The 407,995-nt window shown below is 46.9% G+C and overlaps 21 protein-coding genes and 1 long non-coding RNA gene across 47 annotated transcripts; 15 read left to right on the top strand and 7 right to left on the bottom strand.

Moving 5' to 3' along the window:
- Positions 1 to 746: 746 nt before the first annotated feature.
- On the top strand, positions 747 to 7,826 carry rab32a (RAB32a, member RAS oncogene family). The gene is made up of 3 exons (XM_003971748.3): positions 747 to 1,087; positions 4,808 to 5,085; positions 6,569 to 7,826. Exons 1-3 carry the CDS (start codon positions 874 to 876, stop codon positions 6,716 to 6,718), a joined length of 642 nt encoding a protein of 213 aa, XP_003971797.1. The 5' UTR covers positions 747 to 873; the 3' UTR covers positions 6,719 to 7,826.
- Positions 7,827 to 8,131: 305 nt separating this feature from the next.
- adgb (androglobin) lies at positions 8,132 to 35,966 on the top strand. 5 transcript variants are annotated; one of them, XM_029849859.1, is made up of 36 exons: positions 8,132 to 8,749; positions 9,410 to 9,527; positions 9,649 to 9,741; positions 10,221 to 10,292; positions 10,520 to 10,696; positions 11,522 to 11,661; positions 12,850 to 12,936; positions 13,535 to 13,701; positions 14,485 to 14,561; positions 15,164 to 15,338; positions 15,659 to 15,749; positions 15,861 to 15,920; positions 16,330 to 16,483; positions 18,442 to 18,487; positions 19,529 to 19,640; positions 19,764 to 19,827; positions 19,918 to 20,022; positions 20,561 to 20,669; positions 20,871 to 21,012; positions 21,878 to 21,992; positions 22,251 to 22,412; positions 22,975 to 23,113; positions 23,340 to 23,471; positions 25,761 to 25,854; positions 26,941 to 27,072; positions 27,171 to 27,324; positions 27,436 to 27,623; positions 27,752 to 27,918; positions 29,313 to 29,470; positions 30,390 to 30,501; positions 32,119 to 32,249; positions 32,643 to 32,801; positions 32,895 to 32,985; positions 33,086 to 33,188; positions 34,440 to 34,655; positions 34,788 to 34,926. In XM_029849859.1, the coding sequence occupies exons 1-35, from the start codon at positions 8,691 to 8,693 to the stop codon at positions 34,618 to 34,620; spliced, it is 4,266 nt and encodes a 1,421-aa protein (XP_029705719.1). In that variant the 5' UTR covers positions 8,132 to 8,690; the 3' UTR covers positions 34,621 to 34,655; positions 34,788 to 34,926. The 5 variants fall into 5 exon arrangements, with proteins under 5 accessions (XP_029705719.1, XP_029705718.1, XP_029705717.1 ...); XM_029849858.1 differs by having other exon boundaries at positions 8,134 to 8,749; positions 30,390 to 30,474; positions 34,472 to 34,655; positions 34,788 to 35,966; XM_029849857.1 differs by having other exon boundaries at positions 8,134 to 8,749; positions 32,646 to 32,801; positions 34,472 to 34,655; positions 34,788 to 35,966.
- Positions 35,967 to 41,586: 5,620 nt separating this feature from the next.
- Positions 41,587 to 85,716, top strand: stxbp5a (syntaxin binding protein 5a (tomosyn)). Of its 5 annotated transcripts, XM_029849876.1 has the most exons (27): positions 41,590 to 42,080; positions 43,609 to 43,706; positions 59,047 to 59,128; positions 60,226 to 60,326; positions 64,090 to 64,224; positions 68,226 to 68,289; positions 68,816 to 68,899; positions 71,783 to 71,906; positions 72,723 to 72,801; positions 73,062 to 73,216; positions 74,306 to 74,378; positions 74,516 to 74,663; positions 75,610 to 75,677; positions 75,839 to 75,879; positions 75,978 to 76,198; positions 77,000 to 77,178; positions 77,443 to 77,568; positions 77,805 to 77,956; positions 78,382 to 78,444; positions 79,336 to 79,389; positions 80,900 to 80,950; positions 81,711 to 81,992; positions 82,074 to 82,443; positions 82,803 to 82,968; positions 83,413 to 83,524; positions 83,609 to 83,829; positions 84,044 to 85,716. In XM_029849876.1, the coding sequence occupies exons 1-27, from the start codon at positions 41,937 to 41,939 to the stop codon at positions 84,083 to 84,085; spliced, it is 3,435 nt and encodes a 1,144-aa protein (XP_029705736.1). In that variant the 5' UTR covers positions 41,590 to 41,936; the 3' UTR covers positions 84,086 to 85,716. The 5 variants fall into 5 exon arrangements, 3 of the variants coding, with proteins under 3 accessions (XP_029705737.1, XP_029705736.1, XP_029705738.1); XR_003891366.1 differs by lacking the exon at positions 84,044 to 85,716 and having other exon boundaries at positions 41,587 to 42,080; positions 83,057 to 83,524; positions 83,609 to 83,645; XR_003891367.1 differs by lacking the exon at positions 84,044 to 85,716 and having other exon boundaries at positions 41,588 to 42,080; positions 83,074 to 83,524; positions 83,609 to 83,645.
- A 27,531-nt stretch (positions 85,717 to 113,247) lies between these two features.
- On the top strand, positions 113,248 to 203,153 carry sash1a (SAM and SH3 domain containing 1a). Of its 7 annotated transcripts, XM_029849973.1 has the most exons (21): positions 113,248 to 114,668; positions 176,240 to 176,368; positions 181,776 to 181,826; positions 181,968 to 182,017; positions 185,351 to 185,391; positions 185,480 to 185,569; positions 185,708 to 185,820; positions 186,795 to 186,893; positions 189,972 to 190,107; positions 190,217 to 190,909; positions 190,940 to 191,193; positions 192,672 to 192,746; positions 192,857 to 193,000; positions 193,853 to 193,985; positions 194,444 to 194,613; positions 194,698 to 194,907; positions 195,698 to 195,848; positions 195,932 to 196,054; positions 198,042 to 199,057; positions 200,700 to 200,831; positions 200,928 to 203,153. In XM_029849973.1, exons 1-21 carry the CDS (start codon positions 114,165 to 114,167, stop codon positions 201,189 to 201,191), a joined length of 4,578 nt encoding a protein of 1,525 aa, XP_029705833.1. In that variant the 5' UTR covers positions 113,248 to 114,164; the 3' UTR covers positions 201,192 to 203,153. The 7 variants fall into 7 exon arrangements, with proteins under 7 accessions (XP_029705833.1, XP_029705832.1, XP_029705834.1 ...); XM_029849972.1 differs by having other exon boundaries at positions 190,217 to 191,193; XM_029849976.1 differs by lacking the exon at positions 190,940 to 191,193 and having other exon boundaries at positions 113,251 to 114,668; positions 190,217 to 190,638.
- On the bottom strand, positions 203,019 to 205,029 carry LOC115253061 (uncharacterized). Its single transcript, XR_003891388.1, has 2 exons — positions 203,851 to 205,029; positions 203,019 to 203,719 (listed from the first exon to the last, which is right to left on the bottom strand). It is a non-coding gene; the product is annotated as an uncharacterized lncRNA (long non-coding RNA).
- Positions 205,030 to 205,050: 21 nt separating this feature from the next.
- usta (uronyl 2-sulfotransferase a) lies at positions 205,051 to 233,512 on the top strand. Of its 2 annotated transcripts, XM_003971749.3 has the most exons (8): positions 205,051 to 205,684; positions 221,653 to 221,696; positions 224,339 to 224,494; positions 227,882 to 227,961; positions 228,048 to 228,201; positions 231,245 to 231,342; positions 231,503 to 231,660; positions 231,745 to 233,512. In XM_003971749.3, the coding sequence occupies exons 1-8, from the start codon at positions 205,453 to 205,455 to the stop codon at positions 232,035 to 232,037; spliced, it is 1,215 nt and encodes a 404-aa protein (XP_003971798.3). In that variant the 5' UTR covers positions 205,051 to 205,452; the 3' UTR covers positions 232,038 to 233,512. The 2 variants fall into 2 exon arrangements, with proteins under 2 accessions (XP_003971798.3, XP_029705840.1); XM_029849980.1 differs by lacking the exon at positions 224,339 to 224,494.
- A 1,645-nt stretch (positions 233,513 to 235,157) lies between these two features.
- On the bottom strand, positions 235,158 to 245,796 carry slc22a16 (solute carrier family 22 member 16). Of its 2 annotated transcripts, none has more exons than XM_029849129.1 (9): positions 245,726 to 245,796; positions 240,703 to 240,912; positions 239,983 to 240,459; positions 239,477 to 239,594; positions 238,199 to 238,757; positions 237,119 to 237,246; positions 236,827 to 236,936; positions 236,620 to 236,719; positions 235,158 to 236,532 (listed from the first exon to the last, which is right to left on the bottom strand). In XM_029849129.1, exons 2-9 carry the CDS (start codon positions 240,744 to 240,746, stop codon positions 236,320 to 236,322), a joined length of 1,749 nt encoding a protein of 582 aa, XP_029704989.1. In that variant the 5' UTR covers positions 240,747 to 240,912; positions 245,726 to 245,796; the 3' UTR covers positions 235,158 to 236,319. The 2 variants fall into 2 exon arrangements, with proteins under 2 accessions (XP_029704989.1, XP_003971827.2); XM_003971778.3 differs by lacking the exon at positions 245,726 to 245,796 and adding an exon at positions 241,609 to 242,089.
- On the top strand, positions 242,343 to 256,019 carry mettl24 (methyltransferase like 24). Of its 3 annotated transcripts, XM_029849133.1 has the most exons (6): positions 243,476 to 243,612; positions 247,943 to 248,022; positions 248,208 to 248,306; positions 250,712 to 250,845; positions 252,005 to 252,230; positions 253,027 to 253,844. In XM_029849133.1, the coding sequence occupies exons 2-6, from the start codon at positions 248,017 to 248,019 to the stop codon at positions 253,342 to 253,344; spliced, it is 783 nt and encodes a 260-aa protein (XP_029704993.1). In that variant the 5' UTR covers positions 243,476 to 243,612; positions 247,943 to 248,016; the 3' UTR covers positions 253,345 to 253,844. The 3 variants fall into 3 exon arrangements, with proteins under 3 accessions (XP_003971828.2, XP_029704992.1, XP_029704993.1); XM_003971779.3 differs by lacking the exon at positions 247,943 to 248,022 and having other exon boundaries at positions 242,343 to 243,612; positions 253,027 to 256,019; XM_029849132.1 differs by lacking the exon at positions 247,943 to 248,022 and having other exon boundaries at positions 243,471 to 243,938.
- Positions 256,020 to 257,324: 1,305 nt separating this feature from the next.
- On the bottom strand, positions 257,325 to 263,880 carry cdc40 (cell division cycle 40 homolog (S. cerevisiae)). Its single transcript, XM_003971750.3, has 15 exons — positions 263,642 to 263,880; positions 263,278 to 263,364; positions 262,964 to 263,093; positions 262,795 to 262,881; positions 262,549 to 262,688; positions 262,326 to 262,422; positions 261,932 to 262,071; positions 260,550 to 260,624; positions 260,310 to 260,355; positions 259,471 to 259,572; positions 259,269 to 259,384; positions 258,484 to 258,617; positions 258,262 to 258,338; positions 257,897 to 258,041; positions 257,325 to 257,787 (listed from the first exon to the last, which is right to left on the bottom strand). The coding sequence occupies exons 1-15, from the start codon at positions 263,831 to 263,833 to the stop codon at positions 257,610 to 257,612; spliced, it is 1,746 nt and encodes a 581-aa protein (XP_003971799.1). The 5' UTR covers positions 263,834 to 263,880; the 3' UTR covers positions 257,325 to 257,609.
- A 173-nt stretch (positions 263,881 to 264,053) lies between these two features.
- Positions 264,054 to 293,427, top strand: wasf1 (WASP family member 1). The gene is given in 13 exon segments (XM_029849131.1): positions 264,054 to 264,204; positions 264,390 to 264,574; positions 276,479 to 276,633; positions 277,476 to 277,610; positions 282,448 to 282,601; positions 283,888 to 284,005; positions 287,143 to 287,217; positions 289,308 to 289,364; positions 290,241 to 290,404; positions 290,772 to 290,951; positions 291,342 to 291,831; positions 291,833 to 291,905; positions 292,010 to 293,427. Coding segments are annotated over 11 exon segments (1,737 nt in total). The 5' UTR covers positions 264,054 to 264,204; positions 264,390 to 264,574; positions 276,479 to 276,500; the 3' UTR covers positions 292,168 to 293,427.
- Positions 293,428 to 293,803: 376 nt separating this feature from the next.
- Positions 293,804 to 298,032, bottom strand: kif25 (kinesin family member 25). The gene is made up of 15 exons (XM_011612170.2): positions 297,675 to 298,032; positions 297,548 to 297,613; positions 297,298 to 297,420; positions 297,092 to 297,230; positions 296,446 to 296,549; positions 296,282 to 296,367; positions 296,178 to 296,217; positions 296,035 to 296,102; positions 295,883 to 295,957; positions 295,606 to 295,752; positions 295,342 to 295,506; positions 295,029 to 295,183; positions 294,714 to 294,959; positions 294,477 to 294,632; positions 293,804 to 294,305 (listed from the first exon to the last, which is right to left on the bottom strand). Exons 1-15 carry the CDS (start codon positions 297,741 to 297,743, stop codon positions 294,154 to 294,156), a joined length of 1,791 nt encoding a protein of 596 aa, XP_011610472.2. The 5' UTR covers positions 297,744 to 298,032; the 3' UTR covers positions 293,804 to 294,153.
- A 63-nt stretch (positions 298,033 to 298,095) lies between these two features.
- ccdc167 (coiled-coil domain containing 167) lies at positions 298,096 to 299,378 on the top strand. Its single transcript, XM_003971781.3, has 4 exons — positions 298,096 to 298,242; positions 298,394 to 298,488; positions 298,608 to 298,660; positions 298,803 to 299,378. Exons 1-4 carry the CDS (start codon positions 298,192 to 298,194, stop codon positions 298,919 to 298,921), a joined length of 318 nt encoding a protein of 105 aa, XP_003971830.1. The 5' UTR covers positions 298,096 to 298,191; the 3' UTR covers positions 298,922 to 299,378.
- A 4,526-nt stretch (positions 299,379 to 303,904) lies between these two features.
- On the bottom strand, positions 303,905 to 306,355 carry gpr6 (G protein-coupled receptor 6). Its single transcript, XM_029849667.1, has 2 exons — positions 306,151 to 306,355; positions 303,905 to 305,330 (listed from the first exon to the last, which is right to left on the bottom strand). The coding sequence occupies exon 2, from the start codon at positions 305,302 to 305,304 to the stop codon at positions 304,297 to 304,299; it is 1,008 nt and encodes a 335-aa protein (XP_029705527.1). The 5' UTR covers positions 305,305 to 305,330; positions 306,151 to 306,355; the 3' UTR covers positions 303,905 to 304,296.
- Positions 306,356 to 307,646: 1,291 nt separating this feature from the next.
- Positions 307,647 to 332,241, bottom strand: fig4a (FIG4 phosphoinositide 5-phosphatase a). 2 transcript variants are annotated; one of them, XM_011612106.2, is made up of 24 exons: positions 332,031 to 332,241; positions 331,829 to 331,934; positions 329,922 to 330,020; positions 329,100 to 329,223; positions 327,452 to 327,608; positions 327,146 to 327,196; positions 326,801 to 326,964; positions 326,325 to 326,453; positions 325,428 to 325,528; positions 324,418 to 324,580; positions 322,641 to 322,738; positions 319,075 to 319,208; positions 318,750 to 318,866; positions 317,798 to 317,843; positions 317,047 to 317,195; positions 316,366 to 316,532; positions 315,277 to 315,415; positions 314,391 to 314,449; positions 313,852 to 313,999; positions 313,613 to 313,696; positions 313,336 to 313,534; positions 311,003 to 311,088; positions 310,141 to 310,215; positions 307,647 to 308,393 (listed from the first exon to the last, which is right to left on the bottom strand). In XM_011612106.2, exons 2-24 carry the CDS (start codon positions 331,889 to 331,891, stop codon positions 308,216 to 308,218), a joined length of 2,730 nt encoding a protein of 909 aa, XP_011610408.2. In that variant the 5' UTR covers positions 331,892 to 331,934; positions 332,031 to 332,241; the 3' UTR covers positions 307,647 to 308,215. The 2 variants fall into 2 exon arrangements, with proteins under 2 accessions (XP_011610408.2, XP_029705662.1); XM_029849802.1 differs by having other exon boundaries at positions 313,336 to 313,531.
- A 283-nt stretch (positions 332,242 to 332,524) lies between these two features.
- Positions 332,525 to 341,349, top strand: ak9 (adenylate kinase 9). The gene is made up of 36 exons (XM_003971737.3): positions 332,525 to 332,623; positions 332,730 to 332,827; positions 332,915 to 332,978; positions 333,058 to 333,110; positions 333,199 to 333,295; positions 333,407 to 333,519; positions 333,644 to 333,793; positions 333,960 to 334,082; positions 334,168 to 334,242; positions 334,381 to 334,482; positions 334,574 to 334,713; positions 334,808 to 335,112; positions 335,238 to 335,258; positions 335,372 to 335,490; positions 335,603 to 335,750; positions 335,847 to 335,943; positions 336,046 to 336,119; positions 336,205 to 336,399; positions 336,573 to 336,691; positions 336,762 to 336,962; positions 337,042 to 337,305; positions 337,373 to 337,494; positions 337,623 to 337,842; positions 337,911 to 337,964; positions 338,063 to 338,263; positions 338,401 to 338,619; positions 338,704 to 338,920; positions 338,991 to 339,192; positions 339,291 to 339,437; positions 339,540 to 339,757; positions 339,840 to 340,036; positions 340,125 to 340,294; positions 340,374 to 340,472; positions 340,558 to 340,660; positions 340,785 to 340,899; positions 340,976 to 341,349. The coding sequence occupies exons 1-36, from the start codon at positions 332,608 to 332,610 to the stop codon at positions 341,182 to 341,184; spliced, it is 5,067 nt and encodes a 1,688-aa protein (XP_003971786.2). The 5' UTR covers positions 332,525 to 332,607; the 3' UTR covers positions 341,185 to 341,349.
- An 827-nt stretch (positions 341,350 to 342,176) lies between these two features.
- Positions 342,177 to 349,171, top strand: smc6 (structural maintenance of chromosomes 6; the record flags this gene model as incomplete). Its single annotated transcript, NM_001032696.1, is given in 26 exon segments — positions 342,177 to 342,302; positions 342,411 to 342,543; positions 342,951 to 343,056; positions 343,129 to 343,265; positions 343,393 to 343,454; positions 344,079 to 344,159; positions 344,242 to 344,343; positions 344,434 to 344,553; positions 344,681 to 344,779; positions 344,955 to 345,101; positions 345,230 to 345,318; positions 345,408 to 345,572; positions 345,670 to 345,848; positions 345,944 to 346,134; positions 346,255 to 346,380; positions 346,536 to 346,696; positions 346,772 to 346,910; positions 347,083 to 347,149; positions 347,358 to 347,479; positions 347,534 to 347,565; positions 347,592 to 347,754; positions 347,874 to 348,019; positions 348,105 to 348,230; positions 348,318 to 348,423; positions 348,559 to 348,711; positions 349,079 to 349,171. Coding segments are annotated over 26 exon segments (3,171 nt in total), but the record flags the coding sequence as incomplete, so codon positions are not given.
- Positions 349,172 to 349,819: 648 nt separating this feature from the next.
- LOC115252941 (adenylate kinase 9-like) lies at positions 349,820 to 356,183 on the top strand. 5 transcript variants are annotated; one of them, XM_029849426.1, is made up of 25 exons: positions 349,820 to 349,949; positions 350,075 to 350,095; positions 350,208 to 350,326; positions 350,440 to 350,587; positions 350,684 to 350,780; positions 350,883 to 350,956; positions 351,042 to 351,236; positions 351,410 to 351,528; positions 351,599 to 351,799; positions 351,879 to 352,142; positions 352,210 to 352,331; positions 352,460 to 352,679; positions 352,748 to 352,801; positions 352,900 to 353,100; positions 353,234 to 353,452; positions 353,537 to 353,753; positions 353,824 to 354,025; positions 354,124 to 354,270; positions 354,374 to 354,591; positions 354,674 to 354,870; positions 354,959 to 355,079; positions 355,192 to 355,306; positions 355,392 to 355,494; positions 355,619 to 355,733; positions 355,810 to 356,183. In XM_029849426.1, exons 1-25 carry the CDS (start codon positions 349,907 to 349,909, stop codon positions 356,016 to 356,018), a joined length of 3,741 nt encoding a protein of 1,246 aa, XP_029705286.1. In that variant the 5' UTR covers positions 349,820 to 349,906; the 3' UTR covers positions 356,019 to 356,183. The 5 variants fall into 5 exon arrangements, 4 of the variants coding, with proteins under 4 accessions (XP_029705286.1, XP_029705285.1, XP_029705288.1 ...); XM_029849425.1 differs by having other exon boundaries at positions 354,959 to 355,128; positions 355,208 to 355,306; XM_029849427.1 differs by having other exon boundaries at positions 349,844 to 349,949; positions 350,191 to 350,326; positions 354,959 to 355,128; positions 355,208 to 355,306.
- Positions 356,184 to 356,572: 389 nt separating this feature from the next.
- LOC115252942 (structural maintenance of chromosomes protein 6) lies at positions 356,573 to 364,416 on the top strand. The gene is made up of 27 exons (XM_029849429.1): positions 356,573 to 356,716; positions 356,955 to 357,119; positions 357,228 to 357,360; positions 357,767 to 357,872; positions 357,945 to 358,081; positions 358,209 to 358,270; positions 358,891 to 358,971; positions 359,054 to 359,155; positions 359,247 to 359,366; positions 359,497 to 359,595; positions 359,771 to 359,917; positions 360,046 to 360,134; positions 360,224 to 360,388; positions 360,486 to 360,664; positions 360,760 to 360,961; positions 361,080 to 361,194; positions 361,347 to 361,507; positions 361,590 to 361,725; positions 361,900 to 361,980; positions 362,105 to 362,275; positions 362,436 to 362,573; positions 362,697 to 362,842; positions 362,928 to 363,053; positions 363,141 to 363,246; positions 363,387 to 363,539; positions 363,630 to 363,727; positions 363,901 to 364,416. Exons 2-27 carry the CDS (start codon positions 356,994 to 356,996, stop codon positions 363,992 to 363,994), a joined length of 3,273 nt encoding a protein of 1,090 aa, XP_029705289.1. The 5' UTR covers positions 356,573 to 356,716; positions 356,955 to 356,993; the 3' UTR covers positions 363,995 to 364,416.
- Positions 364,417 to 369,342: 4,926 nt separating this feature from the next.
- tmem18 (transmembrane protein 18) lies at positions 369,343 to 371,954 on the top strand. Its single transcript, XM_003971681.3, has 5 exons — positions 369,343 to 369,526; positions 369,685 to 369,802; positions 370,189 to 370,243; positions 370,338 to 370,431; positions 370,532 to 371,954. The coding sequence occupies exons 1-5, from the start codon at positions 369,434 to 369,436 to the stop codon at positions 370,625 to 370,627; spliced, it is 456 nt and encodes a 151-aa protein (XP_003971730.1). The 5' UTR covers positions 369,343 to 369,433; the 3' UTR covers positions 370,628 to 371,954.
- Positions 371,955 to 391,600: 19,646 nt separating this feature from the next.
- alkal2a (ALK and LTK ligand 2a) lies at positions 391,601 to 394,729 on the top strand. The gene is made up of 6 exons (XM_029849812.1): positions 391,601 to 392,255; positions 392,576 to 392,956; positions 393,150 to 393,203; positions 393,361 to 393,441; positions 393,531 to 393,605; positions 394,136 to 394,729. The coding sequence occupies exons 2-5, from the start codon at positions 392,665 to 392,667 to the stop codon at positions 393,593 to 393,595; spliced, it is 492 nt and encodes a 163-aa protein (XP_029705672.1). The 5' UTR covers positions 391,601 to 392,255; positions 392,576 to 392,664; the 3' UTR covers positions 393,596 to 393,605; positions 394,136 to 394,729.
- Positions 394,730 to 395,748: 1,019 nt separating this feature from the next.
- On the bottom strand, positions 395,749 to 401,277 carry acp1 (acid phosphatase 1). 2 transcript variants are annotated; one of them, XM_003971680.3, is made up of 6 exons: positions 401,176 to 401,277; positions 400,778 to 400,851; positions 400,412 to 400,525; positions 398,054 to 398,115; positions 397,307 to 397,412; positions 395,749 to 396,002 (listed from the first exon to the last, which is right to left on the bottom strand). In XM_003971680.3, the coding sequence occupies exons 1-6, from the start codon at positions 401,216 to 401,218 to the stop codon at positions 395,925 to 395,927; spliced, it is 477 nt and encodes a 158-aa protein (XP_003971729.2). In that variant the 5' UTR covers positions 401,219 to 401,277; the 3' UTR covers positions 395,749 to 395,924. The 2 variants fall into 2 exon arrangements, with proteins under 2 accessions (XP_003971729.2, XP_003971728.2); XM_003971679.3 differs by lacking the exon at positions 400,412 to 400,525 and adding an exon at positions 400,248 to 400,361.
- Positions 401,278 to 404,228: 2,951 nt separating this feature from the next.
- fam110c (family with sequence similarity 110 member C) lies at positions 404,229 to 407,351 on the top strand. Of its 2 annotated transcripts, none has more exons than XM_029850048.1 (2): positions 404,229 to 404,366; positions 405,575 to 407,351. In XM_029850048.1, the coding sequence occupies exon 2, from the start codon at positions 405,586 to 405,588 to the stop codon at positions 406,621 to 406,623; it is 1,038 nt and encodes a 345-aa protein (XP_029705908.1). In that variant the 5' UTR covers positions 404,229 to 404,366; positions 405,575 to 405,585; the 3' UTR covers positions 406,624 to 407,351. The 2 variants fall into 2 exon arrangements, with proteins under 2 accessions (XP_029705908.1, XP_029705907.1); XM_029850047.1 differs by lacking the exon at positions 404,229 to 404,366 and adding an exon at positions 405,394 to 405,467.
- Positions 407,352 to 407,995: the final 644 nt, after the last annotated feature.

Below are 407,995 nucleotides of genomic sequence, written 5' to 3'. Positions count from 1 at the left end.
TAGGCCTTTATGTTTTTGATCAAGCTGTAAAATAAAAGTATTTATATGAAGAGGACTGATTACTGCCTGAAAACCATTATTTTAGCTGAATTTGTGGGAGGGGCTCAGTGACTTGTTGAAATCCACCACCAGGGGCGCCAGATAATTAAAGATTCCATCTTACTGAATAATATTTTACCACTTCTTACCTGCTGTTGTACAAAAACAAAGTTGTTGATCAGGATTTCGAAAAGCCGCAACACAGGAACCAGCTCTGCGTCACCGAGTTCATGTAGCCACCAGTTTACCTGTTAACCCTAAAATTTCCCTGCATCTCAACGCACAGTAAACACGGCTTAGCTGCAGATGCCAGAATGATAAAAGGAATAACAATAACAGAATTGTCATTATAGAGGTGCTCCAGGCGCCATCTACAGCCCAAATCTTTCGACAGAACCTGCCACCAGGGGGCGTCTAAAAGGCGCTGACCTCAGTATGCAGTCACATGTTATGTTAAAAAACTATTCATTAATTACTTTTTTATCATGAAAAAAAGCACACCAAATTACGTGAGCCAAAGAATTTAAACTCTACACCTCTGATGGTTCCCTGACAATAATGAAACTCGCTGTGAAAAAGCTCTGGGGGAAAAAAAAAATCGGTTTTGACTGGCCTGTCAGTTAAAAAAGAAATTTCCGGGACTGGTCCTATGACTTGTCAGGTGGTTGTTGAGCAGGAGGAGGAGGAGGAGGAGGAGGAGAATTAGTGAAGGGGGAGATAAATGTTAACGGGATGTGGCCCTCAGCCCTCTGACCAGCCCAGCTCCTCACAGGAAGCCTTCATGAGCGCAGAAGCAGAAGGGGACACACAAAAAAGGCAGTGACAGGTCTCAGCATGGCGGGGGGTTCGGTGTCCGAGTGTAAGGAGTACTTGTTCAAAGTTCTGGTCATCGGGGAGTTGGGTGTCGGGAAGACCAGCATCATCAAACGCTACGTGCACCAGCTTTTCTCGCAGCACTACAGGGCGACGATCGGAGTCGACTTCGCCCTCAAAGTCATCAACTGGGACAGCAAAACTCTGGTCAGGCTACAGCTGTGGGACATTGCAGGTAAGAGGGGGGGCGCTTCTGCTGTCCTTGCTGTGCGAGTTTATTTTTACGGCTATATTGCGAGAGGTTTTTATTGTTTTTTGAAAGAGGAACGGTGCGAAGGTGAAAATTCCGCGGTGTCAGTGAACTCAACAGCAGATATTTCGTGATGGCTGAGTCCCATAATTGCCAGCGGAATGTAGGTCACGTTGTTACAGAATGAGCCCCGCCCCCCTGGCAAAACTCAGATAACAACAATGGGATCATTTCTCTTTACTTGTGATTGCTGCAGCTCTGCGCACTCTATTCGTGCTGCATAGACCTCATCGGAGGAGTTCAGCCACTTTGCAAAAGCTCACCGCTCTGTGCATTCCAGCAGCCTGTGCAAGCAAGTAAGAGGGAGTCAGAGAAGTGCAAATAAGGGGGTTTCTCACAGGCTGGCAGCCCAGACAGCCAAATATCCGAGGGTAAACAGAGGAGGCTGACAGAGCTCTGCAGAGGAGGACAAGGGAGGGAAGGGAAGAGCCATCGATTCTCCCGAAACTGCAAAATTCATTCATCTGGCTGTTGGAACCTGCCATGTGCTACTGATTTACTGCGAGGAGAACAGGAAGCACTGCAACACATGTTCAAACAGTTACATAACTCTTCATCCAGACTCCTGCTGAAAGTGATTAATTGTTCCCTCTCCTAAAACCATCTCATTTCACAACAAAACCCAGTATAAACTGGTGGTAGCGCCAGAACGCGCCGCTCCAGTATGACCAGGAAAGGAGGAGGACGTGTCTTCTAGGTAACCCTGACAGCAGCTTCAGAGCCACGTCCTCTTCCCCCATCCGTCATCACAGCCTGCGAGGGGTGATAGTGTCCGGAACCTGGCAGAACAGGCGATCGGGGGTCGTACGTGCTTGTAAAGTGTTTAGCATCTTTGGGATTGTTTCAGGCTGCTCTAAGATGGTCGGAGGGGCGTCATGTGGAACAGCTTCACAAATATTATTGTTTCCAGCTGAATTCCTGCGATCTTGTGCCGCAGCTTTACAGCGATCAGCTGGCTAAGTTTTCCCCTCACTATATAGAAGGTTGGAGCCCCCAGTCACGGCGAGTCGCCTCTCACATGCCGGCGTGTGGAATTTGAACGTGCCGGTCATGTGTTGCTCACAGTCGCTGGTTTAAAACCCGTGCTGAGGACCACCTGAATTACTGGTTCCCTTCTTATTCTCCTCACTGGGAGGTTGGGGGAGTTCTCCTAACAACAGACAGAATGCTGCTGTTGCCGTGTCTGGCTTGGACAGTTCCTATGGTAACCCGCCCACAGGATGGCAGCGTGTATGACCGTTGAGGAAGCTGGGGTTGCCAGGGCTGTGGATAATGATGAAGCCTCTTTCTCTATCACCCACGCAGCAGCCAGATGAGATGATTTTGACTAGTTGAATATTGATGGTTTCACCCCCAGAACATTTGGTCCCCGTCCCTTTGTGTCCTCAGAACCCCACAGTAGTTTAGGCAGACTTTGTCCCCAGGTTCTTGTCGTCTTCAGTCTCGTCCTGTGCGTCCTGTCTGCTGCCGCGGTCTCATGCTCCTCCGTGGCTTTTTCTGTGTAAATACTCCATTGTTCACGCCGCTCAATGCAATCTCGTGCTACATTGTGATTATTCACTGTGTGAGGAAGACATTTAGGACACCACCACCCCCCCTACAATATTTAAACATGTCCAGTAAGAATGAACTCCATAAAATCACCATAAAATGAGAAAAACTGACATCTCCTTTCAACGTAATGTACTTGTTACTGTACCATAAAGGAAAAGGAGACGGCGTGTCCACAGTCACGTGTGTGTACTGATCATGATATCGATCTGAGTAAATCCCTCGCTATGAAACCTAGACCGCGTTCCCCGATTGTGTGTGTTCAGCCATCGACCCAGAGCGAGGTGACGTGCCCAAAACTGGAGATAACGCATGCTGTCATGACCACGACCAATGACCAATTATCATTCATTACCATAGACTAACATGATAGAATCTGCCACCAATACACAAGATCCTTGGATTCTAACAAGAAGCTTGTTTGCTTGATAAATCTTAATGACATGAGCATTAAAGGATCATTTTGATGTACAAAGTATTAAAGAAGGAAAAATAGGAAGTGGAAAATAAGGAAAATCAGGAAAAATAATTGTTGGTGTTCAAAGGAAAAACTGTTTAAAAACTCTTCGGGTTCAGAAGTAGCAGTTAAGTAGCCTAGCCGCTAACTAGGTTACTGTTGGTACTTTTGGAATTTCAGGCAGGATTTTTGTCTCTCGACATCAACAGCCGCTGTTGCCAGGAGCAACAGGGTGGTGTTGGTGAACTGCGATGGATGCCAGGCTCGCCTTTTGTTCGCTGACCTGATTAAACTTTTCTATATTCAGTATTACTGAATTCTTGCTGCTTTGGGGGGACTTTTTTTTTCTTTTTTAAGCTTTCTTTGTCGCTTTTTAGATATATTTAAATGGTAACTAGTGTGTAGTTCTGCTGGTGCCTGCCTCTTGGTGCGAGCGCTGGAACAGGAAGCCTTGTTTCAGTCCAGCGGCTCTTTTTCCTCTGCGTGGTGTCTCTGGCGAGTTCACCTGGGGTTCCAACGGCTAAAATTAGACTCTCAATTAGAAGCTATTACCATCAGGCCTGTGGGCCCCAAAGTGGATTCACTCTCTGGCTCACACCTGCGACGCACCACGCCGCCCCGCTTCCCGGCGTGGTCGGGCAAGTACCGAGTGTAAAGTGAGAGTCCAAGCTGTGTTCACGGTTCCTCAAATTCTCTTCTTGTTTCCTTCTTTTGGTTGGAATTTAATTGGTGTAACAACTGTAAGTTGTAAAAACAAAAAAACTCCACGTCAGAGCGCGCCTCGTGTTTATTCACCTAAAATAACCCCTCCGCTGGCAGCACCAGGACACCGAAACTGCCTCTGCAACCGTGAGTGGGCAGAATGAAGAGACTGTTTGCTTTTGAGACCAAAGCAGCACTTTTATGATGCGACCAGAAGATTTCTAAGAGTTTTCCTTTATTTAACTGTAACAATTAATTCCCAAACTGTGACTGGTGGATTTGTGGATGGTTTGACCGTAAGCAGCCAGTGTTGTTGACTGTAATCGCCCGGCTGTTAAACTGATCCTTGCTGCTTTGATCTTCTGGATTCGGGCTTGTGATGCTTTGATCTACTGGATTACCACACTGGCTTTGTCTGTTTTTGGGATTATTGACAGATCTCATGGTGGAAGGTGGCTGAAGGGCCTCCCATGATTCCATTTGTAAATCGTGTGATCAGGTCGTCTCTCCCTGGAGTTTGACATCAGCCGAGCGTCACCGGAGCTGCAGCGCTCTTCGCTCTTCCACTCCCACAGCTGCGCTTCACGCCTGAGCGCTCGCTAATGTGCAGGCGTGTGCTGAGACGTGAAGGTATTTAAGAGAAGCTTTCCCAGAATTAATTCTCAGCGTGCCGACAAGCGGGTTATAAAATTCTTACCAGGTCGGTTTTAGGGAGATTTCAGACTTCCTGACGATAGAAAAGAAGCTTGTTAACGTGAAAAATTGTTCCGGATGTTCTCAGCAGAGGGGGGTGGGTCAAAGGTTGCTTTCTTTACCATCTCCCTTTGTGGGGATGTTCCGAGAAAGGGCTGATCATGTGTGAAACAACTGTAACATCTTTGATTTCTTGTTATTATTAAGTGAAAAGCTCACCGCTCCTCTCGACCTCCCCACAGGTCAGGAGAGGTTCGGAAACATGACGCGGGTCTACTACAAAGAGGCAGTGGGGGCCTTCGTGGTGTTCGACGTGACGAGGGGCTCCACCTTCGAGGCGGTGTCTAAGTGGAAGCACGACCTGGACAGCAAGGTGAAGCTGGCCAACGGGAGCCCCATCCCGTCGGTGCTGCTCGCCAACAAGTGCGACCAGAAGAAGGAGAGCTTCAACAGCAAAGTGCTCATGGACAGTTTCTGCAAAGAGACTGGCTTCCTGGGCTGGTTCGAAACCTCGGCCAAGGTGAGAGATCGAGTAGACGTCGAGTGGCCATCAGACGGTCGGTCGGTACTCTTGGGGATGCCTGAAGCCTTAAGAGCTTTGATGTCTTTAAAGTGGGGCGAGTCGAGAAGAAAGAGGCAGTTTTCCTGAGTGACTCTGTCACTTTTCAGAAAGGAAGTGCTGCGGGGGAAGGCCCTGATGAAGAGTGTCATCATGGCCGTTACACACAGGGGGTTGTGAAACGCCAGCGTGCACGTGGCGAAACCGTTCACTCTGGTTTTTTTAAGCCTCTTTGATCGCGGCATCTGAGGACGTTTCCCGTTCTCCTGGACGGCCAGATGAGGTGAACCGTAATTTGGATCAAAGAAATCTCCTCGGAATTTGAGAAATGTCATGTTAAATTTGAAAACGGGCTGTAACGGCTGGGATCAGGTTTCCGCCGCACACTCAAGGGATGTTTCCAGTACATCTGTCCCGAGAGACCCTTCGCACCACATGATGGTGGTCACATGACGCAGTGATGGACTCTGAGCTCAGCGTTGACTGGAAACAGACATATAAACACCATATATAAACAGGATTAAGACTATTTTCCATTTTAAAACAGCAATTACATCCATATTAACAACATTGAAATATAGTAGAACACCTACATATTCAACTTTTATTAAAAAAAACATTTAAGAAAAATAAAGCCATTCTTAGTGTATTTTATTTGAAATGCTGCTTTGTTAGCATCTGTCTCTGATTAGCTGGGTTAGTTTATAGGTGACGTCATGTGATGACTACTTTTGCTGACTGAGTTGTCTGAAGGTTTAGTAAAATGAGCATTTTGCTGTAATGAAGCTGGAAGCTGCTGCTGTGGCTGTTTTATGTTGTTTGTTCTTTATTATGTTTTGCCATCTCGCGTTCATAAGCTAACAGGCAGTTTTCAACCATGTTCATGCAATTAAGCTTTTTAAAATAATTGATAATTGAATATTACATTTTATATAAATACACTTTTATTAGTTTGAGAAGCTAACATGAAAGAATTTGCACTTTTTGTATCGTAAAGTGTAGGTTTAACCTATTTGTTCAGCCCTTGAGACGGTCTTTACATTAAAAAAAGTTAGAATGTGACTTTTTAAAGTGAAACATTGTGACTGAATGAGCGTTTGTGAAAAGCAGCCTCGTTCCTGTCACAAGTGCGTGCTCTCTAGCCTGCTCCACTTCCTGCGGTCAAAGCTAACAAAACGTCAACACACATTTGTCGGTTTGCTTTTCACACGGAGGAATTCTTTGAATTTCAGCGGCCGACCTTCCAAAGTCACGGGGCGTGTGTGACGCTGGGAGACCTTTCTGGCCGGTGTTTAACTGTGACTGGTGTGTTTGTATCAGGAGGTCAGGCTGGCTTATGGCTGCTCGCTGTGCTCTCATGTTTATACAGCATTACTCCATGTGATTGCCATCACATACATTTATAATCAACTCTTTACTAAAGGCTTCTGTCTGTCTCCTGCAGGACAACATCAACGTGGACGAGGCGGCGCACTTCCTGGTGGACAACATCCTGGCTAACGACAAAGGTCTGCCGTACGAGGAGAGCAACGGCGACCGTATCAAACTGGATCAGGAGACTGTGGCTGCGGAGAGCAAGCCAGGCTGCTGCTAACCCTCGGCCCGTTCACGTTCCCTATCCGTCTGTCCTTGGCGGACTTTCATCTGGTTGCACCGCCCGGGGCTCCCCAGCACTTCACTGCAGATCTCAGAGGAATAGCAATGTTTTTTTAGCAGAGCGGGGTCATCAAAGTGCCAGGATCTTCTCCCTTTACTAATGGTCACATGACCTGTTGCCTTTGAGCCCCACGTCATGTAAACCAGAGTAGAAGCCTGATTTTATCAACGTTAGCTCAGACGCTCTCATCGACTTTGTCTCACACCTCTAACATGTATATTTATTGTCTACATCACGTTATCGGTGCCAGCGCCTCCACTCAGGCCTCATATACTGGAACTGTTCCTTCTCCATCTTCTCAAACGCCTCTGGAGTCTTTGAATAGGAATCATGAAAACACATAGCACAACAGCCGCCTTCTAATTTAGGTCACATTGGACCTTCTCCTTCATTTTTTTATCGTACAAATGAGATGTTTAAATTGTCATGTTTTTCTTCAGCTAATGGACTGTAGCTGATCTGCCCCCATCAAGTGTTTACAGCTCATTTTTGGATCTATTACTTTTGTGAGAGAACTAGAGATTTTAGAATTTTTGTTTCACATTTTGGTTCAAATCACAGCAAAAAAAAACCCCAGCCATGCTACATTTCATATAGTAAATGTATCAGATAAACAATGTTACAAAATATATATTGTTCATCCCTGGTGTAAACACATATTTGCAGGATGCTGTTTAGTTGCTGACACAGTTTGTTACCTTTATGGTTTTTATCTAAAACTCATTGTCCTAAACAGTTTTTGTTACATCTATATTTTCAAAACTGCATTTTTGTTCATTTGGAAATGCTTTTTTAATCCACACAAATGGTCTATGTGTTTTTTCAAAGTTAGGAAAATGTAGCTCTGATTTAAAGGTGTATTTTTTTATATAATGTGCTAGTTTGTGCATTATACAAATGTCATTAAAAACTGAATTTTAAAGTTCATTCTTCTTGTACATACGAGTGGTAATCTATGGAAAAGTTCTAATGTTCTTGTCAAAGTTTACATGTAAAAAAACACTTACATGTACTATACATGAATTAAATAGAATACAAATATTAACGGACTTGTGTTAACTTTTGTTTAGTTGTGTTTTAATATCATATCTAAAACAATATCTTTGTATCAACAATCTTGTATAATTTGACACTCTCAATAATATCAGACGTTTCTTGCTCAAATTTAATACCTAAATACTCATTGTTAAAGGCCAGTCAGCATTGTTACAATTATATCTGTAGTTGCTTCACATTTTAAATGAATTAGAATCATCTTTGCAATAGTTGATTCAGCAGATCACTCCAAAGGATCTCTTGGGGCAGAAAAGTCTGCGGAAGTCGGTCCATGAACGCATCGGGGGCGTGTTGCGGTGTGCGCGTGCGGGCACGAGGGCGTGCGGGGTCACGTGACCCCCGTGATCGTCATCAGACGCGGAGCATAAACGTTGTTTGTTTTTCGACGTCGCAGCGCACAGTCGTTTAATTTCACCGTGTCAATCTAAATTATTCACTAAAGAAAACCTAAGCATGCAGGCATGGACACTGTCGCGCTCTAATATTGCCGTGAATAATCGATACATTTTGCTAATGATCCTTGTGCGCATCACATGGCGACAGTCAAGTACCTTCACGGCTTTCGGATAAACATTAATCAAAGATATAATTTGATCTTACACTCAACCACGCGAGCTTTTTTTTTTTTAGAACAGTTTTTATGGCGCAAAATGTGATATATGTTCTGCTGTAATGACATTAAACGCATAGTTTCAAGGGAGTCATTCCGTTCTCCGCTCCCCGCCCAGCTGAACGCGTCGTTGCTTAGCAACAGCAAACTGAAAAGGGCAGCGAGACGGGAAAATCAAACCTCCGTTAGCTACTTTGAGCACTTTTGGGACACTTATTGTGTAAATTTAGCCAACTTAGCGCGATGTCTAAGTCACAATCAAAGAAAAAGGAGTCGTTGTCCAGTAGAGTGTCTTTATCAGAGTAAGTTCGATAAATGTTGGTTTAATTAAAGTCAGCTGCAGCTAGCCAGTGTTAGCATGAGAAAGCTGCAGAAGAACTGACGGTTGTAACACCCTTTCACCTGCACAGCATACTTTTAAATAGCAGTGTAATTGTAGACATTATCATTTGCAGTTCTTTTAGAAGTTTATGCACAATTTACGTCTTAATTCATGTAAAACTCAGAGAACGCTTAAAAATACATGGTTTCCTGTCAATACGTGTTACTCTCCCCACACACATTGGCCTTATTTCCTTTAATATTGGCATTATTTCCTTTAATTTGCCGGGAGACTTGAGACATTGTTTTTGACACTTTTGGTGCTAGAATTCTCATTGACTCAGAGAACTTTGTTGTCCCAGTCTTGATTTCCTGACCTCCATGGTACTGTCTGTAATGTTTTATAGTGATCCATACCAACCAGTCACACATTTACACAGGAGTGGATGTACTCTTGTGAATCACATAGTTTCACTTCCCATTACTTGTCTAATGATGACGTCTAAAAAAATCATTTACTCACAGTGACTGTCTGAAATTCTGTAGTTGGGGAGTAGGCGACCTCTGACACCGAGTGACCTTAATTACTGCTAAATGTTGACAGATAATGTTTGATGAATAGTTACGTATCCTCATTTCAGAGCAGCCGCCTCCTGCGAGAGCCTGGGATCAGGATCCAGATTCCCTATCTGGCCTGAGTGGAGTGATGCCGAGATCAGCAAGGAGAAATGGGACTCAAGCAACAAGAGCCACAATGCTGTAAATCTGCTTTATGAATTGATCTGAGCTCAAATACAATATGAACATTTGGCCTGTATCACTCTTCAAATCCATTTTTTTTGTCAGGGTAACCTAAATCACATTTTAATTTTGTCTGTAGCCATATTTTGAAGATCCTGAAGGAAAACTTTCCCTGCCCGCATTGCTGAATGTACATTCTTGGAAGCGTCCTACAGACTTCATTATCAACAAGGTAGACCTGCAGCTTCCAATGGTTTTTAGAGATGGTAGCTCTCTTCCTCCATCAATTGGGCATTTTCTTGATAGTATATTGACCAAAAATGGCTGCATTCATATAATAGTTATACATTTGTTTGCCTGAAGTGCAGATTTGAATTACATTATTCTTCTTTAGTAATTCTTTCTGTTGCAGCAGTCACTCTTCAAGCTTCCTGTTTTTTTTTTGTTAGTCATAATTGTCTTACTCAAGTTTCCAGAAGCATTTGGTTGAATACACGCTACAATTTGTGCACACGGAGTCAAAACTTTAGTGCCTCTTGCATCACATCTAATGATAAAGTCTGTTTTAAACATGATCTCAGTTTACCCACATTCTCCCCATCATCTGACCCCTTTTATAGTCAACGACATAGATTCTTATGAGTGTTATGTTAAGGTTAAGAGAGAAAGAAAAAACAAATCTGAGTGTCAAATCTGTTTACTTTATTTTAGGCTCCCTTGGTTGTTGAAGATCACTCAACCTTTGACCTAATCGCCTCCAGTGAGCATCTCCTCTGCAGTGAGGTTGTTTTCCTTTTTTAATTGATTTTATTTTTTAATTCTATTGATCACGCTGTAATCCAGATGTCAGGCAGAGGTGACATTTGAGTGACAGAAATGAATTAGTCGCGGCTAACGCACTGCGTTATTGATTCAGCTAATGATGTATAGGGTAACTAGCAGTTTGGCCTATGGATTAAAAGACCTGTGGTCGGCTGCCAGACTGACGAGTAGTTCTGTCTCCTCGCCAGTTGATGAGGTGGATCATCGCAGAGATCTATATTGTCTGGAATGTGTGTAACTGCACACCTTCAGGAGAAGATGGCTGGCGACCCTGGGAGCACATCTACTCACTGTGTAAGCCCATGAATGGACACGTGCCCCTTTACAACAGCTATGGGAAATATGTAATCAGACTCTACTGGATGGTGAGTTTGGTGCACACACATACACATTTGGTGAAATGTGAGGCAAAAGTGACGTGAATGATAACCCGGCTGTCTGTTGTTCAGCTTGGTGGCTTGGTTAGGGACTAGAGTGAGTGCTGCAGGGGGAGGCGAGACTTTATCCACTCAAATACAAATCAATCAGTCTCACTGCTAAAGCAGTCCTTCATACTCTGCACCACCTGATGAGCAGATACAGCTTAACTGGTGTCAGCTGCCCCTCAGAGAGCCAGGCTCAAGTTGGATCGACGCTAGGAAGATCACGAGAGCGGTCACACCCTGAGGAAGCCTTATTTCCTCAGCTCTGCTCCCTACTGCACTGCTCTGCATTATTAATGTGCAAGTGTCAGGATTTTGCACATTTCTGATATTAAATAAAGGCAGCATTGCTGTTGAATGAAGCTTCAAGGACCAGCGCGGTTGCGTCATTTCAAAAAAGGAACTTCTAACAGCAAAACAATTTGGGTCGGGGAGAGAGCGGAAAAGGCCGAGTTACGAGCGAGGACGATCTGTGACACTGTGACAAACAGGCGTGACACACTCGTAGGCAGCTGTCTCTGTGCCAGGCATGGCACGCTAACAGATGGTTGTTGAAATGGCAGTACCACCCAACCCCCTCTTCCTGTTTCCTCACCTGTTTTTCTCTCTCGCTTCTGAGATAATTATTGAAGTCTCCCCTCCCTTCCTCTCGCTTTGCCCTTTGCATTGTGTTCTTACCCGAATGTGAACACGGAAAGCACCACCTTGATGCTCTGTGTGACGAGTACTTCCACTTTCCCAGTGTTCTGTCTCCTGACCTAACTTCAGGGCTGTTGGAGGAAGATAACTGTCGATGATTCCATGCCGTTCAGTGAAGCAAACCAGCTTCTCCTCCCTGCCTCCGCCTGCCAGTCAGAGCTGTGGCCGATGCTGCTGGCCAAGGCTCTCCTTAAAGTGGCCAACACAAAGTGAGTTACCGTACATTCCGACGCATACGTGTCAGCACAGCCTCAGTATTGGAAAACTGTGGGGGGTTAAGAACACACAGCAGCTTATCTAAAGCAGATGCACAGGGCCCGATTCTAATAAAGGCTGTTTACTGCCACACACAGTGTGCCACAATTAAAGCTGATACAGTAGATTTCCCTTTAAAATTTACATACAGTCGAGGAAAAACAGCATTTCCTAAAGGACAGCTACATCATGCTGGCATCATCATTTGTATCATTTCAACCACAGAAATTTGCTTTACACAAATTCAAACCTGTTCCTTATTTAGTTCTCATGATTTTGAAGGTGGGTTGACCTGATTATTCAGTGAGAGCCAGACTTGTCACATGAGTAGGAACGAAACCAAAGCACCGGTCTGGCCTGATCGAGCAGATCAGTGAAATTGTCATGCTTTAAACTGAAATGTGCAGTGTGTCACCATAGTTCATCGTGCTTTGTGTTCATGTGAGGATGGTTGGCATGTACATTTTTGTAAGTGAGCCTCCTAAAACCTTCAGTGTACTTTTTGCTGACTCATCCAAACCTTCACTTCACATAATCTCTGCCTCAGCCTGTGTGGAATTTGGTGAGAGTGTGTGTGTGTGTGTGTGTGTGTGTGTGTGTGCGTGTGTGTGTGTGTGTGTGTGTGTGTGTGTGTGTGTGTGTATGCGTGTGCGTACGATGGCGTGCATAAAGGTGGCTGTTCCAGTGTCCGTGCAAGGTTTAGATATGAATGTTTAATTTAAGACAGGAAACAAAGGAGCTACTCTACCAGTGAATCATTCATAACCCAGAGGGAAAGTTCTTCATCCATCCTGAACTGGGACCAAACTTTCCTAAAGTGACCGCTGGGCCTTCGGGGGAAAACCTCCATAAATGTCTGAATTTGAGGGCTGAATTGAAAATTTCAGCCGGTCTTTGGTCATAACATATAATGAGCTTCAATTTAAAAATATATTTTTTTAGATGTTGAAACAACCTGAGTGTGTGAAGGACACCTGACAGCACGCTTCAAGCACACTTCTGATTCATAAACAAATTCAATTTATATGCGAAACAACACCAAACCTGTATTCTAATTCAGGCACAGTGGTACTTAACAGCTCTATTGAAGTAAAATATTTATATATTTTGTCAGAACTGTGTGTATGTGTACACCTTTTCAGTATTGGACCAGAGTCATGTGGGAAGATGGGTGAGCTCAACTTTATCCACATGCTCACTGGCTGGATTCCAGAAGTCAGGACTATAACGTAAGATTTCTTTAAGTCACTCTGGGCCGTTCCTAAACCATTTGGGATTCAGAGCCACAGCCAGACCTCCCGTTCTTCTCTCCAGCTAGTACAGAAAGGAGCTGCTCGCTTTTTAACTAACACATCCACATGTTTGTTTGGTTTTAAAGCATTAACATCCCGGTTCCTTTCTATTTAAGATAGATTTTAATTAGCCGCCACCAAAGCAGGGAGCACCATTCACCTGGTAACCTTCTGCTAGAATTCCCACTGTCTCCATATAAACGGTCGGGGGGCTGTTCATTTGCTAATGTGTTAGCCCTGATATTGGCACAGATGTTAGCCTTTGTAAAACAAAACTGAAGACAAGTCTATTTAAATTGGATTTTAATTGACTATCATTCTTTCTTTTATTTATTCTGAACATTTTCTGGTTATCTGTATATCTTTTAAAAATTCCTTTTAATCCTTTCACTTATTTTATTGGTCCTCGATTGACCCCACAGCATTTTGCCTACTTTCACTTTTGGCTTTTGTAAACTTTGATTGGTTAATTGATTATGTGCCAACACTTATAAGTATTTAAAACAATACTTATCCTTCTTGAAAATCCACTCAGGTCTTTACACATGAAAGAAACCTGGGATTTCTTACGGGGCAGCGTTCCTGAATTTCAACACCCAGATGAGAGGTTGTCGGAGATGAAGCCTCCGGCTGCCGCTCCAGCTGCAGAGAGAGAACCCGGGTTTAACAAGAGTCCACTCCCAGGGCCGGAGAGGAGTAAAGGTCCGAGTTATGCCCCAGAGTTATGCCCCTCTCTCTCTCTCTCTCTCTCTCTCTCTCTCTCTCTCTCTCTCTCTCTCTCTCACACATACACACACATAACTCTCAATTACACACTGCACATTTAATCAAGTTACTCAGTTGTTGAAGACAGTGGTCCATTAAGCCGTTCATCAATTAGATTCTGCTTAATCGTATCCACACGATAGTTAACATTTTTCAAGAGCAGCCTGTTTGAAGAGTAAAATCCATACCGAACAGCCATGATCAGTGCAGGACACATGCAGCTCTGCATACTTGTAATATATGCAGACTATACATTCGTCAGAGCTTCTCTTCTCTTGTACTTTACCTCAATGATCCCTGTGATAGTTTATCCAATGATTCCAGACCTACTGACACCATCATACCATGCAGTAGGTCAGTGGTTGCTCTGTTGCTAGTCTCCTGCTATTTTAAACGCCACTTCCTGTTTTCTCAGGCTCATGCATCATGGTGAACAGGAAGGTTAATGCATGTATGATGGATTATAAATAAACCAGCAGAGGGAGCAGCAGTGGAGTGACTTATTTGATGTCCCCTTGGGGCAAAAGAGCCTCCCAGCTCAGGTTTAGTTGTGTGACAAATGCCCAACTGGAACTTAATTATTACCATATTAAACACAGCAAACACAGCCCTGGCTATAATTGGTTATTAGGGATTAAATGTCACATCTGTTGGTCAAAATGTCAAAACCTCACCCTTATGACCTGTGTAATACCAAACCTGTCCTCCTGCTTCTCTCAGGAAGTGCAGAGATTGTGGTGTGTGCCAGCTACTATCCTTTACATCCGTACGGCAGCTCCCGTGGGATTGGCCGAATGGTAAATCTCTATTGCTATTAAAGCGTTGGACAGCACACACATAGTCTGTATTTGTCTGAAATGTACACATTATGTGCATTAAATCTGCTAATAAAGATTTACCTTTCAAAGACATGAAGGGAAAGGAACAAGTCTGTTTATCAGAGCCTCTTATATGCATCCAGTCGAATGTAGAGTGATGAGAAGTGATGTTTGTTCATTATCTGGTCCAACGCACAAAAGAAAGAGGTTGGAAGGCATCTCTTATTAGAAAGTCAGAGGATGTTGGGTTTTTTTGTAATGTTAATCTTAGAAAACCCTCCCTCCTTTGGCATGAGAGCTCTCTAAAAGCAAGGCTGATGTCCTGGTTGTCAGTGGCTGGGCTAAAACAGATCTGTGCTGGTGACCCGAGGCTATGCTCTGCTCTGTTTGGAAGCGTCATCTGAACAGGCTTCGCATGTTTTATTATTTATAGGACTCTAATTAATCTGCGGCTGTGCTTTCAAAGATTTTTCCCATTTGGAGATGTTATATCACCCCCACTCTCTAATGCTAATCCTCAGTCTGATAATTGGAAAAACTGTGTTTATTTCTGTGTAATTACTATTTGTGCTCACAAACAGAATGTATCCTCAGAGGTTCTACGTCAGTACGGCCTCTCCCTGCTGCACAGCCACATCGTCCTGCTAACGAGAACCCGGGCATGTCCGCTGGAACAACCGGTTCAACCTCCACCCGTGCCCCGATGGAAACTCATTCGCATGCCAAAAAAGACTGTCATCACAGATGAACCACAAGGTTGCCGTGAGAGGAAAAATGAATATGATAGGAAAAATAGTCAGGAACAAAAGGTAGTGGAGGGGGAAGAGGGAGGTGGATGCAGGGGAGGATATCAAACAAATGGAAAAGCAGAAATGCTTGGTAGAGTGTAGGTGAACTTCATAAATAAATATGAAACTTTAAATATGGGCACAGGCACCGGAGCTGCAAGATTTGTGTAATGAAAATAGCTCTTGAATGGACCATATCTGACATTGGTTGATCTCTGAGTGGAACGGAACTGCAGCAAAGAAGCAGTGTTGGCAGGAATTAAGAGTTCTTCCGTGGTCTTTTTGCAGAGCCTCCTTTATCAAAGGCAGAGCAGTTCATAGAAGTCGCCAGTCCTTTTCTCTCCTGTGTCAAGATCAACGCTGGCCAGGACATGGAGCTGTATGTACCCCTGATATTACGTCAGACTGAGATAACCTGCTTTTTGAACAGCAGCAGACTGGTTTGATATGGGTTTGTTTGTTTTTCTTAACTCTGGTCTCTCTGCGGAAGGTTGAAGACTAAAACCTGGTGTCCAAAAAAGTGCATCAGCACCCATGACTTCCCAGATCTGTGAGTGACAGGGTGTTGCCCCATAGGAAACCCATGATAAAAATAATAGAACAATGAAACTACAATCAGAATTCCTGCATAGGCTAAAAAATGAAAACCCTGATAATAACAGAGAATCAACAGTAATATTACATGTGACAAGTAAACACTTTATTGATATTTAAATTTAGACTTTTGCTATGTATCAATAATAAATAACAGGATCCTTAGAATTATAAGCACAAAGTCACAAACATTGGTTCCTATCTCTTAAAAATATCTTCCCTTAATACAAACTTGCAGGAAATGATCATGTAGTGCGATAAATCATAATCTATGGTTCTGACTCAGATATTTTTGTGTCTCACCTATGACACAATGCTCGTGTGATTTGTTTGTACCACACAACACGAGTGTCTTTATGTGTCAGGGAGGGCCAGCAGAGCGCTCAGCAGAGACCGTCCTATGGATCCCCTCTGGTGTCCATCTCTGAGAGAGAGGAGACTGACTGTGAAGAGGCTGCAGAGCCTGATGGAGCTGGATGGACCACTAACACACCAAACAGTGCAGCAAACAACATGGAGGTAGACACAAGTATAATCAGTGAGACATAAGGTCGATGGGCCTGTTTGCAGACAACATTGTGAAATGAATTCTGATTACCTTCTCTTTAAACTCTTCCTTGTAAGAGAATCACATTTGTACCCTTGTTCACATGCCTAGACAGCACTTCAGTCTATCCTCTTCAGTCCGAGGTCATCCAGCTGGCTAAAATGCCCCTTTATCAGCTTAGGAACCAATCAGAATTTACGCTCTCATTTTAAAAAAAACCAGAAATCAAAGTGAACCTGATCATTGTGGTGCCCATACCTAGATGAACAGGGCCATCCACGGCTGAATTTGATCTGATTGAATAACTGTAATGATACAACTTGTGAAGTAAAGCTGAACTTGGACTCTGAGAACGGAGGTAAGGCTCCACCTGCAGGTGGGACCAGATCAGGGTCCACACAGACTTAACTAGGTAAAAATGTGCGGTTGCTTCTGAGACAGTTAAGGTTACACAGGTACTAATTTAACATTTATTGTGTTTGTGCATGTCATGTACTGGAGATAATTAATATCCAGAAAGTTTTGCAGCCTCTAATTTTCTGGCTCTATTTTTCCTTCCTCTGTCTGCCCTTCGCAGTTGAAGGCTCATCAGAGTAGCTCTGTGTCAGTGACAACAAGGCTGCCATCCCCCCAGTCTCAAAGTCACTTCTGTTGTCTCCCAGCCAGGCCACTGCTGACCAGGGGCACATCTGCACTAAAGACAGAACCAGCCATGGAAACAAATTGGGAGGAGGGGGGGTGAGAACAGGAGCAGAGAGATGCACACCCAAAATAAAAATAAAGAGGGAGCAATAAAGAGCTGTGGCATGGGGGGAGGGCGGGGGGCTAGCAAGAGACAGTTGGACAGGGAGAGATGAAAGCGTTAGAGATATAGGAGAAATGAATTTCTGTTGTGTGATGGCGCTGAACCGGCTGTGTGGATTTGATGCAGGGAGAGGTCGCGTACCACACTGATGAAAAAAGCACAGCAATTAGATGGTGAGCCATCAGCGTCTGCGTCTCTTGGGGGGTTCATTATTACACTTTACTCCTAGCACATAGAGAAAAAATCGAGTTCATATTAATTGCCCTGTTGTGTAACCATGACCAGTTATAACGCGGCTAAGGCAGAGAGGCATGGACACGCTAATCTGATATGTTGTTTGATGTGCGCGCGTGGTCACAGATTTGGCTTGCGTTTTGGCATGTGAGCGGCACATTTTTAGTTACCGAGCATTTACGCTCTTCGCAGGCACGTGGTGGGTAACGTGCTGGGGCTGTGCAGCAAGTGAGAAGAGGGCTCTGTCGTTTTGACCCTTCCCTCTGTTTCTGTCATCCCTCGCCAGCAGTATAAACCCCTATTCCGAGCTGCCAGAGCAGAGGAAGGTGGAGGAGTCACATGATGTCCTCAAAACCCTGACTGCCCACGCACTCATCAGCAGGTGTTAAGGTGTTCCTGGAACTCCTTGTGTGAATGTTGCATAAAAATCCAAAAGACCGCCTGTGCTGTGTAATCGATTGCTTTTCATGAGCCTAACTAAAAAGGCTTTTTTTTTTATAGTGTCAGATTACTTTTTTCTTTACTAATTACTGCATAGAATGAAGAGTACACATTTCTTTTTTTATGGTAACAGGCGAATGAGCATGAAATAGAGGTGGTGACTCTCTTTTGTAAGAGAAAAACATGGTAAAGAACATAACAGCTCTTCATCAGGGGTTGACAGTCGGCGGAAGTCAGAGCCGGTGTCCCCTGGTGGTGGTTTGAACAGGGGAGAAGGGCTCACTGTCACATTAAACTGCGTCTTATGTGCTGTGGTGTTCACGGAGAGCGGCTTGACACCACAGCTGCCGTGGCATTACTAGAGGGTAGAGGAGTATTTCTGGCAGCGTTACTCCATCAGCAACTGACTGCTGCTTCTCTCTCTCTCTCTGTGCCTGTCTCTCCCTTTAGGTTACCGCAGAGGTCGACCAGAAGGACGTTGATAGCATCTCCAGCGGTAACAACTCTTCTTTTGCCGAGTGGACTCATTACACCGTTCAGTGTTCATATCAGCAAATTAACTTAATCTAAATCTGTATCTACACATGAAACTTTAATTAACATGACTAGAAGCGTTTGCCTTTATTGCCTTGGCTCCTCGCGTGTATATCTTGCACGGATTGGTCAGCCAAGGGTTTGAAGAAGATTGGACTAATATTATGAGTTATGACCAGCCAATTCCCTGCCTTCCATTTAGTTGCTTAGTAACACCTGCAGTTTGAGTTAGCAGACCGGCGCTGCTCTGAAGCAGAGACGTTGGCCCTTGCTGCCTCAGCCTTCTGATCTGACTTCTTGCTTTGAGAAGAGCTTGGGGGCAGAGCATCTCTCCCTGATTGTGTGCGTGTGCAAGTAAGGTTTGTCTGCGCGCATCTGTACAGTCTCTGACTTGGGCTGTGTATTGCGATGGTGGGAGTCAGCGAGTGGGTGTATGGATGTGGATGTGTGCACTATGCTATTATGTGGGAGGCTGGCCAATTTGGCTCACCGTTTCAGATAATGATTTGAGTCTCGGATAAGTTGCTATGAGTCACAAGAGAAAAGTCATTTTTTGCTTGCAGCATCGCAAAATGAGAGATTTCAATGATAATTCTGGGTCTATCAGTCATCTGTCCTTTTTGTCTCTTTACCTGGGGGCTAAACACATGTTAATTAGTCAGCCAAAACTGAAAATTCACTCATTATCTTCTTACCACTGTCAGTGGAGGGGTGAATGTAGCGCAGAGCAGAACAGTTTTAAATAGATGTAATAGAAAAAAATAATCTTCAACCTGGGCAGTATGTGAGTATTTTCTGTTGTTACATGAAAGCAACTTTGGTTTTCCTGGTTGCACTTTTGGGTAAATTGTATGTCCAGTATGTTGGTGTACATGCTCTCTCAGAAAACTGTGCAGTGCAAAATATCCCAACCTCACACCAGGTGAATCATTAATCCATGTAAATGAGGACTCTGAGAACCTTGTTTCCAGCCTCGTGTGTAAAATGTGACACAATCTTCCAGATCAGCCTCAAAATCCAAACACGAACTTTGAGAGAGAAGAGTCTTCAGCTCCCGTCAAATGTGCTGTGCAGGAGGTCTGGGTGGATTTGGATGACTTTGCTAAATGCTTTCAGTGAGAACAGCACACACACACAGTGTTAAACAACGCAACACTGTTGTGTCACAAAGAAGTCATGGCATTGCTATGATCATTGTTATTGTTTGATTTTCATTGAATGTAATGTTCTACTTCCAGTTCACTGTTGGTTTTCCACAAAGCCCAGACCTACCCACACCAGACCCAAGCATCTCAGTTTAAGGTGCTGTGTTTTGTCCTGCTTCCACATATTGATGCCTGTTTTGTTGAGTATGCTTTGCTATGACTTTATCTGTGCACTGTGTGTCTCCAGAGCTCAGTCTTGTCCAAAGCAGCAATAGACACCATCTCCCCTGGCTCATCAACACACTCCCTCACCACTGGATCCTCCTTCAAATCTGCAGTAGCCAGCCCTGACGTAAACCCACTCCTACATATACAGCATACATGAGAACTGCACATGAGCACACACAGAAACGCGATGCACGGTGTGTATTTAATGACATCCGGGAGACCTGACCATTAAGCAGACCACCAGATATGCAAATGAGTGGGCTCATCAAGTCACTGGTCAGAGAAACAGACCCGGTCACAAAGAGCAGTGGAGTACGGTAGTTTGCAATGATGGACAGATCGCTGATCACTAGTCTACTGGGGTCTGTTTTTATATGCACCACATCCTGCACACGTTGTCTGTCCTTTGGCTTAGTGCATGCGTATAGATGGTGAGTCTGCTTGTCATTCTAGACATGTATGCATCCCTTCACTCTCTCTGCCTCTCTCTGCCTGTTTCTGCTGGTGTCTTATGCTCTTCTGTTCCATTTAACACTTTCCTCTCTTCCTGTGTGTTTACTTTAGAGCGATGCCTGTTTATACACCATTGAATCTCTACTGTTCACTTCTTTCTCCTGTTCTGTGTGCGTGTGTTTGTGTGTGTGTGTGTCTGTGTCCTCCAGTGTCCAGAAGTGAGAGGCACTCACTACCTGTGTGTGGACAGTGTAGAATCTTCACAGCTCCTCATCAGCTTCTCTGCTCTACTCCTCTGGGGAGATACACCTGGAGACAGTAAGATATAAAGCCATACATGGCTGTGACTGCACTCACTCATAAACATGCACTACACAAGCACATACAGTAAAATACCCAGATCGAGAGGTTTTTTTTCACTCCAGGTTTTTAACACCCTTTACAAGTGTTGTTTGTACGTATGAATCCATGATGTTTGTGATATTTGACCACCTTTTCTCACCTCTCAACACATCTTAGAGACAGAGATTTCACATGCTGCGCGTGGATCTGCAGTGCTCATCGCCTTGCCGTACACGTGGAAGAGCCTGCAGCTGCAGCTTCCACTTCTCACCATCAAGACCACCTGCTCAAAGGCAGCCATGCTTGACTTACCCCCAGGGTGAGGCAGCAGTGACTCTGGTGACTGATTACAGCATTGATCCACATGAAAAGCACACATAGTTCACCAGCCCAAACTGACTGGGAGGATAGCGTTTTATATAGCATTCGTATTGCAGTCGTGCTATGATGGCAAATAATCCCACAAAAGGTGCTATTACAATAGGTGTGCCTTTACCTTTTACTTTTGTAGCATGTGATAGTATGATTTGATTTTTGTTACATGAAATAGTTTTGCTGACTGGGAGAAACTGACAAGCTCATTTGGTGCCAGTCTGTAGTAAGAACTAAACCAAGACACCACCCTACTTTTCTTCACATGGTTACACCATCACCCAAAGTCACTCACGTTCATTGTCAGCACAGCAGGAATACTGTAAGACAGAACCCAATGGGGACCTATTTTTACCGTCGGAAGGAAGGAAGCAGTAAGAAGCATACGTCCTAGGCGCTATTAATGGCTTCTGCTTGGCCTAGAAGAGAGAGCCTAGTTTCTGGGGTCAGGTGCATGTGTGCAGCAGTGCAATTACCACTGAGCCACAATCACACACCAAGCACTCATCATAGCACGTCATCAAGGGTGCCAGTTCTGAACACTTTTCTTATTATATTTCTATTGCTGGCAATATTTTTACAGGTTCATTTAATTATCTGTGCTGGGCCGTGCCCATCCTTCACTTAAGTCATTTCAGTTGGCGCTTCTGGAAATCCTCCCTCAACCGATTTCTTTTTTTTTGTGCTATCAGTAAAAAAAACATGTAAAACAAACTGTTGTAATTAGGTGCTACAGTGCTGTGTGGTTGTGGGGAGTGTGCATACTGTACCTTGACTACAGTTCAGATACTGAGTTTTCAGTCTCTTTCCAGGCGACATGTGTTGTACTTCTGTGCAAAGGCAGCAGTGGGTTACCATCTTCACCTGTGCAGTATGACACCTTTCATCTTCGGTGATGAAGAAACCATCATGTCCAACCTTACCAAGGTCCTCGCAGGTCTTTCATATCAAATATTGAGTTCACTTGTTGTCCACATATTATTATTGTTGCTATTGAGACCTTTTTATACTTGAACCACAAGAGCCTTTGTTGGAGTGTCCTTGATGTATCAATACATCTTCTCAATCAGACCAAACATTTCTCAGAACATCTCTTGTGCTAGAAACAATGATGCAAATGAAATATGGGGGGGGGGGTTGTATCAGCATGCACCACTTTACGGAGTATTGTCCTGTTTTACCCAGGAAAGTGCTCTTTTCACGGATCAGGCCTTGTCCATCTTGAGGACATTGTCCAGAGTAGTGTCTTCTTTCAGCGATGAGCAGCAACAGCTAGCAGCTAGAAGAATGCTCCAGAAGACTCACCGTCCCCAACACATCAGCACCTCGCTCCAAAAACACGACTCGGTAACACACAACGGTCCAGTAACGTCCAATAAGCAGTTTAACATTTTACCTTTAGTCTCCTTAGAAGCACAGCTGTTGTTCCTTTTACTGCCAATCATTCTGAAGAAATATCACCCTTCATTTGTATGTTTGTGGCTATTTTTGGCTCCTCCTTTAGCATATAAATGACACTGAACAATTGTTATTCAGTCTTTGAATGTACATTTTTCTATTAGCTGGAACACAGACAGCAATCACTTATGCCCTGAGGTCTGCATTGTTTTTAGAAGCTGTGATGCAGACGGAATCAAAATAAGAGCTGTGTGGCTGACTGTTTCACCTTTGCAGCTTTTATAGACACTTCTTTTCATTTTTATAGATTTTGCATGAACACAAATACATATTTAGTTTAGTTTCCATGATAAAAGCAGCACTGCCCACAATTTTAAACTCAGGGGAAATTTATTCATGTCAGTTTTATTTAATGAAGTCCTCCAAGAAAGCAAAATGTGTGTCTCAGAAAAAAACATAATTAATTGGTTTACTCTATCCACACAATGACAATGTGTGTATGTATGTGCAGGTGTTTAGCCGTGCAGTTTACCACATGATTCATGGGGCGTTGGGCAGGAAGCTCACAGCTGAGGAGCGATTTGCTGTATGTTCCCTCACAGCCGACCCTTCGCTCCTGTACACTGACCCAAAAGAACACTCTCCCACCTGTAAGTCCACCCAGACTCCCTCTTTTTGAGGTCAAAGTCACACCTTCAGGACCAGAATCTCTGTTTTGGGGGGTCTAAGGTCACCAATATTAGTCTTAAAAAACCAAATCACTGTGCGGTAATTCTTATTCTATCGCAGAATAATGTCAAGTGTTTAAGAATATACAGTAGGTTCACACGCATGATTTTGTAATGGGATTAATTTGCACTGATCTGCTGTTTGAAGTGAACGAAACGGCACCTCCAGAAAGCTGGAGAGACAGGCAGCCAACTGACACGGAGGTGAAGGCAGTCACCACACTGCAGGCTGCAGTCAAAGGTTGCTTGGTGCGAGGAATCGTTTGTGCCTGCAAACCAGGTAACCTATCAAAACCACCCGTACAGTCAACATAAACACAAATAACATTCAAACGTCCTCACAGTTCATCAATTTCAAAGAAGTGCATTAAAGAAGACACACTGGTACATACTGTATGTCCACATATGTCTATATATATGTCCGTATATACAGGGAGTGCAGAATTATTAGGCAAGTTGTAATTTTGAGGATTAATTTTATTATTGAACAACAGCCATGTTCTTAATGAACCCAAAAGACTCATTAATATCAAAGCTGAATATTTTTGGGAGTTGGAGTGGGGCTTTTTTAGTTTTAGCTATTTTAGGAGGATATCTGTGTGCAAGTGACTATTACTTTGTGCATAATTATTAGACAACTTAACAAAAAACGAATATATACCCATTTCAATTATTTATTTTCACCAGGAAAACCAATATAACAGCTCAACATTCACAAATATACATTTCTGACATTCAAAAACAAATCAATGACCAATATAGCCACCTTTCTTTGCAAACACACTCAAAAGCCTGCCATCCATGGATTCTGTCAGTGTTTTGATCTGTTCCCGATCAACATTGCGTGCAGCAGCAACCACAGCCTCCCAGACACTGTTCAGAGAGGTGGACTGTTTTCCCTCCTTGTAAATCTCACATTTGATGAGGGACCACAGGTTCTCTGTGGGGTTCAGATCAGGTGAACAAGGAGGCCATGTCATTAGTTTTTCTTCTTTTAGGCCCTTTCTTGCCAGCCAGGCTGTGGAGCACTTGGATGCGTGTGATGGAGCATTGTCCTGCATGAAAATCATGTTTTTCTTGAAGGATGCAGACTTCTTCCTGTACCACTGCTTGAAGAAGGTGTCTTCCAGAAACTGGCAGTAGGACTGGGAGTTGAGCTTGACTCCATCCTCAACCCGAAAAGGCCCCACAAGCTCATCTTTGATGATACCAGCCCATACCAGTACCCCACCTCCACCTTGCTGGCGTCTGAGTCGGACTGGAGCTCTCTGCCCTTTACCAATCCAGCCACGGGCCCATCCGTCTGGCCCATCAAGACTCACTCTCATTTCATCAGTCCATAAAACCCTAGAAAAATCAGTCTTGAGATATTTCTTGGCCCAGTCTTGACTTTTCAGCTTGTGTCTTGTTCAGTGGTGGTGGTTTTTCAGCCTCTCTTACCTTGGCCATGTCTCTGAGTATTGCACACCTTGTGCTTTTGGGCACTCCAGTGATGTTGCAGCTCTGAAATATGGCAAAACTGGTGGCAAGTGGCATCTTGGCAGCTGCACGCTTGACTCATTCTAGGTTCAGTGCTATTTTGCGCCTTGGTTTTTCCACACGCTTCTTGCAACCCTGTTGACTATTTTGAAGGAAACGCTTGATTGTTCGCTGATAATGCTTCAGAAGCTTGGCAATTTTAGGAGTGCTGCATCTCTCTGCAACATATCTCACTATTTTTGACTTTTCGGAGCCTGTAAAGTCCCTCTTCTGACCCATTTTGCCAAAGGAAAGGAAGTTGCCTAATAATTATGCATACCTGATATGGGGTGTTGATGTCATGAGACCACACCACTTCTCATTACAGAGATGCACATCACCTGATATGCTTAATTGGTAGTGGGCTTTTGAGCCTATACAGCTTGGAGTAAGACAACGTGCATATAGAGGATGATGTGGTCAAAATACTCTTTTGCCTAATAATTCTGCACTCCCTGTATATATACATTTTAAATTGACCTATAGTTTATCAGTTTTCTTCTCTCATTTCTGTTGGCTAAAATGTAATCTGTAGCCAGTGACTGCCTGCTATAATGGATACAGCAATTTGAGAAGCTGATCATTTGAGGAGGACAAACTACAGCCCCATCAGGAGTTCTGTTGATCAGATGACTGATATTTCGTCTCCCTAAACCCTGAAATCCTGCAGTCAGCATTTCTGACACAAATCTGCAAATTGCAGCCTGAAGCCGTGACTATCTCTAAACGAATGTGTGAGCGTGAACATCTCCTGACGAGCAGCTGACGCCACCGATGTTGTCTCGTTTACTGTTTCACTGCAGTACGTTGTTCACCATTTTTGTGTCTGAAGTGGTTAACCATGTGGTGGGAAAACTCAGGGTAAAGAGTAATCACTTCTTATAAGATGGGGGGACAGATTAAATTTCTATCTCAGCCTTCAAACTGGGTCAGCTATGATCATTTTTCCATGTGTTTGACAACAATGTGAATTGTTTTATCTTTAATAGTTAGTAGTTCTCTGTCTCTGTCTCTCTGTCTCTCTGTCTCTCTGTGATCTCATGCCATTCAGGGACGGAAAAGAACCTCAGTGCATCGAAGATCCTTTCAGACATGTGGCCGAAGGTTGAATCAGATGTAGTAAAACATGCTGCTCGGTTGCTATGGTAACGTTTTTCAAAAAATACACAGCGATTTCAGTTCTGCCTGCCTATTACATATACTGTATGCTATAAAGTATTCTGTCTATGTCTTCACATCAATTTACATTTCTTGAAGCTCAGACCTTAAAAGCTTAAAAGCCCAACAGAAGGAATTGATTTCCTGCAAGGTGAAATCTATTTGAATTTTGTTGGGGGGTATCGTTAAAACCTGTGTGTAATTATTGGGCAGCTTCATTACCTTAGGATAAGTGAATAAAGAGGAGGGGGAAAGAAAGAGACCACATGAGTGAGTCTGTGGTTTAGACACTAATGGACACAAGAGTTGCTGAATGGGAGCGTTGCTGGTGCAGCCTGCTTTTATCAGGGTGGTTCAGACTGAAAATGGTCCTAGTGGTACTGAACAGAACTCTGGCGTGCCTCAAAGCCTCTCTCCGACGTGAGAAGCATGAGGGAAGACAGCCTCTGAACAGTATGTGGGATGATTTTACCAGCTGCTGCATTTGAAGCTGCCTGTGGACAGATGTATCGAGTGAAAATTGGGGCAACTACATTATAACCGCCTGCGTTACAGATGTGTCGACACACTATCATGTGAGAATACACAAGGGCTACTGCCACACTTTAATGGTCGGGGTGTGTACATCAGAGGGCATACATTTAGCCTCACTGCTGCACCACATGCCCAGAATCTGCTCCTTGTGGGGGGTCTGTGGTGGCCAGGCAGGGAACATATTTCCACATTGTGTTCCATCTTTTCCCAGTGGTACCATCTGCTGTTTATCCTCTCTCTGTTCCAATCAGCTAACAGCGTATGCCGAATGACCCGCCGCCTGGGGATGTGTGTGTGTTCGTGTGTGCATGGAGGCTGGAGATGGGATGTGGTGAACCTCTGAGCATGTTTTTTTGTTAACTTGGCGACATCAGGCCCAGTTGGTGTTTCAAATGTCAGATGTAGTCATCGGAGTCAAAGAAAAATCAGTATGATGTTTCCACCTGATTGCTGAAACTTGTAGAAAAGATTATAGTAAAGGGAAATGCACGTCTTTTATTATTGTTCCTCTGTTGTAATTAATTTGCTGAACGTACCAGGTCTATAATCGACCACTCTGAGAAGAAGGCAGAGTGGTACCGCTGTCTACAGGACGAGTGGTCCAGAATAACCTTTGCAGATTACTCTGTGCCAGTTCCAACCACGGCTACCTCCTGGATCCTGCTCTTCAGGTTAGAGAAGATTCCTCATTGCACCAGTCGTCTGCATATTTCTGACACTGCGACATCTGCGGCGGTGTTATTTATTTTTATTTTTGCCGTGCGGGTAGAGAGGTGTTCCTGGTGGAAGAGGAGATGCTGCTAGCACCAAAGATTTTTTCTCCAATTCCTCATTATCTGCTACATGTCATAAATAATGACACAGGAGAGGAGCTGGACATGCTGTTTAACGAAGCAGTGCCACACATCTATCAGCCAAATGAGGTAGAGGCTACTCCTCAACTTTAGTGTTGAAAGTATGCATTCCTGCTTCATGTACAGTATCTCAACAAGTCAGACATATAAAATCCTTTAATCGGTTCCATCTCTTTCCAGAGGGGTTACACCTTTGTTGCAGAGGCAGTCATACCTGATTCACTACCTGTTAGCGCCAAGTGGCGAATGCACTTGATCGGTGAAAAGGAACTCCTTCCAAAACTATCCCACGAGCCTCCTCTCAGCACCTTCTCAGTGAGGGAATTTCAGGATTATTACATTCCCGACAAGAAGAGCATCATATGTCGGTAAGAGAACTGTGGGTGTAAGTGTTGTTTCCTTCTTTGCTTACTAACAGCACAGCTTAGAAAACTGAAAGGTTTGGTTATTAGGAGCAGAGGATCAAATCCACTTATTAACAGAAACTTTGCTGCAGTTACTCTGTTCAGGTGAGAGCAGATGTTCTGGCAACCGTTCAGTTCCAGACCTCCAAGCCAGATGTAACGATCCGTTTGACAGTTCTGGACCAGGAGAGGGAGGAAACCAGCAAAATGGGGAAGGGTCGTGTGACCATTCCTGCATTCTTCTTCTTGGCCAACAATAGTGAGCATCTATACAATAATGATCATCTATACAATAATGAGCATCTATACAATAGTGAGCATCTATACATACAATAGTGAGCATCTATACAATAGTGAGCATCTATACATACAATAGTGAGCATCTATACAATAGTGAGCATCTATACATGCAATAGTGAACAACTATACAATAGTGAGTATCTATAAATACAATAGTGAGCATCTATACAATAGTGAGCATCTATACATACAATAGTGAGCATCTATACATACAATAGTGAGCATCTATACATACAATAGTGAACATCTATACAATAGTGAGCATCTATACAATAGTGAGCGTCTATACAATAGTGAGCATCTATACAATAGTGAGCATCTATACATACAATAGTGAGCATCTATACAATAGTGAGCATCTATACATACAATAGTGAGCATCTATACAATAGTGAGCATCTATACATGCAATAGTGAACAACTATACAATAGTGAGTATCTATAAATACAATAGTGAGCATCTATACAATAGTGAGCATCTATACATACAATAGTGAGCATCTATACATACTATAGTGAGCATCTATACATACAATAGTGAACATCTATACAATAGTGAGCATCTATACAATAGTGAGCGTCTATACAATAGTGAGCATCTATACAATAGTGAGCATCTATACATACAATAGTGAGCATCTATACAATAGTGAGCATCTATACATACAATAGTGAGCATCTATACAATAGTGAGCATCTATACATGCAATAGTGAACAACTATACAATAGTGAGTATCTATAAATACAATAGTGAGCATCTATACAATAGTGAGCATCTATACATACAATAGTGAGCATCTATACATACAATAGTGAGCATCTATACATACAATAGTGAACATCTATACAATAGTGAGCATCTATACAATAGTGAGCGTCTATACAATAGTGAGCATCTATACAATAGTGAGCATCTATACATACAATAGTGAGCATCTATACAATAGTGAGCATCTATACATACAATAGTGAGCATCTATACAATAGTGAGCATCTATACATGCAATAGTGAACAACTATACAATAGTGAGTATCTATAAATACAATAGTGAGCATCTATACAATAGTGAGCATCTATACATACAATAGTGAGCATCTATACATACAATAGTGAGCATCTATACATACAATAGTGAACATCTATACAATAGTGAGCGTCTATACAATAGTGAGCATCTATAAAATAGCTCATCCCGTTGTCTGCTCCAGATAAAGCTGATGAATTTAAATGTTGGTGAGCTTGAACACTTGCCTACAAGATGTCCTCTTCCAGAGTTACTTAAAAAAAACAACAGCCTTTCAACCATAATGTTTAAAAATGACAACCTGTGTGTTTTTCTTTTTACTGACAGACCAGAATTTCTCTGCTGAAAAAAGGCAGGAAGCATCTTCCACCCAGGAGGAGGGGGTCAAAGTGTCAGATGCTTCCAAACAAAGACCCTGGGACGATGGCACCGCTGGAGCGTCGGAGTCCTCGTCTGAGCGGCCGCAGCCTCCCACCGAGCCTCTGGTATCTCTGCCGACTGTCTGCGTGGTATCTGCTGCCGCTCCAACGCTGATCTCACACACCTCACATTCCCTCACTGCCTCTCTCACCCACTTACTTGCTGCTTGTGCCGATATCAATTTCTCACTTCCAAATACACACGGCGTGCACACGCAACAGACACCGGCGCACAGACGCTCTCGGCACACCCACACACATTCTCAAGCAGACAATATATGCAGGGAGAGAGGAACAGAAACTAGAGGGGTGTTTTTTTCTCATTCTCTGACTTATCAGTGCTTGTCACGAGCTGTGATTTGAGCATGATGTATGAGTCCCCCCGGTTGTCTGAAGGTCCCCTAATCTAACAGGCCCCTTGCTTTACGTGCACATCATTGCACGCTCACAGAAAAACAATGATCGGGCAGTTTGTGCAGATCAGAACTTAAGATTCGTTTGTTTTGGACACTGTCTGAATTTTTCTCAGCTAGTGTCCTCACCTCCTAATTAAGCAGCCACAATTCATTTCACGTTTTTGACCGACAGTCGTTTGTTTTAAGAAGGGACGCTAATTTAAGGCAGGTATCGGGATTTTGCTTAAATTGCAGTGTAATGGATGTGGGAGTTTCCACCCCTGATATGAAACACAACACACCCTCTGCCTCCTCACTTCCTCTTCTGCCAGAGAGGGCAGAGAGAAGCATAAGCAAGACAAAAAAGATCTTTCTTCATTCTTCTGAAGCTGTTAGAATTTACACCTTTGTTTCCATTTTTTTTTTAAAAAAAAAGAGCCCCCCCACGTCATGACACTTTCATGTTTTCTATCTTCAGAGTCCATGTTTATGATTTATGTCTTCCTGAGTTCAGCTCCTGCCTTGACTCAACTGTGGGAGAACAAGAAAATGAGAAACGTGTGCTGAAACTGGTTGTCCGTCCTTCCCAGGATCATAAATATGTGGTCAGTGCTGAAGTGCTGCATAAGAGCTGGCTGATGGACGGATCCGAGCTGACCTTCATCCAAAACCTCAGTGAGTCGCGGAGGAATGAGACGAGAGGTAGAGTTATAAAATACCACACAGTCAGTTACAGCCAGTCCTAGGTTCCATGACGTTCTCTTCTAAAGCATGTAGAATCTGCAATTAAGTGAAATTGATCTTGATTTGAATGGTTTCAAATTTAAACCATTCAAATCAAGGATTTCATGGATGGTGGGATCATGGATGGAAGTGTAGCATTTATTTAAACTTATTAAATGCTACATTTCCATCCATGAGGGGTCATGAATATTGGCAATGCCTTTGAAGCTCTTCTGCCTTCATGTTTGTGTTTCCACAGCTCATTTTCTGTATTGAGTGTGACACACTCAGCAGGCAGTGTCAGGGGCCAAGCAGACACTGTTTGTTCTCTGCTTCCGCTAGACGGGGGCCTGTTAATCACAAGCCTAATGAAAGCCAAATGAATACAGCTGCTTTTGCAGATCACAGGGTGATTTTCTTGTCCCCACTGGTCATTGGCTGACACAGTAATCCGTCCCTCCGCCACCAACACTCCGCTTTGCCGCCTTTTATCACGCCGGACAAATTGAATCGTTTTATTAAATCAGGGCTTTGAAATTTACAGCAGCTTCAAATAAATTCTGTGGGGGATGAATTAATTGCAGCACCGGTTGATATTGTTAAAGAGGCGCTGTCTGGGTGGATACGAGCATGATGACCTGAAGAGGGAGGCCGTCATGCTGCGGGATTTTCCTCTCTCCTCTCTGCTGCCGCCGACAATAAGCCCCACATTTACCCATTCAGTTTACATGGAACCAAATCTGGTGTGTGTGCATGTGTGTGCATGTGTGTGTGTGTGTGTGTGTGTGGGTGGGTGGCATTCTTAAATACTACTTTCAGATATCGGATGTATTTACTTGAAATATTAATAATGATCCTGTATCTCCTGAATGGGTCTGAACATTGCTGAGATACTGTACCCATGCTGTGTGTGTGTGTGTGTGTGTGTGTGTGTGTGTGTGTGTGTCCGATGTCCACAGAAACCTTCTGAGGTTTTTCTATAAGCTTGTGAAAGTGGGTCAATGGGAAGTCAAATAAAGTTGGCTCTTGCCCCCCTGGTGCCCTGGGAAATATTTCTGCAGGAAAGTGAATTAATTTCACCCAGTTAAACTCGGTCTCAGTGGTGAGGCTGTGCCCTTGATCATGCTACATGGATACACACACACTACCCGCCATCCAGGCTTTGAGATCTCTTTCATTTTCTTTTTCCCCCTCTTTTTAATGGCTGCGGTGTTTGAAGATTCTGCTTCAAATACCAGTTTGTGCTGTTGTAGCAGTGCCAGTAAAGACGGTGGTTTCCATCCTTGCTGATGATAAGATCTGGACGTCAGGGAAGCTCAGGGAGTGTGGAACAAAGCTGTTCAGCCAGAGTGGCAGGGTGTCAGCAGAATTATTATTCCTCACTGTGTCATCAATGTGCAACTCATCTTTAAAGCCTAGGCTTCATCTTACCTGGTGTTTAGCGCAACAGCGCCATCTAGTTCACTTGTAGCAACACAACACGTTCAGTCTTAGCCTGGATTATACGCACGTCCTTGATTTTGTGACAGCAGAGGTTCACAGGCACAAACAAAAGCTGACTTTCTAGTTTCTTATTTGTTTTTTCCCCCCTTTCAGTAAATGAAAACCCGTTCTCCTCACCTGCTGACACAGTGAAGCATGATGGGAAGGCACCTGCTTCATCAAAAGCCAAAACTAGGAAGGGGAAGTCAGGTGTCCTCTCCAAGACAAATTCAAAAGCTGCAATGGTGAGATGACAACAACATGGCTCATTTATTTGACTGATTTATTGATTAACCAGGAAGTCCATTTCAGATCAGAGGGTGCAAGTGAGACAGTACAGAGAAATCTTATTACCGTATATATGAAAGTTCTTTTATATGTAGAGTAACTAACCCTCACACATTTCTAGCTCATGCCAACTCCCTCCTGTCATTTGTTTCCACCATTCTTGTTGATTACACTGCGGACAACCACGTTTAAAAGTCACTTACTGTACTGTCATTCAACGCTCCATAACTTTCAATTTCACCATCTTGCTTTGTTATGTGCTTAATGAACCCTGAAATGATGAAATTAAACTTTATGGAGTAGATACAGTAAGAATTTACCGAGGTTTGGTGGCCTTATTTGGTTTGTAGCAGGAGCTGGACGTGACTAAACCACACTGGACGCTCCGTGTGGTCGTCGATCAGAGCAGAACAGAGAGCATAGATGTGACGAAGGACCTGGAGAGACTCGATCAGATTACAGCTGTGAAAAAAGCCTGGGAAATGGCCGAACCAGGCCGCTACGCTAAGGTAACCCAGAGGTTCACAACATTAGGTTTTCTTGTAATTACTCTGGTGGCAATATGACCTTAGCCAGTCGTCATGTGAATGTCTTTTTTTTAGGCTTTACAGTCTCGTCTCAAGTTTCTGAACCAGGTCCAACGTCCAACTACTGATGAAAGTCCTTCAGATGTGGACCAGAAGACAGACCCCGGTACTATGATCTCCGTTAACAGTTCCTGCTGCATATATATTTGCAAACTGTTCAGGTTGTCATGGGTGTTTTTAATTTATTTCTATCAATTCTTCACCAGCTTCTTCCAGGTCCCAGTCTTCTCCCTCTCACAGTCTGTCTAATCAGAATTTGATTAATTTGTCATCCTCCTGTCCTCGCCTGGACTACACTCCCTTCATCAGGTGCTCCATCACTCTCACAGCCACTCTGCTCTGCCATTCATCTCTCAGTAGTGATTCACATCTGTGCTTAGAGGACAAACGACAGAGTTTTTTGGCTCCCTGTGGGTTTATCTGCAGTCCCCCTGCCGAATGTCTTTGTCAGAATCACTCCGCCGACTTTGTAAATGTGACTCAAATCTGATATTCAGGTCCTACTGCAGGAATCGTTTGTTTCATTGTTTCCTGAAGTATGTAGACATATAAAAGCAGTATTTAATCTGATTTTAATCTTAAACCCAGAAGATAACCTTTTGTGCAGGGGGTCATGATTGGTGGTAGTTGCCATGGTGATTTGCTCAGGCCAACAAAGGGCCTCGACACCAGGCTGTGGGCTCTGCATACAATTTAAATCTTTTAACCTCACAAATAACAACCGCACCTTCTGCTGAGTGCTTGTAGGGCACATGCAGACATGGTCAAATAGAAAACTGCCATCAAAATGACAAAAAGAGACCAAAACAATCTGGATGTGAGAAGGTTCTTTCACTCAGCAATGAAGACTGCGGTCCCTCCAGTCATCTTTGTGCTTCTCCCCAGCGTTCCTCTAGCGCACGCTGTACTCTCCTGTGCTAATCCCTCCACCTCTCTCCCTCTCTGTCCATCCCCTCAATGATAAATGAGATGATATTTGGGTCTTTTAATTAGAGAGCTATTTCCAGACCCCTCGTTGTCACATCAAGTCGAGCTCCCACCTCTCTCACCTCTACATCCTCTTTCCTGCTCCGCGTGCATGCTTGTGTGCCCGTGTGTGTGTGTCTGTCCATGTCCAGCTGCTAATGGCTGCCGAGACTGCAGCCTGCAATTTCAGCCAAGAAAGGTCCTGGGGAGAAGTCTATTAGAAGAGTCTGATTAGTGTGCACCTCTTTTTTCTGCCCAGGTGCACCATGGGGCACGCCGTAAATTCTCACGCTTGTGATCTTTATAGCAGCCGCATACATTTCTTTTCCTGCAGGGGAATGTTCATTAATGCGGTGAACTCCGTCGTCACCTCTGCTGGTCTCCCCTCTTCATTAACGCCTGCTTATAGGAGGTCTCAACCATATTTAGCACTGAATTCCCCTTTGCTTTTGCTTCACATGGTGTTTAATTATGCTAAACCAAGGAGAATCGTGTTGACTCAACTTGTAATTGTTCTTTTCTCGTGCATTCATCATACAAAACCCACAATAACGTTTCAGACTTCAGATTTTAATTGTAGTAAATACTGACAAGGTGTCAGTGCGTTTATGTCTGTGAATCTGCAGACGCCAGAAGGATTCTCCTGTCCTCGATGAGTCAAATATGGAGGAGCTCCGGCAGAAGGAATGCTTGCAGAAGATCCAATCTTACCGGCTGGTTCGGGAAAACATGCTGGAGCAGCAGAAGCAACAGCGGCTCAACAGGAAGGAGCTGATGACGCACCAGCTGGACAATTACGAGAAGATGCAGGTCAGTGTGGACAAAGAACTGTTGATGTGAGCGTGACACAGACTGAGGAGCATCTGCCGTCTGCTGCTTCCCCTCCGGTCAAACATCAGATTCTAAATTTGTCCTCTGCTCATCTCCCCATCTTGTCTGCAGGCAGCTATGTGGCAGGAAGGTTTGAGACTTTGTGAAGCTTTGAAAGACTTCAGCTGCGGTCAAACGGTGGCCACAGAAGAGGAGACGGCACCAGAGGCTCCGGGGGAAGTGCAGAATGGAGGGGAGGAGGAACCCCCTACACCTGCCCCCCCCCGGCAGCCGAAGAAAAATAGCAAGAAGAGATGAAGACGATTGTCTCTAATTCTGATTTATTCGCCCTATTTCAGCTTGTGGATGCAGTTTAGACTTGATAACCTTTTTGTCCTTCTGCCTGAGAGCTCATAACCACTGTTCAGAATTAGTCTCTGATAACTGCTGTGATCTCAGCGCCCTCTAGTGGATACCCCCCTCACAAGCACTCCTGTCGCGCCATCATGTGCTCCAGCTTTATTGCATGTTGTTCTCCTGTTTATCAAATATACAGTTTTGTAGCCATCTCTCTACACATGCTAAATTCCTTCTCACTGCCTCACTAATAACAGACATATTGCCTGTGGCAGATAGTTTTGAGTTTTCATTGGCCTGCATGTCTGATTATACTCTCCAGTCTGTTTTCTTGAAGGTCACTATATTGACTGCATACCTTCAAGGAATGCTGGATGCAGCCTAACTCCTGCTAGAATGCCACTGATTGATCCCCGAACTGGAACATTCTTGCTGATATGCGGGAGACAAGAAGGTTTGCGTTGCACAAAGCGACACAGGTAGATGCAGCTGTCACCAGTCACCTCAGGGAGAAACTGTCAGAACAAATCATTGGGGTCTCAATGTAGAAATGAATGAATCTGAAATTTAAATTTGTGTTTGTTTGTGAATCACATGTGATGTGACAAACTGCGGCAGTATTCATCTCTGCTTTGCATTAGGATGCATATCTAGCATGCGACCCTGCCCCCGGGAGTCAGCTGATCAGCTGACAGATGAGAAAGTAAATTGGAAATGAAAGGGATGAGGGTGACACCTAGTGGCCTTGGAGGTTGATAAATTTTCATTACCGTGGCCTGCCGGCCCGTGCAGATTGATAATAATTGTTCAATTTCGTGTTGCTGGATGATCCTGCGCGCGTGCTCTGAGATCTGTGTGCAGGTGCAAAGTCATCCAGCAGCAGCCCCCCCTGCTGTGTCGCTGCAGCCGCTGATCGCTCATGACTCTAATCATGCAAATATTGTTTCTGTCCTTTTACATGAAAAAAACCCACCATTTCTCCTTTCTTTATAAATGTGTTTATAGTGATGATGCCTTCTTCTTTCACCTCTGGACAGGAATGTGTGTGCGTTTGTGTGTGTGTGTGATTGTGTGTGTGTGTGTGGTGCAGCATTCTGCCACAGAGTGAGACATCGCCACACTGTAATTGCCGATGGCGTGTGTATTAACAGAGAAACCGGTTCCTAATTGGCAGCTGTTGCATGGTGGGTTGCTGCAGCTGTTTTGGGAGCCACAGTAGAGCACTGCTGTGACCTTGGAGAGGAGGGGACGGGCATGATCATGTGCACGCGTTGTGCCTCTGTTGTGATCAAGAGAAAGTCCAAAGAGAATGTTTGACTGTTAAATGGAGGTGGACAGGAAGTGGCTCCACGTTCCAGCGAGGAACTGGATCTGCCCTCCAGAACGTCTCTGGTTTATTCCGTCTCCGTATTCTCTGCGGTACCGTTCACATCGTGTATCCGACATCTACTTTGAACTGGGGTGGCTCAGCATGGCTTCCACATTAACACCATTTCAGTGTAATTGGATTTAATTGCTCTTTTAATTGCGCCTCCTCGAGTGCTGCAGTTTAAACCAAATGTTTGGTGCAGATGAAAACCCTCTTTGAGGCGATCTGATGTTTCAACAGTTGAAACCAGGATATCTCGCTGTTGGCCCAATAAATAAATAAATATTTCTAAATTCTAGTTAGCCAGTACACTATTGCTGTAGTGTGCTCTCACACATCCCTGCACACACACACACACACACACACACACATGCATTTAAGCTCACCCCAGCACAAATACACACTTCCAGCTGGTTGAGGTGGATACCGTGTCCTTTAGCTTGTTGGCTCAAGATGCTTTAGCATTGTCTCATTACTGTTGCCCAGTCCCCCCTGGGACTGAGCGTCCCTGGGGTGTTGTCCTCTGATTCTGCTGCTTTGCTGATTAAAGACAGAGGAACAAGAGGAAGAAAGAAGCCGGAGCTGCTGCTGCTGCTGAGACTCGGAGCAGATAACAGGGAGCAAAGGGCCGCACACTCGCCGCTTGTTGACAGAGCTCGAGCGCTGGAGGGGAAAAGATGAGGGTTCACAGATGACACCCAGGCTGTACTACAATAATCCAAAGCCCATTTAACTCTTTTTTTGTGTACACACACACACACACACACACACACACACACACACACACACACACACACACCCCTCCAGGATTGCAGAGACAGAAATGCTGACCTTGTTCTTTCTTCATTCTTCCAGTTCACCCTATCCAGTTAAGTGCTGGATGCCTTGTTGTGCCTGGGTTATGTCCCGGTTATATAATTTATTTTCACCATTATTGTGTCATTCCAGATTCTCAGACCAGGCTACAACTTAAAAACCCACAATACAGACAAATGACAGCTGTGGCGATGAAAGGAAACAGTCTTAATAGTGGGTGTTCATATCTGTATCAAGAGCAGATCAGAGCAGACGCAGAGGGAGGGGACGTGCACCATATATGGGATTCGGATCCCCCAGAAATGGGAAGCTGGGCTCCGTCGCACAGGTGAGCAGCCAATCTGCCAACACAGCACCGAGCACACCGGCCTGCTGTGGCCCCACCCAGTGGTTTCTACCCCACGTTTGCTCTGATTTAAAGGTGCAGAGCCAAATAAAGAACACAAGGTCATCTTCCTCACACACGAACTGTCAAGTGACCAGAGAAATCCCGTGTAATTTGGTTTTCAGGTGTAATTTACACAGGTCCTCTCTCCTCATTTCCCCGTGACCTTCATTTTTCAGCAGTAGATAATAGTTGGTTCCTATTTGAAGGTCAAAGGCCTTTTAGAGAAGGGCACCAGATCGGCTGTGTGTGCGTGTGTGTGTGCGTGTGTGTGTGTGTGTGTGTGTGTGTAACTGATGGTTCACCTGTCGCTGTTGTCGTCACGCCCCAGCCCGCCTCAAACCTAAACACGCGTCGGAGAACACGAGTGCACAGATGAAGAGCTTGATTATGGGCTGGTGTGGAGGAACACTGGCTTCTGTAATCATGCATCCTTTATTCCTCCCCCTTTACAGCGCCGCCTCTGCCCCCGTGGATGATGGGTAATGTAACAGATAGACGGCTGGATGGGAGGACACACATGATTTCCCTAAATGGCACCGCGGCGACGGCTTAAATCAGGGCCTAATTGGCTTTTGAGGGAGATGATTGCATTAATTCGGAGACCTGGGCTGGGTTTAAGCAGCAGAGCCCAGCGGTGTCAGGTTGCCAATACAACAGCGGTTTACGTTTCATCCGACTTTATTGGATTGCTCAGTAGCTGTCGCCAATCACGGGGGATAACTGCACAGCTTAATTAGCCATCAGCACGTCCCCCGAGACGGCTCGCAATCACAGCATCCTCATCCCACCGAGAAGATTTTCAAAACCTCAAGCTCAGGGGTCAGGGGTGAACCTCTAACGCCAGGCCTCCACTTAAAAGGTAATGGGCGCGGTCGCCATGGCGAAGTGCCGATTTCAGAGGGTGTGAATTGATTCAAAGTGAAACCGCGCTGGAGGGCCAGCGATAACCCTCCCCGTGCTCCACATTGATCATCTCGGCTAATGGAACAGAAGACTTCCCTGTCTTTTCTACTCCCTCTTCTTTATTTTTCTTCTTTTTTCTTCTGATGATCTGCGTTGGGTGTACGAGAGGCCTCATATCAGAATCTCTGATATGAATCGTATCTGATGCCAGTTAAACGGTGTAGAATCATGGTGCAGCCTCCGCTAACCCCCCCAACCCCCCCTTCAAAGGCCTGATGGGATTAAGGGTCTCAGCTCGGTTAGACTTTGACATTGAAGTGAGGACACGGTTCTGTTCAGCAGGCCCTCCTCTTCTGTCAGTCTGTAGCTTATAGCTGTACGTGGACCTGCAACCTCTTTCCCAGAAACCTGTCCTCCCCCAGGTCTGATACTGCAGCTATATGAGCACTGGCAGCACTAATTGTAGCATCCTGCAGCCCACCTCTTCACATGTGTGTGTCTCTATTTGCTACATAATGCACAGCAAAATACTCATTCTACTAGCAAAGTGGGGACATTTCTGTAAAGTGGGGATATTTTGCCCCCCCTCCTCCAAAAAAAAAGGGGGGGTGTCAAGGGATGTTTAAAGGTTGCGATATGGTTTGAAGGTTGAGGTTAGAATTAGGTTTAAGTGAGAGATATGTGTAATGTACTATATGAAGGTCCCCACAATGATAGAAATACAAGGGTCTCTGTGTGCCAGGGATCAGCTTATCGTCTTGCCTGATTATAGGAATGGACACCAGCTGTGCTGCTCCAGGTCCAGACAAGATTAGCCTATCACACCCCTCCTCTGAGCTCTGCAACATGCCTACACACACACACACACCACAGCGCTGTGATATCAGCCATTTCTGTTTGTAACACACATTTGACCTGAAATCTGGTTAAACAGCTTATTTTCTTGTTTGCTCTCTATCCCGCACTTGTTGGGAAGCAGCAGCGGCACCTGGCTCATAAACTCTGGCTAATAGCATTATACTGTATTACTGCCTCCGCTGTGCGCGACACACCTGCACGTATGTTCAGCACTACTGTCTGCCATTGAAAACCACCTCTTATCAACCCCCCCCCAAGGTTACTGGCTCGTCGGCTCACTGTCACTCTGGGAGAAGCATACGTGTTTGATACCTGTGCACCACACATGCGTGATCAACCCTCTTTTGGGAGTTGTCGCCGCCAGAAGTTTGCACTATTTCCTCTGTGCCGACCCGCCCGTGCGTGTGGGTCGCCGCCAGGCCAGGTGGGGCCGCGGGGGGTTGATGCTGAGGCAGAAGAGCAGGAGTCTGGAACTCAGGTGCGTCGTGATCCACTCGGTTAACCGCAGCTCGTCGAGGTCAGGAGCGTCTTGTCGCGCCGATCATTCCGCTCGACAAGACGCCCTGATTCTCAGCCCGAGCGGCTTCTGTCCCCTCTTTGTTTTTCACTTCCTTCAGGCTTGGCTGCTTCACGCCGCGGCGGCAGAGGCGTCTGCGCGCACCCGCTCTGCCCGCGCCTTAATGAGACGTGCACGCAGCGATCGGCGCGCAGCACGTTTCCACCTTTGCTCACGCTCGGTACGCAAACGTACCAGCAGGTCTGCAGGTGAGAGCTGTCGCTTCACCGTCCAGCTTCACTGGCGGGTCCTCCTGCCGGGACTGTAAACACCACACACACACACACACACACGCACACACACACCACTGTAAACAGCGGTTTCTGCATCACGTGTTACCGAGACTGAACGTGTTTGTCCCTCAAAGGTAAAGGACACAGTAATAAAGTGTCTGAGTGAGAAGCCTTATCAAAGAACACACACACACACACACACACACACACAATCCTGCCATATGAATGGCCCCCACCCCAACACAATAGTGCTAAATGAAATCACACACGTGCACGCACCGCTCCTCCCGCACGCAAGAGTCGACTAATAAGGACCTCTTTGTTTGTCTGCCTAATGTATTCCACATCAGCCGCATGCAGCATTACTTTTCGCTTGAAGGTGTGTGTGTGTGTGTGGTCAATTTCAGTTTATTATGCAAAGCAGCACTGCAGCAAGTGTTCCCAAACCACCCGTGATTGCTGAATTAATAATTCGCTCCTCGGTAGACCTCAAATATTATTTGTTTGTTTGGTTTTTTTTTGGGGGGGGGTGTCAACCATTACCAGGATGCATCGTTTGCACCAGCTACCTCTGAGCAAATGGGTTGACATGGAAACACAAAGCGTAAAAGCCTTTTTTTTTTGGTCAACATGAGCAGATCGGCCCATTTTTGGGGCGAGCCCTAGATGCCCCTCACATGCCCCCGCAGCTATTGCTTCCACGCCATCACCCCTGCCTCTGGGGCCGGCGGAGACCTGTTCGGGGGGAGCGTGTCAACAAACAGTCCGAGCAGGTGCCGATGTCAGTGTCCTCTCAGGCGTGAGAAGCCCCCGCCGGGCTTGTCAGGGCTGCTGCGGTTATGTGTGAGCTGACGGACGCACCGGTGCACCGAGCTCCAGAACCGGACCAGCTCACCTCGGGAGCCCATCTGGGCTTCGGGTCACAACCTCCCACGGACAAGATCCAACATTAGCTTTTTAGAGCTGTTGTTTTGGGCAGCACTCAACTCCAACAGTCGTCACCATGGATACTGAAAGATTCCTTGCTCAGCCTTTTTATTTTTTATTCTTTGCATTTCCCCCTCTAGATCCAATCATAAATGATCAGGTGTTGGTTCCTGAAGGACTCCACCAAGCCCTGGGCTGGCTTCTTATGCCCCCACTTCCACTCCCACTCACCCAGTGGGAACACTGAGGGCGAACTGGGAAGAATGGGACGGATCCTGCCCCTGCTGGGCTCTTTCACCCCGCTGCAGCATCCCGGCAACCATCTCCAGGTGCAGTGGCGCAAAACCCACCGTGCGTGCGTGCGTGCGTGAGAGGGACACGCGCGCGGGAGGGAAGCGGGGAGGGTCGTCGCTAAGAGCAGATGAAAGGAGGAGGAGACAGAGAGGGGAAGAGAGAGAGGGAGCTCGGAAAGGTGGCGGGATTTGCGCTGGAGCCTCGGCTGTGTCAGACATGCGCAACAGCGGCAGCAGCAACACCGCGCTGCGTTTCCGCCTCGGCTGAGCGGCGCGCACATCAGCCCGGAGAGGGAGGGGAGGGGAGGGAAGCAGAGGCGAGCAGCGGAGCCACCGAGGCGCACATCAGCGAATCAAACCGTCTTCCCAGGATCAAGCCGTCCCAGCCGCCCCCCATCCAGCCCTGCGCGTCAACGAGACGCGCGTCACAGCCTTCCAGCGATGGAGCCTGCGCTGAGGAAGAAGCGCTAACATGTGAGCCGAGCACCGGAGGACGGAGAGCGCGCCGCTGTGCGTGTTTGTACCACGGAGTGAGAGAAAAGTGGCCATCCCCTTTAATTCTGTGCGCTGCGCTCTGAAAAATGAAGAAGTTCAACATCAGGAAGGTGCTGGACGGCTTGAAGGAGGCGTCCTCCTCCACCTCCGCCCCGTCTGTCCAAGTGGGGCCACAGGAGAACCATCTGATCCAGGAGACCATCCAGTCCGAGCACTTCCAGCTCTGCAAGGTGCGCGACCCTCTTCCTTATATATGCATATATGTTTGCACATCCTTTTGTTGTGCGTGATCCTGCGTGTTTTTCTGCTGTGCTTATTGGCATATCTCAGTGTTCCATCTCAGAATCCATCAAGTGCGAGTTTCCCCGCTAAAGATGAACGGACAATGATCCAGTCAGGCTGAATCCCTCCTGGATGGCCTTGTTTAAACGTTTGGGGAGCAACTCACTGAGGAGGAAGGCTCTCTCTCTCTCTCTCTCCCTCTCTCTCTCTGTCTTTTATTTCCAATCCAGGTTCTTTAAGACCCCCAGCAACAATACACACATGTACAGAAAGGCCATTTTCCAACCAGAACCTTATATGGATTAGAGGGTGAATGCAGCGGGTTGTCGTATGTGGTAGATTTACTGTATATACGCTGTATCGGGGGTTGGACGAGCTGATGCTCTATTGCATCGTCAGATGGGTTGGGATTAGTGAAACAGTGGTTTCTGGTTAGCGTGTTGGATTCTCTCACTCTTTTGGTTCTCTCTCTTTCATTCTTCCCCTCTCTCTCTCTCTCTCTCTCTCTCTCTCTCACACACACACACACACACGGACAGATTTTTGATGCATTGTTGGACTGCTGTCCCCAGAAATGAGTGCTTAAAGCCACGTGTCCCGCTACGCCGTGGCAGCTACCCGTGTAGCCTTTAATGCTTTGCTGGGACACAGGCAGATGTAGTGCAACATAACGGCGACATAATCAGCTTTGTTGGGGAATCCGGTCGCTCCTGGAGCTGCACGCAGCTGTATCCGGTGTCTCATGCCACAATGTCCACCACCTCGTGGCCTCTGTGGACATGATAATGATTGAGCTGAACTCTAATTGAGACCCTAACACAAAGAGAATCTAAACTGGAGCAGATTAACTTTTAAATAGGGTCATCTGATCCGTCAACGCTCGGATGCTAATGATGAAAACGCTCTGAACTTGTAGGATTGATCACTAAATCCCAACTATCAACCAGCTGCCTACTGGATTCAGCATCCCTTTACCATGTGTGTGTGTGTGTGTGCGTGTGTGTGTGGGGACAGGATCTCTCTGTAATGTTTCTGTTCGAGGACGGCAGGTGTCTGTGCTGCACTGAGAGCTGCTTACGTAACGCTCTTTAGCCTTCTGCCACTGAGCAAACAAATCCAACTGCACACCATCAGCTGACTGATGCCATAAAGCGGCGCTTCCACACACAGGAAGGCGGTGACAGCAGGAAGCCTCCACCGAGGCGACCCCGCGAGGGGTCAGCATCAAACGTTAGTTATGGGAGCGTTTATCACGGGCCTGGCTCCTGACTTCAGCGCCACCTGACGTGGGAGGCCGTGAAAAAAGAGATGAGAGAGTTACATGAGAGAGGAAGTGCTCGAAATAGGGCGATTGTTCTAAAAAGATGCTAAAGAGCGTCTGGGACTATGAAAAGAGTAGGGTTAGGCATTACACAAGTGGGATGCTCGATTTTTCTAACTGCTAGCTTCCCACTGTTTTCTCACCTTCTTTCTCAGACTGTCCGTCATGGCTTTCCCTACCAGCCATCATCCATGGCTTTCGACCCGGTGCAGAAGATCCTGGCCATCGGCACCCAGAGTGGGGCTCTCCGATTGTATCCTTTCCTTGGGCGTTGAACCTGTCACTCTTTTTACTGCAGCCCGTGGAGGCTTCAGGTAAGTGAGCCAAAGCTAGCATGTTGTTGCCACAGATGTCTGTTCCCAGTAAGAACGTGAGTGTTTTAATCTGCATGGTTTCTCCACCTGAAAATCCACTCACCACTTGTAATGAAACCGTGTCGTACTTGTAGCTCCGCGCCGCTCCTGCGAGATCGTTGCCTCGAAAAGTAAGAACAGCTTGTGTCGAAACAGCACCGCGGGGAGTCGTATAGCTTCAGAGAACGCCCGCAGGCGCGCCGGTATCAGGCTGCTTTTACAGGTCCCCCTTGTGTTCTCCTGTCTGTCCAACAGCCTTCGCCAGCTCATCATGGCGTGATGAAGAGCCGCCCCCCTGCTGGCAGCTCGGGTTGTGGCTTTAGCTCGGTCACCTGCTCAGGAGAGGGGAAGCTAAGAAAAGCCTCCGCATGGCAGACGGAGCCGTGTTTACCAGGCTTATCAAAAGACGCTGCTGCTCATTTTGTATGAGAATGAAGAAAACAGATTTTACGAAGGTTTTCGAGACACAACGAAACCCTAAATTGACTTGACCGAAGCAAATAAACAGATGAACACCGCTCCTCCAGCACGAGCGCCATGTCAGGATCGATGTGGACGCTAGTGAATAAACTTAATGGAGCTTGTGTTTGGCCGGCTGCTACATTACTCTTCTAGCTAAACTAAAAAGAGCTGCTGCGATGGTGTGAAGGCAGCCTGTAACCAGCACAGAGATCCCTGACGGCTGCCACTGGAGGCTTTGAAATGGGAGAACTGGTTCCGGTGTTTGAGGGAGGCGATAGGATCTAATCTGAGCGATGGAAGGTGAATGGGAGGATACGTCCCTTCTCTGGCTCCGCCGCTCTTCATTTTGTCGTTTAGTCGGCCCCGCCTCGTTATCTGACGATGACGACGATAGTGGCGCAGATGAAGGCGCCGTTAAGGAGATTCATGTTTTCATAGTCAAAGGTCCACCAGGTGGAATGTTTTGTGACAACCTGGAACTTTGCGCAGGAGGAAATCGATGCCCCGGAGCTCATTATTTTTGCCGCAGCGGTATCAGCGTCTGCACGTCTGCGCGCGCGCGTGTGTGTGTGTGTGTGTGTGTGTGTTTGCTCCGCCCGGCCGGCCTGCCAGTACTTTTGGATTAGTGGAAGTGGCAGATCAAGGGTCTGCGCCTGGCAGCGTGGCAGAAGGCTGAGAATTACAGTGAGAACAGGAGGAGCGCACGTGTGCGTGTGTCTACGCCTGCTGGCGTGCACGTTCTCCTCCGAGGCAGCTCACCCCCTCGGCCCAATGCTGACCGCCGGGGTGATCTCCCCAAAACTGCCCCTGCGTTTGATTCCTGCTGCTGCACCCGCCGTCCAGCTGGGAAGATGACTGTTGGGGGGGGGGGGACTGACCGCTGAGGGGGGGGGGGGGGGGGGGGTGCAACACACAGAGAGGAATGAAGGAGTCGAGCTTCAGGCTCCAACAGCCAAGAATAGAATCCTCATCGATCTGTGTGTGGTAACGCAGCGAGAGAGGTACGCCTGAGCGTGCACACGCGCCCGTGCTGCCGTCAGCAGGGCGTCCCAGCAGCGACAGCAACCGCGGCCATCAGGAAAAGGACTGAAGTGTTGAGTTGGAAGACGTCCCCAGTTAGGAAAGGTGGGGCTGCACCCCAGTCGGTCCCAGGAGCGACGTGTGGAGAGATTCAGCGCGTAGATTAGAGTGTCTGGAAGGCGAAAACCTCCGGACGGGACTTTCTAACAACCGAAACGGAAGCTGGACGGATGCTGGACGGATGCAGGACAGAGGCTGTGGACAGATGCAGGACAGAGGCTGTGGACAGGGTGTGGACAGGGTGTTCAACACCACTCGTGATCAGCAGAAGTCTGCAGAACTATCAACTGTTCCGCATTAGGCCACAATTCAATCAGGACGTGGGCAGAAATGAGCTGTTTTTTGGCGCTGCCGCTCCCTGACCAAACATGAACTTGGCACCAACCCACCAACCCACCAGGGCAGCTGGAAGTGTCAGGTTGGGGGCTCATCTCTTCCTGTAGACGGCTCCCCCCCGGTGGTGGCTGGGGGGGGCGACGGCGGACCCATAAATCAGACTCTATAGACCAGCAGTACATCAAATTGTCACTCGCTTGGGTGCCAGATGAGCTCATTGGCAAGTGCGGGACGTCACTAGATCCATACAAATGGGGGTCAAACACATATGAGCGTGCGCACACACACACACACACACACACACACACACACACACACACACACACACACACACACACACACACACACATGTCCTCATAATAGAGTTGACTTTGAGCACTTTAAGGTTGCTGCAGACGTGTAAATTATTGCTTTGGAGGCTTAATGTTGTAACCTTGGCTTTAATCCCCCAGTAACTGTGTGGCCGTCGTGCTCCCACCCATCGGTCATAACATCCTAACCCCCCCACGGGCAAGGCGGCGTAAATCACTGTGATTGCATTACAATGGAGCCTGTTATTGGCTCTGATGTCGTAGGCAGCAGGTAAAGTAGTTGTGCGTTTGTCCTTGAGGTGCTGGAGCGAGGAAAACGAGCGCCTTGGATCCGTGTGGGATTTCTGACGGCAGCACGACGGCTGCGGGTCCCGCTGGGTTTTGCTGTCTCGTGGTCAATGAAGCCACCTGTGACGGCACTTGGACGCCCCCTGAGGTTCGCTCTCAGGGCGGTTGGCTTCCATCAGCTTAGAAGTCTGCAGCGGTGCTAAAATGTTGCTTTTGTGCATAGACTAGTAAAACACAAAAAAATCCTCGTCGCCCAGCTTTCCTCCTTCCTGCTGTCCAAAAGCGCTCTGCTCCATCTGTTCCACCCGTTCCTAGAAGTGAAAAACAAATTTTGCTGCATCAGTACCCCAACAGTGTATTTAGCTCTCCTCCCTTTCCAATATCCCGACAGGGCGGCCTGCTAAAGTCCTCCAGCCCTGACAAGCCCCAAATGGGATCCGGATTTTGGGTGATTAAAGCTGTGCTGGCACGCTGCTTTCTCCTCAGTAATTTAGCGTGAATTTAAGTCCAGCTCTGACTCCTCCTGTTAAACCCAGACCTCCTGTACCCCCTCCACAGCTGCGGTGGCGTCCTCCTCTTGATTAATGGCGGGAATACTTCCTCTTCGCCGTTCATGTGTGTTCATCTGCGCGCACCGTGCACATTTCTGTATCGATTTGCATCCGTATTAGCGCCGCTCAATACTCTCCTGCACTGCTGCTACCAGAGGATCTGTCCCCTACCTCCGCGCTGCCCCCCCAGAACTAACCGCCATCGAGCCCGTGCGCGTTATTGGATCGGTCGGCTGCGTCGCGGCCGCCTGAGTCAGGACTTGCTGTACACGGACATTAGCATGTAGCAACACTGCAGCTGCCATTGATTTCGAATTGCGGTTCGTTTGTGATCCCGAAGCTTTTGTTATTGTGGCCCTTTGATGAACCTCCCACCAAGGCAATAAAATAAATTGGAATTCCTTTAAGGCGGATGCTATTTATTTAGTCCCCTAATGAAACGGGCAGGTTTGCAACTTGGTCTGATCACATTATGGCGCGTATAGCGAGGGCGTCTGCGTGTCCGCTGGCATAAACCTCGCCGGCTGGTACGTGCTGTAAACGTGGTGGCGGAGTGAAATGTCACCCAACTGCATTAAATCAAGCCCGACACTGACGGAGAACTTGTCGCGCCGGATCAATGCAAAGGCATCTTTGTGGTTCAATGAGGGCATGATCACTTACCTTCAGGGTCAAATCATGGCCAGAGCTGCGTGTGCGTCCCACCGTCTCCAGAAATCCACGGATTCTCACGCGGGCAGCGTCTGAAGCATTAACGCCGTCTCCTTTCAAGGTGACCTCGGTCCAGGAGCGGGAGATAAAAGCTGCGTTTGACGAGCCAAAAATAAGCCGAGCATAAAGACGAGCCTGTCGTCTCGGGTGCTGCCGCGATAGCGTGGAACACAACGCAACGTTTTATCCATTTCATTGAGAGGAAGGAGAAATGTTGTCTCGGCACGTTTCCCCCTGATCTTTATGTGACCTCCACGTCTCAGAGGTGTCAGGGGTACATAACCGCGCACCGCCCCTCCCCCACCTGGGTCCGCTCTCTGCTGGTGATGTTTTTATGAGCTGCTCTGAATAAAATAGTGCTCTTGACCTTGTTTCACGTGTCCACGGGGCATCTTTAAGCCTTGGTTTTGTAAGTCAAAGGTGACAGTGTGAAGAGAAACGGGCGGCCAGCTATTTTAATTTGAAATATTTTTTCTTTTGTTGATCTCCAGGGGTTAAATCACACACACACACACACACACACATGCAGTAAGAAAGCCACCATCCCATGGTAGTGTAGCTTGAGGAATTGCCCGTCACCCTGTTTGAGCAGCGATGTGAGTGTACACGTGCACCAAGGCTGCTGCAGACAGAGACGGAGCTCTGTGTGGTTTGGCTCACAAACACACACACACACACACACACACACACACACACACACTGTAGGTGAGTCGTTGCCCGTATGTCAATATTTACGCTTTGTCCCCGAAATATATTATTCTGCAGCCAGACGTGCAATCAAATGTTTCTGATCTGGGCAGCATTCGCTGCAGATGTGATGTAGAGGCGGGTCTTCTAATAAGTGCGTGGTTAGCATCGTTGCTAAAGGCTGTGGGCTTCTACACACTTAAGCAAACAGGTTTGATAGCATCTAGCCAGATAGTTAATGAGATTCTTTGTCCTCAGCTCATTTGATGATGCGTTCAGGTGGCGTTTCTGCTCTTCCTCCATTTGATTCCAGCAGCATCACAATCAAGTGTAAGAAATGTTCTCTCGGCTTGAAAGAGAGGGTTTAGTCACTTAAGCCGCCGATGCTGACAGCTCAGAAAGATGACATTTTGTAGTCGCTCGGATCCAGCCAGTGTCCTGGGCTAACTCTGGCAGACGGAGACTCAGATCAGCACAGGACTCGAGGACTCTGCTGCGTATTTGCTCGTGGAGCTCTTGATGTTTGTCTTCCTCTGCCCTGCTGGTAGCGGCAATGGTATTTATCCTCCTGTTGCTTCTCCCCAGGCTGCCCTTTAGCATGCCGTCATGCCGGGCGCCAACATGGAACACACATGTGTCACATGACATGATGACTCCAGATTTAATGCCATGCCACACGGCTGTCATCGGCACACGCCGACCTCCCCTCCCCCGCTCCTCAGCCGGTCTGTGTGGGCGTACGGTCGACCTATAGCGGAGATGCTAATCTCATTGCGTATGGCTGCGTGTGCAGAGCGCCACAGGTCGAGGGGGTGGTTTGTGCTCTTTCCATTTGATTGACGCAGGAATGTGGATAGTTGTGAAATGTGCTATCTGCGGGGGTGGGGCGACATCGTTGAGGCTGACATTACGGCGCTTTGGGGGACGTGCGCGGAGGAGAGCGAGTTTGTCCCGCGCAAAACGCTCCAAAACGTGTCCGTCCGCTTTAGCGTCATCCAGAAGGACTCGCCAGGCTCAGCAGGAGGGATGCGCAGCGTGCCCGTGCGGCGCTCACCAACATCTGTAAACGCACAAGCACTCGCGTGCCGCAGTGGCGCCCTTGGCGTGTCATTCACGGCGCCGCGGCCCGGATCCCTGCGGTTACAGGAGACGTCGGCGGACGTCAGAGGAGTGCGGAGATGAAATCTAACGAAGTTCCATCTAAGTTTAGACAAGTGAAGAGGAGGGAGAGAAATTAGAAGGTGATGAAGTGTAGTGTAGGAGTGTCTGCATATGGAGCGCGGCCAACGTGGACGCAGCCGCGCCGTGACTCACTCGCTGTGTGGGTTCGGACTGGGACTGGGAGGGCAGCGCTCGGCTCCGGAGCCACCTGTAACCGCGGCGTTATCCGAGCAGGTGCATGACAGGAGGACGTGCTGGTGTCTCCACCAAGCCTCCATTATCAACCCGCTTTGCTTCTTCGACCTGCGACAGGGAGGAGGCTACGCAGCTCAGCCGCCTTTCCTTCCGGTGATGAAACGGATAATTTCCTTGATAAGCTGGCGGCCTTCGCCATTCTTCCAGTCACCAGGGGGAGTGAGTGATGGACACGGGCACGCCGACTCTGTCGGCGCCGCCACGAGGCCCACATTAAGCCCTGATTGGGGTCCGTCAGTGTGATTTCTCCTCCGCGGTGCTGGGCCAGCGCTTTTGCTTCCACATTAGGCCGTCGATGCCTACTGATTGCGCGATGAGAGAGGACACGGGCGCATCACGCCGCTGTAGCCCCGGCGATGTTAGCATGACTCAGACACTCTGTAATGTGACCCATGTCATCTGAAGTCCAGTTGATTAGTCCATTAGGTTAGCGATGCAGACTTCCTCTGTATGCTTGCATTAATGGCATGTATGTATATACGCGGCAGCTACTTTAGGCGTCCATTTGTTGTTGTTGTGCAACATTTTGTCGTTTGTCAGTGATTTGGAAGCTAATGTGATGCGGCAGCTTTGGGCCTGAGCCACACTGCCTAAATTATTAGAAAAATGACCTGCGGGGACCAGATTCCCAGAGGTCTCCCCATTAATGCTTCCAAAGGCTCCTGAGCATCTCTGCAACATTCATTTGATGCTCTGCCAAGGATGAAAATAGCCGGGGATTAAAAATAGAATTGAAACAAAACAAAGCGCAGGACATCAAACCCTTGAAAGGAAATGTTGAAAGGAATCAAGTGTAATTCACAGTGACCAGGCTGCTCTGGTTCGGAGTTTCTCTCCCCCTGTCCTGTATTTATATCGATAAAGGCATCCCATAATGAGAGACTGGGACACTGGCATCCTCTCCTCCTCAAGTTCTGATCGTCTCGACTGAGTGAGCCTTTAGTTCAGGGTTTTCCAGGTCTCCTGATGTGGGTGGGCTCACCATTTTATGTCTTATTTCCCAGAAACGACCTGTAGTTTTTATTGTCTTTTGCCATTTAACTGGTCTTTATTTCTTTTTATGGCTCTTAACTTTGATTTGCAGGAAATGGCGGCAAATATCAAACGATTAAATCAAAGCTGGTCTTTGATCTGGCCACTTTCCCATCACATCCATAAATGTCTGTGTGTGTGTGTGTGTGTGTGTGTGTGTGTGTTCTTGTATACGTTACGTATGCAGGACTAGAGACGTTTTGGTGCTACGTAGCTTGGGACCCCCTCCCAGGTACACTCAACAGTCCGAATGAGGTGTCAGCACACAGGAGACGCTTTATTACAATCTGCACTGTTATAACACTCCGTGTCCTGAATGGAGCGAGCGCAGAGCGGCCGGCTCCTGAGCGTCCCTCCTTGAAGAGCGATGGGAGACGACGGAGAAGGAAATGAGCGACAGAGATTAGCAACAGAGCGGCAACGATGTGCTCCCGCCCAGTATCCACACCAGATGACACACATGACGGCTCCTTGTGTTGGCAGCACACACTGATCCACAATCAGGAACAATCCTCCCACTTATATAACTGTGTTTGTTGCACGACGCGCCCACTGTCAACCCCCCCCCCCCCCCCCCCCCAAAAGGCCTGTAAATATGTGTGGAATATCTGTCTATTCCACATGCCCTCTTTTCTCTTTAATCCCGTGTTCTAATCCCTAACACTACAGAAACAAGGTGACACACAAATGCAATCTGTGGCCTGGCTCTGTGCGTGTGTGTGTGTGTGTGCGTGTGTGTGTGCGTGTATGTGTGTGTGTGTGCGCGCGTGTGTGTGTGTGTGTGTGTCCTGCAGGCAGACATTTTTAATCCGCACAGATGGACATGTGAGTCATCAAAATGCTCTGGTTTAACGAAGCGTGTGAAGCATTTGCGTCAATATTTCTCTTTTTTATTAATCCCTTTATTCAGAGTTCTTCCTGACGTTGTCGATCACCTAATTTGTAATAATCCCCCCGAATCCCCTCGTCCCCTCCTCTCCTCTCATATGGACGTATGTATGGATGTCGTTTACCTTTTTTCTTCTTTCTGTATGACTGTTTGGACGCGTGTCTGACATACTCGATGTATTTAAATGTTAAATATCTGCCAGCAACGTTGCCAACATTCTTAGCTGCTGGATCACAGAAAGGCAATTTAGCCCTGGTGGGGTGGGGGGACGGGGACGGGGGGGGGGGGCACTTGAGTGCAGTTTAAGGTTGCAGGAGGAATATTTCAATCATTGTGGGTGGAAACAGCCTGAACATAAACCGGCTGGTTCTGCTGCAGTTCTGAGAGACTCAGACGTTTAAGAAAACGTTATTAAGTCGTTATTATTGTTGGTGAAATGAGGAACGAGGCTAACGAGATAGATGCACCAGCCAACAATTAGCTTCCAAACCCCCAGGAAACAACATAACCAGCACCAGAGAACCAAAACCAGTGAAATAAATGAAGGAATAACCATTGAGGACATGATAGCTTTGTCCTGTCGACCCAAAAAGACGCCTGTGAAAACAGCAAGTTTGGATTTAAGATCTGGCTTTTGAGTTCCCGTCTAGGTGGCTAAAGGAGTGCCCCCCACCAGGAGCTCCTGCTGTGCTGGCAGTGTTTGGACAGCTGTCCTTGAAAGGGGGGCCTGGTTCTGCAGCGGCTGGCACTTTGTTCCGTATCTGGGGCCAACCGGGCCTGAGTTCCCGTGGTGCTCCCTTTGTTGAAAGATCATGTGATCTGGCTGCACCGAGGAGCTGTTCGTGATTGATTTGGATGTGTTGAGTGGAGTAAACATGCACACGCACGTGCATTCTCCATCGTTAAAGTCTTTAAAGTGAGCAGCTCATGAAGTGATTCTCTCCATTATTCTCTCACTCAGGTTTCCTCCTCCACACTGGCGATAACAGTCGTGTAAATGTGATATCTCAGGGCCATCTGGGGGAATTTATATCAATTTAAATCAAATGATGAGCTGATAAGACCGTTAGCGATGCTAATCATTACAAATTCGGATGGTAATGTTCATCAGATTAAACGAATTCTATCTGATAACATTTTGACATCACGAGGAATAAATGAAATTCCTGATTATAATATTTTCTCACGGCCATTTCCTTGCTTACATTGAGATGTGATCGAGTGTTTAATTTGATCGAAAGGCGCTTCGACCCGCTCCGGCTCAGACGTATTAAATGGCCCATTGTTTGGTCCATCACATACTGTACATCTAACAGCCTGTTTATGGATCTGTTTTCATGCTGGGAATGTTCAATATGTGCACCAATGGCAACAGCAGGCTGAATGTTTAAGTGTGTGTGTGTGTGTGTGTGTGTGTAAGAAAATCTCCTCCCTTCAGTGGCTTAGAGCTTCATGTTTCATTTATATTATGGATTTTTGTTATTTCAAAAGCAGCTGATTACACACAGTTAGAAAATCTTTACTGGGGAAGAGAAACATAGCGATCTCTTATCAGGTCATTTCTACGGCCCCCGGATGGAGGGCAGCATGTTGCTAGTGTGGTCTGTCTGTAGCGTTAACGATGCTAGACTGGGATGCTAGTGAGATGTAGGGGAGCCTTAAAATGCTGGCTGCTACCTTCTAAATTACAGGTTAAGTTTCTGGAAGTAATACGTCAGAACTCTTGCTTTGGTCATTTCAAAGCTGCTTTGATGTGTTCCATTTCCCTCCTTTTATCTGTGACCACTGTGAATCTGGAAGATCCCGACTTGGTAATCCCTCCCAAAACCACTGTTTGTGTTTGCCGGATGCTTGACGGCTCCAAACAGCGATGAGCTGAAGCTTCCCACACGACTGAGGTTGAAAATGACTCTTCTGGGGAAAGACTGGATGGAGAGAAGGATGAGTTTCTTCTTCTGTCACAACTCTGGCTGTAATTGGCCAAGTGGGGCTCGGAGTGTAAGCGTGTTAGCTAAACACAGAGCTGGTGTCACTGCACATTCCCGCAGGCCAAACGCTTGTTTACTGTATGTGAGGCAAGCTGGAGGGAACGTTGCCGAAGTCACATTAAGGCCTTTTAACCTGAGTCTTGTGCACATTTTGACTCCTAAATGAGGAAAAGCTCCATTGAGATGAAGCTGAATGATCTTTGAATGACCGCTGACGTCGTCAGTAACCCAGAATCTGCAGTCAGAAACGTGGACCAGCCTTCACATTGGGTTCCGTTCCCTTATTCCTTAACTGGCTTTGCGCTACTATCACAACAGCCGAATTTACGACTCCTTTAAGCTGCTCATGTGAATTAGATTATTAAAAGCGTTCAAAGTTGCAGCAGCGAAGCTAAAAACCCACACATCCGCTGTTGCAGCAGCCATCGGGGCGGAGAACTGCAGCTCTGGTTCCACATCTGCCTTCATTCATTCATACATGCTCTTTTATTCCACCTCTTCTCTCTCCTCATGTTTAACCTGTTTTATTAACCCCCCCCTCCATATTCTCTCTGCTCCTCTGTGTTTGGCCGTAAGCGGCTCTGCTGACTCGACACTTTTCCTCTATAGTTTACCCTTTTCTTCCCCTGCTTCCCTTCGATCTCATCTTCGCTCCCCCCTCCCTCTTTCCCACCTTCGATCCATGCAGCCAGTGAATTTCCAGACCTCCTTCCTTGCACTCAGGTCCTCTCTTTTCAGTGTCTTTTTATTATCCAGCTTAACAATAAGTTAAAAAAGGGGGTAATTTTGTATTATTACGTCCACAATATCCGCACAGACCTCTGGAATTCAAAAAGGCGTGCATGAAATTCCATTTTTCTCTCATTGTTTTGAATGAAACGGTAAATCATGTGAGCATTTAGCCAGATGTTGCACTAGAAATTCCCGGTTCCCGGTAGAATTCCCGGTGAGATGGTGCTTGGTGAAACTAAAAACCTTCCTATTGATGGTAGCAGCCTCTAGTCGTACATTTAGGATCATTTGATGTAGGTTATCGCTCCCGTCACCACCCAAAGCCCATCCTCCATATTAGCATGTCATTAGCACACTAATTAACCTCAAATACACCCCCGTTAACGCTCCCGTATCGGAGTATCTGAACAGCAGATTCACACCAGGGTTTCCCCACATACCTGTAAATTTGCTAAAATTAGCCTGGGATGATAGCGCTTGATGCTACATACCTCCTGATTGCACATGTGTGTGCGTGCGCATGCGTCTCCTGTCAAAACGGATTCTTGCGGCAAAGATTCGGCCAGCAGTTGTTTTCCTGGTGATTCCGGGGTGGAATGTTGAACCGTGCACCTGAACAAATGGCTGCTGTCAGGCCCGTCGCCTGCAGACGAATGTGGGCGCCGTCCTCCATGTTTGCGTGTCCGCGTGCGTCTGAGGCGAGCGCACGAGAGCCCAGGCGGCGGCGAATTCTCGGCGGCCCCGTCGCTGTTTAATTGTTTGGCTGCGTAATAAATCAAAGGTGTCAGGGGGAGATTATTTATACAAGGAACAAATGAATCATCTGAGGATATTTTGGGTTTTATGTTTCTGTGCATCAGTGTCGGCGCCGCTCGCCTTGCTGAGGAATTTGCTCGCGTTGCACCGAGCCTTCGTCACGTGCGCTTCCTGTCATTGATGGATCTGGTGCCACTTGGGCGCTCCGGCAAACGGAGAAGGAAAACAGCTGAATTCGGATCAGAACCTTTCCGAGGCTCCGCGTGTCTGAGGGGGAAGACCTGCTTGTCGAGGTCGCCGCACGCACCGCCACCTTTCCTAGGTGGTAATCGCTGTTCCCGCTGTTGCTATGCAACTGCTAAAAACCTGCTGGAAGGTTGTTTTTTTTTTGCTGCTGCGGAGGTGGCGTTCGGATCCCACTGACCACTGCTCTGCTCCGCGGAACCGCCACAATCCTATCGGACCTGAGAGCAACAAACCCACCCGGGTCAGCCTGCGCCCCTGATTCTGGAGGTAAACAGGATGAGGCCCGGCAGCTTCAGAGGAGTTACAGGGCGGCACCGCCCCACCGGAGGGTGGCGGAGGTGACGGAGGTCGGGTCACGTGACCTTTCTCCAGCAGCTCAAATCCTGATTCTATGTGTTTGTTTATTCCTACCTGAACTCTGGGATGGCAGATCCACGCATGCGTTTAGCCTCTGGAAGTCCTATGTGTACTAAGTCACGCGTCTTCTTCTTTTCCTCCTCCTGTCTGAGGCTCAGTGCAGCCCGTGTCTTGCCCCCCCCCCCGTGACGTCACCTCAGGCCCAGCGTCACAGCGGCTCTCTGCTCCCAGGCTTCTTTCCTTTCATCCTCTCTTCTCCCTGAATCGCCTCTTTCTTCCGCCTCTATTTCCTCCTGTTCTGACTTCATTCTCTTATTATTTCCCTCTCTTCCTTCTGCAGCTCTCTTTCTGACATAAATTGGCGTCCTCTCGTCGGCTGTTTTCGTCCCTCATAACCATAAATTTAGAGGGTTTGATGGCGGCCCAGACTCAGCCGGTCCTCCTGCCAAAGACAGCTTCGTCCCCGTTCTATCAGGATCATCTCGAGCTTTTAACTATTTTTTTTAACGTGGTTTCATAAAGCTCCGTTTCCTCGGCGCCCGTCACCAACCTCCTGCAGCAGCCAGCGTCGCTCCGCTGAAGAACGAGACGTCAACACACAGCTGGCCGCTAGTGACCTCTGTGACCTCTGACCCCGTTTGTAGCTGTCTCCTCTCCTGGTCTCTGGGTGTGACTTAATGGTGGGTTTCAGAACGTCCCACCACATCTGCCTCACCTCCTCACCTCCTCTGCTGCTCCCTGACTGGCGGCTCTGTCAGAGTCTCATTACTGGATTCATTTATTTCAGTCCTCGCTTCCCCCCGAGGGGCTTTAACGCTGTCACTTCAGGTACCAATTTTCTGGGAAGCCATGTCGCATATGGCTCTAAGATGCTTTTACAAACTCCAGTTGATTAATTCAAATTAAGGGTAAAACTCATTTGGAAACAGGTCTATTTTATTCCCGGGAAAAGATTTTTTGGAGCGCCCAACGTTTGAAAATGTCTGTCGGGGTAAAACCACAGTAAAAGTCCAAATCCACATCAGACCTGACAGGACTGACCCACTTGCTGTTCCAGCCCTGTTTTCTTTAGTTTTGACTGCCCACGCTCGGCGCCGTGTGGAGAGAGCAATCAGAGTTTAACAAATCTCCTCCTGTGCTCCCGCCACGTGGAAATAACCTAAAAAAATCCAACTATTCCAGCCGACACATTCAGGGGCCGACTGCTAAACAGGCGGAACATCAAACCACATATTCCCTCCATAGAAATGACACGCATTGTCTTTCACGCTCGCCTCACTTTAGTCGGCCCAGTTATTTAATAAAAACGTTGTTCTTTCAGCGCGTCTGAAGCCATCGGTGTGAAAACAAGCCCCAGAAATTGAAGTCGTGTTATTTCCCAGGCTGCTGGGAAATGGAAACGGGGCTGCGACGCCCGGGGAAACGGTGCGACACCACGGCAAATAGGTGCCCTCAGCCGGAGGGGTACAACCACAAATACCAAAGCTTCCACGCTGCCTTGATTGAATTACAGTCCGAGACGTTTGTTGGACGATGAATTTCAAAGTTCTGAACTAGTGGAAGCCTGAATTAGAATCCCTAAATATTCCATTAAACTACATGAGTGCATCGTTTCCAGGAGGAGGCCATGAATGCACCATATCTTTAAAATGGTGGGAACAATAGAGGCGTTTATATTTACAGTCGGTGCCTTTAAACCAGATTCTGGTCCAGGTTCTGCTGCAGGTCTGAAGGTTCTTCAGTTCCTGCTTCCTGACCAGCGTCTGCTGCTCCCTTCGGTCTCTTTAAAGGCGCCGATCCGAACAGGCCGTCTTACGACCTGATTTGTTTTAATGTGCAACCGCCACAGTACAATTTGGTTGTTTTATACTTTATACATCTGTTTGCAGGGTTATTTTTTACGGGCCTTATAGATCCTTGGTTGTCAGCCCTCAGCTGTCAGTGGGATCCCAGTTGAAGCTGTTATCATATCGATTGATTGTGAGTATTTCATTTAGGGTCAGTGCTTCGTCTGGCTCACTTGTGTGCACGTCTGCGGCTACTCGAACGAGCTCGGCCGAAAACGCTCCGGACGCTGCAGCGGTCCCATTGCGCCATCATCTCGTTCCGTTTCAGGTGTCCGTTGACTCGGTAACACCTGAAAACAAAAGTTTGACCTTTTCACCCCAAAGTAGGTGAAAGTAGAGTAGGCGATGTACTCTGATGAAAGCCTGTTTCTGCCTCGTGCGCCCCCTACTGGCGATAAAAGGGAAACGTCATTTTAATGACATTGTTAAAGCAAAATTCACTTCTAAGCTAGTTGGTTGAAAACCTGCAGCCCCCAAAAGTCACTGAGCAGCTCTCTGGAGCTGAAGCTCAGCCCTGCGGTGTTGTTCAGTGACACCAGGAATTATGGTCTGTATTACACTGTAATAAATGAGGCCGCATGCTGTCGGGGAGCTGAACGCACTCTGCACCGCGGTGAGAAGGACTTGATTACCGTGTCTGAATTAGATTTCCAGGTGGGAGCTGGACCTTGCTGAGCTCTTTAAGCCACCGGTATCTCCAGTTTGCCTCGCTTCTCTTCTTGGGCTAATCTTAAGGAACAAACCTCCCTTTATTCTGTTTCCTCCGCAGGATGATAATAAAAACATCATCTTGCCGTATTGGACTGATTTGTATTCCTCAGTCCCTGCATGTGTCAGACTTCTTCCACAGGATATCTCTGCAGGTAATTTACAGGCCCTGCACATCCATGCCCCCCCCCCCCCCCACACACACACACACTTCTCTGCGCCACACACACGCTCTGAACTGAAGTGGTGTCCCCAGGGTTTTAGACCTCTCAGTGTCCCCTGTATGAAAAACTGCCACTCCCAACCTCAGAGGAGGGGGAAGAATTAATAGATATAATCAGTGAGCTCTCAGCTCCCCCATTAAGGCTCCCCAGGAAGGGAATCTTGTTATTCTGTCGGCCCTTCCTCTGTTCCCCCGCTCTGCCGCCATCCTTCCGTCCCTCGCTGCTCGGTTTCCCCTCCCCTCTGCATCAGGCCTCAGAGTTGTCCATCTCTGTTTTACTTTGCCCCCCCCTCCCACCCCCGGCTCTGCTATTATTTCCCCATCCGCTCACGTGATATCCACCTCTTCCCTGCTGATTCATCTTCCACATATTTAAATGTCCCTTTTCTCCCTCCTCGCTCCCCAGCCTCAGTGGAAGCTTCTGTCCCTCCTGCTGCGGTGGAGCTGCAGTCACATGACCCAGACATGATAAACACACGTTGTTCTTTAGTTTGCTCCCTCTGGGAAACAGCTCAAGAACTCCCCTATTTTATCTCCGATCAGCTGTGCAGATGTCATTGAGATGACTCTGAACACGGCCTGTAGGTGGCGCTGCATTTTCCTTGACAGAGAGTCTTCAGATTTGGTCGTCCAGGCGTGGAGAGCTACTGTCAGCACGAGAGTGGAGCCGCCGTCATCCAGCTCCAGTTCCTCATCAATGAGGTAAGACTTTATGTGAAGGGTACAAAGTTCTTCTATGGTGTCAACATCCAGATTTTTCCAGCTACTAAGCCGGGCCTTTTGAACCCGACTATTCATTTTCCGATTAAAAAATAAATAAAATCATCATTTCCTCTTGACCTTTGAGGTCACACACTGCAATAACAGTCAATAGCAACCTAGCATGTTAGCAACTGAGGTGACAGGCCGTTGGACGGCGTTGCAGATTTGTCATAACGTGCCTTCTGTCCCCTTTAACTCCACACTTTAACTTTCACTTCCAAATATTTTACCACCAAGTCCTTCTCAGCACCAGTGACAGCAAAAATGTTCCATTTTAGTCTGTAGAAAGTCCGCCGAGCCTTTGGTTCTGATTCACAATATCCATCCCTGCTAATTAAATTTCACACTTTAAAAAGCCCAAACCTGGACAAGAGGAGCAAAGAGGACTCAAATCAGAACATCCAAACCTTCTGGTTAACAACCCCAACATCTGCTGAGAGATGATCTTTTGTGGAGGAATTGCCCTTTTTCTGCCTTGAAAATAGAAAAAAAATAAAGAGATCCTGCAAAAACAAAAGGTTTGACTTACATCTAATATGTGTGAATGGACATTTTTGGGAAATGAGGGCATTTTGGCTGATCCTCCTAACTTCATGAGGGTTCTGATGGTTCGGGTTAGGATAAGGAGCTGAGTGATGCATTATGAAAGTCCTCACAAAGGTAGAAATACAAGGATGTGTATGTATGTGTATACATGTGTATACGTGTGTGTGTGTGTGCGTGCGTGCGTGCGTGCGTGCATGTGACTGTGCCTCAGCAACTCATACAAGCCCTCAGGGAGATGGAGACAATTTTTAGTGCCTCCTACGTGCACCCATGCGCTCATGTTTATACATATTATGAATCATGACGCTCACCTGGGAGGAAAATGCTCACGATGTCTCCAGAGGACACTCACACATGTAGAGAGAATGTTCAGTCAGTGAGCAATGTGCTCGTGGTCATTTTATCACCCCCCCCCCCACACACACACACACACAGACACACACACACACGACGCCTGATTACAATGATTCGTTTTCATTCTGTTCCAACAGGGGGCGCTGGTGAGCGCCCTGTCTGACGACAGCGTCCATCTATGGAACCTGAGGCAGAAGAGGCCGGCCATCCTCCACTCCCTGAAGTTCAACAGAGAGAGGTATGAGGACACGGGTCTGCTCTCTCTCTTCATCCCTCTCTCTCTTCATCACTCTCTCTCTTCATCCCTCTCTCTCTTCATCACTCTCTCTCTTCATCCCTCTCTCTCTTCATCCCTCTCTCTCTCTTCATCCCTCTCTCTTTTCATCACTCTCTCTCTTCATCCCACTCTCTCTCTTCATCCCTCTCTCTCTCTTCATCCCTCTCTCTCTTCATCCCTCTCTCTCTTCATCCCTCTCTCTCTCCTCATCCCTCTCTCTCTTCATCCCTCTCTCTCTTCATCCCTCTCTCTCTCCTCATCCCTCTCTCTCTTCATCCCTCTCTCTCTCCTCATCCCTCTCTCTCTTCATCCCTCTCTCTCTTCATCCCTCTCTCTCTCTTCATCCCTCTCTCTCTCTTCATCCCCCTCTCTCTTCATCCCTCTCTCTCTTCATCCCTCTCTCTCTCTCTCCTGTGGTTGCTCTTTAAACACTCATCAGGTCACTAACTCTTCCTCTGAGGCTCACAGGTGTCAAGCGACAAAACACCTGAAGCTGTACAACAGCAGGTTGTTACACGCATACACACACAGACACACACACACACACACACACACACATACAGAAGCACATGAATTTTAGCAACAACATGGTCTTTATCAGCAATGGAGCCACGATGGAGCCCTGGGCTGAGGGTGTAGACGTGAAGAAGACGTGTCAGAGTTTAGCGGCAACATTATCGCTACGAAATTCTTTTGGCGTTGGTTTTAGCTTCATGTTTGGAAAGCTACATCACAGCTACTGAGGGTAGAAGCCCACTTGCTAAATGCTCATTTGTGTCCCAAGGCTGCTGCCAGGTGCATGCTGGGAGACAACAGTTTAGCTGAGGCCCATAAAATCAGATTTAGCTGAAAGAACTACCCAGAATGCCCCTTGGTGCTACAGCAGAATAGAAACAGGCCTGCTAAACACACTTAGATCTTTAATCTTTATTAATCTTTTATCACGTCAGATTAAATTTATATTTAATGATATCTAAAATGTTAAGTATGACTCAAACCTCACCTCATCTGAGGGAGGTTTTCTTGTCTGTCCCTCCCCATCACGCCACAGCGATCACCTCTCAAATGCCATCATATCATTTTTGCAGCGATCTGTCACAGCAGGAAGTGGAGAACGGGTTAAATGTCAGAGCCGGTGATCTAAGATGGCGCTGATGTGAGGGACAGGTGGCCGCCAGCAGCTTTGAAGGCGCGTTGTGTTCCCGCACAGGCGCTTGACCGCCCCTGACATTTAGCGAGCACCGCCGCTCCGCCGCTGCATCACCTGGGGGACACGACGGAAAACGTGGAGACGGGGAGAGGAGGCCATGAAGGATGGAGGAGTTTTAAGGCAGAGAGAGGCGTTTTTAACCATCGGAACGGGCCTAACACTATTGGGAAGGGTCGAGTCACATGGGCAGAGATCAGCTGACCTTCAGAAACTGGATGAAGGCATCGACCTGACCTCATCTGACCTGCTGCTGGCGTTAGCTGATGTGCTAGCATGTGTGAATGCATCTAGACCTCATTCAGGCTGCAATCTGTTGACCTGGTTGACCTTTCTGTGGGTCCCGGATGGCACGCCTGCCTAATCCGTCCCCATTAAAGAGCGAACCCTGCCAGGACCTGCAGACGATCCAGATGTTTGTTTGTTTTTCTCTATTCTGTCTGTTGTTTCTTCCCCTCTGACCACTTTGGCTTGTCAGCGTGTAGAAGTCAAAGTGTTTTTATTTCCTTCTTCGCTGAAAGGACAGACAGGCGAGCAGAAGGGACGCCACACCGGCTGTGACGCCCCGAAAAGGTTTATCATTAATATTCGTGGAACTGTCTTTTGGATTAGCTCAGCGTTGAACCGGGAAAGAGAAGAGGGCTTTTCGGATCTTTGGGCGTGTGTTGCCTCCAGCTGTAGCGCTCTGTTCCACCAGATCACGGCAGCAGCGTTGAGCAGAGAGGGAGAGCTGAGACAGCCTGGGCTCCAGCCAGCGAGCAGTGAGTCAGTCTGTGGGCAGCGCGGGGACGGAGGGAGCGCTGGAAGAAATCCTGCCGAGTCACTGTGGCGTAGGATGCTCCCGTCACCCCCCCCTCTCCCCATCCTCCCCCCGTCCTCGCAGCAAATGCGCATGCTTTCATCATTGCGGGGTGATATGATGGGAGATAATTAAGGATTAGCGCTGGGGTCTCTCCAGAAACAAGGAAAACACAAATAGAAGCCAAGCGCTGATTCACTCTCTAACTCGCCTCCCATCCCGGCTCTGGAAGATCTGAAATTGTTTTTACAATGTGCTTCCTCATCCAGTCATCGCTCTCTTTCTACACCGGAGGAGACAAACGCGGAACATTTGCAATGTCTGAAGAAGGGAAAAGGAAGCCATCATCCACTGATGGTGAGAATGGGAGCGTAGACACCAGTAAAGCTGAATGGAGCTACTGGAGGGGATCCAGCCAAGGTGCTTCAGCATCAGGTCGGGCTGGTGTCCCAGAAAGGTCCAAACCCTGGATCAGCTCATGTGGGGAGCTGAAAATGACCACAACCTTCTGTCCTGAAGCGCTTCAAAAAGGGGAGAGCCGATAAAACACACTGAAAATGCATCAGATTTTCTTTTGCTCGAGGAAAACACTTCCAAGGGCGACGCCGCTGCAGGGCTGCATGCACTGTAAAAAAAGAGCACTTGACATTTCCAGTCCAACAAGCTCTTCGCTGTGAAAGTTTCCGGTAAAATCTTGAGAGACCCACACCCCAGGAATCAGTGAAACCAGAGAACTGAGCCCTGACTCTCCTGCATTCTGCTTAATTAATGAACAAAATCTTTTCAGACTGAAGCTGCCCTCCATTTGCATTTGGGGAGCAGAAATGTGCTTCTGCTGCTGTGCAGATGCATTCAGGCTATGTTGTGCTTATTACAGTAAATATAGAGATACATGGAAGGGGAAACCTAATTTCAGGAGACAAGGCTGCAGCCACTGAAGCATTGAGAAATGGATTAGCATTGTCTTTGCTGAAGCAACCGCCTGCTGTAGGGCACCGTCTTCACTCTCCATCCCTCCAGTTTATGCTACGGCTGCTTATTCCTAATCAAAGTGCATCGTCTTAATCTGTCTGACAGCAGATTACGTTCAACTATTAGAACGCTCGTGGGATTGCTCCTGGACGGGACACCAGCGCGTCCTTCCTGTTGGGAGTAATGGATGCGGGAGGGCTGTCCTGGCTGGGTTCTCCTCGTCCTGGAGTGGCGTGCTCCAGCTGGTGAACCAACCAGAGGAGATGTTTGAAGTACAGGTCACACGAGCCCACAGGTGGATCCCAGCAAAATCAAAAGAATCACCAGAGGAGATGGACGACCTTGATACATTAGCAAGTGCTGCTCTCCAAGGTCGGACATTATTATTCCTCAGACGGATGGGAGGTTGGGACCGGAGAGGGATGAAGGAACAAAGTGATGAAAAAGGGATGAGGAGATGAATGGATAGCTGCAGATAAGAAGGGAAGGGTTCCTGACCTCTCATTAAGGCAAAATCTGATGGATGGTTGGAAAGAGACCACTGATGTGTCTCTTTGGCCCCCTCTGTCCCCCCCTTACAAGGGTCCTGGTCAAATGATGCAGAAACCCCTGGACTCATTAATGGAGCGATAAATAATCCATCCCATGCTCCTGCAGGTTCCGTCCCTGGTGTCAACAGGAGGTGGATTTTCCAGAGGCGTCTGCCGGTTTTCCTGAAGGGTCTCTCCTCTTTTCTCCCTCCACAGAATAACCTTCTGCCACCTGCCCTTCCAGAGTAAGTGGCTGTACATCGGCACAGAACGGGGGAACATTCACATCGTCAACGTGGAGTCCTTCACGCTCTCAGGCTACGTCATCATGTGGAACAAAGCCATCGAACTGTAAGTCTCATATGAACTGACCCTGGAATCTGCAGAGCTTTACCATCGTTAGCGAAGCCTATTTTGACATCTGCAATAATTCTGCATGCGTTTCCCACAGTAGCTTCCAGCTAATCGTACTGAACCAACAACGCTAAGCGGCACCAGAACCGGGACTCCCTGCTGGCAACATGACAGTGGAAGTTCTTATTCTGGGTATCCAGAAAAGACAGAAAATCACAAGAAACTCGGCAAAAACTCTTATTTCATCCAAGGGAATGTGAGGACTGCCTTAATTGTAGCTGCGCTACTCCGATCTGTGTCGACTCGGGAGTGAGTTTACGATGTGGCGCATTTTCCTGCTGAGAAGGTTTGAAATTAATGAGGGAGGACAGATTCGTTAGTCACTCTAGCGTTCCCAGGTAGAGTATTAGGCTGCAGCCACTAAGCGACCTGTCTCTTTGCTGTTTGGACGGATCCGTCTGCTTGACAGGCCCCATTTTGGTTCCCTGCTGTAGAGATTTAAATTATTCACTGGAGCATTTTGCTTGACGCTTTCGCCTCTTCCCTTCGTGTGTGTGGATAGGAGACAGGGATGAGAGCAGAAGGGAGGATGGGAACAGGTGTCTGCCGCGATCAGTGCACGCCGCACACAGACGACTTGTCTCGACGACGGGGCCGAGGGCGAGGAAAGGCGGGTGGTGGGAAAGAGAGAGAGGACAGAGCGAGAGCGGATGACAGATAGGAGGGACGAGTGGAGCGGATGAGACGGGGCTTTGCCCCGGGAGAAGGACACCAGAGAGGAGGGGAGGCGCGGGAGCGGCGCCAGAGGGCAGAGCGGCGCCGAGTCACGCAGATAAGAGAGGATGAGAGGAAGATGGAAAAGGTTTCTAATCAGGGCCCAAAAGGGGAGAAGAGGAAGGGGTGATGATGACGATGAGATTGAAGAAGATAAGATAGAGGGATGCTGCATCCTTAAAGGACGAGAAAAACTTTGGTCTGTTTATCTGCCACTCTCCCAGAATCCTTCACTCCTCTTATTTACGTGGTCTCGATGATGGTTTGAGACCTTCTGAATTCTGTGGTTCTGTCTCCACACCTCAGAACCAGGAGGTTTGCTGTTAGTGACCTTCAGCACTTTATTCCCCTTCAACCCACCTCCACATGGGTCATACCCGTCTGCCTACTGGTGTCCTCCTTCTGGTCTTCAGCTGTCTCACTTGTCCTCCAGCTGATGTTTGCTGGCGTTTCTGAGGCTGCGTCTGCTTCATGGACACATCCTAATAATCGAATAATTCTTTTGGTGTGTCAGTGCGTGCACTCTGAGGATTATTGTAGCTTGCGTTGCGTGTTCCGGCGGGAGCTTAAATACAGGAAAGTGCAGACAAATTGAAGTGGCTTGAAACATTTATTAGACTTGGGTGTCGGGGCTCCAGACTCGGAGCTCTTGAGGTGTGATGAGAAAAAGAATTTAAGCCTGAAGGTGGATGCTGACGGAGTGGAGGGGCTTGAGGTTCAAAAGCAATACTCAGGCGGGGCAGCAGTGTGTGTGTGTGTGTGTGTGTGTGTGGAGGAGAAGGAAGAAATGCAGCTCTACTGCCACCAAAAGCATCATTATAGATTTGAAGCTCTGTCTGCTGCAGCTCGTTCCTGCTGTAATTGCTGTTTTGAGGACAGATATGGATGGTTCGGACTGAAGTAATCATCCCCTGGGCGCTGCTATTTGGAGAGGCGCAGTAGCCGTGTCCCTGCCCCCGGGCCCGGCCTGGCCCCTCGCTCTGTGTGTTTGGATGACTCACGACGCCGCTCCAAACCTACTGTACTGGAAAGAATATTAGATAAACACACATCCTATAGCAGAGGACCAACCGCCTGGCGCCATAGTTCAGTCTGGGCTGGAGGCGCTCAGGACGTGGCAGTGAGGCCATATTTGAATGTGTTTGCATGCATGTATGCGCCTGCCTGATGTTTTATGCATGTGTACCTGGCAGCGGGTGTGTGTGATTTGATTCAGTGACAGGGTAACTGGGAGAGCTGGACGCAACTGGAAGCAGAAATGCTAAAATGCTAATATTTTTCTGCCGCATATATATATTACACAAGCAGGTTGTCCTCAGGCATCGTTGCTGCTGTATCATTGTCTCCTAGGTGGCACTTTTAACCCCTTAAAGGCATTTATGGCCCAATTTACATCTTTACATTACTAGTCAGGCTCTCATTCACACGCTGGTGGCAGAGGCTAACTCTCGGGGGGGCAGAAGATTCAATATCACGCTCAAAGACACTTGACATGTCCAGGATGGAGCCAGCTGTGTTGAGCAGCACCTGCAGGATCCACGCAGAGATGATGATAAATAAGCAGCAAGTCCAATCATAGTTGAGAAGATCGGAAGACTTGGACTGTAGTTAGCATCGGAGAGTTAGCAACATGTTGGAAGATGCTCCATCCGGTCTGAAACAGATGACGTGTGCTGGAGTTTGGTGACCTCTCCTCAATGTTGGGTTGCAGCTATAGATGAAAAAGTGAAGCTGCAGTTTTTGCTGACAGGATGCTGAACTCCAACCGAGCTGGGACTATTTTAAGCCCTGCTGCTTCTCCCTGCTCGTGTCGTTCCACCTCAGTAAGAAGAAGAACTGGGCTTTCCGTGAAGGTCCGTGGAAAAGTCTCCCAGCACAGGACCATGATGAAGAAACCCCTGGTCTCATACCTACAGGGACTGGGGATTGGTTGACCTTGGTAATGAGCTGTAGGTCACCACGCCGGAGGCACGTTTGCTTCATTCACTTAATGATGAAGGGACGCCACGGGGTCAAAGGTCACCTGTGCTGTTGCGTCATGATCTTCTTCTGTTACACTGGCCCAATAATGAGATGAGATTGTGCTGACTGGTTCCTCTTCATGTATGAGAAGAATGGAGGAACGCTTTAACATTCTCACTTCAACACACACCTACGGGCAACAATGGCCTTTTTCATGCAGAGTTCCTGCAGGTGTTTGACCTCCGAGTGCCACTCAGGGACCCACTGAGCACGTGCATGCGCTCTTCCACAGTGTTATTGAGCTTTTCTCCATATGGAGGGTGTAGAACAGCATCCAGGAAAGACGCGTCCACGCATGCTGGTGGTCATTGATCAAGATCCATCAGTGGTTTTTATTAAGTTTTATAGTTCGAGTCATTTTGTCTGCTACGAATGGGAGCTCTGTGTGTGAGTGTGGACGATTTTGGGTCCGTGCACGCCCTGGCTGTCCTACCTCTGTTGCCATAGTGATTCCCTTATCTTCAAACCCAAACATGTGTTTGCTCATGTCAGACCAGCTGCTGCACAACAGCAGTTTTGGGATTTTTGCCTCGTCGTCTCACAGGAGAACGTGCCGAAGAGCGCATGTTCCAATCCCGGAATCAGAGGAAGAAGGAAATGTTGCACTTGGTAATTTAGTGAGGGTGTCATTGTTTGTTGTGGATGCGGGTTTTACAAATCCGACGGATGCTGAGACGCGTCGAACGTGCAAACGTGTGCACGAGCAGACGGCTGCTCGCTGAGAGGCAGGCAGTGAATGGGGATTAGATAAATCAACAGCTGCAGCAGGCTTAGGTAATCAGGCTCCAGCACAAACAGGCTAAATATAGAGACAGATGACAGACATTAACTGCTACCTTCTGACACGCGCGTGCACGCGTGCGCTCCGGAGATGCTTTGCTGGATCTCACGCGCGCATGAATAAGTAAAGACTCCTTTTCCGACGCTCAGATTTGGCGGCAGCTCCCCCCCCCGACTCTCACCGGGTCCCGTCTCGGTCCGTGCCTCTCGCTCTCCTGCGCCCGTGGCCCTCAGCCCGCTTCGTCTCTTTCAGAGAGGGGCAGCATTGGGAGACTCTGCAGCCAGGCGGCACGCTGGCCAAGACAAGCCTGGACATCAGGCTGTCTGGAGGGTGAATCACGGATGGATGCAGCAGAGAAGGGGGGGCTCCCGACCAGTCCGCCCCCAACGACTTCATCTCTGTGTCTGTTTGTCTCCCTCAGGTCCTCCAAGGCGCACCCTGGACCAGTTGTCCACATAAGTGACAACCCCATGGATGAGGGAAAGGTAAGTCAGTCAAAGAGGGGGCTCACTGTCCTCAGTTATTAATAATTCATCCCTGATTTTCTGGTTTACTAGCAACAGATGACCATTTTCTCTGCTTGCACACATTAAAGCCCTTGAAATGGGATTTCGCCTGTTGTTTAAGCCTTTTTCCAGAGGTGCCCCTCTGAATCTGCCCCCTTTTTAACGACAGGCGATACTGTGAACAAGAGCCTTCGCTGATAATGGCAAACATTAGCTTTTATTAGCCCGACATGCTACGCGCGGCGCTCGGTCGCACCAGCACATGTGGCGTGGGGGCAATGGAGAGAATCTGGCGCGGTTAGAATAAGACTCATTTCTAGCTGAGAGAGTTGATTTTGTTTCTCTAAATATGCGCTCGGTGTTTATAGCTGTAGCGTGTCGAGGTGACGGCGAGTTTTTAAGGGTGCAAGTGAATGTCACATGTATTACCTTTTTATTCCCCATAAACCATCTGGTCTGCTCTATCTCCTTCCTGTCATTTCTTCTACCTATCTTCTACCTCCAGCTTATAATTGGATTCGAGTCGGGAATCGTCGCGCTGTGGGATCTAAAATCAAAGAAGGCCGACTATCGCTACACTCACGATGAGGTACGCCACTCTCCCCAGCTCCTGTTCTCCTTCAGCAGCTTTCAGTCATTCCTGCCACTTTTGCTTAATCTGCGGGGCTTTTTTTTAAACATTTGCACTTGAAATTCAATTACAGACGCGCGGCCGCGACTCGCATCCCTCTCCGGAATGATAACGCACGCGCAAACGGCTCGGAAACGGCGCCGATGATGTGTGTCGCCTCTGAGAGAAAAGAAAGAGGGCCGGGCCGGTTTTCCCAGGAAATAGTCTAATGTGCTATTTGGTGAAGATGACTCAGAGATCTGCTTCGCCAGAGGCGACTTTTCCCGCCAACTCTTGCTGGAATCCCTGGAGTTGTCCCCTTCTGCGGCGAAAAACGCTCGTTAAAGCGATTCTTTCCCTCACAGCTAAGCAGACGAAGGGGGTCGTGAGAAATGCGTGTTTTGACGTCGCGTTTTCGTTTGTCTAACTGCTGGAAAACAACCCCCCCCCCCCCCCCCCCCCAAACCCCCCCAAAAGCTCAACTTTGAAGCTTAATCCCCTGGAGGCAGGAATATGTGTCCATAAATAAAAAGACTTGTCAGAGGCGTGTCAATCCCTTCTGCTCCTGACGCGCGCGGAGCCCAGAGATGCGGCGTTATTCCCGTTACACGGCTGCTGCATCAGAATTGCAGGAGATGATCTTTTATGGCTGTGATAAAAGTGTGGGGGCTCACTTTTTCTGTCACAGTCTGACCTTTCTGTCGGTTCCGTGTCACTGTGACGGCACAAAAACGGCCTCGCTGACCCCGGTGCCTCTGTTGGGTCTGAGGTAAAGTAAGAATAATGAAAATCTGACAGCGCTAATGGCGGAACGGTTACCATGGAAACCCTTTCTGCGGATGCCTGTGTTCTGTGTCATTAAGCACGTGTCACATTCACGATGCGTCAGTCGTCGCCTCGAGTGGCACGTCGGTACGTTCCCGCGGAAGAATGCACGCAAATTCCGTCTTTTCTAATGTTTCCTGTGCGCCGCATTGGGGGATAAAATAAGGTTTCACAGCTTCTGAAAGCGACGTCGTCCCGCTGCGCGCTTCTTTTCAAACACCATTTGCCTGGAAGCCCGCTGCCAACTATCAATTAATAACGCCTTTGACGACAATTCGCGAGCAAGATGCTCCGCCACGTTTTTTTTCCTGCTGCGCCGATACACCCCGCTGCGAGGGTTTGGGGAAGAAGGGAAAATCACCGACGAGGGAAACAAGGCAAAGGCGGTGTTCATAGCAACCAGGCCCTCAGTCAGAAATGTGCGAGTTAGACGATGATTTATCTCTTTTTGCTGCCAGAAAGAAGCTTTGTAGCTCATTTCTCTGTGAGTCTGGCAGGGCTGAGAGCTCTGTCCTCCAGACGGAGCCACGGACCGTCCCAATCTGGAGGGTCACTTCGTGAGGCTCTCTCAGAAGAGAGATCTTCCATAATGGCGAGACTCTGATGGGTCTCTACTGATGATGCTGTCACTTCTGATCATTAACCAATGATCACCACCGCGTTAACGGGCCCTGAACATGCGCTATGACTGTAGCCCGAACAAGCAGAGGGAACCACAAGCATCCACGTGGGCCTTCTGGTGCCGCCCAAGCTGAAGATGTCACACTATATTCACATCACACACAAGCACTAAACGGTTTCTATGTCCTGGTTCAGCCCCTGTTGACACACTCGCCCCAAATGCTGGGAGCTGCGGTGTGTGTGGGCACACACGTGTGTGTCATTGTTGATGTGTGTGTGGGGGCACTCGAGGGTAAAGCTTTGTACCCCCGTGTGTCACAACACTATTCTAATTAGAGCTGTGATGTGTATGTTTATGAGTGTGGCTGTTCCTTCAGAAGAATCAGCTGCTCGTGTAAGAACATCCTCTCTGAAAACTGACCTGATATAATCAATCTTCAAATTAGCCCCTAATTGGTATCGCTTGATTTGATAAGCACCGAGTGTTTAAATTAACCTCATTTTCCAAGTAGCCGCTGTGCATTTCCCCCCCCGCTGGGACTGTCAACACACACTTCCTCCCGTCTGACGGTGGGAGTTTAGAGTTTAATACATGACAACAACGTGTGTGTTCCACAGAGCTCGTGTCTCGGCTCAGTCTAGTTCACAGTCCTGTGCAACTTTATTGCTTGTCAAACTTCAAATGTTGTTTGACCTTGTCTCGTCATGCCTTGTCAACCTTAAACTTTATGTAATCCATTAAAAAAAAACTGTCTTTTTAATGCAACAGGGACCGAGCACTTGCTGGATTTAACTTTGCAGTGCTTTCCTATGAATAACCTTCCCGGGATGAATGCCCATTAAAAACTTCCATTCCGGGCTCTTTGCCGCACTCAATGTAGCTACTTTGCATAGTGGCGACTCCATACCAGCTGATAATCACCGAGGAAGCTCTCGGGAAGCTGCTAGCTTAGATTTCCCTGTCGTCACTCATTTAGCCTCAGTCGATTTTCAAGGAAACAATGATCATGATCAGGAACAGAGATCACCTACATACATTCCCGCATCACCTTCTACCAAAATACAGGACTTATTAAAGGGCCCAGACAGGTTAGAACTGGTTTAAGGTTATGGTTGGTGTAAGGAGCTGTCCTCATAAATGGAGAAATACAAGGATGTGTGTGTAGGTGTGTGTGGGGTCATGATGTCATGTTAGCATGTCTCTGTAAAAGCCTGGAGAAAAGTCCATAACAACCATTTCAGGCCTCGGACAATTTCTCCGTGTAACTTCCCAGCATTCCTGATTGAATCTGCCGGACCGAATATCCTCACATGTAAATGTGTATGGCTCCGGCCACCGAGACGTGTGACCTTTTACCCCACCGACCCCCCCCCCCCCCCCTCACCCGCTCTCTCCCGTTTGTGGCTTTTTTCCAGGCGATCCACTCTGTCGCCTGGCACCACGAAGGCAAGCAGTTCATTTGCAGTCATTCAGACGGAACCCTGACCATATGGAACGTCCGAGGCCAGGGCAAGCCCGTACAGACAATCACGCCACACGGTAAGGCGCGCGCACGCCAGACACGCACGGCGCCAAAGCCGCAGACGGGGAACTGTTTTGTTTGGTTTCGGGATTATTGTCACTTCAATTAGGCTCTGCCGCTATTCGCACGTCTTTTACCACCGGCGCTGCAGGGAGGCAGAGTCTGCTCTTTTGATGATGCCCGTTTTTATCCGAGCTCCTCTTCCTCCCGAGGAAGTTCCTCACCTGGAGGAGGCCTCGACGGGATGAGGGGCAGGCTGCCAAACAGGGAGCGCAGAGGAATAAAGGCAGGAACCAAAGCAAAGGACGGACTTCTGACCTGTGTTTCAAGCTGCTGTGGCATGTGGAGGATTGTAGTTTTAATTAGTGGTTTCTCCCGCTGCAGCACACGTAATTAGTTTTCTGTTTAATGAGCAATTATGTAAATTCCTTCCGACAGGTTTAAGGACGGCTTATAAGTCTGTCTTTAATTGTCTTTTCGAGATGTATTATGTGGTGAAAGTGCCTCATTATTCTGCGCGCCAGCCTCGTCCAACCTGCCCTGTGATCCACCTGAGATCGATTCGGAACCTTTGTTGCGTCCGCTGCCACGAGTGATGGATGCGCCGCGTTTCCGCCCCGTAAATCTGCCACTTTGCGTGGCTCTGCCCCGCGCTGGCCTCCCTCCCGGCTGATGAATAGTGTTTTCTTACAGCCGGGCCGCCGTTCAAAGCTGCATTTTAAATGCAAATCAGGAGGGGGAGTGTCTGTGTGTGTGTGTGTGTGTGTGTGTGTGTGTGTGTGGAGGGGGTTTGAACTGGCAAAGTAAAGTATCATCTGTTTGTTCTATTTTAGGAAAACAGCCCAAGGATGGGAAGAAGCCAGAGCCTTGTAAACCCATTCTCAAAGTGGAATACAAAACCAGTAGAAATGGGTAGGGTCGCCACGCGCACACACACTCAGACACACACACACACACACACACACACACACGCACACACAGGTTCAGTCCACACGCTCGTGCACAGAAACATGCTTGGTGGGGCCAATTATTAACACCTTAAATACGCTGAGAAAATCTAAGGTTGACGTACTTCTGTGTTCATTTGTGTTCATCAGAACATTACATTAACACATTTCTGTGTGTGTCTGTGTGTGTGTGTATGTGTGTGTGTGTGCGCGTGTGTGTTCCAGGGAGCCCTTCATTATCTTTTCTGGTGGTCTGTCGTACGACACGGTGGGCCGGCGGCCTTGTTTGACGGTGATGCACGGGAAGAGTACGGCCGTGCTGGAGATGGACTATCCCATCGTGGACTTCCTCACCCTCTGCGAGACGCCGTATCCTAACGGTCAGATGTTCTTTCCTGGGATTATCTCCCCTCTCTCCCACACACACACACACACACACACGCACACACACACACACCCACCCACACCTCTGTTGTTTAATTATGCTGGGGCTCATCCCTACGTTAGTGTTTCTGTAATAAATACAAAATTTCCCAGGGGAAAGGAGCCTATTCCTGTTTGATTATCCGGCACAGACAGTATTCCACTTTCATCTCATTTCTCTGTACACAATCCATCTAAATGAAATCATTACCTGATTTTCTTCCTTTTGATGCATCAGCAGCCAAAATAAGTGAGACAGATGCGTTTAATCCAGCGTACAAACCCGTGGCGTTCGTTCTCAGCACATCTCCCGTATTTTCCGGACTATAAGTCGTACTTTTTTTCATAGTTTGTCTGGGGGTGCGACTTGTACTCCGGAGCGACTTAAATAAATACATTATTACGGGGGGGGGGGGATCGCTGAGGATTTGGTGATCATGCTTTAAAACAGAAATCAATAAAGCTCAAATTCCTGATGGCATGATTGCGATTTCCCATAATGGGGGGGTCGACCAGTCACATCCTTCTGCTTTTATTATGATGAATAGCTTATGAAACCAAACTTTGCAGCACACAAATTGACTCATTTGTACTTTAAATACGCAAACATCCCAGAAGATCGTCTGGGTCTTTGTAATAAAGGTGTTTTCTCCGAGAATTGGCTGATGTCATCAATCCCGAGTCTGAATTTACTCATTAGAATTTATGAGTTTTATTACCCAGAAGTGCGATATCTGGAAGTGGCTTATTCAGGAGGAGAGGGATGTGTACAGATGCTCCCAACCATCGATAAATCTATTACAGCTACACTCGACCACGGGGGCCAATATGAAACTCCGTAGGCAGACGCAGATATCGGAGGATTATAGGATCCAGTCATCACCGCTTCAGTGGTGACTTTTTCATTTGTGTCTTTGAGCTGCCGAAGTGGGAGAATAATGAGAAGAAAATTAGCAGGAGGAGGTTTCTGTAGATTTGGGGCTCCTCGCTCCGGCGCTGGAAGCGTGGCGTGATGAATGACCCCGCCTGTTGTTTGGCTCCTGCAGATTATCAGGAACCTTACGCTGTGGTCGTGCTCCTGGAAAAGGATTTAGTGGTGATCGACCTTGCACAAAATGGGTAAGATCAATGATCAATGGCTCCTCGTCCTCTCCTCCCTCGCCGTCCAGGTCGTCCACTGTTTAACGTCCCCCCTGTCCTGTCCTGTCCTGTCCTGTCCTGTCCTGTCCTGTCCTGTCCTGTCCTGTCCTCCACAGGTACCCCATATTCGAGAACCCCTATCCTCTGACCATCCACGAGTCTCCTGTCACCTGCTGCGAGTACTTCGCCGACTGCCCCGCGGACCTCATACCTGCACTTTATTCAGTGGGCTCTCGACAGAAGCGACAGGGATACAGCAAAAAGGTTCGCTTCCCGCTGGGAAAAACGTGATCTTTGTGCTGCGATGTGTCTGTTGCCATGGGAATAACGATAGGGAAGCTATACGTAACCATTAGCATGCTTGTGTAAGTTATCAGAAGATGCAGAGCTGTAAGACCGACAGATTAATCAACTGTTACTCTCATTTTGCAATAATAGCATAATAAGCGCAGCTTTGCATGAATGACCAATGTCTCCTTTTCATTTAATGGCTGTTTCCGAACCCGGATCAGACCTACATCCGCCACTAGTCTAATCATAAAGATCACAAATTAAGGATGGCCGTATCCCGAGGACAGCACATCCCTCCTTGTGCTCAATAGCACGATTACAAAAGAGCAAAATGTCTGAATTACAAATGCAAATGTTCCAGTGCGCCCTGGAACCGCGCTGCCTCACCGATAAGCACACGCTAGCATGAAAAAGGGCACATTCATATGTGCTGCTGCTGCATCTGCAGGCAGTAAAGGTTGATTTGTCTGCTGCACTGTGAAGCATTTCCAATATTTCAGCCAGGCTAAACTGACTATCTAATAGTGTCATATTACATAATGATCCTCCAGTCTGTGTGTGTACACCTCCTCCTCGCCGTCTCCAGACAGACCCCCCCCCCCCCCGCTCCAGGGGCCATTACATATGCCCGTGTTCTCGTCCCCGTCGCCTCGTTCTAACTTTCAGTCGGAAATGTCAGCGTGTTCTGACCCAAAGTGGCTGCAGAGCTGCTCTTTTTATCTAAACACAAGCCCTGAGCTGCAGGAGCTGCCTTCTCACATAAAGATCAGTGTGAGTCATCCTGGTGACCTTTGTGTGTGTCAGCATATTCACACACACGCACACACACACACACACACACGCACACACACACGCACACATTTGAATGATGTTTTTAACATCTGATGCTTCGTCTTCCTCCACCTGTCTGTCACTGCAGGAGTGGCCCATTAGTGGTGGAAACTGGGGTCAAAGCACACAGAGCTACCCAGAGATCATCATCACCGGGTAAGGCTCCGCCCCATTGCCGTGCCCCCCCCCCCCCCCCCAATATTACTATTCCACCTGTGCTCCTCGTTGCGATCGCCGCCCTTCAGAGTCTGAACTGTCTTCAGCTCAGAAACGCCCCTGAGCCCACTGATCACTTCCTGCCTCTCTCGTGTGTGCAGGCATGCTGACGGAACCGTGAAGTTCTGGGATGCCTCTGCAAGTGAGTCTTCCCTCCTGGCGACGCCGTCCTCCCGCTCCTCATTTTGAACACTTTCTGAACGCCCGTTGCTGCTGTCTCCGCCTGCTTTTCCCCGACAGTAATGCTCCAGGTGCTCTATAAGCTCAAAACAGCCAAGGTGTTTGACAGAAACCGGTCCAGGGACGACAAGGGTGGCGGCGAGGTGTCGGACGAGGACCCCTTCGCCATTCAGCTCATGGCCTGGTGCCCTGAGAGCCGGGTGTTGAGCGTCGCCGGGGTGTCGGCTGACGTCATCATCTACCGCTTCAGCAAACTGGAGGTGACCACCGAAGTGGTGCAGGTAGGCAGCGTTAACACGCTCATCACACTACGCGCACACTCGCACAGTCACAGCCTGCAGGGTTTCCATGCCAACAGACAGATCTGCAAACAAGCTAGCCGCTAGTCCACCGTCGCAACCTGCTGGGAAGCGTCGTAAGTGGGGGCTGAAATGGGAGCCGGTGTTTACTGGCAGCAGAGTGAGACGGCGTTTAATCCCGTGTCACAGCTGCCGTTTCACCGAGCGAGACACCATCCTGCGCGCTTTGTTCCTACCGTTGCTCCACACAGACGTGGAATTCGAGACTGAACGGCGGCCAGATTTATGATTTATTGGGCTTTCTGGCACCGGTCGCCTCATTCTGCAGCGTTTCTGCGGATGTGCTCGAGACCTGGAGAGCACCTGTCAATCACAGCACGTGGGAGGTGTTTCGTGGATTTTAGCGAAGATTCACGCGGAATAAATCACAGCGACCTGTTACGTGTGGTCCACCTCCCCACCCGCGACGGGGGAGGAGACGGCTCCTCACTCCCACATGTCAGTGGGGCTGAAGATGCAGGACTGGGGGGGCTTCTGCAGAGCGAAGGCAGGGGGTCCTGAACCTGAGGCAGCCTGGAGGAACACTGAAGGAGAGGAATATTTTCTTGTAGAAGGATCTCTGACTCTCCTCCCACACACAGAACATCAGCAGCTGGAAGAACCAAGATGTTTCTCACATGTGTGTGTGTGTGTGTGTGTACGGATGTCAATCACGGACGTCACATTCACAGCCTCTGTCTGTAACTTCTCAGTGTGTGTGTGTGTGTGTGTGGTCTCCAACAGTTACTAGAAGTGCGCATGCAGTACGAGCTGAACGACATGGAGTCCCCAGATGGCGGCGGCGGGGGAGAGCAGATGTCAGCGCATCCCACGCCCGGTGCGTCCCCTCAGACGAGCGGCCCGCCGTCACACCCCTCCACCACCAGCAACAACTCTGACGGCGGCAACGTGCCCTGCCTAAAGTAAGAAAGGCACACACACACGTGCACACACACATGTGCAGGAGAGCTAGCATAGCGGCACCCAAAGTGCTTTCTCACATCCTCATGCACTCGAGGGTCTCCCCTTCTGCCTCGAACGCTCTCGAACCGTCTTCGCCGCCGCCTGAAGCACCCTCAGCCGCAGCGTCCACATCCTCCCCTCACAGCCAGTCCTGCCAGACCCTCTTTATTAAATCATCTCTCGTGTGTGTGTGTGTGTGTGTCTCCTCTTTCGCTCCTCTGCAGAGTGCGCAGTACTCCTCTGAAGCAGTCTCCTGGTTACCAGGTTGACCTGGTGGTCCAGCTGGTGTGGGTGAGCGGGGAGCCTCCTCAGCAGATCACCAGCCTGGCGCTCAACTCCTCCTACGGCCTGTGAGTATACGCTTTAACCCCAGAGGAGAAGTGTTACAGGTGTGTGTGCGAAGTGAATAGTGCATGAGTCCACGTGAGCTGAGACTCTGGACTGGTTTGGTAAAGTTCCCCAACCAGCTGCTGGTTGTTTAGCGCGCTACATCCACACGTTTTAGCTCCCCCGTCATATTTTTCCCACGTCATCGTTGCTACATTTCTGCCTCCTCACTGTCTCCCCCCCTCCTCCCCCCCCCCAGCGTTGTTTTTGGCAACAGTAGCGGTCTGGTGGTGGTGGACTACGTCCAGAAGACGGTTGTGCTCAACCTGGGAACAGCTGAGCTGTACGGCCCCACTGACCCCCACCAGAGGCAGCCGCGCTCGCCAAGAAAATCACGGCAGCCCTCCGGAGGTAAAAAGTCAAACCCTCAGGAAATAAACCCAAAGCAGTTTGTGTCTCTGTTGCTGCAGCGTCAGGGCGCCGCTGTTACCGTTCTTATGACTGTGCTGCCCCCCTGCAGTGGCTGCTGGTACAGCAGCTGCACACCTGTTGGTCCCACATTGACTTTACAAACGCGAATGCCGACGCTCCTTTACAGTCCGCCGCACGTGCAAACTGTCCCAAACAAATGTTCCGGTGGGCACGGAGCATCTGGTGTCGCCGACTGGTGAGCGCTGGGCTGGCACCAGTTGGAGCTGGGTGACCGGGAGCAGTAATCAGACTTCCAGCTGCGTCTCCCTGCCAACAGTCTGCTCAGCATTCTGCCTCAGAGAACAATGACACACACACACACACACTTATTCCTGTTTTGTCGGTTTGTGCGGTCCCCGCTGCAGGTCTGTGCGACATCAATGAGGGCTCAGCCACATCGGAGGACCGCTGCAAGTCGCCCACTTCAGGTAACATGTTCCTCTTGTTGTGAAGCAGCAGAACACAGATTGTGTTAAACTCCAAAAGGAGCAGTTCTGGAGCCAGACTATCGTGGCCTCTTAGTGGTGTTAGTGAAATTGTTGCCCATAGAAGTGGAACTTTTCTGTTGGACCATGAAATTGTCCATCAGTAGGATTCTGTAGAGCTGTTTGACCTCACTAATGTCTGTTTATGGTTGCAGGAACTCGTTCAAAGCCTTGTAGGCTACATTCCTGCACCCCGGCCTTGAAAACTAGTTAACAGTTACTCTAAATCGGGCTTCCGCCATGCAAAAATTAGCATTTTCTTCAGAATCTTGTTAATTTAGGATAATAAAAATCATGGTAAAAAGTAAAAGCCTTGGGTATCCTCGCATATTTAACAGCCACACAGTGGCGCGATTAGGAAAAATAACACCCGGCAGCGGTTTGAAGTTCAACACGCGAATATCAAGCGGACAACTTGGGAATATTCTAAAATGATCCCGTGTTAATAAATCATTCACACCAGTGATCGTTAGAAATACACCACTAAAGCGCTCCAGTGTTGTTCTACTCACTTCATTAGCATTTCAGCTCAGGAGAATAAAGCAAAAACCGGCTACGTCTACATATGTTCAGCGAGCATTAGCATATTAAATAGAGGAAAATCTTGCAGCCATTGCTGTTTTCCCCTCTAATATTTATTAATTGCTCCTCTATTTCCTTATTTTATTCACCACCCATAAAACCCAGCCACGTTTTTGTCAATTTTATATGTTTTTTACCGCCAAAACAGGTGTGAAGCAGCTTCGTTAAAACGTGATTTAGAAGGTTAGCTTGTGTCTAGCAACGAGCTAATGGGTGTTTCTAACTTCTACTCTCCCTTCATATCCACGAAAGTGTTGACGTCAAACAGCAGTCTGCATCAGTTCTACAATGGCGGGGGTAGAGGAGGTAAGAGTTGAGGTCTGTCGTGAGAGGCCATGTAGGTAGGACGAACGGACCCGTCCCCTCTCTGTCCCTGTTTTTGTCCTGTCATGGTCACCACAGTGTGGAGCATTAGAGGAGAGACTCGATTCTGGGTTAGCTTCCGATCCGCTATCTTTTGGTTCTCTCTGCTAAATCAGAAAGGCTAAAATGAAGACAGTCTCCTTTTTAAGCAGAAATTGAACTTAAACAAATCAGCACTTCAGTTCTGAAAGCTTGTGGGACAGAGGCTAACCCGAGAGGGTAACAGTAGCTCAGACTACGTTTAGTAATTACAAAACGTCTGCATGCTACATTTATGTAGCACGACAGTGGTAGTGTAAGTGTGCCTGCGTGTCACATCTGTTCTGAGATTTTCCCCTGTCCACATCCGTCGTGTGATTGACATTCTACGTCCATAATCCAGTACGATGACATTTGAGTGGCGTCTGTCCAAATGTGTGTGTTTACCTTCAGTATGTGCTGATTAAATTCAGTGTCTTTGTGTAGCAGCTCAGCTTCAGAGTTGCTTTCTGAGAACATCTGGAAAACCTGAAAAATGTTTCATAAAAAGGATGCTTTAAACATTAGAATTAGCAATGTTGTCAACTGAGACCTTTACAGCTGTATTATTTTGGTTCCCCGAACTTGGTGTCCTCACCAAATTGCTAGCGGTGCTGCTGAAAATTCCAATTAGCCGGAGCGAGCGCGAGGAAAGTTACCAGAAGTTCAAAGAACGCCGCGTGTTCGCCGAAGATAGTTGTGCGTTAATTACGGACGAGGCCAGGTTTTAAAAAGTGAATAATAATTGAAGAATTACACATTCAATTCTTATAAGTGCATCGACGTTAATAGCTGCAAGCAGCAAATGCTGATTAAAAAATGCAAACTAAAAAACAGGTCAGATAAAATAAAACCCTGTGTATTAAGTAAGCAGGCATCTTCCAAGGTTTTTTCTTTCAAAGTGGTTTTCTGCCTGTTAAAACTAAACGACGCTTCTTTCCAGCCCACATTTGTACCGAAGCTAAAAAGCCGACGCTCCATTCTGCAGTATTAGAACTAAAACATGTGAATTCAAACGTTTCTTTGTTTTAGTTTTTGGTAAGCGTGCTTCTAACAAAAAGAAGAAAAAACAGGATTTTCTGTCTTCTTGGATCTCTTGTTGAGTACTTTCTGTTTCCTGTGCATGCTCCTGTGGCATGGGGGTCTTGGGTGGCTGTGCAGTTTCCACGTGTCTTGCCGTAGCGGTGATCTCTTCCAGGCTGTTGTGCAGATATCACCTCCTCCAGCATGTCTCTGATAGACTGAGTCCTTTCTTCTCCTGTGTGAAGCATTTTGGCTCCTTACCCACTTTAATATCTTTTCTGGGGTACTTTTCCTCCTCAGTCTAACTCGTACTTTTGGCACCCTTAGCCCAATGCTAGCTACCTAGCTTTGCATGGCATTGTGTGTTAGCTTAGATGTGTCTTTGTAAAGAGGGATGTTCTCTTTTTTCCAGCAAAGATGTCACGGAAATTAAGCTTGCCTACTGAGCTAAAGCCAGACTTGGGTAAGCCTTGATCTCGTGTTAAACAATTTGTATATATTTATATTTCTCCACCTCAACTGGACTTCCATCACATTCCATTAGTCCAGTTTTATCCGGTTGTAAGGCTCAAAATTGGCAAGCTGCGTTTTCTTCTGTTTGCATGAGTCCAAACTAGCACTCATCTGACCGGGGAGTGAAATCCGCTGAGCTAAAATCCTTTCAGTGCCAAATTGTGCTCCTTCTCCCACCTTTGGGGGTGCGAGAGGTCAGTGGTGCTAAGCGAATCTACGCACACCCCCATCTCACCGTAGAGCTTCATGTAACCTGCAACTTTCTTTTATTTTCTCTTCTACGTTTTCTTGTGTCTTTCCATTCTGTGACTCAAATCAAACTATATTTGTTAGGGGTAAAAAAGCAACCGTGTAATATTAGCAGAACCAGCAGTGGGTCAAATCCAAGTGTTATTTTCATATCTCAGTGTTGTCCACATGCAGCCAAAGTCCCACTTGTGATAAAATCGTCCCAACAAGCCACTAAATGGTGACAGAATAGGCCTAAATTGTTGATTGTCCTCTGAATGATGACCTTTTCACCACATGACCCCACCTGCCCAGCAGATCGACTCCCAGCTGAGTGTCCTCTACAGCCTTAGCTAGCTTCGGTATATTAACGCTTAATTTGTCAGACGAGTCGTTCTTCGTGTCCACAGCAGCATCCTTCATTTGTCTCGAGGTAGCACTGCTTTGCGGGTGCTTTACCTCCCTCTGTCTTCTCCCCACTGTCCTCCTATCTGTATGCCCGCCACGGGGTGCCAACCCACTAGACCACCGGGACAATTCCTTCAGCCGCTCACGCTCCTCCAGCGTCACCAGCATCGACAAAGAAGCGCGAGAGGCCATCACCTCGTTCCACTTTGCCGAGACCTTCGCCAGGAAAGGCGACAGCGTTTTGACCCCCTGCCTGTATGTGGGCACTTCGCTGGGCACCATACTGGGCCTGGTGCTCACCGTGCCGCCCGCAGGAGAGCAGCGGCAACTGCAGTCGGTCATCGTTTCGCCTATAGGTGAGCGGACGGCTCTACTTTAGAGCCTCAGAGATGTCCTCATAAATCCAGTTAACGGGGGCGTCTTCTACCGTCCATCAGGCATGCTGGTCCGGCTGAAGGGCACCCTCTTGAGGATGGCGTTCCTGGATTCCTCAGGTTCTCTGCTGCCCCACACCTACGAGCCCTGGTACGAGACCAACACGACAGCGGACGGCGAGGAGAGAGAAAAGGTCCGCAAGCGCAGGCCCGTCTCGGTGTCCCCTTCCATGTCCCAGGATCTCCACGAGAGCCAGTACGCTGTGATTTGCTCAGAGAAACAAGCCAAAGTGATGTCCCTGCCGTCCCAAGCGTGCATCTACAAACACAACATCACGGAGACCTCCTTCATCCTGAGGGCTGACGTGGTCCAGATGAGCCAGGGCGCGTGCGTGGCCTGTTTCTGCGCCAACGGCCACATCATGACCCTCAGGTGAGAAGCAGGACACGTTCAAATTGTCTCAGTGTCGGTCAAACTTCCCTCTCACTATCAGTGTGCTCATTAATCCTTTTTTAATTGCCTTTGCCTGGACGACGAAGACAAATCCAGAACCTTTATACAAATGAGTGTGTCTGGCTTCTCGTTTATGTCATTGAGTGAGAACCGTGTGTGTATCACGAACAAAGTGAGGACGTGTAGAATAGCGAGGACATTTTGGCTGCTAGCTTTAAAAGTCTGTCTAAAAGTTAGCACTTTGTTTTAAGGTTAAGGTTAGAATCTTGCTTGTTGTGAGGGAACGTCGTATGCTAACGCTGAAGCTAATTAGAAATTTTCTGTGTCCCGTGTTCCAGTGTTCCAGGACTGAGACCGCTCATGGACGTCAACTACCTGCCCTTGACAGACATGCGGATAGCCAGGACGTTCTGCTTCACCAACCTGGGCCAGGCCATGTACCTGTGCTCCCCCACTGAGATCCAGAGGATCACGTACAGCCAGGACATCTGCGAAAACCTACAGGCAGGTTAAAGTCCCACACGTGGCTTTAAAGGGACAGTTAAGACAAAAATAAAAACCTCTCAGCAGTCCGCAAGTAACTGGTCAACAGGCGCGTTTCCACTGCAGGAATTTCGGGGTTATTGACGGGGCCGTGACCGATGGGGCGTGTCTCCACTGCAGGAACCTCCTCCAAATGGCCCTTATCAGGAACCTTTTCCCATTTTATAAGTATCCCAACACCATTTCCTTGACGCCCATAACACACTGATGTGGACACAAACTGTTGCGCAACGATTCCGCGGCGATCTAAACTGGTGACGTTGCCGAGGGGTCCTACCCCGCAGTGGAGACACGCCCATCGAGGGGGCCGAGCGAGGCAATTGGTTCCTGTAAAGTTCCTGCCGCCGGTATTTACCAGGAACTCCCGCAGTACAAACGCGCCTGATGTGTTTGTTGGTGTTTCAGGAGATGTTAGGGGAACTTTTCACGCCGGTGGAGACACCAGAGGCCCCCAACAGAGGGTTCTTCAAAGGTCTCTTTGGAGGCGGGGCTCAGTCACTGGACAGAGAAGAACTGTGTATGACAAACCCACACGAGCGCACGCCTGGTTCCACCTGTCACACCTCTTTTGATCTGTCTCCTTCTCTCCTCCGCGATCCAGTTGGTGAGGTCGCTGCCGGAAAGCCTTCGCGGAGTTTGGCCCAGCACATCCCAGGCCCGGGCGGCATCGAGGGCGTGAAGGGGGCGGCTTCTGGCGTGGTGGGTGAGCTGGCACGTGCTCGGATAGCGCTGGATGAAAGAGGTCAGAAGTTGGGCGAGCTGGACGAGAGGACGGCTGCCATGATGGCCAGCGCAGATTCCTTCTCCAAACATGCACATGAGGTACTTTTACCAGATTTTTACCTGAATTGCTGAATATTTGTTTGTATTTAGCGTCTCTTGTCATGCGCCGTTTCAGCCACTAGGGGGCAGCGTTTGACAACAGATCCACATTATGACGTCTCACTTTTTTTCTACATCATTTATGTTTTGTTCCATTTATAAGAACTTTGCTGACTGCAGAAGGAGGAAATATATATATATATTTATTTTTCAGATGATGCTGAAGTGCAAAGACAAAAAGTGGTACCAGTTCTGAACGGAGACGGATGCAACCATCCATCTGCTCATTTGGACCCGCCGCACATCCATCATCTGTCTCTGCATTGGTCCCTCCAAGCCTTCTTCGCTGGGACAACAGGGATCTTCTCCCCAGGCACAAAGTTGAACTCTGACCTGGCCTCAGATTGAGGGTGGAGCTGAGGAGCAGACGGGGGAGAAGCACCACCTCAGAGGGAGCGGAGGAAAGGCGTCCATTTTTACGTTCTCATCTCTTTGTTCATCTCAGCCGTGACTGGCTCCTGCACCTGGACGATCTTCACTCCCGTTTGCCAAAATGTCTCTGCACGGAGTTCATGGGGGGACGGGAGAACAAAAAAAAGACAAAAACACAAGTAAAAAAAACAACACAACAGACAAAAATGTAAAGTCCGACCACATCATGATGCTCGTAACTGATAAACAGTCAGACGTGAGACCCAGAGGAGAAGGTTCTGCTTTCTAGTCCCCACCAACCTGGACATCAACATCTGACAGGATTTCATAGTATTACTGTGTGTGTGTGTGTGTGTGTGTGTGTGTGTGTGTGCTCATACCTCCGCGTTGGTTCGTTTCTTCATCTGTATTGTTTAAATCTCTCGTTTTTCTCTGGTTGAAACATGTTTTGTGGCTTTTGTGTTAAAACTCAGATGAATTTGTGCTTTTAAAAAGGGCTGATGGGAGGAGCTACGAGGAACACGCCGACCCTGAAATACAAAACAAATACACAAATCTCGTTACGGTCAGGAAACGTCACCTTCACCTTCTGCTTTACGTGCGTCAGTCAAACGGATCGACAATCTAAAGACCAACGGGAACGCAACGTGTCGGGGGTTGCCGCGGCAACGCGAAGCGGAGAGAGGCCATGTTTCTTCTGGCGCCAAAGAGTTGCGTTAACTTTTAACCCGGTTGACCTCCCACTCATCTGGCCACGTGTCTGGAAGGTCAAAGGTCAAAGGCTAGCAGGGCTTTAAGATGAGGACGAGCATGTTGGAATATTCACCAGAGGGAAAGGTCACGTTTGGAATCATATGTAAGTGAGTGAGTGTGTGTGTGGGTGTGTGTGTGTTAGATGAATTAAAGCCATCCACGATGATAACCTATACAGAACGGCTCGACGCCGACCTCAGAGCTCTGGTTCCATTCAGCTTTTGTCTCTTTCGTCTCCCTCCTGTGATTCAGAAATGGCCTTTTTTCTGTGTTTAGTGTCACCTTGACCCCCCCGAAGCCCAAAAGAGACTGAAGAGAATATTCCAGCCAGGGGTCGCCCCCTTTAACCTCCAACAGGACTGTTGTCTGGGTGTTTTTTCAACCATCTCTTTCTCAGCGTCGACCCTCTGCGGGTGATTTCTGTCACGTCCGTTCTCGCCAGTATGCAGTTCTCTTGAAACCGTCCCCGCAGACACAACAGTCCGGGGTCCCGTCCTCGGACCACCCCCCTCGTCCTCTGTCCTGGATTCAGCAGTTATCTGTGGGTTGCAAGTATCTTTTATTTTCTCATTGTAGCCGATTTTATTGTACAGTTTTATGCAAATTTCACATGGATGTTTATGACTTTATCTGCTGCCACAAACGTTAAGAACTTCTGTAGATAGAGATTACTGTGCAATGGAAAATAAAAGTGGGAAAATATGTTATTGTCCAGGTCTTTTTTCAGCCATCCACGATCAAAATCGAATCTGGGACTGTGATGCTTCACGTGGTCACTAGGGGGCAGCAGAGGGACGCGGGTCTCTACCGGTGGACCGGAATCATCAGGTTTTTCAGCGTCACGATACTGTCGCAATACTTCCTTTTCACTTTGATTCTTAAAAACAACAGCTCGTCCTTCTGGTTTACATCATCTTGTGGGTGTTTCTTAATCCAAAGGGCCGTATTGACCCTCGGTCACGCTGGATTTCACACGACAGGTGGGAAAATGGGCAGCCGAGGTGATGAGCAGCTCAGGGAGGCGCTTACATTTTTAAATATATAAACAAATATTAAACAGTAACTTCTGTAGAAACTCATCTAGGGCAAACGCTGACCGATCTGCAGCACATGTTGCTCTTTTTCCAAACAGTTTTTATATTATTGGGTATAGAATTCTAAAACAAAGGCCCAATCCGTCTAAAAGCTCGTGAATTTTTATAGGGCAGCTTCTCTCTCTTTGTTTGTGCACGTTCTTGCAATCAACTCCATCGACCAGACGCTTTGTCATCTCACGATGCCGTAAATCTTCCTCTGTTCACTCCAAGCTGTCAGACGCTGCGCTTCATCAAACGCGAGCCTCTGTCGCGGCGACGGGACGGAGGTTCAGGGTGGGAAGACAAACGCGGGAAGATGAAGGTGACGGTAGGAAGAACATCTGTTCGTTCAAATTTTTCAATTAGACTGAATCCTGCGCTGAAGGTCGCCAGGGAGACGTCGTTGTTGATGCGTCTGCTGACCTGATGACCTTGGTAGTATACACAAACACACACACACACACACACACACACACACACACAGCGTCGCAGCCAAATCGGCCGTCCTCAGGACAGAACGTAACATCATTTTATAGTTTATGTTATTTTAAAAACATGACACATGTAGGAAAACTTGAGCGCTCCGTCCCGGCAGCCATGTTGTTCTAACCTGCAGGTTAGCACAGTTAGCGCAGCTGTTATTAGTTGACATTAGCGGCACCTCGGACCTCAGTGGATTAGAACTTTGGTGCGAGCGGACGGAGGAGTCAGTTCTAAGCACATTTAGCATGAACAAAAGGTTTTAAGGCAGCTGAGGGGGAGGGAAGGTTTACATTTTATCTCAGCGTGGCCTTATTTGAACTTTTAACAGCAGCTAGCATTTAGCCCAAGAGGCATTTGTAGCTTCCAACTGTGTGTTACTCTGAAGTTGCTGCAGACTTCTTCTCAACCTGAAGTTAAGATTTTCTGCTCACCTTTAGCATCATTTGGTGTTTTGTGTTGATTTGAATGTTTTTTGGCTTGTAAATGTGATGTTTCGGCGGTCCGGCTACCCGTCATTGCCTTGTTTTGAACAAACTGTGACACGGCCAAGACGCGCCTGTCTAATTTATGAAGCTCGTGTTGATCAGATCTGTGTCCGTTGCCCGAGCAACCCGCAGCTTTATCTGCTCTATTTGTGGTTTCACCAGTTTATTAGATTAACAGATAATAAAATTTAGCTTTGGAGAGAAACACGAGTTTGGAAACATGAGTAACTTGATTTACTGACTGTTCTTCTGCTGATGCGGGCCAGAAACATGACTTCATGCTGTGCCTGTGTGTAGCCGCTTTAATTGTTGCCTCTGGATTTATCTATATTTAATGTTCTCTTCTGCAGCTGCCGCTTTTAGCTGAAGCTGCTCTTCAGTTGTTGCTTTTAGGTGTTTAGTCAAGGCTCATTTGAGTGCACGTGTTTCTAACTGGAGCACCGGTTAGCATCCAGATTGTTCTTTGGGGACGTGGATCGTTTGTTTCAATTTCTGTCAGACAACATCTGTGAAAACAGGAAGATCATCTGTGTCTTCCTGACTCTTCAGTCACTGTCAGATTCTACCAATGTGACATTTCCCCCATTTTCAAAGGCAAAAACAAGCATTCGCAATGGAACAAAACAAAATGGCTTCGATCCAACCCCTATAGTCTAACTAGCCAGTTTAAATCCACTGTAATGTGCGGTTTTCTGATACCACATCGCTAATAAACACAAATTGAGGTCTTGTGTGTGTAATTACAGCAGCCACTGAAGTGGAATTCAATCAGTCAGGTTTGTGGGCCGTGACCCAGGAGCGGGAGACACATTTGTGTGGAAGCCGCGCTGGAAAATGACTCACACGTTGTTGTTTTTAAACGCTGTCCCTCACGCTAACGCTAACGCTTTAACATAGAGGGAAAAAAAACAATCAGATTAACCAGATCAGTTGAAAAGTTCCTCAAAAAAGAAGCAACGGCTGATATTTAGCTTTAAAGGTGCTAAAAACTTGAGAAAAGTGTTGATAAGATGGGGGCCTGACGCTGCTCCCTGCGGGACGCCTTTTTCAACTTTAATCTGAGAGCATTTTAAATGAGTTTAATTAATTGATGGAGCAGTAAAAGCTTTCAAATTAAAAGCGTCTTTTTCCTGCAGTGTTTGTTTGCTTGATTTTTTCCTCCATTGACTCCAGCAACACTCCAGTATTTATTGGCTCGTTAAACGAGCGCCATTAAACGAACATAAAAACGCTGATGGTGCAAATGGGCAGCGTTTTAGTAAAACTGAGGACCACTTTGATCTGACCTGGTTGCTATGGCGACTCATCCGGGCCCCACCTGTCGTGTTCGTCTCTGGATAAAAGAGCAAAAAACCCCAGAATTCACTGGTTCAAGGAGCAGAGAGTCCTCTGTCTCTATAAATACAGCAGTGCATGATGGGAGCTCGCACCCCCGCTGATCCTCAGACGTCCACGTTCGCCAGTCAGAAACGTTCTGGCGTCGTGGTAAAATGTTCAAAAAGGCCCGTTTCACCAAACCGCCATATCGAATCACCAGCTGGGAGAGAACCCATCGATTGTCCCAGTTTGTCACTGGGAGGACGACGTGTTCCAAATGTGGACTCGAACCTCCGCCTGGACCAGACGAGCTGGAGAAGCTGCAATTTGTGCAGCCTCGGCTTCGCTTCGGTCGCGCTGTGGAAGCAATAATTTGGGGCCCTGCGACTTGTTCTCCAGTTATTTTGTGGTAGATCTTCCTAGAAATGTGGAAGCACTGGGACCAGAACCATCAGGGTTATTTGGGACCAGCTTCTGGGGCGAATTCTGGAACGTCTTTGTGTCTCACCTGCGGTTCATCATTGTTGCTTTGATGGTTCCTAAATGCACCTGCAGCAGCTACAATTATGGTGACGGTTCTTCTTCTTCTCTGCTTGACACCAATTAAGAGGTTCGAATACCAAACCGACCCCTCTTCCCACAGTCGCAGGACTAGAACCTGCTTGGGTCCACGTGCCTGAGGGTCCAGGAGACCCTGGAGGAGGTGGTCCCCAAACCTAGTGGACCGAGCTACTGTTTATAATTAACATCCCTGGTCTTTGAGGATATTCCCTCGATGGAAATTCCGGCATCTCATTCTGGAAATGTTCAAAAAAAGGCCCGGCAGCGGCTCACGTTTCCAAGGCAACTATGGGATGGGGAGAATGGAGTTGAACAGCAGCCGTGGGTGAGGCCTGAGCTCCGCCACGGGAACGTTCTCACCCCGAGAGAGTTGGCGGGAACATCATGAGCTGAATTTGGACCCAACTCTTGGACCCAACTGTGTTCTTGTATTCTAGGGGCCCGGCCAGCTCTGAGGGCCACTCTGATGTCCACTCGGACTTTGTCGGCTGACCCTGGACCGATGTCCCAGGACACTGGTCCAAACCTTTGATTTCTGGGGTCCAGCAGGTTCTGGACTGAAGTGCTGGCGGGGAAACCTGCAGGGTGGATCCAAACAAGGACTTCCTGTCAGCTATTTGAGGGGGTCTCTTCTGAGATCTTTTAAAAGATGTTCTTGGAGAACTTTTGGACCTCAGGCAAAACGGGCCTCAGGCCTCACTTCATCCTGCACTTGATGGATTTGAAAAACGTTTGGTTTCAGCTCTTTAGAGTCTTTAAAGACGCCACCATTAAGCTCTAAAAATAACAAAACCGACCTCGTCCTGAACCCAATCCTGCGTCCGCAGACAGAAAAACCACCCAGCTGAGCTCCGGTCTGGGTTTTTTCTGTTGAGGACCTTTGGATCGTTGACAGCTCGTGTCAAAGGAGAACATGACGCATCGGACCAAAACTACGCTCTCCAGGTCCGAGCCGCCAGCCGTCGCGCTCAGAGACCCTCGGAAAATAACGAGATGTGTGAATCGCTGATGCATGAATGGACGGATCACATAACAAATAACATGTTCTTCACGTCTTTGTTTGGTCATTAGCTGCCTAGCGTTAGCATCCCCCCAGCGTGTCATGACTTGTTAGAAACAGCAACGGCGGCTTTTGTCATTGTTGTCAGCATAAATGTGCTGATGTCTCAGCCTCTGGATTCTGCCCTCTCTGACACCGCCGAGGCTGCCTGTCACTGTGAGCACACACACACACACACACACACACACACACACACACACACACACACACACACACACACACAGCAGGCGGCGGCAGGCGGCGGGCGAAGGTGCGGAGCGTCGGTTGTCTTCAGCCGAGCACAAAAGCTGGTTTTGTGTGGCGCCGATGGGGAGACTGGAGCGTGTTGCTGATTGATAACGCCGCGCACGCTAATGGAATCGTTCACGGCAGATTTGAGGCACAAACGTGGCACCAGCTGCAACTATTGTCACGTTGTCATGTATCGTAGTCGTCCCCGAGATCAGCCCCCCCCCGGTTTTCAGTGCAGTAGACAAGCAGCCGTGGTTTTCCCAGGACAGAATGTTCTGCACTTCCTTAGCCTTCTATGCTAGCTGGGGTGCTTTAGCTAACAACCCTTCAGCCTGAATCTTTGGCGTTCCAGGTTCATCTGCATTATTTTGAAATGATTAGCGGTATCGGATTTAGTGGTTTTTTAGATGATCCGACATAAAAATGCTGCGTCTAAGGGACAGCGAGCGGCACGGTAACCGGCCGACACGGCCGTTGTGACTGGCCCCGTCGCTCCTCGCCGTAATAAGATGCCGTTTTGGTTTATTTGGCAACACGTTCGTTTCCCACTAATGAACTGAATGGGTGGAAGTCACATGGCGTCCAGTCGGTGCAGATTTTCTTATTAGCGCCGCCGCTCCTGTAGCAGAGCTCACGGTAATCGGAGCAATTAGATAACACGTCTTAATGAACGGGGCCGGGGCCAACAGCGGAGCCTGATGCGAGCTGTGGCGCCACCACGGTGATTGTCAATTAGAGACGCGATATCGAGGACACGTGACGCCTCGGGCGGATAAGGCACCATCCCATGATCCCTCCTGCTAAATCCCAGCCTGATTTGCATGAACAATTGAGGAATCGTTTACGAAAATGAGGAAACGGCGGTGATGAGGAGGCAGATATTCCTCCTTCCAGCTTGTTTATACCTGCTCTAATTTGTGCAGGAGGCTTCACGGCGCGAAGCAGCAAGAATCTCCGGTAGGTAATTGGGTCAAATAAAGCAAAATGTCATTTAGACGTGTTGTTTTGCAACAGCCGGCACGTTTTTATTGGCTGTATTATGATCAGTTTGGGGGCCGATTGAGTCGTTTGCTCGTCCTGTAGCATTTTAGCTAATCATAGGTGATACAGTTTGGATCACATTCTGGTGACGTGGACAACAGGAGGTTTATGGCTAGAGCAGCTGTTAGCTAAGAGCACAGTGCAGCTGGTGGTTCTGGAGGAGCTGGAACCATCCTTCGCCGATTCCTGCGAACCCCGGGGCAGCAGCAGATCTCGCCACGGTAACGGCAGCAGTCGGATCGCAGACTCCGGGGCTGCGACCACAAAACCCCAGCAGTTGCGTACTCAGCAGATCTTGTGCCACACGGCCAAAACCCCGTGTTTGTGTTTGTTTTCGACGCCGCGCTCGCCTCCGATGCCTCAAACGCCGCCGCTGAAATCGGGATGAGGGTTGTCGAGGACGTGAACGGTCCCAGTTTGGCTTCAGATTTGGGACGCAGAGCTCAAATTGATGCTGATCAGGCTCTAAAATGGGCAAAATCTGCTTTCTGCTCAGTTCTGACCACAGGGGAAGGCTGCGGTGTTTAGTTTGGACTTTGGTTCCTGCAGACAACGACACGAAAATGAGCTTCGTGGTCGGAGGCAACGTAGCTGCTCGGCGGCGAGCGCCCGGCGTTGGAAAGGACTCAAACACGCCATTAAAGAGCTTTTAGCGGAAGGTAAATGTTAGCATCACTTATCGGGTCCCAGAGTCGTTGCTGCTCTATGGAAGGAGGAACCAAGAGTTGGGCCATTTCCCACAATGCACTTCACTTCAGACAGCAGCAACACGAACACGTACTGCTGAGGCCACACACAGAACCAAAACGGGACCATAAACTCAGAACAGCAAAGGCGAGCCAGGCGAGAAAGAGCCCATAACATTCTGGATCCAGGCTCCAGCAACACCCCCTTCGCTTACGCAACACGTGTTATTGCAGGTTTATCGTGCGTATTTTTAACCGTACGTGTTAGAAATTCTGCAGAGCTGACGCAGGCTTTTCCCCACATTTGAGCACTTCCTGTTGAGGATGCTGATGGTTCCTCCACTGACAAACAGAGACGCTCCGTTGCTGTAAGATCCACATCCTAAACACGCCTTTTTCCTGCTAAAATAGCCCGTTGGCTACATCATTTCATGTCCTTGAGATCCTGATACATATTTGACATATTTGCAATTTCAGGGACACGAGAGAGAAGAATGAAGCCAGGTAGGATGAGCGGGATTAAGAGCTTAAGGTCGAAATTATGACGGAATGGGTCTGTGGGTGGGAGGTGATGGGAGTGAGACACGGCCGAACGTTGAGACACGAGTGTGATAGCAGAGAGACAGACAGAGAGAGAGAGACAGACAGAGAGAGAGAGAGACAGACAGAGAGAGAGACAGACAGAGAGAGAGACAGAGACAGAGAGAAAATGTTTGAGGAAGTGAGACCAAATGTTGTCGGTGTGTTAAGATAAAGGATTTCACTGCCATTTTTTTTGCTTTGTGTGCTGCGTTCAGGGGGCGTAGGTCTGGGGAGCTTTCAGGCAGCCACCTGACAAGATGAGCTGTGAACCAGCAGCCGTCACCTGTCACCTTGAGATGAAGGTCGCCGACCTTCCTGCAAAATGGTTGAATACACCTGTAAATCCATTTGGGGGAAAAAAGAAAACGCCACGGCCCCTTAGACGTCAACAAAGAGATTACCACAGATTTGGGAGCGTTGGGTCCTTCCCAGAGCGCCCAACAGGATCCAGCGAGGCCCAAACTCCACCCGAACACCCGAAGAGGACGGTAAAATCCAGCGAGGACACGACCGCATCGGAAAATAACCACGTTAGGAACACAGAAACTCACTGACTGACCCAAACTAAAAGCCTGACGGATGCATAAAGACGCCCGAGCTGTGAGCCCCCGCCCAGGAGGCCCCGCCCACATCGGGGTCAGGCTGGGTCCTCACAAACCCACTTCTTACCAGCAAATGTTCTGTTCTTTAAAAACATGAAGCCCAATCCACTGTGATTTTCTGTTTTAGCTAGCATTAGCATGCTAGTGCTATATCTGTGGCCTTTTCTCACTATTTAAATGTTAAATGCTCGGACACGAACCAGCAGAACCATTCGGGTTTTACTGTGCGTAAGTGGATCATGTGGACGCGCAGAGCCATCAACACTTCCTGTGCAGAGACGATGTCATAAATAAATAACTTAACTTAATAACTTACAGCCGCCGCTGCCGAGAACGCTGCCTAATATGGCGGCGCCGTGGCGTCCTGACCCAGATTTAGGAATTCGTAAGCGGTCAGTCGCAGCTGATCACAGAGCGAATCCTGCGTGGAGGGTTGGTCCCCGTGGTTCCTAATAAACCCCTGGCTGGCTGTGATTGGTCGGGTTCTGTTTGGACCCTCTGTTCTTGTCTGACAGGCGTAAACAGCAGCTGATGACCTTGTGTTCTGTGACTCCCGGCTCTCTCTGTACCGATATCCGGGCTGGTCGTTGCCCTGGGCGGGAGCTGTGACGTCATCCGGCACCACTTCACACGCCGGTCCGGACCGACTCAGTTCTGAACGTCAGAAGCTTGTTGCTTCTGTGGAAACTGCCGGTATTTACGTGTTGGAAGGAGTCCAACGATGTTCTGGTCCGTGGTGATGATACAGGAAATGAGAATGATGAGTGTGGGTGTGTGTGTGTGGGGGTGGGGGGGAGTGGGTGTGTGTGTGTGTGGGGGGGGGGTGTGGGGGGGAGTGCATGTGTGTGTGTGTGGGGGGGAGTGGGTGTGTGGGGTGTGTGGAGGGTGTGTGTGTGGGTGTGTGGGGGGGTTGTGTGTGGGTGTGTGGGGGGGTTGTGTGTGTGTGTGTGTTGGGGGGGAGTGGGGGTGTGTGGGGGTGTGTAGGTGTGTGTGTGGGGGGGGTTGTGTGTGTGTGTGTGTTGGGGGGGAGTGTCCTTCATGCTCATTGACAGGTGAGGACATATCAGATTAACTCAGGTTGCCGTGGCAGCAGTTACATATTTCTACACTCGCACGAATGGTTGCGTTTCCTGCCTGTCATCAATCACGCTGCTGATCCTCGTGCACCTCTTCGATCCTCGTGCACCTCTTCGATCCTCGTGCACCTCTTCGATCCTCGTGCACCTCTTCGATGCTCGTGCACCTCTCTCTCTTGTTTATCCCCCCCTCCATCTTGTTTACATCCCTTATATTAGGACAGGAGCACCCATCAAGTCCACATCAGCAGCTATTAGGCCTCTGATTTTAATCGCCGTCACTTGGCTGGTGTATTTATAGCCAGTGTCACACACACACACACACACACACACACGCACACACACACACACACACACACACACACACACACACACACACAAACACACACACACACTTCCAGGAACCCGCAGCAGCCTGTGGCGGGCTCCGGTCCACACGGGTCCAGGGGGGAACTTTGATGCTGCCTGTGTTCCCTCTGGCCTCCAGCGTCGTCCTCTGCTGTGACTTACTAGCAAAGTCGCGCCCAAATCCTTCTATTCGCCGAGAGCGGAGACAAAACCTCCGAGTTGATATTTAATCGTAAAGAAATACATTTAAACGTTAAAGTCGTGAGGATCAGCCAGTGTCACTGTGCAGCTGAACACACTATTTTGGTCCTCACTATGTAGCATTTACAAGAGCCCCCCACTACCCCACCCAACCCCCCAAACACGCTCTGTCTCTCGTGCGTACACACACACACACACACGCACGCACACACACTCCCATGTTCAGTCTCCCAGTACCAGCAGCTGTAATGGCGTGATAAGGTGGCTGAGCTTTATGTTTTAGCCACGGTCTGAATCCAGCCCAGTGGAACATGGCTCCTGATAACCCGTGGTCATGGTTACAGGGGCTGTTCCACGGCCCCAAATAGGGCGGCAGCACACACAGGAGCAGCTGTCATCTGACAGGGCATCTGCGTAAGACAGAGAGGCAAAATATCTTCTGACAAATTGCCCCATTGTGGGGCCATTTTCACTGATCCATGTCTCATAATGGGTTCAGCTTTTTCCTCCCTGACCTTTGACCTCAGAGTGGAGAGAGAACTCCAGTGAAAGGAGAGCAGAGGAAAACACCGACAGGTGGTCTCCAGAACACCTTCATAGCGCACGTATGACGTGCACGTCTCCTACGGATGGTGTGAAAAGTTTGTGTTGGTCTGCAACAGTAAAGACGCTCGATATTTGCCCCCCTCGCCGTCTCCGTCCTCCCCGTTCCTTTAATTACCCCAATTACTGCTGAAATGCCAAAAGTCGTCGGGCTGCTTATTGGACACAACGTTTTTTTCCGTGCCGCCGTATCGATTTCCAAAAGCCAGCGCTGCTGATCCATGAAGCAACACGGTGGCAGATATTAGAGCCAATTAAAGTGATGTATGCTGGGGCGGCGGGCGGGGGCGCGCTCCGCAACACAGAGTAATTAGAAAAACCGTCACGTGCCGCTCCAGTCAGGGGCGGGGCCTGTAACCCCCGGCAACCTGCGATACAACCAGCACAGCGGCACCAAACGCTGATGTTGATTTATGGTGGAGAGTCTGGTGTCATCTGTCTTCATCGGGACGGGAGAGACGTCTTATTTCCAAGTGAAACTGATGATTTACTCCCAGCATCCACCCTCACATCTGCACGGGCTTCAACTGGGCCCACTGGGCCAACTGGGCCAACTGGGCCAACTGGGCCGCTCGGAGGGCTGCTGGAGTAGAAAGAAGGAGCTAAAGTCTGGCAGCCAAGCTTGGTGGGCTTATTTCAGAGAGAGCAGAGGATGTGTGTGTGTGTGTGTGTGCGTGTGTGTGTGTGTGTGTGTGGGTGTGTGTGGGTGGGTGGGTGCAGGTGAGCATTTGTGCACAAGCTGGTTCGGACCGTTTGGGTTGTGTTTTTTCCCGTTTATTTTCCAGTTGACGGAGCAGCAGAAGGAGAAAATGTCTCCTTTTTTTAAGCTGCGCTCCAGAAACTGTGTTTTCAGTGAAAAACGAACAGTTCCGTTCATCCGCCAGCGGTAAAACGCCGGCCGTCTCTGCGTGCACGGAGGCACGTGCGCGGCCGTCGGATCAGGGCTGTTGAGACCACACAGTTTGGTAGGTAGCTGATGTCTGCTCGGGGCGTCGCAGTTTCAGTTTTCTTATATTTAGAGGACCTGAGCCGTGACCTCCACGCCGGCCTGGGTCCCCTGAAAGGAAAACTACTGGATTTAAATCACTGGTAATTGAAGCCCCTGCTAAATGAGCCTTAATCTGACAGCTGAGTGTGTACCATTACCAGCGGGGGCTGAGGAATTTGGATGGCACATTTAGCACCACGCAGATTGGAGCAGGATTTATGGACCCGTCTGCAGCTTTGGCGCTCGGTTCTGCGCCTGAGTGGAATGTTTCCCCCACGGGGACGTTCCCACACGTTGAACCTGTTCTAAATAGTCCGGTGGGGTTATTTTGATGCGAATCCGCCCCCAGGACACGAGACGTTCCCTAAGTTCGCCGCTGCTCCTCTCCGCGTTTCCATCACGTCTGATTAAACACGATTTAAGGTTCCTCTTTGATCCGGATTCTAAATTCTGCCCGAGCCTCCGTTTAAAAGGAGCCTTTTTACCTCAGTCGGGTTTATCAGCGTCTCTCTTTGTATGCAGAGGTGCAACCGCGCTGGCTTACGTTCCCATTTGACTGATAAGCCTCCGAATTTCTTCCTCTCCTCAGAGTCTGTGTCCTCCGGCAGCTGTCGGACACGCAGAGGAAATAAAAAAGGAGGAATTTAAAGACGCGAAGCCACAAACATAATTCACATCACAGTTAGCTTATGTAAACCGACAGACTGTAGAATGTGTGTGTGTTACTGTACAGTGTGTTTCACAGTGGAAGGTAGTCCACGCTACTAAAAGGCTCGCAGCCAAATAAAGGGTCATTGGTTTTTCCAACTTTGCTCCCACTTTAGAAGCTAAAAACGACGCTTGGAACCGTGCAGCTAAACACACACGCACACACACGTGCGCTTAACTGCCTTTCTGTGACACATGGATCGAAACGGGCGAACTGAAGACAGCTGAGATATTAAATACTTCCTCTGACGCAGATCGACTGGTGAACTCATCAGATAAAGGTGGATTTCCTGAACCTGGAGGTGACATTGTCAGGGTTTCCATGGAGATACGCCCCGCCGCCTGTATGAAAGACGGGAAAACAATCTTCAGGCAACCACATCACCCAAATGATGCGATGAGTAGATAAACAGCTCGGCGCTCGAGCAGGTTGCTTTTGTGTCATCTGTTATCAGCTGAGCAACATTTCCTCAGCGCTGAACAGGCCCCATAACTTTCTGCCCCTCATATACAGAGCACGTTGCATTTAACTCCCCCCTCACCCCCCCTCACCCCCCCACCCCCCTCAGCCGCTTCAAGTTCCCACAGAATAATAATAAAATATTAAAAAGATGGAAATTTTTAATGCCGATGGACTCAGAATGCCGCCTTTGAATGTCCAAGGAATTTCAATCTGGTAATTATAGACTTGAACCAGATAATTTCACAGACAGGACCAGAATTCCCCCCCTCCTCCCAACCCCCCCCTAAAAATTTCCTGAGACCTCTGTGGTGACTGGGATTGAAAGAGCGTGACCACAGGTGGATTAGCCTCTCCTCAGTCGGTTTGGCTGCAGATTAGGCTTGACTCGGCATTCAAACCCATCTTCTCAGGGCTAATTGTTTAACCCTGTAATCCGGCCGGCGGTCAGCAACGACACACCCGAGGCGGCTTGGCAGCAGCTCGGGCCGCCGCTGCCAGGCCGCCGCTGCCAGGCCGCCGCTGCCAGGACGAGCGTCAGTTCATTAACAACAAGTGGTGTGAACACAGACGGTTAGCCGTCTCATAAACAGTGCGCTAGTGCCGTCGTGCTCCTCCAGTGCTGAGTGACGGCTGCACATGTTTATGCTATAAGTTGAGACGCTCGGCTTTGCAGGACGTGCTGCTGACGCGCCGTCGGCTCCTGTAGCCGCCTCGTCTTCCAGGTCTGCAGAGGCCATCATGGAATCCTCTGTTTTCACGGATAGACTAGAACTGGAGGGACACGATGGAGTTAATCCTCTGCTCAGATAGCAGAAGCCAATAACCAAGAATACTGAAGCCGACGGCGTCCGATTACGCGGCCCTGCGTGCTTTTCAAACAGGCTAAATGGGTGCGTTTGAAGGATTGTGGCATGAATTACAAAGTACTAAAATAACTTTCCGTAACCTATGAACAATATTTTCCCCGGGGTGAGCCTGTGTGTTTGGCATCTCAGGAGTGATTTCCAGTGCTACAGCAACCCCAGAGTACATACATCTAAAATGGTATGGTGTTTATTTAGGGGTTGGACTCTGCCCACACCATCCTGTAAAAGAGATCTTCACCCGCCGAGGGCAACGACCTTCAGCAGTGGGACAGTGGGGCAATAATGCAGGCCCACGTTGGCAGTTGGATATCTGCTTTAGCAGTTTCCTGAAATCAACCATCTTTATGTGGTTTTTAGCATCCTCGTGTAGCTTTAAAGCGCCCGTTTTCTGGTCAGCGGCTCGTTAAGGTCAGTCACTTGTGTTTTATTTTCTGGGGCTGATGCATTAAATGCATAAGTCGCGTCTCGGCGAGATCTCACACTCGACCCCACGAGGAGCGACGATTACCGTGAGCGAAGACAAACCCGAGTCTCCGGGACCTTAATGGCTTCACGTGTAATCTCATTGGCGTGCACCGTCTGCCAGTCCCTTCAGTTTAAGCTAACTGCTTTACGCTCACGACGCCATATGCTCAGGTCGGAGCTGCCAGCTCGAATCCCGGTGATTTCTTTAGTGTCCTCTTTTCTCTCCATTTGCGTCGAGTGTGTTGCTCCCGGTGGCAAACTGGAACAAATGGACGGGCTAATTAAACCAGCTAATGAAACAGCCGCTGCTGAGGTCGCAGGAATTACAGATGTGCTCACAAGACTCGGCACCAGGAAGACGGCTGAATGATGAACGGCTGTTTAAGGACTGATTAACTGCTCTGATGGATTGTGCTGGATGGCGGCGTGTGTGTTTTTTGGGCTCATTTGGATGTCAGCCACCGGTTTGAATGCAGAAACCACTGTTGATGGCACAGATTAGTCCGAGGGGAGGGTACAGTAAGTGGGGGCCTTAATGGGCAGCTGCGTCCTCTGTCAGCTCTGGAGAGAGCCCCTTAACTGGTGTCCCAGGGAGTGTAAACAAACACACACACACACACACACACACATGTTGGCGAGCAGCATGCAAAGATTACTGAGTAGTCTTTAATAACTAGAGCCAACTGCTGCAGGTTCATCACTCACTCATCCCTTTTTCATCTGGTTCCCTCTGTTTAGCTGCTTGGAACCTCGTGAACCTGTCGACGCTTGAAACTGTAAGAGTGTGAGGGCGAGCCTTCTTAACGCTGCTCCGGAGGTGCCTGTGTGTTCTCATTAGACGTCCTCGGTGCCAGGAGACATTTATCTCTGAGCGCTGAACACAGAGGGGTGACGCACGGACTTTGCTGGGGAGGAGGTGGGTGCCTGCGTTTTGCCTGCCTGAGTGAGCACTCACTCACACACACACTCACACACACACACACACACACACTCACAGTGGTTTGTCGCAATGAATAATGTGTTCTGATTGAATCCAAAGATCAACTCCAATGCAGCTTAATGAGGTAAACGTAAGCCCCGCCCCCTGAAAACAGGCTGTTTGTTGTGGAATTCATCTCAGTTTCAACCCAATAATGATCCATGTTTATTTAGGAATTAAGGTGATGGCAGAGGCGTGTTAGGGGTCACAGTCACCACTATGTTCTGTCCTTCTCTGCCCGTTTCCATTGCATGCTGGGATACTTTCCCTGTAAGAGGCCTCATGGGGTGACGGAACCTCGTCTAAAATTATATTAATGTGGGATTCATGCCTCACATATCATCCTGTAGATGTTCTCCACAGCACCATCAGGTATGTGTGACTCCCCATGTCGGGGGTTCACGTCCTTATGTACCTCGAGGAGACGTGTGAATCCCCGACTTTGACCCAGCTTTTTCGAACTACCGAAGTCTAATTACAGATTTGGTCTTGTCAGGTTTGGTTCCCTCTGAAGCTGTTTGTTTAGGTGCAGGATGAACTCTTGGAGGTCCTGCTGAAGCAGCAGTGACATTTATGGACCTCACCAAGGATTCTTGTCCTTTTCCAGTTTTGTACAGTTATGACTCCTCTCGACATCGTCACCACGAGTGAGGGAGCTATTTTCAAACTTAGCATGTCAGGCCAGACAGCTGAAGCACTCGGCCTGCTGCTCCTTAACATAGTTTACATACTCGCACACACTCACACACTCCTAATAATAATAATGATAGGGTGAGACACCTGAGGAATGCGTCCAGACAAGCAAAAACCTTCTGCTGGTTTGGCACAAACTGACTTCTCCTCCTGTCCTGTTTGCTCTTGCGCCCTTTTCTTGTTCCTTTGCCATTGCTGCGTATAAAACCCCACATTTCCATGCAAATCCTGAGTTTTCTGATCTCAGCTCATATTTGAGGGTCATTCTAAACAGTAAACATACGCTAACTTTATTAGCATGAGGCTAGTTCACATTTTGCCTAAATGGATGCTGCAACAGCTTCCTTTTAAGCTGATGTGTCCTGAAATAAAATAATTAGCTCTATAATCTAGCAGTAACCTCTGACCTTTCCCTTTGGCCTCAACAGACATCTGTTAACCACCCCGAGGTCTTAATGTTTCACCCCTGGGACTCACCTACCTGCCCCCCCACACCCCTCATCTTAATCACATGCGTGGTAGAAGGAGGGTTCCGCTAATGCTCGCTGCTTCCCAACATCGGTAATTTATCATTTAGACACTAGCGAACGCTCTGGCTCTTTCCTGCCTGGAGAAATTAAGGGGGCTTTTGTTACCCCCCGGTCTCCTCTCGCAGCAGGTGCGGGCACAAAATGAGTAATTCATTAAGATCAATAATCCATTATCAGCCTTAATATAGTAATTATGAGCCTCAGGGTGAAGGCAGATCTAATGGGGCGGTGCAGTGTGACTCTCAGGATGTGTGAGGTGGAGGAACCAGGAACCTTCTAGAACAGCTCTGCTAAAATCTCACAGATTCTCACCAGTTAAATCTGATTAATCCAACTTTCTCTCTGAAATCTGCTCCCGTTCACCTCAAACTACCTGAAGCACAACAAGAATCCAGAGGCTAACTGTACTGGTTATAGTGGTGCGGAGGACTGGTAATTGCCGGGTTCAATCCCACATCATCCCAATAATTCCTCACAGGCCGTACTTTTAAAACTGCTCTGGACTCATAAACTCTGATTTAGAGTTTGTGTGTGTGTGTGCGTTCCTGTCCACAGAAGTACAAACGTGTGTGTGCGTGCCAAACTATTCCCACCTCAAACTGGGAGCGATCATTCCTGCGCGATGAGCTACTGGACCGGTCCGGGCCCAAAGCTCAGGCCGCATGATGGTAAACCTCAGCGAGGAGGTCTCAGCGTCTGTGGTCGCCCTCGAGTTCTGCTGTCGTCATGCACAGGCTGAAGAAAAGCCCGTCTGTGTGGAGGGATGGGAAAGTCCCAGAACCTGTGGCGCACCTTTGAAACAGACAAACAGGTGAATCAACAGATCGCTGTAACATCATTCGGCTCCTAAATGAAGCCGCGGAACCCTCGATGCCATCGGCTGTTTCGGATCGCGCTCCGTCCGCCGGCACTCCAGCGGGATAAACGGTGTTCCTGGTGGGATCACTGGAATGTGCAGGATCTGTGAGAGGAATCCTCAGAGGCCGGTTGTACCGACCCGCTCTCCTGACGTCGCGCTCGCTCAAGCCTCATCTTTACTTAATTTGTCTTTCCTATTCCGCTGGAGCATCTCGCTCGATTTATTCCAGCGCTTCCACCTTTTCCTTCCTGTTCATCTTGCTCTCCTGCCATTACAGCCCCCCCCCCCCCCCCCCCCCCCCCCAGTATTCTTCATTGTCCTCTCACCGGCGCCCCTTCGTCACCTGTGAGATTGGAGCGCAGGATAACAGAGACTCTATCAGGGCTCTCGCGAGCAGGTTACGAGGGAGCCGGCGGCGCCGCAGGACCTCATAAATGCACGCTTGATTGCCTTCTGCTTCTGCGGGAGCACGAGGCCTCGCCGTCAGCACGGAGACGCTGACACGTCCATTAGAGAGCGCGTTCATAGATGCAGAACGTATTCAAATCACATCTTCTGTTTTCAAGCGTCCTCACTTAGCCGTGTTCTCCCAGCTCCTCTGCAGCTCATCTCAGGTCATGTTTCTGCCTGAATCTGAAAGCCGAGTCACCTGTTTGAGTGAGTTACGACTCCAGTCTTCATCACGGGTGTCAGAGCCCTCCAACACCTCCGGGGCTGCAGGAGCAGCCGAAGTGATGATCCCCTGGAGCAAATCCGGCGGATTCTCCATCCGATCTGGGCTCATATGTGTGTCAGCATGTGCTGGCAGCACTGGACCTGCTTGACGTTGCCTGATCAAGAGCCCCCAGAGACTTCCAGGAGGAAGGACCAGCAGGATTTCCACCAGCAGACAGAAGAAACTCGGACGTCTCATTCAATTGGTCTCCAAACACCTTAAACGTAGGACATGTGACCTAATACTGTCCACAGCCCCGCTGAGTCCCGCTGCTGTGTCTGTGTCCCAGCCTGTTTTAGACTGGTCATTTTGGGATGCGCAGCCTCGGCGGCCGCTATGACTCAGCACGACACATTTCACATCTGTCACTAGTAAAGCCGAGACACCTTTTGCTCGTCACCAGCCTGTTGGGAGGACGTTGTGACTCGATTTCTTTAAAATGAAGAGCTGTCCACGTGTGTCACCAGGCTGAAGACAATAGCTGTGATCTGATGGATGGAAGTGGACAGTGTGAGAAGCAGAGGGGGGCGATCTGCCTGCTGCTCCCCACAGGAACAGCTGTCCGTCAGACTGTAACAGACGTGCAGTCGGAGGGAGAGAGACGCCTCCTCTTTACCTCCGCTGCGTCCCGTTAACCTCCTCAGGGAGAATTTTTTTTCCAAAAGTGTTAAAGAACGAATGTTCACGTAAGATGGGGATGGAGGTGACAACAAATTCAACTGGAGAATACTTCACCCTGGCAGATACAGGACAGCCATTAGTGTTTCTCCTCATCCTCGTCTCTCCTGACGATAATGAGAGTCAGCAGCTGATAATTGCTTGTGCAGATGTTTACAGTGTCATCTCCCCCCTCCTCCTCTCAATTATAATTACATGCATTGAGCTGTTTCGTGTTCATTTGGATGCACTGAGAGAGAAAATGGTGAAATGAAATGCTAATTATTTCATGACCCTGACTGTAAACTGAAATGTGTGACTTTTGTGGTAAAGGCCAGTTTGACTGGAGATGAATGAACCTCTTTTTGGTTGTGTGTGCCCACGTGTGTGTGTGCGTGTTCTTGTCCTCATTACAAAGTGAGGACACAATCGATATCTCTTGCAAAGTGAGGACATTCTCAGAAGTGAAGACATTTAGGCTGCATCTCATAACTGAATGGGCTGTTTGGTGGTCAAGATCCGGTTTTAGGTTGACAGTTAAGTTTCGGTCGCCATGGTTGAGGTTACTAGGTGGAAGAACAGCTTGAGTACCCACTAAGATTCAGTATAAAGTACAGCTGTGTGTGGCAGAATGATCTAGATGAGAAGGTGCTTGTGTGAGTGCATGTGTGTTTTCCTCCATTATCCTGTTCATTAATTTCACCACACAGGGAAATTAGCCCCGCTCTCAGCTCGAGGCTACATCCAAATTAGAGCAAATGCGATAATCCAGAGATTTCAGGGGCTTGTGAGGAGAATTCCATCCCGAGTGTCTTTCCCGTGCAGTAATCTGCCACTGTGTTTAATTATCACTTACTCCTCGCTGTACCACTGCTGGCTGCATCATCACATGATCCCAGCAGTGCTTTGGAGCTCCTATTTCCACTTCACCGTGCAGGTTTGTGGTCTATTGGGTGGCATGTGGCAATGACAGAGGGATCCTCCAGCAGACTCTGCACACAAGACATTTGGCTTCAGTGTCACAGGGAGCGCGCTCAGTTATTTGACTGCTGAACTGAACAGCCAGAGGCCTGTCAGAGCAGCAGTCCACCAAGAAGCACTGGAGCATGGGAAAGGAAGGAGGAAGCGGAGGAAGAGTGCCCTGTGGGAGCTCAGCGATTCCTGTCTGCTTGTGCTTAAGCCCGACTGCACGCACACACACAGAATTATTTCATCTAAATGAGTTCTCACTTGTACAGTTTAATCCAGACCATCTCATCACATCTCCAGCGAGTCGTGGACGACCTGCCTGAGACGGGCTGAACCGTGTTGGCAGCTTAGCTGTTTCATGACATTTATCACAGAGTCAGGGAGGACAATCACGTCCTCTGCTTTCTGTTCCCACTCTGACATTTAATGTGGATGTAAAAGCAGTTTTTTCCATTTAATTTCATCCCTTTTAATAAGGAAATTCATAACTTTCATGCAATTACTCTGAAATTCAGTTTAACCAGAGAAATCATCAATTTCCAGGAGTAAATAGGACATCCCCCCCAAAAATCAGGCAATAAATCTGATTACATTTATAATGAGTGGCTGTTGAATATTCCAGTTTGGAAGCACTGAAACAGATGATATGAACCAGTCGGTCTGCTGGAGCAGATAACATGAACGCGCCTCTCCCACGCGCTTCGCCCTGAAATAAGTCGCAACAGATTCGACTTTGGTTCAAAATGAATTCCATTCTCCTGACACAGCCGTCACACCCAGCCAGCAGATCCAAAACGCGGTATCAAGGCGTCATCAATCAATTATAGATACCAGTGACAAACCGGTTTGTTAGACACTGAAATGAAACATAGCCCCAAACTCAGCTCACCATGGCGCCGCTTCGCCGCTTCTGACTTCAGATTAAAGACAAACGTTGGTAAAATGAACCTTCTCCTGGTTCCCAATGTTGTGATGTCGATGAATTTAATACGTCTGTCATTAACAAGTCCTCACAGAACCCAACAAAATAGCAAACAAGACTCCAAATGGATGATTTATTCGTGCAGCTAACGAGAAATTCTGCCTCTGCCAAAACACCAAAGGAGGACAGGGGGAGATCAGAGACGTAAGGAGACGTTCTGGGCCCAATCTAAGGTTTGTTGTGTTGATAAAGAGGAGTGTGTAACGTGTGTGTTGATATTTCTTATAAATGTGGAGCATCAGAAATGCTCAGAGGGCTCCAGACTGATTCTGCATCCCGGCGAGTGTTTGCTTTTGTTGCACTTCCGCTTCAGAATCCCACAGCTGCTAATTAGGACTGGCCTTTCTTCCCCGCCGGCGTTCCCGGGCTTCTCGGGGTTTGTCGCCCCGTCGGTGGTGTCAGCTGGGAGACGCGAGGGCCGGTCACAGAAACAATTAGACATCTGCAGAACCGGATGTTCTGTTGCTTTGGCAGCACCAGTTGACTGAGCCAGTTAGCCAGGGCCAAGCTAGGTGAGGGAGGGATGAAATTAAACCATGTCAGAAGCAACAAATCAAAGATTAGGCACTATATAAATGAGGCTGGGTCACGTTGGCTTTCCTGTCCTGCTGTGAATGTGCAGCCTGCGTGAGCTGCATGAACCACATGTTTGTTTGTTGTGTCCCTTTTATCCAAGAGATTGCTGCGATGAAAGGGGCGATGCTCCCTCGCTGCTTCCCAAAAATCACATCGGAACCTTTCATCTCGCTGGAATTCATAATGCGCCCATTCAGCACAAGTGGGTAATTTCTTGCTTTTCTTTTTTCTTTTTTGGAGATGTTTTCGGGGGGCAGCCTAGATCCAAATGAACGTGGCTGTTCTAGCCCAGATCTTTACAGTCTGAGCAGCTGCACGTCAAAGTGTTCCCTCAGACTCGCTCGGATAAAAGGCCACTTTTTGTTTCACGTGTGAATAGATTCCTGAACAGATGTCAAAAATAAAGAACTTCACCATGGTTATTTTTTAAAATGGCTGTGGATCGAAACTCCTCTGCCGCAGCCTGAAGGTTCTTTTTCTATTATTTCCGCAGCAGCAGCACAAACGGCAATTACAGCAAATGGCAGCAGCGTCGTTAGCATGTAAATGACCTTCTTTATTTATCCAACATCAGTTTAAAACTCAACCCCAAACCCAAATTTAGTCTGAAGTCCTGATAAAGCAACGCCCATGTCTGTCTGCCTGCCTGCCTGCCTGCCTGCCTGCCTGCCTGCCTGCCTGCCTGCCTGCCTGCCTGCCTGCCTGCCTGCCTGCCTGCCTGCCTGCCTGCCTGCCTGCCTGCCTGCCTGCCTGCCTGCCTGCCTGCCTGCCTGCCTGCCTGCCTGCCTGCCTGCCTGCCTGCCTGCCTGCCTGCCTGCCTGCCTGCCTGCCTGCCTGCCTGCCTGCCCTGCCTGCCCTGCCTGCCTGCCTGCCTGCCTGCCTGCCTGCCTGCCTGCCTGCCTGCCTGCCTGCCTGCCTGCCTGCCTGCCTGCCTGCCTGCCTGCCTGCCTGCCTGCCTGCCTGCCTGCCTGCCTGTCTATATATATATTTACCTCAACAGTAGCTCAACAGTAAGTGTTGCCCACTTGCATCATGTGACAGCTGCACCATGGCAACCAGCCTAGTAATATAGAGCCAAATCCTCAAAATACCCCCATTATCTTTCACTGCAAGAGTATTTGATCAGACATTCGGCTCTTTCAGGTGTGTAACATCCTGCTTAAGTCGAAGTTGTTATTACCGAATATGAAATCTCCATTTTGCTCCGAAGCTAATTTATGTGCTATAATATTGTATCTGAATATTTGGCCTAAACCTGTGCCAGGCCCTGTGGGTCCTGCAGCACATGTGTGAAGTAAACATTACCGACAGCTGCTTGTTTAAGAGTGACATGATGATCTTACATGTTTGGTCATTCTATCACTTCCCTGATTATGCCGATCCCTCCGCCTGTATTTGCTCACAGGATTTAGTTCATTCCCCCTAAATCTGTCAACCACGTCCATTTCCTTTGTGTGATTTGCCGCCAGTGAGGCGAGGATCTCCTCCTGCGTGACTCTGCATATCTTATCCATCTCCACATACACGAAGCCACTCACATGCTGCAGTGGCCCCTCCAGGGCCAGCGGGAATGACCACTTTACCTTCAAGAGTGTGACGCATTTAAAGACATTTGATGATCTACGTCGGCCTGAGGGAGGAAAAAAACCACATTTTATGTGTTCGCAAACACTTTTAACAACAGACTGCTGCAGGAAAACATGGCTCCACCATGAAGCTGAAGACCTCTTCACCTTTTTTAGCTGTAGAAACTCTGAAAGTGCTCTGTTGACATTCCATGACACGTTTTAGTTTGTTCTCCTGCGTTGCCTACATCCACATTAGCCCTGCCATTAAAGAGCGGCGTGCACTTAGCCGTAATGGCGCCTCTCATCGTTGTGTAACGAGCCGCCGACGCTCGCCCCGAGGACGCTGAAATTTTAACAGCCGCTCACAACATCCAGCCTGTCGCCACCGGCCGGCCGGCGTCCCAGCAGGTAGCCAGTTTACACAGAAACAGTGTGGGCAGGCAGAGCTCAGGGCTACGTGACATGTGGAACCAGACAGCTTTTTAAACGCAGCAGAGGCAGAGGGGGGTGAAATTGCCGGTGTGATAATATCTCCTGATATTTCTGACAGAAAAATGACTTTTGCTTTGTGGAGTGTATTGCCCAGAGCGGGCCAGCGTGCTCGGGGTGATAAGGCGTTAATGTGAGGGCCAAGGTTCATCTGGATTATTAACCAAGGATCTCCAGACAACAGGCGATCACATGTGTCCCTACTAATGGAAGCAGTGGGGTCTTTACACCACCACTAGAGGACAATGGAGACACTTTGACCTCATGTTTTTTACAAGTCTTTTGTCCCACAATGACATTTTTACCCAAAATGCCTTAGTAAAGAAAAAAAAAGCCTTTTTAGGGAGAACCACACAAGAAAAGATCCACTTTAGGGTCTGTATAGAAACTAACAATTGCTGTATCTTTCTGAACCCGAGAGCTTTGAGACCTAAAGGGAACAGACGAGCAGGCGAAGTGCACGTTGTGACTCCCGCTGGACTAATTTGACATGAACAAATGGGTCCAGCAGGGGTGTACAACGTGGGGAACAGGTCCAGTGAGGAAACTGGGAGGACGGGATGAGTCCCGTTTGCACCGCGGTGACCTCGTCATATCTTTGATCTTCGCCCAAACCGGTTTATGTGGGAGGAACAAACAGTGACTTCAGAAACTGATTTCAGATGTTCTGTTCTGTTCTGTTTGTCCTGTTTGAATTTGATATCTCACGTCTCTCGTGTGTCATCTGTCGGGGCCTGTTCGCCTCCTCTGATGCCTCGGGGGGCATTTGGTTGGTCCCTCTTGGTTGGTCAACATCTGCTCTGTCCAGAACCTGTCCAGCTGGGTTCAGTCTGGCCTGGCGTGCACAAGCACTCTAACGTGCACGGTGTGACGACAACTGCTCGGAGCGAAGTTGCTCAGCATCATCATCTCGCGAACCCGATGAACGTCCGCCGCACTTGTTGGCAAATCCATTTGAGTTATGATGGAACCTTCATCCACAGGCCCTAATCAGCACCCATAATGACCGCTAATGAAAAATGGACCCGGTCCTTCCAGGCCCGGCAGATTAATGCTCCGCCTGACCCTGCGCTCGATAACCCATTTACTTGAAAACCTACTCCAACATCTGCAGCTGTCAACCCTCAGACAGAGACGGAACCCGTCCCCGTGTCCCGCCAGTTCCGGTTCCATTCGACTCGTCTGTGCAACGTTTGTATCCCGCCGCCGTGTTTTAATTAAGGGGGGAAATTAGGTCTGCTAGAAGAAAGAACTAATCTCTATTAATTGGGCTTTCTGTGCTGCTGCGGGACTCGTTACAGAAGATTCCCTCAAATCAAATGACAGTTCATTTATCCTCCGCTGGAAACCTTCCCTTCAGCGTTCACGCACGCGCTCGCACAGTCGGCTGTCACATTTTAGCTCGTGCCCCCCCACCCCACCCCATCCCCCACAACGAACGTTCTGTTTTACACTGCTCATTTGCTGGTGTTGTGCGTATTTGTGTGTTCATGCTTTATTTTTGGTACGTGCACACACGCCCCCGAGGCATCCGCGCGTTTTCAGCCGCTATCTCCTGCTGGAGATGCTGAACTCGCTTCATAATCCTCAGAATTCCAGCAAGGAGCTAAAACTCAACTGCAAATTAAATTAAAGCTCCTGTGTCTCGCACCATTGTCCCACAGGCTCATGCTGAATATACATGTTCTCCCCCCATTTCTCCCAATACAATAATCTCCAGTTTTTGCTCCTCGCAGTGGCCTTGTCAAAAAAATTGCATGTATCCATAATCCACTCACGCAGCCGTGCTGGGTCGTGGCCGTCCATATTAATCACACGTGCTCCCGTTGAGCCTGGTGCCCGTTCGGGGGAATTAAACGGTCGTTCCGGTGGGTGTGTCGCTGCCCTTTTAGCCACCAAACCTCTGCCAAAGCCGGCTCTGCTGCGGCGGACTCGGGTCACAGGTTAGCGGGGTCTTATTAAAGCGCCGCTGGAGGCAATAACAGGAGTCGTACTGGCAGATTACTCCCTCTCCGGTGAAGCCCTGGGTTTCCATGATAACCGCTTAAGATGAAAAAGCAGCAGCTTAGCTTCTCTGCTTCCTCGGGTTTGTGGAAATCGTGGGCCAGGTTCTGCTTTACTGTGCCTCCTCCTCGTAGACCCAGGCTTGTACATTCATGGACGCCCGGACCTTCATAGCCTCACACATGGAGGAGGATTGTTTTTAGCTGCTGGTTTGTTCCACCAGTAATTTTCAGTCCTGGCTCTGCACTTGATCTGCACAAACTTAATCTTTCATGTAGCTCCTCTTGTGAAATGCCCCCCCCCACCCGCTACTGATATCTGCTGCCAGTTCATAATCAGGTTTTGAGGGAAGAAAACAGGAAGCCAAAAGACTTTTTGTTCTGTGCAGCTTCAGGAACAAAAGACAAAGACGTGCACCCGCGCTCTGCACGTTCTCTTCCTTTAGCCTGATTTAGCGGGACTGCCAGGCTACGTTTGCTCCTGTGGTCCAAGCGACAGGAGTTAAATCGAAGAGTTCCACTAAAGGACCGCCACAAGGTCCGTCCATCACCTCTTATTGGAGAAGTTGAAGGGAATTCCAGCAGCAACTCTGGCTAATAGCATGACGGTGTCCTGTTTATTGGTCACGGGGGAGCATTTAAACAGACAACGACCTGTTGCCATCAATCTTTCTGATGATTGGCAGGTGTCGGGGCCTGATTTGCTTAAACATGCAACCCTTGTATTAACCCCAAGCCCCCTCCCTGTGGGGCTGGGAATATTTAGTTTGATATTGAGCTTCTAGCGAGCGGCAGCTGGTCCTGACATGATCGCCTCACCTCTGGTCCCCGGAGGTTACCGGCCAGACGGACTCGTGTAATTAAAAGGGCCTTAAGACAGATCCAGCTCTTTCCTCCCTTCTCCATTGAAGATGAGAGACGGTTCCAAACACACCCCACAGGCCTGAAACCCAAGAGGACCAGCTTAATTTTAAGCCACTGTGGCCTTCACGCTCATCTCTGAACAATAGACCTATCTTTATTATTGATTACTCCGCTGGTTCTGGTGTTTTCAGGACATTTCTGAGAACTTCTTTTCAGCGTTTGGTTTCCCATAATGAGGAACTTGTCATCCAGGAATGTTGGACGACGACGACTATTCTTGATGAAGCAGAATCCGATATACCGTAATCACGGGCAATCATCAGCTCACTACCGGACTGCTTCCTCCAGTTCTTCCCGCAGAGTCATCCCAAGCCAAACCCCTCGGTTCTGACGAGGAAGAGGAGAGGGAGGAAAAGACAAAACACAACACTTTTTTGTTTAAATAAGTTTCGCCTGTTGAACGAGAATTTGCAACAGCCGTTAGCATTAGCCAGAACTTGGCAATACATCTTTACTTCTGTACTTCTGTGTTTAGACGTTCTTTCTCAAACAAAGAGCCGCATTTAATTCCAAGCATGTACGCTATGATTTGTGTATTCTACATTCGCCTGCGCTGCGTAAGCGGGAGAACAGTCTACATATCTCCCAGGGGCTGACAGATCGCCCACCCACAGAAAGCCTCGACCTAGAAACCGACATCCATGACCTTCATGGTGTCTCTGTATCTAGGTGAAGGGAGGCCATTCTCTGCTCCAAAGGGCTTCAAAATTGAGGTCTTGAAAGGTTTAACGTGGATGTCTTAAGCAACGTGTCTTAAAATTTCCTCCTCCGCGTCCCTGCTCTCCAAAGCTTTTTCTTACAGAGACAGGCAGCAATGCTATTAGCATAGAGAGAGCCTGACTGTCAGCAGAGCTGCTATTGTCTGGCTGGCTGGGTTGATCTCCCAGGAACCTCGGAGCTGTGTCTGCTGGAGCCTGTCTTCCCTCAACCTTCTGCAGTCACACTCTTTCAATCATCAGCCAAGGCCGCCCCAACATATTTACCAGGCCCGCTTCTAATTCTCTCTCTCTCAGTGCCACATATTCATATTTACCAGCACTAGCGCCCGGGGCCTCTTATTTCAGGTTTTATTAAGGGTCAGTTATTGAGGCGTTATTGATGTGGCAGCGGCCCTTTGGCTGCAGGGCAGAGCTGCTACACTTTGCGGTAAGAGCAATGGGTTCCTCGCTTGGAATGGACACGGACGGCTCTTTTTATGTCAATATAAATTCCTCTCTTGTGTTCTCGACACAGCGGGAAGCGCTTGGTTATCCCAGGCCGTGCGCATCGCTAGTGCTGCAGCAATGCATCCTAATAACTAAGACTCCCAGTATTTCCACCTGATCAGCAGGATGTTTGTGTTGAGAGGGTCACCCCTACCACCCTCTCTGGTCACACTCCCTGGCTCGTGGCAGCAGACTGGAAACAGTTAGCCTGGCAGCACCACTGTTCCCACCGCGGTGAGCTGGGGTTCCATCTGTCACTCTCGTCCGCCACTCCTCTGCTCCTCCACCAGTCTCACAGCATCTTTGCCAGGAACAATCTTGACGGGCATGGCTGTGCGAGTTTTACACAAAGAAGTGGGATAAAAGCCCAGGTTGGTTCTTGGTACGTCCACACATGGGCAAATTTATGGGTTTTGAGATTTGACTCACGCTAAATCGTCTGCATTGGTTAAAGTCTTTTTTTGAGCTATCTTTTCGCATTAGTCTGTTCGCCCGTCAGCCAAACCCCTTGACGGAACAACAGATGAGGGAGACGAGAGAATCTGTCATGACTCTGAGAGCGGCGGACAGATGAGGTGTGCTCAGTGTCAGCTAACTCCTGTCTGATTGGACTGGAAACATGGTGAAAGATCTTTGCCGACTCCTGGAGCGTCACTTTAACATACGTGTATGGCATGATTCTGACACCACGGCTCTGGAGGAGGCTGTTTGATATGTCTCCCCACTCCTCCCCGGCCGGTTGTTCTCCTGCCCCGCCGCATGTCATCGCGGGCCGAGGCAAATCGCTTCCAGCCCAGAGCCCAAATGGTGATCGTATCAAGCCGACCCCTAACGAGCTGTCAGCTCGCATTTGACAAAGCACGCATCATCGCCAGCCGACTTGGCATCAGTTGAGTCAGAGTGGGGAGCTTTCATCCTCACAAGTGTTGCTGTCTTGGTTTTTCCGTGCCTCTCCATCTCTGTTCAACAGACAGCTCAACGGCTGATTTGTACTGACGTGACGTCCAGATGTGCAGTTTTACATGGACGCTCGGACCCGCTCATAAGTTTCACCAAGTCTAAACGAGTAGCAGACCAGAGATGGGTGAGCTGCATCTCACTGCCTCCCCACATCAGCTCGACTGCGAGCGCGTCACTTCCTCTGGTGCCAGATAGAGGGCGCTCATGGGCGTGGAAACCAAACCGTGGAACTGCTGACTGAGTGATAAGGGGGAGAGAGAGAGAGAGACAGACAGACAGAGAGAGAGAGAGAGCGTGTGCGAGAGAAGAGTGGACAAGAGGACGTGTTTGGGAGAATGTAAATGTGGCACAACCCCAAGAGATGAGAAATCACGCCGCGCGACAGGTTGACGCGCGCTTTCGGTTCGACTCAAGTCTGGAGAGGTGGCTGCAATCCTGCCCGGGGGCGGGTGACAACTTGGGAGACGGGAGAGAGAAGGAGCCGGCTTGCATCACTATTTTCAAATGAGTACAGTGAGATTTGGGGGGGGGCGTGGACGGCAGAGGAGCAGCGGCGGCCGCCAACATGTTGTGTCTTGGCTGTAGTTCCAGCGTAGCGATGTGCCGGCTGGAGGAGCCGGACCGCGCGTAGGGGCAGCTTTTTGGATACGCTGGCGTGCTTTTAGCGTCCCTTTGACGCGAGAACATTGCCCTTTTTGGGGGCTATTTAAAGGACTTCCAGGAAGAAGGAGACGCCGTGAAATCGCTCGAGGACGCGGCAGCTGCCGTGCGTAACGGACAAAATCCAGTCCGAAAGCGACGTGACTGACAGCAGTTTCAGGCTACTGCTGCTCCGGCTGTTTATTGACGCGAATTGGTGTAACCGAGTGCATCGTGGGCTCTGGGAATTGATTTAAAATCGCATTTTGGATTTGGGAAGCTGCGTCAGGTGAGAGCGGAATGATCTACGAGCGCAAACATTGACAGGTGTAACAGTCGTGCGCTAATCAGACAGTCGCGACTCCTTAATCGGATTCCTCAGGTCGAGCATGGTAGCCAAACCTTTAGACAGCACCAAAATGCTTTCATCCAACACATCCTACTTTTCCTGCCATTAAGTCTAAGTTCTGTTGTTTAGCGGTCTTAGAATGTGCCGCTCACGCCCGATGGGAAAGTGAACGTTTGTTATTGTAGTTGGAGCCGATCTGGCGACAGCCAACATGACAAGCAACGGACCTGTCATCGTTTACGAGTGGCTCAAAACCCTCCAGCTCGCCCAGTATGTCGAGTCTTTCGTGGATAACGGCTACGACGACCTGGAGGTCTGCAAGCAGATCGGAGACCCCGACCTGGATGCCATCGGTGTCTTCATCCCTCACCACAGGCAGAGGATCCTCGAGGCGGTGAGGAGGCTGAAAGACGAAGCGCAGGAGACGGCCAGCGGGCTCTACTTCACCCTGGAGCCAATGCCACCCGCGGCGGAGCTCTACACCAGTCACATGGTGGACCAGTACGAGTCCAGGCTGCGGGGCTCCAAATCATGGACGGAGCCCAACAGCGAGCGGGTCGGTCACAACGGAGGCTACATGGGCGCGCAGAGAAACCTGACCCTGGGCAACAGGAGGGAGCTGGTGATCTACCCCAAACTGAAGCTAAAGATCATGATCAGGGACAAGCTCATCAGGGACGGCATCAACCTGGCCAAGCCCCCCTTCTCAAACAAGGTAAGAAAAGCTCTGATACAGCAAAGACACGAGTTCAGCTTTGCTGTCAGCCTCCATAAAATCCACTCTGATTTCATTTGGTTTGAATTTAAAGGCGTATCGGGCGCTCAGATTCGACTGGCTCGCTAACGTTGCTCTTGTAATGTGCCTGAAATGGTAAATGGAAGAAAATGGAGCTGTGGGCAGCCGCACGTCATCCATCATTTATCTGAAGGCTTCTGTCAGTCAGCGCACGTTTCACCCGTGCCTTCACAATCACCACGAGATGAGCCGCTGCTGCTCGGTGCCAGCGTGGTGTCAGCGTGGTGCCTAAACGTCTTCATCTCCCTCTTGCTTTGGTCGGGATGAAGAAACCGGCGGACTGATGGCGAGAGGATGAGGAAGAGGGGGGGGGGGTCTCCTGCAGAGAGGAGAAGACTGCCCCTCTGGTCATTAATCCCCCCTGACCTCACCTGCTCAGCCACTCCCCTCAGATTTCAGCATGGGTGGATAAACCGCGTGTGAGCCCCCCCCCAAACCCTGTGATGAATGGGTGATGGGCTGTCCGAGAGGCGCGAATGAAGCGCTCCCAGCGGGGCTCTCAGCCTCCTGTCCTGTGAGGAGCCAGACTGAGAGGGCCTCTTGTTTTCACAGGTTGGGTAATGACCTTTCTTCAGAAGTGCCTGAATCACACGCTCCCGCTGATCGACGGCTGTTTACACACAAGGAGCGACACGAGTGTCGGCCCTCGGGCCGTTGAGAGGGAGGACGCCGCGGGCTTGGTTTTGGCTTCAGGCGCGCCTCATATCTGAGAGCAGATAGACGCAGCCTGACCCTCGGCTCCGCAGCTCTAGAATACATTTTTAATCAATCCAATTTTAGCCTTTCAGGCTGACTCCGGCTTCGCTTTCCACGCTCCGCGGGCTTCGTGTACGTTTCTGCCACTTTGGCAAACTGCGAGTCCCGCAGAGATTTTGGATTTGTGGAGGATTATCTGTAGAACCCGGGCTGAAACAAAGTGTTGGCTCTGGAGGGTGAAACTATCTCTCCCTTTGAAGGCTGTTTATTTCCAGCCAGAGCGTTTCCATACAGATGGGGGGAGTGAGCAGGTCAAGGTCTTGTGTGCGCGTGCGTGTGCGCATGCTTGTGTGTGTGTGTTTGACCCCGTAGTTTCCAACTGGCTTCTCTCCTGAAGAGTGACAGAGGTCTAAAATGAAGCCGTGACTGTTTGATGGATGTTCCACACAGCAGAGGTTCAGAAAGCCAGTGGGTCAGTTTTGAGATTGAAACGCCAGCGCCGCCGCACACGTTGGCTCCGTCGCTGCTGAAAGGCTCGTGTCGCAGACGCTCAGGTGCAGCGCCAGCTCCAGCGACTGGGACATTCCTGTAATAGCACCAGGACCTGCGGGGGCTTTCACTCTTGGTCTCTTTGTCTCCTTTGTTTGTCGTTCCACAACACTAGTTCTAATATGAGCGTTTACGGCGGCTGCTCCTGCATCCCCCAGATTATCCTTGTTACCAAACAATTCAGCAGAAGGACCCTAATGTGTGTCATAAATATCCAGGATCCTTATCCAGACCACAGAGACCTCTCATCCTTAAATAAACACTGCGGGCTGCACATGTGCAGATTTGCCACTGGGGAACGATAGAACCTGAGAAACCGGCGCTGCTATTCTGTCTTTAAACGCATCGCGGCATCCACAATAATCCCGGCTGTAAGCGATCGTTTGATTGTGAGGGTCTTCAGCGGTTTTAATCCCAGCTGCAGACTTGACAAATGCAGCTTTAACTGCTCCTGCGTCGGGAATCCTCACTAAATCTCTGCCTGACGGCACCAAACCGTCTGAAGATGCGTCCGGCTGGGGCCTGTCCAGAGACCGACCCTGGAAACGGCAGATACAGTCAGTCATAATAGCGCCTCATTGTTAGCGCGGCGCTCCAGGAGGAAGCTGCAGGCTAAACACCGAGAGATCCTCCATTGTTTGCGTGGAAGCCGATGGAGCCGGCTGTCCTTTCGCCGCCGTTCTGTTTTTTTGTTTCTAATTTCCGCCCATTGAGCCGGGCGGCAGAGGCATGTGTCCGGCATTGTGCCGATGGGTCGGCGATGACAACGCCAGTGTCAGAGAGAGAGGAACAGAAAAGGTTGTTTTAGAGGGTGAGGCTTGCGTGGAGGAGTTAATATCAACACCAGTGAGACCTCCTGACCCCAGAGAACAGCTGATCAACTCTGGTGTGCCATAATCCTGATGGTTTAACCATCCTGAAGTATGTGAGCAATGCAGATGGCCCCCGGAGGTGTGGGAGAACTCATTAGGGCCACTCACCTCACCTCCTGTTTCAGCCCTTTTATCTTCACTAATGTCCTCTCGCTCCACGCAGGAAATTAGATTTTAAGATGACTCCGGTTGAGATGTCCGCCACTTGCTCTGGAAAGGAATTTGATGATCCACAACTTGTTTAAACACAGTTTTAATCAGAAAATCAAGCGAAGCAGACCTTCAAATTATTGGTGAAAATCAAATGGCTGTAGTTCCACTGAAAGCTGGTTTGAGTTAAACGGCTCTTCTTCCTATAGGGCTGCTGGCACTGGGCCACGTGGTGGGGAGAAGGCTTTTCACAGCCGCCACCGACTTTTCCATGTGTTCAACTGAAGGCTATGTTTGCTCAGGCTTTATTAAGGGCTCCTTGAAGGCATTGTCAACCGAGGACTCATAAAGGGGAAGCCATAAAGAAAAGTCAAGGACCAGCCTCTATTGTCCTGAGAGGACAGAGAAAGTCAATTAGCGAGCCGAGCAGATGTTTGTGGGATTAAAATAAAGCTGTTTCAGGGCCCTGAATGGCCGGATCGCTTTATTATCAGAGACACGCAAGTGGCGTGTTTGGGCCTTTTTTGTCAGACATAAACAGTGAGAGCCAGGATTTATCAGGGCAACTGATGGCTATCGCCGTGACCTTTGACCTCAGTGTTGCTGTTGTTATGAACTGAATGTGTCACTTCTCTTTTGTCGAGTGTTAACTGGGTGTTTTCACAGATTGGTTTCGGCTTTAGGCGTCTTTTGTTTCACTGGGGAAAGTCTCATGTACAAAAACGCTGTAATTCCACTCCTGTCCTTTAGGTGGCGATGGTGTGTATTACAGGGAAGCGCGCCTGCTTTCTTCTTTTCATTGTTTGTTTGCTCCACTCCCGTGCTCGTATGCAGGGACCATGGCGTAACTACATTTAACTGGAATGAAGCCTTAACCATGGTTCCCCTCAAGTGGGTGTTTATCGCCGTCACAGCGAATCAGCGTCCAGGCCGCACCTTTGTTATGGCGAGCGCATGTGATGGCATTTCCATCTGCAGGAAATCACATGTGCTGTTATGTGATGGTGCACATCTGCGCTCGTGATGCAGCGCAGAGAAAGTCCAGAGCCGAGCGTGGTTCTCGTCTCTTGGCGGCCAGCGTTTGTGTCTCCGTCCGGGAGCTTCACCCCGGCCGTCTTCTGGGAGCCGCCGCCGAATGTGGGAAAGCGCAGTTTGTGCCGTGTTTGCAGCTGGAACTCTCATTTCGAACGACTTCTTCTGCTCTTTCTCACGTCCTTTTTTTCACCATCCTAGATAAATCTCACGGAGCTCAAGTTTAGATGCTGCTCGCTGCGGCTCGGCGAGGCGGCCGCGACACGCGTGAGCTGCAGGATGTGTTTAAGGTTACGGCGTCATGGAAACGGCTTTAAATAAAGCAGTGGAGACAGTCGGGGCAGCCATTTCAGTTCCCCCACGTGGCGTGGGGGGGGGGACGACCAGGTCCAGATGACACACGTCCATGACAGATACATTATCAGAGCTATTTTGGTCTAAGGTTCCGGCAGCTTCCAGACAGAGCGGCTGCAGGCTGCAGCAGCGACAACGACCTTAAACTTGTTCCCAAAGCTCAGACGCAGACTTCAGATGTTTTTATTCCTGAGCAGAAGTTGAGCTGACTGAGATTAGAAGAGTGTGACATGGTTTTGGATGACGTTGGTGTGAAGTAGGCTTCAGTGTGCACACACAGGAAACAGTTGCAGCTCTAAATTTGTTATCGGGTGCTTTCTATAAACACACACACACTTACCATTCTTACCATCACCTTCCCTTCTCTCTAACTTAAAACCAATTTCAACCTCAACCTTAAAACCAGGTCTTTGAAGTTGTGTGTCCCCATTTTCACAAATGTCCTCGCTTTGCTAGTTGAATGAGTATTTAATGTCCTCATTCTGTGTGTGTAGCAGGAGAATCATGAAGCTATCATGTGCTGCTGGATGGAGACTGACAAGAGAGCAGCCCTAAGCATCTGTTGGTGTCAGAACCCAGACCACACACACACACACACACACACACACACACACACACACACACTAGGAGAGATGACTCTGGGCTGAGATCACTGGGAAGAATGATCATAACAATCATGAATTCTGTTGACCTTTAGCCTAATAAGGCTTATTTCTCCAGACCTCCCTGTACCTGCAAGTCTGCGTGAGATGAAATTGTTGCCGTAGCAACAGGTTTAAACAGTAGAGCGTGTGTTAGTCCAGTCGTGTCTGCGGCGGCGTGTGTGTGTGTGTGTGTGTGTGTGTGTGTGTGTGGCTGCAGAGTTTCGACTCTGTTCTGTGGTGTCATCTCTGCAACAGTCTGAGTCATTGCACTGAGCGGGCGACCAGCTCTGTGGAGGCGTAGACGGGGAAGATGGAGCCACTGTTTGGGCCCTGAGAGCCGCCGTTTGAGGGATTTAACCTTGGGCGCCTCCATCTCAGGCCCCGCCCGCCACACCCCGATATACCTGAATATCAACTCAAGCGATTTGCTCGTTGCTCCATTCCTGACGCTCGCCTACACAAAGAAACATCCCACGTGAGGTTTTCTTTTCTTCGCAGAGGGAGCGCCGGCACGTCGCTGGTGTCTGGCGTGGGTCGCTGCCAGCACTTTTACAAACAGTTTAATGGTTCCAACACATTCCAGCATGTTCATTAGTGTGGGAGGCTGTCAGACACGAGGGCGGATCAAAACTAGCATAAAAGGAAGTTTATTAAGCTGAATTAAGGTGAGAACGGGATCTTATTTAGACTTTGTCAAAGGAGAAACACAGAAAAGGGTTGCATGTTTTCCTCTAGTCAGGAAGCTGATCCTGACCTGCTAGTCAGACGTGACCTTACTGGGACGTTTAAGGCATTCCCAGCGTGGAGGCTGGAGTTCTCTGCACTAATTGCTGCTTTTTGGCCTCCGCGCCTGTGAGAGGTAATTGTTCTATTCATTAAACATTGATCTTTCGCCTCGCCGCTTCCTGCGCCCACGACTTCTGGCACCACATCCAAACCCTGCGTCATTAGCGCTTCAGTGGATGCAGGAGACCCGGGACCTCCGCAGGGAAGTCGACTTTAGTTTCTTTTAACCTCCCAACACCTCATAGCTCAGCGCACCGCCTTCTGGGACTCCAGGTGTTCTTCCTTATTTATGGCCGTGTGCTTTTGTTTTTTTTAAACCGCATTTTTGGAAGTTTGGATAAATCTAAAGTGAGCTTGACACACGTGGAACCTTCTGCTGCCTCGTCTGCCACAACGCTACTGTCAACAGGTGGTCCACAAATGTCCTTCTTAGGTCTGAGTGTGTTTCTGACGTCATCCAAAGATCTTCCCACATGTTCAGAGGATCAGCAGCATTGTGCAACTTTTAGGAAAAGCTTTGATGATGAAATAGCCAGGGGACACGTCTAGCGGCCGGCTTTGCTGATAAATCCATATTTGTTTCAACATGGCGAGCTCAGAACTATCATGCACCAGAAGCTTATTATGCTATTAATATTCTAGGGATAATTATAAGCTTACAAGCTCATGTATTTCACCCGATTTGCCCCTTTAAATCCTCCTCTTGCCCCCTGAACCAGCGTCCCCTGCGCAGTAACAGACAGTCGGCTCCTGCAGCGACAGTGACCTTCGCCCAGAGGAAGTGTTACTGGGTAAATCATCTCCGCGGCGAGCCGATGTCACGCACAGCCGCAAGACAATGAGCTGGCCGAGCGACAGAGAGGAAGGGCTGTGTTGTTAACAAAAGGAGGAGGGGGGGGGGGGGTCCTGCTATCCCCTCACCTGGATTCACCCAGCTCTCACTGACAGAGGCGCTGAGACTGTTGGTGGGACAGAGTGATGCAGGCAGCAGAGACGGGGGTCGAAGCCCCCAATAACCCTTCGCTATCCCCCTGACATTCTAAAGGAAGTGCCGCTCCACCACCTCCACAACTGTACTCATCATATATTTATGAGAGGCTGCGAGCAGAAGCCTGTGTTTGCTATGAATATGAGGCAATTACTCTGATTACATATGCTCCAAAACAGCCAGGGATGAATCATTTATGCATTAGATCGGCAGATCATGCACCATGAAAGGCTGATAGCTAGCCTTTTAATGTGAGCATCATCCATGCATGGCCGTTTTAAGGTGGCTTTTTATCCAGATTTGAGATTTTCATGAATAATAAAGACTTTTAGCAGGTTCTGCTAATCGTCCTGCTCATTTCCTGAATCTCTCCCCGGTCACTCGCCCGTATCTGTGGCCTTCAGGTCAAATTTTCTTCAGAATACAATGCAATCCCGGAGCAATGGTCCGCGGCTTCTTTTCCTAGCAACCAGGTCCCGTCCTCGTCCCACAGTCCACCTAAGCTGCAGTTGGCATACATTATAAAATGCAGGTAGCATTGCCGCCGCGGTGGGAGCTGCAGCCCATAACGACGCAGCGCGCCCTGGAACAAGTGTATTTGAATGAGAGAAGGCGATTACGTCGCTAATACTCGTGTGAAGATCACTCCAGCGGCGGCCGCGCACAAGTGTCTTCGGGAAAATAGGCTACAGCGTAGCGGTGGAAGCAGAGGGCAGCGATTATATGCAGCGGTCTTCATTGTTATGCAGGAATCCCGCAGCCCAGCTTATATCAATTCTTATGTAAAGTGGCCATTCAGATTTGACAATCTGCCTGGAACGGAGGTTATGGATCGTCTTTGTGTGGCAGTAACGCCGTCTTGCCTGTAAATCTATTGTTAAGTCAAAGGCCTCGGGGGCAGCATGGCGGTGGATGACTGTAACACATCACACACACACACGTCAGATAGCAGAGCGGCGATTTCCAGTGGTTCAGCACCCGTCTTCTCCTCAAATCCCAGCCAGGATATGAAGCCTGCTGCCACTGAGCGATGAGATGCCGCTCCGTCCTCGGAGAGCGACTCCGCTGTGGCTGTTTATCCCCGCCTGGTAAGAGATGCTGTTTATACCATCAGTGGGAACAGATTGAGAGAATTACAGTTTTCCATCCAGTCCCAGTCGCTGCAGCGGGGTTCCGGCGGGACTATTTGTGTGTTTGGAGCCGCGAGGCCTCTCTGTTTAGATAAGGACGCTACCGCTGCCCAGGCCGACCGCTCTGCTCTTCAGATAGCGCAGCTTTCAGCGCCGTTATTCAGACTGAGCTGATGTATTAAAGCAAAGCATGAAAAGTGTGTTTGGATTCTCTTTTTGCACAGTCAAAGAGGTTATTTTCCCTTCGGAGAATTGTTTTTTTGTCCCCCATCATGTGATCATTGATGGCGTGTCAGGCCTGCTGTGGTGCTGTGTGACGGGGGGTAAACATGCGTCTCAGCACCAGTTAGCGTCCCCGTTGGCCTCCAGCAGCTTCCAACTCATCCAGAAAACACTCTGATGTGGGCGATGACTCTCTGAAAGTAGATCACACGCATGTTTACGTGTTTGTATCCTGCTGAAATCTAGCAGATTTGCTATATTCAATATTGTCCCAGAACAGCAACGTGTACATTCAACTCATGGAATAAACAAGTTCCAGTCGTTTAACAATGTAAAGCTTCTTTATTTGGAGTTCCGCCAGGCTCTCTCGCCTTCCTGGGGCCCCCGTATTTGTGCCAGTGTGAAGCCCCCCCACTGAACCCCATTCACAAGCTGCTCATTATAAGATGTCAAATCTGGCCCTCCTTTTAAGCAGTGTAAGGGTTTTTTTGGTGACTGTAATAGGTTACCACGGCAACCCGCTGAAGGATCTGTTGGTGTGCTCTCCTCTGATCCTGCAGGACAATGAGGCCCTCGCCGGGCGTCCCTGACATGTCAGCTGCAGTAATCATAATGACGGGATCCGGCCCCGCTCCTCGGCTGAGGCCTCCGAGGTGGCGTTTATTGACAGGCAGGAGGTGCCGGGGGTCTGCTTGTGCACGTCACACCTCGGGATTGGACAGCTCGGTAAAAGCGAGCGCGTGGCGGCGCGATCTGCGCGTCAGGAGCGTTTTTTTTTCTTCTTCCTGCTAAATAACAAACCCTCAGAGGAACGTCGACCTGCGGTCACCCAATCCTGGGAGGCGGGACTCTGGAATGTCCTGCAGGAATATCCTGACTCAGCCAGTTCTGGCTCTCGGCTGCTAATGCGCCTCCTGACCGCAGATCCCGTCTCTCCGCCCGCTGAAGGTCAGAGGTCGGCTGGGATCGCTCATCCGGTCTCCAGGCCTGGAAGAGACCAAATAAAAGGGGAAGTGCCAGCGTGTTGTGGGGGGAGCATAAACACTGGAGTCACATTAATATGCTGTCAGACTGTTTTGGCAGCTGGTAGTTTCCTGTAAATGTGCAGTTTATTACTGGGATACATTTGCACGCGTCCCACGGTAACGACGTTATAACGGAGACAAAGTTAGAGGGAGCAACCACACGAGGGTCTGGTTTCTGATCTAATCTACATCACTTTCATCTGCGTTCCATTTAGCAATGATAATGTGTTCAGTGTTACAGGAAAGTGACGTTTAAGGCTCATTTTACAACGCGTTTATTTAACGCTCGTCTTCCGTGGCACAAATTTAGGAGCGGAATCCCTCCCCTGTCCACCTCTGATGTTTAAATAAGAGCAACAACAGCAGATGTGATATGGTTTTGGCGAGTAGCTGCCCCGGGAATGTAGGTCAGGGTGGCAGGAACGCGGGCTCCCAACGCACCGCGGTCGATTTCAACGCGCCGAATTAGCTTTAATCAAATCTCCAACTCGTCCATCATTTGTTTCAAATCACCTGACAGCTTTCAACCACCTTCATTTATTTAAGTAAATACGGCTGGATCTGCCTGCACGTCCTGGCAGCGCCGCCTCATCGGGTGCGTGTTCTCCCCTCGCAGCGGCGGGAAACTTGCTGACAGAGTCTCTTTGTTAATGTGGTGGGGGGGTGACTGGGTCATACAGGCGGATTAGCTGCTCATTGAAATCCTATAGAAAGGTCATTTACAAAGTGCTGCTCAAATCCACTCAGGCAGCCGCAGTGGCGCTCGTTTCCGCCGCCGTCGGGTGAACATGCTGCCGTAGAGCCGGAGCGGTGGGAGTTCCACTGCCACCGCCGACGTTGGCACATTTTCCCCGGCGTGGACGCTTGCCTGGGATGTGTCGGAAGCCTGTTGTCTTATTCAAAAATCACATCAACAAAATATGTTGGCGGATTATGCCGACTCTGCACCACCTGCTCTGGTGTTGGCGGAACAGAGCCGACAGAACCAGATCCGACGGTTGCAAAAGACTAAAGCTCCTTATATCAGCAAATCATTTCCAATCTGCCGAAGAGCCGCATTCTTCTTCCTTCTCCGGCCTCGGCGGCGGCGTCCTGGAAATGAAAACTCCTAAATGCAGCGGCAGGAAATGAACTAACGGCAGCGGGAGCTTCCGCATCATCATCCTGCGCTTCTCCAACACTGGACCACGGCGTTCCCACCTCTTCTGTGGGGCCGGATCGGGTTCTGCAGGCCTGCCCCCCTCCCTGGGACGTGATGGTGGGTTAGTCTTATCTGTGTGTCGGGGGTTCTAATCACATAGAAGCATCTTCCCGGCGCTGCCCGGCCCGGTGCCATCACGCCGTCACACACACGCTCCCTGTTTCCCATCACGTGGTCGGGTCCTGCTGCAGGTTTCTCATGCTCTGACTGGACCTTATCTCCTGTTGGGTGTGTAACACTGATAAAACCATCGATCCGACCCGTCTGAGCGAACCTTGAACCCGTCACTTAGATCAACAGCTTTGTGCTCTTTGGGTGATCCAGCACCTTTAAGGAGTAACGGCGCTGCTGAACCAGATCCAGCAGATGTCGGCGTTGTTGCCGCCCATTTTAATATCCTGTCTAATCGTGTCCTGCGTCTCTTCCTGTGCGGGGACAGAGCTGATCCCAATCGAGCGAGAGCGTCTTCTGGTTCCAGACCCGTCGGGGCAGCTATTTAACTGGCTGCCGGCTGCCTCGCAGACGTCTTTATCTTCAGCCAACAATCAGCCGCTGTTGCGCAATAAATCATTTCCTGATCATCAGCTCAGCAGAGCTCCGGTCTTTGGGTCATGTGACCTCCTCTGCCGGGGTCGCGTCCCGCCCGCTCTGCCGATGAGGACGCAACAACAGCGGCTGGGCGTTCCCTGCCCGGTCCAGATCAGTGCAGGACCATCTGGCAGGCTGACACGTCTTATTACCGGCGAGCACGAGAGAGTTGGGCTAATAGAGCCCCGCCCCCATAATGGAATCAGGCCGGAACGTCCTCGGGTTTATTTATTGACTGTGTTCTGCACGGATGTGATCATCACTGCCGCCGCTGATGAGCCGTGGTGCTGAGGAGGAAATATTCCCAACTTTCCCCTTTACTCCAGCTCCTGTGCCGAGGAAAAGGTCGCCCTCTCATCTTCGGTCACGCCGTGGAGATCAAACACACTCGCAAATTTCATGCAGGAAATTTCCAATCTGTCTTTAACCCGCCAGGGCCCCTCCTGGGTGTCCAATCAAGGACAACAGACGAACGTCCTCGGATCGTCCTCGCTCCGCAGAGGCTTTTCTTCCACGCTGATTCACAAGCAATGATTTATTTTATTAATTTCCCTTTTTTGTGCGAGGCGTTGCTCTTAGAGTCCAACCCTTATCTGCACTTTGGTGGAGGACGCTCCATATTAATACCTTAATCCAACGTAGAAGCTCGTCTCCTCTCAACAAACCCTCATTTTAGGACCGCTACGGCACCATTTAGCTTCAGCCCTGCTTTGCTGTGATGGCTGGTGTCTTCAGGAGGAAGAGGAGGCTCCTCACCTGTCCGTATGTCCACTATGGACGTCTCGGATTTAAACATGGAAGCAGTTAGTGTGAGAAACGTCCCTGGACGTGGCGACCGAGCGGCTGTGCTCCGTTGCAGGGCCACCATTCATCTGTCACAGCAGGGTGCCAGGAGTTATGTGCTCCAGCGCTATTAGAGCACTTAAACCCAGCGTGTCTCCTCGTCCCGTCGCCCTGCTGAGCGTTTGTCGGTTGGGTTTATAGACTTTTTCTCTCTTTTGCTGCAGATGCGCCACAGTGGCGACTGATGGATGTTTTTGAGCCATTCTTCAGGCAGCACGCTTTCCTGCCTGCGGCGACATACCTGGAATTAGATCCACTCCAGAGGATGCTTTGCTCTGGATCACCTCAGTTCATTTAGCTTTATCTTCTCATCTCTGGCAGTGCTGTTAGCGCGCTAACCTTTGAGCTAATGCGATTAGCTCCGCGCTGGTCGGGCCACCTCGCGTGGTGCACCTGGAAACGTGCGGCTCTCTGACAGGCGATGTCTGCACCGTCCAATCAGAGGTGAATCGAGGACTGGTTTGCACAGACGGGAGAGGGAGAGGTGGCGGGGTGCAGGGGGACACACAAGGAATCACTAAGCAGTCTGGGTAATTATTTCTAAATCAATATTGTGACAAGCAGAGCTCCGCGGTGCCAAATCCCGAGCCGCGGAATCTCCGAAACTTTGACGCTGCCGCCCTGATTGATTCCCATGTGGTCCCGTCAGCGGGCGGCCATCTGGAACGCTGGCGCAGCATCCGAGGAGCTGGTGGCTGAACTGAACGCAGCTTTATTAAATATCTGCTTGTGGTAAAGTGTTAATGTTGTAAAAGGATACATGGGCGGGCTGGAGGTGCGCACGGCTCGTGCACAAACACACGCAGGCGCAGAGGGCTGTTGACAGAGGGGCCACGGGTATCCGATACTGGGCCACTCGGCTTCTTCTACGACCCACTGCTCCTCCTCCTCTAAGTCTGACTCCTCTGAAACGCAGCGTTTATTATCCGTGTTTGTGTGGGCTCCTTTTTAGTCGAGCTAAATCATCTGCAGGCTTTGTCAAATTTAATGTTCTTTCACCCCAGGGGGTCATTTCACAAGCAGGTTCACACCAGGAGGATAAATCTTTCACCACTGGGCTCCTGCTTGCACCGAGCCACCAGCCTGAAGTGGCAGTTGGCGCCCTGACATTTCACCCCCCCCCCCGACCTCCACCAGCCTCTTCATCATCCTCCTCGCTGCTGCCTCGTCTGTGAGACAACATTTTCACACCCATCAGTTTCTGACTCGCACCTCCTGACAAGCTGCATTATATCCGTCCGGCCCTGTCCGGCGCCCTGCCCTCCCCCGACAACCTCCCTGTCCGCACAGACAGCTGGATGGGGGGGGGTAGGGGGCTTCAAAACAAACCCACCTTTGGTTGTCTGCTGTCTGCAGGTTGCCGGAGCAACTCTAAAGTGTGAGAGAGCATAAAAGATAGAAGCTGCAGTCAAATTCTGAAACAATAATGGTGCTGGCGTCTCTTCTTGCCTTCATCCTCCTCTTTTCTCTCCTGTGCTGCAGGGATAATGGATGTAGCCGCCGCTGCTGCTAGCATGCAATCAATATTCCGCTTGTGCCCGTCTGCTCGGTTAGCATGCAGAGCACATTGGCAGGTGGATCTGGGGCGTGGGTGCTAATTTCTCTCACCGGGAGTCTGGATTATGCAGACGACCAACAAACGTCCTCAACAAACGTTAGTTTGGACTAAAAACGTACAGGAATCTGCCATGAATTCCATCGGGGATTAGATCCTGGATTAGGAATGGTACTCTTAATATCTGAAACCCGGTCCTCTCATCCCAACAGTGGTCACGTGTAGCATCCCAACTACAGCAGAAGCGTGTGTGAGTCAGAACTGAGTTATCTGTTGGTAGATAAATTTAATCCATGTGCAGCAATAATCCCAAACCCAGCACACTATCAGGGATCCTACACATATTGTTGGCCGATAGCGTATCTTGAACAGGGTTATCTGCCCCCCCACGGGCGCTCTGTTCCCATAAGACCCTCTTCCCTGCTAAATTCCCTCTCCTGATTGGGGCCTTGGCATACTTTTCCTGCCTTCCCTTTAGCGTTTGTTAGTTCCTCTGGGCTGGGTTGGAGGTGATGTGGAGTTCATTTTGGGATTAGAGCTCAGTTTGGGGAGCTCTGGAGCTAACAAAGAGAATTATGAACCTTTAGAATTCCTGACAGGAGAGCGGTGGGCGAGGAAACGGCTATTATCCTGCAAAAAATCGCTCTGTGTGTGTGTGTGTGTGTGTGTGTGTGTGTGTGTGTGTGTGTGTGTGTGTGTGTGTGTGTGTGTGTGTGTGTGTGTGTGTCCTGAAATACTTCTGAAGGTCTTGCTCCGGGCAGACGGAGAAATGAAAAGCTTTTCACAATCACACCCTTTACATGACACGTCCAGCTGTGAATTTAGCATCAATACACTCACACATCGCTCGCTGGGTCGGTTGTTTTTTTCTTTTTTGACCTCTGTGCCCACATCGCGATCAATACACAGTCCGATTCACGTTGTCACATCTTCCTCGGCAAGTTTTTTTTACAGCCTGCCGTGCAGCCTGTTCCCATGTAGCCATGTCGGGGCGCTCCTCAGACGTAGACGGTGTCCCGAGGTACCGCGGGGCACTCATGCCCTGTGTGTGTGTGTGTGGGTGTGTGTGTGTGTGTGTGTTACATGTATTACACCCCCCCTGCTCCTCGGGTCATCTGTTAAGTGATGACACACCACCCAATCACGATGCATTTGTGATTGAACCTGCTAATGGAGTTACGCAACTCCTATTGTCAGTCTGTTGCCGAGGAGGCGCCCAAGATGATGCCTGACGCCCCCCCCCCGCCCCCCAACTCTGTTTTGTCTGGTGACCACCTGGTTCCAGGAGGGGATGCAGCGTGAAGGAAGGTGGACGCGGGCTGCTTCGCGCACGCCTGGTGTGGATTATTGACATTTGGAGTGTTTGTCCTTATGCTAGCTAACAGCAGTCAAACGAGCCCCAGGGCCGAACCACTGAGGTACAACTCGGCCTTTAAGGTATCAGGCAGAATTATGCTTGAATAGAAATAAATCAGAAGCGATGGCGCGTGAACGTCTCCCAAGTATCCGGCACCTCGGTGGCTCCTCCGAGCAGGCGTCGGGCGCTCAACCTCTCGTTATCCCTGTAATTGTTTAAAAATGAGGGTCAATGATGCCGTCTAAAAACAGCCGCAGCAGCACAAGGGGGCGTGTGTGTGTTGGGGGGGGGGGGGGGTCATATGGGGAGATGGAGGAGGGAGCCTGTCTGCCTGCTGGCTGTCCTCACTGGAACATCTGCCTCTGAGGCTGGAACAGATGCGGAGGCGAGGGGGGAAGCGGGAAGGCTACGCCGGGAGTCCAGGTTTCCTGCCAGGTTGTCGCGGGGAGATTTCCCAGAAGCCAACTCGACCGCTGCGGGTTTCAAATATTAGTCAAGTCCTTTGCTTTGCTGTCGATCGCTCAGACTTTCTCTGTTAACAAAGACGCCCTGCCTTACAAATCAAGGCATTTACGAAATGCTAAGCACAGAGCCGCGGGTAAGAATGCAGAAAATCACACTGTGTAATGAGAGAACATTAGGTTTATACCTCTGGCTCCTTTCATGCATCATCAACAGCCTTTCTAAATAGTCCGTAATAGCCTAAGAATTGTTTGTCGAGGGTGTGACCTCAGACTGGCTCCGTTTGTTCGACCTAGCGTTAGCAACAGAAGCTAAGACACCGTTGACGTGTCTCTGCGGTCCCCTGCTGTGTGTGAGAACACCCGATCTGTAAAACGGGATTAGCCTGAGTGGCGCGTTGAGCTTCAGGAAGCATCATCAGAGATGCGTCACTCTCAACACTGCGGTGTCCTCTCCAACACTCATCCTCTGACACCAACGGTCGCTTGTGCGCGAGCGTTTTCCCGCTCCTTCGCACCTTTGGTGCTTGGATAAATGAGCTGTTTTTTAATGGACCTTCCTCCACTTCCTGTCGTCTGTGCGGACAACCGTCCCACACAAAGCTGCAACGTGGAGGTGAGGTCTTATCAGCGGCTGGACACGGATCTGCCTGCAGAACAGTGTTTATCGGAGCGTCCTCTTGGCACCAGCCTTTATCCGTTATCTCTGTGGTGCAGCGGGGGAAAACAGGAACAAGAGCAGGAGCCCAGCAGCTGCTGGATGCTCAGTGAATTTCATTGATCGGCTTCAAGCGCCTGAACCACGTCGACCGAACGGGAATTCGGTCGCCACTTTCGGCGTCGGCGCCGCTAACGGGAGCACTTAAAGTGGCGTTTTTGTCCCCAGCTGTGGAGGAAGACAGTTGTGTTGCTTGGATCCACCAGAAGGAGGCTCCTGTTGATGCCACACAATAGGACCAAGCACGTGACGGCGTGATGGAGATTGTGACGCCGCCGGCTGCGCCCCTCAGGCATGTGTCACCAAACCGGGTCACCGTTTGACCCCGCCCTGCCTCCTCCAGGCCCGCGCTGCAGCCTTGGCAGCGTCGAGCTGCCGCCGGGACGTCGTCTCCTTTATTGACGAGCAGCTGCCAGCGCGGCGCCCAGGGCCCAACAAGTCCTGTCGTTTGACCTTTCTGGTATCGGTGTGAACTCTGCTCCGTCCTTCCAGCGACTCATTACGGACGCCGCCTCCCATCCTGACCTTTCACAAGATAAATGGGAGGTGCCAAATGTCAGCAGCAACCTCCGGCAGTGTTGGGAATTTTTATGAGAAAAGGGCAAAGGTCACACATGGCCGCTTTAACCAGGCCAGAGCTGATTGGTTACTGTATCCCACCTTGGGAGATTCCAACAGAAGCCTTTTTCTTCCTCCCGGGTGTCACTCAGGTTGACTCGGAAGTCACAGACCCGGAGAGCTGCCGCAGGGTTTGAGAAATCGGAGAGCGTCTGTCGGCGTCGGGGGTTGACTGAGCCCGTCTAACGTGCTTCAGCCGCTCTGGGACCCGCAGGCGTATTCCCACATGAGTATTCAGGCCGCTCGCCTTTTCCACCCAGAACAGATCCCCCCCCCCGCCTGAACAGTCAGCAAACTGGGGAAGGCGCTCTGGAATTGACCCGGCTGGCGGGATAGAAACGTGCTGACAGCACAGACGGGCGGTGCGTTTCAAACCTGGAGAAACAGTCAGTCACTACTTATCAGGGGATTCGCTGCCAAGAAAAGGCTGCTGCTTTAGCCGCTCTCTGTATTTTTATTGGAAGCTGCGCAGGCTAGCAGATGTCCCGCCTTAACCCGAGGACTGAGAAACGTTCTCCTCCAGAGCTGAATCAGATACCTGGTTAAAATAAACAAACGCTCCTTTTTAGAATCTTTAACTAGCGTAGAAGGAAAGGTTTGTGGAATTCTGCCCAAACATCCATCACTGCCCCGTTTGCAAGCATTCAAATTAGCACAGGCTGCCTGGTACAGGCCTCGCTATCAGCCGTCCTCCCTGGAAACCCAAAACAATCGTGCTGATCCTCCGAGCCCACACAATGCAGCGCTGAGCTGCAGAGGAAGAGCGTCGCATGGAACCGCAGCACTTTTTCTCTGTGAGCGAGATTAGCGCATGCACAATTAAAAGGCTAGTCCAGCAGGCCCTGGCGCTGAGGTATTTTTATTGTGGACAGGATCCCGCGGGATTAACGGCCGTTATATCCCCCATAAAACATTCTTCTCTTCGGAATGAAAAGGCCAGACTGGAATTCGACGCTGCCGACGGTGCAGCGTTTTAATGGTCTGTTAACTCAGCTAATCATGGAAAAAGCGGAGCGGGTCGGGATCCGCAGTTAGCGGCGCAGTTAGCAACACTGTTAGCATCCATGGGCAGTCCAGTGACCTCCCATCACAAAGTCAACGGTCGATGACCGGCAGCCTTCAGGACTTGATGCTCGCTGGCTGAACTCAGCTTCTGCCTTCACACAGGGATGACAGGTCACGATGTGCCGGTCAAAGAAGCTGTCGTTCACTGTCAGCATGTGTCTCGCACTGTAGGCCGAGACGCCACGTTTAGTTCCTACGGGACACCGAACGTCGATAAGCTGCTAACACAGTGGCTGCGAATTAACATCAGATATTTGTTGGGCTCGTTTCTTTTCAACAGTCATCTAATGAGTCGCTTACTGGAAATAGAACCTCCGAGTTTAGCATTCTCCTTCCTGTTGCCATCTAATCGAATCAAGAAGTTCCAACCCAGCAAATTTAGTGTTCCAGCGTTTGGAATCACAAGGCTGATTACGAGCTCGGCGTTGTACAAGAAGTGTGTCAAGAGTCCAACCCGTGTGGGAACAATAGAGGATCTTAATTATCGCCCCAAATAGAACGCTGCTGTTGAGCGTAGCGCGCTGCGTCTGCGGAGCGCCGGGACCTGGCGAGGAATGCGTGAAGGCGTGCCGGTGTGCGGAGCTGTTGACAGACAGATTGATGCGCTGATTTCTCCTCTGAGGGGTGATGAATGACCCTCTGTGCTGTTCACCGTGCTGCCAGCTGCACTCGGAGGGAGCTGAACCGGGCCGGGAGCGGGCTGGGACTGGGAGGATAGCTTCCAGTATAACCGTGGTATTAAAGTCTTAGCATAGCGGAGGGGTGTGAACTACTGGGAGTACTGTTGTCCTTGATGACTTTTACCACCGTTTCCTTTATTTACTCTTTATTTAATCTCTGAAAACACGTTGTTTTGTTTGCCTCAAGCTAACGCGACAGGTTAAACTGGTTCTTTCTCAAGAAACCGCCACCTATGTCAGTGGGTCAGCCCTGACAGGCGTGTTCTAGACAGCCCTCCGCTTCTCGAAACGTTGAGACAACCTCACCCCCACAGCTGGGGGGGGGTCATGGTTCAACGCGATGGGCGGTTATGACTGAGCGGCGCTCGCCGCAGACAGAGAGCGCGGAACCCTGCGATGATAGGCTAATTACCAGCGAGCACTGACGCACTCCTGCTGTTGACTATGTAGGTCAGACGAATCAAATCTCCACTTTCCCCCCACATGGCTTCGACAGCGTGTAGCATGACGACGGTGGAGCGCCTCGACACACGTGTTGTAAATATGGAGGCACGCATGTATGTCGCGCAATGACTTTGCATAGTTTGAAAGGATGTTTTGGGATGATTGGTAGCAGTTCCGCTTCTGCTAGTAGCCGCTGGCGCTAATGTCACAGCTTCTGTCGCCTCCTCTTTAGCCCATGTTGCCGGAGGTGAAGAGCCAGCCCATCAGGGCCGCTGTCGCCATGGAGATGGATGAACGCCGGCTCTTCAGTTAGCCATTCTATAGTTCTTTCCTTTTTCTAATGGGGAAGAGGCGGCGGCAGGAAGGACGGATGGAATGGATGGATGACAGGGGAGCTTCTGGATTAATGAGGGGCATCTGGTGACTGATGGGATGACACCGGCGGACGGCCGCTTCAATTACAGCCCCCCCGCTTTACATCCTGTCAGGGGAAGAATGGAAATGAGCTGTGCTCGGAGCGCTCGGTGGGGCCGGAGTCTTTTCCCAGTCTGACCGGTGGGTTACCTAAATCTCCTCTACGTCAAAAAACCATTTTGCGTTGGGGCTGAAGCGCGAGCAGACGAGTGCCCCCCCCACTCGGGCTAAGCAGTCCCGTGACACCAGATCATAAATCGTGCTGTCCCTCTCGTCGGCCCCTCTGGCCTCCATCCCATCCAGCGGGATCATTATAATCAGCGCCACGGTGCGCTGTCTGTGTCTCAGCTCCTCCGCTGGCGTGGGGGGGGGTGGGGTGGGGGGCGCTTTGAGGGGCAGAAGTGAGGGGGAAGATAGAGGTGAAAGATGAGAGGAGATGCGGGGAGGAGGGGGGGCGGAGCCCATTAACTATTAATGTGCCTACTCCCCTGGCTAATGGGAATTACAACTGTTTTAATTATTGATGGCCTAACCGGCTGTCTTTAGAACGCCTCCTCTGGGGACCCAACTGGCTGACAGATGTATTCTATTGTTGTTGTTGTTGTTTATATGTGATACAGAAGCCAAGAGCACCGGAGCGAGGAGCTCCGCTGATGGCATCCAGTCCGTGCCGATTCACGGCCACGGCTTCATCGACCGCTGGGTTTTATGCTAATAAATGTTCAAGAGACGCCAAAATGAAATGCAGAAATAAGATCCGGCTCTTCGGCTGCGGCGCCCGAGGCCTTTGTGGAATCTGCACTGTTGGCAGATGTTCGGAACTGCAAATAGCGCAACGTCTGAGAGGATAAATCTTTGCAATATGACCCGCTGCACCTGCAGAGAGCAGGAAGTCAGATTTATCTTAAGAAATCTTCTTAAGGTTTTACATCAGCTGAAACTTGGCCGAGTTGCTGCGTGTTTTTTTCCCTCTCTGGAGTCCCAACGAGCTCAGATTTGCTGCCAACTGGCCGTCAGTGGAGGAGGAGGAGGTCTGGGTGCAGCAGATGGCCCTGAAGGAGCCTGAGGTGTCTCCGCAAACCTGACGTCCTGGCTGTGCTGGAATCAAAGCCTATTTTGATTCTGGTCCTGGTGGGTGTTTGTGGTTTCCGCGCGGGCCCTGAACACACCGCCGTATGCGGATTCTCACTCCTGACTCCACGTTGGCATGTTTCTGTGCTAATGTGACCTCTTGCAGATGCAGACGCATCAGTCTGGGCCGGTTATCAGCACCTACCTTCTGCTCACGGTCATAAATGTCACCACAGAGAGACATTCATCATCCTCTAGTGCCGGACTTAATGACTGAATTAAGCAGCGTGATCAGACAGAAAGGCCATCATTTTTTACATGAAGCTTTATTGTCCTGGACAAGCTGCCTGGCAATGTTCAGACGCACCGATCAGCGAGGTAGCGCTCGCTTATTGCCAAGAAAGACATCGTAGAGGATCGAGCTCTCCTTGCCGGAGTGCAGGCGGCTCTCTTTGCTGATTAATGGGCTCTATTAAACCGCGTCTGCTTGCAGGTGGAGGCGCAGGCAGAGCGGACAGGCGGTGTCCCGTCCTCCGCGTGATGGATGGGCCCAGAAATGGTCCTTACCGCCTGTATCATACAGCATCTGCAGATGTATTGACGTGCTATCACTGGGGGCGGGACTCTTTCAACAGTCGGGCAGAGCCAGGCGGCGGAGGACGTCCAATTTTGGAAATTCTCCTGAGGCGAAAGGCGACGACAGTGGCTGTTGCTAAACTGGAGCCGCGAACAAGCGTGTATATCAAACAAGTGACGGCTATTAACGGGGTGATGAGCGTCTCCGAATGAAGAGAAGTGGTGGAGGTAGCTAGCCGAGGTGTTATCGTACCAGCACTTTATCATCGTCCTCATTAGAGCGTGTCTCACGGTTAATTATTGATCAGCTATGCACAGATAAGTCACTCAGCAACAGCTCCGTGCTGAGCTTTGAATCTTCTCCTGCTGAGAGCACACACACACACACACACACGCACGCGCATGTGCTGATAAAAGCTGTTAATCATTATTAACTCTCACACCCGCGTCTGCTAGCCTCTGTGTTAATGTTTACATGCTCAGCGAGCGTCGGCGACTACCGTGCAGTTAACTAAAACACCAACCCCCCCGAGGCCGTGCGCTTTATTGCTCCACTAATGGTGTTAAATGTCAACGCCGTGCCAGGAGTTCTGGATATTTCATTAAATGTCCCGCGCCGCTTCTTTTGTCTGCTGATGGGCGCTGCTGAACATGAAACACGTGGCGGGCGCCGTCCCCCCCAACGCCTCCCCCTGGTGGCGACCTTGGCTGCTCATTAACCAAAGATCAGCAGACTGTTGTTTTCACAGGGCTGCAAATTTGGTTATTTTAGGGGGTGATTATGGTTTTTTCTCCATGTCGTTACAAGGACAAAGCGGCGTGGTATGCTTTTCTATACGTCCTCGCTAGAGCACGCCATGCACGCCATCCTCCACACACGATACGGTGGATTTTGTCTAGTAGCATCATAGTTTGGTGTTGTAAAAGTTCTATTTGGGTTCTACGTAACTCGTAGGATTTATCTGCTCTGGTCAGACTGAGGTTGCCAACAAGATGAAGATTTATTGCAGCATTTTGATGGGAAAAAAAATACTTAACTTACTATGGGATCTTGCATGACATCATTTCCTTTGCCCGTCCCCGTGGAGATATTTGTGGTGTTTATGACCCCCGTGTTTTCCTGGGGGTCCAGGCTTTTTCACAGGGTGTTCATGGCGAAGGAAGCTGGCCGATCACGTTGCTATTTTAATTTCAGCCCCTTTAATGCTGCATCAGCTGCTGTTCCATTGTTGTTTATCTCCAGTATCAGGACTTCCTGTATTAGGAGGTGCACACACCATCCCAGCAGGTCAGGAGCCCCCAGACCATTTCCACCCCCCCACCCCTCACATCCCGAAGTGGGACGTAAAGACGTTGGCATCAGGATTTAGAGAATGTTGCTTAACTTGATCCAAGGTTAAACGCGCTGTCATAGCAACAGCCGTCCGCTGCAGGGTAACAGTGCAGCGCGGGGGGGGACGGATCCTGTCTGGCTCCTTCTATTTTAAAGGATGTTGCTTTGTTTGTGCGGTGAAACGACCCGCGACCTGCACGGGGTGGCTTTAAAACGCTGTCGCCTCCTCCAGAGGAAACACGGCCAGCGCTCGCTCACCATGCCGGGATATAATTGAGTGTGCGCTCATTGATTTTCTTGTCTCTCCTCTCTTGCAGGTAAGTGGATGTGTTTTGCCAAGAGGGGTCCGGGGATTGTGTGTGTGTGGGTGTGTGTGTGGGGGGGAGTGCAGACTCATTCAGAGGCATTTTTCAGCTCCTCTCATACCCAGAGATGAGGGAGGGAACAGCATAAATGTGTATTTCCTGATCTAAACACATTGTTGTCTGTTGATTCAAGGTTTAACACCCGATACTGATTGTTTTTTATATCCTGGTGACTTTGAGTAATATAAAACTCGCTAACAATCATACTTTGTATTTAAAAATTGCCATTTTGTCGTGACCAAAGCGGCCTCTCTGCTCCCCTTCACATCTAAGACTGCAGTTGCATCTCCAGGAGCTCGAACACGCTCTCGCTCCTTCCGCTCTCATGGGATTAACCTCTGGCCACTGCAAATGCTCTCAAACGCACCGAACTAGAGAGCCGAACAAAGCTAATGACGGCGCCGCCGACACCTCTCCTCCTGTGAGTGGCGCTGAGATAAAGTGGAGCGCCGAGCGGACGTGAAATAATTGTATAACACGCAGCCTGACAAAGCCAGGAGCGAGCCAAATAAGCCTTTTCCCTTTTTATTATGCAAAGCAGCTCTGGCTCCATCCAGCTCAGGGTGCATTGTGGGTAGCGGTTTGATCGCTCTCTGAGACGTGAGCTTTTGTCAGACGGGGTTCTTTCTTTGCCCCCGCAGCGGTGGGCATCTGAGCACCTGGAAAGGTAACGGCTCACTCTCACTGGGGGCTGATGTTGTGCACCCACCACAGAGAGTAATCAGATTACAGTTTCACACTCAACTCAGGCTGACGTGAGGGCTCCTGAATGAGGCCGTGCAGGCATCAGTGAAGTCTGAGGCTTTGGTTGAAGGCCTGAACAAACACCCCGGAACAAAGGTGACGCGGGGACGAGACGGTTGCCCCCCCCCCCTCCCACGGGGTGCTGTCCCGGGTGTCCATTTTTATTCCTCATGGTCCGGTCCGGTTCCTTCTGTAGATAAATGGGCTCTGCGGTGTGCTCATTATAGCCGTGACCTTCTTCAGATTGATTTCCTCTCCTGCTGTCACAGGTGTCATAAATACCGACGCGTTCGGGGAAACAATTAACCTTCATCCTCGTTGATTTGCATATTTTAATCAGCTCCATTGATTACAGACGATCTCATTAGCATCCGCTGAAAATGCCGGCCTGCCTCTGACAACAGAGGAGGATGCAGCACGTTTGTTTGTTGCTCCGGCGCACGGTCGCGGTTTGGTTCCGCTGCCTCATCAGTGATCCAGCAGAACCGGTTTCTGGTTATGGGGGGGGGGGGGGGGGGGTCACTAGGAAGTCAAACCTGTGAAAACGAATAATCAGTCTCTGGTTTCCCTCCCATGGAGGCGGATTTGAATCACTCGTCAGTGAAGTGATCCTCTGTAATCCTGTTTACTGTAAACACACACACACACACACACACACACGCACACACACACACTCACACGGGTCACATGTCCCATGTTGCGACGCACCACTATTCGCTAATCTCACAGATTGTTTTCTTCATCTTGGCTCGTTCGTTGTGTCACGTCTCCAGCACGTCGTTCATAAGCTGTCAGGGGGGACGGGGCGGGGGGGGGGGGGTGTTTGACAGTGTCACAGAAGAGTGTGTGTCGAGAGTGTGTGTGATTATTGTCAGGCCTGAAACTTCAATGGCAGTTTTCAGGCTTCACATCTGTCACGAATGTTTTTTGACTGTCAACAACCCCCCAGTTTTACCAACATGTCAGAGTTGCTTATTTTTGTCCACTTTGAAGACAGAAATCCACCCTGGACATGGACAGATCCTGTGGAGGGATCCTAAAACATGCTGTCCCTCTGGGAATGACTGGGCCGTTCTCTGACCCATTGTTGTGTCAGCCTTCGACTCTCAGATCGACCTGGAATTTAAACGGTTCGGCCCCTGACGAGACCCCAACCGTCCTCTCTGGGGGGGTTCTGGGGTGATCGCAAACCCCACGGTAGCTCCCAAACGGGTCATGAAAGGATCCGGTGGTTTAGCGGGTTTAGCGGTGGCGGGGAAGGGGGGTGCTGGATCTGCGTGCCGCGTTCCTCGTAGACTTGTGGTTCGTTCGCTCGTAAACTTTCTCCTCAGACGAGCTGTCAAAGAGGCTCGTCTTCTTTTCATCTGTTCGTAAAAGAGGTTTAGTTATTTGTCGCGCGGCGCTAAAAATAAGCGATAATCACCTGCGGTCGTGAAAACTCGAGACGATCGTGTGATGGGACTTCACTGAACTAGCATAAAGTCAGCATTTGCATATCTCCCACCTGTCCAAACTGACAAAACTGTCAGGATCAAACGAGGCCCTCAGAACGCAAATATTACAGGGAAGGCCTGGAGGCCTTTTTTAGATGAAGAGGGCGACAGAATACGAGGTATTTGTCCCGCGACGGAAATCTTGGCGATAAACATCCTTTGTTATGGTGATGAGGCGGCACCGAGGGTGACAGCCATTGGCTGTGGCAGCTCCTCAGGAGCCAATGGCTTTTGTTATCGCCGTCTGGCAGCTGGAACGCTCATAAAGAAGTGGAAGCGTTCGAGAGGAAACCGATTTTTCTGCTGGACTCGTTGTGCCAGCCGGAGCCGAGGAGGAGAGATGTGGCTGTCTGTGAAATGGCCTCAGGAGCGCCGCTGAATTTCCTACGGAGAAAGGCTAACCGACACCTCATTCAGAACGGTTTCCAACAGTTATTTTTAGCTTAACGACTCAAACCTTGTGGCAAAAAAGTATCGTTTTGCTTCATTTACTTTATTTCCATTGACGCTGGTGGTGTTGGTAAACGCAGCTGCACCCGTTCATTCATCATTTTTATGCTAATCATATTAATTACAACAATAATTAAGCCGCTACAAACATTGCAGGAAGCTTTTGAGTCACTAATTGTTATTTTCCTGTTAACTAGTTGTCCAAATAAACAGACGTGAGCCCTCCGCTGCTTTGTGTGGCCACTGCGCACGTCGAAATGTGGATGTTCCGTTTCCATTTGTTGTCTGACTCTCTGAGTTGGGAACGTGCTTCCAGCTGAGCAATGTTGAAGGCTAGCATTGCTAATACTTCCTGGTAATCCAGGAGACACGGTTGAGACGTGAGTGGCAGGTTGCGGTCCACTCGAGCCCTGATGGCCGATCCGTTTCCCCATCCCCACATGTGTTGTCCGTGTTCTGACCTTCAAGCTGAAGCTCCTTTCTTCCTCCTCAGGGTTTACAAGGTTGTTGGATAATCGATGACTTTGATCTACGAAGGATTTTCCATGAATTCCAGTTTTCCTCTTACCACTTTTGAATCCATAGGAAGAAAATGTCCGATAGACCTCCTCCGCTCTCTGAAGTATAGCGGAGGAAGAGGAAGGAGCCACTGGCAACCAGATGGAGCGCCAACTGGAAGTGCTTCCTCGTGAGGAAGAACAGAAGTGATCGCACATCAGCCTTGACACATGACAATAGAAGTTCGTTGGAAATGTGGCTCCACCTCTGTTACCCAAAGGTCCCGATTAATGGGGGAAGGGGGAATCTTTTATCTTTTCCTCACTGGATGCAAGAACAAAGCACAAAACAAAAGCCCACCGGGGCAAATGGGGACAGTGATTTTGGTTCCTATGGACAAAACTGACCCGGCTCCTCTTCCGCTGCTCTCCGCTCTTCCCACGGGTCCTTCGGGCGGACATGCGTAATCCTCCCTTTTACTCCCTCGCTGGACAAACGGCTCTACAATTCACACAAAGATGCTTTTAACACCTAAATGAATGCGAGACATCTCTTTACAAAGGGGATTTAGCCCAAATTTGGTAGAAAGACTGAGACTGGAGCTGAGAGCCTAATCCCTCTGCAGCCCAGAGCTAAGCCTTATTGATGGATCCTCCTCTCCAGAGAGGTGGAGCCAATCAATAGGCAAACTGCATCATTGATCCCGACTGCTTTGAAGTCTCTCCAACACCCCCCAGACCCCCACTGTCACAGAAGCTCCACTGTCCCTCCCGATGCTTCACCTGGTTAATGGGCATCGGTGGTCCTGTTAGCTTGTATGTTGCGTCCGCCACTCCATTTTTTGACGGTTTTCCTGCCCACAGCCGGGAAAGACGCACGGTTCTATGAAAAGATCGGGTCTCTGAAACCGCAGCCATTTTCATCACGTAGCTGTTGAAGTGCCGTAAACACGATTACCCAAAGAATCCGTGGAAAAAGCGGGATGTCGGCGCGGCGTTTCCACCACAGTAACTGGTGCCAGATGTGCGGCTCTTGGAAGGCGTTCATCAATGACATCATCCTATTAGTACTGACAGACTCGGGAATCCCTCAGCCTCCCAAGACCACGGGTTATTACGTTTTCCTCCCGACTCTTCACTTTTTTTCCAGAATCCCGGAAGTGCGAGAGTCAAATTCCTGCTTCCGGTTTTGACAGCTTAACAAATGCAAATCAATCCCTCCTTGTTTAGTTTCCCTAAAAGGACGATTTTTCTTCCTCCTCGCTCTGCCTCAAAGTGCTGACAGGAGCAGTTATCGCCACTCCTAATAACGCCGGCGTTTCCACCGGTGGGCACAGAGAAAAGGCTCCCGGAAGTCCTGTCAAATTCATTTATTTTACAACAGGGGAGGCACAATGGGGTTTTTTTTTTATTCCAGCTGAGTTTCAGAATTCATTATTTAGTCGGTTTTGGAAAAGCTTTTCCAAAACTGCCTGGAGCGGGCAGTTAAGGATACGCGGTCATCTGGGATGATGATTTGAGGATTGTAGCGCAGCCTTCAAGCCGGTTAAACAACCCGGAAATGCCCGTTTTGTTGAGTGGTTCCATTTAAAATTGAGGCTTTCTATTTGATTTGATTAGATGGACGAATGGGCTGCACTCGTATCATGAAAATCAGAGCGGGCTTCGGCCTAAACCAGGAAACGAGCGCTCAGTTTCATAAATCTGCGGGATCCTTTCTCCTCTGGACGCTCTGTTCAAGGAGGAATCGGACAGAAAAGCACCTTTGTGCTGCCGTGACTAATATCTTCCCCGCCCTGATCCCCTTCATTAGAATACAATCGCTCCGTTTCATCGGGCTCTTTTAGCCACGATAAGTCTCCTGGTCTCCTCTGGGCAACGACACGAGCGCGAGGAAGTTTGGAAGGTTGAGCTTTTGTGTTTACATCGGGCAAAGAAACAAAGGATGTGAATCAGTTTCTTTATTTTGAGCCAGCAGAAGGACGCTGCCGGAGCCTTCTAATGGAAGCTGCTCTGGCCTTACCGGCGGTGACCTTTGACCCCAAACGTCTCTGGGCTTGTCCTGGATCGAGGCGGTGCCTTCCAGGTTCCTCCCAAGGTAACGAGCTGCGCTGCACCTGCTGGAACGAGCGCGGAGCTGGACATTAATATTCATGCGGGAGGCTGGATGACAGCAGGAATAAATGACCAGCAGGAGCAGGAGACCCCCCCCCCCCCCCACACACACACACACACACACACCTCCCTGGCACCTATTAAAGCGCACTGTTATTCCCTGACCTTAGTGACATTTCAGATGTAGATGTATTCTGCTTCCGTCCGCGGCGCGCGGCCCGCTCCTCGTATATTGATCGACCCAAAGTTCACGGGAATTCAATAAGCAAATGTCACAGGAAGAGGGAGAAATGATTACTTTTGAAAAGGAATCCGGCAACATTTGCATGTCCGTGCGGGCTGATGTGAGGAGAGCGCCGACCAGCAGAGCGGGGCCGTCCGGGGGTTTGTGGAGCGTTGTTTCCCTTCAGACCAGCAACTCTTCTGCTAGCAAGCGCTCTCTCTGAAACCCTAAAACAGGACCCAGCTAGCTTCATCTACAATATTCCCTTAATTAGGGAGGAGAGCATCAGTTTGTGACCCTGTTATAGTGTTCAGTAATGATCTGTGTGAATGTAATGTTATGTAATGTTGTTGGGAGAGACCTGAATAATGAATTGCCCTGAAATCCAAAGGGTCACTTATTCCATAAAGGAAAGCAGGCTTGAATAATGCGGAGGCCTCTCAAAGCGCTCCTTTTTAACCGTTCCTCACCCTCGGGAATTCAACTACCGTCCGCACGCAAACAAATGTGATGAGATGCGTCTCTCAGTCATCTGATAGCTCCACCGTTTCGCCTGGTTTCCGTCTCTTTTCTGCCCCAGATGAAGTTGTGCCTGTCGGCAGCCTTTCACCCCCCCCAAAGCAACAGTCCCTGGCTGGAGGCAGTTGTTTATTTTGAAGGAGGCGGTCGATGTCGCACATCGGCCGGCGAGGCTGTAATTACACTGGAATCAAAAATGGCAGCACTTGGAAACGGATCAACCGGTCAATAAGTCTGCGCGCGGCCGTCCGGCGTGAGGCCCCGCGTCCGCTCGCCGGTGATTTCCGCCTCCTCCTGTGCAATTAATGCTCGCCGAGAAGAAGGCAGCAATTGATTGTTGTGGTGTTAACTGAGACACAGTTGTCTTTAAAATCAATGTGGTGGTTGTCATGGCGATCGCTCGCGTTTCCTCGGCTGATAATTGTGGAATGTGGAGGCTTGGTTCGTCGTGGCTAATGTCGGAGAGGTGCCAGGCGGATGATGCTAACGTTGCGGCCTGTGAACACTTATCGTAGGGTCTTTGTCTCGCAGATTAGCCTTTTTCTTTCATTCAAATGCAGCACAAATCTCGTGAATAGTTGCAAAAACAACTCAAAACAGAGCGTGTAAATGTGCTGCCAAGGATCAGCTTCTTTAATCACCGACATTTGAAGAGGTCAGGTTGAATGAGCAGCTGGTTAGCGCCCGGACTAGCGCTAACACAAAGACAGACATAGATTTACAGTAGCTAACTTCGTTGCTCTCCCAGGATCCAGCACCAATTAGTGCAGCTCTGCCAGGTCCTGTGTCTGTCCACAATGGAGGTAGTGATGTCACGGCGGAGTAATGGCCTTCTGCCTGTCTGTCTTCCTCCTCCTCCTCCTCGTTGCTGAAGACCATTTCCAAGCATTTGGAGACGCTGACGTGACTCCCGCGCTGCAGTTTGCTGCCTCTTCCCAGCGTCCCCTTTCTGTCTGCCTTTCTTTTCAAGGGCCGACGTCTCTCCTCAAACACTCGCCGGTAATTGACGATGAAATCTGGAGACGATGCCGCTGCAGAAATCTAGTCTCACGGAACGTCGACTTTCAGACCCAAACGGATTTTCCAAAATAAACAATGTTAAATGAAAACTTTTTTCCCCCGCAGTATTTCATGCATAAAAACGGCTTTTTAAAAAAATAAAACAACCCAATGAATATGCAGACTGAGCTGATCTGTGAGGAAACGTGAGGAAAACGGTCCTCTCGTAGCTTCTGTAGCTTCTCGTAGCTTCTCGTAGCTTCTGTAACTTCTCGTAGCTTCTATAGCTTCTTGTAGCTTCTTGTAGTTTCTGTAGCTTCTATAGCTTCTCGTAGCTTCTGTAGCTATCACGTTCCTTTCTTCCAGGCTGGACAAAGTGCTCTTCACCCGGTCGACCTTGTCTGTGTTCCTCTGCTGCTTAACCGCCACCAGCGTGTTGTTACAGGAGCACAGATGTCTGCTGTGAACGGCCGGAGGGCAGAGGGAGAGAGCCTTCTAAATGAAGAGACTTATTTATTTATTTGCTTCTATTCTCTGTCACTGCCCTGCTGCCTAAGAGTCGGACATGGCGGAGGCGGCGGCGGCCCCCCCAGAGGGGGAAGTTGCTTTCAGGACGCGTGGCGGGTAAAAACAGCAGAGCGGAACATAAATATTCTTTCACACGTCTTGGGTCTGTCAGCGGCCCGGGCCCCCGAATACGCAGGAAACAAAGATTTTGGCGATGCAGACGCTGCAGCAGATGGTTCTGTCACCTGGACGCCGCGTACCAAGATAGATGACCACCTGCGCCGGCTCACCACGGAGCGCCGGTTTTGCTGTGGATGCGGCGAGATTGGCTAAGGTTGCTAAAGCGATCGCCGAGCCAAAGCTAGCGAGGCTGTTGATTAAGCCGCTGCGCACGGACGCAGATTCTTAATTGTAAAAAGCGGCACCAAACCGGTGCGGAAGCTTCCAGAAGCCTCAGTGATCTCCAGCCTTTTAAACGCGGCTCAAAAGTTCCGTTTTTTGCGCTTTTTCCTCCCTCCCAGATGTCGACGACAGTGGTGAGAAAAGCGGTCGATAGTTTTTAACTGGAGCTCTGAAATAACAACCTCCCCGCAGCTAAAGGCGCGCCCAGACGTCATTAGTGGCACCAAAACGGGCGCACGGCTGCAACATCTTATTACGTGCACTTGTTTGAGCTTGATCACTGAGTCACCAGAGGCTGGAACTGAAGGAGCGCTTCCCTCATGAAATAACCACGAGGTCGCCCTCGCCGCTGTCAATGCTTCGGAACATTTGGGCAGCTCTGGGAGCAGAGAGGAGCCCCGGGAAGTGCTTTTCCTGACTGGGATGTTCATCGGCGTTCATTCGCTCCTGGTTGGTTGATCGGGACGGCGATCTGTGCACGGAGATCCGGTTACCTGCGAGGCAGCAGAAACCCACTTAAAGTGCTCCGACCAGGGAAACTGTAGCTGCTTTATCCTGTTCTCCGTCTAACCTCCCTATATTCTGTCTTTAGTGGGGTGGGGGTCCTCAGAGGGCCGCCATCCATCGCCCTCCATTATCTTTCTCTGGCTGTGGTCGGCTGAGCACCACCAGCCTGTGGAGCATGCTGGGACTCGGGGTTAGCAGGGTTCTCTTGCCCACAGCTCCCTGGCAGGGATGTGGTGCACCCCCCCCAGCCCCACCCAAACCCCCAGCCCCAGCCCCAGCCCCACCCCCAGCCACCGATGCTGTAAAATCCCTCTTTTCCAGATTAATTATAACCAAGGTATCGGGTTCCCTTCAGTCCACCTGACTTGTTTTGCTAAAGCCACGCGTGCTCCTCAGGTCCAAACACCTCCCTCGCCTTCGCCGGTTCTGAGCCGTGAATCTAGGCCGCATGGATGCCAAACACCGAGCCGTCGCCGCCGTTTGATTGGGCCTCGTTGTAATTACAGCACAGCCAAAATAATTTAGAGAAGCCCCGGAGGGAGCGAGGGCACTCCTGGGAATGGAAGGCTGCACGCTGGAAGGAATGCGTGATTAATCCTGTTAAAAAAGCCGCCGGAATGCTCCTCCTTGGTCCTGATCCAGGTCTGGATCAAAGAACCCGTCAGCAGGGAGAAAAAAGAAGTGTGCTTGTCCCTTTGATGTGAATAATCAGTTAATGGAGGCGATGCACGTCAAAAGTGATCCCCATAAATCAGGATCTAGGATTCCAGAAGACGCTGAACAACAGCTCGGTCTGTGCGGATCCTTTATTAGCGAGTTCTCAGATCCATTTCAGGAGCCTGGGAAGTTTTGGAATCGTGATTTATTCCACATTTGTGATGCCGGGCTATTGTTCGTGAACAAAGTCACATCTGCGGGGTCAAAAGGGCGAGCATGGAAACTCTGGTGAAACACGGCCAACGTTGCTTCCTTCTTCCTGTTTTCACCTGCGGCTCAGGTGAATCACATGACCATGAGCCGGCCCAGAAGCCCCAAAGGTGCGTTCAGACGTGAGTTCATCCATCAGCTGGGTCTCCGCTGCCCTGGACTGTTGATTGATTGATTTTTGCTGGTCCGGTTGCTGCGTATTCATCCGCCGAGCGCGTGCTGGCACACAAACATCAGGGGTGTCACATAAATCAAGCGTCTGTGTGTAATTGGCCTCCTAATGGAATGAGATCGGATCGATTTATGGAACTAAGTGGACGTCTCATTTCAGACTCGGATAATAGAGTTTTAATGACTCCCTTCATCGTGGGTTTTTTTTTCCTCTTTTTTTGTATCGTTCCAGCCGTGTAACTACAGAACTCGGAGCCCACTGGTGCAAAAACGCGCTGCGTGTTGGGATTAGTTCCGATACTTCCTGTTGTTTGGCCACATTTAGGCCTGTTAAGTTAAAGAAAACTGCTGTCGCGCCATAAAGGATGCTTTTACCCAACATATACGGTAAATTTCCTACTGGGAAAGTAAAAAAAATCCAAATTTTAAGCCACACTACGGTCCGCGTGCCTCACTCGACTGTCTAAATCTTTCCAAATGAAAGATTCCTCGGCACTAAGTGAGTTTTCCTGAGCTTGTGGTTGATGTGGACACGTGTTGACGGCTGTTAAACACGACCCCGCCTCGTTCCGTCGCCCCCCCGGTTTGATGCTCCGCGTCCTCAGCGCTGACAGTCAAATAGATCCAACGCGGTGCGACTGTCTGTGGGGGTGATGGATGGCAACTTTCCCAGCTTGCTCCAGCAAGAGTTGAAAGAAAACTCCGGCTTCCAACAGCAGCGGGGTTGAACCGCGGCGACGGCTTTGACGTTAGCAACGCCGATACCGCCGCCGTGTCCGATGCTAGCCGCTCCGTTCCACTGATCTAGCGAAATGACACCGCTAGTCGCCCTCGGCCACGTTGCTCTGAGGCCATTTACGAGACAAAGATCTTTTCCATGTGCTTTTATTTTGGAATACTCGTTCCGCTTTGAAGTCTTGGTCGACGGCGGCCTTGAATCCGAATGCAGCGGCGGCGTTTCCCACCTCCGTCACGCCGACGCACAGCTGTTGTAATAAATCCCCCGTGTTGGTACATGTCGTAGAGGTGCGTGGATCACCAAAGCGGCAGGTTTTACTTTGATGTGTCGGCGAACATGACGAGCCTTGTCTGCTTTCGCCTCGGCTGCCAGCTGATCTCCATTCCAGAGCCTCTTTCTGGGAAGAAAATTTGTAATCATCCGTAAATTGCCATTAAAGCAAGTGGCGAGCGATGAGAGGAGGGATTACAGATTGTTTTGCAGAAACCAGGTATGAAAGCGCTTAACGAAGACGTAACCTTGGGATACATGTAGTCTTTGCTTTGGATGTGAAGGACAAAAAAAGCTTTTAGAGCTTTAATAGGATTTCATAGAGAGGGGCTAACACACGCTACCTCGTGTTTAATTTGCAAACGCTTGCTAACATCGGCGCCCCCACGCGCCGCGTCTCAGCGCGCCCACAACATTCTGCGTCTGTCAGGACGGGGCGAGCGTGAGCCGATGATGGATGTTTAGATATTTCCACGGAGAGCTGCGTGCGTGTGCACGTGCGCGTCTTGCTGCAGAGGTTTTGCCTCAGGTGTCGTCTCTGTCCTCGGGGGTAATTGTCAGAGGCAGCTAGCATGAAGTAGCCGTGTTCCAATGACAAGTGTACGCTTGCGGTTGCGTTGGAGAGCGCCGGCGCTCGAGAGGGAACGCTTTCATCGCCAGGTGACGACGGAAGAGTCGTACTGAACAGGCTTGACTGAGCCTGTTGGCTCATATCTTCATCAGAACATGGAGCCCATAACAAAGAAATCCTGCTACCGCCATTAAAATCCCATAAACGTCCCAGCTAGCATCATCCTGGCGGAGCTACATGGGCATTTTCAAGCTCTGTTTGGGTTCCTACTTTCCCTTCTGCGGTGTGAAGGTCATCCCAATGACAGCGTCCCCCTCCATTGGCATTCCTCTTAGGCCAGTGCAGCCCCCCCCTCAGCTATCGCCCTCCTGTTGCCAGCCGGCAGCTAGCGCGACCCCGGGCGAGGCCGTGGTTGCATCCCGTTTAAGCGCTGCCCCCTCCCCACCTTACACAGACAACGCCTCTGCCGGCGCCGCCATATGTTTTGCCACCGACTGTCATACACGGGGGGCAAGGGTGAGCTATACCCAGCGGTATTCTCCGGGTGCAGGCAACGCGCCCCACCCCGTCAGGCAGTAGCACGTGCTGTGACACATTTCCTGCTGTTGCCTTTTATTTTGACAGTGAAGGTAGTTAACAGTGGAAATCCAGAATCATCCGTTTCACGCTAGCATCTTTTTCTGCGTAATCCATCGGAATGTGTGCGGAACAGATTATTTTAAAAACCTGCGTTTTCTCGTAGATCACCGTAATCACGCTCTAATCCAGCGATTTTACAAGCTGACACAGTTGGAAGTGACAGAGGGAGGCAGAAGATATGCAGCTAATGTGTCCGCCGAGTTAACCCCTCGCGGTTCCGTGGCTTCCTGCTTCCTGTCGTCGGGAGAAAATAGGACACTGCAGCGGGGGCCTGTGGAGAGAAAACACAGGGGCTGAGGGACGACCTGGGGGAAGGTCTCCGGCGCCATTGTTGACTCGGCGTTAACAAACACCCTTTTTTTGGGTCCATGACTTCAAGCATTGTGAGGGTTGAGGGATGTCCCTCAGCTTTGCACAACCTCCGTGTGGCTGTTTACTTTTGTTTCGTAGCCTTTTTATGACATCGGCCTCTTCTTCATCCCATAATGGACAAAAGCGGCAACATTTCAACAGCACTTCAGGTGACTCTTTGCGCACCATTCGCCTCTGAAATGGAGACAGCTGTGCCCTCCAGGGCATCTGGAGAGGACATAACAGCCCACACATCTGTCCCCCTCACTCCACACAAGGCCTTCAGGAAACTAGCCGCCATGCATTTAAATAGGTATATTATTATAATGGCCTGTGGAGTGGGGGCGGGGCCTGTGTTGCCTGTGGAGTGGGGGCGGGGCCTCGGCCTCTGAGTCCCGACGACCCCGGACAGTTGACCCCGTGACTCTATCTCGACGTTCACGGCAATCATTTTATTACCCGTCAGTCTGTGCCCCGAGGGCATCCGTGCCGGTGGAAAGTGTAGCGTTGGGACGTGAGCGATGTCATGGCGGCGGCGGGCTGAGTGGTCGCCGTTCGGTTGTGAGGGGAAGGAAAAAAAGGGCGTCAGATTAGTCGTGATGGAGCAGGTCAGACTGCTTCTGTGATGAGGAATTTCCAGAGAGTTAAAGTTGATGTATTGTTGGTGAGTCTCATTAACTGTGAGTAGGGCGTGATGGAGCTAAGCCAAACACGCCATCTGTTAGCCGCACAGATGCAGAACATTACCGCTCCCGCGGAGGAAGGTGGAAATTGAGCCCTTAAATATTGTTTCTGTAGAATATTACTCATCCGCTCTTTTGTTTGTCGTCCTCTAAGCCCATAATTCGGTGTACCGACAGTGACATTTCCCTTACTTAATAATTTTAGCCGCCGCTTTAGTCTTACGTGATCGTATCTGGGGGCCATTTTTATGGAAAAGAAAAGACATCTTGTCTGGCTTTTGACTCACTGGCAAAACTTTGCTTTCAATATTTCAGAAACTGTTATTAATCGGCTCAGAGTAAACCTCATTGTTCCAGTCGGCCGCGTGTGTGTATGTGTGTGTGTGTGCGTGTGAATGGACGGGGAGCAGTAATTTAGCACGTTATTAAAATGAAGGTCGTATTTCCTGAGCTGATCAGCCTCGCAGGACAGCTGCCGTAAAGTAAGGCGTTCGAACGAGAGGGTTTTCTTGAAACGAAGCGACCCGCGCTAACGGCAGGTTAGCTGCAACTCAGCAGACGCGGCTAGCTGCAGTGGTGATCGATAAGAGTTGTGACTGATCAAAGTTCCTTCTTCTTCTGTGATTCTGCTGCGGCTGAACTCAAAGTGCAGCTTTTAGCCACGACCGGCTGCACGTCTGACTGCAGAGCAATTAGCACAGTTCACTTAAATCAATTATCAATCCCAGGCTTCGTTAGCTGCTTATACATCACAGCAAACACCATTACTAATTCAGCACAGCGCTAATTCTCGATGCTTTGGTAACGATCGGCTAATTAGTCTTAATGATATAAAGGCGAGTGTTGGGGTGTTGTAAAGGTGCTAATTGTGATTTTCTCTCTCTTCCATGTGGCTCCTCTGCCTGTGATAACTCCTCTCCTGCCTTCAGGTAAGACAAAAAATGCTCCTCGTGTCTTTCCCAGCTTGTTGTGAGGCTCCATTGTTTTCTCTCACTTCTTTGTGGGTCTCCGACGACGCTTCCCACTCAGTTTTATCTCAGTTTTTTGGCCTGTAGGAGCTCTGAAAAACACAGTGCAGCAAATCCAGTGGAATACAGTCAGAGAAAGACACGGCAGCAAACAGAAAAAAGCCAAGCTAGCATCAAGGTCACCTCATCAGAGAATGGGGATGGGAGGAGTGTGTGCCAGACAAGATAACACACAAGAGCGGCGGCACGTAATTGAGATATCAATCAAGGAGGTTATTTCAGGGGTAATTGCTGAGGTCCTTTGGTTTGTGTTTGTGTGTGTGAGGGAGAGCGAATGTGGAAAAATGGCAAATCTACTGTGGAATTTGTCATTTCTAACAGGAGAACAGCGCCGCCGCCGCCTCCCCGTGACGCTCAAGGGCTGATAAAAACTAGCGCTTCTGTCGGGGTTTTGGAAAACTGGGATGCATTAAATTAGCCGAGACTTCAATCCAAGTGCACTCAGGACATTTGTTTCATCACGGATAGTTTGGGGGCTTTTTCTTATGAAATGCGTAGTTAATTTAGAGGCTCATATTTTGTTTGGCTGCTTGTGCTTCGTGCCCGCGGCTGCTGTTTTTAGCCCAGTTGGTACCTCCGTCATTTAGAAATGGAACTCTTGAGTAATACTCCCACATTTAACTGTATGTTTATGCATGTGGAGTGTCTCACTTTATTAAATGCCAGTCTGATATTATCCATGAATGGACGGCAGTCTGAGACTTGGGAGAGGAGTCGGGCTTTGTTTTAAGGGCAACATGGCGCTCATGAATATTCCATTTCCTCATGAGATTACTTCCTGTAATAACACAGCTCTGCTCCCCAAGGACATACTAATACACACGGCATACACTCAGCCCCAGGACACACACATACACTGATACACACACATTCCTGCATACACATGAAGGCAAATCCAGGTAGATTATTTATATATTTACACCACAATGTTCATTTTTAATTTGCATTTTTTTCCCTGCCGTACCGCTCTGGGTACACACTCCCCGCATGGTTAAGCCAAAGAATAATCTATTAACGGAGGTGGGGAATGAGAATAATGGCTCCGAGTAATGCGGGGAAGAAGGTTTTTTCTTTCTTTCTTTACAGAAGTTGAGAATATTAACAACTTCTAAATTGTACCATTCATATATTTTTCATTCATCTCTACAGATTATCAGGATTGATGTCAAATGAAATCGTGATTGTCAAAAAGTGTCAGATGACGTTGTCTCGTAGCTCCAGCCTCCAAATTCTCACCACCAGCTATAAGATCTGCTCTTAAATGCTCTTGTCATTCATATGCCAGGACAGTAGGGGGCACTGTAGCCTCTCTACCGCAGTAAATATGGCCCAAACCCTGACCTGTGTGCAGGTGAACGGTGAAACTGGTGACTGATTCCTGTTGTTTAAAGCCAAAGAACAACAAAAATGTGGTAAAATGCTTGTTTTCATGTCAACCCAGCACAACGTTACCCCTGACCAGCGCCTGCGGTCTTACCCGATGAGTTCAAAATGAAGAAAAGTGATATTTGGAAGGAGCGGAGCTGGTTTCCCCCCTCTTTGTTTATCGATCCACCCCCCCCCCCCCACCACCCTGCCATCTTCCTGCAGTAATTCTCTGCTTCACTGCCCTGACAACCATTCCTCTTCCGCTGATTAAGAAAACAGACATGCCACACTCATAACACGAGCCCCCCCACGTCCTCGCCGACTGGCACGCCGAGCGCCCAATTACAGGCCTCCGCCACTCCGTTATTCAGATTATGCACCAATCACAGCGCACAGAGAGCCATTAATGAGAGCTCCAGCCAAGCTTGAAGTGCACGTTAGCACGGCGGTCGCGGGCGGCGATGTGGCGAAAGCGGAGGATGTTTGAGCGTGTTGTCGACAGGCCCGAGATGAGGCTGACAAATGAGCAGCGCTGGTTTCTCACCAGGCTGATGCGTGCGCTCGCCACCGAAGTGTGTCTGATTGAATCAGGATTAAAGGAACCTTTGAATGTGTGTTTTTATTCATTTAAAGCTCCTTCAGCTCCGGGGGGGCTTATCGACCAGCAGAAGATGGATTCATCTATAAATAGATCAGTGACCTTAAATTAGTTTGCCTTTTTTAGTATTTATTTCCCCTTCATGGGCCGGTTCTGTTTGGAGTTATTCCCTCGTTTCTAACTGGGCATCAGAGTTTTGTGGTCTTTTACTTATTTGTTGTTCTTAGTTTGGACATGAAGGTTCCTCTCAGAGGAACTTGTGTATTTCAGGCTGAGCCTGAACAAAACGCTCTGATGGTGACATGAAAAGCCGTCTGGTGCTTTGAACGCCAGCCGTCTGAGGAGCGTTTCACCGGAGCAGCGGCACAGAACAACAGGAAAGAACCCAAAACCACAAAACAACCGCCACCTTCATATTTATCCCCAACGGTCGGTGTCAGAAGGTCCGGAGCCGAATAGCAGCGCGGGGGCGACCCAGAGTCTGATCAGCCTGTTCTTTCACTTTCGGTGTTGCTGAGAGATGAAAGGGACGGCAGAGATGGAGGGATGAAGACACGGAGGGTAAGAAGGAGAGATCAGATAGTCGTCATTATGTAGCTCCAGTCCTCCCAGTGCCAGAGCAGATCAATACAGTGTACCCAGCATGTCTCCACAGTGGAGCTGGCTACACACAGCCTCTCATTACAGACCTCGTTACCACATACACACATACACACATACGGGTTTTCCCTTTAAACCCGAGCGTCATCTGCACTTTGTTTGTGTCGGCCAACATTTTCAGTAATTTTGTTCAGGCTCATTAGTTCTGCTTTCACCACGGCCGGCTGAGTCACAATCACTGACCTTTGCTGCTGCCAGACCCGCGTCCATGGTTACGGCCGGCTGCACTGACTGCTGGGATGTGCGCGTTCTTCATTAGACTATGCTCCTACATGTCAGACCTGCATCCGCACGCACGCGCGCGCACTTTTCTGATCGTTCCAAATCCCAATCTCAACCAAAACGAGGTCGTAATATTTACTCTGCTAACGAGTTTCTATTTTTGAATAATTACCATAGAGTTGGTGGTATTTGAGGTGGGAATTAGGTCTGGATATAATCCCTCATGCCTCTGGGGAGTTGGAACCTATTGTGAGTCTTTACCGTGCACGTGTCTGATTGGCTCCTCTGTGTTTGGGAATATTAGCAGACGACGCTGTAACGCTAAACGCCATTTTTATTCTCCGAGCCTTCAAAATCCGGGACAATTGTACATTCCCAGAAACTCCAGCTGCGCATATTTGCGTATTTTGTCACTTCCTCACATTTGGGGGGAAAAAACCCAGCACAGATGTTCCGCCACATTTTATAGCTAGCTGCCCCAGGAGAGAGGGGAGCCACCTGCTGGAGGGACGCCGCTGCTGGTGCCCCGGCGACCTTGGATGTTTATAGAAGCATCCATCTGCTTCCAGTCCGCTCTCATCCTGCTGTGGTACATTAAAATCTACACAACAGGAGTTAGACCGCGCAGGGATCTGCTGATTAGCACCATTATCTTTCACCAGTAGAGAGTAATAAAGTATTTGTTAATCTCGTAATCACCCTTATAGAGTCTGCGTGCGTGTGTGTGTGTGTGTGTGTGCGTGTGTGTGTATGTGAGTTCGCTACATAAAGAATGCTAAAGTCTATGAACCCCTACTGTGTTAGCCTTCTTTAAACAGGAAGTACGTCCGACTGGGAAACCACGCTTACCACACCTTGGCCCCCTGCAGACCTACACACGCACACACACACACACACACACACACACACACACACACACACACACAGGTATACCATTCGAAGGCTAATTGTGCGCCGCAGCAGAAGGACCAGTAGTTGCTAGTTTCTTTTAAGTTTTGCTTGTGTTTTTCATGGTGACACTGATCCGAGCTGCTACCAGTGACATTAAAAATGCATGTATCCCAGCCTTTCATCCGGGCGCCGAGCTGTTTTGTGTAAGAAGACCTGGGGATATTTTATACCCGGAGCCCACCAATTTTTTTTTATCTTCATTCCTTAATTAAGAAGGACAATGAAGTCTACGAGAACGGGAGCTAATCTTTATTAAATGGAATTTCTGGGCCAGCGGGTTGCTTCAGGGCTGGTTACAAAACATCCTGGCAGCCCAACACCACAAACCCCCAGCTCTCTCGTCCATTTATTCTCTGCAATTAACCTTGAGAAAATGCAGGAAAAGACCACACTGAAATAACGCAGGCCATTACGCCAACAAGCGGGGTTACGGCGCCTAATAATCATTTCAGGGGCCTCACCTGCTGCGCCTCATTCTTATGTCGTGGCTCCTGGCTCATGGCTGATGGCGCTGCATTGTTCACCAGGTCCTTTCTCTGCACCTCCAGTCTGACCATTATCATCTATCTTCTCTGCTCTGAATCCACCCTGACTCAATAAGAAAAGGCTGATTTCTCTGCTCAGGACTGGTGAGGACCACAGGTTGGGCCCGTGTCTCCTGCTCCATTATCCCTCTCTCAGTAATTAAGGGCGCCCAAGTGGAACTGAGGTGAGAAAGAGAAAGATAGGTGCCCATATTTCACAGCCGGCCTCGTGCTTCAGACCTTGCTCCTGTGTTCTGGGAGCACTGGAGCCTGACTGTGGCCGTAAACGCGGATGATCCTCCATCTTTCCATCTTCTCACAGCACGGTCTGTAATTTCACTGTGTGTTTACACATCTATTCCCATTTTCCTCTGCGGGTCAGAGATGTTTATACTTGTGAAACACTGGAATTAAACACTTGTCTCCGTCTGCGGTACTCCGGCGACCATGATTACAACCACGGTAACGGGGGTCCGTGACCCGGTGACTGAGGTTCAGTGTGTGTTTGTGACATGATATATGAGGACTCGGAGCGCTTCAAGGGCAGCTGTCACCGAGCAGCCTTGGTTATCAGCGAGGTGTCGAGTATTGATCGGGCTTCAATGGGGATCGCATTACATTCATAAATATTCATTGATTACACATCCCCGGGTTGATATCCCTCAATTTGGCTCTGATTTTGAAAAATGTGAGTCCATCAGCAGCTCATTAAAAAGATATTTATTTATTTTTATTTATTTATTTATTTATCCAGCAACCACGATGCCCCGGAGCGCCCTGCAAAGAAATGTTGCAGAATCGGCTAATATCAACTGAGCCAAGCGTCACAGGCTCTCGTTGAGCTTCTGCAAACCTTTAAAACGGGGGATCTTTCACTCATCGGTTGGGTTTGCAGGAACCGTCAGAATGGCAGGGAGCCCAGATCGGACCCCAAAACCATCGTCTGTGAGTTCCAGCACAGAGTAAACCGCCGTCCTCTAGGCACGCTGCTCTTTGCTAATGTGCAGTCTGCCCGCTGCAGATACAACACATCATTAACTGCGGGCTGCACTCCGTTATTTAAGACCCCCCCCCCCCTCTGTGAACTCAATGAAAAGGCCTTGAGGATATAGGTTGTCAGGGCTACAACCGCCACTAATACTATGAGAGTTTTACAAGCAAAGTCAGGGCTGCTTCTAAGCTGAACTGCACCTGAACCCTCCACCTCTGTGCCGCATCCCTGTCTCGGCTCTTTGAGGTTTTCGCGCCTGCTCCGGCAGCTGTCGGGAGCCGAATCCCTTTCAAATCCCGTTCCCCCCGGTGGGTGTACATAATATGATTTGCGACGGCGAAGGCAGCAGTCGGCCGACGTGAGAATTGAATTTTTGAACTTTTGTTTTTGCCGCGGCACGAACACTTCATCAGATAAACCAGCGTGTGTCCTCCGTTCTGCCGAAGAGGAACTGAATTACTCATTTGAAACAGAGGCGAGCGAAGATTAGGACTGATTCAGTAACTGGCGGAGGGGCTGGCGCGGCACGCCAAGACACGTTTATCTAATCCACGCCAGATTTGGTGCTCGTCCTCTATGCTGAGCCAAAAGCGCCTGCTATTAATTCAATAGCGTCTATAAATTAGCAAAGCCAAGTCTGCAGCAGTATCACATCGAGGTTTAAAGACGGGCAGGCCCTTGTTGAAAAAACCAACTTATCTTTTGGTGGTTTTTGTCGAGAGGACACGTTACACGGGGGACTGGAGCTTGGAGGGCTGCAGTATTGACAGGCTGAAGAGACACAACCTGGTTGGAAGAAGAAAACTGACAGCACTGACCTGAACTGGTTCAATTTCCGGTTACTCCCTGAATTTAATGGATTTGTTTCTCTACAAATGTGTCTTTAGGTGGGTTTTCTTCATCATGTCATTGCTGTAGACAAGGCTCTTCAATACCCACCAAGCCCAGAGGCATTCAAATGTTGAAGAAATGAGTTTCCCGGAGCTTGACGGGACAGGACGGTGTGGAATCAGCCTTGAGGGATCCTTGAATGAAAGCAGCGGCAGAGGGCTTGATCTGTCTTTATGCCCCTGTAATTACGCGGGGCTGGCTGGGCTCCAATCCCCTGAGAACTTATAGGGAACGCGCGCATCAGGACAAGTCAGGCTGACGGTTGCTCAACGGTGCCCCGACGAAACACCATCAGGGGAGGGAAGGAGGGAGAAGGGCCACGGGCAGGAGGATCGGACATTTCAGGGCTCTATCGTGGATGTCAACAAGCTGCAGGGTGATGATCAAGTCTGCGAGTTTCTGGGGTACAAAAAGGTCCAGTTCTTCTGGAACAATGGAGAAGACGTCCCTGTGAGGTGCTGCACAGCAGGAGCTCAGCTGGGTCTGCTACAGCTGTTGGAACAGTCGGCGTCATCACTCAGTGTGTTCTGCCTGTATTCACACCGTTAATATGAAATTTTCCTGTATATGGGTCATGCTCATTCATGCATTCACCTCCACATCAATCCTCCTCCTCCTGACTCTTGAAGTTCCTCGCTCATCTTTCATTGGCATGCATTCCAGGGGAAAGTCAATAGCCGAGGGAATGGGAATACCTCACACGGAGACTTTTATGTAGCAGAAAACTGTGATTCACACGACTCTGCCCTCCCAGAATGAGTCGTGTAACCTCCAGGCGATGTCAAGGTGAAGGAAACGTGTCAGTGGCTCCCTGGTGAGCTATTCCTCTCTCCACTTAATGACTCCGGAGCGCTGAACTCAGCCAGGCCTCAGCTCAGGGGAGACGGTCGGAGAGAGAGGAGGCTGTAATCACAGGCAATCATCAGTTCCATCTGCAGATTTCGGCTCCTCGGGACTGGACTCCGTGCCCCGAGACCTGTGATTTAAGCTGGGGGGTGAAGCGAGACAGACCGAGGAGAACACTGTAGACTTGTAATGTACCATACACACAACCGAGAGAACTAATCCTAGTTCTTCAGTGGGTCTGGGATCAGAACAGTCTCCATAGTTGGCTTTGAGTGTGTCTAAAACAATATGCACCAAAAATAAATTGTGCTGTTTTCCCTTGGGGGGGGTTCATATGTTCAATCCTTAAAACCTCATCCGAGGAAGGTGCAGCCTCCCTGCTGCCAAATAAAAGAGTTCCGTCACAGCTGGATGTTGGAGGCATCGGGTCTTCTTGACCCTCCAGGCGATGCACGATGGAGTCGTGCCTCCATGGGTCCCAGCACCCTCCCCCATGCATAAACAGCCCCCAGTCAGCCAGCAGCACAAATATGGAAAACAGATCAATTCATTCGTTTCACAGCCAAGCGAGCTGGTACCATTTCTAAAGGAGCATGATCGCTTCTGCACAGTCTAGTCTGCCGGCCCCGATACGCGAGCTTTAATGTATGTATCTATATGTGCATGTCGCTGGGTTTTGGAGCTGAAATCCCAGAAGTAGCAGCGCTGTGAGAGAGGAAAACCTCTTTGTCTCCAAACCTCAGTCCTACGTATTCTGCGGTCGAGTCTCCTCGTCTGCTTTCTTCTGTGGTCTTTCATCACGTTCACTCCCTTTTCTGGCATGTCTTTCAGTGTGTGTGTGTGTGTGTGTGCGCGTGCGTGTGTGTGTGTGTGTGTGGGGGGGGGGGGGTACGAATTTGTATACAGAAAAGTGTAAGGGAAAACCAGAGGTTGACTGCCATCTAGTGGCGGACTTCTTCAACTCTTTTCCAGAGGTCAATGAGCTCAGGAGTCACCATGTTTGAGGGGAGAAGCCACAAAGTGTTTTGTAAGCAAGTGTGTGTGTGTGTGTGTGTGTGTGTGTGTGTTCGCAGAGGTTTGGAAGTCATTACTGGCTGTTATTAGTGTAGCGGGTCAGTTAAAGTCAATGAGCGTACGTTAATTCCTTTAACAGTCCTCCTGTGCACAGTCACTTGTTACGCATTTGCATATAAATTGCTTTAAATGCGATGTTGCCGCTAAATTCCTTATTTAAAATTCATGAGGGCTTTTGAATTTGTGTCAGGCGCGACTGAGCCGTCAAAAACGCTTTGACGCGCTGAAAACCCCGCGTCAGGTGTGCGTGTCGAACACGGCGGCACTGGGGGGGAAGGGGGGGGGGTTATCAGATATGTGCCGCGTTGTTTAGGTTAGCCGCTGTTTTTCCACAGATTTGCGGCGTGAACACGAACCTCTGGACGCCTTTTGTTCCTGCAGCCCGAAAGAGTGATCAGAGTGAGATAAGTGCTCTTGTTCCTCGTTCCTTTGCTTCTTTGCCCATGGGGGGGGGGGGGGGGGGGGTGCTAGCGGTAAAGGTAATTGAATGGCCTATTTGTTTTCTGCTAATTGAATCTGAGGATGTTGATGATATTTTTTCTTCTTGCCCCTCTGGGCATGTGTGTGAAGCTGTGATGGAACCAGGTTGAGTTGAACCAGCGTCCCCGCCGTGGTGTCATCGCCAACTCGTGCCCGTGGTTCTGACCTTCACGCTGACCTTCACGCCGGCGCTGCGGCCTCGAGGCCCCTCCGGCAGCGGCGGCGCGACGCATTTGTGCAGAAACCTTCGCTCTTCGCTGCAGACCTGCTGCTTTCATTCACACACAGGAAATGTTGTTTCCAGCCACTTGGAGAAAGTATGCAGGCCACATTTTCTCAGCGTGGCCTCGGCTCTGCGAGTCTGCACGTCCCCCCAGGGCCTGTTTATAGATGTGGGGCCGACCGCACATTCTCCAGGGTCCCTTTTCGCATTATTTTAATAATTCCTCTGCGATGTTTATGTGAACCTCGGCGCTGCGGTCCCCCCCGTCTCTAAATGTTGTGACGGCCGCTCCAAACAGGACGCAGGTCGGCGGCGATAGTTTACAGGAAGCGTCGGCAGGTCAGTTCCAAAGATCCCTAAAATGATCTCGAGGTTGTTTGGAGAAACTCTGACAGCATTTCAACATCTTCATTGAACTTCGGTATTATTTATGAATCTGTTTTTTCGCATTTCTTGGCCAGTTTTCTTCTGTCTTTTGTCTCTTTCTATGAGATGTTTGAGCAAACTGAGGTCAGCTTATCAAACAACTGCTGCGATTTTGCCCAGAATCGCATTGTTACACTTAAATTAACCGGATATTTCTCCCACTTGCTGTAACCGCCCTCAGATTGGACAGCAGCACCAAAGCCCAGCTGGACCATTCAAGCTCTTGGCCTCTCCTCTTCGTGGTGTCATCGTGCGCAGCATTTTCCCCTCGCTGTGGTTTCATATCTGTTTGTGCACATTGTTTCTCCTCCATGTCATTCCTCTCCTATTTGTTTTTCTCCATTTCTCCTTCCTCCTCATGTGGCGTCTTATTTTAGCAGCTCTCCTCTTCTGTATCATTGCAGTAGGAAAAAAAAGAAAAGGCCAAACCTCACTGACTGACTCATTCGAATAATTGTTGCTTTTAGCTGTATCGGGTTACCTTCTTTTGGACTGCTTTTCTCCTGCGCCTCCAGTGCAGCGTGGTAATCTGGGCCACTCTTGAATTAGAGCCTTTGAGAAGAAAAGGCAGAGAAGAAAACCTCTGACATCAGAGAGGGAGAGAAAGGTTGTGAAATCTGTAATTTTCTGCTCTCCCTCTGGTACTGTGATATTTACCATTATAGACAAATCCTCTCAAGTCAACATGTTATTTGTTCTCGTCTCCGCCACATCGGTTGTCGTGCTGACAACATGGGTTGGATTCAGATGTCATGTAAACATATTGTTGTTGGAGTAAAAACCAGCAGCAAAAATCAAGTTTGCCGCCTTGCCATGAGCTCTTCCTGTTGGAGATTCATGTAAAATCCATTAATCCAATCAAACTCCCCGTTGGACGGTGTTATCAACAGAGGAGGTAAAGTTCCAGCTCGGGCATGAGACCAAAACAGATCCCCACCTCCTCAGGAAGCCAAAAGGCCATTCCAAGGTTAGCCAGGTTATCGTTGATGATTGGGGTGGAGCGCACCAGCCTTTTCACGTGTGTGGGACCTATTTTGTGTCTCCCAACACCTCCACCCACCAAACACTATTAGCTGTTAGCATTCAAATAAAGCAAAATATGGGAGAACAAATGAAAGGGGTCGTGTGAAACGTGAGACATCTGTAAGTAAAGCTGGGAAAAGAAGGGAGGAAGACACGTCGAGTTTGGGATGAGATCCCTCCCCCTGCAAAAGTCCCTGTTACTGTAGCCTATCCTATAGCCCTCCCCCTCCCTCCCTCCCTCCCTGTCCCACGCGAGCAGCAGCCCGATGACTGGACCTCTCGGCGTCTCCGCTGCTCACCCTCTGCTGCTCTCCGGCAGACATGCATTGTTCCAGACTGTCCGCGACCTGTTGCTGCCGTTCCCAAACCGTTCGCCTGCGTTAGCGCTCCGTTAAAAAGCCACGGGACGATTGGAGCCGCTGCCCTGTGGTGAGTACTGACAGCCCGGGAGGCAACATGTCATTCATTGGTGTTCCTCTGCCGGACTTTTCCATGTCCTCGCGCTTGAGTTTGGTGAATATGGATTTTTATGTGAAACATCAAACTTGTCAGTGTTGGCGAGAGAAAGGCTGCGGTAGTTTCCAGCTCTCGCCCTGTTTCTGACTCTCCCTTCTTGCTGACTCACTCTATTAACTTAATACACATGGCTCCGGGCTGTGTGTGTGCGTGGGGGGGGTTCAACACACACCATTCGGACCTTTTCTGCAATGACCTGCCATAACGTCTTGGGATATCGTGCACATTTTCATCCAGGTCTCATATGGAGCGATGGAGGGAGAGAAAAGAGGGCAAACCTGCGCTGCCATTGGTGGTCCGTCTCCCCTCTGCTGGCTGCATGAGAACAATAGTCTGACATCTGGCCAAGTCCCTTTGTAAAATAAAAAGCCAGCTTAATAGCGACTACAAATCATCAGCAAGTTCTCTGGTTTCCTTTGTTGCCAGAGTCAAAGACTCACATGCGCACGCGAGCACTCTCTCTCCCACACACACACACACACACACACATATATAAACTTTGACATCTTAAAGGGACTCGATTGTTTGGTGTTTTCAGTTGGTGTTTCTGTCCGAGAGCTTGTCCAAAGAAGTCTTGGACAATGAGGTTTGACACCGGGGAGGTGTTTTCTCTCGCTCTCTTTTACCTCCCTTTTCCTGTCCAAGCTCCCCTTCACATCTGGATTGCCCCACCAGCTGACAAGGAACAAGGGAGCGGATGGAGGGAGGAAGGGGAGGACAGGAGCAAGCTCGGGCCAGCGCTCCCTTCCTTTCCCTCGCCGCGGACCTGAACTCACACGGTGTCATTGTGTCTCCTGTAAGACAGGAAACACAAATGTTGCGTGTAGCCAGGAAACACCTTCCCGCAGTTGTGTGACGTCCACATACACAAACACACATGCCGCCAAATGCGTGCAGATGTGAGCGAGCGTGGAGCCAACTCTGCGCGGCTGCTGGTCCCAGCTGCGAGGACGTCGGCCCCGGCGTGCCAAGATTTCAGTGGGAATCTTTAGACATGGCCGCGGCTGCCAAAAACAAGATGTCTCCTCTCCTCCACATCTTGTTTCATGCTTCATCAAAGCTCCGCTTTCAAGAGAATTCATTGGCTTGGATGTGTTCTCGCTTTCCTCAGGATGAAAGTGGACATGCTTGTAGCCACCACAGCACCATGCCAACGTCGGGCAGCCGCTCCCGCGCCCGCTGCCATGGCAACAGGCATTTATTTGCATCACGGGCGCTCGGCAGAGGCACCGTCGCGGGCCCGGAGAGGCGAAAGCCTCTCCCACATCTGCTCCTCTGGAGCCACGGAGAGGGTTTGACGGGGACGCTGATGGAACGCCCGCCTTCATTTCCTCCTCTGCCTCCCAGGAATTGTTTGAGTGTGCAGTTTCTGCCACATGTGAGCGTTTCTCACCCGTCCCCGTCCATCTGCAGCTGGACCGCGTTTCTCCCTGCTGCTATTTTACTGCAGCGTTTACATCTGGCTGCTGCAAACTTCTGCCAGCATCTCTGTGTGATTTATACCGGAGCGGCGATGACATCACCAACATCAAATGAATCTCAGCATATTCAGTTCTCGTTAGCGAGCTGCTCTCTTGTTTATCTGCTGTGAGATGAGCTAACACGCTAGCCAAGCTGTGTACAATATGAGCCTGTCACCAAGCGAGGTCCAATCAGCAAGATAGCGTCATTTGGCACGAAAAATAGAAGATTGTACAGTCAGCACAATAGCCAGCGAATCGGGGCAGAGGAGCATGAACCCAGCCTGCGTGGCTAACAAAGCTCCGGTTTGTTTTGCTTAGGGACATTCAGTCAGTGGTGATGTCAATGCGGCCGGTGCAGCAATGTAAAACAGACAATTAGGAGCAAATGGAACAGCACCAGGACCAGCGAGGAAGAACCACAGAGAGACCAAATGAATGTCTCAGTGAATAGCAACGAGTGTGGTAGGAAAAGCAAAGCATTGTAGGGGAAACAGAGACGCCATTCAGAGCGCGACAATGCGCTTTATTGATCGAGCACGTCAGAGATTTTATTCAAGTGAACAAACTTTGTGTCGCAGCATACTTGCAAATGCAAAGCAAATAAGCGTCAGGAATCAGAGAGGGAGGGGAAATCATGCGGTGCAAATCGATTCATTTCACTGAAGTTCTGCCAGTTTGCTGGGACAAATGACACCGAGGTCCTGCGGGGTTGATGTGAGCAGGAATCTGCTGTGTGACCTGGAGAAACGATGCAAATGCTCCAAATGGGTTCTTGAGGAGGTTTCACTCTTTTAAAAAACGTTTTCCCGTCACTCTTCTATTCAGCCAGCCTCTTTATTTCAAAACACATTCATCTTCAGAGCAGCACTTTAAGATGATCCACTTTTTAGTGCACATCTTTCTTACAAACACTCTCTCAACACACACAAACACACACACACCCCTACTAGTACTACTATTTTTGTAAGGATGTTGACAGACTGACTACACTGCCCACCTCTTCCTTTGACCCTCACATCAAGTGCATGTCTAACCCTTAACCTAAACCCAAGTCCAACTTTAAACCTCCAAACCAAGTCTTCCTTGTAACCATCAAACAAATTTAACTATTTCAAGTTTGTGAAGACAAGCTAAAATGTCCTCATTTCGCAGGCAAAATTTGTATTGTGGTCCTCACTATGTAGCATGGATGAGAACACACACACACACATCTGTCTGGTGATTTTAATCAGATTTGTCTGTCAGTTCACACACTCTGTGAGACCGATTGCAGCAGAACAGAGGGAGTTCGGGTCAGTAGAGATGACAAATACTGCACACTTACACATAAAGATGCAGAAGTGGCTACTTTATCTTCCCTGTAGGAGTAAAACCTCCCATAATATATCTTTTTAGACATGTAACAAGGTGTTTCAGTCTCATTTTGTACAGTCTAGATTCCCTGGATAAATGTTTGTATGTGTTACAAAACATGAGGAAAATGTAGATGCAGATTCAAATAGAAAATAATTACAGCCATTTAATAAAAGCTGTTTTTAATGCAACTAGAGATTTTGAGCTTTTAAAGTAAAAACTGTTGGAACAAAGCTGAAGAAAAATCAGACGTTTGCCTCCCCAGAGAGCAGAAACTGTCCTTTTCCCTCTCCTGTGTGGAGGCTGCGTGGGCGCGTTAATGGCATCCAAAATATCACCGCACACAATCTCAGTGGATGGTTATTTCACAGCAACGCCGGATGTGCATGGTAGATTTATTTAAATGTAATGAATTCATTAATATCTTCCTATATTGTGTCCATGTGTGTGTGTGTGTGTGTGTGTGTGTGAGAGAGAGAGATATCCGATGTTATTGGGGAGAAATGAACATGATTATCGCCCCTCTGTGTGGATACAAATAGCTCTGATTGCTGTTGGCACTAGCGCCTCATTTCCCAGAATGCCTTGCACCGAATGTCCAACAGCAGGAAGGCGCAAACGCCCAGACAGGAACACATCCGACGTCGTCTTTAACAGGGAACGATGTCTGCGTTGCATCACTCTGTGTTTTATGAGTCTCGAGACGTCCACGTGGACAGGAACTCCCCCAGCGGCGTTGCCCACGGCGATGGTTTGGCGGGGATCGGTGATGTCAGGCGGTGATGTACGAGTGTTGGAGCGCGAGCGGGGTGACCTCAGAGGGGGAGGAGGAGTCCCAGAGGGCCCACGCTGTCGCGCCTCTCGCTCCTGTGACCTCCGCCGTCCGATTCTTCACAGCCGTCACAAATCACCCGGCGTGGCCAAAACCGCCGTCACGTGCACGGATATATCCGTGGAAGCGTCACGGACCAAAACAACGGGATGAATTCAACAGCAAGCCTTTGGCTGTGTTGAGGGAGCTCAGTTCTGGCGTTTGATTCTGGTTCCAGTGTCTGGACCACTGGGGGGGAGGGGGTCGGGGTCGGGGGTCTAAATGGGTTGATAGAATCTGTCTGATGTTTCGTGTTGGCAGGATAAAACAGGTGAAGAGAAACTTGCTTTGACTGGGAACGTTCATGTGGTGGCAAAAACATTCCATCTTCTTCACACGTCCCGGGCTGGCGATGTTGCTGCTCTGCCCCAGGGGGCGCTGTTGGTCCAGCACTGACTGTTGCTCCAGCTGCCCCGTTCTGGCCCATGGGTCTGTGAAACAGGAAGTGACCCCATGAAAAAGTCCATTGTGGCACTTCTGCGTGCGCTCCCTCTCCGGTCCTCATTCTCTCCGGATGCTTTGCTTCATATTCACATTTTTTACTATTTCTTTTACGTTTTTTGGAACAAACACAGACTCCAACTTTTGGACTCTCAGCTGTGACGAGTCCCAATGAACAAACAAGTGTAAATAATGGGAACTAAATGTTAATTTAAATATCTTGGATGTATTGAATGTTTTAGTTGGCTAATATGGTCCTCAAACTCCCCCCACCCATCCTTCTCTGGGACCAGTGCCAGGTTAATGTCCCCCCCCCCCACACACACACACACACACGGGCACACACAGAGGGAAATACCCCCTTTATAACCCCTAAACCCTCCTCCACATTCAATACTGGGGGCTTTTAAATGTTTGACTTGAGCGCCGAGTGCTTAACAGCCCAGATGTGTTCAGTCTGAGGTCATCAGGATCCGATGGACTCGCAGCTGTTCAGGGAAATATTCCATGAAAAGGAAACCTGGGTGTAGTCAATCAAGGAAAGGAGGAGAGGAAGAGTGTGTTTGAACGCGCACGCACCGCTTCATTCCTCTGAGATCTGATTAAACAAACGAGGTCTCAGCTTTTCCCCAGAGAACGATCCAGAACCAGTGACGTCATCACAACGGACGACTTCTTGGGCAGCTTTATTAAAAACAAAAATAGAAAAACATTTGAATTTCTCCACAATGCATTGGGCCTCTCCACCACGTATGAAGCCATCGCTGCAGAATAGAAAGAACAAGCCGAAATATTGGCACACGCACAGTTAGTGATGCTAAATTTGAGCTCTAGGATGGTGAATTTGGGCTCTTTAACTCATCCGTTACACCCCTGCTCAGGCTAACAGGCTAGCAGGTTTGTGCTGCTGCTCACTTTATCTTTGTCCGCTGTGATTTAGCACAACCTTGTGCACGCAGGTGCATCATGGGATTGAGAGAGAAAAGTGATTTGGCTGTCGCTAACTTGTGCATTTAGCTATAACAAATGAGTGACCCAAACCGGGGAACCGGGCCTCGTCTGACGCGTCCGGTCACGTTGTGAGCGCTCACGACTCACTTTTATAACCAACTCTTCAACGCCGCCGCGTAAAGAAGTTTGAGGAATTAGGAAAAACGTGCAAGCCGGTGTTTTCGTGGCTCAACGCTTCCACCGGGCTCGTAATTTTCCACTCCAAGCACAATCCGCAGGACTGAAACGAGGAGAAAATTCCTGGGAAAATGGAAGGTTACAGCGGTTGAGCTGAGCTTGCATTATCCTGGTGCGGTTTCGTTTCCTGTAGACAGAGAGTGACGGATCGAGATTGCATCCACCGAGGGGTTTTTGAGGGAACTGGACACCGGCTGGTTGTCCGTCTCTGTGGTTAATCGAGCTGTTTTTGACTTTCATTAAAAATAAAATTGAAAGTGAAGCGAGTGTTCTCTGTGCTGCTCAGAGCCAATTTGAGGTGCGTCGCCTATCTTTTGGGCCGGGTCCCTCAGCACCAGTATGGCACTGGTGCAATCCCCAACGAGCTCATTGGTTTAGTAATAAGTTGGTGTTGAAAATCCCCGAGTTCTGAGGTTTTGACATCCGTCCACAGCTGCCACTGATGTTTTCTGCAGACCAATTTTGACGGGACCGTTCATTTGCTGGCGTGCGGATGAGGCGAGGTGACGGATCATGTGTTGCGGATTGTGCGAGAGATATATGTGGGCTTCGTGAATGTTGACAGTAATTACACGAGGCCGCGCCACAGACGGGAACAAGTTATTCTAACATCTAATACATAACCAAACGTCAGCCATAAAGACATATTTGTAGACAGAAAAATGTGGCCACGTCGATTAGACTCGTGTGTGTGTGTGTGTGTGTGTGTGTGTGTGTGTGTGTGTCTCCCAGCTTTTCCAGGCTTCTAACTCAAATGTTAAAAAATCAAAAGTAGTCCCAGATTCTCGGCGTCAGGTTTCCGCTGCACCTTCACCAGCCCGAGACGGCGCATGAGAGCGTTCAGCCAAAACAGACGACCCCATAAAAGCTTCAGAGCCCGCTGGCTACTGTCTTGTTAGCATCGCAGTGCAGGGAAAAACGCTGCGTGTAAACATGCGCGTCGGTGCTCCTTAGTGTGTGTTTGGGTGATTCTGCAGCGCCGAGCTCGAACTGCAGGGGATAATTATGTGTTCCGTGCACACGTTTATTAGCAACCTCGTACTCACGCCTGCATTTTTACTGTTTGTAGCTCAGAGGCTAACATATGGCGCGGCAGCTGGCTTAACAGGATCCGCACGAGGGAAGCCTCGTGTGCCGAGGGATTTTTAGGTATCACCAGTAGGGGGCGGTGTTCTGGAGTGCTCTGAGCTTGAATGGAGAATAAACAAAAGACAAATTGCAGTTTTTGCAGGAGAAGCTATACTTTAGCACATAAATCTGTCCCGCTCCCACTTTCCTGCCCTTGCCTGTCGTGTTCCGCTGATCCTGAAGGCAGCTCGACTTGTTATTCCCTGTCGGAGCTGCTCTAAATCACCAGATCCCCTGTCAATAAACCTGGAGCAGCTCCGCGTTCCCGGCGCGGCTCCCAGCTGTGTGATGGTTGCGGAGCCCCGCTGAGCTTAGCTTAGCTGCCCACAGCGACGGATATTAGCAGCGCTAATCGCACAAATACTGACTCATCAGGCCTCAAGCCTTGGATTTCACACACACGTAGATTTGTAGTTTTTTGCTTCCTGACGCCTGTGACGCGCCCTGGCGTTGCCAGCCCACCGACGCAGCTGCCCCCCCCGTCCGTCTGTCCGTCCGTCCGTCCGTCCGTCTGTCCACCAACGCCAACACATCTCCTCTGTCTGCACCTGCCGGCTCGCACAAACACGCATTTGTATTCCGTCCCCGCGGCCTTCGCGCGAACCTGCCAGCGGCATTTCACCACAGGTGCCACTTTCCAGCGGCCATTTTTCGCCCTCGCCTTTAAAAGCGAGCGCTCGGGCATTCCACACGGCTCCGCTCATCCCGACGGCTCCAAAACAACATCTGTCCTCTCAGTCGCGGCGGATTGAGACACCCTGGAATGTCAGATCACACACTCCTTCGCTTTTCCACGCACGCTTCCACAGCTGTGACACCACGTACGGAGAATGTGGGCCGGGAATACGTGTTGTTTTCCCATTTCTTTTTGGAGCGTTTGAAACGAACCGCCCCAGACGTCGTCCGGCGTCCAACTTGCATCCACGCAGGATATCATAACCACCATTTTCCGTCTCGGAGAGCTTCGATCCGCCGACGGGAACGCCGCGTTCCGCGTCACATTTTGACACCTGCAGAAGATATTTGGTTTATTCCACGTTTATTCCCGCTCGGGAGATTTGCTCCATTTTCCTCCGCATTCCTCCGACGTCCCGATTATTTGGGTTCGGCGTTTTTGTGCCCGTCGTGCGTGGTTCGGACCTTTTATCTGATGCCTGAATGTTGCTTATTTTCACGCTCGGTTGGCGTCTTTGCTTTGAAGCCGCAGCTAAACCCTGTGCTGACGCAGGAAGTCGGTATTTCTCCATCTTGGAAGCACCGCCCACCCTATGAAAGCTAACACCTAGCGCACACAAACAGCGAGCCCTCACGATCGCTCCCTAAAAGCATTGTTTTCAGTGCAAAGACCAGCGTGTTGATTTAATTTAATGAATTGCGTCGCTGGGGGAAGGGACCAAGGAAACGGTAATTAGCTGTCATGCTAATTGAGACCGTGAGGCGACTCCCACGTTGGGCGTGCAAAGCGCGGTGAGAGAGAGAGCGCTCTGGCTGCCCATGTATCTCTGTAACAGGCACACACACACCGTCACGAGTACACATAAACACACACACGCACACGGGTGCAGACGGATGCGCCGAGAGTAACGAGAGCGCAGATCCAGATGCAGGATGCGTGGAGCGACTGTCAGGCCCCCCCGACCCGCAGAGGAAGCGGAATTAGTGGTGGAAAAATTTCAATTCTCAATGAGGATGAAAGAGCAGCAATCAAAGGCCTTTTATGATCATTTTCCCTTTGTTTTGGGGAACCTACAAAAGAATCCAGACGCTGTCTTTATCTCGCTGTTCACCAAGAGAAGACGGGAGCAGAAATATGAGCCGTGCGTGACGTGCAACATTCCCGATGCTGATTGGCTGGCCCCGAGGTGTCAGTCGACCATATTGCTAATCACCCATGTGAGCAGACTTCCTGACCCTCCTGTGGCTATTTTTACGGCCTGGGGGTCACCAACCTCCAGGAAAGGTCACTCTCACTATCAGGGGAGGTCCGGCTCTCTTGGCTTTGGCGCCACCCAGGTTCTTCTGCTGTCGTGGTCCCTCTTCAGCACCTTGGCCACGTTCTCCTTCCAAACCCTTCCCAACTACGTGCATTATGATCTATATGAAACTTGTATCATTTTTAGCCCGTGTTCCAATAAAAGTACCTGTTAAGACTTTGGTTTTTAGCTAAAAATAACTTTTGAGAGCACTTTTAAAGGTGTGAATTGGTTGGTAATGCACTTTCTGCGTCCTGCTCTACATTTTAGACCAACATTTCAGCATTTTGTGATTTAGCTGTTAGCATACAGTGAGATTAGCTTCCCCGTGTCTGGCAACATGACGCCGTGATTAAAGGTTAGTGTCAGCGGGGACGGGGAGAGCTGCCGTCTACACACACCGGCAGTGTTTGATGAGCAAACAGTGGGTCAACAGACCCCCCCCCCTCCCCATTAACAGTTTGACCTCTGTTTGTGCTGGTCCAGGTGGGGTCGCGTGTGACTGAGTGTGTGTGGAGACAGAGGTGTGTGTGGGGGGTCGCATGTAACATATTTTATTCTGAAAAAAAAAGGGGGGGGGGCAGAGGGGTGACACAAATAACACAGCACGTCCAGCGTTCGTTAACCTACGGTGGGCTGGCGCAGCGATTTCACCGCGGTGACCACGGGCACACCAGCGGCGCCGTCGCCGGCTCCCGCCGTCGCCCTGATGTTACAGATGTGAGGTCAGCAGTGCAGACCCTCCGGGGGGGCCACAACAAAGCCGCTGTTGTGCAAGCGAGAATTCCGTGTGTTTAGGCTGTAATGGAGCAGCTGCCACTCATCCAGGGCCTGGAGACCTTGTGAGCAGCGTTAGCGGATTAATCTGGGCTAACGTAAAGGAATGACTTTGATCGCGGATGCAGGAGCGGCAAACTTCTCTCTCTCCTTTCTCTTTAATTCCTGTAAAATCCTGCAGCATCAGCCTGGGCTGTATTTTGTGCTAATGCTACATTTCTACCTACAAATGGGGAGTTTTGATGCTATACTGCACAGAAATCTAAGTAGCGTTCATTTCCCAGCCCTGATTCAAAGCTGTGTGGGATCAGTGGCCGCGTTTATTCTTTGATTGTGTTAAGTTTAAATGCGATGTGTAGGCGTGTGTGGCGTCCTGGGCTTATCTGGGGCCCAGCAGGCGACGCGTCCCCTCACACTGACACGACACCAGGGAAGGCGAGCGGAACGGTGTTCCGTCTGGCTCCGTCTCTGCTTCTCCCTGGCAGCTGTCTCCGAGGACACGAAACCAGGGAAGGCTCTGGATTTCTGTACTGGCGGTGCTGACAGACGGCTCATCCACAGTGCACCGCGGCCCAATTTCATGCTAAAGCCCAACATGCTAACACTGGAGCACAGGGACTGTTGCCATTACGCTTGTGGCTATTTAAAGCCGGCATTTTGTTGTTGCATCATTGTCCAGCGCAACCCTCCGGATTTAGGATAAGCAAAGGGCAGAGTGTGTGTCACCCCCCCTTTAAACACACTTTTCCCATACGCCTGCATTGTTTCTCAGGCTTTGTGTGGAGAATGTGCTTTGTTCACAGTCGCTATTCAAGTGCGAGTGCACCGAGGTGTCGGTGGAACGCCGCGTCAGCACCACACAAAGAGAACACAATCCTGTCAGCTGTACAACTGTTGTGGCGTTTTGAACACATGTGGCTGCACGGTAGCAGCAGAAAACACCCCGGGGGGGGGGGGGGTTGGGTCACGTGGGTTCAGCCGAATCCCCGCTGTCCGAGTTTTAAAACGCAATTTAAAGTTTCTATAAATCGGAAAAAAACGCGTTGCTGAACGTGAATTTCTGGCCGTTGTGAGTCTGACGCGTGATTCCTCCTTTCTGTTGGGAGGAGTGTGCGCGTGTGCGCGTGTGCGTCTGGAGGGGGGAGGCAGCGGGTGACGCGGGGGGAGGCGCACTGTGGAGGAGTTCGCCGTGTGCTCCGGGCGTCCTCTCACTCCGAGGTTCCAATGGAAATAAGCTCACGGGATCCGGCTCCGCCGCTTTAGCTCGCTCCCCTCGACTCATCCCGGGATTCCAGCAACTTTTGTGGAAACTTTTTCGACTTTCTCCGTCCGGCGCGGCAGCAGCACCGCGGTGCTCGGACCTGTTGTCCCCCGCAACACGAGGCCGATCCCGGCCCCAGAGCAGGAGCTCCGGGCGGTGTGCGGGACGTTTGCGGGACGTTTGCGGCTCCATCGGTCAGCGTGGGGTGAGCGATGTTGGAGCGCTTCCTCGCTGCGTCAAGGGCAACTTTGTGTAGGAACGCGCTCGGCCCACGTCCCGCTCGCTGCTGCCCGTCAGGTCCCTGATCGGGTCCGGAGGGGCTCAGGTTTCTCCCGCAGAAAACAGCCTGTGACCGGATGGAAGGGGACCAGGGCGCCAGCGCGCCTCCCGACGAGCCGCGGGCCGACAGCTTCTCCCAACTGTGGAGCGACGTCATGGGGATGCTGGTGAGCTACCTGGGGGAGGGAGGTGGTGGGGGGGGGGGGGTAATAACAGGCAGGTTGACGCTCATCGCTCATGCGGACGCCGGCCTGTGCAGCCAGGTCGTCTGCGCTCCAAAACAAGCCTGAGACGCGTTTGAGCAGCCCCAACACACACACACACACACACACACACACACACACACACACACACACACACACACACACACACACACACAGTCACGTGATGTAACTGCAGAGACAAACGGAAACAGAGGTGATCCGGTATCTCGCCTGGATTCCTCCCACTGATGCTCAGACCAGAATCCAGATTGTTGCTGAGGTCTGCAAATAACCGAATTATTGATCTTTGGAAAATTCTTGGGTTGACCCTTGACCTCTGCCACGAGATATTTGACTGTAAGGTGTGTTTTTTTTTTATGAGGATATTTTTAAAGCTGTTTACTGATTTCATATTGTTGCTTCTTTTGTTGTTTCTGTGTGCGTGTGTGTGTCTGTGTGTGTGTGAGTGTGAGAGAGAGGTGGTCCTGATTGTTCTGCTGACCAAATGGTCCAGTCTTGGACAGAGGTGCTAATTGGGTTTAGTCTGGCAGTGTTGATGTGAATGGGCTGTAAATACAGGGGTGTGTGTGTGTGTGTGTGTGTGTGTGTGTGTGTGTGTAGGAAGCCTCTGACCCCTGGTGGTCAACCTGGCTCCTAGCCAGGATATTAATCCAGTCTTATTGCTCCAGTGGCAAATGTCTTCAAAGCCATTTTTATTTTTGTGTCTCTCTTCCCCCCTCTTGGAGCTGAGACACACACACACACGAGCCGGGGGATTTTATGAACTTCAGAAAACGTCCTGAACTGATCTTGACTGATATAAACAGGATTCCTCTCAGTTAACACGCTGTAACTCTGTCAAAGATCAGTATTTATTTCAGATCTGCTGACCTCAGCGTTTCTTGGCGCTCTGGTCCAACTGTTGCGTCATGTCACATGTTGGCGTGTTTGGCGTGTTGGCGTGTTTGGCGTGTTGGGTCGATGCTGTTTCAGGTCGGAACAACAAACTCCACTTTAATGATGAAACGCTGCCGGTGGCTCCACACCTCCTCCACCCCTCAGAACTCTTGCTTGAACCCAATATTCTGCATATTTTGTCGCGGTGGGGGGGGGGCTTTGGGCCGTTGCCCTGTTCAGAAGACATCCATGCCCCCCCCCAGTGATGATAACCTGCCCTTGCTATAGGTTTGTGCTCATGTGGCAACGTTAGCTGACAGTAGCAGTTAGAGCCGAGCGGCTTCACGGCCTGTTTGGGCTCTAAATCCATGCAAACACGGGCCTGCGCTGTTTCTTTCGGGGGGGGGGGGGGGTCTTTGAGGCTAACCGTGCGGAGCAGTCGTCTGCTGTGGAATGTGTTTAATAAGAAAACTCAAGTAAAGCCAGTCATTTATTTGTGGTTGAAGCCACTCGGCTAATTAAGAGTCAGAGGTGGTTTAGGAGCTCCAGTCTGTTCAGTTGGAATTTACAGATGCCTGAATGGGGCTTTGCCACCTGGGGGGCACCCCCCCCCCCCCCCCCCCACCTCTGGAGTCTTTCCGTTAAACAGGAGTCTGCTCCAGCCTCCTGGGTCGTGCTCAGACTCTGTGATGCCTGAAATAACGTTTGTTGGGTCTTTAATCAAACAGCGTCTGTCGGAGTTCTGATCAGAACTCCAGCCCATGTTCCGTCTGTCCCCCCCCCCCGGTGAAAGGGACACCTGTGAGCTGGGAAGGTCATCGTGAGCCTGAGCCGTGGGGGCGTGCGTGACGTGGCTGCGGGGAGGGTTCAGGTGTGTCGGTTGTGTCCTGAGGAAGCCCTGAAAATGGGGCGGCTGCCCCCCCACCCCCGACCCCACCCTCACCTTCCTCAGCAGCCTCCCCTGAACTCTATCCACGCTGCCTGGCTCATGGGCCAAATTTTCGGGGAACCTTCGGACAGCTGATCCCCTGCTTGGACCCCCCCCCCCCCCCTCAACCTGGCTGAATGATCCCGTGACTACGCGGCGGGTGAAAGTGACCCGGCAGCCAAAGTCCCGGCGTCACATCGGGAGCTGCTCCGGTATAAACCCACACCAACGAGGGGTCAAAGGTCAATGGTCGGGGGCCATGACGCCACTTCACGCGTTGTGCTTTATCACCAAGCTGCTACACAGCCGAGCAGAGTCGGAACAGAACCAGAATCAAGATTTAGGAATATTTTCACGCACGCTGGCGTCCGGCGGGCTGCTTGTATCCGGACCGCTGCTCCTCTGCCGCGTTTAGGGAAAGAACACGTAGCATTTGGAGGTTTGGCCGATATCCAGCGGCATGAGCGGCCACTGACGTGCACGCTCCGAGCACGCTCACATTCCTGCATGGGTGGAGCTTTTATTGCGGCCATTGTTGCTGCTGCTCGAGTCAATACAGGGAGGCGCCCCCCCCGCCCCCCCTGCTCACATCCAGGGTGGAGAAGCGGTTGCATCAGCGGGTTTAGCACGACGTTCCCGTCGTTAGCATGAAGGCAGCCGTGCGCTCTGCGGGCCACATGTGCCGCCAGATTCCTGCCCTGGACGACTCCAGATGTTTCGCCCTCTTTTCACGCCGCAGCTGCTGGATCCCACAAATCACCCGCCCCCCCCACCTCCATTTGCTAAAACTGGATCTGTGCCCCCCCCCCAATCAGATTTTCTCCCTCACCTTGGCACCGTGTAACCTCCGGTCTGGGTGATCATGGCGGGCAGAGCGTAATCCGCTCGTGCACGTGGTGCAGGCCGACAAAAACGTGACGGCAGCCGCACGTCCGTGTTCACCTCAGCTTGTGTTACATTACGGGGGGGGGGGGGGGGGGGGGTCAGGGTCAGTTGTGTCGGACCTTGGTGAGCTCATGCAGCCGGAGAACTTGAGGAATCTGAGTCATGCACAGTCACACGGGAATGTTTGTGCACGTACGGACACATGCGCGGGATCCACGCTTTACTTAGAATGACAACGCACGTGCGGCCGTGACCCGGCTGGACCCGGCGGTTGTAGCGCCCCCCCCCCCCCCCCATCGAGAAGAGTTCACGCTCGTTCTCCGGAATGTGCTCGGCAATTCCAACATCTTCTGCTCTGTGGAGGAGAGCCTGCTCCTCCTCGGGGTGGAGGGCGAGCAGGGGTGCGCGTCTGGTCCCGCTGGGAGGAAGAGGAGGAATCCCAGCCAGCCGGACTGGACTTTTTGAGATGGAACACGTGTCGGTTCTGTTCTTGCACAACCAGAGTTCAGTGTGCGGTGCTGAAGGCCTCGCTGGGACGGGTTAGTTTTGGTGTTTTGGAAGGTTCCTGTCGCATGTATGAGCATGCTAATGTCTTTTCAGTGGTCTGTGTGTGTGTGTGGGGTGTGTGTGTGTGTGGGGTGTGTGTGTGGGGGGGTGGGCACTGGTCACAGAGATCCATTCATTTGTGGCCTGGCACTTAGATAGTGAGTCCGGTTGAGAAAGAGAGGCTGTCAGGCCTGTGCGGGGACTCAATGCTAGCTGTTTGCCTGGCACCGATTAGCTCCAGGCTGATGAATATTCAGCGTTTGCCATCGCTGCCAGAGTTGGCCACAGTTCTACCGAAGCAAGAGACTCGACTCGACTCGCTCCGAGGACAAAAAGGGTCTTGTGTCCCGAGCGAAACCCGTCGTCTGGCTGTGGAGCTGAACGTGGACCATGAAGCTGTATTATAGCGCGACTGTGACGTGACGGCAGCTCGGAGCCGCCGCGTTTGTTTGGTACCGTTGCAGAAGACGTAATCGCCGTCTTGAGTGAAGGGTATTCCGGTCCCGACCGTTTGCCGAGCCCCCCTTCCCCCCTCCTCCTAAACACCCGTCCGCTTCACAAAGACAGGAAGCGCTGATCCAAACGACAGCCAACAGGAAGACCTGATGTTTGGTTTGGAGCTCGGAGAAGGTCTGAGGAGCTAAAGGAGTCAAAGTGAGAGCAAACTGGGGCTGAAGCATCACCGAGCAGGGACAGTGACCCGCTCGGACCCGATGAGATCGGATAGACGGCCAAAACATCCAGATGTTGAGCGGAATTTTAGCTTTTCTGTCTGTTTGGTCAGGTTTGATTCTGCTGATATTAAGATTAGAAACGAAGCACATCGAGCTTTCATTTCTGTTTTTAGGTGATTATTATTATGCTATTGATATTTTTGCCCCCCCCCCCCCCACACACCCAGGATAAACATTCCCCTCTCCCCGTGTTTGCAGGACGGTTCCCTCGGCAACATAGATGACCTTGCCCAGGAGTACTCTGAGTACTACAACACCTGCTTCAGCGACGTCAGCGACCGCATGGAGGAGCTGCGCAGACGCCGCGTCTCCCAGGAGCTCGACATGGTGAGTGCACTCCAAAAAACAGCACAAGTATTTAGCAAAATGGGCCATTTTAACCAACAAGAGAGGAAGCCACTGGTCACCACGGTAGCGTTCCAGTACATTATCATTATATAGGCAGGGGGGCGGGGCTTAGTTACCAAGTTGCCAATAAACCCCTGAAGGAATGCTGTTGCTAGCATGTCTTGTGAGGCCCCAGCACCACGAACGTGCGCCCAACATGAAGGTGAGACGAGCTGAATTCGTGGTCATGTGACTCACCGATGGCGAGGCCGTGCCCTTCGGCCGTCTCACGCGTTTCTCCGCAAGTTCCAAACTTCCCTTTTTATCGCTGAATCTGGTGTAAAAATAGCTGCCAAAACAAGTGGTTCACTTCTTCTTCCCGGTTCCAGTTTCATCTCTGCGGCCCATCTCCGTTTTGACCTCTTCTCCCAGTTTTGGTCTGGGTCGGAACGCAACCATGTGGTTCCGTTTGTGCAGACGGGTTCGGCTTTGTCGCAGATTTATTGAGCGCTTCCCTTCAAAGGAGGGCAGACAAACATCCTCTTCCCATTACCGTCGCTGCTTTAAGCTGTATTGGAATCCGGAGCAGAATTCCGGATCACCGCTGGGCATTTTAGATTTTAGAAGGCCCAATCTTGAGGAGGTAAAATGGAGGAAGAGGAACCCATCGGGGCAGATGGTATAAGTCTGGGTGGGGAAGGAGGAAAAGTGCTGAGTGGGCTCCCAGCCCGAAGCGAGGGACAGGAGAGGGATGAGGATGTGAACCGAGAGATGAAGGGAAAAGGATGAGGTGAGACGGAGACGAGAGCCTGCAGCTGTCCTCATCGCTCCGCACAAAGTTTGGCACCGAACTGCGGGAGAGGATGAGAGGGAACACCGAGGGAAGCGCTCGAGGTCGCGGCTCTGCTTGTTGCTTTGGGAGAGCGTAGCATCAACCCACGCTGTATGGATCCGCGCGCCGTCGTATGGATGGGTAGAAGGAACCTGCTAGCGTGTTAGCGGGCGCGGATCAGAACAGGAGGAATCCGCATGCACGGCTACAGTGGCGGCAGCTACCCTTTTCACACAGTTAGAAAAGGTCACAAAATGTGTCCAAACTGCACCAGCCAGGGGTCTTTGATGAAGTGGTGCTCCTGGAGGACCTGGTCCCCGGGGACTCGTCACCTGTAAAGGCTACAGGATGGCGGCTGGGGCAATCGTGCGTCTGCAGCCGCCCCTCCCTCCCTCCCTCCCTCCCTCCCTCCGCTGCCATTGTCTGTCTTCTTTGTTGGTTTACTGAAAAGGTCACTTCTGATTCTTCAGTACAAAGTCTTTGTTTGCTCCACAGATGCTAATGATATCCGTAGCAGGAAGCGTGCTATCGAGGTAAAATTGTTCTTTTCTTCGGAAAATAATATCTCCAAAACTCTCTGGCAACTTTTCCTGAAATTCATCCGAAAGGCGAAACAGAGAAGCATGGAACCACAGGCTGAACCTCCTGGTCTGGGTGCAGAGAGACCTCTGACGCTAGCAGCGCATCTCGCTCCCATGCTAACCGTTAGCTGTTGAAATAGGCTAATCCAAGCTAATAAACGAAATCATTTGACCAGGATGAAGCCAGGAGCTCACCTGTGCGGGAGCAAAGTTCACGCTACGTTCGACCTTTATTAGTTTCCACACTTAAACCACTTGAACATTTGAAAGTTTTGGTGTTATAAAGTTGATATCTGTTAAATTTAGCAGCAAATTTCACACGTTTCTGTAAGATCCCCCGTAGAAAGCACCGCACCGCTGCGGTTAGCATGCTACCAATGGAGAGAACACTTTTCCAGTTTCTACCTCAAATTGTTCTGTTTGACAGATTTCTAGAGAGATTTCCCTGCACTTATTTATCCAAAGTGTTGTTTCTCCTCAAAATGGTGTTTATTTTTCCTCACACGACATGTTTGTTGGCTCTCGAGGGGCCTCTGAGTTCAAGTGGTGGCTCTCAGAGCTGATGAGAGAAGCTCTCGGCGATGCTATCACGCTCTCCTTCCTGTTGGGCCTTTGCTGGCTTTTTTCTGCTACTCTGTGTTGGTTTTAATCACTAGCATGGACAATAGGGTTAAGAAAACATCCTATGGGAATGTAGCCTTTAGATTAGGGCTACGGTTCCCTGCATTCCTATAGACAACATGCATTTGGAGGAGTTTCAGAAGGCTAAATGTGTGCAAGTGAAAATTATAGCTTTGTTTTCCTTTCATCGCCTTGAAAATCTCATTAAATCAGAACAAAATTCACATTCATCATTTAGGGGTCATGGTTTCACCAACTTTTTAAAAAAAAAAGTACTCTAAACTCACACCACAGCTAATTCTATTTAATCTGACATTATACAGAGAGATCTAAACTCCCTCAACGCTAAATTCTTCTTTCTTCATCCTCAAATCCACAGTAAGACATCGCAACAGTGTGGTTGGTGCATCTGTGAGACTAAAAGGAAAATTCTGGGTAAACAAGGAAGACTTAGACTGTAAATATTTGTTGCTTTGGCTCAAATGTAGCCGTTGGTCTCACGATTGGGGCAAAAATGCCCCAGCTGCCACCAGGCTGCCCCAGCAGCCACAGGAATGCCCCAGATGGCTGTTCTGGCCTCTGATGGCTGTTCTGGCCTCTGATGGCTGTTCTGGCCTCCGATGGCTGTTCTGGCCTCCGATGGCTGTTCTGGCCCGACAGCCTGACAGTCGGGGTGAAGCTCCAGTACAGTCGTGTTTGGTGTTGCTGCGAGGTGGCTAACAATGTGGCTAATGTGCCCACGCCTCCTCAGAACAGGGTCGGCTGAGGTAAACTACAGAAGCAGCAGAATTAAACTCTTAAACAACCTCTGCTTTATTCCTCGCGCTCTAAAATGGCAGCAACGTTCCTCCAGGGTGGGAAAACCTCTTTCCGAAGTCCAACAGTCCGTCACAAATGCATTTTTATAGCAGTTAAACTGCGCTCGGCAACAGCGGTGACTTCAAACAGACGTGCACGTTCTTGCACTGAGCCGTGCTGGTTCTTGCACTCGTACCAGATTTTCCAGTCGGTTCCTGTTCCCCCCCCCCCCCCCCCCCCCCCCCCCCCCCCCATTGGGGTGTGCAACCATGCTAGCTGATGCTGGCTAAACTGAACCACTGTAGGTAGACGCTTTGCTCACTTCACTGGAGCTTTTCATGCTTCCGTGTGTGTGTGTGTGTGTGTGTGTGTTTGCGCAGTAGTAGGCCGGAGTCGCCTTAGATCTGGTCTCCCCGTCTGCCGACATCGTGATCCTCATTAGCCGGATGCTTCTCTGATGCCTCCCCCGCGCTAATTCCCTTCGATTCTGTCACGCTTAAGTAATCAGAGTCTTGTGTGTACTCGCAGTGAGTCTTGCACAACAAACCCTGTGGGTATGCGCGCATAGATACCGATTCGGGGTAATTGGGGCAGTATCTCAAGCTGGTAGGTTCAAGTAGAGGGTAGCATGTCCCCCGGGGAGCGTCGTGTAAGGGTCTCACACGCTCCGTGTGTAGACGCCCCCTCAAACGCGTCGATTTTGGATTCTCTTTCATGATCTGACAACTTCCGCGCTGAGCGCAGATTTGCTTCGGAGTCAGTTTCCGTCTCCTCTGCGACAGATTCGTTGAGCAGAGCTAGCAGGAGGTGCCCCCCCCCCACCCCAACCACCACCACCTCCAGGGTAGAGACGGAGGACTCGGCCCGAGCTTCCAGGGATGCTTTCAGGGCAGCGGGAGGGGGGACAGAGAGCTGCTTTGTCTCTGTCTCCGGCTCCGTCTGTGGATGTGGACGGGACCCGCTGCCCCTCCGTTTGGGGGGGGGGGGGGGGCTGTGTTCAGACGTGGTGGTCCGTGTCTGGCGTCCGTCCGTGCCTTCTGCTCGTGTCCAGCAGGTCTCCATTGTCCCCCGCAGCTCACAGACAGTGAAGTATTCATGGCGTGAGCACGCGAGGACACACCTTGTTCCCTCTTTTTGTGGCTTTCTCCGAACGCTCCCTCGTTATTCTGCCGGGCACAGCTGTGCTTGCATAAGGTTCTTTTTGTGTCTCATCAGGTTTTTCTTGAAATGAAAAGGGCATCACGTCAGTGCCTGGTAACAGGGCCAAACCCCAGCCAGGGTTCTCTAAGGTCGGGCGGCTGCATTCCCTGGATGGACCGGCGGCCTCTCACCTATTCTGACGTGACCTTGATTCATTTTCCAGTGAAACATGGAATCCCCCGTCTCTGTGGGCTTGATTATTGAAACAGGTTCATGATTTAAGAGGACAAACGATAACGTTGGACTGTAAAAGGACACTGGCGGAGCGTCATGGCCAGTTACTGAGCCATAAGTGTGGGATTCAGGCTCATTTTGAGGCTTTTAGTCACTAAAGTTCTGCCCCTCGGTGACGCCTGAGCTCTTTATGTCCGTTCTTCTGACCACGCGACGCAGCCTGACTCAGGGTGGAAGGACGAGGGCTGTGGCCGGGTGACGATCCTTCCTGTAAAAGGCCGACAAAGAAGACAAAAGGTCAAAGGACGCGTCACCTTGGATTTGGGATCAGGAAGCGCGATGGCCAATGGGAAGGAAGTGTTGAAGCTCCAGCTTCCTGTGACTGCACGGTCAGCCGTCTAGATGAGGAGGGAATGATGCACTTTGACTAAAGAGCTCATTTCCTGATTCTGGGAAGATCCAGAGTTGCTCGTTCGTTCTGGTGGCAGCAGGAACTAAAGCTGCCGGATGGTGGGAAAGTCTCTGACCTGCAGATGGATTCAAACCCAAACGCACGAGAATAAAGCCCCAGTTCCTGAGATGTGCGTCAGCGGGGCGGAGCCATCAAACCGTGATCCTGTTCAGCAGGTAGCGCCGCGGCGTGCTAATCTGGCTGGCACACGTACCTCACCTTCATGTCATCATTCCTATTAATCTGTTTCATCTGGAAATTCTGCAACGACAAAGAGAGAATGAAAACAGGAAGTTCTCTAGTTTTCTGTTTCAATGAGGCCTCAGCTGTGCAATCAGCACTTCCTCTGCGGCCCGTTGGCACCCTCGACATTCAGATCCAGTTTCAGTCATTACTGAAGGCTAAACTGAGGTAGTGAAACACTTTAACATCTCACGTTGCTGCTTGTTGCAGCTCCACAGCTTCTGCTTCCCCAAACTTTAGCGTGCTAGCGGTTTTCTGATAAATGTTGCCTTTATGGGACTCCCAGGACAATAAAGGCCGTCAGCTGCTGAACGGGTGTGCATAGTTCAGGCAATGGAAACTAGTCCTGATGTGTGGAGTCGTCTGAGGGCGTTTGTTTCCAGTCGGGACTCGTCTGTTGTCACCTGAGCTTTTGGTTTAGTGTACACAGAGCTCGTCACGCTGCAGCGCCCGGGGGCCCTTTTTATGTCCCGTCCTTACCCTGTTTCCTCTGCATTCTTTCCTCAGGACAAACAGGACCTGAGCAACACGTCGCTGCAGCTCCGTACCGAGATCCAGGTAGGGTGTGTGTGTGTGTGTGTGTGTGTGTGTGTGTGAGTGAGTGAGTGAGTGAGAGAGAGAGAGAGAGAGAGAGAGAGAGAGAAATAGGGCTTCACACCAGCAACAACATTCACCTGATGCCTGTTTTTCTGTCCCCAGGAGTCGTTGGGCTTCAGCAGCGAGGTCTCCACGCCAGAAATGGACAGAAAGTAGGCCCCAGCACACACACACACGCACACACGCACACACACACACACACGCGCACTTTTGGCCTCTCTTGGTGTGCGACTCTAAAACACTCCGCTCTGTTGCACTTCAAAGCGCCGTGTTGCTCCTCCCCCACCTGGTCTGAATCACTCTGAACACGCCTGCAAACCAAACCACAAATCAAATCTGCGCACGTGAAGACGCACACACCAACAATCCAGGTCAGCTCCACAGGTGGCGCGCATGTGTGCGTGCGCTGTTGACCCAGAAGCAGATCCAGCTGATCTCAGCTCAGCTTCTCCGAGGGGTCTGATTGGACCTCAGATCCGTTCGGTCCTTGGCTTCCCTCTCTGTCCTCGCCGCCGCTGAAGGAAACCACTGATTGGCTGCTCGGTCCTGCAGCCGTCCTCGGCTTCCTTCCTGCTTTTGTGTCCAGCGGCGGCGAGCGCGAAGGCCGATGACGGCAGAGCGGACGGAGCAGGATGGGGCGGCGCAGGGGTGTGGTTCCCTTCCCCCGGTTCCCCTCATTGTGTGCGTGAAATTCACCATGAGGTCACCAAATTCGAGCGAAGCCAACCGCCAACAGGCCTCGAACGCCTCGCCAAGAAAAATGACTGTAGGTCCAGTCGCTGCGCGCACGTGTTCGGCTTCTGGGATTGATGCGCAACCGGAGGTCAAAGGTCAAAACGATATTCCGGAGATGGGTGGGGTCAAAGCTCTGCTGCCACGGTTGCAGGAAGGTTCCCGGACTCTGATGGGGACCTTCATCGTGATCCTTTTATATTTTTTCCTCGCTCGATTTCTAATCTTCGCCGACTTCGTGACCTCCGCTGGAGCTGCTGCGTTCAAGCGACGGCCGAGGAAACGCATTCCACAGCCGGGAACTACATGACTGTATATGTTGAACAGACAAATACTGGGGGGTGATTGGAACCAGATGCCAGATTTCACATGACGTCTCCATGAGCCCCCCCGGCCTTCTTTATCTTTCCTGTTTACATTCTGTTCCTGGTAAAGATAGAAGACTTTCCCTCTCTTCACAAACATCTGGGGTGTGAACAAGGTTCCTGAGACGGTTAAACCCAAAACACAGGTCCTCCTGCGTGCATCATTATCTCCGTGTTTTGTCTTCGTCTCCTGATAGCTCTGCTCTTCCTCGGGCTCGGCGGCCACACCGGCACTCGCTGCCCAATTAAGACGGCTTCAGCCGGACCCCTTTGCACCGCTTGACAGCTCCCATCCTTTTAGCTGCTTCTTTGGCTCGTTAGCGCAGCCGCGCTGCCTGTGCTGCCACCTCCCGATGGAGCTAGCATAGCTCCAGCGCACCGAGGTTAGCTTCAGGAGGCGGAGACTCCTCACAGTCAACCTCCTCTTACCCTCCTGTCATTTTTTCCCCCAAAGTTCTCAAATCCATTACTCGTGTCAAAGGTAGATAAGGATCTAATTAATTTCTGTCTGAAGTTTTGATCCCCGGGGGCAGAAATTCCTCCGCCTAAAGCCTCAGAAACCTTCCTGGCTGTAATCCGCCCTTCAGTGCCGGCCCCTCGCCGCTCTGCTCTCTATTCCTGTGCCTATTGTCCGTTATCCCGCCGCTGTGAACGGGCTTTCAGGTGTAGCGATTCATCATGGGCCGAGGCGGCGTGATGGACGAGCCCCCGCCGTTGATCACCGCGCCTTCCTCACTCGGCGGGAGGAATTTGCGCTCGCTCGCGTGCACACACACGGATAGCCCCGTCATCACCTCCACGCGGGACAATGGCGCCCAGAGGAGATTAGCAAGACTCTCCCACCCGTCTGTGCGTGGAGGGCACAGCTAGCTTAATGGAGTGCTTGCCAGAGGTGATGACGGAGAACCGGAGGTCTCCAACCAGGAAGTTCCTGTTTTGAAAGGTGATTGATGGGCGCCGTTTCGGAGAGGGCGGAGCTTAATGGATTGGGGACAGCACACGTTCTCAGAAGTGGCTCTGATTGGGAGTTAAGGGTTTGCTACTGAAGCAACAGCCAATGAAGCCCACCTGATCTCTTCCGGCTCACCTGTGGCCGCGGACCTGATGTGGGTCTCGGACATCAACACACGAGTTAAAGACGGAGTTAAATGTCTTCACCCGCCGGAGAGAAAATTGAAAAAGAAGGGCATGGGTGGAGATTTACGGTTAAACCAATTAAGTTGTCTCGCCGCACAATGCCCGGACTGACGCCCTTTCAGAGATACTCAAGCTCCGTGAAAGCGTTTGGATGTGCAAGTGTACGTACGCGGTGCACGGGAGTTTAATTTATAGAGCGTGGACGGGGAGGAGGGGGCACGGCGGCAGAAAAGCATCTATTGAGTTAGTTCTATTAGCATTAGCCCTAACCTATCTGGAGGGGGGGGGGGTGAACACCGGGGCAGGCCATACAGGCCTCCATTCAATTACCATCTCATTATGTTGCCATGGCAGCCAGGCTTTAAGTGGCGTAAAGATTTCCCACTGCAGCCAGAGAGGGCTTATGTGCCAACACACACATAAACACACATGCTGGGAGAGGGACGCGACCCTGTTCGTCTTGTTTTGATGCTGTCACGCTCTCTCACATCCCTTCTGCACGGTTCAGCGGGCCCATCCTCACGTGCACCTCACGTGCACCGGTGCCAGCGTGTGAAACCGTGCAGGAAAGTGGCAGTAAACGCCCCCCCCCCCAAGGCTCTCATCTTGAAAATTGACTGTTCTCTTGTTCGACCTATCTCCTTTAACCCACATCTGAGGACTCTTCTCCACCCCCAGAGGCTTTAGCTCCTTTGACCCGGGAACTTTCCCACCGCTGTGGTTTTCCACCTGCTGTACAATGAGCGAGGGTCACAGGCAGGAAAACCGATGGCTTGGAAGTTTGAAGTCCTGTTTATGGCTGATCCCAGACATGTCAGAACTTGCTTATTTTCCATCTCGGCCTCTCGTAGCCCCTCTATCCTCCTCCTCCTCTCACTTTTCCTTCAGTCTTCCTCGTGACTGTCCTGTGGAGGGAAGTGGAAACACAAACAGGCTGAGTCTGCCCTGTGGTTTCTCCTCCCACACCCCCCCCCACTCCCATTCCCCTCTTCTTTGGCTCCCTCCCCATGTTCTCATAGCAACTGTCTTTTTCTTCATCTCTATTTCTTCCATGATCGCTTCCCCAACTTTTTCCCCCACAAGGATGTTTTTCACACAACAAACTCCTCGTTCGCTGTTGCCTAAGTGTCAACACTGACCTCATGTGGCCAATAAGCAGAATTGCATTATTTTATATCATAAAACTGTCAGAACTTGTTTTTTGTTTTTTTTGTTTTTTTACCTCATATTGATCTGCTCCTTCTTCACCAGAATGCCTCTGCACAAATCCAGTTCTGAGGATGGATCTAATGGTGAGAGTTTCTTCATTGTTCACATTCGTTGCTTTCTAGTGTTCAGACTGGAGAGAGTAAGAGAACATTTCATGGATTTGCCCTGCAGGTAAATGGGACAACAAGAAGAAGAACAAATCTTTCTGGCAGAATTTCCGAAAGTCCCAGCACAAACCAGTTGGACGTCAGACTTCCAAAGGTGCGTGTGTGTGCGTGCGTGTGTGTGTGTGTGTGTGTGTGTGTGCGTGCGTGCGTGTGTGTGGGTGGGTGGCCCAACCTTTCATGACGGTGTGTTTTCCAACATCGGCCTGCTTACTGCCCCCCCTGCACACTCTAGGAGATGATATCGGCTACGTCGCCAGCGAGATCACCATGAGTGATGAAGAGCGAATCCAGCTGATGATGATGGTCAAAGAGAAGATGATCACCATCGAGGAAGCTCTAGCTCGGGTAGGACGCCCCCGCGGACTCGCCTGTCGCTCTCCTCGCCCCTCCCCCGCCCTCAGCCGCTCCCTTCGGCCCCGGGATCCTCTGACCTCCCCTGGTTTAGCCTCCCCCCAGCTGCCAGCCATAAATCTTAAGTTTACTAAAACGACTCACTCTGACTAACACGTACAAGGCCTGCCATTTTAACCCATCATCGTCCTACACACACACACACACACACACACACACACACACAAACAGAAAACACACACACTCCAGGTTCAGGATAAGGGGTGCAGGGTTTTAGGATGTGAACTAATGGGGTGTGTGTGGGTGTGCTGCTGGTGTTCTGGTTGTCATATCTCAGCGGTCCCATCTGTTGGGGTGGGGGGGGGCACTGTGGTGCATTGTGGGTCTTCTGTCTCAGACATGGCGGATGATGACGTTGATCTCCAGTCTGCTTGTTTTGTTCTTTCTCATCTTCCTCTTCCATTTCCAGTTCTCTGCTTTTCTCTCCACGAGGCAGATGTTGACACACACACACACACACACACACACACACACACACACACACACACAGTCTTGTTTAGCCAATAGCTGGCTCTCGATCACCATCTCACTCCAGTCAACGATCGGCCTCTGCTGTCTTGCTTGTGTGCCTGCGCCGACTCCAGCCGTGTCAGCGTAGACGCGTCCCCGTGGCTCCAGAGATGTAGTGGGATTATTTCTAATCTGCCTTTCTGTTATTTAGGGGCTAAATCTGGTATTCCTGCTCAGAAAGGCAGATGTGAACCGAAAGTCGCACTGACGCCTAAAAGCGAGCGTTAAATCCATTAAAAGGATTCAACTTCTTCACCACTACATCGCTGGTCTTGGCGTCTGCACACGTGCACTGTGAATGCGCACCATGCACTGCAGCAGTTGCGGCACTCCGGGTGAGAGTGGGTGGCCCCCCCGTCCTGTTCCTCTGCCTTTCTAAACTCTTCTTCTCCACGTAGCTGAAGGAGTATGAGCTCAGCAGACAGTCCTGCAGTACTGACACTGCAGAGTGGACTGAGGGATCTCCGCCCAATCTAAACCAGTCCTCAAACTGCAACGTAAGTACACCCCCCACCCCAAAACCCCTCACCCCTTCCTTCCTTCCTTCCTTCCTTCCCTCTGCCTATCTCCTAACACCTCGACCACTCTCACCTTAATGTTTGATCTCTCCAGAGTTGCATATGAAGACGAGCGTTTTTCCTTCGTGTTTCCGTTTTTCTTTTTCGTTTCCAAGACGGTTGAAAGCAACAAATCCGCTCTTTATTTCCACCTTTCGTGCACCACGAGCCACATGGGGTCAATTGTAAGTCCTCCATCACCCTCCATAAGGTTCAAACTGCGTTGCCAGAGAGAAGAACCCAGCAGATGAAAGCGCTGAGAGCGTCCACAGTGTCAGCTGGAGCCGTCTCTCCACAGATGACAGACTCCAAGTGCGTTGAGGAGCTCAAACAGCCGCGTTCTGTTTTAGATTAATTCTGACTCTGACGACAGTCGCTCGGTTCTCTGCCGCCTCGCGCGCACGCCGGCGTCTTCCCTTCAAAAGTTTGGAAATGTAGGTCATGGGGACGCGCGGCGGTCGCAGCAGCTTTTCATTAGGTCTCTACTGTATGGCTTCATATGGGAGTAGCACTCAATCTCTGCCTGACCCACTTTTTAAAGGATTTTCTTTACAGGAATTGAGTTTGTCTAAACACAAAGATTCCCAGTGCCCTGGAAATAATTCCCTGCACATTGACATCGCTGCTATTTTGAAACAGTTTCCAGACTAAACAATAATATTTCTTCTGTTATTTATCAGTCACGTCCATTTGATGGCCACCTTATCACAGTAAATAGAGCTTTAACTTTCATACTTTTAGGTGGAATCTCAATTTCTGGTTGGCCTTGTAGGCTCGTAGAGCCGTCGGTCCTCAACATCAGTAATATTCAGTGATTATTGTCTATCAAATAGCCTAATTAATAGAGTGTGTGTGTGTTCTCGCACATGATACATTGTGAGGACCAGGAGCAGATGTTGGCAAAGTGAGGACATTTTTGACTCGGGTCCTCCCAACTGTTTGAAAGTTAGGTTATGGTTTTAAGGTCGGAAATAGGTTAAGGATGGGTTTAGATCATTAGTAGTGATGGTTATTGTCAGGGCTGGACAATCTGCTATGACAATGAGAGTCCTCACAAAGATAGAAGTCCAAGCGTGTGCATGATTTGCTCACCTCATTAGTCTGTCAGCTCTGGCAGACGATCGCTCGCTTTGTGAGGAGGATCGATTGATCGGGGAGGATTGCAGGCGACGCCTGAAGGCGCTCTTTTCAAACGAACCGCACCACTTTGCTCGGGAGGCTGCGAACAAACGTCGAAGCTGGAGGCAGGCAGCAGACAAGAGGGGAACATAGAGAAGATCCAGTCTTGGCACTAACCCCGAGGACATTATGGAGAGGAAGGGGGGGGTTCTGTATCTCAGCTCGTCCCGAGTTCCAAAAATGTCTTTTGCTGAGGCCTCGGCTGGTGTCACACACTGGGCCCCCCTCACATCCAGGGGACGCAGTTAGATCATTCCAAAGTCCAGATTGTTAAAACTTGCATGCAGCTGTATTCTATATACAGACGTGTAAATATACAGTACACGCTTGTCACGGAACAGCTCGCAGTGTCCCGTCTACTCTAACAGCATCCTCCCCAGGCCATCAGAGGCCACATTCCAGCACCAGCCATTAATGATGTGGGGGCCAAGACTGGGCCAGAGGGGCTCAAATACTGGGATTGTTCTCCGTGCACAACACGCCTTTTCTCTGTGGCGCGACGCTTTCGAGCGGCCCCTCATTTTTTAGAGCTGATTTCACGAACGGGCTGCCAGTATGCAAACGGGGGCCCAGATATTATTTTGGATCGCGCCTCCGTGAGAAAGTGTGCGACACGGTGTGGACTTTTGAAGCCGATTATTCCAGATTCATGCAGAAACCACGCGACCCCGCCGGTTCCAATAAGGTGGTAAGTTTTCATTGCCTGTTCTTGCGATGCTGGCTAGACTTGCAGATGTTTTCATTTGTCAGGACAATGGCAGCTTGGGCTGAACACCCCTTGTTTTTGGCTCCTCTTCTTTGTGCGTATCCTCCACGTATCTGCGCCGCGTTGCTCAGGGTCAGGACATGCATCACTGTCGGCCCTCCTTCCCACTTTTTCTTCACGCTTTATCAGTAATCGTTAAGTCAGATGTGGCCGGTTCCAGTCAGCTTTTGTGGTCTCATCTTGTTTAAGTGCTTCTGCTACCTCAGCCCTCTCTGACACGGATTCCTTATTACACTACTATTCAATTTGATACACTCGGAACATTTGCCAGAGCAAATGGAAAGTGGAGGTCACCCCCGTCGCCAGGATCGTGTGGTTTCAGTCGGGGGATTGTCAAGGGGATTGGGCCGGGGGACACTCGAGTTATTCGTTTTCTCCAGTTGTTCGGTGCCATCACGGATCTGCGGACAGCGTAGAACATGTAAAAATCCAACCAAGCCACAGCTGTTAACATGGACCCTGATGCATGGCGGCGACCCCTGAGCCAGGAGTGCGGTCGCAACATAATGACGGCAAAAAGCCGAGTTTTCCTCGTTAGCTCAGAAGTGGAGGAAAAGGCAGTGGTTTTGCCAGAGGCTGAGAGCCGGGCCGAGCAGGACCGTTGGGTTTCATTCTCTGTGTGTGAGCATTTTTGTGCATGCATGTGTGTCATCTTCCACTGGGGGAAGTGGCCACCGAAGCCCTGTTGCCTTGGAGACCAGCAGCAAATAGAAACAAGCGGAACCAGTGGACCTCAGCTAGACGCTCCCTGCCAGACCAGAACTGGGTTTGTTGGGGTTGTTGAGCCCTGACAGGAGATTCTTCCACGTGTTTGGACGCTAACGTGACCTCTGCCGGATCAGACTGACTCAGATGCAGTTTATTTTACAAATAACAAGCATTCATTTGGATCATTCATTTCATTTCATTTGTGTTCCTCCAACCCCTAATTTCTCACTACACTAACTTTTACTCCATCATAAACAATATTTCAGTTTTAAAAGTATGTTTTTAAATGTATTTCCTTGTTTTGTGTATTGTGTAGTGAAATGCCCACGTCTCTCACGTTCTCCCGTCTCCTTTCCTTCTTCCAGTCACGTGAACAGTCAGATGACGAACAGTCTGAAGACTCCGTGAAGTTCAAGCGGCTCCACAAGCTGGTCAATTCTACACGCCGGGTCAAGAAGAAGCTCATCAAGGTGGAAGAAGGCAAAAAGCACGGGTCCGAAGGTTTGTACCCCGCTGCCTTGGTTAAAACACGGTTGCAACAACTGTCAGTCACGGAGGGATTTCCAAACCAAGAGGGGTCCTCTTATTATCTACTTGTGTTCCTTTTTAGACTTCCTGAATGTGGAGACCCTGCCCACCTGCGAGGACAGCACAGCCCTATATACAGGGGTTATAAAGAAGCCCCCTCTGGCCCAGGATGCCTCTTTGCCCTCCCTCACCCAGGATCAACTCTCTCTGGATGGAGACACTGACAGCCTGACCAACTCCCCTTCCTCCAGCAGCCTGGACACCTGGTCTGGGCACAAACTGGTCAAAACCTTCAGCAAGTCTTCCAGCACCCACGGACTGATTCGCCCCCCAAGGAGAACCCCAGTGGGATCCGGGGTCCTTGGAAGCTCCATTTCTGGCGTGGGAGGCAGTGGCTCCTCGTTCTCGGAGCTGGACGGCTGTGGAGCGGACGAGGAAGGGAAGCTGTCGCGCTCCACAACTGATGGCGAGATGCGGAGGGCCCTGAGCTCCATCTCACACGGGGTAAGTAACAAGGAAGCTCTGTATGCCTATTACGGCCTCACCAAACCCCGTCCCAAGCCCCACGCCCAGTCCCGTCTCCTCATATCCCTGGATGACGGCCCCCAAGGCAGCCCCAAACACCAACTTGCCAGCCGGCATCACGGCAGCTGGACACACAGGAAGCCCGACCCCAACTACGCTTACTCCACTAAGCACCTACTGTATCAACGCTCGCGCAACGCCAAGACCCCGCTCTCCCCTCTGTCCGTCACCCCGTCCTCCCCCGCACGCTGCGATGTTGCCAAAACCAAAGGTTTTGGCAGCGTGGGGGGCGGCTGGGTGTTCCCCTCTCGCAGGCTGCGCGGTCGAACAGCAGTCAGCGAGCTGAACATCACCTATGTGGTAGAGCGGAGCCTGTACGGTCACCTCAAGTGGGCGCAGCTGGTCCGCCCGGTCACCCTCAGCCGCGCTGAGCGCCGCTGTCTGTTGGAGGAAGATCGCGAGGCGGACAGGAAGTGGGCGGCCAGCGTGGACCGTTGCACCAAGCGAGTGCTGTTGCGCATCCAGCAGAAGTCTGTGAGTTTAGACCTCGGGGTTCCTGGTCAGCCGCCTCGTGTGGACGGGACTCGGTGCTTCAAAGTTACAGAATAGCTCAGAGGTCAAAGGTCGACAGGCGGCAGCTCCACACGCACCGGAGACACACACACACACACACACACACGCGTGTTCCTGTTACTCCGCAGAAAGGCTCCTCCTCCTTAATCCAGCTGTTCACTCGTGCTGGAAAAGCCCGACAGCTTCTCTTTTGTGATGATACAGAAGGTCGCCCTCTGTGACCTTTAAATGGACGCCTCTGGCTTCAAACCTTTCTTTTAAATCAGATGAGGACGGAAGGATTTTAGATCATTGAGTGGACCTCTGTGCTAGCGCAGCTTTCACAAATGCCTTTTGCAAATGTCACGACCCCAAAAGATGCACAAACCCGCCGACCCGCGCTCCAGACTGCTCAGCACTTCCTTTTCAGATGTGTTCAGGGGCCTCACGTAGCTGAATCCAGCAGGCATACAGAAAAGTTAGCCTCCGTAGAATCAAATACCGTCGCTGCATCAGGTATAATAGCATTCAAGCGTGAGTGAAGAGAGCAACAGAGCATCTGTGGGTGGTGGTGGAGCTATTCTGCAGCTTTGAGGGCACCTGAGTCCTATCGTGTTCTAGTGAAGTCACCGGAGGTCGTCCTCATCCAAAAACTGATTCCACTTTTTCTGTTGTAGCTTCTTTTATTTGTCTTCATTTTTTTTGGCCTGTGCCTTGATACTTGCAGTTGTTTATGTATATCTTTAATTTGCTGTATTTATCTTTGAGAAATCAATTTTTGTTCCCTGGTGCATGTCCATTCCACCAGACATCGCCGTGACCTTCAGAATTCATCTTTGGACATCTTTTTCTTTCTACAAACCTTAGCTGGGAAGTTGTTATGTGGACTGCAGCTGTGGACATCTAAATAAAAAAACCCGCCTTGTGGTTAAGAGGAACGTCCCAATGGATTTGTGGGGTTCTGACCCAGAAAAGTTAAAAAGCAAAAGCTCAAAATGAAGAATAAATGCGTTTAAAGCTCCAGTTGAGCATTTTGGGTGCACGTCTGTCTCCATGTTTGTGTGTGACCCAGAACCGGCCCAATAAATACCCCCCCCCCTCCATGTCAGAGTGTGTCCACCCTCTCCTTGTTTTCCACCAAAGTGGGGACCAGATCATGTCATCACCCCGTCCCCTCAGCACAAATGTCGAGGGCCCTCGTGTGTGTTGAACACACAGCTGGATGTAAAGCTCAGCTCGTGTGAGCCTTACATCACATCTGTTGGCTGTCCACAGTCCCATGAGACATCATGTCCCCGCTCACACACAAGTCCATCTCCATGAGTCAAAGTGGTTCTAGTGCCGTGCCAAGCATGAATCATTGTGAGTCGTCCCTCGCTGGGTGTGGGTGAGACCTTTTTTTCACTTCAACAACACTGATTTGTGAATGCCCTTTGCCCCCCCACCCCACCCACACACAGAGAACCTGCAGCTTCGGAGGCTTCGATCTGACCAACCGCTCCCTCCATGTGGTCAACAGCTGTCCCGAAGCCAACGTGAGTGTTGACAGGTCGCGCAATTTGAAGAGGTTCCAGAGGTCCCGGCCGGGACTCTCCTGTCCCACGACTCACATCTGTTTCTCTTCTCTCTGGCCTTCTCATGACAGGCTAGAGAACAAGAGCCCATTTACAGAGAGGTGGTCAAATCCCCGACTACGTCCCGGATCTCCCTGGGCAAGAAGGTCAAGTCGGTCAAAGAGACCATGAGGAAGCGCATGTCGAAGAAGTACAGCAGCTCCTTCTCCGAACAGGTTTGACAGAAATCTCGATGCATAACAAACAAATAAATAAATAAATCAAAGTCTGGATGCTAATTCGTCCGTAGCTGGAGTCCATCTGCGTTCAGGCTTCGCTCCAACGGATCCTTGTGCTAATACTTTCAAGTGTTGCAGCAAAGGAAGAAAAGCCTCCATGTTCTGCAAACATTTAGAGGATGTTTTTCACAATAAGCTGCAGATTCTGTCCACAGGCTGCAAGTGGGCGGCAATATTTGTGTTAGAAACAGAATAAACACAGAGAGCTGAAACACACACACACACACACAGATTTGGATCTCTCTGCTCACCCTGGGTCCAGTGTGAAGTGTGTGATGCAAGTCTCCCCGAGGCTAACTCTTAGGAAACGGAGACTTGGATTCTCAGAGCACATAATGGGTGTCTCATCTGCGGTGGCCTAATTTTTCTGGGCTTCCTCGGCCTTTCCCACTGCCCACTGCAGCAGCACGACACTGCCCTGCAGAATGTCTCATTATTGTCAACATCTGTCTGCCAGGGTACTCTCAACACTATGACCCACTTCTCCTGGCTCGAGTCTCCTCGGCTTAGGAACAGCAAAGTTATAGGAGGGAAGAAAAACGAGGGCTCGAGCTGTGGTCATTTTATAGCCCACACTGCCATCTAGTGGAGGACAGAAACGTGAGAACTGTAAAGTTAGATTCTCTTTGAAGAGCCTTTTGGGAGCTTGTTGAGATCTAAACATGCTTTTGTGAGCCACTCCACTAGATTGCAGCGTAAATACACAGACTAGATTTACATCTGAATGATTCAATAATTTTTCCATGATTTATGACTTAAACTATTTCTCCACTTCTCTCTTTGATTTAGTCCAGTCCTGATGGAGCCCCTGGTTCCCCTCAGTCCCCCCAACCTGACATGGACTCTCTGGAGAAGCCAAAGCTGAAGGCCGGAGGCTCCGTGGAAAGTCTGCGTAGTTCCCTTAGTGGACAGAGTTCAATGAGTAAGAACATTTTTTTTCCCCCAAAAAGTGGCGCATCGTCTTTCTGGCGCTGATGTTTTGAAGATGGAACAACTTCTTTTCGAGTGTTCGCATGCAGTTTGCATCATTGCTCACTCTCTGTTTTGGCATTAGCGTTAGCATTTTATGATAAGTGCTCGTCGTTGCTTCAATGGCTGTGTTGTGGAGCTTTGGTGTTGTGGAGCTTTGGTGTTGTGGAGCGTGCACAGGCAGCCAAACAGGCGGTAATGATTAGGTGTCAAGTCTTTCCACTGCGGTTCCTGTGAGACATGAGTGGTTTCAGCAGCTTTCAGCAGATCTAGACGGCTCTGCAGCATTTCTCTCAGAGAGTGAAGTGTTTAGGACCCTTTTATATCCACCAGACACTTTAAATGTTGTAAATTGTTGGATAACTGATGGCTGCTGTTTGATGCTTCTATGTATCCTGTTTCTGTGTCCAGGCGGTCAGACGGTGAGCACCACCGACTCATCAGCCAGTAACAGAGAGAGTGTGAAGTCCGAGGACGGTGACGATGAAGAGCCGCCTTACAGAGGACCCTTCTGTGGCCGCGCGCGGGTCCACACAGACTTCACCCCCAGTCCCTACGACACGGACTCCCTCAAGCTGAAGGTCAGTTCCCGGGAATGAAAATGTCGTACAAGACGGTTTTAAAACCCTCCTTTTTGACCGCGGTGCCATTTTTCCTTCCCCCAGCGCGGCGACGTGATCGACATCATCAGTAAACCGCCGATGGGAACGTGGATGGGCCTGCTGAACAACAAAGTGGGCACTTTTAAGTTCATCTATGTGGATGTGCTAAGCGAGGAGGAGGAGAAGCCAAAGAGGCCCGTGAGGAGGAGGAGGAAGGGCCGACCGCCCAAACCCACGTCGGTGGAGGAGCTGCTGGAGCGAATCAACCTCAAGGTGGCTTCTAATCGGGAATTACCGGACAAATCCGCCCATCTCACACCCAGAACCAAAGCAGACGAAACATAAATAAAGGGGGGGTTAGCATAGCTCAATCCTCAGCGCGCAGACGAGCGGAGATAAATATAATCCAGGCAATTACAGGCTGGTTCAAGGCTGTGTGATCTGGCACCTAAACATTAACACCCACACTCTCGCAACCACGCCTCGCCAAGTAAAGCATGCCTTTCTTCAGAGCCCACACGGAGCCGCGAGCCTCCAATCATCTCCTCCCACTCAGGAGGCCTCGCGGCCCAATATAGAGAACAGGGAAGAGGCTCCGTCGCCTGTGTCCACCCTCTGTCAGGCTCCTTAAGCATGCGACACATTACAGATCCTCACAGAAGCTGTTGCTGTGGATGTTACAGGCATTAGACCGTGTCACATTGGGCAGTGAGCAAGTTAGACTAAACACAAAGATGGTGTTTTAGTTTCCAGGTTAAAGCCAGCATTAGCTTCTCTATAGCATATTAGTGTTTGGATTTGTACATTTCTGCTCCTTTGTTTAGTCCAGCATCATCCAGCCGAAAGAACACTGACCCGAGGTTCTGCTCTCTGAGCTCCAGGAACACATGAGCTCACTGGAGACACATGAGCGGCTAGCCAGCGCAGCTAAATTAGCCTCAAGTGGTTCAGCTGTGCTTTAAAATCTAAGTCGTATGACACCAATGTACCCTGCAGCCGTCTTTATTTGTATTTGGTGTTTTTGTTGGGTTCTTGGCTCAAACGTACCGTTTCTTTCGCCCAGGAGCACATGCCTACGTTCTTGTTCAATGGCTACGAGGACCTGGACACGTTCAAGCTGCTGGAGGAGGAGGACCTGGATGAGCTGAACATCAGGGACCCCCAGCACAGAGCCGTGCTGCTCACCGCCGTGGAGCTGCTGCAGGAGTACGACAGTAAGTGGAAGCGCTCGCGCTCCAGTATGGAGGAATGCAGGGGGCCTCGAAGCTAACGGAAGCGTAACTGACGTGTCCTTCAGGCAGCAGTGACCCGGAGCGCCTGTCGGGCTCCCAGGAGAAGCTGCTGTCCGAGGGGCGGGGCCTAGTGGGAGACTCCCCGCGAGACTCCGGATGCTACGAGAGCAACGAGAACCTGGAGAACGGTAATGACAGCTCCGCACCGTTACCCACAACCCCTCGGGAATTTGCCTCGTGAAGTTCCGGCGTTGCTGTAGTCTACCCTCCGTCCCGCAGCAACCACCCCCACACCTCCACCTCCACCCCAACCTTTTCCCAACTTCCTCTTCTTCCTCTCATCGCTTGCATCTCCTCCCTCGCCTCGCTCCTCCGGACCAGCCAATCAAACGGTTCCCTCTGTGCCTCACGTCTTTACCCCTCCAGCATGGGCGGAACCTCTTCTCACCAGTACGCTCTGTTGCTCTCCTGTCCCTCCTCTCTCTTCACCATTCTTTCCATCTCGTAGGCAGTCTGTACCGTCCCGTTGTAGCCGAGAGGGAGCCAGAACCAAGACCGCTAAGCCTAGCCCCGCCCACAATGCAGTGCGCACAGAGCGGGGGAACCTCCCCAGTGCAGAGAACTGTTCCGATGAGGGCGAACTCGCTCCCCAGTCACGGACACAGATTCCCAGTCCTTCCAGCAGGGGAGGCGAGGAGGATAGGAGGATGTCTCCAGGACGAGCGCGGGCCCCGACTTTAGACCGCGTTTTATTTGCAGTGGTGATTCCAAAAGTGTTTGTCCGTGTTTGTCGGGTCACCGCTCAGGCTGCTGCCCTCGTAGATTTGAACTTGTCACTTTTCAGCGTTCATCCTGAACATTTTGCACACTCGGAACTTAAACTTATGTGCCTAAAGAGATGCGGATAAAAGCGTTTTTCTTTGTAGTGCTAGATTGTAAGAGTGTTCCCAGGTCCTACTGGAGCTTTCTTTTCTAAACTGCTGCATTAGACTGTTCCCTCTTTCTTTCCTTCCCTCCTTCTTTCTCTGTAACAGCTCATTAACGTTGTCTTTGCTCTGTCGGGTCCAGGCTAATTGCTGGATTTCCTGTTTTAACGTGTGTGTGTGTGTGTGACTGTGTCATTCAGGTCCAGCAGTTCAAATGTGCAATCTGCCACAGTGGAGATTTAAGTCGTGGAATAAAAACCACTTCTTCCAAACATAAAAGGGGGGGGGGGCGACTGCTGTCTGCTTTATTTTTGTTTTCATTTCTTTTCATTTCTCTTTCTCTCCATTTAACACTTCTGTAACTAGATCAAAGACTCATTTCTTGCAGCAGTTTCGGGGTTTCCACATTTATTGAAGGTTCCTTCCCTCTCAGAGCATCTTTGATTGTTACAACGTTGACACAAACCGTCTCCAACGTGCGCTGATCGTCTCGGAGAACCCTGAATCTGCTGCAAACCTCTTCCAGAGCATAAATGTCTGCCCTTGTTCTTCAATTAGCATCCATTTCCAGCGTTAATGGGATCTTTTTGACGGTTGATATCAGTTGTCTACATTCTAAAGTTGAAAAAAAAACTCAAAAAAGTGCAATTTGCCATCGCTGAAAATCTGAGCGCCCCTTCTCGGGTCAGCAGAGGCCTCGTTCGAATAATTCTGATTAATATCACCAAAACTGCCCAGCAATAATGGGCCAGAGCGAGCCGCTCCACTTCCAACCATTTCTGGGAAACTGCTCTCACACACTCCCATCTATTGAGCTTCTTCCCGTCATCCAAGCATTTGAACTGTTTGGCGAGCCACGCTCCGTGGCGCCCGTCCATTTCATCCATCCATTCTGTCATGTAAGCCAGAGGACCCGCGGTAAGTCGCTTCAGCCTTGTTTCTCTTCTCCCCCTGATGTTTCTGCTCTTTAGATTTCTTTATTTGTCATGGTTGCTACGACTAATCCAGCCAACTTTGGTGAGAGAGAGAGAGAAAGCGAGCTTATCTTGCCCCGCCGACACACGACCCCGCCCCTCATCATTAACTCCGGCCCCATTTTGGTTCATAGATAGGCTGTTGATTGGGAAATTGATTTTTAGATCCTTGTAAAGATGCTAAAATCTGCATTAATTGAACTATTTAAAGGCAGCTGAACTGTGCTTGAATGTCTACAAACAGCTAAGGGAGGAACAATGTTTTTATTTTGCAGGAAAAAGCAGGAAAACATCCCATTCCAGTCGCTCCCCCGCCGGCCACCAGTCTCCAGACTACCCCACCCTGCCCATGACCCGGTCAACTGAGGCTCTGCAGAGCAGCAAGAGCCAACGCACAAAGTTCTCCAAAAACTTCTTCATCAAACCCTCCCTGAAGGGCTTCAGCCTGCTGGGGCTGAGGAAAGCCCAAAGACGGCCCCCCATCCCGGCCAGCCGCAGCTGTGAGGACCTGGATGGGCCCCCACAGGCCACCGGACACTGGAAACGCTCCCACTCTCTGGGAGATCTGCACTGGGAGCACAGCGTGGAGCAGAGGGCCCTGGGCCTGGAGTTTAAACCTAGCAAAGGAACCAATTCAGGCCCAAGCAGCCCCACAAAGATCTGTAAGAATCAGGTTTCTTCAGCTCCCAATGGAATCCTAAGTCCGAAGGGGAGGGGGGGCAGACCACCCGTGCCCTCCCAGCTGCCTCTCCTCCCCACTTGTCGCACCCAATCCTCCAAACCTCCAGAGCTTCTCTCCAGTCCCACTCCGAGTCCTCCAGAGTCTACTGGAAGTGGGGAGAGGGTCATCCGGACTCACCCGAAAAAGCCCCCGGTCCCCCCTCCAGTTCCAGCAAAGAAGTCCAAAGAACGACTCGCCAACGGCTTGAGGCACCCTCCTCTGTCTCTGCCTTCCTCGCCATCTCCCACCCCCTCTCCCACCCACTCCTTCAACCGTTCCCACCCCAGCAGCCCCGTCGTTCGCACCCCCAGCCCGAGTGCCCCCGCCCTGCCCGCCAAGAACCCAAGCAGCCCAGCGAGCCCCAGCGCCACCTCGTCCGCCTCTTCAATGGGCGAGGACTCGGGCTCACCTCCAGCCGCTCCCCCGCCCTGGCTCTCAGACCTGGGGGGCAAAGTGGCCATTTCAAGGAAGGTTTCCCACAGCAAGATGAGCCCAGACCTGCTCACCGTGGTGGAGCAGCGGCTGGAGGCCGAGGGCATCGACCTCACTGAGGAGCCGTACTCTGACAAGGTCAGTCATCCTTCATGGAAAAACACACGCGCTCACACACACACACACACACACACACCCAGGACTATTTACAGGGGGAAGAAAACACATGATGCTGTGTTGATGCTGACCAGGCTTCCATGTGCAGGGGCGTGACAGAACTACAAAATAGTTGCCTGATCTAAATCTAAATTAGTTTTCAAAAGTCTACCAAAATGTGACAAAGTAGTAGTTTTTCACAGCACAAAAAAGCAGCACAAGTTAAATATATATAAAAAAGTTGTTTGTTATGAACGTAAAATGCTAAACTCTGCACAGTTTGAATAGGGAATGAGCGTAAGCGTGCGTATGAAGTCATATTTAATGTGGAACTGTGGCTCCGCGACACCTCGGGCCTCCGCTCGTCTGGCGTCTGACTCCTTCACTTTATAACAAAAAGGCTCAAATGAACTCTCATAATCCAACGGCAGCTTGGATCCAAATTACTCCGAGTAACCATCAGCAGAACTCATTTAAGTCTAAATATAGCATCCAATAAGAGTTTAAGGTTTGTGTTTTTTTCGGGATGGGGGTGCTAGCACGTTTGTGTCGGCGTACGTGTGTGTGTGTGTAATAAAAGCGGCTCTTCCAGGAGCTGCGGGGAGAGACGGCTCGCCTCGCCTCGCTCTGATGTGGTTCCGATTATTAGGTCTGAATATCACCGAAGGCAGACGGGCTCGTAAAACCCTCTGCCACTCATCAGAGCCCAGACGGGGCCCCTTTACCCCCCAAACCCCCCCCAGTCTGGTTCGAAAAAAGGAAAAACACAGGGATCATGAGATGAGGTGTGTTAGACCAGCTGCCGTTCCATCGGAATCCTTATTAAAGCGCTTTTATAAGATATTTGCTGTGAAGTGAGGAGGCTTTAGAAGTGTGATGGAACAGTTCAGCGCTGCTGAGACGGAGCCCAAAGGGAGTCAAATATTGACAAAAATGGAAACTAATATTGATTATTATGCTTTCATTAATAAGTAATCACCTGGTGTTAAGAGTCTTGTTTTTTTACTCTGAAATGAGTCTTTTAATATCCTGAGCCGGGTTACTTTGATTATATATCAGGTTACGCACCGTTTGAGTGCTCAACAGTAATATATATATACGTATATATATACGTGTATATATATACTATTGAGCACCAGAGATGATGAGATTATCTTGACTGATGAAGCTAAACGGCTTTGGCTAAACCCCCAAACAATGTTTTAACCTAAAGATCGAATGAATTTGGGTTGATGTATTCACAGTATGTGAAGTCGTTTGAAGCATTAACGTTCTGCTAATGCTAAGCAGTGAAACCTGACACAACCCCCCCCAGATTTGATTTGTTTAAACGATTGCACCGTCTGAAGCTGAGCAGCTACCTGAAGACTGTCTGGCTAAATGTAACCTAGCGAAGGCCTCCGAGAGCCTCTTAGCTCAGCTCCAGTTTCCAGCCTCACATTCTCCAAAGTTGAATCCAGCCAAGCTAAACCAGGCCTGGAGCTGGACGGGGGCCCTCGTTCCAAGTGTCTCCACAAAGACAGAAAAGTCTTTGGACGGCCCTGGTAGCCACGTGTATCTTCCTGCGGGGCGTTTTCCTCCTGAGTGACGCCGTGGCTGAACCCTCCTCTGGTGTCTTCTGCAGCACGGCCGCTGTGGGATCCCTCAGCCGCTGGTGCAGCGTTACTCCGAGGACCTGGACCAGCCGGTGAAGGACCTGGCCTCCAGCATGGACCAGCTCCGAGTCCGAGAGCTCCGCAAACAACACAGAATGGCTGTAAGGCGACGCGGCTGCTGTCGACAGTGCTGAAGGAACCACTTTGGTTCAACATGTTCTCCGATTTCAGCCGCTTTTGTCTTTTTTGTGTCTCAGATCCCGTCTGGAGGTTTGACAGAGATGTGCAGGAGGCCTCAGCCCTCAGGTACCATCAGCAGCGTCTCTGATTGGCTCACCTCCATCGGCCTGCCCATGTACGCCTCGCCTCTGGCGGCGGCTGGCGTCGACACGCTGAGTCGCGTCTCCTCGCTCACGGAGAGCGCCGCGCGGGAGGCCGGGGTGCGGGACCAAAGACACCTGCGGCGGCTGGTCGGCGAGGCCCGGACGGTCGGCGCGGAGCAAGCGGGGCACCCCTCCTAACGCGTGGACGGGGGGGGGGGGGCGCCACAGATGAAAGCCGCTGAAGACGGAGTGGACGGCAGCACTTCAACAGTCCCGATCACGGACGCTTACGCCGCGGGCGAAGAGCCCAGACGAGATCTTAACTGCCTTTTTCAGAAGACGGAGACGAATTCTACCCCCAAAGTCTTAAAACAAAGACGCGGCTCTGCCGTGGAGGAAGCTTGCACACTCTTTCACAGGACGGATGTTGGGTTGTCTTTCCTCAGAGACGCTTTATTTCACACATGCTACAGTTGAAACTGCTGGAAAGGCAAAAGGCCTAAAGAAGCAGCCGTGAGCGCGTCGGTTCTCATCGAAGGCTTCGTTTCTTCTGTCGGCAGCAGATTTCCTTTAATATCTGGACTTTTAATCAGTAAATACAGATGTTTGGCTGTTACTATATTGCGTTTCTGTATCATAGCATATCATATCTGAGTTTTTAAAGGATTTATACTTTAAGATTTGTCTTTGCCTTTTGACTGTCGCAGCCGTTTCTGGAGGCTGCTGCTCTGTTATCGCTAGGATGAAAACAAGCTGACGGCGATTCTATATATTCCATATTTCTGTGTTGTTTTTCTTTTCACTGCTCCAACCTGAAAGCTCCAATTAATCACAACCGGCTCTCAAAGCAACAACACATCCCTCGTGTGAACAAGCACAGGTTCAGTTGCCTTAATCTACCGAAAAAAAGGCTGTTTTTGGTGTCAAAAAGGCTGTTTTTGGTATCAAAAAGGCTGTTTTTGGTGTCAAAAGGCTGTTTTTGGTATGAAAAAGGCTGTTTTTGGTGTCAACCTTTGAGCAAAAAAACAGATTTGGATACAAAATATGTCTGCGATGGTTCATCAACCACAACAGCTCCGTCACAACACACAGATCTGCCCAAAAACATCCCTGAATCACTCCAACAGCCAAGTTTTTTAAGATGTCAGTCTTGCCTCTTTCACAAATGCACTGTAGTTTATCAGGATTCTATTTTTAATACCAGTGTTTGCATTTTGGATTTGAATCCCACTGGTTCCTGATTCCTGGATGAGCCTCATGTGTGAATACAGCAGGAACACCAGGTGACAACATATATGAGCGGAGGAATACAAGTAGCCGAGGGTGAAAATTGCCCAGCTGGTCTCCTGTAAACAGGCCTGACGCCCATCATTTCCTGCTGCGTCACACGTGTGAACAGGCAGATGTGGAAGCCATCCAGCGCGTGTGAACGCAGCTTTTCCAAGCAAATCAAGTCTCCTGTCGATTTACACGCAGAACCGCAGACTTTATTTCAAGGATTTCAGTCGAAACTTTAGGAATGATTTTCCCAAGTGGACATTTAAGGGAGAAAGTTAAAGCCTTTTTTTCCCCTCTTAAATCAAAGTGGTGCTCTGAGGAACCTGAGGGTGGAATTTAAGTAAATACTGACACTGTAAATGCACTTTAGAGGGCGACCTTTGCTGTTTTATAGGTGAAATTGGCTACATTTAATTGACAGGTCCATAAAGGACACATTTGTTGTCTAATTCCATGTGTTGTTTTGTGTTAGTATCGAGCTCCCAGTGCCAAGTTTATTGACCATTCACGGGTTAACATCCTTCAAAAAAAAATGTCCTTCCTTGCGGAATTCACTTGTTGATTACATATATGAAATGCTTCGCAGGAGTTGCACATTCTATATATGTAATTGATATTTAAATAACTTATTTTTGCCTTGTTTTTTTTTCATATCGACTGTAACTAGCTGTATTATACGAAGAGCAATACGTTCCTACGTAAAGAATATCGCTCCAGCCAGTGAGGGACTACAGGATGGATGTAAAATACGTGTACAAATAATTTTATTTGCTTTTCATCTACATAATGATTGTCCATACAGATTTGCCTGTGTATTGAAACAACAAAGTCATGTCCATAGCTATTTACATCCTGAATATAATAAAAAAAAAGGTTTTCTTGCCTCGTTTTACGACTTTTCCTGTGTTCAGAATCAAAGTGCCGGGTCACACGGCCACGGCGGCCGTCTGGCACCGTGTTGTGGCTAATTTGGACTGAATTAATATTTCAATGCAGATGTGCGGCAAAAAATACGAATACCACAAGATTTAATTAAACTCAGCCCTGTCTCCCCTTTTTATTATGAACGTTTCAGGGTTTAGTTCAGACTCGGGTCTTAACTTATTGATTTATGTCTGTTTTTAAAAAGGCAAGGGACAGCGTTTGGCCTGTGCACATTTTCCTGCCTGTCTTGTCCAAATTCCTCCAGCAACCACGGTGCCAATCAAACAGTGACTGGAGGCCGAGGTGAACCAGAACAATAATCGGAATAAAAGCCCTCAGCTGTGTGTGAGCGGGTGAGGGAGAGAACAGCTGCAGGATATTTTCCCCTGGGCTATCGTTCACGCCCACGGTTCTGTCCACGGCTGCAAGTTCTGGTCCAACTGTGAATATTTCAAAGGGGACGAAGCGTCCTCGGACGTTGTCATCACAGCAAATGATGTTTTTCTTGTTTAGATTTAAAGAATCTGCACAGAGGAGGGAAAGAAGAGCGTGCTGTCGGTTAAGATCTCCAGTTGTAGCTTCAAAATGAAGGAAGCAGCAACATAAAATGACCTCGGAAGTCGGGATTCCGACGTTTAAAGGTGGCAACGCTGACCTGAGGAGTCGCCACGGTCATTTTGACCAGAGTTCAACCCAAATTTCCCAGTATTTGATCTTGTCTTTGTGTTCTTGCTCAAGTTTTGGATCCTGACCTGACCTGCTTTTTTTTCTGGGGCTGAAGAATCAACTCTTTCCTCCTGTTTTCATTTTTTTAAACATGTGAAATCCCCAAACGTCTTAATTTTGAGCGACCACAATCCTCTCTAATCAGGCTTCGGACAGCCAGGATCGTCGTTTCCAGTCAATGTAAAATGCTGACATTAGCTTCCCGATTCTGAGCAACATTTTAATGAGCGCTGACATCAGAGCGACTTCAGCTGACCTCTGATGAGCGTGATGGGAAGCAGGAGGCTCCAATTACGCAGCTTAAATCAGATTAATCAGGTCACATGATGCCAAATATTTCTGTTTTCTCCTCTCTTCCGAACTCCAGACAGTTGCAAAAGTTTGGTTTAAAACCTGTGTTTGGTAGCTCGCTTCGGAATAAACTTTAAACACAGCATTTAATTGACTTTACTGGCTTATTTCCATTTCACCCCGTTGGTTAATTATGCTCCTCAGCTTTTTCCAGCATTAATTTGAACAATGATTTTAACATTACAGTTTAAGAGGTCGTTTAGGAAGTTTTCATAAGTGATATAGCAAATAAAGAGCAGCAGTAAAACATCACATCTGCTCCCGAAAGCATGAACGAGCATTAAAAAAAACAAAAACAACAACACACGCTGCCTCTGCCACATGTGTGTAAAGCTGAAGGGCCGCTGTCATCCAGACTGCACTTCTGTGTACTAGATCCCTGCATCAGGCTAACAGAAATGCAACATGGCTCTTCATGAATCAGCTACCAGTGGAAAAGACCAAAGTAAGAAAGAATCGGAGCCGTTTTATGACGTTTCAGCTGGTTTCTGCGTCAGCCGGCTCCACTGTAGGTGTCCCCAGTGAAAGTGTGTTTCCTTCAGGTGTTGGTGCTGCCTCCTAAGTATAGGTGGGGTGTAATATTGGGCTCCCTCACTGTGGCCTGAGGGGAACCAAATCACACATGCAGGACTGAACAGATACTCTGCGACTCCCTCCTGGTCTGTTCCAGCGCCTGCCCCACCGACAGTGTTTTAAATTTCGGTAATTGGTGTGCATGCCATCTTTTTCCGGGTACTTCTCATTCCTTCTTGCACCGTCACGTTGGTTTCCTGTATTTTACCTGTATTTCACCCAAAGATCCCGTCTAATCCCGTGCCGAACGCAAGGTGCCGCTGTTTTACGCACCGGAGACCGACCGCCAACTCTCGAGTGAGCTGGAACTTTTTTCCTTCTTCCACGTTCAGTAATCTGACACCCAAAAACAGGACTCGGCAGCAGAAGGATGGACCCTTAACTCGGCTGTTAGAACGGAAGGAAAGAGCAGTCGCCCGACGTGCGCAGGCGAGCAGGATCGAGTGGCAGCGAACGCGGCTGTGCGCTAAAAACAACTCCGTGGCCGAGGTGTCGGAGCGGAGCTGGCTGCCTGCGCGTCTCCGTCCGCCTCCAATGATCCCAGAAAGACAAGTTTCACTTTTCTCAGGCGGATGGGTGACTTTCCACGGCGCTTTGTGAGGAGTAGATGATGAAGAATTTCAGCGGCAGTCCCCTTCACTGCAACAACCAGATCCCGAATCACATCCGAGAGCGAAACAACAGAAAGAGCAGCGTCCTCTCTGCGCTGCCGCTGCGACTTTCCCTGCGAGGTTATGGTTTCTGCATGGCTACGCTCTTCCTCTTCTGTTTCGGCTCTCTCTTTTACCAGCTGAACGGAGGACCCCCAAGGATCTTGCTGGACATCCGACAGTACCTCGGTAAGAACTTCATCTATCCCGACGCGCGTCAGTCAGAGAGACCCTTTAATGAAACACTTGGGTCCCAGCTGTGATGAGAGGCCAAAAGTCACACGGGATTTAATGAGGCTCCTCATTCACGGCTGAATGGGGCCACAGCGGCCCCTCCCGACCCCGCTCACCTCACCCCTTATCTCGTTGTCATCTGTCGGTTGCGGTGACTGAAACACGTGTTCTGAACCATGACTCAGACCAAAGCGCGGGGAAGGCGCTGCGTTTTGGCCCACGTGCACGTCAGTTCGGACTTTATTAAACGGGGCCTTTTGTGTCAACATTGGCTGATGAGCTGTTAAAAGTGTCACTGTCCCGGCAGCTGGTGCGCTCCGGACACGCTGCTCTTTACGCACATTTGGCACCGGCGGAACAAGGCGCAGCAGTGTTCGCGCGGCTGAATGTCTGCTGGTGTCTCGACCTCAGCGTGATGGTTCTGCAGCAGATAAGGTCAAAATCATGCGGGTTTGGAACTGAAACGCAGATCGGTGCTGGTTGCTGTCGTGCTGTGACGGGCAAGATGAGCGGAGATCCTCTGGAAGGGAAAGTCTGAGGTCGTGCATCTGCTGATGCTCCGAACAGAGCTGATCTCTTATCAATGTGGTGCTGTGCAGCGTGGGTGTGTGGTTGGAGGGGGGGCGGGGGGGGGGGGGGGGGGGGGGGGGGGGGGGGGGTGTTGAAAGGAACTTGTGTTCTACCTTTTTTCTCTCTGATGACTCGAAGCTTTTATGATGCGATAAACATCTGGAACAGAATGAGAGGCGCTCACCAAGTTAGCCGCTGATCCTTTGGGTCACATTGGTTTCGTGTGGACACACACACACACACACACACACACACACACACACATACCTTCAAGAAGCAGCCACACAGAGTGCAAGTCAAGAGTCAGTCAAGGCGTTTAACAGTCCAACGTCAATGGAAGTGTCATCAGTTCAGAGGTTCGTTCTTCAAAGATAAATCAGCGTCTAAGGCGGCCTCCACCACCCCCCCCCCCTCCACCACCCCCACCCCCACCACCACCACCATCAGCCCCCCCCCAGGCCCTAGTCTGTCAAACTCTGCTCTGACACTTTTGATCTGAATTGGGGGGGGGGGGACTGGGTAACTAATGGGGTATTATTAGATAGACTGACACAAACACATCAGAAGCTGGACTGTGATATAAAAGGTCCCAGTTCAAAAAGTGGGGGTGGCACCGACAGCAGCTGGACCAACACTCATTTTGTTTTATTCAAAGCGTCAAAATGAGCATTTGATTATATTTATATAACAATTTAAAGATGACGTGGAGGAAGAAGAGCATCGTAACATCCAAATACGAGAGGACTTACATTTGTACTGTTGTTTCTGTCACATCACAGCTGCATCAGATTTACTAAAACAGGAAGAGAAATGGGCCGTAAAGGAGCAAATGTGCTCGTTTCCATCCATTTTCCAGCTCTAAACACGGCTCCTGATGTGCAGAGTCTGTTTCTAACACACCTTTCATCCTCACGCCGACCTCTCAGCTCCCCAGAGCTTATTTGGCCTTTTTGCTATTTCATTTCAAGTTCACATTGATCAGATCAAGACCGAATGTGTAAAAGTGCAGTGTTGCCTGGTCTTTTCGGTATTTGATGATTGAACGGTCACGTTCGGTCCCAGCGGGATCCTGTGACCAGCCGATTTATTCACATTCAGCTGTGGCTTTTTTCCTCCTGGCTGGGACGAAATGGACGATTCCTGCTGGGGTCCTTGAAGGCAGCAGAAGTGGGCTGATTGTCACACGGTAGTCGTACTGTAGAGGGAACAGACCGCGGATTGTTGGGGTCAGCGGGGGGGGGGGGGGGGGGGGGGGGCGTTGTTGGAGGGTTTCACCCGGCAGATCGCCGACCTTCATGGACCCTCTGTGTCGCCGACCTTGTCGCGCCGGAGGCTTCCTTGACTTCGGTGTCGTCGGGAATGTCATCGATTGTGAGCATATGAGGAAGGCTGTCAGGGTGCCGTGTGGCCATGAGGTTCGTCTGCTTCACTCAACTTCTTTCTGATTTGCGCAGCTGGGATGTTGTGCAACAGAGGTGACTAATGCAGGAATAAGCATCCGGTCTCTACAGTAGAAATGGGAACCAGGTCAAAGGTCAAAGCAGTGTAATTCCCCGACCTGTGGAGGAGGTGTGGAGCACAGGTGTGGGAAATAGAGCCCAAGAACAACTGAAAACCCACCGAAGACCTTAGACTCGAGGAAAGTGGCGCTCCGCTGACACCGGGTGTGCCGGGAGGAACGCCACATTTCCAGCAAAATGTCCGGAACGCTCGGAACGTTTATCCGAAGTCAACCGGTTCGCAGGCAATGCTCCCAAATGCTAAAAGAGGAAACTTCTGCCTCGTGTTCCGGCCGCTATCATTTTCGAATCGCATCTTTTGGCAACTTTCACTTTCTTGCTCTCACTTCTCAAACGCCCTCGGTGACATCGGACCTCTGGCAGCTTCAGAGGAGTTCCAGGCTGAGGGATCAGGCAGGTATGTGTGGACCCAGAAGCCTCGGAGGCTGATTCTCTCCCCACTCCGCCTTCTGCCTGATTTACAGCATCTCTAGGATGTTGGTATTTAAAAAAAAAAAAAAAGTGATTCTGGGTGGGAAAGTAAAGTTGCTGTCGCTGTTCTTAACCTCTGACATTTGTTCTCCTCGGTGGATTTAGGCTGACAGATATGAGCAGTAAACCTGCTGAGCCTGCCGAGGTGAATCCCGGGAAGGCCGACAGACGGAGTGGAGCTGGATTTTATTTTTTTTCTCAACAGGTTAAACCGCGACTTTAAGCTACATTTCTGTAAATCAAGCTGCCCGACGGGCAGGGAGGGGAGGCCTTTGGATTGGCCTGCTGTTAGCGGCCGTCTGACGGCTGACGTTAGCAACGGGGTGTGATCACGTTTGATTACAACATCAGCAGAAATCTCGCCTATTGGCTGAGCTCTTCACGTGTCGACACGACCGCAGCATTTTATTATCTCCACCAGTCTGTTAGAACCCTCAGACGCGACCAGTGCACGTGTCGCTCGGAGTACGAGGTCAGTTGCTGTGGAACTGTCATTCCCTTGGATTTTGCCTGCTGTCCTCATTCGCTGAATTCGTCAGCAGCAGGTTCTGGGGCCGTTCAGGTAGACTTTGCATGTCCCGTTTGTTTTCTCCTGTTTTACTGGTCTGATTGGAGACTCTTACTGGTGAGTGATGGTGTGTGTCCTGCGATGGAGTGGTGGCCAGTCCAGGGTGTGTTCCACTGCTGTTAGGTTTAAACTGTTCATATAGCAATGCTGTAACTACTTATTATCACTCCTGACCAGAAACCTGTGACCTGCTTTAACCGATGTTCTGTCACCTCGGGATAGCAGGAGACAACCCGACCATCCATCCCCCATTTTCTCATATGCTCCTTTTGTATATATCATGCTTGTTTCATCATGTGACGCTTACGCTTATTGTAATCTTACATGTTCGTGTGCTAATATAAAATAAACCTTGTCAAGGCTCACACTTTGTAGCTCACACTGCAGACGTGTTTGTTGCCCTTGCAGCAAGTAAAGCTTCCGTCTCATTCCTCTGAAGGCAACAGCAACAAGCACCTCGCCACTCTGACGTTAATAAAGGAAGGGTGGCTGACGGCTGTCGTCGAAACCTTTACGGATCTGATGAAGCTAACCATATTTAAACTAAGTACTGCTGAGCAAGTGGGAGTTCTGGACCAAAGTTCCATTAAGTTAAAGAAAAAGAGTAAATAGCAGACATCAGACCATTGCCTGCTTAGCTGCCAGAGTTATGAAATAAATTCCCGCACGCCGACCACAGTTTGCTTTATGCCCGCGCGCTAACTTCTCACCAAAGCAGGCACATTAATATCTATCAGCATGAACCCGGGCTAATCTCCCATCTAACGGAAGAGGACGGTCATATTTCGCTTCAACACCTCCAGCTGACAGAAGGGTAGGATGACATGACCCATTTCCTGTGTTCTGCTACCCCCCCCCCCCCCATCATGCCCACAGTTTGTCAGTCGTCATGAACGTGTGAAGGGAAACTTAGCATCACCTCCAGAAGACCCCGAAATGACTGCCCAAGTGGCGTCGCATCCTGTCTGAACGCCAGAACGCTCGCGTGGCTGGTGATGCCCTCTGGCTGCCCTCCCTACTGAGCCGAAGCTGCGGGGCTTTTATCTGCTTAGCTGGTTTTCATGGGTCGATAAAGTGACGCAAAAATATCGCCTTTATTTGGGAGTGAGCAAAGGTCACAATGGTTTCATTTTAAGAGACTTTTTCTTTTATAAAGGATCAGTATCTTGTTAAAAACAGAAACGGCGATACAATGTTAGCAATTACCGCTCTCTCTCGCTGTGTTGTTGCCCTCTCCAGAGAGACGGGCAAACACTAAAACAACACAGGGCAATTATCCTTCATTAGCTCATTTGTTGTTACCACATGAAACCAGAGGAGGTGAAGAAAAACATACCTGCCGCTACGCTGTAAATGCTTTCCGAAGCACCCAGGGCAACGACGCTAATAACCCGAGAGGTGTCCCAGACACATTTGCAGGCAGTGGTTTGTGACTTTGCTAATGTGTTGTGCAACTGTTTATAATGCTCTTTCAGCGATAACGACAACAGACAGCTCAGGTGACCGGAGAGATGTTTCCGGATATTTTCAATCTTCGGCCTGAAAGTTTTCTGCTAGTCAAAATTGTAAAACTAGCGCTACAAACTTAGTCATGTGGTTTGTTTGTACATGCTAAGAGGAACGAATTGAGGCGCTTCCATACATTTTCATTCTCATTTCCTGTTTGAATACAACTAGGCCACCTGTTTCCCCTCAATTTTTTAAGCTCAGATAAACATTTGATATCTGAGGTTTTATATTTACACGCTACTAAGGATCAAGCCAAATGAAGTAGCTTAGTGGGCTAGTAGGTGGCGCTAGTCTGCAGTGTTATCAGACTGAGTTTGGTGTATTTGGTGTGTAACCCTGCTAATTTCTCATTTTTTCCCCCCAATGGTGTGATGACCTAATGACCGTGTTCTCTCTAGCTCACAGGTGACAATTAGCTAAAAAAAATGGCATTTCAAGCCTGTAAAGTCAACTTGTTGCAGGTTTCCTTCGTAAAGTAAACCGTTGTGTTAAATATGGCTAAAGCCTTTTTACTCCGGCTCTCTTGTCCGGCGGATTATCAGGAAAACGCACGAGATCAGATGTTGGTTTGTTTTTAGAAAACCCGCCAGTGCCAAGACGCTGATGATGACTGGCTGTGGTGGCTTTTATGTCGGCTCATGTGGCGGCGCGTAAGTGGGCGTGTGGCTCCGAGCCCGCGGCCACTGGGTGGTACCCTGATGCTGGTGCTCAAACGACAATGTACATCCCATAATTTAAGAGACGAGCGTGGAGATAAGTAGAGGTCCTCTTTAGTTAAAAAAAAAAAAAGTGAACATCAGATCTTCCTCATTTCTACCGGTCGTTTTGCACGTTTTTGCACTGTTTCTTTGGAACTTTGTACATTCTGTGTTTACAGCCACAGAATTCCAAACATGTCCGGCTCTTGCTTCCGCTCCTTCCATTAGAATATGCTTGTTATCAGGCAGTAGCTCCGACTCGTTGCCAGAGTAGAGATGCAACTTTTGATCCGCTCAGAAACACGTCGCCCCCGAACGCACCGTCTTCGAGGACCTTCATGCTACTTTAGGACGGTGGACTCTGCCTGTTAGCCTCATTCTGCGGCAGTGAAATGTTCACAGAAGTTTAAATGGCATCCTTAAATATACAGCAGGCCAGTTAGAGCCGCGTCGCCCCGCCCATGTTGTTAAAACCGCAGCGTGCTGGTTTGAGGAAATGTTCTTGATCTTTAAAACTTTTATATTGCAGAAGTTCGGCGGAGCTGACATTTTTTTTTCTCTTTTTGGTGGCTTTTTGTAGAAAAGGAGGCCGTCTGTTGTAGTTTTAAAGTGGCCGTGCTGATCCCACTGGGTCAATGGGCTGGTTCTGGCTGCCGTCAGCGGGGGTAGCGCTGATTTTAAGCTTGCTACCAGCACTAAATGAGCAAAGTTATCGGAATCGGAAGTCAGGGAAGCGAGCGAAGCTTCAGCAGACGTTGCTACTAAAATAAGCCAATGGTGGGAGAGTTTATTAGGTGCAGCCGTGGGACCTTCTTGGATGTGTTCTGAGAGTTTGTTGCAACTTGTTTCATGGGTGGATATCTGACAGCAGGGCTGAGTCAACACTGATTTATTACACCAACCCGAGATCCCCGATGCGGTCAATTCGTTCCCCCACAAAGCTCACACATATGGACACGAGCGGCAGATGTTTGGCCTCCAAGATCTGGGGATTTAGAAAGCAAAAATGCTGCCTCCATGTTGTCTCACAGGTTTTTGCAACGTTTTGGTATATAAAACCCAAACGTTCCGCCCAATCCCGCTAGCTCTGATACCACCCTTTCGAGGAAATGCCACTTCATCGTTGTTGTTGGAGCGTAGCCAAATTAGGATCTGTTTTTACACAGACTTGTTTGCTGAAACGGACCAAAAGTAGTGACAAAGCAGTCTAATTTGTTTTCTGATGCAGGTATTTTACGAGAAACGAACCAGACATGAAGAATGCGGCTCCAAGGCCAAGCTAAATAAAGAGGGGAGCTACTGCGATGTGGCCTCGTCCCTCCCAGCTTCTGTCTAAACAGCCTCGTGCAGCAGGTCTTTACTGCTGTCGCTCAGTGGCTCTTAGCACAGTAACCACAGGTGTAGCCTAGCTTGATTCTCTGATCCATGTTTGGACAAATGACGCCGAATTCAGTTGGTCCACGGGCAAACTGCCAGACAGATTTAAACGCATCGTTTTGGGGGCAGGTCTGAGCAGTTTGGTCTTCCGTGCTCTGCGTTAGTAACGCTAGTGAATGTTTCATCGTCGGTAATGGAGACAATCTGGTGTTCCCTCACGACTGTCCAAAGGCTTCAACGGCTCGTGTGGCGACTGCGATCCGCAGTAGTGGACGGTCCACAAAGCGTTTTTGAAACGTTCCGATGGAATGTGGTCGTCTCCTGTGGAAAGCAAACCTCATCTGGGCCAAATATCACACATCTGTCACAGAATGTGCTCCCTTTCCTTCCCTCCTTTCCTCCTGTCCTCTCTGCGCTCGCTCGCTATTGCGTCATCGCTGGTGTCAGTTCAGAAAGGTCCCAGAGGGCTGATGCTAAAATCCGCACGCTGCCATCACCTGTCAGACACGCTCCTGGTTCTAAGGATTGTTTTTTTGCCTGGGGTTTGTTCCCAGGTTGCGGCTGAAGCCGAACGAGTGCTGCTGTAATGTTGTTGTAACCCTGCGCAAATATTCAGGACGGAATATGTGGAAATAACACGGTCCAGAGGCAACAAGTGATTTAATCCAATATGCAAACAACTGTCCAACCTGCTTTAAAAAGGGTTTAAAGTCAAGTGGTGTAAATCAGACGTTACATAAGATCCTGTCTGACTCGCAGTTACATGCTAAGGAAGCTAACAAACAACATAAAGCAACGATGCTAACAGCATTACAGGCTGTGTCTCTGCGTCCCGACATCGAGGAGAAGAAAGTTCAGGGGAAGATGAAGGGCTGGGATATTTGTGTCTCCTTACTTTGTGACCCAACAGAGAAGTTCAGGCCATACTGAGAGGTCAGAGGTCATAGTAGAACCCTGGTTACACCCGCTGGTGTCAGTTAATCTTCTCCTCCTCTCAACGGCTCCTCTCAACCTCTTTTTCTGGCATTAGTTCATCTGAATCCCAGTTGTACCAGCCCAGTCTGGACCCAAATGTCACCAGTCGGACTTTCCTGTCAGAATTCATGAGAGATTCTCAGCCTAATAGTTGGAAACGCTCCCCGACTGTGCCCCCCCGCCACAATTGACTCCTCTCTTTTCCACTCCTGATTGTTTGCCAGCCTCTCTCCACCTCTTTCCTACCCAAATCCCTTTTTTCTCTTTTAACCTCAGTTTATTATGTTATTTCTCCTGTTCTCACTCCTGTAAATTTGCAAAAAAAAAAACAACAAAAAAAAAAAAAGCTTCCACACACTTAAATCTTTCCTGGACAGGAACCTCTGGGTGAACAGATGCCTCGCTGTGCGCTGCCGTGGATGTGTGTTACACCCTGGCGCAGGGCCGCACCGCTGCCGTGTTGGCGCTGTGGTCCTGGCAACTGGAGCCTCCGTGTCTCTAATCCCGGCACACGCTTCCATTACATACTCAAAGGCGTCCCGCACCACATTCTTGTGCTGATCGTGCACGTTTGGTTTGACAGTGTTATTAAAAACGAGGAGCAGCCATGCGACGGCCACCTCTTGTTCCTCCTGTTGGAGCAGTTGGATGTGGTGCAACAGTTGAGGGAAACATCTTGTCCCCGGGTAATTTTCAGTGGAAACTTGCCAAGGTTTTTTTTTTTTTTCAAAATCTATTTTTATTCATAGCTCTGCCGACAACGTGAAAGGAAATTTTGCTAACATCTTCGTAAACACCAAAATTCAGAGAATCGTTTTTGCAAATCGTTTCCAGTATTAGAAACCAACTCGCAGTCGTGTTTTTTCAGCTTGGCTTTTGAGGTCACAGTTTTGAAACCTGAACAGGATTTCGGTCAGTGTTCGTTGATGTCACGGCACAAATCGCGCACTCTGGTATTGGATGGAACGTTAAAACAGACCCAGAATCACGACTTCTATTTTTACAGAGTAAAAGGACGGTCGCGTTGGTCTAAATACAGGGGCCGAGGGGCCTAAACTTGCTTTCCCTCCCTAAGAAATTGTAGCTTTTCCAGCAGCGTAGAGATGAAAATCCACCACAGGAGTTCAGCAGCAGTCTGGATTATCTCCTCCATCACCTGATGTTCTGATGTTTTTATCCTCTTTATTGGCTTTCGTCTCCTTCACCTGCCCTTCCTGCGCTTGGTTTGAGCTCTAACTAAAAAGCTACACCTAGCTTAGATCCTATATGAAGATAAATGGACCAGCAGGAGTGGAAAGTATGAGTGGAAGGTTGGTACAGGTGGAACACTGTGCAGGCCGACCACAAACCATCAATCAGCATCTCCGGGGGGGAAAAAATTAATGTTCAGTGAAATTCTTCGTTTGAAAGAAAATTGCAAAGTCGTTCAGTAATTACATTAAATATGTTTTCAGTATTGACCACAATTATTGTGAATCCTGCCAGAATCAAGCAGCCCTAATAGCAGCCCTGAACAGAAGCCCGGCCAGGCCCGGCCCACTGGACACAGCATATGAATGAAAGAGGGATATTTTTGCCACCGTTCCATGCGCGAGTGAGGGCAGCGTTGGGCTTGAAGACGTGCCCGCCTTACCAGGAGAGGCCGGTCAGGGGTGAGAGAGTTCCCCTCACCTCAACAGCGCTGCGCTCTGCCTGCCCCAAAATTAGCATGAATCAACAGCCATGGCGCTTGGATGCCGAGGGTATTTGCCTCTGCGTTGCGTGCAAGTGGACCCCAGCTCCACATGTGTGTGTGTGTGTCTGTGTGTGGAAGAAAGAGAGAGTGTGTGGGAGGGAGAGCACAGGGTTGCAGTGTGCGCCTGGATCGGCGGCCCGGCTGCAGTCGCCCCACCGCAGGGGAAACCAAATTCATAAAGACAATTAGGCTGTTAATGAGCCATAACGAGTGCAGCTTCTTCGTCGTTGCTCGTGGTTTGGGTGTGAAAACCAGAGAAGAGCTGGACAATAAAGTCTAAGAGGGAGAAATGTTGCACAGCTCGCTGCAAACCTGTCAAAACCAGCGACTCAGAGTCTTTTTCCCCAAAAAATGTGCTCTTGCTTTCAGTTTTTATCAGCTTCTGGAAAATAGAATTACCCCGTCATACCACAATACCCCTGTTCTGTTGGGTTATGTTGTTAACATGTGTTTAGACGTGATTACGGCTGTTTGGTCACAGTGTTAAATGGGATTTTTAATCACGGACTGTTGTTTAAGTGAGCGTCACTGTTGTCATGCAGACTGATTTTCCTCCATCTATAAATATTCTGTCACTCGTGTTGGAAGTGCGAGTTGCCATCTGTTGTTTGTCGCCATGTGGTTGATCTTCCCGCACGCGCTGGCTGACAAATGTTTGCTGCAGCGACGTTGTCGCAAAAAATGTGGCTTTTTTTTGTGTATCTTAGCTGATCCCAGCTGATCCTGCTCCCTCCTCTTTGTTTTCTTCCTCGTCCCGATGGGTCGCAGTGACCAACATGTGCCAGACACATGGCAGAAAAACACTTTATTCGGCACCTCGATGAAGGTTGGGGAAAGAAACTATAAGGGTGTGTGTGTGTGTGTGTATGTGTGTGTGTGCGTGTGTGCGTGTGTGTGTGTGTGTGATGTGAAAAAAGCTGGTCCACTGGAGACACACGTTGGTTCGGTCGCATTCAAACATAAAGATTAGGATCCTGGAGAGAAAAGACTATTAAGACCATTAAGAGCCTGAAAGTGTGCGGCCTAACGGCTGAGTCTACAGGCGCGCCACACACTCATGCATGTGTGAATTCAGAAATTCCAGCTGCAGCGTCCGTAACTGCGAAGTGTGAGTCAAAGTTGGGAAGATTTTTAATTCTTCCAGAGCAGCTAATTAGGTAAGAAAAACAAAATCCTGATGTAGTTATAATGATGATGAATGAGGTGAATTAAGGTAGATTCATTAAAGCGGAACTCTGGTATTTAGGTGTGATGGGTCTTAGCTTGGTGCGTGCTTCCTGGCTGCTTTGCCTCACCGCACGAGCCTGTTTATGGTCTCTGGGAATAATAAAGTTTGTTGTGAGAGCTGCTTTCCCACTTTCCTCTGATCTGCTGCTTGTGCATGGCTCCATATTGATTTTGCTTTCAAGGCTGAGTTACAGTTTAATCAGCCGTCTACAGTTACACACACAAAGTAAATGTAGCCAGAACCTGTAAGCTAGGCACGTTAGCGAACACCACAGGACCCTGGATACCCCTGATCATAATACAGTCCAAAACCCGATGCCCTGTCACTGGAAATGGAATAAACCCGGCCAGTGTCTGTGTGGATGCGTGCCAGTGGTGGCACACGCCCCTGAGATTGGCAAACACCATTAAAAAAATGGATAGATTTTTTTAATCTTTTATGACACAGAGCTTGTGGAACGGATCCAAATCTCACTGATGGACCTTTTGACGGTCCCATAAAGGTCCATTGTTGGGCTCGGTGACAGAAATAACACACTTCAGAGGTTTGTGGTCACCCATCCTCCTCTTTCCTTCTCCCTGTGGAAATTGACAAGGCTATCCAGGAAGCTATTAAAGCTTCCGCTACCTAGCACCTCCTTTTGAACTTTGTTTGCCGTCCCTGGCGCACTCGCTTCTGATGAAGCGTGGCTGCTGCATTAAATTTGAAGCAAACACGGCAGAACTTTTGGGCCAGTGGGGCGTTCGTGGACCAGCCAACGCAGTTGGAAGCAGCGGTGATCGTCACTCATGGTTGCTCACACGTGGCTGGCACATGCACATGCATGAAGCCTGCACACTGTAAAATATCTGCCATAGCTCATGATCACACGTCAACACGGGGGCCGTAACACCTTTTTGAGGCCTGTGCGAATATTTCAGAGCGAATCATGACGTCATTGCTGGAGAGGTGTTTAAGTCATGAAGTGAGCTTTAGCCAGCATCATTCATCTTCTCTGCTCAACACCACTGATTTAATTAAAAAAAAGAGTTCCTCTTTCCTTCCTGCTCTTCCCCTGGCTGTCAAGTTCTCCCCTCCAACCTTTTTTATTATCATTTCCTTACTTTGCCGTAGACGACGGCAGCTGTTTTCCCTGAAACTGGGTCCTCAGTCACATGATGAAACCCAAAGGAATTCCACTCCTGTTATTCACTCTTGATTTCTGATCCCTCCTTCGTATCATGGTTCTGTTTTAACTCTGTTGTTGCCGTTCCGTTCAGTTCTTCTCCAGCGGCCGCAGCCGTCGTCACGAACCTGCCGCAGGCATTCGTGCAATTAGTTATGCCATTCGGATTTGTTGGGAGATTGTTTTGACGTTTGAAGCTAATAGCAGATTAGCTTTGTGAGAAATGTGAGTAAGCTAGCACTTGTTTCCAGTGTGAATGCCAAGTTCTTCCTACTTTTGCAGTGAGAAGACTCAAGAACTGTGATTGAACCCACACAAAGGCTAACGAGTGTGTTCCTCGCAGTGTGGCGCGCTGTCTGAATCCTCGAATCAGGCCTTCTCCCAAATATAATTCACGTGTGTGTTTCCTGCGGTATGCAAGTCTTGCCGATGTACTCAGAGTTCACTGCGCTGCAACTGTGTTAGAACAAACTCCAGCATTCCCAGATTCCAGACGTTGGTAAGCGCAACACTTCCAGACGTTGCTACGAGAACCGAGACACACTGCGTGGAATCATTTGTTGTTGAGAAGAATGCCAGGTAGGAGCGCATGTCCAGGTTTGTGTGTGACCACCTCACCCCCCGCAGCCGAGCCGCCGCCACCAAAAACAAGGGCGTGGACGTTGTTTGTCGTTTTCGCGGCCTTCCCGCCGCCGTGATTAAAGGCTCGACGTAAAACAACACAGCCTTTTTTTGGGTTGGTATTTTCACTGTTGTTTTCTGGCGAAGGCTTGAGCACGTGCCGGGATGCGTGTTAGCTTCAGCTGCTGATGTGCACCGCAGGACCTTGGCAAACGAAAACACCAAGATGCTACTGTAATTAGCTCCTTTCTGATAAACACGTTGCTTCCTGAAAACAACCTCTGCAGTTTGTTACCTCACACTGTTTCTAATTGATCAAAGTCTGGAGACAACTAAAGAGCTACTCAATAGACTGCGGCAACACGTCTTGTTTTTGTTTCGCTTGCGTCCATGAGCCCAGATGTCATCAGCTGTGGTTGCATGAGCAATTGTTTTCACGGCTTGGATGTAATGACTTGGCTGCCCAAGATAAGCTTCTACTGTTGTTGATATGGAAGATTAGGGCACACCTAAACCAGGATCAAAAATACTTCTGTTTTGATGTGAGGCGTGTTTACCGGGGTTCTGGAGCGTGTGACGAGACGAAGCATCGAATACTGTTTATGTTCATGCTCAGTGCCTCACTTTAAAGGGATGACGTTGGCGTATCGGGAAAACTACAAGTCAGTCAGGTTTCTTAATCCAGCGTCGTGCCCTCTTGTTCACAAGCGCAGAAGAGATAGAGTGCACAGGCGCCCTCTGAAGAGGAAGAATGGGTCTCATCCTGTCCATGGTGACACAGGATTTCTCCTCATTGTTGCAGCAACTTGCAATAGCAACATTAGCCGGCGCTGCACCGTGATGAAAGTGTTTGGAAAGTGTTTTAATTTACGCATTTCTAGAGGAAAAAACAAACTGACCGACTGTCACAGCCAGCCAGTTAGGAAAAGTGTCAATATTCAGCCTTCTGGACAATGAGCTGGACCTGAAGGTGGTTCGTTAGGGTTGGGGTTGGATTTCAGGCTTGTGTCCTGCAACTCCTGAGGTTCTAAACTTATTTAGTCGCAGTGATGTTGAGCTGGCTACCATATGAACTCTGTCACCTGCTACTTTTCCATGATAATGAGCACAAATCCCTGACATGACCACTGTGCTGAGGTCACCGAGGGACTCGAGTGTAAAGTCCCCCCATCTAAGTGGTTGGACTATTTTTTGTAATTCCTTTCCATTCCTACACCATTTTGGTTGCACCGCCACAATGTGGTGTTTCCAACATACATCCCTGCCCATCCCTGAGTGCATTTGCCTATGTTTTTACAGGCATCTTTTACATTTAACCAAAATTTGAAGGGTGCAGTAAGCCTCCCCACGGTGTTTTATCATCCGTGCACCTGCAACAACATGGCGGCGGCACAGTTTCCTCTATTTATATCCCCAATCAGCCTGAGCTTGTTGATTCTAGAGCTATTGGAGGGTGATGTGGAACAGGGCTTAGTGGGTGGAGACCCTGACCCTTCCTTTAACTCCCTTCTGTAATTAGGGAGGACGGTTCCAGCGATGGGTCTTAATGGAGGGGCCACTCCCACACTCCAAATGAAAGATTCGGTTGACCACACACAAACGCGCTTAGAAAACCATATAGGAAGCCAGCAGGCATGGTTTTCTCTCTAATATGGAGCAAATGTTTAGTGAAGACTTTAACCATATGTGCTTCAGTTTCACTGTGTTTGAAGCAGCTGCTTCAGAAATTATGTAAGTCTGACATTTCTTGACAGATTAAATTAAAGCTCTAACTTCGGAAGGAGCGCATCTCGACTCCAGCCGAGCCCTCTTGGCTGGGTTCTCCGCTGCCTTTCCTGTTTGGCTTTTCAGCTCCCACCTCGTATCCTATTCTGGGACGCGTTCTCTCCCAAGTTCTACTAAGGCTGGTCGCCAGTTTTGCGAAGCAAATGAGCCGATCCCAGCTCAAAATACACATTTATGAAATTCCCACATTTACTGTAGCATTCCGGGAGCGGGCCAATGCCAACGAAAAATTCCAGCGACTGAAACAATTGTGGTTTTCAGGGACTGACGACTTATAAAGGTTCAATGGAATGAGTTTTGGCAGACATTACATCACAAAACAGTGCAAATTCAACCTCTAAATGAGATAAACGTAACTATTGTTCCACCTTCTATTCGTCTGTCCTGCAGTATTGATCAGACACACTCGTGATTGTGAGGCTCCACTCAGACACAGGAATGTCCACGGATCTTGTGTTTTGTTAATCCAATTAGCCATTTAGCTACGAGTCTACGCATCTCGGACACGTGGAGACTTTGTTGTGTCTGCTGTCACTGAGATTGCTGTTGCTGCCGCTACATGGAGCAGAACTTCCCAACCTCCCCGTAATCCTCTGAATGATCTTCTGGAAGTTTCACATCTCCTCCTGATGCCCTCAATTACTCGAGCTGTAATAGATTAGCAACAAATGATGTCAACAAAGAACAAAGGAAGAACGTGTTTTTCTGCATTTGCTGATGTTTTGATGATTATTAGATCTCCCTTTAAATCCTCTGCAGGCTCAGAAGAGACCGATCAGAAGAGACCGGGGTTGATGAGTACAGTCCATTATGGAGCGGCTCTCAATTCAGGGGGGCTGTTGGGGGTGTGATCAAATTGATGGCAAATGAGAGGAGATGCTGACCTTCCTGAATCCTTTTCCTGCTACGACCTCGGAGAGATCAGAGTAACAACAAACATGTGCCTCCTGCACCATTCCCGGGGATTGATGTGGTGATCTGTGTGCCAAACTCTGTAATCTGTGCATCTGAGCCATGTTTCGTCTGATGAAAGTGGCGTAGATTTGTACGGTTCGGGGGCATTTCTTTAAATCTGCTCTTCAAGGGACCTCTGGAAATTCTTGTGGTGCTTTGTCTTTATTTGGTTCCAGGAAATTACGAATACATCACGACTTTGCAGGAAGCTGGTGATGGTGAGAGGAAATCTGTTTGACTCCTCTGAGGCTTCCACGTTTGCTTTTTGAGGTTTCTATCACGAGCATCAACCTCTTCCTCTGCAAATATTCATCTGCTCTGTGCAACGTTGAAGACTCCGCCTTGTTGTGGCACAGCCGGTCGTCCCCGTGTCGTGTCAGCGAGGTGTTGGCTTCTCTGTTCTTGCTTGTCATGGTCTTTGCCCTGAGATGAAGGTGACAGGAAACATTTCCTGAAATTAATCTGGTTTTAAGAGTTAACTGTAGATTCAGTCCCCCGTGTGTGTGTGTGTGTGTGTGTGTGTGTGGTGTGAAATGCACAGATGCTCTTGAATGAGCGCGGCTGTTGGTGCGGTGAATAAAATCACAGCTCTGTGCAACATTCGCAGGCCTGATGCAAAAGTTCTTCTGTACACCGTTTTGAAGGTGGTGGAGAAATAACACTTCTACGCAGACGATGCAGCGCTATTTTAAACTGTCCTGAATGTCTTCTTAGCTGAGAGGTCACGTGACTGCTCTGTCTTTGCAGGTGAATCCACGTATCGGGACGACCACGGACCCCCTGTACCAAGAGTGAGTCTGCCTCTGTGCAACAGTAAACACTCTGAACTCTCTGAACACACTCTCTCTCTCTCTGTCACACACACACACACACACACACGCACACACACACACACACACACACACACACATGTACAGTGCAGACACAGAGGCCTTGTGTTCGTCCAGCTGCAGGACTGTCTCTCCTCTCTGCTCCCTCTTTTTTCCTGCCAACTTCTTTCTTCCTCCGCCTGCTCCTTGTTCATTATGTCCTCCTTTTATCAGGCGCCACCTCATTGTCGCTCCATTCCTCGGCTTTTTTTCTACATTTCTGTAAATGTGGCGCTAGAATTTAGCAGAGCTGAGACGTGGTTGAGTCGGTCCAGATCCAAGGAAAGTTGGAATTTACGTTGGCCACATTTGCAAATAGTTTCCATATTTTCTTTTTGGAGGCAGAGTATATCCATTCAGTCCGTCCTCAGGCATCTTGGGATTATTTCGGGTATTTACATTCTGGAACGTGAACGCTGGAATTCATGTGGAAATTCCAATGAAATCATATTAGTTCTTATGTTATTTATAATGCCTCCATATTCAGATTTTAGATTTTAATCCTTATTACTGAATTTCAATGAAGGTCACAAAGATTGAAATCAGAAGTGAAAAGCTAAGAACTTGCACATTTTAGATTTTGTAAAGTGACATTTTAGGTGGCAAATATGACAAACTGCAATAATAAAAACAATAACATCCATCATTTTTGGTTATTATTTAGGTATTGCATCCTCATTTTTACTCTATGTAGGTAAATTTCAACAGAATTTAGAGGCAAAAGCAGCGTTTTGGCAGTTACCAATAGTGATTAATGGGTTCTACTGAGCACATGCCGGCTGGCTTTCCCATTCTTTTCTGTAAATGAGCATCAATTTATCCTAACTCACATCCACAGAGTCTGGTGGATGTTTTGCTGTTTACTCAGAGCCAGACCCGCCCCCCCTTCCCTCCCCCTAAGGGTGAGCATGGAGATGAATGTGTAGATCATCAATCGTGGGAAATGCTGAGAATCCAAATTGTTGTCTATCAAGTGCAGGAATAGCAGGTTAGCAGCCCTTTGACAGGCAGATGGATGGTCGTCCAACCAGAACGTGCCTTCACGGCCCTGTCATGTGGTCGACGGCGGAGTGGCCATGTTCTTTTCTCAGCAGAGGTGGGTGGCCTGGCCGGCAGAGCCATAATTTCAACTGAACCAGTATCTAAAAACGGCAAGGTGTCCTGAGAGTTGGGTGCAGGCGCGCGTGGGTGAGCCATAAAAAAGAAGAGGTTGGGAAGAGAGGGAAAAGGTGCGGGATAAGGGTCCCCTCAAAGAGTTGTTGATGCAGGCCCGGCCAGAAACTCTCTTATGTAACTGTTCTCTACACCGCAGACTCAACAGGCGTCCCAGCTGGCAGAGGCTGAACGCTTCTCTCATTCGAACGAAACCGTACTTGAGGTGATAAGAAGACCAGAAGCGTCTGAGAGCTCAGAGCCAGAGCAGCGATTCTAATACTCGGCACCAGATTGTTGAGGCCGCGCACCGACGTCAGCCGGCAGACAGGCAGTCGGTGTCCTGCAAAGCAACCGTCTGAGCTGAGAAGCGTCTGGAAAATCAGGAGGACCGCTGAAAGTTGTCCAAAATCATCTCCAGTTCCCACCCCCTCCTCCAAAAAACACCACTTTTGTTTGTTATTCATAGCGGCGTATACAGAATTCTGAATTCTAGTGTAACTATGCAGATTTATTGAGTGACATTTCGGGTTTTTTCAATCATTTAACACATGGAGTAGAACTTGAATGGGTGTCTGGGAGCCACCCTCCTTCATCCTGGGGCGCACGTGCCGACTCCTGACCGCACACCAGTTCAATCACTGGTGACGTCCGTTTGGCTTCCAGGAAAAGGAACAATGTGAAGGACTGATGGAGGCGTGACACCTGTGTGGGCTCCAACGAAATTCCCTTCAGACAAGATTAAAGATCATTTTGTGTCATTTGTTTTTCCTCACTTTTTATTCAAGTTTTCTTTTCAAGTGAACGGGGGTTGTGGCTTTAATGGTGACGCTCTCGTTGTGCCTTTCTCTCCTCACTGGCCCTCTTTCTCCTCTCCTCTGGCCGTCATTCTTAAGGGCCTTCTTCTGAACCTTTCAGACCCTCGGGGATAATTGTCAGATTAGCGCATTCTTTCAGGCCTCCTGCTGTGTGAGTTTGATGCTCGGCGTGCAGGGCGGCCTCCACTTCCTCCACTGTAACTGGCTTTGTTCTTCAAAGAGAAAGTATGCATACCCTCCTGTCATTGGTGAGCTACCGGATTAATTGGCGAGACATGTAGTGTGTGTGTGTGTGTGTGTGTGTGTGTGTGTGTGTGTGTGTGTGTGTGTGTGTGTGTGTGTGTGTGTGTGTGTGTCCTTAGGGGTGAGAAGGTTTGAGGTTAAAGTTCAGAGAAGAGGTAAGAGGGTCAGAGCTTAATTAAATTTCCAATAACTGCTCTTCTTTTTGTCTCCAGGCTTCTCATTTTTCTCTCCCTCCATAAATCAGATATTTTCCACCCTTTAGCTTTTAAACTTCCCTCGCACACGCTCCATGAATCCATCCGTGGTTAGATAAACACGAGCATTAAAGCTGTTTCTGTCCTGTGTCTGCAGGTGCTGCCGTTCCCCAGCCAGGTGGTTTATAACCGCGTGGGGAAGTGCGGCAGCCGGACGGTGGTCATCCTGCTGCGGCTGCTGGCAGAGAAGCATCAGTTCAACCTGGTCTCCTCAGACATCCACAATAAAACGCGCCTCACCAAACATGAACAGGTGAGAGCCGCATGGCAGTTCAGTCACGTGGTTGCCTGGTAACCGAATGGGGTCAAAGGTGGTTCTGCAGAGGGTTCGGCGAGCCATGAGGGAGGCAGAAGTCTGGTCATGGGATCGATCCACAGACCTCGGGCTCTCCGTCCTGCTGCAGCAGCTGCCCCACGGGGCCCGAGCCCGTCAGCAGGCCCGTCACGTACGCGCGTTCACACTCGGCACATCAGTCAGAGTGAACTGAGGCAGAACCGCAGCGCCCCGGCCAGCGTCTGTGCCCTCAAGAACCACCCAGGAGATAAACCTGGGACCCTCTGCACATGAATATCTGTTAGTTAATATCTCCAGCAGGTTGCGATGGAGGGACGGAGATAAAAGATCAAATGAATATCAGCGCTGGTGGTGCGTTCGTGTTTCACCTGCTGCACGGAAAAATGACGCGCAGATAGTTTGCTTTATTGCTCGCTGAAACTTCCTGTTACGAAAAACTGCTTTTGCTTTTAAAACCACAGTTGGCAGATATTCAGAGTGTGTGTATGTGTGTGTGTGTGGGGTGGGGGGGGGGGTTCCAATTGAAAATGTGTATGAGTCATATCTGGGGCAGTTTCTTACCAGAAAATATGCGCAATAACTCCATCGAAATAGACTTGACGCAAACCGGGGCGAGGCGACACCCAACATTCCTGCAAGTCCCAGATTGGTGTAAAATATCTTATTAAATAACACGAGAGGACGGCGCGTGTGACAGCGATGATTCGTTCATGTCGCAGTCGGCTTCTGTTGTAAACACGTGAGGAATGGTTCATTACTGCCGTTATTGCTGAACTCAGGGCCCCCGTGTGTGTGTGTGTGTGTGTGTGTGTGTGTGTGTGTGTGTGTGTGTGTGTTCTTGTATTTGGTACATATTGGGCACCAAAATACTCATTCTCATTCTGCTAGCAAAGTGAGGACATTTTGGCTGGTCCCCACAATTTTAAAGGACTGTTGAGATGTGTTTTTAAGGTTGAGGTTAGAATTGAGTTAGTTAGGGTTGGCTGTTAGTGCAGATGGTTATGGTTAGTGTAGGGAGCTGGCTGAGGTATCATACCTATGTCAGATAGAAATGTGAACGTGTGTGCATGTGTGTGTGTGTGTGTGTGTGTGTGTGCACCCTGTAGTTAGATGCTCCGCTCATCAGTTGTGGTCGGGGCTTCATGGCTGCAGTTTTGGAACTGCGTTCCAGCTGGATGTTTGGCAATGATTCACGTGCGTGGGCCACCAGAAGTGAAGGTGTATTATTCACCGGGAGCTGTGCAGCAGATTTAAGACACACACTGACCCCTCTGTCCTCGGAGGGAGGGAGAAAACATCTCGCAATGATCTGGAGTTCCTTTAATAATCCACATCGCTGTGTGCTTTTATCAGAAGCATCAACCGGAGCAGAAACGTGTGTGTCAGGCAGCTGAGGCGCACGGGCGGAGGACAAATTGTTATTCCAGAGTCACATTTCTTCCTCTTTCCTCTTCCATCTTCATTCTGGAGCCTTTACTGAAGCGTTCTGTGCGCTGTGGGTTGATTCCTCCTTGTTCGTCCTTTTCATTTCTAAAATGGGACGGAGCTCCATTAGTCTGGCCTCTCTGTGGTTTCTGGCCCTCGCTGCTTTTCCCCCGATGAGCCCTGCATGCACGCCAGAGGGGCACAGGAAGGAGGGGGTGGCGGGGGGGGGGCAAGAGTCTGCAGGTATGTGAGGAATCTCAGCGCGACCTTCGCTTTTCTTGCATCTCACTGTAACGCCGGGGGAGGGGGATTTTGGAGAACGGGGGGGGGGGGGGGGGGGGTTGTTACTGGTCAGACAGAGGAGTGGCGTGTCGGGTCATGGAACACACACACACACACACACACACACACATACAGAGAAACATACCAAATACTGACTAACCAACAAATTCTTGAATAACCAGGATATGTTGGAGCTGAGTGTGTGTGTGTGTGTGTGTGTATGTGTGTGCGTGAGAGCATGGAAGCACTGAAATTGATGAATCCAGGCAGAACTCATTGGTGAAATCAATAGAAGTGAGCTAACTAAACTTCAGCGGGGGGGGGGGGTGAGTGGAAATGTACAGAGTTCCTCAGATGAGGTCCGTTCTGCGCCCATAAACGAGCACACTGTACAAAACACGGTTGCTATGCAAACAGCAGCGCGGCGACGCTCACCACACTAAAAACAGTCGGTTCGGTTCCATCCGCGCTCAAAGTGTGACTGCGGCGTCCCGCCAGATCCGGTCCCTGTCCCGGCTGGTGGCGGGAACGTGCCCTGAGCTTCAGGTGGCCACGTGCACCCATTCAGCGGGTTATTGCACGTCGCGGCAGCATTTTGGATCATCGCACAGATTCGTTCACCTCGTGCGTCACACGCTAGTTAATATGCACGCTGCCCCCCGTGGTCGTTGGGAATTTTGCTCCTGGGAATACGCCAGCAGGGTTTTGTCCGGTTTGATTCCAGATTAAGTCAGTAATTTGTTTTTTTTCTTCTTTTTCGAATCTCCTGTAACTGATTGGAAATCAAACCGTTTAAGAGGAAACGCTGTCGAGATCTGTGAGGATTTAAAGCTCCATTCTGTCTGAGTAAGAGATCCCGATCACCATGTCGCTCCGCCGTGTTTCTACAGCAGCCCAGAAAGGACAAACAGGCTCCTAAATATTTGTAATAAATGTACTTTGCAGTAAAACCGAGATTTCAAACTCAACCACAAGCATCTGGACTTGTTTATTCTTCTTTCCTACACATGTGGCTCCTCACCGGAAGGAAGGATCCTTGATTGCGTTCTGATCCGATCTGACATTAAAATATGCCGCTCCTGATCAGTGACTGCTCTTGATGCTGCGTCCCGTTTAAGGAGATGACATCACGCGCTCCCTTCCGCTCCGGAGCCGCCAGCTCGCCATTTTACTCCCGTTTTCTGACAGGAAGCCAGTGAGGGATCACGTCTGCTTGACATCTGCGTGTTTACCCGACTTGCAAAGAATGCTGGGGAATAGGATTAGGGGGGTCGAAGCCTCGCACAAGTGTCTGGCGACAGCATGTGTCGCAGATACGAGAGGTCACATGACCGGCGTCGGCCTGCGGGAGCTGCAGCTCTTGGCCCGCCGTTTAAGAGTCTCAATCTGGGTCCTTGGGGGGGAAACTGGGATTTTTTTAGTCTTTTGAAATACGTTTTTGTTCTTCGTTGCTCATTAATCGAGGGTTTCATGAGAGAAATGGCTGGAAACTGTTTTAAACCTCAAGTTTGCTCGTTGTTCGGTATTTAAGTGGAATATTTTAGTAACCGAGGAAACCTTTTTTAAGATTTCGTGAAAGAGCCGATGGCACTAATTGACCCAACGGCTGCTGAAGCTGATTTCTTTTGGCTTCTCCAGGTGGATCTCATGAGGAACATCAGCGGGATCCCCCAGCCGTTCCTCTACACGCGGCACGTCCACTTCCTGAACTTCACCAGGTGAGCAGCGCCGCCGCCGCCGCCGCCGCGCAGTTGTGGGACGGCGGCTGCAGCTCTGACCTTTGTTTTCCCAATGACTCGGGCAGGTTCAGGATAGAGCAGCCCGTCTACATCAACATCATCCGGGACCCCATCAGCCGCTTCCTCTCCAACTACTTCTTCCGGCGCTTCGGGGACTGGAGGGGGGAGCAGAACCACCTGATTCGGACGCCGGGGATGAAGGATGAGGAGAGATACCTGGTGAGGCTGAAACTTTCCATAATCAAGTTTGGCTTGAGTCTCTTCTGCTCCTCCATCTTCTTCTCTCTGTTCCTGCTTTAGCCTCTCCGTGCTAGCCGCACGGCTAATCCCAGATTCTTCTCTTTATGGTAGAAATGTTTGACAGTAATTGTTCTGGTTGTTTTGACCCGAAGCTCATCTGAAACCGTTTTATTTTCAAACCTTCACCGCCACAGAATTATACTTAAACCGCGCTTTGAAGACATCCAGGAAGTGATGTAGCTTCAGGCTCCTACAGCAGATTCCTACAAACCCAACATTTAACTGATTGAATCCCAATTGAAGACCCGATGCAGCGTAACCACACCGGGCCTCGGACAGGTGTTCCCCCCCTTCATGTCTGTGTTCTGATCTGCCAGATCTACCTGTAATTAAGACAAACTGGGGAATTCAGTGGGTGTGCAGGAACAGAGGAGGCCTACAGTCACTCACCCTTGTACAGATTAGCTGACGGGAGGAGCCAGTGACATCCCGGCCCCAGTCTGGATGGATGTAATTAAGTATTCGTCGCTTTCCCCGGAGTTTTGCACCATGTGAGTTGAGTTATTAAAGTATGCAGACCACAGGGGCGCCGTGCTGCAGTGGGGGAGGGGCGGCTGGTGGCTTACCTGTGTGTGTGTGTGTGTGTGTGTGTGTGTGTGTTTGTAGTCCTCATCTTTTCAGGACCGAGTCATGAAGGGGATTTAAATCTGACTTAAACTTTCCAAAGTTGGGCTCATTTATGATAAGTGCAGATTCTAGGAAGTTTCAACTGAAGAAGGCCTCTGGCCAAATGTGATTAAGACTGCTCAACACTTTGGTTCTCTGAATTATTGATATCCAAAATAACTACAGTGCTCTTCTATAAAAAAGAAAAGCAGAAGAACTTATGAGGGCTCTTTAGAAAGTTTAAGTAGTTTCAGTTCCGCCTTCTGTTGCTCATGTTACAACGATTTAATCTTATTTTTCTATCCCTGAAATTGAGCAAATTTCAATGTTTGAGGGAACGATTTGAAAATTAGCTTTAGTTGTTAAAGCCAAGTTGCTGACTCGTGGTTAGCATATGTTAGCTTGTGTTTGGAAGCAGCTGGAGGAAGCTAGTGCCCCCGCCCAGCTTGCCAAAACAAGACGAAACCGCAGCTCCGACTCTCCCCTACGATGCCTGACGCACTTACGAATCCTGATAGCATGCCAGTCGCGTGGCGTCGCCTTACTGTGTGAACGCGGAGGTTCAGGCGGCGTTCCCTCCGCCGGGTGTCTGCGCCGCCGTCAATGAAAGAACGCTGTCAGTTCCCTGCGCCGAGAGAACCTGATGCACGTGTTACTGAGACATTCCTGTGGTCAGCTTGGATTTTCCATCAGTCCCCACACCCCTTTACACACACACACACACACACACACTACGCTATACTATGCTGGACACTGGAATGCAGAAAGGTCCTGGCAACGAGCACATGCACTGACTTATTCTACTGTAGAATGAACCGTGATTTCGAAAATAAGCTCTGAGTCATTCAACCAATAGTTTTTATTTTCCCCAGAGAGTCTTCCAACGGAGCACGAACGCTAAAATTAGTGACATGTGTACGCCAAGGCGAGCTCCTAAACAACCTCGACAGTATAGCGTTAGCATTCCGCACAATGGGATAAGCTGTATAATAATAAGATACAGGACATAGGCGCGCAGGTTTGGGGTGGTTTCTACAAAACTGAGCCTGTGCATGTGCGCGATCACGTGAGGGTTTGAAGCCTTTTGGGAGGAATCATCGAGCGCCTGTAAATCCACGTGCACAATCAAAAAAAACGCAGATTCCCAGAACAAGTGAATGTCACCTGCCGTCAGTTGAACTTTTCCGTTGCGGCATAACATTAGTCAAGCCATGGCACGCCGTGACAGCAGAAAAGGTCACGTGGCGGGCGTGTACTTTGTCCCAGCTTTGATTGCCCAACGTGGAACAGGCGCCTCTGATGCTCCTTTAAGTCCTTGGCTGAAGAAGCTGTCGATGGGAAGTTGGAATCCAATGAATTCTGTTTTCCTTCCTTTCCTCAACGGCAAGAGCCTTGGATCCTTGAGCCTTTGCAGTTCTAATTCTCACCTCTAGGTGTTGCCAAATGCCACACAGCGGAGAGGTTTCCATCCTTAAACTGCTCCCGAGTGAGCACATGCACACCCTCCATTCATGCGCTGCAGAGATTAGGCCCTGTGCTGCCACAGTTGCTCACTTGCTCTAATCGCCACAGGGAGGATAAGAACAATGAGCCCTGGGTGTGTGTGCAGGAGCCCCCTCCAAAATACTAATGGCCGCCCTGAATGGAGTGTGTGTTGTCTATGGGGTGCGTGTGTGCCTGTTTGATGGCGCGCACTTGTATATGAATGAGTCATGGCTGGATTCCCAGGGGTCCACTTAAGGGTCCTGTATCGAATGTTGGAGGAAAAGCGGAGGTGGGACAGCCTGGCACCGACCCAGTTGTGTTGGAAGGTGGTGTCATGTGTCGTTCCTATCCAGTTTTCCCCGTTTTTCCTTTTTTAGTAATAACAACAGCATCCAAAATGATTATTCTCTGAAGCGGTGACCTCCAGAAGTTGTTCTTCTCTTTTTTGGTGCGCAACACACTGCTCTGTTTAAATCAGAACACGTTTCCCTGTTTGTGTGTCTGTTGTGCTGCTCAGGACTTGTTGCTGTGCACAAAGCTTACGTCACCTGACATGGATTTCACTGCAAGCTCCACAGCACTTGTCATTGCTGAGTACGTCCTGTTTGTGATCACCCTACCCACCCAGGCTCCATCTGAACACTTTATTTTAGCTTTTACAACACAACTGCCTGACACCGGAGAGCAGCTGAGCTGAAAGGGCAAAACTTTTTGCCCAACTGGGTTTTGTTGACCTCTCCGAGACTTTCGAATAAATGGCTCCCTCTAGCGGGGGAAGAGCGAATTACACCACTTTGACTTTTCCTGCGGGAGCAACGAAAACATAATGAATGAATCATTAAATTGAAATGATTTCTCTGTGTGGTTGCAGGATATCAACGTGTGTATTTTAGAGAATTACCCCGAGTGTTCCAACCCCAGAGTTTTCTACATCATCCCTTACTTCTGTGGACAGCACCCTCAGTGCAGGTACGTCACCCCCACGTTCCTCTAACCGAACGTTTGGTGTGACCTAAGTAGAGTTGCTCACATGCAAAAATAAAACTCTTGACACCAGTTGAGATCTGCTGCATTTTTTTTATGTACAGCTTAATAAATTTTGATTCAGATTTCTTTCGATCTCCCTCAGGGAACCAGGAGTTTGGGCTCTGGAGAGGGCCAAACAGAACGTCCTGGAGAACTACCTCCTTGTTGGGATCCTGGAGGAGCTGGAGGACGTTCTGCTCCTGCTGGAGAGGCTCTTACCTCACTATTTTTCAGGAGTGCTCAACATCTATAAAACCCCCGGTGGGTGTCCTCGATATGCTGATTGAATTAGTTGAGGTTGAAGTTCTTTGAGTTACATCCGATTTTTATGGGTTTTATTCGTAGACTACAAAAAGATGGGGAACTTGACGGGCACCGTACGCAAACACACGCCCAGCCTGGAGGCCCTGCAGGTGCTGTACCACCGCATGCGCTACGAGTACGAGTTTTACAACTTCATCCGCGATCAGTTCCACCTCACGAAGAAGAAGATCGGCCTCAGGTCCGCGTCCAAGCCCACCGCCTACTCGCCTGCGTTCCTGCGAGAGCTGGCTCTTCGAACGCCGGAGCCCCTGGACGAGGACGAGGAGCTCGACGGAGACCTGGAGGACGCCAACAGCTGGCTGGTCCAACCCTGAGGGGCACAACTGGTGTCGCTGGAATAAAACGACTGGTCGGACTCGGAGAGTCAAGTCCTCACCTTTGAAATTCTTCAAGAGGGAAGTGAAGTGTGGATCCTGCCGCTCATGTTTGACTGGGCCTCGTGTTCCATCTGCAGATAAACTCCTGAGGCAGCAGAACTGAGAGCAATAAGGGGGTCGAGTAATTGGAGGGACGCAATTTGTTATTTAAAAATTCACAAGGACAACAGAAAATATTATTAAACTCAATTTGCAAGAGTTTTGCTCATTTTTCTGGGTTGTACATGTCCAAAAACACAAACGCTTTAATCTCCAGGAGAGATTGACGCGGTGTTTGATTAACGCGTTTCTTTTTTTTATTTTTATGTTGGTCACTGGGATGTTTACAGTAGAAAACAGCGGCCAACAAAATAAAGTTCATATGTTATAAAACGATTGATTTCCTGAAAAGCTGGAATGGGAAATAAAGAAGTACCAAAACCTTTCCCCCCGTAAATTAGTTTAGAAATGCCGAGTGCTCATCCTGGCTGTCATATCTTGGTTTTATGGGACTTTAGCATTTTAGCCAATTTGTAGGCTGATATAAAAGATCAAAGGGTTAAAAATCAGCACTCAAATATGAATTCAGGGAATTCCGAGAACACGACCACCTATGTGTGCATAAATGATCACATTTGGCCAAACCAGCAGTGAACATTAGCATAGATCTATTATTTGAAACATGCTGTGCAAGAATATAGGATGAATTTAGAGTCCAGCACTAAAACCACGTATAATCAAGACCCAAAGTGAATAATACTGAGGTTGCCAAATATCACCGTTTCTACTGCAAAGCATGATTAAACGGAAAACTCCTGCACTTTTTCTGAGTTGAAATTCTGCATTGAAATGGAGGGTTTAGTCACAGAACTGGATATGATTGGCTTTTTCTCGCCAAGTGGGATCACGTTACCATTTTTTAAGGGTTTGTCTGTGCACTTCACGGCATTAGCACAAGTGTAAGCGTTCATTTTCATCTGCAGCTACATTTATTTTTCTATTGTTCATTTGCAACAACTTCCAAGGAACAGGATAAGCTAATATATGAGTGTCGCCCTTATGCTCTACCAACCCATTCCCCATTTTCTTTATATTTTATTGTGTCGTTTCCTTTATTTGTCCGTTTAATTTATTGTTTTGTATTCACTTGCATTCCAGATTAAGATTCTCAGGAAGGATGAAACAAAGTTTTATAACGGAATCATTTGTAGCCTTGGTTTCTGGCAACTATAAAAGTGATGTTGGCATTTTAACGTCTCTATAATAGGTCAGATCAACAGCTGAAAACTGATTAACATCTAATGCAGTTCATCATTTTACAGCCTTAAAAAGAAATGTCATGTAATTGTTGCAAGTTGTCTCTGATCTATGCACTCTGCTTCGGGCTAATGCGCAATGTGCAAATAAAATAAAGTGAATCACACCCTTGCAAGCATACAACTCTCAAATGTGTTATTAACAAAAGCAACATTATATTAAAATCACGAATATATCATAAGTAAATCGCTTTGCTGAAGGTAGGAATGGCAACATAAGGGGCGTGGCTAAACATTGGGCGAGTAGTAACCGACAAAAAAAACGGCTTTAAAATTGAATAATCCGCAGGTTGTTAGTTCAGGTTAGCAATGGGGTCGTTAAAGACGTTGGGTGTACAAAACGAGGGGATTTTGTTTGTCGACGAAGCGGGTCGGACTGATCTGATCCAGGCTGACGCGGACTTGCAATGTTGCGCAATTCCTCCACTGACTTCCTGTTCTCTGCACCCCACGTGACCCAACCAACCAATCAGTGGCTAGGAAGCGGCAGCCGGGTGAAATTAAATATTTGAACATCTAAACAAGCCACAACTGATGGAGATGGTTAATAAAATGGGTTTCCAGATTGTAATGAATGTCACTGTCTTTAATTAATCAATCAATCTTTATTTATATAGCCTCTGTTATAATCATAATTGTTTCCAGGCACTTTCCAGAATCCCAGGGCCTGACCCCCAACAAGCAACAGTGGCAAGGAAAAACTCCCCTTTAACAGGAAGAAACCTTGAGCAGGACCAGGCTCATATAGGGGGACCCTCCTGCTGATGGCCGGCTGGGTAGAGAGGGAGGAGAAGGCAGGGATAATAGAAATGCATTTATTAGATTAATTCTGATTAATTTATTAATTAATTACGTCTTCTTCACCACACGTGAGTGTATCATTTTCTGCACCCGCTGTCATCACATCACATGCACCACCGTTTAATCACCAAATTGGTATCACAACCAGAAGCTAAACGTTTTTAGATGTAATCTTTTCTTTAAGATCGTAACAAAAAGGAAATTATGTAGTTAGTGGAATGTCCGGGTTTTGTCATCCCAATTTTGACCAGCAGGCGTCGCCCTTCTGCGTGTTTTGAGTGCTCATGTCTGATCTTGGATAAATAGCGGTTTACTGTAATTATTGGATGCAAAACTGTTCTGTGGCTGATATATATCACAACGAGGGCTCATTTCTGTATTTGATTATAAAGTGTTCGTGAAGTTTAAAGGAGTGATTTTTCATAACTTCCAAGTATAATAAAACTGTGAGAGATCTTTATACAGTACTGTAGATTATTTTAGTCCAACACACACTCTTTCGCTCTCTCTTAAACACCCACACACACACACACACTGCAGATTCTTGATGCTCTTTTGACACATTAGTGTCCATTAATATCCACACATGGTCAGAGTATTCTAATTTGGAATTTGGACCCCAGCTAAGAGTTCAAGTGAAGTACATTCATACCAGACCCACACCCACAAACACACACATTCACACACTCTCAAACACACCCACAAGAACACACACACGTGCGCGCGCGCATGCACGCCCACACAATTTTCTGCTCCAAAGTTGGACAGAGAGGAGCTTGTTCATGTGCTGAGTGGTGCAGAGGCAGCATTGGGACCTCCTCCTCCTCAACAAATAGGAGGCTTTTAGCATGGTGGGCTGTTCCATGGTTCCTCTCCATGCAAAAATAGATTTCCCGTTCCTCGCCAAAATAAAGATATAAGAAGTAGGGAGCACGCTGACATGAAAGCAGACTGAGAGAGGTCTTATTGATTCGTGTTTATTCCGTCCATTTCCAAATGTAATTTAAAAAATCATAAAATAAATGTTTGGTGGTATAAATGTTCTCAATCATGTTTATCTGTGGCGCCACACTGTGTTTTGATGTGAAGTGGAAACATAATAGAATTGGACTGCGCAATAATCTAAAACAAGTAAACATGTCACACTGTCAAGACTCATTACTCCAGTTGGTCCAAACAACTTTCCAGACACCAAAAGGTGAGAGATGAATGCAACACGTGCACAACTGGACTCCAATTACAGCAAATACTGAAGCACACCAGCTTACATTCAACAAGATTTGACAGAAGACTCCAAACAGGTCGTCATTCATGTTTAAATGGAAGCCAAGAGAGCAGATAGAATAAAACCTACAGATACATCAGGACAGTCTGTTCAGGTAGTAAAAATCATTTTCATTGTTCTTAAATTCTAAGACTCTGTCAGTAAAGGAACACTGACGTTAGCAACTATAAAGGAGGTATACTACTTACATTCAACTTTTTTATAGAACAGCTGTTCCAGTAAAGATTGTCTATGTGCTTTATACGAGCCCAGGGCCTGACCCCCGTGCACGCTGCAGCGGCAAGGAGAGACTCCCCTTTAACAGGAGGAAACCTTGAGCAGGACCAGGCTCATAGGGGAGGCAGAGCCTGAAGAGGAGAACAGATGCATCCATACAAGCACGTTCAGGGTGTGGTTGTTGTGGTTACTGGCTAGCGTTTGGACGCTGACGCCAGCGTCACAAAACAGAGTCGCCAAGTTCCCAAATGCAAACAAACTATCTAATATCTCTGCAATGAATGTGCTCGAGTTGCTAAACTGTACACAAGTGTATCACTACAAGCAGGAAAATATTAACCTTGAAGCATGTTAGTGAGCCCAACACGCACAGGAAAGATGAAGTGACGCCGTTTGTTATCTCCTCGGCTCATTGTCAGGTTTCATCAAGCACAGATTGGCATGTGCTGGGCTCGTATTATTACAGTATTTTTATGGTCGTATCACATTATAAAGGTCTTATTACAGTGTTTTTATGTCACATTAATGTAAAATTAAGGTCTTTTATGCTCTTATTGAGGTCTTGTTATAGTGTTACTGAGGTATTATTAAAGTTTCTAGTATTTTTTTTCTCCCAGTGTCGTTAATCTTCAGGTTTCCCAGCTGACGCTTTGGCTTCTTGCTGGTACATTTCCATCGCAGCCTCTTCATCTTTACCGCACAGCCCTGAGCACTTGTTGCTGCTGCCCCCCAGCGCTTCGGCCTCTTCCAAGGTGTTGGTTAGGGGTTGGCCCAGGGTCTCAGGCAGCAAGAGGGTGAGCAGACCGATGGCGAATGCCAGAACTCCAACGATGAGCTACATCAGATAAAGAGAGGAGATGAGGGGACGTTTATAACAGCGGCCACAGTGACTGATCTGAGGAACATAGGAGAGGAGTCGTACTTGAGGTAGGTAGACCCAGACATCAGCCAGGTACACGCAGAAAGGCGCCACCACGCTGCCGACGCGGCACATCATACTGCCGCTGCCCACCGCCAGAGTCCTGCAGGAAGCAGACGAGGCAGATTTCAGTCGGGATGCAAAGGAGAGGCTGAAACGAGCCGGCGCGTCGCCAGTTCCTCCCGCTTTCTGCTTCTTGTCGGTCCTCACCTGATGATGGTTGGGTAGAGTTCACAGGTGTAAAGGTAGATGAGACCGAAGGCGATGGCGACGGAAAACTTCCCAGTCATGGAGAGAGCGATGGCCAGGGCGTCGATGTCCTGCAGGAAAGTCAAAGGCAGGAAGTTCATCTAAAGTTTCGAGTCGTTTCCTCTAGAACTGCTAAACACACCTAGCGGCTACAGCTTCATATCTGTTTGAAAACGTATTCATCCTACTTCTGTCGATACGTTCGAAGCTGAACAAGCGTGGTCTCACGTGCACGCATGCAGAGAGTACGTACAGCTGGTAAAACTATGATGAGCATGCAAGCGACGCCAGCTAAAAGTAAAGCTGGGGCACACGTCTTCTTCCTGCCAATCCGGTCCATCAGATAACAGCCGACCATGTAGGATGGAAGCTCCACGGCGCCTGGAACGAGACGCCACAGCAGCTCAGTAAGAGGTGACAATGAGGGAATGTGTTGACACAGAGAGGTGGTGGAATGATCCTGAATAACCGGCACAGTCAACCGGTCCAGTCGACACTCTTTTCACTCTACAGGGGGGAAAAAATGTTGACCAGTATTGACATGAAATGATAAAACTGAGATTTCATCTCAATGACTAAAAAAAATCTGCAGAGATTTTAAAGAACTATGATGATCTCAGTGAGGGATGAAGAGAAAAGAGAACATGTCGCATGTGTCACATACTCAGGCTTGTCTCGGGTTTCCCCGAGGTGGTCGGAGGGGGTTATGGGTAGGCTAGCTGTGTCGTCTGCAACTGCTGACGCTACGAAACAAATCGCTTTGTTGACATGAGGAGGACCAGCTATGGACGTTTGAAAAGAAGTTCAGAGAGAAACTCGTAACGTTTATAAGAATTGCTGATTAGGCTGCAGTTCCACAGTCAGGCCACTAGTGATTGTGTGGTGTGGGTTTTTTTTTTTTTCACAAATGCAACAATGTGCGAAGGCGCACGGACACTCCCTGCTTAAATGAGGATGCTACAGTGTGAACAGGTTCGAAATCGTCCCACTCAGACTTGTCTTCCAAGTGGCTGTAAAGGGACAACCGATACCTGACAAAAATTGACCATTTTCAGGGTGAAATGTTGTCGTACCAAGAACGTTCCCGAGTCGCCAGATGGAACAGACTGACAGCCATATAACTGTGGCTTCTGGAGGACCCTGATGGTTGAAATTAAATTACCAGATAAACGCGCAGGAATGTCCGAATGAGCGGTATCGTGGAATTCAGAGAAAGTGCACATTCCGAAGGGCTTAAAAACCTGAGGAAATAGGATCGTACGTAACCAGTATTGATCTCCTCATATATGTGATTCATATCGGTGATCAATGGGCTACTGTATTAATCACTTACCAACAAGAAAGAGATTGATGTACTGGTTTCCTCCCAGGTTGACTGAACCCAAAGAGAAGACATAGTAGCCCAGGCTACCAATGAACCAGATGGCCCACACTGTACACGTGCGTCCAGCCATTCTCCACGTGCCAAACAGATCTAGGATAGAGTGCTTCTTTTCCACCCGTGAGGGCTGTGCCTCCATCTCCTGCAGCAGAGATTTGTCGTTCTCCGTTGCCTCTGGAACCAGGAGCTCCTCCACCTTCGGCCCGTGGTCGAGGCCGTTGAAGCGGGCCACGGAGTCCAGAAGAGCCTGCGCCTCCTTGTAGCGCCGCTTGGAGATCAGGTAGAACGGCGTCTCAGGAAACATCCAGCAGACCAGCAGGAAGGGGGAGGTGCAGAGGGAGAGGATGATCTGGTAGATCCACCAAACCCTCACCAGGTAACCGGTCAGAGCCACCACCATGATGCCGACAGCAAAGAAGGCATGGATGTGCATGGAGGTCCACGTGCGCACCTTGCTGCCAGTGAACTCTGTCACATAGACGAACACCACCACGAGGTAGCCGCTGGATACCTGCAGGAGAACGACAGGAAGGGAAAGAGGAGCGGTAGAACACCAGGAAAAACCAGGCGACTGATTAAATAAGAACAAGTGGAATTCTTCCAGACATGCAGGCGCTTGGGTGAAGGCTGTGTGCAACGTGCAAACGGCACAGGAAGTTAAAGAAAACAATAAATAATAATGAAAAATCACCGCTAAACAACCTCTAATTTTGCAGTTTAGCTTACACGCTAACCAGGTGCCACACAATCCTGCAGCCCCCGTTTAGCTTCCTGTTTGCAGAGCGATACGGCCTGAGAATCTGAATCTGTGTGAAAAACAACAGCTGGGCCGGAGGAGTGAAGGAGCTAACGCCGGCGCGCAGACTTGCAACAGTACACTTGCAAACATGTTACTCTGTCCACTCTTGTCCAGGTTATTTCCACACAAACGTGCACGTAAGCTACTGAACCAGAGTGCAGCCCCTGGCTCTCAATTCCATTTTAGTTGTAGCATCATTGTATCCACAGGTTTCACACAAATTCCTGAAGCCTTTATTGTCCTTCAGTCAGAACATTTCAAACCAGGAATGATGAAGTTTGTCACAGTGTTAAATGTGTCACCGAGGAGGGTGATGCAGAGAAGGGTGTTATTGAGTACACACTTGTGGAGCAAACACCTACAAAAATCCAGGAAAAAGTCTCAAAAAAGACAAGCAGCTCCCTCCTGTAATAGTTTAACACTCCACTCACCATGGCGAGGAGAAAACGGAGAACCATGAACACATAGTAGCTTCCGGAGAAGGCTATAGACACCCCGAGCACGAACTGACACAGGCTGGAGAACCTCATGATCTTCACTCGACCGATTCTGCAGCCGCGACAGACGTGGAGAGAAAGCAGAAATACGGTTCAATTTATCATCTTAACATTTTAATAGGCAAAATCAAAGGTAGCTGCTTTATGCTTCATCTGATGTTCGATATACTAATAGATTGGACTATTATGGGGTGCTGTCAGCCTTAAACTGTCAGGTTTAGCTGCCAGGATCCCTCCTGAATCTGGGCCAGCATCATGGCTATCACTCATGGTCACATTAGGGCCCTGTTGACACCCTTGATGAGGCTCAGGAGTAAAGTCTACCCTCCCTCTGTTCCAGTATCGGTGACTCTGCTTATCAGGAACCAGGCGAACTGTTGACCTGTTGTGTAAAGGATTGTAGAATAAGATGCTGTATTTTTTCCCTCGCTGCTTCTTACCGATCTGCGAGGTCCCCGAACACCACCGCTCCGATCAGCACCCCCGCCATGAAGGTGGGCTGGCACAGCTTGGCCAGCCACTCTCTGTCGCACACCAAGCCCCAGTCCATCACTATGTTCAGCTCAATTTCGCTGTGGTCGTAGACGTAGTTCCCATCGCAAGCTCTCAACGTCGTGTTGCCTTGGAACTGGTAGGTGAAGTCCGCCGGGGCCACGCGCAGAGAGCGGCTGCACTGGCCGAGCTCCCACTGGGACCCTTCAGCTGTCCTCACCACCAGAGGCCCCGTCCCAGGTCTAAAGCCTGGGAGCAGCTCTTCTAGGCTGGAGCCCGTCAGGTTACCATAAAGGACATGAGTGATGTTGTCAGGCACGCCGCACACAAAGTTGGGCTTCTCCACTAAGAAGATGGAGGCCAGGTAGTGGATCCCACAGGCGATGGCCTGGAAGGCTGCTGCTAAATACAGACATGCCTGATATCTGATGAGAAAACAAAAAGTTTAAAAAGAAATAAAGTCTTGACAGTCTTGACATGTAAACTTAAATTTCCTGTATAAAGTTTTGGGCTACACCAATGCACGTCAATCAAGGTAGAGTTAAACTGGACTCATGCCAGACTAAACCTTTCTAAATTCCATATAACAGGGGAAATTAAATCCCTTCAAGGACAAAAATAGAAGAAATAAATGCCAGTGTGGACAAACTAATACAATTTTTTCCTACCTCTTAAAATGCCCGAGCACGTCGAATATTCTCTCTGCGGTCATTTTAAAGCTGCTGGCGGCGGGTTTGTGCCTCGACGCCCCCCGAGCGTCCCGGGACAGCGAACCCTGACATCAGACCCTGGTGCGTTCACGGACTGCGCAGACGGTAGGATGAAAACGCGCGCTCCCACACGCACCAGCTCAGCTCCGAACTCTTTTAAACTCGGCTCTGGCGCAGCGATGGAAGACAAACACTACAACATTATTTACAATTCTTTGCTTTGAGATATTAACTGGTTTAAAGGGTTTTGTCATTTTAATTGGTAAACTAATCTCAACAGCGTCATTTCGAACACCAATCCTGCATTGTATTTATAGATAATTAGATTTCCATTTCCCTTTAAAGGACAATTACAATTATTTTCCTTAAAAAAAATTCCATTCCTTTTTTATCAAAGCCCTGTGTTCAATTTGGGTTAGTGGGAACTGAACACAAAACAAAAAACGCACATTTTCTTTAAATTGTATTTATTCATTTGATCCAAAATAGTGCTTAGGAACTTAAAGAGTTGGTCAAACAAATTGAAGTCGAGATGAAGGCATGTAAACCATGCTGTGTCAGCCTGTGTGATTAAGGATCAATAACCAGGATTTGTCCTCTTTGTCATGTGTCTCAAAACTAATAAAGAGAGTCGCTTCTAAAAGCAGAAGTCTTAACTAAACTTCTAAACCAATGCTTCCAAAATGATACCATGGGAAGTGATCAAATGGAGAGAAATGTCTCATATACAGTAGGATGCACGAGTTTTTTTTATTTCTTTAATCTGCCTTCTGCCTCATCAAGAGTTCTAATATGAGCAATATAATCAATGAATATATTAAATATGAATATGCCTTTGACTTGACTGGGTTGCGCAGGACTGACCGTGTTGACAGGACTGCCATCTGTTCCTGTCGCTGCTGGAAAGGTTATTAACATGTGCAATGGAACACCAAGGCTGCCTGTGCCATCTTGTTTCAGGTTTAAAATGACAGGGTGCGTTCACTGTTTGTATTATCCATTTACTGATGGCATTCGGCATAAAGTCACAGTATTGCGAGCGTGTTGGTGCGTTTATTGAAAATCGGAAACCAAACGATCACCGCTGCTCATCTGGAACAACTGGCTGCTTCCCATCGAACTTGAGAGGTGGGGGCGGGGTTTCCACACTACTTTGCAGATTGAACCAGTACCTGAGTCCAGTTTAATCTGGATTTGCTGTTGTGAAATCTGCAAACAGCAGCGGTACACTTGCACATAAACGTGAGATCTTCCTGGAATCGCGTTAAATAAGCAGCGTGAGATTCAGAGATTTGAACGAAATGTGTGTGTGTGTGTGTGTGTGTGTGTGTGTGTGTGTGTGTGTGTGCGTGTGTGTGTGTGTGTTGGTGGGGGGGGGGGGGGGGGGGGGTAGTAAAAGACGGCTTGGCATACATGGTCCCCTGAGCCAGAAGGATGAACTCACGGTCAATGTTAAAGGTCTTTACTCACACTAGCGGCAGTGCAGATTATGTGTAAAACAGACATCTCACTCTGAGGGCCTTTCCGAGAGATTAGCTCTCTCTTCTTCTGTCTCTCTTTTCCTGCCCCCCCCCCCCCCCCCCCCCCCTCTCTCTCTCTCTCTCTCACACACACATAATGAATGAATGAAGTGGTTTAATCCAGTAACAGAACACTGAAGTTTGGAGTTGGCTCCCAGCAGACTGATCGATATCACATTCATTACATCACGTCGGGATGTTTCCTTGAGCTGCACAGCCTCTAAATTCCATCTAAATAAAACCTCTGAGCAGAGCTGCTCTCCTTTCAAACGCTGCTCTCGGCGTATTTACTGAAAAGGCCTTCAGTGATCGTGACAGGTTTGGTGAGTGATCGATGCAGAGTTAATGAAATAACAGGCGAGGGCAGTGAAGCACTGAAGAAAACAAAGAGATTGTCAAAAAAAAAAAAACTAGCAAAAGTTGTAGAGATTTTCCTGATTTCATGGAGGCAGAAGCATTTCCATCACAAACCCTGCAGCACAACCAGGTCCATTGATTGAATGGTTAATTCCGTGGTACAGTGTAAACACAATAAGATGTGTGCCCTTTAAATCGTTTAAATTTGAAAATCCAGCCTGCTGGCTTGTTCCCCAGTGCTGGGAGAGCCCTGGTCAGGCCCACAGTGCAGACCCTGCCCCTATCTAGAGTTACAAAGTAACTCGAGAGTCCAGGGGGCGGGAGAGCCGACCTGACGGAGGGAGGAGAGCAGCAGAGCGGCGGGTGTGTCTAATGTGAGCCCGATAGAAAGAATAGAAAGAACAAGAAAGGATATTCAAATGAGTGTGTGTTTGAAAAAATATACAAGGAGGGATTTTCCAAAACTTTACAAGGAGGACGCAACAGTCTGGAGACCCATAGCAACCGGTCGTACCTGTGTGTTGTGGTGTAGTAACAGGCAATCGTGGTCTTAATGGTGGACTTTGGACCAGAAGAGAAGAGAAGGGAAGAGAAGAGGAGATGGGCTAGACATAGCACTGAGATGATGGACTGATTTACACTTCCAGGGGACAAAAACTGGATGGACATGGGCCGAGAGCGCCTAACAAAGGGTCTGCTGCTCCGTTTTGGCCTTCTGTCTGCCGCCGTACTTCTCTGCATCCACGTTTACCTGAAGACTCCCTGGCGAGGGACACCTGCGGTCCAGATGTTGGCAGGCCCCATCCGGTCCAGCCAGGACAGGCGCCAACACAGCGGAGACCAGCGGGACTCAGCAGGACCCAACAGGGGCGTCAAAAGCAGAGTCTCGTACATTCGCACGCTGAAGAGGAACGGCCCGGCTACAAGGAGGGATGGAGACGGAGAGGAGCTCCCAACGCCGTGCTGCCTCCCTCGCCGCCCACGCCGAAAGGTAACGTTCCATCAGCTTCTCCTCAGCAGCTGCAGGTTGAGCTTGTTGTCAGGTCATCTGATCCGGAATCAGTGTAGCAGGAGCAGGAATACGGCTCAGTGATGCCAGGAGGGCAGTGGAGGGAGAAGATGGAGGAGGATCAGAAGGCGTCTGCTACTGACAACGCTCCGTCACCAAGTACAGACAATCCTTCATCACACACAGTCGCTTTGAGCTTGACCTCTGACCCCCAGCTGATGCGCTACAGCAGCAGATTAACAGATGAACGCTGCGCTGCTCTCTCTCTACAAGCCTTCGTGTTCATCACAGCTACTTTCTGCATGACGGCGAGTGATCTTTAGCTCTTAACTTTGTTTGATTTCCTCTCTGCTGATCGATTCAGCTTCTGTTTTGAGAAGCAGAGCAGCAGCGATTCCTGAGATGTAAATGCTGCAGAAATCACCGCAGGGCCGCCATGAGTGGAGCCCTCGCGGGGCATCAATATTCCATATCACCATATGCTCGGTCCTCTTGGCTCCTTACTCGGAAATTGTCACATACGACGCCCTGGAGGGGCGCCGCTGAAATTCCTCTGTCACATGTTGGAGCTTTTGCGCTCTTTTTTCCCCCCAGTCTTTCCGCTTTGTTCCTCCGGGCTCTCACAACAACACCACAGTTGTTCCCCCGGTTGCTGTTCTTCTCTCCTTCCTCGGGCTTTTTCATCTTTAACTCGATGACCGCCCTGGTGCCGCGACAACGGGCTGAAAGACAGCCGTTCTCCGACGGTGACGGACGGTTGATGGTAGATGGCAGATTCAGATGTCAGGCATGTTCGATGAAATAACATCAGAAGGGAGGAAGAAGAGGAGAGGAGCGACCGACACGTCCACAGATGACTCAGCTTCCGACACAAAACACAGTGGATGCATAACGATGTGATAGAGTTTAACATCCATACATGCAGCTCTGACCCCCTGCAGCACTTCCGCCCCCTCTGAACCTGCATAAACAGACTGAAGTTATTATCTCAAGCACGAAGCCCAAGGGCCTGCTAAAAGTGCTCATTATAACTGTTGATTTTAGAGAGGGTGACGTCCTCTCAGACGAACATGGCTGATAAATTTGTCCCAGAACTGCTGGGACGTTTAATTGGAACCAACTTCTTGCTGTTTGGCCCAAATAAGAAGCCGGTTTCCAAAAAAACCCTCCACTTTAGAGCTGCAGTGTAGATGCGCCACTCTGCCTGCACTTGTGTTGGCTCACTTTTCACTTTGTCGTCTTCCAACCAAACTGCTGCTCAACACAGCACACAGACTACCGCCCCCCCCCCCCCCCCCCCCCCCCCCATCCCTTCCTGTCTTTCAAACGTCGGAGAGCTGCAGAGCGTTTGACAGCATGGCTTGCGATTTCTCCCAGATAGGCTGGCTGCCAATCACATGTCGTGCACGCTCAGACTCGGGAGGACGGCTGCTGGAGATGGGAGATGGGAAACAGAGCTCTGCAGTCTTTCAGACCAGCCGCGAGCCCTCACGCTGAACTGCGCTGTAATTTGGTTCACTTATTTAGATATTTAGGACCCCTCTGTAATTCCCGTTTCTCCTGAAAGCTGATTGGCTCTGAAACATGTTGCAGAATGCAGAAGCCGGAGTGTAGAGATGGTTTGGGGGGGGGGGGCTGGTGCTAAAGAATGAGGGGGTCGACGTCTTTAATCCCAAAGGTGTGACTGGAGTCAGTTCTCGGGCATTTTTAAGCTCCAGCTGAGGCTTCGGGAACAACTAGAGTCACAGGAAAGCAGCCACCCGGAAGCCGACCCATCACCTGGGTCCGACTCCAGTCCCTGTCAGCATCTCAGGGGCAGGAAAAGGTTCTTAGCAGAGGAGAATGAGCCGGCAAATAACACACAGAGGTAAATCGCCTCACCGGCGCGTATTATACATGTGATACAAGATTAGACATGACACGATCCAACGACAAGTAGGCTCATTTTATGTGCTAGCCAGGATCAGACAAAGGCCCCCACAGAACAGGGAAAAGCCAGTGTCAAGCTTTCAAGTCCAGGGTCTCCATCGCACAATGCCTCCCCTCAGATGGGCGCCTCGTCTGGAACATTCCACAAATGAACGAGCGCACTGACCTCTCAAACGGGACGCTCCTGTTTTTGGGACCTACGCCGCTCCACGAATGCTGGTGTATGATGGATACCTGCTGTTGCCAGGGCGACACAAACAGACACAAATATAGCTCGGCCCAGCGAAACATTTCAGCTCCTGCCAACAACAAACGAGACCAGAATCTCAGTTATGTTACCTCACTTGGAATGAGAGCCAACGGTGTTCTGGATCGACCTGCAGACTGCACAGGTGGATTTCCTTCTTCTCCTTTTTATTAGCAGTGTTATAAACAGCAGAAGTTAATCTTTAATGCAAACACAAAGAAACCTTTGTGTGTCTTTTTTGGCAACATGATTGGAAGACCAGCCTCCGTGGGCAGGAATGTCCATGTGTGGGACGTTTTTAATGAATCTCCTGAGACCTGAACATTTTATGTGCATATATAAGTTCTCGTATGAGAACACAGAAACTCAGGATGTTAAAGCTAAACCACTTAAGGTCAGAAAAAAACAGGCTGCACAAGAGAAAAGGAGAGAGAGAGAGAGAGAGAGAGAGAGAGAGAGTATTCTACAGTAAATGCAAACCAGGTGTGGCTTTACTGGACTTCTCACGAGAAGGGAAAACACTAAAAAAACATTTTCTCCATCTTCCTATCCTTCTTTCACGGATTCTGACTCTTTCTGTCAGACATTGACCCCCACCCCCCACCCCCACTCACATATCTGTCCGCCCATCTCTTTGAAATTGACGGTTTCTTTTGTAAAGATCTGCAAAACGCCCTCTTTTCATTTCTCTCCTTCCCTCTCTGTCTCCCTCTCTGTCTTTGGTGGGCCCTACCGTGCCCAAAACATTCAGGCACTGGCAACACGTGCTCAACCCTTCTCTCCTCACTTCCCAGAAGAATACTGCCAACTCCTCCTTCTGCACTTAAATGTTTGGAATTCTTTGATTTTAAAGCTAATTATACACGCATCATGGGAGTTCTGTCTGGTATTAATGCCCAGCGAGCAGGTGGGATGCTACCAGGATTAACGTGGTCTCAGGATTCAGCGGTTCAGCTGTACGGGGTGAAGAGGACGATGTCCTACAGTCACACGGTTTTTGTTGACACAGAAGAGCACTTTATACTCGTCCACGGTTTATCAAACCTCAGTGGATCACAGAATACCGGTTACGTTTTCTTCCACTCCTCCTCTTCCCTTCACCTTCACCCCTTCATGGTTGGTCTGACCCCCCCCAACCTCTTCACCGACACTCGTCCTGGCTGCTTGCACCTCACTGAGCGGATCCATGCAGAGGCCCTGCACAAGAGAGTGAACGAGGCATCTGCACATATGTCATACGTGACAAAGGTTAAACACACCTGCTGGACTGTTTCTAAGTGCACACCATCCCTCACTGGGGAAGCGTCTGCAAAAATCTCACCTTTGTCTGGTTCTGATCACTGTAAGCTGATACTGAGGCCATTGTCCCTGATATCTGACCTCAGATCAGAGTCCTGTTCTAACAGGTTGTAGAATAAAGCAAAAGATGACAAGAGCATCTTGGTTCCCAGAGTTCCTGAGAAATAGGAAGGACAATTTGAAGATAATAGTTACTTTATCAGCAGCAAATGGACCCTAAATTCCCACCGATGTCAGCATCGGACCTCAAAATGTCTCCAAAATGAAGAATGTGGAGGCGAGGGAACGTTAGGGTAAAGAGAGGATGAGACGATGAAGACAGAAGGCTACAGAGTTGAGGCATGACAAGCATTCAGAGGCTTTAACACACAGCAAATCAATTAGAGGCTGGATCCAAAGCAGGGAGTTGTGTTGCTTGGAGGTGAACCAGGCAGCTGAGGTCTGCTGCTTCGTCCAGGATCAGTGTCGTGAGCGAGAAGAGAAAGAAAAAAACATGACAGTCGCTGGTCTGTATGCACGGCTGGGAATACACACATGTGCATGTAAAAGGGCAAAGTATGCAAGAGGAAAACTATCCAGGAGCGGATACAGGACAGAACCAAAGACAGCATGGAAACAGTCGAGAAAAGTTTCCTAAACAGCCCTGGTGTCAGAAGGGCCTCCCAGCAGCCTATGAGGCTCTCCTGACACCACGTGTGCCGGTAAAATGGACCTGCGTTCCAGTGGAAAATGCCGTTCAAACAGCGACAAACATCCTGTTTAATCTACATCTAAACCAAACGTTAATGACTTTGCCATGAGGAATCACGTCATCAGAGTCCTTCTTTGTCCCCTCAGCCTCTCCTCTAATCAAAGACAGACCAGAGGACTGAAACAAGCCGTGACAAACAGCTCTGCCGAACACAGCAACGATGACAGTGGAGTCTTTTACCTTGAAACATAACTGCATTTAAAAAATAACAAAAACATCACTAACAGCATTTTTCAATTCGCCAGTGGTTTAAATGTCATAACAAAGCTTTGTGTGTGTGTGTGTGTGTGTGTGTGTGTGTGTGTGTGTGTGTGTGTGTGCGTGTGTGTGTGTGTGTCTGTCCTGCATCAGATCCCCCGGTGGCACATAAACCTGGAGCCCTGGGCCAGCGAGAGTCGCTCCCTGGAGGATGAAGCCAAGAGATTCCTCGACTACATCACAACCCCACAAGTGGGTCTGCAGATATTTCTGACTAATAAGAACACCCAGTAATCAGGATTACCAAACATTTAGCGCATGTGTGCATCAGCAGCATCCCCCATAATACAACACATCTGTCTGTGTTTGACGGTTGCCTTGGAGATTTGCCACGCAGGCTCTCCAGCCTCGGCTTGGCAGACAAACAGACAGACAGACAGGCAGATGAATGTGTGGATTGGGGTTATTTGGATGATAAATCACATTACAAATGCAGTTATTCCTGATATGACAACTGTTTAACGGGATTACACACCCCACCAGTAAAATACGCTTCTTTTCATTTGTTTTTTATTAAAAACTAGCCGGTAATGTTCCAACTTTAATCATTTTTATCGCTGCTGGTGGTGATTTAATGCATCAAACCAATTAATTCCACTGTTTTTCTTTCTGTTTTGAAACATTATACACATTATATATCATCATATGTGATTTTAAAAGGGGAAAGTCATGAAGGAGGGAAGTTAGAGATTGACAGCAGGAAGTTTTCCAGATGCTGTTTGGCCTCACAGGAAGTTCTGCTGGCTGATTTTATTTTTGGAATTGGGAAAGCTAATTAAATCCTGCGCCTTCTAAATAAAGGAAAGCAGAACAAAATAGTGTTTATAATTCAGACAAAAGTGGGAAATTAATTCGATAACTACTCAATTGGTCTGACAAGGCCCCTTTTTTTTTAAATTGGATCTCTCACTTGTGGCCTCAAACTTCTGACTGACAAGTTGCTGAACTTGTGAACCAAAAACAGAAAATTATGGCCCCCGGTCCCATCAGGGGACGTATAATTGGAGCACCGGCTGTCCTTGAAGGCCAGGAAGTGCATTATTGTGACAGAACTTTGTTATGTAGAAGTGCACAGAGCCCTTTCCAGCAGCCCCCTGACTGAGCTATGCTGACACCTCTGTGACACGCAGCTCAGATCCTCTGCTCATAAATAATCAGGGAAACAGTCTGGTGTGTTCGTTGCTTCACGTCCGGATCGAGTGCCCCCCCCCCCTCGGGCAACATGATCAGCACTTTGAGATGGACGAAGGCTAAAAGGCAGCAAATGATCTCGCCTCCCTCGTGGAACACGGCAGGAGCATGTTGCACCCTCATCCGAATGACTAAACACTTATTCAGTATCTTCCACAAAGCAGACTCATAATGAATTAGTCTCCAGACGTGCACGTGTGTGTGTACAGCCGCTGATGTGTCATGTTTGTGTGAGTGTCCTTGAATGTGCTACATATTGATTACAAAATATTCATCCAAGTGGGGACGTTTTGACTTGTCCACACTACTTCAAAGGATACTTTATGGGTTAAGATATGGGTTGGGGTGGGAATCAGGGTGTGTGTACGTGTGTGTGCAAGCGCCCATGTGTGTGTGTGTGTGTGTGTGTGTGTTTGCCCTTCAAACGCAGTGACTGGAGAGGGTGGAAGGAGCTGCAGGGCGCATCCTCGGCTCTAATGCTGACTGACGCGGCGTCTGGTGGAGCCGCTCCACCCAGAGACGGCCTGTGACACCATCAGTGTATCCGACACATAGTTATAGACAGATACGCAGGTGTGACACGACCTGCTCCAGTTCTCTGATTAGTATAATGAGCCTGCTTATTATAATGGATGCTTGGCTGACGCCTGCAAGAGTGATTATTGATAATTCTGCAGACGAGAGGCGGCAAAAATCACGTGTGATTTTGCATTTCGTTACACGATGTGCACGCACATGGCTGCTCTTATAGGCACTCACTTCAGAGTGCAGAAACTTAAGTATCCTCTGCAGAATGTTGCATATGTCCTTGTTCTCCCATAATGGAGAAAGCTGGAGGTGCTTTGGAGGCAGAGATTTAAATCTGACTCACGCCTTGGCACTTTAATGGATTACTGCGCTAGCCGCACACTAGTACAGCCCATCTGGATTGGGGGGAAAAGCCTCAAAAGCAAAGGAGATGTGGAAAAGAAAACCAACCACAATAATTAGGTTTGTTCATTTGGCTTTAGATTGTTAAATCAGTATTTTGACTGTTTTGTGCTTGCTGGTTTCTCACCTCCAATGGTGACCTGCACAAAATACCAGTAAAAATGCAAAATGTTATCAATGATTAATTCAAATGGGGTTTTAACGGCCCATTCTTTGGATGCCAGGGCTGTTGAAGATGTATAGATGTACAGTAAACAGCTCCTCTGAAAGGACCTGTGGACTGCAGGATGTTTGCAAAGCTTTGTTTGGTGTGTGTCAGCAGGCTCTGTTGATGGATTGAAGCAGTGTCCAACGTAGCGCCACGCGGAAAGAAAATTCCTCTCATATCGTCTGTGTTCCAGTAACATGTTTGCTGTGCTCAGACTGCAGAACACAATCAGTCAGGAGACAAACGCCATCTTGTTCTGTTTGTGCAGGTATCGTGCGCGTCGCTAGCTGTGGAGGGAGCCGCTCCGCACAGACGCAGAGACGCCTGGGCTGCATGTCTGGACCCAGAGTACGGCCTGAGCCGGCGAATGCAGAGCAAACACTGCAGGGTTTACTCTTTTGGGTGCGTACATCAGCGACACAAGCCTATCGGAGACATGTCACAGCAAAACTTTTCTGCTCTTCATACGGTCACAAAAACCCCTGGCTCCAGTAAACTGGTGTATTAAATCATGCTGGCCTGGCCTCTGAGCTGTTTGACCCTCTGAGTCGCGCCTAGCCGGCTTTGTGTCCTAGATTAGCTTGGTTAGCTCCCTGACCTGCAAAGCCGCAGGGCTGAGGGGATCTTTCTGTAAGAGAGCAGCAGCTTTATTAGGTGCACTGTTGAAAGACAGCACAGGTGCACAGATGTGGTGGAAGCATGGAGAACCAGTCCACGGTTACTCCTGCTTCCAGCTGCCTCTTCCCTGAGGAAGCTCCGGCGGTCAGATGGAGAGAACATTTCTGCTAACTGCATTAATGAAGTTTTCATCATCCAATAATGTAATATCTACATTAACACACCACGGAGTTGGCCTGGACGGGATGAGTGCAGACTTCATGGTGATTTTATCCCAATTAGTCACCTTTCTACCTCCCCCGCCTCCACAAACCCCTCCATCCTCCACCAGTGTAGTTTATTTACCCGCGCCAGGACGCGGATGATTCCGAGGGAGTCGATCAGCGTGCAGATGATGGGTTCATCGATCAGACGATCAGTCAGACAGGATTGATCGTTGTGAGGACGCCGACATCCAGATGGGTTTGTGAATCCATCCGGTTGCCATGAGAGTTTTAAATGTTGTCCCGTGAAGGAACGATCGAAATCATCTTCTGGTCATCCGTGGGAGTTCAGGGGTCCGAGGTGGGTCCTCAGCACGTCAGAGGTTGTACCATGAGTCATTAAATATTAAAGGGTTGTAGAAACCAGAGATTATTTGTAAAAGTAGGTGCCAATAATACCAGGAGAACCCCACTGGTTCAAAAACCAGGTTTAGGAAAGTGTATTTCTACAAGATTCCATATTTAAGATTCTATGCAGGAACCACAACATTAACAGCAGCAATGTGGCAGATGGAAGATGGATTCAGGTTATTAAAACATTATTCATCCAGCCATCATTTTGATTTAAAAAAAAAAGTTACTGCTGTTGCTGCCATCCTAACACCACATTTAATTATGTTTAAAAAAAAAAAAGACTGTTGAGGCCAGTTAAATTTTACTAGCTCAACCTTGTGTTGCAGGTTGGGAATGGACGATCGGGTTCTGGAGCGTTCCCTGGCCAGCGCCGGATGTGAGGTCCACTGTTTTGACCCCGGTCTGAAGCAGCTTCACACACAGCAGGCTGAGATGTGGCTCCACCGGCTCTCCGTAGACTGGAGGGATCCCAACCCCGGGCTTGGGTCCCAGCATCAGCACAGCAACACCAAAAAGCTGGCCACCATCCTGAATGACTTTGGACACAGACAGGTAAAAAACACAGGTGTCTTCATCTTTACAGGCAGAAATCAATGAGGATTATTCAAAAATGAACATGAAAGTGAGAATTCTAGATGGTTTCCACCACCACCATTATCATCATCATCTTCTTCTTCTTCCTCCTCCTCATGCTCTGGCACACACTTGTAGATTTCAAACTAACTAAAAAAATGTTTAAAAATGTATCCATTCATTCATTATTTACATTTATTCAGCCAGTAAGCTGCACCAAGAGGCGGCGTAAACAACCCTAAAAACAGGTTTATCTCACCAGTTTCTGTCTAAAGCTGCAGCAGAAAGCTGGCTTGTTCCAGACCTGATCACCATTCTGCCTGCATCCCCACCAAACTCTCCTCATAAACCCTCCGATCATGATTCAGCCTGCCTCTGGTGAACACACCCCAGTGTTCAGCTTTGTTTTCCTCCTTTGAAGGTAGATGGGCTAAATTACCTCGAACAGAACCCCCCACACACACACACACACACATTCACACACATTCACACACACCCAGGGATCGCTTTCCACCTCATCGGGGAAGATCTACGCACAAGCGAGGTCCAGTGACATCACGCATACTGATTAAGACAGATCAATAATCACGCCTGGTGGAAATTAGACTGGATGATAATTCAAGGTTAAAGAAGTCCCCCTTAATGCTGATTGGATGAATTGATGTTTCGCTTCAGGCCTGCATCGAATCAACTAGTGTTCTGCTAACATCCATCTTCCTGTTCATCCAAGTTGTTCTCCTGTGTTCTTTGTCCCCCCCCCCCCAATTTAATCCAGGTGGATGTACTGAAGGCAGACATGGAGAGTGCAGAATGGAAGATCTTGGAGAATCTGCTCCTGGAAGGCGTTCTGGACTCGGTCGGTCAGTTGCTGCTGGAGCTCCACCTGCACTGGGCCGGGTTCGAGGTGGCCGGCGATGACGCGTCTGTGGTGCGGTACTGGTTCAGCCTCCTCAAGGAGCTCGAACGGGCCGACTTTCGGCTCTTCCACACCCGCAGTGACCCCATCAGACCTCACATTTTCCTGCATAGGAGCACCTTCAACGCCAGCAGCGCTTACACCCTGAGCTGGGTCAACACGGGCTGGAAGGTCTAATGGAGTTTACAGTTCCTGGCCAGACTTTCGCCAAAGCTGAAACCTCAGCTCTTGTTCAATATCCCGCTCTTCCTCTCCTGGCCTCTGATGACCTCTGTGCCGCCCTGCAGCCTCCAGAGTTACTTTGTTCTACCTCATAGCGCTGCTTTGTTAGCTGCAGGTCAGCCTCTGAGCCGGTCTAATCTGAGTTTAGCTCACAACGGACTACAGCACACAACAGCCGAGTGTGAGAGACAATGAAGTGTTTTTGCCTTATGGAGAACACTGAGAGAAGTTGCAGGATAAGGACGGATTTGCTGCATTTCAGCACTTCCCTGGCTGCACTGAGCACACAAACCGTCACGATAGTGCGAAGGAAGCCCAAAATGTCTTCAGATGACGGATATTTGAAAGGACACAAGTGGGTGAGGAAATGAACTACAGTTATTTTTCCATTTCGGTTTCCCTGGTTACAACACACACAATAAATGAGAGCCTCCTTTGTCGCTCTCTCCCCTTCAGTGGCTTCTCAGGCCTTCCTTTGTTTTAAACGATCTCCGCTGCACCAGAACAAGTGCCAATCACAGCGCCGACTTCACGAGGAGATCCGTGGGTGCATTCAAATCAAGATTTTGAGAACAAAGTGTCACGGCTGTAGTCCCTTTTTTTTTTTTTGAATGGTTAACTTCTCTCTACACTACTGCAGCAAGAGGTTGGCATCAATAAGGTTGCCATGGATAGAAAAGAGGTCAATGGTACCTGAAAACATGTGGGTGAGGAAGCAGCTTCTGATGAGAGCTGGAAACATTTAGAATAGAGATGAAGTAAAAGCAGATCTCTCATTCTGTGTGTGTGTGTGTGTGAGAGAGAGAGAGAGAGAGTGAGAGAGAGAGAGAGTGAGAGAGTGAGAGAGAGAGAGAGAGAGAGAGAGAGAGAGAGAGAGAGAGAGAGAGAGAGAGAGAGAGAGAGAGAGAGAGAGAGAGAGAGAGTCTTTTTGCTGATTTAAGCCCTCAACGCTGGGAGAAAGGGTCCCAGCTGGCATGGAGTGCATGCTGGGCTCTGCAGTGCATTTGCAGTCCACGGGGATGTCCCTGAAAACTACACACAGTTACTGTGAGCACACCTGAAGGCAGGTTTAACATCAGACAGCAGAACACTGACAGTCCACCGAGCGAGAAGAACCAGCTCAAAAACGCTCCCTGATTGAAAACGATAGTGTCTGAAAAATGTATGCTTCCACAGAAAAGGAGCCAGAATGTGCGTTAAAGCAACAAAAAACGCTCTCAGTATTTATTAATCATAGTTAAATGTTTGAAAAAAAAATGTTTCTTCGTGTGCTTGAATAACCGGAGAAATTGTCTCCGCCCTGCTGGAAATAGAAAGCAGAGCCGAGGAATCCCGCCATGAAACGAGGGTTTGTTTGCGTGAACTTTGGGGGAGAGGGAAAATCCCATCATTATATCCCGTCGTGTCTGCGGAAAAGCCAATTAGAGTGAAAAAGAGCCATCAGCTCCTTTCAGCAGGGAGCCATAAATAAGCCAGACGAACGCTGCTAAATCACGCGATAACTAAGGCGTCACATTTGTGGTCATGCATGACAGACCGATAATTCATATTTACAATGAGACAGGAGCCAGCATGTCTGTGTCTTCAGATCTGAGGACGCGTCTGTTGGAAGGGTGATTTTGCCAAAGATAGTCAGAAAACTTGAACCAAGAGGGGGAAGAGACGGGTTTGGTGCAGGCAGAGTGGGATTTATAGGTTTCTCTTCCCCGTGAATCCTGATTTTTCCCTACTTAGCGTAGGACCCAGGGGTTTTAAAGAAACAAACAAAAGAGATTTCACAGGAAACTGGTCTTGAAATATTTATCACCTAAATAAATACCACAGTTTGTTTGTTCCAAACTCCTCCACAGTCGGGGGACATTGCACTGAGCACTAAGTCTGCTGCTTTGTCATCTATAAGAACAAGAGAGAGGATTATGGTTCTGATCTGTCATTGATGTCACCACGCTGGTCTTCATACTGGATCTGCTGGACGTGCTGGTGTGTGCGTGGCGCCAGCTTTGTCCACGGTGGTGCCAGCCATCTGCAGGCGGAAGATCTGCACCAACGAGCCATTTTTCTGCTCAAAATAATGATTTCTTTTTCATTCCTCCGCTCTCCATCATTTTTAGCTCATCTAATCCTAAAACGTCTCGGTTGTTAATCGGAACCAAACGTTTGCTGTTTCATGAGACTGGTGTGCGACTGGACAAGACGCAGAATTTGCCTGAACCATCTTCTTATCTGACTTTCATGAGGAGAAGCTTGTTTGTTCTCTCTGGGGCTGAACTTGACACGAACTGTTCCCTAAAGGACTAAAGCAGCCGGTAACTTTGGTCCAGCTGTTTAACGCGCCTGACTCTGACTGCAGAAATGCAGCTGCAGCCGAAAGACCAGATGTTTACACCTGTAGGACCAACGAGAGATTTATGGTCAGAACTATAAAGTCTTACTGGAGTTCTGTTTCATGGCCGGTAGTGGGACGAATCTGGAGCAAAACACTGAAAGGATTTTAAATTCACCAGTAAAATGAGACCAAGCGTCTTCAACAAATTAAAATATTATTTTTAACAAGTGAGGGGCTTAACTCTTTACTGCCCTCTACTGGAATGGCAGTAAGTATGAAATAAATAAAACATTTAAAAAAGTCATTGTGATTCAGTTTCTGTGGAAATTCCCTGATTTGCCAACAACATTTGCTTTAATTCTTTCAGATGATGTGACTTAAAGAAGAAGAATGCAGCCAGATGTTGAGGAGAGATGGGTGGAGGGAAGAGAGTCCCATCTCCATCTCCTTTTAATTACACTCCACTTACTTCTGCTGTAATCCCATCACAGGCAACAGTTTCTCTCACTGTGTGAGTGTGAGTGTGAGTGTGTGTGATCCAGGGTCCCAGAGGCTGAACCTCCAGCATTAAAACCGTTTAACTGTTTCCACGACGATGTCAGAGTTGACTAAAGTCTTCCGTACGCTGTAACCTGACTCACTGTGGCAGCAACCCTGCAACAAACTGCTGTGTGATGGAATCTGCGCAGCATTTAGTAAACGGAAGACACATTAAAATAAACAGACCCGAGAAAACGCAATAATGTCGTGCAGCGCCGAGGATTAAATGAAAACGCTCATTAGATTACAGACGAGGGCAGAAGCATCGGAGCGCAAACCTAATATACAACACGAGGGACACAAAGGCTCCTGCAGCTGAACAAGCCACCGTCGGGTTATTCATCCTTCCACTGTTCTGTTCTCCAGCTGCTCCCTGACCTCCTCCGTCGCAGATGCGGCCTGGATTAGTAATAAATTTAACGGGAGAGAATATTTGTGAACTGGGCACCTGTCATTGGCATAAAGCGTCCCCTAAAAAAATCCCGATTTAACTTCAGTCACAGCGTGAGCCTTTCCTCCAGCCGTTATCTCAACACGCTTGTTATCTTTTCCAACCTTTTTGTGTGTCAGATTATCTTCTGGAGGCTGTCATTTTTTGCACAAAGGATGGAAACCAATTTAAAACTTGAGCGATTTCTCTGTCAGGCAGGTCTAAAGCGTGATGGCCCCAAAGAGCTTGTGAGAAAGAACACAATATTACAAGTGTAAAAGTGAAGCAACTCTCTTTGATGTCAGGCAGCCATAGCAGCGAGGTTATATATAGTTCCTGTTTATATGCCGTGTGCTTCCACTCCACTTAGCTTGGAGGTGCAGAGCTGTTGCAGCCACCTCATAACGCTGCTTTGTTAGCTGCAGGTCAGCCTCTGAGTCACCCTCATATCACAGTCTGATCCCAGTTGAGCTCACAGCTGCGTGAGGCAGCCAGGCTACAGCCGGACTGCCCACAACAAAACCTTTGAAAGATGAATATTGCAACAAAAATGCACGGCCCAGGAAACAAACACTAGCGTTTGTTTCCTGGGCCGTGCATTTTTACATTAGCGACGATGGAAAATCTAATGAAAGAAGGTAAAATGTACAGAATGTTTATTTCCACATGGGCATGGGCATACAATTGACAATCCCCCTGTTACACTGGTACGCGAGCTAATTCAGACATCAAAACATTTATTTCAAATAAAAAAGAACTTCCTCCTACGTGAACTCTGTCAGAATAGAAAACAACCCTCCAACAGTGGGACTGGATACCAGCCCTGTTGCTCTTCAGGTTTTTCACCCAAGGGACAACCAGCTCTTCATCTTCAGTGGACCACTTCAGTCCATACTCCACAGCCCCCCCCACCTTCTGACAGGTCTAGTCCCAGAGTTTTATCTGTCCATCCCACCCGCAGGTGATGACCTTGGAGGTCTCGTGCGGATGCCACAGGGCGCTGATGCACACCTTGTCGTGAGCCTTGATCCGGTGGTAAAGCTTGGTGGTCTTCCAGTCCCATATGTTCAGCTTTCCATCTGCGTCTCCAGACACCACATAACTGGCAGAAAGAGGAGATATTGACAGATAAATAAACGTTAATTGCGTCTGGAGCTTGTTTGGCTGAGCTGCAGACTGATAGCAGTTATCTTACATGCTGTAAAGATTACCTCATGTCTGGGGAGAAGTCCACCTGGCAGGCATACCCTGCTACCATGTGACCTTTGAAGATCTTCTTCTTGTTCAGTCTGAAGCGGTTCTGTGCCCCAAAAATCAGGATCTGGTTGTCCATGGACTGACAGGCGAGCCACTTACCTGGTGTTTAAAACAAACCGACGAGACAAAACAGATCTTAAATAAGTTACACTTCATGGTGGATGATAACACCGCTCAGACAGTAAACGTTGCATGTCTGCACATAAAAATTTTAGAAGAACAGGTCCACCCCCCACTACCCATGCAACTGCAACAACTTAAAATCTGCTACAACAGCTTTCTTCTCTCCAGCTGTGCTGTGAAGGTTCGGTGCACTCACTATTGGGAGAAAGCGTCACAGCCGGCATGGAGTGCATGCTGGGCTCTGCGATGTATTTGAAGTCCACAGGGATGTCCCTGAAAAACACAGTTACGTTGAACTCACTGTGAACACCAGACAGAAGAATGCCAAAAACAGCCCGACCTACAGAGGGCGCTGTTCTTAGCTTTTCTCTTTAAAAAAACCAACCCATTTTTATATGTATTACTAAATGTCACTTACCACTCCCACACACGAAGACTCTTGTCATCTGATGTACTGACAAATCGACGATTTTCATCCACGAAGGTGATGGTGTTGACGGCTCCCAGGTGACGGTCATACTCCTGCACCACCTCGCCTGTCCTAACGTCCCACTGGAATAGAAGAAGAGGTGAATTAAAAAGTCCGCAGTCAAGAACAGCTAATGAAATAAATAATATTATAGCAGGGAAAGGGACTCGTGCTTGGTGATGTACAGGAAACATTAAAACACAGGAGACAACCACACTGATCAGCCTGCTGGCAACAAACAAACACACGCTTCTATTCAAACAGTTTTACATCTAGTTTTTTTAGGGTTTTTTTTATTTTTAAATCTTAGCTTTTGGCATCTCACAGGAGCAGCCATCTGTTCTGCAACGCAAAAAGGTGCTGCATAATTAAAGACAAACACAGATACTGCTGCCAGAAAGCTCCAGGACTTCTGTTCATCTGGTCAATTAAAAGAAAGTTTGTGTCATTTTCATTACTGAATATTCATTTAGAAAAGCCGCAGTCTGACTCAAAACAGCTGCTTCTTCATGTTCCAAGAGTAGCCAGCAGAGCTATAAATGCAGGGTTAATGGATGATGGGTGTCTGTTATCATGCTGGAAGACGTGATCGAATGCTGGTAGCCTACAGTGATTATTGACTCCTTCCAGCACTTCCTCTAAAAACACCCATGCTGGAAATGACTCTGAGATTTGTTTCATGCAGCTCTGGACAAAGGATTTACACAAACATGGTTAAAACCCACATACTTTACCTGAACAATCTTCTTATCTGACATCCCGGCCACAAAGAGGTTCTGTTTGTCCTCGTCGGGGTTGAATTTGACACAGTACGGGACCTTCCTGTTGGTGAAGTGTGAGATGCATTTGCCTGCGGAGACAAAAACACCCAGTGGCACATCTGGACTTCACAGGAAATACTGGTTTGCCAGATCGAGTTTAAATGGTGGCTCTCACCTGTCTCAGAGTCCCAGAGTTTGAGATAGCGGTCGTAGGCTGCACTGAGGAACTGGGAACCAGTGTTGTTGAAGCAGATATCTCGCACTGCTTTGCTGTGGCCTAAACACCACAAAAGACAGAATAAATAAGTACGATTGTTTTACAGCAACTCCATCGACATCTTTCCATTGAACAAACACCTGAGGCTGTTAGGTCTGGAAATGGGAAATACAGGATGTTAAGGAAGAGAGTCAGTGCTGGTTGTGAGGATGGGGATAATAAGCTTAGAACGCCAAAATCTGTCTTTTCAGCTATGCTTCACCTTTTTAGTCTCATTTTAATCTCATTGTACAGCGGCTCTTCATCATCCGCTGTAGGAAAAAGGTCCCAGAGGGCTCGGAGAATGCAAATGCAGCCTTCATTAAAACGGGCTTTTATGAAGGCAACACTGTTTTCACAAAGCTAATAAAATCCATGGCTGCTGAACTCCCGCCTTCTCGCTTACAGCAGCCCTTCCTCCTTAGCATAAAAAGTGCATAGAGTTAAATAAATACATTTACTACCTAAAGCACAGATACGCTACCAAATATACTCCCAATAACCTGATATCCGGGGCTGCTGAATTATGCATATTTTTTGAGGCGCCGACCAGCAGAACCGCAGTTGCAAACAATCTCTATTCAGAAAAACAGAGCTGACCCACCGACCAACAGCTGACATCCTCCTGATCACACACCCCAAATTAAATAGAAAATAATAAATATAGAAATCAATTAAATAAATAGCGATTTAAATGTATAGATTATATCAGATTTCATAGACTGATTTTCAACATTGTGAATACAGCAAGTCTTTACCGATAAATGTCCGTATGCATCTTCTTTCTTTGTAAACCTCCCACAGCTATGGAGACAAACACACAAGATTACTGTAGCTAATTAAATGAATATTACCAACAGGTAATACCAACAGAAATGGGCAGACATTTGACACAAACAGGTTCACATGTTACCTCGAAGAACTCTTTTGACTGTTCCTGATGCGTAACTTTAAAAAACAAAGGATTTTACTTGGGTTTTTGCCATCTCAATATTTACCTTGATTTTACAGTCCATGGAGCAGGAGAGCAGCAGGTGACCAGACTTGGGAAATAGCCGGATTCCACTGACCCCCTGCAAAACATACAGAGAAAATGGTGACTTTAATGTCAAATACCACTTTTTGAGTCATCTTACGCCTATTGATGTGTTAAAGTGACCCACGTCTTTCATGACATTTTGCTATATTTAAGCCACATGAACCACATTAGTATTATCTAGAGTTACATTAATACAGCGCTTCTCAAATAGTGGGGGGGCGCGGTGCGATGCCAGGGGGGGCGCGTGTGACCCCGGAGAACATGTTTTTTTTTTTTTTGCCGTACTAGAATAAAGTGTAATTGCACATCCTGCGCGCACACACCACAGAGCAAGAGATAGGAAGTGCAGTGAACAAACCACCAAGAGACAGCATGAAAAAATACTTAACAGTGATGAAAAGAAAGGCGGAGAGAGACGGAGATAATGAGACAAACGAAAGTCTCCCGAAAGCTCAGACGAGGAAATATGACGAAGCATTTATAGCACTTGGCTTCACTGCGACTACAGTAGGAGACGAGGAAAGACCGGTGTGTTTACTGTGTCTAAAAATGTTGGCAGGACAGCATGAAGCCAAATAAATGAAGGCGTCACTTAAAGACATTACACCCCAGTCACGCTGATCAGCTGCTTGAGTTTTTTCGGCAAAAACGTGCCGAATATTGGCAACAATCATCCCGCTTTGGTCTATATTTCTTTCTTTTTTTGTTTTCTTTAATATTAATAAGGATACAATGTTATGCAGAGGTGTACTTATAACAATTTCATAGACAAATGATACAAATTATAGTCTTCAAAAAGATTATGACTGATGATGTAAAAAAACGAAACTATAAGTACACCTTGTGTCTGGCATTGTCTCCCTCTCCGAGGTTTATAAAGCACCCTCCATCTGTTATCTTGACATTCATTTTAGTCATAGTTCCGAGCACAGAGTAGATAGAAGCCAATTTAAAACTTGAGTGACTTCTCTCCTGACATTTCTAAGGACTGAATGAGATAGTTCTTATAATAACCCTGGGTTGGTCTTTGTATTTCAATCATAAAGACTGTTTTCAATGAAACAGCTCCCATTCAGGATTTTTTCTAACACATTAATAGGGAGTCTGTCTGTCTAACCCTAGAAGTTCTTATAAAGGGTGCATAATAAAAGCAGAATGATACAACGAAAAAGGTGTTTCTATTGTGTAATTCTGAATTATTGCCAGACACTTCCTCTGGCTTTGAAAAGACCGGATCTACATTGTGCTGAGAATCAAGTTGTAACTATTCACAAATTACATCTTTGTGTATTATCAACGAATACCAACACAAAAAAATAATCTTTGCCCTGTCCCACGTACCTTAGTGTGTCCAGACCAAACATGAAGCTGTTTCTTGGGCAGGTAACACTTATCTGGAGCATCTGAAGACCGAAGACTGACACCCACATCCTGTGGGATATGGAGGTAAGATCTGCCCTGGTAGTCATACATGTCTTTGACTGGTGGGAAAATGAAACGACAAATATTGGCAAATGGAATATATCACGAATCCACATTTTTAAAAGTTTAAAAGCATCATTAAATAGATCAGACAGTATGAAATTCCAGAATATCTTAAATTTTTATCATATATCTCTATAAGACCAAATACTCAACAATGTGCTGCAAACTCAAAGTATGTATAAGATGATAAAGCAGTGAATTATTTCACATTATGTCATGCAAATGGTTTAACCGAATGTGCATATATTACTATGAAGGATGGTTTTCTCCTCTCCTGGAGCCTCATCCTGAATCTTTCCCCTCTTCTGCCTCTTGGCTGTGATCTCATCCAGTTCTTTTTTCTCCTCCTGTAAAATAGAAATATCCAGGGAGTAACGGATAACATTAGACCTATAGGACCAAGTACATGGAGACTTATTAAATATTGACTATCTTTGTCAGGAAGACACAATCATCTCTCATTTTTCCTTTACCTCTGTTGGCTTGGCCACAGATTTCTCATCTACGTATTTCGCCCACGGACCAAGGAAGTTGTCAATCTCTTCTGCATCGCCTCCTTTGATTTTTTTCCTTTTGTCTGGCTTCTTATGTCCACTATCAAACACAGTTAGCCCTGGCAAAGGACAGCAAGAACATATGCTTTGCACTCTCCTAAACAACTGTATGTATAAGTTGTTCTTACAGTTACATCAGTTAAAAATCATGTAAAAAATGATTACCTTTATTTTTCTCAGCTTCATCTACTGCCCCAATGAAGCTACTAGAGGATATCTGGTTGGAGTCAACAGATGGATCTAAAGCGTAACCTATTAGCAGAGGGCAGAGGGTCATGCAGTCAATATGATGAGATTTTTAAAAAACAAGTTAAGTGGTCACAAATGAGATTACCAAAGGTGGAGAAGGTTCTCCTTTGCTGTTCAAACATGAAGTCATTCAGGTGGGCAGGTTCTGCATAACCAGATAACATGTTCCTGGCTGCAGCCATCTGCTGGTTATTAAATGGGTTTGTTGGGCCAAACTACAAGAGAACAACATAAAATCCTTAAAACAACCAGAAACCACAAGATTTGCATTCAGTACAATTCAGTATGTATGAATTTTACAGTTGACATTTACCACCTTGCATAATACTAGAATAAAATGAACAGTACTGATTTATGTGGCATTAAACAGCATTTAAACGTTTACCAATTAAAACATACCTCTGGTGAAAACATGGTTTCAAACGTCGGATTGAAGGCGACTTCTTTTAATGATGGGTCCAGGTATGAGCCAGTCATAACAGCCTCCTGAAAGATACAAGGAGTCAATTATTCACCAGATAACTGAAAAACTAACATCAAATATTATTATGATGCAGCATCAGCTTCCGGATTTCAAATAGTGAGGGAAACAAAAACACACCGCTATATTGCTGTTAACACTGCAATTCGGTCGCCAATGCCAACAGTTAATATGACGAGGAAAATGTAGTTAACTATGAAGGCTTTCAAGTTTCAAATTGCAAAGACACTCTTTTCTATACGCTAAACTCGAAGCTACCGCTAGCAAGGGATGTTAGCATACTTTAACAGGAACCTCCGGAGCGGCATTGAGGAGCGCCAACGACATCGTATGTCCGGATTCCAAGGGTTGGAGATGGGCTGTGGCGTCTGGGTGCGTTTGGTCCTCTTTTTCGGTGCTTTTGTTAGATTCTGAATCATTTTCAGGATCAGAATCGCTCCCGTAGGAAACGAGGGAAGATATGGCGGCAGACATCTTGAATGTTGTGAACTGGTCGGAAACAGAGGGGCGGGACTTCCGTTGTAGAACGGGGGGAACGAATGATCATTTATGCTACTGGTATTTTTCTATACCCATTCATTTAAAAATAACAAGAACTTTTTTTATTTTTAAAACAAAACAACATGCATCACACTTTATAAGACATTTATGCTTGCGAATTTTCATTGCGTTAACGTTATGATGCAATAAATATATAGCAATACTAGTAAACGAGAGTCCATTAAGCTACTAAACGTACACACTGCTGACGTACTTCGCGCAAGCCACGCGCAAGCCACGCGCAAGTCTCCCACGAGCACGGCTACATTTGCAGAACGCTGTCGCGCGCGCCCAACAATAGCGTGGTAAGTACCATTCCGGCCAATTGTAACGGGGTTATTTTTGGGAAATCAACGCAACTTGTCGGCCAGTAATTTCGCAACAATATTATTTTATTACATATATTAGATAAAAACTCTATATGGTTATTTTGGAACCTATCGATCGCTTCAGTTGACCGGGATTAACGCCTCTTCCACTTTTCTTAAAGCCAGCATTCCCTTTGGAAAAAGGTGCCTGGATGCATCTCGCCGCCGCCTCTTTCAGCAGGAGTACAAACAGCGACGGTGCAATCATGGACTCAACCCGGGGATTTAAATTCTTGGAAACGGTGTCATCTTCGCTTACTCAATAAGGATGGACAGACAATAGGGGGCATTTCTACAAACATATCAGGTAATTTCGACACCACGTGGGCTCGAGTTTAACTTAAGAATTTCTGTTTGGTAGCGTTATTTTAATTCTATTGCATATAACCGCTGCAGGGACAAACCGTCCTGAAATCATGTCTCCGCGATGCAAAATTAGCCTTTAAATGCCTGATTTACGGGTCTTGGTAATTCTACCCTGCGCGACCATCTCTGATTGCCACAGTGACCCAGCAGCCACTCAGGTGACAAATGTTGACAGCGTCTGCACCGCAGAGTCGTCAAAATCCGAAGGAAGTGCCAGCATTCTGCCCTCTAACAAGTCCTTAAACATATAACTGTTGGAGAGGAATAATCAGCAGCTCAAATCTAAATAATCTTGCAGCATCTTGACACATTATCCCCTGGAACATCATGTTTATGAGAAGCCGGTATGCCACTGTTTGCAGTGTCCTGGAAATTATCCTCCGTTATAAATACAATGCCACACGTCCTACCTTTTCACAGTTTTTAATATATATATGTATATGTTGCATTTCTAAGCAGCTTTCGGAGCTCTGTCAAGCACTATTAGACATCTGCTGACATCGTGATTTTGATTTTCCCTCGAAATGGCTTGACACACAGGAATATAAGGGCTGGGGTTTGTTCCAGCAGGCTAGGTTTGCAGTCATGGGGGATGGTAGCCTTTACCCCAGTGAAAATCATTCTAGGTGAAATTTGAAACCTTCTTTGTACACATGTGCAGCAAGAAATCTAGAAGGATGAAGAACTATTTTCACAGCTAGGCTGAGCATTTGTGATGACAAATGAATGCATGTGTATTGATATCTGTTATTTGTACAGGGTTTGCAATAAGCCGACCACATTGCCTGTCAGTTTCTGTCATTTGATGGAATGGAGTGGTGGCATTTTGCAGGTAACACTTTTGCCCTCTGTAAATCTGGCCAAATAGTCAATTTGAGTTTGCCTTGTAAAAAGCAGAAGTAAAAAGAAGCTTGTAGTTGGAGGAGGTTGCAGGTGATCAATAACACCTCAGCTCCAGAGCCATTGACAAAAGTGTGCTGCTGTGTCTGCAGCTTTTGACAGTGGACTCTCGACACCAGGATCTATCTTTCCTCAGGTTGGGTTAGATCACAACCTTTTCATATCACAGAAAAAGAGCTTTATCTTTTTGTTATATCACAAAGCGGAACTCGATCTTGACACCGCAGGCTCTGTTCCCATGTAAAGTTCCCTCGGTGTTATTTAGTGGAGCACAAGCGGCTTTTGTGCACACATGCACAATGTTATTTTTTTCATAACTGTGCTGTACTGTACTTTGCTCTGTGAGAGGACCCAAAATATCAGTATAGATGTGTTAAAGCGTTGTAGATCATCTCCCCTTTATCTGGAAATGCACTGAGGTGATGTGGAAAAGCTGATGGATTTCAAAAAACATTAAACATTTACTTTAGTTTAATGGTGGCTTGCAGCAGTGGGGCACAGGAACAGCCAAATTACCTGCTTGGTTGTTTGACTGTGTCATTTTAGATGTCTAATCTTCACTCGAGTCTACATTTAAAACGTGGTGATCCTGTGTGCATGTCAGAAGATGTAAATATTTGATTAAATCAGTCTGTCATTAAGTCCCTCTGAGAGCCCGTACTGATCCTTAATGCGTCACAAAGACACCCAAAAAAAGCAAGTCTCCTTGTTTTTACTTTTTGAATAAGATAGAAAGGCAGTGGGAAATGCATATAGAAAATGTATAGCTCTGGAAGCAGCTCCAGCTCCTCAGGTATGCTAAAGAGCCTTGCAGCTGTTACAGTGGCGTCTCCAGCAGACGCATCTATACTGTCATGTGACTCGGTTGAGGGGAAAGCTGCTTGGGAGGTGTGTGGTAAAGGGACTGGAAACCTTCTGCATGTTGTTGGACTGCTGGATCATTTCTTTTCGGAGGGGTTTAAAACCCTTCGCCGACCCTCCTTTAGAATTGATGATTCCCTCCATGTGACCAGCTGGGACGGTGGTCCTTGTTCAGTGAAACGGTGTAATCTTAACTCTTAAATCAAACAGAGCACATTACTGTAGATTTTATTTTGGGTTTTTTTTTCTTCTGGTTTGTTTCTGCACAGTTTGCAGCTCCCGCAGTTTTCCTAGTCATTTGGAGTCCCCTGTAATGGAATGGCTTTGGCCTACCTCCTGCTGGGGTTCTTCAGGACAGCCCTCTGATCCTCTGCCAGACTACTATTCTCACAACAACAGAAAAAAAACAACCTCTGGGTCATTTTCTCCAGAGGTGGACAGGACACGCTGGGTCACAGAGGTCATAATGGCATGTAAAGAAAGAGATAAGGATAAAAGAAAATATGATAGTGCTTCTTGGCATAAGAAGGCATCTGATATGAGGGAGAGAAGAAATTCGGAGTACAGTGAGCCTTAGTTGGACTACTACCTCCCAGCTGTTGGGATGCTCCAGAGGCTTCAGCACACAGCAGCTATTGTGCTACTTCTTGGACGTGCCCGCAGCTCGATAATACGGCTTCTGTCCCCAGTGTGAACCAGTCAAACTGGGACACCAGGGGCTCAGTTAGCCAGCCTGACTGGTGCTCCTTGTGTCTTACAGTCTCATGCCGTGCTTTGTCCACATCTTTACGCTCTCCATTGTGACTTTTGTGTTTTTGCCATAACTCTCCCTCTCTGTATGTCTTTGCTTTCTTAAACGTTTTCCATTTCTCTCTGTCCTGTATGGCCCTTTACTTCTTAATACGCATAAAATACAAAAAAAAGCAGTTAACACGATGTTCGTTTCACACAGAAAAGGTCAGAAATAACCTTTTAACTCTTACTCCAAGTGCTTGTAGCAGAACATCTCTCCAGCAGTCACCCTTTGCTCATGGTTGCTATTTGTGTTCTTTCAGCACCTCCAATTTGTTCTCCGTCACCACAGGGAAGAGACGGTGTTGACTGGGTTTCTCACAGGGTTGACATGATATCTCTGCCGCTGTCACAACGTGACGGAGCTAAAGCGCGCAGCTTTAACACCAGCTCCTCTCTTTATCCCCTTCCATTGTTTGTTTGAGTGTGCCACCAGTTCTTTTTCACTTATCCTCGTCTCTGAACTTCGTCTTTTCTGATTAAAGTCCTCTTCTGTCATCCCTGGCCACCATGGCTGAATGCGTGCAAGGTGTCAGTCACCGCATTACATCAGCTCTCGTGGCTCGTAGAGCAGAATTGTCTTTGGTCCCATGATGTTTGGCCTTTTGGCACTTCACGTCTGTCAGCTGCAGCTGGTAAACAGTCGTCTCATGTTATATTTTTATTTTCTTGAGACTGAGAATTTGCAGAGGTGGAATCACTAGAGAAATAAAAGGAAATGGGCAGGAGCTTGCAATATTGGTATAATATAGGACAAATGCTTCTGTCATCTTGGAAAGAGAAGCCACTTGCATCCATACGTATTTGGGGGAAAAGGAGCCTTTTGTTCTCAGCTGCGAGCCTAAATGAGAATCATTTGGGACGTGATGAGAAAGATGGATGTTTCACAGTAGGGTGGCGTCTGTGTTAGCACAGGCAGCTGACCTGAAAACATGCATTTGACTAGATTTACTTGGCCGTAGTTTAGCAAACATCCACCAAGATGAACCACCTTTGCTCTTTCCTCCGCTTCTCGTACGCCTGCGCAGCCTTTTCTCCTCTCCTGAAACAGCCAAGCCTCTGGTTGTCCTGGCGATGATGTATGATGATGGATGGAGATGGCAGAAACTGCTGACGGGGCACTTTTCTCCCCGTCTGCATTTTCTGGATATGCACATTCAATTAGAGAGCTGGTCTTCTACACACAGTACCTTCCTTTACTAAATATGGGAAAGCAAGAAAAATCGAAATGTTCAAAGAGAGGGCAGAAGTTGCACGTGGTCGAACTTTTTCATATGGAAATGAATAAAAAATAAGCTTGGGGAGATGGGGAAGGGAACAGAAGAGATGAGACAAAAGGAGAAGTAGCCTCTTAATGTTCCCGTGCTGGTCTATGGTTCCGCAAAGGAAAGCTGTCTTTTAATTAGAAGCCAATATTTGTCTGTTTATTTACAGCCCACAGCAGGGGTCCAGCACCGCTTCACATTTGAATGAGCCCCAAGCACAAAGCCGGTCTGATCTGTGCTGGAGGAAGGCCAATCGGAGGGCGCCGCTTTACGCTCCTTTCCCGTCTCAGACGGTGAGGTCGGAAGTGGAGAAAAAGCGTAGGTTCTTTACATCTTTAATGCTGAGAAGGAAATTCATGTATACCCTTGGCAAGGAACCTCATATGTAAAGAGTCAAACCCAACGGTCATATCAGTGCTTATTATAGGCTGATGCTAACTGGGAAAAGGTCAGGTCAAGGTCATGGATTGCAGATGGGAGATACTGGGAGGCCATGGTTCAACCAGTCAAGTCTTCCTCCTCCACACTAAATATAAAAATCTGGTATTTTTCATATCCTCTTACAGGCCTACCTATAAATTGTACCTAAATATTTGAATGGATGATGCAGAGAAAGCCCAGGAGGCAGAAGAGGCTTGCATAACTGCCTCGTGCGTCTATAAATGAAACCATTTATAGGTTCATGTTCACAGCGTAACATTCCAAGACTCTTATATGATATAAAAATGAGAGACCACTGTGGATTTTATTTTTTTTACAGCAGACTCTGATATCCTGGAAAAAGAAAATAAAACCTCTTTTGCTCTTCAGAGCAATTGAGCCTTTAGCGACTGTTTATTTGTGCTTCAGTGAAGTAGCTTTGATGCCATCCTTCATATTTAGCCAACCTAACACACTGTTCCAAATGATTTTGTGCTATTAACTTTATTGCCAGCGTTGGTTCGAAGGATTTACGTTAAAGACTTCCAGTGATGTTGTGAGGCGTTTGGAGAACCACCCGCGTGGGTTCATCTCGGGGAGCTGGGAAAGCGGTGCCGCGTGACTCCAGCGAAACGGAGCAGATGGATGGCAGAAATAACGAGGCTGTCGTTTGGCAGGTAGCGCGATGCCGAGCGCCTTTACCCACGCCGGTGGCGGAGGACGGGCCGCGATCTTGCAGGCGGACTGCACAGTGTGAAACATAATGCAAGTTGTCACCAAGGGTGCGAGCGGCGTGTTTTATTCAGCCCTGGCTGACAAATGCCAGATTGGGGTTTGCGGTTAAATGAGTTCGGGCGGGGGGTGGGGGGGGGTGGGGTGGACCTTCCTGCTGCGGTTAAACTGAAAAGAATGAAACCCACGGGTTCATGCTAGGGTGTAGGAAAAGGTCACAGGTCACTTCACTGTTGTGTGGTTATATAAGTGTTTGCACTGACTCGGGGCGGGAGTCTGGCTCATGTAGCGCTGCCTTGCTGAGGCTGGGGGGGGGCAGGTAGGTGTTGACAGACAGGCTGGCTGGGAACGTCACTGCAAAACTTCCACTCTTCCATCTGCGCTGCTGTCCGTTATCCTCCCCGTACAGTTAATCTCTCAGCCTCTTTTTCCTTCTGTTTGCTCCCCTCCCTCCCTGCAGTGGGTATCTTCTGCGCACTCTATTCCTCCCCTTCCGACGTCCTACTTTACATAAGCAGGAGCCGTGCGGTCTCCGCCAACCACCGCCGCTGAGGCTAATGATGACGACCAGTTTTGCAATCAACGTTGTGTCTTTGCATCACAGCAGATGTTTTTGTTCCATGCAGATTTACAGAGTTCAGACAGGGGCGACGTTTCTTTCTAACACAGGAGGCAGAAGGACCGGTGCTGGGTTACCACAGGGATAGACGCTGCTTTGATCCTTAGATTAAATGCTCCAAGCTGAACAGATGAGAAAATATTTGTAGGTTAATTTACACATTGAAGGACATCCTGGAGGTTAGTTTGCATATTGCTATTGAAATGGCATCAGTGCTGCTTTGGGGCGTAATTGACAGCATTGTTTTCACCTTTTGAGCTTGTTTTCAGTGCTGTTGTGCTGATCTGGTTGTCTGATTGACAGAAATAGAGCAAACTGCCAAACCTCACGCTCAAGTCAATCATTGGCTAATTAGTGAGTATAGAATCTGGGCTGCACATGTTTTTCCCCAAACACTTAATTAGGATTTAAATACTTCAGAGTCTCTCGGCGTTCAAGATGTTTGCGCAAGCGAGCTATGTTTATCTGAGCAGCTTCTCCGGCTCCTCCAAACCTTCTGAGGTGAAGGTTTCCCTGCAGGGAACGGAAAGAGATGGACTGCGAGCAGGCTGAGAAGGTGTTTCTTATCTCATTTCAACAAGACGGAGAGTGCTCGAAAGTGACTGTCTGACAGGAGCGCGATGACTCACGCGTGCGCACGCAGACGTGCACGTGCAGTGATGAAAGGGACAACAGGCGAGCCAAAGTCTGACTGACCAAGACAGATAATAATAAGGAATCATGTGGAAGCAGCGATAAGAAACTGCTACGTTTTCATTAAAGAGGAGCCCAGAGGCTTCAGATATGGCCACCGAAAATGTCGGCAAACCAGGGTGAAGAATTTGTGGGGAGGTTTTATACTTATAGGAAGAACTGGGTTTGCCTTCTTTTCAGGAAACCTCCACAATACCTGACACAGGACACTCGAGGGGGAAATAAGAGCGATAGGCGCTTCTGTCTGGGCCACATTATCGCACAGATCACTGTCACCGTGACAACACTGCATCCGATCTGATGGTCAAATCTGCGCACACTCGATGCGTGCGTAATGGAGACTTTTTCTTCTATAACCTGATTGAAACCTGGCACACATTGGAAATACTGCTTTGAATCTCGTCTACACTGTCTTAAATGGCCGTAGCTTGAATGTGTTCCCATCCTGTTTTTTTCCCTTGGTATGCAGAAAACGTTCCGCACAGCAGGTGCATTTTGAGCGTGTGCGTAGGTACATGGTGTGGGGGAGCTGTGATGTCATAAGATGCAGGTCACATCACGCCCGCGGCTGCCTCTGTGACCCACTGATGCTTCTATAGATGGAAACTGGCCCGAGGAGACTGGTTGGCTGCATGCTTACTTGCCTTCCACTGGTCTTCTTATTTGTAGTCAGGGCTGTCTTAAAGATTTTTATCGACACCTTAGCAGAACCTGTATAATCCATAGGATTAATGTCATCTACACTCTCAGTTGTATTTTTTTTCCTAAATCTGCATAATTATCTGTAGCTTTATTCATACTAATCACATTTAGCCTGTAAACACTGTAACCCGTAAAGATATAATGAAAAATCTATGGCTATCATCTATCCCACTAGCATGGTAGCTGGTTGAATCACTCGGACAGACTGACTGCGTGGTGATTTATGAGCGTTAGCGTGGCCACTTGTACTCGCACTTGTCCTGCTTTTGTTATCATAAAAGCTGCATGAGAGAAAAGAGACATGTCCTCCTTCGTCGGCAGGGACTGCTGCGTAAGTATTAGTGCAGCCTTGTGTTCTCTCTGCAGCTTATAACATCCTCAACTTATTGGTCGTTCTTGCTGTTCTGCACCCTGAGGCTCTTTCTCTGGCCTCCTCACAGCAAGGGCACCTTCAACAAGCATCACCGGGCCGGCCTGCCAACACTTTGTTCCCAGAATCATTTCCCATGAACCAACAGTGTGTGACATTGTGCCCAAGCTCAAGAGAAATCCTATGAGAGGTTTGCACAGCTGCCATCGGTGCTGCTGGATTGGTCCATTTTATCCTCCATGCTTCCCCTCTTTTCTTCATCACTTATCCAGCTTTCATTTGCTGCCAAGTTCTTCTGAGTTGACTGAATGCCCATGAATGGGCTGTTTGTGGCCGTCTCTGCATTGTCAGCATTTTTTATGGACCAGGGTTGCTACAGCTAGTATCCTGCGTGGCAGGGTGAACCCTCCCGGGATGGATTCGAAATAATGCATTTAATTTTCATCACATTATTCAGAGGCGCATTTGTAATGTTTATAAATAAGAGATTATAGAAAATGGTTGTAAACTCTGAGCTTTAGATCCGCTGCCTGATTTTTAGGGAGTCTTTGATCGGTGTCGATTTCATTGTGTTGCATCGGTTAAGAGCTGCAACCTTGAGAGACGGGATCATGAGCTCAGTAGACACTCAACAAAAGCCTGGAAGTGGATGCGAGGCACAGACGGACCACCACCACCTGGACCACGTAGCTGAGTAAGAGGGACAGAAGAGAATGGGACATTTAATGAAACATTTATTGGCGTTCCAACACAGAGAAACAGCAGAACTGGCTCAAAGTGCTTCCAATAAAGGGTATTGCACTGAAATATGCTTTTTAGACCAAAAGGTCGAATAGGAAAATGCAAGCCCTTAAAACTCATCTGAGGCGTCACCATCAGCCGATTATGTCTGTTTATCAGACTGTAATTTCTTTGACATACCCAAACAGCTATTGACGTGTTATATCACCGACAAAACAAGTCTTCAATAATGAAATATGTATTCCCGCGCTCCCACTTAAAGACAGCTTTTCTTATTTACTACCTGCTTTACTCGCAGGCTCCCTGGTGCCTATTCAGGCATCGATCTAAATATGAGGGATGATGTTTTCAGTTTAGTCCGACCTCTTCCAGCTGGCACCCTGCACTCTAACACTGTCTGGCATCAATGGAGGGCATTTGTGGTTCGGACCTGTCATGCAAATGACGTTTTAGAGGCAAAGCAGGTGCAGAGGGCTTAAAACTGGTGTCTTCATGTCGGTATGCACGTGGCAAAAGTGCGTTGAACGATGATGTCACAGTCCACCCTTACTTTGTGTAATAACCATGTGTCTGAGTTTTTGTCTGCCTTTTTATCAGGTGAAACACCAAACAAGTTTATTTTGCTTGTTAGGTGTCACCCCTGATGCCTCTTACCTCTGAATGAGTGACATGGGAGATGGTATAATAAAATCTGCTCACAGGCTGAACAAGCCCAGCTGCACGGCGCGCGCATGCAGACATTTATTATTGAGCAGCAGGCTTTCATTATTCATACCAGTGGGTTTCCACGCTCTCCGAAGATAAACTACGAGCCCCCTCTTCACACACTCCGCTCGCTGATGTTGAGACACAGACGTAGATGAATATTCAGCCGCGCGGCGTCTTTGGTGACAGGAGCCGTGTTTGCTAATTTATTCTGTGAAAAAGAAACGCTTAACAGTCGTGACAAATTGCATTGTGCGTTGTGTCCCGTCCACCCGATAGGTGGATCTGGGTTGTTGCGATCTCGGCCGAAAGGTTTGACGCCTGCCGGGGACGATTTTGGCGACGTTGATTGACTGCTGCAGAGTGTTTAGGAGAATCGCAGCATGCTCAGTCTGTTTGTGCATATTTTAGACTGAAAATTTTCCACGTCGTTGCTCCAGCAGCGAGACTAAAGTGAGCTCTGAACTGGTTCCAACTACATGTTTAAAGTTCTTCTGCCACCTTCATAGGAGCAGAGTTGATGATGATTAATCACTTGGCTTAGAAGGCTGCAGAATGTAACAAGCTGTTCCTGAGACTTTAGTTCTCATAGCGAGTATGCAAATGAGCAGAATCCTGTGCTTTGAAACGCAGTCTCAGAACTTTACAGGCTACACAAATCAGTATTCTTCTTGAGAATTGTGTTCTTTTTCCTGTAGGGAAATGAGCGGCAGTATCTGTCCCACACTCAATCCATTCCTTCACTCCCTTCATTACCCTTTGTGTCCCCAACCTCTGCCTCTCTTGGGAGGCGTTCGAGTGACCGATGACATCCTGCTGCAGCTGTTGCCATGGTGATAAGTGACAAGCAGAAGCACCACCCAAGAAGTATAGACTGCAGAATTAGGAGGATGCAGGACATGGAAATACACAGTTGGAAGTGGAGATGACGGGTCCGTACATGGAAGTTCCGTCCAAGTCATCACAAATCCCAGGAGTGGTCGCTAAGCAAGACACACTAGCTGAAGGATGCAATATTATCTATCACAGCTATGTACCAGTCTGTGATCACTGGCCCCAAATGTGTTATTGTGACAGGAGATTTGCTATAAGGAAGCTGTGTTTGTGTGTCTGCACGTCCTTCATGTTTAACAATTCAGCCGACTTCACAAGTATATCTCTGAGGGCCCAAGGACGTGCTGCGCTGAAATCTTTGCAGTGTTATCTCAAAAATGAAAAGCATTTTCATGTTTAATCAAAATGGAGCCAGGAGGAAGAAGGAAAAAAAGAAAAAAAAGTATTTAAGCCCAATTAAATAACGGCAAATTTAAAAGCACAGTCACAACAGATATTCAGCATGCAGTTAATGTCACTGCTAATTTCAGAATAAGAGCATGGAAGAATGAGTCAGAGTTGGGTGTGATGAGCAGCAGAAATGAGGAAGAGAATCTCTTTACCAGCACGCTCTGCTCATATTGTTGTGAGGAATGGCGCACGTGTGAAAATGAAGTATCCTCGGCCTCTCTGGGGGGCCCATCGGAAACGAACGCATCAACATGTCGTAGCATCATATGGAAATCAGTGGACGGAGCGTGCACGTTCAGGAGGGTGCACTTGTGTTCCTGCATGGAGAAAATCACCCGTTTCCTCCATGTTGTGTTCAGACACCAAGAATATGCTGAAGGTGCCGTACTTTGATATACAAAATGGAACACATTCAGTCTTTGATACGTCACGTAAAAATGTTAACACGTCCACAAAATAAAACAAAAATATGAGCACAAAACAGTTGTTTAGTAGGTGATAAATGTCATTCTGCAACAAGAGACAGCAGCTTCACCAGCTGTTGGGGTGGGGGAAACATCCAGCAAATACATTTATCATCATCTGTTTTTGTATTAAAATGAGTATGAAAGGAATCTTTTGAATTAGTCTGCTTTTATCTGCACAGCCACACCACAGAGAGGGAGGAAATTTGGAAAATATTGCAATATTGATTACGCTCATGAAGTGAACCAATGAGCTACAGGGAGATGAACACATTCATCATTTATTTTTGGTATTAAAGTGATATTAAGTCTGGTGAAGGAAACGGCAACGCTCTCGGAGAACTGCGTGACATCTCGATTTATATGTAAAATTACCACTAAAGTGATACATTTAAAATTAGTCCTCTTTGGGGTGCTGACATATTGATCTTATCCTCTAAATATTATCAATAAAGCCAGTGTGTTTCTGTTAAAGCGCTGATTTCAATGGGCAAGTCTTTGTTGTGTTGTTGTTTTAATTATTATTATTTAGAATTATTACATTTAGCATTACACTTCATATAATAAAACGAGTGGTGCGATGTTTAATATCAACAGGGAAACAAATTAATTTACCAGCTTTTCAACTTCTGGCAGTCTAGCGAAAGCACGGCGTCAGGAGATGTTCCAAGCCAGGGAGTGTTTGTTAGTGGAGTGATGGAGAGCCTGGGAGGAAATAAAAAGCCTTTTTAAAGGGCTCAAAACTGTCTGGTTGGTGGAGAAGTGGGCAGAGATTTTGGAGCTGTGTTTTGGTTTTGCATTGCCGTTGCATCGCCCACGCGGCTCCTCCAAGACACTTGGATTAGATGGATTAGAGAGATGCTCGTTCTCGTTCGTTCCTTTTATGGACATTTTCATCCCTCTTAAACACAACGCTGTGATGAATCACCTCGGCAACATTTTCTGCCAGGCTCCATCTCTCCCACCTCCAACCATCTAGAGCTGGGTCACTTCCTGGAATGCCTTCCTCTCTGCAGGTTTTGATGGATAATCACATTTATTCATGCACTTTTAAGAGTACGGCGGGTGTTACTATGACAGATGTGGATTAAAGCCTAATCAGTATTTTAATTAGAGCTTATTGCTTCGGAGTCCAGCCAATTCGACAACAGAAGCACCTGAGATCCACATGACTGCACAGCCTCATTCTTACAAAGGCAAAGCTAATATCTCTTGAGGTGGTTGTTGTTGGCATGATTAAAACGATGATATGATCTCGCTATCTTGATTTTCGGATTTTCCTCTCTGCTCGTTGCAGGTAGAGGCATCGCAGCAAAAGGATGCCGCTGGTGAAGCGCACCATTGAGCCCAGGCACCTGTGCCACACGGTGCTGCCGAGGAACATCAAGAACGAGCTGGAGTGTGTGACCAACATCTCCTTGGCCAACGTCATCCGTCAGCTCAGTAGCCTCAGTAAGTAGCGCAGATGCACACGACTCGCTTGTTTCTTCCTTGTTTTGAATTGGCAAACGGAGCAGATCAGCAATATCTGCCCGTGTTACTCTTATATTACCTGTCAGAGTTGCACACAGCCAAAGAAAGATGGCAAATCTATAAAGTGTAAATGTGCTGCGGCGTGTCTCTTTCCTGCCGGGTGCTGTCAGGAGGAGCATCGGTCATGCCCGCTGACAGCGAAGGAGGCTATAAAAAGTTGATTGGGTTCAAAAGTAGTTTAGCCACTTCCACAGACTCTGCTCAGAATGTTGGCAGCAGTCTGCTGGTCTGTTTTCATTAGCCTTCTCTTTGCCTGTAACCTTGTACCATTAGGCCATTTTAGGTGTTCCAACAGCTGAACTCCAGCACGCTGATGCTGCTGCACAGCTGTGTGCGCGCAGCAGCTGGAAGCAAGAGGGAAGTGAGTCAAACAACGAAGTATGACAAACTATCTTTGCTTGAGCGTCCCCCAGCCAATCAAAGAGGCCATTCTCTCATTATCAGATAATCACATTTCGCTCTGATGTCCTGTGAAGAGATCCAGATTTTAGTTTTCAGGACCTAAATGAAATAGAATTAACATGGATTTTGCTGCTCGGCCTACTGTTGGAGCTTGAGATTAAAAGACACAGAGTGAATAACTGACTTCACAGCACTAAAGTCACCTTTCTAATAGTTTCTCTTCTCCTACTGGGACTGTGGTGTGAGCAAACCTGTGCCAGGTTTAATTTCATAATGTGCAGCTCTGGTTTCAATACGGTATAATGACAAAAAGCTGAAATAAGAGGAGGAATTGAAATGGGTGTCTACATATGCTGCAGGTAAATATGCAGAAGACCTGTTTGGAGAGCTCTTCAATGAGGCCCACACCTTCTCCTTCCGGGTCAACGCCCTACAGGAGCGTGTGGACCGACTCTCCATCAGCGTCACCCAGCTGGACCCCAAAGAAGAGGAGCGTGAGTACACACAAACTCAACCCAGTGATGTGCAGTGGCCACCAAAAGTGAACATTTTTACACCCGATACAAACAACTAAGCAGCCTAATGATTCCCCCTGTCAGCTCGGTGGTAAAGTCACCTCTTACACGCTGCTCTTTGTTAATGACTGTTAATAAAATATCAGCCGTCTATGAGCTCACGTTATTTTCATGAGCTAACAGTTAAAGTCCTGCCGCAGCTGTCCAACATTCCTGCCTGTGCTGCCAATAAACATCTCCGCTTTGTGGGGGGAAATTGGATCTGTAGCCAGATTGTGCCTGAGGTGGGCAATAATAACAAAGAATGGGGAGAATCGGCCGACTGCGAGCCAGGTTATCCTCAGAGAGAGGAGGCAGGATAAGAACAAACGTAGCAGGAAAAGAGGCGGAAATTCGCAGGAGTGTAATAGCACCGTCCAATGTTCTATATCGATTTCCTATCTGCCAGTTGTGTGTATTTATGGCCTTGCACAGCGTTGCTCTAAACTGCTGCTTTGTCTCTGACACGGAGGCTGGTCACGGGGCTGCACCAGCTGATGGCTCGAAACCAAATTCCTTTTTTATCGCCATTTGTTTTTTACTCGGTAGCCATTTGCACCAGGTATCAGATACTCGTATCATTGTTTTGCTTTCATATTTGTGATAATGGTGACTGAACCAACTTCTTGTTATGATCCCTGTATGGGTATTGGCCTGGCGAGATCACCTAAAGCTGCCTCTAGCTCAGGTGATCGAAAGTTTTGTTTTGAAAACCCTCCAGATGTACATTTGGATAAGCTGAAAGTTTTCCATTCAACATTTCTAAAGTGCTGTCAGAGGACTGTCTTAAGACTGTCGTCTTTGTTCGCCTCTGGCCTGAAGCCTGGGGTTTGTGACGGGAAGGATAAAGATCGGCCCACTTTTACTGCGCAGTGACGATGGAATTGTGGTGAAGGAAGCGAGGAAGAAAGACGGCGGGATGGTGCGCAGTAAAGAGGACACTGCAGTAAAGGCAGTGAAAGGATTGTGAGGCAGAAGTTCCCGTGACCGGTTGAAATGGCCTCCTTTTTACTGGTCCTCCGTCTGCACCCGTAAACTTACCCTCTCCCCCATTATTCAGTTGCCATTTGCGTGTGTTGCCCACCAGTACATTAAGGAGGGAAGCCAGAAGGTTAAGGGAAGACGAGCAACAGTGGGACGGCTCTGTTTCCTGTAAAGTTCACCCTTCTCCTGCACCCCCCAGGGCTGTCAAATTCCGTTTTAAGTGTAGACTTTTAGCGCAATCATACTTGCTGTGTAATCGTCCGTGTGGGTCTGTGGTCAAACGGCACAATAAGGAGCGAAAGCAACGAATGAATGGAGAAAGAGTGCAGCGATAGATGTCTCCATAAATCAGGGCTTTATTGTCGGTAACCTCTCACCTGAACATACATCCGCGTATGAAATTTAAATCCTCTAGTTGAGGCAGCCTGTAAAATGAGGGGCAAACGCGGAGCAGACGGAGGTGAATTATGTCCGATTTTATCAGCGTGGAGGGTGGGGGGGTGCACGGCAGTGAGAGATGTTCGCTTGAAGGTCGTGGAGATGCGAGAAGGCCAGAGTGATGTCTGCAGTGTCCCCGCCGGTGCAGCGTCTGAGGGTAAAGTGTTCCATCATGTGGATTTATGGCTGCTCTATAACAGGTATCACCCCCCTTGTCCTCCTTCTCCTCTCCTGACCACAGCCTGCTCCCGTCACACCTTGTCTGTCTCCATCCATTTCGCAGAGATGCTATTTGTGCGCTGTCAAACAACCCACCCCCCCCCCACCTCTTCCTCCATCCTCCCCCTCCCATATCACTTTAGCCAGCTGAACTAATGGTCTGTGTCCTCTTTTAATGACACTGTTATATCACTGCAGTGGCTGGAAGCCATTATGGAAGGCCACAAAGCTTCCCGAGTCCCTCTGGCTTCGGACTATTTATGTACTCCATACTCTTTTCCTTCTTTTTGCGATTCCAAGATATTTTAAGAGACATTTTTCTTCTTTTGCCAAATGTCTCTGCTTAGCCGTTGCATAACGCTGCAGTCGTCAGTATTCAGGCTCTTCAGCTCATTTTTGTCGACTGTTTTGACCAAAATAATCAGCAAATGGAGGCCTTTTGCTCATCTCTTACATCCAACAATTAAAGTCCAAAATATAAGCCCAGACAGGCAACCATAGTAGTTTCCCTGAAACCAATCCCAACCACTCTCTGGCAGAATGTGGTCGCCACGCTCTCACATCCACTTATTGTGTATAATTTGCTGTTTCTCTCCTGAGCTTGTGGATCTGACTTCCTGTCTCACCCACAGACTCACAAGTGCTGTCAATAAATGGGAAAAGAAGGCTGTTACGCGAGAGGAGGAGGACAAAATGAAACAAAGGACAAACGTAAAGACATATAGGGAAAAAGTGTGAGGGGGAATATAGGGCGATATTTGCATAGAAGTGCAGCAGCGCTGAGGACTGCATACTAAAAACACAGCCTGGCCTCTTCCTCATCGTCACCGGGCGAGTGTAGGGCAGCATCTTTATGAGGGAGGAGAGTGGAGGGAAAACACCGGGGCGCGCTCTCTCTCACTCACACACACACACACACACACACACACACACACACACACACACACACACACACACACACACACACACGCGCATGCAGAGGGAGAGAGGGAGAGAGCCACTTCACCCTTCTTTAGCTGAACGTGTTTTAGGTCGATGCTATGTGCTAAAGAGGACGATGGGAGGAAGAGATAACAACTACTGTTAAGAGGCTGCGCAGGTTGAGGTCAGAGCCATACAGCTGGATGTGGGGCCTCCTCGCCAACACACACACACACACACACACACGCACACACATACACACACACACACACACACTGCCTGCTCATTCGCTTTGAAACATTTTTACATTCACCTTTCTCTTGATGAAATCTGCTCCCTAAATTCGCACAATCATTTCTTCAGATGAATGGGTGACATTTTCATAATGAGGATGCAGACCACGATGTTAAGATGTTATTTCCATGTGTGTCCGTGTAAGCATGTGTCTTCTTTGTTTATATCCTCATTTATTAGTGCCAGGAGCCACAACACCTCTCCTGCCGCTCGGTTGCCATGACTCCAGTTCCATCCCTTCTGTCATCTCACCTAGGGTTTGAAATGTAGCGATAATAAGCACAATTAGTGGCAACGTTTAGCCATAATTACTGTCATCGGAGGCAAGTTTAAACCACAAAGCAATTCTTATTTTTTTTTCAGACAAGCCAGAAGGTTAGTGACTTATCTAGATATTATAAAAACAGTCTGGCACAACAGCATCGTGCTTCCATATCAAACTCCTGAAGAGCAAAGATGGTGCTCAACAATGCAGCCACCATCAGAGGTGTGTGTCCTCCCCCCTGTTCAGGGAAAAATGATCTACATAAACAGCTCACTGTTTAAATGGCTGCTGGAGTTTCAGCCCTGTTGTACCTTCTTATGCAGCCTCTGCTGTCTCAGGTTTCTCTCGTGGGACGCTTCGCTCATGCCTGAGTGTTTTTCCTCATTTGTCAGATAATTTTTTGGTGGGCTTTGCCTGTCTCTCTTATTCACTCTCGGCACAGTTCCATGGGTAGTTTCCTCAGTTTGTCGGTGGCTGGCTAATGTCAGTGTCTTCTGTTTTACATTTAACACCTCTTTTTTCCAGTCTCAGTCCATTTCCTGTCACTATACTAACCCTGTTTCAGTTCTGTTGCTTCCCTTGTGTATTAGCTGCCCTCTTTTCTCTTTCTTGTAGTTTAAGCTTCTAAAAAGCGGCTTAATGGTATCAAAAGAAGCATTTTTGTGCATCGGGTATCTCATCTCATTGGAAGTCGATACAATATACAATCCTGATACTGGGTTTGGTCACGGTTGCTATGTTTTGTCTGTACGTATAAAGGTTAGCTGCTCGATGTTTTAGTATGTCCCAAATTTTTGTCAACTGGTTGCAACATTTTTGCCTCTTTCCATCCAGTCACCAAATACTGAGGAGGAGCATCACTGTGGTAGTGTTCTGTTTCCTCCTCAGCTGTTCCCTCAAACTACATGTGATCATTTTTTTTCTGATTTGCCTTAAAAAGATGTCAGCTGTTGCTCTAATGATAGAAAAGCAATTATTCCCTCAGCCCGGATCTGATGGGATTTGTGGCTCTGCTTAGTTCTGCTGTGTGTGTGTGTGTGTGTGTGTGTGTGTGTGTGTGTGTGTGTGTGTGTGTGTGTGTGTGTGTGTGTGTGTGTGTGTGTGTGTGTGTGTGTGTGCTTGTGTGTGTGCTTGTGCTGGTGGTCTATCAAGGGATTGAAATTGGCCAATTAGGACAACAGTGTAGCATTAGCTCCAGGGAGGATGATTAGCAGTTTGTTACAGGATCAGTCGTCCATAATGTGGATTGATGGCGATTGAAGTGATGGAGCCAGTTTCGAATATGATGATGACGATAATGAGATCAACCTAGTTAGTAATTATTTTCTTCATCAGAGACATGAAGGGGAGTTTAGGGACCCTTCCCCTCAGCCCCCAGTCCTGCACCGTCATGTAAGGTTCCACCTTGCCCCCGGCCCAGTGTAGTTTCCCTCCTTGCTGCCAGTGGGAACAGGAGGTGTTTGTGGTGGTGATTTGGCACATTTGGCCTCTTAAGAAGGAAATTACAACAAAGTGAACAACAAAAAGACCCTGTAGAGGCCATGACGCATCTATTATAAGGGGTCTTCTAAATCATATTACTTTATTACAAGAATGACAAAGTTGCTTTGATGTGAAGGTTTTGTCTCATGAATTCCCCCCTCATCCCCTCCTCAGTGTCTCTTCAGGACATCACCATGAGGAAGGCGTTCAGGAGCTCCACCATTCAGGACCAGCAGCTGTTTGACCGCACCTCGTTGCCCATTCCAATGCAGGAGACCTTCCAGACCTGCGAGGAGCCTCCGCCCCTCAACATCCTCACACCGTACAGGTGCCAGTTCAGCGTCCTGCGCACCTCAGCCCGTTTATGTGATGTTCAACCAGGCAGATAAGGAAATGCTCAAATTCTGGATTCATCCATTTTCTTTAGAAATGTAAAAGTGCAAACACTCATACATTATTTATATTCATTGGACAAACTCACCACTGATGAGCTAAAGTGCTCTACATTTAGATTTGCATTTATTCATACTTTTTGTACCAGATAAAGACTTCTGTGTTCCTCGGTCCACAGATAAAAGCCACAGCCCTGATTTCTTTTGAATGCTTTCATTCTGCTGCCTTCTTGTTTTAGCGTGTTTTTGTTTACCCCCTTTCTCTCTTTTAATTTCCTTTTTCTTTAATCCCAATATCTTCTGACCCATCTCTTGACAGGGCTGTCACACTAGCTGGAGAGGATTACAGCTCAGACACAAACTGTTGGATTTTGAACTGACATTTTATCCTGTGCATGATGCAGCAGGAAAGGTCCCAAATCCCAAATTGGTGGTGTCTTTTTAAACACTTCAAATGTGAAGTTAGAGCTATTTATTCACTTGCAGCATTTAAGCTAATTAGCAGGCTGAAGATGGCTGATCTTTCCTTGCATTTCTCTCCGTTTTCATGTCGAGGTAAAGGAGGCCGGTTTTTAAAGAAATGATATTTCATGCTTTCCTCCTCTCCTGTTTTCACTTAGTTTGTTTTCCTTTTCCTTTCCTCCCCACATTCAGCACTCCTCCCCACACAGCACACCAGGGGGCTCTCTGGGAGACCTCTGCAGGCTGTTATTCCTCAGAGCCACCCTCAGCAAAGTGATCTCTCATCTCCCTCACACACACCCTCACACACACCCACACACAATCCGCCCATGCGTTGCACAAACAGTGAATTTCTACCAGCTTTGTGCGCACATGCACTCTACGGCTGCCTTAGCTCCCTCAATAATTTGTTTTCTTCCCTTTTGTTGAGTCGCATATCATTAAATTTCCACCCCTGTCTTTTGAAGCTTTCCCTTTTATGTCTTGTATTCTGCTCTCATGGTGTCATCAGAAAGTAATTGCCTCCAAAAACATGACCAGGACTAGGTGAAAGGCAACTACACACAAGTTCAACTAAGAACTACTTAATAAACTAGCTCCCCAGTGTTATAAAGGTTTCAGGAATTTTTTTTAAGTTAAAAGTTTGCCTGGAACATGTTGGATGAGACTTAAAAAGTAATTAGGGATGTTAAATTCTGGTGGAGTTACTGAACTGTCATAAACCAGAATGTATGATTTTTATTTTATTTTTTTTGTAAAGGGATGATGGGAAAGAGGGTCTGAAGTTCTACACCAATCCGTCCTACTTTTTTGACCTGTGGAGGGAGAAGATGCTGCAGGACACAGAGGACAAGAGGAAGGAGAGGCGGAAACAGAAAGTAAGTGTGAGCAGACACAAGCGCGCTGTCCTCAGAGGCAGTGCCGGGTCTTTGGCCATAACCCATGAGACTTTTATGATGAGCTGTGAGCACTGGAGGTGGACACGGAGGTGTGTGGACACAAGATTACCTGGAGATTCATGTGTCAGGCTGGATAGAGAGATTCGGGGATGAGGAATGTTCTGGAGCACTAAGTAGCCACCGCTCAGATAGCCATCATTCGCTACGTTCACCATCGTTACTTGTAATTGCTTATTCTGACACAGAAGGAACGCTAGTGTAAATACTGGGGTCTCCCTGCGTGGGAAGAAGGGTGTGCTTCGCCCCACCCCCACTGAGGGTGCATGTGGTGGTATAATTTGTGGGTTATGAGGATTTTGGTGACCGTGGGAATGCTGTGGAAGGGACAGAGGATGAGATTAGACAGGAATTAGCTGAGAGAAGGCCAGAGAAGGAGAAGGGCTGAAATGAGGGATGTTTATCTGCTGGTTGTTAACATTACTCTCATAAAACAGCAACAAACATGAAACTTGTGGCGGCGTGTGTTTAAAATGAAACACAGAGTTAATTTGCAGCAGTGGAAACCACTTATTTCCTTTTAGTCCTTGTTATTTTTTGCTCATTTCAGTGATTTCTAAATAAAGCCCAGAGTGGGCTCAGTTTATAAACCCCCTTCATTTCCCTCTTCAGCACAGCGGCAGCGGAAAGACTCAGGCACATTCACAGGAGAGATCAGGATGGCTTACACTCGCATATTTGTTCATTTGTTTAACCACTGCATAGACAAATGACCTGATTAAAGTTCCGGCCAACCTCGGCATGTTTGAGCCACAGCGAAATGAAGAAAACCTCATGTAGAGTGTGAGACTCTTTAAATTCTCATATTTCTTCATAATGAGAGGTTAATACAGACAAACGGGCACAGCTGCAGCATGTTCCTCTGTGGACATGATGGAAGATTAGCTGCCAACACATTTGGATCTGTGAGAAAACATGTTCCAGCTCATCCCCATCACACTCTCTCCTCCAATGTCTGATCTCTGCTTTTTTCCTCTGTTTTTTTTATCTCAAGAGACTCTGATCAGGATTTCATCTGTCTGTTCACACTTGCAAAGACTTTAGATCTGATCGAAAAGTTCAAATATACCGATTAAAAGACACAAATCTTGCCGCCGTCGTCCCGAGTCTCGTCCTCTTAGCCCCACTTATTTGTTTTGCGCTTCATTGCCAGGGCAACTCGCTGCTCTGGAGGCTCCCGCTGTTACGCTGAGTTACGCTGCAGGATAACGTCTCAACACAGTGGCAACTCTGCGGAGTAAAAGCCTGTTTAAATCTGGAACAGTATGAGCACACGAGGCTTTGCTCAGGTGATGTTTCAGGAATATTTAGATTGAAGAGGAAGACGAGGAGAAACTATCACCAGTGTGGATATCACCACTGCAGAGGTCAGCTTTCCTCCTCGTGTAGCTCAGGCTTAACGCTACTCTATTAACCTAACTGAATTCATCAGCTACTGAATTTAATGAACCTAAATGCCTTCCAGTCAGGGGAAAAACAGCTATTGAATTGCACTCAGAAGCCAGCAGAGTTCATGGTTTCAGGTCTGAGGAGGGACAGCAAATCAAATAGTGTAGTCCAGAGTGTGGAGAGAAGTGTGTCGTGCTCTGCAGGCTGGATTTGGGACCACAATGAGGATTACACTTTGAAATAATTGAGACTGACATTTGCGTCAGAAATGTCACTTTATCCCGTCCGTCCTCCGTATACAGACCACATTCGTCCAAACGCTCACATTACATTATAATCAAACGCAGATTAGCAGCCAGTGCTAAATGAAAGGCAGCGCAGCGTTAGAGGATGGGAAGGGGAGCCTACAGTGTCCTAATCTCATTAACAGTGTGTTAGCCTCACCCTCAGTGGATTAGAAGAAGATTGAGCTTAGTCAGACACGCAGAGAGAGAGAGAGGAAAGGCTCAGGGAGGAAGGGAGAGAAGGAGACAGTTGGCAGGAGAGGAGAGCAGTCTTAAGCATCTGGCACCCCTGAGATGAAGCCCTTACATCTATCTTTTTCTACCCTCCAGAAAAAGCTGCTTCGGTTGCTCATTAAACCAGTTCTCTCTATGATGGCCCAGCGTCTGATCATCAGCCGAGTGTAAAGCTGATGTTTCTGATAAACTGAAGAGGAGTTTTCAGAGCAGATCTGCACCTACGATGCAGATCTGATGCTCTAAACTGCATTTTAGGGCTGGAATGCACATAAGAAGGTAAACTTATTGTGAAAGAACAACATTTACCCTCCAAATTGTCTTCAAATAGCAGTACTGATCAGAACATCAGATTTATGGAGCCGCTTTCGTCGGTGCATCCACCCATGATCCAAAGCGAAGCTCACTTTGATTTGCATCAAATCTCAGTTTTCATAAAAAAAAATCAAGTCCCCCCTGCTTCAGAGAATCCACCCCCTTCCCCAGGGAGTTGCCACGGCAACCATCCAGGTCAGTTCGCAGCACTGACCCAGCTGCCTCTGAGCACCGACCAGCCGAGACGGACTGAAAGTGACATTTGGAACGGGGCGGCGGTAGATTTCCTGGCGTCTACAGTTGGTTCAGTTGTGCAGCCGAGAGCGGCTGTAGAGACCGCGTCACTCACACGGCAACAGTCTCCTTCAGCAGGACGACGGAAAGATATATTTTCACCCTAATATGCATGGACTCGATATGTTGTAACATTCTTTACTTATAAATTTGAAGTGTTCCTGCTTTTTTTTAAACGTTAAAACCACACAGACAGCTTGAAGAAGTGGCAAAAGTGGATCAGTATCAGATAAGACTGCCAGATGGCTTCTTATGAGGTGGAAATAGGGACAGCTGCACGTGCGTGTGGACGTGCACGAGTGCGTGCCCTCTTTGAGGGTCAGTTATTAGATTTTACCATATTTCTTTTAACGAAAGGTGATGCTGCTTTCCCACGAGGCCATGTTGCAAACACGCAGGTCGAGGGTTTGTTTGCTCTCCTTGGGCCCGGTGCTCCATTTGTGGGTGACACATTGTGTCGGGGTAAAAAGGTCCAGGAACTGCTCCCAGCCTGTGCTTGATGATTCTCCTTTTTTGTCTGACTCTTGGTCCAATTCTGCGCAGCTGGAAATACCTTATGTGTGTCCCAATGGCCTTGTAAGAATCCTCTCCCCTCCTCCCTTCCTCACCCCCAAAGAGGTAAGACCTTCCTTCCTCTCCCACTCCCTTCACAAGAGCATCTGTGCCACACGGGGAAGCCTGCAGCCCTCACTTCCTCCACTTACCCTCGGGTTTGAGAAGAATGAGCTCCACAGCTTCACCCCGTTACTAACGACCCTTTAACCTTCCCCCCATCCTCACCAGCTCTCTAATCTATTGATCTGCTCTGGGTGTGTGTCCAGGTTTTATTGCTTGTCTGAGTGCCAGAAAAAGTTGATCTATCAAAAAAAGTCAGCATGATTTCAATATTAAATGAAACAAATATGCATCTTCTATTCTCTTAACCACTGGGGGTTTCTGTTCTGCATGACCAGTAGGAAAACCACATTCTATTTAATAAATGTTTAGTTTTATATATTTCTGTAGTTTAAATATTTGTACTTCCTGTTAAAGTAGGTATTTGAGCTAATTAAAGACAATACTGCCTAGCTCCTGTGGCGGAGCCACAACTAGAAAGGGCAGTGTCCACTAAATGATTTTAAAAAAACCAATGTTTCCTACCTGCTTTTCTTACATCTGCATGCTCAGTAGTGTCCTTTGACCGTCCAGACTAGAGACACTTTCAGATGAAAGATGATGTGCAGTTATGTAAAATGCAACAGATCCATGTGTTTGCGGTCTTTGTTATTTCAGCGTAAATACTTGTAAGTGTAACAACATTTGCAGTCAAACACTGCCCAGCATTGATTTCACTACAAAAAACACTGATTCTTTTTTTAAGATTTGTCAAAAAGAAATCAGGTAAATTATAGTACAAGCCCAACAACCATCATATCCCGGGAGGCCGCTGCTCTGGAGTACATTTATTTACCCACACGTCTGCGGGGACTTTCAAAATGAACAGTCCCTCATGTTGCACTGCTGTATACAAGAGTAGCCTCAGTACATAACATAAACACACACACACACACACACACACACACACACAGCTCAGGCTTTGCACTGTAACTCTGAAACACTTTTCTCTAACACTGCGGCTCCATTCAGATGAGAGATGCCCAGGTAGCAGCAGCGCCTTGATTAGCTGCATTTGTACTGGCACACACACGCACACGCACACACACACACACACGCACGAACATCCATCCAAAACTTAAATCTGAAGATGGTGACATCGGAGCGTCAGTGACCTTCTAGTTCCGCAAAAGCTGTCATGTTAGGAACAAATGATGATTCTGTCTGTCAGTCTGTGCTGACTGTATGTTAGCGTGCAGCTGGAGAGGAGGTGGCTGTTAAGTGCACGTTACTGCGAGTGTGTGTTTCAGCTTTCCAAGGTAATGAGCTGTGAGACATGAAATCCGAATCATTAAGATTTCTTTTCCCTCGTCAGCGATAGACGGGCAGAAACGCCATCGTCCACTGTTCATTTCCTGCCTAGCTCTCCTCCACCTGTCACTTAATCGTGGAGCGTTCTGCCACTAGAATTAGCCTCAGAACGCCACCAGAGGAATGTTGCGTGTGTGTAGGGATGCGTCGTATCACACACATCCTCTTTGTTTCATGGTGCAAACAGCTTCTAGGATTTAAGAGGGCAAATAAACCTGCCTATTTGAAGTTAAAGTGTTCCGGTAATTAAAGTGTTGCCCAGCTAACTGAGGACAGTGCAGTTTAGTGTTTGTGTTCTGCTCCGTGTGTGCACGAGTGTTTGCTTGCATGTCACTCTTCACTATGATCTGCCCTCCAACCATTGTCCTCCCCCGTTCCAGTGGGCTCTCTCTCTTTCTACATCGGCCCTTTTTATCCGTTTGCTCTGAACCTCAGTTATTTTCCTGCGTCTGTGTGTGTGTGTGTGTGTGTGTGTGTGTGTGTGTGTGTGTGTGTGCGTGCGCGTGCGCGCATTGACCCGTGTGTGCATTGTTATTTCCCCAGAGCTGTGTGTTGTGTTTTTATGTTTAACAGCATTTTTCCTTGCTTCTCTTTCTCTCTTTCTTTTTTGTCCCCCCTTTTCTCTCTCTCTTTTTTTTTTGCTCCTGTTGACTGTGAGCATCATGTGCCATGTGGATTTATTTGAAGCCCTGATCCCCTCACCCTCGGTGCTTCTCTTGTGGTTTTTGTTTTTGTTCTTATAGTTGCAGGACCCCCGCATGCATGAACAGGTCTATAGGTACTTAGACCTTCCAGGGCAGGTATGTGAAAATACAGCCAATATTTCAAAACACTGTGTGACTACTGCTACTGCAGCTACATTTCTTCACATCTGTGTTTGTGTGTGTGCGCGTGTGTGTGTGCGCGCTCGTGTGTTAATGGATGTTTTGAAGTCTGGGAGGCAGGGAGTGCTGTTCTCATTGATGAAATATGTATAAACCTTTTTTTTAAATGTCACTTCAGTGCTATTTTGCGCCTGTATTTCGCCCATTCGATCGTCTGAATTATTCAGCGTCAGTCAGCGAGCGCTCCCTGGTCCCCTAACTTCTGCAGCCTTTCCTAAACTTGGGAAAAAAAACCCTTCTTTGTTCATCTTTAAAATCTGAAAAGTCTAAAAGTGTTACAAATATATATGTGACAGTAGCTGCTATGTAAAAGACAAATTGAAGAGTTTAAAGGGAGGTGACGTGTGTGTGTGGGTGTGTGTGTTTTTGTACGTGCTACACAGTAAGGACTAAACCTTGCTAGGACATTTTTCAAAGGTTAAGGTTAAGATAACAATTGCGGTTAGTTAATGTAAGTGGTTGGATCAGTGTTAACGTATGGAGCTGGGGCGTTATGCCCGTAAAAGCCCCAGGACTATTAAGAGCCACAATATGCAGTTTACTCACACAGCAAGGACCCTTTTGGGGAAGGAGGACATAAAGTCGGGTATTTAGTTGTGATGGTTGGGGTTAGTAATATGTTGGTGAAAGTCCTACAAAAATAGCAGTACAAGTTTGTGTGTTTGTGTGTGTGTTTTCGTGTGAACGTGTGTTTTGTTCTGTTACATAATACATCTGGTTTGTTTATCTGTAACTCACCTGTCTGCCTTTCTCTCCTCCTCTCTCCATCCCCCCAATAAATACACAACGAAGCTAAAGGCAATAGACCGCCCTCAGGAGCCCGAGAAGGTCCCGCGAGCACCTCATGATCGTAAGAAGGAGTGGCAGAAGTTGGCGCTGGGGGCAGAGCTCGCCCAGGACATGCAGGATGACCAACACAGAGAGGCCAACGGATCTGCAGCGTACCACGACAATAGGTGTGTGAGGAGCGGTGAGACCCCCACACAAACACACACATCCTGGCAGGAACGGAGAGAGGCTCGAGTCTGCCCAGCAGCGACTGTTCAGGGTGATGTTCACACAGGCCGCTGCCATTCGCTGGGATTAATCAGAAACCTAGATTAATGTTTGCTCATCAAATGGATCAAATTTCTTGACACATATTCCATCTTAACGACACACTATCAACATTAGAATGAACTCCCAGGATTCCTCCCAGAGCAGAAATGAAGGCTGGGTTTCAGTGGGCCTGGGTGATGGTGTGCGGGCCGGGCGCACGGGTCCGGATAAATGTGGCGCTGTAGCCTAACGGGGAGGTGAGAACAAACCTGTCTCTCCGCTCAGGGCTCAGCTGTACATGGAGCATTTGGACGGGCCCTTCTCGCTGGCGGCGCTGCCCTACAGCCAGATGAACGAGCTGCTGAGCCGCTCGGGGGACAGAATGTACTCCAGGCCCAACGACCCCCCGCCTCCGCCCCCCCTCATGCACCCGCTGGGAGAGATCAAACCCCCGTCCGTGATCAGGTGGGAAACACTCGTCTGTTTGCCTTTGGGTCTGCAGGAGGAGGCAGAGGAGGCGCAGGAAATAGCAGGAAAGGTGGCTGTTTCGTGCACTATCACTGACTCAAAAAGAGGAAGTTGGGGTGGGGGGGGGGGGGGGGGGGTGGGGGGGGGTAGCGAGGAGGGTATTATGGGCTGGGTCTGAGCCGCTCTGCTTCTCCTGTGTTTGTAACTGAGGGGTTGTAACTTCGCCTGCGGCTCCGCACAGATCTGGTTGCTCATCGATTTTTGCAGCCTTCTTCTTTACTCATAAACTCTGTGTTCTTCAGTTTGTGGACTCTTTTTTTTGGGGGGGGGGGGGGGGCATTTAACATTGTTCTCTAATCCTTCTCCTCATCCTGTTTCTTCCTCCAGCTCCGGTTCGGGTTTTTCCGACAGCAGACCCCAGTCCCCAGCCCGGACGGCGGGCCTCAACTCCAACACCCCGCCGCCGCCGCCTCCCCCTCTCCCCCCTCCGCCGCCGCCGTTACCTTCCAGCAGCCTGCGGGGAACCCCCCCACCTATTCCTCCACTCCCCACCCAGCAGCAGCAGCACCCAGCCATCCCGCCGGCCCCAGCTCCCCTCCAGATTGCCCCAGGGGTGCTCCACCCTGCCCCCCCTCCGGTGGCTCCGCCCCTTCCCTCGTCCTCCCCGGCTCGTCTCCAACAGGTCCTGGAAAGAGGGCAGCCCATGGGCCAGTCAGATGGCACTGTCCTGCCTCCTCCCCCACCTCCCCCTCCCCTGCCTCTCGCCGGTGCACGGACCTCCTCTCCCTGTCCCTCGGGCCCGCCGCCTGTGCCAGCCTTCCCCTCAGCAGGAGCCATGGCCTCGCCGCCCCCCCCACACGCATCACGACATGGGGACAAAGAGGCACCACCCAGCCAATCTGCCGCCCATCAGCGACGCACGCAGCGTCCTGTTGGAAGCCATCAGAAAAGGTGGGAAAATGCCAAATCCAGTCAAAAGAATACATCATTTCAGTTCCAAAGTGTCCCAAATTGTCCCGTTAACGGACACTCTTGTCTCCTTCTGCCCCCTTCAGGCATTCAGCTGCGGAAAGTGGAGGAGCAGCGGGAGCAGGAGGCCAAACACGAGCGCGTGGGCAACGACGTGGCCACCATCCTGTCGCGCCGCATCGCCGTGGAGTACTCCGACTCCGAGGATGAGTCCGAGTTCGATGAGGGAGACTGGATGGAGTGATGAGGTGAAAGGAGAGAGAGAGAGAAGCAGCGCTAGCAAAAGAGGACAAATATCTTCAGGTGCCCCCATCCAAAATTCCACCCCCTGCTCATCTAAGACTCCTCCCAGTTTTCCTGTCAGGCTTTTTTACCCCATCAGAAGTCTGTCTGTTTGTGGTTTGTGTTCGGAGGAGTATCTCCATGTCGTCCGTGCGCGTGTTTCTAGTGTCTCCAGTAGAAGTTCTTGCATTCAATCGTTCCTGCACTGCTACGTGAGCTTGTTGACCCCCCCCTGTTATTCGTTATTATTATACATGAAGGTCATTTTTTGTTTTATTTTGAAGAGCCACTCATTTTACTCATGTGCATCGACGTGCAGAAAGGAGAAAAAAGAATTTTAAAAAGGAATGCATGTTGCGTTTATCTTTGATTTACTTTCTGCTTTTGCCACCTAGTGGCCGAACGTGGTATTGAACACATGCGTTTCATTTTACTATCTTTTTATTTAACTTTATTCTGACTGTTGAGGTTTGAACGGGCCGTGTTGTCCACCACCATGTGAACTGTGTGAGACCTCCTGCTGTTTTCAGGACTGAACAAGATTGTTGTATGTCCTGTGTCGTTGGGTGCGTGAAGAAAAGGAAGCAGACGGATGTATTGGCAACTTAATACGTGTCTGACCAGAGATTGAGCCTATTTTTGTGTTCTGGGTTTGTTTTGCTCACACCAGAGACGCTGAGGTCTAAGCTGCCATTTTCAGTTTCCCCAGGTCGCCCCGACTGTTCCCACCTCCCTCACTCGGAGCCCAAACCACCGACACCACTGAAGGCAGCTTCTCCCTTTACTGCCCTCTAACGAGAAGCCTTACCTCGTTTTGGTTCTATGGCAGCAACCGTTGTTCAGAGAAACTAAACCGCGCAACGTTGCCTTTCCAGGCCTGGAACCGAAGGACACGTTCCGCCTTTGTTTGGCTCATTTCACAGAAAATGTCCGCCATTCTTGTGCGTCTGTTCGTCTGTTCGTTCTTCTACTTGCCTTACTGTTCGTACAAAGACGTATCGTTGAGTTGATGAATGTACCGTGCTGTTACTACTTACTTGCCTGCGCTTGTATGGATTTGCTGTTTCTATGTTTTGTTTCTTTGTTTTGGGGGGAGGAACAGAAACCCTGGTTTAAAAAAAAAAAAAAAAAAGTGAAGAATATTGTAAAACATGTAACTTATGTAACTGTTGACTGTAACAGTTTGCTTGAATTAATTAAAATCTATCGTTTCAACCCTAAATGATGATGTATGCTGTAGAGCCGAGTCTCTTCTGTAGCCACGGCAACGAGCTGATCGATCAGAGCGGTTGAGAAGGATCTCGACCGTCATTATTCCAGAGATCAAGTCATGTGGGATTATTTTAGGATGGCAGCGTCACCAAGAGGACTTTGTTGCTGCTCATTAACCGCCATGTTTCTAATTTAAATCTTAGAGCCACAATGAATCCAGTCAGCTTTGGATCCATAATAAAACTCTAGTTTCGTGTCAGATTTAAAGGACTTCTGAGCACCCCCCCACCCCCCGCCGCCCCCTTAATTCGTCCCTGTTTAGGAACTGATTGTATTTTGTCCATGAACACATCATGCACGTGTTGGGCCTAGTCTGTATTTTTACAGCCCTTTTCCTGCTTGTGTGTGTTTTAAAAGCTTAATTCTGCAGACGGCGGGTGCGTTTGGCTCCATTGGGCGTTACAACAGCACGAACACTCCTGTCAGTGTTACATTCGGCATCCTGTTCTGTTTGGGCAACTTTAATTTCAAAATGAAGCAGCTTTATAATCAGATTTACATTCAAGTATCTTAAAGTCCTTGTAACAACTGCAAGTATTTAAATCTATGTTTCTAACAAAGTATATGTGCAATATACAGTAGGTAAGAGTAAAAGCTACATTTGAACTTGGTTATTGTATGAGCAGGTGATGGTTGACAGCTCTTGTTAGGAGAACAGTTTAAGGCTGAGAACAGGTCACTTCACCCTGAGAGTGTTGCTCTTCTGCCGGGGGAGCTCTTTCTGGACCTGACGGGCCCGGGTCCCTAAACCCAGGGACTGGAGAGACTCAGCGACGAAACGCTGCGTGGGAGACACGCACAACATCAGCAGCAGTTTAGCGTCGCCCCCTAGTGGAGAAAAATGTCAAAAGGCGTTAATAGACATTTAATGGAAACGTTATAACCCTTTGACCTCCTGACCTTTCCTTGTACTGAAGTCATTTCTCATCACATCTGCATGCAAACATAAATGTGTGAAGTGCGTGTGCACGTGTGTGCGTGTGCGTGCCAGGGCATCACCTATGGCGTCCTGCAGCAGATGAGTGAGTTTGCTGTTCCTGTAGGGAACGTGTGGCCTCTGCTCGGCCAGAGCTCCCAGGACGTCAGAGAGCGCCGAGAGGCTGCGGTTTATGCAGGACACCTCCCACAGCGCTGCGCCCGACACTCCAGACATACCTGAAACAAACACGTGCACCTTTACGTGCACTTTTTCTGCATTCGAGCTCTGAGAGCGACAACTGAGTGGCGCTGTCTCACCGACACACTCGCTCCCCGCCAGGTCCACCAGCTGCAGCTTGGTCCTGAACACAGCCTGCGCGGCCCTGGGGCTGGGCGACGGACACGGAGAATGGCAAGGCGACGGCGAAGGCGAGGAGGCGGAGCTTGCACCCGGCTCATCAAATGAGTGGCAGGCGTGAGGGTTGGCGCGGCGACAGCGCGGACTCCACCACTGCTTTTTGGTGGAGCGCTGCATGTCCTTTTTGGCAATCTGCAGCCTGCGGGCTGGACGGAGACAGATTTGGGTTGTCAGGCGTGTGTGTGTGTGTGTGTGTGTGTGTGTGTGTGTCTCACCCAGAGCCGCTGCGTTGGGGCTCTTGGAGGAAATGGTGAGCGTGACGATGAGGTGAGATCGTGAGGAGTCGGCGTGGATCATTGTGGGACAGCGAGCTCTGAGCGTCAACACCCTGTCGATAATCCGCATGACCTCAGCGGCGCCGCACACGGGCCTGCACAAACAGACGCCATCTACAGGAGAGGTTCTGATTCTGACCACGCGGCCCTGTGCTGGGGTTGATTTAGCTCCAGTTGGAGAACTGAGCTGGGGTTCCGGAGAACCCAATCTGCTTTAGGCTCCATAGCCGTGAAGATTCGTTCGTGCACTCACTCGTGCACGAGAGCCGTGACCTGGCTGGCACCGGAGGAGGTAGTGATGACGTCCCGGCGCTGGCCGCCACCGTCTGCGGCTAAAAGGTCGAACACCTCGTTGTTGTGCACCTCCATCACTGACACCTCCACACTGTGGCTGTCTGCTGGCTTCTCATCGATGAGCCTGCGACACACACACACACACACACACACACACACACACACACACACACTTTACACTTCTCCACTGTAAATGCCAAAAGTGAAATGATTCTTAACCGACCGAAAGAGCTCAGCAGCGGCCTTGGGGATGATTCCCTGCTGTGTCTCCTGTTGTATCCCTGTGAGCTCCTCCAGCAGCTGGGATCCTATCATGGTGTGAGTCTTCCCACTTCCTGTCTGCCCGTACGCCATGATACACACATTATAACTGCACGACAGAAGAAAAATCTTTGTATCTTTTAGATTTTATACACTCACAACTGTGTTTTCCTTATTAGCGGTGGATGCAGGGGGGGTATATAAGTGGGTTTTCTGTTACTGTGGCCTTTTATACTCACCCATCCAGTAGAGACGTGAGGAGGGGCTTCACTTCCTCGAACACTGTGTTCTGGGAATCATCCGGCCCATGAACTCTGGAAGAAAGGAGGGAGCAGCATTAGAACGTCGCCAATAAATTGAGGAAACGCGCCCCGGCTCATTTCATCTCTACCTCTCAAACTCAAACATCTTGTGCTGCACTGGCACTCCTGATTTGACACAGTTTACCAACACCGTGTCCTGGAATCAACAACAGTAATGACACCGGAAAGTGAAGCATTATCAGAGTATAATCAGAGGTCGCGTCAGTCTTACGTCGCTGATGGCTGTGATCACTTCCTCTGAGGATGCTGGCCTGGAGGAGGAAAAGCATGTTTTTCTAGATATCAAACAAATCTTGTTTCTAGTGATGTCCTCACCCGGATCCCAAGAAAGAAGACTGGATATGATCAAACGGTAGAACCGGACGCACCCTGCAGTGAACCCTGATGTTCCCTCTCAACTCCTGCAGAAGGTGTAAAAGAGAAGAGAGTAACTTCTGTCTAATATAAGGACATGTTCGTGGGCTGGAGTCTGTCCTCACCACCAGCGCGTTGTGGAGCTCTTTCCTCCTCTGCCTCTCTGCGCTGCACCTCTCCTTTTCGTCCGCCAGAGAGCGCTCCAGAGCTGCAACATTAGCTTGCAATTCTGCGCAGGAAAAATGAGAGATTTCAGGTCAGGTTTTAGATCATGACAGGCTTTCACAGCAGAAACGTGTTTTCTGATATTAGTTGTAAACATCTGTAATCCAAAAACACAAATTATTCTCAAAAACTCCATATGAGAGCAGCGGAAACTCCTCAACTTTGCTTTTCATCACATTAAATCACTCTCCAGACCTCCCTAGACTCCTCCAGACCTTTCCAATTAAATGCTGCTGTATGTCAAACAATCCCTGTGTACATTAAACTCCAAGAACGGTCAGCTGATCACTGTAGCTGTGATGATCAGCTGACCTGTGGGACTGCACAGAGAGGATTAGGAGCGGACGCAGGTCACCGTAGAAACACATGATAAAGCACTTAACGTCCATGTTATAGTGGACGGCAGCTTTCACCTTCCCTTTGAGGCTGAGTTACTTTTCTTGAAACCTAGACTGCTTTCAAACTCACCCTGCACCATCCTGCTCCATTCAGCCACCTGTCCTGGCCCCAGAAGGGTTTCTTTAACGGTGTTTCACTCGTACTTACGCTGAGCCTCGTCTCCGTGGCGACCGTGTAAAGAACTGGCCTCCTCCAACTTTTCCAGCAGCTTCTTGCTCTGATCCTCCAGCTCAGTGGCAAAACTCAAGTAGGCTGCAAAGACTTCACTCAGGTCCTGCTTCACAGCCTGTGCAGACGCGCCAAGAGAGGATGCACATCTGAAATGGTGGTCAAATGTCCCACTTCACTCATACCTGCACCTGATGGAGGAGTTTGGCAAAGGCTGCCTGCGTTATCTTCTGCACGTTCCTCTGGTGAGGACGGTAGTTTATGGCCTTGGTCTTCTCTTCATGGTCCCGATGGAGTTTTCCTCGACACTTGAGTGGGAACAAATACCAATATTCAACTGTACAACGCTCAGATTAGAGAAATAGGTGTATGAACTAAATGATACAGTGAAGAATAAAAACTATAGAATACAATAGGGAGTAATGATGTTCTCACCTCTGCAAGTCTTAAATGAAGAATAGCATTTTCCGTCTCTAGCTCCAGTATTCGCTCCTCTTTACCCTGAAAGCAAAACCTCTTTTAGAACGCAAACCTATCTCAAAAATAATGACTAAATCCTCACCCTCAGTTTGTGCTCCAGAAGGTGCACCTGATGCGCGAATATTTGGTCGCGGTTAATAAAAAGAGGCATTCTTTCTGCGTAAAGGCCGGAGAAGGACAGACTCGTCCCTTTCGTTCCAAAGCTAATGACGTCGTGTTCTCTCGGGTGGTTTAATGCGATTAACAGCAGCTTTCTCGGTCCTCTTCACCTGTGTGCTGAGCACGGGGGGGTCAGCAGGAGATATAATGGGGCTCTCAACCGATCTGAGGTTCTTTTTGCACATATAATGCTAACTTTAGAGATTTTAAATGAGTATTAAATGTTCTTTTCACTCGTGTTTTTTCCTTAAGAGTCGTTTCAGACCTCTTGAACTAAGTATAATTGCAAGTTTCTTATCGAAGACGAGCGTATTTAAGAATTCTTAAATCACCCGCTAGGGGTCGACAAACCTTCAGCTAAATCCAGATATACACGAAGAAGAGAGAAGACTTCCGCATTTCGCCTGTTCCATGCCTCTGCTGCTAATTCCTGTCACAAAATGGCAAAATTAAAAGATAAAAGACGAGAAAATATAAGTGTCGCCACTGAGGTACGATGTCGAAGTGTCTTCTTTTATTATGTAGCCAATAATCTCCCTACTTACTGTGTGTTGCGGCTACAAATGACTTATCAATTACTAAATTGTCTGTCCAGTTAAAAGTTCTAAGAAGCACAAAAATCTGTCATGATCTTTATTATAGATTGACCGATTGGAAGAACGACGGGAGCGATGTCAGGATAATCTGGAGAGAGCTGAGTTCAGGGGCAGGAAGGGCAAACTTTCTGACAGGCAAAGGTAGGATGAACGGAAAATTCAACAGTATTTACTTGAAATATTAAAAGGGGGATGTTTATGAACTCATATTTATTTATGGAGTCAATGTTACGCTTAAGTTGCTGCTTGTCCTCCCGCAGACAGCAGCTGGAAGATGAAATGGCCATCATAAATGAGAGGGTGCAAAATTTAGGTAAGAATCGATTATGCCCTTTACACACATCAGGTCATTATTTTGGCAGCAAGGGCTCTGATACACACGCACAACTTTGAGACCCCTAAATGAGCCGCAAATGTTGCTCTGCTTGATGATAACGGTGAATTCTGTTTCCCAGATAAGGAACTGGCGCTGTTGAGAGGAGAGAACAGGAGAAACATGCTGCTGTCGGTGGCCCTGCTGGCTGTCGGTGCTCTCTTTTACTATGCTTTCTTTTACAACGACGAGGACTCGTGATGGATCTACTTTTAATGATCTACTGGAGAACAATTTCGAGACCGTGGTGACCTGATCGTCCTATGGACCAAGTGAGAATTAGAAATGAAGTACCTCGATTCTGCCTGTAGGTGGCTCTGTCGCTGTTTCGGTTTCTACTTCTTCGGCTACAGAAAAGGCCTTTTTAGGCCTTTTGGACCTAAAGTGGTTGCCTTTGCTCTCTCAGTGTAATTAAGAGGATATTTCTCTCTAAATGTCTGTCAAATGTTGTTTTGTTTTTTTTGCTCACTTTCTGGAGCTGCTTACATTTTTGCTGCAAACTTACAGAATGTGTCTTTTTGTCATTTGCACGAGCTGGAGCGATCCGACAGAAGTTTGTCTTACCTTTTTAAAAGTTTTATTGATGCCAAACTGTCAAGTGCAAAAGGGAGATTTACCTCAAAATCCCACACAGTGGATTAAAGAAAAGGATCTACACAATGTCGTTGGTTTTTGTTCTGACACACACAGTATTCATCCAAAACTGTAAGTTCACACAGGAGCATGGGAAAATATTTGATAGTTTTGTGTTTCAAATTTCCGAGAAAAAAAGAAAAAGTAACTCAACTGAGCTGTACTGGACACGTTTCAGACTCTTTGCTCTGGGTGGCGGGTGGGATTTGTCATGGCGATAATTCAGCCGAGTGCACAATGAGACCGCCGAGCAAATAATTGTTTGTTTACCCCCCTTCCCGTCCTACACACTTTATTATCTCCACAACAGAGACGTGCACACCTACACACTCTCAATCTCTCGGTCCCAGATGAACAAAGGCAAACGTGCTCATTATGCAACACTTCTGTGAGGTTCAGATTCTTCTTTAGTATTTTAGGCCCTTTAGTCTTCATAAAAACGTTAAATTGTGATGTAAATAGTGGGCTTATTACTCACCCCTGGATTATTTCATGACGGGATCACTGAAGGAAACCATTCCTGCCTGGGCAGATTGAAAACATTGGGATGTGGCTTATTTAATGTCTGTCGCTCGGCAAAACCGCGGTGAAATTTGGAGTCGTGCTTGCCTGAAAGGATCCATCTCTTTACATTTTTCTGACTCCAACGACTGTTTAACCAGCATTTGATATTTAGCCAATAGGCCCAACTAAAAAAAAAGACTAAATAATAAATAATGACTGGACAGAATGGATCACAGCTTGTGTTATATCTTAAATGGAGCCACAAAAGTACAAAAGGGACTTAGAGCCACCCTGTGGTGCCTGAGTAAAGAGGAGAAAAGCAAGTGTTATCCCTTGAGGATTGAACTGAGCACAGTCTGACCCGGTGTTGAGACTTTTGCAAGCGTGTGACTCCAGAAAAAAGTCTTTAAAACCTCTGTGTCCGGCCCTGAAATGCCAGCTGTCACGTTGAATATTTTGGCCTCGGAGGCTGAAGGGGGCTTCAGGTTTATCTGCTGCAGGTGGAGGTTCAGCAGTTGTGCACAGGTCAGGTGTGTGATTACGTAAGCGGCGTGGTCGTCTCCACGGGGGCCAGGGCCTCCTGGCTGCCCCTTTCCGTCTGAGTCACACTGCATGAGGAAGCTTAGATATTAAAAGTTTGGTCACAATGAAAGAAACAGACCTGCATTTTAGACAATTAAAAGGTAGAAAATGGTCTGCTAAAATGAAATATACTCAGGAAATGAGGCAGAAAGTGGTGTACACGTGTTAATGCAAAGGTGTCATGGTCACATAACCTCAGCGGGTGCTATTCGCTTGGTTTTAAACGCCTGACGCGTCCCCTTCCCCTCCCTGCTGAGATGAGAGTGGCCTTACAATGGGACACAACAATGTGGCTGCGGTTCAGTCGTCACGGTGACATTTAAAGTGCATCCTGGCACATTTGCAGGATTGCTGCTGACGCTCCGGCTCGGCCGTCTCCCGACCGACACGTGAAAGCATCTTCGGCTCAATTTCCCTCAAATTGCCTGAATTAAAAGCAGCATTTTGGAGTCAACGCGGCCAGATAATAACAGCTGAGAGCTTCAGACCAACCAGGAGGGCGTCCCCCCCCCTTCCCTGAATAAGATTTATATGTCAGGCCTGGCTGATGGAGTCAGGGAGATGCTGAACATCTAAATCATCTTCAGAGAGAAGGCCAAGGACCGATTGGGGGCATATGGGGCATTATTAGGACTAAAGAGGGGCTGTCTGGTTATGTAGGTGAGGCTCTTTCACCAGAGTGTGACAAAGCTGCGAGGAGCAGAGTTCCAGAGAGTTCCAGGAAACCGCCGCTCCACAGGTTTTTATCTGCTGCGTTAACTCTCTGATTGTCGCTTGAGTCAAAGTGACCCGTTTTGCCACCTCGGTCGGCGTAATGAACTTTGTTTTCGAGCGGCACCAGGAATAGAGGGCAATTTGTCACAACTGGCAGAGGGTTTTGGTCGATCTGACCTGGATGTGGGAAACAAAGCTAAAAGGAAGATGCACGTTTCAAATCCAGGCTGAATATTAGGAGCTTCGTGTGCTTCTTGTGTGACCGCACAAGCACAGCTGAGTACAACGTGAGCACAAAACACCTACCGCTAATTGTGTTGTCGATTTTTAACATTGCAAAGGTCACATCTGCCAGGCTACAACATTTCCTCATTTTCTTCTGCACCGGTTGTTTTAAAATTGCTGTCAAGGCTTTATTGTCTATAAATATATCTCCATCATTCTGTTCTTCTTCTGTGGTTTGACTCCAAGAATAAGCAACATTAAAATAAGAGCAGAGCTGAAGCTTCCAACCAGGAGCGACGCTGCATATTTCAGGCGCTGAGAGAACTTAAAGGCCTCTCTCTCTCTCTCTCTCTCTCTTTCTCTCTCTCTCTCTCTCACACACACACACACACACACACACACACACTCCTCATAATACAAGCAGCACATGCACTAAACACCCACCTCCAATCTGGTAAATTACCCATGACAAGTCTGGGTGGTTACAGGCGACTAACAAGCGATCCTATTCCCACACACAAACACACACACACACACATACACACACACACACACACACACAATACTGTTTGAACAGGCCACCGGCTGGTGGGATGACAGCAACTAGCAAGAGATTTTGTGGCAAAGCAGATTTTATGTAGCCAGCGTGGGTTCATCTCCACTTTTCCAAGAGATAAGCGAGCGTCTGGTCTTGTGCGTGTGTTTGTGTGTGTACCCCAACCAGGGTAACCTTTACAACAGCACATTTCTGCAACACGGGCGATTCTTGCAATTGCACAATTAATCAAATCAAAACACCAAAGAATGTCCCACCAAACTAATGGCTGAAAATGTCTAAGCTTTCTATGGAAAAGCAGTTTGCTATACTACTATAATTTGAGTTATTAATGACAAATCGTTCAAGCCTGCACTTTGGTAATTGGCTGGGAAGCATCTTGGGTCTCAGGTCCAGACCGAGCATTACATAATTCAGACGCTGTTGGTCGCCTCTATTTAGAGTAATGGATGTAAAATGAAAGGGAAAGGGGCTACAGGCCTGTTTCAGCCCTGATATCAACCTCTGGAGCCTTAAACTGGCAGTTTGCTCGTGAGAAAAGGTGACGCAGACTCAGTCCTCTGCACATATCTGATGCCTTTTTAGCTGCAGATGTAACTCTGTGAGCTGGACATACTGCTAATGCCCTGCGGTGACCTCCAGGAGGACTGTGCAAAGGCAGATGATCACCTGTTCTGTCAGGGACCACAAGCAACATCTGTTGAGGCGGCGGTTAAAAACAAGGCGAACAAACATCTCCCACCGCTCCCTGGACTCACTCCATTAGTGACCTGCAGCATCCCTCACCTTTCCCCTACTTTGTGAGCGGCCGTGACCGAAGGCTGCCCAGCATTTAAATGGGCAGTTATTATGACCGCCGCTTCACACGTGCCAACGCTGCCGGCCAAGAAAGAGAGATGGGGCTAAAAGGAATTGTCTTTATTCCACTTCATCCATTTTCAAAGAAAATGGTCTGCTGGTGTTCAGGTGTTCCTGAAGGAGCCAGAATCACCATTTATTTAGACTTTGACAGATAACCTAAGCAGAGCAGGTCATACTACAGTCCGAGTTGATCCAAAATTGAAGAAAATAACAATGTTGTAAAGACGTATGTACCTGTTCTCGACAATTATTCGGTCCCGATGCCACCAATTATGGTTTATAGCAACGATATTAACAGCAGGATGAAAGTTTTATCTGTGGAAATCTGTCATACTGTTAAAACAGATGTGATGAGGACAGTTTTAGCCAGGCTGTGAGCCCAAAGCAGCTGACCAGGATCCCTCCATCCTCTCATCACTCATGGATCTATCGTTCGTTTCAACCAAAAACTTGTTCTTCAGTGTAAAATGGTTCCTTTATTGCATCTTACTCAGTAAACCTGATGGAATCCCGCACTAAAAAAGTCTATCCAACAATCCCAGAACACAAACCTGGTGCTCTAAAATCCAAGTGGACCCAATCAAGATTCAAGCCAATCACTCATTCTCACACTCACATGCAAACACACGCACACACACACGCACGTGCCGTGGTGTGATTTACCCCGTATATGTTTATGAACCAGGAGAGATAAGGTTACTATAATCCCTCACGCACGTTCATCCCGTTTTACTGGTCGACTGGGTTGGAAATTCATCCTGAAAAGATTCTGTGGCATTAACAGCCATGTGCGGTTAATATTACTGCAGTAATTAGGTGTGTGCGCGTGGGCGCGTGCGCGCGTGCAAATACACTCGTCTGACCACGCAGCACATGTTTTTACACGTTTGTGGGATCGGTCTCGTTGGCTTTTGTTCCCTCCCGCGGACACATGGCACAGTGGGAACAAACAGCGTTCAAATACGTCTGGGTGTAGATTAAAGCCATTTTCCCGGAGAGATCGCGCCGCTTCCTCCGTGCACCATTAGTCTCTTCAAACAGATGCACCTGTGCCCGGACAGAACTGGGGGGAGGGGGTAAAGACACGTGTCAGAGCCTCAGATGGACGTTAGACTTTTATTCCTCGTGTAGAAAAATGCACATCAGAGACAAATACAATAGAAAATAGAAAAATGGCACGTGGTCATCACAAGATCAAACATTTAAACACAAGAAGAGCTTTACAATACTGCTTTGGCTTAAAAAAAAAAAGACACTAAAGTGCAATATTTTCCATTCTGTTTCTCATGTACATTCACAGGGTTGTTTTTGTCTTTTTCACAGGAGTTTAGTGTTCACAGCATGTTTCAGATCTCGCCCCCGCGTGTGCCGAGACGTAGTAAAGTGCAGACACAGTATGCATGGCAGATACATTTCAAATACTGCACCCCCGGTGTGTGTTTGTCCAGCTTCGACTACCGTTTGTAAGTGAGTCGCCGGTGGCCACAGGACGCTCCGTGGTTCAGACCTCGCTTGGCGACCTGGAGCGGTACGCCTTGTTGGCCTGAAAGCACCCGCAGAGGAGCATGTAGATGGAGCGCTGGATCTCTGTGTTCCTATAGGCGTAGATGATGGGGTTGATCATGGAGTTGTAGGTGGCTGGCAGCAGGGTGGCGTAGGTGTATACCGGGGGATACTCCCGCTCGCCAACCAGGCAGTAGATGGCAAAGGGAAGCCAGCTGGCCCCAAATGTCCCCAAGATGATGGCCAGAGTGGAGACGCCCTTTTTCGTGGCCACGTAATGCGACGTGGCGAAGAAATGCTGCTGGAGGGCGATCTGGTGGGCGTGGCGGCACACGATCTTGCAGATCTTGAAGTAGAGCGTCAGCATGAGGACAAAGATGACGAAGAAGGAGGTGGCCAGGAGCGTGACGTTGCTCCGGGTCAAAGGGCGGACGATGCTGCAGGAGGCCGGCTCGTCCAGGCAGTTCCAGCCCAGCACCGGCAGCAGGCCCAGAAACACAGACACCCCCCACGTCCCCAGGAGCATCAGGTGGACGTACTGCACCGTCTTCTCTGAGAAGTAAGTCAGAGCATTGTAGAGGGATAAGTAGCGGTCCACCGTGATGGCCAGAAGGCTGCTGATGGATGCGGTGAAGGACGCCACCAGGAAGCCGACGGTGATGAGGCTGATGGTCTCAGAGGAGATCACATACTGGAACACAAAGTTCAGGATTAATCCCATCCCGGCCAGCAGGTCCGCCGTGGCCAGACTGCCTATCAGCACAAACATGGGAGCCCTTAGCGTCGGGGTGTAGAAGATGATCGCCACTACTATGGCGTTCTCGCAGGCGATGACGGTGCCCGACAAGCAGAGCATAATGTCCCAGGGGTTGATGGAGAAATCTAACGGGGCGGTGGAGAACTCCAAGCTACCGTTGCGCTCTGGAGCTTCAAAGTCCATCCATGAGAGAGCTTCTCCAGCCACGGGGCTCACAGAGGAGTCGTTCACCATCAGGGACTCATTCATGGCGCCGCACTGACGTCCTTCAAGCCCTGAACAATACAGAGAAAAAAACAGATGGTTCATTAGGGCAAAGTTTCCCCTTAAAGAGCGAAAACATCACAAATGCTACCTGTGAAAACGGAGTTATTGTGCTTCGAGGCTCATTACTGGATGTTTTGGGGGCTGACATTCAAATTCAAATATTTAATTCTCAACTCTAATGTCCATAAATATTAAAATTTCGCACGAAGAGCGTAGATGCGTCTGCACAGCAGTGTTAAAGTCATGATAAAGTCACAAGATTGTGAAATATCCTGCCATTCCGGGTTGATCCACCGTTTTCTTCTCATTGTGAGGACAGAAGTTTAACCTGTTGCGGCCGCTGTAGCGGGAGCTGTCCGCGGTGCTGGAACGACGGAAACGGAGCCAAAACCCGGCGAAACCCACAAGAAACCCGACACTGTCACACTGGAGCTCAGCCATGAAATGATCAAATACTCAGTCTTTCATTTTGTTACACACTTTGCGCCGCTCACCCGAAGCAAACTTACAATGTTTCCCCCCTGATTTGGTTTCCTTTCACAATAAAAGCACCGACGAGCGCATACGCGTTAAACCACCCCACTCAGGAATATCTTTCAAAAATCACGCAACTAATATACTTATGGTTAACTGCTACACGTGTAATGCTTTCTAACCTGGGTGTAGTCAGCATTTAAAAAAAGAAAAGGGAATAGTATCATTTTATAGCAACGGCGTATTTTGACACTAATCAATTTAATTATTTTGGATGAGCAGTTATAGAGTGATTTTATGAAAACAATTTACCAAATGCAAACACGGGATTTGAGAAAAGTTAGAAGCACCTACCTCTGTGACAAATCGGTTTGAGATTTTCAACACGAAGAGCTTCAGTCCGATGTGAAGGATGCGTAGAAAAAAAAAGAATCAAAGGCAGATTGAGGGAATAAACTGCAGACTTGTTTTCCTTCCACGTCTGGACCCTCTCAAGTAAAGCCCTTGAATTTGTTGTGCGTCCCACGCATGGCACAGACACCCCGAGCAGGGCGGCGTGAGGAATAAGGCGTCGGTCCGAGGAGGAGGCCGATCTCACACGGCCGAGGGGGTCTTTAAACCCCCCTGACGTCACGGCGGAGAGAAAGAGAGAGAGGGAGGGAGGGAGGGGGGGTAAATATAAGAGCCACACACGTCAGTCATCGCCAGTGTTGCAGGAGTATCGGCGAAAATCCGTGTAAGACCGAATGTTTGGTGACTGGGGCAGCCAGCTCAGACCCGGGTCCCTCCTGGGCTCTATAGGTTCTGTGACCGTCTGTCTGACTCAGCAAAATTACGCACAAAGTTATAAACAGGTTTAGGTGAAGTGTTCAGGACATGTTGGCAATGGGCCAAGGAAGAGCTCGGCAAAGTTCGGAGACGCTCCGGATTCCAGGGAGACTTTTCCCTTTGATCATCCACAGATTAGAAGCCAAGGTGCTTTGATCATCAAGCAACCTGTATATCTCATTATTTTAGTCTTTTTAGGCTTATAAAATGTCATCATTTTGAGTGGAGCGCCTACAAAATTAAGTTTATTTTTTTACAACACCTCATAACAAAGAGAAAGCGGCATAACAGTATGGAAACCATTTTTGGTTGCCAGGCAACAGCTGTTTGTACACCCTTTGTCAGTGGTCACGAGGGGTGCGCGGCGCCTCTTCGTTCCAAAGCTAAACGCTCACATGAAGCTCAGTCACTCATGTTGGAGACCAGGGCCGATGGGGAACACCACAAAGGAGCAAAAACCACCTAAAATAATTCTGAGGGCTTTCAGGTAATCGAGGGGCACTAATGAGGGTGAGCGCGTTGCTTTGAGTCAACATCCCAGGACCCTCAGCAGCACCAGGACAGGGGCCCCGACCATGGGCCCTCTGGTCTCATCATTGCTGTGGTGGAGGATCTGCAGAATAAATCGTGTCATGGGACCACAGGTCATCGATTCCTCTAGTGAAAGTGTTTGCTTTTATTAATTGTTTGTTAGAGTGTCTTACACAACAAAGACTCCAAAAATTAATGGATTGATGAACTCTTGGGTTTCTTTTACTCTGACAAAAATTTTCAAACGCACTCTCCATCTGTCTGCCTCGCCTCATTTAAATAAGGGGGAGCAGATCATTTTTTCTTTAATCCCTCTGTTGCATCATGTGCTGCCCCCCCCCCCAGGCACCGAGGCGTTGGGCACTGTGACACCTGTTGGATAAACAGCGCGCTGAAAAGAGCTGAAATGAATCCGATGCTCGGAGGAGCTGTAAAGGCTGCGTGAAGGGAACCAGGTCTGAAACAAAAACAGTGGAGACCAGTCCTGCACCTTATGTTAATAAATACAAGTTTAATTTAGAGCTGCACAATAATCATCTGACAAACCAAATGATTCTACACAACCACATCAGTTCATCAGTGCACTAATGAATGAGTGAAAATCTGTCACCGAAATTCAGATGTCTGTTAAAAATAAAATGTTCCCAATTACAACAGAACTAATAATGTTGACTCAACATTCAAAGCATATCTGACTTTAAAGATTCACACGGGAACTCTGGACCTGCCATCCATGGACTGGTTTACGTACATACGTCTCAGACGTGCATATGCAGAAGGACAAATTTAAACGGCAACTTTTATTTAACTCCTTCAAAAAAAACAAAAAAATAAAAGCCCAAAAATAAACAAAATAAAGTGTTGGTCAACTTTAACAAAAGGATGAACAGCTTTTAAAATACAGAACTCTGTTAGATTAAAAATTCCATCAGTTGAAGTGATTTTACATTGAAATAACCTAAAACAAAGAAGGAAATAAATGTTGCGTGCCGTAGCCGCTAACAAGAATGAGGATTCGGGTCGTTGCGTGAGGCTTTTGTCGGTTTGGAGCCGCTGCGCCTCACATGTATCTGTTCCTGACGTACTCCCTGTACATCAGCATGTCGTCCCTTCGCAGCGGCCTCACCTGGCCCTCACCTGTCATCACGTGGATCTGCAACTCTTTGCGGCTTTCTTCGTCCACCTGTGGGGGGGCGACAGCGTAGATGCTGTCCTCGGGGAAACGGGACACAGGCTCTCTGTAAAAAATAGACAAATGTTGGATGGCACGTGTTGCTGGAGAAGGTCATGACCAAATCGTTTGCCAAGAAAGATAAACACTGCGTTTTCAAACCCGCTGGAGTGCAAGAAATAGCTCGCCAGTGAGAGGTCTTTTCTTAGAAACTGCACGAAATGGGCGCTTTTACTGCAGAATTACTCACTCTTATATAGAATCTACCGCTGGAGGCATGTACACTCATCCACTTATGTTCAACAATTCATAAAAGAAGGTCAGAGACAGAAAACATGCCTGAATCTAATGTTTTTTCAGCAGTTCAACATGCGACAGACCAGTCACGAGACTACAGTATGCTGTCAACGTGGTACAGCATCATAAACGTCTGAAGGGATCGACTTCTTTTCCAGCCACCCGACATACGGAGCAGGGGGTAACTCATGCCGAGGGCGCTGGCTAATATATTAAATACAGTACCTTAAAGCAGGTAACGTCCTGTCACCAGTAAATGGAGCTTTAAGACTCAATAGTAACACATCGATCTATTCACCGTTTCAAAAATAATCTTAAGGGACAACCTGGAGGTGATCTTTCTTTTTTTTATACAATATTGCCAAAGTATCGGATATCAGCAGATACTCAAAATCAAATGGATGGGAGGCAAAAAGATGTGCTCAGGACATCCAGGGCAAACATACTGTGAAGGGGTGACAAAGAAAAGCAGTGCACAAATGAACAGAACAGAACAAACAAATGCAGGAAAGCCTCAAGCTGTTATTAAATTTGGAACCTTCTGGCAAGGAGGCAACAGTTTATGCTTCCAAAGGACTGATGTGAGCTCATTTCCTGCATCTTCACAAATTTCAAATTAAAGGAATCACCAGAACTCAGGATCCAACAAAATTATTCAGGCTCATTTTAGATCTGAGTCAGGCTCCCACTAGGAAGAGGAACTACACCAAGGGAGACGTGGACTGAGAGGCTCCTGACAGTGGACACACGTTTTGGGTGCTATAACAGCATCTCAGAATAGCACTGTTGCACAACAGCCGGCTTACCTGCCAGACCCTGTGCACCCGACGTGAGGGCAAAAGAATGGGCAGATGCGGCAATGAGAGGGGCAAAATTTAAAAATGATAAAAATTCTTTTTACAGCTGCACTTTTTAACATGAAACCCAGGCATGTTCTGGTTGTTGTAGCATGGTGGTGTGGCTACATTAGCAAAGCAGACATGTCAACAGTGGAAGGTGGAGCAGATACACAGAAAAACATTTACAGAAGGACGCTGGTGACAATGGTTCTGAAGCAGTCTGTGAAAGGAGGAGGGGGGAGCGAGAGAGAGAATAACAAAGAAAGACAGTAATGCTGCTTGTGTATCTTTGAGGCAGCACATTGCCAGACCACGTGCTGGCGAGTATAAACTGTAACCGAGGCAACAAACACATGCTCGGCGGCAGTTCGGTCATGGCAGTGGTCTGCAGAGAGGTGAGCTGATGTGGGGAAAGATGGAATGACAAAACGAGAGGTAAAGTGGTCTGTGGATACAGAATTTTAAGATTCAAGAGGGCGCAGCTAGAGGTCTCCCTGGAGAGCACAGAGTGGGAGCAGCGATGCACATTTGTCCAAAGGCTACAGTGAATGCTAAGTGGTTGTTCAAAATCAAAAGGATGGATTGTAACAGCAAAACAATATAAAAATGAAATGTTTAACATCACATGCGGTGGGGGGATTATTGAGTTGGGAAACTCTTGTCACGTGTTTTACTCACAAGCAGATGATGTTTGCCAGGTTTATGTGTTCAGTTCTGTCCACTCGGTGCTGGCTTTCACCCAAACGTGCAAACCTGCAAGGGGAAACCCAACATATATGCTAGTCATTTTTATCTCTTTTAAATCCCTTCATGGAGAGAACCGTTAGCAGCCATTAATCTCAGTTTAATCCAAATAAATGCAAAGAAATTAACAGTGAAAGCAGGTAGCTATGATGAAATTCAAAACAAAGCTCTATCAACTGCATTCAGAGGGATATGACAGTAACCCAGGTGGAACAATGACGATCCGACATGGTTGGATGCGAGGAGGAAGGACAGGTGGACAAACGGCAGTTTGTTCAGATGCGTTTCATTATCATCTTAAAAAAAATGACCCGCATCATCCTGAGGGGAGTGTTGCCACCCACTGCTCACGCATCACAGTCCTCTGTTTTAGGCAACAATAAAACCATTTTTCTTCACGACTGGTTGGATAAATAGACAGTTGATTCGTTGTGCGGATAAAAAAAAAACACACAGAATGTACGAACTGCTGCAAACTGCAGGACAAACTGGCCGGGGGCACTGAGGAGGACATTAGACACCATAAAACTATAGCACACACCTTTCCCTTAACTTGAACATGATGATTTCATTTATATTGCAATGATCTGCTTATTTTATTATTATGATCATGTGACACATTGCTCACACGTGCAGCTCTTTTAGGGGCTTTGCATAAACTTTATGAATAGTGCTGCATCCTCTAAAACAGTCTACAACAGGTGCAAATGAGCTCCTCCAAAGCTACAACCATAAAGAAAAGCCACATATAGATGTAAGGGTGTGAGGATTTTAGTTAGAGCTAATGCATCATCACCTTTTATAAATTAGCAGGTCTTTGTCAGCAGGCAGCACAGCCAGATTGATTCCATAAGGCTCGTTGATGGATGGCTGTTGCATCTCCTGGAGAAGGGAAGAAAAAAAAAACATAAACAGCAGTGAGCGCACGTGAGAGCGACAGGACAGGCGTCTGTGCTGCAGCTCCGCTGCCGCCACCACCATCTCATCATACAAAAATTGCACCCAAGCGGTCACCAAGTTCAGCTGCTCCTCTACAGCCGACTCCCCAATCAGAGTGTGCCTAGGAGGAGAATCTGAGCAAGGGACGGTCTAATTTGATTATTGGTGTCTGATGAGGTGGTTTCATGATCAGAGGCAGTGTCCTCTTGGGGTTCCTTCACATGGCACCCAACATTTACACAGGGACAATGACTGTAATAAACAAGATATTAGGTTAATATAGTCAAACCAGGTAATTTAGTTGGACAGTCATGATGTCATCAGGCTAATGTCTGTGTGTGTATCAACTCGAACGCTGCCCTAACGTAAACCACAGTAGAATGGTTATGTAACAGGCTGTAAAATAATAAGCCCTCTCGCTCTTCGTCTGTTTTCTGACAACACTACATGTTACGACAGGCATTAAATTTTCACTATATTTATATTGATCTGAGCGGTGCAGAGGGGAGAACAAATGAGGGGGCTCCAGGACCATGTCCAGCAAAAAGCAGCTGTTAACACACACAAACACCGATCCAGCCGCAAAAACACCCCGCGACACACATGCATGTGGTGTGTAAACACCTGCTTACACGTGCACCCACACACGGCGCCAATCGGTCCGTGCTCGCGCGGGAGCACGGACACGTATTGGCGCTAATATGATATGAGCATGTGTAATTACATGGCAAACCTCGTAATGATCTGGTGTATAAATATTTCAACAGATTTCAGTTTCGCTGCCACTCTGGCAATCCATTTTCGGGGACAGGCTCGGAGGCAGCGACACGAGACGCGTGAGCGCGAGCGCGTGCTTACAACACGTGAGAGCTCGTAGCCCGGCCCCGAATATTCATGACGGACTTGTTTCTCCAGGCCCCCGAGAAGAGAGACCAGAGAAAAGGTAGGGAGAAGACAACATAAATCATTAGAGGACAGAGACTGATGGACCGGGGATGACAGCGTTCGTGGCTAACTCTGAAAATCAAAAAGTGTCCTGCTCGTCCTGCCCAGTTTCTCCCTTCACCTGGTGCATAACAAGATAAAGGAGGCAGACAGCTGGTGCGTGATGTATCGGCTGGAACATCAGCAGGTGTTGCACCAAAGAACAATAAGACGAGGCTGCTGTCAAAAAACAGGCTGCAACCTGAAGACTTGGGGGTACAGTACCAGTCCTGCAACCATTTTTCCTTGATTAGAGTTCCCTGTGCATATTTTCTAGAAAGCATTTGAGCTTTGGTTGAAACAGGCAGCCGACAAAGAACTGCGACCACAACATTTAATCCTCTGGACACCTCATATACACACTTACTGTTAGTAAGTGTGTATATGAGGGGAGAGCGGCAACGTGCAGAGGGAGTCACACTCCTGGAGGGGCTACAGTGTCTGTCAGGTGATATGAAATCAACTCAAAAAGTTTAACACAGTACACCGAGAGAGCAATTTAAAGAAGATTTGATATTGTCAGTACATCTACCAAAGCTATATTCACTTACTACATGCTGATAATTGTGTTATTACTGACAAAAGTCCTGTCAGCAGTGCAATTGCTGGAGGTCAAGGTTGGTAAGTAGTATCTGTTTGACTATCAGAATTAAATGTGTGAATATAATTAAGTAGTAATAGTATTAAAAGAAGCAGTAGTAATAGTAAAGGCCTGTCTGCAAAAGGGATAAACAACATGTATTTTGTGAGGTCTGAAGTACAATATGGGTGCAATTGTATGTTAGTTTCAGCAAAACTCACATGAAAGCGATGAGTCAAGTAAACAAACAAGAATAATGACATAATCATATATATTTTTATTCCTAAAACCAACATAAATGCAAATTGAGTTTGCAAATAGGAGTTCTTGCTCCTGTGGTGAGGCTGATTACTCTGCTGACTGACGCAAACGGAAAGGGTGTCGAAACCAAAATTAGGTCGAAAAATCTTTTGAGTCCCAAAATACTGCTTAAAAATAGAAATAGAGGCAGGTGGCAACAACTTATAATATATATGTAAAATAATATTCCCACAAAGTCCTGAATGAAGGTTACTAATCTTTGACTTATAAGAGTGTTAGGGGGATGGGCTACACACTAAAAAGAGCCACGATCACATTTACATGCTTCGTATGCTACTTATGTTTATCCAAAGAGGTTTTCATACCTCTTGTGTGCGGCTGCTCTCGCCAGACTCGGTGAGCAGTTTGATGGGGGTAGAACGCTGGGACACTGATGCATCATCATCGCGATCCTCCTCTGAGTCATCTTCCGACGTGCTGCTGATGGCCTCCTCGCTTGGAGGAGGAGGTGCGCTGGCGGCAGTCTTCCTCTGGAGCAGGGTTTCATCTTTGCTGCTCTTGCTACTGCCCACATTTATAGAAAGGCACAAACAGAGGTAATGTCTGAACTTTAGAAGCAGTGATCCACCCCAGCATACTCACCCCAACACGTATTTCCCAGTTTCCTCTGGTTTGCGAACCGTAAATGGACTTGGATCCACTCCCACAGTTTTAGGCATAAATTCCCTTAATGATACCAGATAGAGAACGCCATTAGCTGTCGCTGCCATGGCAATAACAGATGCCAAACAGAGCTCTCAAATTATAAATAGCTTTAACAACAGACTAAAATAGGGGGGCTCTGGGTTGTTGAGATCGTTTGTTTTGTGGCGGTCTTTTACCTCGCAGAGTTGGTCATGGCGATGCAGAAAGTGTCATCAAAGGAGGTTATCTCGTAAGGTCTGAAGAATTCAGTGTACGTGTCGATGCTCTCATCAAACCTGTTCACTCGCTTTACTTTGACCTTCTTCATGGTGTCCTCGCAGGGGACTGAATCCAGAGGAGCGCACACACAATCAGGCACATGAGTGAGTGTTTTTGTTTGAAAAAGGCCAAATATAGCCTACTTTCAAAAAAAAAATTCAGCCTTAGTTGTATGTTGTTTTTCTTCTATTTTTGCCCTGTTCCATTCAAAGCTGAAGCTTAAACGTGTTGATAAAGTGAGACAAACTGCTTTCTACCTCCTGTCATATTCTTCCTCATTTTCAAGCATACATCTTTCCATCCTCTCCGTCTTTTTTTATTATTTATTATTTTATTATTAAAGCGGAGCATTAGGCATCTTTCAATCTGTTAATGTCAAATAAACAAACCTAACACCAGGTTTATCTTTCACATATCCTGCATTATTCTGTTATGATTAAATATAATAAAAAGGTACCTTCATCATAGGGCACAGGCAGACAGGACAGGACTCCATCTGACCACCAATAGGTGTAGCTGGAAGAACAGAAAGAGAAACATATAGAAAAAAAACTCCAAGATGTACTCTTCCTCTTAGGACCTAACCTACATTTGAAAATTGATGTGGCTGGACCTCTACTTATAGAATTTCCAGAATCATTGCTGTTTTATTTAATTCAACATATTTGACCGGATGCACTGAGAATGATTTAGTGTGCGATGCTCTACTTAGGTGAGTTTTGGAGCAAAACTAACACATGGCTGCTGAATTCAACTTCGATCCATCCATTCTTTGGAATAATGGCTGACCTACCTTCGCTCAATGTGATTTTATAAACTAGCAGCATTTGGGTGTGCGTTTTATAAAACATGGAAAAAAGGAACAGCGGAAAAAGGCTTTAATCCCACACATACAAAAGTGAAACACAATAAATAAGCACTAATATAATAAAGAAAGAAACTGACAGGTAAAACAACACATTCACCAGAAATGAGTTGCATTAGTCCTATTCAGGTTAGGAACATTTGGCATATCAATTTATAAGTAATATTAAGGTAAGGGTGGGCAGTCTAGAGCTATCAAGTGAGTGCTAACAGTTTTAATTGTGTATGGCAAATAGCCAGAAACACAACTAAATAAAGAAATGCAGCTGTATGTTAAACAGCAGGTGGTAATGAATTATCAACCCGTTTCACTCTACATTCAATTAGAAGGTTATTTTTTAATGAGAATATTGAATGAATCACATTTGATGTGTCATGACCTGATTACATACCAATCAAAAATGCTATTTTCAAAGTCAGTTAGTGCAATGATGTCCCCACATCATCATAATCAGGCCTCTGTGTGACTGCGCTCTCACCTGTGTCGAGCTCTGAGAAGAGCCATGGAGTTTTGCTGATGCAGGTAAAAGTCAGTAGGCAGCTCCCACAGGTGGGGCTTTAAATCTGATGGACTGAAGACCTGAAGGAACAAATTGATGGCATCTTGCCGATCAGCATCTGAAAACAAGAGAACAGGAAAAGGATCAAATTACACACATAAATAATGGTAAAAGACAAAAGACAGAAGAAATATTCATGAACTCTGCGAGAAGCCTTATACAACAACCAGTAGTTCTGAAAATACTGTGTAATATGTCCAATTTAGTATTTTCCTACAAACATTCTAAATTTTATCATTTTAGATAGAAATTCAAACTGCTCTGACTGTGAGGGTAAAGTCCTATTTATTCCATTCTGAGCTGCATGCCATGTATGTAATGTTCATCTCTGAACCAGCATGCAGTAACATGTGTCTACATGAGTGTGCTTGATGTTTAAGTGCTCAGCACGTTTTTTGGCATGCTGTACCATTCATTGCTATTAAATCTGTGGCCTTGGCCACCAATTATGTTAGATAATCAAAGGCTGGACTGGGTATTATTAAGGCCTCTTTTCTGGATAATACAGTATTCAGCCTGGGCTGAATATCAGTTGTGTCACACATACACATATCAAAATTTGTTGACTATAATTCCACATTATGTGAATCATCAACAGTAAATATCTCAATAGATAGCCTTCACAATCTTCCCTCATCACATTGGTATAACAACATCATCAATATCATCATTCTAAGTTGTGAGTTTGAAGGTTCCAGATGAGATCATTAACTGAAGTGTAGAAATTAATTTGTCAAAAAATAAAAAGTTGATCCCTGTGTATTTCAAGCAAAGATCTCTCCATGAACACATCTGTGTGCATAAGTAGCAACAGAAGCTTGTGCACATGGATCAGATTTTCATTGTTAGCTGTCATTGACATTAGAAAAGCTCGGGTTTGTCTAACAGATTGTCCACTAATACTGAGTACTTGCTTTTCTTTGCTGTGCAACAGCAAGTGCTGAATTTTAGCTATTTTTACTTGCAAATGTGTGTGTGTGTGTGTGTACGTGCGTCTGTGTGACGAACCTGAGAAAGCATTGCTGTAGTAACGTGACAGCGTCTGCATGATATCTTTGGAGTGTTGTGTCCAGGGAGCAATCTTACGGTAGGTCTTGACCCTGTGGACCAGCTGGGAGCCACCGTACTGCAAAGACAACGTGTCTCCGTGGTCCTCGTACAGCTCCTCAAACAACCTGACACACGGCAACACCATGTAAACCAGCAGGGATTGGGACAAATTGGCATTCTAATGGTGCCAGTGACATGTGAAGGCATTCAATCTGCAGTTTTTCCTCTCTGGGAAGGTCTCTTCTGTTAACAAATAGCTGGAATCACTCTCACTGATGTCTGTGTAGATTCTTAATCGTCCAAGTTAGTTGACACATAGTTGACACAGAAAACTACCTTGAACACTCTCATTGATGCTGTTCGTGCTGTATATATTTCATTGCAGTTGAAAGGTCCCATGAACACAAGCATTTGACTGAAGCTTGTTAACATGGACCTCAGAGAAAAGCCGCAGCAAAAAGCTATTTCAGTGCATGCATATGGAACATGTAACTGACTAAATGCAGCATATAAATTAAAAATGGTTATTGTGCAGCAACCATAGGGATGAGGTTGGTTTTACCAACATAAATTAAATCACAGGAAGCTTTTTTTCTGGCAGTATATGTGAAGGGGACAGAAAACATTAGAGTACGTTACCTCACACAGTCTGTGTCAAACTGGAGTTTAGGCTTGTCGATCATTCCCAGTGCATAAAGCTGATAGGCCAGCGCGCACTTCCCCACCATAAACTGGGCAGTGTTGGTCCGATCCAGACAATCCACACAGTTGGTCCGAAGCACGCCGGTCTAGAACACAAAGATTGGCACACTTGTTTTTTTTTTATTAATCTCAGGTATATTAAAGGGGCAAATTATTGCGGTAATGTTACCGAGGTCACAATTTTTTTTATTGTAGCACGCAGCTGTATGTGCTGGCCTAGTTCTGGAGCTGCAGTAATGATGGCGGCTTTTAGGGCAAATGTAATTTCCTTGACCTAGAATTTTATGTGTGATGCTTCTGATGATTAGATCCATCGTACTAACCTAATAAAAAAGTTACAAATCTAATAAAAATGTTAGTAGCGCGCCATAACCCTGTCAGGAGTAGGGTACACAACAGACTAATGCAGGGCCCACCCTTGATTGAGTCTCCAGTTCATCGCAGGGCCCTACGTGAGCATTTGTGGGTTAGGTATCTTGCTCAAGGGTATCTTGGCAGTGCTCTGAAGGTGTTTTGGCACCTTCCTCTACTATCAGAACACATTTCATGTTTTGTTTGCACTTGGGTGTGAACTGAGAACCCTCCGCTTCTTAGCTCAGTTCCCAACAGACTGAGCTACAACCCGCCTGGTAACAGAAAACAAAAAAGCCTAAATGTATATTACCAACAAATAAACTATTTTTTGTACCTGCACTCGACCCCTTGCAGTTGTATGTCCACCTAAATCTCCCCACCTGAAAAACAAAAAACAATACAATTAATTCAACGCAGGGTTATATTTGCATAGGCTTGATGCATGTGTACAGGTCAGAAATCCACTAAGTCCCATTTGAAGGTCTCAATAAAACCTTTAGATCGTATTCCTCAAACAGACACCTGTACTTTTAACGAGATGAATGGTAACGGCCCAATCTGAGGACACTTGTTTAAACATTAAATCTCCACAAATTAAATAAAGACACAGATGCCATTAGGCAGGGAAACATGAGGAAAATATTGGGTTTATTTGGCCAGAGGATTTTTAAAATAGTGAAGAGATTTGAGTCTTTAAAATTCCATGAGAAGGAAAATAATGTTAACGAATCTCTTTCGGTGGCTTCATTAGCCACAAGATAATTAATGCATGTGAAGGCTTCATGTGAAATAATCATTAAGTGCAACTACAGATGCAGGTGAGGGATTGGCTTCGTATGTGTTTATGAGTGCATGCGTCTGAAATGGGAGTAAATCACAAATAATGTTGCAAAGTGTTGGGTAACACAGAGAGGGTAATAAATACTGGCCACTGTGTGGTAGTTGGGTTATGTAACAAAATGGTAATGCTGGGCGAAGGCGATTAAGATGCAATGGAGGAACCGTGCGCGGAGCACATGGATGACAATCTTCTCAGCTCGTTAGCAGAAAAATGTCAGCGGCGTAACTGCCATCAGGCACAATTTCCATTAAGAATGGAGAGATGCAGAGGTTGAAAAGGAAGCTGCATCGATAAATGTATGATTGTGAATATGTATGAACAGGAAAATGGATTAAAAACATCCCTTTAGTTAAAGTAGTTTTTCTTTTAGGACAATTGAATCACAATGACTCCAAGGTTAAAATCTGTCACCTGTCTCTCTGGGTAGGGGTAAGAAAAGGCTCACCGGTCGTCTGGTCTGAGGGTATGACAGTAGAAGTCACAGCGGTTAATGAAGAAACCCGTTCTCTTCACCACATTCTCTGCGATCATACCCAGACGGTCCAGCACGTTGCACAATTTACTGTGAAAAACAAGAGGAATGAGCAATCAGATTTGTCTTCAAATATCTTTCAGGTGCATGACGCTACTGATCTTTGCCCCTGATGTTTGATTCTGTGAGCGATATGGTGAAATTCAGATTGCTCCCAATGGGAGTCAGTGTATTTTATAGATAGATAAAAGTGAAAGCAGCTGTATATCCGACACACTGCTCAGAAGACTGTCTGGACCTCTTGGTGTAGCGGGCCATGTCCCAGGCGATGTAGTCGATGCAGTTTTCTGGTGGGAGGAACTGGTTGAGGTTGATCACAGCTGGGTAGAGTTCTTCACTCAGAATCTTCTCATGTTTCCTTTTTTCACGCTTCTGTAGAGAAACAAACATTAATAAAGACCTATATCCTGTGTCACACATACAAAGGGGTTGTAAACCTCATTTTTAAGACTGAACAGTGATAGTGGAGATAACAGGACTGTTATCCAGTTGCAGATAGGGAGGAATTTAAATTGCATTTTTCTAAAAGTAATAATTTGCTCTAAAGTCAAACAGAGCAGATTAATATAACATTTAGGTTTTACCTGTTTTCTAGCTCTCAATCTTCTGCATATTGACAACTGGTTACTGCTGATTTACACAAATCCTCCTCATAAAATTGCTCAGACTCTCCAAAATTGCCTGGATAGAAGCTACCCTTTTGAAATCCAACCCAAAGTCTGTATCAAGGTTCTCATCTTAACCTCAGCCTCTCCACGGCATTCACCCTGTTGTCCATTTTATTCTAATCAGACCAAAGAACCATCTTCGGGTTGACCTTAGAGTCTCATCACATGTCTCTGACGTGGACACCAATAGACTTTTATTTTCTCTTGCTGAATCAGATATTAACATTGGCCAATTCATCTCTTCTGAGTGGTTTTAACACGTCAGTGAAAGTGAGATTGGCTGACAGATAACCATGTCATTATCCTATACCGTAGCAGAAAAAACACCCATAAAAACAGTCACACACTCCCAGCTTGCTTCTGTGACCTGTTTTATCTATAATCAATAAGTGATTTCCTCAGTCATGAATGATCACCTGAGGTGATAATGGGCGCATCTTCGTCCCCACATCTGCCCACATACAAACATCTCTAAATGCATGTGCATTTTCTTTTGCATTCAGACAGCGCGTGTCATACAATCCACCTTACACAAAAGCATGCAAATCTCCCCTGGGACAGATAACGGACCTGCACTTACAAAAGCGCTACCAAGAGTCTATTGTAAACCTCAGACCTCTGGTGAGCCCCTTTCAGGACCCTCTGCAGTTTGCCTATCAGCCCAAGGTGGGGGTTGATGACGCAGTGATATACCTGCTACAGAGGGCTTACTCCTCCTTGGACAGACTAAACACCCCAGTGCGGGTCATGTTCTTTGACTTCTCTTCTGCCTTCAACACCATCCAGCCAAGACTGCTGAGGGCTAAGTTGGAGAACATGCAGATGGATGCTCCCTTGTTTCTTGGATCAAGGACTACCTGACAGGTCGGCCACAGTTTGTGAGACTGCGGAGCTGTGTGTCCGACCCCCTGATGAGCAACACAGGGGCTCCTCAAGGAACTGTGCTCTCCCCCTTTCTGTTCACCACTTACACAGCTGACTTCCAGTACCACTCTGTGACATGTCATCTCCAGAAGTACTCGGATGACACAGTCATAGTCGGGTGTGTGGAGAATGGACAGGAGGATGAATACAGGGACCTTGTGGAGAGTTTTGTCAGGTGGAGCAGGGAGAACCTTCTGCAGCTCAACGTGACCAAGACGAAGGAGAATGTGGTGGATTTCAGAAAAAGCAAGTCCCCTCCCTCCCCAGTCTGCATTAGTGGGAAAGATGTGGAAATAGTCTCATCTTACAGGTTCCTGGGTGTCCAGCTGGACAATAAACTGGAGTGGTCCACAAACACCGATGCTGTTTACAAGAAGGCCATGAGCAGACTCTAGTTCCTCAGGAGACTCAGGTCCTTCAGTGTTTGCAGCAGGATGCTCCACATGTTCTACCAGTCTGTCATGGCCAGCACCATCTTCTTTGCTGCAGTGTGCTGGGGTGCAGGCATTACAGCAAAGGATGCCAACAGACTCAACAAACTCATTAAAAAGGCAGGGTCTGTTGTTGGCTGTAGACTTGATAACTTGGACGAGGTGGTGAGGGACAGGACGGTGTTGAAACTGTGGACAATCATGGACAATCCCTCCCACCCCCTCCATAACACAGTGGACAAACTGAGAAGCAGCTTCAGCAGCAGACTCCTGCAGCCTCGCTGCTCTAAGGAACGCTACAGGAAGTCATTCCTGCCGTCCGCCATCAGACTGTATAACTCATCCAAACCCAGCCAATAACAATAACTGTGCAATGTTCATGTTGTAATTTTATTTCTATTTTATTGTATATTTATGTATATATGATTATAATGCTTATAATATGTATATATTATATTATGTATATATTATATATATATGTGCTTATAATATATGCTGTATATATGCTTATAACGTTCTAATCTTATCTGTATTTATTTATTCTGTTTCTATACTTTGTATAGGTTGCTACTATAATTCAATTTCCCCACAAGGATGAATAAAGTACATCTTAATCTTAATCTTAAAAGGTTTAAATAGAAGAAACATGGACAATACAAAAGACTCGCACCCACACCTACACATGACAGGGCTGGACACAGAGTGTGTTTGAATTTATCTTTCTGACCCCATGTTTCTGGCTTTTGTCTTTATTTGGGGTTTTAGCTTTTCATAAAAAACAATCATCTTTGCAAAAAAAGGGCAATTTGTTTGAAATTACTTCACTGATAAAACGGTTTTGAGGGAGTCCCATTTATATTCCGCTGTCAAAACAAACAAGTTTGCTGGCTGGAGGACTGATTCACGTGGTCGGCCATGTGCGTGCTCACTTTTCCTCACACGCGCACAGAAACCCACCGACTCACAGCTCAACACTGCGCCAATCCCAGAGGTGACATCACCATGGAGGGATGGACTGTCATGATTTCATGGTCAATTGCCAGTTCCTTTCTCTTTGCTCTGGTATAAAAGACTGTATAAGCCGGGAGTCCCCTTTACTTCCTGCAGTTTCCACATATCACATGGCTTCAGCTTGTGCAGACCATAGAGGTCTGTGATTGGTCCTTTATCTCAGCGCTCCCCATGGGACCGACAACGTGAGCCTGAAACTCAAGCCACAGAGTGTGTCCATGCGCGTGCATGCCAAAAAGGCAATACACAAATTACTGGACAACAGAATGAATTTTTAAAAGAAGTGTAATACCCAGGTGCACAGAATTCACAGAACACTAACCGATGCTGCCTTTTGTTTCTTAAATGTGTATGTTTTAAAGATAAAAAAAATGAAATCCAATCTTTTATCAGCCTTTTGTTTTTGTTTCTTTAAATATATTAAATGCATTCAACCAGTTACAATTTTACCAACTGCAAATCACCAGACACTGGGAGACCTATCATTATTGTAAAATCTCCAGATCAGTTCAAAATCTCAGTTATTACTCAAATAGTTACATTTACAGCCAAAATAAATCTGTAGAACATACCGCAGTTTAGCACTTTCTCACGTTCTTGTCTATCATCTATCCATTCTGCTGTAGCTTCATAAATCCATATTTTCTTGTGAATATCAAATCAAGAGACTGATGTGAGGTCAGTTCGCTCTTTGAAAACGCTCCGCTGAATAATCACGCTGATGTCTCGAGGACAAAAACAAAGCCTTGGTACATGTGCCTGCGTGTTACCTTGACAAGGTTAAGGATGATGATGGGGGAGCCGAAGCGCTGCAGCATCTGGTCAAAATGGAGACCTGCGACATGTGCGTATGGGTCAGCTTGGTCCACTGGAAGAGAAGTACAACATTTGTTAAATACTTGTGAAAAAATCCACATTGAGTAGATCAGACTGTATCTGACTGTAGATCAGACTCAGTGTTCAAAATAAAACACCTTAATCAATAAATTGTGTAAATAATTGTGTAATTAATGCCCCCATGATGTAACATCTATGACCTAACATGACCCTAGTGAAGCAGTAAGGAGACAGAGCTGATACAATGATGAGAGGAACCAAACACTACCGATAAGGGAAATCGAAACGTACGGATGTAAGAAGAAGTCTTAACACTCAAGCAAAGACAAAACAATGGGAGACATCAATGTGGTCGCATTCATAGTCCCTCATCTCGAACCGTCCCTTTAACACTTTTGACCTACTTGCAAATAATACGTGTCTTCCATCTAATTATATGCAAGCCATTTGAAAATCAACCTGTCATTATAACTTCATTGAAAGTGGCTTTTGAGCGTGTTTGAAAACACCCAGGGTACTCTTAGTCACTCTCTTTCTGCACTCAAAACACCAAATTCATTATTTGAAAGGAAGAACTGACTAAAATGTTAAACTTTCTGGGAGAAAAGAGGTTCAGGTGATCATTTCAGAGTAGCTGACTGGATGAGAAAATAAGGAGAATAGGCGAGGCAATTGTAAAAATGATCTCCTTTTTGGTGGATGATGGCTGATAAGACAGATATAATTTAGCATCCAAAGATAGGCTCTAGTGCTGCAATTATGTGACCAGTGCAAATTTCAGAGATGATCTTTGGCTTTTTGCAATTCACAGAATAATTAGCAGGCATGAATTAAAGTGATATTAATCTTCTCATCCAAATCTCTTCCCATCCACAGCAACAAGGCACGCAAGTCGAGTTCATAAATGTTGAATTAGTCTTCCAGTATACTGAACTGTAGATGTTGACACTGACGAAAAAGGCTATTAAAACACCATTAAAGTAGTGTTGGTACTCTATGTAGCAGTTTGGCTTTGAGCCTTACTAGATCTGATGCACTTCCACTGATGAAATCTGAAATAGGAGATTTTAAAGGCAACATTTTCAGAAATGTAATGTAAAAGTAATGCCTTCAAGGGTCTATGTGGAAGCAGCACAATAACTCAAATTTAAATGTAGAGGGCTGAAGACGTCAAGCATGTCCCCATCACATCGGCAAATGCCACCTGAGGATAATCTAAAGGGCAAACCGAGTGAAAAAGAGATGAAGGTTTAGTTCTGGCATTGTACGCATGCACGGCAGACACACATGCAGCGGTTCATACAATATTATCATTCTGAGAGATCTGACAATCTCTTTTATCCCAGGATTTCATCTCACTCATAATAAGGAAGGGAACAAAGATGAGACTCAAGAGGGGGTGTCCTGCCTTCACCTGGGACTTTTTTTTTTTACATTTATTTGTGTCACAGTAGTTGAGAAGAATGCAGGTTTTCCAATTACATTCTGTCTTCAGTGTCATAAAGCAAGGCAGCTTAAAGGCTGAATAAATGTAGTGAAAATAGACAGTCTACCCACGCCATCAGAATAAATTACTCTCTTTCATTTGTTCTCTTCCTTTATGTATGGCCTCAAGAGGGTGATAATCTATGTTTGAATTCACAGCTAATATATAAAACAGGGAAGTAATGTAAAACCTCAGAGATAAGAGACGCCCGTCAGGGTTCTTACATCGTATCGGGGGTTTGGGCATCATGGTGGAAATATCCTGGGACCAGTAGAGTGGAACGGATCCTCGAACCTGTACGAAGGAGGAGTAGCTCCCTGCTGTGAAAGACATGACTGAGGCGTCGTGGACAATCTGCTCCGTCTCAACCTCGTTGGCTACGTCCCCCTGGAGAAAAAGATATTCAAGAGTTCCACTGGAGTGATATCTACATTTCAACCTGCAAGAGGTCACTCTTGATGTCCTTCAAAAGGCCTTTTTTGTAATAATTGTATTGGTAAAGGAGATTCAGCCATTGATTTCAAAATATGAACTTTATTGTTATATTTGACACCATCTGGAAAATGGAAGCTCTACTAAACTGTCAAGTTTATGTTTATTCTATCTAGAGCCTCTGGGTCCTTTAAAAGCTGCACAGTTGTGACAGCCTCTGTCTGTCAACCATTGACCCTGTCAGGGGTGTTCTTCAAATTCCTTGTGGGTTAAATGGAAATTTGTAAAGCAAAGGCCTTTAAAGAGCAATATTTGACATCACATAGTTAGCTAAGCACCAGAATGAGTGGGTGCAATTAAATTAATTTGGGGTGCACTCACAATAACTTTCAGGTTCTGAACCAATGTGACTCTCTGACCCAGCTAAATGTTTTACCTAAAATGAAGAGTGCAGTTGTTACTATTCCTGTTAGAAGGTTAAACTGTCTTTTACAGAGGCCAAACATGATGAAACTACAATAAAAAAATGAAAAAATAACTCAGTGTTTATTCTTGGCATTTAGCACAAGAGCAGGAAATTTGAAAACTGAACAGCGTTATATCAGGAGGGTCGTTCAAATAGAAAATTAGTTCCTCGTTCCCGCTCCTGCTCACTCCCACAGACACTAATGCATCATCAAGCAGGAGGCAGCAGGTCAAATTAACCCCCGTGTGCTCAACCTGACCCATCTCAATCATCTCCGTGGCATACGGCCCACTCGCCACCGTCTAATCTCGCCTTCCGTTTCAGTCGTGGCTGTACCTCGCAGTTTGCGCCTCTCTTCAGAAAGCGAGTCCCAGCAAATTTGCTGGAACGCCTGGCGATGAGGGTGATGTGGACAGGTCGGCCGTAGATCAGAAGTTCTGGTTGTTTGTTAAAGGAGAGTTGATGCAAACAATGCTAAAAACACTTTTTCTAGGGGGGCAAGAGAGCCAAAAAAAAGGGCAAATCATTTTCATTTATTGTCCAAGCAAGTGTAAAATCAGGACTGACATTGAGTTTAAAAGTTTACAGTGCTGATATGAGAAAAGAGCAAGGGATTTTGACTGAATGATAGAAGGGCAGCATATTTTACACTATGAAATTTGATTTATGCAAAGGAGAGTTGATGGTGAATAATTGAAATCCAAACCCAAGGCTGAATTTTACCCCCATAAATCAGAGTGTTTGTTCAGCTCTGCAGCAGAAGTCAATGCATCAATGCTACAACAAGCTCAAATAATCAAGGGGGAATTCTTTATGGAGAGTCTAATACTAATCCCCAATCATTCTGAATGCACATCAAATTGAATATATATGTTAAAATATTCCTCTTCACTAAAAATGTACAATGAATCAATAATGCTGGACATTTTATGCCCAATGTTGTTTCATTTTCCTTTGAGGTTAAAGATGGCGAGAGTGCAATTACCCCCTGCTGTGTGATGATGGGGAACATACATAGTCATCCACATGCTCTGACAGAGGTCACACAGTTCAGCTAATACTGCAGAAGCTGGGCGGGAGCGCAGGCCATTGGTCAAATTATAAAAAAAACAAAGTTGAAACATGTGCTGGATAGTTTACTGAGGCAAATTTCCATAGGAATAAAAGGTGAAAAACAGATTGGTGTGCTCTGATATTAACCAGGGATATGGGGGGCAGAGCTGAAAAGGATACTGGACTGGCCACAGAAGCCATGGATTATGTACATGAGCCAGTCTTGATGCACAATGTCCTTGATTCGTTCCAGCAGCTTCCCGTTCCACACGTACTTGTAGTACGGCTCGTTCCTGACGCCATAAACCACTGTGGCGGAAGAGCAGGGACACATAAAACCCTTGGATCATTTCATTCTTACAGTTCAAATAAACAGAAAGCAAATGGAAAGTGGAGGTGACCCCCAAGTGTGAAACAAGAGTACCGGTATATTAAGAAAGATTTGTTTTACTCTGCTGTCATGGGGATTAAGCTTGTGTTATTGTAATAAAATCCACATGATGTAAATAACAGGTAGCAAATTAGCTTAGCAATAGCAATATTACTGAATTATTAATCAGTGTCAGTAGACAGATGCACAGGTTATATGTGCTATTGGGCAGTGAAAATGTAAAAATTGAGTGCTGCTTTCTTAGCATGTCCGATGTTGGGCTCACTTTGTGCAGGTAAACCCTCGTCCTCAAAGATGTCGAAGCTGTCCGGTTTAGTCTGAGTCTGCACCTCCTCTTCAGCTGATGATGGTGGTGAGGTCCACAGTTCGTAGGGCCTCTGTAACAGAGTCAGGTTGTACTGCAGCGAATGGCTCAGGTCGTAGCTGTAGCTGCAGGGCACAGAAGGAAGTTCATTTTAAACAGAACTGTTCAAGAGAGAACACAGTTTACGTGCATCACAAATTAACAACTGGAGGGAAAGGTTTAACGAATGCCATGGATCTAAAAATCTAGTCAATTATGACTGATAAATGACATTAACTTTATACAGAAGGACATAAGAGCTCTTACCTGAAGTAAAAGTTGCTGGAAAGGTCAACATTCTGAAAAATCCGAATATATCTACAAGAGCAAAATGATGGTCACTCGTATACATTCAGCATCATTCTTTAAATTAGTGTGTCAATGTCATTGTTATAGTTCATTGCCATGAATACATTGCATATTGATCATCACAATGTTGCAAAGACCAAAACCAAACCAGACAAACTAAATACAGTGATAGCAATAACCAGAAGTGCAGATAATGCTGATACACAAAGTTATGGTGATGAGAAACTCATTCAGAATGTGAAAAGGAAGACAGTGCAACATTACCTTCCTTCATCAGGATGCGTAACCCTGACTGAGTCATTGGGAATGTAGATCATACTCGTGTCCTCGATCTTGTAGATGGAGTGGCCGCCGATATCGGCCATTTTTCTACGTTTGGTGATTAACACGATGTAGTATCCTTCGAGGAAACGCACGAAACCTGTCAGAAAAACAAAAACCCTTAAACTAACCTCACCATTATTATTGTAAACATAAGTTCCCTCTAACAAGGTTTCACAATTACGGGCTAATAATAAAGGTTTTCCATTCATTTCTAAGTAGATCATTCTATTGTTTTACCTTCTGTAATTAAACCGCTGACCCGGAACGCATTCATGTAACAAGATGAAAGGATCTGTTTTTAGCTTCTGATGTCCTATCCTCCCTTTGGTGGGAAATCAAATACATAATAGCTGGCCGTCTAAATATAGTCAATGTTGCCTCATCAGGGCCCTCAGAGATACAACATAATAGACATTTATTGAGACCTGAATAGTAAAATGTTCCTAACTGAAGCTAAAATACACAGAATACATAAAAGAGGTACTGTGGATGATGCTATTCCCCACATGCAAAGCTAATGATACGAAAAACAAAATTTGAAATGTGATGCTGAAAAAGTGCACATAAGAACTGCAGATGTGAGTTTTTTATTCCTGCATAACTAAAAATCTGCATCTTTTTACCATCCATGACCCTAATACTTCTCTTGCAGCTTTACCAGCTTTGACATTAGCTTGATGTGCTTCTTTCGGTCAGAGATGGGTCAGACTGACAAATGGATGGAAACAGTGTAAAAATATATACTGAATAATCCAGTAATAAAGATACAGGATTCTGCACTGCACTCTTGCAATTATCACACACGACACAGTGACTTTAGTGGGCACGTGTATGTAAAAAGAAAAAAATGAAATCAATATCTCATTTATTCAAGGAGGCATTAAAGTCACAATCTGTCTGTGTCAGTGTGACCGATCTCTTCTACGGTGTCAGCAATGTTCCTGAGTCACTTAGATGTGACGTCCTGAAAAGAGCCGACTTTCATTTGGCTATACAGCTTTAAATCTGGGCCATGCTAACAGCTAAGCGGCCATATAAATTGTCAATAGATTGGACCACATTTGGGTCAACGTGTTGCAAAAATTGGACAGTTGAATGCATAGTGGAAAAAATAAGGCAAAGAAACAGAAAGCACACCTGAAAGTGGGTTAAATAATCCCGTACATTTAACCAGGTCATTGGGTTTTCTTTAGCCCACTGCGTGCATTAGAATGTAACTTTATTAATATCACAGCCACTAGATTAAAAATCAATGGCGCGTACAGTTGCGCTCAGTTAGCCATTTTAAAATCATTATTAGACACATTTATGCAAAGTTTCTATATAACACAAGCTGGCTGAGAAAATCTACAGTATACAGTTAACAACAGGGTATTTCAACTGGCATTTCTGAAACAGAACAGAAATTAAGTCTAAAACTCTCACAAATCTACATTTTATAGCAAATTTATTTTGTACAATTTAAAGGGGAGTTATATGTGAAAAATTCTCCTTGCTGCTTCTTTATATTAAATTTAAACTTGAAAAGAATTCAATTTGAGTCAAATTTCTACAACACTGAGAAAGACAGCTGAAGGGTTGTACTCACCTACAATACCAAAGGCTGTGACAGCCCTGGACAGACCGGATAGACCCTTTTGGCCAACCTTGGTCCGGTTTCCCAGATCCAGACGGCCCAGTAGTTCTCGAACTTCTTGCTGATTGTAGACATGCTAAAACAACAATACAGACAAAGAAATTCTAGGTGCTACAGAATTACTGCACCTTCCAAATGCCGCTTCATTTTAACATGAAGACACAAGGCAATTCCTTCTGCTCGGGGAACATTTTTGGCGATCAACCTGGCAGGCCTTATTAATAATCTGGTTCCATCTGATAATGAGGTCTGGATTAATCAATATCCCTAAATTTCTACAAAGGTGATACAACTGATTCTTAGTAAAAACACTTAAAACAAAATGGATTAGCTTCAATCCAAATTCTTTCTTAATTTGCATTATAAATATACACTTTGTTTCTTTTCTTGTTATATAACACACAAACAATTCCACTACCTGGCATTAGAATACATTCCACTATGCCAAACAAATGAGAAGGTTTCCTGAGGTCAGTGTTACAGCAACAGAATGAGTGTGGGAGTGATGGATGCCCGGTCATGGGTACTTCATATCAACAAACACATCATAAACATAATCACACTCAACACAAGCAGACAAATCAAATCCCAGCTCATAGATCCTGATAATGAAGAGAGCAGGAGAAAAGGACATGCACTCAGCACTGATCGGCAAAGCTGTCATGTCCAATACACCAGGGACAGGCTGAGCGATTGTACAATTCTACCCTGAGCGAGCGCTACTGTATTACATAAGCCTTTACATTAGCACTGTGCTAACTCTGCTGTGCTTACCTTATCATCAATTATGACGAGGTCCTTGGGTTCTGTGCGGTCAATCTTCAACACTCTGTGCTTGGTCTGTGCCTGATTGGTCCCAACTAAAAAGTATCTCTGCCAGGACAGATACAGAACAGAACACATTTAAATGTACATTGTTAAAGTTATATGGATGCGTGTTTTACACAAAAGAAAATTCTCACGTACATTTGGCCTAGTTCAGTTTGTACAGCCAGTTTTGATGAAACACATAAAATGGCACAAAATTATTTTTTATACCAGACGAACTAGACAGACCTGTCTGTGTTAAAATACAACACTCCAAGGGGTCCAGCCATCTCAATTTGCGAAGGCTTTTTTCCTTATTATCTACCAAATTTGCTAACCACTCAATGCACTGCCTTGAACAGACAGGCAGATCCTGCAGAAGATCTGATACAAAGGTCCAGTAAACATGAGCACATCGCATATTCTCTATCACAAGCCAAACTCTAGAAATTTGTGTGCTCCTTTTGTGTCTGTTTTTATTAAGCCATTATTCTCTAATTTGGATTTGGATTTCTGTATGCCTTAACATTTTCCATCCAAAAGTGAGCATGAAATAGGAACCTGTTGTGTCTGTACTGTCCAGAACTAATGGGCCATGTTGTTTTTTTCTACACAAGCTACTAGTAAAATGAACCGGTTTTTGTCCTGAATTGTCAGAGATTGCATGAAATTTGGTGCAAGACATAAACCACTACTTTATTCAAATATAAATGTAAACTAATATATCCCATAAGGAATACAACATATTAAAATCTACTCATATTTAAATGTATATGCTCAAAAAAACTCAACTCTCAACACTTTTTAGAATAGAATCAAGATAATATAATATGTGGGATATTGATCTGAGCACATGTGACAGACATGAAAGGGGGATGCTGTGGAGAATGATATGCTACCTGTAGCATTGTTCAGCGGGATGAGTTTTGCACGACAATAAGGCAAATGCACGCAGGCAGTTCCTGGTGGAGGAAGGAATTTGATATCACTGACTACCTCCCACGCTTGTCTGAACTATATCCAAAAGAAACCTCTGAGACATTATGTTTTGATCCCCCCCCCGACACCGTTGGTTGCATCTCAGAGTGTCTAGAAGCTCAGTGGTGTCCTGATCAAGGAGGGGACACCCCAGGACACCATCATTGTCTCATGAGGAGCATGCCCCATAGTTGTCAGGCAAGCATTCAAGCACTTGGGGGCCATACAAACTACTGAGTACCATTTTAAGTTTTCATTTCCATGAAACAATGCAGCATCGCTTAACACATTTTCCCGTCCATATCTTTACAGATATTGGCATGTTTATTTTCCCACGGAAACCTGATGCGTTTTTAAAGAGTTACTTTGACTTTTTGAGCAGTGTATTTATGCAGGAAATATATTTCACATGGATTGACGCAGACGTGCATATGAACTACATACTTTGCTGCCATCTAGTGTTTCCTGTATATAACAACAATAACCAGGTAGCCTCATATCTTTCACATTAGAATTTAAATCCTTGCGCTTTGTAAAACCTTAAAAACACTAAATAGGCGACTCTTTTTACACCTGCTAGATTAGGAAATCCATACAAGACAATTAGTAATACGAATTACCTATGCATTTATTTCTTATAATAATTATAATATCTAAGCCTACAAGTGGCTCATCTGCGAAACGACTTATATTATTGAACTATTTCTTTACGGTTTTTTTTTGCTTACTGTGCTTTGTTCCTGCTAATATCTACAAGAAGTACAAAAAACACTATAAGGGAATTTTGGTGTTGTTACAGAGAGATGGTAAGAGATAAAATGTGGAGTCTATAGGCGGCAAGACTGTTTAAGTGACAACGACAGAGTGACAATAACGACATAAAGAAGTAAACTTACGGCTCTGGTTTCATACAGAACCATCCTCTGGATGCCACTGATGATACCTGCCGACTGAGGCATTGTAAGTCCCTATTTAGTCACAATCCAGAGGAAAACACAAACGCTGCAATTGCGAAACAAAACACACATTAGCACCGAATTTAAAAATATGAGTATTTATAAATTCGACTTCGGCGTTTGTCCACGACTAAATACTCACCATTAATTTGGCTAGCTAACTAGTTACGTTAGCCATAACCCAACTCCGGAGATAATAAAACACATTTCTTTTGTCATTCAACGTGTAATATACTTAAATTCCAGTGACACGAATGAATGTTTACGTATTTCATAGAGAAAACAGCCAAAATAGCCGAAAAACTGTTTCAGTCAGGTGACTGTCATGACTTTACTAGGAGGAGCTCGCGTCACCGGATACGGTGTCTCGCAGGGACATAATTATCACAACTGCGATTCAAAATAGAATTTTGACAAAGCGATCACTCTCGGAAAAAAGTAAATATTCTGTGGTAGATAGAATAAAAAAATACTTTAAAAACAAATAACATTTAAATCCATCACGAAGCAAAATGTTCAGACCTGCATGAAACAATGAACGTGTACAATTATTTAGAATAATGGAGTAATGCATCATTTCCGCCATATAAATAAATTGTGGTATACCTACAACCTACGCTAGTTGCTATGGTAACCGTTTTCATGGACACCAAACACGAGTCAGCTAACTCGAACTCATAACGAAAATTAGTTAAAAGACTATCTAAAACACATACAAAATGTATGAAGTGATTGGTAAGTATGTAGCACTTATTTATAACGACTAACAGTACGTAGTCTGATAATACGGGTTTTTGACTTTCGGCTCATGAATTGTTCTCGATAATTTTATTCATTATAGACCAGAAATGTCGCTTAGTGGACAACCTGGTAGAAGATGAATTTGAGACAGAAAGTCTTCGCGTTAAGCCCACATGCTTCATCATACTTGGGAGACCGGTACTTTTACTATTTCTTTACTTTCCCTACCACCAGGCAACCACACATATGATACTCGACTCTTTCTCCTTTTTCTCTTTGTGACAGGGTGTCGGTAAATCCACCCTGGCTAAAAGAATAGCTGAGACTTGGAACTGTATCCTAATTGATGGTGAGTTGCTGCATTTTACCTCCATTTCCAAATTTCTTGAAACTCAAATACTTTTCCGTCCACTTTTATGATGTTTCAGACACAGACCTGCTCATGACGCACATCAAAAATGAGACGAGAGAAGGCATAGAGGTGAGTTTCTTATGAAATCACATTCAATAAATTGTTGCTTTTTTTCTTTTAAAATATGTTTGATAAATTACACATTTTCTTTTCCCAGCTTTTAAATAAATTATCTGAAGGGGGGGTGGCACCAGAGGACTTGGTTCTTGAACTGATTATTGCCAGACTGAACTCACCAGATATTGACCACTATGGTACTTTCTGCAACACCGTTTTAAGCAAAACTACAAATAGCATGTATTGCACAGCAGACTGACACCACACCAGAAGATCTAATTCTGTCCATGCTGTATGTGATACAACAGGATACGTCCTCTGCTGCCTGCCGTTCTTGTCAGACGAATGCATGACGGTACAGGAGCAGATTGATGTGATTAAAAACCTCAGATTACCACCTGATTTCATCATTAACATCAAGGTCTGACACTCATCTTCTGCATTTGGTCACTGTGCAACTGTTTTACTCTGTTAATTTTAAAATGAAAAGTTGATATTCTGACAAGAGTGGAATGATGAGCAACACCCTAACAATCTTTCAACAGTGTGCAGACAAGGATTTAGTAAACAGGCTGTCTGGTGTGAAGCAGTGCCCAAAGACAGGGCGGCTGTACACCAGGGATCAGTGGAACCCACAGGAGCTTTTCAGAGGAAAAGGCAAAAATGATGAGGAAGCGGAGGATCGGGAAGAACAGGTAAGATTGTGTAGATTTCTAATGATTACGGTGTGCTGCATTCTTCTGTTGTATTGTATATGTAGTGTTTTTTTTCCAATTCCACCCTCATCATTTTCCCCATACTTTTTATATTTCATATTAAATTAAATTTTAACTATTATCAGTGTCCATTGTTTGTTTACAGGCTATAGCAAAGAAATCCAAAAAGGTTATTTATGACCAGTTGGTGTGGTTACCAGAAAATTCAAAGAGAAATGCAATGTGTCGAATCAACATTTATAAATCTAGCATACTAAGACTGCTGGAGGTGAGTTATCCAGTCTGAAATGCTGTAAAACTAAGTATGCTGTATGATTCATTCCGCAGGGTAATAATACATTTATATTTTTTAGGACTTCATAGCAGAACACCACCCTGTCTATCTTTTGGAGCTGGATGGACAAAACATTCCTGAAGACCTGCATTCTGTAAGAGCCTCAATTTTAATTTTTTTTTCATCTTGATATGTTCTATTATATTGTTGCATCAGCCTTCTGTCAGTAGGAGGCATGACTGTTTGGGACTTTAGTGTGGGACTATTTTAAATTGCTGTTTTCTGTCTTCAGTCTGTGATGATCTACCTAAATTCCATGGCATTAAATCCTGTGCCTGTTCCAGTCCTCCTCCAGCAGCCTGATGATACAGAATTGCCAGAAGATATTGACACAGTCCATGAACACATTTATTTGGCTTCATATGAAAAATTTAAATGACTCTCAAACGAAGTGAAACTTTAACTTGACTTGCTTCTTTTCCTAGGAGGCTTTACTCAGACATATGAGCACCTTAAAGACTGTGGCCCCCGGCTTTGCATGGAGAAGAAGCCGCTGGGGCCACATTTGTCCCGTTGCATTGAAGGAGGGCAGGATGATTCCTGGCATTCCTGAATTTTCTGTAGGGTGCGTTATCTGTAAATCATATGACAAATTCCTCTCCTATTCAAGCGTGGATGGCTTAAAAGATCAAAACTTTCTCTTTGTTCTCAAACTACAGTTTCAGAGACAAGTTTTACATCATCTCATCTCAGGAGGCCTACAAGAAGTTCATCATAAACCCTCGAACATATTTGCTTCCTCCAATGCCCAGACCCCCTTGCAGGGTTTCCATCATTGGAGCCCCGCAGGCAGGGAAGAGCACCATGTGTAAACTTCTAGCGCAGCACTACAATGTGGTGGTGATTGATATGGACGCATTAGTGCAGCCAGTACTGGCCAAGATTGAGAAGGAGAGGCTTGACAAGGTCAAAGAAGAGACCACGCGGGACGCTATTGAGAAAATCCAGATGGAAATAGAGTCAGGCAAGTTAACGTACTTACCTCCAAAATCCTCCAATTGGAAAACTCTACAAAGAAATCTAGTTTGATAGTTGTAAACATATCATCATAATACATTTGATTGATTATCTGACCTTTTTCTTCATTAGATGAAATGGATGCAACAGAAGGTGAGATGTTAAAACAGCAGGTCCCTTGAAGGCTTTTTTTTAATTGATAGCTATACCATGTCCTCTTTTTTCTGAACTATTGAAAATTATTGTCAGTTTTCTGCTGTTTTCAGTGACAGAGAATCATCCAGAAGTACAAGACATGGTGCTCAGGGCTTTAGAGGAAGCCAGACAGATGAGCACAGCCCCTGACAGTCTGTATACTGAAGTACTGCTGCAGCATGTAGAAGAGGTACATCAAAACATCTCTAATAAAGGAAATCTAGGAAAATTAAATACTGTTTTATGTATTGTGTGATTGGAATGTATTTAGTATGTTTTCAAATCTGTTAAAATATTTCCAGATTGAAGATGCTGAATCTGACAGGGATATCAAGCCTGGCTGGGTGCTTGACAACTTTCCCAGAACCAATTCCCAAATGCAGGACTTGCAGGAATCTGGAATCTTGCCAGACTGTCTATTGTGTCTTAGTGACACTGATGAAAATCATGGTGTGAGACTCAGAAACAATGCAAACAATTTTCTATCCAACCTAATCAATGATGAGCTTTAATAGAATTGATGTGTCATTTTAATGTTTTGAGCAGTTCTGAAGAGGCTGTATGAGTTGAACAAGGAGAGCATTGACAAAGCTGTGATCAAGAGGATGCTGAGGGAACAAACAGAAAACCAGACTATTGGCTTGTAAGTGCAGGTGCCAAGACACTATGTGCTTTTAGGAAGGGGGATCTTATCGCTGAAATGGACCATTAATGCTGCGGTTGTGTGCACTTGTTCTAATTACAGCCAACAAGAGGAGGAAGACTCAGATCTAGATGCTGAGCGGTCAGAAATCAAGTCAATGGATGAAGAAAACAAAGGTATTTATGTCTTGTGATTTGGGTCCCATGATTATCCAGGATAAACAATCTCCCTCTGTTTTCATCTTTTTTGCTGTGTGTCAAGGCTTGGCACTGCTCGATCACTGTGATTTTGGTTATCCCGACGGCCCCGAGATGAACGACTGTAAACTGCAGCTGCAGCAGTTTGTGAATGAGTGGGAGCTAATGCAGTGTCCTCCATCTGTTGCTGTCTCTGAGCTGGAGATTGGTGACAAGAGCCCTGAGGTCCTCCTTCAAGAGATGATCCATCAGATGGAAAGTGAGAGCAAAAAAGTCGTGTCCATTCTTCCCTCCATCCAGATAAATTACTCTCACATCTCTTATATTAATTAAAACAAGTAGTTACATAATGTATGTGTTAATGTTGATTTAATTGAGTTAATAATGTAAACAAAATTAATTTTATCTTCTTGTTACTTGCATGACTTGAAGAACCATTTCAGTATGTTCCCTGGGAGATGTCAGATGTGGACTTGGATCAAGAATTGGAGGATATGAAAGCCTTAACTGAGCTGGAGAAAGGCAGTAGTGAAGATGAAGAGAAAAATGAGGTGAGGAAATGTGAACTTTTCATCACCTTTTGTGTGGTGCTTAACATCCCCTCCCTCTCCATAAACACAGGAAGACACGACATCCAGATTATTTGGCGATACCTATCATTTCTGCCCCGTGGCCTTAAAAACGCACAATGTGCTGTGTCGCTGTAGTGACAAAATCGCAGCAAGGTACCGTGAGAGGACTTTCTTTTTCTTTAGCCCAGAAGCCAGAGACTCCTTTCTTCAAAACCCAAAGCAATTTGTTGCACAGACCAACCCTCTTCAGGTACTATTAACAAGTAAAGTGAAATAAGGTCACATTTATGGGAAAAAATACTTATGTTTTTTCCTTTTTTTAATTAAAGCCTCCGGCCCTGCGGATATTTATTCTTGGGCCTAGAGGAGCAGGTAAGACCACTATTGGAGAGTGGCTTGCCAAGCAACTTGACATCTTCTATATTAAGTTCAGGGAGCTTCTTCAAATGCTGATAATTGCCAAAACTAAGGAAAGGATTCTTCATGCTGATGAGGAGGATTCAGCAGCAGCAGATTCTTTGGCTCTCTTGGTAGCCCTGATAAAAGAAGCCAGAGGAGAGGACACAGATGAGGACATTGCTGCCACAATTCAGGTCAGCAACATTAGATTGCTCTGTATATTAACATATCTCAAATTATATTATGATGATCATTTAAAAGGAGGAAGTGATATTGACTGAGGAGGAAACAGCCATCAAATCCTACCTGTCTGTTAGAGATCCACTGAGTCCAGAGATCCTTGATAACATCCTCAAACCATATTGGGAAGAGGAACCATACAGGTGAAAAAATACACATTACAGAAAATAATAACACAATTCAGATTGATCAAAATCCACATCAGAAATATGCAATTTGATGCCTTCATTAATATAAATTGAAAAACTCTGCCTCTGTTGTCACATGGCAGGTCTACTGGTTTTATTTTGGAAGGCTTCCCCAACAATTCTGAGGAGCTGGAGTACATGATTCAGCAACAGCTGTTCCCTGACCTGGTGGTAGTAATGGAGGTGGACGTCTCAGATGTTCAGATGCGTCTGTTGCCGCTGTACTTGTCAAAGTGGCAAGTCCAGCACGAACAGCGTGAAAAACAGAGGAGCATCCTTCGAGAACTACAGAAGAAGAATCGGGTAAGGCAGTAACAGCTGGATAAGAAGACTTTTATAGGCTTCATCATCCAAACTGTTCTACCCATTAGGAGGAGACCATTGCCAAAAGGAGAGCTGAACTCTGGGAAGAACATAAAAAAAAGGTGAGAAAAAAGGGTGAGTGTAACAAATGCAAAAGCAAGTGCATCGTTATGGTGTCATCATCTCAAAAGAATCCCAACATGTCCATTTCCCATATTAGTTAAGTAATGACAATGAGACGGAAGGCACTGCAGACAATGTAGAGGATAATTTGGAAGCCATTCTGGATGAAGAGTTTCCTCCAGATGAAGATCCAGTGTATTTAGAAAAGGAAGAGACTGTGGAGGAGGCATCAGACAGGATGGAGAAAGAGATAGAGAAGCGTTTTGCGGCGGATCAAGAAAACCTCTCTGAACTTGTGGTACAAAAGAACACAGAATGCCAGATGTTTCTAAATATAAGCTTTATTGTCATTCTGGATACAAACAGAGAATCGGCTACATATTTAATACATTTGCCTGTTGTGCTTCTGTTTATTTTGTCTTCTGTTGTTGCCAGGAGCATTTGAGTGAAAAGAACATCCCAAAAATGACAATCAACACATCTCAAAGACTGCGGGTTGTGCAGCGTCAGCTTATCCAAGAAATCCAACCCCTAGTGACAAACAGGGAGTCACTCTTCCACAAATCCCATCCAATCTCATGCACACTGGCACAAAATCTGCTGCTCTCTTCTTATAAGCACCACAGTGGATTTGGCTGCTGGGATCCTGTAGAGGTCCGCATTATTCATTAATGACTTAATATGTCAAATAACCTTTGAAATGTATCACCACATATTTTATCTCATGCTTTTCTATAGCAACACAAAAATTGGGATATGATCCACCCACTGCTTTGGCCTCCCAACAGTTCATATCCCCTGCTTTTGAATCAGTTTATCTACTTCTTTACATCTGTGGGGAACCGCAACACTTTTATGTTGAACCCCTTGAAGTACCTCAGACAGCCCAAGCCCAGCCCAGCCCCACCCATTAAAATAGCTGTTGTTGGACCGCCAAAATCGGGGAAAACTACTGGTGAGACTCAAGACAACTTTCTCAAACATCTTTTGGGTCATGTATTCACTGCCTTGATGTTTCACTCTAGTTGCACAGATGTTTGCTCAAAAGTATGGCTTGGCCCGGTTATCCATTGGCAGCGTCATGCGAAAGGTGCTCAACACTCAGAAGTGCACTCATCTGGTTGGCCAGATGCAGAATTATCTCACCCAGGGTCTTGTTGTGCCTGATGAACTGGCAATCCAGTGTCTAGAAGTGGTGCTCTTGAGTTCAGTCTGCAGCACTCGTGGGTAAGATGGCATAAGGTCTCTTTCTTTGAAGCTAATTGAGGTATTTTAGAAATGTAAATCTTGACTTTCTTGTTATTTCTGCTTGATGGTATGTTCAGATATGTGTTGGATGGTTTTCCAATGACGCTTAAACAGGCAAAGCTGATGGGATCTCGAAGCATTACCCCCATGATAATAGTAGAACTGGAGCTCGACACAGTGGAGGTGCTAAAAAGAGGCCTTGCTGACAAGATGAGGCCTAAAAAGTCAGAGCATTTGCATCTTTCATTACTATTAATCACGACCTTTTGCATTTTCGTGTACATACCTTCAAAACGTATGCAAAAAAAAAAGCTCTTTTACTGCAGGCTTCACCTGATGCACAACAGTGCAGAGATCCTTCACATCCGTTGCGCCTGCTACAAGCAGGAGGTCGAGCATGTGAGACGGTACTTCCGGAAAGAGTATCAGAATTGGATCCAGGTCAGCGGCTTGAAAAGCAAATGGTGGATCTGGGACTGCATTTTAACGGAAGTCAGCATTAGCATGAAATATATCCGCAGCTACCTTGAGAGAACACGCAAAGGTAAAATTCTGACAGATACTGACCACTCTTCAAGCTTGAAGTAAGAGAACATGTGTAATCTCTCCCTCCTTGATTTTAACAGGACAAGCAGCCTGCATCAACAGACTCTGCATCACTCCCAAAGAGCTGCAGTGTCACCTTGGAGAGTTTGGCCTGTACTGCCCAGTCTGCCTGGCCTTACATCACCACCTGTTTGACTGCTCTGAGGATGAAGCTTTAACCCACGCAGCTGAGCACAGGGGGCACTATTACAAGATGTGTGGCAAAAACCACCTAGAGGTCAGAAAGTGTTGAACAAAGAGCATCAATCCATGTGTCATAGTTTACATCACACTCTAAACAACATGCATCTTGCTCTCAACCACAGAGATTTCTGCTTACTCCAGATGAGTTTGTGACTCTTGGCTGCCCCCACACTCTCCCACCTCCCGACCAGCTACCAGCAAAGCTAACTGAGATCCAGGTGAAAAACAGATTCCCTCAGCAAGTTGAGATGAAGGGTTTCTGCTCAGTAACCTTTCTTGAGGGAAAACAAAGGTACTCATTTAAAACTAATAGGCCATCTTAGTCTAATTTTAAATGTGTTTTTTAACATCTAAAATGAATCTACCCACAGATATGAGGCACTAGTTCAAGGAAAGATTAACTATGCAGCAGAATACAGGGGAAAGATCTATTTCTTTGAGACGGAGCAAAAGCGGCACAAGTTTATGAGGTTTGCAAATCCTTGCATGTCAAATCTTTGATTCATGTAGATTTCAGCCAATTAACTGAACATATTGATCTGTTTGTCACTCAAGGACTCCTGAAACCTATTTGATCCCAAAGCTGCCTGTGAAGGTTCCTCCTGTTTGTGAACCTGTGAGCCTCACATCCCTCCCAGTATTGGGCTACCTGGAACAGGTCAGACACAGTTAAACATCGAAGAAAAATGTTACCATATTTCTGAATTGTGCTGGCTTTTGGTCACCATCACTGTATGTCTGTGGCTTGATTTGGTTGGTTGGTTTTGTGTGTATGATTTTAGGGTGTGTCAGAAGCAATAATCAAGGCCATGACAGCTGTTGGATGCCTCAAACCCAAGTATCCCTTCATCAATATACAAAAATCTGCACTCATCTATGTTGCTCTCTATCTGAAAGGTGAGTTAGATGGAAAAAGCGCATAATCACATCAACTTCTCTTTTCAATTAAGGAATTTATCATCATATCTTATAGCGTTCAACCACAACAGTACGACACGCAACAGAGAGCAGTACAGAAAGAAGTTGGCTTTGTTTGAAGAGGACTGCGCACTTGTTCCCTACCTCGGCTCAATAATGAAAGGCGACTACAAGCCCCCCAATGAAAGGCCCATCGACTTTGAGTTTAAACTGAACAGGTTTTCGGCTTTGAGAGTCTCGCCAAAACCCAACAGTATCATTTAACTGCTTGTTTTCAATCCATACTGCTCTTATTTGTGTGAATATCTGCCAGACCTCATTGGGAGAGTATAAGTAAATATTATAAATTAAAAACAAAAATCAACCCCAAATAAGAAAAATTGTTTCTGAAAATGTTTGCATTCTTCAAATAAATTTTATTCCCATCCATCCATTTTCACCGGCTTTTTTGTGCTTGGGGAGGCAGAGGAATGGGGATTGCAGGACAATATACAATGGCACCCAAGGCTCACAAGCAAATTAATGATTTTTTTTTTTTTTTAACTTATTGGGCTGAAAGAAAAATAAAACGTTACTGGACTGACTACTGACCAAATTACCTTATGGTACATGTACTGTATATCAAGTGGTTATAGAGTCCTTGAAAGTTTGAAACATGAACGTGTGTTCATTGTATGTCAGAATAGGCCAATGCCAATTCTTATATTCTTAAGTCTTTCCAAAATAAAACTAATTCAGCCTTTCTTTTTATCCACTTAACTTGTTTCTCCGAGTTACCGCTTGTCCTCCAGTCCAGTTGGTGGCGGTATTTCACCGTGACGCTGCTGGATCTACCACTATTTCAGACGAAGAAGAAATTCGCCCCTGCGTCGCCGTACTACTAGTTTCAGGGTGGGCGCGAATTCGGAGTTCGGTCCCAGTTCCGGGGAAAACTGCTCCGTCTTTGTGGCCCCTTCCCTTGGACATCATTTACGAACGTCAGGTAACAGCCCATGATTTACATGCAGTTTAAACCAATAGTTCACCCAGCTTCGTCACTGTTTTTTTTTAGTTTGTTGCATACGCTGTCAATACTACAAAAACTAATTTGCCGTCAACTCCTTTTAATATCATTGCTTACCTTAACCCTAACCTTTTTTTTTTATCTTGCTTGAGTTAATTTCTTGACTGAACGCTCGTCGATATGAGCAAATTTGTGCTCTTTGTTTGTCCGTCAGTTTCGTTTTCCCCAATATAAGCCAGGCTGTGTGCGCAAGATGTCAAAAAGGAAGAGCATCTCGACCCATGACAAGTCTACCAAGAGGGCCAGACCTGTGGAGGAGGAGGAGGACAGCGAGGATGCTGATGACCGCGATCAGGACGTTGAACGACTATGTCCCCAGGTAGTTGTCATTGACATGCTGCAGAACCCCATGTTTTTATCAGAAAAAAAAAACATCATCCACGTGTAGTATATTGGTGCATCAGTTATGACCCATTGATCTCTGTAGGTGTTGCCCAGTGGTGATGTGAGCGATGTGGGGATTGTAAAAAGCATCACGCTGAATAACTTCATGTGCCACGCTAACCTCGGCCCGTTTGCGTTTGGATCCAATGTCAACTTCATTGTTGGCAAGAATGGAAGTGAGTCACTTTTATTCACCCAATGTTATAAAAATGGCTACTAAAAAAACTACCACAACTCCAACCATATTCAGTTAAGTAACTTGGCTTTATTTACGTTCATTGCTCTCTCTCATCTTGATTTTAATACTGAGAACTCTAATCACACCACTACTACCGTAAATGCCTGTTAAATTTAAAATCAGAAGGCATTGCTTAGTAAACTTAAGATAATGTGGGAACAGGCTTCACCAGGTTACTTAACCGCAGGTCTGCCAGTTGTTTGAGTCCTTTTTAACACACTGCTTTTCCTCAAAATGACAATTTAATTAATAAAATCAGATTGTCAGTCTGAGGAGAAGCAAAATACAGGACGTTAGGGGTTGGTGCGTATGTTGTTAACATGTTTTCTATTTGCTTATGTGCAGGTGGGAAGAGTGCCATTCTGACTGGACTCATAGTTGCCTTAGGAGGTAATGCACAAGCAACAAATAGAGGTTCCTCCTTGAAAGGCTTTGTGAAAGAGGGAGAAAGGTACACACTGCAACTCAAAGGCAAGATCTGTTAAAAATGAAAAAGTAAAATTCTATTTTTTCCTTTCCTCAGCTTTGCTGTTGTATCAATAACCCTGAATAACATTGGAAAGGATGCCTACAAACCTGAAGTTTACGGCCAAGCTATCGTTATCGACCAGAAAATAACACGTGAGGGAATAAGGACGTATAAACTGAAAAGTCAGTCAGGTAATGTGAATCTATATTTAATTCTCACCTGCTGCTGGTAGTTTAAATAATAATTAGGTAATGACAAGTTGTTGTTTTTTTCTAAGGTTACGGGATCATAATCATGTTTTTATTTTTCCTCCAATAGGTCATATTATCTCAACCAAAAAGGAAGACCTTGTGACCATCTTAGACTACTATAATATACAGGTATGTGCCAAATTGTGTCAGGCAGTTTAGCTTCTATGACCTCAACAAAAATTGGAACAATTTATTGGTTTATTTTGTGGCCAATCCTAATTAACTGAATGAATAACAGTTAAAAAAAAATACAACTTTAGCCAATATGACTAATGTCTTGCTGTAGTCCCTGGCCCGATAATAATAGGCAGCCTAAAAAAAAAATATATATATATTACTAATTAAAAATTAGTAAATTAAAAAGACAGTAATAGGACAGCTAAGTTACAAGCTAAATCAAGATTAAAAGAAAAGTGAAGCAACCACACATTATATGTAACAGCTGTAAAACTGGAGTTTATATGTTTATCTTTAATGTGGGTGGGAAGTGAGTGTTATGGGAAGTGTTATGGCATTGGTTTATGAATTAATTCTGTGGAAGAGGAGCTAAACTATGCAGAAAACCAGACAGATGCTCCTGTTTTTATTATATGGTTGTTAACAATAACATCTTGACATCTATTAGGTAAGCTTCAAACCAGCGTAGCGCTAATAGGGAGAAGTTGAAAGTGGCCAGTTTGGAGAGGAGAACCTTATGGTCGACTGTGAAAGTGTTTTTTTCATAACATTGAATACATTTTTGTTCCCTCAAAGGTGAACAATCCAGTTACTATTCTCACCCAGGAGATGAGTAAGTACTTTCTTCACTCCAAAGGAGGGGCAGAGAAATACAAGGTAAATTAACTATCGGTGTGTCAAATACAAAAACAGGTTTCTAATTATCAGTTGCTAAACAGATTATTTTTTCCCCTTTCAGTTTTTTATGAAAGCGACCCAGTTGGAGCAGATGAAAGACGACTTTGTCCACATTAAATCAACTAAATCTGTCACAGTGGATAAAGTCGAACAGCACAGTGAAGTGAGAATGACTCGGGATCAGTTATTTATTTGTTTTGAAGTCTAAACTAATGTAACATGCCATAAAAAAACATTTTTATTCAAATAACAGTGTTTGAAAGATTTGAAGAGGGACTACTTGGAAAAAGAAGACCGTTACAAGAGCCTGGCATCGGTTAACGAGATGTACACCAAACTGGAAGAGTTGAAGAAGCAGATGGCTTGGGCTTTGGTGAGCTCATCTTCAAGTTTTTTTGCTCTGGAAATCATTTCTGTTGTTTCCTCCTAACATATAACGTACCAAGTTTTTCTTGGCAGTATAAACCGCTCACAGAACTATTCTTAATTAATTTATGCAGGTTGGGGAAGTGGAGAAGGAGTTTGAACCAATGAAAGAGAAGCTGGAATCAGACAGATGTGCTACAAATAAATTTAATGAGAAAGTGGATGAATGGAAAGTAAGTCTCAGTTTAGCTATTTTTGCTTTTTATATTTAGGCCTATTGCTTGTGTGTTTAAATCAACTATTGAATAGCATTTATTATCTCCTGCCTGCACACTGATAAGTTACAGAATTGTTTTGAAAACTTTGATATTGTAGACTTCAGTAATATTCTTTTGTATAATAATTTAGAAAAAGGTGGAAGTTGCTGAAGGGAAGCAGAAGCAAAGCCACGAACAGTTGGAAGAGATCACCCAACAAGTCTCAGAACTCCAGTCCAAATGTACTGAATTTAAAACCGAGGTCCAGAGAAGAAATGCCGACCTCAAGTCCTGTGAGGTTTGTGTTTGGACTCTCATTAGAACTTCATAAAATGAATACTTTACACTTTTGTACCATGCTGTACATATAAATCGGTTATCCATGTAAAAAGGAGGTTCTAATTTTGCATTCTGTGCCTGAGCCAGGTTACAGTCCACAGACACAAAGCTATACTAAGAGACCTGGAGAAGGATAAGGCCCAACTGTCCTCCAAGATCAATGATCTAAGTCTGAGGTACTTGTTTGGACATCTGTGTTGTATTCTGCTGTATTCATCTTAAAACCCATTTGTGTGTTGTCTGCCTCTGACATCTGGTCCTCCAGCATTAGCCAGGCCACTGGAGCAGAGAGCCAGGCCAGGATGGAGCGTATTGCACAGATTGAGGCTGCGCTGGAAGACCTGACTCACCACACTTCCACACTGGGCCAGCAGATTGAGCAGTATCAACATTCTTATCGCCATGCCATAGAGGGCCAAGGAAAAATGAAGTAGGAACCTGGGTTACCATATCTTGTTGTTATTTTATGAGCCTGTTAGCTTAATGACTCATTGAAATGTAATGAAATCATTCAATCTATTTAAAAGGAGAGAGCTGGAAGGGCTCCAGAAGTCCATTGATGCCAACAGAAGACAACTGCAGTCCATGGAGAGCAGTCGCTCCAATCGCCTGCAACGTTTCGGTGACCAAATGCCGGCTCTTCTTGCCGCCATTGACGAGGCTCACAAAAAGGGCCAGTTCAAGCACAGACCACGTGGACCTCTGGGTAAGCCTTGGCATTTGTCTTCCATAAATAATTAGATGGTGCATTTACTTGTCTGACTGTGACAATATTGCAAGTTGATGAGGAATTTTCCATAGGATATCTTATTAGCCTGAAGGACCCAGAGCTGGCCCTGTCAATAGAAATATGTCTGAAAAACCTGGTGCAGGCCTTCACTTGTGACAACTATGATGATGAGCGGGTGCTCAAGAGCCTAATGACCAAAGTCCTCCAGCACGGCAGGAGACCAGCTATCATCACCAGCAGGTTTTTCCCAAAAGTCCATGACACACACAGAAGGTAAGGACACGTTCTAAGGTATTCTTTAAATTGCAGACTAGATTCTTCACAGAAAACAAGGTTGTTGGTAGAATAAAAGCTCACGCATCGTTGATGGTTGTCGTTTGTTGTCTGTGTCAGGGCAGTGAATCACCCTGACTATCCCTCTGTACTTCAAGCACTTGAGATTGAAGATCCAGTTGTTGCCAATTGCCTGATAGATCAAAGGGCTATAGAGTGCATTCTACTCATCAAGGTGAGTTCTCTGGAAAACCACATTTTAGAAGATGCATACCTTTCCAACGTATAGCTGTGCGTAAAAATGTCTTTGATTGTTTTGGGTTTTTTTTTTTTTTTTTTTAGATTTAGTGGTGTGAGGTCATGATGTGATATGTTTTTTTGTGTGTTTAGAATCGTACAGAGGCTCGGAGAGTGATGCAAGGCAGAAATCCTCCTCAAAACTGCACTTCGGCCTTTTCTGTGGAAGGAGATCAGATCTTCACGAACCGCAGTTACACCGCTGACCAAACCCGAGCCAACTTCCTTTCCAAAGATGTCGAGGAGGGGATCAGGTCTGTAGGAATGTGCATTTTCTTTAAAGAAGTAGCATTTCGAAGTATTTGAAAAGTGCCATGCTTTTCTTTCAGACACCTGAAGAGGGAGATGGAGACCCAGAAAGTTCAGGCCGCTCACATTCAGCAGCAAATAAGAAGTACAGACAAGAACATCAGCGAGAACCAAGATCTGCTGAGAAGAACCCAGACAGAACAGAAGACAACCGAGGTACGACATTCACAAAGTACCTAAAACAGGTCCGACATATTAAATTTATACATTTAAGATGCATCGGATGTAAAAAAATAAAATAAAAAATCCTTCCATTTTTAAAGATATAAAATAAAAAAATCTTGTTGCAGATTTACACATTTTTTTAATGTTATTACATGTATTTTAGAACAAGACCATGAAGCTTCAACTGGAACTCACAGATCTAAAAAATGTGGAAGAGCCTCAGTCTGAGGATCTGAGACCTCTGGTCTGTATAGAAAAGTTTTGATTCTTGTTGTTCTATATTACATATTCGATGACCAATAAATGTTTTGGCATTTAATAAACCAGAATGCTTGTCTCGACATTCTGCTGTTAATGCATTGTCACAGGAGGAAGATCTTCAGGAGATCATTGCCAAGATCTCATCTAAGCGTGCTGAGTATGATGAGGCCCGAGCGCAGATGGCTGAGCTAAAGAGCGCTTTTGAGAACGCAGAGCAGGAGTACAAGCAGCACAAACAGCTGATAAACACAGCAGCTGAGGAGGCTGATGTGAAAAAGGTAGAAACTAAGCTGACTCCATTGTGACTCGCTGACTTTCTCAATTTGAATACATTTCTACCTGATTTTGCTTGATGTTTTACGAGTCTTTCTTGCAATATTTTGTGGGTGTAGCTTAACTGAGGGACAACTTTTAGCATTGTCTTTTTGTCCTTCTGCAGGAAGAGCTGAGCAAGACTGATCAGGAGGTGATGAAATGCAAGCATCATGAGAAACACTATGAGGAGAGACGCAATGCACATCTCTGCAGCATCAAGACTCTTGAGAACAATGTGGCTAGCAAAGAGAAGGAGCTTCAGGTAAATTTAGGAGGAATATTTTAATGATGGAGAACACAGAATAATTCATCCTGCGAGAAGCAAGTTGTGCCATAGAGGTGCCTCGATTAAGTCTCATTAATAGATTGTTTATGGTTCAGGAATCTATAGCCAAGGCCAAAGAAATCTGTCCAGAACAGCTGGTGGTTCGACGGACGGCCAGGAGCCTGGACGTCGAGATCACCCGTCTCAAGGTCAAGATTGCAACCCAGAGGGAACATCAGGGTGACCGGGAAGAGATTGTGAGGTAGGTTACCCACAGTCCAATCAGAATTTAAGATGGTGCTCTACAGGAGAGTTTAACTTTGGTGTCTAAATTCTTCCTCGTTTAGGGAGTATCACGAAGCTCTGGAGAGCTACGCGAACAAAGCACAGCAGATCAAGAACCTCAACAATTTCATCAAATGTCTGGATCGTGTCATGGACCAGAGGCTCTACGCCTACACTGTACTTCGTAGGTATGCTGGAGTGCAGAATGGCCAGAGAAAACGTCATTGTGGTAAATTTCAGTTTCTCTTTTTAATCCCTTATCTAACCCATCTCAGGTTCCTCTCGGCACGCTGTAAGTACTACTTTGATAGCATGCTGGCTCAGAGAGGCTTCACTGGGAACATGACCTTTGACCACAAGAATGAAACCCTCTCTATCTCAGTAAGTTGAACGCTTCTCTCTTATCATGTTGAGTCTAATTTTCCCTCCACAATATACTACACCAAATTGGGTTTGCTCAGAAACTTGGAAGAAGCAATGAGAGGTTAATAAAACAGATCTTGTCCGCTCCTCTAGGTGCAGCCGGGTCAGGGAAACAAGGCTGACTTGAATGACATGCGCTGCTTGTCTGGAGGCGAACGCTCCTTCTCCACCGTTTGCTTTGTTCTCTCTCTTTGGCCCATCACGGAGGCACCATTTCGCTGTCTGGACGAGTTTGACGTTTACATGGTAAAAAGACCCCACTTTAATCAAGAAGGCTCATTTATTATCTGAGTCTGTATTGTTGTTGATAACCTGAATCCTTGGCTTCTTCCTCCACTCAGGACATGGTGAACCGGAGGATATCCATAGACATGATGTTAAAGGTGGCAGACAGTCAAAAAAATAGACAGTTCATTTTCCTCACCCCACAAAGCATGAGGTAAACACTAAATGCACTGGGACCACATAGCTGGCCTTTATTGATCTGGCTAATGGATATTTACTTTTAAATAATTTATGCATAAATGATTCTGACTGGTTTAGATTCCAGGGAAAGATGCACAAGCTCAGTCATCTTTTGCACCGCTTTTTATCTTTTTTTGCCCCCCCCAGCTCTCTTCCGGAATGCAGACGTATCCACATTGTTCAGCTGAATGATCCAGTCCGTGGCCAGACCCAAATGGAACAAGAAGAGGAGGGGCCTTAGTGGTGCCAACTGGTCACAATGTTCTCAGGAAATTATTTTCTTTTTAGATTCATTTAGGAGCAGTAACAGTTGTGTAACTTTCACTGTATTTATGGGCCAATGATGCCAGACTCAGTTCCAGTTCTGCCGGTCCATCTGAAAAATGAAACTCATTGTTATCTGTTGGATCTTTAATCTATTCCACAGTTACGGTACCCTTTAAATGCAAACGGTGAACGAGGCTTTGGCCAACAGTCTCACAGTGTGTCTTAATGCAAAAGAACAGTTTGATTGATACTTTTAAATATTCCAGCATGAACCAGTTGGTTTGAAAATGGGTGATCTGAGCTTTTAAATTCCCCCCAAACCTTCCTATTACTGTAAATAAAAGCTACCACATTTAGATGTTTAATGACCATTAAACCAATTGTGTTTGATAAAAACCGGTTGGGAGTCTGTTTAACAAGTGCTCAGGGTTTTAGTTTCGTTAATTGTTGATATAAATGACAGAACACTGGACTAAAGTTGACATCCTTGGGAGGTGGGGGTGGCCTGTGCTGTAAGTGGCTCTGTGCCAAATCCCCTACAAAGCAGCCCTCCGGTGGAATGCATTTCCACTCATGCACATAACGCCTGGTGACAGCATACCTGACCTGAGCAGGAGCGACACTCTTATCTTTCTTCATGCCTGAGAGCTGCAGCAACTCCAGACCTTCATCGTCAGTTTAAACATGCATGAAGTGAATTATCAGCGCCATGTGGACGGCACGGATCAGCACGGCGATGGAAATAGAGTCAGGCAAGTTAATGTACTTGCCTCCAAAATCCTCCAATTGGAAAACTCTACAAAGAAATCTAGTTTGATAGTTGTAAACATATCATCATAATACATTTGATTGATTATCTGACCTTTTTCTTCATTAGATGAAATGGATGCAACAGAAGGTGAGATGTTAAAACAGCAGGTCCCTTGAAGGCTTTTTTTAATTGATAGCTATACCATGTCCTCTTTTTTCTGAACTATTCAAAATTATTGTCAGTTTTCCGCTGTTTTCAGTGACAGAGAATCATCCAGAAGTACAAGACATGGTGCTCAGGGCTTTAGAGGAAGCCAGACAGATGAGCACAGCCCCTGACAGTCTGTATACTGAAGTACTGCTGCAGCATGTAGAAGAGGTACATTGAAACATCTCTAATAAAGGAAATCTAGGATTAATTAAATAATGTTTTATGTATTGTGTGATTGGAATGTATTTAGTATGTTTTCAAATCTGTTAAAATATTTCCAGATTGAAGATGCTGAATCTGACAGGGATATCAAGCCTGGCTGGGTGCTTGACAACTTTCCCAGAACCAATTCCCAAATGCAGGACTTGCAGGAATCTGGAATCTTGCCAGACTGTCTATTGTGTCTTAGTGACACTGATGAAAATCATGGTGTGAGACTGAGAAACAATGCAAACAATTTTCTATCCAACCTAATCAATGATGAGCTTTAATAGAATTGATGTGTCATTTTAATGTTTTGAGCAGTTCTGAAGAGGCTGTATGAGTTGAACAAGGAGAGCATTGACAAAGCTGTGATCAAGAGGATGCTGAGGGAACAAACAGAAAACCAGACTATTGGCTTGTAAGTGCAGGTGCCAAGACACTATGTGCTTTTAGGAAGGGGGATCTTATCGCTGAAATGGACCATTAATGCTGCGGTTGTGTGCACTTGTTCTAATTACAGCCAACAAGAGGAGGAAGACTCAGATCTAGATGCTGAGCGGTCAGAAATCAAGTCAATGGATGAAGAAAACAAAGGTATTTATGTCTTGTGATTTGGGTCCCATGATTATCCAGGATAAACAATCTCCCTCTGTTTTCATCTTTTTTGCTGTGTGTCAAGGCTTGGCACTGCTCGATCACTGTGATTTTGGTTATCCCGACGGCCCCGAGATGAACGACTGTAAACTGCAGCTGCAGCAGTTTGTGAATGAGTGGGAGCTAATGCAGTGTCCTCCATCTGTTGCTGTCTCTGAGCTGGAGATTGGTGACAAGAGCCCTGAGGTCCTCCTTCAAGAGATGATCCATCAGATGGAAAGTGAGAGCAAAAAAGTCGTGTCCATTCTTCCCTCCATCCAGATAAATTACTCTCACATCTCGTATATTAATTAAAACAAGTAGTTACATAATGTATGTGTTAATGTTGATTTAATTGAGTTAATAATGTAAACAAAATTAATTTTATCTTCTTGTTACTTGCATGACTTGAAGAACCATTTCAGTATGTTCCCTGGGAGATGTCAGATGTGGACTTGGATCAAGAATTGGAGGATATGAAAGCCTTAACTGAGCTGGAGAAAGGCAGTAGTGAAGATGAAGAGAAAAATGAGGTGAGGAAATGTGAACTTTTCATCACCTTTTGTGCGGTGCTTAACATCCCCTCCCTCTCCATAAACACAGGAAGACACGACATCCAGATTATTTGGCGATACCTATCATTTCTGCCCCGTGGCCTTAAAAACGCACAATGTGCTGTGTCGCTGTAGTGACAAAATCGCAGCAAGGTACCGTGAGAGGACTTTCTTTTTCTTTAGCCCAGAAGCCAGAGACTCCTTTCTTCAAAACCCAAAGCAATTTGTTGCACAGACCAACCCTCTTCAGGTACTATTAACAAGTAAAGTGAAATAAGGTCACATTTATGGGAAAAAATACTTATGTTTTTTCCTTTTTTTAATTAAAGCCTCCGGCCCTGCGGATATTTATTCTTGGGCCTAGAGGAGCAGGTAAGACCACCATTGGAGAGTGGCTTGCCAAGCAACTTGACATCTTCTATATTAAGTTCAGGGAGCTTCTTCAAATGCTGATAATTGCCAAAACTAAGGAAAGGATTCTTCATGCTGATGAGGAGGATTCAGCAGCAGCAGATTCTTTGGCTCTCTTGGTAGCCCTGATAAAAGAAGCCAGAGGAGAGGACACAGATGAGGACATTGCTGCCACAATTCAGGTCAGCAACATTAGATTGCTCTGTATATTAACATATCTCAAATTATATTATGATGATCATTTAAAAGGAGGAAGTGATATTGACTGAGGAGGAAACAGCCATCAAATCCTACCTGTCTGTTAGAGATCCACTGAGTCCAGAGATCCTTGATAACATCCTCAAACCATATTGGGAAGAGGAACCATACAGGTGAAAAAATACACATTACAGAAAATAATAACACAATTCAGATTTATCAAAATCCACATCAGAAATATGCAATTTGATGCCTTCATTAATATAAATTGAAAGACTCTGCCTCTGTTGTCACATGGCAGGTCTACTGGTTTTATTTTGGAAGGCTTCCCCAACAATTCTGAGGAGCTGGAGTACATGATTCAGCAACAGCTGTTCCCTGACCTGGTGGTAGTAATGGAGGTGGACGTCTCAGATGTTCAGATGCGTCTGTTGCCACTGTACTTGTCAAAGTGGCAAGTCCAGCACGAACAGCGTGAAAAACAGAGGAGCATCCTTCGAGAACTACACAAGAAGAATCGGGTAAGGCAGTAACAGCTGGATAAGAAGACTTTTATAGGTTTTATCATCCAAACTGTTCTACCCATTAGGAAGAGACCATTGCCAAAAGGAGAGCTGAACTCTGGGAAGAACATAAAAAAAAGGTGAGAAAAAAGGGTGAGTGTAGCAAATGCAAAAGCAAGTGCATCGTTATGGTGTCATCATCTCAAAAGAATCCCAACATGTCCATTTCCCATATTAGTTAAGTAATGACAATGAGACGGAAGGCACTGCAGACAATGTAGAGGATAATTTGGAAGCCATTCTGGATGAAGAGTTTCCTCCAGATGAAGATCCAGTGTATTTAGAAAAGGAGGAGACTGTGGAGGAGGCATCAGACAGGATGGAGAAAGAGATAGAGAAGCGTTTTGCGGCGGATCAAGAAAACCTCTCTGAACTTGTGGTACAAAAGAACACAGAATGCCAGATTTTTCTAAATATAAGCTTTATTGTCATTCTGGATACAAACAGAGAATCAGCTACATATTTAATACATTTGCCTGTTGTACTTCTGTTTATTTTGTCTTCTGTTGTAGGAGCATTTGAGTGAAAAGAACATCCCAAAAATGACAATCAACACATCTCAAAGACTGCGGGTTGTGCAGCGTCAGCTTATCCAAGAAATCCAACCCCTGGTGACAAACAGGGAGTCACTCTTCCACAAATCCCATCCAATCTCATGCACACTGGCACAAAATCTGCTGCTCTCTTCTTATAAGCACCACAGTGGATTTGGCTGCTGGGATCCTGTAGAGGTCCGCATTATTCATTAATGACTTCATATGTCAAATAACCTTTGAAATGTATCACCATATATTTTATCTCATGCTTTTCTATAGCAACACAAAAATTGGGATATGATCCACCCACTGCTTTGGCCTCCCAACAGTTCATATCCCCTGCTTTTGAATCAGTTTATCTACTTCTTTACATCTGTGGGGAACCGCAACACTTTTATGTTGAACCCCTTGAAGTACCTCAGACAGCCCAAGCCCAGCCCAGCCCCACCCATTAAAATAGCTGTTGTTGGACCGCCAAAATCGGGGAAAACTACTGGTGAGACTCAAGACAACTTTCTCAAACATCTTTTGGGTCATGTATTCACTGCCTTGATGTTTCACTCTAGTTGCACAGATGTTTGCTCAAAAGTATGGCTTGGCCCGGTTATCCATTGGCAGCGTCATGCGAAAGGTGCTCAACACTCAGAAGTACACTCATCTGGTTGGCCAGATGCAGAATTATCTCACCCAGGGTCTTGTTGTGCCTGATGAGCTGGCAATCCAGTGTCTAGAAGTGGTGCTCTTGAGTTCAGTCTGCAGCACTCGTGGGTAAGATGGCATAAGGTCTCTAATTGCTAAGCTAATTGAGGTATTTTAGAAATGTAAATCTTGACTTTCTTGTTATTTCTGCTTGATGGTATGTTCAGATATGTGTTGGATGGTTTTCCAATGACGCTTAAACAGGCAAAGCTGATGGGATCTCGAAGCATTACCCCCATGATAATAGTAGAACTGGAGCTCGACACAGTGGAGGTGCTAAAAAGAGGCCTTGCTGACAAGATGAGGCCTAAAAAGTCAGAGCATTTGCATCTTTCATTACTATTAATCACAACCTTTTGCATTTTCGTGTACATACCTTCAAAATGTATGCAAAAAAAAAAAGCTCTTTTACTGCAGGCTTCACCTGATGCACAACAGTGCAGAGATCCTTCACATCCGTTGCTCCTGCTACAAGCAGGAGGTCGAGCATGTGAGACGGTACTTCGGGAAAGAGTATCAGAATTGGATCCAGGTCAGCGGCTTGAAAAGCAAATGGTGGATCTGGGACTGCATTTTAACGGAAGTCAGCATTAGCATGAAATATATCCGCAGCTACCTTGAGAGAACACGCAAAGGTAAAATTCTGACAGATACTGACCACTCTTCAAGCTTGAAGTAAGAGAACATGTGTAATCTCTCCCTCCTTGATTTTAACAGGACAAGCAGCCTGCATCAACAGACTCTGCATCACTCCCAAAGAGCTGCAGTGTCACCTTGGAGAGTTTGGCCTGTACTGCCCAGTCTGCCTGGCCTTACATCACCACCTGTTTGACTGCTCTGAGGATGAAGCTTTAACCCACGCAGCTGAGCACAGGGGGCACTATTACAAGATGTGTGGCAAAAACCACCTAGAGGTCAGAAAGTGTTGAACAAAGAGCATCAATCCATGTGTCATAGTTTACATCACACTCTAAACAACATGCATCTTGCTCTCAACCACAGAGATTTCTGCTTACTCCAGATGAGTTTGTGACTCCTGGCTGCCCCCACACTCTCAAACCTCCCGACCAGCTACCAGCAAAGCTAACTGAGATCCAGGTGAAAAACAGATTCCCTCAGCAAGGTGAGATGAATGGTTTCTGCTCAGTAACCTTTCTTGAGGGAAAACAAAGGTACTCATTTAAAACTAATAGGCCATCTTAGTCTAATTTTAAATGTGTTTTTTAACATCTAAGATGAATCTACCCACAGATATGAGGCACTAGTTCAAGGAAAGATTAACTATGCAGCAGAGTACAGGGGAAAGATCTATTTCTTTGAGACGGAGCAAAAGCGGCACAAGTTTATGAGGTTTGCAAATCCTTGCATGTCAAATCTTTGATTCATGTAGATTTCAGCCAATTAACTGAACATATTGATCTGTTTGTCACTCAAGGACTCCTGAAACCTATTTGATCCCAAAGCTGCCTGTGAAGGTTCCTCCTGTTTGTGAACCTGTGAGCCTCACATCCCTCCCAGTATTGGGCTACCTGGAACAGGTCAGACACAGTTAAACATCCAAGAAAAATGTTACCATATTTCTGAATCGTGCTGGCTTTTGGTCACCATCGCTGTATGTCTGTGGCTTGATTTGGTTGGTTGGTTTTGTGTGTATGATTTTAGGGTGTGTCAGAAGCAATAATCAAGGCCATGACAGCTGTTGGATGCCTCAAACCCAAGTATCCCTTCATCAATATACAAAAATCTGCACTCATCTATGTTGCTCTCTATCTGAAAGGTGAGTTAGATGGAAAAAGCGCATAATCACATCAACTTCTCTTTTCAATTAAGGAATTTATCATCATATCTTATAGCGTTCAACCACAACAGTACGACACGCAACAGAGAGCAGTACAGAAAGAAGTTGGCTTTGTTTGAAGAGGACTGCGCACTTGTCCCCTACCTCGGCTCAATAATGAAAGGCGACTACAAGCCCCCCAATGAAAGGCCCATCGACTTTGAGTTCAAACTGAACAGGTTTTCGGCTTTGAGAGTCTCGCCAAAACCCAACAGTATCATTTAACTGCTTGTTTTCAATCCAGACTGCTCTTATTTGTGTGAATATCTGCCAGACCTCATTGGGAGAGTATAAGTAAATATTATAAGTTAAAAACAAAAATCAACCCCAAATAAGAAAAATTGTTTCTGAAAATGTTTGCATTCTTCAAATAAATTTTATTCCCATCCATCCATTTTCACCGGCTTTTTTGTGCTTGGGGAGGCAGAGGAGTGGGGATTGCAGGACAATATACAATGGCACCCAAGGCTCACAAGCAAATTAATGATTTATTTTTTTTTAACTTATAAAATGTTACTGGACTGACTACTGACCAAATTACCTTATGGTACATGTACTGTATATCAGGTGGTTATAGAGTCCTTGAACGTTTGAAACATGAACGTGTGTTCATTGTCTGTCAGAATAGGCCATGCCAATTCTTATATTCTTAAGTCTTTCCAAAATAAAACTAATTCATCCTTTCTTTTTATCCACCTAACTTGTTTCTCCGAGTTACCGCTTGTCCTCCAGTCCAGTTGGTGGCGGTATTTCACCGTGACGCTGCTGGATCTACCACTATTTTAGACGAAGAAGAAATTCGCCCCTGCGTCGCCGTACTACGAGTTTCAGGGTGGGCGCGAATTCGGAGTTCGGTCCCGGTTCCGGGGAAAGCTGCCCCGTCTTTGTGGCCCCTTCCCTTGGACATCATTTACGAACGTCAGGTAACAGCCTATGATTTACATGCAGTTTAAACCAATAGTTCACCCAGCTTCGTCACTGTTTTTTTTTTAGTTTGTTGCATACGCTGTCAATACTACAAAAACTAATTTGCCATCAACTACTTTTAATATCATTGCTTACCTTAACCCTAACCTCTTTTTTTTCTATCTTGCTTGAGTTAATTTCTTGACTGAACGCTCGTCGATATGAGCAAATGTGTGCTCTTTGTTTGTCCGTCAGTTTCGTTTTCCCCAATATAAGCCAGGCTGTGTGCGCAAGATGTCAAAAAGGAAGAGCATCTCGACCCATGACAAGTCTACCAAGAGGGCCAGACCTGTGGAGGAGGAGGAGGACAGCGAGGATGCTGATGACCGCGATCAGGACGTTGAACGACTGAGTCCCCAGGTAGTTGTCATTGACATGCTGCAGAACCCCATGTTTTTATCAGAAAAAAAACCCATCATCCACGTGTAGTGTATTGGTGCATCAGTTATGACCCATTGATCTCTGTAGGTGTTGCCCAGTGGTGATGTGAGCGATGTGGGGATTGTAAAAAGCATCACACTGAATAACTTCATGTGCCACGCTAACCTCGGCCCGTTTGCGTTTGGATCCAATGTCAACTTCATTGTTGGCAAGAATGGAAGTGAGTCACTTTTATTCACCCAATGTTATAAAAAATGGCTACTAAAAAAAACTACCACAACTCCAACCATATTTAGTTAAGTAACTTGGCTTTATTTACGTTCATTGCTCTCTCTCATCTTGATTTTAATACTGAGAACTCTAGTCACACCACTCCTACCGTAAATGCCTGTTAAATTTAAAATCAGAAGGCATTGCTTAGTAAACTTAAGATAATGTAGGAACAGGCTTCACCAGGTTACTTAACCGCAGGTCTGCCAGTTTGAGTCCTTTTTAACACACTGGTTTTCCTCAAAATGACAATTTAATTAATAAAATCAGATTGTCAGTCTGAGGAGAAGCAAAATACAGGACGTTAAGGGTTGGTACGTATGTTGTTAACATGTTTTCTATTTGCTTATGTGCAGGTGGGAAGAGTGCCATTCTGACTGGACTCATTGTTGCCTTAGGAGGTAATGCACAAGCAACAAATAGAGGTTCCTCCTTGAAAGGCTTTGTGAAAGAGGGAGAAAGGTACACACTGCAACTCAAAGGCAAGATCTGTTAAAAATGAAAAAGTAAAATTCTATTTTTTCCTTTCCTCAGCTTTGCTGTTGTATCAATAACCCTGAATAACATTGGAAAGGATGCCTACAAACCTGAAGTTTACGGCCAAGCTATCGTTATCGACCAGAAAATAACACGTGAGGGAATAAGGACGTATAAACTGAAAAGTCAGTCAGGTAATGTAAATCTATATTTAATTCTCACCTGCTGCTGGTAGTTTAAATAGTAATTAGGTAATGACAAGTTGTTGTTTTTTTCTAAGGTTACGGGATCATAATCATGTTTTTATTTTTCCTCCAATAGGTCATATTATCTCAACCAAAAAGGAAGACCTTGTGACCATCTTAGACTACTATAATATACAGGTATGTGCCAAATTGTGTCAGGCAGTTTAGCTTCTATGACCTCAACAAAAATTGGAACAATTTATTGATTTATTTTGAGGCCAAAACTAATTAACTGAATGAATAACAGTTAAAAAAAATACAACTTTAGCCAATATGACTAATGTCTTGCTGTAGTCCCTGGCCCGATAATAATAGGCAGCCTAAAAAAAATACATATATATTACTAATTAAAAATTAGTGAATTAAAAAGACAGTAATAGGATAGCTAAGTTACAAGCTAAATCAAGATTAAAAGAAAAGTGAAGCAACCACACATTATATGTAACAGCTGTAAAACTGGAGTTTATATGTTTATCTTTGATGTGGGTGGGAAGTGAGTGTTATGGGAAGTGTTATGGCATTGGTTTATGAATTAATTCTGTGGAAGAGGAGCTAAACTATGCAGAAAACCAGACAGATGCTCCTGTTTTATTATATGGTTGTTAACAATAACATCTTGACATCTATTAGGTGAGCTTCAAACCAGCGTAGCGCTAATCGGGAGAAGTTGAAAGTGGCCAGTTTGGAGAGGAGAACCTTATGGTCGACTGTGAAAGTGTTTTTTTCATAACATTGAATACATTTTTGTTCCCTCAAAGGTGAACAATCCAGTTACTATTCTCACCCAGGAGATGAGTAAGTACTTTCTTCACTCCAAAGGAGGGGCAGAGAAATACAAGGTAAATTAACTATCGGTGTGTCAAATACAAAAACAGGTTTCTAATTATCAGTTGCTAAACAGATTATTTTTTCCCCTTTCAGTTTTTTATGAAAGCGACCCAGTTGGAGCAGATGAAAGACGACTTTGTCCACATTAAATCAACTAAATCTGTCACAGTGGATAAAGTCGAACAGCACAGTGAAGTGAGAATGACTCGGGATCAGTTAGTTATTTGTTTTGAAGTCTAAACTACTGTAACATGCCATAAAAAAAACGTTTTTATTCAAATAACAGTGTTTGAAAGATTTGAAGAGGGACTTCTTGGAAAAAGAAGACCGTTACAAGAGCCTGGCATCGGTTAACGAGATGTACACCAAACTGGAAGAGTTGAAGAAGCAGATGGCTTGGGCTTTGGTGAGCTCATCTTCAAGTTTTTTTGCTCTGGAAATCATTTCTGTTGTTTCCTCCTAACATATAACGTAATACCAAGTTTTTCTTGGCAGTATAAACCGCTCACAGAACTATTCTTAATTAATTTATGCAGGTTGCGGAAGTGGAGAAGGAGTTTGAACCAATGAAAGAGAAGCTGGAATCAGACAGATGTGCTACAAATAAATTTAATGAGAAAGTGGATGAATGGAAAGTAAGTCTCAGTTTAGCTATTTTTGCTTTTTATATTTAGGCCTATTGCTTGTGTGTTTAAATCAACTATTGAATAGCATTTATTATCTCCTGCCTGCACACTGATAAGTTACAGAATTGTTTTGAAAACGTTGATATTGTAGACTTCAGTAATATTCTTTTGTATAATAATTTAGAAAAAGGTGGAAGTTGCTGAAGGGAAGCAGAAGCAAAGCCACGAACAGTTGGAAGAGATCACCCAACAAATCTCAGAACTCCAGTCCAAATGTACTGAATTTAAAACCGAGGTCCAGAGAAGAAATGCCGACCTGAAGTCCTGTGAGGTTTGTGTTTGGACTCTCATTAGAACTTCATAAAATGAATACTTTACACTTTTGTACCATGCTGTACATATAAATCGGTTATCCATGTAAAAAGGAGGTTCTAATTTTGCATTCTGTGCCTGAGCCAGGTTACAGTCCACAGACACAAAGCTATACTAAGAGACCTGGAGAAGGATAAGGCCCAACTGTCCTCCAAGATCAATGATCTAAGTCTGAGGTACTTGTTTGGACATCTGTGTTGTATTCTGCTGTATTCATCTTAAAACCCATTTGTGTGTTGTCTGCCTCTGACATCTGGTCCTCCAGCATTAGCCAGGCCACTGGAGCAGAGAGCCAGGCCAGGATGGAGCGTATTGCACAGATTGAGGCTGCGCTGGAAGACCTGACTCACCACACTTCCACACTGGGCCAGCAGATTGAGCAGTATCAACATTCTTATCGCCATGCCATAGAGGGCCAAGGAAAAATGAAGTAGGAACCTGGGTTACCATATCTTGTTGTTATTTTATGAGCCTGTTAGCTTAATGACTCATTGAAATGTAATGAAATCATTCAATCTATTTAAAAGGAGAGAGCTGGAAGGGCTCCAGAAGTCCATTGATGCCAACAGAAGACAACTGCAGTCCATGGAGAGCAGTCGCTCCAATCGCCTGCAACGTTTCGGTGACCAAATGCCGGCTCTTCTTGCCGCCATTGACGAGGCTCACAAAAAGGGCCAGTTCAAGCACAGACCACGTGGACCTCTGGGTAAGCCTTGGCATTTGTCTTCCATAAATAATTAGATGGTGCATTTACTTGTCTGACTGTGACAATATTGCAAGTTGATGAGGAATTTTCCATAGGATATCTTATTAGCCTGAAGGACCCAGAGCTGGCCCTGTCAATAGAAATATGTCTGAAAAACCTGGTGCAGGCCTTCACTTGTGACAACTATGTTGATGAGCGGGTGCTCAAGAGCCTAATGACCAAAGTCCTCCAGCACGGCAGGAGACCAGCTATCATCACCAGCAGGTTTTTCCCAAAAGTCCATGACACACACAGAAGGTAAGGACACGTTCTAACGTATTCTTTAAATTGCAGACTAGATTCTTCACAGAAAACAAGGTTGTTGGTAGAATAAAAGCTCACGCATCGTTGATGGTTGTCGTTTGTTGTCTGTCAGGGCAGTGAATCACCCTGACTATCCCTCTGTACTTCAAGCACTTGAGATTGAAGATCCAGTTGTTGCCAACTGCCTGATAGATCAAAGGGCTATAGAGTGCATTCTACTCATCAAGGTGAGTTCTCTGGAAAACCACATTTTAGAAGATGCATACCTTTCCAACGTATAGCTGTGCGTAAAAATGTCTTTGATTGTTTTGTTTTGTTTTGTTTTTTTTAGATTTAGTGGTGTGAGGTCATGATGTGATATGTTTTTTTGTGTGTTTAGAATCGTACAGAGGCTCGGAGAGTGATGCAAGGCAGAAATCCTCCTCAAAACTGCACTTCGGCCTTTTCTGTGGAAGGAGATCAGATCTTCACGAACCGCAGTTACACCGCTGACCAAACCCGAGCCAACTTCCTTTCCAAAGATGTCGAGGAGGGGATCAGGTCTGTAGGAATGTGCATTTTCTTTAAAGAAGTAGCATTTCGAAGTATTTGAAAATGACCCAGTGCCATGCTTTTCTTTCAGACACCTGAAGAGGGAGATGGAGACCCAGAAAGTTCAGGCCGCTCACATTCAGCAGCAAATAAGAAGTACAGACAAGAACATCAGCGAGAACCAAGATCTGCTGAGAAGAACCCAGACAGAACAGAAGACAACCGAGGTACGACATTCACAAAGTACCTAAAACAGGTCTGACATATCAAATTTATACATTTAAGATGCATCGGATCAGATGTAAAATTAAAAAAAAAAAAATCCTTCCATTTTTAAAGATATAAAATAAAAAAATCTTGCAGATTTACACATTTTTTTAATGTTATTACATGTATTTTAGAAAAAGACCATGAAGCTTCAACTGGAACTCACAGATCTAAAAAATGTGGAAGAACCTCAGTCTGAGGATCTGAGACCTCTGGTCTGTATAGAAAAGTTTTGATTCTTGTTGTTCTATATTACATATTCGATGACCTATAAATGTTTTGGCATTTAATAAACCAGAATGCTTGTCTCGACATTCTGCTGTTAATGCATTGTCACAGGAGGAAGATCTTCAGGAGATCATTGCCAAGATCTCATCTAAGCGTGTTGAGTATGATGAGGCCCGAGTGCAGATGGCTGAGCTAAAGAGCGCTTTTGAGAACGCAGAGCAGGAGTACAAGCAGCACAAACAGCTGATAAACACAGCAGCTGAGGAGGCTGATGTGAAAAAGGTAGAAACTAAGCTGACTCCATTGTGACTCGCTGACTTTCTCAATTTGAATACATTTCTACCTGATTTTGCTTGATGTTTCACGAGTCTTTCTTGCAATATTTTGTGGGTGTAGCTTAACTGAGGGACAACTTTAGCATTGTCTTCTGGTCCTTCTGCAGGAAGAGCTGAGCAAGACTGATCAGGAGGTGATGAAATGCAAGCATCATGAGAAACACTATGAGGAGAGACGCAATGCACATCTCTGCAGCATCAAGACTCTTGAGAACAATGTGGCTAGCAAAGAGAAGGAGCTTCAGGTAAATTTAGGAGGAATATTTTAATGATGGAGAACACAGAATAATTCATCCTGTGAGAAGCAAGTTGGAAATGCCATAGAGGTGCCTCGATTAAGTCTCATTAATAGATTATTTATGGTTCAGGAATCTATAGCCAAGGCCAAAGAAATCTGTCCAGAACAGCTGGTGGTTCGACGGACGGCCAGGAGCCTGGACGTCGAGATCACCCGTCTCAAGGTCAAGATTGCAACCCAGAGGGAACATCAGGGTGACCGGGAAGAGATTGTGAGGTAGGTTACCCACAGTCCAATCAGAATTTAAGATGGTGCTCTACAGGAGAGTTTAACTTTGGTGTCTAAATTCTTCCTCGTTTAGGGAGTATCACGAAGCTCTGGAGAGCTACGCGAACAAAGCACAGCAGATCAAGAACCTCAACAATTTCATCAAATGTCTGGATCGTGTCATGGACCAGAGGCTCTACGCCTACACTGTACTTCGTAGGTATGCTGGAGTGCAGAATGGCCAGAGAAAACGTCACTGTGGTAAATTTCAGTTTCTCTTTTTAATCCCTTATCTAACCCATCTCAGGTTCGTCTCGGCACGCTGTAAGTACTACTTTGATAGCATGCTGGCTCAGAGAGGCTTCACTGGGAACATGACCTTTGACCACAAGAATGAAACCCTCTCTGTCTCAGTAAGTTGAACGCTTCTCTCTTATCATGTTGAGTCTAATTTTCCCTCCACAATATACTACACCAAATTGGGTTTTAACTGCTCCGAAACTTGGAAGAAGCAATGAGAGGTTAATAAAACAGATCTTGTCCGCTCCTCTAGGTGCAGCCGGGTCAGGGAAACAAGGCTGACTTGAATGACATGCGCTGCTTGTCTGGAGGCGAACGCTCCTTCTCCACCGTTTGCTTTGTTCTCTCTCTTTGGCCCATCACGGAGGCACCATTTCGCTGTCTGGACGAGTTTGACGTTTACATGGTAAAAAGACCCCACTTTAATCAAGAAGGCTCATTTATTATCTGAGTCCGTATTGTTGTTGATGAATCCTCGGCTTCTTCCTCCACTCAGGACATGGTGAACCGGAGTATATCCATAGCCATGATGTTAAAGGTGGCAGACAGTCAAAGAAAAAGACAGTTCATTTTCCTCACCCCACAAAGCATGAGGTAAACACTAAATGCACTGGGACCACATAGCTGGCCTTTATTGATCTGGCTAATGGATATTTACTTTTAAATAATTTATGCATAAATGATTCTGACTGGTTTAGATTCCAGGGAAAGATGCACAAGCTCAGTCATCTTTTGCACCGCTTTTTATCTTTTTTTGCCCCCCCCAGCTCTCTTCCGGAATGCAAACGTATCCACATTGTTCAGCTGAATGATCCAGTCCGTGGCCAGACCCAAATGGAACAAGAAGAGGAGGGGCCTTAGTGGTGCCAACTGGTCACAATGTTCTCAGGAAATTATTTTCTTTTTAGATTCATTTAGGAGCAGTAACAGTTGTGTAACTTTCACTGTATTTATGGGCCAATGATGCCAGACTCAGTTCCAGTTCTGCCGGTCCATCTGAAAAATGAAACTCATTGTTATCTGTTGGATCTTTAATCTATTCCACAGTTACGGTACCCTTTAAATGCAAACGGTGAACGAGGCTTTGGCCAACAGTCTCACAGTGTGTCTTAATGCAAAAGAACAGTTTGATTGATACTTTTAAATATTCCAGCATGAACCAGTTGGTTTGAAAATGGGTGATCTGAGCTTTTAAATTCCCCCCAAACCTTCCTATTACTGTAAATAAAAGCTACCACATTTAGATGTTTAATGACCATTAAACCAATTGTGTTTGATAAAAACCGGTTGGGAGTCTGTTTAACAAGTGCTCAGAGTTTCAGATTCGTTAATTGTTGATATAAATGACAGAACACTGGACTAAAGTTGACATCCTTGGGAGGTGGGGGTGGCCTGTGCTGTAAGTGGCTCTGTGCCAAATCCCCTACAAAGCAGCCCTCCGGTGGAATGCATTTCCACTCATGCACATAACGCCTGGTGACAGCATACCTGACCTGAGCAGGAGCGACACTCTTATCTTTCTTCATGCCTGAGAGCTGCAGCAACTCCAGACCTTCATCGTCAGTTTAAACATGCATGAAGTGAATTATCAGCGCCATGTGGACGGCACGGATCAGCACGGCGATGGACAACAAACCCACAGACGGCGCAGAGAAATTCATATTCCCTTCCTGCCGGAGAGATACGAGCCGCTGGTGGACGAGGAGGAGAGAGTCAAGCTGAAGGAGGAGAGGAAGAAGAGGAAAAAGAAACAGTACAAGAAAGTGAGGAAGGTCAGTATGAGCTTTCATGTTCTTGAGTTGGAGCCACAGAAATCATCTGGAGGACTGTTTGAAATTCTGCAGTTAACTCAAACATCCACTTGTGGTTAAATACTTTTGAAGTCTCGCTAATTTTTTAAATTGCCGTCTGAGCTTGGATTTCCCAGCAGGATAAAAACAACCCTAGATTATTCCCATACATGTGCATTAAATCATAAAAAGGGGACTTGAGTAAATATCTTGGGAGATGGTGCAATTATTAGATATTCTGGGAAATTAAAATTTTGCATGTTCTGGGTAGGAACCAGTCCCTGGTCTCGGGGGTAGGGTCCCCCGGTGTCACTTTAGATGAGCATTCCTGCAGTGTTTTGGTTGTCTGAGTGGACGCATTCAGAACAGAATATTGCTGAAGAAATCACATAATAATGAAATTCACCCCTTTCTTTTCTAACCAATCATCTCAAACAAAGTTTACCAGATGTCTGCGGGTGTTTGATGTCTACCAAAACAAAGAAGGCCCTGAAGACTCCAAAGTCAAATCCTTTAATCGTTAAAGTCGGATCCGATAAACTGCTGTATTGAATTATTTACTGACTCTTTTAGGTTTAAGAACAAATTCAGAATCAAAATCATTTTTGGCTCACTGCGGAATTTAAATCTATTTTTACACAAACATTTGGCTTCCTGTATCCGCTTCAGCCAGTCGGTCCTTTCCTGTTCCAACATGTAGGAGGTCTGTGTTATCCAGGTCATTGTATCCAAGGTGGTTTTCTCTGTCAACTGGACTGGGTTTCTTCTCTTGAAGACGTTTCGCCTTCTATCTATCTTCTGGATAGAAGGCGAAACGTCTTCAAGAGAAGAAACCCAGTCCAGTTGACAGAGAAAACCACCTTGGAAACATGTAGGAGGACACAATAGTATTCATGAAGGGTTTGCTTACACTTTTAGTTATAGCTGCAGCCTGAGCCTGTATGGGTGTGTATATGTGTAAGTTTAATTAGATCACACTTTTGCTTTTATTGCTTCTACTATTATAATGTTGTTGCTATAATAGTGATAATTGTAAAAAAAAAAAAAAAATCAACATGGCAACTTAAGGAGACAAAAGGACAGGAATTATGGCTGAAACATGGGAATGAGAGTGGACCAAGAACTGACCCCAGAGGTACTCCACATTTAAAAGGCACAACAGCAGAATAACAACACAGGGTTTAAGTGTATTTAAATTGAATGAATAATGAATTATTCATTCTAATAAATGAATCTGAATGTTTAACGAGCTGTAATGTTGTCTGTGTTTCAGAATGTTGGGAAGGCGCTCCGTGTCACCTGGAAATGCCTGGTGCTGGGTCTCTACAACTTCGCTCTTGGCTACTCGACTCCCATCTCTGCGGCTGCAAACTTTGCCCCCGACTTTCACCCTGGCAGAAACACCAGCTGAGATCTGAAACCTGCACCGCCTCTAATTAACCTCTGCAACTAAACCGTCTTTACTTTTATATGTTAATGTAGTTTTCATCATGTTTATGTTTGTTTCTGAAAGAATATTTGATAAATGATAGCAAAAGGAATATAATGAACTCTCCTTTTATTGATTTAAATTATTTTACATGTGTGCAAAAAATGTATATGGCACTTGTTGGGTCTTTTTTTAAACCTCAAGTGCATGTCTGCGTAGAGGTTTAGGAGGTAAATAAGTAGTATTAGTTATAAAAACCAAAAACTTATCAGTAACATGTCTGTGTAAATTCTCAGTCATCCAGGTCATTGTATCCAAGGTAGTTTTCTCTGTCAACTGGACTGGGTTTCTTCTCTTGAAGACGTTTCGCCTTCTATCCAGAAGGCTTCTTCAGTTCTGAAATCGCTTGGGAGAGAGCTTGAAAATATATAGCCCCTGTGGACCATTTGCATGCTAATGATCCGGGTAGTCACCTGAGAGTCGTTAGCAGGGTCGTTGGTCGGGTCGTTCACCTAGTTTCTGTTGAGGTGTCTCCCCTTTGTCTGCTGGGTCACATGGTGATGAGTCACTGGGTCTCCTGGAATGGTGTGAATGTTTGTTTTGCTGTTGGAAGGAGTGGAGGACTGCATTGTATGTGGGTGATAGGAAGTGCCTCAGGCCACCACCTCTGTTCAAGGATGGTTTCTCCAATTTAACATGGATAGCTTCCTTAACCCCCCTTTCAAACCAGCGGTCTTCTCTGGCCAGTATCCTTACTTGGCTGTCCTCGAAGGAGTGCCCACTCTCCTTTAAGTGTAAGTGGACTGCTGAATCCTGACCCGAAGAGGTGGCACGTCTGTGTTGTGCCATTCTTCTGTGGAGAGGTTGTTTGGTTTCCCCAATGTACAGTTCCTTGCATTCCTCCTGGCACTGTACAGCATAGACAACATTACTTTGTTTGGGTCTTGGTGTCTTGTCCTTTGGGTGTACTAACCTCTGTCTGAGAGTGTTGCTGGGTTTGAAATGAACCGGTATGTCGTGTTTCTGGAGGATCCTCCTAAACTTCTCCGAGACTCCAGACAGGTAGGGGATGGAAACGCTGCGACGTTTGTTTCTCTCCTCCTCTCCTTCGCTGAGGTCTCGCTTTCTTGAGGTCCTGGTGAAGGCCCAGTCAGGGTAGCCACATGTTTTGAGAGCTGTCTTAATGTGGTCCTGTTCCTTCTTTCTGCCTTGGGATGTGGTGGGTATTTCTCTGGCCCGGTGTTGGAGGGTTCTGATCACTCCCAACTTGTGTTCCAGTGGATGGTGAGAGTCAAACTGGAGGTACTGGTCAGTATGTGTAGGTTTTCTGTAGACTTCGATGGTGAGATTTCTGTCCTCAGTGATCTTGACCGCGCAGTCCAGAAAGGCCAGACTGTTTCCTTTTACATCTTCCCGGGTGAATTTTACATGTTCGTCTGTTTCGTTGAGGTGATCGGAGAAAGCTTCCAATTCTTGTGTTTGAATTTTGACCCAGGTGTCATCAACATACCTGAACCAGTGGCTTGGCGCAGTTCCTGTGAAGGATGTCAGGGCCTGGGATTCCACCTTCTCCATGTATAGGTTGGCAACTATAGGGGATACTGGTGAGCCCATGGCACAGCCATGTTTCTGCCTGTAGAAGCCTTCTCTGTACTGGAAATAAGTGGTGTTCAAACACAGGTCCAGCATGGTGCAGATTTGGGCCGGTGTTAAGGTGGTTCTTTCTGTAAGGTTCTTGTCCAATAGAAGGTGCTTGTGGATGGTGTCTATGGCGCTGGCGGTGGGGATGCACGTGAAGAGTGACGTGACATCATAAGATACCATAGTCTCTTCTGGAAGTAGTGTGAGTCCAACGACTTTTTGAGCAAAGTCTTGGGAGTTTTTGATGTGGTGTGGGGTCTTGCCAACCATGGGAGACAAGATGGAGGCCAAGTATTTGGAAATGTTGTAGGTTACAGAATTGATACTGCTTACTATGGGTCTGAGAGGGGTCCCTGGTTTGTGGATCTTGGGCAATCCATAAATGCAAGGGATGGTTTCTCCTGGATATAGACGGTAGTATTGTGGTCTGTCAATGGCTTTATCCTTTTCCAGCTTCTGTAGTAAGTCTACCACCTTCTTCTTGTATGAGCTGGTGGGGTCCCGCTTGAGTTTCTCATATGTGGCGGTATCTGTCAGGAGACTGAGTATCTTGGTGTCATAGTCAGTGGTATTAAGTACGACCGTGCACCTACCTTTGTCAGCTGGTAAGATGGTGATGTTCTTGTCCTTGGCTAAGGATGCAATGGCCCTTCTTTCCTCATTCGTGATATTGGAGGTGGGAGGTTTTGCACTCGCAAGAGCGGCTTATCAGTAACAGTTTTTTTGTTTGTTTTTACTGTGGGCTGAAATATGGTAACTGGAACCACATGCTTGTTACAGACAGTCAAGAATTAAGCAGGAGAGGATAATCAGGAGCTGAGAGAGAAAGAGACAAAAAGAAAACTAGACCGAGCCATTATGTCAGACTGGACCAAGTGGAACTGTAATAGAGTTCTTAACTTTTGTACCGGTGTCACCTCTGAAGGAACCTTTGTGGCACCTCTGTAAGTTTGTGAAAATATTTTAAAAAATAAAATTGTACATATGAACAAACTTGCAATGATAATTTCTGTAATTGCAGAAACAGTTTCTGGGGGAAATAATGGTGTTGTATATGTATTATTAGCAAAACAAGTTTAATTATGGTGTTCGTGCAAGAAAAGCTACTATGAAGAATGTCAGTGATTTAAAACTGCTGAAATGACAGTAAATCTAAATAGATAGATCTTAAAATGCTGAATCTGTAGAGTGGTAAATTATGATAGAAGCTGGAGTTCAAAACTTCTTGTAAACAAACTATGTGAATTGCGTTGGTCTTTATACAAACTATTGCAAATCGAGCTTATACGGTACGTAGTGATTCGCTCTCCTGGCCGCTGGGGGCAGTAATGCAACAGTAAGCTGGTTACCTGGCGCCGATAAACTGGAGAAGAAGGGAGAGTCGACGTGAAGAAGAAAAAGAAAAAGAAACTACCGTACTGAGTTCAGAGTCTAGTGAAGATGACAGACCAAAAAGTCAAAAATGTTACTTCGATTCCCATTGATGGATTCAGTAATCTAAGGATTACATCCGTATGGACGTTTCTGATGTCTGTAAGTAACATCGAGACCAGTGTTTCCCGATTCTTGGAGCTAGCTTGTTTTATTTGCAAACTCTTGGTTTTGATTCTATATTTACAATAGATGCTTGATCAGTTTCGTCTTTAGTTAACATTTTAAATGACTGATCTTTTTTTTATATTAATATGTAGGTGCAGTGGTCGGAGCCTTGGCTGATCGGGTTAATGATATTTCATATCGTGTGTTTGTGCCTGACTGTGTTGACTTGCCGGTATTACAGAGCCCAGATATGTCACTTCCTGCTCCTGCGTAAGTAGACAATACAAGTAGCCTCAACAATGTGCTAATTAGTCTTAATATAATGGATAACATATGTGAAAGTGAGACATGGTAGAGCACCAAGTTGTAATAAAACAATTAGCCATTTAAATGACCCTACGCTACTATTTAACAAGTCCTTGACACACTTTTATTGCAGGATACATTTGACACTGCCAAGAGCATTCTGTTTATGATAAACCTAGCCCAGAAATGAAAATCATAAAAAATATACAAACATGATCTCAAGTGACAGTAAAACAGTCCAGTATAGTTTGCTGATGGCGTATGATGGTGTTGTATGTGGTAGTTCTCAACTTCCGCCTTAGATTTGTATTAAATTCAAATGTTTTCCCATGTTTGACCTCTCCCCACAGTTGGTCTGGTGTACAGCGCTGAGTATTTAAATGAGTTGGCTGCCATGAACTGGAGGTAAATCATTTATCTCTCATAGTTCATATTTTTTTTTAAAAAAAACAGGTGTGGTGGATCATTGTTATTTATGTCTGGTGGGTTTTTTTTGCAGGGCCTTCTCTAATTTCCAGTACTTTGATTCCAAAGGCATGTTCATATCTTTGGTCTACTCTATCCCTCTTCTTCTAAACACAATCATCATTGTGGTAAGCTTCATTATTCAGCATCAGTGTCACATCAAGTCAGAATATAAAAGCACACCTTAACATTGTTTCTCACGTGCTGGTTGCGGTTTTCCTCTGCCAGATGGTGTGGGTGTACAGGACCTTTTCCACGATGGCTGAGTTAAAAACTCTTCAGCTGCAACAAAAATCACGAGCAGAAAAGAGAAAGAAGGACTGAGGCCTGTGATGTCCAAAAATGGTTTTCGTTTGGAGTCAACAACCTGGATCTCTGCTAATCCTGACTTTTGGAGAAGATAGTTTCCATTCCTTCACATGACGGTCCTCCCTGGTTTTAACATGTTTGACAAAGTATAAAGACGGACTTCTACACATTTATGTTTTGTATTTGATGTTTAAATGTGTGTTAAATGCACAGAGAAAGAATGTTATATTTTAATGCCTTTTTTGCGTCGGGTTAAATGGGAATATTGGGAACGGCAATGGGTTTATTATGTAAACCAGCAGCCTTTTTTTCCAGAACTGTTCTACCATAAGGTGTCCTGTTTATTTTGGTTAGATTCTACATCCTGGGTTTTTTCTAAAAGAGAAGTTTTAATCAATATCAGGAAAGTTGTGGTCTTTCATTCTCTGCATTAGATTTGTGCTAAAGTGCTAGTATTTTCCTCCAGGTATCTTTTTATCCCAAGCTTGGTCAAAAACATCTCAAAGCTCCCTGTAAGAATGAAGAAAGTGTGGTCTTGTGACCGGTCTGAGGGCCAACAGGGAGCTACAGTCGTTCACATGAAAGATGTGCGGCTGTTTGATGAGTCCACTTTAAGCTCTGTGTGATAGAGGAGTCTGAACCCTTCTTATCTCCGACGCAGCGACCTTACCGTGTGGTTCCCTAGTCACATCTCTGTAATCTTTCAATTCTTATCCAAATGAAGCCGTTTTTCAACAGCCTCATTTGTCATTCAACTCATTTGTCTTTCGAGTGGATAGAAAATTCACTTTTACGCTCACGGGCTGCTGCCTGGCAGAGGTCAATAGGTCACTGATGTCAGGCAGTGAAGGAATGCGCAGTTAGAGGGTGTTACGGGTAATGTGACGGCGAAGTGCTGCTTCCTCCGACCCTCAGTGATTTACGCAGCATTGTTGCAGCGAACTGACGGGTTTCCCGTGAAGGAGTCCATGTTTGTGGTTCTTAAGTCAGTAGTGACGAATGTCCATCCTGACAGTTCATCTAGTCTCTCATGCAACATTAGAATTCAAGGCATGCAGATACCGTGAACTGTAGATTAAAGAACCACTTAAAACGGGTTGAAGAGGCGGACATCCGCGTATAAAATTCAGTCTGAAATGTGGGGCGCAGCTTATGAGGTATCACGAAATGGTCCGCCGCCCAGGAGACAAATGAGTTGCAGAGGACTAGAAGAAATATGACATCTGAGCCGAGTTTCAGTCAGTCAACCAAAAAACACTGATTTTGTTTGGGGAGACGCTGATGAACTCCTGATGTTGTTTCCACCCCAAAGTGCATCCTGTCAGATTAAAATTCACCTTCGCAAAAAGCTTTGCTGTCACTCTACAATAAATGTGCTTAACTGTTGTCGTTTGACACGATGGAGAAACACACACCACATCGAGATGCTCAGGTGGAGGTGGAGGCTCTGTGATTGATGTCTGTTTTATGGAGCAGATTGTGCATTGGGCTGTTTATTGTGCGAAGCAAGGCGCCGGCGGTGGAAGCCGAGTCCTCCGTTTATCCCTCTTGTCGAGCATGAAATCACTGGACAGGTTCAGCCAAAGCTTTTATTGCGTTCCTGCTTCCACCGCTGTTTCAGTGAGGCCACCTCCAGACGTCGCTAACAACACAAAGCAGACTATTGTGGGTTTTTTTCTAATTTATTGGAAAACTAAGACTTATAGAAAATAACAAATTGGTAAACGTAAATAAGCCTTATTCACAAAAAAATGTCACTCCTTTGGCCGTGCGGCTTGCATTCTTTCTGGCATTGTTTTTAGGTACTTTTCCACAAATGTGGAACCCCTGAACCCCCGTACCTGAATCCCCACAGTGTTTCACTGGGGTGTCGTGCATTTAGCAACACCATGTTTTTCTGCACATATAAATACGACCTGCGCTGAGTGAAAAGTTCAAGCTCGGCACTTTTTTTATAGGGCGCTAACAGTGTAGTGGGGTTGGAGTAAATTTGTTTAGCACCTTAAAGGAAAAAACACAGTGATTCTATTCTAAATATATAACAAAAAAACAAAATAATGCAACACAACAATAGAGTTTATACATTGGAAAAAAATAGAACACAATACTATTGTTTTTGCTCCTGTTTTTCATGACCTCAAATCAAAGATCTACGACAAAAGGCCCATTTCCACAAATATTGTTCACAAGTCTAAATCTGTGTTGTGAGCACTTCTCCTTTCCTGAGATTTCCCACCCACCTCACAGGTACCAAGGCGCTGATAAGACGTTTGTGATTATTGCGCAGGCGTTCCTTACGCTGCCCTATTTGAGAGAAATCTGTACATGGAAAAGGTCTTGGAATTTTTGAGTGCAGCTCATAAAAAATGGGAACAAAAACAAAATTGCTGCATTAATCATTTTGTTGAGCATATATATTTGGCAAACTCTTGAAGCTAAGCTAAAAGCCAAAGTTGAATCACATCCAAGCTGTTAGCTTAGCTGTTAGGGAGGATCCCTGTTGCTGTCACGGGGTGCACGGGGCAAATAGCGTGCGTGTCATCGACAAGCTTCTTTTTAAATAAGCAGCAGCATTCTGGCTCTGTCCATCTGTTTCAAACCGAGGCTAACGGCCTTTTACCGCCAGGAGGTGTGTGTTCTTGCAAGTCTTTCATTTTTCCACGGTGAAGAACCAAGAGTCACCTCCAAGTTTCTTGCTTTTCTGTCTTTTATGGTGTTGGACTTCACTTATTAGCATGTTCTTTTATTTTCCAGTGATTTCCTATTTTCCACGGTGACACATTTCCAGACGTCTGGTTAATATTAATCCTTTTGATTTTCAAGCAAAGATTTGATCTATTAGAAAATAAAGTTATCAGGTTTCCCTGAAGTTACATATAAACCAAGCTTGCATGTCCTTGCAGTGTGAACAGGGGTGCTGGAAGGCTTATATGAGATTTGGTGGCATAAGTTGACATTTAAATCTCAGCTCCTTGCATTTGTTTCCAAATCTAGACCACTATGAAAGATAGAACGCAGGACAAAGCCAAAATCCAACAGCTGTGGAGGTGATGGAGGACAGGGACATGAAAGCTGCATCTCTGCTTTTGCATAGAAAATGGACGCGTGGATCGCCAAAAGTGCTGAACAAAATAAGCTCATTCATGCCCATACTCGCACACGCTGGAACGTCTGGACAGACTGTACGTCTTAGAGACGACGTCTCCACGGACACTTGTCCCAATTTAGTGTTTTCTGTCTGAAACGCATGAGTCACGGCTCATTAGTGCTTCTTCTCAGAACTTCTTCTGCTCAGAGGTCGTCAGTCCCTGCAGGAGAGAGCGCCTTACAAACACGTATCTATTTGCAAAATCGGGAAATATTTGTGTACAGCGAGATTTTTTCCCCCTCATTTAACATCTGCGTTTTCTGTTCTTTGTAAAATATCACCTTCATCTGAGGCAGCGGCATGTGGAAATATCCCCTTCAAAGAACCTGTCTGAAAATAATGAAAGACTGGCCAATTCTCAGGTTGGAGAGATGTATACGCTCTCACCAAATGCACAGAGACGGGGAAAGGGGGGGAAATCATGTTTCAATCAGAGCAGGATTTTAGGATCCACTGTGATCTTTGGACAGATTCCATTTCAGAATCATGTTACTTCAGATCCAAGATGAATTTTGTGTTGGTTGTAAATTGTAAATTGACATAAATGTGCAGGGCCTCAGGGGAGTTACCTTTTCAGATTCGGATGAATTTGTGGACTTGACAGAGATTTTGGGCCACTGTTGTTCAACTCTAAAGGAGCAATTTGAAAATGATCTTTGAGGTCACCGTAGAGTGTTGGAAGAAATGCACAGAGGAGACAGAGAGAAAGAAGCCCAACAGACACCGTTTACGTAAAGCCGTGTATCGTCAGCATAGAAATGGAACGAGATGTGGCTGGGAGCACGTGGGGTGTTACAAGAACAGGCCTGGAAACTTTCATGTTCAATAACAGAAAAGCTTCCCAAGGAGAGAACCTCCAGGGAAAGTTTAGGATTTTTTCTATACTTCTCTCCATCTTTCACACGCCGCACCATCTTATAAATAACGGATATTCAGGAAGTGAGCCAAGGTACACACGGGCTCCCTCTGGTTTGAAAAGAACATTTCTGGGTGGCTGATTGTGTAAAAGGATAACATCTGACTGAGGAAGAAGGATGAAGAGTTCGACAGAGTTGGAGGTCAGAATGCGTCTGGTTTTCTTCTTAAAATTATGGAATTTGTATGATCGCAGTCTTTTCTTCTCTGCCTATGCTGCTAAGAAATATTTGTCTAGACTGATAAGTCCTCATCTTCATCTTTAACACATGCCAACATAGCGCCCTCAAATCTGTCAGAATTCATATTTTAAGTGCTGCCGTGGGCAATGAAACTGTTTAACCTCCAGAGAGATGAACAAATCAGCGCCACGGGAGAAATCGCATGGTTTGAATTACTGGGTGGCTTATTCCTTTTATTTTTGTGGCCCATGGAACTTGTTAAAGTTTTGCTCGGCCCAACTAGTTGACAGACAGGAGTTGAGGCTGTTGTGATGATGGTTTTTGGTCATTAAGAGTCATTAGTCAACCTTCAGAGGCCCAAAAATGATGTGATTCATTAACTCAATTTTCACAAGGACAGCCAAATATATTCCCCTGGACTCGTTTTCTCACAACAGACGACCAGAAAATGAGCAAGAAAAAAAAGTTTAAGTAGCTACTACAGAAGAAGCTGATAAAAAGTATGTATATATATATATCATTGTTACATCACTGGTACGACTGCACCACTTCCTCACTGAAAAATGCGTCTATTCCACAAATATGCTTCCCAGTGACGCAACAATGAATAATAAAGTGGGGCTTAAGTCTATTTAAAACACTCTGGAACAAAACCCACTTGTGTTAAACTTTCAGACTGGCAACACATGACGTCCTCCTCCCAGAATCTACATCATAACATTACCCGTTGTTTCTATCAAATCACAGCGCGTTGATGTGATGATAAAGATATCACAAAATGTTTGACGTAAATATGGCGGCAGAGCAGTTGCGCACAACAGTTTCTTGTTTCTTGTTTCGTGCTGCTGCCCTTTATCCGTCCCAGCATTCACATTTTCTGCCTTTTATTTTATTTTACTTAAACGTTGATCTGCTGTTTACAGATAATAGGATCAACGCAGCGTGTTTTTTCCTCGACGTGCCCTCCCTGCCACAGCAGCAGCAGCAGCAGGCAGGAGCTGCTGGTCACCTGCTCCTTTTATAAGTATTGAAAAGTAACACAGGTGACTTTGACAGCCGAGTCCACTTAATCTAGTCTTCCTAATTAAAGCCGGCGCCCCCTGCTGATCAGAACGAGTATCAAGAAAATCCAACGTACGTTTTGAACCATGAAAAAAAAGGAAAATTCGGGCAGCCACATCATCCCTCAGACTGGGATGCATCCCATTACCGGTGCTGGTTCTCCAGTTTCTTCCTCCTTCCCAACACCGTCACCGGGTGTGAGCGTGCGTTTCCTGTGACTGATGTCAAAGGCAAAGAAAGCTAATTGAACTCTTCAGGTCTTTGACTGGTTTCGTCTTTCTCCGTCCTGCTACTTCTCCTGAGGTCAGAACCCAAACGACCGCGTGCTTTGGCCCGTTTATAGGAGAGATTCATGGGTCAACTGGAACAAAGCAAACCCCAATAACTCCTCTTTGTTTGAAACTTCAGATTAGACAACAAAAACATATCTTGCGAACTTAAAAACAGGTTACGCCTCCTTTAACTTCATCCCATAATCCTCATCCATCTCCTCCACTCTGTCATGCTGTTTATTTTATTTCCGGGGGGTAGACCCAGTTGGAGCCAGCCACTCTCACAAATTGGCCGGACTTACACTTTGGTCAGTTTGCCGTCCATCAGACAGACATCAGACAGTTATTACTCACTCTGGACACTCACACCCCCCTTGTCTGGGGAATGTGTGAACATCGGTGCATCAGGCCTTGGGAGGTGATGGTTTTCCTCCATGGTTTTTATAATCAGCTCCAATTTCCTCCATATGTTTATCAGACGGGGACCCGTCAACTAATTTTGGACGTTTTCGCAGCTCTGGTCTGAAAATACTCCAACCCCGTCTTCCTCCTGGCCGGTCCTCGTGCTGTTTGCTGAGGTTCCCATCAGACCTGAGAAGACTTTGTCTTCCTGGCGTTTACTCCTCAAAGACCAAGGTAATTTCCATTACATGACAGCGAGTCACAGGTTATACAAACAACCCCTCCGAGCAGAGAGCGTGTCCACCCTCCAAAGATGGAGTGTGGGGGATATTGGGACCTTAAAGGCCACGCAGAAAATACCAGGTCCCATTTTCTCCCCAGGACATACGCAGTGATGACTCAGGACCAGAGACAGTCTTGCACTTACACAAATATATTATTGCATTTATCAGCCTCTGCCTGGGGGTTATACAGCTATGAGTGAAATATCAATTGTGTGCTTTAGCCACTCTAATAGAATTTACAACATAAAAGCATTTATGTGGAAACAGAGGCTGTGACTTTCTGACTAAACTTAAATGGATGAGGGATGATGTCACCCTAATATGTTGTGAAATCTCTGACAGAATATGATGACTCAGCAATTAGCAATAGTTCAGGATGAGCAGGGACAATTTATCCTCTTGATCTAAATGTATAAAGCAAGCTCAGAGCTCTTATCGCAGACAAAGAGCCAGGCTATGTGCCAGGGTGTGTGCCACATCATACACATTTAACGTTAGCCTTTAGTTGTTAGGAAGCTGGAAAACAAAAAGACCTGAACCATCTTCTGCCCCCTATTTTCACAACTCTCCAGAGGTGTTTGCTTGGGTTCAGGTCAGAATTCTAACTGGTCCAGTCAAGGACATTCACAGAGTTGTCCCCCAGCCACCACTGCCTCACCGTGGGGGGGAGGTGGGGTCGGAGAAAGAGGGAGAGGAGGGTGGATTCACTGTCTGAAAACTCAGATTATAGGAGTGCTGCAGCAAAGGTTGTCCATCTGGAACTTTCTCCCATCTGCTCACAGAATCAGCCAGAGTGATCATTGTGTTCTTGGACGACCATCACTTGGTGGAGTCCTGATTGTTTCAAACTTCCTTTCTAGGATGATGATGGCGATCACTGCGCTCTAATCCTGTCTCTGAGCTCTAGAGGCAGTTCTGGAGGCAGTTCTGATGTTTGGTTTTTACTCAAATATGTCCGACCTTAGAGCAAAGGATGTGTGTCTTTCCAAATCATGTCCAAATGAATTCAAGTGGACTCTAAACAAGGTGTAGAAAACATCTCAACAATAACCAAGACAGATGGAAGGCCCCCAGAGCTGCAGTTGAAGGGTGGCAAAAGGTCTGAATAGTGAAACCTAAGGTTGGATTGTTCAATGGTACAAGCAAAAATTCTGTTTTCACTTTGTAATTCTGGATAAGTAGTCTCACAAGAAAATGTTTACTTTTTTTTAAACCTCAGTATAAAACAGACATTAGACAACGCGGGAAAAAAAGTAAAACAGCCTGAAAACGGTCCGCCTGCTGCCCTGGTTTTAATTACAAGTCCAATCACAACCCCTGCCAATACTAGTGGCCTGTTGTTGAACTTTTTAACCGGCACGTATCGTGATTATCAAGTAGAAGCTGTGTTTTTGTGTGTTGCCCTCAAGCAAATTTGAGTTTTTACAGTTTTTCTGTCCGATGTAATGAAACTTTGGAACACACACAGAGGGGAACCCTGTCAGTGTTCTAAACATTTCAATCCGATCACATTCTTTCACTTACATAATGTCTGTCAGCTGAGACCTCCGAGGGCTTCACAATAATTCAAGCCTTTTAAAAAAGAAAAGCATCTCGATGACAGGATGATCACTGGCAGTTCCTGTTATCTCTCTCATGTGGCCATACGTCTTTCCAGCACTCTCAGTGTTTATTGCCAGGTCTCGTGTGGTGCGACCGCCACCTTTGGAGGCGGCGGATGAGCAGAGATGCCAGACTGGCCATCTGCAGCTGAGGGTGTCCTCCCTGCATGTTGTCTGCTCCCACCCAGGCTTCTGATCAATGGGCACAGAGAGAGTTCATTTATCTAGCAGGGAGGGGGCCAACCCAGACTTGAAGAATGGACCCAGAACAAGAAGTCTTTGGGAGAAGGAAGGGGAATGTGTAACATGAAATAACCCCTGACAATTTGCCCCTTTACATTCTTCCCACTCTTAAACAATGAGGTGCTAAAGAGGGATGCCTGCGGAGGTCCTTGAACGCCCCTCAAAGGAACATATATATTGATTAACTTATTTATAGACACAATATTCTGGTTTGCAATATGAATCAATATAGTTATTTAGGCCCATTGCTTTCCATAATTTCTGGTAAAATGTAGACAAAAGCATGGCACAAGCAGCCTAGAGTTAGGGTTAGGAGTTAGGGGTTAGGAGTTAGGGGTTAGAAGTTAAGGGTTAGGGGTTAGGGTTAGGGTTAGGGCCGTGGTCATGGGATGGCTGGCCATCGTTCAGAGGGGATAAAGGCGTGAGGGGTGAGGGGGTTTCCGAACTTATCCAACATCCAGGAAACATTGGAGTCATGGATCCTCAGCGGGCCCAACAGCTGTATTTGATAGATGAGATATTAGACAAGTGTTGAAAAATGATTGATTAAGGAAAAAAAAGGATGTTTCGAGAATGTGAATGTTTTCAGGCTGATTTTGATCAGACATCAGTAATTTACTGTCCTGGCTGGATTATTCACATTTCATGGGATCAAATTTTCTAAAGAAAATCCCTTGAATCCCTGAGCTGCAGCGGAATGAAGTCCATTTTAAAGGCAATTATGGATGATAGAACCTGCTGAAGGAAATAATACCTTTTGCTTGTTTTGATATACAGGTCGTAAGTGAAGGCCATAGAAGCGATGGCGTGATTGTGGATTTTGGGGGGGTCATTTTCACATTTTCATGGGAAGGGGCCTCTAAGCCAGTGAAGCAGGGGAAAAGAACAACAAAAAGACATTTGTTTCAGTGTTTGTCGTCACATTTTGGCAAATTACACAGGTGACGACAGCCAGGGCTAAAATCTTAAAACTGGAGTGTGGCCATGTAAAGTTGTGAAAATGACACAGGAAAATGGGGTCAACTTAAAACCCCAAATCTAAAAACCCTTAAGCTAATCAAAGAAGAGCTCCCAGTCCAGTTACTGGACACTGACAGGCTCTCCACCGCTCGGATCAGGCTAAAGAACCCTGTTTGATAAGTGATATTACAGCTTTAATCATCAGCGTCACATATTTATCTTGGTGAAAAACATTGATATCAGTTTGTTTTCAAGTGCATCCATGTCCTGTTTGTACTGGAAGCACTGGGGACACAAATATTCGGTCTGAGCTCATCTCAACTTATTTATTTAAAAAGATCAGCTTACTAAATATTACAAAGCTTAAATACACAGGAACAACATAATAACTCAGGAAACCAGAGTTTTTTCAAACACTAACTCTGTGGAACAATAATGCCAGTAACTATCACAGAAATTCATCTAAGTAATAAATGTAAATACTGATAATAGAGGGAATACTGACCTGTAGACGCCAGAAGATCGGAAGATCTCAGACAGGTACTGGGAAAGGTTGTGGTGTGGATCTCACTGCGGCTGGGAGAAGATCCTGTGAAATGCTGGAAATGCGCTGCTGTGTTGTTGCTTTTGTTATGAGTTCTCTGTTATATCACAGATCTCAGATGTTTATTTGCTCCATTTCATGGTCTTCCTGGCATTCTCCAGTTTTCAGACTATTTGCCACAGAGGGACTGGTCCTCTGTGGCCTTCTAATTGCACAGACTAGACACAGAATTAGGCCGTTACTGCATCCTAGTTCTGTGTCTCTATGTCAGATAACAGGGAAGCAGGAAGCTTCCTGATTAAATCATTAGCATATTCTGAATAAACACACACTATGTTCATGTCTGGCTTGCTGCACACATTCTCCCTGCAACAGTTGCTGGCATTCAGGAGCAGAGCACACAAATGTAACCATAAAGGGTACATTTCAGTGTCCCCCAAAGCGTGAAGTTGGAACTTCAAACACTTGGAAGACTGGAACTAAACAAGAGAACTAAATGCAGCACAATAAATGCTCAAAGCACATGGAGTAACTAACATAAACACCAGATGACGCAGGCGACAATCAGACGGAGGAACAAGAGTGCACAGCTTATGCACATGAGGGTACAGGTGACACAGGATCTTCAGGTGGGGAGAGACAAAAGTGGACACGAGGGGGACTGGACAGTTAGTCCAGTTGCATGATCATAGAATGTGGGAGTAATCAGACTATTGTATTACAAGATCTAATGTGTTTAGATGCACTTCAGAAATATGGTTTTCATGTTTTGGTCCATTTATCAGATTTATTTCTGAGAATGTACATAAAAAGTAACGAAGGATTTCCTCTTATTTTTAAAGCATCCCGTCTTGTCTTCTTGGATGTGGCAACACAATCAGATTAACACCTGCACAGGCGTGATATGGGAGTGTTGTGGATAAATCCAGGTGCGTTAATCTGATTCCTCAGATCAACATAACTGCTGTTATCTGACAAAAAACTCTCTGTTTCGATGATCTCTTGACTAATCTGATCACTCCAGACGATTCAAGTTGCTGTCACCACGGCCACGTCCACACTGGTTCTCCAAAGGGTTCCATGCGATTACACACACACGCATACACACTCCAGCAGAGTAAGTGGTCATAAATGTCCAGCAGGGAGTTATTTAAAGGAAGCCCACTGGTGTAGACAGTGGGAGGTTTCTCCATCATCGATCAAAAAGACTGCCGTCTACAAAGGACAGCACATCTGTGTCGGGATCGCACTTTTCTGTAGTGACATTTGAAGGGAGTGGGCCAAAGATCACTTACGTGCAGGAATTTGAGGGAGTAACAGCACAAAGAGTGAATTTTTCATACGAGCCCATCGGCTGTAGTTGGATATTGACAAATATTGATAAAAGATACGCTGAAGATAAATGGATAAAAACGTAGTAATTTTAGCACGCAGAGCATAGTTGAAAGCGCAAAGCCATCCAAGGTATTCGGGAGTATATTGTCATTAGAAGACAGAGAGGGAAGGATCTGTTGTAGTCAAGATTCCAGGAGAAAACATCAAGTCATTTACATTTTTCTGATTTACAACCATGTGCCTGATGGCCTTCTTGGCATGAAACCTTTTAGATTTCAATAACTCCTCTGTGTGGGTGCTTTTGGTCCAGCAGTGCTGTCCACACTCAACATCACTTCATTATCTTGTCCTCCTCTAATTCAATGCGATGCATCTCTCCAAACTTAATGTCAGTCTTTCATCCAAATCACATCCAGATTTTCACGGTTTTGGTACCGAGGAACCAATTCTCAGTCTGCTAACTTCACCCGATTTGCAGCAAATAGCGACCTTAAACTGTTTCCTTATTCACACTCTCACTTTAAGGTAATTAGCTGTGCTCATGCGAATGGGAGCCTGTCCAATGGGAGAGCTAATTTTCAGACTGCCTTCATCTGCTTGTTTGCACTGCTTTATATCTAGAAGGAATCTGGCTCTGAATCAAACAAAAGTCCGATGCACGAACCTTTAATCTTCTGGACTCGATCCTCTCCGTGCTTCTTATTTTGGCCTTTATCTCGGGCATTTTTCCTGCTCTTCTTCCACATGTTTGTTTATGGTCTCTCAAGATTCTGCTCACTTCAATTTCTTTATTTGTTTTTCCTTTTAAAGTATTTAAGGAGTATATGTCCCTGTGTGTTGGCCAAAGGGATAGAATTAAATAGATGGTTTTATTTAAAATGAGAATTTTACCTTGATTAAACTTATTCATCATCATCTGTTTGACACACTTTTGGTGTCCAGCTGCAATTGTAAAGGAGAATTAACTTAACTAACTGTGACTGTTGAATTTTTAAAATAAAAACCAAGCCATGTGGTGGTCAGTGGCAGTCATAAGTGATGCTATAAGCACTTAGATACTTCTGAGGAACAGGCTCCTACAGGAAACGATCTGTGTCTGAGTGCGTTTTCCGGATACTGATAGCGAGGCTTTTTCGCCAGAACACGCTGCGGCTGTCAGGCAGTGCTTCTCAAGGAATTTATGACCTTCCATCTAAAGGTTTTACACAAATGGCCATTTTACTCGTTTTAATTTCTTCTCAGTTTATAGCGATAATACAACTAAATCACATGGTTAAACAGTCATTTTTCCATGGACCTGTAGCACCGCTAGCACTTCAGTGTAACCATTATTTCTCCCTCGGGAATCTGTCTTTGCAGAGCTCTCACTCCTCGAGCCTTTACATCTCATGCAGAGGCTCCAGAGCGGCTGGATTGCGGTATGAACGCAGGATCACAGTCACATCTGCTGGCTCTCGCAAAGCTCGGTAACACCTGAAAACAATAGAAAAACCACCGTCTACAGGGAGTAGTTGTGCATGCAGACGCAGGCTGAAGATGATTAAAAGAAACGCCTATTGGCCAAAAGTTGTTGCCTCAGCAGGAGGAGGTAAAAACAGGGGCCCAGTGGATTACTCATAAAATCACTACCATAAAATATGTTTTTTTGAACAATGGCAGTCCAGTCAAATCAAACAAATCTAAGAAAAAAAGGTCCACCAGGAGCACCTAGGCCTTTAAAAGAGAGGCAAGAAGAGAGTCTGAGTTAGGGCCTGACTTTTACGCTTTCACTGTGACATTTTATAACTGAGCTCGCCACCATCATCGTAAAACTGCTCCACAGCCGAAGAAACTAGCTGTTTGTAGTTAGTTTGATTTATCCAGACAGGCCTCTTGCGTGGCCACTTTCCACCATCCGTTTATTGTCACCATCTCTTGTGCGCTTTTATTTTGCCGCTCCATAAATGCTCTTGTCATCCCGATGGAAAAGGTAGAAAAAGGTCAGCGCTGATTTTTGGACGCGAATACCGACGCGTCACAGAGATGGCGATTCGTCGCATAACTGTTGATGTGTTTAGCCCCGGAACAGGTTCCGTTGGCACAGAACGCTGATGAGATGCAGACGTCCTTCAGCATGGTGCTACATCAGGCACGTCAGTGCTCAATGCCAACGCGTAAATGATTTCAGACTCTCGCCTGCGAATGATTTGGGTCGCAGTGGCGGTTTCAGGTCTTTAAACTACAAGTGCACAAATATGGATGTTGGCAGTGAGACTGTGAAAGAATTGCAATATAAGAAGTGACTCATGTGTCTCATTCCAGACTATAAATTAGTGTGTTTGCACTGGATTACAAACCATCCGGATCTTTAATCTAAAAGGCAAAATGAGATAAGATAAATCTTCAGCTTTTGCCAAAAACAACCAGACAGGAAGGAGCCAGCAAAAACCTCCTCTTGGATCAGGCAAAAATGACACTTAGGGACAATAAATGTCTGCTGGGCTTTGTAATTTACAGGACGAGGACTGGAGTCGAGAGGGGACAGGTCCGTCCTCCGTCTGAGGAGAACATTACATCTTAATTGAAGGTGCAGGCAGAAAGCTAATGCTCCTGATGTGAAGACATCTCCTTCACGCTCCTCCATCTCTTTCTGTTCAATCACATCCTCATCGTCTGTCCTGTAACTTAACACGGAGCAGCACGCTCTGAATCTCAGCGCCTCATTAAGCTAAGCAGCAGTTGGATGATGACTCAACTTCTTTGCGTAACAAGATTCAGAGGAAATGGGAGATGAATACAAGTGGGGGAGCCTGTTGGATTTATAGTAAAAAAACAAAATCGAGTTATACCTTTATTCATAAATCTGCCTCTGCTGCTGTTTGACAAGACTAATGTAAAATGATGCTTTTCCTCAAAAGAACAAAGTTACAGTACCATTCCTCCACTTTATTTGTTCAGAACTATATTATTATTGTTATTATTAAAGCACTAGATTCAATATTTGCATTAAACACTCATACAAATATGCAAAATTTTAGGAGCAAGCTTTGTGATTGCATAATGATATACAAACGTCCCTCTTCCACTAAACAAAGTCAAGTTTGGACGACTTCCTGTTTTCTCATTAGCAGGTCTTTCTCATTCACAGGTCTTCAACAGGAAGAGGACAGACAGACAGACAGCCAGACAGGCAGGCAGGCGGACGGACGGACAATAACAATAGATGCACTCTGTTAGACATGGCTGAGTGGGCATTTAAGTGGAATGGAACCAAAGAATTTTTTTTTTGTGCAGGTTTCTTTTTTGCCTCTTGCAAATCACAGTCGTTCAGTCTTTATTTCAATATTACCATTTTAACATCTATTGTCAAAGCCAGAGCTTCTAAAGCCTTTCAGGCTGTGTGTAAGAACAGGTTTCCAATTAATATTTTAGCAAACTGACTTCTGTGGTCAAATAAAAGAGCCATTTCAGGACTCATGTGCAAGCGTAAACTGAGAAATTGTTTAAAAAAACAATAGTTTCCATAGCAAATTTAAGGAGAAACGATGACCTATGCCCCTAATCTAACTGCAGCTATGGGATTCCAAAGTTTAGTTGTCTCCATCCCATGAATTTTATGAGCTGCAGAAATTAGGTGCTCTAAATGAAACCCAGGGCTTGAACCGAAGGGCCTTTCCAAACAGATGTTTTTCTTGTTTGACTAAGTAAGAACAACACTGGAAACCAAATAGATTGCACAAGTGTTGCTAACCAAAGTCCGGTCGCCGGATAACTCTTGGGAGACAACAATTTTGGGGTACAGAAATATTGATTTTGTTCTATTCAATCAAAAACATTTTTTTTGCTTGTAAAAGAAATGTAATTCAAACAGATTGAATAGATTAAACTGCCTCTTTCGGAACCTATGCATTTCCAGTTATCGCACAATCGCTGGCTCGAGCCGAGACCCGCATGCGTTCCCAAGTCGCCTAATGCAGCTGGATTAGAAGCAGGGAGGGCGGGGTGTGGTTGGGGAGGGGGCTCTTGAAGCGGGGATGAAGAGCATGATTCTGCCTCGATCTGACAGCGGCTACTTTGAGGTGAAGTCAACCGGAGCGCGACGGCGTCTGACATTAGCGGGTAACCGACCTGTTTCTCTGACGCAGCATTCGACCCTCGTCTGCATGGTCTCCAGCCACGACAGGTGAAGAAAGCTGGATGTCTGCGGCGGATAGGTGATGAGGAGGAGGAGGCGTCCATGTTCCTGGGTTCTGTAACCTGAAACAGCGACAAAGCCGTTCAATAAAGCGTCCTCATATCACAAAGGTTACGCTAGTGGATTTTAATGAAGTCCTGTTCAAAAAGGCCAAAACCAGCGATCCCTGTAGGTGTCAAGATGATGTTTTACTGGCGTAATGATAAAACAGGAACCTTTATGACCTGTTAACCTACAGCAGGGCAGGGTTGATTCTTTCGCTGATACTTTGGCATCTGCGCTGAATGCTGCTGCTCCATCAGGGGTCAGAAGGAGGACAGAGGGAAGCTTCCCAGTCACTTATAGTTCAAGAGAAAATGGAGGAAAACCAGACTCGCAGTTCCCTGTAAAGTTGGCGAGGACTCCTCGTCTGATCCACAGCTGCAACATTCTGGTGTTCTGACATTGTTTCAAATCAGGTTTTGGCGTTTACCAATCATCCTCTCAGGCGTCGTTCAGGAAGATCCGTCAAAGGGAGAAGATTGAGGAGATCATGTGGGCTACAGGGGTCACGCAGGGGCACCGCCTCTGTCCATTTTTTTTCTCCTTACTCACGCTGCCACCAGGTGACGTCATCAGACAGCACGAGGGCGCGGCCGCCAGTCTCCGTTGAACCAAACCAAGACGCGGCAATCGACTCCCTCACCAACTATTGGCTCAAAAACAACAAATGGATGAGCAATAACTTCCTGGAGCTGAATGGAGGACCAAAGTGAGGTCCTGCTCGTTGGCCCTGAAGCAAAAAAAAGCCCTGACTGGGATCGGACCAAAGTACTGGCTACAGCCAAGCTTAGTCATTTTAAACTGATGAATTTAATATTTTGCCTCCTTATCAATTCATTTTCTGCGCTCCATGGCTATTTATTCATTTAATAACAGCTGTATAAGGAAAGAACCCAGCTGAAAGTGCCCCACAGCCAGCTGTTCACCTCCACATGAGATGTTCAAAATCATAATGTGATAAAGCTTTAAGGTTTTTGTTCCAGCCGGTTTGAGATTTTCGCAGTTTGGGGAAAATTACAATTGAACTACTTTACTACCGTAATAAAAAAAAATACATAAATGTGTCACTGTGGGTTACATAAAAGTATGAACAACACAAAGCCAAAAATAGCCGAAGCATTAGAAGCTGTCGTATTAAATTTAAAGCGTTGTCATGGTTCTCCTGCCCGCAGACATCAAGTCTTCGGTCTATTTCAACAGCTGTTACAGGTTTTTTCTGTCTTCCTTTTCTTTTACAGCTAAGCTGTGCTGAAGACTCACAGACACTCTTATTCAATACTTATTCTTTTCCAGGAGTTGAAATAATGAAAAGTATACGTTTTTTTAACGTTACCAGAAGCTTCGACAACAGCCTGCCAGTAGGCGGCAGTGTGAGGGACGACACAGCAAACAGTCTTAGTTGATTAGCAACTCAGGCATGACATCAAACATAAAAGCATCCGGCCCACTTTTGATTATCAAACACAATATGTGTAACAGTAATCGCTCTTCGTCACGTAACAGGTCCTGACAAGAATAAATGAAACCATGTGCTGGCAAGGTGGTACCAGGCAAGAAACCAATAACAGCCAACGTTATTGACAGTGTGCCTCAAACATTCTTAAAAAATAAGCTAAAAAGAAACAAAAAACCAGTTTCAGCCAGTTTCTGTGTAATCTGTCTTCACATTAATCAAAATTATGACAGATATAACTACCTCTGGATCATGTCCCCAGTCTGAATGATTCTCAAATTAGTTAAAAAAAACCACACATTTGTTCAAATGAAATCTGCTCTCGCCTCAGCACAACATGTTTTTAAAGGGTAGGACTCATCCATAGGTAGAAACAGCTGCAACTTCTTAACCCCGAAAAAGATCTTTGAAGTTATGGAGTCCAGCAATGAGGCTCCAGTTTGCCAAAATCTCCCCAATTTGTTAGTACAATAAGTATTTTAGTACTCAATATGGAGTGACTGTGAGGCCACACAATGGCAGCGTGGTGTTTCCAATGTTATCTAGAGGCCCACATGTCCCGGCTGGGTTTGCTTCCAGTTTGCAGTGTCTCTTTTGGAGTTTTCTCTTGCACTGTGCTTGTTATATACTGTAGATGGCTCACTCCAGTAGAGCAGTCTCAGGGGTGAAGACATGGCAGCACGCAATGTGTCTCCTGAGCAGAGCTATGAACTGATATTTTAACACCACTGAGGTCATCGCAGTTCATCTTTCATAATCTAACACATATGTACACAGTTGGTTTCTTCTTTTTATGGCATCTGTTTTACATCAAGGCCTTTCTGAAGGGACTCTTATTAACATCACAGACAAAAGTGAGGGCAAGGTCGGGATAACGGTTCAACATGAAGATGTAGAGGCACGTGACCTCGCCGAGTGTGGTGACAGAACAGCTGCCTTTTCACCAGACATGTTCTATTTTTGGGGACATTAAACTGTTTCCTGGTGGAATTCAAAAGATGTCCGGAATTTTATTCTACAAGATACTTAAATATGCTTCCATAAAATGTGCGTTGTGTTTCTCTGTGTCACTTTTACACCCACCGTCCCCGAGGAGTCCTCTTTTTAGCACATTCAAATCTGATTCCCAAAGTAACGTCTCTATCTCTTTCAGGTTCAGTGCCACTGCCATCCATGACTTCATACAGGCTTCTGAAGGTCTTAGAGCTCCAAGGCTCACGTAGATAACAGTCGCCAGCCAACAACAGCTACTGTCCTGTAGCGATAGCTACAACCAACAGCTGAGCTGATACCGGATGCACTATGGGGATATCCTGTGTCCTGCTGTGACGCTACCATCCTTTGTTAAAATCTGTTTTACAAGCCGAAACCCAGAAAATCAAACACGTCTGACTGCTTGGCCTGAGATTTCAGCAGCTTCATCTGTGTTCTTGAAATGATTTACAAATGGAACATCAGCCCGTATGAAACATCTGAAAGTGGTTTGATGTCTTCTTGTTATTGGCAGTCAATCATGATAGGATTTATGAGTTGGGATTACAGTGGAAGGCTTTAGATGTACTGGAAGGATCAAAGCTGGAAGACACCATGATCGACGATTTTTATCTTTATGTTTGCTGGTTATGGGGACACTGCTGATGGCGAAAATGCTGATGTTTCACTCATCGTTCTGGTTTTAATCCATATAAGGAAACTTCAAACAAGAATTCGCATCAACAAATGAAAAAGCAAATTATTGTTCAAGAATCAATTCTGTTAATGAAACGGATCAAATCCTAAACATAAGAATCTGTTTTTCTTTTACAATATTGGGAAACAGCTCAAATCTGCTCCACTTTTTTTTCTTTCTTTTTTTTACATCTGAACCTTTCTTTTATTCCTGAAACACCTGCAGGAATAAAACGAGCGTCTGTGGTTCAGCGTCTTATCCAAGAACAAATCAGCCCCAAGCCATTCCTGATCCTCTGCTGGCATTCCAATTTGCAGTGAAATGAATAATCCTCACATTCCTCTTTTTCCCTCACACATCGTGAATATGTGCAATATTTGCGCAGACACACCCAGAAGGCTCTCCTCTTGTTCTACCCCTTCTACTTTGCTCCTCCAGGGAGGTGGTATCTCCTGACGTTATACCTATTATTCTTCCAAGCATGTTCTAAAAAAAAGTCTCTCTTATAGCAGCGATGCTGAGGGCATTAAATAGCTGGCAGATGCTGCTATGAATGAATCAAAAATGAATTCTCGATTGAATTCACGTGAAGCAATGCCGGGCTATATTTTCACACAAGGTTACATTTAAGCCAATCATTCACATCTTTGATCCATCTGGTTTGTTGGTTCTTATTCATTCTTCTCCCTTCACCACTCACGCTGATCCTGAATAAATCACCACACTTACCCAGACTCCTCGGGTATTCAAATCATGTGGTTTCAACGTTTCCCTCTCCCTCTCGCTGCTTATGTGCGATTTGTTTTGTTCCTGCAGAACTTGCTCAACCTTTGATAAATTGCTTCAATGTCACATAACTATATTTTTTGTACTGTAACCTTAAAACATAAAACAAACTACAGGAGCGCAGCTCTATGGTCACTGCTGTGGGATTATTTTAGCTGATGATGATGCTGAATGTTCAAAGAACTCTTGTCTTCAGCTTGAAAAAGGTCTTTAGGACTTCCTCCACCTTCAAGTGTTAGATCTAATTAAAATATCAACATTTCATACGTACATTTGCAAGTTAAAGGAAGGCGCAGTAGGGACTAACTTTAAAAGGTTTTGCTAAAATAAACAAATAATATGAGAGGATTCAGGTGCTAAGTTTCATTTTGGTCCGTTGGGTTGTACCTGACACCCTGGTCAGGTAAAGTAAAGTTCATCAGATAAAGGGCACCTTCTCACACGGAGGAGATATAAATTTGGAGAATTTTCACATGTGACAGGAAAGGAAGTCATATTTGGACTAATTAGTTACACATACTCTAAACCACTGGTATTGCAATAGTTTCTTCTGGATCATCAGGAGAATGAATTATGGGATGTGAATTTGAGATAATGAACAATGTTCACAGTAGAAACCCTTAAAACTAAGGCAATGGTAGGAGGAAAAACCCTTTTTTGAACAAGAAGAAACCAATATGGGGGGGGGGGGGGGGGGGGGGAGGAAAGCAAAAACGAGGACACTCACATTCAAATGATTTATTACTATTGTGGATTTATGTTTAATTCAAGGGGGAGACATAGATTGACTTAGTAACAGGGTAAAAAGAAAATCATATTTCAACACTTGTCGTAACTTTCAGTCAATGCCCTTGAATGACACCGCGAGGAAGTGACAATTAAAACGTGATCAGCTCTCAACGTTGCCCAATTTCAAGAAAAGGCAAATCAGTTTGCTGAGACCACGTGTGAGTTCCTTAAAATCATATGAACATGATTCACTTGCCAAAATTGATGAGTGGCTACAGGCTGAGACAGGATATTCAGCTACTTGGGAAAAAAAAAACCCAAGTCCAACCAGATTAAACATTGTGTTCTCCCTGATGTTGCAGGGCAAATGTTGAGGAATAGCTGACCACATTAAATATGCATTTTGAGATGGAAACTTTCCTGATATTAAACACAAATGCACTCGATAGTATAGCTCAAATGGTGCAGGGCAATTTGGCAAACCTGTTGGTTAGTTTAGGCTGTACGCCACCCTATGAGGAACTCTCTGAATATAGCTGAGAACAAGGATTTCCTGGGATATTCTCAGGCCGCTGCGCCAGCCTGCTCCTGAAATGACCCGTCACATGCGCTGACCACTCATGCTTACTTGACAACAGCCAGGCCAGAGTCCGCTGGTGACCTCAAGGCAACTTACGCAACGTCCGTGGAGCCACATAAAAAAGAGACATCTTAAAACACCACAGATGGCTTGATAATATCTCACCATTAGGAAAGTGCGGCCCGACTGGTTTCGTTTTCAAAATCTGATAAGTGAATTTTCAAGAACTCGTAAAGGAAACCAGAAAGAGATTCAAGAGATTTCTGATACATCTGCAGGTGCCAGCAAAATCGAAAAGTGTCGTGATAAATGCGCGCTGTCCTTTCAGCACCATTTTTTACGCACGGTCACCACGGAAACACGCTTTTTCGGACACAGACGCCCAATGTGAGAGTTATTGAGTTCACCAAAGTTTGTTTTTGGAGAAACGTAATAAAACATCAGCTTGTACTCTTCGACCTGTGTACGATTTTATTGGCCAACACATTTCTCCATTCTGTCTATATGGCTTAACTTTCACTCAATGAGCTTTGAATGGGCTGGGGGAGGTGTAGGAGTAAAGGATTCCGTACCAATCAGAGCAGGTCACAAACCAATCTTTATAAAGCCCGTGTACGGCTCGTTGGGCTGTAGTCTGAAAGTGTGATAAGTTTGGACCTGTGCGTAGCGACGACTCGGGCGGTGCGTAATTTTTGTCCGGTTCGGATGGATATAAAGTGGAAGGTTGCTTTGAGTGAAGAAGAATGAGGAGGATACGGAAGAGTTTTGATTGGTGTCAATGTCTTCGCTCTTAACATGACTGGGCATTTCGTGGAATGTATTAATGGGATAAAGGCTTCGGGTTACTGCGTAAAAGACAAATATATGGAATTAGAGGAAGGAGGGGCGCTCCAGAAAAATTCATGTGATGGTCAGTCAGCACAAGTGGACCTTCCGGACTGCTAATAATGTGTCTTAAGTCATCACCTCGGTCATCACAGACAGGGACAGACTGAATAAAAAGCGAGCGCCACTTCAGGGCGACCGATCTCAGTCCGGACGCACAAGAGGACCGCAACAGAGGACCCTCCGAGACGGGTCATTCCGCTGAGCTGCAGTCAGAGAGTGACCACCCGTGAGACTGGCTAGGACTGAAAAGCAGTGGACATTTCTCAGCGGGGGAGTCTAAAGTTTGATTTATTATTTTAATTGAATTTGCTTTTACGCACGGTGGACGCGGGAACACAGCCGGGAGAGTTGGTGAATCCTTTACAGGGCTGAAGGTAAACGTTTTTCTCATCATATTACTCATCTTAGTTCATCATTTTATTTTCAAACCGAGTGAGTGTAATCTGTGAACCGTTTTAAACAACTGCTTCCAGAAATTTAAGCACCGAACGTGTAAAGCACATGTTGCGCCTACTTGTAGCCCAAAAACTTTTCAGTGTTCCAAAAGTTCTGACTCAGATCACATTTATAACTTTTTCCCCCCCACAAACCGGGTCTATATCAGTTTGCTAAAGATGTCTGCAGTTTGGACATCTCTCTTGCGGGAATCTGAATCACTCTCAATAAAACAGAACTTTTATCCTCCATTTTACAGGAGACAACTTTGTTCCAAGTTGCTGAAGAAGGACCTTATCATTATTCTTTTTCTATTATTATTATTATTATTACGACACTACGGGAGCTATGGACGGAGTGCGCAAGCACTTCGGTGTGGGATTGTTGCTACTGACGTGCGCGCTGACCAGCCACTGCAGCGAGAGCGCGACCGTGGCCGTCACGGACGCTGCTGCAGCTTCGGCCGGCATGGATGCACCGTTGGACTTGAGGCTGGTGCTGATCGTGAAACACGTGGAGGACAGCCGGAGTCACCTGAGCGCGAAAACGGAAGCCCCGCTCGCGTCGAGGGTGTGGACCTCCCCGACGGGATCGAAGGATTTACGCAACTTGAAAACAGCCAGAAGGGTCAAGGCGGTTGGTAAGTGACAGCTTTGGCATGGGCGTGACCACCCCATGGAGAGCTTGTAGAGCCATTTTTCGCACCACTGCACCTAATTGCTTAACCTATTTCGCGAATTGGCCTGTAATTTTTATTTTTTACTGGAAAAAAAGGCTTCTACAGATTTGCTTGCCGAGTATCTAATCCCGTTCTCCACCTCATCCCCTCACAGGCCTGCTGCCCGCAGATCTCCGAAAGAAAGATAAGTTTATACAATATCTAACAGGTAAGACCTCATCGCAATCATCTGTGGAGGAAGGTGGTGAATTTAAAAAATAAAAGAGACAAGTGCATTACAGCCAGCTTGCCCAGCAGCCACGATGTTGGCGCAGGATGACGTGAAACCACAAGTGTCTCTGAAGAGCTTCTCCGTTCTCTTTTAGGTCCGCTTTACTTCGGACCCAAGTGCAGAAAGCACGTGTACAAAGTCTACCATCACAACAGGGACTGCACGATACCAATGTGTAAGCCACATTTACATTAATTCTGCGCTTCAGTGTCAACAGAAAGGTATTCATGTGCCCGTTCAAACGTCTCATCATCTTCCCTCCAGACTTCAAAAGATGTGCACGGCTCCTCAAACGGCTGGCCGTCAGCCCGCAGTGCACTGAGGGATAGCCCACTCCAGGTACCGCTTCCATTCCTGCTTGGTCTAGGTTGAGAGGATTCCTGGCACTTGTTTTTTGAACAGGAACCCAACAGACAGTTACTGTTACCCGGTGACATCGCAGGTCGCTTTTCATCAAATACGAATTTTTAAATGAATTTCATCTTAGTGGGAAACTACAGATCAACTTTTTTGTATTGGAGGTTAATTCATAGCAAACTGAATTAAATATTATCAGAGCAAAATGCTAATTACCGCCAGTTTTGTAAACTTCTGGTTCCACCGCTTCTCATTCTGGCTGCCTATCAAAGGGGGCAGTAAAATGATCAAAGTGTTGTCTTTGCTGGTAGTGACTTCCTTAAACGGTGGGCTGACAAGCGTTTAGCAGCAGTGAGAAAACTAATAGTTCCCCTTCAGGACCTGCAGATAAATGTTCCCTCACACAGGCATTTCTACAAAAGCAGCAGTCAGCGGATAAGCTCTTCACTGATTTATCAGTTGTTCTTGTCTTCTGGGAAGAGTCTGTCTGAATTTCTTCTTCTTCTTTTCAGATTGAGGTGGAAACTCAAGTTCTTCCGACAGATTTGAAGGTGGAAAATATGTTGGAGGGAAGAAAAAGTGCCTTGGACAGTGAGAGGAAACCCTAAATACCCTGATAACGTGACTGACAGCAGGCACAGCCTTGTCATTTCTTTTCTGCCAAAGTATGGATTAGTGGATTGAGGGTGCATTCCAGCTGGCCTCTTGATGGTTGGGGGGCAACCAAATCAGACCGAGGGGAGGATGACCCCCCCCAAGAAAAGTGAAACCATTACAAAGAGGGTTTAATCCCTCCTGATGTGCTAAAACACAGAATCTAAAAAGGGATTGTGTATCATTATCAGGAAATTCCCCCAGGTCACCAGTGTTTTGCCCCCCCCCCTTCTACACAAGCTGAAGAACCGCCATGAAATGATCTGCGTGCATTATTTCCAAGACATGTTTGGGAGGAGAAAAGGGGCAGTTGTCACACTTACTGTCGAGCGTCGCTCAAGATTATTTTTATATATGTTTCACACGGTTTCACTGTACATACACGTAGGCCTCGACCGCATAAATGAGTAAAGGAAATATGTGAACTATCTACTGTAAAACGAGACATACAAGGAATCTATATATGAAGGCTTATTTAAATAAATTATAAGATTGATACAAACGTCTATGGTCTTTCTTTTCCTTTGTTCTCTTTGAAATGGAATGCTCCCCGGTGGTCACATGACTCAGCTGTGACTGTGGGTTAAGGATTACACACAAACTTTCCAAATCAATAATGCTCAACATATTTTTTGAAAAAGTGTTAATTGTGGGATTCAGGCGCTGGGGAAAATGCACATTTACCAGAATTAGTTACAGAAATGAAGTTAAAAAAAAAAAAAGACCAGTGTTTAATTGCAATCTATGTTTTCAAATGTACCGAATCTGTTCTCATTTTCTTTTTCTTGACCTTCTTACAAAAGATCCAAAAAGGTAAAGAATCCTGATTACTTTATGTAATCCTTTCTAGGATGATATTCTGGAAGTTTCATGCAGAGATTATCCAGTTTTATGGGGACAGCAGGAGCATCTGCAAGTTTTTTTATCTATCCCATTTCGTCTGTGGCATGAGGTGATTTCACACTACTTCAGAAGCCGGCTGGGACATCTGGAAAGGGCCAAGCAGGAGATTCAGGGTCAAAACTGCTGAGGAGTGGGCCTCAACTGTGCTCTGTGCTGGGTTTGGGCCGCTCCAACACCGAATTGGCTGGTTACAGTCAACATAATCTAATCTTCTGTATGAACAGGAACCCTCGAACAAAGACTCGAAAGGCAGTTTTAGTTTACAAAGATGATTTGCACAGCTGGAACCCCTGCTGGTCCCATTTAGCCCCTTTGCTCCAGATTCGTCACACACTTTAAGGTATTTATTTGCCAAAAGCAAGACAGCAGCTTAACTTTTATTTTGACTAATTATGACATGACGAAAGGGGAGCTAGTTTGTATGAATAAGTTGCATAAAAACGATGTTAGACACAAGTCAAAGACTGCTACTTGGCCACCAAGCATCTAACAAATACCCAGCAAGAGATTTGTAAGCAATATTTTCTTTGCTCATTAATTGGCTTAGTGTGTTCATTGACAGAAGATGCCTGGGGTTGTTTTCCTTTTATTGAATTATTTGGTTTTACGTCAAACTTGTCAACATGGCATCCTCTAAAAATGTAGAGAATTACAGAAAGCTGATGCGACGTGAAACGGTATTCCGGATTATAGCAGACAACAGAAATATGTGTTCCATTCCGAAAGTTACGTTCAGGGTAGACATTAGGCGTTCGCTTCCAGGAACGCCTCGCAGCATCGTACACACTGTTGGTACACCATCTCAAAGTCATTGTCGCTCCCCTGTAAGAAATAAGAAACAGGTAGTTGTGAGTTATTGGCAGTTTTAGAACACATGAACATACACCTATGACGGTGCAGCAGGAGCTCTGTTGACCCAATTCTGAGCTGTTTATTTTTCCAATGGAAATGGAAATCAGTCCCAGACAGTAACAAGGCTTCAAAGATCTGCTGTGCTCGAGCCTTGAGGAGTGGCTGTCTGCTCCTCTCAGCTCACACCACTCTCCTTCCATGTGGTTTGCACGGTGCGTGATCCAACACTGTCCAAACATCAGATGGGAGGGCTGTTCACTAACACTGCATAAATCTAACTCACACAAGCCACTGTCGAACACCGTCTCCAATTCCAGCCACACCACTGAGATATTTCTGAGTTCTTTAAGTAAGAACCCCTTTTCCTCAAAAGCCAGACCTACCATTTATCAATTAAGCTCTTATATCTGGATCAAACACACTGATTATCATCTGAAGCATGTGACAGTGGTGCAGATTTAAAATGAACAAATCAGACATTTTCTTTTAACAGCAATCTTTTCCTAATTAGTATGCTGGTTAAGTTAACATGTGAAGTTGTATTAGCAACATATAGCTTGGAGAAAAAAAGGCTAAAACACTTTCTATCATTGCCTTTTTTCCCCCCAAACCTCAAGGAGATTAAAAACAGCTGTAAATCCACATTCAAGACATTTGGCAGTAAACAAACATTCAACACAAGGAATGAGCAAACCAGAAGAATTAAATAATTTAGAAAACATTCTTAATGCGTTCCTAACACAATGTTAATGGGCGGTTTTACAATCAGGCATTTATGGAGTGAGAAGTGAAACAGCTGCAAGAATCTTAGATGACTGCCAACCAGCAAAGACTTTGATGGATGAACTGAAAACTTCCTGTGGGGAAACAATAAAATGTTATTTTCCAACTGTTTCCACCAACACAGATGCTTTGACCACTGCACAACAGGTGATGGACCTTTTTGAGGCAGAAATGAGAGCATTAGAGAGATAATTCATGAGAAAATTTCTCAACTGTAATTTAAAATAATGGAAATAAAGGCATATGGTGCACTCTGACAGCCAGTGTTTCTCTGGGCTCCCAGCGGAGCTGTTAATAACTCCTATAGAGCGAAGAGTGAGAAACATTTGAAGGCTAATTATCCTTTTGGTGTCATCATTTGAGTTTGTATATGCACCATAGATTCTATCCATGTTAACACAGATCCCCTTGAAATGATCAATACATCACCACAAACAGAGGAAACATCTCAATTGTGCTGGAAGATGCTCAGATTTGACTGGAATACTTACATAATAGGGGTCTTTAATGATGAGCTGCTTCTGAGGGTCGTAGGAACCGAGCAGCTCAATCTTTGCTTTACAGTTCTTCACCGACTTCACTTTCCTGTTCAACTCTCTGTGGGAAAAGAGGAAAGCGTGAGGGGATCTGTGAGGGAAAACATCAAACCTTTGCTGATTAAAAAGGCTGACCACAAATGCAAAACTCATTTCTCTGCAAAACAACCAACAGCCAGTGTGTGGAAAATAAATAACAAACAGGAAATGGAAATAGAAATGCTAACAATGTTGTGATGAAGGACATGAGAAGACTCAGTACAGGAGGATCTGAAGCCGGGACGCGGTCCCTTTCTCGCAGTCTAACCGGTTTAACGTGGGAAAAGGATAATAATCGTGGCAAGAAAGGAGAGAAAGACTACCAAAGAGCAAAGACAAGGCATCCAAAGAACTCAGTAAGCAGCTTACAGATCAGATCTGCCACAGGCATGTGATCTTACAATGATCCCTAAACGTTCAAAGTACTAAAATATATCCCTCCTCCTGACCTTTGGCGAGAGCTTAAGAGAGGGTATTGCTCATTAAAAAGAGGCATTCAGTTCCATGATGTGGAGAGGTAGCACCACTGAGGCAGCAGCACAGCTGTGCCTCTTTATTTGGGTGTTGTTTTAGTAATTATTAACAAACAACAGCTGCTGTGTTATTAGCCAATATCCAGCCCACATCAGTACAGATGCAGCTAGTATGGGATGAAACAATTACCTCAAGTTGCTTTCATCCATGCAGAGGATGTAGTCAAAGGTCATGAAGTCATCTTTGGTCACCTGGAATGGAGGAAAGAGGCAGAAGGGAAAAAAAACAACAAAATCTCAGTTTGGGATTTTTGTAGAAATGGTCAATAGTGCCGTGGGGTTACAAATCAGCTTGTTCAAGATTGCTTATTCTAATTGCTTCCAAAAGGCAATGCAACGTCTCTGTGCTCGTTCCCAGCTGACCACCATCACCATTTACATTTGTGGTAGATAACATGATAGCAATCTGGATCTGACAACAATCAAGCTGCTGCAGGCCAGGTCAATGAACACTGCTATTTTGATGTACCAATTGTATTTAGTTGTTCTTTATCTCCAGCATTAATATGTTTAAAATTACTGCATGGGGTATAGCTGTTTTGAATTATTTGGGGGGGATTTACTGTAAAAAGTTGAGTTGAATCAGGAATTCACTTTATCCCGCCTTTACTAAAGGCAGTATGAATCAAAGTGGCCAGCATTCACAGAACTGTGGGAGAACTTTCACTCAAGGACTGAATGGGATCGTGAGATGAATGAAGAAAAAAAGACACGGGCACACTCACATGGACAGCTGTGAGCACTCAACATAAGGATATAAACATATGCTTCTGACTGATTTGAATCCATGTTTACATTCTCACAGTGGCTAAAGACAAAGAGAGTGGCTTGGTTTTACCATCGCAGAGTTGGCCCTTGACCAATGACTGTAGCTGCTCATCTTTCAGCTTCTGACCAACCTTTCAATCACACATTCCGAAGTGAAACCCTTAGAATTCTGACCACAAATCACCACGCACTCCCACGCAGTTTAACACAATAATCCCATCAATAAAATGAGTCAATGACTGTTGATGCCTTCCCTCTGAGGTCCAACCACAGACTTATTCATCACTAAAATGGGGAAATTAGCATGAGATTTAAAGTTTTAGCTAAATTTAGAGTTTTATCACTAAAAGCTCCATTAATTGTAATATCTGCCAGGTTATGATGATGTTTATTGTCTTTTAAAACAAACATGTTTGTGACTGTCCTGCGTGAAAAAAATCTGGAAGAGGGCAATGAAAGAAAAGAAGAAAGAGCAAAACCTTGTCAAAACCCATTGTGACTATTTGGCTGGTTTACTGTAAGCCAAGCATTGAATAAGCCATCTCCAGCTTTGAGGAGATTAAAAGGTGTCTGGGTGTAATAGTCTGCAGGCAATAAGACAGGTTAAAACACCAGAACCCCCCAACTAGAAAGAGTTTAGTACATTTTAAGGTGACGGTGGGAAAGGAAGCATACAGAGGTTAAGCCAACACAGCAAGTGTACTGTACCAATAATTGGCCTTGACAAACATCTTGTTTTCATTTCAGGTTTTAAAACACATGACAAACACATTCAAAGTCTCTGTGATAGAAAGCAACACTGTTTTTAAATGGGGTCAGCACCTGTGTGTAAGGAAAGATCTCATGTGTACAAATTCACTGTTAAAACTTTAAATCAAACCTATTTTCAGGCTTCAAGAAGCCTGAAGCTGTTCTTTTTCCAGTATAATCACTAGACTAGTAGCTGCATATTACAAATTTAACTGGACCTGTTCCGGATTGCAATCCATTAATCTATGTTGTTAACTTTTAATTGAATGCCTTCTGCAGAACCTGATTCTGGTCATTTTACAAACACACTGTAAATAATTCAGCAGACATTTCCATAGCCTGCATTGCAGCAGGGCAGAGTCCTCTTTGTTTCCGTCTTTATATGTATATTTTTTTTAAAGTTCAATCAAACTGAAGCTGATTAATAATTAATGACAAATTACTACATGGGAAACTCTTGACCGTGGAAGCTGAATCCAATTTGCCCCTCTACCGCATGCAAAGAAAAAGACTAGAAAGGTGAATATAAATCACAAAAACATTAAATTTTTGGGGTTCTGAAATCAACACAGCTGGCCAAACAACATCTGGTTCAGCTACAGCTCAGAAAATCATGCGGCATTAAGTTATGACTGAGGAAACCAGAGAAATTGATTGCAGCTGCAGGTTGATGGACTAAAAGCAATATTAAACTATTAAATGTAGTCTAGACACAAATGGCAGAAACAACAGGATTAAATTACCAAACACACTAATACACGCATAAACCAATGGAATGAGCAGAGCCACGCGACACCTGTTTGTACCTGTCGTGCCCTGTGGCTTGTTTCAGTGCCATGGCTCCTTAAACAGGCCATACCACGATTGTCTGGTAAGCTGCCGGTGTTCCAGTCAGATGTCGCTCCACTGTCTATGACCCACTGCAAGAACAAAGAAACAGAAAAGAGAACCTAGTGGTGGCTCATCGTACCTGCCTGGCTGTATGACGCATGGCCACGCCATGCTTCCTCATGCAGGTTTGACCACGGTCATCTGGAGGGTTTCCTATCTCATAGGTGGAGGTGGCAGCACTGTCTATCCTCCACTAAGCAGAGCGAAGCATGGAGAACAATAAGATAGTACAAAAGATTTATACACTGGAGGAAAAGGGTGCTCGTGGCATCACACGGATATATGGATTTTCAGAATTCTGTCAGTTTGGTACATTGTTAGGCCTGCGTGACTGCAAGTGCAAGAGACATGTCTTCTGTCTTCAAAAACTTTTAACAATTATTTGTTAAAAATTTAACAAAAAGGTACAGAAAGCAGTCTTTATCGTTTAACAAGGGGTACTTACCTTGTCAACCACCCCAGTGTCTGTAGCCATTTTCCTGAAAACTGCTTCGGCAATGGGGGATCTGCAAATATTCCCTGTTCCAACACAAATTCCACAGCACCCTTTGATGTATCATTTAAAAATATATGTGTAAAAGTTTAGCTGTACAGTAGTATAATAGCATACTGTCATTAGTCACATATAATGACAGAAACATGTTGGAGGAGTCAACTTTACGTCATCTACGTCACTGATTTACGAAGCTAGCTCATAGTTAGCTTTAAGGAGACATTTGAGCCACTGCCGTTAAATAGGTCAATAAAACGCACACATCGACTGACACATTTCGCTTCGTCCGTCATTTGTATTAGTTTGTACTGTCAAAGAAATAAAAGCTTCTCAGGGTGAATATTTCTTACCCAAACATACGAACAATACCGACTTTGAACCGGCGGCAGCCATGTTGCTTCGAAGACTTGGCCAAGTACCGTAAACATTGTAATGCACGTCTAAGATACACGTTGGCAACGTACATATATATCAGGCATTACGGCGTCTAGGATAAAAATTAAAACATCCGGATAAAGTCAGGACGAATACGTATACATATTAGTAAACAAAATGAATATCGTAAAATATGACTAATTTTTTTTTTTTTAAAACAACTTAAGTGATGTAAAAAAAAATTGCAGAATTTTAAGTACAACATCATTTTTAGAGTAGTGTAATTGCATTCACGAATGCAGGTCATTTTTGTAGATGCTGACCTGCGAAATGTGGACAATCCAGGTGTGGCCTTCTCCTCACAGTTAATATGTCACAAGTGGTCATGGCTTAAATGTGAACAAACTTATCCATATCCAAAATGTATTTTATTATGTTTTCTCATTTTTATTATGTTGATGACTACTCAGCCCCCTTCAGGTTCTTATTGATTCTGTTATGCTGCACCATCATGTCAACTCAAGAAATTTAGCAGATCAATTGATCTCACACGGAAAACATGCTGGCATCTTGAAACAAAAGAATTACATAAAAGGGAGGGTACAGTGACACTGGTGTTTGTTGTTGTTCTCCCTAACTTCATTTCTCTTGAGTCTGCACTCATTTAAAAAGTCAGACTGGACATATTAAACATTCCTATGATTATTTATAACTTTATTCATTTAATTATGTTCATTTGTTTGGTGATAATATCAACAAATTACATCAGCGTGCATAAATGTTGGAGCTCTTTTTGCTATTTGCTAATTATTAGCACCTCCTTGCTAACAGCATAACGATTGCAATGTTAATGATTATTGTATTATCACAAATAAAGGTTACAGGGTGCACCCCATGAAAAACAAAATTAAATTAAATCAAGAAGAGAAGCCACTAGGAGGACACATTCCAAAACAATATCAAGTTTTGAAAGACACTCCCCGCGTCTTCTTCAAAGACAAAATGTTTCTTATCCCAGCTGTTTTTCAACCACAGTGCATGTCTTTATTTTTTCTAAATTAAAAGCTTAAATTGTGCTTTCATTTCTGGAATGATAAAATACAAAGGTGAAAGCTCTCTTGTGTTCATCAAAGACATATGGAGGATGGGCTCTGCCAGATTCCAAACATTATTCCTGGAATGTCAGCATCCATTTTTAACATGTGACTGTTCGATCCAGCGAGCTGAGATGAAGTGCAGTCATCGTGTGACCTGTGTTACAGAACAAACCAATTACTCCTAACAGTAACACTCAGTTTTCAAACACAATTAATCCTTCACTGTATTAAAATTTATTTTACAGAAAATAAAGGAGGAAAATATTTCCCAAGTTAAGAAATGATACTGGTCCAGTAAAACCTAAGATGATCAAGAACAAAATATTATAGTAAATAAAAATATGAGGAAGGCTGGCCAATAAGGAATGAGGAAACAAGATAGCAAAACAAAGCCCAGACAATGCTGTAAACCCTACAAAAAATATAATGAACTTGAATTTGAACTTGAAATAATAGTAATCGCTCATGGCCTGAATACGTTGTTCTGAGAGCAAAGCAAACAAAACCAGTTTGTTTGTGTTATGTGACACTGTTCTAAGATTATAAGATATTAATGAGCATTTATTCATGCATGCTTATCTCTCTTTCCCAGCTAAAGTGAATATATTTGCATGTTTTCTTGTTCAAAAACTAAAGCATCATGAGTCATATGAGCATATAATTATGCCCGTTCCAATCTATCAGGTTATTTGTCAAGACATTGTCATTTGTTTAAACAAAAACATCAAATAAAGTAAATCTGTGCGCAACCCTTAGCTGAACCTTCTTTGTACTTTTAGATAATCCATTTGAAAGAAATCACACATGGTTGCAACTATCACAAGTAGATGCATGATGTTGAAGTGAAAACACCAGAGGATAAATGGTTTTAGAGAAAATTAATGGAAATTTGACAATCAATGTGATTCTCCCGGAGCAAAGTGATCGAAATCATTAGTAGGTGGTTCCTCGAAGAGAGTCGGTTTCTGCACAGATCCAAGGTAGTTTTCTCTGTCAACTGGACTGGGTTTCTTCTCTTGAAGACGTTTCGCCTTCTATCCAGAAGGCTTCTTCAGTTCTGAAATCGCTGGGGAGAGAGCTTGAAAATATATAGCCCCTGTGGACCATTTGCATGCTAATGATCTGGGTGGTCACCTGAGAGTCGTTAGCAGGGTCGTTGGTCGGGTCGTTCACCTAGTTTCTGTTGAGGTGTCTCCCCTTTGTCTGCTGGATCACACCCCTACCTGTCTGGAGTCTCAGAGAAGTTTAGGAGGATCCTCCAGAAACACGACATACCAGTTCATTTCAAACCCAGCAACACTCTCAGACAGAGGTTAGTACACCCAAAGGACAAGACACCAAGACCCAAACAAAGTAATGTTGTTTATGCTGTACAGTGCCAGGAGAAATGCAAGGAACTGTACATTGGGGAAACCAAACAACCTCTACACAGAAGAATGGCACAACACAGACGTGCCACCTCTTCGGGTCAGGATTCAGCAGTCCACTTACACTTAAAGGAGAGTGGGCACTCCTTCGAGGACAGCCAAGTACGGATACTGGCCAGAGAAGACCGCTGGTTTGAAAGGGGGGTCAAGGAAGCTATCCATGTTAAATTGGAAAAACCATCCTTAAACAGAGGTGGTGGCCTGAGGCACTTCCTGTCACCCACATACAATGCAGTCCTCCACTCCTTCCAACAACAAAACAAACATTCACACCATTCCAGGAGACCCAGTGACTCATCACCATGTGATCCAGCAGACAAAGGGGAGACACCTCAACAGAAACTAGGTGAACGACCCGACGAACGACCCTGCTAACGACTCTCAGGTGACCACCCAGATCATTAGCATGCTAATGGTCCACAGGGGCTATATATTTTCAAGCTCTCTCCCCAGCGATTTCAGAACTGAAGAAGCCTTCTGGATAGAAGGCGAAATGTCTTCAAGAGAAGAAACCCAGTCCAGTTGACAGAGAAAACTACCTTGGATACAATGACTGAGAATTTACACAGACAACTTTCTGCACAGATGTTTCAGATTTGAACACAGCAAATGTTCTGAGTTAAACTTGGATCCTGAGAACAGGTATTCATTCATTGCTAACTTTCTTAGTCATGCTAGTCTTCCTGTTGTTTTATTCATTTCTTTCTTGGCTAAAGTGAGTCAACATGGATTCCACACACTGCATCAATGCTTTTGTGCCACTGCCATGAGCTGTAGAATCTGTTCACAGGATGTCATTCACAGATTCGACTGTGAGTGTGTAGCTGGCACATCATAAAATGATTATTATCATTATACATATATATTTAATGTTGATGAACATATGCCAGGAAATCAGCCAAATTAATAACACTCCTGACGCTTCTGACACTTCCAGCCCAGATCTGGGATCTGTTGAAACACGACTTAAGGCTCAATTTTTAACCTATTGTTCTAAAATTAAATTCTTTACTGAGTATTTTGAAGTGTGTATGCATGTAATACAGAGAGCATACAGTCTAAATCAGAGGTCACCCATGTATGCTTTTATTTCATTAACATAACAAAGGAAATGTCTCCCATGGCAATTGATATTTCTCAAAAAGGTCCTCCACGCCATAAACACATACAGATCATACTTTCACGGCAAATTGATTGAGTGATTCCAAATGTCAAATTTGGACTTTGGTTTGTAGATTTAGTAATCAAAGCCACACTGCCATGTGAGGTATGGATTTCACCCGAGGGCTGCATATTATAAGCATGGTATTTCTGCCCTTTTTTGGGATTTACCATTGTTGCTTGTTCGAATGGGAGGTCATAGGAAATACAGTTGTCAGTTCTTCTTCTCCTCTGACTTTCTGGCTGTGATGAAGTGGAAAAGCTCAGCTACATACGCCATCTGCATCTGTGTCACTTAAAGATGAATTGACCTGTTGTGCAGACATGCATTGCACAATATGTACACCTGCATCGCGTAAGCCTATGTGACGACTAACTGACTAGTCATTGATTATGGGTGACAGGAAATTGTCATTTATGCAAGACAGTGTTCTTTAGTCACACATGGAACAAGAATATAAAGGTGGGAAAAAGCCTGAAGCTGTGTCAGGTTTCAGTTTTCTCACTTGCTGGTATCAGATGTACTTTGAACAAGCTCGTGTTTGCACAGAATGGGCGGAGAAATGAGTTTGAACAGACAAGGTGAAATCCTGTGGCCATACCTGCTCAGGCAAAGAGCGGGCTTGAATGGAATTTTTTTCCTCTGTTGCTGTACACAGAAGAATTACCTAATCTGCTTATTTTTATAGGAAAAACTAAAATGGACACAAGTAGCGATGCCACCAAAATCCTGGAGAAGGGTCCCAAATACCTTCGAAAGCAAATGGAACTGGAGACAGAGACAAAAGGACACCTGAGTGCTGTGGAAAGGCTCGCTGCCAGCAAAGTGAAATATGTTAAAAGCCAGGAGGTGGTGAACTCCACTCAGGAGCCAGTGATCAGCCTGGGATCGCTGTCTGTGAGTAGCATGGGGTCGTCTGACCAGAACTCACGATCCAGTGGGAATGCTGCTGCAGGGGACAACACAGCTCAGCCAGCGTTTGGAGCACAACCCCAGTCGGTCGGACAGGTACGTCGATCCAGCTCCAAAAAGCGCCCAGACTCTCTTCTGCTTTATAGACAGAAATGTGAGTTGCTGAGAGGGCCTGGAAGTGACCGAAAACACCGCGTTAGATGCAAGAAGCTGATCAGCTCTGTACACAAAGATGTTCCGTTGCTAGAGGTGACAGCCCAGCAACATGACTATATGGAAAAGGAGAAGATGGCCATGCTTGAGGGGCCAGTAAAGGAATGCAGCTCTTCTGCCAATGGATATCAGTCAGAGAGGGGGAGGATCAAAGAGGAACACAGCACAAAAAACAATGTTTTGTTGAGGGAAAGTGTCGGGAAAAAATCTACAGGTCTCCTGGGGATCCCTGAAATTGAGAGGAGGTCTGGTAAAGGGGTGAGTCGCTCCCACTCAGATATCAGCTCCAGGTACTCTAAAAACTTTGCAGACTTTGATGCTTTTTTCAAGTACTGCGGACTCTCTGGAGAGGTCATCGAGTCACTGGGGAAGGAGAACTTCTCAGCACGCTCAGACGAACTTGCAATAAAGATACGCAGCGTGAGTATTTCCACATCAGACAGCGGATTCACCAGGAGCAGCGGCGACAGCGACGGGCTCCTGGAGGACACCTTACAGGCAAAGATACGGCAGGGGACATCTGTCATTGAGCGCAACGCCAGAATCATCAAATGGTTGTACAGCTGCAAAAATGCCAAAGAAGCGGGGAGAAAACTAAGAGACCTGGACTGAGAGAAATCATTTTCTGAAGGCAGAAGTGTGTGTGTGCAGCCACAGTGCATATGTCACAAAACATGTTTCAATAACTTTAAAGGGTAACAGTTCAAGTTCACAACGTTTTGTTATTGTATTCACAAATGCATCTAAATACAAACACTCGTTCACATGGAGAATTCTGCTGCATTTAAAATACATGGATTTACATTAAAAACAAGTGTAGAATTTAACAAAAGAACAAGACTTGAGTGAAATGAAGCTAGTGTTCAGCCTCCTTTTCTTTGTTCCCTAATAGACACGGTTTTACGTTCTATATCTACAATGATAAAACGCTAAATCAAATAATAAAATATGCTTAGATTTATTTACCACTTTAGCCATAATGTCCTGTTACCATTCCACTATTGTAATATTTTTATAGTCATATGTAATCACTACTATAGTTTTGATTGCCAAGGTTGTCTTTTAAATGCAATAAATTACATAAATGTAACATATTTACACAAGAACAGTGCAACCTTTCATGTAACAATGTCTCAACTCAAGATACTTTGCCAGTCAGTTTGCTCAAACTCGGCCCAACAGCAAGTCAAACTTCAAAATATCCTTACAAAATTATTTATGGGAACGCCACCTCGCCTCAAATGATCCTGCATTTTTGTCTTGCACAATCACTGGAAAAAAACACATAAAAATGTCAGTAAAGAGACATGTCATCAATAAAAGCAGTATACACCAATGGTTCAACTGTCCATCTCAGTGTGTGTGTGTGTGTGTGTGTGTGTGTGTGTGTGTGTGTGTGTGTGTGTGTGTGTGTGTGTGTTTTGTTTTGCTGCTGACTGTCTTGACCAGATCTCCCTTGAAAAACAGATTTTTAATCTCAGTGGGACTAACCTGGTTAAATAAAAGTTGCATAAATGAATACATACGTCCATAAGCAGAATTTTCGCCACCTCTCTTTGTGTCACCAGCACAAAGAAGCAACTTTTAATTGCAGAACATAAACATTAACAACATAAACATCAGTCTGCTACAGATTTAAAAGCTGCCTCCTTTCACTTTTCAAGTAAGTCCTGTCTAAGACAGGCTGTCTTGTCCCTTTTAATCGTTTTATATGTATTTTCTAAAATCCTGACTCCTGGCTTAGAGTGGTCAAATCAGTTGAACTAGGATCAAATCAGTTGAACTAGGATTAATTTGTCAATTTTTGAACGAATCTGACAGAACGTGTCATCGTTAATTATGCCTACAGGGGGCAATATCTACCCAAAAATATCGGTCTTCCTTGCGCCCATTAATGCCATCAACAGCAACACAAAACAGCATGAGCCATAGTAACATCTCAGTTTCATATGCAACTTGTTATTAAAAGTGCTGTTGATGAGAG

The sequence above is a fragment of the Takifugu rubripes genome, chromosome 16, assembly GCF_901000725.2.
Source record: "Takifugu rubripes chromosome 16, fTakRub1.2, whole genome shotgun sequence".
In the NCBI taxonomy this organism is placed as follows: Eukaryota; Metazoa; Chordata; class Actinopteri; order Tetraodontiformes; family Tetraodontidae; genus Takifugu; species Takifugu rubripes.
Note: the sequence above shows the minus strand (reverse complement) of the source record. Positions and strands in the feature narration are given on the sequence as shown.

What these genes read in the sequence shown, in the direction of transcription:
- fam110c (XM_029850047.1), top strand. Translation starts at nt 405,437, where the DNA reads ATGGGCGGAGAAATGAGTTTGAACAGACAAG. An exon ending in AATGAGTTTGAACAGACAAG is followed by an intron (nt 405,468 to 405,574) that starts GTGAAATCCTGT and finishes TTATTTTTATAG; the next exon opens with GAAAAACTAAAATGGACACA.
- LOC115252941 (XM_029849425.1), top strand. Translation starts at nt 349,907, where the DNA reads ATGTGGACGGCACGGATCAGCACGGCGATGGAAATAGAGTCAG. An exon ending in GGGAAGAACATAAAAAAAAG is followed by an intron (nt 352,802 to 352,899) that starts GTGAGAAAAAAG and finishes TTCCCATATTAG; the next exon opens with TTAAGTAATGACAATGAGAC. An exon ending in TATTGGGCTACCTGGAACAG is followed by an intron (nt 355,495 to 355,618) that starts GTCAGACACAGT and finishes GTATGATTTTAG; the next exon opens with GGTGTGTCAGAAGCAATAAT.
- sash1a (XM_029849972.1), top strand. Translation starts at nt 114,165, where the DNA reads ATGACAAGCAACGGACCTGTCATCGTTTACGAGTGGCTCAAAACCCTC. An exon ending in TCGAGGAAGCTCTAGCTCGG is followed by an intron (nt 185,821 to 186,794) that starts GTAGGACGCCCC and finishes TTCTCCACGTAG; the next exon opens with CTGAAGGAGTATGAGCTCAG. An exon ending in CAAAAAGCACGGGTCCGAAG is followed by an intron (nt 190,108 to 190,216) that starts GTTTGTACCCCG and finishes GTTCCTTTTTAG; the next exon opens with ACTTCCTGAATGTGGAGACC.
- usta (XM_003971749.3), top strand. Translation starts at nt 205,453, where the DNA reads ATGATGAAGAATTTCAGCGGCAGTCCCCTTCACTGCAACAACCAGATC. An exon ending in GGACATCCGACAGTACCTCG is followed by an intron (nt 205,685 to 221,652) that starts GTAAGAACTTCA and finishes CTGTCTTTGCAG; the next exon opens with GTGAATCCACGTATCGGGAC. An exon ending in AGGATGAGGAGAGATACCTG is followed by an intron (nt 228,202 to 231,244) that starts GTGAGGCTGAAA and finishes GTGTGGTTGCAG; the next exon opens with GATATCAACGTGTGTATTTT.
- LOC115252942 (XM_029849429.1), top strand. Translation starts at nt 356,994, where the DNA reads ATGTCAAAAAGGAAGAGCATCTCGACCCATGACAAGTCTACCAAGAGG. An exon ending in TTTGTGAAAGAGGGAGAAAG is followed by an intron (nt 357,873 to 357,944) that starts GTACACACTGCA and finishes TCCTTTCCTCAG; the next exon opens with CTTTGCTGTTGTATCAATAA. An exon ending in AGGAGGCTGATGTGAAAAAG is followed by an intron (nt 362,276 to 362,435) that starts GTAGAAACTAAG and finishes GTCCTTCTGCAG; the next exon opens with GAAGAGCTGAGCAAGACTGA.
- stxbp5a (XM_029849876.1), top strand. Translation starts at nt 41,937, where the DNA reads ATGAAGAAGTTCAACATCAGGAAGGTGCTGGACGGCTTGAAGGAGGCG. An exon ending in ACAGACAATCACGCCACACG is followed by an intron (nt 71,907 to 72,722) that starts GTAAGGCGCGCG and finishes GTTCTATTTTAG; the next exon opens with GAAAACAGCCCAAGGATGGG. An exon ending in ACATCTGCGAAAACCTACAG is followed by an intron (nt 82,969 to 83,412) that starts GCAGGTTAAAGT and finishes TTGGTGTTTCAG; the next exon opens with GAGATGTTAGGGGAACTTTT.
- rab32a (XM_003971748.3), top strand. Translation starts at nt 874, where the DNA reads ATGGCGGGGGGTTCGGTGTCCGAGTGTAAGGAGTACTTGTTCAAAGTT. An exon ending in ACAGCTGTGGGACATTGCAG is followed by an intron (nt 1,088 to 4,807) that starts GTAAGAGGGGGG and finishes ACCTCCCCACAG; the next exon opens with GTCAGGAGAGGTTCGGAAAC. An exon ending in GGTTCGAAACCTCGGCCAAG is followed by an intron (nt 5,086 to 6,568) that starts GTGAGAGATCGA and finishes TGTCTCCTGCAG; the next exon opens with GACAACATCAACGTGGACGA.
- kif25 (XM_011612170.2), bottom strand. Translation starts at nt 297,743, where the DNA reads ATGCCTCTTTTTATTAACCGCGACCAAATATTCGCGCATCAGGTGCAC. An exon ending in AGCTCCACAACGCGCTGGTG is followed by an intron (nt 296,368 to 296,445) that starts GTGAGGACAGAC and finishes CACCTTCTGCAG; the next exon opens with GAGTTGAGAGGGAACATCAG. An exon ending in GTCACGGCTCTCGTGCACGA is followed by an intron (nt 295,184 to 295,341) that starts GTGAGTGCACGA and finishes CTGTTTGTGCAG; the next exon opens with GCCCGTGTGCGGCGCCGCTG.
- cdc40 (XM_003971750.3), bottom strand. Translation starts at nt 263,833, where the DNA reads ATGTCTGCCGCCATATCTTCCCTCGTTTCCTACGGGAGCGATTCTGAT. An exon ending in CTGTGGCCAAGCCAACAGAG is followed by an intron (nt 262,423 to 262,548) that starts GTAAAGGAAAAA and finishes TCTATTTTACAG; the next exon opens with GAGGAGAAAAAAGAACTGGA. An exon ending in CCATGGACTGTAAAATCAAG is followed by an intron (nt 260,356 to 260,549) that starts GTAAATATTGAG and finishes TTGTCTCCATAG; the next exon opens with CTGTGGGAGGTTTACAAAGA.
- slc22a16 (XM_029849129.1), bottom strand. Translation starts at nt 240,746, where the DNA reads ATGACCGCAGAGAGAATATTCGACGTGCTCGGGCATTTTAAGAG. An exon ending in CATCAATCTCTTTCTTGTTG is followed by an intron (nt 237,247 to 238,198) that starts GTAAGTGATTAA and finishes GTCTCGTTCCAG; the next exon opens with GCGCCGTGGAGCTTCCATCC. An exon ending in TCTGGGTCTACCTACCTCAA is followed by an intron (nt 236,533 to 236,619) that starts GTACGACTCCTC and finishes TATCTGATGTAG; the next exon opens with CTCATCGTTGGAGTTCTGGC.
- mettl24 (XM_003971779.3), top strand. Translation starts at nt 243,283, where the DNA reads ATGGACATGGGCCGAGAGCGCCTAACAAAGGGTCTGCTGCTCCGTTTT. An exon ending in CTCGCCGCCCACGCCGAAAG is followed by an intron (nt 243,613 to 248,207) that starts GTAACGTTCCAT and finishes GTCCTGCATCAG; the next exon opens with ATCCCCCGGTGGCACATAAA. An exon ending in TGCAGGGTTTACTCTTTTGG is followed by an intron (nt 250,846 to 252,004) that starts GTGCGTACATCA and finishes CTTGTGTTGCAG; the next exon opens with GTTGGGAATGGACGATCGGG.
- gpr6 (XM_029849667.1), bottom strand. Translation starts at nt 305,304, where the DNA reads ATGAATGAGTCCCTGATGGTGAACGACTCCTCTGTGAGCCCCGTGGCT.
- acp1 (XM_003971680.3), bottom strand. Translation starts at nt 401,218, where the DNA reads ATGGCTGCCGCCGGTTCAAAGTCGGTATTGTTCGTATGTTTGG. An exon ending in ATGGATGAAAGCAACTTGAG is followed by an intron (nt 397,413 to 398,053) that starts GTAATTGTTTCA and finishes CTTTTCCCACAG; the next exon opens with AGAGTTGAACAGGAAAGTGA. An exon ending in TCATTAAAGACCCCTATTAT is followed by an intron (nt 396,003 to 397,306) that starts GTAAGTATTCCA and finishes TATTTCTTACAG; the next exon opens with GGGAGCGACAATGACTTTGA.
- tmem18 (XM_003971681.3), top strand. Translation starts at nt 369,434, where the DNA reads ATGACAGACCAAAAAGTCAAAAATGTTACTTCGATTCCCATTGATGGA. An exon ending in TTGGCTGCCATGAACTGGAG is followed by an intron (nt 370,244 to 370,337) that starts GTAAATCATTTA and finishes TTTTTTTTGCAG; the next exon opens with GGCCTTCTCTAATTTCCAGT. An exon ending in TAAACACAATCATCATTGTG is followed by an intron (nt 370,432 to 370,531) that starts GTAAGCTTCATT and finishes TTCCTCTGCCAG; the next exon opens with ATGGTGTGGGTGTACAGGAC.
- ak9 (XM_003971737.3), top strand. An exon ending in ATTCCTGAATTTTCTGTAGG is followed by an intron (nt 334,714 to 334,807) that starts GTGCGTTATCTG and finishes CTCAAACTACAG; the next exon opens with TTTCAGAGACAAGTTTTACA. An exon ending in TGCTGCAGCATGTAGAAGAG is followed by an intron (nt 335,491 to 335,602) that starts GTACATCAAAAC and finishes AAATATTTCCAG; the next exon opens with ATTGAAGATGCTGAATCTGA.
- alkal2a (XM_029849812.1), top strand. Translation starts at nt 392,665, where the DNA reads ATGGACGGAGTGCGCAAGCACTTCGGTGTGGGATTGTTGCTACTGACG. An exon ending in CAGAAGGGTCAAGGCGGTTG is followed by an intron (nt 392,957 to 393,149) that starts GTAAGTGACAGC and finishes ATCCCCTCACAG; the next exon opens with GCCTGCTGCCCGCAGATCTC. An exon ending in GTTTATACAATATCTAACAG is followed by an intron (nt 393,204 to 393,360) that starts GTAAGACCTCAT and finishes GTTCTCTTTTAG; the next exon opens with GTCCGCTTTACTTCGGACCC.
- adgb (XM_029849856.1), top strand. Translation starts at nt 8,691, where the DNA reads ATGTCTAAGTCACAATCAAAGAAAAAGGAGTCGTTGTCCAGTAGAGTG. An exon ending in GCTGGCCAGGACATGGAGCT is followed by an intron (nt 15,750 to 15,860) that starts GTATGTACCCCT and finishes TCTCTGCGGAAG; the next exon opens with GTTGAAGACTAAAACCTGGT. An exon ending in AGCCTCCCACCGAGCCTCTG is followed by an intron (nt 29,471 to 30,389) that starts GTATCTCTGCCG and finishes CGTCCTTCCCAG; the next exon opens with GATCATAAATATGTGGTCAG.
- ccdc167 (XM_003971781.3), top strand. Translation starts at nt 298,192, where the DNA reads ATGGCAAAATTAAAAGATAAAAGACGAGAAAATATAAGTGTCGCCACT. An exon ending in ATATAAGTGTCGCCACTGAG is followed by an intron (nt 298,243 to 298,393) that starts GTACGATGTCGA and finishes TCTTTATTATAG; the next exon opens with ATTGACCGATTGGAAGAACG. An exon ending in TGAGAGGGTGCAAAATTTAG is followed by an intron (nt 298,661 to 298,802) that starts GTAAGAATCGAT and finishes TCTGTTTCCCAG; the next exon opens with ATAAGGAACTGGCGCTGTTG.
- fig4a (XM_011612106.2), bottom strand. Translation starts at nt 331,891, where the DNA reads ATGCCTCAGTCGGCAGGTATCATCAGTGGCATCCAGAGGATGGTTCTG. An exon ending in TGGCTTCTGTGGCCAGTCCA is followed by an intron (nt 325,529 to 326,324) that starts GTATCCTTTTCA and finishes ACAAACAACCAG; the next exon opens with AACTTCTGATCTACGGCCGA. An exon ending in GCCATGACCAACTCTGCGAG is followed by an intron (nt 313,697 to 313,851) that starts GTAAAAGACCGC and finishes GGTATCATTAAG; the next exon opens with GGAATTTATGCCTAAAACTG.